The following is a 487,587-nucleotide window of genomic DNA, read 5'->3' on the forward strand; positions in this document are numbered from 1 at the left end:
GGAGGAGTCACAGTACCTTGTGATTTAAAAGACTTCTTCGAAGGAAAACAAGTTGAACACATCCAAGCTCAACACTAGATGGCAGGCGTATGCATAGCATGTGTATCTACAACTACATATGGTACAAACAACCTTTTTCCTGCAAATCATCTTGATATAGACAAATGTTTTATTTCCAGTCCAGACAGAAATATATCCTGCTACAGAGTAATTGGGTCCCTATGGTAAGGTCTATGAGACAGTCATACGCCCTTTGGCGGGGCAACTGACAGGCTTTCTGTTAATTAAAGATATCTTCAAAATGTCCATACCACTTGGGCAAGGAAAGGTCTGGCTTTATCGACTCTACACCGCAAAGCAGGGGTGATATAAAATTCAAAGTCTCCTGACAAGCAGGAGGTTAAATAATATCTGGAATCCAAGATAACTTTATGAAGGACCCAATCAATCTTAGGGTTGTGCTGCTGCAGTCAAGGGACTCCCAAGATTTGCGCCAAAACATTGGGTGTCAATCAAGTCAAACATGAAGGTTTTGTTCTGTCCGTTTGCACAGGCCATTATCAAGGGTTCTGTTTGAAATACAATATGCCTCAAAGAACAAGCTGATCCTTTGACAGCCCGTACAGGTTCCTATAACAAATTTTTTACTTTGGGGACTCCTCAATCTGCTGCTAACGATAGGTCAAGAAAGCATCCTGTGGCTCCTGAATCCAGTAGTTTGGGGAACATTTCCTTACCTAGGTTGGAATCACTAGGCTCACCGGTATGGTAAGATGTCTGGGGATGCTAGACACAGTGTTTACTAGGTGTTGCAAGATCACGGTCTGAGAATGTTCCTTTAAGTCGATCTCTTTCCTTGAGAAGTCAGTTCATTTTCTGATAGGGAAGCTTCAAGCTCCACCACAGCAAGGTTCTTTTAGGTACTTTCGGTTGAGCTTTGCAGTCTTTTGCAAAATGCTCCGATATTTCGCAATACAAGTAAAAGTCAGTTTTCTTCTTCACTCTTTCTCGAATTGCATTCCTGAAGGATGGAGCCCTCTTATTTGCATGGGTTCTGGTGCCTCGATTTTCTCGGGGTTTTTTTTTTCTCAGTTTTGAGTACGAGTAGGTTGGGATCACCCCAGGAATGTTCTCCATTTCTTTCATTTAATCGATGGTCTACTTTTACCACAAGATCAAAAAATTCTGAGCATTTATCGGGGTGGGGGTCGACAATCTCACTGAAAAAAACAAATTAGTTACCTTCGGTAACGCCTTATCTGGTGGAGACAATACCTAGCTGCAGATTCCTTACCTCTCAATTCCCCAGGCATCAGACTGGATCAAGCAGTACCCCTGCGCGCCTGTAGGTGGCATTGGTCAGCTCCGTGAGGTGGCGGCCATGGCAGATGTGATGTCCGCGTCGCCTATATAGGCGGCACCTCAGCAGGCTTACGTCTGTTACTTTTCATGACTTTCCACGCCAGAAGCACAGAGCTATGAAGTGCCCCAACATTGGTGTGTATGAAAACTAGGGCCCTGAAAATGATCAGCCTTGACCCTAGAAACCTATGCAGAGTGCGGGGAGGATGGGTAGGTTAGTAAGCAATCTGCATGTAGATACTGTCTCTACCAGATAAGGCGTTACCGAAGGTAAGTATCTTGTTCATCTGACAGAGCCATCTAGCCGCAGAGTCCTTACCTTTGATTAGATACCCCAGCAAAATCATTCCTGGAGGAGGGACTGCAGACAAATTTCAGACTAAAGAGTCCTGCAGGGCAGAATGGGCAAAATGGCCGTCCCTGTGGACCTGACTGTCCAGGCCGAAATGCATGGAAACGTGTGCAGGGATGCCTATGTTGCTGCCTGACAGATATCCACTACCGCTACTAGAGGGGTTGCGGGGTGTTCATTCCCCAAGAAAATTTTGGAAAAACACAGACCAAAATGGTGAATTTTAAAGCACATTTTTCATTACATATTCAATTGTATCAACTTTCAAAGCACAGTAAATAGTAGATGATGACCTTAAAGAGCACCAGGTTACCCACCCAGTCATATGTACCCATAGACATTCTTTACAGGTTCATGTTAGCAAGGCAAGTCCAGTTTTGTTTTTCAATTAGAATTTTGGGACTTGTATTCTTATTTAATTTAGTATACAACTAGAACTACAAGTCCCAGAATTTTAAGAAAAAAGTGTGACTAGTCTATTTAGTCACGCACTGACCTGTGAAACTTACTTGGTAGCAATTAACTTGATGCATAATAGCAGGAAGGAGTGAGAGATGGAATGTATAAAATTTACAATATCGTATTGAGAACATCATATTAGGATCCACCTAGCTACAACAGATGTGTGATAAACGACTTGGTCTCGATAACAATAGTCCTGGTACATCTCTGTATTATCCCCCAGATTAGGTGAGCACCCAGCAGGCATGTACTGTGTACATGCCAGCCATGGCAAATAATCTTGATCTCAACCAGCAGTGATGACAAGTGATCCAAAGGAGTGCACCAGTTACAGGCAGCCAGAGGAGATTTATCTAGGCTCCATGCAGGAGAAAGAAGAAAGTACAGCATAGACATGAGCTTGATATAAGAAGGTAGATTCATCGAGCATCAACAGAGTAGCAATCCAACGCATAAAAGGGTTGAGGGGGATAAAGGCAGCCAGCATATATACACTCTGCATCCACCCAAGAACGACAGAGGGACGGCTTAATGCTTGCAGCAGATACAGGTTGTCATTGTAAATGTAATGCATTACTAATATGACCCTCCTTTTCCCAAGTGTCAAACAATATAATACACTCTGTGGTAAGGTATCCCTTTTCAGGTGGGTTATATGTGCCGTAAGTACTCAATTGCAGCCTGTAGTCTGATACCTATAGTCATTATAGTGAAGGTAGCTTTTATCACAAAAACGGCTCATATTTCTTGGGAAAACACATCTACACCACTGTCTTTACCAAGCAAAGCCTTTATAGTGAAGCCTTTACCACACATGCTTTTATCATGCATAAGCCTTTACCACACATGATAACTATAAATAAATTAAGTAAGTTTATTAGGGGGTAAGGATAGCTTTAGGGGTGGGTAGTGGTAAATTGAGTTAAGGGTAATTTTAGGGTTTAGAAGTGGGTAGTGCTAAAGGGTTGTAAGCAGTTTGTGTGTTGTAGTCTTAGTTTGCTTCTACCAAATGAATGAGACAAACAACGAATAGCAATGATTTGTGAGTTTAAAGTGTAGGATTGGAAGCAATGTCTGGTTACAAGGAGAGAAGTTGTCACCATACACAGACGATGGCTTCCGATTTCTTCATATTTCCATGGGAGAAAACTTCCTAAACGGAATGGGGCCTAGAGAGAGCTTCTGGAATTGGAACTCAAATCTTCAACTGTCAGGGTTACAATTAGGGGTGGGCGGAATTTGCGTAAATGCGTTACGCAAATCTCCGCGAAACGGTAAAAAATCTCCGCGAACACGCAGAAATTCCGCGAACACGCGGAATTGCTTGTTCGCGATGCTTTTTTCCTGTTCACAATTGCTGTTTGCGTGCTCGGGGAGAAATATCTCGCGAACACGCATTCTGAGAACGCGAACAAGCAAAAATGTCACGAAATCGCGGAAAGCACACTTTTGAGCAATTTCGCGTTCTCCGCGGAACGCGAAATTACGCAAATTCCGCAAATTCCGCGAGCGGAACGGAATTTACTGCCCAGGCCTAGTTACAATCCTCATGTCCTGTGCACGGGAGTTCGAGGACACAATATTACATGGAAATGTTAAAACCACATTTTTACCATCTCAGACTACTGAGTAAAAGGAGCAAGAGTAGGTTAACATAACAGAAATCTACACATTAACCATGGACTAGCTCAGAAGAACTCCTATCCTATGAGATTCAAGATGCCATTGAAATCATCACCACAAGCACCAGGCCTGCACATGGCTCACAGGTCAGCCTACATCACCTTTAGGATGTTTGCCTCTTTCACAAGAGTTGGTTGCCACATACTGCAGGGGATCAAACCCTATGCCCCTAAGTAGGAGCTACACTCCTTCTTCGAGACTCGAACAATCATCCCAAACATACAATTACCTACGAATGGCAACCATTGATACTCCATTAATGATCTGTGCATTTCCACCAATAAAAGTCCAAAGGAGCTGATTAGAATTGGTCTGTTCTACTTATCAAAGTATGTCAATCTTTTCATTGATAAATTCCAATTTTCATTTTGGAATTTAAATTGTGAGTGTGGTGTCCCAGAGCTCCTGAGTTCTGCATATGTCTACTTTGATTATAGCTTTCAATGGAATGATCAAGGGTGTAATGCAGGCCCCTGTAGCCCATGTGGTACAGATGAGCCTCCAAACCTTCAGGGGACCCTTTTCATCACTAATCCAATTAATCTCTGTGAGATATGAGAGGGTCAGGGGTCCCTCATCACATTCTGCATGGGGGCCTCATCATTTTATGTTACACCACTTGGAATGATCTGTCTCCATTAGGGTCCAGGTGATCCTACAACACCAGTCTGCCGATCCCACTGTAGTCTTAAAAAGGTGCACTGTGTTCCCACATCACAAGACCTCCAATAGTTGAGGAAGACGTTACAGTGTTTGCCTGTAATATGAATCTCGAAGAAAACAAAAACTTTAAAACCCTCACTTCGAAGAGTCTTCATCTCCGGTATCTGCCAGTGTGTTACGGGTCCTAGTGCAATGAAAAAAATGGGCCCCCTATTTAAACTGTGAAATACTGCAGTAATCAGGGTTCTGTGGCTCCTTCTTACCCTGAACCCGGTGCCTATGCACCAGCTGCACCCTGGTATGTCTTGTCTTCTGCTTACCAGGGTACCGGTCCTATCACTCTTCACACCAACATCTCTAACACACTCCCAAAATATTAAATCTCTGTAAAACAGATCAAAGCCTCACAGTTTATATCCTGCAGCTCAAAATTCAAACATTTAGAGGTGTTACATCCGACACATAGGTTTGCTGTATTGCCTGTCTTACGCAGGCCTCACTGGCAGAACAATTTGTAAAATCACCCAAGGCCGATATTGTTTCCCCATTCACACTTAAAACAGCAAAAAAATAAGAAAATGCACTTCTAAATGTGTTCACAGTTGCATATTTATATGCGAATGATAATTGAAGTTAACAAAATCAGAAAAAGAATTGTTTAAATGAAAACAAATATCTTTAACATTAAGTTTTATTGATGGGTCATGTTCGAGCCTTTGCAGAACTTAAAAAATGTGAATGAGCAGTTTTTCTTTTGTGGAAATGTGTCAGCCTATCCAACTCACCCCCATGTAGTTATGCCCCCACCCACACACACCAGTATGTACCTTCTTTGATCTCTAAAATCAAACGCCCCCTCCCCCCCCAGCATGATCGGATCAGGCGCAACAGGATGGCGTTCCAGACCGTAGTAAAACATATTTCTGCAGCCGACATAGAGCATATGGAAATCTAAATTACGCCATCCGTGCCCCGAAGAGAGGCAGATTTACTCCCCTCTCCATGCCCCTAATGAACCTGCATTCGTAAGAGGAGACAAAGACCAGCTTTCTAAAAGGAGATGCCTGATTGGGTCTCCTTTGAGACCCAAAGCCTGGCCCAATCACGCAACTCCGGTAAGCAGGGACTGGAAAACACTGCAAGGTTCAGCAATGACACAGGAGACGTTAACAGGTGTATTTTGCATTGGCATTTCTACCGTGACTTGGGACGGCCAAGGGTCATGTTTGGGTGGGCCTGGCCCACCCGCTAGAACCGGGCACGGTGAGGCGTGGGAATGGGAAATCAATCACGGGCGACAGCGCAAACTTAGCCATCACATTCTCCCCTCGAGGTCCGGGACCGGGTCCGACTCCGAGGTCCTCCTCCTGGATTCCAGGTTGCATGCATGTCAGGCCTGATGCATCATGTATGTAGCATGTTTCGACCTCGGAGGGGTGATGGCTCATGGCTGGTTATTACATGGAGGATCGATCGGGCTGCGGCCGAGGTCGGGATGGCCGTCGAGTCAACAATCAGAGGAGGGCAGACAGTCTAGTAGGCTAGCCGCTATGTAGAACTGGTAAACAGGCATGTAGTATGCAGGCATGCTGTTGCAGAGGTGCAAATGAGAACACTGTCTAACATTCTTTGCATGCATTATGAGGCACTCAGTTCAGTTCAGTTCATAAGGCTTTATTCGGAGCTTAAAAACAAAGTCCATAAAAGCACAAGCATACATAAAAACTTCATCATTTTAACAATCAAACATATAAATACTTTAAAACAGTTTAAAATGACAGATTAGGCCTCGCTTTAATAGCCCGTAGAAGGAAGGTGGCAGTGAAAAAACATACATCAGGTGACGGGTTAAATAACAGATTCATAGTGTCTTTTACAGTCCTAACTCCATATTTCCTAAAAACAGGTTTTAAAAAAGCTGATCGGATGTTTCCGTAAAATGAGCAGAACAGTAAGAAGTGTACAGTACTTTGTGCGGTAATATTGTCACATGGGCAAGAACCTGTTGGGTGTTTCTTAATGCTTGGAAATGCGACCAGATGATGAACAATACCAAAACGGAGTCTTGTCAGAACAAATCGATGGGAGGGTCTAGAAACAAAACTCAGATACGGTTGAAACCCTATCGTTTCACTAAAACTTCCATAAAAACGACAGGTTGTTAAATTACCACTGGTCCTCCCTCGCTTCTCATTCCTGTGGTTCATAAAAGTAGATTTCAACTCATTTTTGGTAAAACAAGAGGCTGCATGATGATCCTCTAATACATTAAGATCATAAATTTCGGAAAAACTTTCTGAGACAAATTTTACCCATGGAATCAATAGATGCTTATCGGTGGAGAGACAATCTTCAATAATAGCTCTGTTTAAAGATGTCTCTTCCTTTATCCATATTGCACGCCAAAGCATAAGCGGTCTAAGGGCTACATGGTCTGTGAGATGTTGGATCCCAAACTCCCTATGCACCAGATCGGTAGAAGCCGAAGTGGGTAGACTTAAAAGTCTTTTAAGAAAGGTATTTTCCTCCACTTGAAGACTACTACTCGGTGCATGCCCCCAAATACCGGCACCATAAAAAGTAATAGAAAGGCACCTCATTTGGTAGATTTTCAGCATATCCATGAGCCGTTTATCCCCTAATTTAAAAGCGAACTGAAATACCCCATGGGCACTTTTCGCCATTCTACCCCTTACATAATTAATCTCATTGGACCAACTACCTGATTTAGAAAAGGTGATTCCTAGGTAGTTGAAAGTGTCCACTGTTAAAACCTTTTGTCCTTCAATGAAAAAAGAATGTGGCTTCTTACAACTATTGCCACACTCCATGACAAAGGCTTTTGATTTATTGATCTTCAACTTCCTGTCCTTAATGAACAGAGAGAATCTGTCCATTAGACGTTGCAGACCGATGGGAGTCCTAGATAAAATAACGGCATCGTCTGCATAAAGTAAAACAGGAATATGGAAATCAGGGGTTTTAGGGGTATCAGCCGCAACAGTCTTTAAGACCGAATCGACCTCGTTAATAAAAAGTGTAAAAAGCAGGGGGGCGAGTACACATCCCTGCCTGATACCACGTCTAATAGGGAACTTAGGGGTACACTCCCCAGCCGAGCCATAACGTACGCTCGATCTAAGATTGGCATAAAGCCGGGCCAAGAAATGAACAATGCCCTCTGGTGCACCCATTTCCAGGAGTTTCTCCCATAAGATCTTATGGTTCACCATATCGAAGGCACTGCTCAAATCTGCAAAGCAGAGATAAAGAGATCCTTTCTTGGCCTTCGTATATTTCCCTATTAGAAGTTCAAGATTGAGGCACTGTTCTACTGTTCCCCGTCCCTTCCTAAAACCATATTGAGAGTTGGCCAGGATATTATTAGAATCAGCCCATTCTTCGAGTCTAACCAAGAGCACCCTACTCATGATTTTCACGGAGGAATCAAGAAGGGAGATTGGGCGGTAGTTCTTGGCATCACTTCTCTCCCCCTTCTTGTATATTGGTACTATAATAGATTCCTCCCATGAGGGTGGGACACCGAGGCAGACTGCTGCATTGAACACAGTTGTTAATAACGGGCCCCAGATCTCTGGTTCTTTTTTGTAGACATCAATGGGCACCCCGTCCGGCCCCTGGGCCTTACCTCCCTTACTGGCAGAGATACTATTCTGGACCTCAGTAATGGAAATATCTAAGGGAATGGCAGACCAGTCGTCTCGGTCTACATCCAAGCTTATGTTCGACTCGAAAATCATTGAAAAATGGGAGACCCAGCTTTCCACGCTGACGTTAGCAGTCAACTCAGGCATCTCCTCGTTTTTAAGGAATGGACTGTTAACAGTAGCCCAGAAAAGGGAGGAATCTGAGGTTTCAGCCGCTTGTTCTAACTTATCCCAAGCCTCTAGCCTTAATTCGGCCTTCCTGTTATTAATTGCAGACCGATAACTGGCTCTGAATTCCCTTACCAAATTTATGTCTCTAGGTTTAGCAGCAAGCGCCTCCTTGAGACCCTTAAGTGCATTGGTACTAGTATGGTCGAACCATCCTCTTGACCTACATGATTTTCCCTTTAGGTACACTGTAAATTTGGCATCAATAGTAGTGTTAATATTAATAAACTTAGGGATAGTTACCTCCATTGCTTCTTTATTCTCTAAAATAACAGTAATATCATTTAAACAGCTATTAATAATGGAGTTGGACAAGATATCTGCTTTGTCCCCTTTCCACCTAATTCTAGTGCCATTGGGATGTTAGGTTTAGGGCCCCTTTTCGCCTTCCATAGTACAGCTTCCATAGTTAAACAATTATGATCGCTGATAAGGTTTTCCACTATCAGAGGGGCTGTACACCACTGGTTAAGGCTGGATGAAATGCAAATGAAATCAATCACAGTATTTGCATTCCGGCCCGTAAATGTGGGGATGATTTCACCAGAGTCCCCCGTCAAATTCTCCAACGGTTCCATATCATAGGTCACCAGGATTTTATTAAGTGATTCTCCATATGTATTGTGGGGAAAGTGACAGACACCTTCCCCGCAACAGTTAATAAAACCACATGCCCTATGAACAGGAGGTGGACAAACAACTGTGTTAAAATCCCCTAACCAAATAAAATCAAACATAACGTTATTACCCGTTACTATATCCGCCAGAGCGGACTCTAAAGCAAAAACCACCTCATGTCTGGTGTTATCAAACACATTTAACCTGAACTCCTCTGAGGCGGAAAGCCGGAGGTATTTTGTAATTTCTTCGCTCTACTTTTAAAATTTGTTATCACTTTCACCTATTTTAAACTCACAAAAGCCATCCAGGCTTACCTGTGCTTTAGCGCCGATTCCTAGCGCCAGCCAGAGCTCAGACTCGAGCAAACGCCATCACCGCCAGCGCGGCAAAAGGTGTAGCCACGCCCCCTGCAAGGCCACGCCCTCTCAACCAGCACAAATGTGCCGACCCCCCCAGCGCAGCGGACGAGCGCAGCGGGAGCGCCGTTTGCGCGCCGAAGGCGCGCCTAGGGCAAGCCCGTCTGCGCCCGTCCGCGCACGACCGGGCCTAGGGCCAGCCCCCATGCCGGATCCTACCGCCACTAGGAGATTCTACTCTCGGCGTGATCTCCTAATCCTCAGACATTCGAAAAACAACAACTGTCATGACTTACATGACCCAAATGTCCCCTTCGTCGGCTGTAACACCTGCAAACCTGGAAACCTGCTCCTTCCCAGGTTGGCTGTCTCTCCCCCGGGCCTCAAATTAGCGACACTGAACTGTAGATCGCTTCCCAAACATGCCCTACTCATTAATCACTTAATTGTCGACCATGACCTGGATATACTATTCCTCACCGAAACCTGGATCACTAGCTACTCTAACGCTGACATAGTCACGGCCCTCCCCCCGGGCTTTCTCATCATGTCCCAACCCCGCCCGGTAGGCCGAGGTGGTGGGATAGCCATCGTCTACCGAGACCACTTCTCCTGCCGCTCTACAGAGATCCAGAGTAAGGAGTCGGAGAGCTGTCTGTTCACGCTGACGCTCTCGCCGACCTACTCCCTGTCAGGCCTTTTGGTCTACAGACCCCCTGGTCACTTCGGCCCTTTTTCCTCCGCTTTCTTGGAATCCGTCTCCTCCCTGGCCCACCACACTTCCAACTTCCTGATTACAGGTGACCTCAACATTCATTTCGATGACGCAACCGACACCGGGTCGTCCGATTTAATCAGTGAACTTGGCGCCCTTGGCTTTTCCCTAACTAATGCAGGAGCCACGCACGTGAAAGGTCACCTTCTCGACCCTGTACTCTCGAACATCCCTTCCCTCCAGTTCACCAAATCCATTCCCCTCCCGTGGACAGACCACTTCCTTGTTTTGACTCATCTCCCGGGGGCCTTCAAGAAACCCCATAACCCTCCAACCTTCACCAAAGATAGAGCCTGGGCCAGACTTTCGACCGACAACTGGGCCTTGGCGCTCGACGCTTCTACCCCCACTTTGGCAGTCGACTCCACCACGGCGGATACTCAGTTCAGAGACTGGATCTCCTCCTCCCTTGACAGCCTTATTCCCATCAAAAACCGAGAGGTGAAAATAAAAACCAAGGGACATGCCCCCTGGTACAATGCTGATCTTACAGTCCTGCGCAAAGTATGTAAAAAGGCTGAGAGAGCTTGGAGGAAAGATTGGCTCCACAGCAACAAAGATACCTATCGCAACGCGGTTAGACAATACAAGATTGCCCTGAAATCAGCTAAATCGCTATTCTACGACAACAGAATAAAAACTTCGACCAACTCAGCCAAAGAATCCTATCAGATTGTCAAGGAATTATTAAACATCCCAACAGCACCTCCCCCTCATTCCCCCGCCACAGACAGAAGCAAGGATCTAGCTAAATACTTTGACTCTAAAATTCTACGGATACTTGACTCCCTTCCTACCATCAGCCCTCCTATCCTTGCCACAGCGGACGAAAATAATGGCCCACAGCTGGAAATTTTCAGAACAGTCTCCCTCCCCGAGGTGACGGCCACGCTTGTTAAAATGAAAAGTGGCTCCCCCCTTGACCCAGCCCCGGTAAGATTCCTAAAAAAGGTGTCCTCCACCATAGCCCCCATCATCAGGGATCTGATCAACTCCTCCCTAGCTAGTGGAACGGTCCCCCCCAACTGGAAGAACGCAGTCGTAAAGGCTTTGCTCAAAAAGCCCCAACTAAATCCGGACGACATGTCCAATTATAGACCGATCTCACTGCTCCCCTGCATCAGTAAGATGGCTGAAAAATTAGTCAATGCTCAGATATCCCAATTTCTCGAAACCCACAGCATCCTGCGCCAATCCCAAACTGGGTTCCGACCTGGCCATGGCACGGACACTGCACTCCTCGCCGTCATCGAGGAGGCAAGGTGTATCCTAGACTCAGGGGGCTCAGTGGCAGTGATCCTCCTGGATCTTAGCGCCGCTTTCGATACGGTGGATCACCGTGTCCTTTTACATCGCCTGGCCAAGGCAGGAATTGTGGGTACGGCGCGAGCATGGATCGAATCCTTCCTATCCCATCGATCCTTCCAGGTGTGGGACGGCAACTCCCGGTCAGATCCTCTTCCACTGAAGAACGGAGTTCCCCAGGGGTCGTCGCTCAGCCCAACTCTTTTTAATGTTTACATGGCGCCCCTGGAAGACGTAGTAGCCCCCTACGGTATAAAAATAATTAACTACGCTGACGACACCCAACTTGTCGTATCCCTGTCCCACCTGGATAACCATCCGGACAGTCTGCTCCACTGTCTCCAGGACATTCATACCTGGATGTGTGACTCGGCCTTGAAGCTAAACGGCGCAAAGACCGAGATTATGCTCCTTGGCAATAAACGGATAACCTTGCCGCCCACGTCCTGGCCCGACACCTTCGGTGAAATCCCATCCCCTAAAAATGAAATTAAGACTCTAGGAGTTTGGTTAGAACCGGATCTCACTATGAAATCGCAGGCAACCAAGACAGCAGGCACCTGTTTCGGTCTACTACGGTCCGTTCGTAAAATCCTGCCTCTTCTTCCTCTTCCATCCAGGAAATTACTTGTCCAGGGCCTTGTTTTGGCACGGCTCGATTATAGCAATGCCATTTATCTGGGGGCCCCTGAGTACTCCTTGTCCAAACTCCAACGTACTCAGAATGCGGCGGCCAGGCTCATCATGAACCTTTCCCCTAGAGTGTCGGCTAAGCCCGCCCTCAAAGCCCTACACTGGCTCCCTGTTCGCCAGAGAGTAGAGTTCAAGGCCCTATGTACCACCCACAAGCTTATGAACGGAGCTGGCCCTGACGCACTCAGACATATGGTTACCCCATATAAGTCCTCAAGATCCCTTCGCTCCGACGCCGAACATCTTGCTACGGTGCCCAAATTCAGGAAGGCTCGTTCTGGCGGACGCCGCTTCTCGGTAAAAGCCTCCATAGCCTGGAACCTACTCCCCCTCAGCCTACATTTGGAACCCTCCCACATAGTGTTCCGTAGGAAACTCAAAACATTCTTGTTTCCCAATTAAAACTTTTCCTCCCCCCTCTTTGGACAGCGACAGGTTTAATAGCGCGGGGATGCCTACGGGTCACCAGGCGCTTTAGAAATCGCGAAAATAAATAAAAATAAATAAATTATTATAAAAGTTGATTAAAAGGATATTTCTACCCAGCTCCTGAAAAAGCCATAAAACCTGGGAGTGGGCCCCGATGGTTACATGTTTCTTTACAATAAGTGGCACCTCTACAGAGATCATAGTCAAAAGCCCTCCCTTTGCTCTGCCCGAAGTGGAAGCCACAGCCGGCAAGTGGTAAGAAACAAAACCTGAATAATTAATGGGTACCAGACTCCAGGTTTCCTGAAAACAAATGATACTAAAATTATTAATAAAATCAGACCATCCTAGACAGGTATCCTTTTGTGAGAGACCAGCAACATTCCAACATGCAATAGAGCACCGGCCTCTATTGTCTAATGTGGTAGATGTAATATGATCAATCCTGTCCCCAACACCATTGATCGGCCTTACAATTCTGCTGTCCACTAAGACATCAATTAGATTAACATTGGGGTCTTTTAAGCAAATGGTCTCAAATAATTCGTAAGCCCCCTTGATCGGACTACAGTTTCCTCTTCCCAAAGAGACAATCGCAGACCCAGAAACCACCGATGGTAGCCCCAGTCAGTCATTACAGTCAAGGCCACTCAGAGGCTGAAATCTGTTAAACGTAGGGATAATAGGGCCATCGCACATATTCATGCCACTAAACCTCCCTTGATAACACTCAGCGTCTGATTGAATTTTGAAATCTCTATAAAAGAACCCCAAAGGGCGTAAGGATATTCCTTCATCCCGTGCGGGAAGAGAGGCAGCTTTAATCAGCACTGTAGATGTAAGTTGGGGGTTTCGAAAGTTGATAACTATACAATCCCCTCCACAAGTCTTGGGTGATTTCCCCACCCAATTCGTTCTTCTAGTGCTTAGAATATCCCCCGAAAGTGCAACTGGAAAACCGCACTGCCTATGGAGCCAATCCACGGTTTTGTTCTTTAAAGATGAATGCGATTCAACAGAGCCGTGGTTGCTTCCAGATGTATTAAATGGGGGGACATTTGTTAATACTGCTACAAATGGTGCACAGGACGGTGGTAAATCCGGCTGAGGTCTGCTAAAACTATTATGACTTAAGTTGGGGCCCATATTTTTCCTCGATACTGAGTTAAAAGTGGATTTAACTTGAGCTGGCAACTGCAAAAAGGAATTAGGTACAACAGGTACAGCAGGGATAGCTACACAATCGTTCTCGGAGCTAACATTATTGCTATCAATCGTCATTGTGTCAGATATGTGGTGATTGGAGGACGCCACAACGGATGCCAACTCTTTGTCAACTACAGATACTGCCTTTATGGTGCTTACTGAACTTAAGAGGGTATCCACTAAACCACCCAGTCTGGCTACTTCATCAGTAATTGTAGCAAGTTTGGTCAGTAGGGGTTTAACAAGGAGGTCAAGCTTGGCCTCTAGAGCATTAAGCAAAAAGTCTAGTTGCCCCTTATCCAAACTAATCGTGGGGCCATCCTGTGACTTAATTGGGTCATGCTGAATAATAGACGATGAGGGGTCGGTTCTTTTAACAGGGCGATTCCCCCCTCGTTTGGGCTGGTTGGTTTTACTATTAGTCCTGCAGGAACGTAATGATCTTTGTGTCCTGGGGGCCTGCGCATTTGGGGTTTTTGGATCTAGAGGCAGATCCACGCCTGATGCTAATTCAATGGTGGGCGTAATAGTATCAGTGGTGTCACTTGTAGTATCAATGAGATCACCCAAAATGGGGCTGTTCGATAAATTCGTATGGACACTTACATTTAGGATGGAGGTTGACTGAGATGCTAGCTCAGTAGGGGAAGAAGGGCCTATACTTTGTGGCCCCGATCGTCCTATGGACTTTCTCCTTTCCTGATTGATTTTGTCCACCATCTTTACTAAATAATTATCCATAGTGGACGACGCAGCCGTTGGTTTAGCTTTGGGCATTGTAAGTAGCAACTTTTTGCACAACCAATAAAATTATACACAGAATGACACACTAATTATCAGCATACGTTAATTAACCGGTAAATAACCGAAGATAATGGCCCCCTCCTACCCGCTCCTGTCCCGGACTGTCTCAGACTGTCCGCCCTTTGTCCGGGCTTAGTCCGGGCTTAGTCCGGGCTTAGTCCGGGCTTAGTCCGGCGCGTCCCGCTCGCGTCCCGCGTAGCGGTTGCCGTCACGTATTTAAAGGGGCGTCATGAGTCTGTGGCGGGGGGGCGGGGCTGAGCACAGGTGCTATAGCGCACGGGCTCCTGGTATCCGGAGTCCCTTCGCGGTGCCTTCTCCCCACGAGAGCAACGCCACACGCAGCAGCAGGCGGCAATCAGAGCCCCTCCTAGGGCAGCGGCAGAGCGTCCAACCAACAACAACCAGGTGGCAGCAAATGCGAAGCGGGACCCGCGCCAGCGGGTTCCGCGAGGTTTTTTGAAGGGTCTGTGGCGGGGGGGCGGGGCTGAGCACAGGTGCTATAGCGCACGGGCTCCTGGTATCCGGAGTCCCTTCGCGGTGCCTTCTCCCCACGAGAGCAACGCCACACGCAGCAGCAGGCGGCGGCAATCAGAGCCCCTCCTAGGGCAGCAGCAGAGCGTCCAACCAACAACAACCAGGTGGCAGCAAATGCGAAGCGGGACCCGCGCCAGCGGGTTCCGCGAGGTTTTTTGAAGGGTCTGTGGCGGGGGGGCGGGGCTGAGCACAGGTGCTATAGCGCACGGGCTCCTGGTATCCGGAGTCCCTTCGCGGTGCCTTCTCCCCACGAGAGCAACGCCACATGCAGCAGCAGGCGGCAATCAGAGCCCCTCCTAGGGCAGCAGCAGAGCGTCCAACCAACAACAACCAGGTGGCAGCAAATGCGAGGCACTCAAATGAAATAGTCGCATGTACAGTACAGTAATTGAAGTCTGATAATGTTAGCATGCACACTTTAGCATGCTTGAATCGGCACATTTTGCCACAACTTTCTGCATGTGTTTGTTACACGACACACTGCAGCAGCAATCCTAGAAACTATGCTAAAGACGTACTAGAGTGTGGCCTAGACTAGAGAAAAGCTGAGCCTGAGGCCAGCCACCACCCTCGCTCCGCAACAAAGCCACTGCGCTGTGGAACCGGGCCGAGGCCTAGGCCCTTGCCCCTTCCTTAGGCCCCTTTTGCTTTTAATTCTGGCCCGGTTGCGACGCTCACAGGCACAGTGCCACCACCCATGAATCCGATCATCAGGAGCAGGAGGATCAGGACAAGATTGCATGCAATTTTAAAGTCGTAAAATAGACAGAGTCACCTGCGGTGACCCCCTGTGCCCCCACAGCCGGTCGCTCCCACTCCACTGCTCTGCCGCCTACCTGCCTGCCGCTGCCTAGCGCTGCCTAGCGCTGCCTGCCGCTGCCTAGCGCCTAGCGCTGGTTGGAGACCACCACTCACCTCCTCCACGCCGCCGCCTTCAGCCTGCGACCTCGCAGGTACCGCCTGCCGCTCTCTGCCTGCCGCAGCTTCCCCTTCACGCCCGCTGACCGCCGCCGCTGACCAGGTCACGCCCCCTCCGCTTTTCCCGCCGTTGCTGCCCCGGTCTCCTCCTTCCTGCTCCCGCGTGCAGTCCCGCGTCCCCTCCCTGCCCATTGGCCACCCCGCTCCCGCCTCCTGGCTGACCCTCCCTCCCGGCTCCTTATTTATGACGCCCCCTCAGCGACCGCGCAGCGGACGCGCGCAGCGGGCGCACCGACTGAGCGCCGAAGGTGCGCCAAAGGTAAGCCCGTATGCGCCCGTCCGCGCCCGGACCGCGCCCAGCGCCAGACCCCCTGGCCCCCGCGCCCGCCCGCAGGACCTACGACTTCGCTACGCTCATCGCACTCAAAACCGCCCGAGCCCCCGGGTGCTACCGAGCGTCCCCGCGACACACCCATGGACCCTTCGTCTGCCGATCCTGCAACTTCTCCTGCCTCCAAACAAGCACCACGCCCACCAAGACGGACAACAGCAACCACCTCAAGTGCATCCTGATCAACACCCGCTCCGTCCACAGACACGCCGTGGAACTCTGGAACCTCCTCGACACCGCATTTCCAGACGTCGCCTTCCTCACGGAAACCTGGATGAACGCCTCCTCAGCCCCCGACATCGCCATAGCCATCCCGGACGACTACAAGATCATCAGGAGGGATCGCGTCAACCAGACCGGAGGAGGGATCGCTATCGTACACAAAGACACCATTCGCATCTCGACTGACTCCACCGACGCATTCAACACCGCCGAATACCTGCACTTCCAGATCCACACCGACCCCAAGACTACCCTCAGAGGCACCCTCATCTACAGACCCCCGGGACCACGCGCACAGTTCTGCGAAGACATCACAGACTTCATCAGCCCTCACGCCCTCCCCTCCGCCGACTACATCCTCCTCGGGGACCTCAACTTCCACCTGGAGAACAACAACGACCGCAACACGACCACCCTGCTGGACAACCTCGCCAACCTCGGACTCCAACAACTGGTCAACACCCCCACCCACTACGCCGGCCACACGCTCGACCCCCTCTTCTCATCCAGCAAGCACGTCACCTTCAGCCACTGCACCGGACTCCACTGGACTGACCACAGCTGCGTCCACTTCAGCTTCAAGAAGAACACGGTCCACCACCACCCGAAGCAGGCTCCCCACAGAAACTGGAGCAAGATCACCGTCGACCAGCTCTCCACCTCCCTCAGCCAGAACCCACCGGTCAGGACAACGGACCCTAACACAGCAGCCCTCGACCTCACGCAATGGCTGACCTCCTGTGCCAACGACCTCGCCCCACTGAAGAACCCACTCACCAGGCCCAGAAGCAAGAAGGCCCCCTGGTTCACCGACAAACTCAAGGACTCCAAGAAGGCCTGCCGCACCCTCGAGAAGGCCTGGCGCCTCGACAAGACCACCGACAACATGACCGCCCTCAAACTCGCCACCCGCAGACGTCATCAGCTCATCCGCACCACCAAGAAGAAATCTTTGAAGGAACGACTGGACAAGAACGCCCATGACAGCAAGGAGCTCTTCAACATCGTTAAGGAGTTCTCCAACCCCAGCACCGGCAACAACGACATCACTCCCTCGCAGGACCTCTGCGACTCCCTCGCCTCGTACTTCCACCGCAAGATCGCCGACATCCACAACAGTTTCGGCGCTCCACCCCCGCACCCATCGACCGAACCTACACACCCCGCCCCTATCCTCCAGACGTGGACCAAAGTGACCTCCGAAGACACGACACGCATGATGAACACCATCCACTCCGGATCTCCGACCGACCCATGCCCCCACCATGTCTTCAACAAGGCCGCCTCTACCATCGCACCTCACCTCCGAGACATCATCAACGCCTCCTTCGACACAGCCACCTTCCCGGAGAGCTGGAAGCATGCCGAGCTCAGCGCACTACTGAAAAAACCAACAGCAGACCCGACCGACCTCAAGAACTTCCGCCCAATCTTGCTCCTTCCATTCCCTGCCAAAGTCATCGAGAAGGTCGTCAACAAGCAGCTGGCCGCCTTCCTCGAGACAAACGGATCCCACGACCCATCGCAATCCGGATTCAGAGCCAACCACAGCACCGAGACCGCCCTCATCGCAGCCACCGACGACATCCGAGCCCTGCTCGACAAAGGTGAAACAGCGGCACTCATCCTCCTTGACCTCTCCGCAGCATTTGACACTGTCTGCCACCGCACCCTAGTCCAACGCCTCAATGACACCGGCATCCAGGGGATTGCTCTGGAATGGATCATCTCATTCCTCTCCGGCAGAACACAGAGAGTACGCCTCCCTCCGTTCCGCTCTGAGGCCACCGAAGTCATCTGCGGCGTCCCGCAAGGATCGTCGCTCAGCCCCACTCTCTTCAACATCTACATGAAACCCCTCGCTGCCATCGCACGCCAACACAACCTCAACATCATTTCCTACGCCGATGACACCCAGCTGATTCTCTCCCTCACCAGAGACCCCGACACCGCCAAAGCCGACCTACACGAAGGGATGAAAGATGTCGCCGAATGGATGAACATCAGCCGCCTGAAGTTGAACACGGACAAGACAGAAGTCCTCATCCTGGGACCGTCGCCCTCCGCATTGGATGACTCCTGGTGGCCCCCGGCCCTGGGCACCGCACCCAAGCCAACGGACCACGCACGCAACCTGGGCGTCATCCTGGACTCCTCCCTATCGATGACCAGACAAGTCAACGCTGTCTCCTCATCTTGGTTCCACAACCTCTGCATGCTCCGCAAGATCTTCAGATGGATCCCGACCGAGACCAGGAAGACTGTCACCCAGGCCCTCGTCACCAGCAGACTAGACTACGGAAACACCCTCTACGCCGGTACAACAGCCAAGCTTCTGAAAAGACTTCAGCGTATCCAGAACGCCTCCGCCCGTCTCATCCTGGACGCCCCCCGACGCAGCCACATCTCGAGCCACCTGAGAGACCTGCACTGTCTCCCTGTCAACAAGAGGATCACGTTCAGACTCCTCACCCACGCACACAAATCCCTCCACGACCTGGGCCCGAGGTACCTCAACGACCGCCTGACCTTCTACACGCCCACCCGACAACTACGATCCGCAAACCTCGCCCTCGCCGTCGTCCCTCGCATCCAGAGAGCCACCGCCGGAGGAAGATCCTTCTCCTACCTAGCGGCCAAGACATGGAACTCCCTGCCCGTCCACCTGCGGCTGACCCAGGACCACTTCGCCTTCAGGAAACAGCTCAAGACCTGGCTGTTCGAGCAGTAGCAGACCCCCTACCCCAAGCGCCTTGGGACCCTTCCGGGTGAGTAGTGCGCGATATAAATTCCATGATTGATTGATTGATTGATTGCGAGCGGCAGACAGACAGGAGGAATTAAATTATGGGGTGCGTGCCTCTCTTTCCCAGTCCCTGTCTCTGGCCTCTGAGATGCCTGCCTCGACCTCGCCTCAAAGTCACGCGCACTTTTCTCCCCAATGCGCATAAGCATAATTCACCACCAGGCAGCAGACCCCACCCTAACTAAGGCTGAACTAACTGTAAAACTGTGGCGAGCAGACGCAGAGGCGGTGACATCTGCGCGCGTCTACCTAACCTACGTCATCATGGTCAGACGGTTTTCAATAAATTATAATGACGGCGGCCTGATCATTCATAGTAGCCTGCCTGCTGCCTTAAATAAATGAAATTGAAATCGGCGGACACGGACGGAGCACCAGCATGAGAATCGTTATGCTCAGACAGGCAGGCAGCCTGGTTGTGCTTAATGTAAGTTTTGGTCTGACTCCCGGTCGGTCCAAATCGGCCCCAGCAAAACAGAACCGGCCCCCTGTCGCAAATCAGGCCCCCACCCCCTCCAGCCTACCGGGGGATTGCCCGGTATCACCAGTCCGGCCCCGAGTAAAGAGGCCCAGCTGTGAAGCATCAACTAGTCAGGGAAGATAGTCAAGAAAGGAGGCTTGGACTATAAAGCCAACAGCTCACTCATCCTTCTGGCAGATGTAATTGCCACTAAAAAGGCTTAGTCCCATTATGGCACCAGGCCCCACCCCTACCACAACAGAGTATGCATGCATAAATAAATACACAACACAACTTTTGTTTGGGAAAAATATTGCTGCAGGTTTATTCCATACAAAAGTATGCAATATGGTGGGTTATCTTACGGGCGATCCAAGGGCAGGCAGCTGTATAAACATATGCTGCCCTGCCCGCCTGATGAGCCACACACTGTGGAGAAACCCATCAGCGCTACCCTTATGGGGGGTGATCCCCTTACTGGATCACGGGTGATCCCCTTACTGGATCATGTGACACATTGGTCCCTTATTACTCACGCCCCTTTCAGGGCGGAGCGTAGCAAGGCAAACCCCCGGTTGTTCAGGCCCACAACCGCCCGAAGGACTAACGGGGCACCGACGTAGTTGTTCCAGGACCCTCCATACAAGGTTCCTGTGATTTGGCTCTGGCACCCCTATTGTGCTCTTGCAGAGGTAACTTTTCTGTACCCATATGCTTTCAGATCGCCCTGTAACTCCGCCTGCAACGACAAAGAAAAACATTACAACATCCTATGTACTTCGCCTGCCAACCCCACGCCGGGTAAGCGGTAGGGTGGGAGACGGCGTGTCCGGCGCAAAGAGGACGCCAAGATGGCCGGGGGAGGCATAAATACCTCCCCCTCCTCTTCGTGCCGGAAGTGACGTGTCTGGCCAGGGGACTCCTCCTATAGTCCCCCGTGTTAGTGGGGGTGGGGAAGTGCCCAAATGGGACTAAGGGTGGCCGCCCGCCTAGGGTGGCCCCCTGCGGGGGCCGCGGGCAGCCGCATAGACCCATTATGGCACCAGGCCCCACCCCTACCACAACAGAGTATGCATGCATAAATAAATACACAGATTTTGTTTGGGAAAAATATTGCTGCAGGTTTATTCCATACAAAAGTATGCAATATGGTGGGTTATCTTACGGGCGATCCAAGGGCAGGCAGCTGTATAAACCTATGCTGCCCTGCCCGCCTGATGAGCCACGCACTGTGGAGAAACCCATCAGCGCTACCCTTATGGGGGGTGATCCCCTTACTGGATCACAGGTGATCCCCTTACTGGATCATGTGACACATTGGTCCCTTATTACTCACGCCCCTTTCAGGGCGGAGCGTAGCAAGGCAAACCCCCGGTTGTTCAGGCCCACAACCGCCCGAAGGACTAACGGGGCGCCGACGTAGTTGTTCCAGGACCCTCCAGACGAGGTTCCTGTGATTTGGCTCTGGCACTCCTATTGTGCTCTTGCAGAGGTAACTTTTCTGTACCCATATGCTTCCAGATCGCCCTGTAACTCCGCCACAGCTCTGGAGGCGGCCACCGTCGCCTAAAGAGCCCCCCCACCAAAACAGTTCCTTTCTCACTGCCACCTGCAACTTCCCGGGCCATATTCATGTCCTGTAGTAACAGATCCAAGCCCACCTGTGCCAAGTGCACCCCAACTTTGTCAAAATAAGCTTTGGGGTTCGCCCGGCATGGCTCATGCCTGATGAAGCCAAAGCCCCTTGCCCTGCGAATTTGCGCATGGAGCGGTGCATGCTTCTCTGGGAATGGACCAGTGCCTTGCATGCCCTGCAAGGATGTGATGGCCTCACAGGACACACATAAGAACACACCTTTGGTCATAAGAACTTGGTTTGCTTTGGCAGGGAACAAATTGTTGCATCTGTCACGCTCTAAATAGTGGCAATGTGCAGTTCTGTTGCATTCTACCCGAAAGGGTGGAACTACATATCCCACGGGACCACGGAATCGTGTGTATATTACCAGTGATACTCTTAGAATCTAAGGTTTCCAGAGTCAAATGATGACTGTCCCGCCATGGACTATGAGACATAGTCACTGGGTTTGCCACTTGACACCCCTCAGAGGGTGATAAGGAACCTCCACTCAGCATAAGCTGAAAGTCTTGGGTTGCTATCATACCACCTGTGTCCCTTGAGTCACCTCCATTACCTCCCTGCAATAGTTACACTGGTAAGTGGGCAATCAATTCACCATCCCTCCTTTCCTGCCAGACTGGTGCCTGTTCAGTTTTATCTGTGGTGGCTGCACCCAGACTTCCCAAGCAACCTTACTGCTAAAATTGTGAGCGGTTGCCAACATTGAGGGGAAACTCCCGCTCGCAACTACAGTGAGTATTCAAATTATTATGATAACTGAGTGTCTGGTCGAACTATGCACAGGTAATTGACACTCGCCCACTTGTAGACGCTGCAAAACGTTTGAACTAGTCCATCAAATTCAGCCAGCCACCCCCTTAGGTGGAGAATTACCCTCCCAAATTCTGCTAGTGTAACCCCCGGTCACACTTCCTGCTCAGTAGAATTAAGTAATTCACGACACTGGCAACCCCAGGGACCTGACGCTGGGCTGTGTATATGCGGCCCCAGATGACCTTAAACAATTGGCTTTGACGGATGGGTGTTAACATGGACTGGCTGAAGTGCAATACATTTTGACAATCACTCCTGCCAGAAGGGCCAATGCAGGTAGAAGTAAGAGTTATCAGGCCCGCCTTACACCCTTTCCCAGATGTCTGTGTATGGTGCTTGTTGTAGCCTGACGCTTGTGTATTTTTGCAGTGTGCAAGTGTTCCCGTAGGTATTTTGCCGTTGCAAGGGGTATCAACTTATTTTGTCCACAGGTCGCATAAGATGCCCCGTCCAGTCTTCTGGTTTAAACCCATGTAAGGATAACCCGTGGGGCCGACTAGTCTGTTGGAACCGGCGGTGACCAATATGCGCAAGTCCCCGTCCCTGTCTGGATATTGGGAATGCCAAATGGTCTATACCATCTTGCCATTATTTGTTCTCTAACGCCGCGCAAGCACGACAATATTGCGAGCCCAATTAAAACATAGTCCATCAGGGGCCGAAGCCTTGACTTTGCCCTCTGCGGTGTGACCTGGATTGCTCAGACCGGGCGACATGAGGGCACACAATCATGTGTACCCGTTCTTGTGCCACACTTGCTGGGGGATTGGTATGCTCCTCGCCTGTTTGCTCGGAATTAGTGATGGTCCCTCGCGGGGTGAAACCTCCGGGCCTTATCCCTGGAGCTTGTCCATCTATAATTCCCCAGGAAATCTACATCATAGGTTTGTAAATGTTTTCCTGGTTCCCCCATTGATTATGGTCGCTAGGCTCTCCCCCAGCTTGAACAAACATTTTAGCTAATCGTACGCCTGCCTAATACCCAGGGCTGACTGGTTTAATGCTTTCCAAATGAAATTGCCCAACCAAATGAGGCCATGCACTGAAACTTTACTGGGTTGTCTCAGGTTTCTTTTAGCGCTAGAAACGCCCCCAAGTGTACATGATACCTGATTCTATATGGTGCCAGCAGATGTTGTTCCTAAAGGCCCTTGTAGCCAATTGCCCTATGCCGTCTCAACAACATTTGGCGGCACCTCTTATGCGTTGTAATCGCCCAGAGTGAGTGTAAAATTATATTTCCCGACCAATGGGCTGGTAACCGGTGGCAAAGAAAGACAGAACCTGGGCATAACCTCCCTGTTTCCTACAGTAAAACAATGATTCTCTTGCACCAGTATCAACTGTGCCACATACATCCATGCCCTATCATCAGTTGCTATGCAGTGCAGCTGGCATCCAATTCAATGACATAGGCGACATGTCAACCAGTTCTTGCATATTTGAGGGCAACAAATTACATTTTCCGGGAATTCAGCACTAGTACCTATGCTGCTGAACCTGGACTTGCAAGACACACAGGATTAGACGATCGTCCCAATGCTAATTGCCATATTTCCAACTCCTCAATAACTTCCGACTTACTGGGGGCACGACGAGGACTCGTGGGACGGAATAACGGTCTGAAGCATTGACGCCAATTAAGAAAACGCCAGAAAACATCGACATCATGCCAAAGGTGGCCTTCCCTGAAGACCGGCCCCAATCCAGTACACCCCACAATACTACAACCCAGACGTAAACCCGGGGAGCCGACATGCGACTCTGGTAAAGGTGAAAGAACGTGCAACTTGCATCCCTGCCCCAGGCATAATACAAAGTTAGTACCGCAGATCAATATAGGCGAACAAAAGGACCGCCGAACACAGCTGTGCCACATCCAAGAACCCTCTACAGTTTGAAGCCCGCTGAGGGGAGAAGTACAGTTCCCGCGTACTTCGCAAACCATAACACTACGAGGAAGTAGACCTCTCTGGCGTGCCACACCTAGGCCTCCAAACATGCACGGGTCCTAGGGGGTGGTGAGGGCAGAAAACAATGACCAACTGATGCCCCGGGTGGGCTTGCATCCCCAGTCTTGGTACCTGGGAAAAGCTGGCTCTACATAACCATAACAAAACGTGCCCGTCGCGCCTTGCTGATGCGCGCACGCCACAAGTGCGATTGATAACAAGTAAACGCACTCCTGACCTCAAACTTCAGGATCCCATGTTTTAAACGCCTCAGAGCCCCGTGCCTTTGCCTGGTATTTTGCCGCTATGTCAATGCATCCCTGTATTTCCTACAAAGGAGCACTAACTTACAACAAGCCTAAACATTGTCATAGTCCATACTTCTATTTGCATAAGGTTACTAGGCCACAATTATAGCTCAGTTGCATAGCCAAACGAGAGCTAGCCGCCTCCATCCATAGCTGCCAAGGTTTCAGATTGCTATGTGCGACATTTTCATAATTTCCGCGCCACTGTGGGTGACATTCAAAGACTATAAATGACACTTCCTTGGGAGCAAAAGCAATCAATGATACGGCGCATAACCAACCTACCCAAGCCCCTTTCAGAAACATGTCAGGGCAGCGGGGACTGTGATGCGATCTGCCGGTATAGTTCTAATTCTTTCAATGGCTCCATAAGTCAACCCCATCATGGGAAAGAACTCCCACTCAGTCTGTAGCCCTAACTGTATTCGCATTGAGTGGCCCTATAACGAACTTAAACAAATTGTGTGCTTGTGTGAAGGTGTCTGCGAAGCATGGTTCATGTCGAGGCTGCTCAAACATGTGAAGGATACTGTGCTGACATCGACACTGTGGGACCGTTGTTAAATGGACATGCTCATCTATGGCCTAAAATTAGTCAAACAGTGCAGCACACGACAACGGAAATAAATTCCACCATATCTCCTCCATACTTCCACTTCTTTCAGACTTAGTGCTGTTACCAACAGCCACAGTGCCAACCGGTGGCGTACCATATGCAACATGGGCAAACATAGAGCGAGTGTACTAGAAGCAACAGGTTCTATATTAGACCCTCAGTCGGCAAGGCATCCTTACTGTGCAGCCCAAACTCCCTGTATAAAGTATTGAATCAAGCCGCAGGTGGCGCGCAAGCTCAGGCACCGCTGCAAATCACGTGGCAAAATGAGTACTGCATTTACATTACATATTCAGGCACGGGGAAGATTACGTGATTTGCCCAGGATCACAGGACGCTCCACAATGCTCGCATTCATGTTACCTGCACCAAAGTGAGCAGCTGCACATGAGCACCGTATTTACATTACATACTCAGGCCAGGGAGATAAAGTGATTTGGCCATGATCATAGGACGCAGCCTCGAGGCTAGAAACCTGGTTTCCTGCCCCAGAGTCGGCGGCTGCCCATGAGGACAGTATCTATATTACCTATTCAGGCACGGGGAGATTAAGGATTTCACAATATCACAGGACGCGACTAGAGGCTCTGACCCTGGTTTCCTGCACCAAAGTCGCGCTTGCTAGGCAAAGATGTGGCTTCGGCGCTAGATCTCCACAATTCCAGCCTAGAATGACATAACTCCCGCTTAAGTCCCCGAGGCACAATAGTCCCCTAGATTCGAGTGAACCGGGAGAGCAACGTAATACAAAATTGTCGTCACTTGTGGTTGGCACTCCTTTCCAGCATGGCGAAGCCAGTGAGGGCAACCTGCCGCGCCCGTACATCGCAACACGACCTGTGCAGCAACAAACTAACGCACGCAACAACAGGGCCCAAGGCCCGACTGACTTTGTGCAAAGGGAACCCGCATTTGTATGCCCCAGTTAAAAGTGGCTAACCGGCGTTGGGACTCAAACCTGGTCCCCACTCGTCATGACAGTTCAAACCGTGGGCGACTGACAAACTTCCTGTGAGGTTCTCTCCACGTTCGCAAGCACACGGCCGTTCCTCTTCAATGCAGGGAGAGACCGGTTCGCCGAGCAACATCAGATGTCCAACCGATGCCAGGACTGGCGCCGCAGGGACCCCCAAGCCGCATCCTCTTCCTCGCAACCCACAGTCAAGCATGCCTGGCACAAAACATGGTGGTCCCATTCGTGACGATGGCACACCATCAATCCCTATGGAGCAGCCAACTTGATGGACTGTACATTCAATCAAACCATAGCCAGTCTAGAATAAGTTTCCCTCCCCAAGAATGCACCACTTTTAAAATACTCACTCGCCATATCAGCGAGGGCTCCTAGAATGGGAAGTAAGACAACGGGGGGGGGGGGGGGTGGTTCTCAACCGCGAATGTAAACCTGCATCCAAAATGCACAGCTAAAAAAAAAAAAACGGGCCTCGCAGGGAAACATGCAAATTCCCAAAGGCACGAAGGGCACCGCATATGCCCCCTAGGGCCCAGAGTCTGCGCCGTCTCCCTCGCAGTTAAAATACACAGAGAACTGCATCCTGGCTAACTCACCCTGTACTCCTACTCAGGTTTCTGATTATCGGTCTGATAAATCAACCATACGAGTAATTAGTGATCTCCCTTTCGGTGCTGACCGAAACATAAATCACACCCACCCATCTCAGAACCAGCTAACCAGATCTGAAAAGATGCAAACACCGTGAGCACAGAAACCGAGTTTGCAGGGCAAAGGCATAACCGTGCCAGGTACCTGTCAAAGTAAACAATAAACAGAGATCAGTAAATTAGAGTTGGGCAAGTTAGTGCAAAAGAGGGGAAAAAAGTTAACATACTGTATTTCGTTAATTGGCTTCGCCTTTTTGTCATTGTAACACATCGGCCCCACACAGCATGGAGGGCAGAGGGGGTGCGGGAGGGGGGGGGGTGAGTAGTCGTCGTTTCTCAAAAGGGGCGCCATTCCCAGCGTCATTCCTTTCATTAAATGACAATCGCTCCACCCTTTCCCACCGATAAGCCTATCATGAGTTACAGGTTGGGAACCACGATGTATAAACACTTTCACAAATCAACAACGATGTATAGATTTCTTCTTGTACTCGACCGTGCAAGCTTTAATCATAATGGTTACTGAGAAAACCGCCACAGCACCGTGGTTACTACCTCGGTGCCCGACCTTGCCAAAACCATGAGTCACCACCCTAGCATGACCCCTTGATGGCTGACCCCTTGATGGCTGGCTGCGTGAGAGTGAGGACTACTTCCTCGCTACTGCTGCCGCTGTTGCCCGGGCAGCATACTCCACCATACCGCAAGAAATAACCACCCTTGTTTTCCTGAAACGCGCTCAGCGCCCAAAGCAGCGACATCGGAGAACCCCCCTCCCTCTCGACCATGACGAATACTTGGCTGCGCTGCATCCTGCCTGACGCACGGCCAGCGTGAGGCCTCCCCAGGGGCAAATCACCATATACACGTGGTAGAAACTAGTGAAACTGCGACAACATCTGTGAAAATGGGAACATAATGAGGCGCGAATCGCCTCTGGCAACGGAACTCAAACACTACACCGCGTGACCAAAGGCATGACAAACAGCGTGGAATCCCGGGCAAACTTTACAAGAAAATATCAGGTATCAGAGCGCTCATGAGCACCATTACAGATGAACACATTCAGTTTTGTCGGGCACGGGGAGATTACGCGATCTGCCCAAAATCGCAGGATGCTGAGCGCCGTTGCCCAGGCTCGAACCTGGTTCCCCAGCGTGGAAGTCCACCGCTCTATCCGCAACGCTACCTCCTTACACCTCAGGCGGCCAATATTTTCTCGTAGCCCGCTACCGCTGCCTGCACCCAGAGTGTGGCGTGGAACCGAAGGACATTGTAACATTCCCAGGCCCCAAACACCAAAGTAGCATAACCGTAGTAGGACATGAGCAGAGGCGCCCGTAGATCCAACCCCTAGATCTAACCTTTTCAGCGCCGCGAAACAGAGGGAGCCAGACAGTACTAGGGGAGCTCAATTCCCCCCCCCCCCCCGCCGGCATCACAAGTCAGCCATGGCTGGGCAGCACCTCCCCGCAGAGGCTTGGGGGGGGGGGTACCCGACTCACCCCTCACTTGGTGGGAGACTAATGCCAGTGCTCCCGCCCATGACCACGCCGCACACCCGGTCACAGGCACTCTGACCCATACGGGCCCCAGGCGGACCGAAACCAGCAGTCCAGGGGCCAGTCTGTGACGGGGCGACTCGCCTCGCGATAAAACAAACGATGGCTGAATAATTTACGCTCCTGGAGCAACCGTATAGACAAATCTCGCCACACATGCATGCTGGCAGGGGCCCAAGGACCCCTGCCACAGCCTCTGAGCCATGGCTTCCTGTAAGCCCGACACAACAGCCCATCGCACGTTATGTTATGTTATGTTATTTATTTTTTTGTATAGCGCAACGGTTACTCAAAAAGAGAATCCCGGCGCTTTAGGTAAGGTGAACAGGTTACAAAATAACACAACACAGAGAAAACAGTTCAAAAGTCCACAAAAGAAACGGGGCTACAAGCAAACCTATTGAGAAAACAGCCAGGTTTTGAGGCCTTTCCTAAAATCAAGAAGAGTAGTCGCCCCCCGCAAAGGGAGCGGTAAGGAATTCCACATCTGAGGGGCCAGCAGACTGAAGGAGCGGCCCCCTAGGCGAGCCCTCTTCACACGCGGAACAGCCGCAAGAAGTAAAGATTCCGACCTCAACGCGCGAGTAGGATGATAAAAAGCGAGTCTCTTTTGAAGATGTTTAGCTCCCACCGCATGGAGAGCCTTATAGGCCAAAGTCAGAGCCTTAAAGGCAATCCGTTTGCGGATGGGTAGCCAGTGTAGCGTCACCAACAACCCAGAGGCGCTGATGCGTCTACTTAGGCCAAAGATGGCCCTGGCCGCCGCGTTCTGTGCCACTTGAAGCCTCTGCAGCAAATACTCTGGCAGGCCCAGGTACAGGCTGTTGGCATAATCCAACCTGGAGCCTATCAGGGCCTGCACCGTCAGCCTCCTGTGCTCCTCGGACAAGAGAGGCAGAAACTTCCGCAACATTTTTAGCAGGCCGAAACAGGTGCCGGTTACCCCCAGAATCTGGGCTTTCATCGTCAGCCCCTTGTCCATCTTAACCCCCAGGTTTTTAGCCATGGGAGAAGAGCCGGACGGAGGGAACATGTCGATGGGCCACCAGGCCTGCCAGCTGGGCTCCGAATCGCACCCGAAGAAGAGTACCTCCGATTTATCAGAATTGCACTTGAGGCTGTGCAGTTGGAACCATGCGAACACAGCCCCAAGGCAATTCTGGATACTCTCCCCGTCAAAGTCAGCACCCCTCTCACATGAGAAGAGGAGCTGAGTGTCGTCGGCATACGACACGATCCGGGCACCAAAAAACTCCGCCACCGCCGCCAAAGGGGTCATATAGATATTAAAGAGGGTCGGGCTCAATATAGAGCCCTGAGGGACCCCGACTCCCAAAGGCGGCATAACAGCGGTGTCAGATGATGTCCAGATCGTTTGCCGGCGGCCGGCCAAGAAGGAAGAAAACCATTTGAGCACCGTCCCCCGCAGGCCAATCTCAAAGAGTCTTGCGAGCAGGCCCTCATGGGGGACGGTGTCAAAGGCCGCCGACAGGTCCAACAACACCAGCATGACTTTGCCCCCGGAATCCAGCACCCCTTTGATGGTTTCCGAAACCTCAAGGAGCGCGGTCTCGGTGCTGCGGTTTGAGCGGAAGCCTGACTGGGAGTCGTGCAAGATCTCATGAGACTCCAAAAAATTGGAGAGCACCGACTGAACGTGCTTTTCCAAGATTTTTACAAAAGCCGGCAGCAGCGAGATAGGCCTGTAATTGGCTGGGGCTTTCGGGTCAAGTCCCGGCTTTTTAAGCAACGGGATGACCATTGCCTGCTTCCATGATGGCGGCACCTCTCCCGAACTCAGCGACAGGTTGAGAAGAGGGTGAGCCAGCGGATTAACCACCTCCGCCAATTTACCCAGAAGCTTAGCTGGGCAGGGGTCAAGCGGAGACCCAGATTTTAAATTGCCCATGAGCGCAAGGGAGGCGGAGGCTGGTAGAGATGGAAACTCAGCCAATATGGCGCCCTGCATGACTGGGGGGGGCATACCCGCCTCTGGCACCGGCAACGTGACCGGTACACTCGAAGGAAAGGAGTCCTGGATGAGTTTGATCTTGCCTGTAAAGAAGCACGCCAGATCTACTGCCCAGGATTCTACAGGGCCCTCTTCCGAGGCGGTGGTCCGAGGTGAGATGAATTCTCGAACGATAGTAAAAATCTCCTTACTGGAGTTCGAAGCTGCTTCGATTCTCCCCGCGAAATAGGCTTTCTTTTCGAGGCGGATATCGCGGTGGTAAGCTTTAACCACAGCCTTGTAGGCGGACCTGTCCTTGCTGTCATAATGTGCCCGCCAGGCCCTTTCGGCTACCTTGCACTGCTGCCGCGTAGCCCACAGAGCCGTGGTAAACCAAGGGGCCGAGACCCGCTTAGATGTCGAGCGGGGGGGCAGAACAGGGGCCAGGTCATTCAGCCTCTCCGTGAGCCACTTTTGCAGGGCCTCCAAGTCGCTTTCTAACTCGCCAGACAGAGGGCAAGGGTGAGTCGCAGCAGCCTGGGCCAGCATCTCAGGGGTCACCCTGCTAAATGCTCTACAGGCTCGTCCCCTCTGCTGTGAGACAAGGTTCGACGCCCTAAGCTTGCCACTGATTACAAATTTGGCAAGCCAATGATCCGACCACAGGACCGGGAGAATCTCTTTCACTACCAGCGGGGAAGTCGAGAAAACCTGGTCTAGGGTATGCCCCTTCTCGTGGGTCGGACCCTGTAGATGTGGGGTCAGGCCCAGCGGCGTCATAGCCTCCAAGAGCTTAATAGCGGCGGGGTCAGATGGATCATCCATCCGGATGTTAAAGTCCCCAGCCACTAAGCAGTGTTCTGCACTCAGGGCTAGACCCGCCACCACCAAATCGAGGTCAGCAAAGAACGTCCCAAGCGGACCGGGGGGGCGGTAAACTAGCAGTCCCTTCACTGATTGGTGCGGCGCTAGCGCGATAGAAAAAGCCAGCGATTCTGAGCCGCAGATGTCCTCAGTAGGCAAGATGGTACAAGGTGTGCCCTTCTTTACCACCAATGCGACCCCGCCACCCCTGCCCTTTGCTCTGTCCTTCCTGAAGATATCAAAATCAGGCGGAATGGCCATAGCCACATCGGGATTAGACGCTTCACCCCACCAGGTCTCCGTCAACATAAGACAGAGTGGCCTCTCAGTCTCGAGGAGCTCGAAGATGTGTTGCGCATGGCAGCTAGCCGACCTGGTGTTCAACAGCATGCAGGCGTACTCAGCGCCAGCGATGTCAAGAGGCGGGGTAGATGACAGAACCCGGGTAGGATGCCAGCCACAACCCGGACATCGCAGCTTGCCCCTATGGCGGGCCGGAAAAACAGTGCGGCAGCAGCTCTCCCTGACATGTAAGGAGCGCAGCTCCATAGAGGAGTACCGCATCTAAAGGGCGCCCAGAGAGCTCAGTCTCGGTGACCAGGGCCCCACCCGCCGCCAAAACGCCTCCGGGACGCGGACGGGCGCAGACGGGCAGGACTCTGGCTTGACTCCGGCGCGAGTCAGGCGCTACCGCTGCGCGTCACCGCTGCGCGGGTTAGGTGAGCTTTAAATAGAAGCTCACCTGAACTCCTGCAAAGCGCTAGAACGCTCAGGCAAGTGGCGCGTGATTCAGAAGTCCCCCCCCAAGATGGCGACCGGCGCCACAAGCAGGCAACCAGAAGGTGAAATAATCCGTCCAAAACGCGGTGGGGGCACAATTATAGTGCAAGTATAGGGCCAGAACACGATGGAGGTTAAAAACAGGGCAATACAAAATAATTAGAACCAAAATACAAAAACGGGATATTATTTAAAATAATGCTAGCGCAGCGCGCTGTAATACCAGCAGCCACAATGCACCCAAAGGCACCTTACCAAAGGCAGAGCAGCGGAAATGCTCGCCTTAAATAGAAGCTCACCTGAACTCCTGCAAAGCGCTAGAACGCTCAGGCAAGTGGCGCGTGATTCAGAAGTCCCCCCCCAAGATGGCGACCGGCGCCACAAGCAGGCAACCAGAAGGTGAAATAATCCGTCCAAAACGCGGTGGGGGCACAATTATAGTGCAAGTATAGGGCCAGAACACGATGGAGGTTAAAAACAGGGCAATACAAAATAATTAGAACCAAAATACAAAAACGGGATATTATTTAAAATAATGCTAGCGCAGCGCGCTGTAATACCAGCAGCCACAATGCACCCAAAGGCACCTTACCAAAGGCAGAGCAGCGGAAATGCTCGCCTTAAATAGAAGCTCACCTGAACTCCTGCAAAGCGCTAGAACGCTCAGGCAAGTGGCGCGTGATTCAGAAGTCCCCCCCCAAGATGGCGACCGGCGCCACAAGCAGGCAACCAGAAGGTGAAATAATCCGTCCAAAACGCGGTGGGGGCACAATTATAGTGCAAGTATAGGGCCAGAACACGATGGAGGTTAAAAACAGGGCAATACAAAATAATTAGAACCAAAATACAAAAACGGGATATTATTTAAAATAATGCTAGCGCAGCGCGCTGTAATACCAGCAGCCACAATGCACCCAAAGGCACCTTACCAAAAAAAACGTGAGCGCAGGGAACACACACCACCCGCCTGCAGCGACCCCTTCACTGCTCCAGGCCGCCCCGCTTATACTGTTCCCCAATCCCGAGCCGGCCCAGGCATGCCCCAAACTGACCGGGCAGAACCATAAGCCCAAATGTCCGCACAATCACCACACCTAGGAGCTGCATCTCCTGGCCCGTGCTGCTCACCGTGTCCTCAAACAATATTCACTGGGTTAAACAACACTTTTCCAGCCAAGAGTGCCCCCAAAACGCTCGGAGCAGGACAATTTGTAAAAATAGCGCTACCGAAGCACAGCCGCTCCGAACCTCCGACATCGTTGTCTACCACCGGAATTGAGATTGCCGCGGTATGCCCCGGACTCACCATCGAGAAATCCCTGACAAACGGCGCGACGCGCCCCAGCGAAATCCAACACCATGGACACTCGTGACCAGCGAGGGAACAGCGACCAACAAGACGGCGTGTCCGGCGCAAAGAGGACGCCAAGATGGCCGGGGGAGGCATAAATACCTCCCCCTCCTCTTCGTGCCGGAAGTGACGTGTCTGGCCAGGGGACTCCTCCTATAGTCCCCCGTGTTAGTGGGGGTGGGGAAGTGCCCAAACGGGACTAAGGGTGGCCGCCCGCTTAGGGTGGCCCCCTGCGGGGACCGCGGGCAGCCGCAGTTTTGATGGTGAGCAGCTGAGGGACCAATTAGCCAGGGGCTTGAAAAGAGCAATCATCAGGAAAGAGAGAACCACATTAAGTTCCACTGAGGCATAATGAAGGGGGAAAGTGGGAACATATGTACAAGGCCTTTCAGGAATCTATGTGCAATGGGTGATTTAAATAAAGAGGGTTGGTTTGGCAGCCTCAGGAAAGCAGACAAAGCAGAAAGATACCCTTTCATGGAGCCCAGAGCAGAGCCCTGCTGGGCAAGGGTTAAAATAAAAAGCAAAACATCAAAAAAGGATGCAGAAAGAGGGTCAATAGACTTTTCTCTACATTATATTACACATTTCTGAGATCCGCAGGCATAAACCGTTTTGGTGGAGGGACGCCTGGCTGCCAGAATAACATTACAAACTTCGGGAGGAAGGTTGAAAGCTATTAACTGCTGCTGCTCAATCTCCACGCAAGAAGGCAAAGAGTTGACAGGTTTGGGTGGAGGACCCTTACCTGCTGCTGCGACAGAAGATCATCCGAAGGGGTAGGCCGATCGGAGGATCGATACTCATTTGCAGACGTTTGGGATACCAGACTCTCCATGCCCAGTCCGGAGCCACAAGCATGACTTGGGCCTGGGCATTCCTGATCTTCTTGAGAACTCTGGGCTGGAGGGGTAAGAGCAGAAAGGTATACAGGAGACCTGAGCACCACTCAAGATGAAACGCGTCTCTGAGCGAGAGCCGCCTCGGATACTCCAGCATGCAAAACTGCTGACATTGAGCATTCTGGGTAGAGACGAACAGATCTAACCAAGGCTTTTCCCACTGCTGAAAGAGACTTGCTTCACCTCCGGATGGAGAAGCCACTCGTGACCCACTAGGCATCAATGGCTGAGTTTGTCCGCCCTGGCTTCAGCTAACCTGCCAGGTGTTGAAACACCAGGGAAATGTCCTGCTGGTCCAGCCATTTCAGAGACAAAGCGCCTCTTGACAAAGTGTCCCCAGCCCTGTTTGTTGCAATACCACATAGCAGTGGTGCTGTTTATCAACACTTTAACTAGCCTTCCCTTGATGGAGGGTATATGGTCTTTCCATACCAATCGGATCACTCAGGGCCCCAGTGTGGTCATGTGGAGTCCGTATTCCGCCGGAGACCGGAGTCCTCTGATCTCCACCTCTCCCGGATGGTCGCCCCATCCCAGGAGTGGCGCATCTGTCACTACTGCAATATCTGGTTTGGGAAGGGAGAGGTGTCTGCCTCTGACCCAACTGCGGTTCGTAAGACACCACTGCAGGTCTCATGCAGTTCCCTCCGAGATCTGGATGGTGTCGGAGAGATTTCCCCGATTCCGTGCCCATTGGAATTCAGGTCCCACTGCAGATCACATATGCCATTTGGCATGTCTTACTAGTAGGAAGACATGAGGTCCAACAGCCTCAGAAGATTCTCACGGAAATCCAGGATAGAGGCTGAAAGATCGGTATCGTAGCCTGAATATCCTGGGCTCACTGCTCGGGAGGATAGGAACAAAACTGCAGTGTGTCCAGAACGGCTCTGATGAAAGGGAGCGTCAGAGAGGGAGTCAGGTGTGACTTGGGCACATTGAGAGTAAACCCCAGCGAATGCTGGATGTTCGCCGTAGTCTGGAGGTGGAAGATGACAGCCTGGGGTGAGCCCCCCTTTAGCAGCCAGTCGTTGGGATAGGGGGAAGACTGATATACCTGATCTGTGCAGATGAGCTGCAACCACCACAATCACCTTGGTGAGCACCTGAGGGGTCCTAGTAAGGCCAAAGAGGAGCACGGTGAACTGAAAGTGCTTGTGACCTACCGTAAACCGCAGAAAGGGCTGGTGGGCAAGCAGAACGGGGATGTGAAAATAGGCATCCTGCAAATCCAACGCGACCACCCAGTCTCCTGGGTCCAGGGCAGACAGAACCGGAGCTAATGTGAGAATCTTCAATTTCTCCTTTTTGAGGAAGTAGTTGAGGGCTCGTAGGTTTAGTATAGGACGAAGGGACCAGAAAGTATCGAAAATAGCGAACACAGCCTACTTCTGGTGCCAGACACTTCTCTATGGCTCCCTTGGTTTAGAGAGCCATAACTTCCTCCTGAACTAAAAGTAAATGATCCTCCATCAGCCGGTCACAGGATGGAGGCAGGGAGGGAGGGGAGGTCTCGAAAGGGAGGGAGTAGCCACTTTGGTTGATCTGGAGAACTCACCTGTCTGATTAAATGTTTTGCAGTGATTGAAGTGATGGCTGATCCTTCCACCAACTGGACGCCCATGGTTTTGAAGGCTGAAGCTGCCGGAGGGTGATGGTTTGGCCGGACCTCTGGCTACCTGACCCACGTGGTCAGTATGAACCATGCTCTTGCCCGTGCAGGGGTTGTGGAACTTGCATAGCTCGTGCCTGGGAAAAGGCTGGCATGGTTAAATGCTCCTTCCGTAACCGCGAAAGGCAGACTGGGGATGATGGATGGCAGGACTTGGCTATAGCCCGCGAGTCCTGAAAACGCTCCAGCGCCCAGTCTGCCTTGTCTCCGAAGTGACCAGTGCCATCAAAGGGCATGCCCATGAGCAAAGCCTGGACATTCCTTTAAAGCCAGGAGAGAGCAGTGCACGAATAGGTGGCTTACAGGCGTTCTACTCTTGACTACTGTGTGACTACAGCGGCACGGTTCCCCGCCCTACTGAGAAGCTGCGTGGTAACCCAAAAACGGGTACCACGGCCTTACTCAACCTAGGAGTAAGTCAAATTTAGATACTCCTCGCTTGTAACGGACTGTGTTGGTATGTGTTAACTGACAGTGGTAGTCCATTGTAGGCCATAAATAGGGGCTGAAACATGTCGACAGCTAAGTGAGGGTCTTAGGAACATAATATCCTGGTGATCCCCCCCTAATACTTTTTTAACCTATACCCACCGTGAATACAGAGATACCTTTGATCAAAGTGAGGTATTTTCATCTTTAAAGTCCCCTGGTTGGTTATGTTCAAGTCCTCCCTGAGATACGGTTGAGCCCCCCCTGGCTTAGGGGATATTTCTACATTCCCTTCCTAGTGGCCCGGGTGGTTTTTCCTGGCCCACTTCAGGTGTGACAAGACATCGCTTGAAAAGCCAGATTTTCTCATCAAGGCATGGTGTCTAAGCCACCGTTGAAGAAATGATCTGACTAGCGAGTTGGTCATGGCTAAACCACATTTAATAGAGAACTTTGCTGCATCTCTCCCGTCTAATTCTGCTTGTGAGAGGATGATCCGGGCCTCCCCCAGGACCTGTGGCAGCACTTGTGCCACAACTTCCCACAGAGAGTGGGGAAAACGTCCCAATAAGCATGCAGTGTTAATGGATCTCAATACAAGACTGGCGAAAGAAAATATTTTTTTGCTCCAACTGCCCAGCCTCTAAGATTCCTTGCCCAGGGGAGCGGCAGGGAGTGCGCAATGGGAAGTAGAGGCTTGAGCTACCAAGCTCTCTCTGTGGCACGGATTTATAAAAACAATGTTCGGCAGGGTGCCCAAAAATGGGTTTGGGGGCCAGCGGACCCGGAATAGGCAGTCTCAGTAACATTTAGTATTTGTGAACTCTGTATTGTCCTGTTTTAGGGTTTGGACTTCTTCTTGGATTGTTGTTAAAGCCCTGACCAAATCATTAATTGTAGGGGAATAATTTTCCGTTAGGACTTGTGCCAAATCTTGTGTTTCGATCTGATCTGAATCCATCGATCAGGCAGAGTTTGTATTATTGCTCCGCCTTCTGCTATGCCCTGCCATTCACCTGCAATGTTCAGGAACCTCTGCAGGAGTAAGAATAGGCCACTCCGCTCCTTCATGCACAACTCTCAAGCGAGTACAGTTCTCAGGCACAGAGGAGGGGGGGAGGAGAAGACCGCGAGAGAGCGAGAGGAAGAGAGAGACAGGAAGAGAGCGAGCGAGCGAGATAGAGAGCGAGCGAGCGAGATAGAGATAGAGAGCGAGCGAGATAGAGATAGAGAGCGAGCGAGATAGAGAGCGAGCGAGATAGAGAGCGAGCGAGCGAGATAGAGAGCGAGCGAGCGAGATAGAGAGAGAGCGAGCGAGCGAGATAGAGAGAGAGCGAGCGAGCGAGATAGAGAGAGAGCGAGCGAGCGAGATAGAGAGAGCGAGCGAGATAGAGAGAGAGAGGCTGGCTTAGGTGGGGAGACTAATCGGCATCTGGTGGAGTGTCCAGCCCTCTGACGTCACCCCCCCCCCCCCACCCCCCCCAACTCCTCAATATAGTTTTCCTTCGGCAAGGATTTGGCGAGGTGATCATTGGGGTCAAAGGCCTCGGCCTTAGCGTCCTCCTCAAGCTCTCCAAAGGAAAAAGCCGGAACTCAAAATGTGTTTTTGCATGAACTGTGGCAGCCCTGGTTCAGACTAGGTCGATGGGGCGCCACCTCGGAGTCGGCAAGGACAATAGATTCACCATTGTTGAGCAGCATTGGGAATTAATGCAACAGAGTCGAGGGACCAAGACCCGTTGAGAGTAGCAGAGCGGAAATGGAGCACTGGACCGGAGTCAATCCAGATCCAGGGGCAGATCCAGAAGGCCCAACCAGCATAAGTTGAGGGCTCCCTGACGGGAACCCAGGTGTGCCACCTCTCGCCTCCTTGGTGGCCCAAGATATAGGCCATGGCCTCACAGAACTCCTAATGCTGAGTAGGAGTAGCTCATAGAAACTGTGGGAGGTACAGAGGAGTCAGCATGTTCTCTGTGGGACGTGTGAGGGAGCAGGCCCTAGAGGAACGGGCACCGCCCATGCTCATTCAGAGGACGTGGAAGGGCACAGTGAAGTTGAGCGACGCTTTGACTTTTTCCTTTTTCGACCGGATGACAACGTCAACTTGGGAGGACGAACGGTCACGGGAACAGCCCAGGAAGTGGGCTAGAGATCACTCAAAGGACTATGACCATCCCTGAGGGCAGGAACATCATGGAGTTTTGCATTGCTGTGCTGCAAGAAGCTTCAACGACCTCTCCAGAATCACCTTTAGATGCATATAAAGCCAGTCTGAGCAGGATTTTGAATTGTGGCCCGACCGCAAGCACCATAGACACATGTGACATTCACCAAAGGTTTCTGAGGGGACATGCCCCTAGAGCATTAACATTTTTTGGGGAAAAATGGCTCGAAAAATGCAGAGAAACAGGTTGGTCAAAGTGATCAAGGTAGTTCTCCAGATCCACAACTGTTGGCGTGGAGATAAGGAGTTTGCGGTTAGAAGTCTCTCTCATAAAACTCAACGAAAGCGACTGCTGAATCAGACACTTTCTTACACTTTCTTGCCAGAGCCAACTATATAATTCAGGAAAGGCAGAGAACATGTATTTTCACCGATCAGAACAAGCAGCCATGATTTTAGCCTTTTTTCCCCACATTGCTTTTAGTAAGCCTCAAGCTTAACTTTGGAACATCCTCAAACTGATAGAGGTAAGCACACACAGCTCATCTCTGCTCTATTATACCATGTTTACCCAAGCCAGACACATAAAACCCTGAGCTACACTGGCCTGTACATGGAGATGAATGAGCGGTGCAGGGACAGCCAGTAGGGCAAAGCGGTTGTTCAAAAGATGGCAACTCACCACCTTGAGACTACAACATATACACACATACATAGTCTATACATCATACACTGTGTAAAGGGTCACAGTCATTACAGAGTGAATGGGATTTACCAGAGTGGTCCCAAAGTTAATCCTAGTGGGTTTATTTACAAAACCTGGTATATACTCTGTATTAATCATAACACTACGATACCATGAAACAAGTTCATTCTTAGTAAAACGTCATATAAAAAAAAAAAAAAAGAGTATGTGAAGCATTCCTGTTAAATGACATCAGGACACAGGAAGGCTGTTTCATCTTAGGTTTATTCCATAGAGATCCCATCCATGCAGCAGCAGGCATCAACAGCAACTGAACAAGTTTACTTCCAAATCTCCTCACATAGAATACAGTGACATCACAGATGACACCACTTACATTCCTAACCTGACATCTAATAACAACATAAGGCAGATTAAATGTATGTCAGTGCATTGACATACTACACACCTCCCTTCTTTACACAAAAAAACAAATGTACATAAGTTTATACATAATCAGAAAGATAAGATGGTTGTCTACAAATTCTGGACGAAGAACGATTTTTATCATTTCCAGTTTCTCTTCGATAGATACCATCTTCACTTTTCTCATGACTATCATTTACTCTTCCTTTTACAACCACTACTCTATTCAAGTTCCAAATTCTATGATCTTGTGTCTTTATAGCATTCTTAAATACCTTAATGACTCTTATAGGTTTCATGAACTTTGCAACAGAATTTCCCATCAAGCCAGGACGTTTTATCATTACCAAATCCCCAACCAACACTTTTGTTGTTCTTACAGCTTTCTTAGCATCAAAATAAAATTTCCTGTTTTCCCTTTTCTTCTTCTCTTTTTAGAATTATGTCATTGTCACATTTTTTTTCCTTGCCTTTACTCAACTCATACTTATTAACCCATGTAGGTTCAACATTGGTATTTGGAACTCTGCCTCTGAATAAAAGAAAAGGTGTCTTACCAGTGGTGGAATGGGAAGACCATCTGTACTCCTCAATTTTCTTTAATACTTCATCTTTCCAATTCAGAGACATAGATTTAGCTAAAGCAATTGTCTCTTTAATCACTCTGTTAAATCTCTACACCATTCCACTGGCCTCTGGATGATAGAGAGAACACATCTTGAGTACAATACCTTTAGATGCTAAAAAGTTTTTCATCTCTTCCGACACTAGCTGAACTCCATTATCTGTTAATAAGGATTCAGGTATTCCTTCTTTAGAAAACAAGTCTTTTAAACATTTAATTATGTGACCTGTATCAATGCTTGATAAAAAGAAAACTTCAGGCCATCGTGAGAACATGTCAATTACAACCAATACAAAAGTTTGAGAGCCATTACTATGAATTGGACCAAGAATGTCTAAAGCAATATTGTGTCAAGGATTTAAAGGACGTCTCCTTAAGACCATTGGCTGGACACGAGTGCTCTTCGACTTGTCACTCAATGTGCATGGGATACAATCACGTATTGCACGTTCCACTTCTATGTCCATGCCTGGCTACCAATATGACATTCTCAATCGTTCCTTACATTTTGTATGACCAGCTTGTGAGGAATGGACTAGATCTATTAATTCTTTCCTAAGACTGCAGGGAGGAACTAACCTTGTTCCCCGAAATAACAGATTATTGTCCACTGATAATTCATTACGCACTGCCCAATATTTGTTAGTACTCTCAGATCCTTCCTTGTTGCTGTTCCAACCCTTCTTAATCAGATCTAAAACTTCATTTAGAACCACATCCAGTGCCATTTCATCACACCATCTTTTTTCACTAATGATCTGTTGATCAATGAGACACACCAATTCATCAGAATCCTCCCAATCATTTTCATCAGACAAATTGTTGGGTATGAGACGTGACAGTACATCTGCTACGTTATTTTCAACTCCTGGTATGTATTTTATCATGAAATTATATTCTTGTAGCCCTATCACCCACTTTGTTATTCTGCTGGATATGGCATTGAGGCCCTTTTTACTAAATATCTCCACCAGGGGCTTATGATCAGTTCTCACTTCGAAATCAACACCCCTAAGGAACTTTTTCAATTTTTTTATAGCCCAAAATACTGCAAGGGACTCTTGTTCCACAACTGAATATCTAGTTTCAGGATCTTTGAGACTTCATGACAAACACATAATGGTTTGCATCCCATAGGAACCCTTCTGTTGCAAAACAGCTCCCAGACCCTTTTCACTTGCATCAGTGATGAGTATCGGTTTGATCATAGGGTTAAAACTAACAAGAGAAGGTGCTGCTTTAAGTTTTCCTTTGATATCAATGAACTCCTTGTCACAACATTCAGTCCATTTGAAATTCACGCCTTTCTTTAATAAGTATCTCATATTTGCTGCGCAATTAGCAAAGTTCTTTACGAATTTCAAATAGTATTCAACTACCCCTAAAAATGTCATGAGTTCACTTTTGTTGGACGGTGAACTCATCTCTTGAATTGTATTCATTAGATCAGCTTTAGGTTTCACACCATCACTAGTAATGTTGGGACCTAAGTAATCTATTGAGTTTATTCTAAATTTATATTTTTCAGCCTTAATTGTTAAATTATGATCGGAAAGTCTCCCCAAAGCTAGTTTCAAATGAGTCACGTTGACAGTTATCATCCCCATAGATTAATATGTCATCTTGGTAAACATAGACACCTGATAAACCATGAAGAATATTTTCCATTACTCTCTGAAACACTAAAGAGGCTGATACTAATCTAAAGGGCATACTTATAAATCTATATGTGCCGAAAGGTGTTATGAATGAAGTTAAATCCCTACATGACTCTTCCAATTCTATCTGGTGATACGCCGAGGTAACATCTATTGTACTAAAAACTTTGGCTCCATCCAACAGAGACAATAATTTGTTTATGTTTGGCAAAGGATATTTGTCAATCGCTACACATTTGTTTAATTGTCTCAAGTCAATGCAGAGTCTCAAATCCCCATTGGGTGTGCGTGCTGCCACTACCGGAGCCAACCATTCAGTCCCTTCAACCTCTTCTATGATTCCCCAATCTTTGAATTTTTCAATTTCTTTTTGCATATCCTCCCTTACTGAAAGAGGAACATTCCTCACTTTGCAACATACAGGAATAGCATCTTTTTTAAGTATAATTTTATGCTTGTATCCTTTGAGACACCCCAGATTTTTACTAAAAACATTGGGATACTCTTGCTTAAGATCATCAACCAAATCCCCACTTTCTTTATTCATAATGGAATTTATGTCACTTCTTAGTTGAATGGGAGGATCAGCATTGGGGTCAAGGAAGACTCCAAGGTCACCTTGATGGATTCAACTGATGATGCTATCACCTTTTTTTGATACGTAAATTTTACCTGAACCAATTTCTTTTTGTACTCGATCAGACCTGTGAAATACCCATTAAGTTTGATGGGCTCTCCCCCATAAGCCACTGGCCTTATGTCTGGCTTCAAAAGTTTAACTTTACCTTTCAAATTATTCATATAAAATCCACATGAAACAATTGTAATTTTCGCTCCTGAATCGAATAAAACCCTAGTTTTTGCTCCTTCAACTAAGATTTCATCATATGGACAATTCTTCTTCTTTTCTCCACTTACCACCTGTACACCGATCTGACCACATTCATAATCTTCAGAGTTGGATTCATCGTATTCACAATCATTAACGTCAACTTCTTTAACCTTAGGTATCACCTTACTATTACACATTGAGGCAAAGTGACCTTTCTTTTTGCATTTAGGACATGTTAAACCTAAATCTGGACACTTTATATTATCAGCCAAATGTCCCATTTTACCGCACCTGAAACACTTACTATTGGTCCATTTTTCATTTATTTTTTCTTTGTTTGATGAGGCTCCTTTGTAACTCCTATCTTTAGATCCATAACTCACTTTACCTTTGTTCTTAATTTCTTGAACCTTGAACTCTTTCATGGAATCTTTCTTCAAAACTGCAACACATTTCATCGAATGTTCAATCCTTTTGGCTACTATGAGAACCTCATCTAAGTGAGGCTCATCACGTGACCATAATTCTTCCCTGACTTTCTCCATATTGCATCCAAACATGAACTGATCACGTATACGTTCATCAGTTAAGCCATCGAATTTACAAGAAGAAGGAATATGCTACTTACCAGTATGCATCTGTTCTTGGCATGTAGCACTGCAGATCTACACACTGTGCATATTTCGCCATCTGGTGTTGGGCCCGGATGTTTGCACTTGTTTTTGTCTTGGAAAGTCTTTGGAAGTCACGAGGTATGTGACTCCTCCTTTGGATCACAGTGCGCATGGGCATCGGCTCCATCCTCAGATTGTTTTTCACCAGCAGGGAAATGATGGAGCTTAGTAAGAAACAGAAAAGATGCCCATGTGTGGTGTATCTAAGTAAGATAATACTGGAACAGATAAAGGTAGCCGGGGAGGCGGGTGGGCATGTGTAGACCTGCAGCTCTACATGCCAAGAACAGATGCATACTGGTAAGTAGCATATTCCGTTCAAGGCATATGAGCTGCAGATTACACACTGTGCATAGATTATAAAGCAGTATCCACTCCTAGCGGCAACCACCAGTATCTGTTGCAGTAGTTTGAAATAGTGTTTTGAGTACAGCCCGGCCCACGCTAGCCAGTTGTTTAGTTTGCACATCTACACAATAGTGTTTTGTGAATGTGTGCGGTGTAGACCATGTAGCTGCTCTGCAGATTTCATCTAATGGAATGTTTCCTAAAAATGCCATTGAAGCCCCTATCTATCGTGTAGAGTGGGCTTTAGGAGGAACAGATAATATATGTTTTGCTTTGTGGTAACAAATCTGTATGCATTTGAGAATCCACCTAGCTATCCCAGATTTTGATATGGGGTTGCCCTTGTGTGTTGGTGAGAAGGACACAAATAGTTGTTTGGTCTTACGAAAGGGTTTTGTTCTATGTAGTATAGTAGTGCTCTTTTGACATCTAAGGTGTGAAGAGCTCTTTCTGCGACTGTTTGTGGCTGCGAGAAGAATACAGGCAGCTCTACAGATTGATTGAGAGGGTAGGGTGAAATGACTTCAGGGAGGAATTTGGGATTAGTACGGAGAACAACTTTATTAAGATCCATCTGGAGAAAGGGTTCTTGAATGGTTAGTGCTTGTAGTTCACTAACTCTTCGCAGAGAAGTAATGGCTACGAGGAAAGCAATTTTCCATGTTAAGAATTGTAGCTCACATTTATGTAGAGGTTCATATGGAGGCCCCATTAGTCTTGTGAGAACGATGTTTAAATTCCACACAGGTGAAGGTGGTACGCTGGGGGGAATTATTCTTTTGAGTCCTTCCTTAAAGGCCTTTATCAGGTACTCTGAAAAGTGAGAGATGCTGTCTATTTTGTAGATACTACCCAATAGTGATATAGAAATTTATTTTTATATATTTTGTTGCTTTTTAAATAGTGAATAATAAAGCAGTGCCTCATGAGATGTCATGAAAGGCACTAAGTGTTTTTAAAATACCCCTCAGACACTATGAATTCCATGGTGTCATGCTTCATCATAGGGGTCTTCCCGTCCCTCTACGGGGCGGGGCGTGCTACGACCAATAAGTATATGGGAGTACTGTTAGGTGAAGGAATTAACTATGTGTAGACTAACTATGTGTTAAGTAATAGTGAGTGTGGTAGGGTTAGTGAGTGAATACAAAAATTAAAAATCCTCTGGCTAGTGGAAAAAACAAACTTTATTCAATTCCCTAGCTGAGAATGTTAAAAATGGGGTTACGTAGGGGGTGTATATCAATTAAATACTCCCTACTGGGTCACCATGTTTCGTAAGCAGTCCCCACTGCTTTACTCATCAGGACCTAAATATGTCCCTACTATACTCGAAAATTAATTGAATTGTATGCCTATTTGCTTGAATTCAAGACCTCCAAAAATAGTGGAAGGCGATTAAAGGTACATTGACCTTTATTAGTTAGAAATAGCGTTTCTTTGGTATCTGAAAAGATAAAAGCATAAATGAAAATAAAACAACTCGAGAGTTCTTCATGTAAACACATCTCCATACTGTGGAATTGTACTAGCTGGAAAAAAGGGTGATATATTTTTCTGTTGCTATAACCAAATAGTCCACATTCCACGGAATTTACTGGCTTATTGATTGAAAAACCAGCACATGCGCTCACACATTTGCATTCCTACTGATTCCTTAGGAAAAGAGCGTGATATATTTTTCTGTAGCTGAATGCTGGGTTTATTAGGCCAACAAATTTATGAGAGACCAGTTCGCGATGTGCGAAATATACTCGCTTTTTAATTTAAAAATTGCCAACACACACCTTCATACACATACTTTCATGGGAGCTCATCGTTATTGTACGCGCATGATAATCGCCATCTGAAACGACCGCTTTGTAAAAGTTCGGTCATTTTGCAATGTGGTAGCATATACGAGTGGGTATATGGACATGCCAACACCAAAAACCTGTGGTAATGTGATGGTACTTAATCATATATTAAAGAAAACAACTTGTTACGTGTGATATATTTACGTAACAGGAATTGAAAACATACTTCGTTTAGAATGATTATCCGACTTCTTAAGCTCGCATCGGGGAAGGGGGGGGACGCCTTATACCAATCACTGTGGGTGAGGTGGAAAACATTTAGAAATAAGTAATTGCCGATAACGTCATGTTATTGTTACGTTCGTTGAAAAAGAAGGGGGCGTCTCATTCGGTGCCTTCTTTAAAGACTTACGCTGGTCGTACTTATATTTTGGAAGGTTTCTCCTCACCTCAGCCTACCGCCGTGCTGCTCTGTTTAGCACCCGCTTGGTACTGAGGTTTTCACAAGCGTGTTGCCGGAAGCGGCGTGTCAAAACAAAAAAGAGCTGGTGCGCGTTATTTTTCAAGATGGCTACTTGTTTTGTCCATCTCAGGAGTGTTTTTCCTAAAATATACTCACTTCCTGGAATGTCTCTGTTATTCATACTAATGTAAAAAAACGGTGAAACGGGACTAAACTTATCAAATGAAGCTAAGAAATCTCTACCAAATATTTAGGATGTCGCTTTTCTCACACTTAGCAAAAGAGGCTGAAAAATGTTTGAATTTTTTGAAACGATAATGAGTTGTCTATTGGCAAAAGTACGTGTTCTTTTTCAATAGTACGTGTTCTTTTTCTTTTTTAAAAAGGCCACGTTTAATCCAGAGGGGGAGAGGGAGAAACCGCATGGTTTTCATGAGACAAAAAAAAAAAAACATACTTCCGTTTTTTTTTTGTCTCATGAAAACCATGCGGTTTCTCCCTCTCCCCCCTTGCATATCCAGCCAACCAACAGAGACAATCCATTAAGTGTTAATTTATGAACACTCCCAAGGTGGATTAAACATGTGGCCTTTTTGAAAAAGAAAAAGAACACGTACTATTGAAAAAGAACACGTACATTTTTTTGCCAATAGACAGCTCGAATTTAGGTCCTGATGAGTAAAGCAGTGGGGGACTGCTTACGAAAGATGTTGACCCAGTAGGGAGTATTTATTTGATATACACCCCCTATTTTTGTATTCACTCACTAACCCTACCACACTCACTGTTACTTAACACATAGTCTACACATAGTTAATTCCTTCACCTAACAACAGTGCTCCCATATACTTATTGGTCGTAGCACGCCCCGCCCCGTAGAGGGACGGGAAGACCCCTATGATGAAGCATGACACCATGGAATTCATAGTGTGTGAGGGGTATTTTAAAAACACTTAGTGCCTTTCATGACATCTCATGAGGCACTGCTTTTTTATTCACTATTTAAAAAGCAACAAAATATATAAAAATAAATTTCTATATCACTATTGGGTAGAATCACATTGTTTATGAAAAGCTTGACAGGAGGAAGGTTCTACCGATAATCCTCTTTACTCCCTCTCTTTGCTAATTTTCTATTTTGTAGATATGCTGCAAAGGCAGCAAGATGCAGTCTGATAGACGTATAGGCTAGGTTGCATCTTTGGAGGTGTAGTAGGTAGCCTATGATGTGTTGGATAGACACATCTAGGGGATTAGTGTTGTTGTTATGGCAGTATATGACAAATATTTTCCACTTGGCTGCATATCATGCTCTAGTGGTAGGTCGTCTAGCTTCTTTGATGACGTTCATACACTCAGGAGGAAGGTTGAGGTAACCGAATTCTAAGACTTCAGGAGCCAGATCGCGAAGTTGAGCTGAGCTGAGTCTGGGTGTTGTATCTCTCCATGGTTCTGGGTTAGGAGGTGTGGAGAGAGGTGTAATTTTTGGTGTGGAACTACGGATAGTTCCAGCAATGTGGTGTACCATGGTTGTCTGGCCCAAGTTGGAGCAACTAGGATGAGCGTTAAGGAGTGTTGCATTTTGTCTTTGTCAAGGCTTTTTTGTCATGGTTTTTTGCGAATGTTTCATTTGGGGGGCGCACGCGCCGGCAAACACGCGAGTGGTGCGCGCGCAGCGGCGCCCAAAGTGAAAGTATTTGCACGTTCACGCTCGCGTGAACGCAAGCATTAGCCCAGCAAATGCCGGTGGGAAGCACTTTTAAATCCCACTTACAAAAGTCGAGCAACAGCGCATGCGCTGCTGTAGGCTCGACCTAAAAACGGAGCTGCAGTAACATTTTGCATTTTTAAATGAATTTGCATTGTGCGATGTGTTACTTTTATAACAACCATACAAACTTAAATATAAAGCTAATTATACAATTATGCTTATTGCGAAGTATATTCTATTTAGAGAAATTACTGTTATGTATATCTGCTAAGGGCAGTAATCTCGTAGCCGTGTATGTCAGCTTCTAACACACTATACTATAAAGTCACTTGGTTGTGCGCAAGAGCTAAAACAAATACATTTTTTGCGCCTCCCAAATGTAGCTCAAAGTTATAAAGCTGTGAGTGTAAATTGTGATGCTGAGCGCATGATGAACAAAACTAAGTAAAAGCCGTGCGCATCGGCGTGTAGCTTCCGATCGCGATGCTGAGCGCACTTCAGGTTGCTAGGATACATGAAAGCGTCCTAGGATACACGTTGTAAAGCTGTGTGTGTCAGCGTAGATTATGATGCTGAGCGCACTTCAGGTTGCTAGGATACTTTAATGCGTCGCTTTCAAAATGGCCTCCACGTAGAATTATACTGCGGAATGACGTCAGACGCCTGCGTGACTGCAGCAAGACGACGTTCACTGTGATTGTCGGAAGAAGAAGGTTCCTGACGCGACATATGAAGAAGTTCTATTCCTCGTTCCTAAAATCTCAAGGCCAGGTAATGACAACAAAGAGACGTTGGTGTTTACTTTTGAAGCATTAGCAACTTTCAAATTATATGCAGTCTCACGAAGAAACTTGATGCCTTTTTCAATATGATTGACAATCATAAAACAAATATTAAGCCTAAAAGCTTCAAATCAAATTCCAAGCGCTGAGTCATCAATCAAAGGCGCCAAAACACAAAGAGTAGGTAATGTTACTGAATGTTATCAATGAAACGCCAAAGCCCCAAGGTTTTGTCAAAGTTACAGATGATCGACTTCTTCAAATTAAGTCATCAGCAAGCATAGAAATGATGTTTATGAAAATCACGAAGTTTTAAAACAGCACTAATTCCAAGATTCTGATGTTCTCCACGACAATCGTAAGCGTGCTTAAATGTTCTTAAACAATTCTCAAAGTAGAAATATTATTTACAAATTAAGTCTTGAATGAGGAACTTAAATCAAAATTAAAGGATGAGCCTGCATAGGAAATGGATTTAGCCAAACTTTAATAAATATGCGGCGAAGCTCCCAATCCTTATTAAAATGAAATTTGATAACAAAATCTTGCTGAAATTAAATTCTGGTAAATTTCCTTAGTATTCACTGTCACTTTAGAGAAATTTGAGGAGAAAGGTCTTATTCTAGAACGATGTAAATTAGGCTCTTATAGATAAAAGACCTGTTCTCTTTAAATGAAGAAACGTCTCACCAGACTTCAGTGTTGAGATCTCACATGGGCATCCTGCCGACTACGCCAGTGAAGCATTCCTGTTAAATGACATCAGGACACAGGAAGGCTGTTTCATCTTAGGTTTATTCCATAGAGATCCCATCCATGCAGCAGCAGGCATCAACAGCAACTGAACAAGTTTACTTCCAAATCTCCTCACATAGAATACGGTGACGTCGAACAAGTTACTTACCTTCGGTAACAATGTATCTGTAAGAAACATTAGTTAGATTCCTCACCTTAGAATATCCCCAGGCGTCAGGCTGGATCCGGAACGTTTTTGTAGCAATACCCCTTGCGCGTCGCTAGTAATCGTCTGTGGCTCCGCGTCCGTCGTTGGCGTCGTGCGTCGGAATGACGTCGGAGTACTTAGACGCCGCCCTCGCGCGCGGACGTCAGTTCTTGTACATAGCTTTCCGCGCCAGGAACGCAGAGCCATGCAAGAGACCGACACTGGTGCCAAAAAGTCTAGGGCCCTGAACAGGATGACCTTAACCCTTGATTTCGGTTTCGCAGAGCGGGGAGGATGGGTGGGTCGGTGAGGAATCTAACTAACTAATGTTTCTTACAGATACATCGTTACTGAAGGTAAGTAACTTGTTCATCTGAAAGAAACACGTTAGTTAGATTCCTCACCTTAGAATAGATACCCCAGCAATACCATCCCCGGTGGAGGGTCTGCAAACCAAAATCACACCAGAAAGTCCTGGAGAACAGAACGGCCAAAGAAGCCATCTCTCCGGACTTGGCTGTCCAGGCAATAGTGCTTGGCGAACGTGTGCAGTGAGGCCCACGTCGCCGCCTGACAGATGTCCTGCAAGGGAACTCCCCGTCCCAGGGCAGTAGTCGCCACAATGGCCCGGGTGGAATGGGCTCTCAGCCCAACAGGAGGGTCCTTTTTCGCCAAGGAGTAACAAACCTCTATACACAAGACAACCCACCGTGAGATGGTCCATTTGTGTACGGCTCTCTCCTTCTTAGCACCTACGTATCCAACAAAAAGTTGGTCGTCCAACCGGAACGGTCTGGTGCGGTCCAAATAAAAGGACAGCGCACGTTTGGGGTCCAGACGGTGGAGCCTCTCTTCCTCTTTCGAAGGATGCGGAGGCGGAAAGCAGGTGGGCAAAGTGACCGATTGCCCGATGTGAAAGGGGGTCACCACTTTCGGAAGAAAAGAAGGACTAGTCCGGAGGACAACCTTGTCCGGATGAACAGAAAGAAAGGGAGGCTTAGATGACAGAGCCAGGAGCTCACTTACCCGTCTAGCCGTGGTGATAGCTACCAGGAAAGCAGTCTTAAGAGTCAGAAGACGAAGTGGACAATTGTGAAGGGGCTCAAAGGGAGCGCACAGCAGAAAGGTCAAGACAAGATTCAAATCCCACTGAGGCATTACGAAGGGGACAGGAGGAAACATGTGAGTAATGCCTTTAAGAAAACGCGAAACAACAGGGGACTTGAAAAGAGAAGGCTGATCAGGAAGCCGTAAGAAAGCAGAGATTGCAGAAAGATAACCTTTCAAGGTGCCCAGAGCAGAGCCCTGCTGGGCCAAAGAAAGAAGAAAGAGGAGAACCTCAGAAAGAGGGGCGGAAAGGGGATCCACAGCCTTTGCTGTGCACCATGCCACAAATTTGTTCCACCTGCAGGCGTATACCAATTTCGTGGAGGGACGCCTGGCTGCCAGAATCACATCAGAGACTTCAGGAGGCAAGTCAAATGGCGTCAACTGTCGCCGCTCAATCTCCACGCATGGAGGTGGAGACTGGACAGGTTCGGGTGGAGGACCGTCCCCTACTGCTGCGACAGAAGGTCCTCCTGAAGAGGCAGTCGTATCGGAGGATCGATTGACATACTGAGTAGCTCGGGATACCAGTAGCTTTGTGCTCAATCCGGAGCCACTAAGATGACTTGGGCCCGGTCGCGCCTGATCTTCTTCAGCACTCTGGGCAGAAGTGGTATAGGCGGAAGGCCGTACAACAGACCGCAACTCCACTCGCGACGAAAAGCGTCTCCGAGCGAGTGCCGCCTTGGAAATTCCAACACGCAGAACTGCTGACATTGCGCGTTCTCTTCGGTGGCGAATAGATCTAACCAAGGCTCTCCCCACTGCAGAAAGAGACCTTGCGCCACGTCCGAATTCAGACGCCATTCGTGATCCATCATGCACCGGCGGCTGAGTTCGTCTGCTCTGGCGTTCAGAGAGCCCGCCAGATGTTGAACCACCAGGATGATGCCCGGGTGTTCCAGCCATGTCCAGAGGCACAGAGCCTCCTGACAAAGGGTCCACAACTCCACCCTGCCCTGTTTGTTGCAATACCACATGGTGGTGGTGTTGTCCGTAAACACCTGCACGACACTTCCCCGGACAGAGGGAAGGAAGGATTTCAGTGCAAGCCGTATCACCCTCAGCTCCAACAAGTTGATATGGAGTTGAGACTCCGCCGGAGCCCAGAGGCCTCTGATCTTCGCCTCTCCCATATGGCCCCCCCATCCCAGGAGGGACGCGTCCGTCACGAATAGGTGCTCCGGTTGGGGTAGGCAGAGGCATCTGCCCCTGACCCAATCGCGATCCGTGAGCCACCACTGCAACTGTTTCGCAGTGCCCTCCGAGATCAAGACATGGTCAGACAGGTTGCCTCGATGCTGGGCCCACTGAAACTTCAGGTCCCACTGCAGAGCCCGCATTCGCCACCTGGCGTAATGCACCCACAGGATGCAGGAGGCCATCAGCCCCAGAAGCCGCAGCACCAACCTGACCGAAACCCAGGATAGAGGCCGAAAGATGGGAATCAGAGCCTGAATGACCCGCTGTTCCGGAGGATAAGCCTGAAACTGCGCCGAATCGAGAACCGCTCCGATGAAGAGGAGCTTCTGGGAGGGTCTCAGGTGTGACTTCGGCACGTTGGTGGAGAACCCCAGCAAATGCAGGAGGTCGGCCGTAGTCTGGAGGTGGGAGACGACTTGCTGGGGCGAGCCCGCCTTCAACAGCCAGTCGTCGAGATAGGGGAAGACTGGAACCCCCGATCTGCGCAGATGAGCTGCGACCACCGCCATCACTTTCGTGAACACCCGAGGGGCACTGGTGAGGCCGAAGGGGAGCACGGTGAACTGAAAGTGCTCCTGACCCACCGTGAACCACAGGAAACGCCGGTGGGCCGGCAGGGCGGGGATGTGAAAATAGGCGTCCTGCAAGTCCAACGCTACCATCCAGTCTCCAGGGTCGAGGGCAGCCAGAACCTGAGCTAAAGTTAGCATCTTGAACCGTTCCTTCCGGAGGAAGGCGTTGACGCTCCTGAGGTCCAAGATAGAGCGTAGGCCCCCTTTGCCCTTCTTGGGAACCAGAAAGTAGTTGGAATAGCAACCATGGCCTACTTCTGGACCAGGAACGCGCTCGACGGCCTCTTTGGCCAAGAGGGCCGTAACTTCCTCCCGCAGAAGATTCAAGTGATCCTTCGATATACGGTGGCACTGCGGTGGCATGGCTGGAGGGGTCGTCTCGAAGGGGAGGGAGTAGCCCCTTCGGACAATTTGCAGCACCCACCTGTCCGAAGTGATGGATCGCCAGTGGAGCAGGTGATGGCGAACTCTGCCGCCCACTGGCGTGGAATGGGCCTGAAAGCTCAGACTAGGAGGGCTTTGAGGCGGATGCTGCCGGGGTGGATGTGGACTGACCGTCACGTTGTCCTCCAGTACCGCCACGGCGGAATCCACGTCCGCGTGCAGGTTGGGTCTGCGGCCGGTGGCTAGGCGGACGTGAGGAGGCGCCTCTTCCTTGGCAACGAAAGGGGCGAAAGGCGGAAGTTTGCGGCCCTGGGGCCGAGAGACCCAGGGACCTGGCCGTAGCCCGGGAGTCCTTAAAACGAGCCAGCACACTATCCACCTTCTCACCAAAAAGGCGAGTGCCATCAAAGGACATATCCATGAGGGAACTGTGGACATCCCCCGAAAAAGATGTGGACCGCAGCCAGGCGTGGCACTGGAGCGCCACCGTGGTGGAAATCGCCCTACCCAGTGAGCCCGTGGTGTCTAGTCCACACCGTATGGCATGTCGTGCTGCATCCCGCCCGTCAGCAAGTGCCTGGGAGAGACGAGTCCGGGCCTCCTCCAGACACAGGGGCAGCACGTCCTCCACCGTATCCCACAGAGAGTGGGAGAAACGGTCCAAGAGGCAAGCGGTGTTCAAAGACCGCAGGCCCAAACTCAGGGAAGAGAACAGCTTCTTTCCGAACTGTTCCAGCCTCTTGGATTCCCGATCCGGAGGGGCGGACGGGAAGGAGGATTGGGAAATGGAGGCCTGGATAACCAGACTCTCGGGGTGGGGTGTTGGGACAGGAAACTGGGGTCGCCCGGAGCAGGACGGTGGCGCCGGGCCACGTTCCGATCCACAGGAGGAACTGTGGAGGGCTTGGACCAAGTGCCCTGCAGAACGTCTATGAGAGCCTCATTGAACTGCAGCAGAGGCTCTGTGGAGCTTGCTGGCAGTTGAAGCACCTCTGTGAGGACGTTAGTCCTCACGGCCACAGCAGGCAGCTCGAGCCCCAGGGCTGCGGCCGCCTTGCGCAGCACCACTGAAAAAGCTGCACCTTCCTCCGAGGCCACAGTCGGAGGAGAGATGAAACCAGCGTCCGGGGAAGTGTCCAGACCACTGGCATCCCCCAGTTCATCTGCCCAGTCCTGTGAGAGTTGGCCCTGTATGGCCATAGGGTCCTCAGACCCCTCCCAGTCGCCCCCGTCATCCGATTCCTGATAGACAGGAGGAATGATCTGAGCCGGGCGGTAGATAAAATGCTCATCCATCGGCGTCTGGTGCGGCGCCAAGCCGCGCCAGGCCCGGACAGGGGCTAAACCGGGGAACGGCGGCGTACGGAGACGGCGCCGGGGGCGGAGCCGGTGTCGGCGGAGGAGGCGCTGTGAGGTCGACCGGCCGGAGCCGCCGGCACACGAGGTCGCCCAGTCGAGCCCGCGGGGCAGGCGTCGACGGCGGAGCCAGGCCCCTCATGGCTGAGAGGAAGGCACTGACCTCCGCCGGAGTCGCGTCAGTCCCAGGGACCGGCGGGTATAGGGACGGACGCGGCTCCTGAGGCTCCGACAGTTCCGCGGGGGTGGGACCATCCTGACCCTCGGCCGAGTCGCGCGACCAGAGAGGGGAGTCTGAAGAGCGGTGTCGCCTCTTGGACTTCTTAGATCGCTTCGACTTACCCTTAGACTTCGAGCCCGACGAGCGATGATGGTGACTGCGGCTCCGCGACCGGTCCTTGGACCTCCTCCTGGACCGGGAGCGGCGAGGAGCCGAGTGCCGAAGCTCGAGAAGCTTACGGGACCGCTCCCGCCTAGCCTTCAAGGTCAAGGCCTGACAATCGGGGCACGAGTCCGCGTCGTGGTCGTCACAGGCTTTAAACCCAGGCATCCTACCGGCACCAGAGTCGAGTCGACAGAAGACCAAAAAGAGTCAAAAAAGTTTAGTCAAAAATTGACTAAGGGGCAAGCTCTTCCCGGATCGGCGCTGTCTGGCACGGAAAAAAGAAGAACTGACGTCAGCGCGCGAGGGCGGCTTCTAAGTACTCCGACGACGTCATTCCGGCGCACAACGCCAACGACGGACGCGGAGCCGCAGATGACACCTAGCGACGCGCAAGGGGTATTGCTACGAAAATCTTTCCGGATCCAGCCTGACGCCTGGGGATATTCTAAGGTGAGGAATCTAACTAACGTGTTTCTTTCAGATACAGATGACACCACTAACATTCCTAACCTGACATCTAATAATAACATAAGGCAGATTAAATGTATGTCAGTACATTGACATACTACACAATACTTCAAGCTGGGATGTCTTTTTTCATCTCTTTAATTCATCCATGTTCAGTAAAAAAAAGACTCCATCAATTCATTTGCAGTCAACACGTGTTCACATTTGAATAAATGGTATTGGGGTTTTAAGATTAATACGGAGTGCATACCAAGTTTTGTAAATTAAGAACCCACCAGTTTGGAATGGGTTAGGGATGTAAAGCAGCTAATCCCTTGGAGAATGCACCAATACTGGACTGCTGTTCGGTAGTGAGTTGAGTGTGAGATTTAGAAGCGCGAGCTGCAATTTTGTAAATCCTAGTGGTATACAGGAAAAAATGGCTGAAAGAGAAAATGCTACTTTTCTTTAAGCATCAGATCGTGACATGTAGTGCTTTAGATTCACATGCTGTGTATACTCCTGCCATCTAGTGTTGGGCTCGGATGTGTGCAACTTTTTTTTGTTAGAAAAAGTCGTTACGAGGTATAGTGACTCCACCTATATCTGGTAATGCGCATGAAGACCAGCTCCATTGTTAGGTTCTTTCCCCACAGAGGGCAAAGATGTCGCTGGATCATAAGGAATACAGAAAAAGATGACCATGCAAAGTAAAGGTGAATACCATCTGCAACAACCACAGGTGAATGAGGAGGAGGGTGGGCGCATGTCAATCTACAGCACTGGACGCCACAAACAGATGCTTACAGGGTAATATTTCACTATTCATGGCATGTGTAGCTGTAGATGCACATGCTGTGCACAGACTGTAAAGCAGTCCTCCCAAAGGCAGTGGCTTAAACCGAAAAGATATTGCAGAAGATTTCAAAAGTGTAATACAGCCTGCCCTAACATTAGCTTCTTGACATGCCAAGACATCCACACAATCATGTCTTGTGAATGTGTGAGGGGTGGACCATATATCTGCTTTGAAAATGTCAGCTAAAGGTATGTTACCCAAGAAAGCTATGAAAGCTCCTTTCTTGCGAGTGGAGTTTGACCTGGGAGGGAGAGGCAGGGTTCTTTTTGCTTTGCATAACAAGCCAGTGTGCAACCCCTGCTTTAGAAATAGCATGTGTGTGGTCTGGAATAAGACATGAAGAGGTGTTGCGTCTTATGAAAGGTTTTGTCCTATCAATGTAGTACATGAGCACTCACATCCAAAGTTTGAAGAACACCAGTTCTATAGTTTGGTGAGATTAGAACTAGAGGCTACCATGGGTAGGAATTTAGGGTTGTTTCTGAGAACCACTCCACCTTGATACACCTGGAAGGAAGGTTCTTCTAAGGAGAGAGCATGTACAAGCCTGAGGTAAGTAATGGCCACAAGGAAGGCCATATTCCAAGAAAGAAATTGCAGTGGGCAAGAGTTAAGTGGTTTGAAAGGAGGACCCGTTAGTCTGGTGAGCATTAAGTCAAGAGATTCCACACTGGAGCAGCGCCCATGGTGGGTTAACCTGATTGAATCCTTCCATTAACGCCATAATGTCAGGATTTCGAAAAGTGAAGTGTACTATTTTGAAGGTAAGCCACTACTGCAATTAAATGAAGCCTGATAGACAAACAGGCAAGGCTTAACTTGTGTAACTGAAAAGGGTAACAGAATGTCCTGTGAAGAGGCAGTGAGAGAGTCAATGTGCCTAGGGAGACAGTAATGAACGAAACCTCTTCCAAGTTGTAGGCCAGTATGCTCCTTTTAGAATGGTCAAACACTCTGCAGGGAGATTATGGAAGCCGAATTCCAAGACTTCAAGATTCAATCGCAAAATTGAGCTGAAGTGGGTTGGGATGCCCGAGAGTGCCTTGATTTTGAGAAAGAAGGTTCAGCTGGTCAGAGAGCTTTTCATGAAGAACTAGGAAGAGTCCAAACAGAATGGTGAAGCAGGGCTGGCTTGCCCAGGTTGGAGCGAATAGGATAAAAATGAGGGATGTCTGTCTCAAACTTCCAAACCACGAATGGGAGGAGTGGGACAGGCTGAGAGGCAGAAGAGCATAAGCAAATATTGTACATTGCACATGGACTGTAGGTATAGGAGTGGGAAGGCGAAGCTTGGGCATATTGCGTTTTCAGCCGTGGCAAATAGGTCGATCTGCAGGAACCGCTAACTATGGAAGTGGGGGAAGGGGACTTGGGGGTGAAGTTCCCATTTGTGGACTTGTTGACGAATCCTGCTGAGCGGGTCTGCCAAGCTGTTGTCCATCCCAATAACATACTGAATCAACAGATGCACCATGTGATGTATCGCCCAACAACAAGTTCCCAAAGCTAACGCAGACAACTGGAGGGAGTGCGTTCCCCCGTCTTTGGATGTAGAACATGGCAGTCATATTGTCTGTCCGGATCAGAATTATTGTTCACTGATCAGAGGTGATTTCTGCCTATCATTCGGCAACAGGTGGTATGAACAGTGGGGAAGGGCAAGACGTCACTGTTTTCTAGGGGCAGCCCCTTTGGAGGCGGTGCCCTTTCCTCTGCCCCAACTATTATTTGCCCTGTAGCCTCCACTGAAGTAACCCCCTGAGGAAGTCTGCTGCTGTTGTCTGGTGAAAGTGGTGGATGCAGCCGGGTTTAAGTTTTTGCTGCACCATGATAATGGATACGGCAAAAGAAGTTGTGAGAAGCTGGAGTTTGGGGGACCCCATGGATTTGGCCGTGTATCTGTCTTGATTTTTTGATCGACTTGGGGTCCAAAGCGATGCTCCCAATTGAAGGGCTCATTTAGGAGTGGTTGTTGGACTTCCGGCTTAAAGCCGGACACACACAGCTAGGTGTGGCGACCTAGCAGGTTACTAGTATTTATGCTGTGAGCAGCGGTGTCTGCAGCATCTAGAGCACAGAGGATGTTGGTGCTGGAAATGATCTTTCCTTCCCCTACCAACTCCTGTCCCTGTTTACGAAACTGCTCTGGGAGATGTTGGATGAAGTCATCCATTTGGTCCCAGTGGGCTTAGTCGTACATGGAGAGAAGAACTATAGAATTGAAGATGCACCAATAACTGTCAGATTGTGCCACAACACATTTTTACTCTCTGGGCCTTGGGGGGCATACCCTGTGAATTAGCACACTTTCTAGCAGTGTGGACCACTAGAGAGTCAGAGATAATTGGCGGAGGGAGAAGCCTTGAACTTTTTGTCCACCAGAGGCGTGACTACCCTAGTCTTCATAGGCTCCTTAAAGATGCCCCCAGGAGTTTTGGGCATACCCTTTAGCATAGGAAGGTACTGGAGGGTCCACTGTGTAGAGGAGAGGGTCACCATGAGGAAGTACTTTTCGTTGTGTTGGACGTAGAATTTCACCATGTGAAATGTGGCGGTTCTGTGTAGGACCTCATGATGCGAGGTGGTATAATCTGGGGGCAAGCGCTTTGCTGGTATAGGTCAGGGTCACGGTCAGCTGGGGGCTCTACATTATAATCATACCAGGAGTCAGGACCCCAAGGATCGTTGGGTGGATCATAAGAGAGCCAGGACTGTCCCCTCCCCCTGAATGTCAGGGTGATTAAGGGCCCACAGGTAGCAGTGGAGATGTAAGAATAGGTAGGGGGTGGGGGGAGTAGGACGAGGACGGGAAGGACCAGGAAGCAGTGGAGCGGCATCTCTGTCATGGTGTTGAGACTTGTGCGTTAGCTTCACAGGAGGGTTGATGGCCTCCACAAAAGTTAATTTCTTCTCATTAGGTTTGGAGTCGTTAGACTGGTGCGGAGGCTTGGCCAGGATTTGAGCAATGCCAGGCTGAATGTGGACCAGTTTCTGCCTGGCGTTGAGGTTTTCTTGAAGCCGCTGGAGGATCAGTTGGTCAAGATCCTCAGATGCCACAGACGATGCAGCTGTAGACAGTGGCCTGGAATGTGCTGAGGATGGTAGACGTCCTGAGGGCGCTGAAGTGGGTCTTGACTCGATCGATCTCGGATTCAAATGATTCGGCTCTGGTTGTCTGGGCTACTACATTTTCGGCACCAAGTGTCTTGGCTCTGACTGGGCCTTAGAGGGTGTCTTTGGATCGGACGCCAAGGTGGTCGATGTTGACACACGAGGCTTCGAGGAGGTCTTCCACACCGATTGTGACAAGGACGTCGGATCAGATGCTGAATAGATGTGCCGTGCCTGTCGATTCTCAAGCGTGCTTTTATTACGGAACATGAGGCACGCGGCGCAGCAGTCATCCCGATGATCGGGGGACAAGCAGAGGTTACAAACCTTGTGTAAGTCTGTTCTCGGGTACTTCGTGTGGCAAGGAGAGCAGAACCTGAAAAGAGTTCTTTTCATTATGTGGACATTCTTAGATGTCGAAGTGCTGTTAGGCCGGAGGGGCAGGGCCCGACTGATAGAAGCTGACAATTGTAGGACAGATTAGAGGAAAACCATGACGTGGACCGATGAGTAAGGAAAATTATAGAGTCAACCGACGAGGAACGGATCCGAGGGCCTGGCTAAAACACCCAATGGCATCATACCAGAGCACACTTAGACACGTCTGAACCAGACGGCGGAGAAAAAACAATCGAACAAAGGAGCTGATGCCCATGCGCAATGCCAAAAATAGGTGGGGTCATTATACCTCATGACTCGAAAGACTTCTACAAACAAGACAAGTTGCACACATTCAAGCCCAACACTAGATAGCAGGAGTATGCACAGCATGTGTATCTACAGCTACATATGCCACAAACACATAATTACAATTAACTGACAGCAACAGCCTGGTATATCATAGCCTTGGCATAGGGGCAGTAGCCCTCATGAAGAGTACAGTGCCATTGTATAGTACAAGAGAATTATTTGTTCAGTACCGTTCAAGCATTGTGTGGCAAACATATCCTGAGAAAGAAAACATACACAGCCCACCACGAATTAAGATATCAGGAGCTGAGTGACAACAACAATGACAAGGCAGGTAGACAGGAAGGTGACAGGAGAGGACACCGCAGAAAGGGCCAGCATATACCCTGGCTAGAAAAACGCCATTACATTTTAGAAAAAGTGCTTCAGTCGCCTTCCCTTAAAGTATAAACATCTGCAAGTGAAGGAAGAGAAGACAAAGGACTAGTTGTATTATAAAAGAGCCAATTGCATATAAACATTCTCTGGCAGCCGCTAAAACAGGCTTTCTATGAAGAAATAATGTACTGGAACACAATCTAGGACAATGTATAAAATATGTTTATTAAGTCCACAAATCACAAGGTAAAATTTCTTCCTGAAGACACATCTGCAGCCCCAAAAATAAACCACCCTCATTTGTATGTACAACCACAAAATCGTACAGGTGCAAAACCGCTGCATGTCCCTCGCATGCCATTTGTAAACAGATTTAGTATCCAAAGGCCAACATTAGCATGGTTTGCAAGAGCAATTAGAATACCAAATGAAGTTCAGAATCGTGATAAAGGATTGCGTTCATCTGTGCACATGCCAATCTCAACTTTAATCAATACATTTCTGCCAAAGAAGTAGAGGGATGGAACATAAGGTATTTGGGTACCCATATTGCTAACAATTGTTTGGAGTCACTGTAGCTAAAATGTGAGTATTTCATAGCAGCAATTTGCATGCTCTCAGCTTTAATCTTGATTCCGGTGTGCAGTCCATTAGTCAAGGCTATGGAGGGAGAGGGAAGGGGAAGTCGGGGGGGGGAGGGTAGTACAATGCATATTTTGTACTTCACATTGCATTTGGTGCCACCTCCTCGTTAACCTTCATACAACTGCGCTTTCTTTGAAGAACCAGAGGAATTCCTTGTTAAAAAGTACCAACTGGAAAACAATCAACGTTTTCAAGTGGTCACCACGAACTTTAGGAAAGACTTTGTTATGAATTTTCCCACTGATAGGTAGCCATTCTGGGATTTACCCACTGAGTTAGGGGCCCTAAAGAGACTTCCCTATATATAGGATGTCAATTCTTTTGATGGAAAACAGCTCTTCTGTGAGTAATCACTTCAGCAAAGCAAGTTGGAGAGCTTCAGGCACTTACCATCAATAGAACCACGTCACAAGTTATTTAAGGACATAGGTTCACCAAAAAAGGAACTGTCTCGCTCCACTCTTTGGATATCAAATGATGTTTGAAATTCTACAGAGGCAAAACTAAAGACGTCAGGCAATCAGATTGTTGTATTTCAGCAACACTAATGGCCGACCATTAGCAGAACAAAGACTAACTACTCTAATTAACACCAAGGCTGTTAGGCCATTGCAGAGGAAAAAAAAGATCTTCATTACAATTATGGTATTGAGGCCATAATTGCCCTAATGCAGGAACCCCACAGAGAAATTTTGTTCTAATGCAACAACATGGAAGTAAATGTACACTTTCATGAAGCACTACTGCCTCCAACCAAGATTCTAGGCAGCAGCAGGACATTTGGAGGGGTTGGCATATGAGGGAAAGCAATAGGACTACCAGTCCCCAATGTACTGGGCAGAAGTTTACAAAAAGGGACACATTTGGATCCCTTTCACGGCGCTGTCTTGGAGTGTAAGGACAGAAACAAAATGCATTCGGCCAAAGAACCTGGCACTAGTTCTCGTTCATACGCAAGTAGAAATATACCGCTCTTTAAATAAAAATATTACTAACCAGATCAGTATTGTCCTCATTAGTGTCTGCCTGTATGATTCAGGAGCCTGCAACCAATCGTACAGAATAGCTTGTAAGAAAACGTATGTGACCATACACCGGCCTATCTTTAGAAGATGGTGGTATCTGCAGCCATGATCCCAACACTGAACGACCCTCAGATGTGGAGAGAAAAGCGTTGCCACATAATACACTGCAGAGCTATCAGATGAAGTGACTTCCCCTCTTAACCATACAGGTCTTAAATACCTCAAAGAGTCGACCAACTCTCCGACGTACGATCAAGAGAGGCTTTTGCAAAGGCTAACTTTCAGATGAGGGAGCTCTTCACCTAGCACATCTTCCCTTTCATCTGATGAAGAACACAATAATAATAATAATAATCCGAAACCTCTTGCCATGGAAGTCTGTTAATTAACCTTAAAGAGTCACAAATTCAAACCATAAAAAAGAACTTGAAATTATATACCCGACATATTATCCCATGCTCCCAGTGTTTAAACACTTAATCAGGACAAGCATGATGATTTTCGCTTGTAGTTCAGGTAAATATTAAACAGTCAAACACATTATCAGGCCTAAGAAATGGGTCTTTGTGTGGTGTCACTACTTATCTTAATTTTCACATAACAAATTTCCAATTACAAGTAAGCCACTAAAAGCAAACACTAGGACAAAGAGAATGGTTATTATACCCCAAGGGCGCACTCACAGGCCTTACCCAGAGTCTGTAAAATACTTTCCTCAAACACTGTGCTTCAATAGGTGCCTGCGACAAAATCAACGTTAGAGTTTTCCATAGTTACGCTATTAGACATATCAACATCAGGGGTGGGGGCTCTGTATATCTCATTAAGCGAAAATCTGATATATATGCCAAGGCCTGAAGATGATTTTTCCTGCATTTCAGCACAAATGAGTTATTTCAAGAAAATAAAGATGTTTTGGCATGTTAGTAATCTATGAAAACGTTCAGCAATGTACTTGTTAGTTAAGTAAAATGCCTTGGAGCTCTCGCTATAAAGATAGAGACCTCAGATGTATTAGTTTTCCAGCTTATTCTCCATTTACTATAAAAGGGATTCCAGTTTCTGTATGGAAGACATTTTCGCTTGCATCTGTGAAGGTTACTCTCAATTTAATGTATCTTTCAGGGCATACACATCAGGATTTGTGAAGCATCAAGTTAAAATTGATATTCGTATCAGTGATGCAAGTCAAATGGAAGGGCAGGCACTTGTGCTTTGTCCCACCTCCACGAAGGTTCATGGCACAGAGAAGAATGCAGACGCATGTTCTGGTATGGTTCACAGCACACAAAGTCACTTTCTGGCTTACAACTGGTGCTACAATGGCGACATTTGGCATTTGTTTAAACTCAACCAGAAACCATACTGGCACATGAAGGAACACAGGACTTTCAATAAAAAATAAAAGAAACATACAATAACGAACATGGAGGCATAACTCTTGAACAACAAGGCGCATGGGTGTAGTAAAAGACAGTTTTTAGGAAGCTCCGCTTCATCGTGTCTTAGAAGCCCAACATGAGCTTCAAAGACAAAGTGGTCATTTGTCCATTGTAGATGACCAAGCACAACACAAACTTCTTTCAGTCTGTGCCAGGCCATCACACATCGCTGACTGGAAGACTGTCATCATCCAGATCCACATGGCAGGAGGATTCCAGGCCACAGGTGCCACTCTGTTTCTCAGTGTGGCTAGGAGCAGTCACTTGGTGGATTTTGTCTCTTGCAGACAAAGTCTCGGCCTTGGGGAAGCCTGGCTGGGTCTTGGTAAAAGACTGGTGAAATCCTCTCTTCTCCAAGATAGAGTTTCTTGCATCGGATCTCCAGGATGTGCCGTCTCGGGGGACAGAAGTGGAATGTGAGGCAGAGGTGCGGAACGATGAGCTGCTTTCAGAGGAAGAGATGGGGTGCTCCTGCAAAGGGGAGTGTTGGTGAGATACGTGCTCAAGTCATTATAGGCAAGTTAGTAACTCAGTCTCACACTTCACTCTCTGAAAAACAAAAAGCCAAAAAGAAAGAGCGAGAGCAGAGCATCAGGCAGAGCAGCAGGAAGCAGACACTATCCCACCCCACCCCACCCCACAACAAAACCTGCACCATGCTGCTCTCTGCAGGAAGAAAGCAGAGCACTACACAGTGCAGATGGAGGAGTTCCACCCTCACCACCCCTTGAAACATTTGAGCTTCCATCCCTTTGCAGGATTGGCACAGAGCAGCAAAAAGCAAATACCTACTCCCTTAACCCTCCCCACCAATGAACACCACCAAAACCAGCAGCCGCTTGTTCCACACAGGGATAATACAGATGGTCAGGCAAAGCAGCAATTTTCAAACGCTATCTTCAGCACTCAATAATTAAACCTGCTATTGCTCACTGCAGGGACAGCACAGTGCACCATGCTGATTGGCAAGAAGCAACTGCGCCCACCTGCTCCCTTACACTTCCATCAAACATCAAAACCTGCAGCTCGATGTTCACTGCAAGAATAGTGCAGAGTGCCATGGATAAGAAGAGAGGAAAAAAGCAGATGCATTGCTACCAGCCATTGCGCTGGAATAGAACAGAGAACCAGCCAGACCAAACAAAACCTCAATCCTGATTTTCTCTGCATGAAAAACAAGAGTGGAGCAAACACCACTCTTTGGTTTCATCTCCCCACCTGTGGTCTGCTGATGACTGTATGCATTATGCAATGACAGCAGCAATTGGCAGGCACTGCCTAAGAGAGACAGTAACATGTAGATAGAAAAAAGCAGCATTTCTTCTAACTCCAAACACTTTCCTGTTATGCTATACAGCATACAAAGATATCAGCACAGACCACTCCTAGATCAGTCACAGCAAATATGATACCAAGAGCATAGAGCAGAAAGCAGCAGGTGGTCCATACATTGATCTGCCAACCAAGCGGAAAGCACATTTCTTTCTTCCCATTTTCTCACCGACACAAACTTCTTCATAAAAGGTTGTGACTTATCAGAGCTTTAACAGGGTGATGCTGGAAAATATCAACAGCTTTCCTCACTACACCATGTGCTACAAAGGCCTAGAGGCTCATTCACTCCCAGGCTAATATAACCTTCAACCAGGTGTGCTATACCAAACAAAGACCTTTTAGAACTGCATCTACGCTTGCAGTACCAGCAGCCCTGGAACAAAGAAAGGAATCCTTTAAACCATCATTTAAAGCAGTACAGAAGCACTGCAGCCACCCCGAGCAAGGGATCACATTGAAATGGTATGTTTTTGTATCACAAAGGGCCAATAATGTCTCCCCTTCGGAAACTGCCTCACTAACATTTTTGCTTAAATCCACTGCGTCAGATATTTGGGATCCCAGGATCCCCAGCCAATTTGTTTAATTTGAGGTCAAATCAAGCTAAATGTGTTTGGGCTTCTACGCACTAACAGGCGTTTGAAATACCCATATGAAGGTAACTGCATCAGAAGGCGGAAAGGTTAAATTAACCTATTTAAAACTGTGAATCCAGATTTAATTCAGAATATTTTAGTGGAAACATTGGCCCTCTGAGCTGGATCAGGATATAATTTAGTACAGAAAGTTCACCATGTACACCTCCTTGCGCTGAATTCTGTGTTGCCCTCATACTTTTGAAATCTTTGCAGCAAGATACGCTAGAGGGGCGCCCCTTCCAAAGCCCATATAAGACCATCATTAAAACTGCTTTGTGAAAGGTTGTTTTCTCTTAAGAGCTCTCCTGTATGCAATCCTATCATTTTTACTTTTAATACTTCCTTGTGATAGTATTTTTTATATATGCCAAACAATTGTATATATACATTCATGATTCATATAATAGAACATATTTCATCTTGGAACGCGAAGGAAGTAAAATGTTACCCTGAAACCATTTATTTGTGGCATGTTGTGCAGCACATTCACATACTCTGCATACTCCTGTCACTTAATGTTGGGCTTGGACATTACGACTTGTTTTTCTTCAAAGAAGTTTTGAGTCTCGAGATGTGTTGTGACTCCCCTCTTAGACCACAATGTGCATGGACACCGACTCCATTCACGACTGTTATCCACTCAACGGGTGAAATGGGAAGGTGGAGTGTGCAGTAAGATTACTGTGATGTGTCAGGTGCATTATAAGATGCTAATGAAGTAAAAAGGACACGTCACAATTGTCAGCTTCTGGGGAGGAGGGCGGATACATGTGAATTTACAGAACTACTTGATAGTATGAGTTTCTTACACAGTATCATTTTCTGTTCCACTGCTGATGGGATAATATGTTCACACAATAGTGCTTTATAAGGTGTGGAGAGATGCCTAGCAGATATCTACTAATGGGATGTTAACTAGAAAAGCCATGGTTGCCTCCCTTTTTGCATGTAGTGTGCACTCTGGGAGGTACAGCGACTACACGTTTAGCTTTGATGTTGTAAGTTTGGATACACTTGACAATCCGTCTTGCAATATCAGCTTTGGAAATGGAGTGACTTTGTGGGGTTTAGCAAAACTCGAAACTGCTGGTTAGTTGTACATAACGACTTGGTCCTGTCAATGTAGTACATTTTGTAGGAAGCGGGCTCTTTATATAGTATACCAAAAGAGGTAAACGGTGCAAAGAATCCAGGTATTCCCTTATGAGTGGACAGGGGCTTGCTCTAGCAATCCCAAAGTGCTCTTCTAGGAGGTAGTGTGGTTGAGCAGCCTTAGGCTTATCAGAGAGGTGTTAAACATCTGCAAATACAAAGAGTCAATAAATGATGCACACCACTCAATAAGAAGATACACACCAATTTATACGAATTACGCTTATCTTTTGAAAAATCAACACTGTGCGCAATTTCGAAAGCAGTGATGTTACCCTATGGAGGACAGACATACACTGCATACAGGTACTTCACAGTGACTTACGTGACCAATCTCCTGGACTGAAGGTAGGTATGGGGCAAGGCTCAAGGCAGCACAAACAGGTCACCTTGGGCAGCACCAGGGCGGCAGGGTACAGAGGTGCTTTTCAATGTCGGATGCCCAATGTTGTCCTACGGGAAAAAAAGTACTGCATTCGGGCACTTGACAGCCACTTACGGGACCAATCTCCTGGACTTAAGGTAAGTATGGGGCAAGATCTAAGGCAGCACCAATCAGTCACCTCGGGCGGAACGGAGGCGGCCAGGTGCAGAGGTGTTTTTCAGCATCAGGTGCCCAATGTTATCCTATGGGGATCGGTCCAGTCAAAAAGAGTATGCAGGCTTGGACTGAAAAACCAGTCAGGCTGAACCAAAAGGGGGCCTCAGGTCTCATGATGCTCCGGAACGTGGGGACACCTTTGGTCCACTTCCACTCAGGTCAGGGGCGACGGGTGCAGAGGTCTCGAGGCATCAGGTTTTTCACAGCCAAGTCACTCGCTGTCTGGGGAGGCTGCCCCAAGAGGCTGCAGGCGGCGTTGAGGAGTCCTCTCCTGGCAAACCCAAGGTGGGCTTCTTCTCTGGAGGGCCAATGTACCACGCTGGCTTGGAGCAATGCTTGCAGTGGTGCTGGCCAGTGTCAGCTTTACATGGTCCAGAGTCCCCACAGTTCTTTTGTTGGTACCTGCAGGAAGCAGCTCCGCTGCCCCACAGGAGTTCCTGAGTCTTGGCAGATCTGCTGGTAGCCCTCTCAGGCTTTTGGAGGCACAGCAGCTTACAGGGTGAGTTGAATTTGACGCAGTCATCTGGAACAGCGATCAGGCCCGCAGGGTTGGCACTAGGTCAGTTGCTCCTTCCACATTTCATGCTTTTTGCGGCTCTTCATTCCTCCTCCTTTTAGGTCGGCAGGATTTGATTGTCTAGTGCCAGGGGCTCCCGTGACTACTGAAGTTAGGGGTTTTAGGAGAGTGTAGGGCCGTAGCCAATGGGCTGCCTACTCTTTGGGTCACTACCCACCCTATATGACCACTTCCTGTGGGAAGTGGGCAGAACCCTATCCCAGAATTCCTATGTTTGCCATCACAAAGATGGGAGACTGTAAAAAGTTGTATCCACTTCAGGTAGCCCACCTTAGGGCTGATATTAGCCTGAGGGTGGGCATGCCTCTCTGGCTACTAATTTTCCCTCTAGTCCAGGTGTCAAAGGAGCACTGAACAAAGGGGGGGCGGCATCCTCTCCTGTGAGGGAAGCCAGATTCGCATACCAAAGGCAGTGGGATCTTTGATGCTAGCTGCCTTGGAATTCTAATTTGCAGGGCATCCTGAAGGAGGGGATGTAAACACCCTCTGCCCGAGCAGACTTTGTTGCAGCCTTTCTGAGAGCAACGACCCTCACCCCTGGGGGTAAGAAACTCATCTCTGGTGGCTGGCTGGCTAAGACCAGTCATTTGGCAAACCAGTAGTTGGTTTTCAGGGGCAATCTCTAAGTTACCCTCTGAGTGCTTGCATTAATATATTCAAAACTGGAATCAGTGTTTATTTATTAATACGAGATGGTTGACACCAAACATCTCTGTCTTCAGTGAAGCCATCATGTAGCTGGAGAATATGTATTCACCAGTGTCCAGAGCATGTTCTTAAAATGGCTTCCCTGGTCACTTGTACTGGCAGTAATTGAACTGGCCAGCAGAGAGGCATATCTGCTCAAGCAGTTATGATCAGGCAGGTAGTATAGTGCACCTTGCCTTAGGGCTGTAAGGCCTGCTGTAGGGGTGACTTACCTATGCTACATGCAGTGTCTGCCAGAATGGCAAACAAGGATGTAGGCCATGTTGTGTTTTCACTTTTGACTGCACCAAGAAACACAACATGCAGTGGCAGTCTGTGGGTGCTTAGTGAGAGGTCCATTAGCGTGGCACAATGTGATGTGCTGCAGCCCTTGGGGACACTTTAGTACTTCAGGCCCTAGGTACCAGGGGTACCATTTACTAAGGACTTAGAGAGGGTATTAAAGGTATTGCCAATTGGGGTACAATTGCAAAGTTTTGGAAAAGAGATCTGGCAACGAGGACCTGGTCAGCAGGAACCCAGTGCACTTCCAGTCAAAACTACATCAATACCAGGCAAAAGGTGGGGTGACCATATCAAAAAGGGGCACTTTCCTACACATGTATGCCTGCTTGAGGTCTACGGTGTGCAGTGCCTTTCACGCTATAGCACCTGGTTGTGGAAAGAATATGGGAAGCTCAATAGTCTGGTTGATGTGGAAAAGTGAGGCTATCTTAGGCAAGAACGTTAGATTAGTTTTAAAGACCAGCCCTACTACACCTGAATGAATGGTTCTTGAATCGTGAGTGCTTGCGTTCATGGATGAGTCTGAGCGAGGTTATGGCTACTAAAACTGCCACTTTCCAGGACAGAAAAAGAAGGTTGCTAAAGTGAAGGAGTTCAAAAGTTGGACACACAATCCTGGTAAAGAGCATGTTAAGGTTCCACACAAGGATGGGGTTTTCTTAAAAGTAGCACGGTTTTAAGTCCCTCCATACACCTCAATCACAGAGATTTTGAAGAGCAATGAGTGCTCCTTATTCTGCATGTATGCAGCAACAGCAGCAGGTAGGGGAAGATTTATGAAGGTGTTTGCAAGTCGCAACTTCTGTACGGATAGAAGGTAGCAGGTGATGTCTTGAAACCGGAGTTTAAGATGCAGTAGTGGATAAATTGCTTCCATTTGGCTGCATAACATTCATGGGTAGCAAATCTACAAGCTTCACACACTAGGGTCATACAATTTGAGAGAGGTTTAGGTAGCCAAACTCTAAAGACCCCGGGTGCCAGGTCACTAGGTTGAGATGCTTGAAGTCGGGGTGCCTGATTAGGCCATGTTGCTGTCCAAGAAAGTCCAGCCTGTTGAGTAGCTTTCTGTGAGAAATGGACATCCCCAGAGCAATGAGGACCAGAGCTTTCTGCTCCAGCTTGGGGCCACTAGGTTGTAGGTCATAGACACCTGCCTCATCTTCCTCACCATGTACAGGATGAGTGGGAGAGGAGCAAAAGAGTAGGCAAATATCCCTGAACAGTTCATCCACATTGCATTAGCCATGGACTAAGGAAGTGGGTACCTGGATGTGAAGGTTGGCCATTTAGCATTTTGTGGAGTGGCAGAGAGGTCAATGGGAGGGGTTCCCCACAGGTGAAAGTACTTGTGTAGTACTTGTCAGTGGAGTTCATACTTCTGTACTTGTTGATGCATCCTGCATAGTGGGGTCCACCCTCGGCAAGTGCTTCGCCAACATATGGATCCTGTTGCGGACTGCCCAATGCCAGATCTACGGTGCCAAAACAGATAGCTAGGACGAAAGAGTACTCCCATGCTTTTGGACACAGTATAGGGCCATCATGATGTTCATCTTTATGAGAAGCACTTTGCCCACTATAGGCTTGAAAAAAGCTTTGAGGGCTAGGCAGATGGACAGCAGTTCCGGGTAAGCAATGTATTGAACATGATTTTGAGGGGTCCAAGTTCCTCATGCGCTTACGTTCAAAAGATGTGCACCCCATCTGGTGAATGATTCCTCTGTAGGGATGGTCACCTAGGGAAATGGATTTAATAAATGCCTGTGGTGGAAAAAGTTGTTACTGCTCCACCACTCCAGCGAGGATTGAGTGCTGACCTTTATCAATACCAGATCTTCCCAATGATCCACCTCTTGTGACCACTGCCTGGATAGGCATTCTGAGTTGTAGTTTCATTCTGGTGTGTGCCATAATTGTTATGCAAGAAGCCATCATACCCAACAGCTTCATTACAGTCCTTACAATGAGTGGACGGACGGCCTGAAAAAGAGGCAGCAGGTGCTGAAATGCATTTACCCACTGCTGGTTGGGATAGACTTTCCCTGTGGCAGGGTTTAGCACTGAGCTCAGGATGGGATGGACTAGTTGGGTTTTAAAATACAAGTGTGCAAAAGTTCACTACTTGACAAAATGGTATCTTAAACAACCAGGTAAAGAGGAACTAACAGCTTACATTTTGAAAAAAAGACATTTCAGGCAGACACAAAGATGCTGCTATTCCAGCAAATGGCCCGGAGTCAAACTAATACAGATAACTAGAATAGAAGAAGGAACGGAGATAAACTTGCATCCCTCACTTCCTGGTTAATCAGACATGCTTTCAGTTATGAGTGGGCATCTCTTGTAACTTTCGGAGGATTGCACATCAAAATATCAAGACAGACTAACATATCGCCTTCCACAATATCGTCAATGTAATCATAGACAGGTAAGTGTGGATTTACTATTCTAACTCCACGTGTACTTACCTCGACAATATTGTGCAAGTCAATATCTTACAGACATGTTGCTGGGGCTGATATTTCAAAGTCAGAATAGGGGGGTGGAGACGATGGACTCAGCAATTTGTTTCATGTGACAAGATGATAATTTGTTTGCAGGTGGTTTTGTTTGTATTCTGCATAAATATTTGACTGGTGCTTGATTCTTAGACCTTGTGACTACCGACTAACTGAATAAGTGTCTATACAGGACATAAAGATGTTATGTTATACGAGCACAAGTGAATAATCCTTTGAGAGAACCACTCACTATAGCAGAAAAGCATCTAGAGCTGGCCCTGATGCTCAATATGCTGCCTACTAAGGTCCCTCATTGAAGAGTCTTTACACCATGTGCATCCAATGCCCCAGCCTTCTCTGCCTCTAGCAGCTAGCATGCTGCCTGAGGGGTCAGGTGGGTTTCCTCATAAAGACCACCACCACCTTCTTTACCTCTCTATCCAATCCCTCTTGTGCTATTATTTCTAGCAGTGTTGACCCTTGCTGAGGTCATCAAGTTGTGCAGGTGGTCATACTGTGACAGACAGAGTGAGGAAACAGCAGCTATATGCCTTCGCCAAATGTGCTGCAGTGAAATATCTGCATGTGCACTAGGCAACCTGATCAGCCTAAACTTTTTACAGATCCCTCTCAATATTAAAACCACCAATTAAGAGGAGATCTTGGCACTGGATCATCCGACATAGGTGAAATACCCAGAAGGTACAATGGAACTAAGCTCTAATACTGTCTTTCGCGTATCATCTATTTTATTGTTTAAATGGATTTTGGCACTCTGCCATGTAGTAGTTGAGCCTGTTATTATTTCCCAAAGTTTGAAAAAAGACCATATGGCCATTGGCTGCTAGGAGTGCCTGCAAACAAACCATGTGATGTCAATCAAAATTCTAGAACACCTTGAGTTTGAAAACCCTTCAGGATCACTTATTCACAGCTGAACTCTGTACCATAACTTCCTCACTTCTAGACTTTAGAAACAGTTCTGAAATGGTGACTAAGAACTAGAAAGTGGCTTTACACTATGTCACTGATCAGATCTTTGACCTGGAGAATGGAACTCAGCAAACATTATCTTCAAAGGAAATTTCAATATTGACAAGATAAATGCCAAAGGGTAGGTACTTTTTTGGCATCCTGGAGAGCATTTTGCACTATCAGCACACTTCCTTCTATGCTGTAACAAACAGAGAATTCCGGACCTCATCGCTATAGATATCACAGTCAAATTCTTGCCACTCATAAAAAAAAAAAAACAAGTTGACTCACTTTCCCATTCTCTTGCACACCATCTAATGTACCCTCTTCCATTGGTTCCCAGAAACTGCACCATGAAAACCTGGATCCTTGACACATATTGCGCTTTAAGACTTCACCCCATCAATACTAGATGAACTTAATTCTTCAGCTGGCACCAGCGATAAATTAAAGGAATAGAAGAATATGAACCATTCAGTAACTAATCATACTGCTTAGTTTCCTTTAAAACTATAACTTAAACTGAGCCAGCCTTGGTTTACGGCATTTCTCCAAGAAAAAAAGACCAATCATAAAAGGAAAATGTGTACAGGAAGTCTAATTCACATATTGTTTGCCCAGCTGAAAGTCCTTAGAAGAGTATAGACAGCTGTTTCTGCTAAAGCCAACTACATACATCGGTAAAATTACACCTTCTTAAAGCCTGCTATATTTGTATTCCATTACTTTCATACCAATACAATTCCACCTTTGAAAACATTTTCACTCCCACCTGCCTCTAAATGCAACAGATTTCTTTTCTAATTTTCAGAAAAATTTGCTCCTCCGTGAAACAAATCTCTTCCAATTGGACACCCATAGAAGCACCCCATTCTAAAACGAATGACACTAGGACCAATTCTCTCATTAACAGAGGCACACTCTCAAGCATTATAGAACACCTCACACCTACCGATTACTACTCGGATGTCTTTTTTGCACATATCAAAACAAACCAACACTTATTTGAATCAGCTTGGTGCTCATTGATCAAAGCTTTGTCTGCCATGGAAATCTTGCCTGAATGGCTACAAACTGGTCAGACTTGTTTCCAATAAGACTTGGCTTAAGGAATCATTTGGGAGGTGTGTTGATAATATCCATGAAAAACCTCTACTATCAATCTGATTCTGGTTTGAGCTCCGACTGAAGCACCGAATTAGCCACTCATACGGATTCATTGTGTGTTATAGTCAATAAGGGAGATTCCAGTCTATCATATCTTTCAATGGCATCTGATCACTATAGTCTAATTTCAAACCGGGAACAGTGCATTTGCTCAAAATCCTGCATTGGTTCTCCTCTTTTCTAAGCAAATTGATATAACTTGGTCAACATTGTAAAGTACATTTGTGGAAGAGTGGTGATGTCGAGGGATGTTCCTCAGAGCTTGTATCTTGAGCCGCTGGGTTCACTGTTCGATAGGGTAGAGGTCTACATTCATCAATATACAAAAATGGCTTCCAAATAGCCCTAAAACGTTACCCATTAACAATATACTCACTAAGCTCTTCAGCATTATGTTTTTTCTTTAAAGACTTCGAGTCACGAGGTAATGTGACTCCACTTTTTGCTGGTAATGGGGTGGCCATTGGTTCCATTGTTAGACTGATTTCCGCACGGTGGATGAGGATAGAGCTGGAGAAAAGCGATACAATAAAGAGAGAGAAATGAACATGCAAGAGAGGAAAGAAAGAGTGATAACTGCAGCAGCCACAGGTTTCCGGAGAGAAGGGTGGTTGCATGTGAATCTAGAGCACTAGATGCCACAAACAGATGCTTACAGGGTAAGTAAAATTTCAGCTGGAGGCATGTGTGGCTGTAGATAGACATGCTGTGCATAGACTGTAAAGCAGTTCTACCATGAGCAGTGTCTAACATTTGGGTGTAGCAGAAGAACAGGAAACTGGGTACAGTCTGACCAGCCTTGGCATGTTGGTGAGCTAGTAGGTCCACAGAATAGTGTTTAGTGAAGGGGTGTGGGTATAGACCAAGAAGCTGCTTTGCAATTGTCAGCTATGGGCATGTTCCCCAGGTAGGCCATAGAGGCCTCTATCTTTCTAGTAGAGTGGGCTCTCGAAGTAACAGGCAGAACCCTTTTAGCTTTTGTTTAAGAGGTTTAGATATTTTTAACTATCCATCTGACAATGTCTGTCTTTGATAAAGCCTTCCCCCAAGTAGCTCAGAAAAAGCATTAAAATGTTGTTGAGTATTTCGAAAGCGTTTCGTCATGTCCACATAAGGCACATTTAACATAAATGGTAAGAAGGAACCATTCTGCAACTGAGTCCGGTTGGGGAAAGAAAACTGGGAGTTCGACAGACTGATCAAGGTGGAAAGGAGAGACCACCTTGGGAAGAAATTTAGGGTTAGTGCAAAGGACAACCATAACTATGAACCTGAAAGAAGGGCTCTTTGAGTGTTAATGCTTGGATCTCACTGACAGGACTGAGTAAGGTGATAGCCACAAGATACTTTTCAAGATAGAAATTGAAGGGGGCATGAATGAAGGGGCTCAAATGGAGGCACCAAGAGTCTTGTAAGAACAATGTTGGCATTCCACACGGAGGCCGGGGGATCCATAGAGGAATGACTCTCTGGAGTCCCTCCATGAAAGCTTTAATGAATGGGATCCTAAAGAGGGAAGGTGTGGCCAATTTTGGAGATCAGCTTCCACAGGTTTGGAAGTGTAGTCGATAGCAGACGATGTTCTGCACACTAGCTGATAAAGGGTAAATGAGATTTGAGAGGCAGTAGCAGACAAATCTTTTCCATTTACCAGCACAAAAGGCACGAGCAGAAGGCCTGAGTTCCTCTTTCAGCATATTCATGCATTCGGCGATAGATTAAAGGTAGCCGGATTCCAAGACTTCAGGAGCCAAATCGCAAGGATGAGATACCTGAGATCGAAGTGGCTGTTGTCGCCATGGTTTTGTCTGAACCGGTCTGTTTGGAAGCTCCTCTTGAGGAAACACTGAAAGCTCGATGAGAGTGGTCAACCAGGGCTGTCTTGCCCAGGTAGGAGCCACCAGAATGAGAGTGAGAGGTTTGCCAAAGCCGCCAAACCACAAATGGTAGGAGGGGGAGGCTGAAAAACATAGGAAAATTTCCCTGACCAGCGAATACATAGAGCATTGGCTATGGACTGTAGGAATGCAGAGTCAAAGTGTGGCAATTTTGTGTTTTCTGCAGTGGCGAAGAGGCTCAAGTCTGGAAACCTCCATCGCCTGAAGTAGTGTAGGAGGACTGTTGGGGGGAGTTCCCAATCGTGCACTTGTTGTTGCAACCTGCTGAGGAGGTCGGCAAAGTTTTGGTTGAAAGCCCACCGCCAGATGAACTGGGCTAGCTGATAATGCTGGGGAAAGAGTGTGCCTCCTTGTTCCTGTAGGCAAAACACAGCTGTCATGTTGTCCGTCCAGACGAGGACTACCTTGCCCACTATGCGGGGAAGGAAGGCCTTAAGCGCTAGATTGACAGCTAACAGCCCTAGGTAGTTGATGTGAAGGCCCCTGTGACTGGGGTTCCACAGATCTTGTACAGTCAGGTTTCGTAGATATGCACCCCACTTGGTGAGAGATGCTTCTGTTGTAATGGTAATTTGAGGAAGGGGGTGGAGAAAGATCGCCCTTGCAACAGATTGTTGGTGTTGCACCACTGTAGAGAGTGACGAGTGTGGTGGCTGACCTACACTACAACTTCCAAATTACCCTCTGCACGAGACCATTGATAAGCTAAGCATACCTGCAGGGAGTGCATGTGTAACCTTGCTTCGGGAACTATGGCGAAGCAGGGAGTTATCATGCCAAGGAGGAACATGACCATCCGGACGGTGACCTGTTGATCTAGCAGAAACAGAGGGAGCAACTAATGGAAGGTCTGGACACTTACCAGAATGGGATAGGCCCTACTGACCTATGAATCGAGGATGGCCCCTAAATAGAGTTGTATTTGAATGGGTTGGAGGTGGGACTTTACAGTGTTGATGTTAAAGCCCAGTTCGTGAAGCAGGTTTATAATGGCTTGGGTGTGTATGTGATACTGCTCTTGTGCTGTGCTCTTTATCAGCCAATCCCCCAGGTATGGGAATACATGGATGCCGTGTCTGCACAAATGTGCGGCCACTACTGTAAGGCAATTTGTAAAAACTTGATGTGTGGTTGTGACCCTGAAGGGCAGGACTAAGAACTGATAGTGTTTGCCACTTACTACAAATCGGAGGTAGTGTTGATGCGGTGGATGTATTGGGATGTGGAAGTAGGCGTTATTGAGGTCGAATGCAGCAATGAAGTTGCCTTGCTGTAATAGCGGAATGACATCCTGGAGAGTGACCATTTAGAAATGTTCTGACAGGATGTACTGGTTAAGGGGTCTGAGGTTCAGAATAGGCCTGAAGGACCAGTCCTTCTTGGAACTGAAGAAGTAAAGGAAAAATGAGCGCTTAAAACGCTTCCTGAAGAAGGTGTTGGTGTTCTGGGGAAAGGAAGTGTCTGTGGGGTGGCATGTTGGGGGGGTGGAAGTGAGCTCTAGACAGTAACTAAGTTGAATGATGCCTAATACCCACTGGTCTGAGGTTATATGTTGCCAGGTAAGGAAGAGCATCTGAAGTTGTTCCCCAACAGGGGGTTGGGTTGGGAGTAGTGGTTAAGTCATTGCTTGGGTGAGGCTGCTCCTTTGGGTGAGCCACCTTTGTCTCTATCTTTGGCGCTGTTACCACGGTAGGCACCTCTGAAGTAGCCTATGTGTATGTTTGCTGGGCTGGCTGATGCTGAAAGGACATGGGGGCATCAGGGGAGGTGATTTTGGAGCCTCAAAGATAAGCTCAGAGGCCAATGGACTGGTGAGGGTTGGGTGTCTCGAAGGAGCCCATGGCCTTCACTGTCTCAGTGTCCTCCTTTATCTTCTCCAACATCTCATCAATCTGAGGCCCAAAGATATGTTTGCTGTCAAAAGGCAGGTTGAGAAGAGGATATTGAAGGTCGGACTTGAAGCATGGAGCCAGGCATGTCTACGAAGGAGCATGCTGGAGATGAAGCCACGAGCAGCTGTGTCAGCAGCACTCAAAGCACAGAGCATTGGTGTTTGAGAAGAGCTTGCACTCCGACACCAGCTCGTGCCCTCTCTTATGATGCTCCCCTGGGAGATGTTGGAGGAGCTCCTCCATCTCCTTCCAGTGGGCCCGGTTGTACCTTGAAAGCAGTCCAATGGAGTTGGTGATGCACCAAAAATTGTCACACTGAGCTGTGACACGTTTATCAGCAGTGTCTATGCGCTTGCTTTCTTAATCCGGTGGAGGGAGCTAACCCCTTATGGAGAGGGGATCTGAAGGTGAAGCCTTATACTTCTTATAGACTCTGAAGGGTGATTGCAGGAGCCGTAACCAGCTCCTTTCAAATGTCTTGAGCAGGTTTGAGCATTTCCTTCAGCATGGGCAGGTACTGAGTGGAACAGTGGGCAGAAGAAAGTTTTGAAGAGGAAGTACTCCAACAGATTCCTTGTGCATGTCTACCCTATGGTATAATGCAGCCCTGTCTAGTACCTCGTGGTAGGAAGAAGTGTCATCTGGAGCGGAGTGCCGGGCAAGGTAGAAGTCAGGATCGGTATCCCTCTGTGTATCCACACCATAAGAATCCCTTGCGTCTCCTTGTGGGGGTATGTCGTATGGTTTCCCCCCTGCCTTGCTTGAACAGGTCAGAATGTGGTGACCCCTGTAGTGTATAGCAAAGTGGGTCAAGCAGAGAAGCAGGTGGGATATGGTGATGATGGAGGCCTGGGTGATGTGGTGGAGGGAATAGGAAGCAGAAACTCAGTAAGAGGACTGGAGGCCTTGTCGTGTTTCTTCTACTGCTTGGCTGGTGGTGGCATCTCAACAGCTTCCTCAAAGCTAAGCTGCCTCTTTGAATGCTGAATCTCTGACACCAGAGGCTGAGTAAGATTTCAGCCTGTCTGGGGTTGGATGACAGTATACCTCTGGCCAGCGTCGAGTTCGTCCTGCAGTTTTTGGAGTTCCGGTTTGACAGGGGATTTTCCTGCTGGCTTCGGTGCTGGCGACGATTTGAGTTTCAAAGCAGACTTCGCATCTGAATATTGGGTCAACGCAGAGCTGGGCATGGGCGGCACTGAATAGGCTGGCTTTAGGATATTCTTGGGTGCTGAGCCGAAAGTGGGATCTGAAGTGGACAGTCGGTGCCAACCATGGCCTAAAGGCAGAGGTGGCCCAGAAGCCGTACTCTGTGGGTGGGTCCAGAGTGGTTGAATGCCCCTTATGGGTTAGAATCTCAGATTGCGAGAGTTGTCGAAGGGAAGAGGAGTGGGAACCGTCCTAACAATCTGTTGAGAAGGGGGGATATCTTCAATGTCAAGGTCAGAGCTGGCATCAGGCGAGAAAGCTTCCTCGGCGGTGGTCAAGGGCTACGGATGATGTTCCCCCTCAAGGTCCTGGATGCCAAAGAGGTCTGGGGTGCCTTTGCCGCTCCTGCACGATAGCTCAAGTCGACAGGCCCAGTGCTTTTGAAGTGTCTTACTGTACCGGAATGAGCAACACGAGGCTTCGTCATGCTCAGGTGAGAGACAAAGATTACAGACCTGGTGGAGGTTGTCCCATGGGCGTTTCACAGGACACTGAGGGCAGCATTAAAAAGGTGTCTGTTGCATAAAGGCAAAGCATGGTGAGAGCAGAGCAAGCAGAAGAGGAAAAGGCCCGAAGGGCGAGGCTCCACCAGAGGCCGAAGTCGACTGAAGGTCCGCCCCAAGGAACTTAGGCAATGACTCGATATGAAAGAAGGGAAACGTGATCAAAGACAATACAGTAGGAGAGAGAGGAATAACGAAGGCTGAAAAGAACACCTCAACTGCGTGGATCCAGAGCACAGTATTACATGTCGGAACCAGAGAGTGGAAATAAAACAATCTAATAATGGGGCCTGTGATCATGTGCATTACCAGTAAGAGGTGGAGTCCCATTATCTAGTGACTCGAAGTAAAACAACTTGCACACATCCGGGTCTAACACGAGATCGCAGGAGTATGCACAGTATGTGTATCTCCAGCCACACATGCCTCGGACAAGGAGTTCCTGCTGTTCCTTGACCAACTAAGAATAGCAGCTTATAGTCTGTTCATCTCTTGTTTCAACTTCGGTAACACCATACGAGGAGGTGTCAGTCAATCATCACAAAATAATTGAATAATTTTCTCTGCATTTCTAAGACACTGACACAGGTTATCTATTGAAACAATGATCAAACCTAAAATCACTGACTTGTGCATGAAGCCAGACACTTAGGTAAACCACCATATCTAGCCAAATTACTTCACATTTCACTATATGTGGAAGTCTCAGAAGAGAGAACTCTTTAGATTAGGAATCACTGTGATTTAAAACCAGCTAAGCGCTACACTTGACCTATACGTATACAGCAAAAATCTTCTTGGACTATCAGGTGGTTCACGTAAGAACTCAACCAACCCTTCTCTCACTCAGCTAACTGTTAAATTCTCATCTTTTCTGCCTTGTTCTGAATTAAACTCCGCACTACAACCGGCAACTTAGTATATTGCTAGTATACTTGCAGTCAATATGTTTTTATTATTTTTGTTGTAATGTACACTGAAACCATTTTAGTGCAGTTGTACAAAATGAATCTATTAAATAAAAAAAGGTTAGTGTCAATTTTTGCTGATAATCAAACTACTGGAATTAAAATACATCCAGAGCTCCTGTTTTTTTCAGTTACAATCTATATTATTACTATATATGTACTCTCAGATAGCCCTTCATGTGTTACAGGAAGTAAAAATGTATGCAAAATTCCCCAGTCTGAATAGCAATGAAGCTTTCTTGAGTGCTTACACGCATTCAAGATGTAAATTAAACTATTCAAACCCTACGAAACTGGAGGGCATATTACTAAGCTGAAGTTATTGCCGCCAACAATAATGTCTTCAGAGTGAGGAGTCATACTGGATTATTGTGCATCGATTCAAACGTGGATGGAATTAAGAAAGTCAACACCAGGTTCAGGACCTCGGGAGGAACAGTGACTGGTATTGGAGCAAACAAATTAAGGAAGTGTTTTCATAAAAAGTGCCACAAGTGGCGATGTAAACAAAGACGGCAGGTAAGGAAGACACATGAAGGCAGACAAGGCAGTCAAATAGCCCTTACTTGTAACCACTGTCAAACCTGGGTGCGAAAAAGAAGCAAATAGCAGGACATTGGCAAAGAAATATTTCAAAGCATTCAAGCTGTACAACTCACTCCATTAAACAAACTGGTACAGGCAAACTACTGGAGTTCACATGTGCAGCTGCAGCCTTTTGGGGCTGGGGTGAATGATCATTTTGCTGCTACAGTAGGTCCTTCCTATGTATAAGAAGTAAAAGATGTGGCAGCATGATGAATGCCAACAGACTGGCATAACAGATTCTCTTTGCCCATCTGGGGCGATCAGCTGTGCTAGGTCCTCCTACTCCTGCAATAGTTTCAACAGAAACAGAATGAGTGGTAATGTGTACAGCAGGTTCAGTGAGAAGCTGAACTTGAAGGCATCTCCCAGGTAACTATTCAAAGGGAAGTGCATGGCACAAAACTGAGGGCACTTCCTTTTCTGGGCTTTGGCAAAAAGATCCATGTATGCAATATCCAATCTGGAGAAGATTACCTCAGTCCCTCTGGGGTGTACTCTGCACTTGTGGTCTTACACTGAGAGGCAAGTGAGAGTATCCACTGAAGGAACCTGCTAGATAAGCCGCCAATGGGACAATTTCCTATAGCCCTGCCTAGTTAAATAGGGTCCACCACCTCACTAGGCCATATCTCTTCATGTAATGGACGGTGATGGAGTTGTCCAACAGACTCTGACTGGAGCTCTCGGTGAAGGAAGGAAAAATGTATTTATGGCAAGCCAGACCACCTGCATTTATATTTGTATCCACATTTATATGTAGACACTGGTAGACATTAACTAAATGCCATTGTGAGCACCTAGACACTCTGAGGAGGCATCTAGGACTGTGGTAGCCTACGTCTGCAAATGGCTGTAGGAAAGACCCACCGTACAGATAGAGGGGTGCATCCACCAGTGCAAATCTGGATGAACTGATTGGTGGATGTGCACTACAGAAGGCTTGATGCTTGGAGCCATTGTCCTTTCAAGCACTGAAGGCCCTATCCGACCATCTGCTACTTATTTTATTTATTTATTTATTATTTGAAGAGTTTTATATAGCTGGCTAGACCCGGAGGTATCAGAGCGCTTTACACGAGGATCAGCGGGTTACAGGTTACGAAAATTACATCAGTTACAGTTACATGTATGGGCTTAGGAGAAAAATATGACATTACACAAAAATATAAGTTATTAGCGCATAGCATAGCCAAGACATACTTCAAATGGGGAATGGAAGGTAGGGGGGGAAGGTAAACAGGGAAGAGGAATACAGATAGAGTCAGGTAGACCGGAAGGGGAAAAGTACTTCAGGGGGAACAAAGCAGTCAAAGAGAAAGACAGATAAAACCGCAACAAGATGGATGAGGTCATTAAGCCAAGCAGACAGAAGACATGCAGAACCGGGAGTTGTGTCTCAGTTAGAATCTTGGAATTATCCCCTGTATATCCTTGATCCGATGACAAATAGCCTTTATGCAGTTTGTGTCTAGCACCGCTTAAATGAAGGTTAGTCTGTGATGGAGCGAGATACGCTTTTGGCCATCTTTGTAAAGACCAAGCTGTGGAGTACAGTGAAGGCGCACTGAAGTTGTATCTTGACAGGTGCCTGAAACTCAGCTTGCACCAGCCAGTTGTCCAAGTATGGAAATATATGGCCTCCTGAGCATTGCAGTGCCTTCTGTGTTCTCTGTCGGGAGATCTTTTAGGAAATTGTTTCCTGGCAGGAGACTTACTTGAAAGTGTAGGGAAATCACATTGGCATATCCTTGGCCAAAAATCTGTCTCTTAGCCTCCTGCTCCCTGTAGGCCTTTGGGTGCAATTAAGTGCAGGATTTTGAGACCATGTTTTTGTGTTATAAGGATAATTATTTGCCCATTTGTGACAGGGTTTAAACCCAGAATGTTTTTAAGAGACACTTAACAGTCGCTCATAAAATGCTAAGGAATTTCTTCGAGAAAGCAAAAAGAGTGATTCTAACCTACTCTGTACACTGATCGGGCATGAAAAACATTTAACTGATGCAGCGTGCTGGTTGGCGCCTGCTATACTCTGATTTCATGTCTGGTGGGAAGAGTCTCAATGGCCTGGAGACCCTCCCCTGGGGAAAACGTACCCATCTCCCCATCTGACGCCTGGAACAATATTAATCTATCAGGTGAGGAATGAGCAGGAAAATTAATCCAGCAGACCCTCAAGCTGGATGCTAGAAATTTGCAGCCACACATGTCTTTCTAAAGAAATATTAGTCCACCGCTTGTCCACTACCATAGCCTCCCACATCTAAAGTTGCCAGAATACTGGCTGATTTTTTTTAAGTAGTTTACAAAGGCAACACCAGATTTGTTTTTTTTTCTTTTGAAGAAGACATCCAGCTGTATATGGATACCAGCACTGTGATTAAACAGTTCTCGATAATCACTTAAATTCCTTTAATTTCTTGCCCACTGGAACAGCCATCAGCGAATCAATTTATAAAACAACTAACATGCTGGGAGACTCCTGCGAGAACCCTGTGCTTTTCTTAGGCCTACATGCAAACTGAAATGAGTGTGAAGAAAAAACTTGTACTGAAACTATTAAAAACTGGAAGAGATCAAGCTGAAGCTACACTTAAAAGCTTCATTTCCACACAACTGTTTGTATTAGACTGTTAGAAGCTACAGGTCACCTAATGGTGAAGGCCAGAAGGGTAAATTCCCCTTCTATAGTGGGACGACTACTGTAAAATTACACAAAAAACAGCTAGAGTCTTCTAAATCAGGTTTACATTTGTCGAACTGGTTACCTTTATTGTAGTCCAGGTCTTCATAATATACATATGTATGAACATCATAATCTTCATTTGTACCTCATGTAGGCTATCTATGGTGAGCGCAATACCCACTACATCCCTCACTTTGAAATTAGCCTTCTCTATTGGAAGCACATCAGACTTTAGAGATGGTGGTAAATGTTGCTGTAAAGCTCCAATGCTCATTATTTTCAGTCATCAAAGTGTACTTTCAATGTCCATACATCTTTCTGTAGAAGTATCTTCCACTTCCTACAAAAGATGCATGAAACATTGTTTACATTTATTTTTATGTAAACATTTTAGTGGGGGCAAAACAGAAATCAGGTGCTTCCTTTCAACTCAGTGTATCAAGACTAAGGTCGTTTCAGATGTCAAGGAAAATTGTTCCAGAGCGAGACAGTAGATTGAGGGCCTGATAGCTCAAAATTAAGAAACTTATGAAAGTTCAATGTGAATACGGTCTTCTTCAATCAATCCAGGGTTTGACAAAGTCATCATGGGCAGTTGAGCTTTCTCAGTTCTAATTCCCCAACTGTGGAATAAGTTGCCGGAGAGTTTGCGCAGGGAAGCCACTCTCTTTCCATTCAGGAAAAAACGAAAGACTTTTTTATTCACACAGGCGTGTGGAACAAGATGAGCTCTGACCGTGTAGGCTCGGTGAAACGTAACTGCTGGTATGGTTCTGTAATTCACTCATAAGCGCTAAGAGACTGTTGGTGATTATGCACTATACAAATGTCGCTTAACATACCATTTCAGACCCCTTCCAAGTGGCTTGAGGTCACCACCAGAGATGCCCTTTTGTCAGCCCTTCTATCCATACTGGCAATGGAACTTTAAGCACAACATCTCCAAGAACAACACATACATAGGGGGCTATCATTTCACATTCGTAGACTATTGATGTCCATGTATGCAGATGATATCCTGCTTATTGTTAGGAAGCCATAGGTTAATATTTTCCCTCCGTTTAGGGAAATAATCAGATTTGGTTGGTATTCAGGGATAAGACGAATCTATTTCGCCTTACTGACTACACAAAGATGTGCCCATTGGGGTTAACACATTAGGTGGATTACGGACTCTGTAAGATACTTGGGGGTGGTGCTACATAGAGAGGTGGACTATCATTCGGCTCAACTATGGTCCTGCCGTGGACAAATTATTACAGTGGCGGGTTGACAACTGGATTAAACTCCCACTGACTCTTGCGGGCAAAGTGGCACTGCTTAAAATGGTGGTTCTTCCCAAGTTGATCTATTCATGAATATTCCCACCCCCCTTAACAGACATTTCATCCTCACTCTCAAAGTCCTACTGATTAAGCTGCTTTGGGCCAACAGTTCTGTCAGAAATAAGTTGGAACACGATGACACTTTTTTTTGACCGTGGTGGTTTTGAGGTCCTGTACCTAAAACTTTACTACTACATGGTGCAGTGCCACTTGACTGCCTACGGGTACCATCCAGATGCCCACCTCCATATTCCCGAACAGGATCAATGGAAGGGGTTCCCCTAACATCCGTACTTGGGTTGGGTTTGCCCAGGCCACAGAAAGAAGCCTAAACTGTGACCACTACAAGCTGGGCTTGTTGCGTAATGTGCCGTAAGGTAGGAAAACCATTCTTATATTCACTTGCTCTTTGACTACCACAACCCTACGCTGCCCCTAACCATAAAGCGTACGGTGAAGAGGACACAGCTGAAAGTGGCTCTACTGGTATTGGGTCACTTATATACAGACAGGTGCATCCTTAAAATACAGCAATATCTATCTCGGAGAAACCCCACTACACTAGACCTTTTCATATATGCTAGTGCCCAAAACACTGTTAAGGATAGGTTTCGGAGCCTACCGAATTTACAGCACTCACATAATTCATCAGTACTTTGAATGTGAAGCGTTGGGTGTCTAGGCTTTATGCATGTGTGTCACAGTGTCTGACAAGCAAATCAGAACTGTCCAGACGAGCATGGGAAACAGACTTAGGTGAGCCCCTAACAGATGTGCAATGGAAGTTCTGCTGGGAACAGACGGGGTGCATATCCATGAACTACCAGCATAAACTACTTCATTTTAAATTCCTGCATATGGCTTATAGTACTCCGACTCTGCAACATAGAACTGAACCAAAATTCTCCCACTGCTGTATGAGATAGCAGCAGGATTCTTACACTTGACCTGGGGCTACCCCACCATTCACAACTATTAGCACACTGTCATGACTGCTCTGGAAGAGATTACGGATAGCCACCTAGATGTCCGACAGTGCTTCTGGGGTATGTAGGAGACCTCACCTCTACACCCCCTCCCCCAAGATGGTCTGACGCATGACAGCAATGGCATTGCTACTGGACAAACGCAAGGTGGCCCTGCACTGGAAAAAATGTGCAGTCAAAGAATGGCTCAAGGACCTAGCAGTATGCAATGACCGATGAGAGGTTGCCGTTGACCTCACAGCCAAAGATATATAGGGCCCTCCAAGGATCTATCATGTTGGACCAAAGATGGATACTCAGGAAAGAGGCCCAGTAGGGAATGACCGACCAGAGGTATAGTGAGTACGAAATACCACCTACTGCCCAAAAGATGGGGGATTGTGATATAGCTGCAAAGATTATAAATGCTGGGGGGGCTGGGGAATGTGCTCCACCAAGCAGGCTCGCTACTGGGACAGGCAAATGCAAGTCGGGAATTCATGCAGATGTTCTAAACAGGGTGCATTGCAGTGCTCTTTATGGTTTCTGGACTGCTTATAGGACCCTTAAGTATATTTTCGGATAATATACAAGTTGGGAAATAAATTCAATAAAATAAATAAATAACCCTTCACCATACCAAATCTAAGACCTATCTGCCTTAAGGACACAACAAACAATGAAATTTACAGTCTGCAGAGATAAAGAATCAACAGAAGTAGAGTGGCCTCAATTTGCTTGAATTAACAGAAGGATACATTACCACTAGAAAAACTTCCATCACCTCCAATGAAAAACCATAGAAAGTGAGAGCTAGCTGTTCAAGTTTCAAGCTCACAAACTTAAGATTCCTTAAGTTGGGGTGAAACATCTTGACCTCCCTCCCGCTCTATGGAAGATTGTTCCCTTAATGGCAACTAAAATGACAATATCCAACTAAGATGTAATATAATCAGACATCATGCATGCCTGGCACAATCCAGTGCAACAAGGACATGCTCCTAGTAAAGCTGAATCCACTACAGAACTCATGAGTCAGAGGATTAACGAGGAAAAGCATAGTGCAGAGGAAATGATCCATGGTAACATCTGAACACCTCCCAAAGTCTTCGCAATGGGAAACTACAAATAGCATAAGAGACTGCCTGCTAAAGGCAAACAGATGTCTAAATACTCAAAACAGCTGTTCTTTACCGCCAGATTAACTGCTGATAGCCTATGTTTTCCAAACTGTGACCCAGTTCAAAACTTGCAATGCTTCTTCACACAACTGGACTGAACTTAAACTGTCATGCTTCCTTAGATAAAACACTTAATTTGTGTTGCTCTCAGAATCTGCACCTGGACAATGTTGTATACAAGGAAGAAAAGTCCTCAGCTCTCTAACATTCATGTGCAACCTTCCTTCGTCCTTTTCTGTTGTTGGTAAATCACCTTCATGAGCTTCCCAGACATGAAGAAATGCATCTGTGCTGATCATTATCTGATAAAAGAGTTGCTTGAAAGGAACCCTCATTGTTGCGTTGGATTCACATGCCCAAAGAAGCAAGGATTGGTGCACCTGACAAAGAATCAATGTGACCTCCTTCAGGCTACTTTACTATTGTTTCCACTGCCTCTTTAGACACCAATGTACAGCTGCATCTGTACCTGTGTCAACGGAATCAAAAAAGTGCATGACACCATCAGCGCAGACAGACGTAACCCCAATTAGGCAGGTTACAGGGGAGAAGTTGTAAAATCCAACACCACCCGAATTATATGCAACAAACTTTCCTGAAGAGGGAAAACCTTGAGAAGAGCTTTGTCCAAAATCACATCTGTGAACAGAATATGATTGATGGGCACAAGAGCAATTTATTCACAGAAAAACCCAGCTCTTGTAAACCATCACTGTACTAGGAAGTACGCAGAGAGCACTACTGAGATGGACCTCTTAACAACCAATCGTTTGGATAACCATACAGGAAAGGTCTTCGAGGATGAAGTTAAGCATTAATCAAAGGCATCCCTTTTGTAAATACCTTCTGCTAAGAATGTTTCACAGCAGCACTTTGAATTACACATTTATAACCCCACAAGAAGCAGGGGCCTTTGAAAAGCATCCCACCCATCTACAGGCAGTCGATTCCAGAATCGGTTGCAATATCAAAAATTTGAACGAAACCTCTGATCTAAATTAACAAGCTCTATTGTGGCCATATTTAAGAGGGTAGCATTCTCCTACATCAACACGGTTGTGTGGTAGGATGGTTGATAGGAATATTAGGAATATTATGGAGGGGGTCGAGGGAGAGTTTAACTTTAATGCAAAATCAGAAGGAGCCACAGGTACAAGCTTATCTCCCACCATCTCTAACAGAAAGATGCCACCTGTCGCCTAATCGGACACTTGAGAAGAAGTGCATGAGAATTGTGAAGTTTTGGGTTGGCTGTGATAGAGAACGGAGAAGGATTAGCTGCTGCATTATGACTCGTTTCAACGCTCTTGCCCTAGATGGTTCAGAAAAACAGCTAATGCTGTTTAAGAGGAAGCTGGTGTGACCAGGCAATCTGGTAGCTATAGTCCTTTAACTGCCTGGGCTACTGATAGAACCTCTGGGCTGGCTAAGTTGCAACAAGCATGCAATCTTAAGCAAAACTTTAAATGAAAGCAAACCTTTTTACTAAAATAGTTTCTAGCCATAAAAAGGCATTTCCATAAAATATGCTTGCAAAATACCAGAAAATCTAGTCATGCACATCAACACATGCCTTATCAAGCCCAAGTTAGAACTCGGTGACCTTGTAACAGCACTAACAATGTCCAGGTCTATTTGCATTACCTGTTTAGAGTCAACAAAGCCAAAGTCAACTATGCCCCTCCATCCTTCTGAGATGGCCAGCTACTAGTGTGGGTCATTTTGAAAAGACCACTGGAGTTGGGTTGAACCAAAAAGGAAGATCAATGAAACTCAAGTACTTTATGTGAATTTAAACAATGCATTGGGTGATGAAAATGTTCATTGTATTCCTTTCAAATGCCTTCCAGTTTCCCTCATAATACACCCTCTACTGCTCTATTCCTCTGTGAAACTATTAGACATCATTGCACTCTTGTTTGCGTATTTTATCATGTTCAATACCTGCTGCATTAATTACAAGGTGGTCAATGTTGCACTCCATCATACCAGACAACCAAAATAAAGGCATCCAGATGGCTATGCAAGACTGTAGGAGAAGTATCACCATACTAGGGATCGGGAAGTGCAGGAAAGAGAATACCAGGTGGCAACTCTTTTGTTATAGTTTGTCTCTAAGTGTGGAACCCCCATCCAAGCTGAAATCATCAATCATATTTCCTCATCCACTTCAGAAAGGAGCTAAAGACCCTACTCTTCAAGCAACACCTCACTACTGTCTCTCCTCTAACATATAATACTAGTCTGCAGCTCACTGCCCCGCCTTACTGCCCTGCTCTCCTGATACTGTCAAAATGATGCCTCCTGTTACTCTCAGTCGCTGTACACTCACTCTGGCTACACCTACCTATGTTCCTACATCTGAGACCAGATCCTGTTCTCACTGCTAAACTCAAACCCTGCTCATCTTGCTTTACTGCTAATCCTTCCAATCCTATGCTACAGTATGCCATCCGATATCTACTATCTCCACTTCCCCATATCTTAATATGGCATAGTCTGTATTGCACCTTCCAATGTTCACCCTCCTGCCACCCACACTCCTCTGCACTGCATTCCCCCACTACTGTCAACACTTTATTGCTTCTCAGCTAGGTTTGTACCATACAAATCAACATATATACATACACTAATGGCTCATCTGTAAAGCTCAAATCTCACATAGAAAAAATGTACAAGTCCTTCCAACTTAAACTTGTTACAAACCTCACAGTCTTAAACACACTGTAGATAAAAGATGTTATAAGAAGCATATTTAATGGTACTCAAGGATATGAGGCTAGACAGATCAGCTAAGGACGTCTGGAAAAATAGAAATGTTCTTTACATTGCTACTCCATTGCATACCAGTTACAAAGCATATACGAGGGGCCTATACCTACTTAGCACACACGCAGGCAGTGAAGCCGCACACTCCATAAGGTAAAGATGGCTAGATTTGCCAGTGCAGGGCAGAACGCTGTATTCTAGGCTGTAGATAAATAGTCTGTTGCAAGTGGTCTATCAAAGAAGAATTTGATTCTGATGGCATGGGAGCTTGGAGCTAAGCAAGAGGTGCACACCCGACCCAGGTGGCCTACAGCACCTACATTATGAAGGTCTATGCAGGGCCCTTGCATAAGTCTGCACCTAATTTTTTTTTTAATCCACTTTTTGATACCGAAAACGCTTTGGTGTGAGGGAAATCTATCGTTTTCATTAATGGATAGATGTCACACTGATTGTGAGCAGGCAGAAAGCATACTGGATTGGTATCTGCATGAGAGACTGTTGCTATTGCATCTGGGACACTTTTCCAATGAAGGAAAATGCAGCATGAATACTCCATTTTCAGCTACATACTCAATGGATTAGAAAAGGGCAAACAACGTTTTCAAATCATTTATCAATAGCCATTACAGGACCTTGCTTATTCTATGATGCCACATGGAATGACAATAATACATTTCAGATAACCTACTTATACTTACTCTAAGAATTTTCGCTTTGTCTTCCAAACACTAAGTCCTCAGAGCTGGGTAGGAATTAGATAGGATTATATCTGGGGCAAGATGTACACAGCACAACCCCTACAGACAGTGAGTATCAGGCTAGCGCTGAGATACACCATCCGGGCCTGATCTTCAGAAAGAAAAATTTTACTTACCCTGTAAGCATCTGTTTGTGGTATGTAGTGCTATTGATTCACATGTTGTGCAAACTCCTGCCATCTAGTGTTGGGACTAGATGTGTGCAAGTTGTTTCCTTTGAAGAAGCCTTATGAGTCATGAGGTACAGCGACTCCTCCTCTTGCTGGTAATTTGCATGGTATTCAGCTCCATTATAAGGTTGTTTTTCCGCACGGAGGGTGAGGATGCAATGTGAAGTGAATCTATGTATAGAGAGATGTCCATGCAAAAGAGGGAAAGAGTTCGTAAAGGGCACTGCAATGGCCACAGGCGTCCGGAGAGGAGGGTGGGAGCAAGTGAATCTACAGCACTACATGCCACTAACAGATGCTTACAAGGTAAGTAACATTTTCCGTTCGAGGCATGTGTGGTTGTAGATACATATAATGTGCATAGACTGCAAAGCAGTCCTCCCAAAGGCGATGGCTAGCCTGTGGGTGTTGCAGTAGATTTAAAAACTGTATGGCTTGTTGGCGGGCTAGTACATCCATGCAGTAATGTTTTGCAAAAATGTGTAGTGCAGACCAGGTAGCTGCTTAGCATATGTCAGCTATTGGAATGTTCCTTTGGAGGGCCATCGAGGGTCCTTCAAACACCCCCCCCCCCCCCCGAGTGGAGTGGGCTCTAGGAGGAATGGGCATAGTCCTCTTAGCTTTAGCATAATGGACAGTGACTTCCCTTTATGGGGTTTAGTGAAAGCAACAAGGAGTTGTTGTTTGTTCCTTAATGGTCTGTGAATGTTGTCCATGAGGGCTCATTTCACATCCAAAGTATGCAGCAACTGAGTCAGGTTCAGGGAAGAAAACAGGGAGGTCCATGGATTAATGTGGAACTTGTAGACCACCTTAGGGAAGAATTTGGGGTTATTGTGGAGGACTATCCTATCCCTATGTACTTGGAAGAAAGGTTATTTTATTGTTAGTGCCGGTACCTCACTGACACACCTGAGTGAAGTAATGGCAACCAGAAATGTCATCTTCAAAGAGAGGAACTGAAAGGGGCCAGGAGTAGAAGGGCTCAAAAGGAGAACCCATGAGTCTTGTCAGTACAATGTTGAGGTTCCAAGCCGGGGCTGGTTGGACCCAAGAGAGAATGCTTCTCCCGAGACCCCCCATGAAAGACTCAAAGACTGGAATACTGAAGAGAGAGATGTGTTATCTGTACTGAAGATATTTAGCCACAGAAGCCAGGTGTAGCTGTATAGAAGTGATTTTCAGACTGTAAACCTGCAAATGAAGATGATAGTAGACAATTATCTGAACTGTGACCGTTAAAAGGTCAATTTACTTTGTGACAGTAGTACCGAAACAAAGCTAGTTACTTACCTATAAGAATAGTTTTGCAGCCTAGTCTCGTCTAGATTCACATACTGTGCATATTCCGCCATCTAGAGGTTGGAGTCTTAAAGAGCTTTTGCTTTATTTCTCTGATGGGTGGTTGTGAAACCCGATCCTTCTGATCAGGGTACAACCACCTTTGTGTGTGTGCAAGCTCTCAGATTATTTTTTCCCTTTTTTTGCCTTGTGATTGTGTCTGCCTGTTGAATAAGTATAATATTGTTTGTATGTGTGTTTCGAGCTGAGAGTGCAGGGACACTTGTTGACCTGTAAAAGGTGATTTATTATTTTTTTTATTTCAAGCTATACTTGTTGAGTGTTTTATATATGTTGCTGTATATATTTTTTGGATCAGTATGAAAAGTATAGTAACTTACGTGTTGTGCTCTTTTACAAATGTATTTATTCGTTTGCTTATGAGCTATGTGCTCGATGTGACATTTTCAAAAAATTCACCTGCTGTTATAATAGGCCATATTTAGCACATTTGCTATTGTTTAGTTCTTATATTTTACGTAAGTACTATTGTAAGAGGAGACTTATAACTTTTTGCTATTTCTTAATCCTTATAAAGTACTTATGTACTATGTTTATTTAGGGACTATGTCCTGAGTCTCTTCTCTCTTTTTTTTAAAATCTTTATTGTAAATATTTTATTCATTGTTAATTTTTACTCCTTCACAGATAAGGAGGGAGGGTTGAATGTGAATATAGAAGAGTTTAGGCTGCAAAACTATTCTTACAGGTAACTAACTAGTTTCGTTTTGCAGCATAGACGTCTTCTAGATTCACATACTGTGCACAGATTGTGTAGCGGTATTTATCGATTGTGGAGGAGGCAGTTAAGTGTAATTCCTCTCCACAGGATATTAAAAAACAAAAATGGTGTTGTGTACCACTTGTTCTTTGGTGTTCTCCAGTTGTGTATACATAGTAGGTCTCCATATAGCTTTACTTTAAGGAAAGTATACACATACATACACACCCTTTTACGTATTTGCATTTGAGAGTGTGCTGAATATTTATAGACGTGACACTGAAAACCCTTTCTTTTACAGTTTTCGGTTAGCGGTTAACCGTATATTTATTGAAATAGTTATATTTCGTTGGCCCATTCATCTTTATGTAGGCTAAAGCGTGATTTGGTACTTTTATTTTGTGAGTGCTATTTTAATATGATCTTTACCAACCACTAACTCGTTTGTATATTGCCAGAAATTGCTCGTATATTTTGTGATGTAATGGGCAGGCTTTTATGCCTAGTGTAGATATGGCTTAAGCGTTTTTGGGGTGCCTGGTGGCTTTATGTGTGTATGTATCCCTTGTGTAATGCCTGCCTTTGGTAGCAACAGAAAACGCTATGTGCATGCTGCTGACATGTTGAGGATTTCTTCTCCCCTTTGTGTGGTACTAGCGCCAAGACGCTTCGGCATTTGCTGCGCTCTACAAATACGTATCCTCTACAAATACGTATCCAAGTCAGCTCTTATGTTTCCCTGTTTATGGTATTGCCAGAACGTGGACGGTAACATATGATTATGTGACTTGTTCATGTCTTTATGTGCAAATTGAGGGGAGAGGAAAGAAGGCTTTAGTTTGTTATATGTACAGTGTGTTTGTATAGTAAGGCAGTGCGGACTGATTTTGGGGCACTTTAGTTAGCATATATAAACATACATATAACTATACAATATATATACATACATATATACAGGTACACACATACATGGATATATTTTCTTATCGAAAGTACTCAACCCACTTTGTATACAGAAGATTTTGATATGTACATGTATAGGCATGTACATATGTATGTATGCTGTGGCTATGTTTACATACGTGTATGCTTGCTTTGGGGTCGCCTCAGTCTTATTCCTTTAGTGGGTTTGGAGGTATTTTAGTGGTAGGAGGATTGACTTGAGTTGTGGTTGATGGACGTGCTCTTTTTGTATCCATGGGACATCACAGGCCCCTGGTTTTGGATCTGGGTTTCGGCCCTCAATTTGTACTGTGCACAGTGGGCCTTTGGTCAAAATATTTGCGAATGGGCTCCCATTTGTCTGTAGGCTAATGCATGCCTTTAGTGGTATTGAGCACCCCGTGATAAAGTGCAAGGGAGAGATACAGTCACATTTGAGCATGCTTTGTGCAGATTTTGTGCACCCTTTATTACTTAGTAAGGATGCTTGAAAGGGGCACCTTCTACTGTTTTCATTCTGCTTTTATGCAGGTTAATTAGCTGTTGTAACAGAAAAAACAACGTGGTAAAGGGCTGTGTTTTTCTTGCATTGTAAGGAATAAATTCTGTGTGGTGAACCAGATGTGTGGTATGGGCCTTATATCTTTGTCCCAGTTAACTTTACCTTGCTATATAGTATGTATATGTATGTTTTAAGGGGATGATTTATTTGGGTTTTTTCGTATAGAGATGCTTTATGTGGTGGATGGGTATTATCCCTTCACTTTATGTGGCAAATTTAAAGGTCACGGTCAACCCCAGTTGTCAGCCAAATGGGATACCTTTGGAAGTCGCAGTCAACTCCCCTTGAAGAGTTGCCTGCTACCTTATAGTGTCCAGAAAAGGTTATGGTCAACCCCAGTTGCCGGCCTTATGTGATATGGCCATGTACATATCCATTTCAAAATTACCTCTGAAGAGGCTGGCTAATAAAACATATGGGTTTATATTTATTCTGCAACCCAAAAAGAAATATGTCGCTATTACAGACCAAATATTTGGATGCATCCCCAAATAGCAATGCTCGATCATTATGTGTGTGGGATCAGTCTTTTCAGTGAAACTGTCTCAAAGATAATATATATTTTTTTTATAATACTGGTTGGGGGAGCTATGCTCAAATATGTGGTTGAGATTAGTCCCTTGTGACTGAAGCAAACTCGCCTTTTGTTGTTGTGGCAAACACCTTGTTGTGTTGTAAGTACATGCTGTTTTGGTGAAAAAGATGCCGTGTAGCGTCTGAAGATATGTACTTGTATTTTGGGGATTGCAAGTCTTCCTGTGTGAGACTTTTTTCTTTATTAGAAGTTGACCAGGTGGGTGTAAAATTGTGTATAGTGTTTTCATGTACAGGCCTCTTCTGTTTGAAAAAGGGGTGCAAAATCTTGCCCGGTTCAAACAGGGTTGTAAAGCATATTAGTGGTGAATGGGGAAGAGAGTTGGGATGCATTTATAAAGAGACAATCTATGTGCTCTTTAGAATTAAATGGTGATTGGCTTCTGCATTTAAAACCGGATTAATGCTGTGTGTGTAACTGGTAAAGGATGATATATATATATATATATATATATATATATATATATATATCATTATCATATATTCCGCAGACTGCCACAACGTCAACTGATGGCTTAGTGAATGTTTTGTATGTTGATATGGGAAACATTTGGGAAGTAACCCTCCTGTGTAGGTCTGAATATTGTTAATAAGATCCTTAAAATCCCTCTTAAGGAAAAATGTTTTCCTTTGTTTAGCTTACACCCTTGTAAGCATAACGCCTATATCTGAGCCTTTAGCAATGTTAGAAACGAAAAAGAATACTTGGGAATAACTCTAGAAACGTCGGGCAGCGTGCTGTATGGAAGAGGCACTGTTGTGCATTTCCAACGTAGTACGAAAAAGTTTGAAAGTAGGTTTCAAACAATTTAAAAAAACGCATAAGAAGTGTGTAAACAGCACATTGACACATTGCCGTAAAGGCAGCATGGTAGACGTGTTGGTATTTTCCAACCTTGTAATTAAAGTGCAGTTGTGCTACGTTTTTAAAAGTTTTTTGCTTGTAAGTGGAGCCATTTACCCATTATTTTGCTCGTATATTATATATAAAAGAGCAAATTTGTACCTTGTTTCCGGATGAACCATCAGCTCCCTGCAGAAACACCCCTCAAACACCTGGAGCCTGTATTCTGTCATCGATAAATGTACTTGCCCTGGTGCATGAGGAAGAAAGTGAGCAGCGCCATACAAGCTGTTTGCTCAAGGATTTCCCACTCATGCAACCTTCCTTGGTACCACCTCTCATCGGAGTTTCTGGTGGGCTTCCTTTCTTGCCTGAGTCTGCAGCTGCTGTAGTTTCTCAGACGTCTTCAGTGCACCTCCCATCTCCATGGCGGAAAACATAATCTGACAGCTTGAACACACACAAAGGGGGTTGTAGCCAGACCAGGAGGATCGTGTTTCACAACCACCCATCAGAGGGAAAAAAAGCAAAAGCACTTACCGACTCCAACCACTAGATGGCGGAATATGTACTGTATGTGAATCTAGAAGAAGTCTATGCTGCAAAACTTCTTTTACTTGGCCACGTAGCTGGCACTGGTGGTCTACGTGTTTTCTTGAGAACACTCATGCATTCATGTGGAAGATTAAGGTACCAAAATTCTAGGACCTTCGGAACTAAATCGAAAAGTTGAGAGACCTGGAGCCTGGGTGCCTGACTTCTCCATGGTTCTGCGTGAGAGGGTCTGGGCTGCTGGGTAGCCTCTCTTGCAGGACCAGTGAGAGTTCAAGTAGAGTTGTGAACCAGGGCTGGCAGGACCATGTGGGAGCCACCAGGATGAGGGTGAGAAGCGCCTGCTGAAGCCTCCGAACCACAAATGGAAGTAGTGTGAGAAGCGGAAAGGTCTAGGTAAATATCCCTGACCAAGTCATCCATAGTGCATTGCTGTTGGGCTGTGGGAACCTGGAGACGAAGTTTGGGCATTTGTCTTTTCTGCCGTGGAATAGAGGTCTATCTCGGCAACACCCCATGGGCGGAAGTACTGGAGTAGGACTTGCGGGTGGAGTTCCCACTTGTGGACTTGTTGCTGCATCCTGATGAGGAGGTCGGCAAGGTTGTGGTCTACTCCCTGGAAGGTACTCTGCTAGCCCAGCTGGCTGAAACAGCTGGGGAGACCGGGTGCTGCCCTGTTTCTGAAGGTAATAAATGGCTGTCATATTGTCAGTCTGGACTAGAACAACCTTGCCCGACAGGTGAGGTAGGAAAGGCTTCAACAGTAAGTGAATGGCTACGAGTTCCAGGTAGCTGAAGACCTGGTGTCTGGGCTACCATTGGTCTTGGACAGTCAGGTCTTGTAAGTGCGCACCCCATCCCGTAAGGGGGGAGGGTGTCTGATATAACGGTCCTCAGCAGAACTGGTTGGAGGATAGGCCACCCCTTCAACAGGTTGTTGATGTTCCACCACTACAGAGAGGGACAAGTGTGGTGGACGATCAACACTAAATCGTCTAAATGACCCTCTGCTTGAGAACACTGTTGTTCTAGGCATTCCTGCAATAGACTCATATGCAACCTGGCATGGCATGGGGTACTATAGTAATGCATGAACCCATCATGCCGAGAAGGAGCATGACTGTCCTGACTGTGAACTGGTGGTCTGGTTGGAAAAGAGGGACTAGTGCCCGAAAGCACTGAATCTTGGCAGGGTTTGGATAGGCCATCTCAACCTCTGAGGTGAGAATTGCCCCCAGGTAGGGTTGGATCTGGAGGGTTTGGAGGTGGGATTTCATGGCGTTGATGGTAAACCCTAACTCTTGTAGGAGGTTTCTCATGCTTTGTGTGTGTTTGCAGACCTGCGGGCAGTGGCACTCCTGCTCCACTAGCTCGCCAGCTAGGGGAAGACATGGATGCACTGTTTGAGCAGATGAGAGGGCACCACCACAAGGCACTTAGTAACCACCCGGGGTGCAGTGGTGACACCAAAAGGGAGCACTTTGAACTGGTAATGCCCGAGAAACCTGAGATATCGGCGATGTGCCGAGTATATTGGTATTTGGAAATAGAAATCCTTCAGGTTGAGAGCAGTCATGAAGTCACCTTGATGCAGAAGCGAAATGACATCCTGAAGAGTAACCATATGGAAGTGCTCTGAGAGAATATATTTGTTTGGAAGGCTGAGGTCCAGAATAAGTCTGAGGGAAGAGTCCTTTTTGGGAACAAGAAGGTACATAGAGTAAACTCCCATACCCTGGTGATGATGGGGGATGGTTTCTTTAGCCCCTTTGAGGATGAGCACTTGGACCTCTTCTCTGAGCAGCTTTTGGTGCTCTGGGTAGAGTCTGTGTTTGCAAGGAGGAATGATGGGAAGTGTGGAAGTGAGCTCCAGACAATAACCATGTTGGGTAAAAGCCAACACCCACTGGTCAGAGGTGACTTTCCGTCATGAGGGAAAGAATCGTTGAAGGCTCCCCACATGACAGGTATTGTGTAATTTGTGGAAGGAGAGGCAAGTCAGGGTTTTGTGGTGGAAGCTCCTTTGGGTAGCCACCTTGACATCCGCCTTTAGAATTGTTGCCTCTGTAGGATCACCTAAAGTAACCTCTGGAAGAGGATTGCTGGGCCTGTGGACGCTGGTAAGGCAAGAAGGCGTCAGGGAAGGTTGGGCCTCGAAAAATCATAAAAATGTTACTAGACTTGTTAGTCTAGCGACTTAAAGAACAAGTTACTTACCTTAGGTAACAATGTATCTGGTAAAGACATAGTCTAGCCGCAGATTGCTTAACTTGTGAATTCTGCTCAGGCGTCAGACTGGATACAAATATATTTTCGCAGCCTTATAAGTCCCCTCCGGCGCGCTGACGTCCGCTTCTGCTGTAAAACTTTTCGTCTGAAATGCGGACACACATAGAAACTGGCTTTAGAAACAGTGTTCTAAAAAAAGAGGAAAAATCTTTACCACAACAACGAAAAAGGGGGAAAGAAAGAGTATGAAAATACCAAGAAGACTTCTAAGGAAAAGGCCAAAAAGTCAATGAAGCATAAGTCACGTTTAACACTGCACAGAGGCACATGACACAATATACAAGAGAAATACCTCCTACTCCCCATATACCAGGAGAAAAAGTGGAACTCCCTCCACCATATACCGAGAGAAAAAAAGGGGTGGGGGGAGCTTCATATAAATGTCAGGAGACCAGACCTGTGGAACTGGAGGACCTCATCAAAACAAAAACAAAGGAAAAAGGGGAAATCACTCCCACGCCAAAGGTCATAAATCAGGAAGTAAGTAAACTAAAACCACCAAGAGCAGATCTCCAGGCCATTCGCAGAGCGGGGAGGATGGGCGGGGTGTTAAGGAATATGCAGCTAGACTATGTCTCTACCAGATACATCGTTACCGAAGGTAAGTAACTTGTTAATCTGATAGAGACATCTAGCCACATATTCCTTAACTTGTGAATTAGATACAATAGCCATAATCTCTGCGAACCAATCCCACAATAGGTTTAGGAGGACCGGCTGACAGAGATTAAGATCGGTCACACCTCAGTGGGAAAGGATAAGGAAGAGAGAGAGACCTTTCTTCTAAAAGTGGTAATGACCACAACAAAAGCGCAAGCAAGGATTATGCACCAAGTGTAAGGAGCATGTCTCCTCAGGTATAGTGGTAACAAAGCTCAGACACCCATTGTAACCCAACTCCAAGGAAGATAGACAAGAATGCAATTAAACAAAAGGCTAATTGGCCCCACTGGAACGTGGGTATGTGACCACTAGAAGAGGCAGAGGAATCTGCAATGTGAACAATAGAGGACCGAACCACCAGAACGACTACCCAGAGGATGGCATCCATTTTAGGTGAAAGAACGTGGCCACTAGAGGAGCTAAAGTAAACCACTAAGTGGAAAGACTAAACTAAGATATGAAGAAAAAGTGCGAATGGAATCAGTCCAAGCACAACTAGATTAATTAAGTCTCCACTGCTAAGTGTGGAAGAGATACATAAATAGCACCGGACACTGCCTATGAGCTACAGCTCCAAGCCCAAAGAAGAGGATCAGGCAATCCCGTCAAGGAAAAACCGAGTCTTGGGAAAATGGGGGGCAAAATTAACCACCGTATGTGAACCCCTAGTACACCAACAAAGGTTACGAAAGAACACGAGGCTCCTGCCCTGATAAGAGAAATAGAAGAAGGGCCACCAGACACAACCCCCTTAACCCAAGCAGGATAAGGCCGAAGAAAAAAAAGGCAGATATCAAACGAAGGAGTTGTTCTAACATGGAGAACGCTTCATTCTGTGTCCCGCTCTCCCTTTCCATTCAGTGTGTTTTTTCTTCTTTTTTTTTTTTAAGCGGAAGGGTGGACTCAGCACGGCCGAAAGACCCGCATAAAAAAACATATCCAAGGCATAAATGGACATATGAAAAGCTGGACACTGCCTTAGCAATACAGCTATACAGGTAATGCATGGCGCAGACGGAAAATATATGGCAACGCTCAAGGCACACCAACAACGCCCCAAGTACCAACAATAGACAGGGGGGGGGGGGGGGGGGGGAAGGGGTGGGGTGGGGCAAAAAGGAACAGATGAAAGGGCAATAAGCCTGACTGGCCAATATCACACATATCACATAATGCTAAAGGGAATCGCATGATAAGGGATTCACATAACAGTTGCATCCAAAGAACCCCACCGGCCAGTAGAGTAAGACCGTCTGCAGGGTCTCAAGACAGGAGGCTAGCCAGCAGCACCAGAGACCAGGAAAGGATACTGATCTAGAAACCAACGCCACAAAATGCATAAACCGTGTTTCAATAACAAGGGGAAAAATGGGAAGGGGGAAAGCTAAGGGTCTGGCCCTCCCCGACTAGCCCGAAACCTACGTAAGGCCACATGTGCTTGGGCTCTAAAAACATGAACCCTATCAAATGGCATGTCAAGCAAGGCTGTTTGGGCTGCTTCTGAAAATCCAGATGCATAAGGCCAGGCATGTCGGCACAATGCCACAGCCAACGCCATGGCTCGACCAATGGAATCGGTGGAGTCCATTCCACAATTCATGAGCAGTTTGACCTCCTGGTGACCATCGAAAATCCACTGGGTCAACTGGTCCTTGTTAGCCTCTGACAACAAAGGTAAAAGCTGTGCAAGGAGTCCCACAAGGCATGAAGAAAACGTCTTATGACGCAAATCACGTTGGTGGAGCGTAATGCTGCACTAGAGGAGGAAAAAAACATTTCCCACAAGAATTTAGCCTTCCTGTACTCTTTGTCAAGGGGGAAATGAGGAAGGTTCTCTATCTCAGGGGACGGCGTATATGGCCTGGACCATGAAGCTGTGGTGGGTCGGCTGTCGAATAAGGCAGATTGGGTCCCCTAGGGCAGGGTGGTATTTGTAGGCAATAGCACTATCCACTGGTACACCGGACTCAAGTTTTGCCCTTGCCCCCAATAAAAATATCAGACAGTGCCTCACAAAAGGGAAGTACTGGTTCAACCCTCCACTGGTCGGGATGAAGGACCTCAATAAGAAGGTCCGTAGCCTTTTCCACTGTAGGTAGAGTGAGCTGTAAGACATCAACCACAAAACTTCTGCCAAAGAAGAACTGGCTTCCAAGGCGAGGCCAGGAGGTGATAAAAGAGAGAAAGCAGAGGATGAATTTAGCCGGCTTGCTTCACCCAGCTCAGCAATCCAACATAGTTGGAGCCACAGGCTTTGGATGCTCCAGGGGGGCTATCCCCTCAAATCCTTCCCCAAACTGGTCCTGTGAAACCTCCACAGAAACCATCTGCGCCAAAAACGGTTCCATATCCGGTGCCAACCGGGTGCCGTGCCGACGTCTGCCTGGGAAGGGTGAACGGCGTCGGTTGACGTCGGCACAGAAGCAAGGAGCCGAGGGGAAACCAACCCTACGAAGTCTACAGCCGTGTCATGCACTGACTCCAGCTCAGAATCTTCCAGCGCTGTGGAAATAGGCAACAGCGGGCAAACGACGTCATGCTGGAGTCGACAAGCGACACTAGTGGAGGTCCAGAAGAACCGTGCGCCAACGCTTCTGTGTCCAAGACTGGAACTGCCCCGAGAGCGAACCCATTGGCGATGACATAGTTACTGCACCAATGACCTGCTTGGGGCCCGCAGGTGCTCCAGAGGGAGACGAGGGCCCAAAGACCAGATGGAGAGCCTTGTAGTACTACTGCATCTGGTTCCTGGTCGCCCCGGTTCCAAGAAAAGGTGGGAGGCGCCGTAGTGACGCTGGAGCGGAAGCAGAAGACTCTCCACAATCCAACCCGCGAGTCTAAGGAGCCACAGAAGCCAGGGACTTCAATCTCTTACGACATCGCTTACCATGAGAGGTAGGCAGAACTGTGATTGCTGCCGTTGACCACGGAAAAAGAGTGGTGCTCAGGGGAACGACCCCTGGATCGGGAGGATCACCAACGCTGCGAGGATCTGGAGGTCCGCAACGTCAGAAGTTTCATGCGCCGCTCCCGCAGAGCCTTCAGCTTCAACCACTGCATCACACTAGTCAGCGTCGTGGTGCTCGCCCAAGCAGCACATACAGATAGATTGTGGTTCCGTTACCGACATTTCGCAAGCACCGGAATTTAGCACACTGGTTCAGATGAGAAAAGCTTGTCACAGAAGGCCAAAAACAGCTAGAGATACGCTACTTCGGATCCGCTTGCAGCGTGAACAAAAAAACAGAAGTCAGTGCGCAGGAGGGGACTTATATGGCTCCATTGACACCATGTCGAGAGCCAACGTCATACGGAGCAATGTGGAGCCGCCCACCCCCACTCCCCTGTCTGCTGTACATAAGACTTTTGTTTGATTTAATAGACTTAACTTTTTCTCCATATATAATACAAATATAGCCACATATATGATACACTTGATTCCTTACTTGCCTCTTAGTTCATTAACAGTTTTTTTTATCAGGGCCAGTGGCAGGAATATTTCTCAAATCATGTTGAAAATCTATCACTTAATAAATACATAACTACACTACAACATGAAGTTGTAGCGCACTGTCATTTGCAATCAGCAGATTTTTCATTGAAATGGCCCAGAATTTCTCAATGACATGCGGTTTTACTGATAGAACTACATAGTGTACAAAATATACTGTTTGGAAATGGAGTTACTGCGAATATTTGTTATTTGTACATCAACAAATAAAGTGTTCTGATTTTTTTTGCTCCCATTTAAGTATTTTTTTCTTTCATCACACTTCAGAATTACAAGAAAATGTGCTTCCGTAATTCCTGATAGATTTTGAAATATTTGTACTATTCATTTACAAGATATTTAATTGTTGTGTTTGAAAAAAACTGACATCTTACAGCCTTTTATTTCACAATGATTGTCAGACAGCTCACTTGACAAAAACCTCTAACTGTGGTAAGTGAAAGAAAATTATACACCATTTTCCATGATAAGATAAGCTGCCATTAGTAACAAGAAACTGACATTTGACCTCTGTCCTGTAACAGGCAGCAAATGTGTCACAATAAAAATAAGATTTAAAGGCATCTTTATTGATCATTCACTTTATGAATTAACAGAACACCTGTTCCTTTCCAGTTTAAGTTCACTCACCAGAACGGATCAGTAGGTCCTAAAAATAGCTCGACCTGATAGAATCTGTCTCGCCATAGGGAGTAGATTTTGAGAGACCTAAAGGTGGTATTAGAGCCTCCACAGTAGTGCGTGAGACAAAAGGAGCCACGAGGAGCAAGTGTTTGGAGGGCGCCCATAGCCTTTGCAGTCTCTATCTTTTTACATTTTTTCTAGCATCTGGTCAAACTGAGGCCCAAAAAGATGATGGCCGTCAAATTGCAGGATGAGCAGGTTTTGATGGACTACTGACTTGAAGCCACAGATACGGAGCCAGGCATGCTTGTGCAAGAGGACACTGGACTTACCCCTCATGCAGCAGTTTCGGTGGCTTCTAATGTGCAGTGGATAGTGGTGTTACAGATCTGTTTTTCCTCAGAGACAATCTCATAACCACTTTGCCTGTACTCTTCTGGGAAATGACAGAGCAGCTGCTCCATCTCATCCCAGTGGGCGTTGTTAAACCTGGAGAGCAGCCCACGGGAATTAGCAATATGCCAATGGTTGGCCAATTACACTGCCAACCTTTTACCTGCAGCACGTATGCACATATGCGCTCTTTACCTGCAGGAGGGGTATCATCAGTAGAATGTAAGTTGGCCCTCTTATGGGTGTAGTGGCAACCAGGGAGTCATGTAGGAGGTGGATACGAATGTAAATGGGGTCAGTAGGGGAGGCCCTGTATTTCTCTCCCACCACGGGTGTAATGAACCTAGCGCAGATGGGGTCTTTAAAAATATCAAGGGTATGGCGCAGCACACCCCCGAGCATGTGGAGGTATTGGGTGGAACGTGGGGGAAGGAGAGGACCTCAAAATAGAAAGTCCTCCTCTAGATGTTGTGTGGAGATCCACCTTACGGAAAGAGGCGGCCCTACCAATATATTCGTGGAGGGGAAGGGTGCAAGTCGGAGTCTGCTTTCCCCCATGGGTCTACATCATAGGAGTCCCAGGGGTCTCCCTGTGGTGGAGTGCTCCGCATTCCAGAGTGAGGTGATACCCAGATGTAAATGAAAGGGGGTCCCCTGGAGAATCAGGTGGGGGAAGGTGAGCACTGTGGAGCAGGGTGAGGTGATGGTTGTATGAAAGACTTGTCTGCATTCTTGCGCTGTTTAAGTTGAGCTGGCATGTCCAGGTCTTCTTCGAAGGACAGCTGACATAGGGCAGATGAAAATCCAGCCTGTGTGGGGATGAATGACCAAATGTCTCTGTCGAGCATCGATCTCCTCTTGAAGTTTAGGGAGGATTGGTTTGATAGCACCTGAGCCGAGGTCAGTCTTGTTGGTCAGTGCAGAGAGCTTTGGCTCCGAGGCCAGTTTTGATTTCAATTCAATCCCAATGGTGTTGATCCTGATGGTAGGGTCAGCACCGAGGTGGGAGAGGTTGGTGCCGAAGCAGGTGGCCCCTATGTTTTTTTTGGCGCCAGGTGGTGGTTGGTGCAGACCATGGCTAAAAGGCAGTGGTGGCCAGGCGGTCTGTGTCTGGTGCTCTAGAGGGGCTGGATGACCCTTTGAATAAGGCGGCTCAGCTTGCGAGCGGTGTTGAGAGGGAGGGTGTACCATACTCAAGGCTGACTTAGCTGGTGGAATAGCCTCGATCGCCAGGTCGGAGCCAGAGCTGTTGATGGGGAAGAAAGCCTACAGGTCTGCTGCCAAAGATTGTGGCTGGTGTTCCCCCTGGATGTCTTCGGTGCCAAAGATGTCCAGGGTGTCATCTCTGCTCCTATGCAACATCTTAAGATGGCGGACCCGATGGTCGGGAAGGGTATTTTAGGAGCGGAAGGAGCAGCAGGCGTCGCAGGCAACCTCGTTGTGCTCTATGAAAGACACAAATTACAGACCTGATGGAGATCAGTCCAAGAGTACTTCAGGTGGTAGCGAGGTCAGTATCAGAATTGCGTCTGATCCATCATAGTAGAGGCATGGTGGAGAAACACGGTCGAGAGACGGGGTAGGCCTGAAAGAGTGAGGCCCCACAAGGGACTGAGGTGACCCAAAAGCCGTTCGCGAGAAGTCACAATCGTCGACCCGAGACAGAGAAAGAAGAAAGACATGATCGAGAACAAAGCAGGCAGAGGGAAGGAACCCATCTAGACCAACAACGAGCACTGCAAGGGTATCGAACTGAAGCACAGCAGCACACACCCAAATACGAACCAGACGGCTGAAAAAGAACAATCCAACAATGGAGTTGATGGGCATGCGCATTACTAGCAAGACAAGGAGTCACTGTACCTAGTGACTCGAAAGGTTTCTTCGAAGAAAATAAAAAACTTGCACTCACTAAGGTGCAACACTAAATGGCAGGAGTATGCACAGCATGTGTATCTACAGCCATACATGCCTCGAATATCATTTTACCGCCAACACAGAAGTCAGGGCTATTGCACACTGAAGCAGACTCAAACAAATGGGACTAGGTCACAGGGGTCCAGTTTCACATGTTCTGTCAGGAGGTGATACGCCACAGGTCCTTCCAACACAAATTCCCAGCTGGTACAGTCCATTAAAGATCATTAAAACATTTAACTTCATTCTCATGTTGTCTCAGCAAGCATGTGAGAGGTGCCTGGGAAAAGAGCAGGAAGGCTGCAGTGAAGTGGGTAATGGGTTAGTATGTTGTGACGGCCGTGGAGTTATAGTGTGAATGAATGTGTTAGTGCTTGATGCTGATAGTTATGGGGTGTGTTGGCGCAGGGGTGGGCAGTGCATATGTAGAGACAGGAGCCTCGGTTCAAGAGGCAATATGACCACGTACGTGCTGCACTCTCCTGTTCTGGCTGTGTAGCGCTGAATGCAAGGGTTTGACAGCCTTCTGGCCTGCCGCATCTGGAAGGACACAGTGGAGTTCAATTAAAGACACCTGTGGGGAGGGGAGAAATGGAGGAGAGGACAAAAATAGGATAAAGACATAGTCGGAAATGAAATGGAAGACAGGCAAATGGAAGGATAACAAAAAAAAAGGAAGCAACACTTTGGTGAAAGGAGAAATAAACAAAGAGGAAAAGGAACACAAAATGGTAGACAGGGAATTTAAAGAATAAATAAGAAAAAAGAGACATATGACATGAAGAGAACGCAAACCTTGATGAGCTTTGAAGCCAGGGTATAGGAATTTGAATGAGACAGTCTACGAGATTGGGAATCAGTAAACCTTCTGGACTGATGGAGTAATATCTCTTTTCTGCAAGTCAAAAAGAAGGAGCTTTGTTGTTTTGGGTGTGTTTTTATCTGGCCACTTTTTCTACAAGTAGCCGAATGAAAAATGATCGCCTAATCCAAAAGTCCTTCGTTGAGCAGCTCATTTTAGTGCAACCTTTTGATAGCAAAGAGGAGAAATTAGTGGTCCTGCAGCACAGTGCTCAGAAGATTAAAAAAAACTACATGAACACTTGCACCGAAAACCCTAAAAAGCCGGCACTTGCTCCTAGTCAATCAAAGAATGTAACTGAATTGAAGATCCTCTGCGCCTAGTGCAAGAGCTTTTTGGGAAATAGTCCTAAGGGCCTATGGAAACTGCCAATCCACTATATTTCAAACAGATCCCAAAGCTCCACCCACATTCTCCAGCAATTGGCAAGACAGGAAAACATGGCAGGAAGTCCATGAAAGCAACTGAATCAAAACTGTAGAACTAACTTGATTGTAGACTCAACTTCAAGCTTGTTTTCTATGATTCAGGAACTATAAATGACGCTTTATAAAATAAAAATAAAACATTCAATCTAGAATTTTGATCATGAACTTATTTCCCACCTTAATTTTTCCTCAGGGGATCATCTCACAGCAATAAAGCAAATTAAAGATGACCAGACATTCAACCTGGGGACTTTCTCATTGCGTTCATTAGGCGTTACAATTGTGTTTACCATCGAAAACACATTACCATGCATCCAACAGCAAACCATTGTTTAGCCGTGAATGTGACATTCAAATCACGAGTCCGTTGTAACCCATACAATCGGTCATACTTTTGTAGAGACAGACGTGCTAAAACAGAGCCACAGGCAACCAGCTGACAACTTGAAAAAAATCAGATTAATTCTATAAACAGATGTCTTTTACATCAGTTGATTTACAGTTAAAATGCATAAAATGGACAGGGCCAATTCTTATTCCAAATGGAAACCCCGGAATACGGTATAAAAATTCAGAACAATGATTTCCAGGAAGTCATTCAAACTGTATTTTTTCAATTGGATTACAGGGTACATTGTATCTAACATACGGGGAAAGAAAATCAATACATTGGACTTTCTTTCAAGCCTTGCTTTTAGAGGACCAAAGGACACATCAACTGAAAGAATGTATTTGAATTCATATTTTCTCTTATCCTCATACAATAGCATAATTTGTATAGCAGTTAACACCACCATGAGTGGTATGCATACTACACATTCATCATCTCATGATTATGAATGTTGTGAGAAATTACAATATAAGTGGACAAATGCTGCTAACAACTTAGTGCACAAAGGTGAGCATAGTGAGTGAAAATGGTGAATGGGGATTGTGTCAAAAAGGGTCAAAATGGAATATAATTTGAACATAGAGATATCCATGTGTATTCAGTCAACTGGGGTACTTATTGCTGACGCTTCAACCCGTGTAGCTGGATAACTGTCCATGGGGTTCCTCAGGCCAAAAAAATAAACAGGTTAGGAGTTTGCCGGATTAAATGTCTTAAAACAAAGAAAATGGTGATTGAGAAGTCCGTCCTGTTGTCTCTCAACATGGCTTGTGAAAAAGAGGGAGCGTAAATCACGTATGGACGCGAGTACCCAACTGGAGAGAAATCATAAAAAATGTAAAAGTGATGTGAGCAAATCCTAGATCACCTGGTAGATTACTGTAGTTGTGCATACAGTTACATAATACATCAGATGCAAGCAGCAAGCAGTCCAAAAACACACAAACCAATTGACTGAAAATCATATGGATGAAAGGAGTATTCTTTTGCAGAGGTGTGAATCAGTCACAATGCAACTAGAGAATTATCGGGACACAGGGTGGCACAAAAACTTTCTCATATTAGAAGGGCAAAGTGGCAGCATGTCAAAGAAAAAAATATATTTTTTGGGCAGTAGTGGGAACCGCGTACTAGGTGGTGGGAGATTTACCCAGGGAAATATTTAATAAAGGAGTAGTGCTGGAGAAAAGTTAAGACTGGCAGTGATGAAGTTACTGTTCAAGAATGGCAAAGTCAAACTGGAGAGGGCTGAAGCAAAAAGGATTATTCACCAGATGAGCAGAGGCATACTGAAATATAGAGGATTTACTAAACAGATTAAAAAGAGCAAATAGAATACTATTGGGTGACCCACACATGCGTCAGAAACATGTGCTTGAAATAATAATCAGGGGAGCAATATCTACAAGGAGGGTTACATATTACATCCATTATGTTTTTCAAAACAAGTTGTGTGATCTATATCGCTCAGGAGGTGTGCAATAGGTGCTGCACAGTGTATTCTGCTGTGATTCTAGCAAGTCCTCTGTCTTACCATTTGTGATGCGTGACCAACACAGGTCAGCGAGCAGAGGCATTTCAAGTGATGGGTTACGTTCATGATGTTGCTTTTGGAAAATACATTCATGGTATGTGTGTGTTCTTTGTGCCGGAATGTTTTTTTATTGGAAGAGATTTTGCATACTTTGCATTTTCCACATCTGTGATGCCCCATGACTGGTGGCAAGCCCCAAGCCATAGTAATGGATTGAGGTACTCTTTGCGCTGTGTGTGATCTAACTACATGATACTTCACATTCTATCTGAAGTGTGGTCATTATGGTGTCACTGTCTGTAGTATGTCCACTGTTTGAGAATAATCATATAAATCATGTTGCTAGGCAGGGAAAAGTGCTTACACAAATTATGCAACCCTGACTTGTTTGTTCTTGCATTCAAGTGTTTCTCTGTCAGCACAATGCCTGGTTCCTGGCATGTTTGACCACCTTTCTTAGGTAATCTCTAGTGATGATTTTCTTTTTTAGCAAATCATATTTGATTATTGAAAACAAAAGTTTACTTTAAAAAAAAAAAAAAAATCCCACGTATCTTCGGGAACATTCCATAATTAATTAAGGAAAATGCTAATTACCCAGTATGCATCTGTTCTTGGCATGTAGAGCTGTAGAATCTAATGCTTATGCATAGATCGCCATCTAGTGTTGGGCCTGGACATTTGCACTTTGTTTTTCTTCGAAGAAGTTTTCCTAGTCACGAGGTAGGTGACTCCTCCTTTCGGTGATAGTGCGCATGGTCATCAACTCAATTTTCAGATTGTTTTCCCGCAGAGGGTGATAGAATGGAGTAGTAGTAAAGAATAGAGATGTCCATGTGTATGTATGAATAGTAACAAGAGAACTACAGCAGCTACAGGTACCCGGGAAGTGGGTGGGTGCATGAGATTCTACAGCTATACATGCCAGGAACAGATGCATACTGGGTAATTAGTATTTTCTGTTGGAGGTATGTGAGCTATAGATCACATGCTTATGCATAGACTCAGCAGTCTCCCCTAAGCGGTGGCTATCCTGTAACTGATGGAGTTGTCTAAAACAGTGTTTTAAGTACTGCTTGCCCCACATTAGCTTGTTGTCTGGCTAACACATCTACGCAATAGTGCTTGGTGAATGTGTGTGGTGTGGACCATGTTGCAGCTTTGCAGATGTCAGTAATAGGGATGTTCCCTAAGAAAGCCATAGTAGCCCATAGTTTACGAGTGGAATGTGCTCTAGGGGCGACCCGTTAGAGTCCTTTTGGCTTTTGCATGGCAAATCTGAATACATTTAACGATCCACCTAGCAATACCCGATTTGGATATAGGATTGCCCTTGTGAGGTAGTGCAAAGGCGACAAAGAGTTGTTTGGTCTTACAAAAAGATTTTGTTCTTTCGGTGTAATACAACAGTGCTCATCTAACATCTAAGGTGTGTAGAGCTCGTTCTGCAACGGAGTCAGGTTGAGGAAAGAAAACAGGTAATTCAACCAACTGATTTATGTGAAATGCAGATATTACCTTAGGTAGGAATTTGGGAATGGTACGAAGAACCACTTTATCTTTGTGTAGCTGGAAAAAAAGGTTCTGCTATGTTTAGTGCCTGAAGTTCACCCACTATCCTCAATGAAGTGATTGCAATGAGGAAAGCTGTTATCCAAGTGAGGAACAGTAGTTCACATTTGTGCATGGGTTCAAATGGTGGGCACATTAACCTTGTGAGGACTATAAAGATTCCACACTGGGGCAGGTGGAAGTCTTGGTGGTATGACTCTTTTCACTCCTTCACTCCTTCCATAAATGCCATCTGGAGAGGGACCTTGAAACTTTCCAGGAATGGTTAGTTGAAAGGCTTGATGATCTTGCTCCTCTTTCTACCCCCTCTTCATCTGTCAAGCGCAGTTCGGCTCCTTGGTTCTCTAAGTCACTTGCTCTGGCACGGCGTAACTGTAAGTTAGCCGAAAGACTCTGGCGGAAGCAATATGACCAAGAAGCTAAGTCTGCCTATAAACTATCTATTAAATCTTACCACTCTGACATTCTTGAGGCCAAAAAGAACTATTTTGCAAATAGAATTGAGTCTGCTTCAAATTCCAGTAAAGAAATTTTTACCACTGTTAAAGAGTTTATCTCTCCTAAATCCAGCATAGTCCAGCATAAGTTTTCCGAATCTTGGGTAAAGGAGCTGGCCATTTTCTTTAATACGAAAATCAAATTGATTCAACAATCTTTTCCACCAGCTGCCCCAAGTGCTTCATTGCATGACTCCATTCTGATGACTTTACCTCCTGATTCCTGCCCTATTCTATCGGAGTTTCCTCCTTTATTGGAATCTAATTCTCTGGATCTTTTACTCAGGATTAAATCTGGCTCTCCGCTCGATCCGTGCCCGGCGAGCTTTTTAGCCAGGACTGCCAAGATTCTGAATTCTTTAATTTCTCCTATTCTGAACCTATCTTTATCCAGCGGCATTGTTCCGCCAGCCTGGAAGAAGGCAATGGTCGTTCCCCTTCTTAAAAAACCAGGCCTTGACCCAGAGATACACGCTAACTATAGGCCCATTTCTCTCCTGCCCAGCCTGGCTAAGATCGTCGAGAAGCACGTCCACTCTGTGCTTTCTTCCTTCCTTGAAGACCATGGGTTACTCCACTCTACCCAATCTGGCTTCCGCTCCAACTTGAGCACGGAGACCGCTCTTTTGGAAGTTAATGAAGCCATTAAGGAAGTTCTCGACTCAGGTGGAAGAGCAATGCTGGTGATGTTGGATCTGTCGGCGGCCTTCGACACCGTCCCGCATGAGGCCCTCTTGAGAAGACTTCACGAGATCGGTCTCAGAGGGACGGTGTTGAGCTGGCTGAGATCTTACCTAGCGGGTCGTCGAAAAGTGGTCTGGGCCCCCCCGTACTCCGCCGAGGTGCCGCCTATGAATGTTGGAGTCCCACAAGGGTCGGTGCTGAGCCCGACCCTTTTTAACATCTTCATGACTCCACTGGCGATACTGGCGGAGTCGATGGGTGCCCAGATCATATCATAAGCTGACGACACCCAGCTCCTCTTCACCTGCAAGAAGGACATGGAGTTTGACGGGGAGAGCATCCGTGGTTGCCTTGGGGCTGTCTTCAACTGGTTTCAGCGGTGCAGCCTCAAGTGCAACCCTGATAAATCCGAGGTGCTCTTCTTCGGCTGTCAGGCAGAACCGTCCTGGCAGGAATGGTGGCCGGTTTGCATGTCCCCCCCTTCCTCTTCCTCTTTGGTTGCTAAAAACCTTGGGGTCAAAATCGATAACACCCTGGCTCTGAAAACACAGATCACAGGTCTCACGGGTACCTGTTTTGGTCTGCTTAAAATGATGCGTAAATTCCTTCCTTTGCTCCCTTTAGCCCACAGGAAGCTGACAGTACAAGCTCTGATCTGTTCCAGGCTTGATTATTCAAATGTCCTCTACCTGGGTTTGCCGGACTATCTCTTGCATAAACTCCAGGTTGTACATAATTCTGCGGCAAGAGCCATCTTCGGCCTACCCCGGCAAGCCAGATCATCTGAGTTGCTTTCCTCCCTTCACTGGCTTCCGATCAAGAAGCGAATCACATTCAAAGCTCTTACACTGGCCCATAAGGCACTCCATTTGGTGGGGGCCTCCTACATTCAGAAACGGCTTTTCTTCTACAAACCCACCAGATCTCTCCGGTCGGAAAATCTTGGCCTGGCAATGGTGCCTCCCATTAGGAAAGTCAGAATAGGTGGACGTTCCTTTAAATATCTCGCCCCCAAACTATGGAACTCCCTTCCTGTTGATCTCCGTCGCATTCCCAACCTGTTTGCCTTTAGAAAGGCCTTGAAAACCTGGCTTTTTAATCAGTAATTCTGTTATGTTTCTGTTGTCTTTTCTCTTTTTTCAGTAATGGGTCAGAAAGCGCCGGGACACTCCTCGGAGTAGCCGTGCGCTATACAAGTCACCCATTAACATTAACATTAACTTTGATTACAGGCACTCTAAAGAGCGATGAATGTTGCCTATTTTGAAGATAGGCTGCAATTGCAGCGAGATGCAGTTTGATGGATGTATAGGCCAATGATGACTGCTGTAAATGTAACAGGTAGCAGATAATGTTTTGTATGGAAGCATCAAGAGGGTTGATGTTATTGTTATTGCAATAGATAACAAATCGCTTCCATTTGGCTGCGTAGAAGGCTCTTGTGGTAGGCCTTCTGGCCTCCTTAATAATGTTCATACAGTCTGGTGGAAGGTTCAGATAACCAAACACTAGGACTTCAGGAGCCAGATCGCGAGGTTCACTTGTTTGGTATCCGGGTGTTTGATTTCTTCATGGCTCTGTGTGAGGAGACTGGGAGTTACATGTAATTTTTGATGCGGTACCAGAGAGAGTTCCAACAGGGTTGTGAACCAGGATTGACGTGCCCATGTTGGAGCTACTAGGATTAGTGTGAGAGATGTTTGCCTGAGTTTCCGAACCACTAAAGGAATGAGTGGGAGTGGCAGAAAAGCGTAAGTAAATATCCCTGACCAGTTCATCCATAGAGCATTGCCTTTGGATAACGGGTGTGGATACCTGGAGGCGAAGCTTTGGCATTTTGCGTTTTGGGGTGTTGCAAACAGATCTATGTGAGGGACTCCCCAAGCTTTGAAGTATGGGCGGAGAACTTGAGGGAGAAGTTCACATTCGTGTATTTGATACCTCTGCCTGCTGAGAAGGTCTGTAATCTGGTTGTTGACTCCTGGGAGGTGTTCCGCTAGGAGATAGATATTGTGGTGAATAGCCCACCTCCAGATGTCTTGGGCTAAGTGGGATAGTTGGAGAGAGTGTGTCCCCCCCTGTTTCTGTATGTAAAGCTGTCAGGTTGTCAGTTCGCACCAAGACAGCTTTGCCAGATATGTGATTTTGAAAGGTTTTGAGAGCTAGAAAGATTGCCATCAGCTCTAAATGATTGATATGGAGCAACCTTTGCTGGTGGCTCCACAGACCTTGCACTGTGTGTTGTTGAAGATGAGCTCCCCAGCCTGTTAGGGACGCATCCGCTGTTAATACTGTCTGTGGAACCGGGTCTATGAACGGCCGTCCTTTTGACAAATTGTGTGTGTTCCACCACTGCAGAGAGCGATGAGTACAGCCGCTTATCAACACTAGATTGGTTAATAGACCATGTGACTGGTTCCACTGACTGGCTAAGCATTCTTGAAGTGGACGCATGTGAAGCCTGGCATGGGGAACGATTATGATGCAAGACACTATCATTCCCAACAGCTGCATAAAAACTCGAGCTGGAAGTGACTTATTGGCTTGAAACTGGAGAATTAACGCCTCATTGTTTTGAATTCTGGTTGTGTTGGGAAACGCCAGAGCCCTTTGCGTTTCTAAAGTGGCTCTTAGGTAGTTCTGAGTTTTGGCTGGCTGAAGATGTGATTTTAACACATTGACTGTAAACCCCAGTTGGTGAAGTAACTGAATGGTTACGGAGGTATGCTTGCGGCATTGTTGATAGGTGCCGACTTTGATGAGTCAATCGTCCTGGTATGGGAAGACATGGATGGTTTGCCTTCTCAAATGAGCAGCTACTACCGCCAGACACTTAGTACCGAGACCATGACCTGCTACCACAAACCTGAGAAATTTGCGGTGGGCCAGGTGGATTGGAATATGAATGTAGGCATCTTTTAAGTCTAGACTAGACAGAAAGTAGCCCTTTTGCAGAAGAGGTAGTACCCGCTGAAGTGTTACCATGTGGAAATGGTCTGACTGTATGTAAAAATGTAGTTCTCGGAGATCTAATATTGGTCTGAGAGAGCAGTCCTTTTTTGGAATTAGGAAGCAAAAGGAATACATGCCCGACCCTTGATGTTGTGGTGGTACGGGCTCTATAGCTCCTTTTAGTAGTAGGGATTGTACCTCTTGTTTGAGGAGGTGTAGGTGATCCGGTGAACGTTTGTGTGACTTTGGGGGAATGTTTGGAGGAGTGTTGATGAACTCCAGGCAGTAACCAGAATGGATAATTTGTGGAACCCACTTGTCTGTTGTTATTGACTGCCACTTTGGTAGGAATTGTGACAGTCTTCCCCCGAAATGTGTTAAGTGGTCGGGGCAACTATGGGCAAGTCACTGCTTTGCATTGGAGGGGGAGGGGCGTGTGTTAGAACCTCTACCTCTGCATTTGCTGTTGTTCCCTCTGTAACCCCCTCTGAAGTAATTTTTCGAGCCTAAGGGTTGGTTATTGCCCTTATAGGTGGATGCAGTTTCCGAGGAAGTATTTTTGAACCCTGCCCAATAGAAAGAGCGCCGAAAGGAACAACGGCCTTGTGTAGATTGAAGAGCTTCCTTAGATTTAGCCACTTCAGTATCTTTTTTCATCATCTCAAGTGAGGAATCTACCACTGGCCCAAAAAGGTGTTCTTTATCAAAAGGTGTGTTCAATATGGAGGCCTGAACCTCAGGTTTGAACCCTGATATGTGTAGTCAGGCGTGTCTTCTTAAAAGGACACTAGTGTTTATCGCTCTGGCAGATGTGTCAGCAGCATCTACGGAGCACCTCATTTGGTTGTTTGAAATTAACTGTCATTCACGTACCAGGTCTTGCGCTTTAGATTTATGTTCTTGGGGTAGAAACTGGATGAGGTGTTTCATTTCATCCCAATGCGCACGATCATATCTGGCTAGCAACGCTTGTGTATTAGATATTCGCCAGACGTTAGCTGTCTGGGAGGCTACCCTTTTCCCTGAAGCATCGAGAAGCTTTGACTCTTTCTGGGGGTGGAGCGTTTCCAGTAGTTTGTCCTTTTGCGTGCATTGGAAACTACCAACGAGTCTAAGGGTAATTTACCTTTTATGTAGACAGGATCAGATGGTGCAGGCTAGTATTTTTTTATCCACCCTAGGGATAAGTATATGTGCCCTGACAGGATCCTTAAATATGTCGTCTACATGCCTGGTCATGGTCATTCCTTTCTGCATGGGTAACATATGTGTTGATTTGTGTGTGCTGTTCAATGTTTCAAAAAGGAAATCCTCTTCAAGGGATTCTTTATGGAGCTGGACCCCATGGTAATTGGCAGCCCTGCCTAGCAATTCATTATAGCCTACACTGTTGTCTGGTGGAGAGGGCCTGGTAGGATATAGGTCAGGATCATTGTCTTTGGGCGAGTCAGTGTTTTAGTCATCAAAACTCATCTATAGGTCCTGGCAGACCATCATCATTATCATTATCCCCATCACCCTGATTGTCAGGTGTAAGTGGTGGTGAGTGCTCAGGTGAAGTTGGCACAGGTAGACACTGAGGCGAAGGTGGTGATGGAAGAGGAGGAGGAGGAGGAAGAAGAGGAGGGGAAGGGTTTGTTCCAATATTTCACTTCTTCAATGGAATATGATATTACTCTTTGGCATTAGCCCCTCTCTTTAGAGTCACTTTAGTGGTATTGTGTCCAGTTTTTGGATGTATGACCAATATTTCCTGTTCTGGGTCCGGTTTCTGGAGCAGATCACCGAAACTGTGCTTTTTAGGTGACTTTGGTGTATCAGTCTGTTTCATTGCCGAAGGTTTCGGTGGCGACGGCTTCGGGGTTATTATTTTCGGATCCAAGGTGGTTTTCGGTGCCGAGTGGTGAGGTTCGGAGCCAGACTTTGTCTTCGACCTCGAAGGCTTTGTCTCGGTACCAGACTTGGCGTGGGGTTTTTCGGCGACGGAAGGCTTTTTGGTAGGCTTCAAACCGAGCCAGAAGGCGGGGCGTCTGAAGCGTGGTATCGGTGATGACCGGGGCCCAAGGGCGCGGGTTGGTCCGAAGTCTTTTATTCGGTTAACTTGGGATTCGGGGCAAGGTAGGGACTATACTTACAGTACGTTGTCCATTAGGGATATCTTCATCCTGGTCAGAACCATTGTCGGAAAGGGAGATCTGTCCCTGTTCCTCCGCGGCTCCGGTAGCGTCGCCGGCTAATTCATCAGATTGAGGTCCGAAGAGGTCCGGAATGAAGCCTGTGTGTTGGCTCTGCATGTCGCGTCGTCGAGCCCGACGGTCGTGAAGAGTTTTTTGCAGCATAAATCTCGACACGCGTCGCAGTCCAGTTCATTGTGTTCCGGTGACAAACACAGGTTGCACACTTCGTTTGAGTCAGTGCGTGGGTATTTTGCGTGGCACAGAGGACAGAATTTAAAGGGAGTTTATTCCATCGACAGAGTCGAACCTGGGGCTAGGTCCGACGGCCTACCACGAGCTCTCCGATCGAAATAGGGGTTTTATCAACAAACACGATACACAAAAAAGGAGAACGCGATCGGAAACAATACCGTTGAGGGTGAGTGTTCTACGCACCGAGGGAAACCAAAGGATCGGCATTGAACCGGAGCGCAGCAAAGTGAGTAACATTCGAACCCGATGGCGGAAAAAAACCAATCTGAAGTTGGAGTCGATGACCATGCGCACTATCACCGAAAGGAGGAGTCACCTACCTCGTGACTAGAAAGAATTCTTCGAAGAAAAAAAAGTGCAAATATCCGGGCCCAACACTAGATGGTCTATGCATAAGCATGTGATCTACAGCTCACATGCCTCAAACATTAGATTACATAGTAAGCTCTGTAGATGACTGCTGCTATACAGTAGCAAAGAGTTTAATTCTGTTAGTTTGGTTTATAAGGTAGTATTTTAACATATTGCATAACCTACTGTCACTATGTCAAGATAACAGATTTCTGTCCTGTCAGCAATTTGCTTTCACATGTTATCTATCTCCACTGATAAAATTAACATGTACAAATGGTCTTGATGAAATTTACGTACAAGGCTTAAAAAAAGTCCAATTAATTGAGCTCCATTACCAATATAACGTACCCCATACTCCAACTGAAAGACAATTTGAATGACTCCACAAGTATCGTCATTCTGTATATCTTACAGCTAAAATTCGGTAATTGTACGTACAGAGGATGCTTTGCTAACCAAATATTAAAGCGATGTTTGTCACTACCGTCTTGCTTTTACAACCATGAATATCAAGGCTAAGCTTCCTACAAATAAAAGGAAATAAGAAATTTACTGCCGGCATGAAAAATTCTCCTTGTCACAATACAGACTGAAATGTCGAAGAAAACATCAAAGAAAACCCTAAATTATACAGTTCTTCATCCAGATGAAAACACGGATAGCAATGAGAACAATTCTTTTAAAATTTCAATGGTGCAACAAGCACCCTCTGCCAACCTCTCCTCCACTTTCCCACAAAAAGAACTGCACAAAACATAACAGCCTGGAGAGGATCCTGGATTCGGTCTGCAAGGATGTTGGATACTATGGCACAAAACAATTTCTGACATTAATATCAGAGGGCCCACAGGCAAATGACAATTCACTACACTCTGAAGATAAATATGTTTAATACCTATAGGCAAGACAGTGAATCAAATGACCAAGTTTTACAGGAAATGTGTCTCACAGAAATCAGAAGAACTGAAAACGAACAACCACCCAGATACACTATTTTAAACCTGCAATCTCTCAAAAATCTAGCGTTCCCCGAATGAAAATAGCATTAAATTGAACAAAATAAAATGAACACTCTCCCATTTTGTCAACTTAATCTGCTCTCTTCCATTTTCATGCTTCTTAAAATATCATCAGCTTTTGCCATGCTACTCTGTTTCATCCAATACACTGATATCAACGACCGCTCTTCTGCGATTTTTCCTAACTCCCGTTCTGATCACTCATTTCAGTGGAGTGAGAATCCAACAGATCCTTCCTAACTCCTCGCCCTGTAGGTGCCTCCCCCACGCATCAGTTTTAAGGCTTCTCCTATTCTTTCTCTATAGAGACGATGGCTTAGTTCATCATCTCTTTTGGGTTTTCATACCATCTGGCAACGAGACAAAAATCACCTTTTCTTCTCCCACTTCACACCTGATCTCCCTCCAACTGTACATCTGTGATTGTGTCACTGTAATATGGCTCTCCAGTCTCTTCTGCTCAGTTCAAGATGGAAGTGCTTTAATCCCTTCACATCTACAACCGCTATTCATTTTTCTCCTGACAGCCTGGCTTTTGCCTTCTAGTCTAGGAATCTATGTACTGTTCAACCCTTCAATGTGTATGGAAGACTATATTATCACAGCAGTGTATGACCTAATCTCCCATTCTATGCCCCAATAATACTTAGCAAACTAGACTATTACAATAGTTGGTTAGTGTGCCACCCTCAGTAATATCTTTTTCCAGCAGATTAGGTGTTCAATTTGCCAACCAGGATCTTATTCAACCTGCCCAGAGATATGCCACCTCTCAATCTTGTATTAAAGCTGGGTGGCCCTCGGTCAAAAACAAGTCTTTTACAAGCTGTTGAGTGTGTTCAACCAAGTTCATGTTACTGCATCACGTGACCTCCTTAACATCATGACTTACTACACTCCCTCCAGACATCTCCATTTCTCACACCAAACCTCACTGGACAAACCTAATCCCTATGAGCAGCCTCTAGATTGCCTAGAGTCTGGTCTCCTAAACGGCTACCGTGCAGTCTTCGGGATGCCACCAGTTTTAAGAGCCATCTCAGGAAACTGGAGAGGAAGAACATATAAAGACACACATCGCATCCAAAACATAACAAGGCCACTTTGGGTATGTATCACGTAACTCCTCCATTTGTTGTTTTGTTTCACTTATAATCTTCCATAAATCAGCATCTTTGAATAAATGCTTCAATCAACTTCTTTGGTTTAGGTTCCACACCATATCTACAGTTCATGCTATGTAACGCTTTTTCTCTTAATTACAGTATTTCTGTATGAAATGTCAACGTGCTCCTGCCTATTAAGTCCAACTAGTTCAACAATAAATGCAACCTCATTGCCCTAACAGCACGGATACTGTGAAACATCCCTGGAAATATGACACCAGGTCAGAAATAATCCAAGAAAGCTCTAGACAGTGGCAGAAATTCCTACGTAGATGATGGCAAGTAAGAATGTCAGACGGGATATGTCACTTGCATTAAGCCTTCTTGACAGCATATTTAATTTTATATCACTCAGTAATACCAGATGGTGCAGTGGTTCCATTATTATCTCAACCAGATGTCTTCTTGGGAACTGCCTGACCAACAGCTACCAACAGCCATGAACCAGAGTCTGGGCTCTTACTATTCAAAGTAGAGGAAGATTAATCAAGATACGAAACTAAGTAAAATCAGTTGTTATTACCAAAAAGTATAACTCCTCTAGATTGTTGCACATGAAAAACTGCAATAGGAGTTATGAAATCAAAAATGTCAGGATTCTGGTCAGACCACAAAGGCGGACAAATGCAGACATCTCTAAGGGGAAAAGCAGCTCCAGACTTTTACTATGGATGGACATAGGACTGGAGACGTGTTGGTGTTATACCAGTGCACCAAGCAAACGCAGCAGAAGCGGAGAGATAAACTGGAGATGTAGAAAGTGGGGGAGGCCGTAACTTTTGTAAAGGCTATTTGTAAGTGCTGAACTTTGACCAGACTACTTACTGGTTAAGGGAGCTGCAAGCCTTTTAGAATCCTCATTGAAGCTGGAAAATGATATTTCACAGCAGAGCGGCACGTGAAAGTATCTGATAGCCAACACTGAAATACTAGTATACTTCATGCAGGTGGAGATTAAAAGAGGTGGACCTCTGATGCTGAGACGCTTACCCTGAAGCAAAGAGTTCAGTGAAAATGAATCAATCTGTGCTTTGATCTGGATTTTTTTATTGTATTCAGATTGTAATAATTATGTGTATGACTAAAATGTTTACCTTACCAACAGATCCCCCTCCAGATGTGGGACTTGGTGTGCCTGCATCATTAATTTCTTCAAGGAATATGGACAGTGCGGAGTAAAAACTCCCCTTTGAGCCAGAAGGTCAGTGTGTTGCCAATATAAGCAGTCTGCAGGCTGGACATACCAAATACATATGCTGTGTTTACACTCTTGGGCTGAGAGCCTGTAATACTGACCACACATCCATGACTCCTGGCCAAAATGCTCATTAAATTCTGACCAGCCTGTTTCCAGATGCAGTGCAGTTTTTCGTTGTCTGCAGCTACAGGAAAAATTAAGATAATGTCACCCCATTGAGTGTCCAGGGACCATGGATGGAACAATATTTATTCTCTTAACACATAAAATAACTTTTTTTGCTCTTCCAGCATGAAATAGATCAGTTTCTGAAAACAATCACAACAGCTGCATAAATAACTGCAAACTATTGCTCAAGATTCCTTTTACCGGTTCTTCATATTGCAGTGAACCTATATTGTGTTAACAAATTTATGCTTTTGGTGGTAAACATACCTACCCATGTAACAAAAAAGCCAATATAGAACACACTGAATTTGATTTTAAGTATTATTTACCATGAACGTTTTCTACCAGTCAGTCTATCTTCTTCTCACCCTCCTTGCTTCAAGATGCTAAGTAATATCCGAGAAACAGGCAGTCTTCCTAGCCATGTAAATTATAAAAAACTAAATAGATTAAAAAAGATAAATAGTATTGCTTCACTATTGCCAAGAGAATATTAATAGCAAGTAAGTCATTTGGAGCACCAATTTGTTGGTTTTCCTGTGGTAGACTGTGCTGTAGGCTAAGTTTCAGAGTGAGATTCTAAAGAAAAGTACCTCTAAGCATTTGACCTTCGGCATTCCAGGAGTCTTTACACAAACTCACAGACAATCAGAGATACAGGTCATTCTCTTCGCCACAGTGTAGTCTTGCCATGTCTAGTTCTCAGACTTCCTACTTTCCTAAGGCACACATGTGCCTCTCGCATTGGAGGGCACAACGGTTCATGGACAGAAAGAGAGTCAAGCACTTCTAACTACTGCTCAACATTCAAGGTGACAGTAGCACCAACTTACACCTCTCTGATGAAGTGCAACAAGAATGTAGTTAGGTGGGGATGCTCGAGGGTTCCGTTTACAGAGGGCATGACCTGGCAGTCTGGCAGGACTGTTCCTATTGGAGGAGGACCAAGGCTGAGTCGCATGTGCTTGCTCAGCATGTGAAGTGAAATAATGACCAAAAGAATGATGGGCTGCAATGCTGCTCCATCAATTGCCAGTGGTTGAAATGTTTGAAGGCATTCCACTGAGACTATTTTGGTTTCATTTTTAGCTAAAATTAAAGGAAATTGAGCTGTAAATTCAATCTTCCATTATGACACCAAAGTTGTAGTAGCTTGGCACACTATTAGAATACCGAATATTTCATGACTGTTCCTTTAAAACTGCCAAAAAACTTTGCCATTTTTTGACACTTTATTTGAATGCATACCAAGACAACCCCTTTGTTTCTAAAAATTTCCTTGGAAGAATCCAGCATCCACTGGGTAAGGAATAGGGAAATGATGGTGGTCTGGGCTACCATGCTTCAGTCAGTAAACTTTAGACCACACCACATTCAAAATTAATTGCCTACTACGATGGCTGGGTGCCTCTCATTACAAAGCTTTCAAAAACAACAGAATGTGGAAACCAGAGTAGACGATATGGAAATATTTACTGACTGCGTTGGTTATGCTGCTGGTAGCAGCAGATCTTGAGACCCGGACACCAATCGCTTTGCAGATGCTTGACATCTCAATGAGGAACAAGTCCGGGTAGAGTACTTCAACATTGACGCACACAGCTTTCGTGTCAGAGGGTAGCTTGATCTCAAAAGTGTGCCTAGAGACTGTCATTCTCAACCTGGTGGTCAGGGGCTACAGTTTCCCAGATTCACAAATCTAGAACATCATTACTGCGACAGCAAAGGATTAAAATGCTGTCCCTAACAGTGAATCCTGGGATTCCCTACGGAGAGTCATAGCTTAATCGACCACAATTATGTACTTGTGTCATTAGGAGTGGCCTAAAACACGGTTGCTTCCATTCCCTTTTTGTGGCAGAAAAACAGATCCAGAAAAGCTAGAAAACAAGGGCAATTTAGGAAGGAAATATTCAATTAGGTCTGAAGAGGTCTTTCTTCCCTAATTCAGTGTGTCTTGAAGTTCACTATCTAACAAAGTTCAAAACTGTTCCCAATATTGTGGTCTGATAAATCAGAGACACTTAAAGTGTGTATCCTCTGTCATTACCTTTCAGAAAAATCATGAAACATAGGGAAAAAGGAGAATGAATTCTAGCACAAGATACGACCCCCAAGGTATCCTGTGTGGCGGACTACATAAGTGTAATTGAGCGACCGTGGCGGCTGCCCAACTTTGTTGCAACTGCAGGGCTGCTGCCCTTAATGTTACTGGCCATTATTCTGTGCAGCCTATACTTGAATGTTCTTAATAATAACATTGAGAAAGAAAAATATAACTGACTAAATTGCTTTAAAAGTGCTCCACATGAGGATGACGTGAAGCAACACACTTCCATTAGCAATTTAGTATCTTCCCTTACTGCATTCATTTACTATGGAAAGCTGACCGGTTCAAACATTTTGGGTCCCACCATTATATGTGAGAATTAATGGAAATTTAGAATCTAGCATTCACAAAAACCCCATTCACAGCAACAAATACCACCAGAAAGGAAAATGTTACGTACCCTGTAAGCATCTGTTTATGACATGTAATGCTGTAGAGTCACATGCTGTGCATACTCCTGCCATCTAGTGTTGGGCCCAGCTGTGTGTAAGTTGTTTTTTCTTCGAAAAAGTCTTTCGAGTCTCGAGATACTGACACTTCTCCTCCTTGAAATAATGAGCATGGCCATTGACTCCATTGTTAAATTGGTTTCCTTCCCCCCGGGTGCGGATGGAATGTGACGCAAAGCAATGTATAAATAGGGAGATGAGGATAAAAGATAAATTGAAAGATACTGCAATAGATAGAGGTGTCCATGGAGGAGGGTGTATGCATGTGAATTTACAGCACTACGTGACACAAACAGATGATTACAGGATAAGTTCCATTTTCCGTTCGAGGCATGTGTGGTTATATATACACATGCTGTGCGTAGACTGTAAAGCAGTCCTCCCAAAAAGTGGTGGCTAGTCAGTAGGTGTTGCAGAAGATTTAAAGAGTGTACAGAGAACTGCCTGACCAACATTAGCGTGGTGTGGACCAGGTGGCTGTTTTGCATATATAAGCAATAGGGATGTTCCCCAAGAAGGCCATAGAGGCTCCTCTCTTCTGCGTAGCGAGCGCTCTAGGAGTGGGCAGACTTCTCTTAGCTTTAGCATAGCATGTCTGGATGCCTTTAACTATCCATATGTGCCTGACTTGGATAGAGCCTTTCCTTTGTGGGGTTCGGATCAAAGCAACAAAAAGTCGCTGTGTGTTTTTATATGGTCTGGTTCTATCAACATAGTACATGAGCGATTTGTGTACATTCAAAGTTTGGAGACCCCGTTTTGCAACTGAATCAGGTTGTGGAAAAAAACAGGAAGGTCAATGGACTGATTAAGGTTGAAGTGAGACACTACCTTAGGGAGGAATTTGGGAATGATGAAGAGAATGACCCAATCTATATGTACTTGAAAGTGAGGTTCTTTCAGGGTTAATGCCTGAAGCTCACTGACATACCTGAGTGAGGTCAAAGTAACCAGAAATGCCACCTTCCAAGAGAGGTAGTGGAGGGGGCTCAAAAGGAGGGCTCAGGAGTCACCTGAATACAGTATCGAGATTTCAGGAGGGTGCTGGTGGGAGCTGGGGAGGAATGGCACTTTTGAGACCCTTCATGAAAGCTTTAATGACCGGTATCCTGAAGAGACAGATGTGCTGTCTATTCTGAAGATAGGCAGTCATGGCGGCAAGAGGTAATCATATTGAGGTAAAGGCTGGACCAGAAACCTTCAAATGAAGTCAGTAACAGACAATGTCTTGTACTGTGGCTTTCAAAGGATCAATATCTTTTGAGTGACAGTAGTACACAAATCATTTCAATTTGGCTGCATTGCAGGCATGGGTGGTAGATCTGCATGCTTCCTTGAGAATGCTTATTCATCGAGGTGGACGATTAAGGCATCTAAATTCTATGACCCCAAGAGCCCAATCTCAAGGTTGAGGGATCAGGGGTCTGAGTGCCTGATTTCTCCATGCTTTTGTTGAGAAGGTCCAGCTTGCTGGGAGACTCTGGTGCACAACTAGAGAGAGTTCGAGCACAGTCGATAACCAGGCTGGTAGGCCCATGTGGGTTCCACCAGGATGAACGTGAGTGATGTCTGACGAAACCTCTGAACCACAAAGGGAAGAAGAGGAGGAAAAGCATAGGCAAATATCCCTGACCAGTTCATCCATAGTGCATTTTTGCTGGAATGTGGGTGTGGGAACCTGGAGGAGAAGTTTGGGCATTTGGCGTTTTCTGCCGTTGCGAACAGGTGTATCTGGATGCCTCATCTGTGAAAATAGCAAAGGAGTACTTGTGGGTGGAGTTCCCACTGTGGACTTGTTGCCACATCCTGCTGAGCAGGTCGGCAAAATCGTTGTCCATTCCCGGAAGATAATTTGATAGTAAATTAATTTTGTGGTCGACAGCACAACACCAAATGCTCTGGGATAATTGAGAGAGTTCAGGAGGGTGTCTCTCCCCCTTTATTTTTTTTGTTGCAGTTTTATATAGAGAGAACTCAACCCGAAGGTATCGGAGTGCTTTACATGAGCACCAGTTGCAATGCAGGTGGACACGTTAATTTTTAGGCACGGGGAGATTAAGGGCCATATGTACGTAGGTAAATACCGGTCGGTAACAGCTGAAAATCGGTAATTTTCCCGTTACCGACCGGTATTTAGCCCTTCCTAATGTAGGAGGCAGGTTTTAAGGATTCGGTAAAATACCGAATCCTTATTTTAAGGAATCGGTAAAATACCGAATCCTTAAAAGGTATGTAGGAGGCACTCAAATGAGTGCATTTTTGCATTCAGGATTCGTTATTTACCACCAACTACAAGTTGATGGTAAATACCGAATACCTTTAAAAAAGCAATAATTTGCTTTTTTCAAGGTGCCATGTGGCAGACATACATGCCCTTAGGGCATGTATGTGCGCCACATGTGCACACATGCACGATTCAGGGGTGCAACAGGGTGTCAATGTGACACCCTGCCACACTTGAATATGCTCCCACTAGTACCGATTCGGTAAATACCGAATCGGTAATAACGAATATTACCGAATCGGTAAAAATTACCGAATGTTTACCTACATTCTATTTACCGATTCATAAATACCGAATCGGTAGAATTCGGTATTTAGGAATTGGTAATGAATATGCTACTTACCAGTATGCATCTGTTCTTGGCATGTAGGGCTGCTGACATTCATATCTGTGCATAGATCGCCGCCTAGTGTTGGGTCCGGATGTTTGCACGTTGTTGTCCTGGAAGAGTCTTCGAAGTATCCTGGGATAGGTGACTCCTCCCCTGGACTACAGTGCGCATGGGCATCCTCTCCATCCTCAGATTGTTTTTCGCCATTGTGGCAGTGATGGAGTAGATCTAGAAAGTGATGACCATGCTTACAGTAATTCTGAGAGCTGCAGCTGCTACAGGCGCCGGGGAGGAGGGAGGGCGATATGAATGTCAGAAGCCCTACATGCCAAGAACAGATGCATACTGGTAAGTAGCATATTCAGTTCGAGGCATGTGGGCTGCTGAATTCATATCTGTGCATAGAATATATAGCAGTGCCCTCTTATTAGCGGCGGCTACCAGTGCCAGCTGCAGCGGTCTGAAAAAGAGTTTTGAGAACAGCCTGTCCTACAGCTGCCTGCTGTTTTGCTTGCACATCTACACAATAGTGTTTGGTAAATGTATGTGTAGTGGACCAGGTGGCTGCTCTACATATGTCATGCAAAGGAATGTTTCCTAGGAAAGCCATTGAGGCCCCTAACTTACGTGTTGAGTGGGCTCGTGGGGGAATCGTTAAAGTGCGTTTAGCCTTTTGATAGCAAATTTGAATACATTTAACGATCCATCTGGCTATTCCTGCTTTGGAGATAGCGTTACCTTTGTGGTGTGGGGCAAAGGCAACGAAAAGTTGTTGTGTTTTCCTAAAGGGTTTAGTCCTGTCGATATAATACACGAGGGCCCTTTTGACATCTAGTGTATGGAGTGCCCTTTCTGCGACAGTTTGTGGGTTTTGGAAGAAAACGGGCAGTTCAATGGTTTGATTCATGTGGAACTGCGATACCACCTTTGGCATGAATTTGGGGTTGGTACGTAGTACGACCCTGTTGGCGTGAACCTGTATAAATGGCTCTTGAACGGTTAGTGCCTGGAGTTCACTAACTCTTCTCAAAGAAGTGATCGCTACTAGGAAAGCTACTTTCCAGGTAAGGAATTGAATCTCGCATGAGTGTAGAGGTTCAAAGGGTGGACCCATCAGGCGTGTGAGGACCAAGTTGAGGTTCCACATTGGGGCTGGTGGGTGGCTAGGTGGAATGACTCGTTTGAGTCCTTCCAAGAATGCTTTGATGGCAGGCACTCTGAATAGAGAGAGGTGCTGCCTGGTTTGTAGATAGGCTGATAACGCGGTCAAATGGACACGTATAGAGGTGTACGCCAGATTGCATCGGTATAGGTGTAATAGGTAACAAATAATGTTTTGGATGGATGCGTCTAGCGGGTTAATGTCATTATTATTGCAATAAATGACGAACCTCTTCCATTTTGCTGCATAGCAAGCTCTGGTAGTGGGTCTCCTGGCCTCCTTAATGATGTCCATACAGTCAGGTGGCAGGTTTAGGTAGCCAAACTCTAGGACTTCAGGAGCCAGATTGCCAGGTTCAGCTGTTGCGGATCTGGATGCTGAATCTCTCCACGGTTCTGCGTCAAATGCTCGGGTTTGACCCGCAGCCTTTGATGCGGCACCACGGAAAGTTTGAGAAAGGTGGTGTACCACGGCTGGCGTGCCCACGTTGGAGCAACCAGGACGAGCGTCAGTGAGTGTTGACGCAGTTTGCGTGCCACCAGCGGTATCAGTGGTGCTGGGGGAAAAGCGTACGCAAATCTGCCGGACCAGTTCATCCATATCGCATTGCCCTGCGACTGCGGATGTGGGAACCTGGCGGCAAAGCTTTGGCATTTTGCGTTTTCGCTTGTCGCGAATAGGTCTATCTCTGGATGACCCCACTGCTGGAAGTACGGTTGGAGTACTGATGGGTGTAACTCCCACTCGTGCATCTGGTGGCTGTGTCTGCTGAGCAGATCCGCCATCTGGTTGTCCTTGCCGGGGAGGTGTTCTGCCATGAGGAACATGTTCCTTTGAATGGCCCACTTCCACATGCTCTGAGCCAGATGAGACAACTGTGGAGAGTGTGTTCCTCCCTGCTTCTGTATGTAGTACATGGCAGTCATGTTGTCCGTCCGGATCAACACGACTTTGTTGCACAAGTGTACTTTGAATGCTTTCATAGCGAGGAAGATTGCCATCAGCTCTAGAAGGTTGATGTGCATCTTCTTTTGTTGTTGTGTCCATAGTCCCTGCACTGTGTAATGGAGTACATGAGCTCCCCATCCCTGGAGAGACGCGTCCGCCGTCAGTATTATCTGTGGGACAGGCTCTTGGAACGGTCGGCCCTTGCAAAGGTTTTGTGGATTCCACCAATGCAGAGAGTTGTATGCCCGACCGCTCACCAACACTAGGTCTTTCAACTGTCGTTGAGCCTGATTCCACTGACGTGCTAAGCACTCCTGAAGCGGGCGCATATGTAGTCTCGCGTGGGGGACTATGAAGATGCAGGAGGCCATCATGCCTATCAACTGCATGAACACTCGCGCGGGAAGGGAGTGTTGTGGTTTGAACTTGGAAATCAGCATTTGCATGCTGTTGATTCTCACCAAATTTGGCTGAGCTGTGGCCGCCAGAGTGTCTATAGTCGCACCTAGGTACTGTTGTACGTGTGCGGGCTGTAGATGGGATTTTGGGTAATTTAGTGAGAACCCCAAACTGTGAAGGAGGTGAATGGTGCGGGACATGTGGCTGGCACATTGCTGGGCTGACTTCGCTTGAACGAGCCAGTCGTCCAGGTAAGGGTAGACGTGTATGTGCTGCCTCCGTAGATGTGCCGCCACAGTAGCTAGGCACTTTGTAAACACCCTTGGTGCCGTTGTCACGCCGAAGGGAAGGACTTTGAATTGGTAGTGCTGCCCTTGAACAGTGAACCTGAGGTATTTTTTGTGTGAGGGGTGAATGGGTATGTGGAAATACGCATCCTTGAGGTCCAGTGTGGCCAGAAAGTCTCCCTGCTTGAGCAGCGGGAGGACTTGCTGTAGAGTGAGCATGTGAAAATGCTCGGAAAGAATGCATCTGTTTAGGGGTCTCAGGTCTAATATAGGTCTGAGTGACCCGTCCTTTTTCGGTATTAAAAAGTACAGGGAGTACACCCCCGTACCTTGCTCGTGGACGGGTACGACCTCTATTGCGCCTTTTAGAAGCATACTTTGCACCTCCTGCTGTAAGAGCGTTAAGTGCTCTGAGGACATAGGACGGTTTTTTGGAGGTATTGTGGGTGGAGTGGAGGTTAGTTCTAGACAGTAACCGTATTTGACAATATCTTTGACCCACCTGTCCGTGGTGATGGAGTTCCACGTGGACAGGAACCTTTGTAGCCTTCCCCCGACAGGTGTTATGTGGTCGGGAGGAAGGGAGAGGGCGTCACTGCTTGTTCTTGGGGGAGGACCTGGTGTTGCCGTAGCCGCGTCCTCTGCCCTTTGTACTGGAGCCACGATATCCACCCCGGGTGTTTTTATCGTAGGTGGTTTGTGTATTGCCCTTGTTGTATGTTTGCTGTGACCCCTGTCCTCTACCTGCTCCTCTATTTCCGGGGCGACGAAAGGAGCCGCTCCGAAAGGACTGAGTCTGGAGAGCCCCCATGGACTTTGCAGTGTCCGTGTCCTTTTTTATTTTCTGTAGGGTGGTGTCAACCTCCGGGCCGAATAAATAGTCGGGGTTGACAGGCTGGTTGAGTATGTTGTTTTGCACCTCAGGTTTGAATCCGGAGATTCGTAACCAGGCATGTCGTCGCAGCATGACGCTAGTGTTTATGGCCCTGGCAGCTGTGTCTGCGGCATCCAGCGCACACTTGATGGATGCGTTTGTGAGGAGCTGTCCCTCCCTGATGAGGATCTCTGCACCTTCTCTGTATTGGTCAGGGAGATGTTGGAGTAGTTGCTCTAATGTGTCGTAGTGCGCTCTATCGTAGCGAGCGAGGAGCGCTTGAGTATTGGCAATGCGCCATATGTTGGCTGCCTGGGCGGCAACCCGTTTGCCAGAGGTCTCTAACACCTTGGACTCTTTGTCCGGGGGAGGAGCGTCACCTGTTTGTGAGTGTGCCCTCTTGCGAGCATTCGCAACGACAATGGAATCCAGAGGTAATTGGCCTCTGATGTAAGTAGGGTCCCCAGGCGCTGATCTGTATTTCTTGTCGATCCTGGGGTTTATCACTCTTGCCCTGGTGGGTTCCTTGAAGATGTCCTTTGCTGGTTTGAGGACACCCTTCAACATGGGTAGAGTTTTTATATTCCTTTCTGAGGATGCGAAAGTATCCATAAGAAAGTCGTCCTCGACGGTGTCCGAGTGAAGTTGCACCCCATGATTGGCCGCAGCACGTTCAATTAGAGCGTTGAACGCTGCAGTGTCCTCTGTGGGAGATGTTTTTGCTCCATAGAGTTGCGGGTCTTGTGCATCCATAGGTGCACCTGGGTCCACAGGGTCATCCCAAGTTTGATCAGGGTCCTGTTGGCCGTCAGGGTCCATGTCTCCGGGGTAGGGGACTTGGTCACCCATGTAGTCCACCAACGCATCCGTGTCGGAGTGTGTGGGAGAGAAGGATTGTGGATCCTGGTAGGGTGAGTGGAAAGGTTCGTAAAGAACTGGTTCTGAAGCCACAGGCAGCTTTCTTTTAAGTGGAATCCTGAAGGAGTCCAAAGCCGGCTCCGAAGTTATTTTCCTTTTGTGGATAATCATCCTGCCGGTGTCGGCGTCGATTAGATGCGATGGAGACGTCTCCGCAGAGCGTTCGGCAGGCGTGATCGTGGTGTGGGTGACCCGTGTCCTGATTTGGAACAGTTTCGGGGCCGTGGATGGTGGCAGGCCAAAAGTAATGTTGGCTGGTGCCGAAGAGGCTGCTGGAGCTTTAATTGGCTCGGAGCCCGACGTGTCCTGGAGGACCATTTTCTTTTTTGTGCTTTGCGCAGCAATGGGTCGCGTTTGGAGCGCCCTTGATTCTTTTGCACCGACCGGTTCCGTCGAAGCGGTCGTGGATTTTTTCAGTGCCGGTGGGTCATCGAGTCGAGGGGCGGGAATGGCCGTCGACTTCTTCGATGAGTGTGGCTTTGGTGTTGCCGTGGAAGCGGTGTGAGACGCAGCAGGCTGTTTGACCTTTGGGGTCGGAGTCGATTGCGTCGGTGCCGGGAGCCGAGCAGGTTTGGTGGTACCGAAGGCCTTCTTCCTTGTGTCGACTCCGACGTCGGCCGCTTCGAGTTCGGCACCGAAGTCTCGTTTGGTGCGCTCGGTGCCGATGTGTTTTGCTGGCGTCGAAGGTGTGGAGGGCCTCGATCCGACCAGCGCCACTTTCGGTTTCGGTTTCAATTGAACCAATACAGCTTTCGGTTTCGGTTTCGAAGAAGGGAAACCAGCCGTTTTGGGCATTAATGGCTGCCGCTGACTGTCCGAGGCCGGGCCCGAGGGCGGGGCCGAAGAACTGCGGGATAGGTCTTGGGTAAGGCCTGAAGGCGATCCCTCGACCGGAGCCATAGACTGTTGCACTGGGCTTTCCTCAGTCTGAACGGGTAGGCCTTGCTCGTCACCGGAGCTACTCTCTTCGGCCCCTAAGGCCTCATTGTAGTCTCCTACCTCGGTGTCGTCTTCATCTCTGCGAAAGAGTGTTTCGTCGACGTCTTCCGATCCGGAGTCATGTTCGGAAGTGGGACTGGAGGGTAGGTTCTCCACTTCTTCGACATCTTCGGTCTAGGCGTTGAAGATGTCGGCCGGGGCCGGTGCCGCTTGCTGCGCCTCGAGTCTCGCCGCTCGTCGATTCCGTAGAGTCTTCTTGGATCGAAATCTGGCACAGGCCATGCATGTAGATTCGTCGTGATCCGGTGAAAGGCATTTGTTGCACACCGGATGGACGTCGACGTGGGGATATTTCGCATTGCATACCGGACACCTCTTGAATGGTGTCCTCGATTCCATCGTTAATGTCGAATCGACGGTCGGGTAAGATGCGAAAGTTTGTTCTGGAAGTTAGTAAACTAACAAAGATACTATCGATACCGATCGAGAACAGTACCGACGCGAACTAAAGGCCTTTTGGCCTGAAAAAATATTTTCCTAACTTGAGTCAAGATAGCACATCCGAACCCAATGGCGGAAAAAAACAATCTGAGGATGGAGAGGATGCCCATGCACACTGTAGTCCAGGGGAGGGGTCACCTATCCCAGGATACTTCGAAGACTCTTCCAGGACAACAACGTGCAAACATCCGGACCCAACACTAGGCGGCGATCTATGCACAGATATGAATTCAGCAGCCCACATGCCTCGAACATAAGAATTATCTACATATGGCCCTAAGTGATTTGCCCAGAATCACTGGGTGCTTGATTGTCCCTACCAAGACTCGAGCTTGGATCCCCAGCTTCAAAGTCGGCCGCACTAACACTGGTTTCAGAAGGTAAAACATGGCTGTCATATTGTCTGTCCGGACAAGAACAACCTTGCCTATCAGGTGAGGTAGGAAAGCCTTCAACACCAGGTGAACGGGTAGAATTTCCAGGTAGTTAATGTGGAGGCCTCAGTGCTTGGCTTCTCACTGACCCTGGACAATCAGTTTTTTAAAGTGTGCACTCCAACCCATAAGGGAGATGTTCGTTGTAACTATCCTCTGAGGAACTTGGTCGAGGAAAGGCTGCCACTGCAACAGGTTGTTGCCGTTTCACCACTACAGAGAGCGATAAGTGAGGCGCCCGGTCAACACTAGATCGTGCCAATGAAAATCTGCTTGAGACCACTGTTGCACTAAGCATTCTTGCAAAGGATGCAGGTCAAGCCTGGCATGAGGTGCTATGGAATTGTAGGCCATCATGCCTAGGAGGCACATGATTGTTCTGACTGGGTTGTTGATTGATTGGAACAAAGGGAGCAGTGCCTGAAAAGGCTGGATCCTGGCAGAGTTTGGATAGGCTATGTCTACCTCCAAGTTTAGAATAGCCTCCATGTAGGGTTGAAGCTGAATGGGGTTATAGGTGATAATTTGTGGTGTTGATAGTAAACCCTAAGTGATGAAGAAGTTCTGTTGTGACCTTTGAATGTTCGTGGCACTGCTGTCAGGTGGAACTTTTGATCAGCCAGTCATCCAGATATAGGAAAATGTGGATGTTTTGTCTGCACAGGTGCATGGCCACCAACTTAAGACACTTGTTAAACACCTGAGGAGCAGTAGTGATCCGAAAGGGGGGCACTTTGAATTGGTAATGCATTCCGCTGACCACAAACCTCAGATACGGCGATGAGCAGGATGCATTGGTACGTGGAAATAGGCATCCTTCAGGTCAAGCGCGGCCATAAAGTTACCTTGCTGGAGAAGCAGAATGATCTCCTTAAGGGTAACCCATATGGAAATGCTCTGACAGAATGCATTCATTTAGGAGCCTGGGGTTCAGTCTTTGTTGGGTATTAGTAAGTATGGAGCACCCACTCCCGCGCCCTGCTAATGGCGGAGGACGGGTTCTATAGCCCCTTTGAGAAGAAGAGGTTTGACCTCCTTGAGTAGTCTGTGGTGTTCTGGTGAGAGTCTGCATTTGCGAAGTGGAATGGTGGGAGGCACTGTAATGAGCTCCAGACAATAATCATGCTGGATAATATGCAAAATCCACTGGTCTGAGATGATTGTTTGCCAAGTGGGAAAGAAGCTTTTTAAGCAGCCCCCGGCCGGTGTTCTATGGTCGGGGGGAGAAGAAGGGGCAAGTCAGGGCTTGGTGGAGGTTGCAGCTTCTTTTGGAGAGTCACCCTTGCATATACCTCTGTAACTGTTCCCCCTATAGCTGACAGGACGTGGAGGCATCAGGGGAGGTGGTCTTTGAGCCTCCACAGTAAGGGGAGCAGCGGGGAGCGGGTGTCTGAAGTGTCCCCATGGACCAAAGAGAAGCAGACCATCAAAGGGCATGGTCAGCAGGTTCCGCTGAACTTTCGGCTTGAAGCCAGAGATATCGAGCCAGGCACTGGAATTTACCTCCCCCTCCACCCCCCAGCTGCATCTGCTGCATATAGGAAAGAGCAAATAGAGGTGTTAGATATCAGCTTGCCTTCAGAAAAAATCTCGTCCCCTTTTTCTATGCTCCTCTGGGAGGTATCGGAGGAGCTCCTCCATTTCGTCCCAGTGGGCATTATCATATCTTGCTAGAAGGGTGACAGAAACACAGGATTGTTTGGCTGACTGCGCAGCCTCCCTTTACCTGCCACAACTATGAGTTTAATAACCTTTTTTGGCCTCAGGCCGTCCCCGCTGGTCTAGGAGTTGGCTCTCTTATGAGCAGTAGTGACCACCAGAGAGTCAGACAGGAGCTGACAACAAATAAAGATCAGGGATAAGGGGAGGTTTTATATTTTTTAATCCATCCTAGGTGTTAAAACCCCAGCTCAGACAGAGTCTTTAAAAATGTCAGGAGTGTGACATAGTAAGCCGTTGAGCTTGGGGAGGTACTGAGTGGTGCGGCGAGTGGAGACAAAGGTTTCAAAGAGGAAGTCCTCCTCTAAGGGCTCAGCGTTGAGTTTCACTTTATGAAAGGAGGTAGCCCTACCAATGAATTCTGATAGGATGTGGAATCATCTGGGCGGGAGGGCAAGGTAAAGGTCAGGTTATTTGTCCCCTTGTGGGTCTACATCGTAGAAGTCCCATGGATCACCCTGCAGAGGAGTATCACATGTGTTATCACCCCACGCCCACCCATGTCAGAGTGTGGAGACCCCTGAGGTGTGATGTCCCCTGGAGAAGAAGGTAGGGAGGGCTGAGGCTGAGGAACAGGGTGAAGTGATGGTTGTACAAGGGGTATAGGGCTGGTAGCCTTATCCCCTTTTCTGCATTGTTTTGCTGGAATTGGAATGTCCAAGGCTTCTTCAAAGGCTAGCTAATGTCTCGAAGGTGGAGCAAGACCCATAAGGTGGGCAAAGACGTGGCCTGTGTGGGGCTGAATGACCAAATGTGTCTGCCTTGAGTCAAGCTCCTCCTGTAACTTATGGAGAATCATCTGGACTGCGCCGGTGTCGTACTTGCTAGTCGACACCAAGGTATTTGGCTTCAAGGGTACCTTTGGTATCGCCACAGAGAAGGATCTAGTCAGTGCCATGTCGCTTGGTGTCGAAGTGGTTAGTCTCGCCTGCTTCTTCGGCACCGAGCTTGACCAGGGCAGGGTGTCCGAAGTGGTCTGTCTGTGCCAACCATGGACCTAAGACAGTGGTGGTCCAAATGCCTGTCTCTGGTGCTCTAGAGTGGCTGAGTGCCCTTTAGCTGAAAGCTGCTCGGGTTGAGGGTGGGATCAAGAGCAAGGGGGTGCCGTACTCATGGACTGCTGGGATGGAGGAAGGTCCTCGATCCCCTGGTCGTAGCCAGAACTTTCTTCAGGGGAGAAAGCCTCTTCATCTGCATCAGAAGGTTGTGAAAGATGTTCCCCCTCGATACCCTTGGGACCGAAGTGGTATAGGGTATCATCTCTGCCCCTACGTGACATCTTGAGTCGATGGGAGCAAAGAGTCTTCTTGGAGCAGAACGAGCTGCAAGCGTCATAGGTGGCCTCGTTGTTTTCCAGCAACAGGTACAGACTGCAGACCTTATGGAGATCAGTCCCAGGATATTTAGAGTGGCAGCGAGGACAATACCAGAATGGAGTCTGTTCCATTATCGTCGAGGCATGGTGGAGAGACAGGACAGAGAGATGGCAGAAGGCCCGAAGGGCGAGGCCCAGGAGGTTCCACGGTCGACCGGACCACACTCGAGCAAAGTAATCAAACGTCGGCCCAAGACGGAATGCAAGTGAGAGGCCATCAAAGTACAATACAGACGGGAAAGAACCGTGTGAACCGAAAAGAGGACCACAACAGTGTCGACACAGAGAACACACACGAACCAGACAGCAGAAAGAAAACAATCTATCAATGGAGTTGATGGCCATGAGCATTATCACCAAGAGGAGGAGTCACAGTACCTTGTGTAACTCAAAAGACTTCTTCGAAGAAAAAAGAACTTGCACACTTCTAAGCCCAACACTAAATGGCAGGAACATGCACAGCATGTGTATCTACAGTCACACATGCCTTGAACATGAGGTTACAGCCAACCTACAAGAAAATATCTGGGACATACTACCATGAAAATCAAGCACCAACAGATACCTTATAGGGCAGCAGGAGGCAATATCTTGGCTTACTCAACATCTTTTGTGCAGAAAGAGTACTCTAACAACCTAAAAAATGGTTTGATCATCTAGAACACTTAGTTGTTGCATATCCTTTGTCGACAACCGTTATGCTGACTAGTCCTAGGCGGGGAACTTCGCTCCGTTCGCGGAGCTTTCTGCACTCCGCGGAGTGCAGAAAACTCCGCTTCGCGATGTGCTGCACAGTTTTTTCTGCGATCGCTAACAGTAAGTTCGTGAGCGCGAGCTGCCGCTCGGGTAGAATTTCTACCTGAGCGGCAGGAATACCAGCACAAACTGCAGATCGCACTGCACTCCGCCACTCGGAGGAACTTCGCTGAGTTTTATTTTTGTAACTTCGCGGAGTGCCACGTAGCAAAACTCCGCGAACTATGCCCAGGCCTACATTGCTGACCTTGCCATCACAGTAATACAACAAGAGGGTTAACCTGACTACAAACATCAAAATAGCAGACACAAACTGCAGAGAAAGGTAACAGGTCATGCACACACCCTATGCAAAACGAAAGTGAGAGCAAAGGCACCCCATTCCCTTTACGAAGCCCAACTGTGTTATAAGTTCAGAGTGGACGTACATAGGCTGCCGATCTGCCTGGTCCACGCTGTGCCACGATAGCACCGGATACAGCCTTTATCCAGCCATGCATATCTTCAGGACTATTCGCCTGCAATGGAATAAAAAGTAGATGTTTTTAACACAATCATCATTCTCCTACAGAAGGCACCTTGGCACATTTTGTCTGACATTCTTACTAACACTTTCAAATACTTCCAAAGCACAGACCTAACCATCCTCATACAGATATCATCAACCTAATATAAACACACGATTCTCCATATACAAGTACCACCAGGAACACAACTCCTACAGAGTTAAGATAATTGTCGAATGGCAAGATTACATCCAAATCAAATTCATCTGAATGCCGAAACGTAACATATAATACTTTAGTGATAAAGAGGAAGGTTTAAATAAGCACTTACAAGTGAAATAAGTTTCACATTTTTGACTAACCCTCTCCTCAAAACACAGGAAATGGCATAGACATTTGTTTTGGGTTTTGGAGACGTTAGCTATCCATGTACACAAACATACCAGTTACAAATGTCCACCTGTACCGGTTCTTCTCTTTTCTGAGCCTGCCTGAACTTTAATGTGTTCATCATGATTTAGATTTGTACCTTGGCACATCTCTGCCCGCAATATGACATGTATTATCATCACTGTGCTAAGGTCAGAATTCTACCAGGACCTACCACCATTGTACCAGGGTCAGCATGTTGCCAAGATTAGCATCACTGTGCCATAGCCAACATGTTACAAGGGATTGTCACCACTGTACCATGTCCAGCATTTTATCAGAAATTACCACCATTGTGAGCATATTCACTAGGATTACAGCCATTGTCTCTAACGCCCACTTAGCTTTTTTTAATCCCTCATTCATATGGACTCCTTTTATAAACAATTGAACCATACTTTGTCATTTTTCCTTGTGTTATTTATTCTTTTTTCAATATTTTCCAGAGATGATTTATTAACATTAGCTATTTATAAAGCACTCTAATGAGCAAGTTACTTCCCTTCGGTAGTGCTTTTTCTGGTAGATACTCTCCCTACCCGTAGATACCTCACATTAGAATATTGCCCAGCCATCAGACTTGATCCAGAAACTCTTGACATATCTTTAAGCGCCGGTAGGAGTTGTGGATCAGCTCTGTGTTGCCCATATAAGCGTCACCCCGGCAGGCTGACATCAGTTTCTTTTGTGACTATTTCTGCATCAAGACACAGATCCACGTAAAAAGACAATGTTAGACCAGTGTGCAGTGTTCAATGGGATTTTAAGGGTAAAGAACCCAGATCGCAGAGTGGGAAGGATGGGAGTTTCTGTGAGGAATCTGCAATTAGAGTAATTACCAGAAAAAGCATTACCAAAGGTTAGTAGCTTCTTCTTTTGTTAGAGACTTCTAACCATATTTTTCTCACCTTAGAAAACATACCAAAACAATACCTCCCTGGAGGTGGGTCTGCGAACTGGCAATACCCAGAAAATCCTAGAGGCAAAATGGCCATCTCGACAGACCTGACTGTGTAGGCAGTGAATGTATGGAGTGACACTAATGTAGCAGCATGGCAGATGTCCAGGAGAGAAACTCCACGTGCTAACACAGAAGTAGCGGCTTGCAAACCTTCAGGAGGCTGCTTCCCAGCTAATGCATAGCAGATATTAATACAAAATACAATCCATCCAAGGATGGTTCACTTCTGCACAACCTTGGTATTTTTTGCTCCACTGAACCCAATGAAGATTTAACTGTCCACCGGATGGTCTTTGGTGCGATCAATGTACAACAAGATATCTCTCTTTGGGTCCAGGCAATGGAGTCTCTTCTCCTCCTTTAAAGGACGAGGTAGAACGGAAAATGTGGGTAGAGTGATATGACCGGCATGAAATGGGCTTCAGCAGGAAAAAGGCACATGCCCAAAGGACCAGTTTGTCAAGGAAAACGCAGGTATACGAAGGGTTAACCGACAGAGCTTGAAGCTCGCTGACCTTTCTGGTTCATGTAATGGCCACTAGAAAGCCCATTTTGATAGGCAGGAGCCGAAGAGAACAGCTGTGTAAGGACTCGAAGGGGGAATACCTGAGAATTGTGAGGACCAGCCTGAGGTCTCATTGGGGCATCAGGAAAGGGGTGCGAGGGAACAAAATGACTACTTATCAGTAGGAGTAGTTTTGCAGCCTGGGGAGTCTTCTCGTTTCACATGCTGTGCATCTTTTCCACCATCTAGTGGTTGGGTCCAAAATCGTGTTTGTCCTCCATTGCTTCTCTTTTGTGTGGGCATCGTGACCACCATTTGGTGGTAAGTCCATTCCCTGTGTGACATAAAATGTTTTCCTGGTTGAGCGTGCCCTGGGGCGTGTGGGTAACATTTTACCTGCCCTGGTGTAGTAGGTTTGGATAATATTCACTATCCATCGTGCAATCGTCCCCCTTGTGCCCTTGCTTGCCCAGGCAAAGGAGATGAAGAGTTGGTTCCCTTTTTGAACTGCCTTTGCCAACTGCAAGAAGTGCTAGTGTTCAATGTGTGCAGCACCCTTTCGGCCTGCGACTTTGGATCCTAGAAAAAAGCCAGTAGTTGGATGCTTTTGATGATGTGGAAATGCAATACTACCTTCGGCAGAAACAGTGGGTTTGTTCACAAAACAACTTTCTCCTTGCGGATTTGAAGTAACGGTTCTTGGATTGTCTTTGCTTCAGCTCTGTTTTGTGCATTGGCGCAAACGGCTCAGTCATCTGTTGTGAGTACAGAGCTCAGATTCCACATTGGCGTTGGTGCGGCCCATGGTGGCGCCACTTTCTTTGATCCTTCCAGGAATCATTTCACTACCAGGAGTATGAAGAGGCTGTTTCCGGTTGTTCCTGCAACTATGGCAGCCAGGTGGACATTTAATGATGTGGAGGTCAGGCCACTGTCCAGTAGGTGGGCAAGATATGTGTGCACCATACCTCGTCTCCATCTTTTTGTTGTCCCTCCAGCGGTGAAAGTATTTGTGCCACTTGTCCGTGTAGCACTTCCTAGTGGTTGGTTTTCTAGCCTCCTTCAGGATGCTCATTGTCCTGGAGGGAAGTTGTAGGTGTCCAAACTCTAGCTATTCAAAAGCCACGCTGAAAAGTGGAGTGTGGCTGGTTCTGGGTGGCACAATCTTTCGTTTTGCATAGTTAACAGGTCCTGTGTTGCTTTGATTGGAATTATCTGTCCTCTAGTAGGTATGAATACCAGGTGTCAGGCCCACAGTGAGGCGATGAGCATGACATCCCCGGTTGCCTGTCCTTGTCCAGTACTGTTGGGATCAGAGTAAATACGTACACAAATCTCCCTGACCAGTCTATCAACAGGGGATTCTCCTCAGATTGGCAGTGTGAGAACCTGGACGCGAAGTCCTGGCATTTTATATTTCCTGAACTTGCTAATTGGTCTATGCTTGATGTGCACCAGCATCTGAATATGCTGTCTAGTGCCTCTTGCTGTATCTCCCAATCATGTGAGGTGCTTTCTTGTCTGCTCAACCTGTCTGCCTCTGTGTTCTGTTTCCACAGAAGGTGTATTGTTACTATGGTTTTGTTTCTTTGGATAGCCTATTTCCAAATCTCCTGCACTCGCTGTGATGTCTGTTTGGATCAGCAATGTCTGTCCTCTTACATATGCCTGGAACGCTTTCAATGCTAGGACCACTGCTTTTAGTTCCAGGTAGTTTATGTGCTTAAAGCGTCCGTGAGTCTCCAGAGTACTCAGACCTTCAAGCGTCCATGTGTGCTCCCCAGGCCTTGTAGGATGCATCTGTCGTTATGGTCACTGAGTGAGCTGGTAGTTTGAAAGGTTTCCCTATCCTTACATTTGTAGGGTTCCACCAGTCTATTTCTTTTTGTACCCTTGCTATGATAACCACCAGATCTCCCCGTGACTTGTCCCCATCCATTGTAGGTCCATTCCTTTATGTGTCTCATATGCAGTCTTGCATGCGGTATGAGTGGGATAATAACCGCCAATTTCATGACAGTCCTCTCTGTCAGAGATTGACCCTCTGATAGAGGCGAGCTTGCTCTGCTATCGCTCTCTTAGGGACAGAATATGCCCATGCCTTTCTAGAATCCAGGGTTGTCCTCTGAAATACCTTCACGAGCTCTGGGTGTGGTGATGATTTCTCATGGGTTATGGTAAACTCAAGGCATTATAACCTGGTGATGACTGTTTGCATGTCTTGGTGGCATTTTCGTTTCAAATTTGCCTTTACCAACCAATCGTCCAAGTATGGATATATGTGTATATCCTGTCTTCTCAGGTGTGCTGCTACTGCCACAAGGTGTTTTTCATAAATACCCTCGATACGGATTTTATGCCAAAGGGTAGCACTCTGAATTGGTAGTGCATCTTGTTCAGGACGAATATGAGGTACTTCTTATGCCTCTGGTTCATTGGTATGTGCAGGTAGGCATCGTTTAGGTCTAAGATGGTCATGCAATCTCTCTTCCTTAGAAGTGAGACACCTTCTTAAAGAAACTGTCATTTTGAAGTGTTGAGTTTGTAAGACCTTGTTCAGATATCGGAGGTCTAGGTTTTGGTCTCAGTGTCAAGTCTTGTTTTAGTACTAGGAAGAACGCGGAGTAAACCCCCACCCTCTGTCTCCCTTGGAGGGGCCCTCTGGATGGCTCATTTTTGGATACGTTCCTTGACCTACTCTCACAATTGTGACAGTTCCTGTTCCCTCAAGGCTCTTGGAGAGACATGACGCGGTGGTCTGGTGAGTTATATCCAGTAACAGTGTTTTATTATGTTTAAGATCCAACTCAGGTGAATGACCTCTACCCCTGGAGGAATCCTCCTATTCCTCCTCCAACTGGTGTTCTGTGGTGGGGCTCTGGGGCAAGAGAGTCACTTGTTTATTGACACCCCTCCATTTGGGCGCTGTCCTCTTTCTCTTGCCCTCCCTCGAAAGGCTTGCCTTGCTGAATGTTGCAATTGCTGGTGTGCCGTCTGCTGTGTCGCTTATTGGCTAAACCTCTGTTGTTGCTAGCGGTGTTGAGTGGCTGTTAGAAAGCTCACCCTGCCTGTTGGTCTCCTGGCAGCTGATCATCCTCTTCTGAAGGATCCTCTGAACTGCAGTGCTCCCATTGCCTTTGCAAGCTCCTTATATTTTTTTGATTAGTTGCAGCGTTTCGTCCACTGCCTGCCAAAGAAGTGCCTCACCCATGGGCATATTGATGCCTACTGCCAGCACTTCCAGTTTGACGCCTGAGACCCTCAGCCAAGCATGTCTCCTGAGTATGCTGCACAGGCACATCTGTCTGCTGTTCGTGTCTGTGCATCCAGCGCAGACCCAAGACAGGAGTTGGGGAGGTTTGTTTCTTCCTGGACTACGGTCTTGACTCTCTTACGGACAGTGTCTGGGAGTTGCTATATCGGCTCCTCGATATAGTCTAGCTGTCAGTGGCCATGTAAATGTAAATGTAAATGTTGTAGACTTGTAAAGCGCACAGCTACCCCAGCAACGGGGCGTCCCGGCGCTGTAGACCGCTGGGGAACCCGTCCTGGCTATCCCTGTGAGATGGTCCCTTTCTGGGTATCTCCAAGGTGAAACCAGGCATCCCCGGCGTCTGTGGGGGGCCGTTGTAGAGATGAGGCAAGCTTAATGCCCAGAGTTGCCGAGTGTGTTCCTGGTTAGAGTAGGTACTGAGGCGAGAATTATCGAGTCCGTTTTGACCCTGGTCCACGACCCTGCCGCGTCGGGAATTGAACCCTGGTCCCTGGCCGATTCTCTGCTTACGGGTCTGCCGCCTCTAACTAGTGAGCCACACCTCTCCACGAGTGGCTGAGGAGGGCACTGGAGTTGGATATCCTCCATTTTGTGGCCACGCCTCTCCCTCCATCATCCTGCCCACCAGATCCAATATTTCACTCTCCTTCTCTGGTGGTGGCCCCAATGATGGAAGGGCGTTGTTCCTCTTTCTTGCATCCACCACAAAGACGCAGCCTGCAGGGACGTTCCCTTCATGTATAGCCGCGGTTATATCTTCAAAGGCTTCCTTCCCCTAATCAAGGATGCTGGGGAGCGTGGGCTGGTAAAGATTTGCGTTCTGGGAGGGCATGAGATTTTTCAGTAGAAAGAAAGAGCCCTCATTTTTCACCACCACTTGGACACCATAAAGATCTGCCATGTTTTGACAAGAACAAGTTGCCTGGAGGCAAAGACCTCGACAGACAATTACCCACATCCTCTGCCAGGGATTCTGCGTTGAGATCATGCCACTTGTTCCAAATTAGCCACATTCAGCTCCTTGCCTCTTCCTTTGCTCCCTTTCAAGCACCCACTTGAGTCGAGGGTTTGCTTGAAGGTTTTCCCACCTCGGTGTCGTTTGGTCTGGACCAGTGAGACTTCTTCTGTTTGTTCTGGTGTCAGTCATTGGGTGCTTCGAAGTGGAATGTGGCCCTTTTTGGATCTCTCTGTGTGAACTTGTGGTGGCAAGTTGGGGCAGAACTTAAAGGGGGTATTTTCCATGACCCTCTGCTTCCTCTCTCCTCACCATTATCCAGCTATGTGGGGTTTGCTGTCAGGGTCCCCCGGGGCTGGAGTAGAAGGCTCCTCTTCCCTGTTCTTTCTGTGGTCTCCTGTGTTCTGTGGTAAACCGCTGGCTTTCCTCTGGTCTTTCCAAAGATTCTTCGGAGCTCCTTCGTTGTGCTTCCAGACCCAACAACAAAAAAAAAAATCTGAAGATAGCGACTACGCAGAGGAACTTCTGAGGATCCGTCTGACATCACACAGGGGATAAACTTACCACAAAATAGTGGTCAACTACGCCCTGTAGTAAAGTGCTCCTTTTTGACATGTCACCCCCACCTTTTGCTTGGTATTTGATGTATTTTTTACTCAAGTGCACTGGGTTCCTGCTAACCAGGTCCCAGTGGCACTGTTCTTTCCCTGTAACAAGATAACTGTTTAATTGTTCCCCCAATTGGTAATACCTTTAGCACCTCTGCAAGTCCCTAGTAAAGGGTACCAGCTGGTACCTAGGGCATGGCTTCTAAAGATGGTCCCTAAGGGCTGCATGTATTGTGCCACCGTAAGGGACCCACCACCAAACTCATGCAGACTGCCATTGCAGGCTGAGTGAAATGGAGCAACAAATGTGAAAACATGACATGGCACACACCCTGTGTGCCACGCCCACAGAAACATGCAATATATTTAAGTCACCACTACTGCAGGCCTTAAAGCCTTAAGGCAGGGTGCATTATATTACATGGGAGAACATATCTGCACGATCAGATATGCCCCTGCACACTTTAGGTCAATTACTAGATAGCACAAGTGAACAGGGAAGTCATCTTAAGTATATGTGCTGGGCACTGTTTATTACGAGTTCCCCAGCTACATGATGGCTTCACTGAAACCTATAGTGTTTGGTATCAAACACCTTGTCTTAGAAAAGCCTTATTGATATCATAGTGGACTTATTAAGATATGCAACCAGAGGGCATCTCAGAGGTGCCCCCCTGAAAACCGACCCGCCTTTTGGTGTGATGGCTGACTGGCATCTTCCAGCCTACCACCACAGACAAGTTTCTGACCCCCTGGAGGTGAGAACCCACACTCTCAGAGGTGAGAAACAATGCCTGCTCTGGCAGCAGGTGTTTACACCTCTTTCAGAGGATGGCTAGTGAATCTGCTGTCTTTGATATGCGACCCCTGCTTCCCCAACCCCCGCCATGAGGCCCATCTGGTACCAGGACAGATGGGAACTTGGATATACAACGCAGGCGTGTTGCACCACCAGGCTAGTCACACCCTTAAGGTGGGCTGCCTGATGTGTCTCAAGAAAGAAGGATTCCACCATCTTGTTTTTGATGGAAATAGGAACTCTGGGACCGGAATATGCCTATTCCCCAAAGGAAGTGGTCATATAGGTGGTGTAGTGACCCCAAAGGTAAGTAGCCCATTGGATACTCCCCTAAACGTCCCTAAATTCATTATTTAGGTCGCACCTGACATCAGGAACTCAGATTTACCGGGAAAAAAAGGACAAAGAAGAGCTGCAAAAGCGAGAACCGTGGACTGCCAGTGGACTTTGGTATTAAACCTTGCCTGCCTGCTCCTGTCCCTACAATCACAACAACCTGACGTATAGGTTATTTGCCTTTGGTAACGATGTATCTGGTAGAGAAGATTCTAGCCGCTGATTCCTTAACGTAGAATTATACCCAGGCGTGAGACTGGACCCGGAAAACTTTCTTGCCCAGCATCTCTGCGTGCCGGGGGGCGGTACCTCATGACTCCGCCCGACGTCCTCCGCGGGCGTGACATCAGCGAGGTCACATAAGCCCCACCCCGGCACGCTGACGTCAGTTTGCTTCTGAAAACTTTTCCGCGCCACAACGCGAAGCCATCACAACAAAACTGAGGAGCGCATGGGAACAGTGTGCGAAAAAACTAGTGAAACAAAGAGAAAGAGAGAGAGACAAAAGGTGAGGAACAGCACCAGGCGGCACCAAGGCACCAGGAGCCTTCAACAGGAAAGCGAAAGCAGGAAGAGAGCGGACCACCTCTGAGGAACAACTGTGGAAGCACCAGGCAGCACAAAAGTACCAGAAGACCACATCATTAAAGTCACATTAGGGAGAGAGGGAAGCACCCCCCGCAGAACCACCGTGCCCGCCAAGGCGAGAGCCGGGCTGGGGGCACAAGCAGTGGAAAGAGCTGTAAGAGAAAGAAAGAGAGAGAGACTGCAACCATAGACCACACAGCAAAGGGCCACACGCCCAGAACAGAGGGGAAACAGCAATCCACCCCCAGACTACACAGTCAAGGAGGGCCAGAGCCTCTGAAAGGAGCAGGAGGTCAAGGACAGGCAAAAGAACCCCCAGCGTAGAAGACGTACATGGGGATTAGAAATTGTAACAACAAAGGGAAAAAGCAAAAGCAGGCCCCTACACTGGAGAGAACGCAGCTGGAGGGAAGTCCGACAGGCAGAAAACGAAAAGAACCCCCACAGAAGACAAGCCACCCAGAGGGAGGCTAGTGCAGAAAACCAAGCTGAGGGTCCTCACAGAACGGGGAGGAAGGGTGAGTCGTGAAGGAATCTGCGGCTAGAATCGTCTCTACCAGATACATCTTTACCGAAGGTAAGTAACTTGTACATCTGATAGAGACTACTAGCAGCAGATTCCTTAACGTAGAATAGATACCCTAGCCATACCCAGACGGGAGGAGGACCTGCGAGAGAGCCTCCCCACCAGGAGAGACTAGGGCCCCAGCAGGGGACATGACACAAGAACAAGAAGGAAAGGGCCAGGATATCCAAGCCCAACCAAGAGAAAGAGAGCGCCCAACACCCCGCAGGGGCAGACAGCGCCCCAAAAGCCTCAAGGAACGCAAGGACCACCTCGAACCCAGTGGGAAGAGGTAGACCAAAGGCAGGGCCCACCAGAAGAAACACAGGTATAGCGATAGAAAAGAGCTGAATACACCTCGGCCGCAAGCAGCGGGCAAAGTCGGAACGGCGCCACTGACAACAGCACAGGCGGAAGAAGAAAAACACTGTTGCGCGAAGCCCCAGCGGAACCAGAGGCAGGGGCGCAAGAAAACACATCAAGATTACAACGGAGGAGGAGAACAAGCAGGCCTGCACGGGCATGCGCCACCAGTAACAGGCAACAACACAGAACAGCGCACCCCGGACAAGGCAGACGGCAGCCGAAGGCAGAGGCCAGGGAGGGCCAGGACACACACTGACCCACGAAGAAGTGGAGGAACCGGCAGAAAAGAAAAAGAGACGAAGGACGGCCTAAGCCTGCCACCAGAACACAGAGGCCAAGGAAAGCCAAACTCTCTGGAGCATCAGACCAAGGACCAAGCCAAAACACAAGACAAAAATGCAGAACCGCTACAACCCGATGCCGTAGACAGCAGGCCAGACCGGCCAAGCGACGTAACGACAAGGGGGAAGGACGGATCCAGCGCAAGCTGTTCTAATACAATTGGCAAGAAGATCGCACCTGCCACATACCGTGACACCACGGAGAGCAAGGAACACGGAAAGGGTGACCACCCCTCCCCAGCACAGGACAGAGCTATGTAATAGCATACAAGTACCCCACATAGGGTAGGTAATGTCCCAAGAACCATGGGAACACCCCTTAGGAAAACATTTCCGCAGCAGAGGACAAAACAGAAAGACCTGCAGAAAAAACCAGCAGACGGATTAACAAGCATCCAATAAAGAAGACACAGAAGGCCTAATCTCAGGGCCTACCAGGCTTACCAACAGCCAAAACCACAAGTCAACAATGGGCCGGACCAGCAGCCAACAGCACCAAGGGCCCAACAAAAGGAGCCCAAGGGCACAGGAACCATACAAAACACACAACCCTGGCTACCCGTTACAAGGCCCCAGGAAAAACAACGAAGAACACCTCCCAAAACACAGACCGACAGTCAGGTCATTGAGGGGGGAGGAGGAGGAGGAGGACGAAGCCCCGCAAGAAACCTCTGAATGGCAGAATCCGCAGGGGCGTGAAACAACAGAGTGCCATCAAAGGGAAGGTCAACCAGCCGTTCTCTAACTTTCTCAGGTAAAACACTATCCCGTAGCCAGGCATGGCGACGAAGGGCCACCGAAGTAGCCATGGTCTGACCAAGTACCTCCGAAACATCCAGAGCCGAGTGAAGAATAAACGCCGCCAGCTCCCGGCCATCCAACACATGGTGCCGCAGATCAACGCAGGCACCCTCCTGAGAAGCAGAAGACATAAGGGACTCCGCCGAATCCCACAAGCAAGAAGTGGCCCTGGCCAACACACAGAGTGTTATGGGCCCGCAAAGCAGCACTGGAGGAGGCGAAGATGTTGCGCCCCCAGGAATCTAACCCCAGTCACGGGGGAGAAAACACCGATGGCAAGGAGGGAAAGGAAGTCTGCTAAAGAGGGCCCCTGGTAGAAGGATGGAGGGAAAGACAGACAGGATCATGCGGAGCAGGACGGTGGCGGTGCTGAAGAGGCTGGGGCACCGGGTCCCCCGTGGCAGGACGCCCCCAGGCCCCCAAAAGAGAATTGTGGAGAACGGCTTCGAAGGGAAGAAGCAGCTCCTGTCCACCAGAGCCCTGATGGAGAACCTCCAGCAGATGATCCGTGGGGAAATGGGCAGCTGGATCGCCCATGCGCAAGATTCCTGCAGCCGTGGAAACAGCCCGAGAGAAGGCAGCACTCTCCTCCGTAGGGCCCCGTGGCGGGGAAAGCAGCTCCTCCGTGGGCGACGGCTGCAAGCTAAGGCGGCCGCCACCCAGCCCGGAGGAAGGAAAACCAAGCTCGAAAAGGAGGAGGGTGGACCGATGAATGGGGAACCTGAGGCGCCTCCGGCGAAGACTGCGGGCACAGTGACAGCGGAGCCGTCCTTAGAGGACGCCGGGGAAAAGGCCACGATGCGGCGACCCGTCTCCGGAGAAGATGAAGCCAACAACCGCCGAACCTCTGGAGAAGAGGGGGTGTCCGAAGACGAATCAACGACCCGATGTCGGCCCGGCGCCGTAGAGTCCGCCACCGGCGTCAGGTCAACGTCGACCAGCGTCGAAGGGGACGCCGGAACGACCTCCGCTACAACGCGCGGCGCAGAAGACCGAGGCGGGATCAGGGCGGCTAAGGAACGGCGCCGAAAAGGCGTCGACTTGACCTCTGACGAGGCAGCCACCTGCGTGGAGGGACGAAAGGGGCCCGGGGACACGCCCCGACCCCTAGCTGACCCCTGCGGCGCCGCCAGGGCCAGCAGCTGCCGACGCCTGAGCGGCGTCACCTCGGCCTCAAGACAAGGCCTCCGCCTGCCCAGAGGACCAAGGGGGACTCGAGGACACGCCCCAAGCCCTGGCAACCTCCCGCGACACCAAAGGGTCCCCTGCGGGGGTTTACGGCGAGGCAGAGGCGCCGTGGTCCGAAGGAGGGAACCCCGAAGGGCCGCACCCAGACGGCACCACATCCTCCGAACCTGGCTCCGAACCTGTCATAGCTGCCGCCGACGGTGCAGGAGACCCCGCACGCGGCAAGGGATCCACAGACTTCCCAGCAAGAGAAGGAGAAGAAGGAAGAGCCAATGAGGCCTGCAAGGCCGCCCCATAGGCCTTCATCGGGCTCTGGTTGCCCCCACGCCGGATAGGGTGGCGACGCGCGGTGTCGCACCACCCACGGAGAACCCACTCCCCCAACAGGCCGGGGACCGGGCCTCGGGGACAAACTGCGACACTTACCAACAGGTGAGCGACCCCCTTGCGGCCTGGGAGAAGGACTATGCCAGAGACGGAAGCGGCGGTTCTTGAAGCCGTCCGCGGGGACGGATGCGGCGCTCCCACCGGGACTTCGGCTCATTTGCTGACACGCCTCACAATCTGTGGAGTCGTGGTGCTCCCCCAAACACCACATGCAGATGGGGTGAGGATCCGTCGCCGACATCTGGCGCGCGCAAGACTAGTACGTCTTGAAGCCCGAAGGCATTCGCACACTGTTCTCAAGAAAACGCTCAAAACAGAAAAAGAAGGCCTGAAACAGGTCAGGAACACAATCCGGATCCACGTTGCACGCGGAAAAGAAGAAAACTGACATCAGCGCGCCGGGGTGGGGCTTATGTGACCTCGCTGACGTCACGCCTGTGGAGGATGTCGGGTAGAATCAAGAGGTACCGCCCCCCGGCGCGCAGAGATGCTGGGCAAGAAAGTTTTCAGGGTCCAGTCTCACACCTGGGGATAATTCTACGTTAAGGAATCTGCGGCTAGTAGTCTCTATCAGATTCAACCTGCAACTGTGCATCCTCAAAACGCCTTGGAAGGCCACCAGCAAGTGGCCAAGCCATCAGCATGTCCCTTAAAGTGGTGAGCCACTTCCCTGCAACCTGGAGGCACCGACTGCAATATCCGGTCCACTGAACTGCTGACCACCAGGCCCACCCAGGAGGTGGTCACCATGCTCACAAAGGTCAGATACGTCTCCACACCAAGTTTGAAGACGACAGGACCCCCAGGAGCCGCCCCGCACCAATACCCAGGGTACCGGATCCCTTACAGCAACCAATGCTTGTTTGAAGTCCAATCCAGACTCCAGCACCACAAAGACCGACCAGCTGACGAGGGACATCAGCATCGCAGAGACCAGCAATGAGAGTGAACCAGCTGTTGTGTTTTGTCGCCCTCTGCAGGTCTGACCGAGAATCATGAGTGCCTTTGACGCACAGGCCCAGTCTACCAAAACCCTCTGCACCTGAGCTCCTTAGCTTGGGTCCATGAACACAGACTGTGCCCCCCTGTTCCCAGGACCCTCCCGAACTGAGACTCCTCTTGTGAGTTCCCAGACTTGGCCCCAATTCCCACTCTGCAGCATGTTACTGGGTGCCCCCTCCCTTGCCTACGGTGTAGCATGCAATGCTACTAACCCGTCCAGCACCTCTGCACCTGGACACTCCAGGGCGGTAAATCTAAACTGCTGGAGGAGCTTGTGACCTTGATGTCCTAGCACCTTAAGTCCTAAAAGTGACCCCAGAGATGCAATTGAAAATATATGTATGCAGTATATGTTTCTTTCTCCATAGGAAAGTATTACTGTGTGAAAACGTATTTGTGTGTCATTTGTGCTTAAATGTAAGAGTTGATAATTCGAAAAGTAGTTACCCAATTAAGTTCTTGGTGTTAACAATATATAACAATACCAGTTATTTTTCTAAATTGGTCTTGAGTTTCTTCTTGAGTGTCTGTCTCATTAATTGACTCGGTGTGTTCAACAAATGCTTAACACTACCCTACGATAAGCCTAAATTGCTTGCCCGCACTACCACAAAAGACAGCATTTGGGATTATTAATTTAAGCCCTGTAGGCCAAAAAGGGTCGTCTGGACTTTCTAAATATTGTACCTCTTTTTGGTACACTACATAAAAAGCTAGATTCCTACTCAAAACAAGCATTGGCATAGCCAATAGGTCTCGCCTTCGGGACCTTATAAGTGTTTAGCCATGCAACGGTTGATGTTGTAGAACCAAGGATATTGTGCTGCATAACTAAATATTTATGAGGGCCCAAAGGCGAGACCTATTGGCTATTTTTTTAAATAGTGAAGGCAGTAATCCTGGTTACTGGCAGGGAGAATGTGCACACTGAGCAGCATTTGCTGCTGCTTTTGGGCCAGTCCAGACCTGGCTGCATATTTTTGTTATTATGGTGGGGAGAAATGTTTACATTACTTATCAGGTGACATTTGTGTCAGAGGGTGGCGCTCTGTCTCACATGACACCAAGTACTATAATGTGACCTATCCGTAGCTGCTTCCTGTTGTGCGCTTCATGCGAACTGTAACACCGTGAATCCTGACTTGTTAATCCTTAATACTTGAGCTGCTGTCGCCCTCCATTTCTTTCAACTTTCCCTTTAGATTTATTTATTTCTGAATGGTGAAAATGTCTATGACGTACAGATAAGCCAGAAAGAACCACCACGGAGGCCGCAGTTACTAGCAGTACATGATAGCGATAGTTGGAAACAAAATCTATAGGGGCAGAAAAACGTATTTGGATATAATGACCCGCCACCCATGTATACTGTTTATTCTCGCTTCAGATTGGGGGTTCTGCCAATGGACCAGCACTCCAGGCTGTGACAAGGTGTTGTTGCCACATCTAGTCAGTGCCAGATTGACACCAGAACAATAGAAATATCTGCCCATGAGGTATTTCTTACATCAGCTAATTAAACACTATAAAGCACTATAGCACGGCCACTAGAATTAAGTGGCAGTGAAGAATAGGGTTGACATAATTATGCAGCAAGGAAAGTCGAATATGTAACATAATGTGGCACAATATGTAGCAGTAATATTTCAGTTTTTTGACAGTTTAACAACTAATAGTGTATGAGCAAAGCCGCACCTCATTAGTACCAGTTTAACACCTGAATGCAGCAATCGTCGACTGAAAGCTGACCAGTTAACCCTTGCAGAGGGTTTGCCACTTCGCCGAACCACATATGACCCCTTTTGTTTAGAAAGTGTCTACACTTGTCTATGAATACCCTTGTCTACACTGTGTGCTACAAAGTGTGAAGGGTAAAATGGAAACGGTACACAACACAGAAGGCATACCTAATGAAGGTAAGAGCCGTGGGTTAGAGGGAGCCAAATCTTGCAAACCTTTAATGCAGTTTCGAGCTTAGCAACAGTTTCTGAAAGGAAGATTCTAGAGTCCTCACTGTTAGTAATGCCGAGCGCGGACTTCGGAGACACGATCAGTGTTTACTTATTCAACGGTAGCTGCCTTTCATTCAAAAGAATGATCGTGACAGATTGTGCATAGTTTGTACATTACAGTACGTGTCAAGTGTGTGTGTGGTGTGTACACTACAGTACGTGTGAAGTGTGTGCGTGGTGTGCACACTACAGAATGTGTCAACAGTGCGCCTATGACTACCGATGTTGTTGACACGTTGTAGTTGTGGAACAGCTGCAGGCTTGCATTTAAAACAGAATTATTGTATTTTTTGGTGGTCGGTGCCCCTCCTCACACGCCTGACATACTAAGATTGCTACCGATCACAGCTGTGAGGAAATGAGGCGCCCTCCCTTGTTCACCTCACAGCACTGCGCCTGTAGCATATGACATAGCGCCAAGAGGAGTAAAGAGGAGCTAGACATCCAGGGGAATTTCAGTACGCTGAGAAAGCGTGTGGCCGGGGACAGAGAAGAGGTACACACAGGAATAGGTGTGTGGCTCTGGAGGAGTACAGAGTCTGAGGCTGCAAGTGAGTGTTACAAAGCTCGGATGGTGCGCGTCGAAGCACTGCCCTCTGTGGGGGTCTGCATGTGAAACAGCTGGGAGACACGATCAGTGTTTATTTATTCAACGGTAGCTGCCTTTCATTCAGAAGACTGAGCATGACGGATTGTGTGTAGTTTGTACATTACAGTACGTGTGAAGTGTGCCTCTCCGGTTTAAACAAGCATCGGCATACAAATAGAACATGGTGACCAGTACGGGATTGTTTGCTCTGCCCCACGCCCCAGTGACACTCAGGAGTGACACCCTCAGTAATGACACCCAGTAGTGATACATCCAGGAGTGATAACCTCAGGAGAGACACACAGGACTGACAAATTTAAGAGTGACACGATCAGGAGTGACACGCTCTGGAGTGTAAGTACATGGGACCCTGTCCCTGCAGACTCAATAAGATGTGGCCTAACGGTTAGAGAGTACGACCTCGAAGCTTGGTAACCAGGTTTGAGTCTCTGCGGCTCAACCTCTTGTGATTCTGGACAAATCACTTCATCTCCCCATGCCTAACAAAACGTGGATGTGCCCGTCTGGAACAGCTGGTGCTCGTGTAAAGCGCCCTGATACCTCCGGGTTGAGTTCGAGCTATATAAACCTACAAGACAAAAAACACGGCTCTGCGGATCTCACACGCCCTCACTCGTGCACTCACTGTCACTGGCCTCAGAGATGCTCTTGTGCTCGTGGGGGATGCACTCTCCCCCTCCATATGTAGCCCTCGCTCCGAGAAGATTCACGCTCTTCCTGCTGGTTGGTGAAGAGTGAGACACAAGCTCTCACGTGACAATGTCGGGGTATAGCGCCCACCAAGCGCATCTCGGGTTTAAACAAGCATCGGCTAACAAATAGAACACGGTGACCAGTACGTGGTTGTTTGCTCTCCCCCACGCCCCAGTGACACACTCAGGAATGAGACCCTCAGTAATGACACACCCAGTAGTGATACATCCAGGAGTGATAACCTCTGGACAGACACACAGGACTGACAAACTTAAGAGAGACACGCCCAGGATTGACACACTCTGGAGTGTAAGTACAGGGGCCCCTGTCCCTGCAGGCTGGACTCATTAAGATGTGGCCTAACAATTAGAGCGTACGACCTTAAAGCTGGGCAACCAGGTTCGAGTCTCTGCGGCTCAACCTCTTGTGATTCTGGGCAAATCACTTCATCTCCCCACGCCTAACAAAACATGGATGTGCCCGTCTGCAACAGCTGGTGCTCGTGTCAAGCACCATGATACCTCTGGGACGAGTTTGAGCTATATAAAACTGCAAGACAAAAGACACGGCTCTGCGGATCTTACATGCCCGCACACGTGCACTCACTGTCACGGGCCTCAGAGATGCTCTCGTGCTCGTGGGGGATGCACTCTCCCCCTCCATATGTAGCCCTCGCTTAGAGAAGATTCACGCACTTCCTACTGGTTGGTGAAGAGTGAGACGCTAGCTCTCACGTGCCAAAGTCAGGGTATAGCGCCACCAAGCGCATCTCGGGTTTAAACAAGCATCGTCATACAAATAGAACACGGTGACCAGTGCGGGGTTGTTTCCTCTCCCCCACGCCCCAGTGACACCGTCAGTAATGACACACCCGGTAGTGATACATCCATGAGTGATAACCTCAGGAGAGACACACAGGACTGACAAACTTAAGAGTGACACACTCTGGAGTGTAAGTACAGGGGCCCCTGTCCCTGCAGGCTGGACTCATTAAGATGTGGCCTAACGATTAGAGCGTACGACCTCAAAGCTGGGTAACCGGGTTCGAGTCTCTACGACTCAACCTCTTGTGATTCTGGGCAAATCACTTCATCTCCCCACACCTAACAAACATGGATGTGCCCATCTGGTGCTCGAGTAAAGCGCCATACCACCTCCGGGTCGAGTTCAAGCTATATAAAACTGCAAGACAAAAAACACGGCTCTGCGGATCTTACACGCCCTCACACATGCACTCACTGTTACGTGCCTCAGAGGCACTCTCGTGCTCGTGGGGGATGCACTCTATCCCCTCCATAGGTGCCTCTCTCTCCCAGAAGATTCACGCACTTCCTGCTGGTTGGCGAAGAGTGAGACACAAGCTCTCACGTGACAAGGTCGGGTATAGCGCCCACCAAGCGCATCTCGGGTTTAAACAAGCATCGACATACAAATAGAACACAGTGACCAGTACGTGTTTGCTTGCTCTTCCCCACGCCCCAGTGACACACAGGAATGAGACCCTCAGTAATGACACACCCAGTAGTGATACATCCAGGAGTGATAACCTCAGGAGAGACACACAGGACTGACAAACTTAAGAGTGACACGCCCAGGAGTGACACACTCTGGAGTGTAAGTACAGGGGCCCCTGTCCCTGCAGGCTGGACTCATTAAGATGTGGCCTAACGGTTAGAGCATATGACCTTGAAGCTAGGTGATCCGGTTTGAGTCTCTGCGGCTCAACCTCTTGTGATTCTGGGCAAATCACTTCATCTCCCCGCCCCTAACAAAACATGGATGTGCCCGTCTGGAACAGCTGGTGCTCCTGTAAAGCGCCCTGATACCTCCAGGTTGAATTCGAGCTATATAAAACTGCGAGACAAAAAACACGGCTCTGCGGCTGTTACATGCCCGGAAATTGCTTGTACTGTCTCCACGCAAGGAAGCTATAGACGTTTAGAAACGACTGCTGTGGCACAAAATGCCATGAAGGTGCTTGTGTGTGGCATAGAAGGACTCCCTGCAGATAAATCACGTATTACAGTGACATAGCGTGTGACAGTAAGAAAATAACAAGCGCTCGCCATGACGTTTTCGTCACCTTTTTCTGCCGTCCCACTTGGACGGCCTCGCCTGCTAAAAGGTTTCTTGTCTTTTTAAAGGGCCATGTGTTTGGCCCCATAAAGAAGATAAGAAACCTTTTACGCCAGCAGGAAGTCAGACGAGCCAGTCCAACTGGGACAGCTCTAAAAGAGAAAAGTGTACGTCACTGGAAGCTCTTTTCCAATGGCTGGCCACCGTTTAGCATAAACGGTGACGCCAGCAAATGGAAAAAAGGGGGGTGGGGCTTAAACCCCGCTAGTGAAAGCTACCCAAAAACATAAAATCTCGCCAGCGAGACTGCGCATGTCGGCGCAGCCTACGCTAGCCGAGACCTAATAAGGAGGACAAACAGGGTTCTGTACCCAACCAATAGATAGCGCAATAGATGCAAAGCATGTGAATCCAGAAAAGGATTCATGCTTTCAGAAAACAAGATACAACTGGTGAATTAAATAGGAAGGGTTGATCCGGCAACCACAGAAAAGCCAAAATAGCTGATAGGTAACCTTTAACCATGCAACCAAACAAGACCTATAAACAGCAGTGATGCAAAAATTTGCATTGTGCAAGTCCAACTCTACCATCCAGTCTCCAAGGTTCAGGGCAGACAAGACATGAGAAAGTGAGCATCTTGAATTTCTCTTTTGGTTGAAAGGTGTTGAGAGGGCACAGATCTAGCAAAGGACAAAGTCCTCTGTCCTTTTTCGGCACCAAAAACGGTATTGGGAATAGCAACCACTTTCTACTTCTGGCGCAGGCACTCTCTCAATGGCTCCTTTGGCCAGAAGAACCTGCACTTCCTGTATCAGGAAGGAGAAATGGTCCTAAGTCAGCCATTCTGGGGATGGTGGCTAAGGGGGAAGGGCTTCCCTGAAAGTTGCTGGGACCAGCAGTTAAGGAAAACCCTATAGACATAGCGGTGACCGAGCACTTTGCAAAGTGCTCGATCACCAAGTCAGCTTTGTCGCCAAATAGTTGAGAGGCATCGAAGTGCATGTCAATCAAGGACGCTTGGACTTCCCCAGGGAACCCAGTGGACAGCAACCAGGCATGGTGACACAGTGCCACCAAAGAGGCCATGGCTCTGCACAGGGAGTCTGTAGTATCCTGCCCACACCAGATGGTGAAGTGATAGCACTACCGTCCTCTGGAAGCATACGAAGCAGCTGCGTAACTGAATCACACAACGCATGGGTGTACTGGCCCAATAGGCATTCGGTGTTTATGACTGCAAGTCTAGGCTTGTGGGAAAGAAAATGCACTTCCCAAAGGCATCCAGCCTCTTGAATTCCCTCTCCGGTGGAGTGGAAGGGAATAGGTTTGGGTCGATCCTGGCTGTTGAAGCCTGCACAACCAGGCTCTGAGGGGAGCAGTTTTCGGAGAGAACGGCTGGGTCTACTGAGGCAGGGCAGGGGTGTAGGGCAGTCATGTGCAAGGTTTAACAAAGACCCCCAGGAGAACATCGCTGAGGGCTTCATTGCAAGGGAGAAATGGATCAGCAGAGTCCTCCCCAGGGTGAGGCACCTCTGTCAAGCCTTTGGTCTTTGCTTCGACTGTTAGCAGCTGTGGGTCAAGAACCTCAATTGCCCTGCTTATCACAGTGGTGAAGGATGCACCCTCCTCGGAAACAGGGGCCAGAGGGGAAAGAATGCCAGAGTCTGGAGAAGTGTCCAAGCCACTGGTGTCACTCAGCTGCTCATACCAGTTTTCTTCTGGCTCAGTGTCCTTTTCTAGGAGACCAAACTCTTCCTCCTTATCTCCCCCTATTGGGAAGAAGGGTCTCTCTAGGGGTGATAAGTCCAGGGGTTGGTATGGCCTGGACGGCGTCAGCATCGATGTCGAACAATGCCAGCTCAGAGTAGAAGATGATGATGGGCTCATTGTCATTTGGCATCTGAGGCATCGTGACAGTGAGCCGGGGTGGAAGAGAGTGCCAGGGTGGCATCAATCCGAATCCGGTGGCAGATCCAGAGGGCCCAGCTGGCACTGGGGTGGACGCTCTGCAGTAACTCAGTTGGGGCACCTTGTAGGAAGCTGGCTTTCTGGTCATAGTCATAGGATTTTTATGTAGTGCAATAAAATGAGGTACACAGTGCAGAGTCCAAGCGACCCATACTGGTTTACAGGGGTTAAATAATCCCAAATGCTCTCATTTGTGGTAGTCTGGGTGAGTAGTTTAGACTTTCTACGGTTCTCGGTTCCTCCAGTAAGAGGCTGCAGGCGGCAACTGGGGGACCAGTCTGGCAAAAGCCAAGGGTGAGCTCAGCTCGAGGGTTTCAGGAAAACGTTGACACAGTCTACTCCCTCGGACTTGGACTGTGGGGCGCAGATACAAGGCTGCTTTGAGGTGTCGGGTTGCGGTAGGTCAGAGACTTACTGTAAGTGGGCTGGTCAGAGACTTACTGTAAGTCTGGGTGACCTGGTGACGAGGGGAAAAAAGACAGCAGGGCCACTCTCGGTGCTGGCCTGATGAATCCCGACATCCCTAGACAATGGGTCTTGCTTTGTGCTGTTGGGAGTCTGGATTGGACCACCAACAAGTCATGGTTGCCGCAACTGATCCGGTACTCGGGTATTGGTGCTGTGTGACTCCTGGAAGTTTTGGCATCTCCAAAGGAGACAGATCTGACCTCCAGAAGCACAAACACTTTTCTACTGTCTGACTGCTCCGTCAGTGAGCCCGATGGCTGGCAAAGCGGTGGACCGGCAGATGCTTTGCATGCCTGCAGATGCAGGGGAGCAGCTCCTCTACACCAAGGGAGATCTTTCTTGGCTGCTGAGGTGCAGGGCAGTCCTCCAAGTGTTTTGCGGAGGGTGTCCAGCGTTTAGTGAAGTCGGTCAAGCAATGGTCGAAATGCAAGCAGCCTGGCAGGGTTCTGCGCCTATCTTTGGTGCAGGCCTTCAGTTCTCGCTTTCTTTCTAGGTTCCTAGTAGTTGAATCTGTTTTCCTGGTGTCAGGGGGACAACTAAATACTCAATTTAGGGACGTTAAGGTGAGTGAAGGGTAGTAGCCAATGGGCTGGTTACGCCCGGGTCACTAAACCCCCTAGATGACCACTTCCTGTGGGGAGTGTGCATCACCCTGTCCCAGAGTTCCTAATTTCACCACAACCAAGATGGTGAAATCCAAATTTTTGTGTTCACTTCAGGTAGCTCACCCTAGGGATGCGACTACCCTGGAGGTGCAACACGCCTCCATGCATAGCTAATTTCCCACCTGTACTAGTGCAAAATTGGTCTCAGGGCAGAGGGTGGCATCTACCAGGTCAGGGGGAAGCCAGGCTTGCATATCAAAGGCGGTGTGCTCTTTGAAGCTCCCTGCCTTAACTTGCTAATTTACTAGTCATCCTGCTGGAGGAAAAGTAAACACCTCCTGCCAGAGAAGGCATTGTTTCTAACCTCTTGAGAGCAGGGCTCTCACCTCCTAGGGAGTCAGAAACTAGGCTGTGGTGGCAAGCTGGACAGGACCAGACAGCAAGCACACTAGAGGACTAGTAGGTTTCAGGGGCTACCTCTAAGGTACCCTCTGGGTGCAGGTATTAAAAACCCAACACTGGAATCAGTGTGGGTTCATTAATAGGAGGTGTTTGATACCAAACACCACATATTTCAGTGAAGCCATTAAGTAGCAGGGAAACTCGTTTTGACCAGAGCTCAGTACATACCTTAAGATGGCTTCCCTGCCCACTTGTAATATCCAGCAATGGAACTAGACATTACAGGGGCATATGTGCTCATGCAGATATGTTCTCATGTGGGCTATAATGCACCCTGTAGGGGGTGATTTACATATAGCCCATGCAGTGTCTGTGGTATGGCACACAGGAGTGTGCCTTGTCATGTTTTCGAACATGGTTTGCACCATGTCACGCAGCCTACAATGGCAGTCTGTGTGGAATTTGTGTGTGGGTCCCTTAGGGTGGCATAAGATATGCTGCAACCCTTAGGGATCCTCTTTAGTACCCATGCCCTAGCTACCTGGGGTACCATTTACTAGGGACTTACAGGGGTGCTGAAGTCCTTAGCCAATTGTGAAACAATCAGACATCCCTTTGATTTAAGGAAGGAGCACTGGCACTGAGGTCTGGTCAGCAGGCCTCAGTCGAAAATCAGCATTTAGCAGCGAAAAAGGGGAGCAAAAAGTTGTTTTCTGTAGTAGTACCCATACGCATCGGTAGGTGGCATCTGTCGACTCCGCGTCCGTCGTCATCGCCGGGATGACGTTGCGGTGTTTACTTAGATGCCGCCCCTGCGCGCCGACATCAGTTCTGACACGACGTTCCACACCAGAAGCGGAGAGCCATGCAAGACACTGACCACTGGTGCACAAAACTAGGGACCTGGAAGGGAGTCCCTAACCTTAGAAGTCAGTTCACAGAACAGGGAGGATGGGTGGGCGGGGTAAGGAATCTATAACTAATGTAGGTCTCTTACAGATACATCATTACTGAAGGTAAGTAACTTGTTAATCTGAAAGAGACCATAAGTTATAGATTCCTTACCTTAGAATAGATACCCCAGCAATGCCAACCACGGAGGAGGGTCTGCGAAATAAGTTCACACTAGAGAGTCCTGGAGCACAGAACAGCCAAAAAAGCCACCTCTCCGGGCTTGGCTATCAAGGCAGTAATGTTCTGTAAACGTGTGCAGGGATGCCTACGTAGCTGTGTGGCAGATGTCAAGCAACAGAACTCCACATCCCAAAGCAATGGAGGCTGCCGTCACCCTGGTAGAGTGGGCGTGCATTCCTACTGGAGGTTCCTTTTTTGCCCTTCTGGTGATGGTGGAACATCTCCGTGCAAGGTTGGATGCTGGTCAGACGTCGGCGCTGATTTTGTTAGATCTCAGCGCCGCATTCGATACTGTATCGCACAGCATCCTCCTTAGGCGGCTCGAGGAGATTGGTATCGGCGGCCAGGCGCTGCAATGGTTCAGCCCCTTCCTAGACAACCGCTCCTTCTGTGTTGCCATCCCTCCCTTCAAGTCCAGGTTCCAGCCTCTGGCCATGGGGGTTCCGCAGGGATCCTCGCTGAGTCCCACGCTGTTCAATCTCTACGTGAGACCGCTGGCTGATGTCGCAAGGCAGTGGGGCCTAACCATGGTCTCATATGCCGACGACACACAGCTGGCGGTTACTCTCAGCGGGGATGCGGAACAGGATGCCCCCAGGTTTCAGTCCGGACTGAAGGCGGTGGCCAGCTGGTTGACAGGTAACTGTCTCCAGCTTAATACAACAAAAACAGAGGTTATGGTTGTCGGGAAGGGAGTGGAGCTCTGGGGCGATCAGTGGTGGCCTTCAGAGTTGGGCCCCACTCCGACCTTAGTGTCGGAGGTGAAGAACCTTGGGGTCTGGTTAGACGCTGGTCTTACATTTATAGGGCACACCAAAAAAATCGCAGCCTGTTGCTTCGGTCTCCTAAGAGGGTTAAGGCCGGTGCTTAAGTTCTTCGACGCCCCTACCAGACAGCTTGTGGTCCAGGCAACCATCATCTCCCGTCTGGACTACGCCAGCTCTTTGCTGGCGGGGGCTAACCAGGCTGAGTTAACCCGTCTGCAGCGGGTGCAGAACGCCGCGGCGAGAGCCATTGTTGGACTTCCTAAGTTCTGCCCGGTGTCTCATGTCATCCGCTCCCTGCACTGGCTCCCGGTGAGGAAGCGTATTCTCTTCAAGGTCTTGTGTCTGACCTTCAAAATCCTTAGAGGCATAGGCCCTGAGATCCTGGCCAACTCCATTTCTTTCTATGTCCCTACCCGCAATCTCCGATCTCAAGGTCAGGCCCTTGCTGTTGTCCCCAGATTTAGGCTCAGCAGGATGGGGGGCCGGTCCTTCAGGGTGAGAGCCGCGTCAATCTGGAACACCCTCCCAGTTGAAATTCGGCTGATAGAGGACTTGCTGTCGTTTCGTAGAGCCATAAATACCTTCCTATTTTAGCTTCCCTGTTTTAGTACTTTTCTGTAGCATTATCTCCATGTTGTGTTATGATTGCTCCGTGTCTCTGCGCCGGGATGCTCCTTCGCTGGAGTCGCTGTGCACATAATAAATTGTTATAACATAACATAACATAACATAAACAGCAGATTTGTATGCACAGGACAACCCACTGAGAGATGGTATGTTTGTGCACAGCCTGACCTTTCTTGGTGCCCACATAACCCACGAAGAGTTGATCGTCCACCAAGAAATCTTTAGTGCGGTCAAGGCAGAAGTAAAGCGCATGTTTTGAGTCCAGACGGTGGAGTATCTCCTCTTCTTTTGAAGGGTGCATAGGTGGGAAGAAGGTGGGCAATGAGATGGTCTGACCTATGTGGAAAGATGTAACCACTTTGGGGAGAAAAGAAGACCTAATGCGAAGGACCACTTTGTCCGGACGAAGTGCAAAAAAGGAGGCATGGAGGAAAGAGCCTGAAGCTCACTCACCCTGCAAGCAGATGTGATGGCAAGCAGGAAAGCGGTCTTCAAGGTAAGAAGACGAAGAGTACAATTATGTAGTGGCTCGAAGGGAGCACACATAAGGAAAGTAAGAACAAGATTTAAGTCCCACTGGGGCATTACAAAAGGAGAGGGAGAAAAGAGATGAGTAATGCCCTCAAGAAATCTATTTACAATCGGAGACTTGAAAAGAGAAGGCTGATCAGGAAGGCGCAGAAAGGCAGAGATTGTCGAAAGGTAGCCTTTAAGAGTGCCAAGAGCAGGGCCCTGCTGGGCCAAAGATAGAATGAGGAGGAGAACGTCTGAAAGAGGGACAAAAAGGGGATTGCTGTGTACCATGCAACAAATTTGTTCCATCTACAGGCGTATACCATGTTAGTGGATGGACACCTGGCTGCCAAGATGACATTACAGACTTTGGGAGGAAGGTCGAAAGCTTTCAACTGTCGCCGCTCAATCTCCATGCAAGGAGGTGGAGGCTGGACAGGTTCGGTTGGAGGACCGTCCCCTGCTGCTACGACAGAAGGATCTCCCGAAGAGGCAGTCTGATCGGAGGATCGATGGCCATGCTCAAGAGCTGGGGGTACCAGACTATTTGTGCCCCATCCGGAGCCACAAGAATGACTTGGGCCCGGTTGCGCTTGATCTTCTTCAGCACTAGGGGCAGAGGTGGTACACGTTGAAAGGCGTACAAGAGGCCGCAATTTCACTCGCGATGAAAAGAGTCGCCGAGTGAGTGCCGCCTTGGAAACTGCTGACATTGCGCGTTCTCTTCGGTGGGAACAGATCTAACCATGGCTCTCCCCACTGCCGAAAGACAGCTTGCACCACCTCAGAGTGAAGACGCCATTCATGATCCATCATGCACAGGCAGCTGAGTTTGTCCACCCTGGCGTTCAGGGAACCTGCTAGGTGTTGAACCACCAGGGATATGCCCTGTTGTTCCAGCCATGTCCAAAGGCGAAGGCCATCTTGACATAGCGTCCATGACCCCACCCCGCCTTGTTTGTTGGAGTACCACATGGTGGTGGTGTTGTCTGTGAACATCTGCACTGCTCTTCCTTTGACAGAAGGAAGGAATGCCTTCAGTGCAAGACGGATCGCCCAGAGCTCCAAAAGGTTGATGTGGAGACTGGACTCTGCCGGAGACCAGGTGGTCATCCCATCCCAGGAGTGAAGCATCTGTCACTATTGTGAATTCTGGTTGGGAAGGGAGAGGGAACTGCCGCTGACCCAATTCTGCTCCGTGAGCCACCACTGTAATTGATGTGCAGTCCCCTCCGACATCTGGACGACATCGGAAAGATTTCCCTGATGCTGCGCCCACTGGAACCTCAGGTCCCACTGCAGAGCCCGCATATGCCACATGGCCTGATCCACCTGCAGGATGCAGGAGGCTGAGGCCCAGCAGCCTCAGGGTAATTCTCACCTAAATCCGGGATAGAGGCTGAAACATCGGTATCATAGCCCGAATATCCCAGACTCCCTGCTCGGGAGGAAAAGCCCGAAACTACGCTGTATCCAGAACTTCTCCGTTGAAAAGGAGCTTCAGAGAGGAGATCCGGTGTGACTCAGGCACGTTGATAACAGTGAACCCCAGCCAGTGCAGGAGGTCTGCCGTAGACTGGAGGTTGAGACAGCGGGGGGCAAGCTCGCCTTCAACAGCCAGTTGTCGAGGTAAGGGAAGACTGGAACCCCTGATCTGCGCAGATGAACTGCGACCACTGCCATCACTTTCATGAACACCCAAGGAGCACTGGTAAGGCCAAAAGGGAACACGGTAAACTGAAAATGCTTGTGGCCTACCGTGAACCGTAGGTAACGACTGTGGGCTGACAGGACGGGGATGTGGAAATAGTGGTCCTGCAAGTCAAATGCTACCATCCAGTCTCCGGGATCGAGGGCACACAGGACCTGAGCCAACGTGAGCATTTTGAACTTCTTCCTGAGGAAGCAGTTGAGAGCCCTGAGGTCTAGGACAGGACGCAGGTCTTTGTTCTTCTTGTGTACCAGAAAGTAGTGGGAGTAACGACCACAACCTACTTCTGGCACAGGGACCCTTTCGATAGCTCCGTTGGCCAAGAGAGCTGCAACTTCCTGGCAGAGAAAGGCCAAGTGATTCTCCAACATGCGATGGAGTGTTGGTGGCATGGAGGGAGGGGTAGTCTTGAAGGGAATGGAGTAGCCACTACGGACTATCTGCAAAACCCTCCTGTCCGACGTGATATTTTGCCAGTGGGGGAGGTGATGGCGAATCCTGCCACCCACTGGCCTCTGGTGGCCCTGAAACATCGGACTAGGAGTGTTTGGAGGCTGCTGCAGGAGGGGCATGGGTGGACTGGCCTTCCCGCTGGACCTCAGACCCGTGTCGCTGGGTCCCACGTCCACGCTCCAGCGCTGAGTCCGCCTTATCGCCAAACAGGTGACGGCTATCAAAGGGCATGTTCAAAAGGGTGGATTGGACATCCCCAGAGAAACCAGATGTCCTCAATCAGGCGTAGCGCAGCAAGACTACGGACGTAGAAACCATTTTCCCTAGAGAGTCGGCGGTATCCAGACCACACCGAATGGCGAACTTAGCTGCATCTTGACCCTCTGCCACTGCGCGGGTGAGAACAACCCGGGCCTCTTCCGGGCACTGTGGCAGCACGTGCGCAGCCGTATCTCACACTGTATGGGAATAACGGCCCAAGAGGCATGCGGTCTTCACCGACCGCAGCGCTGAGCTGGTGGAAGAAAACATCTTCCCAAGGTGGTCCAGCTGCTTGGATTCTCTATCTGGGGGAGCAGTAAGGAATGCACCCTTAGAAGACGAGACTGGGACCACCAAGCTATCGGGGTGGGGTGCTGGGAGAGGAAAAGAGGCCGCGCGGGCGGTGGCGTCGAGCAACCATCCTGTCCACAGGAAACCCTGTGCTGGGCTTGGACCAAGTGCCAAGAAGGATGTCTGTGAGGGCTTCATTAAAAGGCAGCAGGGGCTCCGTAGAGGCTGCTGCTGGTTGAAGTAACTCTGTCAGGAGGTTAGTCCTGACCGCCACCATAGGAAGCTCAATGCCCAAGGCCTCAGCGGCCCTACGCAACACCACTGTGTAAAAAGCTCCCTCCTCCGTAGCCATGGTAGGGGGGGGAGAGCATGTCAAGGTCTGGGGAGGTATCCAGACCACTAGCATCACCCAGTTTCTCTCTCAAGTCCAGCTCATCAAGCTGGCCAGCAGTCCTCCTCACCCTCCTCTGGCTGCCACTCAGGGCTATCAGGAACGCCAGGGATGAAAGTACAAAAGTACCCTCCGGCGCTGGTACAGACTTCAGTCCGGCACCGGGTCCAAGTCGGGGGTGAGGCTGGGGTCGATGTCAGATGGTGGCACAACCGGTGTTGGGACGTCATCTCTGTAATCTGCACCGGTAAAGGAACGGTTAGGTCGACCAGTGCCGATCAGGATCCAGGCCTGGATCCTCCGGGCCCTCTGGCACCAGTGCCGCTGGCATCGAAGGCCCAAGGCCCCTAGCCGAGTCTGTGGGGCCTGAAGGTGCACCTGCGGAGTCGGGCTGCCCAAAAATGCTACGAAGAGCCTCAGAAAAGGCTTGAAGCTGGGCAGGTGCCGCTGCGGCTCAGGAAAATGGAGGGAAGTGTGAAGCCGTCCCAGAAGCAGGCTCCGAAGACAGAGCTGGAGAGAGAGGACGCTCCGGGTACTGCGTTGCGTCGGCCGACGGACAGGGAGAAGGCGAGGAGCAACAATGCTTCTTCGCCTTCTTCTTGTGCTTCGACCCGAGGAGTGCAAAGACATCGATGACGAGTGGTGGTGGCTCTGTGACTGGTCCCAAGACCTTCCCGTCGACCGGGACCTTGAACGACGTGGAGCGGACTGCCGGGCCACCAAAAGCATTCGGGACTGCTCCCACGAACACTTTGGATTCATGGCCTGGCAGAGGGAGCACAACTTCGGTTCGTGGTCGCCCTCCAGACACCAGAGGCACACGAGGTGCGGATCCGTGACGGACATCAACTTGTGACAGAAGTCACAAGGCTTGAAGTCGGTCTGACGATGGGACATCCCTCGTGCTACCAGGAGTCGAATACTCAGAAAAGACGTTAACAAAAGTCGAAAAATGTTTAGTCAAATAGTGACTAAGGGGCACGCTCTCTTCAGATCTGCGCTGGCTGGTGCGGAAAAATAAAGAACTGACGTCAGTGAACAGGGGAGGTGTCTAAGTAGACACTGCGACGTCATGCCGGCAACCACAACGGAGGCGGAGTCGACCGATGCCACCTACCAACGCACAGGGGTACTGCTACAGAACAATTCTCCGGATCCAGTCTGACGCATGGGGGTGATTTTAAGATGAGGAATCTATAATTAGTGGTCTCTTGCAGATAACAAAGCATTAACATGAAAACTAGAAAAGCTGGATGCTGTCTCTGCTATTCTTGTCCTCACAATACCTAGCAAAAACGTACTACATACCAATAGCATGCATCATTAAGAACTTCTCCACCTGAGACACTGATATGTACTGCAAGCACTATCTGTAAAGTAAGCATGTTCAATAAGTTAACTGCCCACAGTATAACACATTTCCTATGGTGCACACATTCTCTTTACTGATCAACAGGATCTTTGCTGACTCATTTTCTTACTAATTTTATGTTTAAATATAGACATTGGATGTACTCTTAACCTCGTTCACTCTGGGCTTCACTTTTTTAATTCATTGGGTGGCTCAACCTTGCTTTGCTTTAAGCTCTCAAACCTCTTTTATGATCAGAATCTAAACACATGTAATGACCACAATACAATTAATGGGGATGGCCTTGCTCACACCATAAATATGGGGAGGGTGGGGGGGTGGGGGGGGGGGAGAAACGGGGACACACACAAACACCCCCCCCAGCATACACCTTCAAATGGATGTGCCACTCATGACTGGTTAGAATAAGAGCCTCAGTGTTTGGAATTATGAAATGCCCTGATCTGAGTATTGCCTCTGCATGGACTATGCAGCAAACCTTCACAAACGAAGATGAAAATCATACCTGGACGTAAAACGTACGGGAAGTCGTCACAATTTCAAAGAGGTTATCCCTCATCATGATGTCACTGTAAAAAAGAGAGATGATATTCAAGGCATTCAGAATGTTGGCAGGGACAAGAGAGAGCTGGAGTGTAGTGGGAAGATGCCAAGGCTGCAAACCTGTAAATCTCGCTGGGTCTAAAATTTAACAATTTCCGGTGGTGTCATGGGCCCCCAATTATAATGCACTGCTTTTCAGAGTCAAGTGTTAAATTCCCAAACAGCATTTGACTCACACAGGGCAGCAAGGTCTAGCACACAATAATTATTCAAGTAAATAGTGTGAGGTTGGCCATGGTCTACGACTGACTGTGGCAAGCCCACCTTCAAAAGTCAGCCGTAGAGGAAGAGAAAGACTGAGGTTGAAAGGGACGCCAGCAATCGGAAAATGATTTGCCTCCCCTGAATTGCAGGTAAGGTTTGTGGGACTGGAAAATCGAGAATGGGTATATGCAAATATGTGTCCTGCAAGTCCAATGACACATTTCAGTTGCCTAGGTCGCACACAAGGAAGATGGGATCTGGACCAGAGTAAGCATTTTGAATATAAACTTCCACAGAAAGGCATTCAGAGGCCAAAGGTCCAAAACAGGTCAGAGACCCACATCTTTTTTTGGCACAAGGAAAAACAACAATAAGATCCCTCTCCTCTTTCAAAGTACAATATCCTCTTTATACCTCCATTGGACAGAAACACTCCCATCTCCGGAAGATGAATGGACAAGTAAACTTCTGAAATCCTCTCTGATATGGAGGAAAGTTTGGTGGTGCATAAAGAAAAGGTATGGCATAGCCCTGCTGAACAGTTTGTAAGATCCATCTGAAAGACATGATGAATTGCTAACCAGGGAAGAAATGTTAAATACTCACCCACATTGGATGGGCATGCGCCACTAGTGGTTTTGTAGCTGTTGCCACATGGGAGGGTCAGACCATGCCCACAGCCTTGAAAGGACTACGGGTGACTGCTGTACCGGTAGGGGAGACAGTTTCTGTCTATACACCAACCCTCTTGAATAGGCTCTGAATATTTTGAACTGGAGTAGAAACTACTTGGCAGGAGTCAAAAGACCCAGGAAGCTGTGCAGTGGATTTACTCTCTCTACATGCAAAAGGCTTGTACATTGCTGGAACATTCTGTGGAGCACATCCGCTTGTGTTCGCAAAGAACAAAGCTGCTACCAACTTCCCTTCCCAAGCAATTGGTAGTAGCTAGGTCAGAATAATCACATATTTGGCTAGGTCTTGTCCAACATGAACTGTCTGAGCCAGAGTGGCCCTAATGTCCTCCAGCACCATAGGCAGTAACCTCAGGGCATGCATATGGAGTCCCCATAGGAAGACTCAACCAACCTCAATGTTAGACTGGTGACGGAAAGGATAATGTTACTTACCCAGTAATCATATGTTCTTGGCATGCAGAGCTGTAGATTCACATGCTTTGCATACTACTGCCATCTAGTGGTGTGTCCGGATGTTTGCAAGTTATTTTTCTTCGAAGTCTTTCCTAGTCACGTGGTAAGGTGACTCCTCCTTTCAGTGATAGTGTGCATAGGCATCGACTCCATTGTTATATTGTTTTCCCGCAAGAGGGTGAGAATGGAATAAGAAAGTGTAGTATATAGATGTTCATGTGTATAATGAAGAACTGCAACACCTATAGATACCCAGGGAGGCGGGTGGGCACATGTGAATCTACAGCTCTACATGCCGAGAACAGATGCTTACTGGGTAAGTAACATTATCAGTTCTAGGCATGTGTGCTGTAGATCCACATGCTTAGCATAGACTATAAAGCAGTATACTCCCAAAGTGGTGGCTAACTTGTAGGTGTTGCAGTTGTTTGGAACAGTGTTTTAAGTACTGCTTGGCCTACATTAGCTTGTTGACGGGCTAACACATCTACACAATTAGTGTTTGGTAAATGTGTGTGGTGTTGACCATTTAGCTGCCTTACATTTGTCAGCTAGCGGCATGTTACCTAAAAAGGCCACAGAAGCCCCTATTTTGCAAGTGGAATGCGATCTAGCGGGAATAGTCAAAGTTCTTTTAGCTTTAGCATAGCATGTTTGAATGCAATTAACAATCCATTAGGCAATACCAGATTTAGAGATAGGATTGGCTTTGTGAGGTGAGCAAATGCAACCAACTTTTGTTTTGTTTTGCTAAAGTGTTTTGTCCCATCTATGTAGTACAGTAAAGCACTTTTAACGTCAAGAGTGTGAAGAGTGTGTTCTGCTACCAAATACGATTGAGGGAAGAAAACTGGTAACTTAAATGATTGGTTTATGTGAAAGGCAGAAACTACTTTGGGAAGGAATTTAGGGTTGGTGCGGAATACTACTCTGTCTTTGTGTAGTTGAAAGCAAAGTTCTTCTAAAGTTAATGCCTGTAGCCCACCAACTCTCCTCAGTGATGTGATGGCAATGAGGTAAGCAACTTTCCATGAGAGGAATTGTAAAGGGCACTTGTGCAATGGTTCAAAAGGTGGACCCATGAGCCTAGTGAGAACAATGTGGAGATTCCACACTGGGGCAGGAGGAATCCATGGTGGTATTACTCTTTAAGCCGTCCATGAAAGCTTTAATTACTGGAAGTCTGAATAGTGACAGATGTTGCCTATTTTGTAAGTAGGCAGCTAATGCTGCAAGGTGCAAACGAATAGACGTATACACCAGTCCTGATCGCTGTGAATGTAACAGGTAACAGATAATGTTTTGTATGGAAGCATCTGAAGGATTTATTTTGTTGTTATTGCAGTATAAAACAAATCTTTTCCATTTTTCTGCATGGCAAGCTCTAGCGGTAGGCCGTATTGCTTCTTTTTGAATATGCATGCAGTCTGGTGGTAAATTTAAATAACCAAACTCTATGACTTCAGGAGCCAGATCGCCAGATTTAGTTCCTTGGGATTCGGATGTCTGATTTCTCCATGGTTCTGTGTGAGGAGACTGGAGATGAGGTCTAGCTTTTGATGTGTAATGAATATGCTACTTACCAGAATGCATCTGTTCTTGGCATGTAGGGCTGCTGACATTCATATCTGTGCATAGATCGCCGCCTAGTGTTGGGTCCGGATGTTTGCACGTTGTTGTCCTGGAAGAGTCTTCGAAGTATCCTGAGATAGGTGACTCCTCCCCTGGACCATAGTGCGCATGGGCATCCTCTCCTTCCTCAGATTGTTTTTTGCCATTGTGGCAGTGATGGAGTAGATACAGAAAGTGATGACCATGCTATACAGTAATTCTGAGAGCTGCAGCTGCTACAGGCGCCGGGGAGGAGGGTGGGCGATATGAATGTCAGCAGCCCTACATGCCAAGAACAGATGCATACTGGTAAGTAGCATATTCAGTTCGAGGCATGTGGGCTGCTGAATTCATATCTGTGCATAGAATACATAGCAGTACCTCCCATTAGCGGTGGCTACCAGTGCCAGCTGCAGCGGTCTGAAAAAGAGTTTTGAGAACAGCCTGTCCTACAGCTGCTTGCTGTTTTGAGTGTACATCTACACAATAGTGTTTGGTAAATGTATGTATAGTGGACCATGTGGCTGCTCTACATATATCATGTAAAGGAATGTTTCCCAGGAAAGCCATGGAGGCCCCTAACTTACGTGTTGAGTGGGCTCGTGGGGGAATCGTTAATGTGCGTTTAGCCTTTTGATAGCAAATTTGAATACATTTAACGATCCATCTGGCTATACCTGCTTTGGAGATGGCGTTGCCTTTGTGTTGTGGAGAAAAGGCAACGAAAAGTTGTTTTGTCTTCCTAAAGCCTTTAGTTCTGTCTATATAGTACATGAGGGCTCTTTTGACATCTAGTGTATGGAGCATTCTTTCAGCGACATTTTGTGGACTCTGAAAGAAAACAGGCAGTTCAATAGTTTGATTTATGTGGAACTGCGATATTACTTTAGGCATGAATTTGGGGTTGGTACGTAGTACGACCCTGTTTGCGTGAACCTGTATGAATGGCTCTTGAATGGTTAGTGCCTGGAGTTCACTAACTCTTCTCAACGAAGTGATTGCCACTAGGAAAGCTACTTTCCAGGTGAGGAATTGAATCTCACATGAGTGGAGAGGTTCGAAGGGTGGACCCATCAGTCGGGTGAGGACCAAGTTGAGGTTCCACACTGGTGCTGGTGGGTGTCTTGGGGGAATTACTCGTTTAAGTCCCTCCAAGAAGGCTTTGATGGCAGGCACTCTGAATAAAGAGAGGTGCTGCCTGTTTTGGAGATAGGCTGCTATTGCGGTTAAATGGATACGTATTGAGGTGTATGCCAGATTGCATCGGTATAGGTGTAAGAGGTAACAGATTATGTTTTGAATTGATGCGTCTAGCGGGTTAATGTCATTGTTATTGCAATAAATGACAAACCTCTTCCATTTGGCTGCATAGCAAGCTCTGGTAGTGGGTCTCCTAACTTCCTTAATGATCTCCATACAGTCAGGTGGCAGGTTTAGGTAGCCAAACTCTAGGACTTCAGGAGCCAGATTGCCAGGTTCAGCTGTTGCGGATCTGTGTGCTGAGTTTCTCCATGGTTCTGCGTCAAATGCGCGGGTTTGATCCGCAGCCTTTGATGCGGCACCACGGAAAGTTCCAGAAAGGCGGTGTACCATGGCTGGCGTGCCCATGTTGGAGCAACCAGGATGAGTGTCAGTGAGTGCTGTCGCAGTTTGCGTGCCACCAGCGGTATCAACGGCGCTGGGGGAAAAGCGTACGCAAATCTGCCGGACCAATTCATCCATATCGCATTGCCCTGCGACTGTGGATGTGGGAACCTGGCGGCAAAGCTTTGGCATTTTGCGTTTTCGCTTGTGGCGAATAGGTCTATCTCTGGATGACCCCACTGTTGGAAGTACGGTTGGAGTACTGACGGGTGTAGCTCCCACTCGTGCATCTGGTGGCTGTCTCTGCCGAGCAGATCCGCCATTTGGTTGTCCTTGCCGGGGAGGTGTTCCGCCATGAGGAATATGTTCCTCTGAATGGCCCACTTCCACATGCTCTAAGCCAGATGAGACAACTGTGGAGAGTGCGTTCCTCCCTGCTTCTGTATGTAGTACATGGCAGTCATGTTGTCCGTCCGGATCAACACGACTTTGTTGCACAAGTGTACCTTGAAGGCTTTCATTGCCAGGAAGATTGCCATCAGTTCCAGAAGGTTGATGTGCATCTTCTTTTGTTGTATTGTCCATAGTCCCTGCACTGTGTAATTGAGTACATGAGCTCCCCATCCCTGGAGAGACGCGTCCGCTGTCAGTATTATTTGTGGAACAGGCTCGTGGAACGGTCGGGCCTTGCAAAGGTTTTGTAGATTCCACCAATGCAGAGAGTTGTATGCCCGACCGCTCACCAACACTAGGTCTTTTAATTGCCCGTGAGCCTGATTCCATTGACGTGCCAAGCACTCCTGAAGCGGGCGCATATGTAGTCTCGCGTGCGGGACTATGAAAATGCAAGAGGCCATCATGCCTATCAACTGCATGAACACTCGCGCAGGAAGGGAGCGTTGTGGTTTGAACTTTGAGATCAGCATTTGCATGCCGTTGATCCTCACTAAATTTGGCTGAGCTGTGGCTGCCAGAGTGTCTATGATCGCACCTAGGTACTGTTGTACGTGTGCGGGTTGGAGATGTGATTTTGGGTAATTTAGTGAGAATCCCTCCATCATCTGCATCGTCATCATCATGGTATGATTGTGGGGAATCCTGAGGTGTAATATGCAAAGGATTCAGAGGTGGAGACAGAGGTGTTGGAGGAGGTGACGGAAAGTGGAAAGGACTGGTAGCAACAGATTCTTTTTTCCAAGGGGAATCCTGTCAGAAATGTCCTCATCTTGAAGCTTGCGTTTTTGAGGTGGTTTTGTGTAAATATGACCAGTCTTGGGGTTAATGTCTAGCCTCTGCTGCTTTGGATCTATTGGTAACAGAATATTGTCCGTTTTTGGATCGGAAGGGGGCTCTTTGTGTTTCGATGCTGAAGTTTTTGGTGCCGACAGAGGATGGCCTTTAAGCGTGAAAGGTTTTGGCTCCGAAGGATGCTTGAGTTTCGGCATGGAGGATTTCGGCTCCAAGCCTGACTTACGCTTGGAACCGGAGGGTTTCGGCTCAGAGGAAGACTTTTGGTGGCCCGGTACGGAGCCAGAAGGCTTGACAGGCTGTTTCGGAGCCGGGCCCGAGGGTGTGGCGTTAGAAACGTCTTGGTGCCGACCTTGTCCAGAAGGCGGAGGTGGTGCCCAAGCGTTATGTTTTTTCGGTGTTTGAGGGGGCAAGGGGTCTTCAGTACTCACGTCATCTTGTCCCTGCAGCAGTTCTTCGGCGTTGAGGTCTATCTCGAGCTCCAAGTTGGAGTCTTGTTCGGAGAAGGCTTCCTCCTCTTCTGCCGCTGATGCCTCGATGTCTTCTTGGCCGGAGTATTCACCGAAGAGGTCTGGAGTGTCTTTGATGCTTGACGCTGCATGTCTCGACGTCGAGCTAGACAGTCGCAGAGAGTCTTTTTTGAACGGCAGGATTTGCAAGCGTCACAGTTTTCTTCTTTGTGCTCGGGAGATAAGCACAGGTTGCCCTCCTTTGTGATTAGGTGCGTGGATACTTCGCGTGGCACTGAGGACAGAATTTAAATGGAGTCCGATCCATTGACGGAGAGCTGACCGGTTAGGCCTCCAAGGCTGTCCACGAAGCTTTCAGATGGAAGGTCGATTCCGATGTCGAAAAGATATGCGGAGAAGTGGAAACGTGTTCAGAAACAATACCATTGAGGGTAGAGATGATTGCGCGTCGAGGAGAACCCGAGGAACGGTTTCGAACCAGAGCACAGCAATACACGTCCAAACCCGATGGCGGAAAAGACTATCTATCAATGGAGTAGATCCCCATGCGCACTATCACCGAAAGGAGGAGTCACCTTACCTCGTGACTATGAAAGACTTCTTCAAAGAAAAACAACTTGCAAACATCCAGACCCAACACTAGATAGCAGGAGTATGCAAGGCATGTGTATCTACAGCACACATGCCTTGAACACATATGTTTGCCAAAAGCCTAAAATCTTTTGGGCTCCCAATACGGAGGAGTCGTGGGAAATGAATTGGAAGTCACCAGGGAGTAGGATGTTTAGTAAGAAAATCAGGATTGACAGGAGTCTGTGACGCTTAGCCACCTGCTTCTTCACCTGTGTTCTTGAACGAGGCTATAACCAAGTGGCCAAAAAGGTATCAGTAAGGAAGCAGTGGCTCAGACATCGCTGGCAAGTCAAATCCTGCCTCCGGGGAAGTATCAAGCCCAGAGGCCTCATGCAAGTCCATGCAAAAGTTTTCTTCTGTGTAATATGAGAGAGAGAGCGCGACAAGTACATCCTCACCATCATCATCGATCAGAGGCAAAAAGATAATGGAGGATCTGTTGATGTGTCTCCAGTGACAAAGTGGCACCAGGTTGGAGTCAGGCTGTATGATGATCAGTTGTGCTTCTACAATCTTGTGGCACAAGATCAGCTGAGATCGGGACGAAGTCAGATTGGTGTCTGACGCCGTTAGAGTTGGTACCGGTGTCAATGAGGAAGGGCCCAGTGCAGATCTTGGGGTCGGAATGGAAATATGTGCTGGAGTTGGTACAGAGCTTGAGGAGGGTCCCAAAGGGTCAAAAGGATCAGAGGATGGGGGAGAGGTGGGGCTGCAGGTCCTTGGGGCCCAAATTTGTGCCAGATGGAGAAAAAGGATGCAAAAAAATATGCATTATGTTCTCCTTAAAGGACTCAATCTACTGCTGCGTCACTGATGGGGCGAAGAACTTGCGGCACACTAGGAACATCTGGGGAATTGGAACTGCAACTAGAGGCCTCCAGGGTGAGCTACTCATAATGAGGCACTTGCACCATCTCCTGGGGTTCAGAGGAGTTGGATGGGTTGTGTCCCACTTTGCTTTTTTATCCTTTCACTTGGTTTTCAACTTGGGCTTACCAGAGTATTTTCAGTGCAAAAAGTATCACTCATGTGAGCACTCTTGAGAGAGGGTACGGAGTCTACACCAGCAGATTGGATAGGGATTTACATGAAGGAAGCAACAAAATGGTTACTAACCGGTAGGAGTAGTTTTGCAGTTTGAAGATTTTTTGGGATTCACATGCTGTGTAGTTTATGTAGTTTATTTATTTGTTTGATTAATTAAAATCTTACAAAAATGCTTAAAATATCACCAAGTATAAAAAGATTTAAAACACTATATACACAATTTTTCTCATGTCGTATACTTACTAACATGCAATACACAGTATATTTTGGTATACAGTGGCTAAATAGTTCAGATATTACTCCTCTAGTTTTTTTCTAGTTTTTTTTTGCATTATTCCGTCATCTAGTGGTTGGGTCAGGAATGGTCTTTGTTTTTTTTCCCCTTCTTTTGGTCGCTGCCGGCCACCATTTGGTGCCAGGTACGTCCCCCGAGTGGCGTCAGACCGTATCCTGGAGGTCGGCGTGCGTTGTGGCTATCTTTGGATTCTTTTTTCTGTTCCTAATCTCTTTTTTGTAATCCTTGAGATGGTTATGAATAACTGATGTAGTCCTTTGCTTCCCCACCAGTTTGTTTTCCTTAAAGGGGAGGCCGGGTGGGTCGCATGTGAATCCAGAAAATTCTTCAAACTGCAAAACTACTCCTACTGGTAAGTAACCATTTCGTTTTGCAGTGTGATTCCTTTTCTGGATTCACATGCTGTGCATTTTATTATGTAGCAGTTTCTTCTGTGTCTTGGAGGCTGTGGTGAAAGGAAGACCTTGAAAACAGGTGTTGAAGCACCCTTTGTCCAATTTGAGCTTCCTTATTAATTTGTATATCCACACAATAATGTTTTGTAAAAGTGTGTGGGGATGCCCATGTTGCTGCTACGCAAATGATGTCAATGGGTACATTGGCCATAAACGCTAGCGTTGGTCCTTTCTTACTAGTGGAGTGAGCTGTTGGTTGTATTGTTAGTTCTTTCATGGCATTGGTAGAACATAATTGGATGACTTTTACTATCCATGTTGTAATTGTTGTCTTTGTGACAGGTGAACCTGTGTTGGTATGTGCGTAGGCGACAAACAATTGTTTTGTTTTCCTGATCTGCTCTGTTTTTTGCAAATAATACAATAAAGCCCTCCTTACATCCACGGGCAGGAGAATGTTTTGATTTAGGTGATACTTAAATACCACTTTTGGCAAGAACTGTGGGTTAGTTTTTAAGATTACTTTATCCTTGAGGATTTGTAAGTAGGGTTCTTATATTGGTAACGCTTGAATCTCACTTATTCTTCGTAGTGATGTTATCGCAATGAGAAAGGCTGTCTTTAGAGTAATGTGTTTGAGGTCCGCTGTATGCATGCGCTCAAAGGGCTTTGCCATTAGTTGAGAAAGTACTGTTTTTAAGCTCCATGTGGGTACAGGAGCTTCTCTTGGTGGGGCAATTCTTTTTGCTCCTTCTAAAAACCTTTTAAATTCTGGTCCTGTAAAAAGGCTTTTGCATGATTTTTCTCTTGTGTATGCAACTATGGCAGCAAGGTGCACCTTTATGCTTGAGTAGTTGATGTTGCTTTCTAAGAGGTAAGTAAGGTATGTAATAACAGTTTCTTGTATGTTGATTGAACTGTTTTCCTTGTTAGCGGTGCACCATGTGGTATATCGTTTCCATTTTGCTGTATAGCATTTTCTTGTTGACTGTTTCCTTACCTCTTTTAGAATTTCCATGGTTTGCAGAGGCAGATTGAGGTGTCCAAATTCTATGTATTCAGGCGCCAAGCTGCTAGATATAGCGTTGCTGGCTCTGGCTGAAAGATCTGGCCCGTTGCATTGTTAGCAGGTCCTTTTCTGCTTTAATCTGATTTTATTTTTTTTAAATAAGTTTATTGGCATTTTGTTAATTACATTACAAAGACATTGTTCAGCAGCAAAACGTAGTAGCACATTCAATGTGACGTCAGCATCATATAAGAATAACAGTGGTGAACAGTCAAATAACTGCATTATACACATGCATCTCATTGTGGGCCCTTTCCTTTCCCTACCCCCGTACACCCACCGTAGGAGATCAATGTGAATCAGAGAGCGAGAGTCCATAGTGTGTGAGCCATGGTTTCCATATTTTCCAAAACCTTTTGGGGCAACCCCGTGCTTTATAGGTCGTCTTTTCCCCCCCAACATGTACATATCCATGCCCTTCTTCCATTCAACCAGAGATGGACTCGTCACCGCCCCCCATGCCCTAGCCAGGTCGCGTTTCACCACCACTAGCCCCAGTTGAAGTAGGATTAACTTTAGTTTGAGGAGGTCAATTTCGGTGGATATTCCCAGTAGAACAAACTGGGGACTAAGTGGAATTGTCTCTCCCAGAATAGTTCCCAGTTCGTCCAACAGGGTGGCCCAATACATTTGAATCTTGGAACAGTCCCACACCGTGTGAAAGAATTTACCCCCAGACGCCATACAGCGCAAACATTCAGGTGTTTCTGCCCTCCCTATGCGGTGCATTCGCGCTCTGTCATAGTATGCCCTATGCAAATATTTGAATTGAATCAATCTAAGGCGGGACTTAATGGCCACCTCTTGGTGATCCATCAACGCCATTTCCTAATCTAAGTCTTCCATCTCTCCCAGCTCGGACTCCCATTTCGTCCTCAGCTTCCGCAAGGTGCCTGGCTTATTATTAATTATCCTTCGGTACATCCAATTAAACCGCCTTCTCCTCTAGCTCCCCCATCAAGAGTCGTCCCTCTAAGGGTGCGTACTCGGGAACGTCCGCGGTGTCTATGCGTTGCGCTCGCCATGCATGGGTCAGCTGCAGGTATTTGTAATGTTGAGTCATGTTCATGTTATATTCAGCCTGAAGGTGTGTGAAAGTGACCAGCTCCTTTCGGTGTAATATGTCCTTAAGTTGTGAAATGCCTAGCAGGTCCCACTGTCTGAAACCCTACAATTTCATGATTTCCTGAAGCCGGTTCCCCACCCAAAGTGGGTTTCCATGGTTACACGGCCATCCCATTTCATTTGTTGTTCTGCCTGTTTATACGCTGTTATAACAATTTGTGTCGCTGTCAGGAGCTGTGCAGCGCCCCTCACCCATATATGTAATGCGTGTGTGGGCGCTTGGTAAACTGCATGCGTTAAAGTGCGTATGTGGGGTGATCTCTCTCCACGTGTTGCCATTCATTCACAACGACTAGATGAGCTGCCCGAAAAACAGGCAGGGAGATACCGCCATTATATTGTTTGCGTTGTAACGTCGCCAGTGCTATCCTCGGCAGTCTCCCGTCCCAAAGAAATGTTCGTAACATGTCATCAATTTTATTGAACACCTCAACTGGAATCAGCCGATAGGTGTTTTGCAGCACATAAAGAAATTTTGGGAGCACTATCATTTTGTACAGTGCTGCACCCTGCCCAGCACCGTCAGTGGCAGGTTCTTCCATCATTCAAAGTCCGCGCGAAATTCCCTGAGCACCCTATAAAAGGAATATGCTACTTACCAGTATGCATCTGTTCTTGGCATGTAGAGCTGCAGAGTTGTACACTTAGCATAGATCGCCATCTGGTGTTGGGCCCGGATGTTTGCAGTTTGTTTTTCTTCTTGGACAGTCTTTGGAAGTCACGAGTTCGGTGACTCCTCCTTCGGTCCGTACTGCGCATGGGCTTCGGCTCCATCCTCAGATTGTTTTTCGCCAACAGGGAAATGATGGAGCGTAGTAATAACAGTGAGAAACCCATGTGTTGTATCTAAATAAGATGTACTGGAACGGATACAGGTAGCCGGGGAGGCGGGTGGGCGTGTACAACTCTGCAGCTCTACATGCCAAGAACAGATGCATACTGGTAAGTAGCATATTCCGTTCGAGGCATATGAGCTGCAGATTGTACACTTAGCATAGATTATATAGCAGTACCCAACCTTAGCGGCGACCACCGGTATCCGTTGCAGCTGTTTGAAAAAGTGTCTTTAGTACAGCCTGGCCCACCCTAGCTTGCTGCTTGGAATGCACATCTACACAGTAGTGTTTTGTGAAGGTGTGCGGTGTAGACCATGTGGCTGCTTTGCAGATGTCATCTAAGGGTATGTTCCCTAGAAAAGCCATAGAAGCCCCTAACTTTCTTGTAGAGTGGGCTTTAGGAGGAACAGATAATGTTCTCTTTGCCTTTTGATAGCAAATTTGTATGCATTTTACAATCCACCTAGCTATCCCTGATTTAGAAATGGGGTTGCCTTTATGTGGTGGAGAGAAGGAAACGAACAATTGTTTAGTCTTCCTGAAGGGTTGCGTTCTTTGTATGTAGTATAGCAACGCCCTTTTCACATCAAGTGTGTGTAAGGCCCTTTCTGCAACAGATTGGGGTTGCGAAAAGAAGACAGGTAATTCCACTGATTGATTGAGGTGGAAGGGGGAAATGACTTTGGGCAGAAACTTCGGATTTGTGCGAAGTATGACCTTGCTGTGATGCATTTGTATGTAGGGTTCCTGTATGGTGAACGCTTGTATTTCACCAAACCTTCTAAGGGAAGTGATAGCTACAAGGAAAGCTGTTTTCCAGGTGAGAAACTGTAGCTCACATTTGTGCATTGGTTCGAAGGGCGGACCCATTAGTCGTGTAAGAACTAAATTTAGATTCCATACAGGGGAAGGTGGTGCCCTGGGAGGAATTACGCGTTTAAGGCCTTCCATGAAGGCTTTAATAGCGGGCACTCTGAAGAGTGATAAATGCTGTCTGTTTTGTAGATAAGCAGCGAGCGCTGCTAGGTGTAGGCGTATGGATGAATATGCCAGGTTACACCTGTGAAGATGGAGCAGATAGCATATGATGTGCTGTATGGATGCATCTAGAGGGTTGATTGTATTGTTACGGCAGTAAATTACAAATCTTTTCCACTTTGCGGCATAGCATGCTCTAGTGGTAGGACGTCTGGCTTCCATGATGATGTTCATGCAATCAGGGGGAAGGTTAAGGTATCCGAATTCTAGGATTTCAGGAGCCAGATCGCCAGGTTGAGCTGAGCTGGGTCCGGGTGCCTGATTTCTCCATGGTTCTGGGTTAGGAGGCATGGGGATAGATGCAGTTTTTGATGTGGTACCACTGACAGTTGTAGTAGCGTGGTGTACCACGGCTGCCTGGCCCACGTCGGAGCTACCAGAATGAGTGTGAGGGAGTGCTGTTGTAGCTTCCTGACCACTAATGGAATTAGTGGGAGAGGTGGAAAGGCGTATGCAAATCTGCCTGACCAGTTCATCCATATCGCATTGCCCTTGGACAATGGGTGTGGGTATCTGGCGGCGAAGCTTGGGCATTTTTTGTTTTCTTGGGTGGCGAAGAGGTCTATCTGAGGATGCCCCCACTGTTGGAAGAATGGGTGAAGAACTTGTGGATGCAGTTCCCATTCGTGTAGTTGTTGCGTTTGTCTGCTGAGCAGATCTGCCATGGTGTTTTGTACGCCTGGAACGTGCTGTGCCAGGAGAAAGATGTTTTGAGGAATTGCCCATCTCCATATGCTCTGGGCTAAGCGGGAGAGCTGGGGAGAGTGTGTCCCCCCCTGTTTTTGGATATAATACATTGCAGTCATATTGTCTGTGCGAATGAGGACTGCTTTGGCCAAAATCTGTTTTTGAAACGATTTTAGGGCTAGAAAGATCGCCAAGAGCTCCAGATGGTTGATGTGGAGCGATTTTTGCTGTGGCGTCCATAGACCTTGCATGGTGAGGTGTAGAAGGTGCGCTCCCCAGCCGGAGAGCGATGCGTCCGCTGTTAGAGTCACCTGAGGAACCGGGTCCAGGAACGGCCGCCCTTTGGAAAGGTTTGTGGTGTTCCACCACTGCAGAGAGTGATGTGTGCGGCCGTCCACCAACACCAGATCCGTCAGCTGACCCTGGGCCTGGTTCCACTGTTGTGCTAGGCACTCTTGAAGTGGACGCATGTGGAGTCTTGCATGGGGCACTATGAAAATGCAAGACGCCATCATTCCTATGAGCTTCATAAACACTCTTGCTGGAAGAGAGTGTTGAGGAAGGAATGTTTTGCGTAAGGCTTGAATGCTTGTGATTCTGGCTGAGTTTGGATAGGCAATACCCTTGGAGGTGTCTATAGTGGCCCCGAGATATTGCTTTGTGTGAGATGGTATGAGGTGGGACTTTTGGTAGTTCACCGTGAAGCCTAGCTGGTGGAGCAGTTGGATGGTGCTGTTTGTATGCTGCACACATTGGTCGTAGGACGCGGCTTTTATCAGCCAGTCGTCTAGGTAAGGGAAGACGTGAATATGTTGACGTCTGAGGTGTGCTGCTACTACTGCTAGGCATTTGGTAAACACCCGTGGTGCGGTGGTGACCCCGAAGGGGAGAACCGTGAATTGGTAATGTTGCCCGTCCACCACGAACCTGAGGTATTTCCTGTGAGAGGGGTGTATTGGAATGTGAAAGTATGCGTCTTTCAGATCCAAGGTTGTGAGAAAGTCTCCCTGGCAGAGGAGTGGGAGGACTTGCTGTAGGGTGACCATGTGAAAATGGTCTGAATGTATGTAGGCATTTAGAGGCCGGAGGTCGAGAATGGGTCTGAGGGTCCCGTCTTTCTTTGGTATTAAGAAATATAGGGAGTAGACCCCTAGATTTTGTTGATTGACGGGGACCTGCTCTATAGCGTGTTTTTGGAGGAGTGAGAGTACCTCTTGTTTGAGCAGTGTGGAATGTTCTTGAGACATTGGACGGTGCCTTGGTGGGATATTGGGTGGGGTAGATGTTAGTTCGAGACAGTACCCTGACCGAATGATTTGGGTCACCCATTTGTCCGATGTTATGGACTCCCATGTGTGGATAAAGTTTTGCAGTCTGCCCCCGACCGGAGTGGGATGGTCTGGGGGGAGCGGAGGGGAGTCATTGTGCGGGTGGGGTGGCAGAACGGGTGTTGTTGGTTTTGCCCCTGCCCTTATTGTTGTTGCCTCTGTAACCGCCCCTTTGATTGCCCTTTGAAAAGGTATTTTGAGGAGGGGACTTGTAGGAGGTAGAGGCGTTATCGGTGGAGGAGCCTCTGCCTGTGCCACGAAAGGACGAGCGTCGAAAGGAACGTTTAGAGGCTTGTGTTTGGAGTGCCCCCATAGACTTTGCTGTGTCTGTGTCCTTTTTCATCTTTTCCAACGCTTCGTCTACCTTTGGCCCAAAGAGAGTTTGCTGGTCAAAGGGGTGGTTGAGTATGGATGCCTGGACTTCAGGCTTGAACCCTGAGATCCTGAGCCAGGCATGGCGACGAAGCAGGACACTTGTATTTATGGCTCTAGAAGCAGTGTCGGCTGCATCGAGGGCACATTTAATGGAGGTGTTTGTAATTAGTTTACCCTCCTGTATCAGGTCATGAGCCTTGCGCTTGTGTTTTTCTGGAAGGTGCTGCATGAGAGCCTCTAGTTCGTCATAGTGTGCTCTGTCATATCGCGCAAGCAGTGCTTGTGTGTTTGCAATGCGCCACATGTTTGCATCTTGGGAGGCGGTGCGTTTACCAGACGCGTCCAGAAGTTTAGATTCCTTGTCTGGCGGTGGGGCTTCTCCTGAGGATTGGGAGTTAGCCCGCTTTCTAGCTGTGGAGACAACTAGGGAATCTAGGGGAGCAGGGCCCTTAATGTATGCAGGGTCTGTGGGTGCCGCTTTGTACTTCTTCTCTATTCTAGGGTTCAGTACTCTGGCCCTGACAGGGTCTTTGAACACCTCTGTAGCGTGCTTGGTGACACCCTTAAGCATGGGTAAAATAGAAGTGGATTTGTCTTGTATGTCAAATGTATCCAGTAGGAAGTCTTCTTCCACTGGTTCACTGTGCATGTCCACCCCATGGTAGTGTGCTGCTCTCTGCACTAAATGATGAAACCCTAAGGAGTCCTCTGGAGGAGACGGCCTGGATGGGTATAGGTCGTCCTGAGGTATATCTGGTATATCAGGGTTATTGTAATCCTCCCATGGGTCTGGGGTCCCTGGTGGAGTGGGATCCATTGGGGCGTCCGCCGGGTAATTGTCCGGGTCCCCGTCATCCGGATCTGGGGATGGGGCCGGATCGTAGTGAGGTGGAGGTGGCGGAGACCTGGGAGGGGGAGGGGGTGGAGGTGGTGGAGGAGGTAGGGGAGGCGGTAGTGGGGAGGGCACTCTGAGGGGTGAAGTAGCAGAGTCCTTCCTTTTGGGTGGTGGAGGAGGAGCCGGAGTATCAAGGCGTCTTTTCTTGATAATTAAAGTCAATAGTCCAGTCTTTGGATCTTTGGACAGAGTCTTTTGTAGAGGGTCTGGTGTAAACAGAGCCAGTGGCGTCGAATCGTCCGTCGGCACCGGTGATTTCGGAGCCGAGGGCTTCGATGGTTTGTGTGCGCCATGCTTTTTTGGGGCCTCCTGTTTTTTCGGCGTCGAAGGAGTTTTCGGCGTCGGAGCGTCGGTGCCGACAGATTTATGTTTGGGTTTGGTCGGCACCGAGAGTCCAGGCTTCGGCACCGGTGGCTTCGGAGTCGAGCTGGATATTGCTTTCTTCGGTACCGGATGCTGTTTTTCGGCACCGGACGTCGGCTGGCTCGATCCCGAGCTGCCGTGAGACTTTGGGTGCTTCGACACCGAGCCCGAAGGTGGGGTGATCGAAGCTTTGGTCTTGGTTTTGCCCAGGCCGGCAGGCGAGGGAGTAACCTGAGTCTCTTTGGTTTTGGGCGCGGGGGTGGGAGGGGGCACAGTACTCACGGCCCGCTGCACCGGTGTGATGTCCTCCACGTCGGAGTCGTCGGCTTCGGAAGCGCTGACGACATCTTCTTCCTGCTCGGTGTGTGTTTGCCCCGAAGCTTCGGCGCCGTCTCCGAAGATGTCCGGTGGAGCTGCAGACGATGAGTGCGCCATGGTGCGTCGAGCTTTTCGATCCCGGATGGTTTTCTTCGATCGAAAAGACTTACAGGCGGGGCAGTCTCTGGCCTCGTGTTCTGGAGAGAGGCAAAGATTACACACCTGATGGAGGTCGGTGTGGGGAAATTTAGACCCACATTTTGGGCACTTTTTGAACGGAGTCCTTTCCATCGGCCGGGACCGGAGTCGAGGAGGGCCCGAAGGCCGGTGCCGATGTACGGGATGGAGAAAAGTGCCGCTTCGAGAGATGAAGAGGATGATGAAGAAACTCGAAGATACGAGGATTTTCCGTCGAGGCTGGAACCGTAGAAGTTCGAAGCCGGAGCACGAAGTATCACATCCGAGCCCGATGGCGGAAAAAAACAATCTGAGGATGGAGCCGAAGCCCATGCGCAGTACGGACCGAAGGAGGAGTCACCGAACTCGTGACTTCCAAAGACTGTCCAAGAAGAAAAACAAACTGCAAACATCCGGGCCCAACACCAGATGGCGATCTATGCTAAGTGTACAATCTGCAGCTCATATGCCTCGAACATTGTGGTCCAGCGCCATTGTCGCATTCGTTGTGATGTAAATCCCTAAATATTTTATGCCCTCTCTTGCCAACTGGAGTTGGCTCGGGCCAACAGTATAACCACAGCTCTTGTCTGCTGGGTATAAGTACGATTTCCCCTAGTTGATTTTGTACCCTGCATGTGCCCCATACCTTTCACAACTGTCCATAATTTTAGGGAGTATCGTTTCCGGGTTTGTCACACACATTAATATGTCGTCAGCATATAGAGAGATATGCGTTCGTCAGTCTCATCGCTCTCTCCACTCCGGAATCCTGTTATGTCCGGGTGCATTCGGATCACACAGGCAAGTGGTTCCAGCACCAGAGCAAAGAGCAGGGGGGATATTGGGCAACCCTGTCGAGTGCCCCTACCTTTTGGGAAATCCCATGACACTACCCCGTTGACTCTAACTCTAGCCACGGATCTTTCATAGAGTACAGCAAACCAACGCCGGAAGACCAGACCGAACTCGAACTCTTCCAAAGCAGACATGAGAAAGGGCCAGTGGATAGTGTCAAATGCTTTTTCGGCATCAAGGGAGAAGACGTGGTGTGGATCGTTTCTTTTGCTAACAACTTCCAACCAGTTGAGCGGTCTCCGCAGGTTGAGCCTCGTCGACCTTTTGGGCATGAAGCCAGACTGGTCTCTAGGGATGAGACCAGTAATTACCACGGCAAATCTGTTTACTAATATTCTGGCTAGTATCTTAGTCTCCACATTTATAAGGGAGATAGGGCGATATGAGCTACAAGCCTGTGGTGGTCTGTCCATTTTGGGGATTACTGCGATCGTGGCTGTTCGCAAGTCTCTGGGAGGCTTCCCGTCTTATGCGCCTCCAAGTACAGTTGTAGGAGGTGTGGGCCGAAAAGCGTTGCATGTTGTTTAAAGAATTCTGGAGGTAGCCCATTAGGCCCTGGGGCCTTTCCAGTTTTCAACTGGCCAATGGCTGCCATTATTTCTTCCTTTGTAATCTTATCATCTAGTGTCTTGGACTCGCTATCTGCTAGTTTGGGGACCTGTATCACCCGAAGATATACCTGAATTTGTGACAGCTCGGCTAATTCACATTGCGTGTAAAAGGCCTCGTAATAGTCTGCAAAGGATTTGGCTATTGCGACTGGGGTCAGGTGAGCTCGGCCATCTTGCGCCTGTATCAACAAAACCTATCTACAGTCAAGCTCTTTTTTGCTAAGCCAGGCTAGCAATCTACCAGTCTTGTCGCCTACATCGTACAGATGCCGGTGCATAGCTTGTATCACTTGCTGCGCATCTTTTTTGGCCGGTGAGAAATATTCCTGTCTAAGGAGTTGTAGACTGCGTAGCATGGAGGGATCATTGCCCGTGCTTGCCTGTAATTCAAGAAGCAGTAATTGGGATTGTAACCCAGTGATCTCTTCTTCCTCTTTCCGTTTTTTGTGGGCTATGTTTTGTGCCATATCCATGGTTTCGGGTTTGTATGCCTCCCATAGTGTGATGGCAGAGTCCACCGAACCCACAGTCTCTCTAAAATACAACTCCGTGTCCACCCTGAGTTTCCTAGCAACCTGAGGGTCTGAGTCCCCTTGCCAAATATTCTACCTTGTGTATCTCTCCAAGTTCGCCCACTGGGGCAAATATGTAATCTATCCTTGAGAAGACTTCGTGGGCCCCGGAATAAAAAGAATAAGCTCTGGTCTGGGGATGCTGCCTACGCCATATGTCTGAGTGTTAATGTATCTGCAAACCGTTTGAGCGGCGTCTCTTTGGGAGTCCGAGTTCGTGTGGTCACTTGTGGGGTCTATCACGTCATTAAAGTCTCCCCCAATAATGTGTGTGTCTGAGCCCGCCTCTAATAAAATTGCTGCAAGCTTCTCCACTGTCGGCCTTTGGAGCTTGGGTGGTGCGTATACACTAATAAAAGTGATATGTCTTCTGTTCCACACTCCTTTAACCGCTACATATGTGCCGCTGGGGTCCGTCCAAGTGCGCTCTAGTCTGAAGGGTGGGTTGGTTATTCCTAATGAGTATTGCCACACCCCTTGCCCCCGTGGAGAAACCAGCGTGGGCCAGTGTTTTATATGCCCCTTGACCTAGGAACCCGCATTGAGTGCCTTTTAAGTGTCTCTCTTGTAAGAGAATTACATCTGGTTTCAATCTTTTAAAATATGCGGCCACTAGCCCTCTATTAACCGTATTCTCCATCCCATTCATATTCCAGGAGAGGATCGAGTACATTCCTAGATTAGATGTAGCCATCTCGGTGGTGTATTATGTCCAGCCCATCAGCGGGTCCCCTTCTCCCTCCCCACTGCTGTTGTTTCTGTCGTATCATGATGTCTGCCATCGTACTGCTGTGCCACCTTACTTTAATGTCAGTGTATATGCAACTTTCCAAAACAAAACAAACCCCCCCTCACCCCGAACATGTATTTCAAAATAGTGAACGTCCATCATGCCCCCCTCCCCACACTCTGCAGGCCCCCCCACCACTCCCAAACTTGTCAACAGGACAACACTGGTGCAGGTAGACCACCCGGAGGTCTGTAGCGCACCCACCTCCCCCACCCACTCTACTATATAGTACTACAGAAAAAACAACTCGCTGTATACTTTTCTTCCTTGCAGCAAAGGTTCCAAATGTCCTCCACGTCGCAGGGACAATACAGCGTCTCTATGAGGGCGTCTGGCCCCATTGCTTCATTCCTCCTCACCATTGTTTGGGGGTTGCAGTGAGCAAGGATCCCCACTTGGGGGACCCATGCCCGAGGCCTCTATATGGTGTATAGTCTCCAGGAGAGGGTGTGCAGCGTCCGAAGTATGGGAATCCAGGTTCTCCGATTGACCAGAGTCTCCACGGCTGCTGGATCTCAGAAGTCCTTGATGCACATTCCAGGGCTGTGTCGTCGTCCGAGTCCGACGTGGTGGCTTTTTGGTTCCTGGACCTCAGGGATCTCCTTGGTGTGTTCCCAACTGATGTCAGGCGCGTGATCTTTCGCCTTCGCCTCTTCACTTGAGGCCTCTCCCAGCCAGTGCCTGGTGGCTTGGAAACGGACAGGGGAGCAGGAGAGGGCGTTCCACGTCGCAGCTGGGGCCATTCCTCAATCCAGGACCACGCGTCCGCTGGTGTCTGGAAAAAATACGTGTTATCCTGGATTATAACTAAATTTGGCCGGGAACTGCAGCATATATTGTATCCCAAGGGCACGTAGTTTCACTTTGATGGGATCGGAGGTGCATCGCTGTTTCTGGACATCAGGTGAATAATCCGGGAACACCATCACTTTCGTGTCCTCATACTTGATCTCACCCTTTTTCCGCAGCTACCTGAGTATTAGATCCCTGTCCTGAAAGTTCAAGAATCGAGCTATCAACAGGGGGGGGGGGGGGGGGGGGGGTGCCTGGCTGCGGCCAAACCCCAGGCATCATGTGCGCCCTTTCTATAACAAAGCAGGAGGAGAATTGCACCGCCGGAAGGGCATCCTTAAGAAAGGTCATGAGGAAGTGTCCCGGGTCCATACGCTCTGCATTTTCTGGAAAGCCCACGAAGCGCAGGTTGTTCCTACGGGCCCTGTTTTCGGTGGCGTCGACTCTCCAGATCACCTATTTCACTGCGGCCTGAAGATTTTTTACGTCTTTACTCGTGGTCTGCTAAGTATCTTCAAGCTCTGAAACACGTTGTTCGACTTCAGTTACGCACTCAGAGACCTTGCGCAAATCTTGTCTGCACCTCTGCCAATTTGCCCTCCATGCTCTCCCGAGAGGAGCGGATCGCGTGTAGGATCTCCTCTGTGTCTGGACGGGGGGGCCAGGCCCCTCTCCGCCCCAGCGGGCGCGGATAGAACCTTTGTGTATCGGTCCATCTTCCCCTGGCTGGCCGTCTTGTGGTCTTTATCTTTCTCAATCATGCCCGAACTGTATGTAGACCAGCGCCCGCACCCCTTAGGTGAGATCACTGAAAAGGTGGGGGGAAGCAGAGAGATGGGGTCCCCGACCCGCAGCACACAGATGTCAGGACCACGATGCCACAGCAGGTTCCAGCCAGGCCACCCTCCCACGTCCAGCACAACAGGCGACCCAGTAGGGGAGGAAGAATGCAACACCTCTCAAGTAATGGATCCCCAGCTAGCTTGACCACGGGCGCCTCTCTATCCCACACAGTTCATCCCTTAGTCCGGAAGAGCAGGCTGTCACTCACCCAGGACCCCACGCGTCGAAGGCTGCGCAGTCACACTCCTATCGTCTTCAATCCAGGGAGCCAGGGGGTCCACAGCCTAGCCCGCCAGATGTGAAGGCCTCGGGCTGGTGCCAACGGGCCACAGGGAAACTCAGGCCCTTATGGTGAAGCCGAACTGGAGGCGGAGGACCCCAAAGGCCGCATGCCCATCAGCAGGGGCTCCTATCCACTGATGTCTATAAGCAGCATGGACTGTTGTGGAGGGCACGGGGCTCTTTCATGTGCCAGGGCTGACCGCCGTCTGTTTCAAGCCCCTGGCACTTCGCCAACCCCGATGAGGAAGTCCAATAGGGAAGCCTCAGGCCTTTGAGCGTGTCTCTATGCAGATGGAGCAGGGCAGCACGCAATGCCACTGTCTCTTGTTGCCCCAAGCGGTACACTCTTACCAGAAATGCGCGGTTCACCGCCGCTGCCCTCAGGGTCCCATGCCGGCACACGGATTCAGGCGCCTCCTAGCAGAGGCTCCCGTCTTCACTCGCCAGTTGTTCTGGCAGCCCTCCTCTCCCGGCCCCGCCTTCACAGGCACCTTGGATCTCAGCAGCCGCAGAGGGCGCTCCCATTGCACGAGCCGAGGCCTTAAGTCGCGCCGTCACTGCAGGAGGGGGGGCAGTGCGGGACTCAGGATCTGCACCCCGGTCAGACGATCTTAGGCCGTCCGGTACCAACACCAGCCCGCCGGACGAAGGCTCCGTCGCGCTGACTCAGAGCCTCCCTCTATCTGCCCCGGTTGCCATCTTGGGAGCTGCACGTCGGCCGCTGTGCCGACAAAAGCTACAGTTCCAGCTATGGAGGAGCCATGAAATTCCAAACCGGCACACCTCCGCTCTCACGACCTCGTCGGGCTCAGGTACGTGTCTCAGATTGCTGGGAGGAACAGGATTCATGCAGGATTTGAGTCTGGGCCAGCAGAGCTCACGGAGAACGCGGCTACCCGGCCGTGCTGTTGGCCACGCCCCCCTTTCTGCTTTAATCTTGATCATTTTACCCTGGATAGTTCTAGGGGGGTTGAGTACCATGTTTGCCTTGGCCATTGTGGGGCAATCAAAATCATATTTGTTCCTGGAGTTTTTGCTTTTTGTAACACTTTGCATCAGGGGTATTGGTGAAAAGGCGTAAGCAAATGTCTGAGACCAGTCGGGTGAAAGTGCATGTCCCTTTGATAGGTGGTGTGGAAACCTCGAGGCAAAGAACTGGCATTTTTTGTTCTGCGCTGTTACAAACAGGTCTATCACTGGTGTTCCCCAGATGTTGAACAGATAATGTACTGTTTTCTGCTTCAATTCCCATTTGTGAGAGCAGTTCTGTCTGCTCAGCTGATCTGCTGCACTGTTGTCTACTCCTGGTAGATGTACTGTCTGTAGGTTGATTTTGTGAATTATTGCCTATTGCCAGATTTCCTGTGCAAGTTTGCTCAGGGGAAAGGACCTTGTCCCTCCCTGTTTGTTCAGATAGAACATTGTTGTTGTATTGTCTGTTTGGATTAAGATGGTTTTCCCCTGAATGTGTTTCTGGAATGCCTTGAGTGCCAGAAGGACAGTTTTCATCTCCAAAAAGTTGATGTGCTTTGTGGAATCCTGTTCATTCCATTGACCATGAACTTTCAGCTGGTTGAAATGCGCTCCCCAATCGTTGAGGGATGCATCCGTGGTGACTGTCACAGATGTAGTTGGGTTCCTTAAAGGGCTCCCCCGTGCTATGTTGTTGGATGCCCACCATTGTATCACTGCTTGCACCCTTTGTGTAACAACCACTAGATCCTCCCAACTTCCTGTGGCTTGAGACCAACTGTTAGTAAGCCATTCTTGGAATGGGTGCATGCGTAGGCGGGCGTGAGGGATAAGTGGGATGCATGAGGCCATAACGTCCATTAGTTCCATGACCTTCCTCACTGTCAGAGACTGCCCCCTCTGGTACAGGGTTGTTTCTTGATGGATTGCTTGTGCCCTGGTCATTGTGGGGTATGCCCTTGCTTTCGATGTATTTAACCTTGCTCCCAGGAAGGTTTTTCTCTTTCTGGTGTTGTTGAAGATTTTTTGTGGTTTATCGAGAAACAGAGGGTTTGTAGCATTTGGATCATTTTTTGAACATGCTTGTGACATGTTTGTTTTGAATGTCCCCTTATGAGCCAGTCGTCAAGATAGGGGTAGAAATGGATTCTCTCTTTTCTCATGTGTGCCGCCACTACGGCAAGACACTTTGTGAACACCCGTGGAGCTGATCTTATTTCAAAAGGAAGTACCTTGAATTGGTAGTGTGTTCCGTTGTGCAGGAAACTTAGGTACTTTCTGCGTCTTTTGTTCATGGGGATATGTAAGTAGGCGTCTTTGAGGTCTATTGTTGCCAAGAAATCCCCCTTTTGAATTGGTGGGATTATTTCTTGGAGGGTACACATTTTGAAGCGTTGTGTTAGTATGAACTTGTTTATGAATCTTAAGTCCACGATTGGTCTCCGAGTTTGATCCTGTTTGGGTATAAGGAAATATGGGGAGTAGTTTCCTGTGAACCATTCTTGTCTTGGTACTTTTTCTATAGCCTTTTTTAGGCTTAGTTCCTTGATCTCTGCATTTAGCAGTGTCTGTTCTGATATCCTTAATTTCCTTGTTTTTGGTGGGTTTGCAGGTGGTATCTTTGGTAGCTCTATGCAATACAAGTATTTAACCAAATTTAATATCCAATTGTCTGTTGTGATCCTTTCCCATTGTCTGTGGAAAGAGGACATTCTTCTCCCCCCCCCCCCACTGGTATCTTGTGTGGGTCCTTCTTTGTGACTGAGTTAGTCTGAACCATTTCCTCTTCCTCTAGAGGATTGGCCTCTTCCTCGAAAGGGCTGCTTCTGTTGTTGTTGCCAACCTTGACTGCTGACCCATTTGTTGACTTGGGTTCTGCCCTGGAGTTTGTTGTGACATCTGTTGTCCTTGACCAAAGGTGCCTCTACCTGTGTGCTTTCTGTTACTGAATCCCCCTCTTCTAAGGGAACCTCTTTGCCGCAGGGCCCCCATTGCCCTTGCTGAATCATTGTCCTTCTCAATTTGTTGAAGGGATTCATCTACCTCTTTGTCAAACAGTGATTCTCCATTGAATGGCCTATTAATGATGGAGGTTTGAACTTCCTGCTTAAAACCCGAGATTCTGAGCCAGGCATTCTTCTCAGGATGATTCCAGTACACATATGCCTACTAGCAGTATCTGCTGCATACAAAGCTGACTTCAGACAGGTGTCTGCCATGTTTTCCCCCTCGTGAACAATACATCTTGCCCTCTTTTTGTCCTCCTCAGGGAGTTTGTTCAAAATATCCTCTATCTCATCCCACTGTTGGTGGCCATATCTATTTAGTAGGGCATTTGAGTTAGCAAAACGCCACTATTTGCTGCCTTTTTTCCATCCTTCTCCCCACCATATCCATCCTCTTGCTTTCTTTTTCTGGTGGAGGCCCGGTGTTGGAGACAGAATTTGCTCCCATTCCTGGCTGTGTGACGATAATTGAGTCAAGTACTGTACTTTCCTAAATATATTTAGGGTCCTTTGAGGAGGGTTTATACTTTTTTCCACTCGGGGGGTTGCCCCCATGCTAGAGGCTGGTTCATTGAAGGCTTCTTTGCCTTGATCCAGAATACTGGGCAACATACGAAGGAACTGTGTTTCTTTGGCAGCCTGGTGCCAGGGATTCTAGCAAGAAACATGCGTCCCCTTTTTCTTCCTCTAAGGGTACACCAAATTGATTTGCTGCCCTTTTCACAATGTCATTATAGAAAGCTATGTCATCTGGAGGTGAAGCTTTCGAAGGGTAACTGCAAATTTCTTCTTCTGGGCGCTCTGTGTCGAGGTCATTCCAGCTATCCTCGAAAGTTTCGGAGTTTTCCTCTTCTTCAGGTATGTCTCCGTATTCCTCTGGTTCTTTGCCTTGAGGTTCAGGGGTTGGAGGAGAGTCGAAGATACCTTTTTCTCCCTCACGTCTTCTGCCTCTTCGGGTCTACGTTCTCTAGGTCGGCAGCCGGTGTCTTTGGGATTTGAAAATCCTTCAGTGAGGCGTCAAATTCCTTTTTCTTTTGTAGGAGCGTTGCCATTTCCTCCTAGAGTCTTTTCCTTTCGACCTCGAGGGCCCTCTCGGCGTCGGAGGCTGGAGATTTTAGTTTCTTGTCGACGTTAGTCTTCGACGGTATTGTGCCGTTTTTTGCGGGTTCGGTGTCGAGCCCTGGCTTCGGCGTTTTTCCCTCCTCTGTAACCTTCGGTTGGGTTCCGTGGTGTTCCTTCAATCGCAGCCGACCCTCGCTCGCCTTCTTGCTCGGTGTCGGGGCTGCCTTGTGCGCCATGTTCGTGGCCCTTCGGTTCAGACGGATCTTTATGGTGTCTTACCTTATCCGTCTTCTTTTTCGGATACCTCGCCTTCTTCTCAGCGTGGATTCTTTCGGAGTCTCCTTGTAGGATCTCGACGTCGGATACCGCATGCGTCGACTCAGCTGGTGCAAAATTTCACTATGAAACCTTGAGGGAATCACAAACAATTCTCTCCTGAGGTGGTCTTTTTCCCTGCTGACGTTTAAACTGGTAATTCTGGGAAAGAGGCACGTTGTTAATAAGAGTTAGCCTTGAGGTTATCCTCAGGTTAGTCAAACTCAACCGTATGGATGGAATCAGAATGCAAAAGAGAACAGGTGGCTTCTGGGGCCCTGAGAGCGTACAAATACTATCTTCACCTGAAGGATCAACTTTTCCACACAAGCAACCTGTCATGGCATCCAAGAAAGGGGAATTGTGAGCCTCTACTATCTATAGAGTTACCTGGGGGACCTGCATGGCAAAATCTCAAATATGGTTACAAGGCACATGCAGGCCCTGCAGGCAGACCAAGCATCAGGCCTCTCTGAAGTAACTAAAGAAATAAAAATATCGGCTGACCGTTTGGCGCTCCTAGAGGACAATATCATTGGCGTGAGTCAGGAGTTTGAGAAAATAAAAGACAGATCAAAGTAGAGGAAGAAATTAAAATACTAATGGAAAAATATACGGGCCTTCAAGACCAATTGCAACAAGATAATGTACAAATCTAGAATGTCAGTGAGAATGAAGGATACAACATCATACAGTATTGCAGGTCCCCTTCCAGATTCATGCTCAAGGAAAATCAGACTTTTTAAGCCCCCAATTATCCTGGCGCACAGAGTAACTGAGGAACACGGAGGAACTCGTCAGGGGCTGGACAATGGGACACCATAGCAAAACTAGGATCCTTCCAGCTGAAAGACAATATAATGTGAGAAGCCAGGAAAACAAAATCACCTGGTTTTTCAGGAACAAGCAATCTACCTCTTCCAAGAACTATCACAGGCCACCTTCAACAAGTGACACATGGTGTCCTCTATCACTGCCAGACTTTGTAGGAGATACATTCATTACAGATGGATGTTTCCTTTTGATTTGTGGTTTTAGCTCAATTTCAGTTCCGACACAATAAGCACAGTGAAAGAGTGGCAGGAAATTCTAGGTGAGGAGCAGGAAAGCCTACATTCACCAACATGAGGTGAGCATGTCCCGACTCATAAAGTGGAAAAGAGTTCATGATCACCGAAGACGGCATAGACATACCGACCATGGAAGCTAGGAGAAAAGCGAGAGAAAGTAAGTGCATTATGTCGGACAACATGGAAAAATGGAAAAGAAAGACCCAGACCTTGAGGGAGATTCTTCAGCTGTTTCCGACTTCTTGTTATTGATCATCACAACACATACAACATAACTTTCTAACTTGTAGCCCAGTTGGGATGCTTGGCCTCCTAAACATTTTTAACAGAGGTGTGCAAAAGGCATAAGAACGGAATATATTGGGTGCTCAATGGGAAATGAAAGGAAAATGCTACTTACCAGAATGCATCTATTCTTGGCATGTAGAGCTGCAGAATATCATACTTTTGCATAGATCGCCATCTGGTGTTGGGCTCGGATGCTTGCACCTTATTGTTGTCTTGGAAGAAGTCTTCTGTAGTCACGAGGTAGGCGACTCCTCCCTTGGACGATAGTGCGCATGGGCATCAACTCCATCCACAGGTTGTTTTTCGCCATGATGGGAAATGATGGAGTTTGTAATTAACAGAAAAGATGTCCATGTGAATGTATCTAGTTAAGATAACACTGGAACAGATACAGGTCCCGGGGAGGCGGTGGGCGTATGGTATTCTGCAACTCTACATGCCAAGAACAGATGCATACTGGCAAGTAACATTTTCCGTTCGAGGCATATGAGCTGCAGAATTCATACTTTTGCATAGACTGTACAACAGTGTCTCCCTTAGCGGTGGTCACCTGTATCTGTTGCAGTGGTTTGGAAAAGTGTCTTAAGAACAGCTTGGCCTACAGAAGTCTGTTGCTTTGCCTGCACGTCTATACAATAGTGTTTGGTGAAGGTGTGTGTGGTAGACCATGCTGCTGCCTTACAAATGTGTTCTAGGGGAATGTTCCCTAAGAATGCCATGGAAGCACATAGTTTGCATGTTGAGTGTGCTCTAGGTGGAATTGTTAATGTGCGTTTTGCCTTCTGGTAGCATATTTGAATGCATTTGACTATCCACCTAGCAATTTCAGCTTTGGAGACGGGGTTTCCTTTATGCAGTGGAGAGAAAGCTACAAACAGTTGGTTTGTCTTTCTAAAATGTTTAGTCCTGTCAAAGTAATAAAGTATAGCTCTTTTGCCGTCTAGTGTGTGAAGAGCTCTCTCTGCTACGGAATCTGGGTTTTGAAAAAACACTGGTAACTCTACAGATTGATTAAGATGAAAAGCAGAGATTACCTTGGAAAGGAATGTTAGATTGGTTCTAAGAACCACTTTGTTGCGATGTATTTGTAGGACTGGTTCTTGTATGGTTAAAGCCTGGATCTCACTTACTCTCCTGAGAGAGGTGATTGCCACAAGGAAAGTTACTTTCCATGTAAGGAACTGCAGTTCGCGTTTGTGTAGAGGTTCAAATGGAGGACCCATGAGCCTAGTAAAGACAATGTTTAGATTCCACAACAGAGAGGGTGGCAGTGTGGGAGGAAGTATCCTTTTAAGGCCTTCCATAAAAGCTTTGATAGCAGGTACTCTGAACAATGACATGTTGTCTGTTTTGCAGGTAGGCGGCAAGGGCAGCCAGGTGTAATCTTATGGATTAGTATGCTAGATTACATCTTTGTAGATGCAGTAAATAGCAAATGATGGTCTGAATTGAAGCATCTAGCGGGTCAATCTTGTTGTGATTGCAGTAAATGACGAATCGTTTCCATTTGGCTGCATAGCAAGCTCTAGTAGTAGGGCGTCTGGCTTCTTTGATAATGTTCATACAGTCCGGTGGGAGGTTAAGGTAACCAAACTCTAGGACTTCAGGAGCCAGATTGCTAGATTCAGTTGTGCTGGATCTGGGCGCCTTATCTGTCCATGGTTCTGCGTCAGCAGTTTTGGGGAGAGACGCAATGTTTGGTGTGAAACTACTGAGATTTCGAGGAGTGTTGTGAACCATGGTTGCCGTGCCCATGTGGGAGAAACTAGGATCATCTTGAGAGACTGTTGCTTGAGCCTGCGTACTACTAGCGGAATGAGTGGGAGTGGCGGAAAAGCGTACGCAAATCTGCCTGACCAGTTCATCCATATTGCACTGCCCTTGGACAATGGGTGTGGAAACCTGGCGGCGAAGGTTGGGCATTTTGCGTTTGCGTGTGTGGCGAACAGATCTATGTCTGGGTGGCCCCAAATGTGGAAAAATCATTGAAGAACTTGAGGATTAAGTTCCCATTCGTGGATCTGCTGTGTCCGACGACTTAGCAGATCCGCAATCTGATTGTGCACTCCTGGAAAATGATCTGCCAGAATATAAATATTTTGTGGAATGGCCCATCTCCATATGCTTTGTGCTAGGTGAGACAGCTGCAAAGAGTGTGTTCCTCCTTGTTTTTGTATGTAATAAATTGCGGTCATATTGTCCATGCGGACCAGGACAGTCTTGTTGAGGAGATGTGCCTGGAACGACTTTAACGCTAGAAATATTGCTAGTAATTCTAGGTGATTGATGTGGAGCACTTTTTGTTGAGTGGTCCACTTGCCCTGAATTGTGTGGTTTAGGAGATGGGCTCCCCAGCCGGTGAGTGATGCGTCCGCTGTTAGCACTATCTGTGGAATTGGCTCTAGGAACGGCCACCCTCTGGAAAGGTTGTGTGTGTTTCACCACTGCAGAGAGTGATGTGTGCGGCTGTCCACCAGCACCAGATCTGTAAGTTCACCTTGAGCCTGATTCCACTGACATGCTAAGCATTCTTGTAAGGGGATTATCTGAAGTCTTGCGTGAGGTACTATGAAAATGCAAGAGGCCATCATTCCTATGAGCTGCATAAACACTCGAGCTGGAAGGGAGTGTTGGGGTTGAAATTTTGTGATGAGGGATGCATACTGGCTATCCTGGCTGAATTGGGGTATGCTAGAGCTTTGGAAGTGTATATTGTGGCCCCTAGAAACTGATGTAGGTAGGAGGGCTGTAGATTTGACTTGGCGTGGTTGATTGTGAACCCCAAGTGGTGTAACAGTAGAATTGTTTGGTGAGTGTGATGAACACACTGACTGTGTGACTTGGCTTTTATCAGCCAGTCGACCAGGTATGGAAATACATGGATCTATTGTCTTCGCAAGTGTGCAGCTACTACTGCGAGACACTTGGTGAAGACCCTGGGTGCTGTGGTTACTCCGAATGGGAGAACCTTGAACTGATAGTGTTGGCCGTCCACTGTGAATCTTAGATATTTCCTGTGAGCAGGGTGTATGGGAATATGGAAGTAGGCATCCTTGAGATCTAATGTGGCAAGGAAGTTGCCTTGTTGAAGCAGTGGAAGGACTTGTTGAAGAGTGATCATGTGAAAGTGATATGACTATGTAGAAATTGAGAGGTCTGAGGTCCAGTATGGGGCTAAGAGTACCGTCCTTTTTGGGGATTAGAAAATATAGGGAGTAAACTTCTGTCCCTTAATGTTCTAGGGGAACTAGTTCTATTGCATGCTTTTGAAGCAGTGAGAGAACTTCCTGCTTGAGGAGTGTTAGATGCTCTGTGGACATGGGATGCTGTTTGGGCAGTATGTTGGGGGGAGTTGCAGTAAGTTCCAGGCAGTAACTATACTGGATAGTTTGTCTTAGCCACTTGTCTGTAGTGATGGAATTCCAGACAGGTGAGAGTCTCCCTCCGACCGGAGTGGAATGGTCTGGAGGTAGTGGGGGGAAGTCACTGTTTGTTAGTGGGGTAGGTGTGAGTATTGTTACCTCTGCCTCTCCCTTTGTTATTTCCCCTGTACCCACCTCTGAAATATCCCTTGTTGGGGGATGTCTGTGTGGGACTTTTGTAGGAGGAGGAAGCAGTGTCTGTACTGATGGTCTTGGATGCGCCCCTATAAAAGGAGCGACGAAAGGAGCCTCGTGTAAATGGAGACTGTAATGCTCCCATGGATTTTGCAGTCTCAGTGTCTTTTTTCATTTTCTTTGAGGTTGTGTCTACAGCAGGGCCAAAAAGTTGTTCCTGATTGAACGACTGATTCAGGATAGTAGTTTGCACTTCTTGTTTGAACCCAGAAATGAGCAACCATGCATGCCTTCGCAATAACACACTAGTGTTGATTGATACAGATGCAGTGTCTGCTGCATCGAGGGCACATTTAATGGATGCGTTTGTTATTAACTTGCCCTTCTGAATCAAATCATTGGCTTTGGCCTTGTATTGGTCAGGCAAATGTTGCATTAGGCCCTCAAGCTTGTCGTAGTGAGCCCTACCGTATCTGGCAAGTAATGCTTGTTCATTAGCTATCCTCCAGTGATTAGCTGCCTGGGAGGCAACTAGTTTGCCTGATGCGTTTAGCAATTTTGACTCTTTGTCTGGAGGTGGAGCATCACCGGAGGTCTGTGAGTTGGCCCGCTTCCTAGCATTGGTCACTACCAGGGAATCTAAGAGAAGCTGGACTTTAATGTATGTGGGATCATTAGGGGTAGGTTAATATATTTTACCAATCCGAGGATTGAGAATCCTGGTCCTGACAGGGTCTTTGAAGATGTCTGGAGCATGTAAGATGACACCTTTCAGCATGGCTAATGTATGTACTGTCCTTTGTGACTTGCAAAAGTGTCTACGAGGAAGTCTTCCTCTGTGTGATCTGAATGCATTTGCACGCCATGATATTGGGCAGCTCTATTAATGAGCTGACTAAAGCCAATGCTGTCATCTGGGGGAGATGGCCTGGTTGGGTATGCCTCTGGATCAGGAAGGTCTGGAGGATCTACAGGGTCATTGTAGTCGTCCCATGTGTCCTGTGGTATGTCAGTGTCATCATCAGGATTACTGAAAGGGTCATTATTTCCACCCCCACCCCCTAGGTCATCCTCATCCTGTGGTGGTGGGGTGTATGGAGGAAGTATAGGAGACTTTGGAGGAGAGAAAGGCTTAGTAGGAAGAACAGTCAAGTCAAGTCAAATAGTTTATTGTATATGATTACTTAAAATCGTTACAATGTACAAAAAAAATATATATATATATATATATATATATATATATATATATATATATATATATATATATATATTAAACTTAATCTTCCATTGAATACTACTTTTTAGTGTCATAGTTACCAAGATTTAAAAATCTGAATAACTTAATACACATAAAATGTTATCTAACAATTTAAAACGATCTGTGCGGAAGAACAGGAGAAGAGGGTCTTAATGGTGAAGTTGCACAGTCCTTTTTCTTCACAGGCACCTCAGGAATGTGTGGGCTGTCCAATTCTCTCTTGTTCGTAGGGATACTGACTATATGACCTGTTTTAGGGTCCACATGCAGTGTTTTCTGTTTCGGATCGATGGGATCTGGTAGAAACAGTTCTTCCTCGCTGGTGTGTGCTTTCGACGACGATTTTTTGGGTTCTGTAAGTGGTTTAGATTTCTGTTCTGGAGTCTTTGAAGGGGTTTTTGGGTCCTTCGGCTTTGGTGTCAAGTCCGAAATCTTTTTCGGATCAGAAGGTTTTCGAGGTGTCTTTGGATCCGAGGTCTTTTGTTCTTTCGGTGCCGAAGTGCTTGGCGTCGAGGCCTTTTTGGAGACAGCGGGATATGTTCCCGGTTTCGGCGCCAACGGTGTTTTTGTGACACTGACGTGCGGCTGGCTCGGTCCTGAGCCGCCGGAAGGCTTTTCCTTTATCTTCGGAGCCGGCCCCAGAGGCGGGGCTGCTGAAGTTCTCTTTTGGTCGCGACTAAGGCCTTCAGGCGAAGTCTTGACCGGAGCCTTCTTTTTTTCGGGTGGGGTTGGGGCAGGGGCAGTTGTACTCACTCGTTGACCTGGAGTGATGCGGTCATCGGAGTAATCTGCTTCGGATACGATGTCGAGATCCTCCGAATCCTCAGCCTCTGGAACGTCGGGGCCTTCATTGAAGAGGTCTTCTGGCACCGGTGCAGCCTGTTGCGCCATAACGTGTTGTCGAGCCCGGCGATCACAAATAGTCTTCTTGGACCGGAAAGAGGCGCAGGCTTGGCAATTTTTCTCTTCGTGCTCGGGCGAGAGACAAAGGTTGCAGACCTTGTGGTCGCTGTGTGGGAATTTAGCTCCACACTGGGGGCATTTTTTGAATGGAGTCCTTTCCATTAGCTGTAGCCCCGACTGGCGTCGATAGGCCCAGCGGCCCACGTCGACGACGTGAATCGAGTATTTGAGTTAGTGCGTCGAAAGGCACGCGTACGCGAACAATATCGAGTTTGCGCGTCTAAATGGTTTGGAAAACATGGTACAGAACCGAAGCGCTGAAGTTTCATCTGAACCCGATGGGGGAAAAACACAATCTGAGGATGGAGTCGATGCCCATGCGCACTATCGTCCAAGGGAGGAGTCACCTATCTCGTGACTACAAAAGACTTCTTCCAAGACAGCAACAATGTGCAAGCATCCGAGCCCAACACCAGATGGCGATATATGCAAAAGTATGAATTCTGCAGCTCATATTGCCTTGAACATTATGTTACAGATTTATTGGGCATAGTTTCTTTTTAGTTTCGATATGTTTCTTGCAAAAGTATTAAACATTGCCATGGATGGCGGTCAGGGGGGCAGAATGGCAGGTTACATCATGACTCATCATCGCTTTAGAGATGCATCTATCCCCTTCCCCGGTATGAACAATTTGGAAGAGGGTGTGGGTAGGAGAGGTTGGGGGGAGAGAGTCAGAGGGGGATGGACAGAACTCCAGTTGGAAGACGGATAGGTCACTATGTGTTTTTTGGTGCGAAGGTCTTACAATTAGTATTTAGCAATTTACTCTCTGGTTAAGCACCAGAAAAAAATTGAGAAGAATTAGACAGGCTCTCCAGGATGTGGTGTGTCTGCAAGGGGTCCACCTGAAATCCTCTGATACATAGTTTATGAGCCATGTACTCTACCCTGGCCAGTACTATAAAGCAGTGAATACCAAGGAGGAGCGGAGGGTCATGACTGAGATGCACAAAGACTTTCAGTACGATACCCTCAAGGTACACCAAGATTCTACAGATGGCTGATATATATACTTACAGGGTAGACACAAGGGAACTGGCCTGAACATACTTAACTTCTACGTTCTTAACCAAGGACAAGAGCATTATATACTTAACCTTTTGACTGAAATAAGAAATTGTGATCCAAATAACGTTCTCTGGGTGGGATACTAGATGCCTAGAACTGATTTATTTATGTAGAGCTAAATACCTGGATGGGAGGAAATTTATCTTCTTCTATTCATGGATCGACTTTTAACATGGGGTACCCAAGCCTTGGTGGAGGCAAAAATCTCCATCACACACAGTACAATCGCAGTCTCAAATCATGCTATGTTGACCTTGGAATGGGATAGACATCAAGACCGTAGTGGAAACTCAATACAGCCTTACTCAAAGATCGACTTTGTGTAAAAACTCTGAGGGAAATGATCACACAATATTTTGGTGAAAAAGATTTTGGGCAAGGTTCCCCCAAATACAGTATGGGGCACCTTTAAGGTGGTCTTCAAACAAAGCTGAAAGTTGCAATGGAGCATCAGAGATTCACAGGTACCTTGAAGGCCCTTTGAAAGATGACCTCGCTAAACAGTCAGATCACTCTTCTGGCCACATAAAAATCAGAAAAAGCCCTATTATATTTGCCACAAAGATTCTGTGAACAAGCCAACATGAATGGTTCACGACTGAAAAGAAGGCTAAGACAACAGGTAGCTAAAAGGAAAATTGCAACACTTAAAGGGAACTAAGGTCACACTCTCAGCAGGAAGCTTGACTAAATAGGAGCCTTTAGAGAATATACTATGTGGTATTCTATTATGAAGGTCCGGTTTCTATCGAGGAAGTGGATAGGAGGTCTTGAGAGCTATATCCAATTTTCATCTTGTTAAGGCATCAGGCCCAGATGGGTTAACTAATAGGTTTACAAGAAATTTTAATCTGACCTGGACTGACACTTAGTGTTGTGGTTTAATTCCTTCTTACATTCTCTAACGGTGACAGAAAATATCACTCATCCATTAATCAGGTAAACCTGTAAATAAACATGAGGCATATAAAGCTTTAGCTCTCCTAAACTCTGATAAAGAAATCTTCACGAATGTATTGGCTAGTAGGCTGATACCACATATGCCTTAACCTACTGATCCCGATTGGTCATGCTTTGTATCATTAAGACAGGCTGTAGGCAACATTTGTTGTGTTCTGCGCCAAATAAAAAAAGCCCACTTTGGAAGAATTCACCTTGCTGTCCTGTCATTAGATGCTGAAAAAGGCCCTTAACAGAGTTAGCTGGGTATTACTTGTTAAAGTTCTAAAGGAAATCAGCCTGCGCCCCAACAAGATTACTAGAATAGCAGCGCCCCAACAAGATTACTAGAATAGCAGCTAGCTACAAACGGTGTCGCAGAAAGGGACGCAGCACCTCTAATTTGTCTTGGCAACTGATACTTTGGCGGCCACTACCACATAACATCCAGATTTTGAGGGGATGTCTTTCAGGGGGCAAGAAGCATAAAATACACTTGTTCGCTGACAATGCCTTATTTACCCTGGCAGTACCTGAACGTTCTATTCCCAGCGCTATGGAGATTTGGAAACTTGTGAGAAAGTCTCTGGCTTCAAGGTGAATCTTGAAAAGTCTGAGATGCTTCGGGTGGACATTTCCCCAGAGGTTAAAGACAACTTTCAGCTGGGACTCCCTTGCATTTGGCCAAGGCACTGATTAATGTATGCCTGAAGGCTCTTCTAAACTGCTCCATGCCATTATAAATGATCTACATAAAGGGCGTTATTTATTTTGATCCTGGCTGGGCAGATTAGCAGGTGATAGGCAGAATCTGCTACCTAGATTGCTCCACTTTTTCCTGCCACTTCCAGTAAAACTCCAGGATTGAGATATGGTGGAATCTACAGAAAGCCACTGATACCTTTATATGGGATGGCAGGAAAGTGCAACACTTAAGGAAAATAAAGAAGGCAAACAGATGCTTGGGTGGGCTGGGGCTACCTGATATTAAGAAATATTATCAGGCATCTCACCCCCAGATCCTATTTGAGTGGTCCCGATACAAGACCAAATGCCACTGGATCAATATGGATGCGGCGATGGTGAGTTATGCCCCTAGCTAAAGCATAGAGGCCCACAGTATGTTACTAATCAAATGTTGAAGCTAATGTTAGAAATGTGGAACTCTGTTATGAGAATAATCAAAGGCTGACCACCTGCCCATCCCCATACATGAACTCTGGACAGAAGGAGGATGCAGAATGTAGTGGTTTTTTTCATGAGTATAAGCTATAGGAAGCTGGCAGCGTGCATTATTTTCAACTACTACACTGGGCCCTTCACCCAGAGAATAAAGCGGCAGAAATTAGACCATTAACATCCTGGGAGAAACTTTTCACCATGTACGAGGGAACCAAAGGCTTTATATCTAATTTCCCACAGTTTAACAGATGTGGACACCACCCTGGAGTAAACTTATACAAGGAAGTGGTTGGATGCTTTGGGAATCCACATTTTGGTAAACCAATAGCAAAAGCTTTGGACTGACTTCCCATCATTCTGTTGAAGTGTGCAGATAGAGAACTGTTATATAAAATCATGATGGGCTGGCATGTCACAGCAGTAAAACTGAAACACATGTCTGGTAAGACAGACTTTGTTGGTAACTGTATGGGCAAGTGGGAGATTTGTTGCATGTAAGGTGGGCTTGGCCCAGACTAACAATTTTTTTAAAGAAACCCTCAGTCATGTCAAGAGGGTGGTGGGATATGCACTGCTACCATTATACTTGACATTAGACCAACTGAGAAAAGACACCTAATAAGGTATATTGGAGACTGATAAACTTTACATTGCCAGCAAAACAATTAATTGCACCAAAAGAAATCTCCCATTATCCCAACTATACAAGAATGGGAAGGTAAGCTCTGGGCACTATTGACCATTGAGAAATTAAACTGGTGGCTTAACAAATTGGGGCATGATTATGAAGAGATGTGGCAACCCCTGGTGAAATATTTGAGAAGAACTTTGTGTATGGTGGCCCCAAATCTCTATGGTCTCTCCAACTCACTACCTAGAAAAGGGAAACGGATATTGGCTATCAGCCAAACTAATATGCAAAAGATAATGCATTATTAGCTTCACAGAGGAAAGTACATTCAGCAAAGAAAACATGTTTGGGTGAACGTGGGTGAGGAGATCAGGTGCCCCCAAAATATTGTTATACATATTGCTTCCTAATTACGGACTTCAGGGCCTTGTTGGGCTTTTCTTTTTGAAAATCAATAATATTTTGTTGGGGAAAAAAGAGGCCCACTGTAATTGGGGCCTGCCGTGTTGGCGAGACAACAGAAAGCCTCTGCCTAAGTGCCAGCTAACATTTGCCTGTGACAGAGGAGGCCTCTTTGAAGTGCACCTCAAGTGTCATATGAAATGCCCCAGCAGAAGTGTCAAGCAGGAAATTATATTCAAGCAGGACTTGACAATTTAATGTCAAAAAGGATCCCCCCAGTCCCCGTGCATATTCTGTTAGGTTCAGAGGGTTGATATCTGACCAATCAAGTCACCCTACTGTTTTTTCCTTGGGAGCAAGTTCACACCTCATTCACACCCCTGAAATGTCAACTACTGGCTAGCAGAAGGGACAAAGCAGAGTTAGCTTCCAAGGACTTCAGGCAGGGCAAAGGTAACTAAGTGACTTTCCATTAGTATTCAGAAACAAAATCTAACTTCACCATTTAATTGGATTTGTAATACCTATGCTTTTGCATCAAAGTGTTTCCTGATGGAAAAGCTAGACTTGCTACAATGAAAATGCACAGGGGTAAAATGTTCTACAGCCAGCAAAAACAGAGTTCGGGAAAAATATAAAAAGGCAAAAAACCATAGTGACCCTACAGAAAGGGCACATTTCCAATAATGAGACACTATCAAATAAGTACATATATACAGGAGAATTTTTGAAAGGAAAATATATGTAAACTAATGGTACACTGGTGGAAGTACTAAGCGGAATATATTAAAACTCTGATAGGGACCATGTGAAAAATATTTTACAAGGCAAATGATACAGTACTAAGGCAAACTTCTGCAGAATTAGCGGCCACCCTCAAGAGTTTTTTGAAAATTGTGACTATTGCACTGATCAGAGGAACATTCTTACAACAGGAGTTCTGAAAACACATGTTTGTAACATGAGTACAGAGAATAATGAGCTTGTAAGAAAATTCTGATAAGTGGAAAGAGCTTCAATGGAAATCTGATTAGGGACTATATGGAGAAGGTCTCAATAGGGAAACAATTTAAAACAGGAGCTCTAAATACAAAAGTATGCTTATAACAGAGAGGCTTACAAGAGCATTTGAATAAGTGGACTCCACCTGCAGCCATACTCTAAATATAACTTTAGAATGTGGCATCTCACCTCTGTTTGCACTCCTGTACTTTTTGCACCTCCTTGAGTGGTATCGACCGAAGAGGATCCTTGTCCTATAGGAAAGGAGACAGACAAATACAATTATTGGGCTCTTCAGGTCTTCATGCTTGAAAACACGTAACCAAATAAAGGGAAAAAAAGTTCATGATGATTAGGGCACTTGTAGTCCTATTCTGCCCCTTTCTAGTTGTTTGCAACTGTGGACAGTACCAGCTTAAAGAAAGCAGTCACTTAAAACAGTTTAGATGGACACACTTTTTTCTACACCACAACCCATGATATGTAGACATGCATTACTAACTTTTCCCACAACGTTCCAGTTTCAACATACTTGGTTAAAGGGTAGCACACTTCACAGTGGCATGAAGAGGAGCATATTGTGAAAAATGGCTCACAAGGATGGACTAGCACAGTCACTATGGAGGTAGTTATTTCCTTATCTAGTCATCCTACTGTTCTTAATTTCAGAAAATGGAAATCTGTTTTCACAACTTTTAAATACTAGCGGGTGGAGGGTGGGGGACAGCACATGCCCAACCAGACTTAGCACATAGGCTACATATAAACTCTTTGTTAAAAAGTATATCCTTCCTAGAAGATGCATGAAAATAACAATGCGTGAAAATAAAATACAGCTTATTTTTATACAGCTATCTGCAATGGGTATATCTTTTATGAACCACTGATACGGACTTTGGTCTGGTGGAGTAAGAGTAAAGTATCAGTGGAGCAAAGAAGTCTTTAAATGACATAACATTAAAAGAATGATACATCTGTCAAGGGTGCTTTTGTCACTTGAATGACAGTGGTAAGTATCCCATAAGTATAAAATGGATGAGCTAGAGCTTGGAAAGAGCTTACTACCTACAAATAGAAATTTTACACCCTGTGGAGAAATCAAGCTGATGTGATAACGCCACAACAGAGGAGGCATGTGATCTACAGATGACTGTAAGGTATATTTACTAGGTCAGATGCAAGTTTGTTACTACCTTTGAATCAAACAATAATATGGCAGAAGAACCATGTTCTTACAGGAGCTCATATGCAAGTCTCGCTTAAGCCAAAACATGCAGACTTAACTATTCTGACGTAGAAAGCTTGCACCAGAAATTCGGCCTTTCAGGTAAAGTAACTAGGTCAATGTCACAAGACGCTATGGAATATGAGAGCTTATGCATGAATAAAACCAAGAGGAGCCAAATACCTAACGGAAAGCTAGATGAGTAAGCCATCAAATGGAGTTTCACTGTATTCTTCCTTCTCAACAAAGAACTTGTCAACAGAGTTACTCAAGTATGTCACAATTGCTGAAATATATACTTGTATTGGATTAGCTGCATCAAAAACTTTCAATCCTGGATGCAGCACTGGAGGGATTCCAATACGTGGATGGTAACTTGCTTCCGTTTTTCAACGTATGCAGCACCGACAAGCAAATCCCACACAATTTAATTCCTTTCTACTACTCTTTGTAGCTTACTTGAATGTTTTTAGAGTTTTTTAAGGTGCATCCCAGCTAATCGTTGACCTCACCAGTTCACGCTGAAAAAATATGCTCTTGCGATTCTCAATTAACTTATCCCCCTGCTAATTCAATTCAAAGGATCTGGTCTGTAGGAACATTGGCAGATACATGGAGCCAGGCATATCGCCACCAGAAATAATGTTGGCACTGTATGAAACTATCTTTCCACCAGTCTTAATGTAGCCTGGGATTTCCAAAGGCTACTTTGGACACAATGAAGGCATAAAACTCTATAATCATGCTATGTGCACCCAGAAGGATTATGTTACTTATGTTGTAAGCAGGGTGGCTGACTCCAGAACACGGGGGCTCAAGGTTCGATCCCCGGCGCCAGCGGCTGGTTAGCCCAGCACCTTGTGACTCTGGACAATAGCTCGCCTAATCTTCCAGACGGTCCCCAGCACCAGGACACCTCGCCTGAGGTAGCTGTGCGCTTTACAAATGCTGGTATTATTATTTATATGCTCTGCATGCTCCTGCCATCTACTGTTGGACTCAGACTGTTGCACCCTGTTTTTCTTCGAAGATGTCTTTCAAGTTACACGATCTTAGCGACTCCTCCTCTGGTAGTAAATGTGCATGGGCACTGACTCTATTGTTAAGATTGATAGGATATGACGGTGTCCGTGTGTGTAATATAAATAATTCTGTAGGTTGAAGATATTTGTAGCAAACACTGGATTCCGAGAAAGAGGGTGGGCACATTTGAATCTATATCACTACATGCAATACACTGGTGCTTAAAGGGTAACATAATCCATTCGTAGCACGAGTGGCTGTAGAATCACATGCTCTGTATTGACTGTAAAGCAGCACTCTCCTTAGCAATGGCTATCCGGTGGATAGTGCCAAGGTCTGAAACAGAGACCTCAGGACAGTTTGACCAACACTAGCTTATTGCCTTGTAAGAATATCCACACAATAATACTTTTTGAAGGTCTTCGGAGTGGAATATGTGGTAGTTTAGCAGATGTCATCTATGCGTATAGTCCTATTAAAGTCCTTAATGTCTGAATGTTTTTAACAATACACCAGGCAATACCTACCTTAGATACATGGTGTCATTTATGAGGCTGTGCAAAGGCAACAAAGGGCTACTGTGTTTTACAAAAGGAGTTAGTCCAATCTATACAATAGATGACAGCACACTTGATTTCAAGTGTGTGAAGTGCTCTCTCAGCTACTAAGTCAGGCTGTGGAAAGAAGACCAGGAGCTCAATTGTTTGGTTAAGGTGGAATGAGGAGACCACCTTAGGCTGGAACTTGGGGTTGGTGTTAAGAACCACCCTGTTATTATGGACCTGGATTAATGGTTCCAGTAGTGCAAGGGCCCGTAGCCCACTAATACGCCTATGGGATGTCATTGCTACTCGAAAGGTGAGCTTTCAGGAGAGGAACTGCAAAAGGCAAGAATGCAGTGGTTCATGAGTGCTGAGTACAATATTCATATTCCAGACTGAGGCTGTTCGCACTCTAGATGGGATAAAGGCCTTAATAACAGTGGTCTTGAAGAGTGAGAGGTGTTCACTGTTCTGCACATATGCAGCAATAGCAGCTAAGTGCAGCCGACTCAAGATGTAGGCTAATCCTGACTTTTGCAGGTTTAGGAAGGAGCAAATGTTGTCTTGTATTTAAGGTATGAGAGTGTTTATGTGGCTCAGGATACAGTAGTTGACAAACTGATTTCACTAAGCATCATAGGACGTGTGTGATAGGTCAGCCGGCTTCCTTCAGTATATCCATGAACTCTTGAAGTAAGTTTAGGTAACCAAAATATAGGACCTCATGAGCCAAATCACTAGCTTGAGCTGCCTGAGGTCTGGGTGTTTTACCCTGCCTTGATTTTGTCTCAGAAGATCCTGCCTGTTGGTGAGCTTCTTGTATAAGGCAATTGACATTTCAGGAGGGATGTTTGCTGGAGTTTCCTTACCACGCATAGTAGATGTGGAGAGGAGGAAAAGTGTATGGAAAGATCCCTGATCAGTTTACCTACAGAGCATTTCCAGTGGACTGCAGGTATGGAAATTTGGAGGCAAAGTTTGGATATTTTGCTTTTTTGCATAGGGCGAAAAAGTCTGCCTGGGGTCCCCACCGAAGGAAGTAGAACTTGCAGGTGGAGTTCATACACATTGACTTGTTGCTGCATTCAGCTGAGTAGGTCTACAAAGTTGGTGTCCACCCAGGGAGATAGTCCATCACTAAGTGTACTTGGTGGTGGACTGAACTTTGCCAAATTTGTTGCGATAGTGCTGACAATTGAGGAGAATGTGTGCCACCTTGCTTTTGTACGTAAAACATGGCGGTCATGTTGTCGGTCCGCACAAGGATCACTTCCCTCTGAATGTTCAGAGAGAAAAGTTTTGCAGGCTAGGTGCATGGCTAACAGTTTCAGATGGTTGATGTGGAGAACCTGTTGATGAGGTTGCCACAGTCCCTGGACTGTCAAGTCATTCAGATGCGCCCTCCCCCATCCAGCGAGTGATGTGTCCGTAGTGCTGGTCACACGAGGAACAGGGTCCATGAAGGAACTACCCCTCAACAGATTGTGGCGCACCACCACTGCATTGAGTGATAGGTTTGATCCTTATCAGAACTAGGTCCTGTCAGTGACAGTCGGCTTGTGACCACTAATCTGAAAGACACTTTTGAAGTGGGAGCATATGTAGCCTTGCGCGAGTGACTATGGTTATGCATGAGGCTATTATACCCAGGAGGAGCATTACTGTTTGAACTGTGAAAAGGACGGAGTGGCTGAAAAAGAAGCAGAAGCTGATGGAATGCTACCACCGTCTGGTCGCTAGAGTTAGTTTTGCCTAGGACAGACTTTAGGAACTAACCCCGGGAAGGGTTGAACCTGAAGTGGCTTTTGATGAGATTTGGTGGCACCGACTGTAAATCTCAGGCTGTGTAGAAGAGATTGCAGCTTGGGTGTGGGCTCAGCAGTTGTGTCTGCTTGGGCTCTTGATCAGTCAGTGGTTGAGGTAGGGGAGGATGGGTAGCTACCACTGCTAGACATTTGGTGAAAACCCTTCGAGCCATGGTGACTCTGAAGGGTAACACATTTATAGGGCTCACCATTTAGCAGAAAGCACAAGTAGCACAGATGAGCCGGATGGATTGGGATGTGAAAATGGAAATTCTTCAAGTCTAATGAGGCCAGGATGTTGACTTGCTGCAGCAGGGGGCTGACATCCTGTAGGGTGACCATGTGGAAATTTTCTCACAGGATGTATCTGTTGTGAGGCCTGATATCAAGGATGGGACTGAAGGAGCCAACCTTTATGAGGGCGAGGAAATACAGATAGTAGACACCTTTGCCCCCGGTGTTGAAGGGGCATTGGCTCCATGATCCCTTTTAGGACCGTCTGAAACTCTTAATGTACTAGAGGAAGGTGTTCTGGGCTGAGGTTGTGGGTGCGCAATAGGTTGTTTCACGGGGTTGAAATTAGCTTGAGGCCAGAGCCGCGCCCGATGATGGATAGAACCCACCGTTCTCTGCTGATCTTCTCCCAGAAATCCCTGCAGTCTCCCACTGACAGGTGTAGTGTTATTGGAGTATATAGGGCAAGTCAATTCTCTGAGGTACAGACTCTCTGGGCAGGTGTCCCTCTGCCCTGACACATTGAGCTGTTCCCTCTAAAGGTGCCCAATGTGCAACCTCTACCTCCCTCTTTGTAGTAACCCCATTGATAGAACTGGGTTGGTTCTCGGAATGTGGTCTTGGAATCAGCCCTCGTTTGTTGCCTCCAAAAGAAGACTCTGGTGGAAGGGTCTTCAAGGGAATCTATAGACTTAGGGGTATTGGTGTCCTCCTTTATTTTTTTCACATCTCATCAACTCGCGGGCTGAATAGGTGTTAACCGTCGAAGGGCAGGTTGATAAGATGTTGTTGACCTCTGGCTTGATCCCAGAGACACTCCCTTGGAAGCTGTATCAGCTGAATCCAAGGCACCCCTAATGTTGTAGTTGGGAATGGCATTCCCTTCCTCTAATACTCACGGCCATGGCTAGCGTTCGGGACCGGTCAAAAAGCCCTCTACGCTAGTGGATTGGGAGCATCCAACCACTACTTATACTATTTGGCATCTGATCTACTGGTCGTTAACCAAAGACTGTGAAGCTGTTGGTCGGATCCAGCTTACAAACTGGAACAGAGTAGACTCGACTTTACCCAAATCCTTGCAATGCTATAAGGTTGCACGATTTGCACTATGCTCCCCGAGGTGACCCAGCTGGTGTTTGGGCAGTTGAGGGCAGTCCGCCGACACACAGGGAGGTGGGCCACGCTTACACAGTAAACCCCCTTATGGCATGGCTGAGGGTGACACCATCCCTGGAGGGGTTCTGAAGCTGGGACACCATCAGTATCACACTCCTGGGAGATGTCTGGAAGGGTTCCCACATAGTTTCCTTTCAAAAACTCCAGCAAGCCTACTCCCTGTCAGGAACCCAATTCCATAAGTACCTAGAACTACACCATGCAATATGGGTGCATGTTCCCCCACCCGACACATCAATCCCAGAATATAGTTCACTAGAAGTGAAAATTACAATGGGAACATTGGGTAAAGCGGGAGTATCCCAAATATATCGGAAGCTCATTATTTACGTCCCACACACTTTAACAACGCTTAAAGGTTGTTAGGAGGGTTGACTCGGCCTGCTACAGGAAGCAGATTGGAGAGACGCTCTGAAGGTGCTGGCCATCTCATCGTGGCTGCGTCTGGTGCCGACCTATTATCTACACTGTGCATATATTTTTCCCGACAGGCTATACTGAGCAAAATGAATTCCCAACCCCTCATGCTTTTGCTGCTCCCAGGCCCCCGATGATTTTTTCCATGTGACTTGCAAATGTGTTCACATACAGCGATACTGGAGAAGAGTGGTCACTGAACTCTCACTGATCCTAAGTTTAGAGCTTGAGCCTTCCCCCACTAATGGTACTGCTGGGGGTGATGGAGGGCGTGGGGGGGAACCGGGCAGACCGGGAATAACTGGGGACAGCCCTACTGGTGGTCAAACAGGATACTGCAGCTCAATGGAAATCCTCCAGGCCCCCTACGCTATCACTGTGGAAGAGGGGGTAGACGGGTGACCTCAGCATGAGAAACCAGTATAAGAAGCACAGGGATGTCTGGCTAATCATGCTAGAATGTGGAATAAATGGTTTGAAGGGGGGGGGGGGGGGTGCAGGGGGGGGGGATTTGAGCTCGGTATGAAAAAGTTCCCATGAGGGCTTGTTTCCCATGGTTATACAGGACTTTCTGTACTGCCATTGATATGTTGTGCAGACTTTCATCCCCATCGGGGGACTTGTATCGGTTTCAATGCGACTTGTTTTAAAAATGCTAAAAACAAATAAAAATGGGTTTAAAAAACCTATTGTCCATCTTGTACCAGGGGAGCAAGAGCATTCCGGGCTTCTTCCTGAAGGGAGGGCAAGAAGTGTTCCACTGAGTCCTGCAAGTTGTGGAAATAGCAGGCAAGGACACAAGAAGTATTCAGAGAGCACAGGGCAGAGCTAGAAGAGAAAAAAACGCCTACCACAAGCATCCAATCTCCTGGTCTCTCTTTCCGGGGCGATAGAAGGGAGAAAATCAATATTTTGGGTGCTTAAAGCAGCCTGAACCACAAAGCTTTTAGTAGAGGGATGTTGAAGGAGACAGGAGGGATCCCGGGGCCTGGCGATGCCTGTGAGAAACAGAGTGATCCAGAGGCAGCCGTTTAAAATTTAGCACAAGCACCCAACAGGATATTGAAAAGACAGTCAGTATATGGAAGTAAAGGCTCAACTGGTCAGGATGTAGAATGACAACTAAAGGGTCTGTTGACAATTCCACAGAAGGAAGTTGTAAATCCAGTATGACAAACTCGATTCAGCATGTCTGCTCGAGCAGAACTTGATTCAGTAGCCAAATCAGAAGGAGACAGCAAGCTGGAGAAGAATCTAAGCCACTGGCACCACCCAAGTCAAGTAAGCAGCTAGACTGCATAGGGGGTGTAACCCTGTCCGAAATGGGAGAGGGACACGTCACACCGTCAGCAGTACTTCCACAACCATGGTTCTCAGAAATCAAAACCAAAGGAAGGGAGTCTGAGATGGTCAGCTCTTCCATTGGCACAGTAGCCAAGCCAGTCGACCTTGAGAAGGCAATGCCTCGATGTCGACAGTACCACTATGAGCCCAACACAGACATTGAAGTCAGCAGACCAGAAGCAGGAGCCGAAGGCAGGAGCCTCAACGACGTGTGCACCAACGTCGCTGAGGTGTCAGACACAGGAAGCCGACCCGAAGCAGGGGGTGAACCCTCCGGCAGAGTCATAAGCACGACATCGTGCTCTTTCGTGGGGTCCAAAGGGCCTCCAGACTGAGGTGACGGCTCAAGAATAGAATGAAGAGATTGAGAATATGGTCTCATCAGGTTGAAGATGCCCCGGCCCCAGGATAGGTGGGGAGACGAGGGGTGGACTCATGCCCTGGCACTTCAACAGAAGAGCGGGGACCAGCTAGCTCGGTGGCAGAAAGGTTCTTTGTACCCCAAATAGTGGTGAGCCTTTAATTAGTTCTGGAGGATGCATGTACAGGCAGCACACGGAATGAAGGCATGAATCAGAGAATAGTTTCCCAAGCAAGAGAGACAGAGGTTACACGGGTCAGCTACTGCAATTACTCTATGAACAAGACTCAGTTGGAGTACTGAAGCAAAACCTAACCAAGCTGAAGAAAGAATGACCTAGAGAAAAAATAGCAAAAAGGATTGACTTCGGTCAGTATTTCCTGCTTTGCCATTCATGGCACGAAATATGTGGAAAGGATTTAGAACATAAAGCTCCATATAACAGTATGTCAATCAGTGCCCTCAGGATTACAGTTTCTCTGCCTCCATCTCTTCTTTCAGATTCCTCCTCTCTACAACCACATTAAACATCAAGCTGTTGAAGTTTCAAAAATTTGTGCTAAGACAAAGGACAGTACCGTGCTGGTTTTGAAGTAGCTGATCAAGTTGTCATCGAGCTGAAAGTATCTTCTCTTCCAGTTCTTTCTCTGAAGAAGAGAAAAGAAACATCTGTAAATATTTCTGGGTAGGATTGAACAGAACAGCTGATATTGTTTTTCACAACTGCCAACCTCAACACTGTCTTGCAGACATCACTAGAAACTCCCATAGAGAATGGCCATTTTCCTGTTGTTAGTACCTTAACCTCTAATGCTGACCCATCCTAAATTATCACAAGCCTACCTTCTCCATCAAGTAGTGAACATATATTTTCTAGTCTCCCACTTATCTCACAATGGGTTGTACGATCGAACAACGTTGGAAAATACATCACATGCCTTAAGCACGCATTTTTAACCCCGTATTTTTATTTACAGCGTATGTAGGGGGAGACCCCCCATAACCCCCAACTTACCGTAAATGCGTGGTAAAGGCAGGCGTTGCAAAAACATACACGCAGTAAAAACATGCTAGCTAAAAAATGCGTGGTTAAGGCAAAACGCGGTAAAAACCTTGTTGTAAAGGCTGTTTCCCCTCACAATGGTCCACTCAATCCATTTATCGTTAACATTTTGCATCTACCACCTCTTTAACCCCTTCGCCGCGGCAGGAATTCCGCCGTGGCGGTGGGGGGGGGGGGGGGGGGGGGGGGGGGGGGGGGGGAGGGGGGTTTGGGGGCAGTTGCGGTGCCGCTGTGCTCGTGACGGAACCACTCCGTCACGAGTCACGGGTGAGCTGTGCTCATGACGGAGTGGTTCCGTCACGACTCCGCCAACTGCGCTAATCGCCCGCACAGGCGGGAATTAGCGCCGCGTGGGCGGAGCAGCCGCTAACGGCCGCAGCATGACGGAACCACTCCGTCATGAGCACAGTGCACCCGTGTCTCATGACGGAGTGGTTCCGTCATGAGCACGGAACGGGTTAAGTATACACCTGACTATACAACCTCAGACTATAGAAGCCACCCACATGTCCTCTTCCATATAAACTTACTATCATAATTGTTATCTCCTTCCTTAAAAAGGGTACATGCCTATCATTGCTCCTCAACACAAGGTCCATTCTAACCAACACTTACAGATAGTATCACCTTTACAGGGCTGAAAACGAGCAACCATATGTCAGAGCTCACAACACTAGTGTATCACCAAACTCAGCTTTTCTACAGAGAAATAACACTTACCTTTTCCTACACAAGTGCACACTAACCTGTAGTTGCTGCGGATCACCTCAAACCATCTTTACTGATTATACACCTTTGTAATGGGACCATGCACTGGTCTGATGACACCAATGTACTCACTGTGGTGATTATTGCACTCTTCTTTTATATGCAAGGGACCTCTCTACACAGTGAAACAGTGGCCCAACAGATTCCCCACAGGGACATATGTCCACTGTACTGAGTGTTTTGAACATGACTGCTTTTCAAGGAACCTCTTTTGAGACTCACTGTGGGCAAGCCATTGAAGCTACATTAACAATGACTGTTGGTGCTCAAAGGCCTTCAGGAGGCAAAGATCTTGCACAGCATAGAATTTCAGCATAAGGAAAACTTATCAACAAGCATTGGCAAAGCCAACTAGTCTCACTTTTCCAATGCTTGAGGGTTGAACAGGACTAGTTTTGTCAATGCTGTGCAAGCATTGGGAAAGTCAATATTTTCTAATGCTGCGCAAGAACTGGAAAAGCTAAAACAGGAGAGGGGCACTTTGGGTTGTTTTAAGCTACAATCTTAAAATAGCCATTAATAAGCAAGTAAACTCAAAATGATTGCCATCTTGGAAGCACAGAAAGTAACATTTGAAAATGTGCACTGGCACCGCCACTGGTTTTGCCACTGCTTGTAAAACAGCATCACAAGCACTGGCAACAGCTGCTGACCGCCATATTGGAGCATTATTTTCTATGCTTCTATCATGGCCATTATGCTGCATCTATATGCTACATGACTTATCTTGGAAATACAGAAATGAACATTTCAAGATGGCCGCCCACCTTTACTGACTTTGCTAATACCTGAACAATTTTACAAGGATTACCAAAGCCAATAACATCTATCTGGAATTGGATGTGGTGAGTAGACAGTGAGGCGCAGCAGGCAGAGTGCGCAATATGAAGGAGTGGAGGTCAATGGGAGCAAGGGTCACAGGAACTGAGGATGAGTGGTTGGGAACAGAGGAAGAAAGGGAAAGAGCAAAAGAAAAGAAAGAAACACTCCCATCAAATGCTAAAAAAAATTTCAAAAACACAAAAAGATAGAAATTAAAATGATTTTTTGACATCAGCAGTGGAAGGATACACTGAATCAATCAAAAAAAGGAAGGAAAACCTAAACACAGCTGGAGCAGGACAGATACAAAAATAGGGAGGACAGCCATCAAATCAGAAGCATGGAATTGAAATATAGAAGAAAGTCATCAAGCATACTCAAGTATATATCTTAAAGTATTGGTTACAATGCTCTCTGCAAAAGCCAGCTATGGTAGTTAAGGCAGTCTCTAGCGAACCACCAAAACTCAGTGATGATTCTAGGAAAATCGCCTTGTCCCAAAACAATAAAGTAATGCAATGCAACTGTTTAAACCCCACTCGACGTTTGTGGCAATGAATAGTACTCCATCTGAAAACCAATGGGAGGGAGTAGTCTCAGTCTCTCATGTGAGCTGCAACTGAGTTCCCACAGGGAAAAAGGACAAGAATTTTCAAAAATCAAAGTAAGATGTAAAAGTATCAGAGATCAATGAAGAATTAAATTAAGTTACAATAGTTCATAGTCGCTCAACTGTCTCATAATACTTTTCAAATCAATGAGCAAGTAGAACAACTGGTGGCTACTGATCTATTAGTGCATTGTGGGTAAGCACACCTATTGTTAGCCACCACTTGTGTAGACATTTGAACATATGAAAAAGGATTAATCACAGGCCTGCAGCTTATCTAACATTTGCCTCTGGAGTGCATTGCATATAGATCGAAGTCCAATGAATCTTAGCACTCATTGCGCATGTCGTGTGCTTGGTACAGAGAACAAAATCCCAAATCTTTACTTGCCCATCAGTTTCAGTCACAAGTAAGGAAAGCAAGGACCCAAGTGAGAAAGCAGCAGTGGCAAATCATGTTCCAGGTAGATACCAAGCTCTTCCATTGCACAGTTTACACAGACTCAGAGGAACGTGGGGCTAGAGTATCATTTGCAGCACCCCATTCTGTACAGGACTGAGAGTTTATCAGAGGAGTGAAGAGCTTGTGTATCTTTATGTGTATAAGTGACTGGATTTATGTTGACATATCCATCGGCGGCTCCTCCAGTATGGCGGAGGAGCATCGCCCCTCCCTGCCAGCAGCTTCAAAAGTTGAAAAAGAAATGATAATAAAACCGGTTTATTATCGTTTTATTTTTCAACTTCCAAGTACCTCACTGGGAGCTCAAATCGAGGGCGCTTAGGACAATCTTGAAGCTGCTCTAATGCCTGAGAGCAGCTTCAGGATTGGCCGCAGCAGAGGATGGGATGCTCTGCCCGCAGTGGAGCCATGAGAGGAGTAGAAGACCGGTATAATGGTGGCCCTGGCATAGGTTTGAAGCCTACTAACCCCATGGATGAGATTATGTTGGTTGTGACATGAACGTGCCCATCCTTGACTTTTTGTGAGTATTCTTTGCATATTTGTGATTATGGAGAGTATAACTGAGGTCTGGCTTAAGGGTGTACATGCATGAAATAGTGGTCTCTTTGCATGAAGGCTACAGCTGACATATTGAGGGTTCTGGACAACTGCACCAATCCTTAACATGTTGTGGGCCTTCTAAGCTTAATTACGCCTTTCCATTGTGAAACAGCAGCCTTGGCCTGTTAAGGTCCAGCAAGGATTTATTTTGGGCATTCTATGGATACTTGAGGCCGCCCCTTTCAGAACGGTCGCCAACCATGATATACTGTTGCCATCGTTTACATATTCCAAGCTATCACTGGCATAATGGTGTTCATTCTTGAAATAGTGTGCATGTTCTAGACAAAATGGTGACTGTGTATGTGCACAATAGTAACTATACAATACTGATGCCAGTCTGACATACTATACTAGGGGTCTCACTAACAAAATTGACACTAACGATGGCCCTGAAATAGTCGTGCTCATAATGGGTATGTAGTAGATTATCATCAGCTGGCTCATAAGCTAAAAGTTACCAGTCAATTCAGGACTATAAATCCCATAAGAATACCACAAGTGTCAGTTCCCATTGCAAAGCCAGCATGTGCCACCAGTTGTGGTCCACAAACAGGATGCAGGAGGCCAAGAAGCATCAGAGCTGCTCTCACGGAGACAAATGTCAAAGGTTGAAACATCGAGATCATAGCCTGGATGTCCTGGACTCATTGGCGAAGAGGGAAGGCTCGAAAGAGCTCCGTGTCCAGGATGGCTCTAATAAAATGGAGAAATAGTGAACGAGTCAGGTGTCACTTCAGCATATTGATGGAGGAGTCCAACAAGTTCAACAAGTCGGCAGCCATCTAGAAGTGGTCTATGACGGTTTGATGGGAGCCAGACTTCAGCACCCAGTCACCGAGGTATGCAAAGACTGATATTCCCAACCTCTGCAGATCAGTCTGCGACCATCACCTTAGTGAACACATGAGGTGTACTGGTGTGGCCAAAGGGGAGTGCGGAGAACCGAAAGTGCGAGGGGCCTACCTCAAACCAGAGGTAACATCTGTGAAATTGCAGGACAGGAATATCTCCTGGATTCAAAGGAAGAAGTTCAAAGAGTGCAGATCGAAGTTAGGGCAAAAGCCTTAATTTATTTTCGCCACCAGAAATTAAGAGGAGTAACGCGCAGTCATGATTTCTGCTGCTAGCACCCTCTCTATGGCTCCCTTGGCTAAGAAAACTTAGATTTGGCAGTTTAAGTGGCATTTCCGATTATTTGGACAAGAAAAGTAGGGAGAACAGTGTTCCATGATCTGGAGCACCCATTTGTCAGATGTTAAGCTCCTCCATTAAGGGAGGTAAAAGATGATGCGACCCGCACTGGGCAATAGTGTGCTGCTTAGGGTGAGTTGAAGCGGTTTTGCAGCAGCTGCAAGGAGGGGGCTAGGGTATGGGTAAATCGTTGCCCCTGGTGGCCTGGACGCTGTCAGCCTTCTCCCCTCCTACCTTGAAAGTACTGTGAGGCCTGGTGTAGAGGCATTATCTGGCATTACCTCTGCTGGCATTCCCTGCTTGAAGCCCCAAAAGGTGCAGAATTGCTGTTGGGAACTGTCGAACAGGTGGAGCGAAGCCAAGGGAGTGTGATGTAGCCTTGTTCTCATTAACCCTCTCCAAGGCAGAGACTGCCTTCAGTACAAAGAGGTGGGTGCCATCAAAGGGCATGTCCATTACTGTTTTCTAGACATTTGTAGACAAGCCCATGGAGCAATTCAGTCAGTCAGTCAGTCAAATTGGCTTTATTTCGATATAAAACATATCTTTAAAAGCAATACATTACATCATTCTTTAAAAAACTAAAACGCCAATTCATAAGAAAACAGTTATACAGGATCAAGATACGAATAGCAAGAATAAATTACATAAAAATCCAATTTTAAAACCATGATTAAACAACACACAAAAGCCTTTTTGTTCTGATCAACCATGCCCAGTTTAAAAACTTCGCCAAACCACAGACAAATAGAGGGCGAGTGTCAGATTTTAAAATACGATAGGCCTCACTACATTGTCTTGTGCCTAGCTCTTTACAGAGGGGTTTCAACCACCTAAGGCGAGGGGCTTTATATGCAGGGCATTCGAATAAAAGGTGAGGGACCGACTCAATCCTGGTCTCGCAGAAAGGGCTAAAAGGAGTAGTCTGAACTGGTACCTTCCATCCAGCGGTCAGCTCACACACAGGCAGTGTACCTATCCTGAATTTAAAATATAAGGCCCTATCTCTAGATTTTGAAATAATATCGATATAGGGCTCGAGTAGTGCCACCTCCTTTACTAATAAGAAATCAGCAGCACATCTACATAGATTAGGATTAGTATTTCTGGAATCCATTACCCATTTCCAGTACAGTTTTTTTAGGACAGACTTGGGCGGTGCGGTCCTGGACTGCCAGGCCTCTCCAGGACCCAACTCGCCCAGCAGTCGTTTAACATCCCTCAACCATCCTATTTTGTACCAGCCAGGCATTGATAAAACCTCATTTAGCCCCTCCGCATAACTAACAAGCTCCGGAACTCTCCATAAGCGACCCCAAAGAAGTAGAGGGCACAACCTTGCCTGGTCTTTAATAGGGCAACAGCCCATGTCAAGGAATAGGGGAAGGGTGGGGGTACTATAGGGAAGGCTCATTATATCTTTCAAAAATTTATTTTCTGAACGGGTCAACTGATCCACATTCTGCGCCCCCCCAAAGCTCTGCTCCATAAAGCGCCGCACTCACCCTTCTTGCCTTATAGATGTCAAGTACTGGGGCAATTGGTTTGAGGGTGGAGGACCGTTGTTCTTTTAGCAGAGCCCCCACCACCCTTTTGTGGTTTAACAGCATTTTATGGAGGTGACAATTCCACCTCATGGTGTCAGAGAGGCGAATTCCTAGATAGTCAAACTCCTTGACCCTTTCTAGGGTCACTGAGTTCAGTACAGGTGCCCTGCCCCTTTTCTTCGGGGGATTCAGGACCAAATATTTGGTCTTTCCCGTGTTAATTTCTAATCCCCTCAGATTGCAAAACATTTGGAACCTATCAAGAAGGCTCTGCAACCCTACTGGGGTCTTGGAGATCAAGAGAGTGTCGTCTGCAAATAATAGAGTAGGTATTCTCCTGCCCGCCAGGGATGGAGCATCAGAAGGATTTTGTAAGAGATGCTCCACCACTCCATTGACGTATAATGAGAACAGAGTGGGGGCTAAAACACAGCCCTGGCGGACACCTCTATTTACAGTTATTCGGGCAGTCTTTTGACCCTGGTTACCCCACCGAACCTGGGCAAAATTATCCGCATGAAACTTAATTATCAAAGATAATAGGTACGGTGGCATACCCAGATCTGCCAACACCCTCCATAGGCGGCTGCGGGACACTAGGTCAAAGGCAGTCCGTAAATCTATGAAAGCAAGGTACAGACTACCTTTGCCCAGCACAACCACCTTCCAATATAACAACAGCAGACGAAATGACTGCTCAATGGTCCCAGTACCTGACCGAAAGCCCGCCTGAAAATCAGAAAGTATCCTATTCTCCTCTGCCCACTGGAGTATCCTCCCTAAGACCACCTTTCCTGCCACCTTTTGCGATGAATCCAATAAGCTTATAGGGCGATAGTTAGCTGGATCGTCCCGACTCCCTTTTTAAAAAGTTGGGACGACCTCAGCGCCCATCCAGGAATCTGGGAGAGGGGCATCATAGAAGCTTGCGTTGAGCAATGCTGCTATGAGCTTTTCCCATTCTAATGAATTCATACGAATCAAATCCCCGGGTAGCCCATCCGGCCCCGCAGCTTTATTTGGGATAAGGCACGAAATCGCATCCTCTACTTCCTTCCCTGTAAACAGGAGATCCTCACTCAACCCTGAAGAATCAACCAAAAATGTTTCGACTGGATCTATTCCAACCCCCGTTGTCACAGTATAAAGGTTGGAAAAATGGTCAAACCATGACGCCTCAGGGATATTACATGTTATAAGGGAATCCATGGGTTTGTCCCTGGTTCTTATTAAATCCCAAAAACCCTTCGAATCCCTCCCAGAATACCAGCCAGGGTTACCCTTGGGGCGCCCTGTCTTGTTGGCCCTATGACCTGGGTTTCGCATAGTGAAGAGATCACCTAGTGCATTGGTAGTATGGTTAAAAAGAGTAGAGATCTCATGGTCATTTGGCATAAAGGAATCTAGTCTGAACAAGGCATTGGTCATGATTGATCTGATTTACACGATCTTGCCTTCGTCAAGAGCCACATTTTTCCATTTAAGGCGCCTCCCGCAATTCGAGGGGCAAACGTCACTTGTTGACTTCCACACATGATGGGCTTGCAGTTTCTCCACAACTGTCCACATAGGGGACAGTGTCAAAGACAGCGAATTGTGATCGCTGTCAGATGAGGGGAGGACTGCCATATCCAACAGATGACCCCAGAGCTTGAAATTCAACAGGATGTAGTCAATTCGAGATGAATGTCCTACCCTGTTGAAGGTATGGGCCCCACAAGAGTCCGACTTTGACCGTCCATTTACTGCCCTCAAACCATATTCCAGGGTTAGGGCATTTAAATGGATAGCAGTTTGGGTCCAGCTCTTGATGGGTGGAATTGACAGGGATGGAATCCCTCTTCTAACATCTTCTTCTTGGGTGCCTAGTATGTCATCCTCAGCAAGGGGTTCAAAAGCGCAATTGAAGTCCCCTGCTAACATGACATACGAATCAGTCCTACAAGATCTGAGTGCATCCTCTAAGCCCAGTAGGGTCAATGAGGGCGTGCCCCCTTTCGGGGATCTAACATAAATATTAAAGATCTCTAAAGTCCGCCCCCCGGAAGACCCTCTAACCACTAGTCTCTGCAAGTCTGGGGACTTAATTTCTATGCACCTTATGTGATACCCTAATAAGATGCTTACCCAGATTAATAGACCGCCTGAAGGTCGACCTCTCCCGGCGGACGAAGGAATTGCTGGTACAAAGTAGGTAGTATAGCCAACCTTGTAACGGGGTTCCAGACACCAGGTTTCCTGGAATAAACATATCCCGAATGACTCAATAAAAGAGTTCCATTCCGGTATGTCCAAATTACGAGAAATGCCCGCTATGTTCCAGCCGACAATCTTCAAAACCTCCCCATCAACTGCAGGCTGTGCAGGGGGTAGCCTCTGCACAGGTAGACTATCCTGAAATGCAGAGATGGTTGGTACATCGCTCGCCAGTTCCACCTGGTTTGGGGCATCAGAGGCAAACTCATCAGGATTTGAATAACCTGTTAACTCCACGATAAGGGACGGAGCACTACCCTCAAAAAGAAATGGGTTATGACAGGGTGGGTCCAAAACTACCCCTTTACAATCTGTAACAACACTCTCTTTTTCAACATATACGGCAGGTGACTTCGTGAGAGGTCGGTCACTCTTTTGTCAACAATTCTGCCAGGGCCAAGTGAGGTATGGGCATGAATTTTGACGAAGCAGGCTGGAGTGGTGGGGATAATAAGAGGTATGCCTGCCATTCCATTCCTCCCAACTAGCCGCTCTAGCAGACCGTACAGGGGCTGCATGGTGATTAAAAAAACTAAGGTCACGTGTACCAATTCCTATATTGGAGCCCATACTTCCCTCACTATTATTAAAGCTGCAAACATAGGTGGCTACCCTGGGGTCTTCAAAATTGACTATAATGCAGTCCCCCATTATGTCTTTGGGCCGGGTGCCAAACCAGCTAACCCTCCTCACATGGATAACCCGACCACCCAGTGAACTAGGGAGAGGTCTATTTTCTTTCAGCCAAAATAAGATTTTATTCTTGAGTTCGGCATAAGACTCCTGTTTGCCTGGTTTCAGCACAGGGACCCCAGTAAGTACTGCCACAAATGGCTGGCAGTCAGGGGGTAAATTAGGAATGGGGACAGGCACGATGCTTGGGCCATTTCTTGGTTGAGAAGTGTGAATTGAAGTTATTTTGCCAGATTTAGTATTACTAGTACCAGTACAGTTATTATCGCCAAGTTTATTTATCATAGCGGTACCGCTTGTACTTGGGCCCACAAACCCCGCAGTCATCACTGGATGGGCAATGTTACCCAGTGCTGCGTTAAGATTTCGCTGAGACCCCCACTGTGGCCGCCCCAACCTTTGGGATAGCCCCAGAGGAGGCCGCAGTTTGTACAACAGGGCTATTTTCCTCAACCACCCCCTTGGCTGCCCCACAGGTATTAGATAGACTTATTGGGGCAGTAGGTAGTTCACGCGGAGCAGGATTCCCAGTTAAGCCATCCTCCCTAATCCTAGAATGAAGTTTAATGAGAGATTTTAGGGAGAAGAAATTGTCAAGGGTGACTTGCTCAAATCTGTCCAGTCGTTCTGTTAGCCCCTTCACTCTCTCTAGTACCGGGATCAACAATGATTTCACGATTTTTTCAAGCTGGGTGATTAATGGAATTTCGTTAGTGGGGCCTTCAGTAGATACAGGGGGGTCAGACGTCAAGTCCACACATGTCTTCTCTACAATAATACCAGTGGCTACTTCCCCTTTTTGCCCCTGGGGATGACCGGGACCCACCCCTGCACCCTTATGAGACCAACCCACCCTACTTCCAACTCTCCTAGGTTTCTTAAAGGGTTTTAGATAACTGCCCTTACGTGGACTATCCGGACGTTTCCTTTTACTAGCAGCTAGGCCTTTTGCTGCCAGTGGTAAGGGCACAGAAGGGGCGGAAGAATCCACCTGGCGAGGTAAGGTAGCAACAGGAAGCAAGAGTGCAGAAGTCTCAATCAGCCGTGGCTCTAGCGGGACGCTCTCACCGCCCATCGGAGCCGCAGCAGACAAGCTCTCTAGCCGGTCCAGGCTAGCCCTGATCGCGACAACCCGTGGATGGTTAGGGTCTAATAAGTCGTTAACTAAAGGATCAGGTGCATGAGCAGGTGAGACATTAACTAGAGGGACAGTTGGGCGTACTGGGGAGGGGGCTAGTGCCAGAGAGCCCAACGATGAGCGTTTGCCAATCAGGGGTTCCCGAGAAAGACGCCGTTCTGTCATGGCAATTTCTTTTTCAATTACCGTGACAACCCGGGTAATAAATTGGTCCATAGTCCCGGAAACACAACCAGCACCAGCCCCAACTACCCCCCTCGAGCCCCTACCAGATCGTGTACACATTGGCATAAACGCCTCAGCAAAGATAATTAATTGAACCTCTAGCTGTGCCTAGTAAAGGAATTCTTCCAGTTGACAGTCACATAAAATACAATACTTGCTACCCGTGCACCTCCTAGAACACTTTTCAGAGGGGAGGCCCAGCCCAGCCTTGTCCAGCCCCGGATGGCCACAGACGGCCCGCCCTTTGCCCGGGCCCGCGCGCGTCCCGCGATGCGCGGTGCAGGGGTTGAATTTATCCCACCTGTAGAGGGCGGGACGGGGAGGTGGCTTCAGGCCCAGATGGATTGTGGGCGATGTAGTGAGCCTTCCTCTGTTCCGCGGTCCCCCCAGCTGCGAGCGGTTGCCGCGAAGCGGGAAACGCGAGTGGGAACAGCAACAACAAGATGATCGCAGGACAGCAGCAAAAAGGGAAATGCAGGAGCGTGGTTCTCCTCTCCTCGTGGCCCCCACTGTTCAAACAAACAATCCTCTCAGGAACAGTGGACAGAGTCTCCCGCAATGCGCGGTGCAGGGGTTGAATTTATCCCACCTGTAGAGGGCGGGACGGGGAGGCGGCTTCAGGCCCAGATGGATTGTGGGCGATGTAGTGAGCCTTCCTCTGTTCCGCGGTCCCCCCAGCTGCGAGCGGTCCCACGAAGCGGGAAACGCGAGTGGGAACAGCAACAACAAGATGATCGCAGGACAGCAGCAAAAAGGGAAATGCAGGAGCGTGGTTCTCCTCTCCTCGTGGCCCCCACGTTTCCAACAACCAACCAACTCCTGGAGCAATTCAAGGAGTGGTGCCAATGTACCGCAATGGTTCCACTATCCTACACAGACAGATAGTGTTCAAGCCGGAGTGAATGGAGCACTTTCCTTTGACCCGAGTGTACAAGCCACTTCTGTGTAAGCCAGATATCATCTAGGACAGCTGGTAAGATGTCCGCAACTTTGTCCACCGAACACAGGTGAGCATCTCGCCAGGAGGTAGCTGGTAATTATTGACCTGAGCGCAAGGCTGGCAAATAAAAACATCCACTTGAAATGTCTTCATGCATTTCCACTCTGTCTGAAGGAGTGGTCAAAAACGCATTGCCAACGCAACTTGATGCAGTCTCTGATGCTTGGAGCCTACTGGCATGCCAGAGATATCTGGAGGAGTTTCAAAATATTTTATAAAGGGCAGGTTTGAATCTTTTCTGTTTTAGATTTCTTTACTGTTGTTAGACTTGGGGGTCTCTAGTTGGCACAGGTAGGTACTTGTGACAAATAGGGACCCTCGCCTCTAGTCAGGGTAAGGGGGTACACTCCTAAAATAACCCCTGCTCACCCCCTTGGTAGCTTGGCACGAGCAGACAGGCTTATCTCAGAGGCAGTGTGTAAAGCATTTGTGAACATACAGTAACCAAGTGACAACACTACAAATGGACACCACACAGGTTTTATATAAAAAAATAAGTATTCTTTATATAGATTTACCACAAGACCATTAAACGACAAAAATACACAATACTGTTACTTTAGATGGTAGAATTTTGCTTAGTTCTCTTTAGTTCTTAAATGCGACACTAAGTCAATGTACCTTTTTAGATGCGACACGCAGGGCAACGAAAGTGTTGCAACGATGTTGATGCGATGAAATTTTTGGTGCAAAGAAATAAAGACGTGAAGATCTTCCAGATGCGGCACGCTTCTCCGATGTTGCAAGAAGTCTCGAATCGATGCTTCAGCTGCAGCGGCGACACACTTTACGCAATGCGACGACAGCGGTCTTGGCAGCGGCACTCTTCTCCGGCGTTTGCGAGATGCTTCTGCTCGATGCGATGTTGCAGCGGCGACACCCCTTTACGCGATGCGACTACAGCAGCTCCGACGGCGGCACGCTTCTCCATGGATGCGAGGCGCTTTTCTTGATGCGGTGCAATGCGACAACTACAATGGCTGCGATGGCGACACGCTTCTTCCTCGATGCTAGACTCTTCTCTTGATGCGGTGCAATGCGTCAGCTACGATGGCTGTGATGGCGACACGCTTCTTCGGCGTTGCGAGACACTTCCTGGATGATGCGAGACGCTTCCGCTCGATGCGATGCTGCAGCGGCGACACACTTTACGCGATGCGGGGACAACAGCTCCGACAGCAGCACGCTTCTCCTTCTTGAGTCGCGCTTCCAGCTCCTTGCGACACGCAGTCCCTCAGAAGGCCCAACAACAGCAGCAGGCACTTCCAAAGAACTCTGGGGAGCTGGGGGGTGAAGTTTGTTGTTCCTGAGACTTCAGCAGGAGGCAAGCTCTTTTCCAAGCCCTTGGAGTTCCTTCACAAGTTGAGAAAAGTACACACAAAGTTCCTTTCTCCGCTCTTTGGCAGTAAGGCAACCACTGCAGGCCAATCCCCCAGGTTCAGGAATAGTTTCCTCCTCAGCTTCTTCTGGTTCCTCCCTCAGCGGAGGCTCTTCTTGTTTTCCCAAAGTGATCTATATTCTTGGAATCAGGGTCCCAATACTTATACCCCCAAATCCTTTGTGCTCTGAGGGCAGAGGGGCCTTTGCCCAGTTCAAACCAGTTCCTGAGCACTCTGTTTACCAGACTTCTCCTTTCCTTTCACAGTGTAGGGCAGAAACATCAGACGCCCCACAGGAGGTGGAGCCAGCATTGTGGAGGGAAGGCACAGCCCTATTGAGGTCCCAGGTGTAACTCCTCCCACCCATCTAGATACAGATCTCTCTATTCACCACTGGGCTGACTCATCCTGTCTCTTGGAATCCCCCAGCCCTGACACTCACAGAAACCGAACAAAGGAATAAACAGCCTAGCAGAGGCATGTTTGAATGGTTAGACAAGAAAATACTTACTTTCTAAAAGTGGCATTTTCAAACACAGAATGTTAAAACCAACTTCACTAAAAGATGCATTTTATCATCCTGAGTTCAGGCATACTAAATTCGAATTTCTACTATGTTCTCTGAGTCAGTTAAGATTATAAGATGTAATAACCAAACTGCCCATTCCGGCCTATGGAGAACAGGTAGCCTTGCAATAGTGAAAAACAAAAATGGCTGTAATTCACTATTAGAACATGCCAAACACACCAGGACATGTCCTACCTTATCCTTACAATGCGGCCTGCCCTTGGGCCTACCATAGGGGTGTCTAATATGAAGAAAAGGGAAGGTTTAGGGACTGGCAAGTGGGTGCACTTGCCCAGTCAGCATGACAGTACCAGACTGCACGCAGGCTCTGCAATGGCAGACCTTAGACACATGTTTACCGGCTGCTTCTGTGGGTGGCACAACCAGTGCTGCAAGCCCACCAGCAGTATTTGGATTTACAAGCCCTGGGCATTCCTGGTGCACTATACTAGGGTCTGACAGGTAAACCAAACCAACCAATCATGGAATCACAAATCATATATCAATTTACAATAGGGAGCACTTGCACTGTGGCACTGGACAGCAGTGGCACAGTGCCCTGAGCAACTAACACCAGTAATACATGAGGCAACAGCGAAAAATGGAAGGGAGACCCATGCCAATGTACCAGGTCTAACAACTGTTAGTTACAGTTCACTTAAATGGACATCGTCAACAGATTCTTGGCACTGACATTACATATGGAGATAACAAGAAACACTGACGAAGTCCTCGTAACAGCGTTCCGGCAGCGATGTCACTGTAATGCACACATTAATATGTCATATCTTGTCTTCTTCACAACCGCATTGTTGGTTGATATTATCAGTACTGTTGTTACATGATAGACATGATGCATGACGATGGACTATTACGCCGCCTGTATTAAAAGCTAAAATATTCAATAAAAAGATGTTTAAAAAAAGGGCATATTTGAATTCTTGAAGATGTTGCAGCATTGCCGATTGCCTAGGGAAGTCTGGGCCCATCGGGAGTAGTATCGGAATCGGCTGCAAATTCGGTAAGCAGCTCTAAGGCCTTGCGGTACTCGGGCGTCGCCTGACTCTAAATGGTAGGAATAATGGGATGATGGGGAGCCTTGCTTCAACCTCTTACGTTTCTTGGGACTTTTTTTTTTTTTTTAACAATCTTATGTTTTGTAACTTCGGCAATGAGCGGTCACAAGATTTGCTTTGGAAGTGGGAGCCCTCGACTTGACTTCACATTTGCAAATGGATTTGCAGTTTATTTTCGCACAGCAGTCGCACAACGCAAAGTTGTGCTTGGAGCTCAGACACCAGAGCCGGGCATCATGGGTGTCCATAACCGAAATCTAATGATGGCACTCTTTACATAGTTCAAACCATGTAATTATGGAGGGTAGGGGGGGGAAGACATGACCCTTGCACTCTGGATAAGTCTGGGAGAAGAATTTCTGTAAAGTTGAATCGATTGAGCCCCAGATCTGCATCTAGAGGCGTGGAAAGGAAGAAACTGACAGCTTGCAGAGGTGATGCAGATATAGTGGCCCTGACGTCACATCTGAAGCAGGATAGACCGCAGGCAGAGCCACACAATGCGCAGGGGGATTCTATAAAAACCCAGTCTGGTGTCTTGAAAAATTCACAAGGAATCTGTGGTTAGAAGTCTATATCAACAAAGGGGTGATTCCTAATTTTCAATCATGCCTCAGTTTTCAAGGCTGTGAATCAGAACCATGAGGATCTTCGGATAGATATGCATTGCAATATCCCAGTATCTTAGATGTATCAACTGCAGCACTAATGATCTGGTTAGCCACCATAGATTTCTGCAGCATCTCTGCAAAGTCTTGATGACAGTGGTTTGATAAGTCTCTCTGAAGACTTCACCTTCATATATTTCTCCTTGGTAGAGATCAAGGAGAGCAGTATCATTTTTCAGATGTGTGGGAACTGTACCACACCCTTCCGTCCAACAGCATCTTTGCACTTGCTTTCATGCTATGGTGGAGCTGGGATTTCTGGAGTGAAAACTGTCTCATTCCTACTGAGGTCATTATCACAGAGTCCAAGTTAGAATCTGACTTTAAGATGTCAGGGTCATTGTACGCCTTGATCTAGACCTGACATCCTGTGCATGATTTTCCCTCAACTTTTTTCCTTTAATCCTCTTGTTTTTGTTGACTTCGATTTTGCTGGCCTCAGGACTCTGCACACTTTACCCCTGCTAACCAGTGCTAAAATGCCTGTGCTCTCTCTCAAAACATGGGAACATTTGCTTACACCCAATTGGCCTATTTGGTTACTTGCAAGGCCCAGTAAGGCGGTACTCCATGTACCCAGGGCCTGTAAATTAAATGCTACTAGTGGGCCTGCAGCACTTATTGTGCCACACACTTAAGTGGGCCCTTTAAAAATGTACAAGGCCTGCCACTGCAGCCTGTGTATGTAGTTTTAAACTGCTAATTGACCTGGCAAGAGAAATCTCTTGGCAGGCCCAAACCTCCCTTTTAAATACATATGTATAAGGCATCCCTAGGGTAGGTCCTAAACAGCCTAGAGGGCAGGGTGCAGTGAATTTTAAAAGTTGGACATGTACTATGTTTTACATGTGCTGGTAGTGAAAAACTAAATTGTGACCTACCTCTCCCATAGGATAACATTGGGTTTTCTCATTATATTTAATAAGTGGTAACTTTCAATTGGGAGCATATCAGAATGATGAGTTCGGTGTCCAAAGAATCGTAAATTAAAATCCTCTTTAATGGTAAAGTGGATTTTAAGTTACTATTCTGAAAATGCCACTTTTAGAAAGTTGCCATTTTTAGATCCTAACCATTTAGTGCCTGAAGTCTGTATCCTAGGTTGCATGACTAGATGTAGCTGTCAGTTGTTCTTTGTGTACTGCTCCCGACAGTAAGACAAAGGGGGGGATAGGTGATACCAGGATGGGCCATCTCGGACTTGACAGGGAGCAGAGCTGTCACCTACCACACTTGCACATTTCAAAGTCTCTGCCTGAGCATACTTACAAAAGGCGTTACACTAGCCTTTTGTGTCCCCAGACAAGCTGGGGCCAGGGCAAGGAGGCAGGAAATTCCAAGCACTTATGGAGATAGACGCCTCTAAAAACATCTCCTCCTTCAAAGAGGGCAACTGGTATAAATAATTGACCCTCAGACTCCACTACACCTGTGGAACACTCCAAAGGACTTCTGTGCTGCTCAGAAAGAAGGACTGCTACTCTTCTGCCTGAGTAAGATAATTGGCTGGCCTTCTGATCAAAGCCTCAGTGACAAAAAAGCACCTTCAACCAAACCACTGGACTCTGTTTGCTTCGAGTTTTGCCCATCAAGTGGTGCCACCCCGGTCCTGGACCCTGGAAGTGGGCATGAAAGTGGTTTGCCAGCCCAACCTGTGGTCCAAGCAGAACCGGCGCAGCGGATTGCCTCACAAACCGCTGCAGCGTGAAGTATTCCAAACACAGTACCCCACAACTCCTCTGAACTGCCACAGCGCAAAGCATACTCAATGCAGGACCTCTCTTAGGAGCCCCTCTGAAGCACAGCTGTGAGACACATCCTTGATACAGGGCCTCGCATCACTCTGCAACCTGGATTTAAGGTAGTTTGTTCAGAGGGCCTACCCTGGTCCATGTATCTGACTTACACTCCATCGCGGTCGACTTGAGCGTGTGACTTTGTCCCAGTCCAGTGCGACTAGATCACCACGGTTGGTGCTTTTTGCTTCTAAGCACCATTTGTTTACTTAAATCTTTTAAATTGCTTATCTCCAATTCTAGTAATTGTTTTTTTGTCATTTTGGTCTCAAATAATTTATAAAACGTTTGCTCTATTTTCTAAATTGGTGTGGGATTTTTCATGTGTTGTGTTTTCACTTTATTACAGTTTGAAATGCTGCATAAATACTTGAAACATAGCCTCTAAGTTAAGCCAAGTGCCAAGCTACAAGATGGTTAAGCACAGCATACTTTGGGGTTCTCTTGTGTTTCATCCTGACAAGAATTGTGATTGCTGCTTGAGTTGTGTTTCACCACCCTCAAGCAGTAACCCAATTTCCTACGCCTTGTATTTTTATTTAGTCTTGGTGTTACTTTGTTACCTTTGCAATAGTAAAAAAAAAAAAAGCTTCATCTGCTTTATCAAGCAGTCCAGGGACCGAAGCCAAAAGAGGTTAAGGAGCCACTCTTGTACGTAAAGTTTCCAGTCGCACCAATACAATTGGCTATGGAGTGTCTATGGGGGAATGTTTAACTAAGCAGCACCCCTAGCCAAACCCTCATGAAAGGTAGAAATTATATACACCGGTGAGTTGGGAAAAAGAGATAAAACTGCTGATGCTGGAGTGTACGATATATAGCCATCTGAGACTTTTGAAGGTGATCTGGATCTTTATGAAGATCTGAAACGTCTTCTTTTTTCTGGGGTGAGATAAGAGTAAATTAGTGGTCCTAGTAAAGATGACTAGGAAGGTTTACTTTTAATTACGTCAGACACAGAAGTAGGTCTTGACACAGTTCAAGCAGAGAGTTGCTTCCTCAAGCAGACCCTCAAAAGGTAGAACTGGTTTTATTGACCTGAAAAGCAGTAGATGAGGATCTGGAGTAATTGACTGGGATCTAGAAGGCGGAGGATTGGATAAACTCTCTATTCTTTTCTTTGGAAGGGTAATTGAATAAGATGTGGAAAATCTTGGTGTATCTACACCTTATTGCCCCGGCGATATAAGTTGTGGGAAATGTAATGGTGGTGATAGCTCCAAAGAGAAAACTATATGGCGTGCCCGTCATGGCTAATGAATGAGAAAGGGTTGGTGATTGGGGAAATTTCTTTGACTAAGATGGAGTATGTCTATAACGTCTTTTCTTAAATGGTGAATGAATCGGCGTCGAGTGATGATCAGTCTTCAACACTGCAGAATGAGTTATCAACAGTGTTTGGGATGCTGCTGACAATCGTCATCTTTTTTATTTCAAATGGTTACCATACTTTGAAGTCAGTCGATGAGTGCTTCTCGAAGTCGACCTCTCTACACGTTCATGATGCTGTTTGGCAGATTTTGAGCCTTCATGTGATGGTGAGCAAGTAGGTTCTGAAGTTCCCAAGTCAACACCAGTACCTCCAATGTCGAACAGGAATGACTTCAATCTTGTGTAGACAATCTCTTTTTTGAAGACAATCTCTTTTCTTTAGATTTCCCTTTGTAGGTGACATTGTCCTGAGTGGGTGGTTTCTTAGTGGAGGGATGATCTCTCCAGTCTTCTCTTTCCATTTATTTTTCCCTCTGCTCTCAGTCTGATGCCTTCTCGGTCCCCTATGGTCATTTTAGACATCTTTTTACAGTTGCCACTGTCCTTTACCGAGTGAGTTATTGGTAAACACACCACACAGACCTTGTGGGGGTGTGAAACAGGCTTTTTTTCTGACACACAATGGGCACTTCTCAAAGACAGAAGGCATTTTGTGTGTAGAAATTCTGTCAAGAGTCAACAAGAAAAGATTTCACCCTATAGAAAAGATTCAAAGGCACTGAGTGAAGCTGCAAAATCTAGGATTCAGCTTGAGTTTAAAGTCAAAATAGAGAAGTGAAACCTCACATGTGCTCTGTACGTCCTCCTCACATTAGCCGGAAAAAAGAACAGGCTCTCTGGGGTAACTGCCAGTAGATTAGATTGCACTATGGATAGAGGAACCTTTTAGACTTTTAAAGAGACACAACATTTTTCCTCATTCTACAATGATATCCCATCAGGCTACATTTGCTTTGCCCCATACAATTTCACCTTCGTGGACACTACAGCACTACAGGTTAAAAACTGTTACTCAGATTCATCATACTGTCCCAAATAAAAAGTAATATAGGCTGTAATAGGGTGTGGCTTATCACAAAGACAGATGACCTTAACACCCTGTGTGAATTTTTAGAGAACAATTCATCAATAAGAAGTGCTCTGTGGTCCAGCCACAATTCATCTAGTGTTTATGACTATCAATGTAGATCCTACAACGCAGAATAAGAAGATCCCTGAATGTAAGCAGTGTAAGGATACAAGCCAGCCAATCAAAAGGATCATAAAGAGACTATGCCTCAGGGGAGGGACAAACAATAAGAGGAAGGCAAGACATTGAAAAAAAAGCAATTAAATGTGTGTTGCAGGGATTCTGCACAAATACAGAACTAAGCTAGAATATTATGGGACCTTGGTGTATAGACACTGAGTCTTTCTTCCCCCTTAGCACCCACGAACCCAGGACCGACTAGCTATAGTACCTCACTTGCTCTCCTACTCACTCACAGAGAAACAAATGATTAGGCACCCCAGAACACAACACTCCCAGCTCTCTCAGGAATTGGGGTAACACACCCTTTCACTGACTCTCTTGCACTAGTTCATAATAAGATCTGATGGAGAAACGAAACATCTTAAAATATTTATTTTAAATAACGAGCCCTAACATGCAGTATACGTGTCGCAACAAGCAGGAAAATGCATAGTACAAATATTGTCAGCATAGCAGTCAGTCCATAAATCATGAAGGGAGAGGTCATCATCGAAAGACAATGAGAAAGGACTATAGTGCCTAACATCCATCCCCTTGCTAAGAAGTATTATTATTATATAATAGAAGCTCTCTTGGCTTTGTCAACAGACTCCAGACCTTAGCCTATAGATGGTAGATCTACATCATAGGTGCTCTTCTCCCAGGAAAGGTCCCTCTCCAAGTGTCTGTCCTCTATTTGTTCACCCCGCTAAAAACCCAAGTACGCTGTCCAAACAACAGCTGCATCTGTATGTTTTGTCTAAGGACTGGCCAGAACAAAATAACAAGGGGCATTCTTGTTCTACCTTGCACATAATGTTCAGGCAAAATCCCAAGAACATGCAGAGAGCGAACACAGCGATTAGTTCTCATATGAAAGCAGTCTTTGAAAACATTGCAAAAAATAAAGACTCATAGCAACCTGTGTAAAGCAGCAGGCAAGCTGCAACGCGCTCATGCCAAGACAGTGAAAAACGACAATGTCCCCATGGGCCACGTGACAGTGACTGACAATTAAGCCAATCAATGGTAAATATTAGGTGGGCTGTAACCTACTGAAGTTCACAATGTGTCTTTTGCAACAGGGCAGCTTGTGCTGCCTGGAAGGCTCAACTTAAAAATAGTGAGCCCACTAACAGAAATAGTGTATCATTCCAAATACAGTAAGAATGTCAGGTGATAAAAAGTGAAAATGTGATATTGCAGTTAGGAGTGTGCTGATGATAAATAAAAAAGAAAGGGGATGTAGTGAAGGACAAAAGTCCATCTGTGGTTCAGGAAAATATGTTGTGGAGTGTGCGAGGCGTGTCATTGACAGCTCCAGGGCGTTGGACGCAGGGCCTGCCCAGGGGCCCAAGCTACCAAAAAGAAATATGTGAAGATATGTCTTGCCTTCCTCTGACCAGGCCCTGCGTGTAATGACAGCTGCAAACATTTTTTCATGTTGTAGCCAACCAATCAGGACCGAACACACCGATGGAAAAAAACGCTCTCTCAGTCAATCAGAAAACCCTTATTTTTAAATGTAAGGTACAACAGGACTCTCACGGGGTCAACCTATTTTTAACCCCTTCATGAACACCCGAGCACCTCTTTAACCCATTCGGTGCTCATGACGGCCTGGAGCCGTTATCATACACAGTGGGCGTGTGCTCATGACGGCTCCAGGCCGTAATGGCACCCACCCACGGGGGAAGCGCTGGCGCTCCACCCACGGTTGTCCGATTTCGTCCCCACAAAGGAGGATGGCAGCGGAAGAGTTTCCGCTGCCACCCCCAAGCCCCCCATGGGATTCCCATGAGGTCTGCGCTGACATCAGGAAGTCCCAGACGCTCTGGAAGCCATTTGCTTCCAGGTGTCGGAGGAGACAAGGTAGGTTTCCTTGTTCCTGGGGGGGGGGGGTTTGCGCCATGCATCGAGGCATCGGGGGAGAGGAAAGATATTTTCCTCTCCCGATGTCTCTCTGCAGGGGGGGTGCGGGGGTCAGAAAACCCCCCCAGCCACCAGAGTTTGTTTTGGGGGCATTGAAATTTAGATGGAAGCGATCCCTTGGGCAAGGGTCACTTCCAAAGGGGAGCGTTTTTTCTTGATGTTCTTCTGCGCCCCCCCCCCCCCCCGGGGCAAATCGGCTAGATTGGCCCGTTTTTTGGGGCTTTCAGGCCAGAAAACCCCACTAGCCACCAGGGATTAATTCATTTAAATGGGAACAACCCCTTGGGCAAGGGTCGCTTCCAAAGGGGCTCAAAATTTGTGCTGTTTTTTTCTGCCCCACCCCAGGGACAGACCTGCACGTTGTTTTGGCCTTTCTGCCCCCCCGGCCCACTAGGCACTAGGGATTGTGTTTTTTAGTGTGTGGAAGCGACCCCTTGAGCAAGGTTCGCTTCCAAAGTGGGTTATCATTTGTGGATTTTTTTCTGCCCACCCCCCCTGGTGGCAGTCGGACCTTTTTTTGGCCTTACTACCCCCTTGGCCAATGGTCGCTTCCAAGGGGATTAAATTATGTTTGTGTATTTTCTGTCCCTGATAGATCTGCCCCTTTTTTTGGTCTTTCTGACCTAGGTGGGAGGGGAAGGCAGAAAACCCTACTAGGCACCAGGGATCTATTTTTTTTTCAAGGGGCGGCAAATATCTGTCTGTTTTCTACCCCACTTGGGGGACAGAGTGGCTTGGTAGAAAACCCCACCTAATCCCCATTTTTCTCAGCCCTATCTGAAGGCCCATCTGGCAGATTGACCATTTGGGTAGTGACATTGTGTGTTATAATTTCAAATGTATCATTGTTTGTGAAATGTAATTTAAATTTTTTTATTTCTCTGTTTTATTCTAGTTCAAGGCTTTTGCTCTTTATACTGATCCAGGTTGCGGTTTTGTTACTGCTGGTTGTGCAGCTTGTGTGGTTGCATGTGTTTGGTAAGAGAGTTTTTTGTACTTTTTACTCTAAATTAGTTTAATTTCCCTACATGAATGTGTTTTTTGCAAATGGTGTAATAATAGCAGTATGTTTGGCTTCTGTGTTTTGAGTGTCAAAATCTTTTTGCATTAGTGCTCGATGTGTACTTTGTTGCCTTATGAGTAATTGGTTTTGTTTTTTCTTTCTAGTGGGATATCGTTGCTTTTTGCTGTGTCTGCAGAGTAGGTGCTGGTAAGTGTAGCTATCTTTGGCAAGAGAGTTATATTGTTTTTGAGTATATAGATCTTTGTGCTAAAGCCTCACTTTGTTTATTACTTATTTTGCACAGTGTTGGTTGACTTGTTTGTGCAGTCTCCTTTCTTAGTAAGGATAATGGCTAGTCGCAGGATTACTGCTCAGCAGGTTGTTGGTATGCTTTTTGAGTCTTCCTCTGACCATGGTTCAAAGACTGACTCTGCCTCTGAGGCAGAGGAGGGAAGGGAAGATTCAGGCAGTGAGTTCTCTCTACACATGGAATCATCAGATGATGAAGCTACTCTTAGTGCGGATGAAGCTACTCTTAGTGCGGATGAAGGGCCTGTTTTACAGGAGGAGATTGATGTGCCGATAGTGCAGCAAGAGGCATATGGGCTACAGCCTGGGGCTGCAAGGCTTCCAGCTGAAAGTGATGACCTCTGGGTTGCCCCAGGCATGGTGCAGCCGGCATTGCCAGACTTTACTGGTGTTCCAGTTGTTTATGGACGATGTGTTTTTGGCAGAGATTGTTGTGCAGACTAATTTGTATGCCAAACAGTTTTTAAGGGACAACAGTGCCAGCCTTAGGCCCCACTCTAGAGCTACCCGGTGGACACCCAAAAATCTGGAAGAGATGAAGAAGTTCTTGGGTTTAACTTTTTTGATGGGACTGCTAAGGAAGCATACTGGTCTAGTAGTCCCTTGATGGCAACGGCTATATTTCCGGCAGTCATGAGTCATGATAGGTATTTGCTTCTGCATCAGATTCTGCATTTTGTCGATAATGGTTTAGCGTTGCCACGAGATCACCCGGATTGTGACCGTCTTTTTAAGATTCGGCTTGTCCTGGATTACCTTGTTGATCGATTTTCTGAGATCTTTGCTCCAGGGAAAGAAATAGCAGTGGATGAGTTTTTGGTGTTGTTCAAGGGCCACTTGGTTTTTAGGCAATACATTCCTAGTAAGAGGGCACGCTATGGAATTAAGCTGTATATGCTGTGTGACAGTAGGACTGGATATGTCTCTAATTTCAGGGTGTACACCGGTAAGAAATCCAGGATTAACCCCCCCCCCCCCCCCCCCCCCCCCCCGGTTGTCTGTCCACTTTTGGAGTGACTGAGAAAATTGTGTGGGAACTTGGTAGAGGACTTTTTAACAAAGGCCACCAATTATATGTAGGTAACTTCTACACTGGTGTGCGGTTGTTCAGGGAATTGGCCAAAGTGGACCCTGTTGCTTGTGACACAATCCACTCTAACCGTAAAGGTTTCCCAAAAGAACCTGTTTGTCAAAAGCTTGTGCGGGGACAGTGCAGTGCATTGCGAGGAACTTCTAGCTGTGAAGTTTTCAGACAGGAGAGATGTCTACATGCTGACTACCATCCATGATGAAAGCACTTCACCTGTGACTGTTTGGGGTCAGGTTTCTGAAGCGCGCAAACCTGTGTGCATTTTAGACTATAATAGGCACATGGGTGGTTTGGTATAAGAAGTTGGCTATCCATCTTTTCCACTTGGCAACCTTTAATGCTTTTGTTGTGTTCAAGGATTCCTGTCCTGAGTCAAAGATTACTTTTGCTGAGTTTCAGGAGTCTGGAATAGGCAGCCTTCTTGTAGTGGAACAGGCAAGTTCTCCTAGAGTTGGAGTGGTGGAGGATGTGGCTAGATTGAAAGATCGCCAGATTCCTGATCACATTCCTCCCACACCCTCAAAATACTTTCCCACTAGGAGATGTAGAGTCTGTTGGCGAAGAGGTATGCGGAAGGAGACTCTTATGTACTGCCCCGAGTGTCCTTCTAACCCTGGGCTGTGTGTGCCTGATTGTTTTAGAACGTACCACACGCAAAATAATTTTTGGGAGCATCCATGAGTGGTAAAGTGAACTGCCTGGTCTGAGTTGTTTAAAAAATATTGTTCCGTTTCAAGGTTGGCATTAGTGCAACGTATTTAGTTTCAGATTTTCGGTTAGTAGATTTGTATCTATTTGCTATTTGTTTGTGTTTTCTTATTTGTATAAAAAAATACTAAATGTGATGGCGGTGTGCGTGGAGTGGCGCTTGGCTGGCGGTGTGTTTGGACTGGCACTTGGCTGGTGGTGTGCATGGACTGGCGCTTAGCTGGCAGTGTGCGTGGACTTGCGCTTGGCTGGCGCTGTGTTTGGGCTGGCGCTTGGCTGGCGGTGTGTTTGGACTGGCGCTTGGCTGGCGGTGTGTTTGGACTGGCGCTTGGCTGGTGGTGTGAGTGGACTGGCGCTTGGCTGGTGGTGTGAGTGGACTGGCGCTTGGCTGGTGGTGTGCGTGGACTGGCGCTTGGCTGGCGGTGTGCGTGGACTGGCGCTCGGCTGGTGGTGTACGTGGACTGGCGCTTGGCTGGCGGTGTACGTGGACTGGCGCTTGGCTGGCAGTGTGTGTAGTGACTAGCTGCTGTTCACTACACACACTGCTAGCCAAACACCACTCCACGCAATCCGTGAGCTGGTGTGGTTGCTGTGTCAGGAATGTGGGAGTGTGAAAGTGATGGGCCCTTGAATGGAGCTGTCTGCTGGTGTGAGTGTTGTAATGTGCTGGGCCCGCGGCTGGCGGTGTGAATGGTTTTGTATGTGTCACACATATGAAAGGTGTATGAATGACCTGTAAAGAGGTTGGTGCCTTGTCGTGGCTTTACAGCTCATGAGCTGTGAGTCAATGGTTCAGTTTCTCGTCCTTTCAATTATTAACAGCGCATTTCTTTTTTGTGAAATCTCTGGTTAATACAACTATATATACTGAAGTATCACTCACCCCCGTGCCAAATCCAACCAGTATGTATGTGTGCTTGGGGAACAGGTGGTTGTGTAGAAAAAATGTTTTTCTGTTTTTGTCAAGTAGGGTGTACCTTGTCCCTTTTTGTGAATGTTGTAATGTGTTGGTTTTGTGCCTGGTGGTGTGAATGGTCTTGTGTGTATCATGTATGATAGGTGTGCGAATGGCCTGTAAAGCGGTTGGTGCCTGGACGTGGCTTTACAGCTCACGAGCTGCAAGTCATTGGTTCAGTTTTTGTCCTTTCAATTATTGACAGTGCATTTCATTTTTGTGAAATCTCGTTAATGAAATTTTATATACTGAACCTTCACTCGCCCTTGTGCCAAATCCAACCAGTATGTGTGTGTGCTTGAAGAATAGATGGCTGTGCAGTAATCTTTGTCTTTTTAGTCTCTCTGCTAAGGTGTACATTTCCCCTAAGAAAAACCTACCAACTGTACATTTTGTCGTAAACTAAACACCGATTGGGAGTATATGGTGATATCTCTCTTTTGGATCCCGACAAGTTATCTGACCCACAATGTCCTGCAAACCTCAAAATGTGACTGTGACATTTTCCTTGCATTATTGTGCTCAAATGTTCACACTGCAGAAAGTAACAGCAAATTTCCAACCCCCCAGCATTTCTCCAAGTATCCTAATAGAAATGGTACCTCACTTGTTTGGGTGGGCCAAAAACCCGCGGCAGGGAAGGGCCCAAAACCTATTGATGCAACATCAAAATTACCTATCATAAACCAACCTGGGGGGGGGGGGGTTTGGGGGGGGTCCCATGAGTTTTGGGCCTGGAGCTCGGCGGCCATCTAGAGAAACCTACCAAACCCACACATTTATGGAAACTAGACACCCGGGGGAGTCAAGCGAGGTATGGCTTGCGTGGGTCCCCCAACATTCTCCTAACCAGAATCCCGTGCAAACCTCAAATTCGCTGAAAAAAAATAACTTTTTTCTCAAATTTCCATGTGGGAAAGTTCTGGAATCTGAGTGGATCCACACATTTCCTCCCACCCAGCGTTCCCAAAGGTCTCCCGATAAAAATGGTACCTCACTTGTGTGGGTAGGCATAGTGGCTGCAACAGGAAATGGCCCAAATCGTACTGTGGGGGGGGGGGGGGGGGGGGGAGGGGGGGGGTCACTGGGAACCTGCATTGGCGGTCATCTTGGAAAAGTACCAAACCCAAACAATTCATAAAACTAGACACCTGGGGGAGTCCAATGAGGTATGGCTTGGGAGGATCTCCCAACGTTTTCCCAGCCAGAATGCCATGCAAACCTCAAATTTAGCTGAAAAAAAAAACAAATTTTCCACATATTTTTGTGTGGAATCACCATGCCAGCAAAAATGTCCTACCCCACAGTGTTCTCCTTAGTGTCCCGAGTAAAATGATACCGCACTTGTGTGGCTGTCCAATGCAGAATTGGCTAAAAACGTATTTTAAAAAAAAATTAGCGCTTAGAATTCTCGGTGCTATACCCTTATTCCCTATGTTTTGGGCTCTTCCCAGTCACAGGCTGTTGCCCCACCCACACAAGTGACGTATCATTTTACTCGGGAGACTCAGGGGGAAAGCTGTGGGGTAGGACATTTGTGCCGGCACGGTAAAAGGGATAAGAGTAAGAGAGTAAAAGTAGGCCCCTACACTGGAGAAAAAAGCAGGGTGGAGGGATGTAGAAGCACACATGAACCAACCGACCATGTATCATAAGGGAAGGGGTGGAACAATCAAGAAGAATGAAGCATCCTGTCCAGGAGGAAGCAAAGCATACACCCACAGAAGACAAGCCACCCGTCGGGCCGTGAAGGAATCTGCGGCTAGAATCATCTCTACCAGATACATTGTTACCGAAGGTAAGTAACTTGTACATCTGATAGAGACTACTAGCCGTAGATTCCTTTACGTAGAATAGATACCGTAGCCATACCCAAATGGGAGGAGGGACTACAAGAGAATCTCCCCAGTAGGAAGAAACACAGGGGACGTGTCAAGGGGACAAGAAGGGCGGCCCAGCCCCTACCAAGCAGAAGTAAGCAAGAACAAGGCGAAGGGAAGACTAGGAGACCCCAAGCCCATCCAAGGTACAACTGCCACAAACCCTCATAGGGACAGACAGCCGCAGGGGAACACTCAGGAGGAAAAGAACCACCCCAACTCCAGGGAGAAGAGGTAGAACCGAAGGCAGAGCCCGCCGTAGAAAAACACACAGCGATAGAGGACAGCTGAACAGGCATCAGCCGCAGGCAGCAGACAAGGCAGGAACGGCTCCACAGCCAAGAAGCGCAGGCGTAAGAAGAAAGGTACAGGTGCGCAAAGTCCCAGCAGAACAAGAGGCAGGGCACAAGGGAACACACTAAGGACCAGAACGAGCAGGCGTGCGCAGCCTGCAACTTACAATACCATGGAGCAGTGCACCCAGAACAAGCCAGACGCAAGCCGAGGGCAGAGGCCAGGGAAAGTCAGAACAATCCCCAAAAGAGGATCGTTCTATAGACACACACCGACCCACGAAGAGAAGTGGGACCAGCCAGAGAGAAAGAGGAGAGACACGGAGTACGGACCCAAGCCATCAGCCAGAACACAGGAAAGCCAGGAGAAACCTAGCCCCCCTGACAGAGGACCAGGCCGAAACACTGGCCAGGAAGGCGGAAACGCCACAACACGAAACCGTAGACAGCATGCCAGACTGGTCGAGCGATGTAGTGAACACTGAGAATGACAGAACCTGGAGCATCGCAAGGTGTGCCTGGACAAGACAAAAGAGACCGCACCAGCGGTATACAGTGATGCCAAGAATGGCAGGGAACCCGAAAAAGGGCGACCATACCTTCCCAGCGCAGGACAGAGCTATGCAATAGCTACAAGTACCCCACATAGGGTATGATACGTCCCAAGAAAACATGGGAACACCTCTTAGAGAAAAATCCTGCAGCAGAGGACAAGAACATAAAGGACCTGCAGATAGAACCACAGACGGCTTGCCAATCAGCCAAACAAAAAACATACAGAAGAACGAACCTGAGGACACATACAGGTGTACCAACAACCAAACAACCACAAAAGCCAAAGGGGCTGTACCAGCAGCCAACAGAACAAAGGGGCCAACCTAAGGACCCTGAAGGCACGCCAACCCACACAGAATACACAGACGGTCCAACCGAACCACTAGACCCCCGAAAAAAGGTGGGATAACGCCTCCCCTAAAGCAGCAGAGGACCGACAAGTCAAGTTTACGGAGAGGGAGGAGGACGGAGCCCCGCAAGGAGCCGCTGAATGGCGGCATCCGCATGGGTTTTAAACAAAACCACCCCATCAAAAGGCAGGTCAACCAGACGCTCCCTAACTTTCTCAGGGAAAAAGCTATCCCCCAACCCAGCATGGCAACGGAGAGCTACTGAACTTGCCATAGTGCGGCCTAGAGCATCACAAACATCCACGGCCGAACGAAGAAGAAACGCTGCCAACTCCCGGCCATCCATCACATGGCACCGCAGATCAGCGTAGACACCTTCCTGAGAGGTACAAGACAGTAGGGTCTCCACGGAGTCCCACAAGCTGGAAGTAGCCCTGACCAACACACAAAGCGTGTTGAGCGCTCGCAAAGTAGCACTAGAGGAAGCGAAGATGTTACACCCCCATGAATCCAACCACCGGGCCTCCCATGAAGGAGGAAACACCACCAAAGGCAAGGAAGGAAAAGCAGTCTGCAGAAGAGGGCCCTGGGTAGAAGGGTGGAAAGAAAGGCAGACTGGGTCGTGCGGAGCAGGACGGTGGCGGTGTAGGAGCGACTGGGGCACCGGATCCCCCGTGGCAGGACGCCCCCAGACCCCCAGAAGAGAATTATGTAGCGAAGCTTCGAATGGAAGACGCAGCTCCCATGCACCAGAGCCCTGATGGAGAACCTCAAGCAAATGGTCCGTAGGGAATGGGGTGTCACCCATGTGCAAAATGCCAGCGGCCGTGGAAATGGCCCGGGCAAAGGCTGCACTCGCCTTGGTAGGGCGTCGTGGGGGGGGGAGAGCAATTCCTCGGTGGGTGACGGCTGTAAACTGAGCCGGCCATCCCTGAGTTCAGCTGGAGGAAGAAATGGCCAGCCCTGGAATGGTGGGAGATTCACGGACGAGTGGGGGACCTGAGGTGCCTCTGGGGAAGGCTGTGGCCACGGGGACGGTGAAGAGCCCTTCCTGGAAGATGCCGGAGAAAAGGCCACGACACGGCGTCCCATCTCAAGGGAAGAAGAGAAAAAGTTGACGAACCTCCGGAGAGGAGGGGGTCTTTGGAGACGAGTCGACGACCCGACGCTGGCACGGCGCCATGGAGTCCGCCACAGGCGCCGGCGTGACGCCGGAGTGGACGCCGAGACGACCACCACCACTTGCGCCCTAGGAGAATGGGGCAGGACTGCGCCGGGTCGGCGAAAGAACGGCACCGAAAAGGCACCGACTCTACCTCCGACGAGGCAACCGCCTGTGTGGAGAGAAGAGAGGGACCCGGGGACGTGCCCAGGCCCCTAGCCAGCACCCACGGCGCCACCAGGGCCGACAGCCATCAGCGCCTGAGCGGCATCAGCTCGGCCTCTGGCAAGGCCGCCGCCTGCCCAGAAGACCGAGGAGGACTCGGGGACGAGCCGCAAGTCCCAGCGACCTCCCGCGACACCACAGGGACCCCCTCGGGGGTTTGCGGCGAGGCAGAGACCCCGTGGGCCGAAGAGGGGAACTCCGTAGGGCCGCACCCCGCAAAAGTCCCCGCACGTGGCAAGGGGCCGCGGACGTCTGAGGAAGAGAGGAGGAGGGGCCAAGGAAGGCTGCAGAGCCACAGTATAGGCCTCCATTTGGACACTGGTCGCCCTGACGCCGGGAAACGGCGGGTAGGGTGGCGACGAATGAGGCCACATGTTCCGCGGAGAACCCGCGCCCTCCGCAGAGTGGGGACCAGGCCTCGGGGACAAGCTACAAGACTTACCGACTGGCGAGCGACTCCCCAGCGGCCTCAGTGACGGGCGATGTCGGTATCGGCGATTCTTGGACCCTTCCGCGGGGCACGGACGCGGAGATGACACCGATCTGGACAAGCGGGCCGAAAGGAGTTTCATCCCGCGCTCCTGCCGGGACTTAGGCTTCAGATGCTGGCAAGCGTCGCAGTCAGTGGAATCATGGTGCTCGCCCAAACACCACATGCAAATAGGGTGAGGGTCCGTCATTGACATCTGACGCGTGCAAGACGAGCACGACTTGATGCCCGAAGGCATTCGCACATTGTCCCACAACGCAAAGCATGAAAAGAAGGCCTGAAAACAGGTCAGGGACACGATCCGGATCCGCGTTGCATGCGGAAAAGAAGGAAACTGATGTCAGCCCGCCGGGGTGGGGCTTATGTGACCTCGCTGACGTCACGCCTGCGGATGACGTCAGGGCAGAGTCGCATGGTACCACCCCCCGGCGCGCAGAGAGGCTGGGGAAAAGAAAGTTTTCCGGGTCCAGTCTCATACCTGGGGATAATTCTACGTTACAGAATCTGCGGCTAGTAGTCTCTATCAGATAAGTGATTTTTTCAGCGAAATTTGAGGTTTGCAGGGGATTCTTGGTAGGAGAATGTTGGGGGACCCACACAAGCCGTACCTCGCTGGACTCCCCCGGGTGTCTAGTTTCCAGAAATGTGTGGGTTTGGTAGGTTTCCCTAGATGGCCGCTGACCCCAGGGCCAAAAACTCATGGGACCCCCCATGCAAAACCAGGTTGGTTTGTGATAGGTAATTTTGATGTCGCCTCAATAGGTTTTGGACCCTTGCCTGTCGCGGGTCCTTGACCCACCCATGCAAGTGAGCTACAATTTTTATCGGGAGACCTGGGGGAACGCTGGGTGGGAGGAAATTTGTTGATCCACGCAGATTCCAGAACTTTCTACCAAGGAAATGTGAAGAAAATATTTTTTTGGGTGGGACAATTTTTTAATTTGCAAGGGATTCTGGGTAACAGAACCTGGTGGGAGCCAATCAAGTTACCCCATCCTGGATTCCCCTGGGTGTCTAGTTTTCAAAAATGTATAGGTTTGCTAGGTTTCCCCAAGTGCTGGCAGCTAGGATTCAAAAACTACAGCTAGGCACCAAAAAAAGGGTCATTTTTCACTGTGAAATTGTGGTGTCTCCACGTTGCGTTTTGCGCCGTTTCCTGTCGCGGGCACTATGCCTACCCACACAAGTGAGGTACCATTTTTATCGGGAGACTTAGGGTAATTCAGATTTGTATAGCAACTGTTATTACCTATTGACTTTCAGAGCATTTCTGCCTTCCAAATGAAAGACAATGTGCAAAAAAGAAGTCATTTTGAAAAATGACCAATAATTCTAATGCTAGTATGAGTATTCCCAATTTCGGAAATGTGCAAATATTGAATATGCTACTTACCAGTATGCATCTGTTCTTGGCATGTAGGGCTGCTGACATTCATATCTGTGCATAGATCGCCGCCTAGTGTTGGGTCCGGATGTTTGCACGTTGTTGTCCTGGAAGAGTCTTCGAAGTATCCTTGGATAGGTGACTCCTCCCCTGGACTACAGTGCGCATGGGCATCCTCTCCATCCTCAGATTGTTTTTCGCCATTGTGACCGTGATGGAGTAGATACAGAAAGTGATGACCATGCTTACAGTAATTCTGAGAGCTGCAGCTGCTACAGGCGCCGGGGAGGAGGGAGGGCGATATGAATGTCAGCAGCCCTACATGCCAAGAACAGATGCATACTGGTAAGTAGCATATTCAGTTCGAGGCATGTGGGCTGCTGAATTCATATCTGTGCATAGAATATATAGCAGTGCCCTCTTATTAGCGGCGGCTACCCGTGCCAGCTGCAGCGGTCTGAAAAAGAGTTTTGAGAACAGCCTGTCCTACAGCTGCCTGCTGTTTTGATTGCACATCTACACAATAGTGTTTGGTAAATGTATGTGTAGTGGACCAGGTGGCTGCTCTACATATGTCATGCAAAGGAATGTTTCCTAGGAAAGCCATGGAGGCCCCTAACTTACGTGTTGAGTGGGCTCGAGGGGGAATCGTTAAAGTGCGTTTAGCCTTTTGATAGCAAATTTGAATACATTTAACGATCCATCTGGCTATTCCTGCTTTGGAGATAGCGTTACCTTTGTGGTGTGGGGCAAAGGCAACGAAAAGTTGATTTGTTTTTCTAAAGGGTTTGGTCCTGTCGATATAATACATGAGGGCCCTTTTCACATCTAGTGTATGGAGTGCCCTTTCTGCGACAGTTTGTGGGTTTTGAAAGAAAACAGGCAGTTCAATAGTTTGATTCATATGGAACTGCGATACCACCTTAGGCATGAATTTGGGGTTGGTACGTAGTACGACCCTGTTGCGTGAACCTGTATGAATGGCTCTTGGACGGTTAGTGCCTGGAGTTCACTAACTCTTCGTAAAGAAGTTATCGCTACTAGGAAAGCTACTTTCCAGGTAAGGAATTGAATCTCACATGAGTGTAGAGGTTCAAAGCGTGGACCCATCAGGCGTGTGAGAACCAAGTTGAGGTTCCACATTGGGGCTGGTGGGTGGGTAGGTGGAATGACTCGTTTGAGTCCTTCCAAGAATGCTTTGATGGCAGGCACTCTGAATAGAGAGAGGTGCTGCCTGGTTTGTAGATAGGCTGAGATTGCGGTCAAATGGACACGTATAGAGGTGTACGCCAGATTGCATCGGTATAGGTGCAATAGGTAACAAATAATGTTTTGGATGGATGCGTCTAGCGGGTTAATGTCATTATTATTGCAATAAATGACGAACCTCTTTCATTTGGCTGCATAGCAAGCTCTGGTAGTGGGTCTCCTGGCCTCCTTAATGATGTCCATACAGTCAGGTGGCAGGTTTAGGTAGCCAAACTCTAGGATTTCAGGAGCCAGATTGCCAGGTTCAGCTGTTGCGGATCTGGGTCCTGAATCTTCAAATGCGCGGGTTTGATCCGCAGCCTTTGATGCGGCACCACGGAAAGTTCGAGAAAGGTGGTGTACCATGGCTGGCGTGCCCACGTTGGAGCAACCAGGACGAGTGTCAGTGAGTGTTGTCTGAGTTTGCGCGCCACCAGCGGTATCAGTGCTGCTGGGGGAAAAGCGTACGCAAATCTGCCGGACCAGTTCATCCATATCGCATTGCCCTGCGACTGTGGATGTGGGAACCTGGCGGCAAAGCTTTGGTATTTTGCGTTTTCGCTTGTCGCGAATAGGTCTATCTCTGGATGACCCCACTACTGGAAGTACGGTTGGAGTACTGATGGGTGTAACTCCCACTCGTGCATCTGGTGGCTGTGTCTGTTGAGCAGATCCGCCATTTGGTTGTCCTTGCCGGGGAGGTGTTCTGCCATGAGGAACATGTTCCTCTGAATGGCCCACTTCCACAGGCTCTGAGCCAGATGAGACAACTGTGGAGAGTGTGTTCCTCCCTGCTTCTGTATGTAGTACATTGCAGTCATGTTGTCCGTCCGGATCAACACGACTTTGTTGCACAAGTGTACTTTGAATGCTTTCATAGCGAGGAAGATTGCCATCAGCTCTAGAAGGTTGATGTGCATCTTCTTTTGTTGTTGTGTCCATAGTCCCTGCACTGTGTAATGGAGTACATGAGCTCCCCATCCCTGGAGAGACGCGTCCGCCGTCAGTATTATCTGTGGGACAGGCTCTTGGAACGGTCGGCCCTTGCAAAGGTTTTGTGGATTCCACCAATGCAGAGAGTTGTATGCCCGACCGCTCACCAACACTAGGTCTTTCAACTGTCCTTGAGCCTGATTCCACTGACGTGCTAAGCACTCCTGAAGCGGGCGCATATGTAGTCTCGCGTGTGGGACTTTGAAGATGCAGGAGGCCATCATGCCTATCAACTGCATGAACACTCGCGCGGGAAGGGAGTGTTGTGGTTTGAATTTGGAAATCAGCATTTGCATGCTGTTGATTCTCACTAAATTTGGCTGAGCTGTGGCCGCCAGAGTGTCTATAGTCGCACCGAGGTACTGTTGTACGTGTGCGGGCTGGAGATGGGATTTTGGGTAATTTAGTGAGAACCCCAGACTGTGAAGGAGGTGGATGGTGCGGGACATGTGGCTGGCACATTGGTGGGCTGACTTCGCTTGAACGAGCCAGTCGTCAAGGTAAGGGTAGACGTGTATGTGCTGCCTCCGTAGATGTGCCGCCACAGTAGCTAGGCACTTTGTGAACACCCTGGGTGCTGTTGTCACGCCGAAGGGAAGGACTTTGAATTGGTAGTGCTGCCCTTGAACAGTGAACCGGAGGTATTTCTTGTGTGAGGGGTGAATGGGTATGTGGAAATACGCATCCTTGAGGTCCGGTGTGGCCAGAAAGTCTCCCTGCTTGAGCAGCGGGAGGACTTGCTGTAGAGTGAGCATGTGAAAATGCTCAGAAAGAATGTACTGGTTCAGGGGTCTCAGGTCTAATATAGGTCTGAGTGACCCGTCCTTTTTCGGTATTAAAAAGTACAGGGAGTACACCCCCGTACCTTGCTCGTGGACGGGTACGACCTCGATTGCGCCTTTTAGAAGCATGCTTTGCACCTCCTGCTGCAAGAGGGTTAAGTGCTCTGAGGACATAGGACGGTTTTTTGGAGGTATGGTGGGTGGAGTGGAGGTTAGTTCTAGACAGTAACCGTATTTGACAATATCTTTGACCCACCTGTCCGTGGTGATGGAGTTCCACATGGACAGGAACCTTTGTAGCCTTCCCCCGACAGGTGTTATGTGGTCGGGAGGAAGGGAGAGGGCGTCACTGCTTGTTCTTGGGAGAGGACCTGGTGTTGCCGAAGCCGCGTCCTCTGCCCTTTGTGCTGGAGCCACGATATCCACCCCGGGTGTTTTTATCGTAGGTGTTTTGTGTGTTGCCCTTGTTGTATGTTTGCTGTGACCCCTGTCCTCTACCTGCTCCTCTATTTCCGGGGCGACGAAAGGAGCCGCTCCGAAAGGACTGCGTCTGTAGGGCCCCCATGGACTTTGCAGTGTCCGTGTCCTTTTTTATTTTCTCTAGGGTAGTGTCAACCTCCGGCCCGAATAAGTAGTCGGGGTTGACAGGTTGGTTGAGGATGTTATTTTGTACCTCTGGTTTGAATCCGGAGATTCGCAACCAGGCGTGTCGTCGCAACATGACGCTAGTGTTTATGGCTCTGGCAGCTGTATCCGCGGCATCCAGTGCACACTTAATGGATGCATTTGTGAGCAGTTGGCCCTCCCTGATGAGGATCTCTGCACCTTCTTTGTATTGGTCAGGGAGATGTTGGAGTAGTTGCTCTAATGTGTCGTAGTGCGCTCGATCATAGCGAGCGAGGAGCGCTTGAGTATTGGCAATGTGCCATATGTTAGCTGCTTGGGCGGCAACCCGTTTGCCAGAGGTCTCTAGCACCTTGGACTCTTTGTCCGGGGGAGGAGCATCACCTGTTGTTTGCGAGTGCGCCCTCTTGCGAGCATTCGCAACGACAATGGAATCCAGAAGTAATTGGCCTCCAATGTAAGTAGGGTCCCCAGGCGCCGATCTGTATTTCTGGTCGATCCTGGGGTTTATCACTCTTGCCCTGGTGGGTTCCTTGAAGATGTCCTTTGCTGCCTTGAGGACCCCCTTTAACATGGGCAGAGTCTTTATATTCCTTTCTGAGGATGCGAAAGTATCCATGAGAAAGTCGTCCTCGATGGTGTCAGAGTGAAGTTGCACCCCATGATTGGCCGCAGCACGTTCAATTAGAGCGTTGAACGCGGCAGTGTCCTCTGTGGGAGATGTTTTTGCTCCATAGAGTTGCGGGTCCTGTGCATCCATAGGTGCACCTGGGTCTACAGGGTCATCCCAAGCTTGATCAGGGTCCTGTTGGCCATCAGGGTCCATCCCTCCGGGGTAGGGGACTTGGTCACCCATGTAGTCCTCCAACGCATCCGTGTCGGAGTGTGTGGGAGAGAAGGATTGTGGATCCTGGTAGGGTGAATGGAAAGGTTCGTAAAGAACTGGTTCTGAGGCCACTGGCCGCTTTCTCTTAAGTGGGATCCGGAAGGAGTCCAAAGCTGGCTCAGAAGTTATTCTCCTTTTGTGGATAATCATCCTGCCGGTGTCGGCGTCGATGATATGCGATGGAGACGTCTCCGCAGAGTGTTCGGCAGGCGTGATCGTGGTGTGGGTGACCCGTGTCCTGATTTGGAACAGTTTCGGGGCCGTGGATGGTGGCAGGCCAAAAGTAATGTTGGCTGGTGCCGAAGAGGCTGTTGGAGCTTTTATTGGCTCGGAGCCCGACGTGTCCTGGAGGACATTTTTATTTTTGGTGCGCTGCGCAGCAACGGGTGGCACCTGGAGCGCCCTGGATTCCTTTGCGCCGACCGGTTCTGTGGAGGCGGGCGTGGACTTTTTCGGCGCCGGTGAGTCGTGGAGTCGAGGGGCGGGAATGGCCGTCGACGCCTTCGAGGAGTGTGTCTTTGGTGGTGCCGTCGAAGCGGTGTGAGACGCGGCAGGTAGTTTGACCCTTGGGGTCGGAGCCGATTGCGTCGGTGCCGGGAGCCGAGTAGGTTTGGTGGCACCGAAGGCCTTTTTCCGTATGTCGACTCCGACGTCGGCCGCTTCTAGCTCGGCACCGAAGTCTCGTTTGGTGCGCTCGGTGCCGACGGCTTTTGCTGGCGTCGAAGGTGTGGAGGGCCTCAATCCGACCAGCGCCACTTTCGGTTTCGGTTTCAGTTGAACCAATACAGCTTTTGGTTTCGAAGAAGGGAAACCAGCCGGTTTGGGCATTAATGGCTGCCGCTGAATGTCCGAGGCCGGGCCCGAGGGCGGGGCCGAAGAACTTTGGGATAGGTCTTGGGTAAGGCCCGAAGGCGATCCCTCGACCGGTGCCATAGACTGTTGCACTGGGATTTCCTCAGTCTGAACGGGTAGGCCTTGCTCGTCATCGGAGCTACTCTCTTCGGCCCCTAAGGCCTCATTGTAGTCTCCTACCTCGGTGTCGTCTTCATCTCTGTGAAAGAGTGTTTCGTCGACGTCTTCCGATCCGGAGTCATGTTCGGAAACGGGGCTGGAGGGTAGGTTCTCCACTTCTTCGACATCTTCGGTCTCGGCGCTGAAGATGTCGGCCGGGGCCGGTGCCGCTTGCTGCGCCTCGAGTCTCGCCGCGCGTCGATTCCGGAGAGTCTTCTTGGATCGAAATCGGGCACAGGCCATACATGTAGATTCGTCGTGATCCGGTGAAAGGCATTTGTTGCACACCGGATGGACGTCGATGTGTGGATATTTCGCATTGCATACAGGGCACCGCTTGAATGGTGTCCTCGATTCCATCGTCTATGTCGGGTCGATGGTCGGGTAAGATGCGAAAAAGTTGGTTCTGGAAGTTAGTAAACTAACAAAGATACTATCGATCCCGATCGGGAACAGTACCGACGCGAACTAGAGGCCTTTTGGCCTGAAAAGAGTTTTTCCTAACTTGAGTCAAGATAAGCACATCCGAACCCAATGGCGGAAAAAAACAATCTGAGGATGGAGAGGATGCCCATGCGCACTGTAGTCCAGGGGAGGAGTCACCTATCCAAGGATACTTCGAAGACTCTTCCAGGACAACAACGTGCAAACATCCGGACCCAACACTAGGCGGCGATCTATGCACAGATATGAATTCAGCAGCCCACATGCCTCGAACCTACTGTTTCTAAACTCTATATTTTGTTCCCATTTCAGAAATACATTGGTGTCTTTCATACCAATTTTTCCATGTATACATTTTCCCAGAATAATTGTTATATACCCGGCACATAATAAAAAAACATTGCAAGTCGCTGCTCAGTTTTTGGCTCTGGGTTCGTCGGGTTCTTGGTGAACCTACAAGTCCTATATATCCCCACAACCAGTAAGGTCCTGCGGATGTAACGGTATATTGCTTTCAAAGAGCTGTCATAATGAGAAGAAGTTACATGTGAAAACGTTGACACAAAAGGCTGTTGTTTTCAACTAATTTTCAATTTTTCCTTTTTTTAACTGTTAGTTTCTATACAGAAACCTTGAAGGATCTACACAAATGACCCCTTGTTGAATTCAGAATGTTGTCTACTTTACTAAAATGTATAGCTTTCCAGGATCCACTATTGCTTTCATACCCATTTCTACCATTAACTGGAAGGAGTTTGAAAGCACAAAAAATAGCAAAAATAGGCTATGTCCCAGAAAAATGCCAAAACTGTGTGAAAAAATGTGTTTTTCTGACACAAGTCTGTCATTCCCTAAAAACTGGGAAAATGGTGATTACAGCCCCACAACCCCTTTTTTGATACCATTTGCAGGGAAAAACCCAGACGCTTTTATATGCAGCACTTTTTTCCCATTTCCCCCCCCAAAAAACCAAACTTTAGCTGTATTGTGGCTAATTTCTGAGTCCCCTCCAGGGGAATCCACCAACCCCGGGTACCTTTAGAATCCCCAGGATGTTGGAAGAAAAGGACTCAAATTTGGCGTGCATACCTTAAGTGGTCAAAAAGTTACAGGGGCCTAAGCGCGAACTACGTCAAATAGCCAAAAAAAGGCTTCGGCCGTTGTGTGGGGGGGCGGGGGGGGGAGGGGGAGGCCTAGCAGCGAAGGGATTACGTACAATTTTCTCTAAAACAATTTACACCAAAGCACTGAAAGCACCCTTTCTGTGTAAAGTCCTAACTTTCTGCCAAATATGATGCAATTCTGTTCAGTCATATTTTCTCTACTGCTTCCCAAAATTTGCTGCAGAGATTAACATGGGAAAACATTTGAGATATCCACCCCCATTCTTCTCACCCACTGCTTGACAATCATCCCAATACTTTACAGGAAGGAGCTGAAGTGGATGAACTTTTTTTTGTGAAAGGGAAGATTTGTCAAATGGCACCAGTTATTAGCGGAAAACAAAAACATGCTTCTACGGAAACTTTGACCTAAACAATAAATACACAGTGGTGACCACCACTGTATAATATGTATATTTAGATATAAATATACATGCACATACAAAGTCAGATTTAACCATTTTAAATAAACAACACTACACTGCAATGAAAGGTACTTGGACAAATGTATATGCATGGCAAGTTTCAGTTTTTTTTTCTGTGTTGCCTCCTGGTATATCAAGCAGCTGTGGTGCGGCACAATGGAGGGCCAGGGCAAACAGAGCTGGGGCATTAGGATATAATTAGGGGTGTGCGAAATTCATAACACCTGTTTTTGCACAATAACATGACATTTTGGGAAAATTACGCATTAATTCTGCAAAATGCAAATCTGTCACTTAGTGCTATATTTTAGCACAAAAAGAATCCTTGCATCAATTTGAGAACAAATTTTGTGCAACAGAAAAAAAAGCATCACGAATAACAGTCACTGGCGTTCTGCTGTTTTAGTGTTCATAGTACAGTTTTACCACAAATAACATATAATCACGGAATGTGGCAGAGTAGTGCAGTTTTGCTAAACAAGATTAACATGAAACCCGCAAAATTACGCAAATTATTTCTGCGTAATATAAATATCACTCAACCTTAGATATAATGCACTTGTAATTAGGCAGAAAGGTTATACGTTACATTTGTGCCGGAGTAACCCATCAGCCAAACTCTAAATTAGGCCCCAAGTGTTTTAGTGAATAGGTGAACTGTTGTTATAAAGTGCTGTCAACACCAACTCTGAGAAAGGAGATACAACTAAAGGTAAGCCATTTAAAACTGTCAAATTTCATGCTGCACTGAGTTACTACTGCACATTAAGGTATTATGCCAAAAGTGAATATCAATTTTTTCTCGGATTCTTTAAAAAACCCAGCATAGATTAATGGGTCTGAGAAAGAATTTTATGTTTTGAGTGATTCGGCTGTTAACGAATTATAGAGCAGCAGACTAGATGTACACAGGTTAGATTCAGTCAAATAAATAGAATAGTGCACAACTATTAAAAAAGTGTTGCCACTAACCAGGATTGGCCTTGAGTCAATAAAAAAAAATGTCAGTTGGAATTACTCTGCCACTCTATTTTGACTACTGTGTCAGAGAAGAGCACTAAAGAAGCACTAAAGAGACAGACGGGTAGGCATGCACGCACACATACACTCACTCTCACTTTTAGGTCTAACACATTAGATCAAAACGGAATGAGCATAAACACCACTGTTTCTGAGTTATGGTCATCCAGTGGGTTCTTCCTTCTGTATTTTGCCACACTCTTCTTGCAAACACTTTCAATTGCTGGTTTCACAACATTTTCAATTTATTTATCACAATAATGTCTGCCAAGACATCAAGTATACTTATCAGCATTTTCTTTATATGCTTTGAAAATTTTAACTAATAAAGCAGTAGAATTCTAGATTAATTAGACTACCTGGAATTTGCATAGACTTCACAGAAAAAAATATCTGACCTCATCACCTCTGCCTCCATCCAATACTCCCCACCACACCTTCCTCAGAGACATCAATCAGCCTGGCGACTCCAGCATTAAAACCATGAAGGAAGCCCTCAAGTCTCTACTCAAAAGGCTGAAATAGAACACTACATCACCAACCCACTGGATCTCCTCCTCACTACATCCCCCAAATTAAACTGCTACCCCCCCCCCATTATCCTAGGACGAACTGATCACATAGCCGTCCCTTCAGCAACAAACAAGCTCCTCCCCCACAAATGGGCAGCAAAGAAAGAAGGACGTTACCTTTCACTGCTTCATGGACACCTATCTAGAAGAACTCAAAAAAGAGCTAATCAACCTACTCAAACACTTCCAGTCCTCGACAGATGTCAACAACCTTCAAAATTGATACAACACCACTCTGAAGAATGAGGTAGAATGCTATGCTCCTCTAAAATGTATGCCTCAAAGCCTAAGCCGTCGGCACCCTGGTAGCTCTGAGAACTTACCCAAAATGAGCAAACCATAAGAAGGCAGACGAAGAAATGAAGAAGGTTAAAATCCCGGGAGACCTTATTACGCTTGCGAAAGCACTCCGCCCTAACCGTCATTCCATCATTACCATACTTAAAGCCACTTAGCACAAGACCTCCATTAACGCAGAAATTAAATAAAACAAAGCCCTCTTTAAGGTTGTAAAACTTTGTGTCAATCCAATTCCAGCAATTGCTATCCAACCGTCAGTCATCAGAACTTTTCTTCATGGAGTAAATCAGCGAAGTTGGATATAACATCACCAATTTATTGTGGTCATCATTGTACCCAGCTGTCACACCACTAACTGTGGCTGCTGGGTACAGGTGATGAATGTTCATCCTTCCACACTATCCCCCACAGAGGCCTATCGAACATTCTTAACTCACTCAGAGCCACCTCCAACAAAGACAGCATGCTTCCCTCCTCTATCTCTGCAAAGTAAGGCTCTCAAAATATTTCTCCACAATAACGCCTCACTAGGCCAGGGCACATTCTCAGGCAGCCTTAAGACAGAAATGACCTTCCCCTGCTAAAAGAGCATACAGTAGATGCAGTGAACCATGCTAACTTCCGTCATATGACCCAACTCCCATTTGTTTGTGTAAATCATCACGTACATTGTCGCCATATGGTGGATGGATCTCTAGGCAAATGTAGCTCATGATGGAACCAATTGAGCCACCGATGCCAGAAACCTGGCAGCCTCAGTGGTTCTGAATGAAGGGGAGGAATTGCTGGTTGGGTAGAGTGAAGATAAGCTGATTAATGTTGAATCCCCCATTCTGCCTACCTCAAAATAACCCCTTTAATACTCGAATACTTTTTGCAGAGCAGTGCCTATCTGTGTGGCGTCTGTGGAATGGTTTTTAGCAAACAATGCATGTTTTAAACAAACTTAGGGTCATCAGCAAACTAGTTGGGTGTGATAGTCTGTGCAACGTGTAGCTTTTATCTACTGAAGTCATCCAAAATGGCTCAGGATTAGGGGTGGGCAGAAAACTCCGCTCCGCCAGCGTAGTGGATGAAGCCAGCCACCCCTGCTGCCCGGCCTGGTCGCTGCTTCTGAAAGCAGCCAGGCCGGGGAGAGCCTCCCCGGGCCCCGGTGGACCCCCGTCCCCAGCGCCCGGACCCTCGGCTGGCTTGCAGGACAGGGGGGGGCTCCCGCACCCCACGGTCCGCCGGACGGAGCACGAGCCCCGGGCCCAGCTTGCGAACCCTAGCCAGGCCGGGGAGAGCCTCCCCGGGACCCGGTGGGCACCCTTCCACAGCGCCCGGACCCTCGGCTCGCTTCCAGGACGGGGGGCTCCGGGACCCTGGGACACAGCATGAGCCCCATCCTAGCTTCCGAACCCCATCCAGTTCGGGGAGAGCCTCCCCAAGCCCCAGTGGAACCCAGTCGCCAGCGCTCGGAACCTCGGCAGGCTTCCAGGACGGGGGGCTCCCGCACCCTGGGACGGAGCATGAGCCCCGGGCCTGGTCTCAGCTTCTGAACCCTAGCCAGGCCGGGGAGAGCCTCCCCGGGCCCCGGTGGACCCCTGTCCCCAGTGCCCGGACCCTCGGAAGGCTTGCAGGATTGGGGGCTCCCGCACCCTGGGACGGAGCACTAGCCCTGGGCCCGGTCCTAGCATCCGAACCCTAGCCAGGCTGGGGAGATCCTCCCTGGTGGACTCCCGTCCCCAGCACTTGGACCCTCGGCTGGTTTGCAGGACGGGGGGCTCCCGCAACCTGGGACGGAGCACAAGCCCCAGAACCGGTCCCGGTCACAGCTTCAGAACCCTAGCCAGGCTGGGGAGAGCCTCCTCGGGCCCTGATGGACCCCCGTAACCCGTGCCCTGATGGACCCCCGTAACCAGCGCCCAGACCCTCTGATGGCTTGCAGGACGGGGGCTCCCACACCCTGGGACCTGCCAGATGGAGCACAAGCTCCAGGCCCGGACCCAGCTTCAGAAACCTAGCCAGGCTGGGGAGAGCCTCCTCGGGCCCTGATGGACCCCCGTAACCAGCGCCCGGACCCTCTGATGGCTTGTAGGACGGGGGCTCCAACACCCCGGGGCCTGCCGGATGGAGCTCAAGCCCCAGGCCCGGACCCAGCTTTAGAACCCTAGCCAGGCTGGGTGAGAGCCTCCTCAGGCCCTGATGGACCCCCGTAACCAGTGCCCGGACCCTCTGATGGCTTGCAGGACGGGGGCTCCCACACCCCAGGGTCTGCCGGATAGACCTCAAGCCCCGGGCCCAGCTTCGGAACCCTAGCCAGGCCGGGGAGAGCCTCCCCGGGGCCCGGTGGACCCCCGTCCCCAACGCCTGGACCCTTGGCTGGCTTGCAGAACAGAAGGGGGGGGGGGGAGATCAGCACCCGAAGGCCAGCCGGACAGAGCTCAAGCCCCGGGCCCGGTCCCTGCTTCCGAACCCTAGACAGGCCGGGGAGAGCCTCCCTTGGCCCCGATGAATGCCCAGACCCTCAGCAGGCTTGCAGGAAGGCGGGCTCCCACACCCCGGGGCCAGCTGGACGGAGCTCGAGCCCCAGGCCCGAGCCCAGCTTCCGAACCCTATCCAGGCCGGGGAGAGCCTCCCCAGGCCCCCGGTGGAACCCCTGTCCCCAGCACCCAGCACCCATACCCTCGGCTGGAACTAAGGAGGGTTAAGCCCAGGCCACGGCTTCTCCCCGACGGCCTGCCCGGGGAGCCCATTTTTCTCGACTATTAAGCCCCCAAGTAGTGGGGGCTTACAGAACTCTGGGGAAGGACAAAAGGTGGAGCTAGCCCGGCCGGCCAGCCAGCCATCCATCTGGTCACCAGGCCCGCAGGGCCATCTGGTCGCGCAGCCAGGCGACCAGATGGCCTGGGACGACCCAGCCGCCTGGTGGCCTGAGAGGGTGCCGTGCCCAGCCGCCCTTGCAGTCCAGCGAGGGTGGCCAGGCGCTCCATGGCGCTCCGCCCCATCCCCGGTCCCTCACGCATCGTCGGGCCTTCCCCAGGGGGATGAGGCCTGCCAAAGTCCCGGTCCTCACCCGAGCACCCCATGCGGCCGCGGACCGCTCTGCCGGCCTATGGTGCGTGCTTGCAGGAGGCAGCCCAGCGCTTCGGGCTGGCGCCGTCGGTCGCTCAGGCCGCTCCTCTGTTAATGACCCTTCCGCAGGTTCACCTACGGAAAACTTGTTACGACTTTTACTTCCTCTAGATAGTCAAGTTTGATCGTCTTCTCGGTGCTGCCGTCGGAAATCCCCCTACTCAGAGAGACCACGCACAAAACCTCGGAATCATACTAGACTCATCGCTCACAATGAACCGCCAGGTTAATGCAGTATCATTGACCTGCTTCAAGACCCTCTGCGAGCTTCGAAAGACGTTCAGATGGATCCCATCCGTAATCCAGAAAAACTGTCATGCACGCTCATCAGTAGCAGTCTGGAATATCGCAACGCTCTCTACACCGGAATTGGCAAGAAACTCCTTTGCAGACCATTCAGAACGCTGCAGCCAGACTGATCCTCACCATCCCCCGCCACAGCAACATCACCAAACACCTCCACGGTCTCCACTGGCTCCTTGTTGAAAGAAGAATGACCTTCAAACTCCTCACCCACGCATACAAGGCCTTTCATAACACCAGACCAGTATACCTGAACAACCGCCTCTCCTTCCACGCACCCAAAAGACACCTCCAATCAGCCGACCTCTCTCTGGCCACGGTTTCACGCATCTACAAGACCAGAACGGGAGGAAAATCCTTCTCTTACCTCGCAGCCAAGACCTGGAACAACATCCCCCTCCACCTCCGGCAAGCCCGCACACTGCCCGATTTCAGGAAGGACCTCAAGACCTGGCTCTTCGGATGACCCCAGCACTAAACGGAGCCCACCCCCGCACCATGGGACCCTCGCAGGCGAGTAGTTGCCCTTTAGCAACCCTGATTGATTGATTCTTAAGTATTGAAAGTGCTAGGGAAGCCATAAGGATCACAAGGGCTGTAAACTCAAGTTCCTAAGCACCATGATGGCTTCACTGAAACCAGGAGTGTTTGGTACCAAACAGCTCCTTGTAATAAATCCCACTGATGCCAGTGTGAGATTTATTAAAACAAGTACTCAGAGGGCACCTCAGAGGTGCCCCCTGAATCCCTACCGACCCTGGTGTGGGCACTGACTGGCTTTGGGCAGCCTGCAGCCCACAAGCATGCTTCTGGATCCATGGGTGGAGAGCCTCTGCTCTCTGTGATCAGAAACAATTGCAAATCCTGAGCAGTGGTGTCACACCTCCTCCCCAGGATGAGCCAGTACTCGGAAGGGAAGCTTCAAAGGCCTGCTGCCTTTGTAACGCGTCCCCCAGCCACTGCTGCTAACAGCAGATGGCAGCTTCCAGTTTACACCCCCCTACTTTGGACAGGAAAAACGGTGGTAAAACCTAGAAAAGGAGGTGTACCCATCTCTGCCAACTCAATCAATCAAGTTTCTTATAAAGCGTGACTGCTCACCTGTAAGGGTCTCAGGGCACTGAGTGTGTGGGGAGGGTGCAGGAGCAAGGTGTTTTTCGCAACGAGGTAGGAGAAGGATCTTCCTCCGGCTGTGATCTTGCAGATCCGTGGGGTGGTGGCCAGGGCCAGTTAGGCGAAGCGGAGAGGTCTGGTATGAGTGTAGAAAGAGGGGCAGTGTTTGCGGTATGCAGGTGCGGTGCTGTGGAGGGCTTACCTTCGGTAATATATTTTGTGCTTGAGACTAACTGCAGAATTCTCACCTTGTGAATATCCCCAGGAATTACACTGGATCAGGAGAATTTTTCAATAGCAATTCCCTAGTACGTTGGAAGGTGGCATCATGTGACTCCGCGTTGGATACGTCCCAACCCAGATGTCACATCAGGGTAACAATATCTGCAGCATCTTCATGCCGTGACATCAGTTTCTTTCTGATCTCTGTCTACACCATAAGACGTGAAGTGCATAGTAATCAGCAAATGCCAGCATGCAGATCTCTAGACTGAGATCTTCTTAATGGGCTATTTGAGTCTATTTCACAGAACTGGAAGGAGGGTAGGTCGTTGAGAAATCTGCATTTAAAAAAGAGTCACTACCAGAAAAGGCGTTACCAAAGGTAAGTTACTTGTTCTTCTGATAGAGACCACCTCCTTAGAGTATGAATATATATATAAAAGGAGTACTTCCTGAGGCGGTGGGTGAGACCAGGAAATCTTGCAGGACAGACTGGGCAAAGTGCTGGTCCTGCCAGACCTCACTATCCAAGCAGTAGTGCTTTGTGAAAGAGTGGGAGGAGCCCGCAAACAACCTGGTAGATATACAAGACTGGCACACCAGCTCAGTGGGAGTAGTCTTCACTCTGGTGCAATGAACATGCAAGCCTTCCGGGGGCTACATTTTAGCTAGTCAATAGCAAATCTTAATGCATACAACAATCCATTGGGAAACTTGGCACTTTTTTCCCTTTTTTTGCTCCAGAGAAGCACACTAAAAGTTGATCATTCAAATGATGGTTTCTGGCCCAAACACTATAAAAAATGAAGGCTCTCTACGGATCCTAACGAAAGAGACGGTCTTCCAGAGGCATCACAACAGGTGATATGAAAAGGGATGGCTGATCTGGCAAAAAGGTGGAAAGGTAACTCTTAACTGTTGCCACATCAATGCCATGCTGGGATAAGGAATGGCAAAACAATAGTATGTCAGACAACTTTGCATTTAAAGTTTGAATGTCAAGGAAGGAACACCAGACAACAAACTTCTCCTAGTGTCCTGCCAATACAGTTTTTGTGGATGGGCGCCTGGCTGCCAGAGTGACACCAACCACTTAGAAACAAAGATGGAAAGACATCAACTGTCACTGTTCAATCTACACATATGGAGGTTTAGGTTGTGCATGGTTGGATGCAGAACCCTGCCCTGCAATTGACACAGGCAGTCCTCTTGAAGGAGCAGCCGGATCAGAGGAAAAATGCTCATGGGCAGAAGTTACGGGTACTCTGCTCATCCAGTGCAGGGCCACTAGGATGACTTGGTTCCAGTCTTGCCTGATCTAACTCAGCATTCTGGGCATGGAGGCACGCAGGAGTCCCGAGACCAAGTCTAGGCGAAAAGTATCTGCCAGTGAGAACTGCATTGGGAACTCCAAGATGCTTAAGTGTGGACATTGCACTTTCTCTGCTGTGGGGATCAGAGCAAGGCAGGGTTCTCCCCATTGTTGGAAGATACCTGTGCCACCTGTGAGTGCAGCTGCCATTCATGATCTGCTAGGCAAAATGCCAGTTGAGTTCGTTCTCCCCGGTATTTAAAGATCTTACCAGGTGCTGGGTGATCAAGGAAGTACTCTGAGCATTCGCTCACTTACAGAGACGTAAACACTTCTGGCAAAGCACCCATTACCCCCGTTGGACATGCTGTCCATGAGAACTTGTAACCATTCCCCCTTTGATGGATGGAAGGAATGCCAAGTGAATTGTTTGCAAATCCAGCCAGCTGATGTGGAAGCGAGTTTTTGCCCTAAAACAAGACCCAGCCCTGAGGTATCCATCTCCACCATCAGTGATGAAGTAGGTAGGGGGTTCTGTCCCTGGGCCAATTGCACTCGAGCAGCAACCACTGCAGATTGATTATGCTACTTACCAGTATGCATCTGTTCTTGGCATGTAGGGCTGCTGACATTCATATCTGTGCATAGATCGCCGCCTAGTGTTGGGTCCGGATGATTGCACATTGTTGTCCTGGAAGAGTCTTCGAAGTATCACGAGATAGGTGGCTCCTCCCCTGGACTACAGTGCGCATGGGCATCCTCTCCATCCTTAGATTGTTTTTCGCCATTGTGGCAGTGATGGAGTAGATATAGGAAGTGATGACCATGCTATACAGAAATTCTGAGTGCTGCAGCCGCGACAGGCGCCGGGGAGGAGGGTGGGCGATATGAATGTCAGCAGCCCTACATGCCAAGAACAGATGCATACTGGTAAGTAGCATAATCAGTTTGAGGCATGTGGGCTGCTGAATTCATATCTGTGCATAGAATATATAGCAGTACCTCCCCTAGCGGCGGCTACCTGTGCCAGCTGCAGCAGTCTGGAAAAGAGTTTTGAGAACAGCCTGTCCTACAGCTGCCTGCTGTCTTGAGTGTACATCTACGCAGTAGTGTTTGGTAAATGTATGTATAGTGGACCATGTGGGTGCTCTACAAATTTCGTGTAAAGGGATGTTTCCTAGGAAAGCCATGATGCCCCTAACTTTCGTGTTGAGTGGGCTCGTGGGGGAACCTTTAATGTGCGTTTAGCTTTGTGATAGCAAATCTGAATGCATTTAACGATCCATCTGGCTATTCCTGCTTTGGAAATGGCGTTGCCCTTGTGTTGTGGAGAGAAGGCAACGAAGAGTTGTTTAGTTTTTCTAAAATCCTTTTGTCCTGTCAATATAGTACATGAGAGCCCGCTTAACATCTAGTGTATGGAGCATTCTTTCCGCGACATTTTGCGGATTTTGGAAGAAAACGGGCAATTCGATAGTTTGGTTAATGTGGAACTGTGATATGACTTTGGGCATGAACTTGGGGTTGGTGCGTAGGACAACCCTGTTTGCGTGGACCTGAATGAATGGCTCCTGAATGGTTAGTGCCTGGAGTTCACTAACTCTCCTTAAGGAAGTGATGGCCACTAGGAAAGCCACTTTCCAGGTGAGGAATTGAATCTCACATGAATGGAGAGGTTCAAAGGGCGGACCCATCAGTCTGGTGAGGACCAAGTTGAGGTTCCACACCGGTGCTGGTGGGTGTCTTGGGGGAATTACTCGTTTGAGTCCCTCTAAGAACGCTTTAATGGCAGGTACTTTGAATAAGAAGAGGTGCTGCCTGTTTTGGAGGTAGGCTGCTATCGCGGTCAAATGGATGCGTATTGAGTTGTATGCTAGATTACAGCGGTAAAGGTGTAAGAGGTAGCATATGATGTTTTGAATAGACGCGTCCAGTGGGTTAATGTCATTGTTGTTGCAGTAAATGACAAACCTTTTCCATTTGGCCGCATAGCAGGCTCTAGTAGTGGGCCTCCTGGCTTCTTTGATGATAGTCATACAGTCAGGTGGTAAGTTTAGGTAGCCAAACTCTAAGACCTCCGGAGCTAGATTGCCAGGTTCAGCTGTTGGGGATCTGGGTGCTGAATCTCGCCATGGTTCTGCGTTAAAAGCGCTGGTTTTATCCGCAGTCTTTGATGAGGAACCACGGAGAGTTCCAGAAAGGTGGTGTACCATGGCTGGCGTGCCCACGTTGGAGCAACTAGGATAAGGGTGAGCGAGTGTTGCCTCAGTTTGCGCGCCACCAGCGGTATTAATGGTGCTGGGGGAAAAGCGTACGCAAATTTGCCGGACCAGTTCATCCATATCGCATTGCCCTGCGACTGTGGGTGTGGGATCCTGTCGGCAAAGCTTTGGCATTTTGTGTTTTCTTTTGTTGCGAATAGGTCTATTTCTGGATGACCCCATTGTTGGAAGTAAGGTTGGAGAACTGATGGGTGTAGCTCCCACTCGTGCATCTGGTGGCTGTGTCTGCTGAGCAGATCCGCCATCTGGTTGTCCTTGCCCGGGAGGTGTTCCGCCATGAGGAACATGTTCCTCTGAATGGCCCACTTCCACATGCTCTGAGCCAGATGAGACAACTGTGGAGAGTGTGTTCCTCCCTGCTTTTTTATGTAGTACATGGCAGTCATGTTGTCCGTCCGGATCAACAGAACCTTGTTGCACAAGTGTACTTTGAATGCCTTCATGGCTAGGAAGATTGCCATCAGTTCCACTAGTTCCAGTTCCACAGCTCAGCCTACTCACTAGAGTAGGCTGAGCTGTGGCAGCCAGAGTGTTGATTGTGGCGCCTAAGTATTGTTGCACGTGGGCAGGTTGGAGATGTGATTTTGAGTAATTTAGTGAGAATCCCAGATCGTGAAGAAGGTGAATGGTGTGGGACATGTGGGCGGCACATTGTTGTGCTGACTTGGCTTGAACTAGCCAGTCGTCCAGATAAGGGAAGACATGAATGTTTTGTCTTCGCAGATGCGCGGCCACTGTTGCCAGGCACTTGGTAAAGACCCTGGGTGCTGTTGTTACTCCGAAGGGGAGAACTTTGAACTGATAGTGATTCCCTTGAATAGTGAACCTGAGGTATTTCCTGTGTGAAGGGTGTATGGGTATGTGGAAGTATGCATCCTTCAGGTCTAGCGTGGCTAGGAAATCCCCCTGAGTAGTGGGAGAACCTGCTGGAGGGTGAGCATATGGAAATGCTCTGACAGAATATATAGGTTTAGGGGTCGCAGGTCTAGAATAGGTCTGAGCGAGCCGTCCTTTTTTGGGATTAAGAAGTACAGAGAGTACACCCCTGTTCCCTGCTGGTCGATGGGCACTACTTCTATTGCCCCTTTTGCGAGCATAGCAAGCTCTTCTTGCTGGAGTAAATCTAAGTGCTCGGCTGACATAGGACGGTGCTTTGGTGGTATGTAGGGTGGAGTGGAAGTTAGTTCTAGACAGTACCCGTGCTGGATGATGTCCCTGACCCACCTGTCCGTGGTGATGTTCTTCCACGCGGACAGGAACAGCTGGAGTCGTCCCCCGACAGGCGTTATGTGGTCGGGGGTAAGGAGAGGGCGTCACTGTTTGTTTTTTGGAGAGGACCTGGTGTTGCCATAGCCACGTCCCCTGCCTTTGGTGCTGGATCCACGATATCCACCCCTGTTGTTCTTGTCATAGGTGCTTTGTGTGCCACTTTTAGCATACTGCTGTTGTGACCCCTGACCCCTTGTTGCTCCCCTATTTCCGGTGCGACGAAAGGAGCCACTACGAAATTGCTGCGTCTGCAGAGCCCCCATTGATTTCGCAGTGTCAGTGTCTTTCTTTATTTTTTCCAGTGTAGTGTCAACGTCTGGGCCAAATAAGAATTCTGTGTTAACTGGTAAGTTCAGGATATTGTTTTGGATCTCGGGTTTGAAACCCGAGATTCGTAACCAGGCATGGCGTCGTAGCAGGACGCTTGTGTTTATTGCCCTAGCTGCTGTGTCAGCTGCGTCAAGGGCGCATTTTATGGATGCATTAGTGAGGAGTTGGCCTTCTCTGATGAGTAGCTCCGCTGACTCTTTATACTCATCTGGTAGATGTTGGAGCAGTGACTCTAGCGTGTCGTAATGTGACCTGTCATAACGTGCCAGGAGTGCCTGTGTATTGGCAATGCGCAGGATGTTCGCTGCTTGCGCTGCAATGCGTTTGCCCGATGTTTCTAGTACTTTTGACTCCTTGTCTGGGGGAGGAGCATCACCAGTTGTTTGTGAGTGGGCTCTCTTGCGAGCATTGGCAACCACCATGGAGTCTAATGGCAACTAACCCCTAATGTATTTAGGGTCACCGGGTGCAGGTTTGTACTTTTTTTCAATCCTGGGATTTAACACCCGTGCTCTTGTGGTGTCCTTGAAAATGTCTTTGGCAGGTTTGAGAACCCCTTTTAACATGGGCAGAGTTTTGACAGTTCTTTCTGAAGATGCGAAAGTGTCAAGCAGGAAGTCTTCCTCAATGGCATCAGAATGGAGTTCCACCCCATGATGAGCAGCAGCCCGTTCGATGAGGGCATTAAAGGCAGCTGTGTCCTCTGTAGGAGACGTTTTTACGTTATAGAGTTGCGCATCTTGGGTATGTGGCGCGACACTTTGGTCTGTGGGGTCATCCCATGCCTGATCCGGGTCTTGTAGGTGCTCATCAGGATCTACGTCCCCAGGGTAGATGGTATCCTCCCCGCCATAGTCCTGTATTGCGTCCGATTCGGAAGGGGTAGGAGAAAAGGACTGCGGATCTGGATGGAAGGGTTGGAAGTGTTCCTGGAGCACTGGTTCCTGCTCCGCTGGCAGTTTGCGTTTAAGAGGAATTTTGTAGGGCTCCTCTTCCCTAACTGGCGTTATTTTGCGCTTGTGGAGCATTAAACCTGCCAGTGTCGGCGTCGATAAATTGTGGCCCCGAAGAGTCTTGTTCTGTAAGGCCAGAGGTGGTGGACTGTGTGTGGAGGACACGTGTCCGAATTTGAAATAGTTTCGGTGCCGATGCCGGTGGCAACCCAAACGTAATGTTGGTTGGCTCCGAGTGCACTTTACAGGGTTTGGTTGTGTCGGGACCAGAGATAGAGTGGAGGGTTGCCCGGTCACGGATGCGTTGCAAAGATGCGGAGACCTGCTGCACAGTGAACGCAGTTGGTGGTTTGATGGGCACCTTAGTAGTAGGCGTCGAGGCCAGCCCCGACTTTTTTGTAGGAAGGGGGTCACTGGTCTGAAGGGATGTATCGACATTCGACGTAGTCGAGGACTTAGTCGGCGCCGTTGCGCTAGACGTAGCTGGGGCGGCCATTTTAACTGCGGAGTTTATGGCCTTCGATGTCGGCGCCGAAGGTCTCAGTGCCTTGCGGTGTCCGAGGGCTTTCCTTTTCTGGGTGTCAACCGCATCCGCTGCGGTGAGCTCGGCACCGAAGTCTCTTTGTACGCAGTCGGAGCCGACGACTTTTTTCGGCGTCGGAGCAGTGGATGGTTTCGACGCCTTCGATCCAACCACCACCAGTTTCACTTTCGTTTCGAAGGGACTGGAGCGATGGATGGTTTTGGGTTTAAGAACCCGGTCGTCTTCGGTAATATTGGCTCTTGCAAAGTGTTCGAGGCCGGACCGGAAGGCGGGGCCGAAGAACCATGTGTTTGATCTTGGGTAAGGCCCGAAGGCGATCCCTCGACCGGAGCCTGATGACGACGTACTGTTTCGGCCTCCGTTTCGACGGATTGGCCTAGCTCCTCAGGAGAGCTGTCTTCTTCGGCCCCGTAGGCCTCGTCGAAGTCTCCTACCTCATCGACGGTTTCTTCACATCGAAAGATCACTTCATCGTCGTCGTCCGATCGGGAATCATGTTCTGAAGCGGGGCTAGAGATTACTTTTTCCACGGAAGATAGCACATCCGAACCCAACGGCGGAAAAAAACAATCTAAGGATGGAGAGGATGCCCATGCGCACTGTAGTCCAGGGGAGGAGCCACCTATCTCGTGATACTTCGAAGACTCTTCCAGGACAACAATGTGCAATCATCCGGACCCAACACTAGGCGGCGATCTATGCACAGATATGAATTCAGCAGCCCACATGCCTCGAACCTTTTGCAGTCTCCTTCAACACCTGGATGACCTCTGGCAAGTTCCCTTGGTGCTGATCCCACAGAGACTCGAGATCCCACCGCAGGCCTGTATGTGCCAACTTGCATGGTCCATAAGCAGAAGATAGAACAGGAAGCCTCAGAGCTCTAACTGAGACCCAGGTCATGGGTTGAAACACTGGGATCATATTATGAATGTCTTGGACACACTAAGGCAAGGAAAAGGCTTAAAAAAAGCACGGTACCCAGGATGGCTCAGATGAATGGGGGCCATTGTAAAGAAGTCCGACGTGGCTTCTACATGTTGATGGAAAAGTCAAGAGTTTGTCAACAAGTCAGACTTTGTCTGGAAGAGGTTCACGACTGTTTGAGAGGAGTACGTCTTCAGCAATCAGCCATCAAGGTATGGGAAACCTGTCATTCCCAACCTTCACAGAAAGGCTGCGACCACCACCATCCCCTTTGTGGACACCCAAAGTGCACTAGTAAGGCCAAAGAGGAGCACAAAGAACTGAAAGTGCTCTTCGCCTAACTGAAACCGCAGGTAATGTCTGTGGAAATGCAAGACAGAGATGAGACAAAAGGCATCCCACGGATCCAATGCCTCTCCATCTAGTCTCCTGGATCTAGGGCAGACGGAACTTGTGCCAGGGGTGAGTATTTTGAACTTGTCCTTCCACAGCACAAAGTTCAGAGGGCAAAGATCAAGGATAAAACTGAGGGCACCAGGAAATAAAAGTAGCGACAGCCATTCCCGATACTGGATGCCGTCACCCTGTCTATGGTTAGGACGTCCTGTGTCACATAAGCGCTTGTAGGGCTTGACAAATGTCCACCGGGACAGCCGACAAGATGTCCGCTATTATCCCACAATGCATGTGACTACCTCCCAGGAAGCAGCTGATGTTAACTGACCTAAGGATAAGGCTAGAAAATGAAACCAGGCATGTAGCAAACATTCCCTTGCGTTTGGACTTCCTATCCGGGGGTAGATGGGGGAAGTTAGAGAAGCAGTTTGGTTAATTCTGCTTGCGAACACCCGTACCATCAGGCTTCCCAGAGTGGGATGCTGCAGAGGTTCTTGGCTCATCTTTCCTGGATTAAGGATCTTTAGTCAGGACATCTGTTTTGACCTCTGCAGTGAATAAGGTGAAGTCTGCTATTTCTGCCGCTGTTCTGATCTCACAGTTGCAAAAAAGGCAAGTTCCTCAGTTGCCATGGCAGGATTTGTGGAGTAAAAGTAAAGGCTAACATTTGGAGAAGTATCGGGCCACTGGCATCTTGTAAATTAAGAAAAAGTTCTCATCGTCATAATTGTCATCATCAGCATGATAGTCATCAAATCGCGCCTCAGGGTTGAAATGGGAGTACAGATGTATTGTTTGTGACCCTGTTATGTTGAACATTGCAACGGGGCCAGAGTCTGAAGAGCCAAGCTCACGCAAAGGGCTGGCCTCAGGGCAAGGTAGAGCGCTACAGACAGCTCAGATCTAATGGAGGTAATTCAGCTGGAGGTCACCTCTGTTCCTTAGGGCCCCAGGACCATCAGGGCAGTCTTGGAGGTATCTGGGGCGTTGCGCATCTCAGAACAGTAGGAGTGGTAGGGTTAAGGAATTTGGACTCCTTATGTTTCTTGGACTTCCCTGAGCTTCGTGACTTCAATGATGATCAGTCGCAAGATCGGCTTTGAGAGCGCATCCGTACCATCGACAGGGTCTTTTCACCTCATATACAGTTTGAACCATGTACTTTTAGGTGGGGACATGTCCCTTGTATACTGGGAAAATTGAGGCGAAGTAATCCTGTTAAGCTGATAGGATTCAATGCAGTTCTGGAAATACGTGGTCGGAGTGGGGAGGGGGGACCGACAGCATGCAGAGGCGGCGCAGATATAGTGCCCGACATCGCATCCAGGGAGAGACATATCCAACAGGGAGTCACACAATGCCACCTACCAATGTGCAAGGGAATTGCTATCGAAAATAGCGCCTAGGGTATTCACAAAGTGACGACTCTGTGGCTAGAAGTCTGTATCAGAAATTAGACCCATTTTCAAAGAAACAAACAGATACACAAATAATAATATAATTAATTGGAATGCAGATGTGTTTGGATAATCTAAAAGCCTGAGCTGTGTAGACAGTTGGAGGACTACAGTGAGCCAGTCCTCAACTAGGAGAGGTACACACTTGGGGATAAGATCAGAACTGAGAAAAAAATAGGACACTTATGGGAAGATTTTGCTGGCCACACAATGCAAAATACAAGAGACGACAAGCAACTGACACAGTGGGGGGGTCAGAAGCATTGTGTGCAGCTACTTCCAGCCTTCATCACTATGGTTTTCCCACCCACATGTGCATAAATGATAAAAGGGAAGACAAACCAGCTCTCCCTTCATTAGCCAAACATGCCAACTATCCTCAAACAGTACAACAAAGCATCTGATGATTTCCCTCTACTACTCTCCGGTTACAGCTTTAAAAGTTCTTGAACCTGTGAGAATGGGTTAAAATTCAGATCACCATACATTTAAGGCATATTTTTCAAAACCTTATGTCTCTGCCCATCTCCCACTCAAGACTAACCGTTCGCCGAAAGGACTTACCAACGCTCCTTGTTTCACACAGTATCCCGCTTTGATCACAGAGCCATTTGATAGCTGCCGGGTTGCCAGGCATGCAGCCTGAGTTTGGGAACATTTCAAGTTATTTCTGTCACCATCTTCGGCATATTCATCCAGCTCTTGCTAGAATGGAAAAGGCAAAAAAGGCAATTGAATGAAGAGAGATGTAGGCCAAGAAAGTTTTACAGGAGAACATACATTTGTGAGGCTGAGGGTGCTCTATTCTTTATGCATTGGTTGAACCGATTCCTGCCACATCTAACCTATTTCTTACTTCTGCTCTTAGATGTGGTATTTCACCTCGCACAAGGCCCCTCAAAAACACTTTGGAATCATGATTGATCAGTCTGAAGCAATAAAAAACTTGCACCTATCTGTTGGACTGGCAGGCCCTCCACAACAGGAGCGTAATCTGGGGTTTACATCGTAGGCAGCATTAGCTGAAGAAACCTGTACGAAGTAAGGCTACGTTGAAGTAGTCACAAACAAAAGTAACACATCAAGAAGGAAAAAACACGCCAACCTTCTCTTTTTACCGAGACCAAACTTCGCTAACATTACTTCTCTGGGTCAGGCAGTCTGAGGTGCCTTCATTATCATCCTAGAGGTTTCCCGCTTCAACAGCATTGCTTGTTGGAAAAGTGTTTTCTATCACAATATCTTTATAATAAGATTTATTTCACTTTCAAGACTATGTTAATGTACTCTATGCAGAGCCTGAAATTAAGCATGTGATGACGGAACAGGACAACACTAGAATTCAGATGCTGACATGTGCTGGATTCCTTAAGCACCACAGAGACAGCACTAGCATCCAGTGAGGTTTCAACCCAGTTTGTATTAGTTAACACAGCTTATGAAGATATGCAAAACCTCCGACATGCTTCTTTGTTAAGCCTGTAAACTGTCCAATTTCCCAGGACATATTTTTCTTTCTCCTAAGGATGGAAATGCCTCTTTAAAGGAGGATCTGAAACATTAGATTTCACCAGCTTCCATCCTCCACTCGTGTACAGCACAAAAATAGCAATCCCCAAACTGGCAATTTAGTAGAGAACTCTTATCACCATAATTGTGTATTTATTATAATTTGAACGTAAGGGCACCGCTGTTTTCTATGACGGGATCTACATGATTGTAGTTAAAATGAAAATAATGATGTAAGGAAAAGAAAACTCAAAGCAATGTATCAATGATTTTAAGGATACCTTTCATCAAGCCAATATTCTTGAGTGCCTGAGAAGGATCTTGAACCCTACAATCCTTGCCTGACCAATCCAGCACTCACCTGTGTAGCTGTAATGATGGGTACCCCACCAACGATATCCGTCCTGTAGGATACTTGTTTCTTGCCACCTATATTGTCTGTAGGTCGATTTTGGTTGTCAGATGTAGTCTGATCACACAGCTTTGGCACCTGATGGATAAATAATAAAAGTTACTAAGCAAGAGAAGAACTGTAAATGTTTTGATTTTTTTTAAACCTAATATATTACATAGGAGCAAAAAAGGGTTGAAGACTGGAAGTAGGAGAGTCTGCGGTGTTGGAAGGCGTGATTTGGATAGGTAACCTCTCCAATTAAAGTGGATAAGATCAGCAGAAGATGCATAAAAACAGTGGTTGCACCAGGGGGTAAAGCATGAGTGTCGATAAGTGTCATCTGGGATGCACATCAGTCTCACATCTGAGAGTGTAAGTCGATGTATGCCTCATTTCGGGGCGTATACTATGGGTGCCTCAATCATTTGAGAATGGTCATAGAGGTTTGTTTTGGAGTACATGTCAAAGAGTGTCTCATCTAAACACAGTTTCAGCATTCACAAAGTGTGGTGGCTTAATATGTTTTTCTGCTTGGGAAATTTGGTATGGGGCTTAGATGGGCAGATAACCAAAGGTCCAGAAGAATTGGGACTTGGCTAGTGGCTCCCAATGGTGAGGCCCGTTTCCTCAATTCTCCCGGACTAGCATTTGTGGTGGCTGACTGAGCACAAGGCTCACCCTACTGCAGCAAATGGTGCAATAGTCAGTCCAAAACAATTAAACTATAGTTAAAAGTAGGGGGGGCGCTAGAGGGCGCGCACGCAGTATGGCCGCACTCAGGTGAGGCTCCTGCTGCCTGGACTCACTATCCTGCAATTATCCTGAGCAGCTGATCGCCTGCCAGACCGCGACCAGGTGTACCTGTTGCGGCTGTCCCCCTGCGGCTCCGACAGAAGTTTGGGAGCCGAGGGATTCTCAGGGACCGAGTGAGAGGCGCCGCAAACTACGCTGGGCCAGTGGCTGCTGCGGGATGGTAGCGGTGGCCGGGACCTAGAACTACGTGATCCCGGTGCTGACCGCGAGGCGGGTAGGCCCCGGCCTGTCCCTTGCTGTCGCGGCGAACTCTGAAGTGGGGATCGAGGAGGCTGCGCTTGAGACGGAGGCGGCGATAAGCGGAGGGGCTCCTGACTCGTCCTGTGCCTGGCTTGGCCCCCCCCCCCCCTGCCGAACGAATTGCATGTAAGCAGCTGCGGAGCGACGGGACCTGTGCTCTGTGGACGGGCCGTGCTGGTGGCCGAGGGGTCTCTCTACGTGGCGCGGGGGGTGAGCCGCCCCCCCCCCATCCTGGACGGACTGCGCTATTTGGGGTAGTATTGGCTGGTTGTCCCCCCCCCCCCCGGCGCTGTACCTGTGCTCTGGCTGACTCGCCGTCGGAGGTTCTCCGGACCCCCCGCTGCCCGCCGGTCTGTGCCCCCCCCCCCCCCGACGGATGGGTGGCCCTCCTGCTGAACTCGCTGCGACAAGGCTCCGGGACCTGGCGGGGGTGGTGCTGTGCCGTGACTTCAGCGGAGCTGGTGTCTGAGGCGAGATGCGACGCGGAGGCCTAGTGCTGCACTGACCGGGATTTCACCGCTGCTGGGCCCCCTGAGGCCTACTCCTGACCAACCCCCTCGCGTCCCTTTGCTTCTGCCTGGGGCCCCCCTGCTGCTATTCTGCTGGGGGTCCGGACGTGGGGGTGCATCGTCGTGTGACTGCCTCCTTCCTGTATGAGGGCGGCCGCAGTCCGCAACGGAGCGCTGACTGGTTCTGCCCGTGTGAAGGTGTGGACTGCCACGAAGTTCCCTGCCTGGACTGCTCCTGCGCTGCCGGGTGGGTCCGTCGTCTGCTCCGGCACTGACGGGGGCTGACCTGCCCTTTGTAAGCCCCTGTTCCTGACCCACCTGAGGTGGAAGAGACCTTGGCTCCTCTGGGGTGTGAGGCGGCCCCCTACCACGAGCCCAAGATCGGCAAGCATGACAATAAACAGTCGAAGCTGTCGTTTGCTGCCCCAGTTGCAAAGGCCGGGCTGCGGAGTGCACCTGATGCTGGAGGCGCACTGGCCCCCCCGGTGCCCGACGTGGACACGGCCTCGCCACCAATGGATCTGCAACAGATGATGCGGGAGATGAGGCAGGGCTTCGCCACCGTGGTGGATAAGGTGGACCGCCTTTCTTCCCGTATGGATGCGTTCGCACAGAAAATCGATGCCCATGAAGAGCGCCTCACTGAGGCCGAGCGGCGGATCTCGGAGAACGATGATGCGACGGCTTCCCACTCTACACAGCTAACAAAAATGGACAATGTCCTGCGGATTATAGCTGCTAAGAACGAGGAGTTAGAAGCCCGCAGCCGGCGTAATAATATTCGCGTGGTAGGTGTGCCAGAGTCCACCAATACAGGGCGCATGGAGGAATACATGGAGAAGATTCTCATTGCCGCTATTGGCTCGGACGCCTTCTCTAAACAGTTCATCGTGGAGAGGGCGCACCGCTCACTCGGACCGCGACCGCGTCCGGGTGCCCCGCCTAGGCCCATCATCGAGCGACTCCTAAACTATCGCGACCGAGATGCTGCGCTACGGGCTGCGCGTATGAACCAGAGCCTGTCATGCGAGGGTGTCAGCTTCACCGTCTTCCCTGACTTCACGCCTGTTGTTCAGGAACAGCGTCGTAAATTCGTTGATGTTAAGAAAAAGCTGCGAGCCCTCCAAATCGACTATGCGTTGCTTTATCCGGCGAAGCTGCGGGTCACCCATCAAGCGAAGCAACATTTCTTCACGAACCCGCAGCAGGTGGAGGACTTTTTGAAATCCCTGCGGAGGCTGCGGAACGACAGGCCGGATGAGGTGGATGCGGCCCAAGAGAACGGACATTGACTGCTAGCCTGTGGGTCACCGGGACCATTCCCTTACATCAATGTGCGGCTTCTCTGTCTTTTTCCTGGTTGCCCGCCCCTGCAGGCCCTCTTGATGGGCGGCGTCAAGACTGAGTGAGACTGTCCTGGTCGCGTGCTGGTCAGGGATCGGTAATGTATGCCAGGCACCACCCCCTCTCCCTCCCTCTGTGTCTATGGTGGGATATGGGCAGGCATGGGTGGATCTGTGTGCCCTCTGGATGACCCCCGTAGGGTGTACCCCATTGACTCTATTGACTGAGTTGCTCCCGTTGAGCTTTCTGATGGCACTGACGGGTGGGGGGTGGGTAGACATTTCTGGCGAGTTGGGGTTGCTTCAGTGGGTGGGGGGTGGGGTGGTGGGACCCGGGGTTTTGTGGACTTCCTTAGCTCTGTGGCGTTGTGGGACTGGTTTCGGGGCGGTAGGGTGGGGTCCCAGTTCAGGGCTCTGTGGGATTAGGTGCTTCACTTCTCCCCCTGCCTCGGCAATTGCGCTTGGTGCGCGGTATATGCTGGTGCAGGCAGACTGGTTGGGTGGGGGACCGGGGATGTTTAGTAATGTTGTTGCTATGTTTGATACAGCTGTGTTCAGGACGTTACCGTCCATGGAATTGTCTCAAGCTCTTGCTGGGCGTTTGCTGAGGGGCCCCCTGGTAGGACGGGGGGTGAGCACACTTGTTGGAGGTGGATATTGCCTTGGCGTGGCCAAGGTTGGAGACTGTGGAGTGATGGTGGATTGGCGCGGGGTGTGTGGAGTAGATGGCTTGCACGGCGGGTGGGGGTTGACTGAGAGAGGCCCCCCTTTGCCGATGCACTTCCTGCCTGTTTTGTGTCGACCTGGCTATGGGGGACACTAATTTGAACGTGCTCACGTGGAATGTCAGAGGACTGGGGGACCCTAGAAAACGGACACACATCCTGTCCTACTTAGATCGCCACGCCATACACATTGCGTTTCTTCAGGAGACCCACTTCCGGGCGCGGGCTGCCCCTACCTTTGCTAATAGATGGGCGAAGTACTCTACCTTTTCTTCTTACTCCTCATACTCTCGAGGTGTAGCTATATTAGTTAAAAGGAACACCCCCTTCGTTCTAGCGGGTACGAAAAGCGATGCCCAGGGCCGATACTGCCTGATGTGGGGTAGACTAGGACATAGAATGGTTACTCTTGCCTGCTGCTATGGTCCCAACGCGGACGACCCTGCCTCCTTCGTTGACCTCGGTGCGGATATAATCGGTGTGGGCACGCAGCACCTCATATGGGGGGGAGATTTCAACGTCACGCTTGCCCCGACGTTGGACAGGTCCCACTCGGCCTCGCATCATTATACGTGGTCCCGGGCGGCTCTTCTGGAAATCATAGCAGAGCACAGGCTGATTGACGCATGGCGACACCTCCACGCGGATGTCCTCCTGACCCCGCAATTTCATGTGGCACTGGTTGGAGCGCGACACCTTCCGAGAACCTTCTCGGACCACGCGCCGGTGCGAGTCACATTGAGGGCGGCAGAGCTCGGCCCCCCTATGGCGGCCTGGCGGCTGCAGCCCATGATGCTCCTCGATACCCTCTTTCAAGAGGAGCTACGGGAGGAATGCTTGGCTTTCTTTGAGCGCAACAAGGACTCGGTGCGGGACGTTGAGACTATTTGGGATGCGTTCAAGGTGACCCTACAGGGTCTATGCATTGCCAAGGGGTCGGGTGTCCTGAAGAGCATAATGGCGCGCCTTCACGCCTTGGAGGCTGACCTTCGTACGCTGGAGACGTCGCTGGCTGACAGCCCTAATGATGCCACGTTGGCGAGTATTCGGGGGAAAGTCTCGGAATATACTGCGGAGGCCGTCCGGGAGGCAAACTTTAGAGGCAAATACTGGGTTGCCCGAAGTTACGGTGAGGGTGAGAGGCCGGGGAAAGCCCTGGCTGCGACCATGAGGCTAGCACGACCGCCTACTACGATCATGGAGATTGTCGGGGCGGACGACACACGGTACAGTGATACCGCGACTATCCTCAACGCGTTTGTGGCCCACTATAGAGTGTTGTATGCGTCAACTAGGGTTGGGGAGCTCCAACTCCATGATTACCTTGAAGATGTGTCCCTGGGGTGGCTTAGCGACGCGCAAAGGGAGTTTCTTAGCTCCCCCTTTGAGCTAGACGAGGTGAGGGAGGCCATTATGCAGATGAGGTCGGGCAAGACCGCTGGACTGGACGGGATACCCATTGAATTTTACAAAACCTATATTGACTTTATGGCCCCGGTGTTGAGGGAAGTCTACGAAGATGCGTTGGAGGTGGGTCATCTTCCCCCCTCGATGCGCATAGCCCTCATCACATCGCTCCTTAAACCGGAGAAGGAGGCCAGCGACTGCGACTCCTACCGGCCTCTCTCCCTCCTTAATTGTGATGTGAAAATTTTAGCCAAGCTCCTCGCCAATCGCATTAATCTATTGCTCCCCAACCTGATACTGCCCGAACAGGCCGGCTTTGTGCCGGGTAGGGCTACGTCCCATAATCTGCGCACTTTCTTCTCGATCCTTAACTCTGTACATGAGGATCTGCCCATGGCCGCCGAGTTCCTTGACGCCACGAAAGCCTTTGACTCCCTTGAATGGGACTATCTGTTCCAAGTTTTGGGGCGCATGGGATTCCCGACTGTATTTATTTTGTGGATTAGGTTATTATATACTGCTCCTATGGCCAAAGTATTAGTGAATGGTCGGTTTTATCCTCTGCCTTCCCTATTACCAGGGGCACCAGACAAGGCTGCCCCCTTTCGCCCCTATTATTTGCTCTGGCCATGGAACCCCTGGCGGCCAAACTGCGGCAACACCATCGTGACAAAGCATTGCGGTGCTTCCAGAGGCAAATACTTATATCCATGTATGCCGACGATATCACCCTCTACGTGCGGGATCCGAAGGAAAATCTTAACCCGATACTCCGGGAATTCATTCGGTTTGGCATGATTTCCGGTATCCAGATCAACTGGAGCAAGTCTGGTTTGTTTACCCTGACGGCCTCCACTGGGCGCTTTGTGCCTGACTTCCCCCTTGCCTGGTGTGAAGGAGACTTTAACTATCTGGGCATCCGTATTGAAAAAAATAGAGATGAACTCATGCGGGCTAACTATGGTACGGCACTGTCCCGTATTACAGATTCCATCACTAGATGGATCACCTTACCCCTTTCAATGGCTGGCAGGTCCTCGTTGATTAAGATGGTAGTCTTGCCGCGGCTGCTGTACCTCTTTCTGAATATTCCCTTTTATCCCGGTGCCTTTTTTTTTCGACAACTCCGCTCGGAACTTATCAGACTAGTCTGGGGCGGTAAGTCACCCCGGCTCCAGTGGGACATCCTGATTAAGCCCTTTGATCAGGGAGGTTTCGGCATTCCCGACTTTGAGCTCTATTATCAGGCAGCCCAGGCGCACTATGCTTACTTTTGGATACGACAGCCTCGCTATATGCCGCAACTAGCGGCGGAGCACTGGCTTGCACACCCCATTCCCATAGAAGGCGCGTTGTACATCCCAGTGACAGGCAGAGATAAGACGCCCACGACATTGATCAGTACGGTGACTGCGTGGACTAGGTTGGCTGCCACTCTGGAGCTGGACATGGTGTGCGCACCACTCCTGCCTCTGGTTTACCACCCAAGCATGCCCCTGCTGCAGGAGGCAGGCTCCCGGAAATTACTTCACGCTATCCACGTGAAGACGTGGGGTGACCTGTATCACAATGGCACGTTCCGGTCCATGGAACACATGTATGCCAACATCCAGCCTACTCCCCTCGATGTTTTTCTATACCTCCGCCTCCGGCAGGGGCTGAGAGCCCTTATGCCCTGCTTCCCCCAGGAACCCCCGCATTTGACTCCGCTGCATCGTATACTGAGTGATGACACCCCAGCTAAACTCGTCTCCAAAATATACCGATCGGTCCACTCCTCCACACAGGCGCCGCGGTTGGCGGCCAGGGAGAATTGGGACCGAGAGCTGCAGACCTCGTTGACGGATAAACAGTGGCAATTCTGCCTAATGCAGACGGACCGCGTCTCCTCCAGTAGCCGCCTCCGGATTATCCATTACAAATACCTTCACAGGCTCTACTTCACGCCGGTCAGACTTCACAGATATCGGCTTCGTGAGGATGTTAGATGCGACAGATGTCGGGCTCCAGGTGCGGACTTCCTCCACCTGGCGTGGGCATGTGATGCAGTTCACCGCTATTGGTGCCAGGTGTTTGACGCGCTCTCAAAGATGATCAATACAGTATTGTTCCCCTCCCCTCTACTGGCCCTGCTGGGCTATGTGGAGCCCATACAGGCGGCGCACCGCAAATTCATCGCGCTTGCCTTTCTGCTTGCGAAAAGGAGAGTGGCGTGTCGCTGGGGCAGGGGCAGGGCCCCAAAATTCAAGGACTGGGTGCGAGATCTTGTTTACTGTCAAGATCAGATCCGTACGTACTCTGAGCTTATGCCGCCCACGTCGCGGCCCTCTGATATATGGGCCCCGCTACAATGTTATTTCCTTGCTGAGACGACGTCCCCGGATGGCAGTCAGGCTGCTGAGTGAGCTCATGCTGCGGAACTATGTCGCCTGGAGGGTAGCTGCCCGAGGGTATTTCCGGGGTGGGCTGGTACTGTTTGCGCTTAGGCTGTGGGTCTCCACTCGGACTGGCGTGGGAGTGTGTTGATGTGAGGAGTGTGGAGTGGGAGTGTGGAGTGTCCTCCCCCCCCCCCCCAGGGGGCGTTACCCCCTGCAATGGCCTCTTTGGTTTCATTTTATAGATATTGCTTTACACTGGGTTTGTGTTGCTGTCGAAGCCGCCCCTGCAAGGAATGTATTATCTATACCACCCTCCAGCCTTCTATGTATCGCCCATGTTGATATGTCCATGCAATGTCGCTCCTTGAAATACAGCTGTATGTTTTTGTCTTAAAATTTCAAAAAAAAAAAAAACTATAGTTAAAAGTAAAATAGCTCAATGGTCAGACAAAATACGGAAACCTACAATTTATAAACTAAATAATAAAACTAGAAGGTAACAGGTCTTTTCCTTCCATGCACCTGGGATCTGCAATGATATCACTGTATCCATTAGGTCTGCCCCAACCCTGCTGAAATTTAGGAAAGTCTTAAGACACACCTCCTTAAAGGACCCTAGTAAAGTTTCAATGACTCTCTATTAAAAACCAGCTGCAGCTCAGATAAACACATTGTATCTTTGCCATTGTCCCTGTAGAAACCTCCACTGCCTAGCAGCCAGGTTCACACTGCATACCACACACAAACATACATGCACAGATGAAAAAGGGACTTGGAATAAAGGAAACCCCTAAGCTTCAAGGAAATGGGTGCTTAGCATTAAGCCAGTATATAGGAAAGGGATATGTTCTATTAAGGAAGAAAAGTACCTTTGGATTTCTTTTTAAGTGCCACACATTTCATGTGACATCTGCCTTTCAAGTATTGACTTGGAAACTATGCTATCTGAATCCACATCTGGATCTTTGGTGTGGTGGGTAAAGCACAGGACTAATTCTACCCTAAAAAGGTCGCTTGAAAAGAAGACCAGACCTGGGGCAAAAATCAGCTGCCCAACTAGCCTTTTTCGTAGCATGGCACCAACTTGACTGCAACAACCTAAACAGAAGGGTCACCTACTGAATCTATAGCTGACTAACTTAACTCTATGCGGCAACGCCACTAGCACATTTCATAACAACCAGAAAGGGTGATGGAGGAAACAAACACCTACTCACTTTTTCTCCAAGTCACCAAGTGAATGCAATGAGAGGTGCCCCACAATCCAAAGGGACAGGGTTCCGTAAAAGACTAACCAGTCGTGAATAACTCCCTTTGAAAACCACTATAGGTATATGAATTAAACATCCAGACACCCAATCCAAAAACAATCCGACTCCAAATCTTGAGTGAGTCAGAGGTTGCATAAAAAAATCCAATCTTAATATTTAAAAAAAGACTTAATAAAAATGCAATAAATATATCAAATAATCGTTTGCAGTTATATCATAGATAACATTCATGGCAAGTAAATAATCAGACAATCCAAAAAAAAGAACTACATGAACACAATGATTCAAAGACAAAAACAAACTAGGCAATCACATTTGTTGATTTGTAAGCGTCATTAAAAACAGCATATAGGGGAAACCAAATCCTTTTCTAAAGTGACTCTGTTCCCCAAATTTAGTACAATAATTGTGTCTACACATTTTGGCAGATATAAAGTATAACACCACCTTCTTCAGGACAACAAGGATTTTTCCCTCTTAATGAAATCAATAAAATCAATATATAAAACTCCGGTGAGAGGCACCAAGTTATATCATGTTGTCAAAATATGCTCACAGTGGTCAAACTATGTTTTGCAGATGCCAGATTATTTGAAACCTTCCTTTTAGATTTGGTAACCTTAATCAGAATAAATAACAAGCATTAAAAATGCAATAGGTCGCACCTTTCATTAAGTTAAAGCCATTTGCTTTGCTATACAATATCATTAGCAAAGCAAATGGCTTTAACTTCATCAAAGGCAAGACCTATTGCATTATAAATGCTTGTTCTATTCGTGTAACTCTCCCATGTCCTCTCCCCCTACAATCCTTGCCAAACATCCCTTCTACCTGCACCTGCGTTTATCCTTAGTGAGGGCCGAGCAGCATTAATCTGCTCTGTAAAGCCTCGTCCACCCGGTAGCACCCCTTGTCATCCATCTGCTCTACGGAGCTAGTTGATTCTTTACATCAGAGCTCTTGCCTCCTACTACTCCACTTCTTTTAGTTGCACCCACCTTCTTATCCCCCGCCCGCGTGACTCCGCTTTGGGATCAAATGGATTTCGTCCTTATCTTAGTGGTGTGTCAGCAGCGGCGTGTCAGCAGCGGCGTGTCAGCAGCGGCGTGCCAGCAGCTGCGTGCCAGCAGCGGCGTGCCAGCAGCGGCGTGCCAGCAGCGGCGTCATAGCAGCAGCGGTGTGTCAGCAGCGGCGGCGTGTCAGCAGCGTCGTGTCAGCAGCAGTGTGTCAGCAGCAGTGTGTCAGCAGCAGTGTGTCAGCAGCAGTGTGTCAGCAGCAGTGTGTCAGCAGCAGTGTGTCAGCAGCATCGTGCCTGCCCCGGCGTGTCTGCCCCGGCGTGTCTGCCGCGGCGTGTCTGCCGCGGCGTGTCAGCAGCGGCGTGTCTGCCGCGGCGTGTCAGCAGCGGCGTGTCAGCAGCGGCGTGTCAGCAGCGGCGTGTCAGCAGCGGCGTGTCAGCAGCGGCGTGTCAGCAGCGGCGTGTAAGAATCTCTGCAGCGCTGAGTCAGCAGCAGTGTGTCAGAAGCAGTGTGTCAGAAGCGATGTGTTACAGTGGTGTGTCAGCAGCGGTGTGTCAGCAGCGGTGTGTCAGCAGCGGTGTGTCAGCAGCTGTGTGTCAGCAGCTGTGTGTCAGCAGCTGTGTGTCAGCAGCGGTGTGTCAGCAGCGGTGTGTCAGCAGCGGTGTGTCAGCAGCGGTGTGTCAGCAGCGGTGTGTCAGCAGCGGTACTCGGTGCAGGATTGACGTGCCTACCTAAGATGCAGGAAGTCGCAGCTTTCTCCATTAAGCATAAAGCTATAATCTTGTTATTGTCATTCATTATTTCTAAAGCGCACATACGCCTAAGCTTCGTGGCGGTAAGAGAAACTAAATACTGCAGCAGGTGGAAGGAGGGAGCCCATCTCCACTGGGTACGAGGAAGCCCACGCAATACACAGCTCCGTGCTGAGCAGTGAGTGTAGTTTTTACTTCAGCAGCAAAAAGCACAAACTGAATCGCGTCATGGTGCTGCTTGAATTACACGTTTCAACACCCAAAGTAGAGGCATCCGTTGTACCGACGTATAAAGATGGAAGGTAGACAGAGTCACATAGGGATGTAATCCAGTAACGTGCAAATATCCGCAAGTACCGCTCAACTCAATGCGCTATGTCACGATGCTTTGGCAGGCCGTCGTCTAGTTTAACAAATGTGCTGATGTCAGCAGTGCGGTTTTGGAAGGACAGTATTTCCCGATTATGTCCCATTTAATAGAGCTGGAGATGACTGGAACAGTAGCCTAAAGTACAATTACGGAAGCTCCCTGCAACAGTGGGGAGAGGACCCTGAAACGCCGATATCTCAGACTCCCTGAAAGGTGGTGCCCCCACCTCCCCCTGCGCTGCAGGGGAAAACTAGAAGCTCGGAGGCGAAAGGGCGTCAATCAAAAACCCTCATTTCCAATGGCAGGCCACCGTTTAGCATAAAAGGTGTCGCCAGCCAATGGAAATGAGGGGCGGGGCTTCAAGCCCTCTACTGAAACTCCTCATTCACAATAAATCTCGCCGAGGCGAGCAGCGCTTTGTGCTGCAACGCTACGCGAGACCTAAAATTCTCGCCGAGGCGAGCAGCGCTTTGCGCTGCAACGCCACGCGGGACCTAAAAATGCCAAGTCGCAACTAAAAAGATGTCAAGTTGCCAAATATAGTTAAGAGAAATTAGATTTTGCGATTCCCCCATCCGTCTGTAGATCTGATGGAGGAGGGTTTCAATTAAGCGGCATTCATAAACATAGAAGCTTAAAAGTTTCCGTATGTTCACTGGGGCGGTGACTGCACTCATAAGGCGTGTCTTACTACCTGGGGGCGTGGGTTGGCTCTCCTTTTTCTTCACTCCCATGTCGCACTGTTTAGTGTCTGACACTAAACAGATCAGATATCGGACGCTAAACAGTGCGGAACGGGAGTGAAGGAAACGGAGAGCCGATAAACGCCTTCAGGCAGTAAAACTTTTTATTACTTACTGGCCACATGCTGTATGCTGTGGTGGGCAGAAGCAAGCTGTGAATGATAGTGTAAGAGACCATTAGAAACGCCTATGTATTTATATTATGTATGAATTATTTAGCAAAACACCTGTCCCAAAGGCCATACCTAAAAAACATGGTCTAAAATTCCATTGTGCATAGTCAAGTTTGCCAATGGCTAAAGTCGCCAGTGGACTGACCTATTTTCCCATACAGTATGCAGCCATGAGGGGAAGAAATATATGAACAATACAACCTCAGACCAATGGAGATGCCCGACTGAAAGCTCCTATAAGTATGTATATTATGTGGATTAGATTGCCATTGTCTCTACTTGGTAGAATCTCGATAATGAAGATAGTGGTTCTACCGCGATTTCTGTTCCTTTTTACGAATATACCCATTGTTTTACCCCTTTCGTTTTTTTGGGGAGTTAACACATTATTGATAAAATTGGCTTGGGCGGGTAAGCAAGCGAGGGTGAATTGGCGGATACTTACCTTGCCATACCACTTGGGGGGGTTGGGCGCGCCGGATTTAAGGAATATGCTACTTAACAGTATGCATCTGTTCTTGGCATGTAGAGCTGCAAATCTACACACTGTGCATAGATCGCCATCTGGTGTTGGGCCCGGATGTTGCAGTTGTTTTTCTTTGGAGAGTCTTTGGATGTCACGAGGTATGTGACTCCGCCTTTGGATCATATTGCGCATGTGCTTCGGCTCCATCCTCAGATTGTTTTTCGCCAGCGGGGAAATGATGGAGCTTTGTAAGAAACAGGGAAGATGCCCATGTGTGTTGTATCTAAGTAAGATAAACTGGAACAGATAAAGGTAGCCGGGGAGGCGGGTGGGCGTGTGTAGATCTGTAGCTCTACATGCCAAGAACAGATGCATACTGGTAAGTAGCATATTCCGTTCGAGGCATATGAGCTGCAGATTACACACTGTGCATAGATTGTGTAGCAGTACCCCCTTCTAGCGGCGACCACCAGTATCTGTTGCAGTTGTTTGAAACAGTGTTTCGGAGGACAGCCTGGCCCACACTAGCCTGTTGCTTAGTTTGCACATCTACACAATAGTATTTAGTGAAAGTGTGCGGTGTAGACCATGTAGCTGCTTTGCAGATATCATCTAAGGGGATGTTCCCTAAAAATGCCATGGAAGCCCCTATCTTACGTGTAGAGTGGGCTTTAGGGGGGAACAGATAGCGTTCGTTTTGCTTTGTGGTAACAAATCTGGATGCATTTAACAATCCACCTAGCTATCCCAGATTTGGAGAAGGGGTTGCCTTTGTGTGGTGGTGAGAAAGACACAAATAGTTGTTTGGTCTTGCGAAAAGGTTGTGTTCTCTCGATGTAGTAGAGTAAAGCGCTTTTGACATCTAGGGTGTGTAGAGCTCTCTCTGTAATGGTTTGTGGCTGCGAGAAGAATACGGGCAGTTCCACAGATTGATTGAGGTGAAAGGGAGAAATGACTTTAGGAAGGAATTTTGGATTAGTGCGGAGAACAACCTTATTATGATGCATTTGCAGAAAAGGTTCTTGAATGGTGAGTGCTTGTATCTCACTGACCCTTCTGAGGGAAGCAATGGCTACAAGGAAAGCCGTTTTCCATGTTAAAAATTAAAGCTCACATTTATGTAGAGGTTCAAATGGAGGCCCCACTTAGGTTCCACACGGGTGAGGGTGGCACTCTGGGGGGAATTATTCTTTTAAGGCCTTCCAAGAAGACTTTTATGGCTGGTACTCTGAAGAGTGATAGATGCTGTCTATTTTGTAGATACGCTGCTATGGCAGCAAGGTGTAGTTTAATAGACGTGTAGGCTAAGTTGCATATTTGTAGGTGTAGTAAGTGGCCTATGATGTGTTGGATAGACACATCTAAGGGATTGACTTTATTGTTGTGACAATAAATCACGAAACGTTTCCACTTGGCTGCGTAGCAAGCTCTAGTGGTAGGCCGTCTAGCTTCTTTAATGACGTTCTTTCAGTCAGGGGGAAGATTAAGGTAACCAAATTCTAGGATTTCAGGAGCCAGATCGTAAGGTTGAGCTGAGCTAGGTCCGGGTGTGTGATCTCTCCATGGTTCTGGGTTAAGAGGCGTGGAGAGAGGTGTAACTTTTGGTGCAGAACTACGGAGAGTTCCAGCAATGTGGTGTACCACGGTTGTCTGGCCCAAGTCGGAGCAACTAGGATGAGAGTTAGGGAAGGTTGCTGTAGTTTGCGCACCACTTATGGAATGAGTGGGAGAGGCGGAAAAGCGTACGCAAACCAGTTCAAAGGCAATGCGATATGGATGGACAATGGGTGTGGATATCTGGCGGCGAAGCTTGGGCATTTGGCGTTTTCGTGGGTGGCGAAGAGGTCTATCTGTGGTTGCCCCCACATTTGAAAGAATGGTTGAAGAACTTGTGGATGAAGTTCCCACTCGTGGATTTGTTGTGTGATGGCTCAACAGATCTGCAATGGTGTTTTGGACTCCTGGGACATGTTGGGCTAGGAGAAAAATGTTTTGAGGTATGGCCCACCTCCATATGGTCTGTGCTAGCTGAGAGAGCTGCAGGGAGTGTGTGCTGCCCTGTTTTTGGATGTAGTGCATTGCTGTCATGTTGTTTGAAAGGCTTTTAGGCCTAGAAATATGGCTACTAACTCCAGATGGTTGATGTGGAGTAACTTTTGTTGAGGTGTCCACCTGCCCTGCATGGTGTGATGTAGTAGATGAGCTCCCCAGCCGGAGAGCGATGCGTCCGCAGTTAGAACTATTTGAGGAACCGGCTCTAGGAACGGTCGCCCTTTGGAAAGGTTTTTGGTGGTCCACCACTGCAGAGAGCAATGGGCACGACCGTCTACCAACACCAGATCTGATAATTGACCCTGAGCCTGGTTCCATTGGAGTGCTAAGCACTCTTGGAGAGGACGCATCTGGAGTCTTGCATGAGGTACTATGAATATGCAAGAGGCCATCATCCCTATCAGTTGCATAAACATTCGGGCTGGAAGAGAGTGTTGTGGTTAAAATTTGGTGCGAAGAGCTTGTATGCTTGCTATCCTGGCAGGACTGGGGTAGGCGAACGCTCTTGAGGTGTCTATGGTGACACAAAGGTATTGTTGTAGGTGGGAGGGATGCAAATGGGACTTGGCGTAGTTTATTGTGAAGCCCAGGTCGTGAAGTAGCTGGATAGTGACGTGAGTGTGTTGTACACACTGGTTGTATGAGCTGGCTTTCATGAGCCAGTCGTCTAGGTATGGGAAGACGTCGATGTGTTGTCTTCTCAGGTGTGCTACCACTACCGCAATGCACTTGGTAAACACTTGTGGTGCTGTGGTGACTCCGAAGGGGAGTACTTTGAATTGGTAGTGGTGACCGTCCACTACGAATCTGAGAAACTTCCTGTGAGCGTTGTGAACGGGAATGTGGAAATAGGTGTCCTTGAGGTCTATGGTGGTCAGGAAGTCGTCCTGGGAGAGCAGAGGAAGTACCTGCTGGAGTGTGACCATGTGAAAGTGGTCTGAGTGTATGTATTGGTTTATGGGTCTGAGGTCCAGAATGGGTCTTAGAGAGCCGTCCTTTTTTGGTATGAGAAAATATAGGGAGTAAACTCCCTTGTTTTGTTGGTGGGTAGGAACTGGTTCTATTGCATTTTTTTGTAGGAGGGAGATCACCTCCTGCTGTAAAAGTGACAAATGTTCCTGTGACATTGGGCGCGGTTTGGGTGGAATGGTTGGGGGGTAGATGTTAGTTCTAGACAGTAGCCTGATCGAATTATCTGTTGTACCCATTTGTCTGAGGTGATGGTAGCCCAGACAGGAAGGAAATTGTGGAGTCTGCCCCCGACTGGAGTGGAATAGTCTGGGGGGAGTGGAGGGAAGTCATTGGGTGGGGGTGGAGGCAGAGCGGGAGGTGTTAGTTTTGCCTCTGCCTTTGTTGTTGTTACCCCTGTAACTGCCTCTTGGGTAACCCCTAGTGAAGGTGGATTGGGCAGGGGCCTTGTAGGAAGTGGAGGCGCTGTCGGAGGAGTAGCCTCTGGTGGTGCTTCTAAAGAAGGAACGGCGAAAGGAGCGCCTGGGAGCTTGCGACTGCAAGGCTCCCATAGATTTTGCCGTGTCTGTGTCCTTTTTCATTTTTTCGAGGGCTACATCGACAATAGGGCCAAACAGGTGTTTCTCATCAAAGGGGTGGTTGAGGATGGAACTCTGAACCTCCGGTTTGAACCCTGAAATGCGTAGCCAGGCATGCCTACGCAGAAGGACGCTAGTATTTATTGCCCTGGAGGCGGTGTTAGCTGCGTCGAAGGCACAACGGATGGAGGTATTAGTGATAATTTTACCCTCCTGAATTAGTTTGTTGGCCCTATGTTTGTATTTGTCAGGGAGGTGTTGCATTATTAACTCCAGCTCATCATAATGTGCCCTGCCATATCTGGCTAGGAGCGCTTGGGTGTTAGCAATGCGCCATATGTTGGCCGCTTGGGACGCTGTCCGCTTGCCAGAGGCGTCCAGGAGTTTAGACTCCTTATCTGGCATTGGAGCCTCGCCTGATGCCTGGGAATTGGCATGTTTCCTCGCATTGGAGACTACCAGGGAGTCTAGTGGTGCGGGGCCTTTAATGTAGGTTGGATCTGTTGGGGCGGCCTTATATTTTTTCTCGATGCGTGGGTTAATGACCCTGGCCCTAACGGGGTCTTTAAAGACCTCTGGTGCGTGCTTTAACCCCTTTAACCATGGGCAGAATTGAGGAGGATCTCTGTGCAGTGTCAAACGTATCTAAGAGGAAATCCTCCTCTACGGGGTCTGTGTGGAGATCAACCCTGTGGTAGTGGGCAGCCCTATGGAGTAGCTGGTTAAAGTCCATGGTGTCTTCTGGGGGGTAGGGTCTAGAAGGGTAAAGATCGTCCTGCGGGACATTAGGGACGTCTGGGATGTTGAAGTCGTCCCATGGCTCTGGGGAGCCTGTAGGAGTAGGGTTCCCTGTTGGTTGGTTGTCCGCCCCATCCCTTGCGTCGTAGATAATGTCATCATCATCCTCCTGATCTGGAGATGGTGTGGGAGAATGATGGGGTGGGGGAGGAGAGGGAGGAGAGGGGGGAGGAGGAGGACGGGGTGGAGGAGGAGGAGGAGGAGGAGGAGGAATCCTCAAAGGGGAGGTGGCAAAGTCTCTTCTTTTTGGTGGTGGAGCTGGTGCTGGCTTGTCCAGTGATCTTTTTCTGGTGCTAAGCGTCAAATGCCCAGTCTTTGGATCCTTTACAAGGGTTTTCTGGTAAGGATCGGGTCGAAACAGTTCCTCTGTAAGGGGCAGATCCTTCGGTGCCGATCGTGTCAGAGCCGTGGGTTTTTTAGGCATCGATTCGGCACTGGTTCTTGGTTTGGAACTGTGAAGTTTAGAAGTGTCTTTTGACTTCCTCGGTTCTGAGGTGGGTTTCGGCTTCGAGGTTTGTGAGTCGAGGCTTTTCGGCTTCTTGCTCGGCTCCGAGGGTGTTAATGGTGCCGAGGAGCCGGTGCCCGTCTTCGGCGCAGAGTGCTTCGGTGTCAAGCTCGGCGCAGAGGAGGAAAGGGGTGTTTTCTTTTTCGGTGTCGATGAGAGGTTTTTGGCACTGAGGGTAGGCTGGCTCGAGCCCGAGCTGCCTGAAGGCTTGATGGGCTTCTTAACCAGGCCTGGAAGCAAGGTATGGGAAGCAGTCTTTTGGTGCATACCTAGGCCCAAAGGCGTGACCGAAGCCTTCTTCAATGGCGTGGAGGGGGCTTTAGGGTCGGGGTCGACGTCTGTACTCACGCCCCTCTGTGCCAGAGTGATGTCCTCGATGTCGGAGTCGTCGGCTTCGGAGGCGCTGACGAGGCCCTCTTCCGTGTGCTGTTCCGGGACATCGACACCTTCCTCAAAGATGTCGTCGGGGATCGAAGTCGATGAGTGAGCCATTGTTCTCCTTGCTCGTCGGTCCCGGATCGTCTTCTTCGATCGGAAGGAGGCGCAAGCTGGACAGTCCCTTGCCTCGTGTTCTGGAGAGAGGCAGAGGTTGCACACCTCATGGAGATCGGTGTGGGGAAACTTCGATCCACATCGAGGACACTTTTTAAATGGCGTCCTTTCCATCAGCCAGGACCGGAGCCCAAGTAGGCCCGAAGGCCTTCATCGACGACCGGAATCTAAGACTTCGATTGTTGAGTCGCGTCGAGTGTGGAGAACGCGATCGAGACAATACCGTCGAAGGGGGGAGGATTGCGCGCCAGACAGGAAAACTGGAACGATTCCGAACTGGAGCGCGAAGAACACATCGGAGCCCGATGGCGGAAAAAAACAATCTGAGGATAGAGCCGAAGCCCATGCGCAATATGATCCAAAGGAAGAGTCACATACCTCGTGACTTCCAAAGACTTTCCAAAGAAATACAACTGCAACATCCGGGCCCAACACCAGATGGCTATCTATGCACAGTGTGTAATCTGCAGCTCATATGCCTCGAACATTTGTATTATAGAGAGGCGCAGGGCGTCCAAGCTTATTATTGGATGCATGGGGCGCCCGATATTCCGTTTCTTCGTATGGAAACTCTCTTCGCAGCTCCCCTTCCCCTGCCGTCCATGATATTTGAGCCTACTGACCGCAGGACGGGGATACTAGACTTGCTTAATTCTACTCGGCATGCATGGCATTACATATTACTAATGCAGGCGGGGGCACTGCTCTATTCCCGAGACATGCCCATAGATTGGGCCCTCTGGTTGGCGCCCTGCAGGGATAAAGGGGTCATACGGGCGTTATAATCGTTGAACATATTGACGGCAAGGGACTTATTTTTAGATGATGCAGTTAAATCCTGGGAAAAGGTGGAGAACCCGGTGATAGCTAGCCATATGCTACACGGTTTCAATTTCATAGAGTAAGGAGAGCACTGTGTGGAATTTTAGGACACGAGCTACAGGAACCCCCTGAAGTGCCAGAACTGACCTACATAATCAGAGCTAAGTCTCCCCGTAAAATGGTCACTAACATATATAAATTAGGAATGTCCCATCAGGCGAACCAGTATACCAAAGCCAGACTTGCCTGGCAACGAGACTTGCAGCAGACTATAGATGAAGCCATGCGGACTTATTGTTGCACTAGCACTCGGCGTATTTCCTTACACGGAAGACACAGGCTGATTCACTTCAAATATGTTAATAGTGTGTACTACACGCCAGAAATATTGCACAGGTATGGGTTATGAGAGACATCTGCTTGCGATAGATGCAGAGCACAACCTGCGGACTTTATCCATTTGGCATGGCAGTGTCCGGGGGTGTATGCATTTTGGGAATCTATCTTTCAGGAGTTGGGGAACATAGTAGATATAGTGCTGGTTCCGAACCCGATCCTGGCCCTTCTGGGGTATACCAAACAATTGCCCAGATCAGTGCGTAAGCTAGTGGATATGGGTCTTCTTATGGCTAAGCGGCGGGTTGCAATGTGTTTGTCGAAAGGCCCCTTACCCACAATCACACAGTGGTCGCACGACATGCTATATTGCAGCACACAAACTGAGAATTTTAGTGAATTGCTACATCCCAGGAGTAGACCCAAGAACTTCTGGGGACTTTACACGACTTACCTATTTGCCAAAAACTCGGACGCTGCAGACGCAAGCCTCACGGTCCCGGACGACACTATGCATGCCTACACTGTTTAACCTGTATCATGCACAGAACATCTGAGGGTGCCATCTCGGGGGGGAAGTATAGAAACTACGTTTAGATGCCCCCCCCCTCCCGCTTGGTGTTACTAGGAGGCGGGATGTGCGGGTCGAGTAACTACATACTGGATTGCTGCTGTACCTCTCCGTATATTCACTCACAAGCAACATCTCAATGCTTAATGTTCAACTGGACATCGCAGTTCGGACGTAGGCTGAATGGGTTTTGTTAATGAAGCTTTTGTTATATGTTGGGTTTATCTTTGCATATAAGTTATCTTTCTATTCTTGGTCATTGATCGCTGCCTGCCCCATAGGTAGTTGGCGTATTCGCTGTGTTTAAATATTCATGAAGACACACTGCCGGCCCCAGGGTTGTAGGCAAATAGCTGTGTAGAATTGTGAAATATTCAATAAGAAGAAAAAAAAAAAGTATGTATATTATGTATAGAATTTTGAGTCAAAGTTTTGACTAATGTCAGACCTTAAAAAGACTACAATAGTACTGTAAATGAATAAACAGGATTAATAGAAATAGTACTGCAGCAAACCTAATTCAGGATTGAGATGTTTCATTAGCTAATAATTAACAAGCTGTTTGCAAAATGCTAGCCTGCTAGTTCCATCAAGATGTTCCTTACAAAAGGGTGTTTTTGAATTCTTGGAAGATGACAAGCACTGCAACCGTTATGTTCGAAAAGTCTTAAATCTAGGACTTTGCTTAAACGTGTTTATTGGTACTCAACCTAGTTCACTGGGTGACATTCTCTCCAATGAGTCAATCTATTTTGAGACCAGTAACAGAAATGTTTGTGTCCAATTATATCTGCGCATTTGCTTAATTTGCTTGATAAACCCCTCATTGTGTGTGTTAAATTAGCTAGGATGATCAAACAACTAGCTGTTTTAGCTGTTCTGTATGACAGTCAGCTGCTTTCAAAGTTCTTCTTGAAGTGGACAAGAAAAACATAGTGAAGTACTAATAGTAGTAGTATTTTCTATTGGGGACTTTTAACCGTACAGAGTTCATAAGATACAGACATACAAAAGCACCCCCACCCTCTGGGATCAGCAGTGGCGTACCAAATGTGTCATGGACCCTAATGCAAGGAACTTGGACTACCCATCCTCTTTTTGATGGCAGAAGCCATCAATAACTCATGCAATGGACCACTTAGGTCCCCGTGCTACTGCACCTGCTGCACTAGTGATATGTCTCTGGTGATGGGAGAAGTAGAAGCTCTTTCGATGTTGCTAGAGAGATGCATGTTTCCACAATAAACTGCATGTCTACGCAATCCTAAATGCAAAATTCAGCAGACATCTGTTTTCTATTCCTTCGCACAGGCTGAATTCAAGTGCCATGGTGTCTCTTTTCAAAACAGTGCCCTTGGAGTTGTGTAGGCACAACAGTGCCTTCACTAAAGATGCCATTAAAACTATCAAAGTGTCTGGGGAGGATAAGCACAGATGGAGCCCAAGCATGGGCACAACGGCTGAGCAGGCTATGCAAAGAAACATGCAGATCTGAGATAGACACAAAACATTCATCCCTTACCAACAGTACAAAAACAATGGCTTGCTTTGAAGAAATGGATTCTGCTGACATGCACTACCTTTACGTCCATACTAGAAATTTAAACTCAAAACCAATATTAAAATTATTGTTGCAACATTTCATGTCATACTGCCATATGGTTCATGCCAGACACGGTGACCAGGCGCAACTGCTGATAGTTTGGCTGAACTGAGCCTGCCTAGATAAGGGTCTGGTTAAAAGAAAATAATGAATTAGAAAGGAGGAGGGCGGTACCTGGGTTCATATGCTTTAAGTGAATGTGGAACAGGGACGAGCTATGCATATTAGGAGACAGTGTGCACGAGGCACACTAATCTTGCCAGGAGCAGCTGATTTCACTCAAGATCACAGTACTGTGATTGTACATAAAAGCTCAGTGTATGCATTAAAAGGAAACATGCGTCCAATGTTTTACTTTTTTCTGCAAACATATGAAATGTGTAAAAAACAAAAATAAATAGACTTAGGCTAACCCATAAAAATTACTGGCCCAGGCATGCTGGCCATTGCACTGTGGAGCACTCCTTTTCAGGTATCTGTACATATGTGATCAGGCAAAATGCCATTACTCACAATGCTAGGCAGCCAATTATGATGTGGTCTGGCCCACTGCCCCATGCTGTATGTTGTGGAGAGAAGAAACATGTGGATTGCACTTGAGCAGAATAAAGGATGAATACAGCTGATTGAAAGTTGCTGTATGTACTTATATGTATTTTATTATAAATATTCAGAAAAATATGAGGCTAGCGAGACAGCTAAAGCTATATCTAGACCGAACATAAAAAGGCCACCTTAGGGTTTTGCATGAATAAAAAAGGGAGTTCTTTGCCTAGGTATTTATGTACAGGAGCCTTAACACCTGAATGGACCATGAATCAAGGGTGATGTGGTTCTGTAAGGGTTTCCGTTATTGTTTTCAGTCAATGTTCATCTTATACAGAGGTGTGTTTGATAGTATTTTGCCTGCTAAGGAGTAAAATGAACAATAATGCATAATACGCACTTTCTTGATCTTAATGGCAATGAAACTTTACTTCACAGTAGCGGAGAAATTTTGAATTCAGCTTCGATGGCGGCAAGGCAGTCCTTCATCAGGAGATGCTTCACACAAAGCTTCAGGTAAAGCTGAATGCCATTCACCCAGTGGTATATTAAGATGTCCTTGCCTGCCAGAAACAACCCTCAACAAGTTATAAATAAATGGCTGGGGAAAGGATGGATCCTTGAAGTACCTCTTGTTTTATGGAGCTTGGCTCTGTTCTCATTGTATAGCCTGTATAGTGTGTATATAACTGCAGGACGATGAAGGCAATTTCAAGTGTTTGGGTGTCAATCAGGCATCACTGGTTAATGATGCCAAATGCTGCACAAATATCAAGCGGGGTCACTATTGTTAGAGATCGGAAGGGCTTTGACCAGTTGAATGATAGCTGTCTCCATGCTGCATTGTGGTCTCAGTTTGAAAATGGCAAGTGTTCTTATTCTTTCGTGAAGTTTAGTTACAAGAGCCTATCTGATCTTGCCAAGAACGACTGGTGAGTGACGGTGGCAGTATTAAAGGTCATTAGGTTGCAAGGTCTCTCCAGTCATGACATCCTTCAAGGTTTCTTGCATGAGGATGTGCTGATGTTTTTCAGTAAGGGTATTAGGGCACCTCCCAACTGACTTCACTGTTGATGACAACATAACAATCTTGTTGAGGTTGCCTCAGGATCAGAAGTAGGTTTGACAAGTCACCTGGAGAAGGGTTGCTGAAAGAAGACCATTTGGGTAGGTTGCTGGATGGGATCTTTGTGAAAACATCAGGTGTGGGAGTGATGCTGATGTCTTGGCAGATCTTGTCCTCAAAGAACTTGTTAATGCAGAGTGAAACATGAATGCAAATGTCATGGCCATTGGTGCGTCTCAAACAATATTAATAGGCTCAAACAGGAATCACTCTAGTCCTCCTACACATGGGCAAGAGAAGCCATAGGGTTCACTGAGACCTGAACGTCATCCAGCTATATGTTTGGCTGACTAGGACGTTAAGCAGTAGGGCACACAACTCAGGAGTTTTGTAACTCAGGGAACAATCAAGCTGCATGCATTATCCAGGAACCCGATATATTTTATTTTGAGGGTTACATAGCATGTAACACTTCAACTTTGAAGTTGCAGCACTTTACATGTACTGACACATAAGTACAAGGCATATTTAAAATAATACGGTTTACAGATATTAAATATAAAAGACAAAACAATGAAGAGATTAGATTATAAGGCTTTCCCACACTGTTTCATAACAGCAATAGAATATTCAAGCCCACTGAGAGAAGAAAGAAACTTTCAGCTTAACAGTTGCTATGAATTTTCTTGTTGCAGGCTAGAGTGGGCAAGACTCTAATCTGCTGTTCAGCTCATGGTTTGTTTATTAAGAAATCGTTCACCCATTTCTTGAATGCAAGGCAAGAGGAGGATGATGTTCTGAATGCTGATGGAATACAGTTAAGGTTCATGAGGGTGCCCAGAGAAGTAATGTTGAGAGATTGTTTTTTGGATTTCTAGCATGAGCAATACTTAGTTCCTAGAGTTTCTTTTCTTATCTAGGACTATTAAATTCAATGCTACGTACATTGGAGAGTTATATTGTAGCGCTTTATATGTGATGCATACAATTGCAATAAAGGAAGAGGAGAGGAGTCTCGCTGTTAACTTCATGCGTGTTTTTAGGGATGAAAGGCTAGATTTGGGTGGTATCTCTGAGAAGTGATTGACAAGCTACTAAAGTGGTTCATTTGTGTGTTAAAAATTACTCACCGTGATTTTAGCCACCCTGTTCAGTGCATTGATCCACTCCACGAGGTCCTGTTCATCGTTGGCCTGCAAGTAATATTTTCTCATCCCAGTGTTCATAACTAGAAGGGCAAGAATTAAAAGACAACAGCAATTTAAAAATTAGTTTTCGGTTAACCGATGTTATAGTGAAATATGTTTGCAAATATATATATATTTGGCAAATAAATTTATCAAGAATATACATCTCCCGGTGTGCGCCTCAATTACGGTCCGCGAGAGGGATCATCGAAGAGGAGAAACAGACACAGACACAGACACAGACACAGACACAGACACAGACACACACACAGACACACACACAGACACACACACAGACACACACAGACACACACACAGACACACACACAGACACACACACAGACACACACACAGACACACACACAGACACACACACAGACACACACACAGACACACACAGACACACACACAAAAGGTTACAGGGACGTTATAACTAGAGAATAGTATTAAAAAAAGTTTTAAAAAAAATTCTATGGAAAATCCAGCGGTTACAGGGGTTATAGTTAGGCTCAGATTTCACTCATACAAAACCAGTGAAATTCAGCAGTGATAGTAGACTGAGCCAACTGTAACTTACGCCCCAGCAAAGCACTGCACTGCTTATGACCTCACATATTAAATCACTCATGACGTGGACAGTGACATCACTCATAACTAAACGTAGGAAGTTTCAAGACATAGTGACTTTTGACCTCTCTCTCTGAAAGCCAGCTAATGTGACAAGAAAACAAGATTTAAATGCATTTTTATTGCTCTTTCACTTTGTGAGCAATAAAGACGCCTTTAAATCTCTAAGGTCAAAAGTCAGTTCTCTTTCTACATTTACTTTTTATTCTGTGATTGAAGTTGAGAGGATTCTCAACTCACCAGAAAGGGCGAGCAGTCCCTAAAATAGCCCGTCCTGAATAAATCTTGCTCGACAATGCGAGTGGTAGAGTGGATTTTTTGAGCCCTGGTAAGTGAGTGGGTGTGTGAGTGGCTCTATGGAGGAGTGAGTAGTTGTGTGAGTGCTTGTATTGGTCTGTGAATGGGTAGTTCAGTGGTTGTGTGGGTGTTTGAGTAGGTGTATGAGAGGCTGTATAGGCGTGTGAGTAGGGGTATGAGTGGTTCTGCGGATGATGTCATTTGAGAGTTATTCAGTGATTTCATGAGTGATGTTACTGACCATGTCATGAGTGATGTAATATGTGAGGTTATAACAATGCACTGTGGGGGTGTCTGTTATCGTTAGCTCAGGTAACTATAACTGCTGAATTTCACAGTGAAATTCGAGCCTAATTATAACATCCGTTTAACCTTTGTTTTTTTCAGTGAATTTCTACGTTTAAAAAGAAAATCTTTTTCCTAACTATAACATCCCTGTAACCTTTGTTTTTTTCAGTTAATTTCAATGTTTTTTTCTTTTAACATTAAGTAAGATGTCCATCGCAATGAATAGTGCGGAGGGGGGGGGGGGGGGGGGCAGTTTGAATGAAGAGCCTGGCCTGACAATGTGCTGCCCCCACCCAAGCTTGCTTGCAGCTCCTGCCCCCTCCTCCTTCCCATACATTGTCCAAGTCCATGACCCAGTTCCCTCCTTACAGCAGTGAGGCCATTGTTCTTCCACTTCCCTTCCTGCCTGTCCTAAACAGTTATCTTGCTGCCCCGTCCACCTCCTCCCTACCCTGTGTTGCCCAAGTCCATGCACCAGCCCCCTCCCACCTGCCCTGCATGGTCCGATGTGCCACACTGCCCTCCATTTAGCTTGATGTCCCTGCCCACTTGTCCTGCCCTCTGTTCCCCTTCTGCTTACCCTCTGTGCTTAGCTTGTTGCCTCTACTCTCCTTCCCCCTGCCCCTCGAGGTCTATGTTCATGGCCCTGTTCCCTCCTTTCTGTTCACCATATTCCATGGACCTGCCACCCTCCTATCTACTCTGGGTTTTCTGTTGCGCTGCCCCTCCTACCTGCTTAGCATGGTCAGATGGCTGCTGCCTGTCCCTGCCACCAACACACTGCCTGTCCAAGTTCCATGCCCCTATCCCCCTACTGCTGTCCTCCATGGTTCATTGTGCTGCCACTCCCTTCTGCCCTCAATGCTCTGTTGTGCTGCAACTGCTTCCCCAGTCTGCCTTGCGTGGTCTGTTGTTAATCCCCTTCCCCTGCCCTCCTTTGTCTGTGTCCAGCCCCTACCTCTCCCTTCTGTCCTCCATGGTCCTTTGTGCATGCTCCTGCCCCCTCCCTTTAGCCCATCATGGCTGTTGTACTGCCACAAACCCTCCCACTTGCCATGCATCGTTATCTGTGCTGCCACAGCCCTTTCCACCTGCTCTGTGTGTACAGCTTGCTGCCCCCAATACTCTCCCACCTTCCTTCCGCTGTCTGTTTGTATAGTCTCACTGTTGCTCTCCATGGTGTGTTGTGCTTCCAGTGCCCATCATGCATGCCCTCCATGGTCCGCTTGCTGCTCCTGCCCTACCCCCTTCCCCCCATTTTACATGTGCAGACCCTTATCCCCTCCCTCCTGCCTGATCTGCTGTCATGTTCCTGCACCCTCCTTCCTGCCCTTCATGGTATGTGATGCTGCAACTGTCCCTCCTGTCTGTTCGGTATGGTCAGCTTGCTGCCCTTGCTTCTTTCTCCTCTGCTCTCTGTTGTCCATGTGTATGGCCCTGTCCCCTTCCTATTGCTTTCCATGGTCTGTTGTGCTGCACTGCTGTCCCGCTTGCGCTGTGTGGTGTATTGTGCTGCTGCAACCCCTGACCCCTGCCCTGTAAGGTCATTCTGTGCCCTTGCCCTCTCTTATCCAAGTCCATGTCCCTGCCGCATTCCTCCTGCCCTCTGTTATCCAATGTACATTACATGTCAGCATTCTGAACTTGGTAAGAGGGAGATTTTGAGGAAACAAAACCAGGGAAAGGATTATTCCCATTGACATACAATTAAAAAAAGGATGTTATAGGCAGAAGACAGATAAAATAAAGCCCTTTTGGGCTTAAAAACATCGGGAGACTCCTGCCTGAATCGGGTCTGTTGGCATGTATGGTTGTACTGCCACTGCCTATTCCTTCTGCCCTCAATGGTCTTTTATATTGCCACAGCCTTTCTTGCCTGTACTGTACTTTGTTGCCCCTGCCCCCTTTCCCCTGCCCATTATAGTCTGTTGTGCTTGCACTGCCCCACCCGCATGCACAGCGTGGTCAACTTGTTGCCTCTGAATCGTCCTCGATGAGAGGGTCTTATTCCCATAGAAATTATGGTTAGTGCTCTAAACAACTAAAATGAGGGTGTAGTGTTAGGGCCAGAGCTTCAGACATTGCAACTAGGGAACCAGGTTCGAGTTCCGGAGTCAGCACGACATCATGTGATTCTGAGCAAATTACTTAATCTCCCCTTGCCTAAAACCAAAATGAATGTGTTCTTCTGTAATGTAACTGATGCTCATGTAAAGCACTCATACCTTTGGGTCAAGTCTGTTTTATAAAAATCTGCGAAAAAAAACAAATTAAGTGTTTTGTACACTTCAGTCATTGGGCTATACTTGGGCCACATTTCGGTGATACTTTTGCTATATTTGGGCTCTTTTTTCTCTGGTGGCTATCTTGGGAGACTTATTTCTTATGAAACTCAATAATTTCCTCATTTACTGCAGTACCACCAGTAGATGATGCTTTCAGTTTTCTACTTTGATTCCATCAAGATGGCATTCAGACTTGCCACACATTTAGCATAAATTCAGAATGTTAGCACTCCAGTTCCTCATTGTAACACTGTAGTAAAGCTGCTGATTACCAATAAGTTATCTGGCAGTCTGCAGCTGGTGTTCAAAGTGCATGTTTCAGTCTGCATGTCAGAATGATTTAATAAAATAGAAGAGGAAGAACTCACTTATAATGTGTCCTAATTTTTCTTTCATACAGCACTAACCATAATTTCTATGACAAACCGAACCCCCTCATTTTGTTCCCTTCTAAATTAAAAGTTTTAAGTTTTACCAGTTTGATTCAATAAAAATGGCATCAGGTGTGCAATACGTTTGTCATAAATAACACTGTTAGCGCGCTAGCTGTTCTTTAGAACACACTGGAAAGCTGCAGTAGAATACAAGGGAATCAACTGACTGGCTGCTCCTGTACATGATTTACTGAGAATGTTAGACTTTATTTTCTTATGGCTGAGAAAGATAGTGTGAATTTACAGAAAATATGCTCTCATTTTAGCTATGGAGCACCTTCCAAAACCTGTATGGGAAAATCATGAGAACAGTTTTCTTTCAAATATGGTTCATGTAATCCCAGCAGAAGGCTTTTCCTCAGGGTACAATCACTTTAGAACATACCACAATTCCTAAAATTAGTATGGTACCATCAACAGATGATTTATATTGTAACTAAAATCTGTTATCACCTTTTATACATTCTCCTTTTTGTGATACTCAAAACCTGCCATTCAATACCATTCATTTCAATGGGTTGCTATCATGTATATTGGTCACAAGACGGTTGCCAACGTTTCCTAGTTGGAGTGCAGGCAGCCAATCAGATCCCACCATGAGATCTGTCTTTAGGGTCCGCCCAAATATAAAAATTAGTTTTTCTTTAATACCTCCAAAACTAACTTATTTATTTATGAGTTTTATATAGCGCTAGCCAGACCAGAAGGTATCGGAGCGCTTTACAACATGAATCACTCGTAGGATACATTAAGCAATTTAGCATACACAATGTCCCAAGACGCATCGCAGAATATTGACAAGGAGTGCAAAATGTCACTCGTAAAGTAAGTTATCGCAGTAGAATGTACAGGGAACATATGACCGTTATCGAACTACTGAATGGATGTACACCAAATAACAAAAAGTGTAATCTCCGGAACAAAATCTACCTTTCTGCCAAATTTGGTGTAATTCTGTCTAGCTGTTCAGGCTGCAGGCGTGTGTAAAGACTCTATGGAAATTAACATGGAAATGCAAATCCCCCCTGATTTGGTGCAAATCTGTTCGGTAGTTTTTGCTAAATTAAATCCCAACAATATAGTGAAATCTCTGAATGCATATATTTCGCAGTGGTTTCGCTGTAATCGCGGCAAAATCGCTATGATTTCGAGGTAAGTCACAAATGTGCGTGCCAACGGGAGTCCTCTGATTGGCTGGACGCAACCTGAACAGAAAGTTGTGAGTGCTATTTCTTTGGTCGGGAATGGGGTCAGGGTGGAGATACTCTGACCCCATAATTGAGAAATGGGGGTATTAGTGACAAGTTTGAAATATTTTTTATCGCATGAGATATTTGTGGCAGGAGGCAAGAGGGCGGTCGCTTGAGACCGTAGGTGCACACAGAGCACAGAGAACCGGAGGAACGTATGATGCTGCGTTAAGAAAATCCGGAGGGATATTCCTCGAAATCTGTAGCACGGAGCTACATTATTTCCCAAAGTCCTGCAGGAGTTACCTACATCTACTGGGAACTGCAATCGGGCTTGCTGTGTTACGGCATCTTGGCAGAAAAATTTCTGAAGCTGAGGCTGATATAACCCACCATAAGGGATCCTACCTGACAGCGACACCCGGAGTCGAGGCTGGGCTTGTGGAGACTGCCGGGTCTACCGTTATGGGTCCCAAGACGGCGGCGGGGGCTGCCAAGGCAAGAACAGCCCGGTTGGCGCTGAGGGGAATGTCTGCGTCTGGCGATGCAAGCGTGGAGACGGCAGCTCCGTTGGCAGCGGGGTCTTCTGCACAAACTCCGAGACGAGGCCGACAGGGGCCAACCCGGACCCGGAAAAAAGAGGGAGAGACGGGGCGGATCAGAAAGGAAGCCCGGCCGGCCCCACTGTGGTTGATCTGCTGAGAGGGCCAGCCGGGAAACCAGCTCCGGGTCACGAGGGAAGGATTCAGGGCAAGGTCTGCCCCGAGGCGGTCATGAATGCAGTAAGCGCTGGGGAGGCCCCGAACGAGGAGCGAAATGAGCTGGAAAAGCAGAGTGAGGGAGAAGATCTCCTCACCATGGAGACGGACGGTCAGGACTGGGGGACAGCTATCACTGAAGGTATGCCCGGGGGCCTCCCCCCTCTGCCTCAGACTTTGACTGTAGCTGGGGGTGTAGTGTTCTTTGCCAAATGGACCGTCCAATATGCCAACCGTATAGAAGGCCGGGAAAGTCCCCAACATAGATGACTCAGGAAAGGCTGATAAGGTTGGGGGGCCGAGGGGGTGCAAGACACTTCAACTACATCACTTCAAGTACAACCATCTAGCACGGACCTCAACAATGCTCATACAAGTCAGCCTCAAGAAATCTCTAAGGCTAGTCAAGATAATTTTGGGCAAGTGGATCTGGATAAGGAACCTAGTGACTATTTCCGGATGGTGGTGAATGGTCAGAGGACTCGTCAGTAGACACTACTGATTTGAGCTATAGCGATAAGGAGGAGGTTGAGGGAAGTAAAGCGAAAACTATTCTGAGGGAAAAAGAAAAGGAGACGGGGGGGGGGGGTAAGGATCTGGCCTGGGACTATACTGCCACAAATCAATTTACCAATCCTATGCCTATCGACCAACCTAATTCTGATCCTCCTAGGCCAACCCCTCCAAAACTAGAGGCGATCTTCCAGGCTATATCAATACATCAGGAAGTAATGCGCCAGCATGGACGCAAGCCCAGGTTGCCATGCGTAAGATGCAAGGGGTTGTGCGAAAATTAACCAAAACTTGCAGTGCATTTGGAGAACGGCTGACGGATCTCGAGTCTAGGATTGTCTCTACTGAATCTGACCTGGCCACGAATCAAACGCTAGTAGATTCTCATGAGGCACAGCTAGCTGACGTCAAATGGAAGCTGGAGGAATTTGAGAACCGTCAGCGGAGAAATAACTTGCGGGTGCTGGGGGTTCCAGAGGGGGTAGATGTTCGCTCATATGTGGTGGACTTGCTACGAGATTCCCTGCCAGAGCTTACAGATTGGAATTGGGCATTAGAGGTGCAACATGCCCATTGCGTCCCCCTTGTTCAGAAACAGCCGGTAAGGGATGGGGCTCTCCCTCAGGGTTTAACGATAGGGCAAAGAGATTTAGATGTACGGAATTTATGCGGCTAAATTTCATGGATGTAGTATGTTTACAGGAGACACATATTCCCTGGGGGAAAAGAGAATTATTGAGGGTTGGCGGGTATAATATCCTGGCTTGTACAACTCAGACCTCGAATATTCGTGGGGTGGCTATTTTAGCAAAGACATCTTTAGGTTTAGCCAAATGTAAGGCAGTAGATGCCCTCGGGAGGTGGGCCATAGTAGAACTTGCAATGGGAGTGATGGTATGCTCGATCTACGGGTCAAACCAAGATGATCCCCAGATATTTGAAGATTTGGAAATAGAACTTGCTACATGGCCAAACCCTTTAATTTTTTGCGGAGATTGTAACATCTCTTTGGATATTGGCTCCGGGAATCAGAGGCAAGGGGGGTATTCCGGTCGAAAGCCTAGAGTTTACAGGGCTCTAAATTTCCTTTAGAATAGCCATGGTCTGGTGGACATCTGGGACACAAAAAATCCAACTAACCCTGGCTACACGTATTTCTCCTGTCCGCACAAAGAAAATGTTAGGATGGATTACTTCTATGGTACAAGGGATCTATCAGAACGAGCTGGGATTAAGATACTCCCTAAAATAATATCCGATCACAACCCTCTGGTCTTAGAAATTGAAATAACCAGTTTTAAGAGACCACGGAATAAATGGACGTTCGATAGGAAATTGCTAGTAAACAGTTAATACATTGAATTTATTAAAGAGTGGGTGCAGGAATATTTTAATATCAACCGCTTTAGCGCTAGCAGGGGGGTTGTGTGGGACTCTTTCAAGGCCGCCCTTAGAGGGGAAACTATTAGTTTCGTTGCCAGGGCTAAGACGCAGCGGGAGACCAAGAATCAACAATTATCGTGGGATTTGGCAAGGGCTGAAGAGGAGCTTGTTTCTACAATAATGCAGAGACAAGATGGGGACCAAATTCAGTATCGAATAATCGCCCTATAAGCGGAATTAAATAGCTGGCTAACACAGAGATCAGCAGAGGAATATCAATCCCATCGGAATAGCACTTATGAAAACGGTGAGCAAGTCGGTAAGAGGTTAGCTTTTCGTACCAGGCAGAGGATATCTTTAAACTAAATATCTTCTATTAAAATAGACAGACAAGTACATACTGATCCAGAAGATATCGTCAAACGGGGTTCAGCACTATTATCAAATCCTATACCAGGATGATATCAATAAAGATCGAGCAGAAGTTGTGCAGGGCATAGCAGGGCTGATAGCTGGCATCGAACTCGGAGGGGGTCTGGATAGGCCAATTAGAGACGAGCTAGAAGAAGAAATCACTCTATAGGAAGTTCATTCAGCACTTCTAGGAATGGCATCAGGGAAGGCCGCTGGCCCGGACAGGATTCCGCTGGAGGTCTATAAGATCCTAGGTACAGTTATAACACCTCTTCTTCTTGACCTGTTTAAGGGAGTGCAGTATAATGGAATTCCCCCTGAGTCCTGGAAAGAGACAGACATCATAATATTTCCTAAAAAAGGAAAGCGGGTGGATAATCCATCTTCATACCGGCCGATCTCCTTGATCAACTCAGACACCAAAATATATTCTAAAATCCTGGCCAATCGGCTAGGGAGGGTCATAGAACGTCTGCTCTCCCCCTGGTAACACGGTTTTATCCCGGGCAAAGGAACAACTGACCATACCCGTAGAGTTATCTCTCTATTTGACATCATAACCGGGACTGGGGGACAGATGGCTATGATCCTCCTCGATGCCGAAAAAGCCTTCGATCGGGTGTCTTGGGAGTATCTATGGGGGATACTGGAGATAATTGTTTTTATAAACTGCGACCGAAAACCATTTAAGGCAATGTATTGTCAACCAAGGGCCCGACTACAACTTATGGGGAAGGAATCTAATAATATTAACATATCAAGAGGGACCAGGCAGGGATGCCCTTGTTCCCCAATTTTATCTTCTTTATACATCAATCCCTTAGTTTTTAAGCTCCTACAAAGTCGGAAGATAAAGCCAATAATCACTGGTGGGTATGAGACCAAGGAATTGGCATACGCTGATGATGTTGCGGTGTTAACCCCGAATCCAGCTGAGGCAATCGTAGAGAAAAGTAAGATTGCTGAGAGCTATGGGCTCCTCTCCGGATATGCGCTGACCAAGGGATAAACGGTTGTGCTATGTACAGATAGTATAGACTTTAATGACCCTAGGAAAGCAGATTCAGCTGTTTATCTTGGGATCCGAATAAGTGCTAAGGTGGATGAAATTAGTAAATGTAATTTCGAACCTCCGATTAAAACCATAGGGAATGATTTGAGAGTTAACGGGCTACATCTGTCTATTATATGAAGGGGAAAGTTTCTAAAAAAGACCATGCTACCGAAGATATTGTATCTGTTTTGTGCTATACCGCTAGTTGTGGAAGATAGCATATTGAGGGCACTGGAGTCAACCTTCTCCAACTTTATATGGCAATACGGGAAGGTCAGGAGGGCTATGAAATACCTAGGTTTACCACAAGACAGGGGCGGCCTTGCAACCCCCAACATCACCCTATATTACTGGGCAGCTCTTCTCCATCAAATGGTTACCCTGTCTGTTGTAGATAATGATAGTGGGAGAGCGCAAAGCCCAAAAATACCCACAATTTACAAATTCTCTATCGGGAAGGAAGCTTCAGGGCTGCTATTGAGACAACTGGAACCGAGCTAGTATAAGAAGGTATGGTTTAAAGTGATCTATAGTTAATGGAGAGTATGGAAGCAGGTCTCTAAATTTATGGCAATTCCGAAAGTTTGCAGATATACCCCCCTATGGCGCTCATCGCTATTTCCACCCCAGGTTAACGATGCCATGGGAAAGAAGTGGCAAAGGTATGGGGTAGGAACAATTGGGGACTTTTGCGGGGGAGAGCAAGATTTTCAATTTTCCAGGTTACAGTGGGTTTTTGGTATACCAGATAACCAATATTTTAAATATGTTCAGATTAGGCGCATCCTCACCTTATGTAGCCCTAATATTAAGCTCGACAAGATACCACTCTTGGATGTCATAACTAGGAAATCTAGCAGAATTAGGAATTTTTATAGTCTACTTCTTGATAAAATCCCAGACGATCTAGAAAAATTTGAAGCACCTTGGGCAGTGAAATTGGGAAACCCTGATGTGGATATCTATATGAGCCTTTCTTTAACCGCCAAAATACTTCTATGCTCGAACTTAAAAGCTCAACTGTACAAAACTATATTTAATATTTATTTTACACCTGCCAAATTGTACACATGGGGGAAAAGTATAGATGATAAATGCCCCAGAAGTGGGTTAGGACCAGCCACCCTGATCCATATGCTGTACGACTGTGACAAACTGGCTCTATTAAAAGAAGGGCTGCTAGGTTTCTGGGAGGAACTATTTGGCCATAGACTAGAACCATCCCCTACTCTGTTGATCCTCGGTTATGATATCGCTATGGGTCTTCACACCGAACAGGAATATTGTCTTTTTTGGGGGACAGCGGCATACAGGATATTATAGGCGGCTAGATGAAAAGATGCGGAACCACCAACTTTCCATATGTGGCTTGCTAGGCTTCTCGGAATTTATAAATCAAGAGAGGGTTATTTATGCCTGTAGGGGCAGACAGGCCAGAAGTAGGGGGCAGAAGATCTGGGCACATATCGACAATTAGCAGAGACGCAAGGGTGGCATAGGAGAAAGCTAACCGAGGTGGCCTAGAGCTCCTTGAGGCCCAATAGCGATAGGCTATAACAAATTGCTTTACCTTTTGGATATCCCTAAAGTACTGTACTGTTTTGGTTAACTGTCTTTCGATGGACCAAGGTGTGCTCTATATGATGTAGCGTTTTTAAAACTGCTTTTACTGTATCAACTGCTCGTTATGACTACTCTTTTGTACTGTATTAATTGGTTTTGTTTATGGTATCATTGACTGATATTTGATGTATTTGTATTTTCTGGAAATGCACAATAAAAAAAATAAAAAGATATTTGTGACTACGTCACGACTGCCAGTCCGACTCCCCCTGCTCCCCGTGTATCATCGCAGGGACAGCGCGAGAATTCATGAAAAGATTAATTCACACTCGCCGATCACGGTCTCAGACTTGTGTACACACACACAAACTCACTCAGACACTTAAACAACCATTCACATACCTACTCGCACACTTATACATCAAGTCACATACCCACTCAGATACTCATGCACCCACTCACATACCCATTCAGGTGCTCATGCACCCACTCACAGACCCACTCAGAGTGACTCACCCATGTACAGACCCACTCAGAGATCCACAAACTTACTAAAAGACCTACTTATAGACTTATGTGCACAGTCTCATACCCACTTAGAGACTCTTACACCCTCTCAGACACCCACCTGGGCACTCATGCACCTACTCAGAGACCCACTCAGATTCTCATGCACCCACTTAAAGACTCACTTGGAGAGTCACGCACTCCTGTACAGACCCACTCACGTATGTACTCAAAGATTCACTGAGACACTCAGACAGCCACTGACAGACCCACTGAGACACTCATACACCCACCCAGAGATCTACTCACACACCCATAGTAACCCACACAGTCACAGAACCCTCTTAGAGACCTATGCACTCAGTCACTCACTTATACACTCAGACTCACACACCCACACATACTCACTCAGATATACAGGCACCCATTCAAAGACTCGCGCATCTATGCATGAGTATCAGAGACCCACTCAGACAATCATGCATGCACCCTTTCACTCACACACTCAGACTTATGCTCTCACTCACAGCCCCATTGAGATACTCATACACCCACTCACAGACCCACTCAGATACTCACAGACCCATAGTCACTCACACACCCACTCACAGATTCACTCAGACTTATGCATCCAGTCACTGATACACTCAGATTCACACACTCACAGTCCCAGAGGCCCATGCACCCACTCACAAAACCACTCCCAGTCACTGACCCACTGAGACACACATGCACACACTCACAGAACCACCTGGACAGTCATGCACCCACTAACTCACCCACTCAGACACTCCTGTATCTACTCATAGATCCTGTCAGACAGTCATATACTTACAAATGCACAAAGGCACTCATTCACCTACCCACAGAACGACCAAGACTCAAGCAACCAAATCACAGACCCATTGAGACACTGATGCACCTAGTCCTAGATGCATTGAGACAGTTATACAGTTCGTTACAGAACCATTGATAGACTGATGCACCATATCACAGATCCACTGAAATACTTATACAGTGAATGAGAGACTTACTGATACAGTGATGTATGCAGTCAAAGGTTCCACTGAAAGGGTTCTACACTGTGTTTTAGAGATATTAAGAAGTTATACATGATATTATAGAGTCTTTTACATAATAATGTGTTTAATGTGTTGGCTATAATCTATCTGTTATTATAAGTTTTGTATGTGGTGTTGGCTATTGAATTCCTGTTTTTGCTTTGAGTTTTCGCGACGTATTCAAGACTACCGACATCGCGACTTCCGGTGTCGCCTCGAACAAGGAAAATCCATTTCAAGAGTAGTTTTTCCGACAAATGACTACAAAGGGAAACGTTAAATCAATAGCTTACTAAACAGTTAGACTCAAACTATGTAAAATATGTCTATGTGTTTTACACTTTGTCGAAAACTTGCAGAATTCACTGTGTCTCCTCAGCAATCACAACATTGTTGCGAAAACAAAAAAAATATCTTGAAATAAGGTGATTATGTACTTTTTACATTAACAGATCACAAATATAACATTAACTGGTGCACCATGCATAGCTAATGTTCAATATCTCATTACAAAAAAAAATACAATGACGTTATAGTTATGAAATAGAATGAGAAAAAATATAGAAATTCACTGAAAAAAACGGAGGTTACAGGGACGTTATAGTTTGGAAGTAGATTTTGAAAAACCTTTTGAAATTCACTAGAAAAAAAACAAAGGTTACAGGGACCTTGTAATTAGGCTGACTTTTCACTCGTTCAAAACCAGAGAAATTCAGCAGATCGAGTTAGCTGAGATAACTATAACTCGCACCCCGCAATGCTCCGCTTTTTACCTCACATATTACATCACTCATGACATGGTCAGTGACATCACTGATGACATCTCAAATTTGTGTACGAGTGAAATCTCAGCCTAACTATCGCAATACTCTTATACCTCTGGAGAAGGTAGCTCAAAGGATTAATGGTTACGGCATTTAAAGTCAAGAGACCTGAAAAGGGCTCCATATATTGGTATAAGAACCAGCAAGAAGGTTAAGGGCAGCGAATTATCATCTAAGAAGGTGAAACATGTTTCATGAGAGGCTGCATTTCATACTTTGTAAATCTGTGAAAGGTAGAAGTTACATAAAGGGGAATATGCAGCCTACATGAAGGAAAAAGTTGCACATTGAGCAGACTCATGCTGTAGATTATGCCTCGTGAGGACATGAAAATTATTTTCACAAATAGATGGTCTACAGACTTAAAACCGTGGCTGTTGGGAGGTCGGGATAAGGAGCAGACAATGCAGAGCATTGTGAAGATCCTGCAGTGGTGCAAGTATTTGTCACTGAAAGGCAATGTAAATGTAAAGGTATTGTGTCAGTGGGCACAGAAATAATATTTCATTGGTGGGCACTGCAGGGCCTTGTGAAGAGCAATAATTGGTGGAATAGGGATATTATCTTGGATTGCCTTATTTGCCTTAGTTGTGGCATGGGTCTCCATATCCCATCTCTTGGTTATGTCAAGAATATGTGTAATAAGTTGGGTAGACCGAATATTTTTGCCTCACCTGGTGTTATCACGGCAAGGGACAAAAGTCAGTTAAAAACCTCTTTTAGGGACCATATGAACAGAAAAATGGAGGAGTCTGAGCTGCGGAAGCCTGCTAACAGAGTATCTGTTGGTACAAACCACCCCTGAAATAAAACCTTACCTGGCCATGGTGCCGAGAGGAAGTGATAGGGTCCTTCTTACAAGGCTTAGGCTGAGACTCATTAGGTGCCAACTCTCCTTTTCCCTGGGCCAGTTTGAACTGAAGAGAATCTTGGTCTGCCCTTGCAATGAGCGATCACTGCAAACTCTGGCACGCTGTTTTCTTCTGCAGGTTTTTATTTTTTTTTTAACAGTTATGCCAGGAAATTTCTAATTCCACTTTTGAGATATACCCCTGCCCTTCTGTATTTACAGTTGCTTCCAACCCAGAGGTTTGATTTGCCTTGGCCAATTTTCTTAAACATGCATTGCAGCACAGGCGTTCTTTATTGCTTAAACTGACTGTCTTAGTTTTGCATTGTGTGCCTGTCTTCATGCCATGTTCTTAGATTACCAAAGGCAAGAAGCGATAATTTCGTCTCGCATTTTATATTTATGGCTGCTGTTTTTTTTGTCTGCCTTGTTTGTCAGCCTAGTATCTGTATTATGCAGCATGTAAATGCTCTTAAATGTTTTGGATGCGCTACATGGGCTCCAGGAAACCTGGTGGACCCCGTGAAACACCTGGGGCCGGACCGACCCCAATAAACTTGGGCCTGAGGCCGCCAGAGGTCTTGCTCCGAGAGCAGCTCCCGAGAGGAGGAGGTCACGGCCCAAATTGGGACCTCAGGAAGCAGCAGAGCAGGTTCACCCGCAGCAGAGTGGGTTGAGTCGAAGCTTAAGGCCCACCCCCTCTTTTTTTTTTTTAACTATTACTTCTTTGTAACCAGTGGGCCCGCCTTGTTCTCCTGCACCAAAATGATGGTGGCCCATGACTTAATATCAGAGACCAGCAGACGGCGGCAATGTGTAGGAATGGTGGGCGGCCCTACTGAAGGCCAAAGAGAGCCCAATCACATAGACTTAGCCATCTGGAGTGGAAGTGGCCCTGCGGAGCAGTTGGATTACTCCCAGAAAGTGCAGGGCCGGGGTTTGACCGACTGCTGGGCTGAATTTCCACGCTGCAGGAGAAGTACCACTTGCCATGGGGAGTGTACTTCCAGAAACAGAAAGGGCCCCTACCTCGACCTACCGCAATGAAAGTGGCAGTGCGCCTAGCATAGGGGCCCTGACATAGCCCGTGTTGCCTGCCATCAAGCCCACCAGGGGATCTGTGGCTCACCCAATCCCTTAATCAAGAGTGAGGGGACGCCTTTGAGAAGCTGGTTGTTGGTTGCCAGGCGTCTGTAGGATTTGCAGTCCCAGAGTTCTTCACTTGCCACATAAGAAGGGGCATACATGTGAGGAGGTGATGCGGGTGATGCTCTGTATAGTGCTTGCCTTTTCCCTGCAGCATGCAGGTTTCTGCCCGTTAGCGCCAGGAAGAGGCTGGGTGGGGCCACATCCTTAACCCATGAGGCCGATATGGGGGGGGGGGGGGGGGGGGGAAGTATCTAGTGGATGGGTTCTGGTGCTCTATCAGGTATGTACCCACCCACGTTGTGACGATGCTCGTAGCCCTGGGTAGACTTATTTAAAATGACACTTAGTGGACAAGGACCTTTCGCCGAGCCTGAAGAACTCTTTGTATCCTCCAGATGTGCCCCCCTTTCGATTTGGTGCATCTTTGGTACGGAGAAGGACGAGGACTGTGGTTCAAGGAACACAAGCAGTGTCATCCTGCCAAACTGTGGGACACACAATCAATCTGTTTTTTGGTGGGACCAGCTGTTGCTTACAATTTAAAAGAGTGTTACTAGGTTTTTGATCACCTCGTTTAAATCTGCCCAAATCTTTCGAAGATGGGGGAAGAGAAAGGGGGGGGGGGGGCCTTGCTCCTAAGTCACCATCATCTGCTCCCCGGACTGCGACTCTCGAATGTTGAGCTGTGAATGTTGTTTCTAAAGAGATTGAATTAGCGGGGAGAAGACTTTCCATAACGAGGGAAGATTACGCTCTAATTTCTCTCACTACAGGGACCCAAGGGGTGACCATAATCTCGTTTTTGGATTCACATACTGTGTTGGTTACTTATAGTCGGGGGCATGGTGAGGGAATGTTCCATGATGATTCCTGTGCTATAACAGAAGGTACCATTAGCAAGGGGTGTACTCAGGGCTCTTTTATTGCTGTCAGCCCACCTATTACCCGAGGGGTAAGCGCAGAAGGAGGAATGCTGTTTCCAAATCGAAAGTTATTTAAGTCACTGTTGGGGTTCAGATGGAGCTTTTGAAATGTAAATTCAAAAAAGAAAGGGAGGTACCCCTTTGTATTTATAGGGACGAGGTATTTAAATAAACACAAGACAAAAATTCCCAGATTAAAGCAAGTAAGCTAAGAAAAAAGGCTTGTTGGGTCCTTAGAGTGATGAATCTCATTGGGTAAATCTCTTTTACCTGTGGGACCCACTGTCTATGAATATCTATCAATAACTCTCATTTGTAATCACACAGTACAATATATGGTTTTAAGAACATACTATAAGTACAATCACGGTTAAAACATCAGTTTATTATGTGGAACAAATATATACAGAATTATGTATTCGATAAAATGCTATATATGTGGCCTTCCTCCCACTAGAGGTTACAATCTAATAGTAAAAAATACAAGAATTTAAAAGGATTAATTAAAAAACAGTCGACGCGGCGTTTCGGTGTTTGGTTCAATATTTCCACCTTCTTCAGGACAAAGAGTGCTACTACCTCTGACAATGTGGTTACTTGGCTCAATATCCGTTGACGCCACCGTATTTCAATTTAGGGCGGAGAAATGTTATCGATCTCAAATCCTTAATATAGAGGATTGTATAAGAGAAAAAAAGAGAAAAAGTCTATCTATTTATGTTTTTTTATGGGCTATATCGGTATACGATATGTATTAACCTCTTCTATGCCCATGACGAGATAGTCTCGTCATGGAGCACGGTTGCGCTGTGCCCATGACGAGACTATCTCGTCATGGACCCCGCCCGCTAATGAAAGGCCCGGCACAGGAGGGGGAAAGGGCGGGGCACTGAAGGGGTTAAATGAACCTCACCTATTCGAATGGCAGTGCAGGCACTTTATAATTTTGAGATTTATTCAAGCAGGTATGTACTTCTCATCGTACCATGTTTAGGCTCTGGAACGAAAAAATTGATTTAAGGTCATAACCTATCAAGCGTGCTACTGTCATATTGTCATCTAATGGGCAGTGCTTATTTTTTATGTACAACTATTATTCTTCTAGTCTCATTTATAATCTTGTTGTAGGGTCAAGATATTTGAGTTGGACTAGAAACGCGGTAAAGAAAGACTTATTATCAAAAGTGTATATTTAAACACAACCGCGGTTTTTACAGGCAAAAAAAACATCGTCAGAGGTAGTAGCACTTTTATTTAACTAAGGGGAGATGTTGAATCAATATAAACTGAGAACACTCTGTATATACTTTCCTTTTATTTATTATTATTTAGAACACCATACATTGAGACTATAAAGGTGTTGAAAAAGGTGCCTCAACAAGATTATGCAATTGAACAATCATAATTTGTCGCACAAGTAAGGTATGAAAAGAAGCTTTATCAACAAAATGAATTGTGTGCATTGCTAGCGAGTATATGCTATTTCTAAATATGGATTACTTGAAATAATAGTTTTTGATTAGTAGATCCAATTTATTCTGTGGTCAAATGTTAAAGTCTTGTATCACAAGAATCAGGGGTAATGTGCAAAAACCTTTTTTTAACCAAATATTGAACGGGTGTGAACAACTAAGGAGATTTAGATAGATTGACCCTAAAATAAGACACAGTACATGTTAGGTTTCTTGATCTATGTATGACACATACTTTTTATGTTTAGATTCTATGAAAACTCTTTGTCCTGAAGAAGGTGGAAATATTGAACCAAACACCGAAACGCCGCGTCGACTTTTTTAATTAATCCTTTTAAATTCTTGCATTTTTTACTATTAGATTGTAACCTCTAGTGGGAGGAAGGCCACATATAGCATTTTATCGAATACATAATTCTGTATATATTTGTTCCACATAATAAACTGATGTTTTAACCGTGATTGTGCTTTTGAAATGTACGCACCTGGCGGATCAGGTTATCCGGGGGGCAGGATGCTGATATTGGGGTCATCAACCTTACAGGGTCCCGCAGCTGACTATTTCCCGAAGATTTGAATAAATTAAAGTAAGTATTGGGCAGCTGGAGGTCAATTAAAGGTCATTAATGTTCATCATAAGTATTTGGGACAGCTGATTAGAGGGTTCCCCACTTTTAGTGATTTAGCAAGGCTTCATTGCCCTGAAGTGAGACCGGTACAGGCTGCTACCTCACCATTACATTCGGTCAGGTCTTTGATAACTGCACCCCTATAATTTCTATGGCTAGCAATCCCCCCCATCAGGCCCATGAAGAACAAGGCAGTGTTCTGGCTTAGGGCACATGCTAATATACAAATGGAAATTTATGACAATTATTATGGCCTGGATGGTGGGTTGGCTCAGACCAAATGTAAAGACATGGGCAGGTGACTGCATAGTGGTACATTTTAATAATCCCCTATGCATACTAATCACAGTTGATTTTAGCAAGTCTCCCTCCCAGAGAGGTTTCAAGGCGCTCCACTTAGGTTTTTTTTCTATGAGCTAAATATTGTACGCAACACCGCATGGGTCACAAGAAATGTGGTTCAATGGGTCCTGGTCCTTCCATACAGTGCTCAGTGGGCCCTTTCCCCATGCCTTTTAAGAACAGATTTGCTCCCTTGAGTCATTTAGATCACTGTGATTTACTTCCAGCTATTGCAATTCACCCAGTCCTGGTTGCGCCCTTAGCCGCTGATCAGTATATCAATGGTCAAAATAAGGAGGCATTGGGGTTGTTGTACTGGAACATCGAGGGCTTGTCCACATAGTTAGGCGATAACAACTGGGTGCAGTTTGTTAAGACTTATCAGTGATTTGTTTACAGGAAACGTGGGAACTAGATAACTGTTTTTTTCTTGAAGGATATAAAACCTACTTTGTTCCAGCAGTAACGTCAACACCAGGGAGGGCAAAGGGCGATTTGGTTATCTTTGTGACATAACTCCTGTGTGGATATGTTAAAGATTTAAAATGGGACTCACATTTATTACAGGCCCTCAAAATGTTTGTTCCAGGATGTACACCAATTGTTTTGATTAATTTGAAAAGCGCAAAGTCAAGTGGGTTATTTAGTCTCCGTAGCCTATGTTTGGCCATTAATTCTCTGGCTGGGCACGGTTTGGGACGGGAGAAGCTTGTACTGGTAGGTGATTTTAATTGTCACCTATGTGCTAGCCGCTAGATCCTGGCAATGTGAATCTGAGATGCATAATTGAGGGTCTCCATATAGCACATACACCCGAAGACAGTGCACTTGATACTTTTTTTTTTTTTTTTTACAGACTTATAATTTGGTCTTTGCCCTAGAAAAGCTGGTAAACTCAAATATCTCCCATATTACCCCAACATTCAAAGGGAGGGGCTGTAGGTCAATTATAGATTTAATTTGTGTTTCAACTCATTTGTTTTTATTTATTTCAAGTTTTGATATAATGCAAAGACCCTTCAGTGATCATAATCCTTCGGTTTTATGTATTGGGGGTGTTAAGTGGAGGGTCAATGCAATACCAGCAATACAGGCTGCATCCAGCATCGTAGATGAAGGGAGAAGGCTAAAATGGTCTTGGGTGTCTTGGATGTGGAGATTTTAAAGGCAATTGCAGGGATCGCACAGAAGGGCTCAGTCCTGCTTATGGTTCCAGCAGGTAAGTAACTCTGAACACCCTAGATGGTTTGATAAAGCCTGTTCTAAGTACCTTCGCCTCCTGAAAGCCGCTCTTAAACAGTCTCCTAGAGAAAAGGAGCTTGTTGTTAAATGTTGGAACGACTATAAGATAGCTCTTATGAATCGTACATAGATGTTATTAAACATGCTTGGGAGGACTTAGTCCAGGCATGCAAATTGAAAGACAGCACTCTCTTCTGGCGGGTGAACAATAAGCCTTGTATTACTGAGCCATCAGGTTCTGATTTGTGCCATCATATTTCGGAACAGCAGTGGGTGGTTTACTTTAAGGGCTTATATAATGTAGGCCTCCAAGATGATCTGGCGCACCAAACACGCTTTACGTTGGGGAGAGCTAACCTGGTCTTTACCCTTGATGAAGTTTCCGAAAGTATCTTGACCCTATTCTGCAATAAAGCCCCAGGCCCTGATGATATAGCCCCTGATCGGATTTGAGATAATATTGATGTCTGGGGGCCTGTTTTAACCTTGGTTTTAAATGCTGCAATAAGAAAGGGGTTTCACTTTCGTGGTCATCTGCCATCATTGTAGGGATTTTTAAAAAGGGGGACAAGGATAATCCACCGTGCTACCATCCAATATCACTCATAAATGCTGTTGTTAAAGTGCTGGGGAGGATCCTATTAAACAGGCTCTTATCGTGGACAGACGAGAACATCTTGTCCGTGGTCCAATATGGTTTTCGGCCGGATAGGTCGACCACTAATCAGGGTGTCAGCCTATACCTACTTTTAAACAAATACACTGTTGCTCAACCCAGTTTGTTGCTTTTTTTTTTATAATCAAATTTTTATTGTTTTTAAAACACATAAAACAATTCAGCAAATACACGGAAATCATTGGTTTGAATTCATTCTTAAAAGCAGTGTAACCCACTGTCATGACCCCCATAAGACATTCACATACGGGAGAGGGGACTGGGTTAATCAGGACCCTCCACATTACCCAGCCACTTCCCCCACACTCTACGATACTTCTTGACGCACCCCTTGGCCATGTACAGGGTTTTCTCCTGGGTCGCGCACCAGTCCACCCCTCTGCGCCTCCTCCCCAGGTCACACGAGTCCGGGCTTTTCCACGCCGCCGCTATGTCCCGCTTGGCCACCATCATAGCAGTGTTAAAGAATAACTTTTCGTTTCTGGACCCGTCCAGCCCGTCCGTGATCCCCAACAATGAGTGACGTGGATCATGAGGAACCTCCCAGTCCAATACCTCTGTTATCTCCATCTCAATAGATCCCCAGAATTGCTCCAGGCGGGGGCACAACCAACTTTAAAGGAAAGGGAGTTGGAGGATAGGGAGGCAGGCTTTTTCCTCCTCTTATAATATATCTAACAAATAAGGAACCAAGAAGGATCCTAATAAAGCCTACCTGGACAAAGATAGGTGCTCCATAATTAGTAGAGTCCTACACTAGAAAAGACCTTTTGTTTTTCTAGAGTCGCCTCACTCACCTAGGGTTGCCCCAGGGTGACATGCTTCATCATAGGGGTCCTCCCAGGCATCTACTGCCTGGGGCGTGCTGCAACTTGGCGAAATACGCAGGAGCACTTATATTTTCAACTATGTGTGGTGATGTGTTGTGCTGTGCTACGTGGAGTGAAAAAAAGAAAAAACAATAAAAATTACCTGGATAGTGAACCCTAATTTTATTCTGCTCCTATCCGGTAAATGTAGATTAAAATGGGGCTAGTAATAGAGTACAGTAACGTTATGTGTGCCTGTCCCTAATTACTTGGTCGACATGTTTCGTGGTTACCCCAACCACTTCCTCAGGACCGCACAAGGACCAGCCTTGCGTGTACCACTCCGAGTTGTTACAAACAAATCACTAATTTGTATTGTTATTACCCTATTTGGTTTGTTAAATATATACGATACCCATAATACCAGGATTTCTTTCGAAGTATTGGGTCGTAGTTTTTTTCAGGAGGGATAATTCTACTCCATGGTGTTGCTGGGGCAGGGAGGCTCTAGATATTTGTCTAGAATGCACCATCAGCTATTGGACCTAGTGACTCCCAGGAACACCGCATAATGGCCCAACCAAACCATGTGGAGGAAGTCAGCCGGGGCGTGAGTGCATCTCGTGCATGACGCATCTAGGCGCAAGCCCGCTCGATAAAGGCGCAGGGGAGTGAGATACGCAACATGTAGGTAGTAGAGCTGAATCAGTTTGAGTTTGGTAGATACGGTGACTGTTCTGGGGGCCATAAGGGCATCACGCCAATCCACCTCGTCAAGGGGGCCCACCCATTGAGCCCTCAACTTATCTAAGGAGGTGGAGGTGTTAACTAGGGTGCGATAAATGTGGGAGACCCCTCCCTTACCTAAGTTGCCCATCATCGTCTGAGCCTCAAAGGGGCTATATTCGGGGAGCCTTGTGTTGTCCGCAATGTGCATATGGAGGGCATGTCTCAGTTGCAAATATTTATAGAATTGGGACGAATGTAGGGAGTAACTGGTTTGGAGCTCCTGGAAGGACAGCATATGGCCCCTAGCCCATACGTCCCCTAGCTGTGAGATGCCAATAAGGTCCCAAGTTTTAAAACCCTGTAGTCCGCTAACCTCCCGGAGCCAAGCCCCATGCCAGAGGGGAGTACACTGGGTCAGCTTACACGTCCATCCGGTTTGTCACAGCGAGGCCCGCCAGGCCAGTAGCACGGAGCGTGTCACATCAGGCAATCGGAATGAAATGGGCCCCCCGTACATCATGGCCTGGATGCTAGCTAGACCAAGTTCGCTCAGTTCAAGCCTGTAGGCTGGGTCAGACCAGCCCCCATTGAACCAGTCATGGACTACCAAGAGACGTACCGCCAAGAAATACAGATACAAGTGCATCATCCCCATACCCCCATCGTAGGAGGGAATCCGGCAAACAGACAGAGCCACGCCGGCCCTTCCTCCGCTCCAGAGAGATTTGGTAATTAGACTGTCTAGCTCCCGGAACCAAGTCCTGGGAAAACAGAAAGGGATATTCTGTAGGACGTAAAGGAATCTGGGGAGGATCACCATTTTAAACAGGGCCACCCTCCCCAGGGGGTTTAAAGGCAGCGCTTTCCATTTATGGAGGTCTTCCTTGGCCTTCTTGACCAACGGAGCCACGCTGAGGGACCAGCCCAGCTCGGGAAGGAGGGTAATCCATATCCCCAAGTATTTCAAGGAATGTCGCCGAAGTGGTATGGTGGACTGCCAACCAAAGCACTCCATAGAAAGATGCAGGGGGACCAAAACAGATTTCCCGGGATTTAGCCGCAGCCCTGAGGCCTGCTCGAAAGTGCAAGATCTGGAGGCAGTGAGGCCCGGAAAAGGCTGTGTCCGCCAGGAAGACCAGGACGTCGTCTGCGTACAATGCAATCTTGTTATTTTCAGTATTGGGCAACTCCCATCCGCAGAGGCGATCCTCAGCCCGCACCAGGGAAGCCAAGGGCTCCATCGCCAGGGCGAATAGCAAAGGAGAAAGGGGACACCCCTGCCTAGTGCACCTGGCAATGGGGAAGGCCTCTGGCAGTACCCCGTTAACCAGCACCCGTGCTCTCGGGTGATCGTACAGGACACGAACCAAGGAACGGAAGTAGGGACCAAACTCCATCTCGGCCAGCACATCCTGTAGGTATGCCCAGTCCACCGAGTCAAACGCTTTATCAAAATCTATGGAGAGGAGCGCTAAGTATGGAGTAAGCAGGTGCCGGTGGGCTAGAGCCAGCTGCAGCCTCCAGAGGCAGTGACGGGTCCCACGTTGAGGCATGAACCCACATTGGTCCGGGTGTACCAGTAATGTTAAGTAGGGTTTCAATCGCTGAGCTAGAATGGAGGCATACAACTTAATTTCAGTGTTGAGGAGGGAGATGGGACGGTAATCTGCGCATCTACGGGAGGGCAGCTGGGATTTCGGGAGAACCACGATGGTGGCAATGTCCGTTTCCAGCGGAAAGGAACCTCTCTCCACAGCTTCATGAAATAAGTTGGCCAGGTGGGGCGCTAGGGTGTCCCGGTATGCCGCGTAGTATTCCTGAGGAAGGCCATCTGGGCCCGGGGTCCTAACCGGGGAGGCCAGGGTGATCGCTTCTTCTATTTCTTTCAGTGAGATGGGGCGCTCTAAGTCTTTCTGAGCAGCCTTATCCAGCCTAAGGAGACGCACCCTACCCCGGTCGAGGAGAGCTGAGATGGACAGCTCAGGGGTGAGCGCTGTGTACAGCCTCCCATAGTAGGCAGCGAAGGTATTGGCCATTGTCACAGGGGCACGCTGCACCGCTCCAGCCTCGTCAACCACCTCTGGGATAATACGATTCACCCTGGGATATGTGGCCAGCCTGTGCAGGATCGTGCCATTCTTGTCCCCCCAACCATAAACTCTTGCCACCGAGGACCTCCAGAGGAGCTTAGCCGCATCCAGGGACAGTTCTCGAATGTCATTTTGAATGTGGGCAAGTTGTCGGGCCTGGGCAGCATCCTCTGATGTGGATAATAGCCGTTCCAAGCGGAGTCTTAAGCTGCCCTTTAGCAACACCCCGTATAGTCGCCTTCCCCGCCTCCCATAGGGTGCACGGGGAGGCAACAGAACCCACATTAGTAGCAAAGTATTGTTTAAGTTCTTTCCCCACCACCTTCTTAAATTCTTTGTCTTGGAGAAACCAGGTGTTCATCCTCCATGTTTGACAGGCCGAAGGAGGGGGGGCCCCTGTGCTAAGGAGTATTGGAGAGTGGTCGGAAATGCCTCTAGGCAAAATCCGGACGTCTAGAATCTCGGTACAGTCGGGTGCGGGGACAAAGATCGCATCTATGCGCGCTTGGGTGTGGTGGGCCGCGGATGTATGTGTGAATTGGGAGCTGCGGGGGTACCGTGTGCGCCATGCATCGCAGAGTCCCAGGAATTCAGACCAGTTCTGCAGCTGTTTCGCTCACTCGCCTTACGGGCAGCAGAAGGAGGACCTGTTGTGTCGAGGGCCGGGGCTAAAACTGCATTTAAGTCACCCGCAATAACCATGTTGCCAGTGGGCGTATTATTCAGCAGGGCAGGAGTGTGTGCAAGTGTGGACGCGAGCATTGGGGGGGGGGGGCATATACAGACATGAGAGTGAGGGGAGAGCCAGCCAGCGATTCGCAAACTGTCACAGCTGAGCCCTGAGGATCATGAATCACTTGGGAGAGGACAAAGGGCAGGGTGCGCCTAAGGAGGATGGCCACCCCTCGTGAGACCCTGGAGAAACCGGAGTGCCATACTCTATCGTACCCACAGTGAGCTAAGAAGGGGCAGCAGTTCCCTAAGAGGTGCGTTTCCTGGAGCATGAGGATATCTATGTGGAGGCGCTGTGCATACCTTAGGACCGCCGAGTGTTTGTGCCGGTCCAATAGGCCATTGACGTTCCACGACAGCACATGGAGGGGAGCCCTAGGTGAAGTGTTATCGGTCATGGTAGGTGTTACCTGGTCTAGGACGTGTGTATTGATGTGGGAGTGCATACGTGCTGGGGAGTCCGCGGTGGTGTGCGCATACACTTGCTGCGGGGGCATGCCCTTTCCTCCCATTGGTAGTTTGTGTCATTCCGTGGTAGCTGAAACAAAAAACAGCAAAAAACATAACGTACGGGAAAAAAACCTTCCCAGCCCCCTCCCATACCCCCACCCTACACTTCAGGAACAGAAGCATCTGTCGACCCCCCATTAGAACGATACACAAATTCACAGGGTGAACAACCAAAATAAAACGCTTGGGACTGGGGAAGCGTGGAGGACCCCTCCTCATGTTCGGATGCATATTTACGAAACCATCGGGAAATTAGGAACTGTTCTGGGCCGGGGAGCTGTCTCCGGTCGCGGAGCAAGGCCCGGCAGGAAGAGACAGGCTCAGGCAGGGTCCTTCAGGAGCATCGGGCTACGTGAGAGGTCCGTGTCTGGGAGGTCAATCACGGGAGACCGGGGCGAGGTGCCTCCACCGTCCAGTCGGCCGGAGGAGCCGGAGCACCTCCCAGACCATGCTCCCTCTTCAATCAGGATTGGATGCTGTGAGTGGCCTGGCGGGGAATCCGAGCGAGCCCTCCTCCGGTCGCGGCGCCTGCGGGATTGATTACGCAGAGGCTGAGGAGCAGAGGGAGCGGGACGGCCAAGTCCGCCCTCAGTTCCCTCCCGGTCCGGGGCGTGCTCTCCAGCCTGCAGAGGGCGCTCCTCCTTTGCCCAGGTCCAAGCCTCCGTCGGGCTCTCGAAAAACAATGTCTTGTTTGCGAACACCACTCGCAGGCGCGCCGGAAAGAGGAGCCCTCAATTTTTGTTTATCTTTTCCAAAAGAGCGATGATGGCCTTGGACCTCACAGGTGTAGTCAGGGACGATCATGATAACACAGTTTTCATGGAGGAGCCGCTGCTGCTTACGGGCTTCAGACACGATAGCATCTTGATCTTTGAAATTAAGAACCCGCATTATGATTAGTGAGGTGCACCCGGCTTTGGTTTGGGGGCCAGGGACAGGTGGGCCCACTCAATCGCGAACCAAGGGGATAGACAATCCCCGGGGATCCATGACCTCAGCCACTTCTCCAGGAAGTCCACCGTGCGACCCCGCTCCACTCCCTCCGGGAAGCCCACCAGGCGGAGGTTGTTGCGTCAGGCCCTGTTTTCGGCATCCTCTGCCCGAATATGCAACTCCGGAGTGTGGGACTGAAGACGGGCCCCGTGCCCCTTGAGTTGCTGCACGTCATCCTCCACAGTGGAGATCCTGGTCTCAGTCTCTTTCATTTGGGCATTCGCGTTACGGAGGCCCTGCCTAATGAGAGTCATGTCCATTCTCACGTCTGCGATTTTGCCCTCCACTGAGGTCTGGGATGCGTGGATGGCCTGGAGGATGGTGGCCAGGTCCGCGGATGGAGGAGCCCCCTGCTCAGCTGCTCCCCCAGTCGCCTCCATGTGCGGGGTGGTAAAGCGGTCCATTTTTGTCTGGGTGGTGGGGACCTTCGCCGATCTGTCTGTTCTACTCATGATCGGCCCCTGGCAGGCGCGGGTTCCCCAAAGACCCTCCAACCGGCCCCCACAGTGGGAAGCCGACAAAGCAACAGAGGCGAGCTAGGGAGCCGTCAGGTATGAGCAGCTGGCGCAAAGACCTGGGACGGCCCAAGCCGCTGCACAAGAGGTGCGGCCCGCGAAGGGGGATAAAGGAAAAGAGTCGTAGGCAAGGGCCTTATGCTGGTCCCCCGCCGTCAGAGCCACAGAGCGGTCCGCCGGGGCAAACTCACAGCAGACAAGGAGATCCAAGAAGGGCAGTGGATCCCTGACTGGAGGGTCGATGCGGGCAGTTGTCCCCAGGGGTACGCTGGCGGCCCAAGGAAAAGACTGGAGGTCCCTCAAGTCCAGTGTCACGTGACTACAGCCAAAGCTCCCAGGGATCCACCAGACCTCCGCTCACCTCCCTCAGAGGGACACCACCACCCGAAATGGCGGCTGAGAGGAGAAGTCCGTCGATCTACGCCATCACCACCACTGCCCAGGAGGGATTGGCTCTCCCTGCCATAAAGTCCTAGATGGCACGCGGGGAGCAGGGGGGGGAGCCACACGAACCAGGGCTCCCCCCCCTCACCCCACCTGCTGCCCGGTAGACAGACGAACCCACACCCCAGGACCAGACACCACCGCACCCCCCCACTCCTTACTTGCAGGCCGGTTCACAGGAGCGCACCCTCCAGCAGATGATGACCGGCAGAGCCCGCAGCAGCGGCCCCGGTCGCAGGGCACAGCAGGGGCACAGGCAGACCTTCCCCACGTGGATTCTGACAGAGGCTCGTGGCATCAGCGACGTCCCTCCGGGCCCAGAGGCGACTGGAGAATGCCACACCTAGAAGGGCGCCCCACCGGTGGCAGTCTGCAGCACTGGCGATGATCTTGTGGGCCTCAGTATAAACAAAAGGCCGCCTCCTCAACAAGCGGCCCAGCAGATGTAGGCCCACCACGCCACGACCCCCGTCTGGGTCTCAAGGGAGCAGTAGGAGGGCGCCGGCGCCAGCAGACCTTCCAACCAGCACAAACCGGAGCCCCAGGAGCAACAGGGGATCACCCCCCAGCAGGCCGCATCCACGCTGGGCCCGCGGCGTCGGCAAAGTCGGCTTGAGTCCAAGGGCAACAAGGAACCCCCCACGGCCCACCACACTCACCGCTGATGAGGGCCCGCGGCGCTAACACCACCAGGCCGGGCAAGCAGAGGTTCACCGGCAGTACTCTGCACCATGGGAGGGGTCCAGCAGCACCGGACGCAGCAGGCAAGTCCTCGAGCAGCAAGGAGGATCCTGCAGGGTCCACAGGAGCGTTACAGGTGGCCCGCGAGCACGGAAGCACCTCGCGGGGCCGCGGCCACCTCGATCCCACCTCGGGAGAGCCGGCCAGCCCAGGTCAGCAGCGCCAGACCTCCCCCATCTCCCTCCGGCTATGTGGGGCAGCAGGCTCGGGGCCGGCGGGGGGAGCGGCAGTCCCATCCAGACGGAGGAGAGCCCACCACATAGGCCACATAAGGAGCTCCCGCCACAGACAAGCAGGGCCGGTCACAGACTGCGGACCGGCAATGAACCAGGACTCTGCGCGGCTGCAGCCGCCATCTTAAGGATTCCTCACGTCATGTTGGAAAGGCCAGAGCGGCCCGCCCCGCTCCAACAGCAGCGCGCAACGGCTCACAAGGAACTTCAGAGGCCCCCAGGCATCCAGGTATGCGATGCAGGGTTCTGGCGGTCCCGATGGCAGTGGATGGCTGAGCGGATGACGGAGGGGTCCGGAGCACAGCTAAGGTGCGACCGCCATCTTGATGCTCGTAGCCACGCCCCCCCAGTTTGTTGCTTTTAGCATTTATAAGCCTCATGTCTACATTTGACAGGGTAAATTGTAGTAAGCTCTGAGATCTGCTGCTCTCAATGGGGGTGGGTATGGCAGTCCTTGTTGGACAAATAGAACACCTATAAGGATAGTTTGGACCTGGCTGTTCATTTTTCAAAGTCATATGTCTTGGTAACTGTCTCTTGGTCCACACATTCGAAAACATTCAGGGTTGGGATTCATACTTAAGCTAAGTTTCAGCTTTTCCTTACCTGTGGGTATTATTTGATGCCAAGATGATCTGAAATCCTCTGGTGGTAGGCAAGATCTGTGATTCGACACAGACCACTGGGGCAGTTGCCAGCCTTGCACAGAGAATGGGTTTGCAGCCACCGGGTACCTTAATAAAACCAAGTGCATCTCCAAGGTGTTATATGGAAGTGAAGTTTGAGGTCACAGACAGGTGGACAGGAGTCAAATAGCGGATAAAACCTTTTTAAGGTGGATCTTTCGGGTGTGCAAAGCACCCCAGCGTTCTTGGTGCACGAGGAGCTGGGTTTCAGATACATTAGTGATTTAATAGCTCTTAGGCCGCTGCTTTGTTGGGTTAAGATATGGACTGACGAAGGTTAACAGCAGGTTAACAGCTTAACAGGTCGTTTTGTTGGATTGTTTATCCCTTGACCACAGGCATAAAATCCCCTGGCTAGAGTATGTAAAGGCTACTTTAACTAGCCTCGGGAGGGCATACATGCTTTATAATCTTTATTTGTTGTGCCCCTGTGGACAAAGAACGGCTCATGGATTTAGTCTTTGCACGTGCCTCCATGCAAAGTGAACAGCAGGAATTGGGAAAACCTATGGTCCAAGAGCATTTATTATTAAAGGTGGTGCAGGGCATGGAACATTATCTCTCCCAGTTATCCAACAATAGAGATAGATTTGTGTTGTCTCATTTTAGGTTTAATTTGTTACATCACCAGTTGGCCTCTCTGAGTGGCTGGGTTAGCCCAGGCGCATTAGGGCCCTGTGACTGTTACAATGTGTCTCCACAGGATACACTTCATTTTGTATTGATGTGTAAATATTTTAGCATTTCTAGGAACCATTTCTTTTACCAATTCTGAAAGCTATGGATTTTGCCCAAGACTTTTCATGTATTTACCAGGGGCGGATCCTCTGCGAAGGCAGAGGAGCGTCGCCCTTCTCCTCATTGAGCAGGAAAAATAAACTAATAATGTAGTAATTATTTTATTTTTCGCAGTTGTGGGCTGAGTTAGGGTGGGGCTGGGCTGTGCTGGAGGCACAGGGGGAGGAGTGGTTTGTGCACACTAAGTGCACATGACTGCTTGGCAGGCCGTCTGGATCTGGCCAAACAGCCATGCGCACTTAGTATGTTTCCCACCAGGCTGCATTACATAGCCTGGTGAGGAACATGCCCAGGCCCCCAGTCCCTATCTGAGCACCGAACCACGGCGATCAGACCAATCTCAATGCAGCGTTGTAATTTGCTATGGGGAGCCTGGGTGCTTCCTGGTTTCCGGACTCCAGAGAAGCGAGAAGAAAGGGCTGACTGAAGAGGTAAGTGGTATTTTTTTACATTTTTTATGTTCCACCCCCCCCCGCTTTCCCCTTTTCCCCTCCACCCTCATTCCTTGCCAGTCGCTAATGGTATTTACAACTACTCCCTAATGTATATGTTCTTGCCGCTGTTTAAATTTTTTTTGTGTGCTGCTGTAAGATCTAGGTGTTTCCAGGCCTGATTATTGGGGTTAGGTTCTTAACGCTGCTTTTTTCATCTGTATATTACTGTAGTTAAATAATTTTTATATGCTGAAATATAAATATGTTTTTATGTGCTTTTATGATTGTATATACAATTGAATAAAGATTTTATGAAGAATTTTTTTTTAATTTTGCATATTATTGTTTAACCATGCTTTTATGATTTATTCTATTAAACGAAATAGAGCTGATGATGATCAACTGGGGGGCATTGGAAAGAACCTGCACAGGTATTCTGTTTGAAAAGCTTACACATGTAGGCGCACTGAGAAGCTCAAAATGGTGAGTAATGCAAGAAAGCCTAAATTGGTGGAACCTACAGATATATCTTAACAATAATATTCATACACAAAATATTATCACAGTGGAGTTAAAAATAGACAATTTACATGCACCTCGACTCTAATCTATAGGTCGATTATTCTGACATATTCTTGACACTGATATGCTACTGTACCAAACTACAAAGTTAGGATAGAAAAGACTACATGCTGGAAGGTTTTAGTTTGTTTCTTTTCTTTTACACTTTTTTTTTTTTTTTTTGTTTTTTTTTTTTTTGTGTCCTCATTTTGCCCTTGGAAAATCGCATAGAAGCTCTAGGAGAGAAGAGAAAGGTAAGATACACTGTCACAGGTAAACTGGTAGTGCTATCACAGGCAGGGCCAGCACTCAGTGTTATTCAAACAACTCTCCAGAGGATGCACCGCGAGATATTGATCCATACAGGGGCAATATTGCTGCTATTGAATACCCATGATCGGTTTATGAAAACCGTACTGTGAGTATATCCATATCTAGGAGGGAGAGCAGACCAAGCAGCGTTAATCATCGGACGATGGGGGAAAAAAAAAAAAAAAAAAAAAACCCCAACACACACCTAGGACCAATTCAGAAGGTGCCAAAAATGTCGTTTTTCGGGGTTACCGGGTCTTACTAAGTCCATTTTTGATGTTCGCAGTACTGATGAACGCCAGTCTATCAAGGTGGGTGGCAGTGGATCCTTCCATTTCCTGCAGATCTCTCTTTTTGCAAGTAGGATACAATAAAACAAGAGTTTTTTAACAGGACCTTGAATTTCCAATGATGTTCCAAAAATTACAAGCAAGATGTTGATTGCAATTGGATGTCCCACTGATGTTGTCAACAAAGAGCTGATAGCGTCCCAATAAGGTAACACCAATGGGCAGTCAAAAAACATATGTAAATCAGAAGCTTCTAACAATCCGCACTTAGGGCATGCCACAGTGGATTCAGTAGAAAATTTGGATAACCTTTGTGGGGAATAATAAGCCCTGTGTAGCGTAAAAAGGTGATTCCTACGCAACCACGATGGCTTCACTATATCCCATAAGATTTTAAAGGAGGAATACCAAATGTTCTCAAGATCTATCCCGGGGAAAGAGGAAATCCACAACGTCTCAGGTAAGACGAACTCCCCATCAACCTCATCTAGTAACAAGTTATACCAGAACGAAATCTCTTTAGGTGCAGGAGGTCTGTCCATCATCAGGGTCACTATACTACTCTCGCCCCCTATTTGAAATCTACCCTTGGCAGAGCTCTGAGTACGGGCCCAACTTGCCATCTGTAAATATTTGAATTTAGAGAGACCCGACCCCACTCTAGCCAATAGGTGATCCCAAGATAGCAAAACTCCATCAAAAAAGAGATCTCCCCAAGTTTCCAGACCAGCCTCTCTCAAAGGTGTTGCCAGACTATCAAGAAGCCATGCCGGGGAACCGGGAGAGTTCCATAATGGTGACCTACCTGAAAAATAGCCCACCTTTATTGCACCTCTTAGTTTGACCCATGTTTTTATAAAACCCAACAAAATCTTCAACTTAATCTTTTTAAAAAACTTAGGATCCCCAAATTTAAACAGAAAACCCTGCTGGTCTACACCCCCTCCCCTCAATAATGCAGCAAACATGCTTCCTATACCCACGTTAATCGGCATCTTAAGCAGCATCCTAGCATGGGAAAGTTGGAAAGCCCAAGCATATAGTTGTAAATCGGGTGCTGCTAGTCCCCCCTTTTCTCTACGGCGCCTAATCTTTTTCCATGCTATCCGAGGTATACGCTCGTTCCAAATAAAAGAACTAATAAGACCTTGCAACTTTTGTAGAATAGAAGGTTCAAAATACAACGGGATATTATTAAACAGAAAAGAAATCTTGGGCAAAATAAACATTTTCACCAAATTAGCTCTACCCAAGATGGAAAGGGAGAGCAGAGACCACGACCTCATAAGCTTTCTACAATCTCTCATGACCATATCTAGGTTCAGCGGTACGATTTTATCTATGTCCCTAACGATAGTAAGTCCGAGATACCGCATGGAACAATTTGGCTGGACCCCTGCCACTGGCTCAGCCTCATTCCATGTCATCATCTCTGTTTTAGATGCATTAATCTGGTATCCTGACATCCCACCGTAGTCATTAGCCTGTGCAATGACCGCAGGTAGTGCTGTACACAGATCGGAGGAAAAGATGAGAATGTCATCTGCATACAGGGCTACCTTCCTCTCCCATCCCCTATAGATAAAAGGCTTGATATCCACATCATCCCTCAATCGTTGGGCAAAGGGCTCGATGTATAGATCAAATAGGAGAGGGGAGAGTGGGCAGCCCTGTCTGGTACCCCGGGTTATATTAAAGGGGTCTGACAACTCCCCATTGACCAACAAGGAAGCTGTAGGGTTCCGATACAGCAAACTGACCGCTCCACGGAAAGCCTCCCCAATGTTAAACTTCATCAAGACCCCCGACAGGAATGTCCAATTCACCCTGTCGAAGGCCTTGGTGGCATCCAACGTGATGACAGCTAAAGGCAAGGAATCCGCAGTCGCCATGTCGATAGCACCCATCAGATCATAAGTCAGCTCAAAGAGCTGGCGACCCTTCACAAAACCTCGCTGATCCTGATGTAAAATACAAGGTGCCACCACCCCCAGTCTTTTGGCCAGGACAGATGTAAAAAGCTTATAATCTGAGTTTAGGATGGAAATTGGTCTATATGACCCACAACTATCAGCCTGTTTACCAGGCTTTAATAACAACGTAATAGAGGCATCATTCCAAGATGGGGGAGGGTGCACTCCCTCCAAGAAAATCTGATTAAACATCTGGGTTAAGAAGGGAACTATTACTGGTAATAAAACCTGATAAACCTCCGAAGGGAGGCCGTCCGGACCTGATGCCTTACCCTTCTTACTACCTAGGATAGCTCCAGTTACCTCTTCTTTTGTGATAGGTCTATCCAAGGCATTTTTCTGAACAGAAGAAAGAGAAGGAAGAGATACTCCATTCAGCCAGTCCTCGACTTGTTGTGCATCAATGCTTTTATCCTCGTGATATATGTTCTCAAAATAATCACGAAAGGCATTTCTGATATCCTTATCCGCTGAGTGGACCGTACCTTCTACCGAAATTTGATCTATATTATTTCTAATACGATCTGTTTTCGCTTTCCAAGCCAAAAGCTTTCCTGCACTTTCTCCATATTCAAAATGGGCCATCTTACCGGCCTCCCATCTCTGAAGAACTCGTAAATTCAAGATGGAGCTCAGTTCCCCCTTTAATGCAGATAATTTATTTTGCCAGTCTTCCAATATCTCTGGTGGAGCGGCAGAATGTAGCAGAATATCCTCCTGCACCTTAGCCATATCAGCTTCCAACGAGGTAACCGTGTCTCTATAAATTTTCCTTTTATACGAGACCTTGTTAGTAATTAGCCCCCGCAAAAAAGCCTTGAACGCGTCCCATACAAAACCGGAGGAAGCTGAGCCAGTATTGTTATCAAGAAAATACTGTGATTCGGTTCTTAAAAAAGAGATATCGTCTGGAGCATGGAGGAATGAGCGGTCAAATGACCAAGTTCTAACTGTGGTCTCTGACAACCCAGCAAATTCAAGGCATAGAGCAGCATGGTCAGAGAGATGAAAGGGAAGATAATAAACCTTTTGTACCAGTTTAACTAGTTCCTGACTGACCAATGCTAAGTCTATCCTTGACTGATGTTGATATTTATAATTACGAAATGAGACTCCCTGTCTTAGACCAGACTTAAGTCTCCATATATCCACATATCCGAACTCCTTCATTTTATCAAGTAAAAAAGACCTAGTTTTAGATGGAGATATAGGTCTGTTAGATGAAGATTTATCGAGAAGAGGGTCCAAGACCACATTAAAATCTCCAGCCAGGATAATCGGTTCTGGATAAAGAAGCAGATGGGAAAACACAGTACCCAGAACTGATGGGTCATCCTGGTTAGGCCCATAGTAACCTACTATGGTAACTCGGACCCCAGCTATAATTACCGAAACAATGAGCCACCTCCCACTAGAGTCAGTAAGTTTGTCAACTAGCCTTGCTTTTAATGATTTTTTAAAAATAATTACAACACCTCTAGTATTAGAGTTTTGTGTGGTAGATACGCAGAAATCAACCCATCTATTTTTCTTAACTAAAGAAAGAATCTCTTTTTCTGTAAGATGAGTTTCCTGTAATATAAGTATTTGAGCATCGAAATCTCGAAGATACTGCATAATCTTCCATTTTCTTGGACTGGAGCGCAAACCATTAACGTTCCATGAAAGAACTCTAAACTTATCCATAACAGCAAATTCCACTCCCCAGCCAGGTGTTCACCTCATGGTCACAAAAAGAAAAACCTCTACCTCTACTAACAGTACTACCTTTCCCCTGCAAAACTATGATTCTCCATACCAGAGAAAGATAACACTGGGCAAGAAAAGAGGACTTTTTTTAAAAATTTTAACTTGCACCAACCCCTCGTGCCCCCCCAAACCTCCCCCCACCCCATGGAAAACCCTTGCTTTATCTATCTGGATAAACCAGTAGATAGCACTCTTACTGAGCTCCTGTCCTATCCTGACCTATCTTTGCTGATATATTTACGCCCTCAAGATGTGAAGAAAAAAAAGAAGAAGAAAATTAGAAAAAATAGGAAAAGCCAATATATTATAAATCCTGCAGTGTACAAAAGAAATTCCTTTTTCTTTTCTTTTTTTTTTTTTTTTCTTTCCTTTTTTTTATTTTTTTTATAGCCTTCCCTATAGCAATGAATGGACCCATTTTTACAAAAACCATACTCTACTCTGCTCTGCTCTTAACTTGAGGCCCCCTTATCTTTATTCTTATCTCTACTCTTCCCCAGAGAAATTAGGAGCTCATCAGCCGCCTGCACAGATCGAATATTGTGCATAGTGTTATTATGCATGACCTTCAGGGCGGCTGGGAATACTAGTTGGGCCACTGCGCCAAGGCTCCTAAATGCCTCCAGCCTCCTCCCGAACTCCCACTGCTTATCCAGAGTGGCCCTTGATAGGTCTGATCTAACCTGAAAGTTGAACCCCTTCCCACTCAATGACTTCTGCTTTAGGGCCAAACTCAGGATAGATTCCTTCAGAGTGTAAGTACGGAAGTTCACCAGTATTTTCCTTGGTTTTTCCCTTTGAGGGTTCCTCCTGAAGGGGTCTCTATGGATACGCTGGATGTCAAGAGATAGATCCTCAACCGACTGATCTAATCTCAGGGATTCTTTTAGCAGTTGGGTGATATATTGCTTAATATCTGACCCCTCACTACCTTCCGGAATGTTGAGAATACGGAGGTTATTACGGCGTGCATTATTCTCTAAAGACTCCATCCTCTCAGCCAACATCAGATCCTCCTTTTTAAGCTTACCAATATCTAATTTGGCGTCATCCAAATGCAAAGACATGACTGTCATATTATCCTCCAATCTTTCCGTTCTTGTAGCGAGGCTGACTAGTTTACTATCTAGAGACTCGCAAAAATTCCGAATTTCAGATTGGATAGTTGCCGAGGCCTCGAAGCCTTTTTTAATGTCTGCTGATAAAGATGAAAACATCGTCTGGAGGTATGAAGCTAAAGATGGATCAACCCCGCCAGCTGAGTACGTATCTGAAGCAGAGGCAGAAGCTGTACCCCCTCGACCATCTTCCTGTGGTAAATCGATACTGTGTGATGACCCTAATAACGAAGACTCAGGAATATTCATCGTTGGTAAAAGCTCCATAGCCGAATGCTTTGAGGGTGACAAGGAGGTCAAAGGCTCTGTGGAGCATGGAAGATCTATTTGGTTTTGTAGTAAGGTAGTCGACGGTATGACACTCGGTAAACCCATCGAATTTGACCCATCATTAGTACTTTGGAGCAAGACACTGGGCGAGATATTGGACGAGAGGGCTGACGGTTTTCCCAAAGCACTGAGACTCACAGCAGGGGGTGTGGAACTTTGAGTAGGGAGGACTAAAAGAGTACCGGTATTATCCCCAGCCTCAACATCCTCCTCTAAATTCGTATCTGTCTTTCCAACCGGGAACAGTGAGGCGCTTGTTTTAGCAGGCCCTGAAAGAATAATCGGGTCTGTAGTCAATACTGAAGATTCAAGATTGTTCTGCAACGCCATCATGGAAGAAGTATTTTCAAGTAGTTGCTGATCGGGAAGACGCAGGACTTGTGGAGTAGCCTTAAAGTAGGACCGCAAGGACGGCGTTATCCTAGATTCTATACTTTTAGGAGTATTCTTAGCTGTATTTTTAGCTACCTTGACATTTTTAACGATCTTAGGGTTTTTTACTGTTTTTACTGTTTTATTAGAAAAAACACGTTTCGCCTTAACCTCACCTGAGAGATATGAGGAGACTCTTGTTTTAAAGAGGGCCCCTTGAGTCTTTTGAGTTGTCTGGTTCAAGTTCAAAGACACCTCTGAATTCAATTGCATCAGACCCCCCTCGATCGATTCAACGGTCACACCAACAGTTTTTACCTTTATATTTAAAGCACCTTCCCCCGCTCTCCTTACCCCCTGCTCCAAGTTTACAGGGGAAATACTAGCTTTAACGACGTCCTGCGGGGGAGGCAGCAACCTGAAAACAGAGTTAATGTCAGGGGCTTCCAAACAAGCAGGCACAAATCCCACTGGTTCCTCTGGGCTCCTCGACCTGCCCGAACCCCCTTGCACCAACTCTATCTCCCCCCGAGATTCCACATACCTCGACACATCTCTTGCGCGTTTAGCCGTCTCTCTCTCCTCCACACCCCCCCCTTCCCTCCTACCGAGCTCAGAGGCGATATCCGTATGAAATTCTTCCCTGCGAGGCCCCTGGAGAAGGCTACGGGCCCTCCTTCCTCGGCGCAGCTCCAGTGCAGCAAGACCCCACAGCTGCAAGCCGAGAATGGCCTGCCCCGGGACTCGACAATCAACCAGCAGTCCTGGCAGTCCTGGCCTCTCCCCCGCAGCATCCGACCTGAGACCGGAGGGAGGAGCATAAGCAGTGGCAGTAACTCCGCGGGGATCAGCCCGCAGATCAACAACTCCGGCGGCAACAATGACGGCGTCGGACCCAGAGCCAAAGGCCAAAAAGACGCGTCTCCTCGCACGCATAAGACAACGAGGTATTAACGAAGGAGCGGTGTCATTTTTACGGACCCGCGATGCAAACACGCGTCCTCGCGTTTATCCTGCTTATCCGCATGGACAGGAGCTCGGCTAGAGTGCTGCGACAGCTCACCAAGCTGCCGCCATGTTTCCACTCTCTTTTACACTTTGTTCGGTAAACACTGGATTTGCTCTCATTTCTGGAACAACAAGAAAATAGAAGTAGACAAGCAGGATGCTCTTTGGTTACCTGGAGGTATAGGTATATAAATTGGAGAATTAGAAAAATCCAGCACAAAAGCAGTGTGCTCCTACATCTTTTGCTGTTTCACAAGTGTGTAAGATGTGATTAAAAGTAACATTATGCTTTAGAATGGCACCCAGTAAGACAACTATTACTAGGGATACAGATATGGTTTAGACACTTATCCATGTAGAATGAAGTATATAAGCTAAGCTGTGCACTTTTAATACCTCTGTATCAACGCACCGAACAAATTGAGAATTTCAAACTCTACTTAACAAAGAATAGTTCTACTGCTTCCAGTCTCAATATTTGATATCAGTACATTATGGGGAATGGCTACTGGGTGAATACCAATTCTATTTGGTGTGTAAAAGGAGATCGTGTTTCGTTTACAGTGTCAACCTGCAAGATATCTGTTTACTAAAAACATATTCTGTGATCGTAGGTATCCATTTAAAAAAATAAAATAAAAATTAAGAGTTTTATATAGTGCGAACTTGACCCGAAGATATCAGATATCAGAGCACTTTACATGAGCACCAGTTTCGTTACAGATGGACACATTAATTTTTTTTGTTTGGCACGGGGAGATTAAGTGATTTGCCCAGAATCACAGGAGGATGTTGAGCATCGTTGCCGAGACTCGAACCCGGTTCCCCAGCTTCGAGGTTGACCGCTCTAGCGGTAAGGCTACATCCTCTCCCCATTGTAAGATGAAAGTAAAACAAAAAATGGCTTGTACATAGGGATCATCCACAAGCCTCAAACCATCTTCAGGTAACTGTGTGAGATGAGTTATCAGGCTCCCTGGCAAATTTTGCATAAAGGGTCTTAATCTAAAGTCAAAGGGAAGCCAGGCATGATCGTCTAAATTGACACTCAAGGGCCAATAGGGCTGCCATTCCTTGTCAGCACTTTGAAGCTTGTAGGCTAAATACATAGGTGAAACAAGTCGCCCAATGAAAGGAAATGTGTGCCAGCTTTCTACAGTGTTTCCACAATGGTCAGCTAAAGATCGTATTATGGGCTCACGTCACATAGTAATTTAGGGCACAATACACAGTAAGCAGCACATTCACACTATTAGATATTTTTCAAAGGACACCAGACCCCTGTGAGGTACATAAAGACCTTGCAACAACAAGCACAAAACCGGAAGGTAGTCACTAAAGCACTCAGAAGCAACACTATTCCCAAGTGATTAATGGAAGGCTTTGTTTCATATGCTCCAACCTCCAGAGAAAACAACCATTCAGGTATAAGATAATTTTAGCAGCTGGGGAGGCTTTCAGTGACCAGTGGATGCTTATAAAGAGGTTTCAACATTCCTTTTTGACTCATTCTGCTAGCAGGCATGTATGTACCTTATTACAATTTAATAGACAAGACTGAAGGTTATTATTCCAACCTATGAATTCCAAACCCCAGACTTTACTGGGTGCAACAAATATCTCAAGGGCCTCAGAGGCAGGTGGCATCATCTGATAATTTGGTAGGGTGGAGTCTATTCCATGCAGCTTTGCCGATAAGGGAACTTGAACAAGGATGATTAGTAACAAATGTAGGCGCAAAATCAACAAGGTGAAACCGGAGACTGATTTCATCTGCCTGCACATAGTGTGTAAGTTCTGTTCTCCCTCAATTTCGAATGCAGAATATTGGATCGTAACATTAGTGACACCAGAATGCAGGTTTCAGGAGGTCAGCATAAGTGGTTTAAATTGCAGATTGAAAAGCAAGAAAATTTAGAGTCTACCAATTTCTACTATGAAAACACTGCTTACAAACAAGAAAAACCTCTGCTTCAGCTCTGCATTTACCATTTATCACGTGATGAAAGTGACAACTCTGCCATTAAAAGTTAATGTGGTAAACTTCTAAGAGAGTGTCTTTATTCTGTCACATGGGCAAAATTACACCCTAAATCCATCAAAATTGTTTATTAAATCTGTTGTATCTTACCAAAACAAAACTCTGCCTTTGGCCTCAGTTTGGTGGCATCACTAACCTGCAGGAAATAATAAAAAGGATGATATTAAAGAAATGTCTAACTTATCAGGGGCGTGCTTTAAAAGACTCTATACTTATGTTTAGTGCATACAGGCAATTGTGAATGATAGGGATGTAAAACAAACATTTACCTAAGTTAATGGAAGACAGCAACCAGGAGCTCTGATATTATACTACAGAAGATGGCAGCTCTTGAAATACAGCAATACAGTCCAGTAGTTGTTAGAAACATTACAAATCTGGGGAGTTTTTCTTAAAACTTTTTTAAACAAAACTTTTTTTTACCTTCAGTAATGGTCTTTCTGGTGGATATTATAACCTTGGATTACCCACCTTTAGAATACCCCCAGGAGACAGACTAAACCTATAAGATTTGAACAGCATTTATCCAGCACTGGTAGCAGCCCTGCCAACTGCCACACATCAGGCGTTAGACTAATGAATTTCAGTGTGGTGGTCCACATGATCGCACTAAAATGCAAAGTCACGCATATTAGCACCTGTGCCAGACTCTCATGCTCTGCCGGCCCGAGCGCTGGTTGTTAACACCAAATCAGTGGCAGAGGCAGGTTGCACAGACTTCTTGGGGGGGGGGGGGGGGGGGGGCTTGGCTGAGCTCGCCTGGCTACAATGTAACCCAGGATTCTCATTCAATCACCATGGCGCGGCATATTTGACGGACATCAAGTCAGTGCCTGCCAATGGGTACATCCGAAACATGGGTGAGGTCAAGAGTCAGACAGGGAGTTCTGTCAGACTCACAGTTATGGGTCGTTACAATGGCTGCCAGCCTCCCATTGCGTGGGCAGGCAGCAGTTCACAAGGCTACAGCCTGAGCTGGCGGCGCCGAGGTAATCATGACTGGGACTCCTGCAGATGAGAGCTAGCCTGAGCGAGCCTGATGCGGGCAGCCGGCATAGAGAGTGACGAGCCAGGCGGCCAGCGTGTATGCAGAAATGCAACTGCTCTCGCTGACCTGGCTGCTGACGCAGTCTCAAATACAAGCAAGTAGGTGTGTGCCTAGGCGGAGTCAAGGTCAGGTCAAGGGTTTTCAAAACATTCTATGCTCAAGTTAATTGCGGAAATAAAGTTCCAAATTATGGGCTTCAGCTTGCCTTGCATTCCTCTAAGTAGGTTCCACGCACACATGCACTTGCAGCCACAAACAGACTTCACTTGACTTCAGATACATGCACTTGTGTGCTGCAGCTAGCAGACAGTCGACCTCTCTGGTGTTGTGTGCAGGCAGATGAAGTGCATGAATGAATGATCATCTGCAAAATGTATTCGGTCAGAGGCAGCCAGTGCCTAGAAAGGAGTGGTGGTCGGAGGGAGCGGTGACTTCACTCTTCCAGTCGATTTGAACAATTAAAACCAGTTCATTCAAGTGTACCACATGTCTCCACAGACTGCAGCTTCTATTATTTACACAAAATAATGCGCATTAGACTTAATGACCATGAGCACACACACTTTTCACTTAATTTAAGAACTGTGTGTGCATCAGCCTCACTCTCCTGAGGCTTGCACATGCCAAGTGCAGTCTGCAGCAGGGGCTGGAGCGAGTCCAAGAAGTCTTCATTACTTGATTTTGTTCACGAGAAAGTGTTACTCAGTCATTGAAATGTCACTCATGATTAAGATGAAATTATAAAAATGTCACACCTAGCAATCTGATACCCTGGCAGCTGTGCGGTAGGTGATGTTGTGCAGCTTCGCATTGACTTCACTCTGCCCCGGAAGAGACAATGCAGTCTCATCTAAGCGCCTCCCCTGCGCTTTAAAATCAGTTTCTTTCTTGCCTCTGGCCAAAACCTCTGTAGGAAGCTGGGTCTTTGTTGCGGTTGTCTCCCCACTTTTTGCCCCCTTTATAGCTACTGGAAGCCGATTTTAGACTCTGACAGTACACTAAGCCTGCTAACCAGACCTCAGTGCCAGTGCTCCTTCCTTAAACTGAGCGATGTCAGATTGCTTTCAAATTTGCCAAGGACTTTAGCACCCCGTAATTCCTTCGTAAATGGTACCCATGTACATAGGGCATGGGTACTAAAGGGGGTACCTAAGGGGTGCAGCATATCTTATGCTACCCTAAGGGACCCAGTCACAAATTCCACACAGACTGGCATAGAAGGCTGCGTGACATGGTGCAAACCATGTTTGAAAACATGATATGGCACACCTGTGTGCCATGCCAAAGACAGCATGGGTTATATGTAAGTCACCCCTACAGCAGGCCTAAGGCAAGGCCAATTATAGCACATGTGAGGACATAGCTGCATGAGCACATATGCCCCTGTAATGTCTAGTTCCATTGCTGGATATTACAAGCGAGTAGGAAAGCCATCTTAAGGTATGTACTGGGCACTGTTCAAAACAAGTTTCCCAGCTACATAATAACTTCACTGAAACCTATGGTGTTTGGTATCAAACACCTCGTATTAATAAACCCAGACTGATTGCAGTGATGGATTTATTAATACATGCATCCAGAGGGTACCTTAGAGGTACCCCATGAACCCTTCTAGTCATCTAGGGTGCTGGCTGACTGGTCCTGTCCAGCTTGCCACCACAGATGAGTTTCTGACCCTCTAGGAGGTGAGAGCCCCGCTTTCAGAGATCAGAAACAATGTCACCTCTGGCAGGAGGTGTTAACACTTCCTCCAGCGGGATGGCAAGTACATTAGCATGTCAAGGCAGGGAGCTTCAAAGAGCACACAACCTTTGATATGGAAGCCTTGCTGCCCCCAGATCTGGGAGGTGACACCCCCTGCCCTGAGGCCCATTTGACACCAGGACAGGTGGGAAATTAGCGATGCAAGGAGGCGTGTTGCCCTTCCAGGCTAGTCGCACACCTTAGGTGGGCAGCCTGAAGTGAACACGAAAGAGAGAATTCCACTATCTTGTGTGTGGAGGAATTAGGATCTCTGGGACCCGGTGATACCCACTCCCCTCAGGAAGTGGTCATCTAGGAGGTATAGTGACCTCAGTGGTAGGTAGCCCATTGACTACTGGCCTACACTCCCCTTAACACCCCAAAATTGAGTATTTAGGTAGCCTCCTGAGACCAGGAAACCAGATTCGACAACTAGGAACTAAGGATGAAAGAAGAGGGACCAAAGCGAGCGAGAGCTGAAGACCTGCACCCAAAATTGGCACAAAACCCTGCTATGCTGCTTGCACTTTGACTATCACTTGGACCGACTTCGCAAAGAGCTGGAAACCCTCCAAAAACCCTTGGAGGACTGCCCAGCACCTCAACAACCGTGAAAGATCTTCCTTGGAGTAGAGGAGCTGCTCCTCTGCAGGCACCGCAAAGCATCTGACGGTCCGCCGTAATGCTAGCCACTGGCTCAATGAAGGAGCAGTGCAACAGGTTAAAGGTCTTCGTGCTCCAGGAGGTCAGATTCGTCCCCTTGCCAAGGTTGGAGACGCCAGAACCTCTAGGAGCTGCCCAGCACCAATACCCCGAGTACCGGAGCAGTTCAGCAACCAAGGTTTGGTGGTGGTCCAGTCAGGACTCCCAACAACACAAAGCAAGACCTACCATCGAGGGACATCAGGAGCCACAAGGCCAGCACCGAAGGTAGCCCTGCTGCCCTGTTTCCCCTCTTCAGCAGGTCCCAAAGACACAAAAAGAGCCTCTGAACAATTGCAACCAGATGTCTCGAAGCTACCCTGCACCTACACTTCACAGCCCGTGTCCGAGGGAGCCAACCATGCCAACGTGGTCCTGAGACCTTTAGGAGCCGAGTCCACCCTTGGGTTTTGCCAGACTGGTTCCCCAGTTGCCGCCTGCAGCCTCTTTCTGCAAGGACCGGGAACCACGAGAGTCTTCAACAGCGCAACCCTGCCTGACAAAGTGTGGACAACAGTGTCCCTCTGTGCCCAAGACCTTAGCCCACTATGGATTCAACCGGACCCCCACCCCCGCCTCGCTTCCCAGTTCCTGCTTGCAGCATCTTTTCAACAGGACCGTCTCCCATTGACTTTAACAAGGCACCCGACACCGAAAAGCACCTCAACACCTGGATGCCCCAGAGCTGACCAAGGTGACCTGTTGGTGCTGCCTTGGACCTTGCTCCATACTTACCTTAAGTCCAGAAGAACAGTCCTTTAAGTGTTACCAAATGACCAAATGCAATATAGGTTTTACACCCATAGGATAACATTACCACTTTAACAATAAAGTGCATTTTCCAAGTCTTAAAAAATCATTATCTCAAAGTACTTACTTGATTACGATGATCTTGGGTGTCTAACTTCATATAAAAATCTGTGCTATTTTATAAATTGGTGTTTGATTTCTTTATTGAGTGTGTGTCTCGCTCACTGACTTTGTGAGTGCAAAAAATGCCTAACACTATTCTCTGATAAGCCTAAACTGCTCGCCCTCACTACCACAAAAGTATTTGAAATTGTTATTTTAACCTATGTAAACCAATAAGGGTCGCCTGGACTCTCTGCACAGTGTACCTCATTTTGGTGCACTATATAGAGAGCCACCTTCCAATACCCTCCGTCGCAGAGCATAACAATAATCAGAGGTGCCAGTTTTCAGAGCTCTAATTTTGGACCTTTTACATGGAAGAGAGACCATTCCACAGAACAGGGACGAGAGAGGGTGGTGAGGAATCTAAAAGGTAAACAGAGTATCCACCAGAGAGAATTACCAAAGGTAAGTAACTTGTATATCTGAGAAATACTGCTAACCACAGATTCCTCACTTTTAGAATAGATGGCAAAGCAGACCCTCACAAGGTGGTGATTCTGTGGAATGGCTCAGATTAAAAAGTCTTGCAGGACACGACTGTCAAGGCAGTGTTGCTTCATGAACAAGTGCACTGATACTCACGTCGAGGCATGATAGATAAACAACAACAGGCAAGCCATGTGCCCTTGCAGTCTTAGCAGCATTGGACCTGGTGAAATGGGCCCTCAGTCTAATTAGGAGGAAATTTCTTGGCCAATGTGTAGAAGGTTTTACTGCTAAGGACTATCCACCTAGTCTTTGGTGAGACTGATGTAAAAGCTCAAGGCTCTTCTGGGGTCCAGCCGAGCTAGTATCTCACTCAATCAAGTATTTGTGAAGCGCACACGGTTACCCCTGGGGAGTCTGGGAGCTGTGCCTGAGTCAAAGCAACAGGTCTTGAGTCTCTTTCTGAAGTCTGCCGTTGAGGAGGCTGTACGGAGCTGGATGTGAAGGCCGCTCCAGGTCTTGGCAGCGATGTAGGAAAAAAAGGAGCAGTCACCGTGGCGGCTGCGGCCGATGCGGGGGTGGGGGTTGCAAAACCGAGTGAGGAGGACAGCAGGTGTATGGAGGGTTGGTGGAAGCTCAGTCGATGGTTGATGTAGGCTGGTCCTAGGTTGTGGAGGGCTTTGTAGAAGTATGTGAGGATCTTGAACTGGCATAGCTTCTGGATGTGTAGCCAGCGGAGGTCTCTCAGGTGGGGGGGGCCATGAGGGTTTGCTTGGGGGAGGTCCAGGATGAGTCTGCCTACGACGTTCTGTATGGTCTGGAGTTTTCTGAGGAGCTGGGTGGGGATACCAGCGTAGAGGGCGTTGCCATAGTCAAGGCGGTTGGTGACACGGGCTTGAATGACGATCTTTCTGGTGTTGGTTGGATCGGAAGATTCTGTGGAGTATGCGAAGTGTAGGCAGCGACTGCGTTGACTTGTCGTTTCAAGGTCAGTTGGTTGCAGAGGATGATGCCGAGGTTGCATGCATGGTCGGTCAGTCGGTCTGGGTCCGAGTTCTGCAGGCTATAAGCTGTGCTCCCATGCAGAGATGTTCTTCCAGAACTTCATAACTTCAGTTTTGTTGGAGTTGAGTTGGAGGCAGTTGTCTCTCATCCATTTGGCTATGTTGGTCATGGCGTTGCAGAAGTTGATTTTGGCATTAAAGGGGTCATCGGTAAGTGTGAGGATCAGTTGAGCCCGTGGACTCTGACGACGTCTGTGAGGAGGCTCATGTAGATGTTGAACAGGTTGAGGCTGAGGGATGATCCTTAAGGTACGCCACATATGTCTTTGGGTGCGGAGGTGAAGGGAGACCATAGGATGCTCTGTGTGCATCCTGTGAGGAAGGAGGCAATCCACTTGAGGGTGTCTTGCTGTATGTCTATGTTGCGGAGTGATGAGGGTGTTGTGGAAGATGGTGTTGAATGCCGCAGAGAGGTCAAGGAGGTTCAGGGCCACCATTTCTCCGAGGTCGATGAGTAATCTGATGTCATCGGTGGCAGCAATCAGAGCATCTCCGTGCTGTGGTTTGCCCAGCATCCTGATTAGGAGGTATCCAATAGGTGGTTATGTTCTAGGAATTTGGTGAGCTGCTGGTTGATGGTGTACTTTGGCTGGGTAAGGAGCAGGGATAATTTTTTAGATCGAAGTGGACGGCGGAGGAGTTACTTCTCTCCTCTTTGGAGGGGTGAGGCTGAGCAAAGCATGTTGGAAGAATGAGGGATTGCCAAAAGTGAAAAGGAGCCGCGACCTTTGGCAAAAAGGCCATTGTTAGGCGTATGCACTTAGAGAGCTTGGAATTCACTCTCAACAAGCTGAAGTTATCAAGACCAGAAATAAAGTCTTTAGAGTCAGGAATCGGAGTGGACAGCTATGTATTGGCTTGAAGGGGGTACACACTAGCCAAGTGAGGACCAAACTGAGCTCCCAAAGTGAAATCACAAAGTTTTTGGGTGGAAACGCATGTTAAACATTTTATAAATCTAATCACAACCGATGAGTTGAACAAGGATAGTTGGTCGGACTGACTAAAAAAGGATGAAAGAACCTTTCCATGCAAGTCATTGCTGGACTAGAGATAAAACAAACAAGACTTCCCACAATTTGGCATGTAACATGTCCATACTGCAGGTGCCTCACCAGTCCACAAACTTGTCCCAGCATAGAGAAACTTTGTAGAGGAACACCTGGCAGCAAGAATGACATCCACAACTTCGGGAGAAAGCTTGAAAGCAGTCAATTGCAGCTGATCAATTTCCACACATGGAGGTGCTGACTGCGTAAGTTAGGTTGCTGGGCTCCGACGTGAAGCTGCAATAGGAGATCCTCCGGAAACGGTAGCCTGATCAGAGGACAGATGCTCATGCCCAGAAGTTTCATTTACCACACTCTCCCTGCCCAATCCAAAGTCATTAATTGGGCCCAGCTGCCCTGGCATTTGAAGATCCCACAAGGTGGTTCAGGACCGGGGAACTGTCCGGACGCTTCAGACAGTTTCAGAAACTAAGTGCCTCTTGGCACAGGACCCAGGACAACCACTCCATCCTACATCGCCGCAGTACCACATGGACGTGGTGTTGTCTGAGTGAAACTGAACCAGTCTACCTCTAATGAATGGTAGGAAGGCTTTCAAGACCAGGCGAACGGCCTGCATCTCCAAGAGGCTGAATTGGAGACGGGTCTGCACCGGAGACCTGAGTCCTCTGATCTCCACCTCTCCCAGATAAACTCGCCATCCGACCAATGGTGTATCCGTCACCACCGTCAGTTTTGGATGGACCAGGGAGAGGTGTCTGCCACTGGTCCAATTGAGGTTAAGCAGTCACAAGGTCTTTTGCAATGTCCTCCGAAACCTGGATAGGATCCAACAGGTTCCTAAGGTGCTGGGCCCACTGAGACTTCAGGTTCCACTACTGAGTCCAGATATGCCAACTGGCTAAAACAATGAGCTGCACACACATAAGCCACAGATCCACTCTCACTGAGAGCCAGGACGGAGGCTGAAACATCAGGATCATGGCATGAATGTCCTGGAAACGTTGTGTTGGAGGGAAGGCCCAAAATAGCACCATGTGTAGAATGGCTCCAATGAAAGGGAGTCTTTGTGAAAGAGTCAGGTGTGACTGGCATGATGACTGTGTTCCTCACTGAAGTGCTGAGGCTCGCTGTCATCTGGTGATGAGCTACAACTGACTGGGGTGAATCCACAGTCAACAGTCAGTTGTTGCGTTAGGGAGAAATCTGGAAACCCCAACCTCGAAAGGTTTGCTGCAATCACTGCCATCAGTTTTGTGAACAACCGAGGGGCACTTATAAGGCTGAATGGGAGTTTGTCAAATTGAAAATGCTCTTGGCCTCCCTTAAACCACAAGTGGCGGCTGTGGGACTGCAACACAGAAACGTGGAAGTCGGCATCCTGCAGGTACAAATCCACCATCTGGTCACCTGCATCAAGGGGAGACGGAACTAGGACGAACATGATCATTTTGAATGTATTATTCTGGGAGAATACACAGATCTAAAACTCGGATGATAGACTCTGTCATTCGGCACGGGGAAGTAACTGGAGTAACAGCCAGTCCCTATTTCTGGGGCAGGAACCCCGTTTATGGCTCCTTTGACAAAAACAGCCTGCATCACTTGAAGTAAGATGGAGAGGTCCTCTCTGAAAGAAGCTTCGATCCGGGCAAAAGATGCGGCAAGCCAAAAAAGAATGGCGAGGCATACATAATCTTGTTATACAGGTTGACGGGCCCACTTGACGGAAGTTACATTTTGCCACCATTGGAGAAAATGTCTAATCCTGCCTCCCACAGGGTTGTCATGTGCCGCTCAGGGCAAACTAAAGTGGTTTGGAAACTGCTGCCGCAGGAGTGGGAACTGGGAAGTTAACTGCCCTAGGTCACCTGGACGTAGTATGCTTGAACTCCAAACCCCAAAAGTGCCTGTTGCACAGGTGATGAGCCTAAAAAGGGGCAAACTTTTGAGGGTGCTGTCTTGCAGGGATCAAGAGGCCTAAGGCACCTGTCATGGCCCAGCTTTCTTTGAAGCGTTCCAGTGCAGAATCAGCCTTTTCGCCAAAAACATGAAGTCTGTCGAATGGTATATCTATCAAGGAGGCTTGCACATCCCCAGAGAAGCCTGTGGATCTCTTCCATGTGTGATGCGGACGCACAACACTAGTGTCGATCGGTTTATCATCTTTTGCCAGCCTGTCTCCACATCGGTCATCCACAACATTGAGATAGTCTATTTACCTCAACATCGTTACCCAGCACTGTGCACTGACAGCGGAATACTCAGCCCAGCGAGAACTACATGGCCCAGGACCTTACGGGGGCAGCGTGACCTGCAACAGCCCCTCCCTCTCCAGCGGCAGCCTTATCAGACCTCGCGCCTCCCGCTTCGCGGGACGCGCAGCGCACGGACAGCGGAATACTCAGCCCAGCGAGAACTACATGGCCCAGGACCTTACGGGGGCAGCGTGACCTGCAACAGCCCCTCCCTCTCCAGCGGCAGCCTTATCAGACCTCGTGCCTCCCGCTTTGCGGGACGTGCCGGGCCAAGCCCGGGCAAAGGGCGGGCCGTCTACGGCCGTCCAAGGCCGGCAGAGGCTGGGCTGGGCCACGTCCCTGAGGTCTACATCTCCACGGTAAGATCTTCCTGACAATTTGCACTTGTACGTGACCATGTCACTCACTTCTGATAACGAGGGGAAACACCGCCTTACACCGGCCGCTGCCGGCGGAAGACCTACTGGCACTCTTGATGACTTTTTCCTGAGAGCAGCTGACGTCGTAGGAAGGGAGATTGCCCGGACTGAAAAGCGACTGTCTATGGAACTTTTGAACGTCAGACGCTCTTCCCTAGGAGATTTAAGTAACGTGGTGTCACCGGCAAGGGCAGATCTGATTTCCATATGCCCACGCAGCTCAACTTATTCGGATTACCCGCTTGTAGAGGAAATTGTGTCTAAGAGTAATAACTCCTTTAGTAGTCTTGATTCATCCGAGGGCTTTTATCCGATTGAGCCCAGGAAAAGTTTACAGCCAGCAGATCTTGTAGACCTCGAAGCCATCACGGTAGTGGCCCCACCTAGTATGGATAGGAAAGGGAAAAGGGGCGGGAGCAGTCAAACAGGCAGGAAACCAAAAGTTCTAAAGCTGTCTGGTACACAGAGTGTAACTTGTCCTAAGAAAGCCATCAAAAAATCCAAGAGGAACTCTCCAGCACCGACAGATCCTGTTTTGCAGTCTCCTGATTTAAATAATAGAGCTATATTTAGCGGAAGGGACGAGGACACAGTAGTATCACTTTCAAACATAACCAGAGAGACTGAAAATCATCAATGGGAAGTTAGACGCCTTGGGTGAGCTTGTCAATATTAATACATGTAGGCTCGATAACATAACACTTCCCAAGTCGATCACTTGTACTGAGATAACGTCTAGCAATAACTTAGCCCCTCAAGGACCAACCATTCCTGTAGCTGCAACCCTTTCTGGTGAAAATAGTACCACTACTTTACCTCTGATGCTCCCTCCAACTAAAAATGTTAATATTGCCGAATCCACTTCACTTACTATTACATCTTCACAAACCAGCGATAAATGTATGGGGGAGACAGAGCGGGCTGAACAGGTTGAACGGGTCCCTTTACCAGTTATTAATCTTCCACCAGTGTGTTCACCCCTAGTAGTAGTGCTCGCAAATGTCCCTGTACTGAATAAGGGCGTTAGAGAGGACTTTGGGCAGTTAAAAAATAAGGTGCTCCACTGGTTTACAAAGAACACTTTGGCGGGTAACAACATTTGGAATGATTTAATAATGGTACGTAGAGTGTCCTGGATTGGTAGAACCAGGAAGACTAAAGCTGGAGACTGTATTATACTCAATTTTAATAATCCCTTTTTGGTTAGACGAATTATTGATGAGTCCTTATTTAATGCTAAGCCACAATTGAAGGGTATCCAGATCCTCCCACTTGATTACTTTTATAGGGAGCTGAATAGACCAAACTCTAGCAAGGTCTCTGAGCTTGGGGGTAGGAAGAGCTACCGCATCCCACTTAATTCAGGTTGGGAATACCCCAGAAAAACGCTTCCTAATCAGATGTGGAGTGGGTACGACGGCCACTACCATAGTTTTGAAGGGGTCAATCGCTTCTCAGTTTTGAGCGGACTTGAAGGAGTTGACTGACGCCCAACTACGGAGGCTGCTGTTAATCCTGCCAAAACTGATTTGAAAGAACCAATTGTGATAGCCTGTGTAGGTGACCAACAGAAGGTAACTTTTCTGTCTGATCAACCAGGGGTTGTTAAAAATAAAGGAACCAGGATTGCCTTCTGGAACGTAGCTGGTCTCCGTTCCAAGATTGATAATCCCATATGGATTGACTATATTAAGGACATAGATATATTATGTCTGCAAGAGACTTGGTCCCTGGACGCCATCCATATCACCGGCTACAGAACTTTTCATCAACCTGCTAGTCCCTCCATTTCAGGGAGAAATAAAGGCGGCCTGATTATCTATTTATCCAACCTGATGGAGACTCTGTCAGTAAAAATGGTGGGCCAATGCAACTACTATCAGATCATTCTAATCCGGGTGACTCCCAAGGTGGAGATGCTTATCGTTAACATGTATAATAGTATTGAGAAAGGTCTAGTTAACGGTATGATAAATACTCTCATTAAGGATTTAGGGGCTCTACTAGATTCATCCCCAAGAGATTCCATTATCATCTGGGGAGGTGATTTCAACCACCACCTCTGTAAATATTATTTGAGTGGCTGTGGTGATCAGGAAAAATATAAATCAGAATATCAACCACATTTTGATCATAATAGCGGGGGCGATTCATTTAATGAAATGATGGCATCATTCGATCTTGGTTTTGTTAATCTGCTCTGTAGGCCCCCGGTGGAGTTTAGCTCGACGTATGTGGGGAGAGGGTTTAGTACGTTGATCGACTTCGTTACCGTTACCAACTCCCACTCTAGCTGGTTAACCGATTTTGCCACACATACACTTGGGGTGAGTGACCATCTCCCACTGAGCTTTAGTATACAGCTGCCCTGTAAATCAGTCTGTACTCCGGCGGAGAAATTGGCCTGGACAACTAACTGCACCCTAAATAGAATGAATGGGTATGCCCTTAGATGGTCAAAGTGTAATCAAGAGGTGATGAACAGGACCATAATTAAACAAGCATTAACTCCCATCAATGTTTGCCTTCAGGACGAAGTATCTCATACAGACATTCTGGACTCTTTTGCTATAATTACAAAGATAATTAAAGATGACCTACAACGTCCAATTAAAGAGGGGAAAGTAGCTAGAAAAGGGTGGTTCGATTCAGCCTGTACTAAGGCCCATACTGTCTTAAAGAATGCTTTAGGGAAAAATCCGAGGAATCAAACTGAAATTATTTATCTTAGACGTGTGTACAACCAGGCTAGGAAGGCTCGTAAATGCGCAATTAAGAACGATGCTTGGGAATGTTTATACAATGCGTCTTTGGAAAAGGATTGCTCTGCCTTTTGGCTGGCGGTCAAGGCACCTTTCTTTACTACAGGGGAAACTGATAGAATGGAAGTGGCTATCACAGAAGATTCCTGGGTAGACTTTTTCGCCGAGGTTTATAATCTAGGAGGGAAAGACAAACTGGTAGATATGAAGATAATTACCCAGGGTCAAAAGGCGGGCGATTTCGCTCCGATTAAGCTAGATGCTACCGTTAATGAAATCTTTGACGCAATCACCCAGAGCAAAGGTAACAAAGCGCCAGGTGCAGATGGCGTTCCAATAGATCTATTTAAAATCCAGCCTGGGCTCTGGTCGCCTCTACTCACGCGTGTACTGGAGGCTAGCTGTGCGCGGGGCTTTATTGATACCTGGGCAGACTCTATAATCATACCAATATTTAAAAAAGGGGACCGGGATAAACCCTCTTGTTATCGTCCCATATCCCTTCTGGATTCTTTTTTGAAAGTCACCGGGCGGGTTATTTTGAATCGCCTACAACTATGGGCCGCTGAGTCCAACATTTTATCGCCGGTTCAATACGGCTTTCGCAAGGGCTGCGGTACCATGGAACAGGTTCTTAATTTTACATCACTATTTGGTAAATATACCCAGGCCAAGGAAGGTAAACTCTTTGTAGTGTTTGTTGACCTAAGTGCTGCTTTCGATTGTGTCATTCACAATCGACTGTGGCAGATCTTGAGCGACATGAAGGTAGACGAAGTACTTATTTCCTTCCTAAGACAGTTGTATGCCGGCGCCAGGGCGAAGGTTAGGTACGGTATAAATGGTGAATGCACTAAGCCTTTTCATGTAAAAAGGGGAGTGAGACAAGGGTGTGTACTCGCCCCACTCCTGTTTAACCTGTATATTAACGATCTAGAAAATGTTTTAGTTGCTGCAGTACGCGACTCCCCTCAGGTTAATCAGCACCAAATCGCGTCCCTCCTATACGCTGATGATGCAGTGATCATGTCCCGGACTCAAAGAGGTCTCCAAACTGCTCTGGACACTTACTTAAACTTCATGGACAACAGGGGGTTAAAACTCAATGTTTCCAAATCATTTGTAATGTCCTGTGGTAGTCGTAAGAAAAGAGTGTGCCGCCTGTTTGCTGGGAAGGAGGAACTTGCCCCAACTAAAATATTCTCTTACCTGGGCATAGTCCTCGAGGAAAAGGGGTCCTGGGGGCCAGCCATCAGAAATAGGACATTGTCATTCAAGAAAGCCACTGCTGCACTTATGACTTTCTCGAAAAAGTTGGGGAAGAGACCACCTGCGATTCTGTTAAAAATTTATCTAGCCAAGTGCATCAGTACAGCCATATACAGGGCAGGTATTTGGGGGATCTATAACAATTCTTCCTCTATACAAAAGGTAGAGAATGCATTTTTGAGATTCATTCTGGCAACCCCTGTTAGCTCCCCTGTTTTTAACTGCCATGCAGAGTTAGGTATGCGTTATGTGAGTGACCTGATTAGCATACAACCAGTTTTGCTATGGTATAGGGTATGGACCTCGCCGGACCCAACGTTAAATAGAGATATCCTCAAGGATTGCATGGGATTGGATAGGGCCCTCAGGATACCCTGGTTGAAGTATTTTTGTCAATTCACAAGGGATCTTGGTAGACCCGAGTTTTATCATCAACCAGAGTCTCTGTGCGGGATAACAAGAAAGGATCTGAAGGAGCTATGTTGGTCTCACGTTGAATCACTTAGACTAGGCGTTGAATTTAACAAGAATCTTGTTTTGCAACATCAACGTATACTGGTCTCCTATAACATTCAGCCTTATTTAACCTGGTGTCAGGTGGGCTTTGACCGTTTTTTACTAACTAGGCTAAGGTTCGACGTTTTCTTCCGATTAGTTTCCTTTCCCGCAGTTAATGATTGGGCGAGAAAACTTTGTAATTGCCCGTGTGATAATCTGTCTACCCAATCAACCTTGCACGTAATTTGTTTCTGTAAATTTTACTCGATGGAAAGATCAAGATGGATCAAGCCATTTTTAAAAAAACATGGTTCATGGAGACATTGTCGCCCCGCTTTATTGTTTTTAGTTTCTTTACAGGATGAATATTGTGTGTCAATAATGCTGGGCTTTTTAAAAAGTATTTTAAGGAAAAGGAAAAGTTTAATCAATTTTTAGGTAATCTTTGTATGTCCTATTTAACAAAATTTTTACTGTGGTTTACTTTTGTCCATGTATGAACCTGTTGCTTTTATGATTTCATGAATATTGAATTCGAATAAAGTATTAACTACTACTAGTGTCGATCGCTCTGCCCAAGCAGTCACTAAGGTCCAGTCTAGAACAGATAATGTATCTGGCTAAATCCTTACCATCTTGGATGGTTTGAGCCAGGCTGGTCTAAATTTACTCAGGGAGTGCAGACATGATCTCACAGCATGTCCCATAAAAGGTGGGAATATCTCCCAGCAAACAGTTCCCACTGACGGTTGGATGATGGAAACTTCCATTTTTTGACACCCCAATTCTCTTTGCCTGTCTGTCTGGGGTGTCAAAGGGAATGAGGTGGCGTTCACCTTGCCGATGGAAGTCTGAAGCACTACTTTTCAGGTGGCACCTAAAACATGCCAGTTCAGCAGTGGACAGGAACAATGTTTAAACCAGGTGGCAATTAAGGTATCTGTCAGGGTTTCACTTAATAGCAGTAAAGGCTCAGAAGAAGTCAGCCCACATTGCACAACTTCTGTTAACATGTTCATTTTAAGTTCCATAAAAGGCAACTGTAAGTCTAATATCTGCTGTCCATATTATGCCCACAGCAAAGGAAGCCCTCTCTCCAATGATGGTCCAGAGGTAGAACACAACCCCTATCCAGGGAAGTGTCCAACCCACTGGCCAGCAGCAAATCCATGTACAGAGTATCATCATCATAGTGTGAGGGGAAATAATCCCCATCGTATCCGCTGTCATCTCCGAAAGTTGGCAGACTCTGTTCATAGCTGTACACCAAAAATTGGGGGTTAGGGGGGAAGGAGAGGAAGTCCAGTCCAGGACGCATCCTCTCTAGAAATACATATTCGAACATGGGTTTGCAGTTCCAAAGTGATAGTGCAATTAACTCAATTCTGGAAGTAGGACCAACTGAGGTAATCAAAGGTGTCCTCTGTAGGAAGCACAAGCCTTCACCAACATAAAGATGGCATGCATCATCAATGGACTGTGCTCCCATCAGGGTGGCCATGCAATATTCGATGGGGCCCACAAATGGGCTCTTTGCCGGAGATCTTTTTCTTCTGCCTAGAGGTCTGACGTTCCAGACTAATGCCCTCAGAATTCAGAAAGCGAAGGAGGGAGAATATGTGATGGGTAGATTAGACTGAGGGGGCAGGAGGTAAAATTAACAAAAGGATCCCAAAGTACCTTAATATTACGGGGGCCTTTGTTAAGGGTTAAAATCATTGAGGACTCAGGATAATGATGTTCCCAAAATTCACAAATATATGGTCAACCTGTTTTTTGCCTTTCTCGTCCCTAACAGAATCAATGGCAATTCATCAGGACCTGAATGAGATGCATAATCTACTGATGTGTGTTACCTATGTAAACCTATGTATCTCATGTAGTGGGGCCAGTTCCATCTTGGCTGCTCGGAGCTAAGCTCAGGGGAAGCCTCGCGCTCAACAACCTAGCGCAGTGCTTCAATCCCCACAAAACCAGCTGAAAGGGCTAACTCCCGACATCGGAAGACTGGGAGCTTCTGCCGCCGTGGTAGCCGTTCCACCTGGCTGCTGCATTGCCGTTATTTCGGCTTTATTCTATCCAAGCGATCGCGCCTCAAGATGGCGCTTGGTATTGATCGGACTCGCGCTTGATGGTAGCTGAATGGGGGCCGTGACATCGGGAGCAGGCCCCCGGGAAACTACTCCACACCGTGTGGCAATCGACCTTTTGCTGCCACGACAAAATGCCAACATCCTGGAATGAAGTTACGAGAGATATTATTCGATGCAGCCTGACCTTAAAATGGCGGCCGTTCGGGATACGTTGAACGCCGCAACCTTCGCCTAGGTGAGTGACGGGGGCTTGGGCGTGCCACGGGGAGCAGCATCACTGTCCCAGACGAAAAGTGGCAAGGAGGTGGTGACAGTAGCCAACAAAACATGGCACCTCTACCCCTGCATGTCCCACAGAAAGAAACCCCACTGGAGCAGGTTGCCTGACTCCAATATGGCACCCGTTTTTGAACAATTATAACCGACAACTCCGACAATTCCAACTACGTAATGCTCCGTGATGCCACTGTCCAGTTCCAATCTGCAATCCAACGCCCCCACCCCTCGGCCCTCACTTCTTCATGCCGGCTGACCCCTCAGGGGTGATTTCGCCGCACTGCTCATTTATGGTGTGGCTGAGGCTGGAGAGGGTGAGACACTCGAGCACGACCTGCAACGTCCTCCGAGTTAAACAGCAGTCGCTCTTCAGAGGCGGTGGGAGGGGGGAGCGGAAATCGTCCACCAGCGATCCCAAGGGGGTCTAAAGGATTGAATTCATTCAAGCCCAGCAAATCAACGAGCCCGTTCTCCAAGGGGGAGACATCAGCTTCAGGTTTGCAGGAAAGAGGAGTAGTGATGGACGATGGCCATGCCACACAGAGGGTACAAATACGACAGCACGTAGAGTGGTCATCAACCAGACCTCGCGCATTTCCCCCACCCTCCTCCCCTATCCGGCTCACCTTTCTGGAACTTGAATCTGTGATCTTGCCACCGACTAGCGGAGACCTAGCACTCTGACTGATGCTCGGTGGCGCTACCTTGATTGCTACAGAGGAGATGAGTTGAGGACTTCCCCCTCAGCCGACACCTACCGAGCAGGACATTGGGCAAACATTTTCCTTCGTCCCCCCGTCGCATCTCCCTCCTAGTTTCCCTTTTACCCTTACCCTTCCTCGCGCCATTAATTCTCGTCCTATATGCTATTTAAATGTTTCGAGCAACCAATGTAACCTGTAACTGATGTAACCTAGAGACCTAGCTATCTGACCGATGCCCGATGGAGCTGCCTTGAGAGCTACAGGGGAGACTGGCTGTGGATTCCCTCCTCGGCCGTCACCTACCCAGTCAGTCATTGGGCAGACTTTCCCTTCGTCTCTCATACCATCTACCCCCTCTTCCTCTCCCTTCTCACTCCCCATCTCCCCCTATACGCTCTATCTGTCTCCCCTTCTCGCTCTTTAATGTGTCGCATATATTTATCTATACCCCCATACCCTTCTAAGCTCCATTTATTTCGTCTTCTACTCTCTTGAAATGATTTTCTAGTAACTGATGTAACACGTAACTGATGTAATTTTGTAATTTCTGTGGAACCTTATGTAAAGTGCTCTGATACCTCCGGGTCTAGCCAGCGCTATATAAAACTCTCAAAATAAAAATAAATAAATAAAAAAAAACTACTCAGGGATTTTTTTTTAAACCCACCTACAGTGACCTGCACAATAAACAAACTTGGTCCTTGCAATTATGTTCCTAATTTGCAGATGAAGTCCTATAAAGGTTTGCGACCCATTTTCACTTCCTTTGAATACATCTACTATTGGTATTGCTTGTATTAATATTAAGGACAAATTAAAGCACTAAACTAACGTATCTGCGTTCTATTCTCAATTTTCAATGCAGCATCGATATTAAGTATAGCTTTTCAGTTATATGTATGACTCATTAAGTGGTCATTTTCGTAAAATTGTTAATGTACACCAAATTAACAAATGGCAAGAAAAGAATGTTTTCTTTCAGTTCAGAAGTGTGATCCTAACTGACAAAATGTTTTCAGAACATCGATTTTGTACCACACTGCTCTATGTTGCGGTCAGAAACTTCACTCAGCCTAGCACTTAATGCTAACCGACACCCCACCTTCTAAACACAAAGGCAAGGTAGGCTGATATTTCACGGTCCTTTTTCATGCCATTTTTAGGTCTCGCATAGGCAACGCTTGTGCTGTCTCTTCGGGACATGCTGTATTCATGATATGTGCATAAAGCTCAGCCCATCTTTTTGATTGCCTCCTATCCTTTGTAATTGGTGGCTTTTCATTGGTCAATAGGCTTACTAGGCCCTCCTTAGTAAACCATGGTCTCTTTTTGTAACCTCCCCTGAGGACACCCCCTGAAACATGTGTTGTTACTCCCTAGATTTTAATTACAACTTCGGAGCACTATTTTCTTAAAGGGCTTCATTTCAGGAAGGACACACGCTTGGTCTTAAGCAAGGCTGGCAGTGGTTACTTTAATCACTAGCACATCTCACATTTATGAGACCTTCTATAAATTTCCGTTCATCAGCTCCACCCAGAGTACAACTTAATCCGGAATTAATATAATAATTCTTTTGTCACATTTCAAAACTGCTAATTGTATATATGGACATAGCTATTTGAATGTACTTGTGTTACTGTCTTGCATGCAATGCATTATGGGTAAGGTGAATATGCCATATCTTCTGCAGGGTGCAGTACCATATGTGGCCAAATGAGTTCCCATGCGACCACTTTTGACCCCCATATGGCACTGCACCCTGCAACATGGCTGGGTAAAAAGCACTGGCATTTATAATGCCAATAACTCCAACAAATGCGAGACCGATTGCATTTCCAATGCAATAGGTCTCGCATTTGTTAAAGTTAGAGCTGTTGGCGTTGAAAATGACAATGTTTTTTACTTTAACTTTTTTTTCAATACCATTGGCAATAGTGCTATGCAAATATAATAACTCCACTGCAAATAAAAAAACAAAAGTGAAAAACATTGTTATTTTCAGTGCCAACAGTTCTAACTTTAACAAATGTGAGATCTATTGCATTGCAAATGTTGGTTTTCTTTTGCTGTAAAATGCTATAGGTGTTTCTTCATTTTTAGGCCTCAAGCTGCCTGGCTGCGAAAGACCTATTGTGAACTATTAGTGGGCTTACAGCCCACCCACAGACATTTGCTAGTTTCTTATTGGATGGCTTGCTTTCCTTTTCTTGTGTATGTCTCTCCCCTGAAGCATAGCCTCTTTACTATGCTACTGACTGACTTCTATTCTTCCATTGCTCACATTTAAGGAACTGCTTTTTTTTCATGCAGCACTCCATGAGGGCGCATGTTTTGAAGCTCTCTCCCTCATACGTTTCCCCTCCCTTGACCCCAAAATACTCAGGCTTGTTCTGTGTTGATCCCCGCCCCTCACAGTTTATCTGTAAAAACAAAGTAACATAGGTATTAATAAGGGGGTATTGCTGCACAACAGACTTTGAGGGTTTCTTTTCTTTTATTACCTGCATTACACATATTGCATAAAAGCACAACCTTTGGTACATAATGGCTTTTATGGTGCTGAGGGAAAGGACCATCTGCTGCACTCACTAAGCTGGTGTGTGAAGGCACAAGGTATGATACTTCTCCTTGAGGCCCATAAATCTGCTCCCTGAACCACTGAGAACCAAAATGCCAAAACCTATGGTAGGTAAGTTAGGCCTTGGCAAGCGTTTCATTTTACATTTGACACTTCCTTATTCTTTTTTAATTCTGTTTAGTTTCCCAAGTGAAAAATATTTGAAAAATAAACCATGTCATTTATAATGACTGAAAATGCTGAACTCTGTGTACAGTTTTGAGATACATTAATATATGAGTTTGCTTTTCCTTCAGTATTTTTTTTAATACTTGCAATATAACAGTGAAATCTTTTTGCTTTGCCTGTGCTTCTTCTTTGGGGTCCAGGCAGAAAAAGAAGAGGGGTGAAACAAACTGTTCATTTGCTCATTTTTTACATTACTTCTCTATTTTTGAAAAAATATTCAAGGACTTCAATTTACGATTTCTTGTTTAGAAAATTAATTTTTGTGTTTATTTTAAAAATGACTTCATCACCTACTGCTACACAGAGCAATATGGGTGAAAACAGTAGGGATTATGCACCTGCATTTTGCAATAAATGCTGTCAGCAAGTTTGGGAAAGAATGACCTGTGGCAATAGTTGATCAGAACAAAGAATGAAAGCCTTCCTGTCTAGCTTGTAGGACAAATCTGATAAGTGAACAAAGTTACAATAAAAATTAAAAGAAACAAACAAAAAAAATGAATGTAAAAGGAGTTATCGTCAGCTGGCTTCGGTGTAAGGCACACAAAAGCACTAGACTCAAGATTTACATAAATGCATGACAGAAATATACCGCAAAGGTGTGCCAGTTTTCCAATCATGTCGCAAGTGTGCCAGGTACGGGTGTACCACTGCCAAGCTGACAGACGCACTTAACATAACTTCCAAGATTAAAGTTTTCCATTGGTGTTTCCAATAAATAGCGAATCATCAATCATGTGTCACTGCTTTTAATAGATTGTGATAATTCATATTGCTAATTTTCATCATGGTATACATTGTGTGGCAGTTTGAACTTTGATCACTCAAAGACCCAATGCATTTCGGGTTATCCAGGACCCTTCATCAGGGATCTCTGAATTACAGTCTAAAACACAAAAATGAGACAGAAGACACCTCAATCTAGGCCTCAGAATTCAACAGGAATGCCATTCTTAACAAAAACCATATATCTAATATGCTCCCATGCACATGAAAAAATACAGTATCAATCTAACACACCCAGTACAACCTATTACAAAACAAAACACTAAAAAACAAAAAAACATGCTTCAGCTCAAAAACGTGCTCCAGGTGATTGTGTGATTTTTAAGAAAGATAAGACGTGTTGTACGCAAACGAATGGATAGTGCTCAATACGTACCGCTCAGTGTTAATAACGGTAATTTCCAGTGAGAGTCATGCTATATCCTGGAATTGATTAAGTTTCGTGCATGTGGTGATCTTTGACTCATATACTTGTCCGATAAATTATCCGTGTTCTTATGTGCCCAAAAACATGCTTACTGTTAAAGTGTAGTCTTAAACTAACAAGATATACTGGGAATATACGTGCTACGCGAGAATGGTCACCGGTGATTCAGAGACCACCCGGTTTAATATCGCGGGTATTTCAAGATTGCATGCGTACGCTGCTTCATAGCTTACCCGATAACCTGCTACTTCCTGCATTACCTGCTACTTCCTGCATTCCCGCATCGGGAAGTAGACAAACATTCAAAGCCATTTCTACATCCTGATAAGTTATCGAAGTGTACGTAGCGTTGCGGTCGTTCTGACGTGCTCGGAGAATACGTTCTTAAAGTGATAGCTACCTCAATGCGAACTAAGAATGTTGTTACGATGTGAAATAGGAAAACAAATAAACGTTTAACAGCTAAGTTGTGATACAAATGTAGACATTCCAAAACAATGAATACAGTGTAAAATAAAATCAAGTAAAAGTTTTCATCTATATGTGGCATCATTGCCCCATCATGTTGAACGGTTGTACGCGGAAATTCAAAGAAAACAAACCAATTTCTATCTATTGTTCATCCCATGCGGCTGCATGGCATTTAGTTTTTCAATCCAAAAGAATTCGAATCTTGCTAATTGTTTACGGTGATCTGCCTCAGGTCTAGCTTTTAAGGCTTCTAAAATAGTGAAACACAGCTGTGCTACATTATGTCCTGCTTGTTGCCAGTGCATTGCCACAGTTGACTTTACACATTATGATTTCTAATGTTGCTTTTGTGCTCTGAAATCCGAATTTTTATCTTGTGTTCAGTTTTATCCACGTACAATTTTCCACATGGACATTTCAAGGCATAAATAACATTGGTTGTATCACACGTGCTTGAATGTTGTAACATGATTGCAGTGCCTTTGGTCGGATGGGTGAAACAGTTACCAATTATTACATTATTGCAACGTAGACAGTTTGCGTGCCTTTGCATCCCTTTATAAATGACTGACTGGATTTTTTTCTTTTTTTTGGCAAAAGTTCTTTTAGATTTCTGGATCATAGGAAAGTAAATGTAGGTTTTTGGTTATATAAATGTTGAAGATCAGGTTCAGTTTGAATAATGGTCCAATGTTTCATGATGATAGAGTTGATTTGGTGAGCTTTGGAATGTTTTAGCATGCATATCATTGCGCTGTCTTTGGGATGTTGAGGTTTTTTTTTTTTTTTTTTTTTTTTTTAACAACTGTCGCCTATCCAGTGCTGTCACTTGGTTAATAGATTTATCAATGACATTTCTCGGATATGCGCGTTGTTTGAAACGTGTAGCAAATCGGTTTATAGTGTCAGATGGTTCCTGATGGTCAGATGTAATTCTGTTCAACCTGATGAATTGGGAATATGGCAGATGACACTTAAGTGAATTTTGGTGAAAGCTTTTGTAATCCAAGCAGTTGTTTATATCATTTTCCTTGGTATACACGTTTGTTTTGATGCCTGCCGAATCTGTTTGTACCAAAACATCTAGGAATGCAATTTTATGTTTGTCAATCTGGTATGTAAATTTTATATGGTCATGAGACTAATTCTTCTCCAGGATGTTGTCTTGTATGTCTTGCTGTCTTGTATGTGTTTCAAATCACCTGTCCATCAATGTATCTCTTGTAGGCAACCAAGTGTTCTTGCACTGTTGCTTTTTGAAGTATGTGATCCTGCTCAAATTTTGACATGAATATATTCACATAGGATGGTGCTCCGGCAAAACCCATGGACATGCCATTACATTGGGCATAGCAATTCTCTTTCTATTGGAAATAGCTGTGGAATAACGCAAATTGTAGCAGTTCTATTAAAAAACTTTATTTGCACCTATAGCAGCTTGTTTAAGGAGAGCCCATTCCATTGCTTCTACACCATCATGAGGGATGGAAGTATATAGTGCTGTGATATTGATGGTGCAAAACCACCAATGTTCAATATCCTCAGTGTTCAAAGTAGTCAACATATTAAAAAATGCAGTGGTATCCTTGATGTGTGTCTCCCATTCTTGTACAATGGGTTGAAGAAAGAAAATCCAGATATTTGCCAATTGGTTCGGAAATAGATCCACATGCTGATACAATTGGTCTAAAGGGCGGATTAATCACATTTTTATGCATCTTAGGCAGCATATAGAGTTGAGGCCGGCGTGGATATTCAGTATATAGAAACTTGAACGTATTCTCGTTGATCCATTCTATATTTATTGCTCTTTCTAGTGTTTGTTATATTTAATGCGGTTTCTAGTGTTCGTTTCAAAATGCATTGATTTTTCTTGGTGGGATCTTGGTCTAAAGGTAAATAGATGCTTGTGTCTCGAACGTGTGCGAGTACTCTGGATTCATAAAATTCAGTGTTCATCACGACAAGTGCCCCACCTTTAACAGCTTTTTGAAAAGTCAACTGATTGTTGTTCGTCGAAGAGGACAGCGTGCTCCACTCTATTGGGGACATTTCTTGTAAGTTCTCCAATCATCTCAAATTTGTACAACAAGGGAAGTGTTATAGATCTGGGCTCATGTTCTTGAACATGGTCATTTTTTTCCAGAATAACTCTACAGTGATAGCTCAATCAAAGGAACTACTAGTGGCTGAGGATCATGGTGATCTATCTTTCTCAAAAAAAGTTTGGGCTTAATACAATAGCAATGCTCATCTCATCATGCTTTATGGCTCAATGATACAGTATCCGCAACAGATGCACACAATAACTTTAAAAAGACCATCAATGGTAAACCTTTAAAGGATGCTGAAACACGAGAACACCTTTATCTTTCAGTAAAAAGGTAGACACTGTGGGGAAAAATTTGAGAGAAATTGGTAGTGTAAAATAAGAAAAACACTCCAGTCAATAAGGAAAAGACTGTCCGGAAGCAAGGTTCAAGAAGTGGCCAAGGACTAAAGATGTTTAGCAGTCAGAGAATCAAGTGTGAAAGCATTAGAAATGAGATGGCCCATATTGGTGGAAGACATACGAATAATTAGGTGGTTGCATGCTCAATGAAAAAGGGCAAAACAATTATGATCAATACAAAAAACAGCATTTGCTGATCTACTCCCCAATGTTGCAAGATGTTTTACCAGCATGTGACAGCGTCCCTTGCTGAGGAAGTGCTAGTCTATATATGCATGTTGTTTATGAGTTCCATTAGAGGCCAGAATAGAAATATCGGAGAGTGCAGATGTGCCCTAATGGCCAGAGCGGCTGACCTTGGAAACAGGGAACCACGTTCGAGTTACCGCTCAACAACCTGTAATTCTGGGGAAGCCACTTCGGCATGATTTAGAGTTTGGCGGACGAGTTACTTGGGCACACGTTACAGATATTCTGTCCGCCTCAATAGAAGTGAATTTCATACTTGCCACTTGCAATAAAGCAATCACGTTTGTTATGAAGTATCCTTTCAGCGAACCCTTAATCAGGCCCTTAATCTCCTCAAGTTAAAAAACAAAAAACTGTACTGTAGTCTGGAGTTCATGTAAAGCATTTTAATGCCCTTGGGCCATGTTTGAGCTACATAAAACTGCAAAAAATAAATAGGGTTAAAAAAATTATCTGAAGCTTGCTTTGCAGGCATAGGCTAGATACTGGGTTTAAAGTAATCTATAATCACCTTAATCTCGATTGCATTTCATACATTTAAATTCTGGTTGAGCTGGGTTTGCAACTTATCGTTCATAAATTCATAAAATGAGCATCACTCTTTTGAGATATAATGCAATCCAAATTGTGTTAGTGCAAAAAAAGGGTGTCATCATATATGGTCATTAATCAATCGCCTTCATGAATTATCAAGTTGCCTTACTCTAATGTCCTCTAGAAGATCGAGGAGTGCTTACCTTTGAAATGTAAGTGAGTTTAAGGGACCCAACTGGAGGTGATCCTTCAGGAAGGTTCTAAACATAGCAGAAGGGTAAAAGAGAAACAAAATAATATCACAATTACAAAGCCTCATTAATAATCAAAGCCGCATGACATTTGAAGACATCCCCTCTCGAACAACAAGCACTGGTGGATTCACTGCAGAATACCAGGACATATTTACATCTCTCATGCGGTCTTCATTCCTAGGAGTCACATCTGAGCTTTAGCTTACACGGTCAGTTGCACAAACTTTCTATCCAGTGTGCAAGAGCTCAGTTTGATCCTATATTACATTAAAACTTGTTCTATACAGTTTTAGCCACAGGTTTATATTGCAAGGGATTTTTATAGCCAGTAGAGTAGCGAGTGTGCAGTGACCTTAAAGAAATCAAACAAAATGGACATGCCCTCTTCAGATTGAACTGTAAAAGACAGTCCTAAATGAATTGGAGTGGGCCTCTCAAATCCCCTTTTTCAATAGTCCCTAGATGGAGTGCATGCTTAACAGCCAAGTAGAGAGTTGATTGTGGTCCAATACTGAATTAGAAGTCACGATCCGCAATATGTTTTTGTCAGTCAGTACACTCAGGATAAATTGTACTGACTTGTCCTGAAATTGCTTGTTTAAATTACCCTAGTGAGTATACCCTGCGTTTGGAGCTGGATGAGTGTAATTTTCGTTGCAGAAGGGGAGTTGTATGTGTTAACACTGTTCTCTTTTTTCAGTGCTCTCAATAATGTAGTCTGGCATCAGGAGCCTTTCCTGTAGTCCCTCACTTAGTACGTGATACAGCCCAGCCTGGTTCAGCATGGCGCCTCATCTCTTTCATGGTGTATGCTATTGGTGTTGTACAGTATGCTGATCTGATGATGGTGTGATGGCAAGTGTGCAGTGTGATATGGTGCACTATGTTGAAGCAAGGTGTGTGAGAATTTTTTTTTTATAATGTGTATATATTTTTATCAGTGGTGGCTGCCTCAGAATGGGGGTAGTGTGGCAGGGGAGTGGATTAAAAAGTTAAATAAACTTACCTTTGCCACCGCACTGCCGCACGCCTCTCCTCCGCCTGCTGTGCTGGAAGCACCCAGGCTTCAGGACTCTCACAGACAATCACGACGCTGCAGGAGCAGCGTTGTGATTGGTCTGAGCATCCTGTTTGGACGCTCAGGCAGTGCCTGGGGTGGCTGGGCATGTACTCCACGGGGCTGTGCAACACAGCCCAATGGAGAACATGCAAGTGCGCATGATGGTTTGGCCGGCCAGTCATGTGCACTTAGAGGAGTGCAAACCACTCCTCCCACGCTCTGGGGTCACAGAGCCCAACCCTGCCCAGACTGCCGCATAGAAAAATAAAATGATAACGTCCTGTTATTATCATTTTCTTTTTTGCACTTCTGAAATAGCAGTGGGGCGGCGCTCCTCCGCAGCTGTTTTTTTATAAAGCGTGGCATTGTGTGATCAGGAGTGGTGTGGTGTGATGTAATGTAAAGTAGCATTTCAATAGCGACTTCCTATCCCTTGAAGGTCCAAAGCACTTTTCACTTGGTCGAATAAGTAGCTACTCCAATTTCAATCCACAGTTGGAAATCATTTATGTATACAAATATGGGAAGGGAATGTTGCAGGCAATCAGAAGTAAAGGCAGAGAGATGTATGGACAGGAACAGGTATGAGGTATAGGCAGGGCTAAGTTATTTATTTTTATAGCGTGTTCGTATACACATAGGTTTGTTGGCGCTGCATTGAAAGAAGGAGGGCGAGAAACGGTATAGCTTGGAATACATAGGTGAAAAACAGGCTAGATGTTTTGGGTAAAAAGCCATGTTTTAAGGGCCTTTCTGAAGTGCAGTAGATTGGACACGTTTTCCAAATCCTGTAGAAGGGTATTCCACAGTTCGACTGTTCCAATCACAAACCTTTTTAGTTCCCAAAGAGTTTTTTTTTTTTAAACTTTGGGACTGTTACATTTTTTGATGTTGAGGAGCGTAATGGCCGGTTTGGAACTTAACAAGAGGATTTTTTTTTTTTGATTATCAGTTCATTCATTTTAGCAATAGTTAGACATACAGTACCATTCAGTGCTTACGACAGTCACATATTACTTAATTACAGTCTCTAGGGGGAGCAAAGTCACATTTACAAAATAACTACATCTCTGTCACCACCTCTTCGCAGTTCCAGTTCCACCGAACTTCCTTTTCCGCAATCATGCATTTGTCTAGTTCTTTCGCCCATATATGGATAGACGGCGAGTCCGCCGCCCCCCAATTCCTTGCTATTTCTCGCTTGACTAGTGTATAACCTAGTGTGACCAGCTGCTGTTCTATTTCTGTAAGGTTTGTGGCCATCCATATATTGAGTAGGCCTAGCTGCGGCGCGAGAGCTAAATCTTCCCCTAATGCAGTCTGAATGTGGGTCGCGGCCCCTTCCCATATTTGCTGCAGCTCAGGGCATTCCCAGATCGTATGATAAAAGGTAGCTGTTTGTTTGCACCCCCTGAGGCAAAGCGCACCCGTCCTAGTGCCTATTTTTGCCAGGATAACCTTTGTTAAATATGACCGATGTAGGATCCTAAGTTGTATCAATCGGAAGCGGAGGGTGATAGCCGCTTCTCTAGGGGACATTAGAGCCCTTTGCCAGTCTTCATCATCAATTGGTCCCAGATCTCCCTGCCACTGCTCTCTAAGTTTGTGGAATGTGTTGGGTAGGTTGTTGCACAGTTTATTTATAGGTTAGCGATATGGCTTTCGGTTGTAGTGGCCCATCTAGCAGTCTATCTTCTAGTGGTGACGACTCTGGTATATCTGTGAGATCTGGAAAGGCTGTGGTGAGGGCGTGTCTAATTTGTAGGTATCTAAATAGTTCTCCCGGGGCCATTTGATACTGTCCCCGGAGCTCTTCAAATCTAAGGATAGACCCCTTTTTAATCAGATCTCCGACTACTGAAATCCCAATCATATCCCATTTGTCGAAACCAGGTTGATTACAGAGAGAACCCAGTCCTTGGGCATACCACAGTGGCGTCGCTTTTGTAAGGACATTTGGCCAGCTCAGACGTGAATTCACCTGGTGCCAGATCCCTATGGTGTGAGAAGTTGGCCCCAAATATCTGTCTTTTCTAACTTTGGAATATAGTGCTCCTAAATCACCAGAACGCCCAGTCTGGTATCTGTCCAGTAGATAAGCGGGATCGTTCGGGGTGCGGTAAATCCAGTGGTTCACCACTACTAATTGCGAGGTCCAATAGTAGAGTCTAAGGTCGGGGAGGGCTATGCCCCCATTATACCAACCTCTTGTTAACTTTTTCATTGCAACATGAGGGGCCTTGCCATCCCATAGCAGCGTACGGACTTCACTTTCCACTGCTGAGAAATATGTATCTGGGACTCAGTGTGGGCAGTTCTGGAGAATGTATAAAAAGCGCAGGAGAGCAAGTATCTTAAATAGGGCAGCGCGACCCACAAGGGATAGAGGTAGGGACCTCCAGTGTTTCACGTCCGCTCGCAGTCGGGCCAGCGGGGGGGGCTAAGTTGCGATTATGGAACAGGGTCGGGTCGGATGTTACAAATATTCCCAGATAGCGGAAGCCCTCCCTAGCCACCTCGATCGTGCAGTTCATTGGGAGACGGGGGACCTGTCCCCGGAGCACGAACAACACCAACTTACTCCAATTTATCGCGTAGCCAGAGTACTTTCCAAAATTGGTGAAGATGTTTAACACTCTATGAAAGGATCTAAATGGGGAGGCGAGGTATAATAAAATATCAGTGTACACGGATATTCGATCTTCCTGGCCCTCAGCCCATTTCAAGCCCCTTACCATGACATCTCAACATATCCAGGCAGCAAGCGGTTCCAGCATGAGGGAAAATATTAGTGGAGATAAAGGACAGCCCTGTCGGGTACCCCTCCGCAATGTGAATGCCCGGGATGTGTAATTGTTAAGTCTTACTTGACCCTGTATATGTGTATAGAGTCATTTCACCCATCCCAAAAACTTCGGACCAAATCCCAACCTTGCCAGAACTTCAAATAAATATGGCCACTCTATAGAGTCGAATGCCATAGAGGCGTCTAACGACAGAACTACTGCGTCTTCTTCCATGAATTCTCTGCGTGCGAGCACATTATGGAGACGACGGATGTTGAGTGCTGTGTTCCTCCCTGGCATAAAGCCAGATTGCTCAGGGTGAACTAAGGAAAAGATAACTGCGACCAGCCTAGTGGCAAGAACTTTCGCTAGGATCTTAGCTTCTACGTTGATTAATTAAATCAGTCTGTACGAGCCGCAGCTAATCACGGGCTTCCCTAGTTTACAGATGACAACTATAGATGCAAGACGTTGGTCATTGGGCAGTTTTCCCGTATCATACCTTTCATTATACATAGCCCGCAAGTGTGGGGCTACTTGGGAGATAGTTACTTTAAAGAATTCAATGGGAGTCCCATTAGGCCCCATTGCCTTCCCAGAGTGGATTTGGCTAATGGCCTTTTGGATCTCTTCGTCTGTCAAGTCACCATCAAGGGTGTCCCTATCGGACTCAGAGAGTGTTGGTATGTTGCTATCAGAGAGGAGTTGGTGGGAATCGTCCACTGTGTATGTAGTGAAGGGGGAGTATATCTTCTCTATGTGATCCGCGAATGCCTCCGCAATATCCCTGGGATGTGTAATCGTCTTGCCATCTGGCATTGTCAGTCTCGGAACCCACCTATCTCCTCGCTCTATCCTCTCTAACCATACCAAAGTTTTACCGGCCCTATCGCCCAGTTCATACATTCTGTGTTGGGTATTAAGGTGTTTAGCCATCATATGTTACCTTGTTCTCATCTTGTATTCTTCTTGTTTAAGTGTGAGACGGTGTTGTGTGTCTTCTGATGGCATAGTGGTGTTGTCAAGTTCCAGTAATTGGAGCTAATCTTCCAACTGGACTAGTTGGCGACTTTTATTCTGGATGTAGCCCGTCTTTAGGGACAGGGCCTGTCCCTTCAAGACTACTTTGAAGGCCTCCCATATAATTAGTGCCGATTTAAACAAACCCAAGTTCTCTTTGAAGTAATTGATGGTTTGCGTGCATAATTCCTCTTTGACGTCGGAATTTTCAGCAACCACGGGTTGAGAATAATAGTGGTTCGTGGTTGTTGTTCCCAGTGTGTAAGTTCGACCCTAACTGGAGAGTGATCGGAAATAACTATCGGTAGAGCCCTGGGGGTTTCGGAAGTTACCTATTGAGGCTGTGTGTGTTAGGAAATAGTCAATATGGGATGAGCTTTTGTGTGCATTAGAGAAGTAGGTATATTGAGCTCCAGTCGGCTAAAACGTATGCCATATATCGGTCAGACCCATAGCTGAGGTAAATTCTTCCATCAATACCTTTGGTCGCGCCCCCGACCGTTGTGGGTGTCTGTCAATATTGTCATCCTTGGTCATATTGTAGTCTCCGGCAAGAATTAGGGTGCCCATTGGAAGGTCAGTTAATATTTTGCATAAGTCTGTCAGCGCTTCCTTGCCCAACGCTGGTGGTAGATATAATGAAATCACAATTAGCGCTCTTCCCTCCCACTGGGCCTCCAAAACAGCAAATCGGCCCCAGGGTCCGCCCAAGTGCATTGCACTATAAGAGCCAGGTTCTTTTTTGACCAGAATTCCTGTTGACCGAGATCCCGTGGTGTGGTCAGCATGTACTAGGAATTTGTAACCCCACCATGTGAGGGTTTTACTGTTATTCCCAACCAGGTGTGTCTCCTGCAGTAATACCACATCAGGAGCCTGTCTTTTTAAATATTGCTGAACAATTCCACGTTTGATTTTGTCCCACATCCCGTTCACATTCCAGGTAAGTACAGTGAGTGTCCATTTTATCCCCCATCGTCTAGTGTGAAGACAGTCAGAGTATGGTAAGTCAATAGTGGTGTGTATGTAGCATTTCCAACTGGCACAACTGGTGAAGCGTGATCCTGCTAGTCTCCCCTGCAACGGAAATCAGCAAAGGAACTGGTACATGGCAATACGCGATTACTACTTTGTACATCAAACAATCCTTGAAAAGGTGAACACCCACTGGATTTTCTTGTACGTGCCCGGGCCCCGGAGAAGTTATCAGTTTTGGGCCTTGCCGGCGTCAGGTACCGGGGCCTCAATTTTAGGGCCGCCGCGGCGAGGTGGTCCTGTTGCCTCTCCCTGGTAGTCTATGCAGCCCCAAGGACGACCTGCGCCTCACTTTTCCGCCGACCCCCAGGCTACGGGAGATGCATGCAGAGTCAGGCCCGGGCACCAGCAGGCCGCTAAAGTCAGGACCTCGAGTAGCGGCCTCCGCACTATATTGTCCGCACCGCCGTTCACAATCCGCCGCCCCAGCTCCGCGGGCATCGCCCACTGCCCCAATTGGGCCAGCCCGCGGCCTCGCTCAGATCAGAGGGCCACCGCCTGTCGATCTCCGAGTGTGCGGTAGCTACACTGACCGTGATGTTGCGGTCGGGGGCTCCGCGCCGCCATGTTGATTTTACGTTGTTAGCCGCCGGAGTTTCTCGCTTTACTCGTCCCCGCGGATTTTCATTGCTCCGTCACCGATAACTACGGATTGTAGAGCTGGTGGGCCACCTGTAAATCGGGTTTGCAGTCTGTATGGGTATAGGATTATGCAGGATAGACAGCGGTGATGCGGGAGCCCTTCTACCTAGCCACCATTCTAGCCATCATTCTCGTCGGCCTCTACCCACGCCCCCAACAAGAGGATTTTTGACTAAGGTATTCAGGGCCTATGTGGTGTAATGCCTTGAAGGCAATGCACAAACCCTTGAAGGCTACTGCTTTTCTAATAGATAACCAGGGCAGCTGTTTAAGAGCAAAGGATGCTGATTTGTAGTTAGGGAGTCCGAACATGAGACGCGCTGCAGCATTTTGTAAAGTCTGTAGTTTGGTCAGAAGATTTTGTTGCATATTGAGGTCCAGCGTGCTGCAATAGTCTAATTTGGATAAGAATAGTGCTGTAATTACTGTTTTTTGGAGATTGGAAGGGATAAAGGGAAGAATCATTTTGATTATTTTTAGTGTGTAGAAGGCGTATGTGGTTATTTGGTTGACTTGGCTGTTAAACATCAGCCTATTGTAAATTATGCTGGTGGTAGAGTCATTACTTGAAGTGTCATTTCTAAGTGTTGTCTCTGTGTCTTGCATGTTGCTCAAAGAATGCACCGCGAAATGTAGCAGCACGGAGTGGCATGCTAAGGTAGTGTGAGGGATAGCTTTGCACATTTCCATATGCAAACCAGAGCGATTGGTAGCCAGAGTCACTTAAGTCATGATTTTGGAACAGCCAGGTCTTTACTTTTCTTTTGAATTCTAGATGGCTCTGGATGATCCATTATTTATTTTGCAGCATGATCCACAACGTGCATGTCTTTATGGAAAAAGGAGACCTACGGATGCATATTTTTTTATTTGTATTTAAGGTGCGATAGGAAGTGTGTCCAATCTTGATAGATTTTAATAAGACTAGTCCTGTTCTACGGACTGCCAGAGTGTAAACCTGAGGGATATTGAGGAGGCTGGCAACCAGTGTCTGGATGCAGTGTTCAGGATTCATTGTAGTTTGACAATCTAGTACCTAGGAAGTCCCCTTGCGTAATTAAGACACGGCATCACTAGGGCTAGAAATGGTTGTGTGCTTTGGACAGGGCTTAAGGGAAGGTACTGTTAACACTGTGTCCAATATGTGAATACTTTCTTATTTCAGTCGATAAGGTTGGTGTGAGGCCGAACTTCCAATGCAGATGGGTATTGTGTGTTAATTTTGATATAAGTCATTATTTGTGGTTTGGATGAGTTAAATTTAAGGTAGTCCTCTGACATCCACTGGTCTGGCATTCACAGAGTTTGGAAGTCTTGAAGTGGTGTTTTAAGGTGTTGAGATGGTTTTCTGGTATGGCATGATGTTCTGTGGTTGTGTAAAGAGTACTACATGATTCACGAACCACAAAGGTCAAAGACCTGGCACTAAAATGTGTTATCTTTAACAAATATTGAATAAGTAAATCTATTTTCGCTTTCTCTAAGTGTTCCTCTAATTGAAGTTCCTGTATAGGCTGTAATACACTGGAACAACATTCATCATTAAAAGTTAGCAAGATGCGTACTGCAGATATGACATGGACATAAGGAGAACATGAGACACCACTAGAGACTGGCATGGTGGCTTCATCAGGGACCATAAAACACCATTTAGTATCTCTGAAAAAAGGCTTTATCATCCTCCTCCAGATTAAGAGAGTGAATTGTAAGACTCCCCATCTTTGATTTGATTCAAGATACTATCCAGCGAGAACCAACTAAAATTGAAAGCTTCTGGATTTTGCATAAACCCGTTTCAAAAATGGGAATCTTTAACTGGGTTCTAGACAGGGAGCTGAGAGGCCTAAGTCCCCGCAGTATAGGGTGAAGAGAACATACTGAACTTCGCGGCACCCATGGAGCAATACAGGACCCTTACTACACAGTGTTAAAGCAGTAATTTTTAGGTCTTGCCTAAGTCAGTGCACATGTGCTGTCGCTTGCGAGAAATATTGTTTATTAGACTTTGCTTGGAGCCCGTCCACTGCTTAACATTCGTTGGCTTCATTATCACTTTTATTTACTGCCTTGCTAATAGGCCAGCACGTGCTAGTTTCACTTTTTTTGTGGAATATGGACCAAGTACCAACTGCCTCATTTTAATAAGTGCCCTTCGTTGCTCACAGGGACATTGAGATACTAATTTTCTTTTCCTTCTCGTTCCATTGTGTTGCTTCTGCCCTGCCACCTTTCCTGGTCAGTGTTGCTTATTCCCTCCCACCGCCTCTTTTTCGGTCTTGCTTTAATACCCTACAACCCCCATTTTGAGTGTTGCTTTACTAACCCTCAACACCCTTGTTGTCTGTATTGCTAGAGTACCCTCCTAACCGTGATGTCCGTGTTTCTTTAATACCCTCCCACTCCACTATGTCTGTGTTGCTTATTACCGCCATCTCCACTCCCAACCCACTTTGTCTGTGTTAGTTTAATACCCTCTCACCCCACCTATGTCCCCTATCTCTGCCTACACTTCTCCAAGCCAGCACCTCTCTTCCCATACTTTTCCCTTGACAACATTTCACATTACCTTATCCTGTCCAGACAAGTTATGCACTTCTTTCTGCTTCGTTGTCTTTTAACCAGTACTTGCTCCAGTCACTGCCTCAGTCCCATACCTCTTGTTGCCCCTACTTCTCGCTTCCTGCGCCTCTCCTAGCCTCGTCTCTCCCTGGCTACATCCAGACAGCACCTTTCTCAGCCCATATCTTTCACAGCCACAACCCTGTCTATCTGTACCTGTGACTGTTCACACCTCTCCCTAACTGCATCTATCGCTGCCCAGACAGCATGTCTCTCAACCACACTTATCCCTGCCCATGGATCTGCTTGTTTGTGCATCTTTCTCTATATACCTTTGCCTTCTCTTCTCTCACGTGGCCAACACTTCTCCTGTATCATACTTCTTACTGACTCATACCTTTTTTCCCATATCTTTAGACATATCTATTTAGGCTACTGCCAAGCTCACAGGTCTGAGCTATAACCAAAAATGCAAGCCAAAACTAATGGCTTTGCCTAGGATTGTTTGATCAAAAGTGGCCGGAACTGGGGAATTGTGCATATGCACAAGAAGTTCAGCATTTTTACCAGGTGGCGAGAAGTAAAATAAACAGTAAAGAACACCCTTAAAGATAAAATAACAAAATGGCCTGCAAGTGGTGTCATAGTACAGCTCAAACATGGATGGAAAACAGGTGTTATTTTGCCAACATTTATGCAACTTAGTGGGCTGGCAGAAGGCAATGGAGGCCTTGGTCCTGGGATCTAACAGAGGCCACAGAGACAGCAATTATTTAAGTTCACGAACACCGCCTACCAGCAGGATTTACAGATATGAAGTTCACCCCAGCCTACATCCCATAAAAAGCCTGGTAAGTAGAAAATTCTTCCCAAGAAAATGTCAATGGCTGATGTGTTGTTGGATCCCAAAAAGAGAAACCAGGTCTAAATCTGATGCCAGAATGGGTCAAGCTGAAGAAAATACCACAAAGTCACAAACCAAGTACAAAGAGTTGGGCGGGGAGTAAAAATACATAAAAGCCCAAAGAGACCCAGTCAAGCAGGGCACATGTTCAGAAGGTGGTTATCTTCCTAGTGGCGGTGAAAGTGGAAATTCTTAGGAACTTCACAGAAACCAATGTCAAAAGGTTTATATCTGGAACTATAGCGCTCAGAAGAACGATGATGATAACTCAGCTAGAATCAAAAGGGTAAAGCACTTCTCGCTCCAAGAAAAAACTGTTTTGAAAAGTGCAATTCTGCTATTTTCAGAGAAAAGTCAGCAGACTGAAGAAATAAGGAACCAACTGAGACAGTAAAAACAACTGTCGTGGTCAGATGGGTAAGAACCAGTATCCTATGAGATAAGATAACAGTTATCAAACAATGTGAAGTCAATTTTTCAGAGCACTATATACAATACTCTGCTGCAGAAAGGGTTTCCCAAATTTTCTAATTCACTGCTGTCAACAACACGATTTTTCAGAAACCTTGTGATTTTAGTGAACCAATGCCAAAGGCCAGTACCCCACTCTGAAAAGTGTTCCAGCTCCAGGCTAGTTCACAATCTGCCACTTTTATAGGCAGATCATTATCATAGCAACAGTACGATATCAAATGGTATAGTCAAGGCTGCGGGGTTCACAAACAATTGCTTCTTTTACATTAAGAAAATAGGCATGCCTCGTCCATTAAAGCTAGGTGGGTCGCAATAGTTTGCCATTCTAAAAACTGTGCTGGGATTTTATTAAGTTTGGAAATTTCTTGTCGAGTCCTTGCTTGTAAATGAGCCAGCACATTGGACATAACACTCGAAGAAGCAGTATTCACACCTACCACACACGGCATGCGAGTGGGATAACCAAGACAAAGAAAAATATGTTGAGTCCTTGATTGTGAACAGCCCTTATCCAAAATGAGCCATTCTGCTCGGGTATCCTTGCATCCTCCTCTCAAAACCGCCATCATCACAGTGCCAAAGGCCATCTCAAACCAGTACATCTGAAGCCTATATTAAGGGCAACAAATACTTACTTCAAAACCCTCAAGTCCTCCCGCCCAAGAAAGCTAGCTCTGGCCCTCTGTGATGCATAAGAAAATTCCAATAACTGAGCTGCTTCTACAACTAGAGTTCCTCTGACTGTCAGAAGGCCCAGCAATCAGTGCCAGAAGAGGGTCTTGTGACACCAGTAGGCAGCTGCAGTGTCCCTCACCTCTATAATGCTATTCTAGGGGAACCAGTGCCAGAGAACTACCTCAGGGTGTTTCCCTCTGCCATATTATAGCAGCCACTTTAAGCTGGCTTGCCTTTGAAAAAGAAGTTCCTGTGACAAAAACTGTACCATCTATCTCAAAAGGGCTGCAGAGGTCATATGGCCTTCTACCCCAACAGGCTTGCCTCTGCAGCTAGATTACCTCGGGGTCATCAGCCATTTAAGGCCAATCTGCTATCAGGAGACCTACCTCCAACAGAAGGCCACATGTCAGTTGGTGCAACGTTTGAGTTTCCCAGCTCCACAGATCCCTCAACTACAAGGCTGCTGCTGCTAAAGGACCACCTCAAGGTCTTCCTCCCACCAGATGCTGCCCAACACCGGGAGGGACACCCACCAAAATCCACAAGGGCTGTTTTTATGCCAGCGAAGGGATGCACACCATATGATGAGCACCAATACACTTGCTATAGCGGTTCACTGTGTTTAGCAATAAGTTTGATCAATAGATTGAATTACATGTAGTTCAAAGGCAATGACTTGAACAGGCAATTAGTGAGAATATTAACAGCGAGAACAGAAAGAAGTATGAAAACAAAAGTGGATGGGTTTATAAGTGCATTCACGCATACAGCGAGAAGTTTAGGATAAGGTGAAAGTTAAGGTTACGGTGAAAGTTGAGGTGAAGTCACGGTGAAAGTTACGGTCAGGGTGGAAGTTAGGCGTAGCATAAAAGTTAAGCTTGGGTTAAATGTTAGGTTTAGGGTTACGGTTACAGTGTGGCTTACGTCAGAGATAGAGTTCTGTTTAATTTAAGGAAAAATTAGGATTAGGCATAAAGTTAGGATTACACTATGGGTTAAGGTTTGAGAGAACTACAGTTAGGGACAGGAAATTTAGGATTAGGATAGGAGAAAAGATTACACTCAATGATAGGGGTGAAAATAAAAAGTTTCAGACCAAATGATTTGACAAACTATCCAAGTCAATGTAGTTGACATTTGTTAACCTTTTTTAAACTAACATTTTTTTTAAGCTAGGCGTGTTTTATTCACTAGTTCCTTCAAATGTAACTCTTAGACTCTTCATGTACTGCCTCACCTGTGGGTTATCCATATACCAGACAAGACTTTCTACACGTGTATCCAGGATGAAATATCTCCGCAGAAATTTTCCACTGCTCTCATGCTCCTCGATATCCAGAAATCCACAGATCCGTCCATGACGATCCGTGTAAGGCATTGCAGAGTTCGAACATCACCCTGCAGGAGCAAAAAAGATAACTTAGAGGCTGTGAAATGATACAGGAGAGTGCTTGGGAGAAAACGCATGGGCTCTACCCTCGACCAATACTATTCAAGATTGGCAAGTCTCCACTATGCAAGTAAATGAACGCCCTGAAAATCTGGTTCTACCCTACTTCATAGGGATCTAGGAATTAAGAAAAAGCACTGCAAAGTTAACAGGTCGAGCCATAGAAAGCTACTATGATGGTTATATATTCTGTTTTACATTTTTTTATATCAAACGAAAGCCACAAAATAAAGGGGAAAAAACGCAGCTGAATAAACATGACCGGCAAATGCTTGTAATAAAATTGATAAATTTTAAAAGGATTAACCATTAATATAATTCTAATACAAAAGATGCTCCCTAGCAGGCAAGTGTACTTGGAAACTATACTAAACTACAGAACTATACTATAGAAACCGTTTTAGATTAATGCACATCACAGCAAATGAGATTCTCATTTGAACAAAGAAAGGGCACTTCTGGCTTTGAATTACTGTAACCTGAAGACATGCTGTTCAAGTCAATATAGTTGACTTTTCTGAACCATTTCCAAACTAAAAAAAAATTCAAATCTAGGCGTGTTTTATTCACTAGAGTTCCTTCTAAATTCAACTCCTAGAATCTTCCTATACTGCCTCACCTGTGTGGGCTGTCCACATATCAGACAAGACTTAGATTAATGACCACAGGGACGTCAGAAGGCCTTCTTAGATTTTGCCAGTCCAACTATCATCACTCTCTCAGAGGCCATTTACACTCAGTGTAACCTATTGTGAAATTTAGCAACCGTGCCAACGATGCCATGATGAAAGTTTATAGCGTTTGCTCCCAAGGGCATCAGCACCCAGAATCGCATGTATCTACCTTTTACTGCCTTGTGCTAAAATATGAGCCCAGGCTCTGGCTAACAGATTAACCGAGGCCACCAACCGGGACTATTCCAATGATGCTCTCACGCGAGGCCTCTATCCTGGCACTGCCCGTGCTGCGACTCTGCTCACAACAACCACTCCATGATTTGTTACAACTACGCTGCTCCTGCAGACAGACGTGTCTTGTCTCAGGCCAACAAGCAGCACTGGGAGCATCACCCTTGGAACGCGAAAAAAATCAATCTGCAACTACCTCACCCCGGACCCGGATTTCCTGGGCTGGCACCCTGCGATTTGTTCTCCGATTCGCACAGAAGCTGTTAATAGAATGCCGAATTCCAACTCTAACCTGGATGATAAAATCTGCAATCTGTCTCACCACAGCAGGAGGACCATGCAGGGCTCGGTCCAGCGGCAGCCTCACGCCGATGGCTCAGATACTCCAGTGAAGCCTCGGCCTGAGAGGCAGGGTGCGGGACGGGTATTCCCAATACGAGAGCAAAGCAAGGCTCGTAGCTGCAACATTAGTAGCTATTATCGGGGCAAAACCACAGCAGCCCCGGGAAGGGGCCCAGATGGCACGACTGCAAAGTGATGCTAAACTAGTGCGCTGAAGTCATGGGGCCGTCGCTATTCAACAGCGGGCGCCTCTGCTGGAGCGGTCTGCAGTCACGGGGTGGGTAAAGAGGGGGGTCTGCTGCGTGCGGCTCAAAACGCTGGGCTCTAATGACTCCTGGTAACGCTATTTCCGTATAAAGCATCATTCGATGTAGGAGCTTCATTTCAGCATTTGTCAATCGAAATCCTCATTTAGGAGGAAAATGTTTATGAGAAAACATGGGCCTACCTACAAAAGACATACTGGATGTCTACAGATAGCATAGTGATACAATGTTCGATAAATCAGCTGCAATAGCATTAAATCACTCGGTATACTTTTTACAGGATTTCTGCTAGAGATGCCCAGCAATTAAATCCAGATTCACTTCTGAGCTGGAGATGTCCACTTTCCCTTTTCTTTAAGTCGGGGGTTGACCAAGAACTTTTGATTTTTTTAAACTACATACATAATATACTTAAATATAGAAGGGTACAGCAGTTCCCTTTCATCCATTGGTCTAGTGTGTCATTCGTATTATTCTTCCACCCACTTCAGCATACAGCTTGGGGCAATGGGTCAAAGCCTTTGGTTAATTTCTCTAGGAGTGAGGGCATTCTGCTCTTTCACAAGGACCATAACCACAAGTTGTTCCCTTCAGTGCCAGGGATTACTATGACAATGCATGCTTTTAGAGACCAAGAATTATTTTTGCTTTGATCCAATTTGTTCTATTTTGATGAGGGCCTGGCAGCTCCAGCAAAAACAACATTTTACAAAAACACCACAAAAAACAAGCATTGGCAAAGCTAAAAGTTTGGCAGCCAATGCTAGACCTATTGGCTTTGCCACTGCTAGTTTTAGCAATAAAACACCTACAGAACAAGCGCTGAGAGGTGTTCCTGATATACTGAATAAAGAGAACATATTCCTGGTTCTACCAATTGCTTCATCTCACCGTTAGTGGACACCAACAGATACAACTTCCTTGGATTATCTCACACCAGAGGGACAGGAAAACAGTGTGGGATGATGCTTTGGCTTCTATCCTTCCTCAAACTATCACCATGGAGAATTTCGACTAAGTCTTTTTTAACACATCAATCAGAGCGTTATAGGGTACACAGTGGGTTCCCAACACCAGTGGTTGGGCTGACCATGCAATGGAATGCCCATCCAAAAGCACACCGTTGGCCCCCAGATACATGTAAAAAGCTGAATAGTTTCTAAATGGGTTAGAAGTTGAGGGATGGAATGTTGTCATGGTAAGTTAATTTGTATAGTGCACTAATCACCCAAGAGGGTATCATGACATTTGAGCAGGAGTATGTATGTGTGGTCCCCAAGGTGCTTATACAAAGAGCCAGGTCTTCGGCTTCTAGCGGAACTCAAGAACAGAAGAAGCTCCAATGTGTTGAGGGAGGTAATTCCATGTGTTGGGCTTGATTTAGGAGAATGAGAGACCTCCAGTTTTGCTTTTGTAGATGTGGGAATGTGTGCAAGTGAGTGTGAGGGAGAGCGTAGGTGTATGGAGGGTTGGTGAAAGTTCATGTGGCTGTTCAGGTATTCTGGTCCAGTGCTCTGTAGGGTTTTGTGTGTGTTGCTTGAGAAGACTATATTGGCTGCACTTTTGAATGGGGAACCAATGGAGCTTCCGGAGGTGCAGTGTGATGTGGGTGGTCGATTAAGAGTCTTGCAGCGGTGGATGGTCCTGAATCTGTGTAGGAGTTGTGTGGAGATTCTGGCGTAGAGTGTTGTCGTAGTCCAGTCTGCTGGCGAGGAGTGCTTGTGTTATGGCATGGCTAGTGTTCTGAGGCAATTATTTGAAGATCTTTCGCAGCAGGAGTACAATGTGGAAGCAGGAGGTGCACACTACTTTGACTTGAGCCGTTATGTTGAGCATGTCATCTAGGAGGATCCCTAGATTTCTTGCGTGGTCTGTGGGTATTGGGAATGGCTAGCAAGGACTTCAATTTTTTTTTCGCAAGTACTGATTCTTGATTTGTCCTCCAAATTTAAATTTCTTGATTCCCTGAAACAAATTGCTTTAGTACTCACTTCAAGAAAATGTCCCAAAGCACAAAGTCGGACCATATAGGAGGGGGTAGAGCAAACAAACTGCAAATGCAATAATGAAGAATTGAGGAAATTAAACTATAGATTTAAAGAAAATTGGTTTAAGAGTTGATGTAAGATTTAAAGGTTTGAAAAATAACAAAAATATACTTCCACGTAGTAATATTGGAACCAGCTACACCCAGAGGACATAGAATGCAAGCTCAATGAAAAAGGTAAGGTACTGCATTGTTTAGCGGCGAATGGTAGGGGTTGCAAGGAATATATAAACTGAATTGTTTTAAAATACTGAACAATTCAATTGAAGATAATAGTTTGGAACAAGAGACAGGATCTCTAATAAGGAACCAAACCAGTTCTGATTTTCCTCTGATAATCTATGGAAAGCAAGAGATCGTAAGCATGTCAAAATGTTAATGATTGCTTAACTCACTGCAGCATTTGAGAGAGTGGACTATGGTGTCGTACTCTAATGCCTTCAGCAAATCAACTTTAAGGCTGTGGTTAACCTATTGTTTGAATATATCCTAAATCATTATTTCCAGTAACTATCCATCCCAACTTGCTGCTCCTTACAAAAAAATAAAATAAACAAGCATTGGATAGCCAATAGGTCTCGCCTTTGGGACCTTATAAGTGTTTAGCCATGCAACAGTTGCATAACTAAATACTTATAAGGTCCCAAAAGCGAGACCTATTGGCTATGCCAAGCGGCCGTGTGGCCGCAAAAGTGAAAGTGATCGTGATCAAACATCAAAGCGGCCCTGCCGCCGGAAAGTGAAAGTAATCGCGGTAAAGCGTGGCGCGCGTGCCCGCGCACATGCACTGTAGCTCTAGGCTGGCCTGGTAGCACTTTTTGGAGCCCTCTCAATAAGTCTCGCCAGACCAGCGCATGCGCTGGGTCAGGCGAGACCTAAAAACAAGCAACGTCCACAAGGATCATCTATACTCCAGACGCTGTTCACCATATACATCAAACCACCGGTTTCAATATTTACACCTACATTACACAGATCAGACTCCACCTAGATGGAGATTACAATAACATTACATTCAATCTAAGGACAATCCTCAATACAATCAGTTGATAGTTAAAACTGTACTGGTTTTAGGCTCAAAATTAATAACCCAGAAATCCTAATCTGAGAAACATTCAATCCTTGCTCCTCAAAAGGGGTACTTGTCCTACCGTTAACAAAAAGTATGCAACTGGGTTTCCTTTTAAACATACACACACACACACACCCTGTACCAGATGTTCAAGTATTCCATCCTCTGGCTATTAAACCCTTGAGACTTTAGGGTCACTCAGTCACAGCTAAGCCTTTTTAGACAACTGGGACAACTCTCGATTCTCTCATTAAAGCTTTCATAACTTTTCATTTTTAAATCAAATTGACGTCATTTCTCCCTCATATGTTGGGGTAAAGACTAAATGGCTCAGATTGGAGTATTTTGCAAAAAATATTTGACCACAATCCGCTAAAGGACACTTTGCAGTTCAGAAACGCTCCGGTGCAGATCCCCATGTGGCGCTTGCAGGCGACTACGCTATACGACACAGTATTCAGCCACACCTTAAGTGAAGAAATTAGTCAGCTTTTTACCACAAACACAGGCTCAATTAATGATCCGCTGGTGATCTGAGACACCTAAAAAAGTTTTAAGGAGGGGGGATAAAAATTATTAATATGGATGGATTAAGAAATACTCTAAATAAAAGCCTTAATAATCTTGAAAATAAATTATTACTGGAACACCCCATGATGCGTCAACCAGAGAGTCGTGAAAGCCTGACAGCAAAACATTGGGAGTTTTGGGAGTGGCTGGCTCTTTGATTACAGGGAATCATTGGCACAAAGACACTCAAAATGGGATAAAACAGGACACCGGTTGGAGATAATGTTTCATGCAGCTGTCCCATGACGAGATATTGATCCATTGTACCAGCTGACAGATTGTACTATGCCAAGCAGACATAAATGCCTCGTTTGCAGTCTACTGCCAGCATCAATATGCTAAAAACACTAAACACCACAATGAGACAATAGAGCGATGCACTGAGGAAGCCGCTCTGCCCAGGATGACACCACAACAGGTGGAAAAATAAAATTCATTAGATAAAATAAAATTGGCCCTACTACAGCTGCCTACGGGCAAAACGCCAGGGAGTGATGGGTTTCCCCCTGGAGTTTCATAAGATTTTTCAAGAGCAACTAGCAGGCTGTCTCTTTTGCCATTAAGAAAGCAGTTACAGTAGTGCTCCACAAAGAGGACTGTGACCCCCTTGAAATGGGATCATATAGTCAGCTCTCATTACTAATCCCCAACAGTAAAACAGAAAGTAGGATTCTTGCTGCTGTCCGGAAAAATCCCAATGTACATACTTTGTTCCATGTTATTCGCAATGTCCATCCTGACTGGCTGGAAGAACCATAGACCTAGAGAAGGCTTATGACTCCTTGGAATGGGATTATCTCTGGCTGGTCGTGCAATTTATGGGATTCAAAGAGACTATTACAAAATGGCTAAAATTGCTTAATTCCTCGCACACGGTCCACGTTAAAATAGTCGGGGTGATTTTAAATTCTTGGCCTATTCTGCGAGGATGGGACAGGGATGTCCTTTTTCTCAACCGCTTTTTGCGCTGACAATGGAACCTCTGGTGTGTCATATGAGCAGGTTGAGATTACAGGGTGGCTGGTCGATATATGGCTTCACCCACGCCGTCTCTGTACATGCAGACTATATTCTGCTCTACGTGACAGAATGCAGGGAGAGCCTGCCACCACCGTAAATAAACTACACGGCTTCGGGAGAACAATCAGGTCTCTGAATAAACATGGCCAAGTTTTGCCTCTTCTCACTAACTCAAAGGGCGTAGAGAGAATAGAGCTGACGGCACTGCAGGTACTGCAGTTAGCGCCCCTGGTGTTTAGATATCTAGGGGTCAGAATATACAAGTGTGGAAAATTGTAATTTAAAATTGACATCAGTTCTGTAATTTTGTCCTTGAAACCAACATTTTTCTTCATTGGAACAAGCTGTAAACTTTCACCCATTTATTCTTGGTGATGGTTGCCATGTTCGTATACCTATGATTTACTTAGAAATGTTCCTCATGATCTGCGAGTTGCCTTGCGGCTCTAAATGTCTTATCTGCATAATGAGTAATGTGTTTGTCTGCTTTGTAAACCCCAGGCGCGCCTATGATTAACCTTTGGACTCGTGGTACACGCACACAGTCTGGTGTAAATGTCTAAGTAACTTGTGAGGCCTTTGTAATGGTTCACTCTCATGATCATCTTAGTGCTGTGAAGTGGTGCACCTGCTCGAGCAAAATAAATTATATTTTGTATCTTCAGTAGCCTCCGACTGCTGGTTTTCTTTCATATGTAAGTAGAAGATTTGGAAAAGATAAGCCCACTTCCACAACTGGCACTCAAGATGGGACAACTCTTAGGGACATCCAACAGCTTTGGGACTGGTCGTGAAGGAACGACCTGGGACCGACTGATTGTGGGGCGCTGTGCATCAAGGAGACAAAGTTTCTCAGCAGCTGCCATCTGAAGTCCCAAACAGGCCTCGGACAACAGGATTTCCCAGGCAAAGGTCCCCAAACTGATTTATTGGAGAAAAAAAGTGTTTTGTCTGAAAGCTGGCAGTCGGACGATAAAGGCAGACTATATATTGAGAAGATTGTTCTGTAGCATTTTTCTTTTAAATGATTGCTAATTTAGAGGAATATTGATAATATCAATCGGGAACTACTTGTACCAAGATGAAGAAATGCATTTCAAAATGTTGTTGTGTAGGCTCAGAGAATAGATTAGATGAAGCGGTATCTACTCCTGTTGAAGACAGCCCAAGCTGGATTTGATGGTAAAAAAAAAGAGCAACAGTGAACGTATACAACAACTTACAGAATAAATACACTAAGGCAAATAAAGAGTTGCAGTTTCCCATAAAGGAACTTTTGATCTTGGAAAATTACAGTATTTGCAAGAATGTTTGATGAAGAAAAAGGTTTGCCCTTTTATGTCTGAGGTTTTTAAAATTTGGAAGAATTATGCACAAACATTAGCAATGAAACAGAAAAAGGAAAAAGAGCAAAATAGAACTGTGCAGGATAAGGCGTCAAAATATGATGGTAAGACAATACAAGAAGGTATGGAACAATTAGATAGAGAATTTTGTATGAAAACAGATAGATATTTTGCATCCCAAAAAGACAAACGTGACCATGAGGACGGAGACCCATTATTGGACAAACTGCGTGACCAACCACCCCCATATAATACTGAGCAGCAGCCACCACCCATGCCTAATATGCCCCCAGGAGCAGTACAAGTACAATACCCTCCTCAGGTACCACCACCCGCACCAACAAAATCAACACCCCTAGTGCAGAATTTATCTACTGCCATACACCCTTTGCATCATAGTCTGGACCGAATACCTCAAACCCTACTCCTTTCAGTGCAACATGAGGACCCTCCTCCTCAACTTTCCTTCCCCAAAGGTGGTCCTCATCTACCCTGTGCCCCCAAAAATATTCCGCAAAAGGGGGAAATACCAGACTAAGAGGTTGTCATGGGAAAAGGATCCCCCAATAATTACTAGAGCTCAATTAGATGAGAATGAGAAAGAGATAAAAAAAGAAACAGGGCATACACATGGATAGACAACAGATCCCAAACTAAGGAAAAGACATATCACACTTTCAAAGACATGCCCTTCGTAAAAAAAACTATACCCTCATGAGTTTGGGTTCCAGACTAAATTAAATGTATGGGAGGATAAAGGAACTGACACAGTGAAGAGAGACTCATCCATGCCTTTTACAACAGTTGTGGAGAAGTGCTTCTAACTACACACTGACCAGTTGTAAGTGCAGGGATTGGTTTTTATCAAGGTTATGAGTGGCAATGGGTAGTGTTGGAATTGCTTAGACGAACATCAGGAATGAACACTTATCACCACCAGTTTCTTTTGTATACCTTTGATACGGACAGTGAGGATGAGATAAAAGGGCAAGACAAAACCCTGCCTGTGAGGGAAATGCATCCCATACTACCTCCCTGCACCTACTGCTGCAAAATAATCCCAAAGCACAGTTTGGTCACATCTCCTGGAGTAAGACAGAGCGAATGGTAGTGAAGAAGGAAATGCCAGACCCACGTAAAGATCCTAAGGGATTTTATGATCACTTGGAACAGACTACTAATATTGGCTCAATGACATTTAAAGATGTAGAGATGCTGTTTGGATATGTGGTAGAGAGAGAAATATGGCAAAAATTAAGGAACCAAGATTATCCTGCCTTTAATATGACCTGGCAACTATTGCAGAATGACCAAAATAGGAGAGCAGGTGATTTGCCACATCAAAACATTTTGCAACTGCCTCAGAATTTGATAAGAAAGATGCAGGAAACGCTGCCGAGAGAAAAGGTGGGTTGGTGTAGGATGACGGCATGTAAACAGAAAGAGGACAAGAAAGTGAGAGACTTCTTTTCCAGATTAGAAGTATTTAAATCACATAGTGGACAGGATATCATTACACTGACATGACAACATATTTGTGTCAATCAATTTGTTAGCAATTTGATACCAGAATTAGGCGAGGCCATACGAACATATGAAAGCACTTGGACCGCAAAAAGCCCAACAGAGCTCCTGACAATGGCCTGCTACTGCGAAAATAAAAGAAATGCAGAAAAGGGAAGGAGTGACAAGAAGTTAAAAGAATGGAAGACGAAGGCATGTATACAGCAAGCATTCCCAGAACAAGGTAGATCACAGGGCCGGCGAGGCTTCATGAAGGGTGGCAGACATGGAAGAAGGATTGGCCGCGCCACTTTGACTACAGCGCAACAGAGGATAGGATTAGGCTACAATACTTGCACCTATTGTTTGCAAGAGGGACATTGGAAGAGAGTATGCCCATCCTTGCAGAGTTAAGGACAGGGCAGGGTAAGAGGTAAAGGAAGAGGTTGGAGTAGAGGACAGGTGAATGACAACAGTACATCCTAAACTGGTGACACAAACTATTTTGATACGATTAATAATGCTTACTACACTCAGGATTACACCGAGGATGATGATTTTTCAGAATGGTCACAATAGGAATGCCCGGAGGAGAATGGGGAGTGAGTGAATATACCAGTGTATCCATTGGGTCCATATGTAAAAATGACGGTTAATTGGGCATGAAAGAAAGTTCTTTTTAGATACTGAATGCAATAAATACGCTCATTACTCACCAGCTCCTCCCAAATGCCCCCCTTTTGGGAAGACTAGATAGATCGGTGCGATTTTCTAATCCAGTTGTGACCAGCACTGTCTCTAATCCGTTGGATTTTACTATCGGTCCTATTACAGGCCAAACACCATTCGAATTGACCGATAAGTGCTCACTGAATTTGTTAGGGTTAAAAGCACTGAAAATGATGTATGCCGCAATAAATTGTACACAAATGGTGTTTAGTTGACATGTAAGGACGCATTTTCTAAGCTGTTTCTAGCAGGAAATAAGAATATGCTACCAATAGAATTACAGGACATAAATGGTAAATTGTGGGTAGACGGGCCAAATGATGTAGGATATATGGACATAGATCCAGTTCACATAAGGGTAAAAGCAAATGCAAAACTACCACAGATTCCTCCGTACAAAATATCGAAAGAAGGAGAACAAAGATTAAAATCAGTAATGTCTGACTTATTAGACAGAGAAATAATACGTGAAGTATCTGGAAGCCCGTGTTATAGCACTATTTTGCCTGTAGTTAAGCGGGATGATGAAACAGGGCAGATAAAATATTGAATGGTGGTTGACTTGAAAGCTGTTAAGAAGATAGTGGAACCCCTATACCCTGTAGTACCTGACATTACTGCTATGTTCTCTTCAATACCACACTCAGCACAATGGTTTGTCAGGATTAAAAATTTATTTTTCAATATCCCCATACATAAAGATGGCCAGTATGTTTTTAGTTCCAAATTTGAAGGCAGGTCTTCCGTATTTTGTAAAGCACCTCAAGGGTACACATTGAGTCCTAGCATTTATAGTCAGGCTCTTAAAAAAGAATTGGCCAATTACCCAATGCAGACAGGTACAGTACTATTGCAATATGTCAATGATTTATTAATAACTACAGAAACAAAACACCAATGTAAACATACTATGCATGATGTCCTGGCATTTTTGGCTTCACATGGACATAACCTTTCGCCAGCTAATTGCAGTATTGTCAACAGGTCACCTACCTAGATCACCTCCTGTCGAAATGGGGGGAGAAGATTATCACCTGACAGAATAAAAGTGGTCCAAAATATAACACCACCTACAACACAAAAGGGTGTACGTGTATCTTTGGGTATGGTTTCATTTTGGAGACAATGGATTCAACATTTTTCTTTGCTGGCCAAACCTTTATTGTCCTTGACACAAAGAGGTGACAGATCATGTTCCCAGGGAACCTAAACTGGAAAAAGCTTCACAACCTTTAAGGCTGCTCTTTGCAATGCACCTGCTTTGGGTACCCCTGATTATTCTAAACGTTTTGCTTTATTTGTGTATGAAAAAGAAGGTTGTGCTTTGGCTGTTTTAACACAAAAACACGGCGAGAAGAACAGATCTTGTGCCTATTTTTCAACATTGGATCCTGTAGCGAGAGGCCTACCAAACTGCTTTAGAAACATTGCTGCAACAGCTGTTGCATAAAAACATTATTATTGGGCACAAGGTTACCGTTTATGTGCCTCACTCAGAAGACATTCTGTTGAACAAAACGTAGACCCAGCATTTGACTAATGCCAAATTGACAAATTATGAGTTAACACTTATGGCTGCTAATGTTACTCTGGAACAAGGTAAGACCATTAATCCAGTCACCATGATGCCTCTTCCTTTGGAGCAGGCTGAGGTACAACATGATTGTGTGATTGTCACCAAAACTGAAACAAAGGGCAAGGTGGATCTGATTGAGCTGCAACTACCTGTTGTGGATGGCACCCTCTATGTGGATGGCCCTTGTCTCAAGATAAAAGATAAAACTACCTCAGCAGCATATGCCATCACCACTTACAAAACAGTAGCAGAGACGTGTAAGATAGAGCAATCATCAACACAGGCTGCCGAATTAATAGCACTGATCAGTGCATGCGAATTGTCAGAGGGATTGACAGTTAATATATATACTGATATTCAGTATGCTTTAAGAGTAGCCCACAATTTTGGGAGGTTTGGGGCGGAGAGAGGATTCATTATGTCCAGTGGGGCAAAATACAGCATGGCCATCTTATAACTAGGTTGTTGAATGCTATCACTCTACCCAAGAAAGTTGCAATAGTGAAGTGTGTCGACACAGGAAGGTGACAGATGCAGTCAGACAGGGAAACAAATTTGCAGATGAAATAGCCAAAAACACTGCCTTAGCTGTTATCTCGCTGACATATGTAGTAATGGCTGTGGATCATGAAGGAAATACCTATGACCCCTATGCTGAAGTAAAGGGGATACAAGCATTATCTGATGAACAAGAAAAGAAAGGATGGAAGCATAGGAGCTATGTTTTTAGTAATCACTTGGGAGGTTGGGTAAATGAGAAGCCAATCACTAAATGGATACTGCCAGATAGCTTTGTGTTGCTATTAGTCCAAATGGTACATGGGCCTACACACACTGGAGCAGATGGTATCACCAACACCATCCTAAAAATATGGGAGAACAGTAATGCGAGGAAGACAGCAGTTAATTTCAGTGAAAATGGTATTGTGTGCGCTAAATACAATGTAGGAAAAGGAATATCAGTACCCAATGCCATTTTCGAATTCCAGAATATTATTTTGAGTGTCTCCGGATGAATTATATCCAGATGCCCCCTTGAAGTGGGTACCAACATGTTTTAGTTTTGATATGCAGTTTTAGCAAATGGGTAGAACCTTTACCACTGAAGCTATGAGCACCGCTAAAGTATTGTTGAAGGGATATTTTCGTTGATTCGGATTGCCCTGAAGCCTTTGGAGTGATAACGGGGCACCTTTCTCAGATGAAATAATGGATTTAGTGTGCCCGGCATTAGACAGAAGTTTCATTCAATATATCATGCAAAAGCAGCAGGCTTAGTGGAAAGTTATAATGCCACTTTGAAGAGTAAATTGTCAAAAATATGTGCATCTAGTAAATTAAGTTGGGTGGGTGCTTTAACATTAGCACAATTTTCAATGAGAAAAACTCTGCTATTTATCAACAGGTCAGACACACTTGGTCCCCGCCTTTGGAAGTAGAAGTACTCGAAATAGGGCCAGAGGACTTGGTGCTTACCAAGAATTTTGTGAGGAAAAACAGTCTCCAGCCTAGATGGAAAGAGCCGGTACAAGTATTGTTGGTGACACAAACTGTAGTGTGGCGTGATGGTCATAAGAACTGGATTCATTTGTCCAATGTCAAGAGAGGCCCACCGTTTTGGCCCGAGCAACCTTCGGAAGGAGACAGCTTGGGCCATGAATGTGGAGTGCCCATTGCAAAAAGATTTGACCCACAACCAACTGTGCAACGGTATATCTTACGACCAAGGAATTTGAAGGATTCGATAGGAAAGAGCTCAGGACGGAAAAAGAACCAACTGCCAGGCACTCAAGAGTGCCACCTTTAAAGGACTAACTTGTGCAGTGATGCTAGTAAAATAAGGACTCTGCAGACTATCACCTGCAAGAATGAAGATCCATCCCTTTGGCCACCCTACTACCCCTGCTGAGAAGACAGAAATACGTGTTTTACTACCGGTAAATAATGCTGTGAGGGAAAAAAGAAGGCGATTATTATTTTTATTGTATTACTTATTTCAATTATGATTTTTGTTCCGTAGAGGGGCGCGAAGACCCCTATGATGAAGCATGATACCAAGGGCCCTTTTGGTGTGTGAGGGGTATTTAAAGAACACCATGTGCTTCCCACCCATGTAGGAAACACATCCAACCCAAGACCATCTATCTTTTTTCGCCTATCTTGTGTGGGTGGATTCAACCTGTCAAGATACACCTTCAGTGCGCCTTGACTGTACTCCACAGCTTACAGCTTGGTCTTTACAAAGAAGGCCAAAAGTGTGTCTCACTCCATCACAGATTAACCTTCATTTAAGCGGTGCTAGACACAAACTGCATAAAGGCTATTTTTCATCAGATCGAGGATATACATGGGATGATTCCAAGATTCCTAACTCAGACACCACTCCCGGTTCTGCATGTCTTATGTCTGCTTGGCTTAATGACCTCATCCCTCTTGTTGCGGTTTTGTCGGTCTTTCTCTTTGACTGCTTTGTTCCCCCTGAAGTACTTTTCCCCTTCCGGTCTACCTGACTATCTGTATTCCTCTCCCCGGTTTACCTTTCCCCCCCTACCTTCCATTCCCCATTAGACGCATGTCTTGGCTATGCTATGCGCTAATAACTTATATTTTTGTGTAATCTCATGTTTTTCTCCTAAGCCCATACTTGTAACTGTAACTGATGTAATTTTCGTAACCTGTACCCCGCTGATCCTCATGTAAAGCGCTCTGATACCTCCGGATCTAGCCAGCGCTATATAAAACTATTCAAATAAATAAATACAAAATAAATATGGTATTTTGAAGCAAATTACACTGTGCATTCTATTATACCCAAGACTACACCTGTGCCACTACACTTCCATTTTACCTTATACTCATCACATGTATCCCATAGAATAACCTTCCACGAAAACACTTTTGTTCAGACTTTGCATGAAACTCACCAGGGAACTAACAGTACGATCTGCGGATCATTACAAACAGCTGTACACCATGGTACGCCTTTTGTTGCTTTGTCACTTTCCCAGACTGGTTCCTGCAATGCGTGGTAGCTGGGAAATGTGTGGAAATATATTGGGCGAGTCTAAATTTCACGGATATTGACAAAACAAGATTTTACCTTGTGAGGCCTTTCCACAATTTGGTAAATCCCCGTAATCTAACAAAGACCACTGTTTGCTGGCAGGGCAGCAGGTCTGAAGGAACACAGGAGGAAGCGTATGACTTTAGGCATTTCAAAACCTCCTCAAAAACACAGGTTTTTTGAAAAAGTAATGTCACCAAAGACGATGGTCTGGCCATCAAAATGTTACCATTGCCGCTTCCCATTGTGCACAAGGGACGGATAACATCCCTTGGGAGATAGTACAGGTGAAAAAGTAGTAAAATTGAGTATGTCCCTCAGCCCATTGTTCACTGCCTCATCAAATACTTATTTTGCTTGTGGCCAAGATGCTTATGTATGGTTACCCACCAGGTGGTCAGGACGATTTATGTAGCTTTCATTTAGCCAACCGTTTTTCTTGCAGCTTATGACCACCATTTGAGTAAGAGGGAGTTGGACCAAACTGATAATTCTAGCCAATGGTTTGTGGATGCACTGAAGGGTTTAATATCATTTCAGGGACCTCGCATAAATAGCTTGGAGTTAAGGAGACTGACTAAGGTGGTGGAAGCTGTAATAAATGAAACCGAAGGAGCAATAGCTAATCTAACAGTGGAAATACAATCCAACAGACTTATGACTTTGCAGCATCGCATGGCTTTTAGTTTTTAGCTGAAAAAGGAGGCATATGTCACATGATGGGTACCTCCTGCTGTGTTTATATACCCAATAATGCCCCTAATGTAAAGTTAGCAATACAGAAGAAGCATAAAGCATCATTTGAAATTAATCAGAATAAATGTACCTGGTCAGGGTGGTTTGGGGGAATATTTACCCAATGGGGTAGGAAATTATTAATGATAGCGGCTGTAACAGGTGGTAGCATATTGGCTTGTTGTCGGTGTACAGTGCTTATCGATGTGTTGTGGCATGTTAGCTTCTGTTTGCTGCCTCACCCAAACATCCATACATCAGACTAATGCAGCAATGGTGCAGAAAGAGGAGAAAGATAAATTAATGCAGACAGATTAGAGAATATTATCTTATGAAGGTCCCTAGTGATCAAAACACCATATACTGCCCTATGGAATGTATAAAGTATGATTATTATATCGCAAATTCTGGAACAAAATGTTGAACTAACGTCTAAAGGGTCATTTGTGGAAAATTGTATTTTAAAATTTACATCAGTTCTGTCATTTTGTCCTTTAAACCGACATTTTGCTTCGTTGGAACAAGCTGTGACATTTCACCCATTTATTCTTGCTGACTGTTTGTGTAGCTATGAATTAATTACCTAGAAATGTTCCTCATGATCTGTGACCTGCCTTGCGGCTGCAAATGTTCTTATCTGCATAATGAATAATGTGTTTGTCAGCGTCTGCTTTGTAAACCCCAGCGTGCCTATGATTAACCTCTTGTCTAGACTCGTGCTACATGCACTTAGTATTGTGTAAATGTAGAAGTAACTTGTGAAGTCTTTGTATATGGTTCACTCTTTCATCGCCATCTTAGTGCTTTGAAGTGGTGCACCTGCTCGAGCAAAATAAATAGTATTTTGTATCTTCAGTGGCCTCCGACTGCTGGTTTTCTTTCGTATGTAAGTGGAAGATTTGAAAAGGATAATAAGCCCACTACCACACAGGGACCCGAACTATGTACTGCAGGGAGACTTAGGCCGAGCAATGACCGCAGCTAGGTCATTGGTGATGTTGTGGTCCAAACTGCTGCTATCGTTAATGGCCAGAGTCAACCTCTCCAAGACCCACATCAGACATTTTATTGATGTCACTACTTTCTATGTTCTTCCAGTGACATCACCACAACAGGTCACCCCAATTAAAAAAAAAAGCGGACCTGTCCGACCTCAACAATTTCCGTCCAATTGCCAACATACTGACACTAGCAAAGCTACTAGAGAAATGCGTAAACCTGCAACTATGCAACCACATTGAGCAGTTTCTCTGTCCTCTCTTCAACTACCATTTGTGAGTTTTGGTGTCAAGGTCGTCATTTACCTCAACTTATACCAGACACACCTCTCTCCACATCCTTCTTCCCTCCTGATAACAGTAACACTCACGCACCCTTTCTTGGGACTCCTTTTGTGAGTTTTACATATTGCAGTGTGCACGTATTCGCTGCAAACAATTAGAGTATCAAAGTCACTGTGTGGCTAAGTGACTTGGAATGCGCAAACTAACTGCAAAGACCCACTATGCAAGTATCCATGGTGCATCACCACTAAAAACACCTACTACTACAACATCAAAAGGTAAGTTTTATAAAAATGTTACGGGTAAGGGTTACTTTATTAGGAGTAGTTTCTTTTCTGTAACTCCAGTTCTGTAGTAGGGGTATCTCTGTTCTAGTCATAATCTAGTGAATAGTCCCGCCCATGTGCGGGGACCCCGGAGCAATAAAAATAATCTCTTAAGTTGTCAAGCCATGCAGACCTGCATCTACACTTAAGAGAGAATGTCAAAGACAGATAATGCAGCCTATATCCACAGGCTACACTGTCCAGTACTTCAACTAGAAAATTCCACCAACATCCACAAACAGCACTGCCTGCCCAGCTTTTTCCACAGAGAAAAACCTGCCTCTACCAGCAAAAGCCTCTGGAATGATAGAGAGGGAGGAATGGACAGACAAGCCCCATAGGCTGCCATTATGTGGCTCAGAACAGGATATTGTGCCTTTAAGAAAACTTTCCAGAACTTTTCCAGTATCCCAGAATGCACAGCAGGTCCCTTTTACTTTCAGTTCTTTTTTAAGGCGTAGCACGCCAGACCTTACATTAACATTCATCTCTCCACCGGGGAGGAGGGCGGGCGCTTATGACTATAACAGAGATACCCCTACTACAGAACTGGAGTTACAGAAAAGAAACTACTCCTTCTGTAGTAGGGGATCTCTGTGTATAGTCATAATCTAGTGAATAGAATGGCAAGCCCATCCCCACACCAAAACGGTGGTGGAGAAGACAACAAAATAATACCACTACTGTGCGAACAAATTTCGCAGCGAAGCCTGCCCAACCTGAGCATATGTCCAGACAGTAATGCTCAGCAAAGGTATGGACCGACCTCCAAGTGGCCGCCTTGCAGATTTCTGCAATCGGAACATTACGCAGCAAAGCAGTCGTGGCAGCTTTGCCCCTGGTGGAATGAGCCTTAGGTTTACCCCCTAAGGTCTTATTAGCCTTTTGGTAACACAATTGTATACAGGACACAATCCACCGAGAGATGGACTGTTTGGAGGTAGCAAGACCCTGTCCTGACTGATCCATAATTGATAAACAATTGGTCTGACCTACGAATATCTTTGGTCTTATCAAGATAAAACTTCAACACCCTCCTAACGTCCAGGGAATGTAGAGACCTTTCCGCTGGAGAAGAGGGATTCTGAAAAAACGTAGGTAAAGTTATGGTCTGGTTGGCATGAAAATCAGATATAACCTTAGGAAGAAATTTAGGGTGAGTACGCATAACAACCTTAGCAGCATGAAAAACCGTATAAGGTTCTTGGCAACACAACGCCTGAAGTTCACTCACCCTGCGGGCCGATGTAATGGCCACTAGGAACGCCGCCTTCCAGGACAGGTGCTGCAACGAAGCCTTGTGAATAGGCTCAAAAGGCTCCCTCATCAATCTGGACAGCACCACATTCAATTCCCATGAAGGCGAGGGAAGTCTGACAGGAGGGAACACTTTCTTCAAGCCTTCCAAAAAATCCTTGATCACAGGGATCTGAAAAAAGGAAGTCTGTGAAGGGCATTTCCTGTAAGCAGTCAAAGCAGCGAGATGAACCTTAATGGAATGGAAATTAAGGCCAGACTGCGCCAAATGCAAAAGGTACGGAAGGATGACATCTTCCTTACATGTCGTCGGGTCAAAGTTCTTGGACTTGCACCAGATGCAGAATCTCTTCCACTTGTAAGCATAGGACGTCCTAGTGGAAGGTCGCTTAGCCTCCTTCAGTATATCCATACAATCTGCTGGTAGATTCAAATGGCCATATTGCACTATCTCAGGAGCCATGCCGCCAAACTCAAAGACGAGAGGTTGGGGTGCACCAACTGCCCCCCGAACTTCGTGAGAAGGTCCGGCCTGCACGGCAGCCGTATGTGAGGAAGGAGAGACCGGTGAAGCAGGTCCGTGATCCACCACTGTCTGGGCCATTCCGGGGCAATCAGGATCATCCGCGCCCCGGACTGGGACAGCTTGATGAGCACCGCCGGAATCAGGGGAATGGGTGGAAAAGCGTACAGAAAGCTGTCCGACCAGTCGATCCAGAGTGCATTCCCCAGCGTCCCCAGCTGGTAGTACCTGGATGCGAAGTCTCGGCATTTGCTGTTTTCGGCGGTGGCGAACAGATCTACGTCTGGAGTCCCCCACCTCGCGAAGACGTCCCCTAGTACTTCGTAGTTTATGACCCATTCGTGGTTTTCCTGAATCAGTCTGCTCAGCGCGTCCGCCTGAACATTCTGCACACCTGGCAGATGCGTGGCCGTAATCGTCAGTCCTCGGGCCAGAAGCCAGTGCCAGATCGACTGCGCCTCCTGCGGAGTGCGCGATCTCGACCCCCCCTGCTTGTCGAGGTAATACATCGTGGTTGTACTGTCCGTCTGTACCAGCAGCGAGTTGGTCTGGAAGGACGGATGGAAGGCCTTCAATGCCAAGTAAACGGCTCTGAGTTCCAAGAAATTGATGTGGTACGTCGACTCCAATGGGGACCACTTTCCTTGTATCTGTAAGTCTCCAGAATGCGCTCCCCAGCCTTGGAGGGACGCATCAGTCACGATCCTCTTCGTGGGAATGTCCTTGTGGAAGGGAACCCCCCTGGGGAGATTTTCCGCCGAACACCACCACTTCAGCGACTGAAGAGCATGCAGAGACAGCCGTATCTTGTCGTCCCAAGAACCTGTCCTCTGATCCCACTGATCCTCCAAGCACTCCTGCAGAGGTCTCATGTGCAGCCGTGCGTGAGGAGTGAGGAAGATACATGAGGCCATCGATCCCAGCAGCGAAGACACCTTCCTCACTGTTGTCGATGGGGCGGTCAGAAGAGCCTGAGCCTTCAGAAGGAGTGATAACCGTCTCTCCTCCGAAGGAGACACGCTTGCTGACAGCGTATTGATGGAGGCCCCCCAAGTACTGTATGCACTGGACCGGAGTCGGGACAGACTTGGACATGTTGACGTGCAACCCCAGCTTGTTCAAGAGAACGCACGTCTTCTGGAAGTGCGCTTGTGCTTCCGAGAAGGAGGCGGCCTTGATCAACCAATCGTCCAGGTACGGGTAGACAAACACCTTGTTCCTCCGCAGGTGTGCAGCTACCACTGCCATGCACTTCGAGAAGGTCCTGGGCGCAGACTTTAGCCCAAATGGCAGTACTGTGTATTGATAATGATTGGCGCCGACTTGGAATCGCAGGAACTTCCTGTGCTTCCGTGCAATGGGCACATGGAAGTACGCATCCTGTAGGTCTATGGCACAGAGCCAGTCTCCCCGTTGCAGCGGAGGGTAAATCTGATGCAACGATAGCATGCGGAATTTCTCTCTGCGAATCCATTTGTTTGCTTGCCGCAAATCCAGAATGGGCCTGAACTCGTTCTTGTCCTTCTTGCGAACCAGGAAGAACCGAGAGTACAGACCTCTTCCCCTTTGAGACAGAGGTACGTCTTCCACCACCTTTTTTCTCAACAGGATGTCTGCCTCCGCCTGGAGCTCTCGCAGTTGATACTGTGAGCTTACCGGCGGAATCGCTGGAGGCAGGCTGATGAACCGAAGACTGTATCCATTGCAAACAATATTCAGCACCCACTTGTCCTGAGTGATTTGTCTCCACTCTGCCAGAAAAAATTGAACGCTTCCCCCCCACTGGAGTGGGTAACGGTTGCAGGGGAAGTAATCGCTCAGGGCCGAGACCCAGCCGGGCCCTTGGTCGCTGTAGCGGACTGTTGGCTTCTTCTACCCTTCTGGCGCTTCTGGAAGGTTTTCCGGAACTGCTGCTGCTGTTGTTGCTGCTGTCCCGAGGCCTGCCCCCGCCCTCTGCCTGCAGCCCCGAACCGTCTCTGGAACGGGCGCTTTTTCCTCTCAGGCTTCTCTAACCCGACAGCCGTCAGGGTCTCTGCCTCCGTCTTCATGCGGGACATTTCGTCGTCCGCATGCTTGCCGAACAGGGTCTCCCCCGAGAAAGGCAGGTTGGCCACTCTTTGCTGTGCCTCCGGATTGAGTGAGGTAAGGCGAAGCCAAGCGTGACGCCGTTGGTTAATGCCATGACAATAACCATGTGCCGCTAACAGAGACACATCCGCCGCCGCGCTGATAATCTGATTCGACACCAGCATACCCTCACGCAAAGTCTCTAGAAAGTCCTCCTTCTTATCGCTAGGCAGCAGCTCCGCGTACTGCTGGAGAGACTCCCACAGGGCACGGTCGTAGCGCCCCAACAGAGCCCCGGCACTTGCCGCCTTCATGGTGGTAGAAGCCGTCCCACAGACCTTTCTGCCCGCCGAATCTAGCCAACGGCTATCCTTATCAGGCGGCACTGTCGAGGAAGGAGTGGTAGCATGCTGCTTCCTTGCCGCCGTCAAAATGACCAAGTCCGGTTTCGGGTCCATCCTCAGAAAGGTCGGGTTCGATTCCGGCGCCCGATACTGCTTCAGGAGCCTAGAGGGGGCCGGTTTCGTCACCGCCGGAGTGAGGAACAACTCCGTAGCGGGCTCCACCAATCCCGGCACTAGTGGCAGCAGGGGGCGAGAAAGGTGCTTCTGGTGCAGCGTCTCGAAGATCACGGACGTCGTAGGTGTTGGCACCGTCACCGTGATCCCTAGTTTGGCCGCACCCCTCAGTAGCACCTCCTGGAAGGAGACTATATCGTCGACAAGCGATACTCCCGTCCTTGGCGAGTCCGACAGCGTCGGCGAGTAGTCCCTGGCAGACGATTGGGTGCGGGATCTGGCGCTGCGCCTCCTGCGGCGTCGCCCAGATGTCGACGATGCCCGTCCACGGCTCCGTGACCTTCCTCTCCGTCCGGAGCGGGAGCGCGATCTGCTTGGCTGCGGCCGCTTCGGAGTTCTCTTCGGAGGCGTCGGATACCTAGGCAACGACACAGACAGTGGCGGGGCCACAGGTGGGCCCGACGGTGTGCGAGGCGGAATGTTATGAGGAGGAGGAGGCGGCGGTGGTGGTGGCGGTGGTGGTGGTGGTGGAGGCGGAGGAGTCCGCGGTGAGGGCTCCCTTGGCAAAAGGAGGAAAGGGTGGCGACCTCGGCTTAGGAAGTGTAATGCACCACTGAGTACACCGTGCCCGGTGACTCCGTTCTCTCCCTTCGTGACCCCGAGGAACTCCCGGCTTCAGGACTCCTCCTGCGCTGCCTCGGTGTCGATGAACGCCTCTTCGACGGCGAGCGCCTGCTCGACGGCAAACGCCTCTTCGATGGCCAACGCCTCCTCGACGGCGAACGCCTCCTCGACGGCGAACGCCTCCTCGACGGCGAACGCCTCCTCGACGGCGAACGCCTCCTCGACGGCGAACGCCTCCTCGACGGCGAACGCCTCCTCGACGGCGAACGCCTCCTCGACGGCGAACGCCTCCTCGACGGCGAACGCCTCCTCGACGGCGAACGCCTGGGACAGGCCCTCGACGTGGTGGATCCCCTCGACGGCGACAGTCTCCTCTTCGCCGACGGCGAACGGCGACCTCGCCGGCGAGTGCCTATGTCGGGACTGTTCTCGACGGAGAAGTCGACGGCGTCGACGAAGATGCTGTCGTCGTCGGCGGCGGGCTGCTCAGCTCCTTCGACGTCTAGCGTCGACGCCGTTTCTCCCCAGAGCCCTGGGGAGACGGTGAGCAGACTGCAGCCATCCCCCTCGACGCCGTATTCGACGTCGACTGAGAATGGAGACGTTTGCTGGGTTTCCTGCCCCTGGGGAGCCCCCCAGGGGCCTCAGCATGGACAGAATCAGCCCGTCCTGACCCACCTTGTGTCCTCAGCCTTCTGTCCTCCAGCCCTAGGAGCCTGATCTTCATCCTTTCCTTCAGGGTCCTGGCTGAGAAAGATTGGCAAAAGTCACACTCCTCTGGGACGTGGGACTGGGGAAGGCAGACGATGCACACCCTGTGTGGGTCCGACTTGGCCTTCTTTCTCTCGCACTCTGGGCACTTGTCAAACAAGCCAGGCATGTTGACCACACAGAGGACACAAGAGGGAAGGCAACAAGGTACTTAATATAACACATGAAAAGTGAACAAATCCAAATAAACCCTTGAAAAGGGAGAGCTCAATGCTCCAGGGTCCTGCTAGCAGGAGCCGGAAAAAAGAACTGAAAGTAAAAGGGACCTGCTGTGCATTCTGGGATACTGGAAAAGTTCTGGAAAGTTTTCTTAAAGGCACAATATCCTGTTCTGAGCCACATAATGGCAGCCTATGGGGCTTGTCTGTCCATTCCTCCCTCTCTATCATTCCAGAGGCTTTTGCTGGTAGAGGCAGGTTTTTCTCTGTGGAAAAAGCTGGGCAGGCAGTGCGGTTTGTGGATGTTGGTGGAATTTTCTAGTTGAAGTACTGGACAGTGTAGCCTGTAGATATAGGCTGCATTATCTGTCTTTGACATTCTCTCTTAAGTGTAGATGCAGGTCTGCATGGCTTGACAACTTAAGAGATTATTTTTATTGCTCCGGGGTCCCCGCACATGGGCGGGACTATTCACTAGATTATGACTAGAACAGAGATACCCCTACTACAGAACTGGAGTTACAGAAAAGAAACTACTCCTAATAAAGTAACCCTTACCCGTAACATTTTTATAAAACTTACCTTTTGATGTTGTAGTAGTAGGTGTTTTTAGTGGTGATGCACCATGGATACTTGCATAGTGGGTCTTTGCAGTTAGTTTGCGCATTCCAAGTCACTTAGCCACACAGTGACTTTGATACTCTAATTGTTTGCAGCGAATACGTGCACACTGCAATATGTAAAACTCACAAAAGGAGTCCCAAGAAAGGGTGCGTGAGTGTTACTGTTATCAGGAAGGAAGAAGGATGTGAAATAGGTTACGAGCAAATTAAATGTTAAAAAAGATGGATGGGTCACGGGGTCTACACACCTCCCTCAACCAGAGCTTTAAATGTTAAAAGACAAGTGCAGGTACTCTCTTCTCCAGGGGGCCTGCTTCCCTTTGAGAAGTGCTGGTACTCTCCCTTTTGATTTAAAGAATTGCAGGTACTCAGTGCCAGACAGTACCTGCCTATTTAGAGCACTGCCCTCTACCCCAGATGTAATATCACAGGCGATGGAATGGCAGGGGGTGAGGTAATATACAAAAAACAATACCACTGCTTATCCCAACCTGCAAACAAGCTTAATAGCTATTACAATCTATGAGTACCGCAGTCACTGCCTGCAGTTTTGCTAGACTATGTTAATTGATAACAGTACTGTTCCTAATCCTTAGTCATTCCTTCATTATGTTACTACATACTTTAGGCCTGCTAGAAACAAATGAAGCGACAGACATTTTTCAAAGACTCAGGAAAAAGATTGTCAAATGTCCAAAATCAGTTAGGACATGAAATCTGTATTTACCGATGAAAAATCTGTGTCTCTGACTTTTAATTAGCCCTACTCATAACGGCATAAGACTAGCAGGGAGATAATGCGACAATTGGTTTTAAAATTAGAGTTACTTATAGCGGTAACTATAAACTACTGTGTAAACTAAGTGATGACAGCAAACGTCTCACCAACCTGACCTGCCTCAAACCTCTCCTGCCCTGTTAAACAAGCATTTGAAATGTCAATTGGTCTCACCTATGGGAGAGCTATTGTTATACAGCAGCAGGGCTGCTGTTCGGCATGGCTAAAAGTTAGTGGCATGATGTAGAGTAGAGCAGCAAAGAGGATAGTGGTGTAGGGGAGAATGGAGTAGAATGGCATAGAACAGAGTTGTGGAGAATGGAGTTGACTGGTCTACACTACAGGGGCGCAGAGTGCCATGTAGTACAACGACAGAGTAGAATGGTGTAACGTAGATTGGCAATGAATAGAGTGGTGTACAGTATGGCGGCACTGAGTGCATAGAGTACAGTGGCTTGTAGTGTGGCGTACGGTGGAGAGGCGTACAGTGGAGAGGCGTAAAGCAGCGTACAGTGGAATAGAGTGGAGTGGCGCAGAGCAGCGTGCCACACGGCAGAGTGGCGCAGGGCAGAGTGGAACGGGGTAGAGTGGCGCAGAGTGACACTGTGTGAAGTGGCATAGACTGGAGTGGCTAGAGTAGAGTAGATCTGTAGAAAACAGTGGCGTAGAGTAGGGTGGAGTAGAATTGAGTGGAGTGGCATAGAATAGAATGGCGTGGAGTGTCAGAGTAGAGTGGCGTAGAGAATGGGGAGCAGGATGGCATAAAGTAGCACTGTGAGGAACAGAGTGGCATAGTTAGAGTGGTGCAAAGTGTCGGAGTAGGGCGACGTGGAAGAGTAGAGCGGCATAGAACAGAGCGGCATAGAACAGAGCGGCATAGAACAGAGCGGCATAGAACAGAGCGGCATAGAACAGAGCGGCATAGAACAGAGCGGCATAGAACAGAGCGGCATAGAACAGAGCGGCATAGAACAGAGCGGCATAGAGCGGCAAAGGGTGCAGCGGCAAAGAGTGGAATAACGTAGAGTGGCAGAGTAGAGTGGCAATGTTTGAAATGCCATGGAGTAGAGTGAAAGCACAGTGGCACTGTGTGGGGTAGGATGGCGTGGAGTGGCATGGAGAGTCATAGAAGAGAGTATAGAGGCTTACAGTAGAGTGGCTTTGAATAGAGTGGCTTAGAGTAGAGTGCTGTGGAGTGGTGTGGCATTGAGTGGATTGGCATAGCGTAGAACAGTGTGGGTGTAAGATACTGAAGTGTCAATAGAGACAGCAGATAAAGAGTATAAGCAACATAAATAAAAAGCTGTATGCCTGTGTTAAAAGTAGGAAAGCACATTGCACGTCCAGTAATAATACCAAACTGCTTATAAAATTACAAATAAATAGTGTGTTTGCAAAAAGACATAGAAGAACACATACTTGGTAAAGGCTCCAGGGAGGGGCTAACAAAAGAAAGGAAGGGAAGCCTACGGAGCTAAGCGGTCGAGAGAAAGCAAATGAGTGTGACAATGAAAACAGCTAATGGTACGCTGTTGCCAGGTAGTAAGCCCCTTGAATTGTAAACAATACATCTACCAGTACAGTGTATGCGCTCTTTAAGTGAGACCTACAATGGTACTTCACATGTGGCTGTGCCTAGTGCACAAAAAAGGAATGATCCAATATCCAAGGGAAGCCAGTGTGCTGTGAAGTGTGTGGATCACATTTATTTTACCAAAAGTGCCCTACAAACTATAACTAAAGTCCCCCAACAATTCCTTCACATTTGCAGAAAAAAACAGAATTCACAATTGTCACTTAACATTCTACTGTCATCCGTTTCTGTATTTCTTTCAATAAAAAAGATACTCCACTTGTGCCGACTGGCATATCTTACAGAGGACGAACTGGCCAAAACTGCAACGAGTTCAGGTTTCGAGCAGTAAATTTCAAAGAAAGTTGAAATGCGTGGTAGGTGCAGTTTCCGGCTTCAGGGAACTATATCACTCCCATAAATATTTGGATCAGGGCAGGCCAGGGAGTGGTACAGATAGGGACTACACCTCCTTCTCTTACTCATAATGAACTGCAAACATCAAACTTGCTAAAACACACTGTTTTAACACACATTCACGTCTCAAGCACATTTACATCCAACAGCAAATCTGTGCCCGAGCACATGATTCGGGGCAGTACAACACACATTTTCTCTCAGGCATGTGTGCTAACCTCTGTCCCTAAACAAATAATATACTGCTGTACAATACGAGAAACCTCCCCTTGTTCTCAGACACTGTGCTATAACAACTCGTGTAATCATGCCAATAATGATTAAAAGTGGTCGAAAGAGTTATTTTTTCTGCAAGTACAGTGTAAGACATATTTTCATACTGGGGTCACAAACACTAAAACACATAACATTTTGATAACAAGCATTAGCAATGCATTAGGTCTCGCATTACTGAAAGTTTGAGCTATCGGCGCTGCAAATAATAATGTTTGTCAGATTTTTTGGGGGTCAGATATCATTTGCAACACCAATAGCTCAAACTTTCAGTAATGCGAGACGTATTGTATTGCAAATGCTTGTTTTGTTTGTTTACAAAAACTCAGGGATACAGCTTAAGCTGTACCTAGCCAGGCATAATAATGTAAATGAGGGGCCTAGACGAACAGTGCCCCTAATCCTACTTTGTGACAATACTGGCTTTCGGAGCCTAAATAACGTGACGGTGTGTGGGGAGGAGAAGGAAGTGTTAGAAGGATTAAGAGAATGGTGGTGTGTCTGGTAAGCCAGCAAGTCAAAAGGAACTAATGCAGTTCTCTCTATAACATGATTTGAGGCTCTGTACAGCTCGCTCTATCTTGGTGCCCTGGGCACCCGCTGGCCCTGTTCTTCCGTACACGTCAGCCTTGCATGGCAATATTTTTTTTTCGCATACCAGGCAGTCTTGAAACTGGCACACCTACATGTGAGCTACATCTGGGGCTATGTGTACACTTTTATCATGCCAGAATCGGCAAGATGATTAATGGCTCTACTGTCTGAGGCAAGACCTGGTATGATTGACATCCAGAGAGCGAAAAGGAACCTGCACCAGTTCTGGCACAATGAGCAGTGACCTGGCCAGGGGGTGCAACGTCCATGGGTGCAACAGGGGCAGTGGCACTGGGGCCGACTGAACCCTGATTATTACTGCATTTTAGAATTTAAATTGCAGCCAGGGGTCCATTTCCTTCCTTGCCCTAGGGCCCATGACACAATGGCTAGGATACTGGCCCTGGTCCAGTGAACAGATGTCTGGCACCTTAAACTCTGATAATTTGTTTGCACTCCAGTGACCACTCAGGATAGGCTGATATGCTTTTGAGCAGCATCTTGGCATGTAGACACATAGAGATCAGCAGCACACTTGAATACTTAAGCAATTGACTGACAGTTCATGGTTTAATATTTTACCAATACTAAAACATAAATTGGACGTACCCTGCAATTTGATAGCCGCGTCAATGGGGCAAAACCATCAATGCTGATGGTATTGAGTTTCCTTGAACAGAAAATGACAGTCTTTTTATTTTCTCTCAGCTCATCAGTGTCTTGGTACAGTAGTCAATATAGATGCCATTTTCCAAGAATATAATTATACATTAAACAAAAAAAAAGAAACAAAATAATAAAGAATGGAATGCTTGGTCCGACGTCTGTGGGGGCACAGGCAGGAAAACAATTACTGGGATACTGTGCACAGTAATTACCAGTAGCCGAGATTAATTAAAGCATCCCGCGCATCACTTTTTGTACTTTTTTCTCACATAAATTTCGAGGGACATTTTTGTTCATTCAAACCTACTGTGTCAGGCAGGCACTGGTTCTTATTTGACACCACTACCTGATGTGCTGGGCATGGCTCGTTTTGTTTCGGGCACTGACCGACTTGCATCATGGTAGCTTGAAGGACCCTAAAAGGTTGAAATACTTCAAGCCAGGGCCAGCTTTAACACTGTTGGCACCTGGTGCGACAATCAGTTTTGGCGCCCCCACAACCCATGACCGCTTCCTTGGATTCTCTCACTACAAGCGGGCAAAAGTGCCCCTCATCTCTCCAATCATAAGTTACTGCTAAACACAGCGCCCCCCCTGAGGTCAGCACCCCCTCCACAGGTCAGCGTCATGTGCAGCCGCACCAGTCGCACTGCCCTAGAGCCGGCCCTGATTGCAGCGTTTCCCTTCATAGCTGCCTGTAATATGCCCTGTGGGAATGCAACACACCCCGTGGCTGGTTTTGGCTCTACGCCCGGCGCAGCTGATACAAAGAGACAACAGAGAAGCCTGCCAGTACCATGTCAGGTTAATTTCTCCACTAGAGGTCACTGTATGGTGACAACAACCCGCGCTTTTAACCCCTTCAGCGCGGCGCGGATTTCCGCGCCACGCTGAAGGTTCCGTGCGCGGGCGGGGCCATGACGGAACGGTTCCGTCATGCGCACAGCGCAACCGACGTGCATGACGGAACCGCTCCGTCATGTGCGTCGAAGGGGTTAAACCAAACACTATGTGGTTCCTCTGAAAGTGGGCGTGGCTTCCGAAGACGAACGCACAGGGGAGCTGAGCTTACATCATGCAAATGTATTTAGACTTGACACAAAACTAACATAATATTTCAGTTCAATTAAACAAATGCAAACAACATTATTTAAATGTAGGCCAACCAATGTTTACCGGCGTCCGCACTTTTTCGGTGAACACTGGTTAAAACAAGGGACAGGCAAAGCTCACTGTAAGCAACCGAATCTAGGCAGCCCCTCCTAATTGGAATGTTTACCAAAACAAAACTAGACTGAAGGAAAATGTCTGCCAATCCCGTAGTCTTGTGATACAACTTGCAAAACTACAGTCATTATTTTCAATTGAGAGCTTTGAACACAAAATAAATGAGAGCCCGTAGGATCGTCTTGTGAGCTGCAGAGCTCTCAATAAGTACAAAAAAAAGGTTGCTTTTCCAGCTACCGATGTGGCGTAGCTTATACACCTGCCGACCTTGTGCCTGGGAAACCGGGTTACAGTCTCGGCGTCGGCTCTACAAAAAAAACATGCCAATCCTAATAAATAAAATTAAACTCCTAACAAATACATTTAAACAGTAGCAAATCTGAATCAAATAGTGTCTGGGCAATTCAAAGAAAACAAGCCGACCACAAATTAAACAGAGCACGGGATGGGAAAGTGCACGAACAGGCGCCCTTGGAATGCGTCTGATGAGCAAGAAAAGCAAATGCCAAGTCTGTTAGGCAGGAAGCGATAAGTCAACCAAAACAAGAAGTGGCCGCCATTGCTGAAGCTGGCAGTCCCGATTGCTGCGTACATTAATTAAGTAAATAGTTCTCCTGAACCCGGCTAATGAAAGCTACAGTGTAAGGACACATGTAAGAGGGGCTGTCCTTATGGGAGGTAGCAACAGGAGAGACAGAGGTACTTAGGAGGGACTACTAAGCCTACTGACAAATATAAAACCATCATTTACAAAGGACAGGAAGAGGAGCCAATTGGAAAGATGGGTGGATCATAGGAGGAGCTTGATGCCCATATACTGCATGCCTCGAACAGACAGCGCAAGCGCTGCCTAGGCAAGATCTAAAAAGATGACAATTGGACATGATAATGGGCACACACAGAAACCCTGAACAGGTTGGTATCACAAGGGAAAGAAATGCTTGATCTACATAGCTGGTCAAACGTGCTTGAGTAGCGTCTTCAGCTTCTGGTCACATTCACAAGGTCACCTGGCATTGTAACACATTTATTGCACGGGTGACCATTCCGAATTCATGCTTGTCCAATAACACCAATCTACTTATATTGATTGTACTATATTAACGCATCATTCCCTCCTTATATTGTGACTTTTGTGCATTAGTTGTGGCCATGCATGAGATGATGTACATTGGCCTAAGTTGAAAACCCTCACTGACTTGCAAAGGCTGCCTCCTACATAGCATTAGACGTTTCCAAGATGAAATATGAACAATTGAACGGCTTTATATGTATGAACTAGGCCATTGTTTTGTTCAGATTTAAAAACAAGAGGCAAATGGCAAAATTTAGACTATTAACCCGACCTTTTCTAAAAATAAACATCAGTTCTGGTAAACAAGGTAGTCTGTAAAAAGACTGCAGCACCGTTGTGACCACTAGTTAGTGAGATCTGGCACTATTATTTCTATACGTTGCACTGTCTAACCAAGCAATCGCAAACATGCAACCGCCCAACAGTATAAGTATATATGTGCCATCTCGAAAGAATGTTGGGGCACAAAGACAATAGCACGCATTAATGTAACAGCCAAGGGAAAAACTACTTTCATTTTAACACATCCTTCCAAATTAGATACACACCACTAAGATGTCAACAGCACACAAACAATCTGAAAGTTAGATCAACTCAAAAGACGATGGAATAAAATGCATCACAAAGATTTCAAGAAGTCTTTGACCTCAAAATGGTCTCGGCCTAAAAACATGGGGTAGAGTGTAAAGTATAACAGCAAAGCTCCAGAAAGGGAGAAAGAAAAACAGACCGCAGCTTGAACAAATTCCAAATTAGATACACACCACTAAAATGTCAACAGCACACAAACAATCTGAAAGTTAGATCAACTCAAAAGACGATGGAATAAAATGCATCACAAAGATTTCAAGAAGTCTTTGACCTCAAAATGGTATCGGCCTAAAAACATGGTTAGTGTGGAAAGTATAACAGCAAAGCTCCAGAAAGGGAGATAGAAAAACAGACCACAAACATGAACACTAAGCATAAGAAAATGCTGACAAAGAAGCAGCCAATGTTATTGCAGTCAGCAAGGAGGGACCACAGCAACATAGATGAAGAAGAGTGCAAGGTGTCATGGGAATGGACAGCAACGTTCACAGAAGTATGAGGTTTCTCGCCTCTGGAACAGAGGACAGACTGAAAACACCTACAAGCGTGTTGGGCATTGCAGGGAACACTTAGAATTTAAAGAGAGACCACTTTTTGGACCCAAAAACTAACACTAGCCAAATCCATGAGCACCTGATCTACGGATAATCTGGAAGCCATACTGCATCTGGAGCATTAACAAGGGCTACATTTCAAGACCATAGCTTGAGTGTTGCATGGGGAATGAGTCACCCAACAGGAAAGGGTCACCCAATTCCATCACCAATGTAAAGCAGGATATTCAATCACCAAGCACAGCTCCCAGGGAGACCAAGAACGTACAAACTCCACCACTACAACAGTGAAAGAAAGTTCTAGAGAAAATGAATGCAACACAACATCAAAGGATTTTGAGCCTTGGCATGGAGGTCCTAAGGAATCCATGAGCTCCTGGTGTTCAACACATGATCCAGAGTACTGGACTACTGAAGTGGGTAAATACAATGGCCCTCAGAGGCCTTTCGGAATCTACACTACTAGATTTCTAGAATATCCATGAACTAGAGGGAATAAGCTTATGTAAAAGTGGCTTATTGCTGGCTAGAAAAGGTTTAATAAGAGTTGCAGGGAGATGTTAGAATTGCCGTGCATTTGTCAATGTGGTTTTAGTTCGAATTAGACACTCATGTTCAGACATTATCATCTGAAGGGCTTTTTGAATACATTTCCAATGTGTTTAAAAAAGACACTCGCAGTGTTTTTCAAGTTGCATTCTCTTTTCTGAATACTTTTCCAATTCTTGACAGGAATGCTTTTGAAGAGCCCTAAAAGCTCATTTTTAAACAAAATGTATCGAAAAAGTAAGTGCTGATCATAAAGCCACAAAACATGGGCTCCACAACCTGTGGTTAACAAACGTTGGGTTAGAGACAACAACACCAATCTAACAAACTGGCAAAAACCTCTAAAGAAACCCCTAAATCTTTGATATCTTGCGAGGAATTTTCTTCATTCTTCTCCGACAAGATCATTGCCCTAGGAAATGAACTCATATCTGCCACTCTCTCCCAAACCCCTCCGACTCTGCCCCCGCTCTCCACGTTGCCCCCCCCCAGGCATCACCCAAAAACCAAGCACATTCAAAGGCTATGACGAACACTCAGTCTCGAAAATTCTATCCTCCCTTGACCCGAACAACCACTTCAATGACCCTCTCCCCTCAAACTGCTTATCCGCCGCCTCTCAGGCGATCATCCCTTCTTGGACTGCAATTTTCAATGCCTCTCTCCTTCAAGATTCAATACCGGACTCTCTCAAAGCCGGCCAAGTCATCCGACCCTAAAAAAACCTACGCTAGATCCTGCTTCCCCCGACAACTACAGACCTATATCCAACATCCCACTCCTTGCTAAAGTTCTGGAGAAAAGTGTCCAACAGCAGCTGAGCCAACACATCACCAACTTCCACCTACTGGACGACTTCCAATCCGGGTTCAGACCCTGAAACCACCCTCCTCCACATCGTGGATGATGCTCTCCAAGCCCTTGACCAAGGCAAAACCTGTCTCCTAATACTCCTAGACCTTTCCTCGGCTTTCGATATGGTCAACCATGAAAAACTCCTTGAACGCCTCAAAATCAGGATTGGACTGGATGGCCCTGTTCTTGAATGGTTTAGGTCCTTCCTCCAGAATCGCTCTCAGAGATTCCTAATCAACGGCAACCTATCCGCTCCCTCCCCGATCACAGTTGGAGTCCCCCAAGGATCAACTCTCAATCTCTACCTTGAACCGCTTTCAGAAGTATTACATACCGCCAATATCTCCTACCACATGTATGCCGACAACACCCAGATCTACATAAAAATCTCTTCTCCCAAGGACATTCTTTCCCTGAATGAGGCCTTGAAGCTGACTGTCCATGGACTCACTTCTAACCAGCTCAAGCTTAACACTAGAAAAACTGAATTCCTTCTAATCTCCCCACCTAAAACCAACCCTAACATCCAGGAATGGATCAAGGCGATCTCAGCGCTCAACTGCCAGCCAACCATAGTGGACTCTGCTAAATCCCTTGGAATTACTCTAGACTGCAGACTGAACATGTGTGGCCACATTAACTCGATGGCCTAAACAGCCAGATATCACCTGAGCTACCTAAGAAACCTTAAACCTTTCCTCGACACTCCTGACCTGAAAATGGCAATTCAGGCTCTAGTCATCTCCAGACTGGAATATGGATGCTCTACCCTCGCAGGTCTTCCCAAGATCTCCCTGGCACCTTTAAAAGCCTGCCTCAATGCTGCCGCCAGACTCCTAACAGGCTCAAATAAATTCGACCACATAACCCCTCACCTTAAAGCTCTCAACTGGCATCCTTCCAAGGCCAGAATCCAACTTAAGCTGGCTTGCATCACTCACAAGGCGCTATACTCAAACTCACCGGCATTCCTCGCCCAAAGACTTGTAGTATCTGGAGGAACCAGAAAAATTCCCGTTTCGCCAGAGACCTCTTGCTCCAACCTGCACGCATGCGGGGGGGAAAAAAAAAAAAAACATACAATCGGGCCTTCTCAGGGGCCGCACCAAGAATTTGGAACGCTCTCCCACCGGCCATCCGTAAAATTCCGTCCCTGGCACGCTTCAAAATGGAGGCCAAAACTTTCCTTATGGGCAAATTTCTCTTCATCACATTCACCTTAGCGACTTTGTGCTACCTTCCTGTGGGCTCTCCTGGTGTACGGATGACACCCACCTGGCACCTCTGGGCATCCCACCCTGGATCTGAGACCGCCTGTCTCGTGCAATATGTATCTACCTATTTTTATCCTAACTGTTTCCATTCTATGTTATCCCTTATGTACCCTCCCCCTCTAAGTTCCCTTGCACACTACTTGCCTTTCCAGTAAAGCGCTCCGATACCCTTACGGGTCTGGTTCGCGCTCTATAAAACTCTAAATAAATAAATGTAGCGTACAATGATATACAAGAACAGCATCTGCAGACGGCTTTAAAGAGGCAGAGCTCTTAATGTGCAACTTAGATATATACAGAGGTTACCAGGCCCGACATGTAGTGCAAACAAATGCAGAGTTACTGTGACTGCAGGAATACAGAGTGTATTTGAGATCAATGGGACATGCAATGCCAGAATGGAGGAAGGAACAAGGTATCATTGCCAGTAGAATCATATAATGCAGTAGAATCATATAATGCAGTTCACCAAATTAGTAGTTTTGCGGACAAGGCAACTGCACTTGGAAAGACAATGTCGACATACCATTCATCATAAGCAATCAAGCAACGTAGCCTGGGTACCACATGTCAAACTAATTTGATACAATCTCTCTAAATGCAAGGATGTGGAGCACTGGAAGAGACACCATGACTGTTCTCAACAAGGCATTCATTCAAAAGACAAGTAGGCAACATCAGTAGGCATCCGGCGCACATACACGTAGAATTGTGACAATGTCAGCAGAGTAATATAAGAGGAAGAGCCAGGCAGGGAGTGATGCACACTTGGATTGCTGCATTCCATTGTCTCTGGCGGAAAGAAACAACTGCAGAATGGAACGTTGGTCAGAGCTTGCATTTGAAATTTCTAAAGCCGGAGCTGATGTGGGGATACTTAGGAAAATTGGGACTTTGAGACTAGGAAACAATGTCAACGTCCTGATTAACAAGTCGGAACTCCTGAGAGGGGGAAAAAAATACAAGACTGCAATGACTAGCCTCTCAGTGCGAGTTTCCAAGAGCTGCAATTTGGCAGAGAAGGCATTTGATAATGCAATGCAGGCCCGCCAGTTTGTAAGCAAAGGAAATAGGACTACAGGAGATCCATTCTTCTTTATAGATTGAATTCTCAATAACAGACCTTACACTGCCAGAGGATTAGTACAAGAGCATCGCTTGAGAATGTTACAGTAGAATAACCACAAACAGTGTCTTAGATGACATTCTAGGAAGTGATAACATCTTTCAGGGATTAGTAGTCACTGAGCAAATGTACACAGTCAGTTTATGTGCTGGGATCATGTCACTAGTAGGAACTAATCGTCGTGAACCTTACATTCCTACAATCGTTATCTAATCAATGAAAAAGGAACAGTCCTAGGTGATCGTATTTATTGTTGAAATTTAAACTTGTGAGAATTTGAATAGTTATTCAACAAAGGACACCATAATTTGAAGGCAGAGAAAGTCAAAAGTCTGTTCATTTATCGGAGATTTAATATTCCAAGGAAATTGGAAAATGTTATGCAGATCCACTTCTCATACTGATGCAATTGAATGGAGATGAGAACAGGTGGACTACGGGGAATATAGGTAAAAGGGGGAAATCAATGCTATATAAATAAATGTACTGGCTAGGGTGATGTGTATCCTGAGCATGAATCCTCAACCAATATTCTGTAGACAGGGCATTGAAGGATTTTCTTCTGGGAAGAAAAGTAAGATGTTCTCCCTTAAAACACTTCAAAACCTGTATATAATTGAGAATGTGGTATGCTTAAAACAGAGGATGGACTATGCGGCATGGCTTTCCTGAGGATACATACAAACCAGGGTTAATTGTATGACAAACATGAGACACATTAACTCTGGTAGAGTGTGTACGTGAATGTGAATGGCAATTGTAGGAAAGTACCTCTTTTGCCATGGTTAACCCCCACGTTATGCCTGAATCTGAAGCACCTTCAACTGGGTGTGCACTGAGTTTCTGCTAAGCAGGTTCCCTGGGCCTGTGTCCTTTCCCAAAACTGTACCGTTGTTTCCACAATTGGCACATCTCTGGCTCACATATAAGTAAGTCCCTTGTAAACGGTACCAGTGGTACCAAGGGCTGTGTGACAAGAGAGGGTCTCTAATGGCGGAAACATATATTGTGTCACCATAAGAGTCCCCTCGCCAACACAGGCATACTGCCACTTCAGCCTGTGTGTTTTAGTGCAGATAAAATTGAAGAGTCGACCTGGCACACATCCCTGTGTGCCAGGGCTAACAGCACTGCAGGAGGCATAGGTAGGTCACCCCTACAGCAGGCCTTACAGCTCTAAGGCAGGGTGCACTATACCTCATGTCAGGGCATAACTGCATGAGCAGATATGCCCCTATAGTGTCCAAGTCAAGGTCAGCCACCTGCTGAGTTACCTACTCATACCTACTCATACCTCACTCGAGTGAGGTATGAGTAGGTAATTCAGCAAGCGGCTGACCTTGACGCAAGTGTGACTATAGACACCGCCTCCCACCGGGATCTTTGCTACGTATGAGTAGGTAACTCAGCAGGCGAATGACCTTGACGCAAGTGTGACTATAGACACCGCCTCCCACCAGGATCTTTGCTATGTATGAGTAGGTAACTCAGCAGGCGGATGACCTGGACGCAAATGTGACTATAGGCACCGCCTCCCATCGGGATCGATACTACAAAGGTCAGCCGCCTGCTGAGTTACCTACTCATACTTCACTCCATAGAGAATACTTTCTGAAGCTGTAATGTGGATGAGCTACTGTAAGACTGTATAACCACAAGGTCGGACTACGATTTGATTGTGGGGGTGAGCTCACCCCAATAAAGAGCTGGGGTTTGGGTACTACTGTTGTAATTTTTCAGGGGACTGCATCTAATTACTGCGCATGTTACAGTGGAACACTGTTTTCTCATGTTATTTTAATAGAGCTACAATATTTTTCATTCTGTAGTATGAAAATACAGGCTATGCTTCATTGCACATTTTCACAGAACATACACTTCATTAAATGGCGGGGCGGCAATGACCATTTACTGTAATTCTTCATGGCAGTTTAAGAGGGCACATTAAATTGTTTGAGGATCAGAGGTTCTAGAAGTGGGTTTACTTCAGCTAGCATGGCTATGAAGAGACTGAAGAACAATATATAAACAGTCAGGGGGATGAAAGGGCTCAGCTGGGAAATTTCCCCAGTGATTGCAGGGTCACACTTTTTTCTTAAATGTAGCACCAAGACTAAGCAGAGACAACAGTATGTCAAACTCGGGGCGAAAAAACTAATGATGTGCTGAGCGCTGCTTCCTCGTCTGCACATTGTTTTCAGCTCTCGAAGTTCCCACGTTTGGAAAGGAGCATATACTGTCAGAAAGCAATCTCTGTGCTGCCGAAAAAAGTGTATTGGTTGCCATGCAGGTCTTCCTTCTTTTTGCAGACGTTATTTGAGACCAGTCTATAAGAATTCTGGTGGCTGTACATATGGAATGCACTCTGCAACACTCACTGCCTCGGGCCTTCAGCTTATTACAGGGTATCCACTATCCTCTGATCTACAGCGGACTACACTGGCCCAAAAAATGCAACTGAAACAAGCACAGACAAAACTTGTGTATAATAAAAATATTTTCCCAAACGTTGTTAAAACCCAGATCCTATGCAGCAAAGGAATGTGATCATCATGATGATATAGAACATTATATGGAAGCCATCTCTTCGCCAGCTTAGACAGAACATTTACAATACAGGCTGCCGTTGAGCGAACTAACCTAACACTTAGTGTGGATAAAGTATGGAATGCAGTAGTGCAAACTTTATGTTTGGGTACAGTTCGTTGCTTAACCACACATACACCGATATACGTAATTTGAGGACAAAGAGTGAAACTTACAAAAACATATGCAAAATACATTTTACTTTTAGGAAAATTAGAATGCAGTTTTAACAAGTAATGTTTTCAGTCTTTTCCTAAATATTGTGAGAGAACAGAGCATGAAAAAATCAATGCATAATTTATTGCATTTTCTCAGTGCTGGCACTGAGAAATCCTGGTCCCAAAAGCAGGCAGCCCTGAGTTTGAAGATGCCGAGCAGAAATTGGCCAGCAGAACACGTTGTGGAGTGTGGATATGGAATTTTGAAGTCACGAAGAAGGAAGCAGAGCTATGAATAAATATAATCCCATGAACAATACCTAAAGCTTTAAACAAGAAGCGCATTTTAATGAGCAGCCAACGTCACCAGGCAAGAAAATGAGACATGATCCAAGCTCACGATCCCGAGATCATACCAGCAGCAGCATTCTGGACAAGTAGGAGTCTGCAACAGGCAGATAGCAAGAACAGCGCGAGTTTCTCAATATTTGAAGAAAATCAAATATTAGATTTATCTGTTTATTTTATCCTGAGTTACAGAAAGCAATAATGGATTTTTTCTTTGACACTATAATAAAGAAAAAGATTACAGGGATAACTTTGCTCAGCATTGGAGTTCACATAAATAATATTCTCAATACATTTTATGTTGACTGTTTTGCCCATCATTAGATCCACGGGTGATATTTTATTGCACTAAAAAACTCTGCTATCACTAGAACTTACTGGAATCACATAATAAATCAAACAAGCATTGGCAAAGCCAATCTGTCTCAAATATAATAAGCAAGTTCAGAGTTACTGTTTTGCCACTGCTTCTTTATTTTGGCATTGCAAAAAGATTTGTTTTAAAGTCATACAGCACACAGGTGGCATCATGGAATGCCCTATAATAAAAACAATTATAAGGTGGTCTTTGGTGCCTCAGCACACATGCATATTTATGGACAGCCATCTTGGAGTTTTTTTCCTTAAAGAAAAAGCATTCCAGGATAAACGTTTGTGCATTCTTGCTGGCGCACCAGCGACCATCTTAAATATTTTTGTCATACTTTATAAACTTCCTTTTCCATTCACGCATAATAGATGCAATTCGGTAGAGGAGTAGCAGACAAGGGCTTGCAAAAATTATTTAAAAAATAAGCAAGAAGACAAGCGGTGGAGAAAATCAAGCCAGATTTAAGGAAGAGTGAGAGAGAGTGAGAGAGAGAGTGAGAGAGAGAGTGAGAGAGAGAGTGAGAGAGAGAGTGAGAGAGAGAGTGAGAGAGAGAGTGAGAGAGAGAGTGAGAGAGAGAGTGAGAGAGAGAGTGAGAGAGTGAGAGAGTGAGAGAGTGAGAGAGTGAGAGAGTGAGAGAGAGTGAGAGAGAGTGAGAGAGAGTGAGAGAGAGTGAGAGAGAGTGAGAGAGAGTGAGAGAGAGTGAGAGAGAGTGAGAGAGAGTGAGAGAGTGAGAGAGAGAGAGAGAGAGAGAGAGTGAGAGAGAGTGAGAGAGAGTGAGAGAGAGTGAGAGAGAGTGAGAGAGAGTGAGAGAGTGAGAGAAGGGTGGAGGCAGAGACTAGGGAGAGAGCAAGGAAAACAATACGGTCCCATGGAGTGTCAAAAGTAAGCGAAAACATTTTCCCCCTCAACAGCAATGGAAGCATATGATTCATCCAATTGGAAATTATGGTGAACAAGAAATACTTCAGGGTGGGGTAAACACAAGAATAGGGAGGAAACCCATTGAGTAAGGCATAGGGAACCGACATATACAAGAAAGTCATCCAAGTATGAGCAAGGGGCTGACACAAATCCAACACAAAGTACATTAATGTACAGGAATACAATACTGTGCGGAGCGACTGCAAAACTTTATCAGAAGACTATCATACATTGTTTTACACTGCTAGAGTTCTCTACTGAAATGAGTATGATGGAGGAGTAGATAAGCAAGAAAATAAAAATGAATAGGAAAAAAGGAAAGTTAGACAGAACAGCAAAAAGCCATAACCTCCATCTCCAACCCGAAAACATTACAGGGGTGTTGGAACCAGGAGACATTGCTTGATGTATACACTGAAGTCACAACAACCCTAAGGCGAAACAAAACTAACATGCAAGGTTATCACAATTATTTGTCTTATCCGTATTGAGAGGAATGTCATTTTGAAATATGGCATTTTATTCTGCATTTACAACTCTACATGGCTAAACCCCTCTCTGCATTAATCTCAGGATTGATTTTAGGAAGATTTTACTACACCTTCACGTGGAGAGAATCAAGGAATTGCAATTTCTGAACAAAGGAGAAAAGGTAGAGAAAAATGTGCCCTTTCATCTACTACACACTGCTCACACTGTGCGCGCCTCAACTTAAGGACATAAGATAATAACCAAGTGTCTTGGAAATTCTCACATGCCTCTGCTTCTTCTCTTATGTAGATGCAGTGTATTACAATAAATCTTCTTCAACACAATTAGTGGCATATCTTCGTCGCCTACTTGAGAACATCCTTCTGCACTAGAGTATCTGACCTCTGGCTGGCCATGAATGTCAGAACTGTGGCCAAAGGACCCTTCATAAAAGGAAACCACTCAGCTGGCTGACATACTAGCCATCTAAAGAAAATATACATCAGTGAATGGAGATTTTCACTTTACTAAGCTCACCCAGCGCTATATAAATGCAAACCCTTCTCTCCTAGCCCTAAACTATCCTTTCCAATCCAAATAACAGACTAATATGTCCACTGCTCAAATTAATTTCATAATTCCCTTTACTAATTTACCACTAATCCTTTTTGGGTTCCGAAGTAGTAGTGTGCTACTCGCCGAAAAAGCGCTTCGACGCCTTGTCAGGGGTAGTAAGCGCTACATAAATGCAATTACAATTACATTCCTAGGTACAAAAGAATGTGGAATGATAGGAGGCAAGTCATGGTCATTTGGACTTGAAGTGAGAAAGTCAAATTTATAATATCGATTTGCCAGATAAAGGCTGAAAAAGGTGCTGTATGACTTTTCCCCAAAGACTTGATAACGGAGTACCCGCAGTCCAAGAATCCTGAGAACAGTGAAACTACAATGATCCCAAACAAGAGCCTCCAAGAAACGCTCAAGCAAGGCTGCGGTGATGCAATGACAGATCAGATATTGCAAAAGCTGATTCAACTGTCAATACTGCATTGAGTCAAACTCAATCCTCTTTTTCCCCTCATTCGCTCACATCTACCAGCCCAAAACTCTGTGTTTGAGAAATAATGATCTGCGCTCTCAAGAGAGATGGGAAGGCATGCAACATTGCAATCTCAAACAGACACAAAGTCGGCATCGTTAAAGGGATTGACCCTCCTGTTACATCAAGAACCATTACCAGCAGTTTAAATTAATAGGCAATTAAGTTGGGAAAGCAACTGAATAAGAGACCATTTAACTCTGTGAAATGAGGGTCACCCACATGGATTAACAATTAGAGATGCAAGACACTACACTAAAATGAAAACGCCTGCCAGTGGATTTCCCTCCACACGAATGAAAGTCCTGTGAGATTTCCTAATGCTTTAAGACCGATCCTGCTAAAAATCATCAGTTAGAACTTCAAAGCTCTTCGACAAACAAGTTGAAAAGTGCCCCTTTCGCTTTATGGGCATAGGGTAGAGGAGGTAATGCACAGAAAGGTTTCTTTTCATGCACGAGCTTTAGAAACAAACGAGTAACACACTCAAAATCTTCCAGTTTCACAGATGTTATCAAGCTCCTCTAACATCAAAAAACACAGGTGCAGTAGTCCAATAGGTGCAGTAGTCCAGCATATGTTCAAACTTCCATTCCAGAAAGAACATTCAGTAGTAGTGGTGCTGCAAGTTTCCCTCAAACACAAAGAAGAGGTGGAACACAGCAGTGAGTTCTTTCTCAAAACAAACAGAATAAGCGCAAAGGCTGTTTGAGAAACCTTTGAAAAAGAACTATCCCTTTCTAGGTTTAAAAGAACAAGTTACTTATCTTCAATAGTGCTCTTTCTCCTAGAGGCTATCCAGTCATTACAAACTAATGGGTAACCCACGAAACGCCAAAGGACCTGGGTATAGAGTGACAAAGATAAAGGATGGTCTTGCTGGCCCTTCTTGGATAGACCAAAGACTATGACCCCCAAATCTATTGGGTCCGTCACTGAGTAGTTAAAAAAAATTAATTTTAAAACATGAGAGAAAATATATTCTTCTCTATACATCAGAGAGTGAAAGACACAAACGCTTATTTTGAGAGAAAAATCACCTTTACATTCTCTTATTTTGTGAATAGCAAATAGGTAATACACATAAATACCAACAATATATCAATCAACATTTACTATAAAAGGGTGGGGAAAAAAAGTTCTCATGTGCAGAGTGAATAAGAAAAATAAACTTTTAGAGAGAAATGTATGGTGACAATAATTTCATCATTTTTCACATGGATACTGGCTGGAGTAACCTTAAGAACAGTGAACTAGTGTACGTTGGCCTGTTTACATAATAACTTTCTCTTATTCTTCAACGTCCGTTTTGAGAGACCGTGCTCGTATACTCAAAATGCACCATCCAAAAAAGGGGGAACTAACACAATGTAATCCAGGCCATAAATCACATTGTGTCGATGTTTTGATCCGATTTAGGAGTAGAGGATAAGTTTATACCCAATTGCTGTCCAGTAGTCACCACTGCAGATCTATCGCAGTCTTCTCCAAAATATGAACTTTGACAGAGAGGTACCCAAACTGTTGCGTCCACTGGGACTTCAGATTCCACTACAGAGTCTGCATATGCCACCTGGCATGCGTGACCAGCAGGATGCAGGAGGCCATCCTTCCCAGCACCCTCAGAGTCAACATCACTGATATCCAGGACAGAGGGAGAAAGACAGGGACTATAGCCTAAATGTCCTGGACTCTCTGTACCAGGAGGAAAGGAACAAAAGTGAACCAGAATGGCTCCAATAAAGGGAAGGAGTCAGGTGTGACTTCAGCACATTGACAGTGAGCCCCCAAAGATGACTGGTGGTTCGCCTTAGTCTGGAGGTGGTTGACGACTGACTGAGGCGAGCCCAACTTCAACAGCCTGTCGTCGAGTTATGGGAAGACTGGCACCCCTTACCATCAAAAGGTGTGCTGCCATCACTTTCATGAACACCCAAGGGACGCAGGTAAGACCAAAGGGGAGCACAACGAACTCCTGTCCTACCACGCAGCGCAGGTAGCGCCGATGGGATTGCAGGACAGGTATGTAGAAATAGGCGTCCTACAGGTCCAGCACCACTATCCAGTCTCCAGGCTGAAGACAGACAGCACTTGGACGAAGGTGTGCATTTTGAAATGCTCCTTCCAGGTTTCAAAGAGCTCTACATCCTTCTTGAGCACCAGAAAATAGCAAGAACTACAACACCCCACTTCTGGCGCAGACACCCTCTCGACAGTCCATTTGGCACAAAGGGCTTCCACTTCGTGGTGCAATTTGGAGAGATGGGCCTCGGTCAATCACGCGTGGATAGTAGAAGGTGCAGCAGCGATAAAAGGAGGATTAAGGCATAGCCTTTGAGAAAAATCTGCCGGACCCATCCGCCCAATGTGATTGCTTGCCATCTCAGATAGAATCTGTGGATTCTGCCCCCTACCGAGTGACTGTGACCCTGCAAGGGTACACTAAAGAAGTTTTGCAGGTAGGGGTGCGGGCGGTGGACTGGGGGCATGCTGACCTTGGATGCGGGGGCAGTGGGCACCTCGACCCCTCACGCAGAACTGCTGAGTTCCCTGTTGGGGCAGAACAGGCTGGCGGTAAGTAATGCCTTGGCCAAAGACACAAGAGGAAAAGCGGAACTTTTGAGGGTGGGGAGGTCTGGCAGAGAGGTCCAGAGAGCAAGCAGTAGCCCTGCTCTCTGTGAAGCATTCAAGGGCCAAGTCGGCCTTTTCTGCAAACAGGCGAGTCCCACCAAATGGCATGTCCATAAGGAAGGACTCGAGTCCCCCAGAACGCAGTCGATCACAGCCACGTATGGCGACGCATGGCAACACTGGTATCTATATCTCGCTGAAAGGAGTTGGTGGTGTCCAAGCCACAACGAATTGTGACCTTGTCAGCATCAAGACCCTCTTGGATCACCTGTGAAAGGACCAGGCTAATATCTTCCCATACAGCAGGGAGGAGTTGTGCCACTGAGTCCCAAAGGGCACGAGTGTAATGGCCCATCAAACAGGAGGCATTGATCGATAACAAGGCAAAACTGGCTGATGAGAAGAGCCTTTACCAAAGGTCTATGCTCACTTTGATTCCCTATCAAGGGAAGTGGCAGGAAAATTGTAGGGGTTGGTACGGCTAGTGGAAGCCTTCTCAAAGAGGCTCTCTGGAGAAGGGTGCTGTGCCAAAAAGGCCTTTTCGCCTGGAGCAGGGCGATGGCTGGAGGGCCAGTACAAGGCTTGGCCCAAGCTCCTAGGAGAGTATCAGTCAGGGTCTCATTGAAGGGGCTCAGGAGTAGTCAGGCCTGGTGTAAGAACTCAGTCTGCACGTTCGCTTTCACATTCATGGTGGGGAGCTGGACTTCCACTGCCTGACGCATAAATATAGTGTTGGAGGCAGATTCTTCTGTGGCTGGGCTGGGAAAAGAGCAATCTTCAGGGAGGAATATAACCCACTAGCCTCTTGGTCCTCATACCAATTGGCCTCTGCACAGGTCTCAGCAACCCATCACCCTGGTCATAGTCATTATCAGAGTAACTGCTGAAAAGGGAATGCAATAAATGCTTTCTTCAATGTGGAAGTTCAAGTGCAGGGTTTGGTGTCTTGTTCGGATTTGAACCAGCATCCATTCGGTGTCAGAGAAGACCATCAGAATCGCCTCCTTAGGAGGCAAGGTCAGCATCAATGAACCCGGGCCGGATAGGAGCTTGAGCACTAGGGATGTTGTCAGAACTGGGGCAGAGGGCAGAAAGGGCTCAGAGTGCTCAGCTGATGATGCGGGTGAACCCGCTGGTAGTAGCCCAGGTGAAAGGTTCTCGGCTCCAAGGGGTCCAAAGGCATACCAGAGGGAGTCAGTAGAGATCCAAAGAGCTGGAGCATAGCTGCGTGGAACTCTCCGGCCTAGCACGGTGTCGGTGAAGGCCATGGAAATTTGGGTTGTGCAAGAACCACTTGCGGAATCGGCTCTGAAGTCGGCCAATGTCAAGAGCGGGAGCAGCATGGCTGAAGCCGCCACGTGCTTCATCAGGGGAGTGGAAGTGGCGCAAAGAAGCAGAACTCCACTTCCACTTTTTATGCTTACCCGAGGACTTGGAGCACAAGCAAGACTGGGCACTAGAGCAGCTCTGTTGAAAATGGGAGTGGGATCAGGACAGAGTCTTGGAGCAGGACTTACAGCGGTCCCGATACTGTGTCTTCTTGTGCTTGCCGATAAAGTTTAGCCTTGTGTTCTCCAAGGGGCATCCGGTTCATTGGCACCTTAGGGGGTGACATCCCTTGCACACTGAATTTTCTTTTGTGCAAGAGAAAAAATGAATAAATCGTGGTAAGTGTCTCAGAGACGAGAAGAAGCTCCTCACCCACATCTGGTGGCTCAGAAAGAAAGGAATGGGCCTCAGCATTCTGGAGTGGCATCTACAAAATCCCTACACATCACTTCTGGAGTGGAACGGTGTCAGTGCGGAACCACATTAAATCTTTAAAGAAATTCTTTACATTTCTGCCCTTGGCAGCAAGGAAATCTGTGGCTGTGGCTCCGATACTCTCACGCATAGACTACTGTAACGATCTCCTTGCAGGAGTTAACAAAGCTATTTTAAGGAAACTACAGGTGGTGCAACATGCGGCAGCACGTTTAGTGCTCAAACTCCCAAGAAGATCCTCAGCCTCTGCTGCCTTGAATAGTCTTCATTGGCTTCCGGTGCATAAGATAATTCTTTTTAAGATTCTCTTGATCACCTTTAGAGCTAAACTTAATGTGGGGCCTAAATACCTGGCGGCACGCTTTGTCCCTGTGGGGCCTAAATACCTGGCGGCACGCTTTGTCCCATATACAACAACAAGACCACTTAGGTCTTCTTCAGCAAATCTGCTTAAACTGCCTAATTTTAGGTATAAATTGAAAGGTGGTAAGACAGTGGCTTATCTGGGTGCCAAAGCCTGGAATATGCTTCCTGCTCATCTTAGGTCATGCAATAATGAACTTTTATTCAGGAAAGCCTTAAAAACCTGGGTTTTCTGTGCCTCTGATGAATTTTGTTTAGCTTTGATTTAATTTTTTTTCTTTATGGGGCTTTCTCTATCACCGGTACTCCAGCGCCAGGATACTCCTTACGGAGTGACAGTTGCGCTTTACAAATACCTCATCAAATCAAATCAAATCAAATCACATGGCGCCATCTTCCGGCACACAGAGGTACTATGGAAATGTTTCCAGATACAGTCTGGTGCAAGGGTAATATTCAAAAGGTGAGGAATCTACAGCTGGAAGTCACTATCAGTAACAATTCAGGAGAGAAAGCAAAGAATGTTGTATATTGATGATCACCTGTCTGGCTCTAACCCTTGCCATAATGGTGGTTTTCTTGGCAACAATGTTAATCCCTCTAAAGTAACTGAAAGTAGTGCTTTATCCAATTACTTTAGTATTCTGTGTTGCACTGCAGCACCTTGCAGGATGTGCCTCTCCCGATTTTTATACGGTTTGCTTGTTTACCTGCTTTTAAGTGCATGTTACATTAAAGTTTGTATTTAAAGCCTAATAGTTGTTGAAGGCAGGGAAAGTCATGGGTCGATCAGGGAGATCTGGGCTTAGAGAGAGCCCTATGTCATTCCTGCAATGCGCAGCACTAGACTCCTAGTCTTCATACCCATACTTCAGGATGCGTACTGAATCGCCCAGATGAGACAGGAGCAACAAAGAGGCAGTGCAGCTCCTATGCGTGCACGTTTGGGCCTGAGCAGGCAAGGGTGCCCAGAACGTTACTGACAGAAGTGCAGGGCCTACAGGAAAGGGGCTCAATGTGCATTAAAATGGAATTGAAGGGTTTACCAATAATTTACAAAGCCATATTGTGACCATCTACATTTTTGTGCCATTAAGTGTGGTGACCAATTGTTCCATGGAGATGCCTAATAGTTTAACGCACATTATGAATTTATGTTTGAACATTTTGGAGGACTTTGGACTGTACAATACCATTAAAGCAGCAACCAGTCACACCTTAACCTCTTATGTCCCTTCAGATATGGCTCCTCATACCTCTGCTGTGCAATACCAATACAGCATTAATAACTAGCCTTTCATGCCATTTACAAACGAGTGCTGGCAAAGTCAATAGGTCTCGCCTATGGGATCTATTGGCTTTGCCAATATTTTTTTTTGTGTTGCTGCACACAATGAGAACTTGCAAACATTTTCCCAGGGGCCAAGAGACCTTCTCTGTTTGCTATTGTTACTACGCCTGGGCAAAGCACTACGCTCGCGAAGTTTGAGCTACTTCGCACTACGCGAATTGCACGTAGCACAGTGCAAACACGTGTAGCGTAGTGCAGCGGTCATTTTTTGCTTGCTCGCGGTCCTCAACGTCAAGTTGGCGAACGTGAGCAAGCAAAATGACATCCCGGCGAGACTTTTTCCTCGTTCGCGATCAGCAACATCAAGTTGCCGATCGCAAACGTGGAAAATAAACCTCCCGGCGAGCTTCTCAACGCGGGGAGGTCAGGTTTCTCATTGCGAGTGGTCGCATATGCTCGCGACCGCTCGCGATGAGAAACTACAAGTCCACAATGATAAAGCTGCCGCTCGAGTAGAAATCTACTCGAGCGGCAGAAAACGACCACTTGCACTGTGCAAGATGCAGTTTGCACTGATTGCACAGTACAGACAAGAATCCGGCACTGTGCAATCAGTGCGAAAAGCATCTTGCACAGTGCACTACGCAGTTTGCGAAGCTACGCGTAGTGCGCTTAGTGCGAAGTGCACTTCGCATAGCAACACGTAGCGCTACTTTGCAAACTACGCCCAGGGTTAATCGCTACCCTTAACGAGCCAATTATGCAAAGGAAGTAACTTGATTACTGAATTGGAATGAAATAAAATCTTAACTGTCACAATCTCCTTAATCCTTTTGTCTCCGTCTTTAGATATTAGGAATGCTTGGAAAGGGGCTAAGTTAAGGTGGCAAGTGCTTTAAAACCTCCTTGAAAACTCTCTTTCATTGTCGAAACTTACTCTATAAATGTTGCTGATAAATGGAGTATACTGGGTGGTTCTACTAATTGTTGTTTGAAATGCTCATGCAAACGTCCTTTACTGCTTATTATTATATCACAGTGTATTTTTATATGTTTCCGGCACTCTGCAGCTATTTTGTTGAAGTTAAGTGAAGCAATCAAATTAATGTCTTTAACTATATTGATCCCCAGATATCGAAGTTGGGTTTTAGATGTGCCATTGTTGCCAATTGAGTTACTATTCCAGGACATTGACTCTGTCTTTTGGGCATTAATCTCATACCCAGAAACTTTACCGAATTTTAGAGCCTGGTCAATTATCTCTGGGTATGCTTCATCATAATTCGTTGTAAAAATCATAATATCATCTGCATAAAGTGCCACCTTTTTATCCCAACCACCAAAAATAAAAGGTTTAATCAGTATACTGTCTCTTAAGATTTGGGCAAAGGGTTCTATATAGACATCGAAAAGAAGGGGTGACAGGGGACAGCCCTGCCTAGTTCCCCTCGTGACCCTGAAGGACTCAGTCAAACCCCCGTTTATCAAAAGTGAGGCAGATGGGCACCTATATAACAAATTCAACGTTCTCAAAAATCTGTCCCCCACATTGAACTTCCTCAAGGCCTCCGACAGGTACAACCAGTTCACCCTGTCGAAGGCCTTTGTTGCATCCAACGTGAGGACATCCAGAGGGATAGCCTCCTTTATGGCGATGTCTATAGAGCCTAGTAATTCATACGTGAGCTCACAAAGCTGTCTCCCCTTAATAAACCCTTTTTGGTTATGTGCTATAATGTCTGGCGCCACCCGACCCAACCGTTTGGCCAGTATGGTGGCAAAGATTTTATAGTCGGCATTGAATATAGAAATAGGCCGATATGAGCCGCAGTCTGTGGGGGGTTTGCCGGGCTTCAAAATAAGGGTTATAGAGGCATTGTCCCATGATTCAGGTGGTATTTCGCCGTGTCTTAGTATTTGGTTAAAAAGAATCACTAAGATTGGAGAGACCTGAGTGATAAGCTTTTTATATATTTCACTTGGCAAACCGTCAGTGCCTGTAGCCTTTCCTCCCTTTGCTCTCCTTATTGCCTCTTCTACCTCTATAATAGTTATCTCCTCGTCCAAAGAGTGGTTCTGTTCTGGTGTTAGAGATGGTAGAGAGATACCTTCTAACCAACTCAAGATGTCATTCTGGGTAACGTTTAAGTCATCTTTATAGATGGATTGAAAGAAATTTCTAAAAACTACTCTAATTTCATCATCCCTTGAAAAGGTGCCCTCCGTGGATGTAACAGACGATATGTTGTTTCGAACCCGGTCTGATTTAATTTTCCAGGCAAGTAATTTCCCTGCTCCCTCCCCGTATTGGAAATGCGAAAGCTTACTTGCCTCCCATCTCTGAAGGACACGTTTCTCTAGAACTGCGGATAATGAGTGCTTCAGCCTGTCCAACTCAGCGTGTTTTCCGGCGAGGTCGTTGTCATTGTCAATTACTCCTGTATTATCTATATCGGCCTGTACTAATAAGATATTGTTTTCAATAAGGGTTATTTCCTCTGCATATTGTCTTCTTCTATAGGCCACTTTGTTTTTAATAAGACCTCTCAATGTACATTTAAATGCATCCCATAAAATTCCTATTGGGGTTGTACCGATATTGGTGTTAAAAAAGTGGCGGGTTTCTGACTGTAGAAATTCGATATCCTCTGTTGTTCTGAGTAAAGACCTATCAAAGGACCACATTCTTATTAGAGGTGGCGTGTCCAACTTTAATTCTAACACTATTGCAGAGTGGTCAGAAAGATGCATTGGATTATAGTCTATTGAAGTAATATTATCAGCCAGAACTCTACTAGTGAGAATAAAATCTATTCTTGATTTGTGTCTATACTTCGAGTTCCTGAATGAAAAATCCTGCCTTAGACCCTCCCTAAACCGCCAAATGTCGATAAAATCGTACTGGTTCATTAAGCCTACTAAGCAAGATCTAGATTTAGAGGTGGTTTTTTGTCTGCTGTTAGGGGATTTGTCTAGAAGTGGATTTAAAGTGATGTTAAAATCCCCAGCTATAATCACCGGGTCTGGGAAATTTAGCAAATGATTGAAAAGGGTTTTCAATACAGAGGGGTCATCGATATTTGGACCATAATAGCCCACTAATGTTACCTTTGCTTCTCCCAACTCTACTGCTGCAATGACCCAACGCCCTCCAGGATCCACTTTCTGTTGTTTTATCTTAAACCTTACTGATTTTTTGAAGAAGATAGAGACCCCCCGTATGTTAGACCCTTGTGTTGTGGAAATAGAAGATTCTATCCATCTATTCCTTTGGACCAACTCGTGTATCTCACTTTCTGTTAGGTGTGTCTCCTGGAGGATAATGATCCCCGCATCCGTATCACGGAGATATTGCATAATTTTATTCGCTCGGGGCTTGGTGCGGAGACCATTAACATTCCAGGATAGTAAATTAAGTCTACTCATTGTGTTGTAGCTTTAGGTTGCTCGGTAAGACTAACTGTAGAACTAATGAAGTATATGGCTGTCTGTATAGATTCATGTTATCTAAGATGAGATGAGTATAAAAACTTATAACTACAAACTTAATTAAACGCAAAGATTGGAGCTCTTTTATGCAAATGTGCTTATGCCCCACCACCCCCCCACGCCCAACCCTCCCCCCCTGGGAAAACCCTGTGCTCACCACCCGGAAGAGTTTCCGGAAGTAAGTGCCCCTAGCTCTTCCCCGTCTCGACCCTGTGTGCCTCTACTATATTTAGTGTGAACTCGCCATTAAATATTCACCCATATTATAGGCAAGTACTATTCTTGTGTGTATTTATTTATTTTGTGTGTTTTCCCCCCCCCCTTTTTTTTATTTTTTTATTCTTATTCTTTTTATATCCTTCATTCCTTTTTTTTTTTTTTTATTCCCTTATCCTTTATGTTTATTTTTTTTTTTTTTTTTTATATATTTTTTTTTTTTTTTTTTTTTCCCTTTTTCCCATTTTTTTTTTCTCTTTCCTTTTCTTTTTCTCTTTCTTTTTCCTTTCCCGTTTTTTCCTAATAGTTCAATATTTAGTAGCGTTCAGGTTTTTTAACAAGACTTTTTTTTTGCGCACAGGCATTAGGAACTTAACTGATGGTGCTAAAATTATACGGTTTCAACTCCATTAACTTAATGTAAGTAATGTAAGTGTATTTATGTAGTTATGTAGTTATGTGTTCCTTTTTTTTTTTCCCCTTTATATTTTGGGGGGGGGGATTTCTCCATATATGAAGATTATGACCTCAATGCATAATGTCACACTCTTTGTTTCTTATTGCCAAGAGACATTAGGAGATCATCTGCAGCTTGCACTGATCTGATGTTGTGCATTTTGTTGTCTATCATGATTTTAAGAGAAGCAGGAAAGCCCATCTGTACTGTTGCGCCTAACTTGCGGAAAGCGTCCATCCTTCGCCCTAGCTCCCATTGTTTATCCAAGGTGAAGCGGGACAGATCAGAGCGGATCTGGAAGTTATATCCCTTGTATGTCTGTGACTTGAGCTTAAGTCCCTGGTTCAAAATTTGTTCTTTTAAAGAATAGGTATGGAAATTAATGAGAATTTTCCTGGGCTTAGCCCGCTGCATGTTACGTCTGAAGGGGTCTCTATGTATACGCTGAATATCCGCTGCTAACTCCTCAGTAGATTGAGAAATATTTAGTGTTTCTTTTAGTAAGGTAGTTATATAACTCTTGATATCAGCACCTTCGCTCCCCTCAGGAATATTCAAAATGCGTACATTACTCCGCCTTGCGTTGTTTTCCAAAGTCTCCATTCTTTCGGAGAGGGCTTGTTCTTCTTTCCTAAGCTTTACAATATCTTCCGTGGTGCCTTCAGCTCTCATTGATATTTGGCCCACTGTCTCTTCTAAAGCTTGAGTTCTTAGCGTCAGGTTGCCTAGTCTCTCATCAAGAGATTCACAAAAAGTTCTTATCTCTCTCTGGTTAGAGGCTGACTCAGCAAATCCTTGTTTAATCTCTGCAGATAAGGCCGCAAACATTGCTTGTACCGAGGCTACAGAAATAGTCTCTGTGCCTGTAACAACCACTTCACTTAATTCTTGGGATACGCCCAAAGAAGTTTCATCGAATAATCTAGCCTCGTAGTTGTCTTCAATGTGATTGATAGAGCTCTCAGCTAAGTCATTTCTACCAACTACTGAGGAGTTCGGTAATAATACTCCATCTACTGCCATCGCATTTTCATTGTCTGTTGTGCCTTGTTCCGCTATATTTTTCAGATCTGAGCTCTCTGCCACAAACTCCACCAAAGGAGTCTCTTCTACTTGTGTAGTATGGGATGGATCCGCGCAGGGAACTTGATTTTCAACTAAAGTGGTTAATGTCTTAGGTAACACATCCGACTCTTTGTTTTCCATAGTCTTGAATCCTGATTTAGAAGTATTACTACTGGACTGGGTTTGCTCTCTCCCAAGGCTCAAGATCTGAGGAATCACTTTGAAATATGAGCGCAGAGAGGGGGTCACTCTAGGGATGGTAGCTGTTAAAGGTTTAGCTTTGGCGCGTTTTCTCCCCCTTTTTGCTTTAACCTCCACTGAGAGATAAGAGGATGTTTCTTCGTTCAATTGATCTAATTTTGAACTTTCCCCTGTTTCAGAAGCCTCCTTATCCAGCTCCTCGGCAACAACTTGCAATGTACTCTTTCCTCTCTTTCTGCGAGGTGCTGCTGCTCCCACTAAGTCCTTTGATGCCCCCTTCCCTCTGAGTTTCCTAACGGGCTCCACAGGCTCAACAGCACTCATGTATGCCTGATTTTGGCAGTGGAATGCGTAATAAACCTTGCTACCAGACCATTCACTCACTCGTACTTTACTTACTTCAACCGATCCGGAGACTTTAAAAAAGGTACAATCCTCATGTAGTTTGAAATCAGGTGTGGCATGGGGAACGGTATTCAGATTACAGAGAGCTCCGTTAGAGGAATCAACACCGAGGAGACTTTGGAAGCGTCTCCCTTTATGCAGCTGGGCAGCGAGCTGCCTCCCCGGATACAATGCAGGCGGAGATTCGTTGAGCTTATTCAAGTAGTGCTGAGCTCCGTTAGAGAAGCCGACGCCGTAGAGACTTTGGAAGCGTCTCCCTCTACGCAGCTCGGCAGCGGCTAGCCTCCACGGATACAATGGTTACATCTTCCTCTCACTGCTTTGGGAAAGGTTAACTTAGTGAAGATGAGTATCTTACCTAAAGTCTCTTTTTTGTTTAACTCTATTCCACTTTTTTTTGACTCAAAATTGATTGTAAAGCTACAGAGCGCGATAACCAGCTTTATCTGGAATAGTAAGAGCCCAAGAATTTCGTGGAAAAAAATCAGGCGACGAAGGGAGAAGGGAGGGTTGGCTGGCCCAGATCTCCAAATCTATGCATGGGCTTTTCAGCTCACGCACACACGTATGCTACTTAAAACCCCTACTTTAACAGGGCTGGGCCTTCTTTTTTCTACATTACTTGAATGTGAAGGAGTAGACCAATCTGCATTTTTGTTTAAATTTGGTGACCCCAAATTCTTCAAGAAAATAAAATTGAAAGTTTTACAAGGGATTGCATCTACTTGGTATAAGGTGAGGCATGCGATAAATGTTGGATACTATTCTGGGAGGGCTCCCATATGGGATCTACCCGTCCCTCCCGCATGGACAACAGATGCCCTGACTAACCCGCTAATAGAGGCAGGTATAAATAGGTGGGATGACCTGTTTATGGATGGGACATTACTTCCATGGGACTATTTAACAAACAAAGTAGGCACAAGTTTCTCGAGATTTAAATATATTCAGATCTCCAGCTGGTCACAGTCATACAAAGAGCAGCTAGTACGGATTAGTAAGCTGCCTATAGGTGGCAATAGCGACTTGGTAACTTGCCTCATGGAAAGCCCCGCCGCAAAAAAAGAAATTTCATGTTGGTATAACAAAATAATCGATGAAATAGATGCCAACTTTCATCTACCGACGTCACTATGGGCTGAACTAATGCCAGGCGTAGATGTTGAAGAACTTTGGATAGCCTCTTGCTCAATGCTTTGGGACCTAGTTAAACCGGCATGGCTTCGTAGAAACCACTTATTCACTATACATAGGGCATACTATTCCCCTCAGAGGTTGACTAAGTTTTCTTTAACAGGCCCAGTCTTATGCCCAAGATGCGGGTTAATCGCAGCATCAGACACTCATATGTTTTATGATTGTCCAAATTTATTCGCTTTTTGGGAAGCCATTAGTAATAAGCTTTCACAATTTCTGGGTGAACATATCTCCATAGACCTAGCTCTTGTTATATTTGGTCTCAAGAGTAAAATCCGCAATGCTGCAACCAATCTAACATTCTACTCCATTTTAGCGGCGCGTAGGGAGATATGTAAGCATTGGAAAGATGCTCAACCACCTACAGAGCATGAATGGCGAGTTTCACTTCTTCAAATTTCCAAACTCGATCTCGCCAGAGCAGGAAACCCCAATAGGAGAGCTTTTTGGGCAATGCTGGGATAGCAGCGATAAACCTGGGTTTTTTTTTTTTTTTTTTTCTCCAGGTCCTATGATTAACACGTACATTGCTTATCCTCGCTGCCATGACCAACAGTCTTGGAGCTATAGGGGTCTCGATAACTTGGGCACTATCTCCGGAGGCACTTCCCTAAGCAAAATCATGTTGCGATTGTTGCGATTGTTGCTGTGGGGAACCGGTCTTCTTCCCTCCCGAATGAACTTTCTCCTACCAGCTATAAGCTGAGACAGCACTGCACTCGACCACTCTTTCCTTTGCTCTGTGGCAGTCCTTTGGTTTTGATAGATTGGAGCTAAGCACGTAATATGAGGACACAAAAAAAAAAAAAAAAAAAAAAAAAAAAAAAGTGTATTTTTAGATTCTTGTGCACTGTTTTCAGCCAGTCCTATTAACATCTGCTAAATTGCTTTGCTGAGATGTGGATTACAGATGGTAATACATTAATCTCTGTATATGATTCATTGATCAAAACTAGTCTTTCAGCACTTGTATGTTAATACTTCATACTGAAGTAAAAGCTGAGAAGCGCGTGCCTGATATTTGAGTAAATGTTATTTAAATTACAGTACGCCTCTTCCTTCAAAACCTGCATTGAAACAGGATTGTTGACAAGTGTACAATTTTTAGAATGGGGATGCTGCTATTAATGTTACATCACTGAAGTCATAGGGCTTGTGAAAAATCCATGTGTCACACAAACAACAAGTCTAGTAAATGAATTCAGTAGGATAGTGGTAAGGGTTTAGATGTAGCTACTGGTACATTTTGGAATATTGGAATGACCACTAAACGTGAACAGACATACAGTTTTACTGATTAAACGGCGCACAATCAGCAATTGGGTTTCTGCAAATATTTCATTTGAGCATCACCAATGCTATTAAAATCTTTGTTTCCACCACAATTTAGATTTACAAAAAATGTGCTTATTTGTGCTTTCGTAACTGCTAATATATTCTGATATATTTGCACTGTTCATTTACAAGACTTAAATGTTGCTGTGTGCTAGAACAAAATGACACCCTATAGCCTTTCCTTTCACACTTCTTTTATTCAGGAAGATTGCCACGTTGTTCACTTTAAAAAATACTCTTGCTTTGTTCTCAGAGAAACAAAAGTAAACACCAACCTTTCTTTAAAAATAAACAGGTATTTGTCAGAAAACATAGCGTGACATTTGAAATCTGTCTTTGAAGACAAAGCCAATATGCAAAGAAAAAAACAAAATCTAAAGGGCTCTTTACTGCTCATTTGCTTTCTGAATTGCAGCATGGTCACAGGCATACGACTGACAGAATCGTAAATCCAGAGAAAAGTGTAATCAGTAATGCAGAAAGAAAATTCTATGAGAAATGGAGAACTGGTAGAGACAAGAATGGTGCCTCGGTAAGAGACCACAGCGGTCACTCTCCCACTGCTCGAGGCTCTTGTTGGGGAGCGGAGCATGTAGAGGGTGTTGCGCCCTCTGAAAGAAAGCTTGCTGTAGTATGCCATTACTTACCTGGAATTCGGGACCGGCATCGCTGGCTCCGCTGTCCGAGTGGTTACAGGAGTATGGCCGGTCATGGGGGCGCTCGGCCTCGAAGTGCACCAAAACCGAAATGAATCCCAAGCCATTCCGCTCAGTTCGAGATCAGAGTGGCGAAGTGGGGCAGGCTGGGCTGGTTGTAGTTGATGCTGGCTCATGCCCCGCCAACTCACTAAGGGGGAAAAGACGGCCCCCTCTGGAGGAAACAAGATTGCTCATAAGGGAAAGAAGGGTTCAGAGGCCGCTTTCTGTAAGAATGCTGCAAATGGGTATGAAGAGGTGCCGGGACCAAAAACAGTCTCACCTCGGCTCAGCAGCAATGGATCATTGAGTTTTTTTCCTCCACGATGGCAGCACTGGGAAGTTTGCAGTTGACCTTCACCAATGAGGTGGGGGGTGGGGGGGCGATCATCAGCAGTCTACAAACCAAGGTGAGGACATGATCTCCAATGACTCTGCCAACCGCGTCGGGGTGATCCTGGGTCAGAGCCAGTACAACACAAATTACCCGAGGAGAAACTGCCGGAGGCCCTAACTCATGATGATTCACGGGTAGGGCAGGAGTGGGGTGCTACCCATACAGAGAAAGGGGGCGGATCGTAGATCACAGTAAGGTCACGCCGGAGGTATGGGGCCCACCACCCTGCAACGAAGTAAATCTTGAAACAAAGGATCTAATAAATCGTAGGTCTCAGGACTCTAGAAGATTCTCTGGATTTAGGGGATAAATGATTCTCCTTGTCTGAAGTGCAGCAGACTGTCCTGTAGTCCTGATCCCAGCAGCCAGTATGATGGTCCTGATACAGTGGTTCGTAGGAAGAAAATTCTAAGGTGAAGCAAAGAGGGTGCCCCCCAGGGTCAGGCTAAGGATGGTTCGAAGAAACAAGCAAATGTTGCTCTAAAATGGTATTATTCAGTTACGCAAAAAACAAATGAAGAGTCCAATACGGAGGTTAAAAAGGGACAAAGTAATCAAGACCCTGAGGAACCAACCGTGAAATTGATATACGACTCGATTAAACAGCATCAAGAAGAGACGTGGCTGGATGCCAAAAAAAAAAACGCCTGGCGACAAAAAAGCTTCAAGGGGCTGTCAGAAAGGTAGCGAAAGCCTGTACTGAGATTAGTGAGCGATAAACTGCAGTAAAAGAACGAACAGTAGGCCTGGAGAACGAAGTGGCAAGAGGCCAAAGCCAGACAGAGGCTCAAAGAGCACAAATAGCGGACATGCAGTGGAAACTCGAAGATTATGAAAACTGTCTAAGATGCAATAACCTGAGGATTGTAGGCATAGAGGAAGGCTTAGAAGGGGGTGACATTAGAGCCTATGTCTCAAAGCTGTTGAAAGGGGCTTTCCCGGAGCTCCAGCAGTGGAACTGGCACATGGAAATTCAGCAGCTTCATCGGCACCCTCTTATGCTTAAACACCCCAGGCATGCCCACCCAGGGGGTATGCAGCAGCCAAGAGCCATTACAGTCTACTTCGGGAATTTTTAACTTTGGGAAGCTGTGTTCCATAAAGTTTGCTCCGATACGTGTAAGTTGATGCGTGTAACGAATTGATAAGCTAGACTGCCCCTGATGGCCCAATCAAATACTAGTGTTCGACAACATCAGACCCACAATATAGATCAACAAGCGTCATGTCACACGTGACATGACGCTTGTTGATCTATTTTGTGTCAGATTACTGATAACATTATTATTGGCACTTGCCTAATATATGATGTCTTTATATCAGGAATGTTGACAATGAACTTTCCATAATACGATAATTATGCTTCTGCGCTCTATGAGTTTGATCTGGCACATGCCTGTATTATTGTGGGTCTGATGTTGTTGAACACTAGTTTTGATTGGGCCATCAGGGGCAGTCTAGCTTATCAATTCGTTAGCACACATCAGCTTACACGTACTACAGTTCGAGTATTCCAGACTATCACAGCTGTTTGTACATTTAGATTATGCTACTACACATAATTATCTTTTATTTGAAGTTTATGTCGGGGATATTCCCCTAACGCATAACATGTGCAGCAAGCAATTCTGCACTGTGTGTACCTTGACATCTCAGTTGTGCAATTTCAATCAGGTGCAGCATATCTGGTGTCCTTGATTACTTATTAAATTGTGTGTCAGATTACTGAGAACATTAGTATGGGCACTTGCCCGTTTTATGATGTTCTTGCAACACGAGTGCTGACACTATATTTTGCTTTTTAATGCGATAAGCTGATGCGTGCACATTATGTTGCAGGATAGGCACATGCCTTTTCATTTTGTGCCTGATGACATTTGAACAGTTTTTTCGTTAGATTAGCAATAACAGTTCAGCCCACAAATATGTCAATTTACAGCGGTCGACACATACCTTGGCCCTAGTATCTTAGACCAATGCTTGTGTACTTTTACTTTGTTATTATTGTTTTTCATTTGAATTTATTATTTTCCCAAAACAGAATGATTTTTACTTAGTAATGTCGTACTGTTTGTATATTTACATTTCAGTTATACAATCTTTATCAGTTGAAGTACGCATAAGTCATTTACCACTCCAACATGTCCGCCGTTTTCAGCATAGGACTGTAGTGTTTACTTTTCATGTCCTTTGTTCATATCAACTGCTCAAACCTTTATCAGTCATGGTTTTGCTGCACTGTTTGATCACGTGAACAAGGCTTCAATGTAAGCTGAAACGCGTTGTGATTAAACACCCTTGGAATCTTGGATTGATGTGTGGTTCGTCTGACAGAGCGCACGATTATCAATTTGTATTGGCTGGATTAAATTACCGGCGTGCTCCGCCGGGGTGTTCGCCATCTTCCTCGGGTCCCTAGCTGTCGGAAGGGCAACTTGTGGAACATATATATATATATATATATATATATATTTCGAAACAGTTGATTCCAAGCCAGAAAAGAATCCACACGAGCCCACTCGATCATCAAAAGCAGCTTTATTCTTCACAGGGCAGAAGAGGACGACGCGTTTCGACCACGTCCGTGGTCTTGGTCACATGACCATAGTCTCCATTTGCACCATTTAAATAGGGTAAGTGCACTTTTTTTAAAAGCATAGACATAAAAGAAATAAACAGCAAATTTGAATAATTGCAAATTTTGCGGAATTACAATTCCAGAGAAGTACAGAAAATAAATTTAACAATACAATTCTATTCATTGTATGTTTGTGACAGTGACCATGTGGTGAGTATGCAAAGGTGTAGTTTCATATGTGTTTTACACGTCATAGAGGACTAGTGCCTGTTGTTAAACTATGTGACCAAAAATGGTGTAGTTTCAACATCATATATATATATATAGATATTATTTTTTCTTTTAAACAAAGAAACTCTACACTCTGAAGACTTTGGCTGTTCACAAATGTATTCTATTTCGATTACACCAACGCGTTTCAGCCCTCTTAGGCCTTTGTCACCGTGACAAAGGCCTAGGAGGGCTGAAAAGCATTGGTGTAATCGAAATAGAATAAATCTGTGAACAGTCAAAGTCTTCAGAGTGCAGCGTTTCTTTGTTTTAAAATTAATGCTAGGGCTTGGATTTGAATCCCAAAATGCAGTACAAAAACCGGACTTGGCTGTGGTAGTCATGCCTGAACCTAGGAAATATAAAAGTGCTGAGAAAGGTGATGCGCCCACGTCTGGGTCAGTGGTTCTTTTGCTTTCACAATGTGCCTGCAAATTCTAAACCAGTTTTATATTCGTACAAAACCATTCACCATTCTGAGTCTGCCACAACATCCCATTTAATTAGCGTGAAAAAATACTAGTTGAAATGCATTTCATTTACGATGTAGTAGTTTCTTTGTATCTAAATAATAACTCTCCATTACACGTTTTACTTTTTCAAGAAAGTGCACACTAGCTTAAAATACCAAGCATTGGCCTAGCCAATAGGTCTCGCTTTTGGGACCTTCTAAGTATTTAGTTATGCAGCACAATATCCTTGGTGCAACCACATGAACTGTTGCGTGGCTAAACACTTATAAGGTCACAAAGGCAGACCTGTTGGCTATGCCAATGCTTGGTGTGGTTGTGTATGTGTGGTTGTGTGTGTGTGTGTGGTTGTGGTTGTGTGTGTGTGGTTGTGTGTGTGTGGTTGTGTGTGTGTGGTTGTGTGTGTGTGGTTGTGTGTGTGAAGTTGTGGTTGTGTGTGTGTGTGGTTGTGTGGGTGATTGTATGTGTGGTTGTGTGTGTGTGGTTGTGCGTGTGTGTGGTTGTGTGTGTGTGGTTGTGTGTGTGTGGTTGTGTGTGTGTGGTTGTGTGTGTGTGGTTGTGTGTGTGTTTGTGTGTGGGGTTGTGGTTGTGTGTGGGGTTGTGGTTGTGTGTGGGGTTGTGGTTGTGTGTGGGGTTGTGGTTGTGTGTGTGTTGTGTGTGTGCGGTTGGGTGTGGTTTTGTGTGTGTGGTTGTGTGTATGTGTGTGGTTGTGTGAGTGGGTGGTTTGTGTGTGTGGTTGTGTGTGTGAGATTGTGGGTGGTTGTGTGTGTGTGGTTTGTGTGTGTGGTTGTGTGTGTGTGTGGTTGTGTGTGTGTGTGGTTGTGTGTGTGGTTGTGTGTGTGGTTGTGTGTGTGGTTGTGTGTGTGGTTGTGTGTCTGTGGCTGTGTGTGTGTGGTTGTGCCCTCACAGCCTTGGCTATCTGATGAACACGCTTGTTCACTGGCCCTGTTATTTAAAGGTCTCAAAGTCTTCAGCGCCGGACGACACGCCTGCACAGGAGAGACATATCTTGTACTAATTGTTCTTCCTATTAAGTGCCCACTCCTCTTCTTTCGCCTCAGCTTCCCTTTGGGCCCTTTTTGAATGCTGAACGTATGTGAACTTTTTAATCGTTATTGGCTGTAATGTACCAGAGAGAAGCTACTATGGCTGTACTGCCCCACGTAATGACGTGTGTGCGTACAGCCAATAGGAACTGCCCATTTTTTTGCTATCCGCAGGGAGATCATTTTTCACGGCCATAGTAGGAAATATTGCGGACATCACACTCCGTTGCCGATTTCGCGGTAATTTCGTGAATCGCGAAATGCCGGAGAGTCCGCTTGAATCATGAATTAGAAGGCTGGTTAACCCTGAGTATAATGTGCAGAGACTTCAATATTAATGGGATCGGTGTATCATAGGGTGATAGCTCAGGATTGTATTCAGATCACAAGCCAAGGGTGTACAGGGCTCTCCCTCATTTGGTTGAAGGTAGATGGGCTTTTAGACACAAAGCTGCATTTAAAGCTGGCAGATTCCAACTCGGAAAAGCATCTTTTTCTCGGCCCCACATAAAACAATTGCCCAATTGGATTATTTTTTTGTTTCTCAAGGTATAATGAGGAATTGCTGTATTGAAAATATCCCTGTGTAATGTCAGACCATAACCCCCTTGTACTAGGAATAATATATATGGGAGAGAAAGTATACAACAAAATTGGACCTTTGAAAGGGGGCCGCTGGCTGATGAGATTACCTACATGAACAAAGAGATAGACGACTTCTTGGGAAAGAATAGAGCCAGTCCCCCAATTGGTATGGTTTAGGACGTCTTTAAGGCAGGCATTCGCGGGGAGACATTGAGTTTTAGTTTGTACCGTATTAAAAACCAACATCAGCAGCTAAGTGATCTGTACCACAAACTAAGGGCTATAGAAGAGGAATTAGTTGGGGCAATAGAGGCTGGGAAGGCTCGCTCTAGCCAAAGCAGCAATAGGGGATGTAACCATAACAAAGGTGACCAAGAAATACATGATCCGGTGTGCAGAATGCTATGAGTACAGTGAATGGGTAGGGCACACACTAGCAGTGCGTACTAGGCAGAAAAATGTGCATAGTGAGATAATGACAATACAAAATGAGAGAGGGAACTTGGTAACCACAGCTTTGGCAATCCAAGAGGAATTTTGTGGGTTCTACAGGAAATTATATGACTCAGAGTGAAGTGGAGGAGAGTGCAAAAGTGAGTATCTAGTCTCCGACAGTGAAGAGAAATTCTCCACAGAGGACTTAGAAGCCATGGAAGCCCCTTTTACATCTGAGGAAATATTTAGGGCGCTTAGTAAACTCTCAGCAGGTAAGGCGGCAGGTTTTTTGGTCATCCCTTGGGGCAGATTTTATCAGTACCCCTCGGCCAGGTTCAGATAGGGAAGCTTCCCCCGGAGTCCTGGGCGCACGGGCCAGCATAGTCGTATTTTTGAAGAAAGGGAAGCCGGCCACAGATCCAGGACCGTACCGGCCAATTACTCTCATGAATACGGACGCAAAAATATATTCTAAGGTTTTAGTGAACCCTTTGAGCCCGGTTATCGGGTGAGTCATCTCGCCTAGGCAGCACGGATTCATACCTGGCAGAGGGACTACGGACCATGTCAGAAGGGCCATTATGCCTTTTGATGCTACCTTGAGCTCAGGAGACCCTATGGCACTCATACTATTAGATGCAGAAAAAGCATTTGATAGGGTCTCCTGGGACTTCCTGTGGATCGCTCTTGAATGGCTAGGGGTTGGAATGGGCTTGCGCGTGCTGTATGCGTCGTCCACAGCTCAATTTATAATGATGGGAGGGCAAACGGAGGAACTCAAGATCAAAAGAGGGACCAGGCAGGGCTGTGCGTGCTCTCCATTACTGGTTGCCTATTATATATCGACCCTCTAATACGCAGAATTGATGCTAATCCAGGTATAAAGCCCATATGCTGCCACAGGTTTGAAACTACGATTTTAAGGTATGCAGACAACCTAGCGGTCGTTACACCGCTCCCAGAGGTGTCTCACTGGTAGAAATTGCAAAAGAAACTCTGGCTTTCTGGAAAATTTCAGGGTATTTAGCCAATCATAATAAAACCCAAATCTTAATCAATGAACACCTTGGACTAGCTGACCCCTGGGTTGTTCAATCTGCAACCTCTCTAGGGATAAATATATCATCTAACACAGAACAAATTGTAGAATTGAATTTAGCCCCAGTTATATAGAAAGGGTTGCAAGACTTTCACAGGTTGAATAACCTTCATTTGTCACTAGTTGGTCGCTGCAATGTTGTTAAAATGATCTTTCTTCCCAAAGTCCTTTTCCTGTTTAGATCAATACCTCTGGTATTGGAGATATCATGGGTTGAGAAGTTAGAGGGGATGATCAATAGATTTATATGGACATATGGGAAGACAAGGCAAACCTTGAAATGTATGACTCTCACTAGGGAGACAGCAGGATGAGCTGTTCCCGATTTTAGATTATACCATCTAGCATCCAACACCTACAATATGTGTGTGGACCAGTTGGGGGAAATCCCTTGGATCCCTGGAACCCGGTGAGGGTACCGGATATTTGTGAGTTATTGGAAGGTAACAATGCTAAAAACCTCTTTTTGAGATTTACAGAGCCTAGCTATTACAAGAAGGTAAGGTTTAAGATTCTTTCGGCAGCATGTTGGGTATGGCTGATGTTGAAGAGAAAGACAGGAATAGGAAGAATACATTATAACATGCTTCATTTTATGAATCCATCCCTTCTGTTAGTTTTTCACTATGAAACGGTGGAGGGACTTAGGGGTGGAGACGATCGGGGGCATGTTCAGTATAACCGGAGTCATGTCATTTACCGAGATTCAAGACAGCTATGGGGTCGACAGGAAAGATTTCTTTAAATACCTACAGAAACGTAGTTTCCTTGTAAAGAAAACTGGGGGTCCAAAAGGGATAACTAAAGAGGTAATTATGGATAGGATGAGGGGTGAAGAAGGTTGCACTATTAGTCGAATCTACAGCGAGTTGATCACCATGCGGCCAGATGATCTCTAAAGGCAGGTGGATAAATGGGATCAAAGGCTTGGGTTAAAGGGATCGGGGCTTCCTTGATTCTCCAAACAAGGGGCAGTCTAAATTGTGCTCGTCAAAGCTGCTGGCACAGCATTTTAAGACAATTTTAGATCTTTATTATACGCCAGGGAAAATAGCAAAATGGGGTGGCTAGTGGGTATCAGTTGCCCTCGCTGCCAAGCCCCTAGGGCAGAGACGGTTCACATGTTCTCAACTTGCCCACGGCTTAATAACTTGAAGAAAGATGTAGAGAGATTTTTAGAGCTTCCTCTGAAGGTGGAAGTAGTCTTAACACCTGAATTAATGCTGCTGGGGGTTAGTAGTTCAGGATTAGATGGAGCCCAACCATATTTTATGTTTTTGGCCATGGCAGTGACTAGAATCTGCATTTCTACAGCTTGGTTGGATCCCATGCCCCCCCTCCTTTTCTCAATGGCATGCCCGACTCCTTTCCACTTTTAACTTGGAGAAAGGAATTTATGAATGAAAAGGCCCAAAGGCCCAAAAACTGGGGAAACTATCTGGGCATCAATTGATCAGTGGAAGGCTGAGGTCGGGAGATCCTGAGGCAGTATGGAATTGTTTTATTGTACATGAAATCAATGGTATTTTATCAACGTGCAAAAGCATTTACCTCGATGTTCCTATTCCTATGAAATCTCTTTTCGAAACTGTTTATGTATGAATTTATTTATGTGTATGTGCCCTCTCTCCAAATGTTTTCAATAAAAATATAAAAAATAAAAAGATAGAAAATGAGAACTGCTTGACACAACAATGTGGACAGCATACATTAACTTCCAGTGGCCTGCCATGAGTGGTGGGTTGAATATTATGGATATTAAATCACCCTTGTTGCCAAATGTGTAGCAAAACACATAGGATGTAGGAAACCTTTTCTTATCAATACAGTACACATATTCCAACCCACCGAGCTGCAGCAACTACTCCGTGAAGTAATATACAAGGGAGACAGCTGACAAGACAAGCTCACTCAAGGAGTGCCTCTCAAAATAAACATAAAAAAGTTTCCGGAAAGCACGCACTCATGGAAGAAAACAAGGAGCCAGTCAGCGAGGTGGTAAAGAGGCTAGGTCCACAGCAGAGATAAAGACATGCTGGACGGCCTAAAATAAATAAAACCAGCGAACAGAACTCAAGCAAATGTAAGTTACAAAACACAAAGCCAATGGTAAGGAATGGGTGGAATGCATTCCTTGGTAGGCTTTCAACATGTCACATAAAAGGTCTGACACCTCCAGGGAGTCCCTGCTATGTTAACTGCTTTTGTTAACCAGGGCTACCCAGATGTTCTGGGTACAAATGTGCCTTGAGGAAAGCTCGAACATCTGCCCCCCAAACAATTTCGGGATCCCATATTACTTAAATACTTGGATAATTTACTGTCTATAAAAACTTGGCAGGGAAAGGGCTCGGGCAATAATCTACTCCTTGTCATTCCATTATCAGATATTCAGATTGTATCATGCGGAGAGGCAGGGTGTGGGTCTTGCAGTAGTGTTTTATAAAAAGCATCAGCCTCACACCCATTATGGTCCTATTAAGACATCTTCTGAATACGCTATTTTACAGTTCTCTTTCCGCTACTGAGTCCATGGTGATGATACTTTATTGATCACCTAAGGCTGATCCAAAGTTTGACTGCAAGTTTATGGACATGCACCAACTACTTTCTCGTCCCAACTCAAAATGGTCACTACCGGAGATTTTTAGGTCGAGCCTAGAGCAGCGCGCATGCACTAAGGGGCTTCAGAAAGCTCCCCAAACTCACCACACGCTTGTGAGTGTGGTTTTTCCCCCTCACTGGCTAATGGGCTTTGCGTGCGTCTTTCAAATAAGGACAGCACGCAATTGGGCAAAGGTGGGTGCATGTCCCGCCTTCGCTCCGCCCGCGGCCTACTGCTTGCGGTTACCCATGCGGGCCACATCTGCTTTCAATTATCGCGCCCAGAAACGGGCGCGACAATTGTAAACAGATGTCTCGCTGTGGCGCGCGCACCACTCGCATGATTGTCTGCACTTGGAACTGGCTTTCTGCAATTTTACTGTGTAGGGCGCAGAAGACGCAGATCTCTGCAAGCGATGTGTGCTGCTGATGGAGGGACTTCGTTCTGGTTCTTTTTCTTGGGTTATGGGCCTCTAGATGTGGTTCGGGCCTCTAAGTTACCTTTAAATTTAGTTTCTTTGGGGACAAACAGTCTCAGTACTGTGGGCTATAAGGCCAGTTTCTAATCGCGGAACGTTTGTCCCGGTTCAGAGAACCCCCTTGTCACGATTTTCTGTCATGGTCCTGGAACTCTTGTAGTCACGAATCTCGGTCGTGAACACTCCCGGTCCTGGGACACATTTTTTTTCTATCCTGGTGCTGATTCTGGGACATCCGTTGTCCCCTTCTAGTTCTGCCGGTCCTGGGACTTCCATTTGTCCACTCTCGGTACTGATTCTGGGACATCCGTTGTCCCCCTCTAGATAGGTTGGGACCTTTGTTCTCTCGTTTTTTTTCTCTCTTTTTTTTTTCTTTCTTCTGGGACCTTTGTCCCCTTCCGGTCCTGGGACATCCTTTGTCCTCTCCCGGTTTCTGGTTCTGCCGGTCCTGGGACTACCATTGTCCTCTCCCGGTTTTGCCGGTCCTGGGACTAGCTTTGTCCTCTCCCGGTCCTGGTCCAAGGCTCACTCCCTCAGTCCTTAGTTTTCCCTGGATTGGGGTTTGAGTCACAATAGTTTTCTCCAGGTCAATATTGAAATAGTAATTGCCACTTTTCCAATTTTCCCATTTGCATTTCATCTCTTGAAATCTACAGTCTTTCAATACTTTTGAACAGTGGCATCTCTTCTTATGACTTTAAGTCTGATATACATATATATGTCTGCCTCACTTGCTTTTGAGCTGCTCTCTGTCAATGCTGGAATTAAATGAATTACTCTCTCCAGACGTTGATGGTGGCTGCTTAACAAGCTTTTCCGATTTAATTTGCGATACAGAATGAATATGACATCACCATCAAAACCATCACTGTTCTGGTTCTTGACTTTCCTGGTGCTAGACTCTCTGTCCGTGTTCTGGGACCTTCTCACTTTTACCCTAAATGCTTTAGTTTTGTTCTGGTTTGCAAAAGAGATCCATATTGTGACCATCCTATTCTTTATTTTATGAAAATGAGCCACACATAAAATACTTCAAAAGTCAACAAGGTGGCACTGTTGTCACAGATTTAACACTGTTACTGTGAGATAACAACTTACGAGTGAAGTGTAACCCACATCCGATCAAATCAAAATTGTGCGTTCATTTCCAACTACTGTCTCCCACAAAGGTGTTACAAAAACGTGCCTGCTTCACAGCAACGAGATCAGGGACAGGCACAACAGCGTGTGAGGAAACCGTGTGACAATGCTTACGCTACTCTCACCTTATCACAGCGTGAGTGGGTCCATTCATTTCCTAGAGATAGCATTCAGGGAAAGGTTGATACGTGTATCAGCCCGTGGTGTGCTAGCACAATCCTCTCAGCCACCACAACTATGCCGCTGGTACACAGCGCCGCACAAGGGTGAAGTAGTCTTCGAGTCAGGGCAGCGAGCGACGTTACAATGTGTTCCAGTAACCATGGGAACAAATAAACAAGATGGCTGTTTGACGTTGTGAGACGTTGCGCGATGACGCGCCCACCCTGGCAACAAGGAAAGATTTCTTCAAGACGCTGTTGTAAAAACAAAAGAATTACTTTACTGTGACGGTGGACACATGACGTCAACACGCTGATACCCACGGAGATTCTAATACCTCAGAAAGAGATATGCATGCCTTGGGGAAGTGCGGCTCGGAACAGAGACACTGGAAATTCCCTCGCAGCAGCAGGCAGTCAAACGTGCAGGCAGAAATGAATGGATTGGTACTCACAGACAAAACTGAAATTTCACTCCGCAACTGACTCACGGTAGAAGAACTGTATACTGGTTTCTTCTTTTTCTTTCTCCGTTTTTGCTTGTGATTCTCTCCTTTTTGGGGGTAACTGAGGCGAGTGACGTTAAAAGTACTTTGCTTAGATCTCACCCGTTTCGAAGGTCAAACACTTCTTTTGTTCAGGTTAGTGGCAGCAGATGGGGAATCGGGAAACTGTGATTTCACCCCTTTATTTGACTCACAGTTGGGGTACTTCCGGCTGGTTTCTTTTTGGTTTTTCTGGCGTCTCACAGGTTTCCAATTCCTTTTCTTCTTTCTTGCGGCAGGTTTCTTTAAGTTTTCTGGCATTACAGAGGTGTCCAGTTTCTTTTTCCTGTTGCTTTCAGCCGCAGTTGGATGACATGGTGTCTTGGGTTCTTGGTGCAAGGTGTTGCTCGGGGCTGTGCTGTTCTTCTTGGTCTTCTTCACTGGTCTGGTCAGCTTAATCGTCGCCAAATTGTTGTAAGTAAGTTAGGTAGGCAGCAGGACACATCTTCAAGTTACAAGATAGATTTATTAAGATAACACAGCAGAGCAGTACACCTCGCCAGCTGACCAGACCATCAACTGCCAAGACTGGAACTTTCACATACCAGTTAGAACACTCATAGGTACTATGGGAGGTTGAAAAGGTAGAAAAACAAAGGAGGGACTACTGACACCAAGTAGCCATAATGAAGTAAGCACAAATATACAACACTGTAGCCAAGGGAAGAGGGTGCTTTAGAGTTTCTGCTATCAAATTCTGTTTTGATGTTGCCCCGTAAGAAATGCAAGACAGCAAACAACAACTGTTTTTAAAGCTATATTCTTTACAACGCAGCCAACGATACGGATGAATTGGTCTCAGGCAAGAGACTAAAATTGTAATGAAAATGAACTGACATTTCTCCCTGCACCGTCGATACTATGATTTAAGTTTCCATTTGAGGTGCACGGCCTTTATCATTCTGAAACCCAGCTTTGAAGTTTCCTATTCTCAGCCCCATTAACACCCGTTTGAGAGCACAAACATTCCATTAAAAGAGAGGGGGCGGCATTACTTTTTGCAATTACGGCGTAATCTGGCGGAATATTGCATAATGGCCACGGTACTTACCTCCGGTGGGCAGGCTGCCCCAACCCTGGAGCCCCTTGAGGTGTGGGAGCCCAGGCTCCCTTTGTTATTGATAATGTTCGGCACAGCAGGTGATTGGCTAATTAATAACAATGGCACTTGTTAGCAAGTCAATCGCTGCTGGCCCTGGTCACCCCACAGAGTGTCAGGAAGTGAAGGGCTCCCAGGCCGGATGTGCATTGGCTGTCTGGGTCGGACACACAGGCACGCTGGAGGAGTTGGGGTGGGTTGACACCCCTATTATGAAAGTGAGGCAACCCCAAGACATGGCTTTCTTAAGACATTGGTTTTGCAAGGACAGGAGACTGAGGGGTGTACCCCGAAATCTGAACGTGTAAAATAAAACAGTGAAGTGCACAGAACCTTATTTCTGGTTCCCTCGAGGTGTGCCTCGTCACCATAACACACATGTTCTGAAGCTGTTCTTGCATTATACAAATCATTGTTTTCGGGTGTGTTTCCCCAACCAATGAGGTGCACCTACATTACAGTGCCCACAATGCATTCATTTATTCAATTCAAGCTCGGAGTAGGGACAGGAATCAAAACACCCCAGGGGATGGAGTTATCCGATAACTCGAGGTGTGCAATTTGGCAGCTTAAAACCAGAAATCCCTCCCAAGGCTGGTGCGAAAGTCCTCGTATGCACTGCAACCCGGAGCGGAGGTTAGACGTAAGTGAGAAGAAGCGCCTATTGGAGCAAGGTGACAACTGCTGGGGTCTTTCCTGGACGCTGTGTCTCCAAATGGGCAAACAAGCTGAGGCGAGGCAATGATGGGATCTTGTGTGGGGTATGCCGCGTACATTTATGTATTCTAGTAGAAGACAGTCCTGCTCCCAAGCTTCCCAGCTCATCGTCCAGTCCTGACTTTGTTCTCCGTATTCTTAAACTTTTAGCTCAGAGTATAGAATTGGATAAACAGTAGTACATGTACCAGGGCTTTAAGTGAGATTAAAAAACGGGGGGGGTCTCTCAGAGGGACCTGGCCGATGAAATTAAGAATTAAGGGCGTGGCTTAAAACACGTAAACTTAAAATCTGTGCTTAGCATAGTGTGCCGCCCGACTAGTATTTTACTGTTTGTCTTTGCAGCTCACCTTTACTAAGCGCCATCATAGGTCTTAAACCATGCTTTACAGCTCACCTTTACTAAGTGTCATCATCTATCTGTGTGCTCTTGTACAATTAGGCATCTTAAAGTTAAACAAACATTGGCATAGCCAATAGGTCTCGCCTTTGAGACCTTTTAAGTATTTAATTATGCAGCACAATATCACTGGTGCAACATCAACTGTTTCATGGCTAAACACTTATAAAGTCCCAAAGGCGAGACCTATTGACTATGCCAATGCTCGTTATCTATGATATGGCAACCGGTTAAATAAAGCGGTGACCAGCTTACATTTACACTGGAAGAGTTTGGTATTCAACAAACAGGCCTTAGGGCTACATACAACGAAGACCATATCTTAAGAAAGGTTGTTTAACTTGAGATTTGCTCAGTTACAATGGAGTTACTTGGTCAGACCATTGCCTTCTTTTATTTCTTGCAGAAGCAGGTAGAAGGAAAAGAAGCAAGCCAAATTGAATCGCCCATCATAATTATAAAGCCTTATCCTTAGAATAACAATCAGATTACCTCAATGAAAACCTGTATTCGGTCTCACTGTGGTAATAGCTGGTATGATGGTACATTAGTCATCATCATCCTATACTTTATTCGGTATTTTTTCAGCCATAAAAGTACAAAACACATATATGGGTACAGAAAAATAAAACACACAAAAAGACTAGCAGCGAGTCTCAACGTGGGTCAAAATTTCAGACCTGTAAAAGAATGTATAAAATCAGGGAATAAAATTTCTCGTGCTTAGTCTACAAAAAAACAACAACAAAAAAAAAAAAAGGTTAGCAAGGACCCATATCTGCAGATAAATATGAGTATCCTAAAACAGAGTCTCCATAAGTCAAGAAGGAAAAACACTTAGTAAAAGTAAAAACTGTATATGTAAAATTACAAGTTCAAAGACAATATCATAATAGAGAAAAGCCATGATTACTCATCGTTGATAGTTAATTGGGAATCAAGACTCTCGGTATTTCAAGTTTTTACATTTGGAAAGGCTCATGCCATTACTTTGCATCTAATGCACCAGCTCCAATACAAATATTTGGACACTGTGCAGAAAATCGTCTGCTTAGACTCAGTTTGCAGAAGCCATAGGGCATCCTGGTGCAGTCTGCAGCCAAGCTGTTTACATAATGGAATAATCCAGGTTTTTCTGGGCCAGGCATAATAGGGGCAAAAGACAATATAATGTGCCAGGGATTGCTCGGCCTTCTGACATGGTGAACATATGGTGCTGGTACATAAGCGGGGGTTCCATTTTGCTTGAGTTGACAGCAATGGTAATGTACCATAACGGAACCTAAGATATATTTTCCTAACTGCTGGCGGGTTTATATAGTCCAGAAAGGACCCAAAGGACATATCGATCTTAAAGTCTAAGAAATTGCCAACAAGAGAACCCTCTGGGACATTACTTATTTCGGCAATGTGCATATACTGTCAAAATGGCTTCTTGAGTGTGGCCCTGGAAAGTTGATTTGTGGTAGGAGGGCTGGACCAAAAGTCACCATGACCAAGTTGATATAAGAAATGTTTAACATTAGAAAGCCACTTGATTTTACCAGACGTGTCATAAGAGGCTACATCCGGAAAGGAACAGTAGTAGTTCTTCAAGTTTGTCGAGTACTTACGCCATTGTCAGAACAAGATTGGTCCAAGTTGAACCTTAGGAGTCATGGGCTCTACAACTAGGTCTTGTCTTAGTGGAATCAGTAGAGTGTTTTGGGGGAGATTGGTAGGGCTCTTAAAAACATATTCTCGTTCACCCCCAGCGGGGCCAGATTTGCAATGCATCAAACTTCAGCCCCGTACAATGCTCTACATTTGGCCTAAGGTCTATACACCTTTAAGGCGGGTGATATGCACCTGACTCGCCCTATAAAGTGTTAAAATGGCAGCAGAGTGTTGGGTGTGATTCAGACTACTCCTCTCCACCTAGGGCAACCAAGACACCGAACTAGTTAGCTTGATCCCCAAGTAGATAATCTCAGTGACCCTATCCAGAGGTCCGCTTTCCAGATTTATTGAACCCCTAAAAGACTTATACGGGCTGATGACCTTAAACTTTGTTTTGTAATGGTTGATCACCAATCCTCGCTGCAGAAAGCGGCAAACTAGTCCACTATAACAGTTGGAGGCCACTCAGGGTCTTTGAAATCAGAAGAGTATCATCAGCGAATAATAAAAAGGGGAATCTTGCAACCGGCCAGTCGGGGCTATCGTTTTGGATGTCCTCTAAATGAAGCACCACGTCATTTACGTATGAAGAGGATAGGGTCGGGGAAAGGACACACCCTTGGCGGACTCCTTTTTGAACAGGTATTTGTTCAAGCTCCCCGTCCCCAATTAACATGAGCATAAGTATCCTCGTGTAGGTTTACTAGAACATCCAGAAGGTCGTACGGAACTCCATTGTTCTCGAGGTCCTCCCAAATCTTTCCTCACAGGACTAGGTTGAATGCAGACTTTAGGCATACAAAGACCAGCTATAGGTGCGCTGTTTGGAAGAGAACGGTCTTCCCATAAATTAATAAAAATCTGAACAACCTGGTAAATTGTATGTACGAGAGTAGGATCTGCTTCTTATAGTTACCCCCACTTTTTACTGAGGTTTCACTGTTTTTCGACTTTAGTCTGGCTGGGGCCCTGCTAACCAGGACCCCAGCCTAGCTGCTTCCTCTCTAAATTGATTACCAGTACTTTAGGTACACTCCAGATTGGATTCCAGGGGCTGCAGCATGTATTATGCCACCCCTGGGAAGCCCTCCAAAATGACACCACAGGACTGCTACAGCAGCATGGTTAAGGTGGTGCATGCACCCCTTACTGAGATATAGGTTCACTATATCTCTCCATATCACTGCACATATAAACCTATCAGTCACCCCTATGGCAGGCCTTACTAATCCTGCAAGCAGGGTGCTGGGTTTTATGTGAGAGGGTACCCATGCATGAGCAGACCCCCTCTGCAGCCTTCGGAACCTTTATTCCGGGGTTGTTTGTGATGCAGCCAAACCATATACTCTTAAGTGCATTATAACTAAACGGTAAATGCTAACTTTGGGATGGCTGCACGGAAACATGTCGTGTTTGGTGTCAAACACCTTGGAATCATACCTCCACACCAGTAACTGGTGTGGGAGTATGATCCCACCCTTCTAGAGGGAGAGACAGGACAGCACCGGTATACCCAGTACCAGCTAACAGAGCCCTGGCATCACAAAATGGAAGCTGCCAGCCACAGACATGAGTCTGCCCTTCTGCTGCTGGACGAAACTCCGGCAGGGGAGGCCTGGACAATAGGTTTCCTGTCACAGGGAGGTGTCACCACCTCCCAGACAGGCTTTAGTGTATTGGGGCTGGGTGGGTGCACTCCAAGTCTGCACTGGGGGCACATTTGGTGTCCCTGTGCATAGTCCAGCTCAAACCGGTTGCAGGGGCTACCAGCCCCTGTTCTGGCACGAAACTGGACAAAGGAAATGGGTGTATCCACCCCTCTTCCCTGATCCTCCCATAGGTGGGTCCCTAGAGTTTTTCCAACCCCTTCCTTGGGTATAAGATAGGAACCCCTGGCAACAGGACTTTAGATTACACCTGGATACTCTGATACTGAATACTGGAACTTCGACGATCTACATTGAACTAGATGACTGAAGAATCTCCCTTGGAGTAAAGGAGTTACTCCCCTGCAAAGCAGGCACCAAAGACGCATCTGTCCGGTTTGCATCTCCGAAGCTCCTGCCGGACTCTGAAGAATTTTGCAACACAGTAGGTGGGTTTCCATGGTCTCTGAGGTCGATCTGTGCACTCAGTAAGCCTGAGGCCCGTATCCCTCGTGAAAGACCGTGCAACCCGAACCCCTGGGCACCGCGACCATTTGCAGAAGCATCAGCTTATCAGAGACTCCTGCAGCTGAGCTTTGGGTTACTTGTAGCCCTGACCCCGAGCAGCATTTGCACTGAAGATTGCCCGCCTACACTCCCAGAGTGCTCCGTGAGCGGGCCCTTTGTGTTTTCTCTAGCGGTCCCTTCGCGATCCCTAGTCCATCGACTGGTGTGTCCCTTTGAAGGCATCTTTAACTTTAATTGGGCTTACCTGGTTGCTCCAGACGTGCCCTGACTCTCCATCACTTAGTGAGTCTCCAGAACCTTGCTGGTCCGCACCGAAGCATCTTTTGTCTTCCTGCGTAGGTTACTGTTGCCAAGGCTTGTTCGGTCCAATCCGGGCACCGACACCGCAGCACTCGACATCCTTCGTGGGACAGCTCGAATCCAGCTCCTCGTCGTCCTCAACGCCTCCTGGTCCTCGTGGCTGCAGAGTCAAGCTTCACCTCTACGCACTTGAAACACCCAACATTGGTGGGCATTCGTCTATCGTGCCCCTGGTCACTGGCAAGTGACCCAGACTCTGTCCCCTTTGCTTTCAGGTTCTTCTGATCTTCGATCCACGCGTGGACACTTTTCTTTTCCCGGCAGCAGCACTTTGCAGCAGGTCGCCATTGAAAACGACGACAACACCATTTGACACCTATGCACCCGGCTTCCCTGGGTGAGGTAACTCAAATACTCCGGTGCTCCCGTGGGTGTAGGCCCTAGAACCCCGTAAGTCTAAAGGGGTTTGCTCAAAGTCCTCTCCTAAGTCTCCTTAAACTTTAAAATTCCAACCGCGACTTTCCCAATAGAAGCTAACAGAGCTCGCGGCTGTGTTCTCACACTGCACACGTCCCCCGTGGGTCCCGTGTCACTACCTTGGGTGGTTCCTTGGGGTCCCAGCGATTCTACAGGCTCTAGGCCTTGTGTCTAGTCAAGTTGTGGTTCTTATACCACTTTCTTAATATATGGTTTGGTCCGCCCCTAGGGCCCTTTGTATATTGTGCTATTTACTGTCGTTTTAGAACTGTATTATTGTGTGCCTTGCTCTCGAACTTCATAAAGAGGTTAGTAGAGAGTGTTTGGAAATAAATACATATATTTTATATATATATATATATATATATATATATATATATATATATATATATATATATATATATATATATACACACCTTGAGTGGTTTTCCTTTCATTTAGTAATTCAAGAGGCTATAATCTGGTAAACCAAGCTGCTTTACACTCCTTCAAGACTTAGCCTGAAGGCTGCTCTCCATAGCTACCACTAGGATAGCTTTCAATAAAGGTGGTCTTTAAACCTATCATCAATAAGGGTTGTTTGGACTGGTGCAAGGTGCCCACTATAACTCGTGGACAGCACATGCCAGGCCAACTTCTCACATTGTACTCACCCCTTTTCTAAACCCTGCCTGCAAGGGGGAGAGGGCCTGGTGGTCCTCAATCCAACCTTCCAAGTTCCTTAGGATTTGGCTTGTGAAGACCTTTTCGGCAACATAAATAAGGCTAATCGTCCTGTGGCTTAGAGGAGAGTCCCGTAGGACCTTGTTATGAATGGGGACAATTCCTGCAGCCTTCCAGCTACAGGGAATACTAGCCCCTCGGAAGATGCAACTGGATAACATAAAAAAATACGAAGTCCATCCAATAATGTACACAAGAAAGAAATCGCCTGGGTCACCGTCAGGCCGTGCCACTTTACCATTGCAAAGGCTTTTAATTGTAGTAACGGTCTCAATCTACTCTAACTTAAGGAGCCCAGATGGTGATAGATTGCCCACCCTTGGTTCTATTCTCTATCAGCATCCAGCCCCTATTTATAAAGGTCCAAAAAGTGGGAATGCCATACCTCAGGTGAGATGGAGTCAACTAAAAGCTTAGCTGGTCGTTGATCACCATTGGCAACTAATTTCCAAAACTTTCTGTGGTCATTACGAGCCGCAGCTTCATATAAATGTTCCCATGTTTGTGTCTCCAAGTCATGATGTGCACTTATTTGGATCAGCTAGTACTCTTTCCTTTTCGCCAAAGCTTGACAAAGCTAGTCTTTCTTGTCATTACAAGCCTTGTTACACCAAGTGCGCTCTGGCAGGGGGGAGGGCCAGATAGGACCATAAAGGTGCATAAAGCACTCCCCAAGCATCTTAAAGAGGTCCCCATTGAGCTTTCCAATGTATAACTGCCAGGATTTATTCCTGGTCTGAGCCAAGATTGAATTTTCTAATTCTGAGACCGCATCGCCTAGGGCATTCGTCATGTGGTCTTTGATGCCTATGTTAGCTGCTACTTTGTCCCATTTAATTCTGCACTGGTCATTTGAGGGCACCATGTTTGTGCTTAAAGACAATGGAACATTCACCATGAAGTTAAACAGTTCTTTAAGAGAACAATGGAATACACTGTGATCACTGTCATCCCTACACAGTACCTTCAGATCGGCTAGATTACCCCAGAAGTGCAAGGAGATTATTTTTTAACCAATTCTACTTGTAGGACCAGGGCGGTTAAAAGTGTGGGCGGCATGGAGGTCCGAAACTGTGCTGCCATTACAGGTCATCAAACCACATGATCGGGTAAAGGACATAGCTGATAAGCAGCACCTGTCCAGCATTTCACTGGATTAATATTAGGTGTAGGAATTCCCCATGCATAATCATCTTCGCTAACAGGGGATGCACATCCAGAGCTGTAACTGGAGCAAAAGTAGACTATGGATGCAATCTACTTGCAGGAACTTCAAAAGTAAATGTAAACAATCTGCAGGCGATGCTGAATTTTGAAGCAAGTGAGGTTCTCTAGATGTCTAAGAAGGCACATATTTCCCAACGTCTACGAGAGATGAACTGGTTACCAGCTCCAATGCTAACCAATAAATACTTAGCACTGCACCATAAAATACAAAGCAATGTTTTTGCATAGCCAGGCAAGCACATTGGAGGTCAGCTAAGAAATTCTTATGGTTCCATCACACAACTCAAGAAAAATTGCTCGGGTTCGTTGCATGTGATCTATGGAATCCCTTCCCACAGACTTATAGCAGATGAACCGGCTTTTTAAATACATTTATCTCGGTATTTGTGTTCTTCCTTCTACCGCTTACTAGACTATTCTACTCACTAGGGCTTTAGAAAGACTTAATGATGATAAATAAAAGGCAGGGCCACTGGAATTATGAGGCAGGGTTGACTAAATTATGCAGCAAGAAAAGGCAAATTATGCTGCGCACTAGGGCACATTTTCTGATGGTATTACTCCATTATTTTGTCATTTTAACTCTTGTTAAAACTGTCTGGGCACAGGTTGCACCTAATTAGTACCAGTTTAACACCCAAAGATAGCAATAGGCCACAGAAATGCTATCAGTCACCATTTGCAAAGCATCTTCCACTGCGCAGAAACACGTGTTGCTGCATTATTAATAACTTTAATAACTTTTGAAACAACATTGTTTCTTAAAATGTGCAGATTATGCAGCAGATGAATTAGATGGCAAAAGCGGCAGATCCTTAATTATGCGAGAAACGCAGCAGCCGCATAATTATATCATTCCAGTGGTCCCGATAAAAAGGCTGAAGGAGTGCATGCTTACACACGCACACACAAAGAAAAGGTACAACATGCGCAATATTATTGCAAACATTCTATCACAATACTTGAAACAGAAAAAAGACTAGACCAGAAACAAAAGAACATTTAAATTTAGGCAAAGGAGCAAATTGTGTTCAAAGCTAGCAGAGAATCCTTCAACATAAAAGTTATCAATGAGAGGAATTTAAGTAGGGGGGCTCCTGCCAGTGCTCAAGACACTGAAACGGGTCCCCAGCATGCTCCATACTCATCTCCTTAACTTTACAAGTAAATAATTCCCGGCTGTCGGAAAGCTGGTGCAGAATGTTTGCACCTAGTCTGAAACGGCAATACAGTTAAACAATATTGGAACATAATACTGGACCTTCATTCATGACACAGATGAATATACCCATAACACCTGTATCTATCCTTCTTTGGTATTCAGCAGACATATCTATGAAAAACTTAAGATTTGTAGCAATGACGCGAATCCTAGCTAAAAGAAGAATCACAACTAAATGGATGGGCGGTGGTATAACACAACACAAAGACTGCTTAGCAGACACTGTAATGATCAAATACATGCCTACTCCGTGTCAACACATCCAATTGCCAGATCACATGATTTTTGGGATCCCTTGAGACATTACCTGGCCCAAAATAGAGTAAGCACCACCACCTCTCATCAGGATAGTAAGACAAATGCATCAGCTAGTGTGAAACACACACATGCAGTTCCAGAACCCCCGCCGACAAATATGGTGCTCGTATTTGATAGATATAGCATAAATAACTAAGCATTAAGATGGCATAATACAAGATAATCAAAAGAAATTACGGATATAATGGTAGTCATGTAATAGAAAGGATGCAGTGCGATACTTGCTGTAGTGGCTCGTTACCAAGTTGTATCGGATTGTATCCGTATATGTTTATGGGGAAAAAGTATGATAAAAAGGTTTCATAAACATTTTTTTTTAATTAAAAAGAATTCGTTTTTTTAATTTTACAAGCAAAAATACTGAATTCTGTGTCAGGACTGGAGGCGAGGATTATGCCTTCTCTCTTTGCTTTTATTCAACAGCAGCCATCATTAAAACACATTTTAACTATGTTTCCCATGAACACATGGGAAATATCAAGTAGCAGAAACAATGTGCAATAGGGAACAGTTCCATAACAACCAATCAGGGGGGACCATCAGCCCCAACATAGTCCTCCTTCACTGACCCTTCACTCTCTTTCTTCGCTGCTGCGCAGCAGAGATAAGTACCTCATACTATCTTCTATGGTGATTTTGGGGTTCTAGCCGGCTGTAGCGCTTACCATGTGTTGTGGCTGCCTTGATTTGCCAAAAATTATGCTGCTTTTTTGACGCAGCTCTCGCGCGTTGCTTTCTTTTCGTTCGGTCAAAAAAATATATATTTTACAGGTTGTATTGAACCTTTTATTGTTTCGCGGCGTTCCCACATCTCGTTTTCCCCCTGTTTTTCCTTTTTCTACAGGTTATGTGGCGGGCTGATGGGCCTCCTGATTGGTTGTTATGGAACTGTTCCCTATTGGACATGGTTTCTGCTACTACATTTTCCCCAAGTGTTCATGGGAAACGTAGTTTATATTGTGTTTTAATGATGACTGCTGTTAAATAAAAGTGAAGGGAGAAGGCATAATTCTCGCCTCAGATTCCTTAATAGAATTGAAACTTTCTGTTACGATAGCTAAGAAATGTTTCTTTCTTTTTGGACAGAGATGGAAAAATCTTTAAGATATTCCAAGTCAGTGATGCACCCTCTATTACATTTCATACGTTTTACTCCCTGCTCATAGGCATATGTGTCCCTATTTCCTGTCAGCATTTCATTTTCCTAAATATGTGTCCGTAACTTTGTTTTTTGAGAAACAAGAGTTTAGTATAGCATGTAGTGCAAACTGAGTTGCCTCTAGGTATAGATGGATGTTTGTGACTAGACACGAATGAGAGTTCTGGAGTGAAGGCTGAAAGCAGCGCAAGTTTCTGACAATGTCAGTCATAAAGGTTTTCTGACTAAATGCTCATCTAAAGTCTCTCTGCAGAGAACAACGGTCATATAGGTGCAAACTGCAATTGTGATTCTATGTGAAAGTCCCTGAAAGGAGAAACACAGCTGTAGAAATATGGACAGCATCAAAGGAAAAGAAAATAAAGCGCGCGTGCATGTGTGTGTGAGAGAGCGAGAGAGGACCGTGAACTGGGGAGATGAAAGGAAATACAGGAAGGAGAGTGAATAAAATGCAATGAATAGGAAATAGATGATGTAGGTGGGACAGGCAGGCGAGAACTATGCGTGGAGAAAAACGGAACAACATGCAGATAGGGAGATTAGAGAGGAAAGCGATGTTAAGGGGAAATAAATTGGACTGGTTACTCAGTGAAGTAATAATGAATTAAAAATATATACATTTTTTTTTAAAACAGCCATAAGACGCACTGTAACGTCAAAAGGCCAGCCTTGATTTACGTTCACATGTTTGTTGTGTGATGTTTTTGGATGCACCGTCAGTGGCACGGATAGAGGTTCCCAAATACCATTACGCGTTGTTCAATATTTCTAGCTCGTGTGTTAGGTCACGCCTGTTAAAAGGGACTCAAGGTTCTTTGGCCGCACCCATTTAAGAGATCCCACCTTTTTCATCGCACTTACAGGACTGTAAATAAGCCACCACTGCAATCTACGGAAGTAATGCATAATGAAAAGCAATGATATGTGATGTGTTCACCTGCGTTCTTCTATGTGGCCCGCATCTCGTAATACTTCCATACGTTTATCCCAAGGAGTCAAAAAGCTCCACAAAAAAAGTGTGAAAAGGCATTTACTACGCAACCACAAAATGGAAAACTGTGCTAAAGCATGTTACCAAACATTCTTATTCCGTGGAAAACAATTACATCAAGAAAAAACAATTAAAATAATAACAGTGTGGAAACACATACACGTCATCAGTCTCACCTGAACACTTTCTGGTTCCGTCTACTAAATGGCGGAGCGAACAAAGGCTAGGTACCAGGCGCGCAACACCCATTGGACTCACAGGGCTTCAGCCCCACCGTCGTGTGTGGCAGCCCGGGATGAGACACCTTCCCGGGCAAAAAAGCAGCCGCACCCGAGCACTTCACAGGTCTTTAAAAGACCATTTGCATGCTAATGAGGCCTTGCTGTTGTTTCACCCCTTCTAAGAGCCCCTGCAGCTCCACTCTACCTATTGCTTAAAGTTCAGCCCCCCCCGAAATTTTTGCTCAGCCCCCCCCCGAAATTTGGCTCTAGTTGCGCCTCTGCTAGGTACTAACATACACAATGACGATCAGAGCATGAAATATAACTCCCTCGTCGTAAAGTTTCTGAACACATCCCATCAGCTGAAAAGTCGCGGCACTAAAACACCCAAAACATGAATGCTAAAATGAGAAATTATAGCCTACTATAATCCTGCTTTAAGTAAAAGGACATTTACAAAGGTCTACAGCACGGTTCCCTGGCACTGTCAACTTACTGAGGAGCAGGAGCAGGAGAAATGCTTTTTAAAGGCAATAGTCGATACCGCAGAAATGACAGCACAGACCGCATTCCCCAATAACGACAACCTGAGCTTCAGGGCATTTCAACCCAACGATCCTGCGTACCCTATTTGAAGGACTGTAGGCAAAGCATCCATAGTCTACGAATAGTGAAGCACCTACCACACTCGAGCTGCGACATGAACGGGCGAAAATTGAGGTAAGAAGATTTTTCCAACATGCCTCTGCAAGCCGAGCGGCAGTCAAGGGCTTAACCCTGCCCTAGAATATGATCTCTATAGCTCACATGCATGACAGTCAGCCGTTGCCTAATTCTGTGACATACACAGAAAGAGGATCTTTAAAACAAGCACCAGCAAAGCCAATAGGTCTTGCCTTTAATATGCAGGTACAGAGCTAGCTGATGGCTTTGCCAATGGTTGTTTGCAATACTTTATGTGAAAGAGGTTTTGAAGACTGCTGACCAATGAAGTGCAGACTTTAGTGTGCAATTGTATTAAGTTGTTATTGGACATTGAGAAAGTAAATACAATTATTATGAACATATACAAAATTAAAAACTGCAATTCTGCATTAGCGTGGTATCAACTGTAAAATGTTTTTGGTTTAATAGCATGCCTTGATTTCATAGTGTTGGAGATCCATCTTTTTCTGAAACACATTGTGAACATCATGTACATTTGTACTTTGAATTCATATTGAAGCTTTATATATTTCTGAACATATGGTAGGAGATGTGGCACAATGGCAGGGCTGTTGAGTATGGAACATGGGTTACCAGGTTCGAACCCCTATTCTGTGCAAATCTCAATCACATAACAGTCAAGTTTGCACTACTAAAAAAACTACACAAAAAGTGGTTTGACCGTGTTCATGCGAAAGTTAGTTAAATATTACCAACTAGGTATTAACAAGTGTAATACACATTCATGGGATGTGCAACTAAGTAACAACTGCATTGCTATCTGATAAAGTTTTGAGAACATTACCCCTTCATCCCTCTCTCCGTGATGACTCCCTCAATGAGGCCTATGTGTCTCCAATCACAATCCTTTCCCATAGATAAAAATCCCCCCCATACTTCTGTTTCTTTTTAGGTCGAACCTAGAGCCAGCGCGCATGCGCTGCTCTACAAAGCTTACTGTATAGGAGTGGGGAATAGAAGTCCCACCCACTCTCCGCCCATATTTGCCATTGGCTTGTGTCATTGTCTGTCCTACATGCTGGCTTCTGATTCGTCAATAGGCTTGTTAGTCCCTCCTTAGTCCTGCCTCCTCTTTGTCACTTCCCATGGCGACTGGCCCCTTTACTTCGGTTGTTACTCGGTACGTGTTATTTAGACTGTGTGCACTAATTTCATTAACAAGGTTCTCCTACTGCAGTTAAGACATGCTTTGGTACCTTCTTCCCCCCCTCCCGTTGTCCGTGTCATCACACTCCCCCACCTTCCCATTGTCCGTACCTTCTCCCCCCTGCCCGCCCTCCCATTGTTCGTGCCTTCTCCCCCACCCGCCCTCACGTTGTCCGTGATGCCTACCATTTACAATGCAATAGGCCTCGCGTAAATGCGAGACCTATTGCATTGCAAATGCTTGTTTGTGAAGTTTCTCTGGTAGGCGTGGTGCGCATGCTCCAAAGTTTTGGCAGCTCTGTTCTCTGCCACGCTCTGCCGGCAGGGTTGGGGAGTTCACATTGACCTGCTTGCTGGCCATGTTTGTTTTGGCAGTCACCCGGGACGCGTGCAGCAGTGTTTCAGGCGAGTACGGGGGCCAGGCTGCCTGCTGTGCGTCAGGGCTGTCTCTTTTTGGACGTAAATTTTTTGGGCCGGACCGGAGGTCTGGGGTGCTTGCCTCCGGCTGGCTGGGGGAGTGAGCTGGGTGCCGGGAAGACGGTGTCTCCCTGGCCTGCTTGCTTGTGGCTGGGCCTGCTTCTGCTGGCCGTGGCGTTGCGGGGCTGGTTTAGCTCTTCCTATTTAATGGATTCAACTCTGTGAAGCAGGGATAGGTGAAATACTTTTTCTTTGGGAGTCCTCCTCATTAACATGGTGTATTTTGCTTGCTGCAAGTTTGTACTTTGAACTCCCGTTTCTTTTTGTGACTACTTGTAAATGTCACTAGCTGTAAGAGGTCAGGTGACTCTCCACTCTTCTTTATCAGTCTGAGTTTATATCATTAACGTGCGGCTCTGCGGACTATGATGTACAGTTCATTTTGCTCCTCTGGATTATCACCCACCCCGGGGACTTTCAGGTTCCATCCTGCTCTGTGTCTGCAGTAGGGGCCAGACAGGGCGTCCTGTATTACATTAGACGCAGGATACTGCGATGGGGAATCATGGTGGTGTTTTCACTATGCGGGGATGCTAGGGTACTGTCGTTCCACATTGACGGGGCCTGCAGAGGTTATTCTTTTCTTGTTGCAAATTCGAGAATCATGAAGTGCTTTTCTGGATGTATCGGGTTGGGTGTTACTCCCCTTATGAATTTAGTGCTCCACGCCTCTCCTTGTGAGTGTTCTGTGGGGGTGCTGCGGCCTGGATTTTCCGTTTCTCCCCAGCTCCCGAGTTGTGTCTGTGCCTGCTCCCGGTTCAGCGGGTTCCACGTAGGCGGTGTCCTTTTGGGCTGCCCGTCCGAGAGGACTGCAGTGCTTTGTTCCTGCTGAAGTTGTATGTATGTATGTATGTATCGCGTATTTGTATAGCGCGGACTGTCACCCGAAGGGTATCCTGGCGCTTAGACCATTATACTGACAACACACAGAGCGATCAGAAGGACTTATTCTAACCTAGGAAAAAGATATGTTTTTAATTCCTTCCTGAAAGAAGGGAAATCCCCGGAGCTTCTCAATGACAGGGGTAGAGAATTCCAATGTTTGGCTGCCACATATCTAAAAGCCCGCCCGCCCATCCGAACCCTCATAACCTTCGGAATTACCACAAGGTGTGCTGACAATGACCGAAGGGATCGAGAGGGCACATACCACTGAAACAATTCCTGCAGTGGAGCAGGTCCTTGCCCATGGTGTCCTTTTGGGCTGCCCGTCCGAGAGGACTGCAGTGCTTTGTTCCTGCTGAAGTTGTATGTATGTATGTATGTATGTATGTATGTATCGCGTATTTGTATAGCGCGGACTGTCACCCGAAGGGTATCCTGGCGCTTAGACAATTATACTGACAACACACAGAGCGATCAGAGGGACTTATTCTAACCTAGGAAAAAGATATGTTTTTAATTCCTTCCTGAAAGAAGGGAAATCCCCGGAGCTTCTCAATGACAGGGGTAGAGAATTCCAATGTTTGGCTGCCACATATCTAAAAGCCCGCCCATCCGAACCCTCATAACCTTCGGAATTACCACAAGGTGTGCTGACAATGACCGAAGGGATCGAGAGGGCACATACCACTGAAACAATTCCTGCAGTGGAGCAGGTCCTTGCCCATTAAGTCCTTTAAACACTAGACAAAGTGCTTTAAAGATAATTCGCTGTGGGACAGGCAGCCAATGAACATCAGTTAACGCCGTGGAAGAAGAGTCAGAACGGCGCCGGGAGAGAGCCAGCTTGGCCGCCATATTCTGCACACGTTGTAGTTTAGCCACCAGGTTGGCCGGAGCTCCCAGCAATAGTGCGTTGCAGTAATCCAGCCTGCTCAATATGGTGCCACGCACCACTTCTGGCCGAACATGAGCCGGCAGCAGCGGAAGAATCTTCCACAGCATGCGGAGCAGCATCATGCAAGTGGCCACAGTTTTATTCACAAACAGGTCCAATTGGAGATTAGGCCCAAACACTACGCCCAGATTCCTGGCGGAGACAGCTGCCGAGGGAGCATCCTGAAAGGATGTAGGCCAGAAATCAGGAGGCAGAGGCCGAGGAACACGGTCCAGCGAGCAGTGTAATACCTCTGTTTTGGAGCTATTAAACTGCAGGGAATTCTGCCTCAGCCAATCTGCAGTTGACGCCATACACTGATGGAAAGTCTCCAGAGGCACCGCATCCTTACCCTCGATGGAAAAGATGAGCTGCGTATCATCGGCATAATTAATAACCGAAATGCCGAATGATTTAATCAGACTCACCAGAGGGCGGAGATAGAGGTTGAACAAAATAGGGCTGAGGCCGACCCTTGCGGGACGCCCTGCTCCACCGCTTTAATCTCCAACTGGAATAGTGGCATAGCCACTACCTGGCGCCTGTCTCCTAGGTAAGAGATCAGCCAGTCACGAGCCAAACCCTTCACCCCTGCATCCTCGAGTCTACTGACCAGGATGTCATGGTTGACCGTGTCGAAGGCGGCCGACATGTCGAGCAGCACTAGAAAGGCTGCTCGTCCAATGTCGGCTCGCGATCGAAGGTCATCCAAAACTGTCACCAGGGCAGACTCCGTGCCGTGTACTGGTCTAAAACCAAATTGAGACGCGTCCAGGCGGAAATTGGTCTCCATAAAACTGGACAGATGTGTAGTAACCAGTTTCTCCAGAATCTTAATGGGAAAAGGAAGCAGCGATATAGGTCTATAATTTGCTGGACAGGTGGGATCCAGAGTTTCCTTCTTCAACAAAGGTGAGACCACTGCTAATTTCCAACACTCCGGAACACGTGCGAAAGAAAGAGACTGGCAGCAGATAGCGTACAGCGGGGGAAAAAGCTCCATCTGGAATATTTTCCAATATTTGTGTGGCAAAGGGTCCCGAGGGGAGCCAGAGGTTACACTATTAGCCAGCCGGCAGAACTCCTCAAAGGACGGAAGGGGAAAACTATCCAACTGTGCCTGTTCACCACCTGCCCCTTTCGTCTCCATGTCAGCCACTAGAATGGAACCCCGTACAGGCTGGATAGCAAGAGTGGGCATCGGAGTAAGCTTGCTTAAAATCAAAGCGATCTAGTCTTCAAAAGCCTGCGCCAAAGAAGTACATAGGGCTTGAGAGGCAGGGATGTCGTTAGCCACAGAGGTAGGTCGAGAGAGATCCCCAACAATCTTAAACAGGGCCTGCGTTTTATTCGATGCGTTTAAGAGCGATTCCTCAAGGAATCGTGCTTTGGCACCTTTAATATGCGTTTTATAAGTCAGTAGGGCCTGTCTAAAAAGGGCTTTCTCAGATTCTAAATAGTGGTTTCTCCAAACTCGCTCCGCACGTCTACAGCAAAGCTTCAATTGCGATAGCTCAGCAGTAAACCAAGGCATTGCGATCTTGGATCTGTCCCTGATTTTACGCAGGGGGGCCATCTCCTCCAGGGAGTTATGGATCTTCCGGCTGAGGCACTCATAACTTGCATCCACACTATTCCCTAAGGGGATTTCCCCACCCAACAAAGACGGCAGGCAAGATTGTTTAAGCAGTCTCGATCACTGCCTGCCCGTTTTAGTCCTAGTACCGGTACTTCCACTCCCAGTTGTTACCATAGGGAGTGCAACAGAAAAAAGAACTAGGGCATGGTCCGTCCAACACTGAGGGAGAATGTCTCGGACCACTACCTGTCTAGCATCAGCAAAGATCAGGTCAAGAGTGTGTCCCTTAGTGTGGGTCTGTGAGTGCACCAGCTGCTGCAAGTGGATGTCGCTACAGGCCTGGACCAGGTCCGAGAGGACCGACCTTGTAGGTCCATCAGGACACAGATTAAAGTCTCCCAGAATCAAGGTCCTAGCATGGGTGTTAGAGAGCTCGTAGATGACAGAGTGCTGGCAGGGGGCAGATAACACAACAACCCAGAATAGAGAGTGCCACCCTGCCCTATCAAGGAGAAGGCCAGAGTCTCACAGCCCGAGATACTCTTGGTGTCAAGCATTGAAACATCGAGCGAATCCCTGTAAATAAAACCCACACCGCCTCCTCTAGCTCCCTCCCGTGGGATGTGTCTGATCTTGTAACCGGGGGGACAGGCTAACCCTAGTTCCACCGCACAATCCGCTCTGGTCCACGTTTCTGTCATAAACAGAACATCTAACTCACAAGACTCTATGAGTAGTGCAATTTCCATATGATGTTTATTCAGAGATCTCACGTTCAGCAGACCGCACGTTAGGGACTGCATACACCGCGTGGTGGCATGAGGCTGACGGCACAGAGCCGTACCTGGGTTGAGTTGTAACAGCAAGTCTCTGGTATACGTGAGCCGAGCATCAGACGATGGTACAGGGTCCCCGGCTCCCGGCACGACCTGTGCGCGAACGTGCGCAAACGGGCTTACCTCTGGCGCACCTCCGGCGCGCCACCGTCGCGCTCGCTGCGCGCCAACGCTGCGCGCTGGTACACACATCCCTTATATACTATAGAGCGAATCCGCGCGGGAGTCCTGCGAGGCCACACCTCTAGACCCACCAAAGATGGCACCCGAAAGCGGCCTGATCCAATGAGCCTCGCCTAAGATGGCGGCCAGGACGCCGCGATCGCGTCCTAAGTAGTCCCCTGGAATCTAACTAAATCCCGCAAAATGCAGGTGAGTTGTCCAAATTTTAAAGTGCAGGTTTGACCTATCCAAGTCCCCCGATAATTAGGCTACAAAAAGCGCAAAGCGCAAAGCGCAAGAATTGTCAGCGCGAGTTACAATATATTAAAAATTGACATAAAAGCAAAGGCAACAACAGCAAGATACGCGTTAGCGCCGAGGTATAAAGGTCTACCTGAGACAGCGAGAAGACTCCTTAAGTATGCTGCCCAGTGCGCGGGAGTCCTGCGAGGACACACCTCTAGACCCACCAAAGATGGCGCCCGAAAGCGGCCTGATCCAATGAGCCTCACCTAAGATGGCGGCCAGGACGCCGCGATCGCGTCCTAAGTAGTCCCCTGGAATCTAACTAAATCCCGCAAAATGCAGGTGAGTTGTCCAAATTTTAAAGTGCAGGTTTGACCTATCTAAGTCCCCCGATAATTAGGCTACAAAAAGCGCAACAGTTACGATATATTAAAAATTGACATAAAAGCAAAGGCAACAACAGCAAGATACGCTGTGGGGGCTGTGGGGCTTCCGGAGTTGGGACACTCAGCTGGAGTCCTGCTGTACCTTCCCCCGGCTGGGGTGGGCGTGGCTATCTGCCAGGGATTGCCCGGTCAGAGTTCTGCGGTGCTTTCTATACGGCCAGTGTATACTTCATTTTTCGGCGGACCACTTAGCACCTGGCTGCCTTCCCGGATGTTGCATGCGTTGGCAGGTGGTGGACACGTTGCTTACGCTTCTGGCTTTCCTCGCATGTCTTGGAAGTTGCCTGATGGGCTCTGCTGTGGCCGCTTTTGGCCTCCATTTGTGGGGGGGTCAGTCTGGGTGGCTGCAAGCTTGGTTTTCTTGCACGCCTGCATGTTGCTGTGCGGCGGGCTTGTGCTTCGGTTTTATTTCTCATGCCTCTTCCTCTGCTGCATATTTTTTTCACTTCATGCCTTTGCTACGCCGCCGCACCCATGGGCTTGTGGGCCGGGAGGCTGCTTATCATAGGCCTGGTTGTCTGGCAGGCTATGCTCTCCTGGCTTGTCAACTTTGGGGCCTCGGTGTGTGTGGGGGTCTTTGTGGTGGGCTACGTGCCTAGTTCCATGTCCAGCCGCCTGCTTGCTGTGCCGCGGGCTTGGGCTTTCCTCCTTGTTTTTCCTTTTACGGGTGTGGGAGTGCGGTGCCTCCTTCCGGCTGGCTGGGGGTGTGTCTGGTTGCCGAGTGCTGGTTGGTGCCTGCTTTGCGTTTGCTTTTCATGCATGCTTCTCCTTGGGTCTCGGGCTCTCCTCGGTCCGGCGTCCGGCTTTGGCTTGGAGCTAGTGCAGGTCTATGGCGACCTCTACCTCTTTGGTATTTGGTTTCCTGATTGGTGTTCGTGCATCTCTTTGCGCCTCTGGTGTGCTGTAGTGCCCTCTGCAGCATTGGGCTGGGTGTCTTGCCTGTGTGTCATTGGCCAGCTGCCGCCCTTTTCCATGTTTGATGTTTTGGATGGTCTGGTTCAGAATGCCTGGTGCTTTTAGGCTTGCGTTCTCGGTCTGTGGTCTGGGTTGTTGCGGGTTGGGGCCTTAGGGCTCTGTTGGTTCTGTGTGTCCCTTCTTATGTGTTTCAGGCCTACTGGGGTACGGATCCGCCTTGTGACGCGATCGTCCTGTGTTTAGTCTGCTGCACCTCGGCTGTTTGGTGGCATCCCTGCTTTTCAGTGGTTGCTGGCCTGGCAGCTCCATCCTCTGGTGTCTCTGCTGGCGCTGCTTGGGGGCCCTGGTGGCCTTCTGGACTCCCTCCCCGTTTTTGGTGCCTTGCTCCCCGTCCTCTAGGGGTGTGGGCTCTGGTGTCCAGCTGTGCTGTTTGGTCCATTTCATTTTCTGCCGTGAATCGCCCTGGCTGGTCCACGTGCTGCTTGTGCATGTTCCTGGGCAGTCATTCCTGGGGAGATGGCTGCCTGTTTCTGCCTCTGCTTTGAGGTGCTTGTGCGGCTTCACTGTTTCCAATGGCCTGGTACGGTGGTGCATCTCTTTTACTGGTTGAGGTGCAGCAGGATGTTGGTAGCTGCTTTCGGCATCCCCGGGTTGCAGGGCTCCTGTGATGGATGCCGGGCAGTGTCTCATGTCTGCCCTTCACCTGCGTTTCAGCGCTTCCGCTGTTCTCGGCTTGACGGGGGTTGTGGCGGTGGGTGTCTCTGTGAGCTGCTGCGCTCGAGGCAGGATCCCTGTTCAGTGCAACTGTGTTTGTTTGAGCTGTTGCACATCTCTCTGGTGGATTCTACATAGTGGGGTTTCTCCCACTTTGGTAGGGCGATGGTCTGTGTCTTCAGCTTCCCGTGTTCCCTGATGAGAGGTGCCTCTGTTGCCACTTTCAGGCCTGGTTCTTCCTTCATGGACCCACCCGTTGACTGCTGCTCGTTCTGCTCGTTCTTCCTGGGGCTTTTCGCCTTCGGATCCGGTGGTTTGCCTGTGGGTGGTGACCTGTCAGTCTTTTTCCTGGCATCTAGTTTTGTGCCCGGTCTTCCTCATGTGGGACTTTGACGGCTTGCTTCTTGGGGCAGGTTTTTTCGCTTCGGGCTGTGCTGTTGGGGTATGTGCGTCAGATGTCCTTGTATATTTGTCTCGTCGTGATGGGTTCCTGGATGGGTACCTGCTGTTCTTGTTGGGGTGTCTGTGACATCCCCCTCTCCTGTCCTGTCGCTTTCTCTGGTTGCAGCCACTTAGACGACTCTGGCTGCCCGTCTTCAGTTGCCTTTGGGGGTGCCACGCTGTTTGGTAGGCTCCAGAATCCCCACTTTCTTCTGCTGTCCTCTGCTGGGGCAGCTAGGGTTGTGCTGTTGCCTCCTTCCCTAGGGTGGTTTTCTTTTGGCTCCTCTTCTTGGCTGGACCTCGTTCTCTCCTGGGGGTTGTTTGCCTTTGAGTCTTCTGGTTCGCCTGGAGGTTGGTGGTCTGCAGTAGTCTGTCCTCCGGTCTGCTCTGGCGACCAGGCAGCCTCGCTGGGGCATTGCCTGCTAGCGTTTCCGCTCCTGTCCATTTGTCCTGGTCTTGAGCGCTTCTGTGTTTTTGTTGTGGAGTCATGCGTTGCTAGTTCCTAATCCTGCCGTACAGCCTGTATCCCTGTCTCTGGTTTGGTGCCTGTGGGTTGGCTACTCTGCTGGCTGTTCTTCCCCTGTGGTGCATTCCATTTGCCCGTTCTTGTCGGATGTTGGTCAATGGGGGCTTCTTCTCCCATGCCATGTCCCTTGTGCGGAGTTTTCTGTGTCACGCTGGCGTGCTGTGCACGTTCAAGTGGAGTGCCAATTGTTGTTTCTCTGCCTCCAGAGCTGGGTCCCTCCGGGGCGAGACCTTTCTGGATTCCAGTCCCCTTGCGGGGATCTGGTGGTCTTTGGCCTCTCCCTCTGATGCTGTGCTCGTGGGCTTTGCATCTGGGTTTGAGGGCTCTTTAGTTCCCGCCTTTGGGGTCTGTGTGTCCTGTCTTGTCACCCTGCTGGTGCTGTTTTGGTTGCCGGCTGACTGCTCTTGGTTCTTTATCTTGTCTATTTCCCTGGTATTTGTGGCCTGGTATGTTCTTGGTGGTACCCGAGCTTGTGGTGCCTCCTTGTCTTTCATTTTCTTCTGCTTCTTGCTGGCACTCTGTTGGATTGCCTCTTGGGGACGCCTCTTTCCCCTTTGTGTCTCCTTGTTGGGGGCGGTTTCGCATCTGGTGGGTGCCGGTTGTTGGGTTCCATGGTGCTGGCTTCCGTCTTATCCTTGGTTTTGCCTGTGGCTTGGCCTTATCTTTGCATTTTCTGTGAGGTTGTCCTGGCCGCCTTTTGGCTTTGGTATCTCTAATTGAGCGAATCATAGCGAGAGGGATGAAGGGGTAATGCTGTAATTACTTACCGGTAATAGCATTAGTCTGAATCCTTCTCTCGCCATGATGACTCAGGCCATCCCTCCCGTCCTTTTCGGCGAGTCTAACTGTGTGGTGCTTTAGGCTTTGGTACAGAACAGGAAGTTTGGAGGGGGGGGGGGGGTATTTTTATCTATGGTAAAGGATTGGGATTGGAGACAAAGGGGCTTCATTGAGTGAGTCGTCACTGCAAGAGAAGGACTCAGAGTAATGCTATTACCAGTAAGTAATCTCAGCAGGTTAGATTCCTTAGAAAGTTAGTGAAGGCTTCCATATCAAAAATGTTCCTCTGCTCTAGTGAAATTCCTCAACTAATGCGTGTACTTTACTGCCTGAATGGTCTGGATTTCAGACTAATGGCAGCCACTCGTACTGCTGTTTGGCTGGTGGTGTGCGTAGAATGGTAGTGTGTTGGCTGGTAGCCAGTATCTGTGTTGTCTTGCTTGAGGTATGTTTGTCAGTTGTCTGGCATTTGGGTGCTTGGAGGTGTGACTTGTTTGTTAGTCCTGTTGCCGTATGAGAGTGTTTGCCCTTTGAATGGCACTGCTTGTAAATATAAATGTTGTATTGAGTGGGGACTGCAGCTGGCAGTGTGAATGGTTTTCTGTGTGTAAAACATGAAAGGCGTGTGAATGGAGTGTAAAGCAGTTGATGCCTTGCTGTGGCTTTACAGCTTAGTCAGTGGTTCTATGATATGATGTTGAAATAATTAACAATGACTTTTGTGGATATTATTTTGTGAAGTCATTGATGAATAACGTTTTTTTATGAACCATTTACTTACCCTTGTGCCAAATCCAACCATTAAGGCATTCATAGACTAGTTGATGGGTGTACAATAATGTTTTGGTGTTTTTTTCTGCTTTTTACCGTCCGTGAATACTCTCTCTGTAGTGAACACCTTCAGCCCACACATCTTTTTGGAAACGGGTCACCAAGCGAATAGTATGTGGTTAGTCTTGAGTGGATCCCAAAAGGTTTTTTTATTCAGAGTCCCCTGTAAATGTAATTAATTACCAAAAACATATTTTTCCTCTCATTTCTGTGTGGGAGAGTTATGGGATGACCGGGCCGGCACAAATTTCCTACCACTCAGCATTTACGCAGGTCTCCCATTAAAAATAATACCTCACTTGTGTGGATGGGCCAAGTGCCCGTGACAAGGAAGGGCCTAAAACATATTGAGGAGGCATTAAAATTATCTATCACAAAACTACCTGGTTTTGCAAGGGGGACACCTGCGTTTGGATCCCGGGCTCAGTGACTATGTAAGGAAACCTATCAAACCTAGACATTTCTGAAAACTAGACACCCGGGGGAGTCCAGGAAGGTGGGGCTTGCGTGGATCACCTAACATATTCTTACCTAGAATACCCTGCAAAGATGTAACATTGAATAAAAACACACATTTTACCTGCATTTCTGGGATGTAAACTTCAGGAATGTGCAGGGATACACATACTTCCTATAACCCAGTGTTCCCCCACTTGTCACGAGGAAAATGCTACCCCACTTGGCCTACCCACCGTTTTTCTCAGGAGACTTGTGAGAACACTTGGTGGTAGGAAATTTGCGACTGCCTGCAGATTCCAGAACTTTTCCTCACAGAAATGCAAGAAAAGTATGTTTTTTAAGCCAAATTTGCGCTTTGCACAGGATCCTGGGTAAATAAAACCTGGTGAGAGCCACGTAAATAACCTCACCCTGGACTCCACCGTTTGTCTAGTTTTCAAAGATGTGCTGGTTTGGTAAACTTCCCTAGGCGCCATCTGTGCTGGGGCCCAAAATCCAAAGCAATCACATTGTTAAAATACTTGCCTTCTGCTAAGAGAAACATAGTGTCTCCCAAGTTACATTTTGGGGTGATTTGTGTCGTAGGCGCAAGGCCCAGCTACACAAGTGGGTTACCAATTTTATTAGGAGACTTGTGTGAATACATAATAGTAGAACATTCGTTATAACCAATTGAATAGCTCTACGTCTGTGCTTTTCAAATGTAAGGAAGTGTGTAACACAGAAGACATTTTATAAAAAGCCCTCTGAAACACATTCTAGTATGGGTAGCCATAATTTCAGAGATGTACAAACAAACACTGCTCATAAATTCAGAATCTGGTGTACATTTCAGAAATACAGAGTTTTCCTTCATACCCTTTTTCCATTCTTTATAATTTACAATAAAAATTGCTTTATTGTCGGTGTATAATGAAAAAACGTTGTACAGTGCAGCTCAGTTGCTGGCTCTGGGTACCTCAGGTTCTTGGAGAACCATATATATCCCCGCAACCAGAAGGGTCCAGCGGACGTAACGGTATATTGATTTAGAAAATTTGCCATAGGAAGAAGAAATTACAGATGAAAACGTAGACACAAATGGCTGATTTTGTAACTCAATTTCAATATTTTCTTTATTTCAACTTACTTTTTATAGGAAAACCTTGAAGGATGTACACAAATGACCACTTACTGAATTCAGATTTTTGCCTAGCTTTCAGAAATGTATAGCTTTCCGGGATCCACAATGGGTTTCACATCCGTTTCCACCAACAACTAGAAGGAGGTTTAAAGCACACAAAAAATAGGTAAATGGGCTTCTTCCAGGATAATGCCAAAAAAATGGTTTTCTAATTCAAAGTCTCCTATTCCTGAAAGCTGTGAAGATTGCAATTTTAGAACCGCAATCCCTTAGTTGACAGATGATTTTATCTGCATGCGTTTTTTCCCATTTTCCCCAAAAAGCCCAACATGTTGCTATATTTTGGTTAATTTCTCAGTCCCCCCAAACCCTGGATACCTTTCGCCTCCCCAGGATGTTGTAAAAAAAGAAAAAAAGACAAATTTGTTGTGGGTACCTCATGTGGAAAAAAGGTTATGGAACCCCAAGCAAGAACTATCCCAAATAGCCAAAAAAGGGCTAAGCACGGTGGGGATGAGTCCCAGCAGCTAAGGGGCTTAAATAACCATGACACCCCTACTCCATGGGGAGAGCAATCTGCATTCCTCTTTCCTATATACGCTCTCACTTAAAGCCAGCCGAAAGCAAAGTAAACACCAGACTCCTATGAAGACACAGCTTGCCATTTGACCTCGATCTTTGCATGCACAGCAAATGCGATGAGATAAGGTCTGTTTACAGAAAGGAAGCTCTTGGAAGGTTACTGGTAAATAGGGTTTTGGCATCAGGAGGGACAAAGTGAACCTGGAGAGCCTAAGCCAGCAAATGGAAAGCAAGAAAATGTGAGTTCCATACCACAAAGTCAATGGCAAGCAACGGGTGGAATGTATTCCCAGGTCAACTTTCAGAAACTCCCTAAGATGTCTTTCGCATACCAGACAGCTGCACTGTCTTGTAGGATGCAACATAATATAAATAAAAAATGAAGAAAACCAATCTATGTGCCGCGACAAGGATTTACAAACACACGCTAGTCCACAACAGTGACATTTCCCAAACAAACGTAGTTAATCGCAAATGTGTTTACTCCACCTTAACACTGGTGAGACGTTTTAGCAGCTGATAAAAATCTGGCATCTCTTGGTTTAAACTGTATGTCACATCTAGCGAGTGGATGAACACAGTACTACTACATTTACAAGTACCATGTTTCATGCTCCTTATCCAAAACTGGACCAAAACAATGTGAATTAGGGTTTCGTGACCTTAATGACATCATCTGCAGATAACATTGCAGTTGCTATATAAGTTCCAGGATTTCCTATCTCAAGGATTGGGTATAGCACAAAACTTAATCTTGGGAAAGTGTGCCTCACTGCGATTACCGACATGCCAAACAAATATTCCCGCTCTCTCTGTTAGCAGTTTTCCTTGAGGAGAGCTATTCCTAATCAGCTCCACAGTATATGGTTCTAAGATCAGTGTGGAATTTAATTTAGAATACTTTGTATGATCCACGTTTTCCCAGTATTCTCAAATGTTCAAATTAAAGAGGTACATGTGTAGGTGTAATACCCTTATTTTTCTTACGTTCCCTTCATGTACCCTGATTTCGTGCCAAATGTGAAAATTTAGGGATCCTGAAGGAGTCATCCTTGCTCTGAGACAGTGTCATTTAACTGGCTATGCTTGTCACTGGAGAACAAATTCAAGCAAACTGCGGCCCAAGTAGACATACGGGTAAGGCCAAATAAAACTCTTGAGATATAGCAGTGTGTCCTGATGCAAACCACTTTGACTCTTGCCAAGCAATTATAGACACCCCGGCAACTGAACCATACAGATGGTGGAAAGGGGCTATGAAAGTGTAAAAAAATAAAACATATTGGATGACCAGAAACTAAAAAAGTGGACCATCAAAGGAAACAAGAGTTACATATGAAATTGCACACACAACCTAGACAGCCAACTACCAAAAGGTTCAAAATATCACAGACAAATGCCACAAATCACCAGCAAGGTATCCACCCAATCAATCTTTAAATGGAAAGCTCCTTCCTAACACTGACCCATGAGGATTGTGAGTGGAGGCCTAAATCTTAAACAGTATCCAAAAGCACATGGGTCCACAGCTGGTAAGATATGGGTCCCTAGCATAGTCAGTAACAGGTAGAAAGCAAAAACATAACGGTGCCAGGGGTGAGAGCAGAGTCATGCAAAGAATAGATGTTCAAAGAACAGAGCGTGATACCCTTAACGCCTCGACTAGACCTAATGAAAGGGGCATTACAAGGGTCAAGCCCTTGCCTGAGATATCAAAGGATGAAGGTCTGAAGGTTTGGTCAAAGATTGACAGAAGATTCGTACCTATATCTGCTGTATGGTTTATAGTAGTTCATCATAGGGTGACTCCACGGACAAAGGGCTGACAACAGCACCTGGGCTTACTTAATGGATAAGAAATCAAGCCTTGCACTACTAGTGGGAGGTCCGCAGTGCTCCTTCTTTCTGGACCTTTCCTGCCAGGACACACACCTTGAATCACCAAGATAACCAGGGATGGCCTCCACCCCTGTTCCTCCTGTCCCCACTATGGAAAGAGGCTTATGCCTTCTGCACTGGGGATGGCATCCAAGGAGGGAAATTCTAAGCTCATTCACCACCCTTCCTACTGCACAGCAAACTGTGAAAGAATGGTTAAACTAAGAGCAGAGTTCTGCAATATGTGCTTCATTCTTTCAGGTGGCATTGCTGGTGAGGTGGCAGAACGTGCTATTTCTATAGCGCTTCATGACGCTCTCTGGCTGCTTCTAAATGCTGAGTGCTGTAAACAACAGCTACTATAAACTGCGTTAATGGTACTCAATTTTATGTTTTGGAAAGATTTAAAATGGAATCGATCTGGTCTGGATTCTGATTGTTGCCCTGAAGATCACTGCAGGTCACTAGCTCACCAAGCCCTCCTGAAGTCCATAATACACTTTCTGCCGAGTGCTGACTTGCCCACTGCACTTCTACTTCTTGGGTTCCAACGCAAGGGATGAAATGCACTTAGACAAAAGCATGCACATGGGTTTCTCGATTTCCTTTTCTTTGTTTGAGATCTTTATCTCGATCCTGGAGTGGGCATTACATTTAGCACGGCCCCTCTGAAGGAAATTTAACCACCTGGATTATTTCCTCTCTGGGGGCACCGTCTGGCGTTAAACTGTCCTAAACAGCTTCAATAGTTTTGCAACAAAAATATTATAAAACAGATGGTCTATCTGCCTTCTTCACATTCGTGGGAACTAAGTTGAACTTCATGGGGAGGATCTTGCTGCTGCCAGAGGACAACATGCTGGATTTTAAAACCATTGTATGAGCATAGTCAGCAAAATGATAAAATCACCAGGGGGAGTAGTACAAGATGTTATGTTAGCAGAACGTTTCTGCCCACCAAATCCTGGCATGGATGAAATTCTTACTTGCAAGTATATGTGTCACACTTACAACCTTTTTCCTAAACTTTGGTATGAAGGAATTAGGGCACGTTGCTCACACAAGGGAAGCAGTTTAATGGCGCACTGCTATACAAGCCCCAAGCTTGAAACATCACCACTAGCAGATGAAAACAGATCCATCTGTCAGGGATGATTTAAGAAAACATTATCAATTTGGAGCGATGTGTGCTCGAGTGGTTCAGTATATTAACCCCTTCAGCGCTGCGCGGATTCCCCCGCGGTGCTGAAGGGTTCGAGCGCGGGCGGGGCCATGACGGAACGGTTCCGTCATGAGCACAGCTCAACCGATGCTCATGACGGAACCGTTCCGTCATGGGCATGGAAGGGGTTAAGCAGGAAGAAGAGAACTGGAAATATCACTGGGCTGGAAAAGTTCCTCAATCATGGTGATATTGCCTTTATGGGAGCCCACTTGGTCAACAGATAAGACAATGTTCTGCTAGAACGGCTATATAGATGCTAAATTTGGAGTTAGTACTGGCTCAGTCAGTGGAGTAACGAAACTTGAGGGGGCGCCCTACAAAGTACAGGAGGGGGCCCACCTCCTCGGCCCACAACCTACCACTTTTGCTGATGGGGCCCGCTGGAGCTCTTGCCACCATCCCCCCCCCCCCCCCCCCCAACCCCTACACCGCAGGGCTGCAGGGGCTTATGTTACGCCACTGCACTTATTCTAAAAGAACATGTGGGAAGGCTTGTGAGGGATGTTAATGTTCAGAAACATTAAATTCAGAGCAAGGCACATATAGAGACTGAAGAATATAGTGGCCCATGCTCTCTTGTTTACAGTGATCTAGCGTGATGAATGCCTGGCAAGGTACTCAGATGATATTATTTCCAACAGAGCTATTCGACATGTCGTACATATCCTGTGCTTGACTTAGGCCCATAGAGCTGGCCAGGGAATGAGACCTCAGACGGAACAGAGGACGGCTCTGGCAGCAGGAATGAAGTACTGGAAATACCCATGCAGAGACCAGACAGTGGGCTCGAAGTGGTGGTGACTGCTCCTTTGGAAAACCGAGATTCAGTCAGGATTTCCATTGCGGGAAGCAGCGACAGTGCCCATCCCATAGCTGCTGCTGGTGAAGTCAGTGGGTGTCCAGAAATTGGGAAAACACCTCAGTGGGTGCCAAGGCACAGGTGGGGCGGAGAGAGCTTGAATACAGCGGGAGGCTGACAAAATCCATAGTCCCATGCCTCACCCAATCCAGTAATGAGAGCCCGGATTGGCTGCAAGGGAAGTGGCAGCAGACCCAAAAAGAGATTCAGCAGGTTGGACACTGGTGTGGTGCTGCAGGTATAATTTAGTCAAATTCATCTCTTTCCTAAAAAGGGGCCCTCACTGCGGCACCCCGGGGCCAACAATGCAGCCACAAATCTTGCCCCAATGTGAAACAGGGTAAGCTGAATATTGAATAATGAACACTGCTGATCGATAAGGGTACTGGAAGGAATTGCTGACAGCTCGAAGGCATGTAAACAAGAGAACGGGCCTTACTTGTGGGACTGCGCGACCCCGAAAACCGCCCTATGCCCAAGGTACACTGCCACTGTGTGAGAACACTGCAGCAGGTTCCCCTCCACAGGGTATGACGACAGTCACACATACGAGGACAGCAAGTGACAGAGAAGGCAATTATGAGGGCCCGGAAACACGTACTGTAGGACTCACAGAAGACATATTTATTACTGGCTCTACTGACTGAAAATGCCACTCACCACAGTCAGACTGGCAAGTCAGAAATGTTCTTAAGTATAGTACACACAGATTGTGCTTACTGCTAAGCAAAGGTACATAGCGAGTAACTGTTTAACAAGAGACCTTGCCGAGTGACCTTCCGGTGCGCTTGATAGTTCCTATATACTACAGAAAGCTGCATTGACAGATTCCCTCCATGGCTAATGGTAAATTATGACCTGCCTCCAAACAGGGGAAACCAAGTAAGTTCACCAAGCTACTGGCTGCTGTGGCAGACCACCAGAAATGTCACAATCACATCTGGTTGGTCCTAGAGGGCCACTGTTGAACAGCCCCTTCCTCTACAGATGTCATCCTGCTCACCACACAAGTAACCAGACAGGCAGCCTGCGCCCGATTTAAGCAGATACAATTCAACATAATCCACAAGGCTTACCTCTCACCCAAGTTACTACATGCCATATATCCCAGTAGGGGCCACCATGGTCCTTGGAGTGTGCAGGTGGCTGCGAATTTCAAGTATTGCCACAACTCCGCTGTGCATGAGGTGGGTAATATTGTATACAATTAACCAATGTTTATTGTGGCTCCTACCACACAACCCTAGATGGAAGCTGAGCAAACAATTTACAATGTTGGGCTTCATAGCGGCTAAAAGATGCATAGCTATGAGTTGGCTGGTGATGAAGCCCCCTACAAGGGTGGCATGGGAGAGAGATTGATTAGAGTGGGCGGCAGCAGAGGAGCTATACATATGGAGAACAAGTAGAGGTGCAAAGGTAGCCAATGTTATGCTTTCTTGGGATGTCATGATCCGGGTGCTATTGGAGCCAGAGGACAAAGTTCAACCCACCACAGACCATAATGGTTAGAGAGACGCCTTGATTGACACAGTGACCGGGGACTCGGGTGGAGGACCTACACTCTCATTGCATGTTGGGACTATGCGTCAGTTGGTTGGCGGAGACTAAGTCAATAATATTTTCTAAATGTCGATAGTCTTAATGGAAGCATGGGGGGTGGGGGAGATCTTTATATGCTATATTTGTTGTTACATTGATTTTGCTGCTGTGTGCACTTTTGATTGCCATACCCAAAGATATTTTCAATGCAATGCTACCGGGCATTGAACAACTATGGATTACCCCTATATGGTAAGCATTCGGAATAACAGTTTCTATCATCCACTGTATAATGGTCTGCTTTCTCAGTTTTTGCAGTTTCACTGAGTGAGCAAAAGGGACCGCCGTCTATTTTGTGATGTTCGACTATGGTACGGTAAGTTATATTGTACCGTCATTTGAAATGTCAATAAAGAAATCTTAAAAATAATTTTGGGTAAAAAGGATCCAGGCAGGCGCTAAAGGCAAAAATAAGGAAAGATTGGGTGTTTCCCTTTTAAGACAAAATGTCGTAGACAGGGTCACAGAGGCACAAGACTGTCTTACAACTGAAATATATTGCAAAGGACCTTAAAACGGCTGTGCAGCAGTTAAAAATGGCTTTAGGCGAACAATCTATGCATGCAAAGGATGAAGAAGTGTGGTTTCACACCAACAATTTGAGATTCATGGGATTCACTGAAGGATCTGAGAGAACTAACATGAACTCTTTCTAAAGACTTGGGGCCAGATGTACGACAGATTTTTGCATGCACAAATGGGTTTTAGACTCGTTTGCGCATGCAAAAAAAACTATGGCCCATGTACTAACCATATTTTGCGAGTCGCAACTTAAATAGCGACTCACAAAATAGGGTTAGCGACTCGCTATTAGGAATGGGCGCTTCAAGTGCATCCCTTCCTAATAGCGAGTCTGAACCCTATGTAAGAATGTTTTGCGACCGCAATTGCGGTCGCAAAACACTTGCAGTTTACCACCCTCTTTAAAAGGGTAGCAGACCATTCGCAAACGGAAAGGGGTCCCCAGGAGACCCCTTCCCCTTTCTGAATGGGTAAGCAAACATTTTGTCAGAGCAGGCAGTGGTCCCAGGGACCACTACCTGCCCTTACATTTTTTTTAAAAAGTTTCCATTTTTATTTTAAATGCATCCCATTTTCCTTTAAGGAAAACAGGCTGCATAAAAAAACTGCTTTATTTAAAAGCAGTCCCAGACATGGAGGTCTGCTGACACCAGCAGGCCACCATCTCTGGGAGAACCAGCCATTGCCAATGAGGTTGCAAATTGCGACAGCCTCATTAATATGCATAAGGCATGCAATTTGCGACCCAATTGGGAATAGCAAACAGTGTCTCAGACACTGTTGTACATTGGCAATTGCGACTCGCACTTTGGCGCAATTTGCGAGTCGCAATTGCCAATGGTCGGACATCTGGCCATTGGTTCAAAGAATTCAATCTTTACCCTTCCTGATTGAGCTGTGAGCTCGTTCTCTCAGCCCCAGGCCTCCTCCAAAGGAGCCAGCCCGTCACTTTATCGCTCAGTTCTTGAACTGAACCACATCCTGCGTACAGTTATATAACAAGCATTGGCATAGCCAATAGGTCTCGCCTTTGGGACCTTATAAGTATTTAGCCATGCAACAGTTGCATAACTAAATACTTATAAGGTCCCAAAAGCGAGACCTATTGGCAATGCCAAGCGGCCGTGCGGCCATGAAAGTGAAAGTGATCGCGATCACGATCAAACATCACTGTACCTCTAGGCTGGCCTGGTAGCACTTTTTGGAGCCCTCTCAATAAGTCTCGCCAGACCAGCGCATGCGCTGGGTCAGGCGAGACCTAAAAAGAGAGGTCAGTTTGGAAGGTAGAGAATCCTCATGTTTCCCGGCTACAGGAAACACATACAACTCTTTTGCATGTTTCCTTGCTGTGTAACTATGATATGATGCTCTTGTATCCACACGTGGAAAGAGCTTTTACAAATAAGTAGGAATGTCTGTCCATGTATTCTGTTGGTCTATAAGCATTGTATACGTTTTATGATAATGTAAAAAAAGTAGTTTCTGAGGTGTTTATACAAATATGTAATGATGGTCTTTTAAATTAACAGCCTTGAAAAAGTTGTCGTTTTGATGAAACACATGTCGGCTGTGTGTCTTTCATCTGATACTGACCTTCGTGTTGACAAATTTTGGATTCTTTGAAAATAAAAAGTCGGATCCGTTTTTACTGGCACACCAAAAAAACAACACTTGTGTAGTGCTCTGGATTTCTTAATAATTTGTTAATGTATAGATTTTCATATATTTGGGTACACTATTGAGGTGGCATAGTGTTGGTCCGTTGTAGCACATGTTATTCCTGTGTTATCTGTACTTGCCATAGATTTTAGGTCGGATGTGCAAGCAGCCTGTTATTACCACTGACATTCCTGTTTCTAGGTGGAGAAAGGAATAACAGAAGCCACAGGCAAAACAAAACTACGGTCTGGTGATCAGTTATGGCTGTGTGTCAAAGGCTGAGGCGAGAGCCATAATGGCCATCTGGAAGGATCACGTTGGTTTGAGGAGCACAGATGTTTAGAACTTTAGCGTGACTGGTAGTTCGGGCGACTGTCAGTTTATGATATTTTGTGGACTACTTTCAAGCAGCCTGAAGCAAGTGGCGCTGCCAGGGCTTTTAAGTGGGCCAGGTCCCTCCAAGTCTCAGACCCGTTAGTAATCAAATACAGACAATGGCATGGGTCCCTTTTGGGTCCTATAGTCATATCCTTATCTTTACTAACAAAAACTCTGATAGATTTCTGAAAAATGAATGTAAAAAATGTTATGGTAATCCATATCACTGATTTACTTCCTGTTTACATTTCACATGTTTAACCCTCTCAGGGAATGTAAGATTAAGTAATATATTTCCATGATTTTGTATTTCCATATTTTCTGTCGTGTAGCAGACTACTCTTATACAGTGCATACTTTGAACTAAGCTGCCTCCAGGTGCTGATAATGGGCCACGTTTGAGAGCTCTGAAATTGAGGCTGAAGCCAGTGAGTTTCTCACAGTGCTGTCAGTGGGTCAAAAGGTCTTCATAATATATCCTCATCCATCCTTGGCCTCTCTGCAAGGAGCTCAGAGCAATGGGCACATGTTGCAGTTGAAATTCTGTGGAAATGTGTGTGAAGGAGGTACACAGTGGTAAGGACGAAAAAAAAAATACAGTTCTTCAGGTGAGTGTGTGTGTTGTGTGCTTCGGGACTGAAAGTGAAGGAGATGCGAGGTAGTGCATTCATGAGAGTGAAAAGAAGAAAAGGAAACAGATGAGATGCAATATATGTAGATGGATGAGATGTGGAGAGAAAAAGAAGGTCTAACATTAAGTAAACATAACGTGAGTGACTGGGCGGACAGATCACCGACCCGTAAACAAAAGAGACGAGTAAAGAGCTAGCATACAGCAAGACGCCGGTGACAGATGGCTTGCCAGCGGGATTTTACCAATCATAAGCAGAACATTGGGCCCTGAAATTAGCAGACATGTTTGTGAGGGCCCTAGAAAGCACTAGGCTGCCAGACACTACCAGGGGCACTTCTAATGTGCATCCCCAAGCTCCAGGGAGAAGCACTGGCTGTCACTGCCTATAAACCCTTGTCGATGTTAATTTAGACTATAACCCTGAGTAAAATACTGGACAACTGCATAAAACCACATTTGACAACATTCATTCATCTGGATCAAGGCGGCTTCATGCCTCAGCACAACACATCCCAAAATATCAGGTGACTGTTTAAGGAGATGGAGGAAACTCTGGCACAGTATCATATCAGAGGCATCTGAGGTCAACAGGAGCAACAGCAAGGATGCCTCCTGTCCCCATTACTCTTTGCACTAGCAGTGGAACCATTGGCTTGTGTGGGTAAGGACATTCCCCTGGGTGATGGGGAACATGTCTCGTTATTTGCGGACTATATGCCTTTGTATTTGAGAAATAAAGAGATGGGGAGCCTCTAAAGTATAAACCTGCTGCAAGACCCTGGGCAAGTGTCAGGACCTCCACAAATTGGTCTATAACTTGCACATTTCCGGTCTCTTCCATTGAACAGGTCTCGCCACACCCAACTGAACATACTGGCATTCTCTGGGAACCCCCCCCCCCCACCCCCGAGTACTTCGGTAGCTGAGAGCTGACATATACCATAATGCAACAGACATCAGGGAATGGAACGTGGGAGTTGTGCTGAAAGGGAATGTTCAATTTTGACGATCACTGAAACTACCAATCATGGAACAGGTTACTTTATCGAAAATTGCGATGTTACCAAGAGTTCTTTATTACTTTGCGAACCTACCAATTTGGGTTCCCAAGACGTGGCTTAGGGAACTAAACACTTTACTGCGAGAGCTGATATGGTATGGAGGTCAGCATCAGGTCTCCCTAGAAGTATTGCAGCGCCCAACAGCGTTGAGGGGCTTGGGAGTCTAAGACTTCGAGACATATTCTTGTCCACCCAACTGCACTGGCGGACACAAATACTTGCGGGTCTAAACAGGAAAGATCTGAGGGATGCAGAGGACCCCCAAAAGACGGGGGTTATAACTACAATGCTTCTTGGAGTGAAGCTGAAACGGGCACGTCGGCCCACAATGTTCACTATAGCGTCTCATTGCTGGAGAACAGCTTTTAAAAAAACTTGGCAGCATAAGCTTGATAAAGCTTTATGCACCTTCACTTTCATTGAAAAGTCTTCCTATCTCCAAAGGGGTTTCTTCCCCAAACGAAGAATGAGGGAGTGGGCGGCGATTAATACTATGGTAGACCGGTTGGGGAGGGAAATGGGGTGAAATCAGGAAGACTATGCAATATGGACACTATGATGGAGGAGAATGGCTTACCCCAAACACAATTCTGACCTACGCTAAGGAGAACGATATCTCAGATGTGGGGAGGTCCCCTTTCTGAACCACAGACAAATGATTTATTACAGACACTGGTCACTTTTGGAGAGGGAAATAGATTAACATCTGTGCTTTACAAAATGGCTTTGTTTATGGCTCTCCCTGAACTGACAATGCTCCGCGACAGATGGGAGGCACTGCTCAAAAGAGAATTCCAGGTAAAAAAATGGGATCAAACTTTAGAACAAGTACTTAAGGTCTATGGGAACGCCAGATACAACTATACGAAGTTTAATTATTTACACATAACATACCTCTCCCTTCAGATTGAATATACCGAAACAAGCTGATACAATGCTCCCACTGTGCAGTTAGATGGCGATTTTGTGCATATGGTGTGAACCTGCCCATTGATAGAGAGATTTGGGATCAAAGTTGCAGAGGAGGTAGAGTGCACACTCAACAGACAAAATGTACTCCAAGTGGAAATATGTCTCATGGCTTATGTCTGCACCGGCCAGAAAAAGCTCAAAAAAATTGAGTAATAAAATCTTGGCCCATGCTGTAGCCTGGAGGGATATAGCATTACATTGGAAGTCGACTGAGGACGTGGGAAACTGGGCTGTTGCGGAAGGGGCAGCTCTGTGAAAGGGCATCGGGGATTCCACAAAAGGCCCATTGCTTAACTCTGGTTGAAAGTATTGACAGCCTTCCATAATAAAGACCCTGAGGAGGAGCCGAGAGTTCAGACCTCTACGTGACCAAGGCAGGAAGGGTATATGGGCCCATGGGTGAATTACCCAGCTTCATCAGCACATCGTCTATGTCACTTATTAGCAACACTCTTAGTATTAGGCGTGGTACTAGAGTCTAGGGGAGGTGGAAGGAGAGGGATGTACAGCACAAGAACTATCTAGAAGCACGTAGGCGAAATAGCTATCAAGGTTATGACATATTGTTTACATGCTATGATTACAAAGCTCTGAACGGACAAGCAGAGGAGATGTATAAATGAATCAATGGCATGCTCCCTAAATGTGTAACACCACCATCTTGGCTGACAAAGTAACACTACTAACATCTGGGCTGACAATTTACATTTGGAAATGTTGCAGTGCCAATACTTGAGGGGAAAAAAAAAAATGAACAAATACAGTTTAAACTAAACAATTGAGAGTCACTGAGACTCTCTGAAGATCACAACCCCTTCAAAAGGCCTCTGTAACGTTTCAATGATTTTCAATTTCAGTATTGAAAATTTTCAATATTATTTACAAGAAAATCATTGTTTCTAATTTATCGTAGACCGCTACAGAACAGTCCCAGCTGGTTTTAGATCCATGTCAGTTATTGTGTTATACATCTGGTGCAGTAACAAAAAGCTCAGAGGGGTACCAGACGGGTAGCCAAGACCTGGCTCTTCGAACAGTAGCAGCTTCCCCCCCCCCCCCCCCCCCCAGCGCCTTGAGACCCTCGCGGGTATGAAGTGCGCTTTACAAATGCCATGATTGATTGAAAAATACCAGTTGGGTGAATGACACGCTATTGAAACCACAAAAATTTAGTCTACAGAGAGACGCCCTTAACGACATAGGCACAATTTAGTCTACAGAGAGACGCCCTTAACGACATAGGCACCACCTCTTTAAGAGATCCTGAAGGAGCGGGTAATATAAAATGTTGTATACTCCCCATTTCTGCATGTTCATACTAATTAGAATAATCTATTAATTATAATAAAATTAACGTGTGTGGAGTGGTAATTAATCAACCTTAATAATGTAAGAATTACATACACATAGGGGAATTAGTGAGGGATTAACATTTTATAAGCTATTTCCATGTTTTAATTACGATTTGTGTTTGTTTCGCTTAAGTTACCCATTTGGGCCTAAACAAAGATGGCTGACCGAGACACCCGACGTGACTACTACCGTTTCACGAGGTTTCTAGTGAAGTGCGCCTGCGCCACCGCAAGCAACAGTGGCCTCGTCCTGACCCATGCATGATGTACCCATCAAGGTCACACCGGGAGAATTGCCAAGTTCACGAAACAAAGAACTGTCTTTAAAACAGGAACCAGCAAGTGTGATGACCTAACTCAATAGTCTATGTGAGAACTTTACCGAATGACCCCAAACCAGCCAATCAGGACTGCCTAAAACTGATTTTTGTTACATTTTGACGTTAATTTCGTTATAAAAAGATGGTAGAATAGTGAGTTGACACGGATCTTTTCCTGATTCCTGACGTTATGCTGACGGAGAGGACAGTGACACTGCTGGACAGCTGTTTCCCCGAATCTTTGACAGACTGAATCGTTGCCTGACTTTGATGAATTAAAGATTATCATGACTTGATTGACTTAGAGGACGACTAATAGCCAGACTAGGTAAATATGATGTTCTGTATTTGAACTACTGAATTATTAAAATTTTGCAATTAATTAGATAAAAAGAATGGATCTACAGACAAATGTGTTGGGCTGTTTATTGAAGAGATTAGAATGAGATTGAATATAAAATAGAAGAATTGAATCACTAATTATCCAAATTCAACTAATTTGATCCATCGATTAAATGGAGGGAATAGCTCGAGATTCTAGGTCTAATAAAGATATTCAATGTATATTCATGTAAATTAGGTTCCTCAGGTGAATAGGTATTCCTTTCATGTCAGCGATTGGAAACGTATCCCTCCCGTAAGAGCAGATCAGGTTAGTATGAGCGTTGGTGTTATGGGCCCCACCAATGAATTTATGGAGTGAAAGTGCTAGTGTGATGTTTGGTCTGTAATGAAGGGAGGATTTGACATTCTACGCTGCATTAATCCCATCCACTTTTTCATCCCACTGGTATAAGAAGGCAATAGAGGAAGGGAGGAAAGAGGGACAGGAGGAAAGGGGACGGGGAGTGGGGGAAGGGAAGAGAGAAAGGGAAGGAATGAGGAAAGGAGAAACAGAAAGGGAAAAAAGGGGAAAAGAAAGGTAGGGAGAGAAAGAGTCAAAAGAGAAAGCTATTTCTGGGCCAAGAAAGGGGGGCACATCTCCACAGACTTCGGTTTTCACGAGTATGGGTCCTGGGCGTCAATTGTCAATTACACCGATTGCAGAAAGGAATCAAAGCGACACTGATGTAAAAGAACGCAAGCCGTCACCCACTGTGAAACTTAGGGAAAATCCCATAAAAGCCACTCATTATAATTTAGTAAGAAAATGAGCAAGAGAGCTGAAGTGCTCTAGTAGAAATTCAACTATATGAATATCTTTCTGATAGTTGTGACGTGAGTTACCAGGTTTGGAAGACAGCAATGTTTCTGCGTCAAGGGAATCACGGCTGCACATATAGAAACCTCTAATTCGAAAACACACAAGTAATAAAAAGTAGTCACTCCAAGTTGATCGCTGTTCAAGGCTATCGTACATTTCCATACGTGTTAAGAAATAGTTGTGGTAAACAAATTACATTTTTGCATCTACATCACTGCTGCTTATATTTTTGGGACTGGCTTTTACTTTTTCGATCTTCTCTAAAACTCCGGTCGCTGTGCGTTTCTGTATGTGTAGGTTTAGAGGGTGAACCCCCTGGCCCACCCTACTGCTTTCTTCCTTTATGCTTTCCCCTATTAAGTCCCTTTTATTGTGTAGCTTTAATAATGGGGCGGTGAAGTACCATACCCCCTCTGTCCCTTTCACCAGCCCCGTTCCCCTTCAAACCACCATTCACGGTGGACAGAGGCAACCTCACCAGCAAACGTGAAACCGCTTGCCTCCTTTGACATGGGACTTTAAACTTTTCCCAACTCTAGCGCACCTCCCCTTCCCCCGTACCTCTTCTTACCACTTTCGTCGTCCAGAACTCTCATTCCATCGTACATTTTTCCTTCAAAGTTCAGCCCCTCCTTTGCCGTTTTCACCTTGCCTGCTGGGAAACATTTCGCTGTAACCATCGTAAAGCGTGGCGGCCATCTTTTAGTGTAAATGTTCTGCATTTTACAATGTAACAATTACCAATGTAAATGTCCTGAGATTTACATTTATTTAATGAACAGCTTTTTATATTTTTTGTCACCACGACCTTTCACTAGAGTAACTTGTCGATTTTCGAGGAACGATTCTTTATATAATGATCTTATTGTTCCGGGTTTTTTTTACTCCCAATTGGAATTCAACTATCGGATATTCATTCAGGTTTGATCTTTTCCAGTTAAAGAAGGTGGGATAACAAGAAGGGGTACACAGTACAGAAAAGTACACCCTACCAAGCGGATAATAACTTGAGATGGTCTAAGTAAATTACAGTGGAGCGGTAATTGGTGGTCGCGTTCAAGCACTCAAGGAACTGTATTTCACGGCACTCTCCCATACAACAATTATCTGGCTGTCACCTACAAAAAGGGGGGCGGGGCTGTGGTACAGAACCAGATCTGTAATTCAAATATATGATCCCGACATATAAATGGGACCAGGAAACGAACCACAGAGCTTAAAGAACTTTACTGACCCGGAAGTGATTTAGCGTGTGTTACCAATTTTAGACAGGAGCCGGTCTTCAAATGAGTTTGGAGTGTACGTTACGTACATTAACTTTCATTTCATGTTCTACTAATATCAACATGCTTTACTTTCGATTATTAAAACCATCCTAAACAGTATCAAAATAACACTCGTGCAAACCAAAATGCACACACTCCTGGGAGCTGTCCAAAAAGTAGCAGAAAATAAACGCAATTAGTCAGGTCCATTGAAGGCCGTTCTTCTCCTAGCTTCCTATTCAAAAACATATCTTTGAATTATTTGTTTAATTTTGGCTGTGACACCGTAAAACACGGCCATAGATTAGCAATTTTTAGACTTATAGATGACTCAACTGAGTATGTTAATTGAACGACGTTTACTTGCCTTGACGTGAACATTTCAATTCCAGACGGTGTATAAAATGGGCAATAAAGGGACTAGTATTGCACCCCTGTGTAAGGCATGGTTGGTGTTACAGTTAGCGCAAGTTGCGCTCACGTCGGCGGACGTGAGCGCGTCAATATATAATAAAGGGGCGGGCGAACAGATCGTCAGTTCGCGCCCAACGGCAGTACCGGTGTGGGTGTGTGATTATTGCGCGGCGCGCGCGCTAGGCCTCAGACAGGTGCATGCAGGTGCTGCAGATCGGCGCATATAAATTCTCCCTACTTCCACGGACAGAGTAAACCTACAGTCGCACGCACATACACTCATCATACGCTAGGGCCCATCACACTAACATTCATTCTATTACTCTATCCACACTGAATATATGAGAGAAATCTAAACCAATCTGCATCTAAACGAGGTCAATGCGACCATAAAGATATTGTCCTGAGTCATGATTTTAAACATAGGAAAAACATCTGGAATTCAATAAATGACAAAGAAATAACCACCCGACACTGGAATTCAAACAAATGGTTGTTTATCTAAATTAGTTCAAATGAAAGTCAATCAATAGCAAGATCATTATTCTCATAGTTACCTATTCTAGCTAAATGGGTCAGGACAGGTCTCTCAGTAAAGTCTTCCGAGCTGCCGTCCTCAGCTTCAGCATCGATCCTCACGAACATAAGTTCAGGAAGAAGTGGCCTCAAATGCTACAGACCCTCTCTGGTCTAGTAATATTTATAACAAAACTAGCGAAATAAAAGTAACAAATGAACACTGAATGTCCGTTGAGCCGCTGAGCAGAGCGAGCAGGAAAGGATGTCGCTTGGTAACATTTAGAAAACCTCCGCTCAGGAAAAATCACAAAAATAAAAACACGGAAGAAGGAAACTCGAGTTTGCAAGCGATACATTTTTTAATGCTCTTCCTTGGTACCATAGCAGAGCCACCGCAAGTTATCACAGTCCATTGTGGCTTATTTCTTTTCCAAGGGCAATTGGAATCATGCCCGGAGCTGCTGTCCTCACGGAAACTTTTAAATCAGACAGAGGCTGTGGTCAGGTGACTTTCAACCATGTTCAGCAAGGCCTCTCGTCAAAATTCAATCACACGAGCGCAGGCTGTAAATAGCAGCCATCTTGGTTTAGGCCAAAACGGACCATCTTAATTAAAAGAAACACAAAACAACGTTACCACATCATAATGATTATACAGTGTTAACTCCCACTAATACCCCTATGTGTATGTAATTACCTAGCCGTCTGCAACACAAAGAAGCATTAGCACACGTTATTTTAAAGTGCAAACACGATACAAATAGCACTTTTGCGACACTCATTTAATTAAGTTGCACATATTATTAAGCAACATATATGCATTCCCACGTGTAGTTTCTCTCATTAGTAATGTTGGTTAATCAAGACTTTTAACAAAACTAATAATTAGTGATTATAAATTAGTAATTTTAATCATAACATATAAACAAAACTGGAGCTTAAAACTCAATAAATTTTCAACAGAAAACTCTGCTCCAGCAATCCCCCCTTTGGTGATATATTATCACCACAAAAACCAACCCAAAAAAAAACATTTAGTCCCAATTTTAGGAGAAATTGAAAATGTCTTTTATGACACAACATTAAACATCAGACTCTCTCACATCATCCCTCTTTGACTCCAAGTAAACACTTTCCCTCAATTCTTCTAATTCTATTTCTTGTGGGTCTCTACTTGACATCTTTTGTTTCTTTTCAGTATTTCCTCTAATTATTCTCTTTTTGGAAACTGCTGCAGATCGGCGCATATAAATTCTCCCTACTTCCACGGACAGAGTAAACCTACAGTCGCACGCACATACACTCATCATACGCTAGGGCCCATCACACTAGCATTCATTGTATTACTCTATCCACACTGAATATATGAGAGAAACCTAAACCAATCTGCATCTAAACGAGGTCAATGCGACCATAAAGATATTGTCCTGAGTCATGATTTTAAACATAGGAAATACATCTGGAATTCAATAAATGACAAAGAAATAACCACCCGACACTGGAATTCAAACAAATGGTTGTTTATCTAAATTAGTTCAAATGAAAGTCAATCAATAGCAAGATCATTATTCTCATAGTTACCTATTCTAGCTAAATGGGTCAGGACAGGTCTCTCAGTAAAGTCTTCCGAGCTGCCGTCCTCAGCTTCAGCATCGATCCTCACGAACATAAGTTCAGGAAGAAGTGGCCTCAAATGCTACAGACCATCTCTGGTCTAGTAATATTTATAACAAAACTAGCAAAATAAAAGTAACAAATGAACTCTGAATGTCCGTTGAGCCGCTGAGCAGAGCGAGCAGGAAAGGATGTCGCTTGGTAACATTTAGAAAACCTCCGCTCAGGAAAAATCACAAAAATAAAAACACGGAAGAAGGAAACTCGAGTTTGCAAGCGATACATTTATGAATGCTCTTCCTTGGTACCATAGCAGAGCCACCGCAAGTTATCACAGTCCATTGTGGCTTATTTCTTTTCCAAGGGCAATTGGAATCATGCCCGGAGCTGCTGTCCTCACGGAAACTTTTAAATCAGACAGAGGCTGTGGTCAGGTGACTTTCAACCATGTTCAGCAAGGCCTCTCGTCAAAATTCAATCACTCGAGCGCAGGCTGTAAATAGCAGCCATCTTGGTTTAGGCCAAAACGGACCATCTTAATTAAAAGAAACACAAAACAACGTTACCACATCATAATGATTATACAGTGTTAACTCACACTAATACCCCTATGTGTATGTAATTACCTAGCCGTCTGCAACACAAAGAAGCATTAGCACACGTTATTTTAAAGCGCAAACACGAAACAAATAGCACTTTTGCGACACTCATTTAATTAAGTTGCACATATTATTAAGCAACATATATGCATTCCCACGTGTAGTTTCTCTCATTAGTAATGTTGGTTAATCAAGACTTTTAACAAAACTAATAATTAGTGATTATAAATTAGTAATTTTAATCATAACATATAAACAAAACTGGAGCTTAAAACTCAATAAATTTTCAACAGAAAACTCTGCTCCAGCACAGGCGCTGCAGGCCCCCACCCCCTACCAATGAGGGTGAGAACACAACACTGGCGACGAGGTGGGCCCCTGCATCAACTTCAGGGATCCGAGCAGACCTGTTAACCCACGCCACGGGCCTCTGAGCAGCAGACACACCCCTCGAGCCTGGGAAAGCATCGCCTGGCAGTGCAGCACACGGTACCTGCCTGTAAAGAGCCACCAACAAATCAAGTGAGTGGAGGAACACTGTAGTCACAGCAAGCACGTGGGTGGTGTTTTCGACGCCATAATGAGCGACACGATCACCCCGCGTCAGGGGTCTTGCCTCCATTCAGCGAAGCCGCTGACCCCACGACAGCTGCCCCGCGATGGCAGACCTGGCTGGGCAGGCAGGAGAACTATTTCATTGGGTCAAGGGAGACGGATGGTGCGGTGAAACGCTCCCTCCTCCTACACTATGCGGGGGAAGAGGTGTACCTCCTGTTTAAACACCTGCCTAACACAGGGAACCCAGATGAACCCCCCGGCAGCAGTGGTGGCTCTGAACGCGCACTTCGACCCCCTAGTCAACCCAGACTATGAACACTTTAAACTACGCCAAGCGAAGCAGCGCGAAGGGGAATCTGTGGATGCTTTCCACACGAGGCTGAGAGCCCTCGCAGACAAGCACCTCGTAGGTGACAGGGCCAAAGAAGAGATCCGGGCGCAACTGATACTAGGAATCAGGAGTAAGACACTTCGAGGGCTGATACTTCGCCAACCCAACATCACGATGAATGAGATCCTGGTCCTGGCCAGAACACATGATTTGCCAGCGGCGCGAGCGGAAGAGATGGACCAAGCCCTAGTCAAGGGTGCAGACAAAAGCGTAGAAGTGAAGGTAATAAAAGACGGACGCGGTGCGAGCGAAAGAAAGGCCACAGAAGCCCCGGGACCGGCGGCCCCCCGGCTCAAGCCCGACAGTGTGGATACTGTGGGTATGACGACCACCCACTCAAAGCATGCCCGGCTAGAGGGAAAACGTGCACCAACTGCGGCATCGACAACCATTTTGCATCGGTCTGCCGGAGGAAGGCGCAGAGAAGCGGAATCCAGCGGGACAGGCCGCTGAGGAAACTGGTGAGACAGCTATCACACACGTCGCTGTCGTCACAGCCGAAGCCCAGGAGAGGGCAGACCAAGGGCTATCAAGACTCAAGCACAGAGTCCGACGATGAAGACGAAACGTACCTCGTGTCGTTCACCAAGGCCCTAAAGAATACCAGACGACCGCAGCCACGGTGCGACATACTCATAGCGGGATCGGAAGTGAATGCCGTGATCGACACCGGCGCGTCCGTGACAGTGATGGGTGTACAGCAGTATAACCGCCTCAGACCAAAGCCTGAGCTCCGACGATCCAAAGCCAAGATATACGCCTACGGAAGTGACACGCCGCTTCCGCTCAAAGGCAAGATGACGGTCGCGGTGCAGTCGGGACCATCAGAAATTGTCATTGACATTCACGTAATCGACCAAGAAGTGGACACATTGCTCAGCGGGCATGCCGCAGAGGATCTAGGGCTCATCACGTTCCTCCGGATGGTCCAGGACAGGCAAGACGAAGACCTATTGGAAACATTCCAAGGCCTACTCTCAGGACTAAGGAAAATCAAGAGGCCACCGATACGCCTCCACATCGACCCCGCGGTACAACCGACAGCCCTCAGGCACAGGCGAATTCCATTCCACCTACGCCCGCTGGTAGAGGAGGAGCCCCAAAGGCTGGAGGAACAAGGAGTAATTGAGAAGGTCACAGGACCCACACTGTGGGTATCACCAATGGTGATAGCTGAGAAACCAAGACAACCTGGGAAGATCCGGCTATGCATCGATATGCGCCTCCCAAACAAAGCCATTAAACGGGAGAGGCATATCACTCCGACCATGGATGACATTGTGTCGGATCTAAACGGTGCCCGATGGTTCTCGAAACTAGATCTAAACGCGGGCTACCACCAGCTCACCTTAGCGAAAGAGAGCCGGTACATTACCACATTCAGCACGCACCTAGGGCTGAGACGGTACAAACGTCTAAACTTTGGGATCTCGTCGGCCGCCGAAATCTTCCAAAATACCATTAAAGATATTTTGATCGGCCTACCTGGCGTCCTAAACGTGAGCGATGATATCCTCATCTACTCCAAGACAGTGGAAGAGCACTACAGACATGTCCGAGCCACCCTAGCACGTCTACAGGAGCACGGTGTCACCTTACACCGGGAGAAGTGCCAACTGTTTCAACAAACGATCGAATTCTTCGGATACGTGTTTACTAAAGAAGGCATCCAAGTGGATCCCCGGAAGTCACACGCCATCAAGGTGGCGGCAGCCCCTGCGTCAGTGGCAGAAGTCCGCAGCTTCCTGGGGATGGCCACTTATTGTGGGAGGTTCATCCCGAATCTGGCCACCCTGGCCGAACCTCTCAGG

The 487,587-nt window shown here is 46.8% G+C and overlaps 1 protein-coding gene across 11 annotated transcripts; it reads right to left on the bottom strand.

Moving 5' to 3' along the window:
- Positions 1–60,206: 60,206 nt before the first annotated feature.
- PLEKHA1 (pleckstrin homology domain containing A1) lies at positions 60,207–481,134 on the bottom strand. Of its 11 annotated transcripts, none has more exons than XM_085602505.1 (13): positions 480,988–481,120; positions 372,289–372,449; positions 359,843–359,899; positions 334,815–334,860; positions 294,719–294,816; positions 270,952–271,080; positions 269,646–269,786; positions 213,259–213,327; positions 204,740–204,804; positions 166,138–166,201; positions 136,093–136,182; positions 105,394–105,464; positions 60,207–63,585 (listed from the first exon to the last, which is right to left on the bottom strand). In XM_085602505.1, the coding sequence occupies exons 2-13, from the start codon at positions 372,427–372,429 to the stop codon at positions 63,375–63,377; spliced, it is 1,182 nt and encodes a 393-aa protein (XP_085458631.1). In that variant the 5' UTR covers positions 372,430–372,449; positions 480,988–481,120; the 3' UTR covers positions 60,207–63,374. The 11 variants fall into 11 exon arrangements, with proteins under 11 accessions (XP_085458631.1, XP_085458576.1, XP_085458650.1 ...); XM_085602450.1 differs by having other exon boundaries at positions 105,394–105,498; XM_085602524.1 differs by having other exon boundaries at positions 60,207–63,663; positions 105,394–105,498.
- Positions 481,135–487,587: the final 6,453 nt, after the last annotated feature.

The sequence above is a fragment of the Triturus cristatus genome, chromosome 1_2 (genome assembly GCF_964204655.1).
Source record: "Triturus cristatus chromosome 1_2, aTriCri1.1, whole genome shotgun sequence".
NCBI classification, from domain to species: domain Eukaryota; kingdom Metazoa; phylum Chordata; class Amphibia; order Caudata; family Salamandridae; genus Triturus; species Triturus cristatus.

Coding starts and splice junctions, on each gene's coding strand:
- PLEKHA1 (XM_085602450.1), bottom strand. CDS start 372,429: ATGCCTTACACGGATCGTCATGGACGGATCTGTGGATTTCTGGATATC. Junction 204,805..213,258: donor GCTACTTCAAAACCAGCACG/GTACTGTCCTTT, acceptor CCTTTCCTATAG/GACAAGGATCCTCTTCGGTC. Junction 136,183..166,137: donor CCCGTACGTTTTACGTCCAG/GTATGATTTTCA, acceptor ATTCCATTGCAG/GCGAATAGTCCTGAAGATAT.